This window comes from Lynx canadensis, chromosome C2 (genome assembly GCF_007474595.2).
Source record: "Lynx canadensis isolate LIC74 chromosome C2, mLynCan4.pri.v2, whole genome shotgun sequence".
NCBI classification, from domain to species: Eukaryota; Metazoa; Chordata; class Mammalia; order Carnivora; family Felidae; genus Lynx; species Lynx canadensis.
Window position 1 is genome coordinate 110,236,591 of NC_044311.2, and position 576,716 is coordinate 110,813,306.

Here is a 576,716-nt window from a genome sequence, read left to right on the forward strand (position 1 = left end):
CCAAAAATAGAATTATGGATTTTTCCTCAAAATATTTGGCATTAGTGTTTGACCCTTGTATTGGACCCTCTATTCCAAATATGTGTAGAAACTGAATAGAATAAGGAAAAGCAAGAATTTTTGGTTAGTTTTAAGTAAGCTTGCAATGTTGTATGGAAAATTATTTTCAAAAAAGCCCTGCAATACCTTGGCAGAGCTCAAGGATATTGCTGTTTGATGCAAAAGTTTGAGCCCTGACAGATTTCTCTTAGTATCATTCCTTCACATGTTAATATGATCGAGTTCTAGATTCTTGCTGGAAGGTATTAAGCAAGAGAAATGGTACTACTCGATGTAGAAGGAAAGTAGTTGACACGGGATACTTGGGAGCATTCAGACATACTTCAACTTCAATTAAGATTTAGCCAAGGACATTGCTGCTTACTTTATAAAGTGGTGGACTTTGTTTTATGTGACCTTTTTCTATTTGATAAATTTATTCAAATATAAAATCATGGCAACTCAGGAAGGGTTCTTACAGAAGGGGAAATTGGCCAGAGGTTTGACTAGGAAAGGAGGACTCAAAGTACATTAGACATGGCTCTTGGGACAGCAAAGGAAGCAAGGTAGAAGATAATGATATCTCACAGAGCAGTAAAACCTAGTGTAACTTCTCCCCGAGCTAGGAGGCTGTGAGTTGTGAGCTAGATTTCAAAATAAGGCAGGCAGTTGAGCATGAAGTAGAGACCGGTTTTTATGGGAAAGATCACCCACAAAAATACTCTGTCGTTTCAGTCTTGTAAAGGACTTCCAGAGAGTAACGTTTGAGTAACAGAAGTTTGGACTTCCCTTTGAAATTAGACATGTTATTTACATATAAACGACCATCAAAATCCAGTTTTCCTTAGAGTACTGGGAGAAGAGAATACGCCCACAACACATTCCCTGAAAGAATTGCCTGAGAAATTTGTGGAAGAGCGTCTCTTAGTCCCTTTTTTTTCCATCTCTCCAGCATTTTACCTCCTTTCCTATATGTTGAAAATTCCCTGCTACAAATGACTTGATAGAAACAGAGCCCAAACTTGATGACTTGGGCACTACTGAAGCAGAAAATTCCTTACTACCATAGACACAGAAAATTCTCAGAAACTGTTTCTCTGGCTCCTTTGAAACTAGGTCAGTAGGCAATAGTGGCGGGAACGTTCACCCTGGAATCCCTGAGCAGAGCTGAGGCACACATAGAAAGGGGCTCCCTGAGGGCAGCAGCAGGAGTGTCTGGAGAACGAATCCGGAATCCGGAATCAGTGCTGGGTGCATGTGGTGGGGGAGGGGCTGCACCAGGCGGTCTGTACCACAACTCTGGTGGCTCTGGCTGCAGAGCTTTTCTTTGTCCCCACCTATCCTGAGCCTGATTTTCCAGCCTCCTCAGTAAATGTGAGATATCAATATCCTTTAGTATTATTTTTTCTGCTTAAATCAGGTAGAGTTGGTTTCTGTTCTTTGCAACTGATTATAATACGCAAAGGGAATCAGAAAACATTTTCCCATTTAGTCCCTGAAGAAGAAAACTTGATGGTGTTTGAAGAGCTGGAAATTAAATTGAGCTTTTAAACTACAGAGCTTTCAAGGCCAGGTACCACCCTGGGAGGCAGAGGGGAGAACATTGTTCTGGATGAAAACTCATGAAGCAAAGGAATCTGGTGATAAGATTGCTTGACTCCTTTCCTCATAAAGTCATTTATGTCTTTTTTTTCCCCTAGACTTCGGGTTCTTTCTTCTCTTGTAACCTCTGGGTCTAACGTGGCACCTGGCAAAGAGTAGCTGCTGCAGGATGTGAGTCCGTTTTCCTGGTTCTGCAGTTCCCTGACTCTTAGAAGTAAGTAGCCAAACTAGTTTCAAAGAATGATGTATATTTGGTTTATTTCTTTCTAAATGCTGTGAAATAACTCCCTAATTAGAAAACAGACTAAAATTTTTTTGTGGAGTCTTAAGGAATCCATGTATCTTTTGCTTTGTAGAAAACTCTTCGCTACTACAGACGTGTTCCTTGTGGTTTCGTTTTTGAGTGATTACATGGGGATAAGGGAGCCTTTGAAGAGACTTGTGAGTTCTGAATGTAAATACATCATTCCAAGAACTGCTGCTTTAGGAAGAGTCCTGAAACTAAATAAATCTTAGAAACTTGAGAGAAAAATGGCAGGACTTTGTTTTATCCTATAAAGAGAAATCCTTATGGCATCAAAATTGGAGCCCAAGGTACTTGGAGCCAGACAGCTTGCTCTTGGCCTTGGAGGCCCAGCAGGCTGATCTCCAAACATCACAGCCTCAAACAGCCTTATAATTAATGAGGAAAATAGTGGAGGAAAACTTTGGAGCGCCACTGGTCTCTGTTTATGTTTGTTTCTTTTCTTTGCCTCTCTGGTAATAAGACTTTTTATATTCTCTCCGCAGTACTTGGAGTGCTTCTCTAAACCCTAACATTTGTCCCATGTCCATACACATATTAGATAAGTCTTGTAATATAAAGAGTACTATAGAGGATCAGTGTAATATTTTACAGAGCTCAATATTTAGCTTTTAGGTAGTGACATTAAGCTATCATCATAGGGGAGTGTGACACCTTCACTGTTGCCACACTTTTCCAAAGCAAAAAGGGCATCAGAAACATGTGACTCTTGGGGCGCCTGGATGGCTCAGTTGGTTAAGCATCTGACTTAGACTCAGGTCATGATTTCGCAGTTTGTGAGTTTGAGCCCTGTATCAGGCTCTGTGCTGACAGCTCAGAGCCTGGAGCCTGCTTTGGATTCTGTGTCTCCCTCTGTCTCTGCCCCTGCCCCACTCGTGCTCTGTCTGTCTCTCTCTCAAAAATAAATAAACATTAAAAAATAAAAAAAAAAAGTGACTCTTGTTTAGCTTCACATATAATTATGGTGAAATTTGAAGCATGGAGTTAAATAATAGCTGAAATAAATAATAGATGAACAACTTGCTTCCTGTTTCCTTGAGATTATCTGAAATGGCCAGTTTTACATTCCAGCTACTAGGCTCAGGATAGGTGCTTACTCTGAAATTTTGCACTTGGTAATTAAGCATAAATATTCTCTTGAGTAAGAACCTATATGATTTAGAAGGCCCTGAAGTATTAAATATGATGGAAAATAGGTTTGCAAGTTAATATAAAAGAAATTTAAAACATTTAAATTCATCCCTTGAGCAGAGATTCTCAACCTTGGCTGCACATTAGAATCACATGAGGAGCTTTAAGAATCATGATGTTTTTTTGGTCACACCTCAGGCTGACTTATCTGGTCATGGGTGTGCCCAAGCCATCAAGATTTTTAGAAAGCTGCCTTAGGTAAAACTGTTTGACAGACTGAAATATATTAGAATTTATTGACTTTATCCAGGTGTTTCACAGAGTCAAATTAAATAATATCAGATCAAATCAGATCAGATCAGTCAGTAAGAAGCAGCATAATGTTTAACCCTTGTTCTTTCCTTAAATTCAGTTACAGATTGTGTTCTTTGTTTAATGTCTCTCACACCATCTAGACTGTAAACTCTCTGAGATCAGGGAACATCTCTGTGTTGTTTTCTGTTGTGTATTCTCAAGGCTCTATTCAGTATTAAGCATATGGTTGGCTCTCAAATATTATGGAATGAATAGAGAAATTCTTATAAATTTTTAATGTTTATTTATTTTCGAGAGAGAGAGACAGAATGTGAGCAGGGAAGAGGCAGAGAGAGACGGAGACATAGAATCTGAAGCAGGCTCCAGGCTCCAAGCTGTCAGCACAGAGCCTGACGTGGGTCTTGAACCCATGAGCTATGAGATCATGACCTGAGCCGAAGTCGGAGGCTTAATCAACTGGGCCACCCAGATGCCCCGAGAAATGCTTACAAAAAGATCTGAGTTATAAATACTCTTTAGAAAGCATTATATCTGGCTAATGTCATGTCAAAATTTCTTTTATGGGAATAAATTGCCTTGAATTCTTTAAGTTCAAAGCTCTCATTCTGTAAACTAAACTTCCTGTTAAAATGTGCTAAGCTATTTATTTTTCACATTTCAGTGTCCTGTAGGAATATAAGGTCCATGAGGGCAAAGGCTTTGCTTTGTTCATTGTTCTGTCTTCTATTCCTCCAGTCTCAATAAGATCTCAAATATTTCTAAAAAGAGAAAATTATATATCAATGCTTCTTAAACTGCATTCCAAGGAGATTAGGGCTCTTTAGCTATGCCCCAAGTTTGGGGGTTGGGAGTGATATAGAAGGGAATGAGAGAGACGTTGTGCTAAACTCTGTCCATGGTTACTTAAACTAGAGCAACTTTTATTCCTTGGGGCTCCTCATTTTATTTTTAAAAGCTTGAGTCACTAATGTGATATTTCACAGGAACATTTCCAAGAAATATTATGTTCCTAGAGGTTTATTTTAAAGAGTAAAACTAACATTTAACCTTGTAATTATATAGTATACCACACATATATAGAAGTGTTCAAAACATATGTAATGTATTCATAACACTAAACAAATACTCACATAAACATCAAGATCAACAAGTAGAGGGTTGCCAGCATCCCAGAAGCCTCTTTCATGTCCCCATTCAAATATTTCCTCCTCCCCACCCCCCAAAGAAACCACTATCTTGACTTCTAACCCTCTGGTTTTACCTGCTTGAGGAAAAGTACTGTATATTAGTCTATTTTTTAAAGTTTATTTATCTATTTTGAGAGAGAGAGCATGAGCAGGAGAGGGGCAGAGAGAGAGAGAGAGGGGGAGAGAGAGAATCCCAAGCAGGCTGCATTGTCAGTGCAGTGATGTGGGGCTCAATCTCATGAGCTGTGAGATCATGATCTGAGCCAAGATCAAGAGTCAGGTGCTTAAATGGCTGAGCCACCCGGGCACGCCATGTATTATTCTATTGTATTAATATATCATGATTTATTTATCCATTTTACTTCTGATTGATCATTTAGAATATTTGTAGTTTGGGCTACCATGAATAATGTTTCTGCTTTAAATATCCTTGTACCTATTTTGATGTACACATGTATGCATTTCTGTTGGGTTCATAATGAGGAGTAGAAGTGCTGGTTATAGGATATGAGTGGGTTTAAATATACAGCTTTATTTGATACTGCCAAACAATTTTCCAAAGTAATTATTTGAATTTACAGTCTCATCAGCGATATATGAGTGTTCCTTTCCCATTATTCCTTCTTCACACCAATACTTGGTATTTCTGTCTATTTAATTTTAGCCATCCTTTTGGATGGTTTTAATTTTCATTTCCTCAGCTACTGAAAAGTAGGTCATGTTGATGTCTTCTTTTCGAAGAGCCTTTCAATTTCTTGCTCATTATACTATTGGATTGTCTATTTGTTTTACTACTGGGATGTCTCTTTATTACTTTTTGTGAGTTTGTTGTATATTCTGGATATAAGCCCTTTGTTTATGATATGTATTACAAACGATGGCTCTCATCTGAATGCTTTTTCATTCTCTTAGTGGTGTCTTTTGATGAATGGAACTTCTTATAGGCTGTTGATCATTTTTTCCCTTTATGGTTAAGTTGTGTGTGTTGTGTGTGTGTGTACATGTGTATGTTCCATTCAAATAATCTTTCCAATACTGAGACTATAATGATATTTTTTATTATATTCTAGAAATTTCTACATTGTAGAACTTTCTACAGTGATGAAAATGTTCTGTATCTGCACTGTCAAATAGTAATTTTAAGTGCTGTTGAGCACTTGAAATGTGGCTAGTGTGACTGAGGAGCTGAATTTTAAGTTTTATTTAATTTTAATTAATTTAAAAATCTACTTATACTACTAAAGCTACTATACCAGACAGTCAGAGCAACTCTTCAAACTTTATTGTATTGTCTTTTACATTTAGATCTACAATCCAGCTTGGAATCATTTTGTGTGTTTGTGTGGTGTGAAATAAGGGCTTGATTTAATATTTTTTCCTTATCCAATTGCCTCTAACAATTTGTTGAAAAGATTCCTTTCTTCATTTCTCTGTAGTACCATTTTTATCCTAAATTATCATATCATAATTAGGGAATATACACATTAGGTTTGTCTTTGAACTCTTTATTTTGTTTGTTTGCATATTTCTGTGATGATTCCATATGATTTTAATCATATGGATTTATTAATATTTATAATATGAATAAGTTTTTCTACTTTATTTTTTAAAATTGTTTTTAATGTTTATTTATTTTTGAGAGAGAGAGAGAGAGAGAGAGAGCGAGCATGAATGGGGGAGGGGCAGAGAGAGAGGGAGACACAGAATCAAAAACAGGCTCCAGGCTCTGAGCAGTCAGCACAGGGCTTGAACTCACAAACCGCGAGATCATGACCTGAGCTGAAATTGGACGTTTAACCCACTGAACCACACAGGTGCCCCTCTTCTTTATTTCTAAGAGCGCTTTGTGTTTCCATATAAATTTTAGAATAAGCTTGTCAGGTTATACACACACACAAAATTCTGTTTTGTTTTGTTTTTTTTTAAAGTTCATTTACTTATTTTGAGGGAGAGAGAACATGAGTGGGTGGAAGGGCAGAGAGAGAGGAAGGGAGAGGATCCCAATCAGGCTCTGCACTGTCTGGGCCTGATCATGCAGGGCTTGATGTCATGAGCTGTGAGATTATCCTGAGCTGAAATGAAGAGTTGGATACCCAACTGATTAAGCCACCCTGTTGGGTTTTGATTAGGATTTTATTGACTACTCTATAGGCTCATTTGGGAAGAACTGACTTCTTTACGCTATTGAGTTTTCCAAAAATTGTCATACTCCTTACATGGTCTTTTTTTCCTATCAAACATCATGGAATTTTTTCACATTTTTTGTTGGATTTATTCATAGGGATTTAATATTTTTGATATTATTATAAATGACATATCTAAATATTTAATTTTCTGTTTGCTGTTGGTATAGAAATACAATTGATTTTTGATATATTTATCTTATATTTGACAATCTTGCTAAACTCATTTATTCTAATAATTTATTATAGATTCTCTTGTATATTCCATAAGCAGCTCATAAACAAATAATGACTGCTTTATTTCTTCCTTTGCTGGACTTCAAATCTCTTCTTTTTATTGCCTTATTGCACTAGTTAGAACTTCCAGTACAACATTTGATAGTAAAGAGACAGTAAATATCCTTCTATTGTTCCTGATCTCAGGAAAACCAAAAAACTTTTGGTGCTGTACCATTTTGGGGATGACATCTAGTGCAATTTTCCCCCACTAGATATCTTCTAAGAAATTATATGTCTTGTTTGCTAGGAGCTGTATATAGAATTTTATCAAATGCTCTTTTGCATCTATTGAGATGATCAATTATGTTTTCTCATTTTTTCCACTATTGTGATGATTTGATTTTTTAATATTTAATCAATCTTGTATTTGTGGAATCATCCAATTTAGCCATGATATGTTATTCTTTTTCCATATCAGTTAGTTAAAATTTTGTTTAGAAGTTTTGCATCTATGATTTTGAGCAAAATTGGCCTATATCAAGGCTATACTGACTTCATAGAAAGAGGGGAAGCATTTCTTTTTCTATTCTTTGGGAGAGCTTTTGTAAAATAGATGTTGTTTCTTTAAAATTGTTGGTATAATTCATTAGTAAAGCTGTCTGTGTATGGAAATATTTTTTGGAGGATTAGCGAGGTTTAAAATAATGAATTACATACACAAATTAAAGGAGGTTATTGATTCAGAACTTCTATTCCTGAGTCAATATCAGTAAATTATGTTTTGTTTTATGGGAATCTGTCATTTCATCCAAAATTTTAAATTAATGGCATGAATGCTTATGATATCCTCTTATCACAATGTGAATGTCTGTAGAATCTTTAGTGATGTCCCAATTTTTATTCCTTAAAATGGATTTTTGTTGCTGTTGCTTTTTTTTTTTTTTTTAAGTTTGCTCATTTACTTTGAGAGAGAGAGCAAGAGCGAGAGCTGGGGAGGGTCAGAGAGAGAAAAAGAGACAGAATCCCAAGCAGGCTCTACAGTGCTAGTGCAGAGCCTGATGCAGGGCTTGAATTTACGAACTGTGAGATCATGACCTGAGACAAAATCTAGAGTCGGAGGCTTAACCACCTGAGCCACCCAGGCACCCCCTCAAAAATAGATTTCTAAGATTACTCTTTTTCTTGATCACTTTCATCACCAATTTAAAAATTTTATTAGTCTCTTAAAGAATTAGATTTAAAATTTATTTTTCTGATCAAATGTCTCCTTGTTTCATTAATTCCTGTTTTTCTTTATCCCCTTAATCCTAATTTTGGGTATAATTTTCTGGTCTTTTAAAATTTATTTTATTTTATTTTATTAAAAAAATTTTTTTTAACATTTATTTGTTTTTGAGACAGAGAGAGACAGAGCATGAATGGGGGAGGGGCAGAGAGAGAGGGAGACACAAAATCGGAAGCAGGCTCCAGGCTCTGAGCCATCAGCCCAGAGCCCAACGCGGGGCTCGAATTCACGGACTGCGAGATCATGACCTGAGCTGAAGTCGGACGCTTAACCGACTGAGCCACCCAGGCACCCCCAAAATTTTTTTAAATGTTTATTTATTTTTGAGATAGAGCGTGAGGGGGTGGGGGTGCAGAGAGACATGGAGACCAGGAATCTGAAGCAGGCTCCAGGCTCTGAGCTGTCAGCACAGAGCCCAACACAGCGCTCTAACTCAAGAACTGTAAAGTCAAGACCTGAGCTGAAGTCGGAATCTTAACTGACTGAGCCACCCAGGTGCCTTCTGGTTTTTATTTTTTGCAACTTCTTGAGGTAGATTCTTAGCTCACTTTTTAATTATTCCTTTTTTCTAATAAACATTAAAGCTGTGCTTCCCTCTGACCATGACTGTAATTGCATTGCATTCTACACATTTTAATATACAGTATATTTATTGCAATTGATTTCTAATTTTCATTTTGATTTTTTTAATCTGTGGATTATTTAGAAATGTGTACTTAATTTCCAAATAATTGAGGATTTAAAAACTATCTTGTTTTTATATTTGGCTTACATCAGTTGTAGTCAGAGAACATATTTTGTATGTAGTTGTGCAGTGTTATAGCCCAAAACTCAGAGGGTTGTACCAGCTTTTTCTTGTCTTTGGCAGTCCTGGAGCCCAGTTTTTGTCCATTGACCTTATGAGGCTGTCCAATGCTCTCTTAGCAACTGAATTTCTCGGTAATCCCATACAGAATCAGTCTTCAAGGAAAAGAAGTCCCAAATATCTGGCTTACCCTTCTCTTATATCTTGGTTTGATAGTTTTTATCAACCTTGTTAGATTTCAAATGATTCCATGGTTTGTATTTTGTCATATCTTCAGTGGGAGTGTATGGTCCCAGTGGGAGAAATGATCCCAATTACTGGAAGCAAAAATATATTTAACCTTTACAATTACCATGTATGGGAGACCATATCTCAGTTTTACCAATGAAATAACTGATGTAGAGAGAGAGTAAAATAGAAAGGAATTTAAAGAACTCAATTACTAATAAAGTAATAATCCTTTAAAAACCATTAGCACTTGAGGTGCCTGGGTGGCTCTGTCAGTTAAGTATCCGACTTTGGCTCAGGTCATGATCTCACAGTTTGTGAGTTCGAGCCCCATGTCGGGCTCTGTGCTGACAGCTCAGAGCCTGGAGCCTGCTTCGGATTCTTTGTCTCCCTCATCTCTCTGCCTCTCCCCTACTTGTGCTCTGTCTCTCTCTGTCTCAAAAATAAATAAAATAGAAAAAATATTAAAAACCGTTAGCACTTAAATTAGGACAAATATTGAATGGAAATAGTTCCCATAGATCATAAATCCAGTGGATATCAGTGCAAGGTGGGAAAAAATGGCATCATCTCACCAGTAGAGTAACCATGATTTTGATAAACATCAGTTTTGAAATTTTTGTTGTTGTTGTTAGCAGCAATTTCTTTCACGTTAATGATACCTTTGTGCAAGTGATAGAGCTGTAGTCTGTGATGAAATGCCCTGATGGTAATGGTATACATTCTGAACAATGGTAGCTGGAATGTGGGTGACACAGAAAAGGACTTGCTGTGGTTTCTATAAGTGAAAATCTTATTTCAGCTCTCAGAACTCCTCGAAATAGCTGATTGCTGAGTAGCTGACAAAATCTGCCTCATAGGTAGACAGGTACACACTTGTAGTATGTAGCTTATTCATTCTTTCCAACTCCTAGAAGTTGGGAATAGTCTTTTTTAGGCAATAGCAAAGTGATGAAAACTACTAAAAAACAAATTAAAAGATGTTACTGAAAATTCTCACAGAATAAACAAATAAATACTACGTGACTTAAAGCACATTTTTCTTCCACTTACTTTCACATACTTTTGTTAATAAAAAATTTCTAAGTGTTTATACAGTTTAAAGAAGATCAATTCTTGTTTATTTTAATCATTTTTCTCAATCATTATTATGGAAAATTTCAAAGCCTAAAGAAGAAAATAGTGTAACCTGTAATCCTGCTACCCAGATAAATACCCTGCTATTTATCATTTTAGGATATGTCTTGTTAGTCTTTTCCATGAACATATATTTTAAAAATGTTGTAGTACATTCTGTAACTAATTTCCAAAGCTATTTTTCCAGCTTTTTTGAGATATAATTGACATATAACATTGTGTGTGTTTAAGGTATCCAACATGTTGATTTCATAAATTTGGTACATTTATATTTTGAAATACAGTTACCATCAGAGTGTTAGCTGATGCCTCCATCACATCCAATAGTTACCATTTCCTTTTGTGGTGAGAACATTTAAGATCTACTCTCTCAGCAACTGTCAAGTGTATAATACGGTATCATTAACTATAATAACTATGTTATACAATAGATCCTCAGAACTTATTCATCTTATAACTGAAAGTTTGTACCCTTTGATCAATATCTCCAAACCCCCTATCTTCCTCCCCAACCCCCAACAACCACCATTCTGCTCTCTGGTTCTGAGTTCAACTTTTTAAGAATCCACATATAAATGAGGTCATGTAGTGTTTGTCTTTTTCTGTCTCACTTACTCTTAGCATGATGTCTTTCAGGTTTATGCACGTTGCCACAAATAGCAGATTTCCTCTTTTTATATAACTGAATATTCCTATGTGCGTGTGTGCATGTGTGTGTGTGTGTGTGTGTTCAAACACACTACATATCCATTACCTGTTCATCTGTTGATGGATCCTTAGGCTGTTCCTATATTTTGGCTATTGAGAATAATGCTACAATAAACATGGGAATACAAATATCTCTTTGATATACTGATTTTGTTTTCTTTGGATATATATCCAGTGGTAGTTCTATTTTCAATATTTTGAAGAACCTCTGTATTGTTTTTCATAATGGCTATACCAAATTTACATTCTCACTAGCAGTGGACAAGAGGTCCCTTTTCCCCATATCCCACCCACCCTTGTTGTCTCTTATCTTTTTTATAATAGCTATTTTAATGGATGTGATGTGGTATCTGACTGGTTTTGATTTGCATTTCCCTGATGATTAATGATGTTGAGCATCTTTCCATATACTTGTTGGTTATTTGTATGTTTTCTTTGGGGAAATGTCTCTTCAAGTCCTTAGCTCTTTTTATAATCAGGTATCTGTTTTTATGCTAATGAGTTATAGAAGTTCCTCATATATTTTGGAGATAAGCATCTTATTAGATATATGGTTTGCAAATATTTTCTCCCCCTCTATAGGTTGCCTTTTCATTTTATTGATGGTTTCCTTTGGTCTCCAGAAGCTTTTAATTTTGATGTAGTCTTACTGATATATTTTGTGTGTATGTGTGTGTGTGTGTGTGTGTGTGTGTGTGTGTGTGTGTGTTTTCCTGTGTTTTTGTTGTCATATCCAAAAAATCATTGCCAAGACCCGTGTCAAGGAGGTTTTTTTTCCCCCTCTATGTTTTCTTCCAGAAGTTTTATGGTTTCAGGTATTACAATTAAGGCTTTAATCTAGTTTGACTTAATTCTTGTGAGTGCTGTAAGAGTATTATAGGGAGTATTATAAGAGTATTATAGGGAAAAAACAAAAAAAAAAAGGGGGGGCACAACATACCAAAACTTAGGCGATGCCACAAAAGCAATTCTAAGAGGGAAGCTTATAGCATAAATCCCTATATTAAGAAAAGAAAGAGATCTCAAATAAGCACCTAATTTACACCATGAGGAACTAGAAAAAAAAAAAAAGAAAGAAAAAAACTAAGCCCAAGGTTAGCAGATGGAAGGAAATAAATATTAGAGCAGAAATAGATGAAACAGACACCAGAAAGATCTACCAAACTTAGGGTTGGTTTTTTTAAAGATAACATTCGTAAACTGTTAGGTGGAGTCACGAAGATAAAAAGAGAGAGGACTCAAATAGATAAAATTATAAATGAAGTAGGAGACATTATAACTGATACCACGGAAATACAGAGGATCATGAGACTTCTATGAAAAATTATATACCAACAAATAGGATAACCTAGAAGAAATTGATAAATTCCTAGAAACATACAACTTACCAAAACTGAATCTTAAAGAAATAGAAAATCTGAATAGGCCAACAATGGGTAAAGAGATTGAATCAGTAGTTAACAACTTCCCAAAAAAAGAAGCACAGGACCAGATGGCTTCACAGATAAATTTTACAAACATTTAAAGAATTAATGCTAATTTCCAAACTTTTCCAAAAAGTGAAGAAGAGGGACTACCTCCAAACTTATTTTATGAGGCCAGCAATACCCTCATATCAAAGCCAGGCAAGGACACTACAAGAAAACAAACTTTAAGGCCAATATACATATTCCTATGAACATAGATGCAAAAATTCTCAACAAAAATACTAGCAAACAAATTCAACAGCATATTAAGAAAACCATACACTACGATCAAGTGAGATACATTCCTGGTTCAACATACACAGGTCAATAACTGAAATACCACGTTAACAGAATAAAGAATAAAAATTATATGATCATCTCAATAGATGCAGAAAAAAGCATTTGGCAAAATTCAACATCCTTTTATGATTAAAAAAAACTCTTATAAATTATGTATAGAAGAAATGTACCTCCACATATAAAGTCATATATAACAAACCTACAGCTAACATCATTCTCAATGGTGAAAAGAACTAATTTTTTAGTTGTGTGCCAGATGTATCTGTCACTTCTACTTTTTTAAAAAATAATTTAATTGCTTTATTTGTATCTGTTATCCTTGTTTTTATAAGTTTGTTTTTAATCTAGTTCTAATTTTATAATGGAATGTTTATTCATTTATTCTTATTTTTCAAGGTCAGTATTTCTAACATCTAAAGCAATAACCCCGAAGTTTTGGCTTATAGGGATATGAATTTTACTTTGCTTAACATCTTTTTTGTATTTGGTTTTTATTATTGATATTGTAATTATGTAGGGAATTTTAAAAATTATGACTTTCTTCCTTTTTAAATCTTAACTGAAATCCTGGGATGTTTTCTATGGTCTCCCCATGGGTAGGTCATGAATTCCAACTGATAGACTGATAGACTCCTGGAGTCTAGGCTTTATACTCTGGCATGTCAGCTAGGGTTTTTTTGCTTGGGTTTTCAACTCTCACTCTCCATTGGAAAGGCTTGGGAATTGGAAATTCCTCAAGGGCAAATTGCTGCTGCATTTTGGGTTTTTCTGTTGTTCTCTTCCTGTAATGTTTTGTCCCCTTTGGTCTGTGTCTCCCCAGCCTGATGAAACTGCTCTAAGCCACAGTCTACCACTTGTGTTTAAAAATGATGGTCCAAAATACCTCTGAGGGAAAAGCTAGTCATCAAAGTGGGTTCATCTTAATCTGCCCCTCTTTGTTGTGGGGTCTTTGCCCCCAACTCCTGATTGTCTTAGTTGTTCTCTAATGCCTTCACCGATGGTTTCAAACTTTAAAAAATGTCTTTGATTCAGCTTTTATAATTGTTTTTGGCAAGGGAATTGGTAATGAGAATACAAGATTTTTCTTACATTCTTTTCTTATAGTGGTCAATTCCTTTTTAATTTAAAGCTTAGCTTTTATTCTAGCTTATTTTACCTTAAACTTATTTCTTGACTTACATTTCAAAGTCTGTTTTCTTTTAATTTTATTAAAAATACAAAGTAGATAATTTCTAAAAATGTCTTCAGTTTCTTACAGTAAATCATTTTATGTGTGTGCCCTGTATCCCTAAGGGACTTCTTTTCTTTATGTTATTTAGTATTGCTTTACTCATTCTTGAAAGAGAAGAAATCTGCGCAGCTTTGGAAAAAGCAATTTAAAGTTTCTCAGGCCCCTGTACAATTCATTTGGGTGTGGAGTAAATTTCTCGTATATTAAACTGAAGGGGGTTGTTTTTATTAGATATCTAACCAGCCAGATTTCCAAGGTCAATGAATCATTGGTTTAGAATGGCTAGATCTTCTGTCTTGCTGCTAAATTCACTGACTCAGAGGGAGTTTATTCCCGAATTACTGGAGAACAACTGCAGTTCTTTTACCAGGGTAGTACTTGAGAAGTAACAATCCCAAATGTACTGGTTTCCTTGCTTCTTCCTTTATTTCACCCCCTCCTTTTAGAGATTTCACATTCAAAGATTCAACATAGCTCCATTTATGTGTCTTTAGAAGCCACAGCTACCTTGGATTACAAGAGGGTTATAAAAATGAGTTTTGGAAGGAAAATGCCTTAAAAGTTGTTGTTGTGTTGTAGAGAAGTGACTGCCAACTGTGGCATAAGGGAAAGAGCAGAGCTTTTCTGTTCAGCAGTCCTGGGCTTTAATACTGGTTACCCTGCTCTCAGGATACTCAACAGTGGAAAGATTTAAACCTTTCTCAATAGTAAAACTGATACGATAATGTATCCTCCTAAAGGGATTATTGTAGAGACAAACCAACAAACAACACAATCAGCACACTCTTCATATAAAGAGAATGTTGTAAATACTAGCTATTGTTACTAATTTTATTATTATTTTAATAATCATTACAACTTCATTTTGGATATCAGACTGCTTTGAGAAGTCCATGTATTTTGTACATTAAGCAAGGTTTTTGTAATATTTCTAATTTGGTGAGGGTCAAGTGGAAACTAGGGTGTGGCAAGAATAATAATAATAATAATAATAATAATAATAATAATAATAAAAGCAGTCTTGTGGGAGGTGTAGTCTTAGACCAGTCTTTGCAACAAGAATGATGCAGCCCAGTCATGTAGGAAGCAAGGGCTTCCACATCAGAGCCTGAGCAAAGCTCTATTATTCTAATCTATATTCTCCAAAGTTATGTTGTCTCTGTCAGGTCTAGAAACATTTTGAAGGCCTTCATAAACTGACTTCAATTTATCATTCCAGCCACAATTCAAACCATTTACTTTTAGATACTCTAAGTTACAATTATACTGGGCAACTGTAATATTCTCTGAATATTTTAACTCTTTTCCTTGTCCATGCATATTTTTTTGTACTATTCTCCTAGAATGACCAGCCTTGAATGCGTTTTCTCATTTGTTATTGTCAACACTAATTCTTAAACTCTTCCTGCTTCATGCATGAGTCAGCAAAAGTATCTTTTTCCCTAAGAGTTCTTCCCTTACCCAGAGGATGTTTTATTCTGCATTTTGGAAACTTACATTTGCTATTATTCACACTCCAAGCTATTAATCACTTGTACTGTGCCTTATTTTTCTTTGCATTTCCTGGCAATGAGGTACAAGTTTTGTACCAGGTAGACATTCAGTAAAGGCTATTTAAAACTGAACTCATGTATCTTAATTAATGATAATGTTTTTATTTAGATGCCGCTGGTAAAAGATTGTACTTAGACAAACAGGAAACAGCTACTCTCAAAATTTGTTAGTTATAATTAAGTTTTCGTGTATAGTCAACTGTGAGTAGATGGTTATTTAAACTAATAATGTTTTTATTTCTAGGGTCTCAACTGTAATCACTGAGTCAGAGAAGTAATCTGTTATTAATTATAGGACTAAATATTTCATACTGCCCAGAATATCTCTAAACTTCCTTCATAGAATCAAGTAAGCTTTTTTCTAGATTTTTATGCCCTACTTGAACAGTTCTTAAATGAAATTCTCATTCTCTTACTCTTAGAATTAACATCTTTTTTATTCTTGATCTTGGTTGATGAAATCACTGAGCTTCCCAAGTTAGAAACCTCAGTGTTTCATCCAGTCTTTTCTTTCCTCTATTCTATTTATAAACCCCTTCTGAATCTACCAGTTCATTTAGTTTCAAAATAAAATGCAGCTCTTCTCTTTTGTCATCATCTTTTGCTTCTTGGGATGCGTAGTAACCAATTCCCAATTCATGTCCCTGAGATTAATCTCTTTCCACTCTAGTCTGTCTTAAAAATAGTTGGGCATTTAATCAACGCCAGTTTTCAAAAGGATTATTCAGTAATACTGTCTATGTGATTTGAAAATCTATTAAATTCAAGTGGCTAAAATTACCAAACTGAAACTTCTTAGCTTTGACTTAATCAATCTTGTCAAACTCATTCTGTACTATTCCTTTCTGTATAGTTCAGTTCCAGGAACACACCAGATCCTTTAAGGCTCTGTTGTCCTCCTTTGCTTTTTCTCTGCCTGGTACAGCCTTTCTTTGCTGGCAAGTTCCTACTCACCCTTCAAGATCTAAGAAAATATTAATTCCCAGGTAAGAAGTTACTCTGTCCTTGGGGCTTCTCAGCCCTTTGCTAATGTACCTCAGTAGTTACCGCAGTGGGTAGTTATTTATCTGTTACCTTTGTCCCCCTGGAGTGTAAACCCTGTGAGAGCAGGACTCCTAAGTTATTTATCTTTGTAATTCCAGGTATTGCACAGTGCCTAATAATGGTAGGGACACAATTTGCTTTTCTTAACTCTGGCTTTAAAATTTCAGTAACATGTTTAAGGTATAATGAGAAGGACCCTAGATGCAAGTTAGGAGACCTGAGTTCTAGTCCTGGGTCAATTATTAACAAGCTGTACAATCTTGGGTGTATCATATAATCTCTTTGTACTTTGGTTTCTTCATCTGTACAGTAAGGAGACTGGACTAGGTGTTGTCTGGGGCCTTTCCTGTTCTCAAGGATGACAATTCTAGGTGGGGAGATTTGATTTGAGAAGATCTGATTTGAGAAGATCTGCTGATGGTAATGTTCTAGGGCACATCCTTAATTTATAACAATTCATTTCTAGCCATCCACTCATTCTGATTTAATGAATTTGATTTCAGAGTGAGACATTAAAGGTTCACAGTGTTATAGTTTAGACATGTGATCTTGGAAACACATGAGGTCCTCACTGCCCATGGTACACACAAAAAAGCTTTTAATTAAAGACATGAAATGTATTAGTCACATGCTCTTGAGAAAACTATAAAAAGGTCCCATCCCAGGCCCAGATGTGCCCTTGGGAAGGACTAGGCCAGCAACAGAGGAGGAGGGGTGAGAGTTTCAGCTATGATTACTCCCATCTGTTGTTCTTTGAAACAAACAAAAAAGTTTCCTAAATGAAAACTAGGCATGGGAAAAATTATAAGAAGCTGATATCAAAGCTGGACTAAATATGTCAAATAGCTTCATAGCCCTAAATATTGAGATGGGATTGTAGATTTCAAATTTTGTTAAAGTTGCAACTGCTGGTCAATTCTTTTGTTCTTTGTCATTTGTTCTTTGAATTCATTTGATGCTTGTGTGATGAGCCTAGAACATACCTTATATTATGGTGGATAAATCTGCCCCATGGAGTTTAAGTTGATCAGAATTTTTCCAAACAAACTTTTGGACACATACTACATGGATACAAACACAGAGAACAATGATACCAATTTTCTTAATTCATTTAAGGATCAGAGAATAATTCCAATTGGAGAGAACTCAGCTAAAGGCATATTAATCAATTTAGCTTTAATAAGCCACCATTTAATTTAACAAAGAGAGACATACTACAACACAGGCTAGATTTTAAATTATTAGCTACTCTGTTACATTTTCTGAATGGCAGCAGAATTTATGGCAGTGTGTACCCTCCATGACTGTTGGTATTAATAAACAATTGGGTGAACCAACTAACTTCTCATAGAGATGTTAATAAAGTATACAGTGGGTGTGTGGAGATTGTTAAAGACTGAGATGCTAAGAATATTTTTACTCTGATTTAAATTTCTAAATTCTTGCTCTTCATTGTAATTTGAGATCCTACTGTGAGTTTACATAAGTCCTAAGAAGGTAGTTTTGTCTGTGCTTAATTTCTCTAATGTATTAAAATATATTTAATGTAATATATTTAAAATGTTTTAATTTATTTGTTCTATACAGTTGAAAAAGATCATGAAGCTCAAAAACAAATAATAATTCTCCTGAGATACTTTGAACTCTGATTAAATATGTAATCTTGAATACTTTTTAAATGTATAACTTTTAGGGATGTCAATATTTTAAAAATAGCTACTAAATATTGTATATTTTTAATGCAATCAGATAAAAAAACACCTAAGTACAATAAGTTTCCTTTGTTATTTCTACCTGGTAGTCAAATTTAGAGACTACATCATTATAGCTGTAGAGAATCACACTAAAGAGAAACGCCATTTCTTCAAGTTATGGGAAACGTGAACAATTTCAGATGAATTAGGGTGTTCTTTCCAAAGCCAGTTTACAGGAAGGAGAAAGAATATAATTTAACTACTGAAGCAATTTTGTTCTTATTTGTTTTTTTCTTCCTGTTGTAAATCTGATGGAAATGTGAAACAATTTGTTTTTAAAATGTTCACGTGTTCTTATTGAATATCTTAAACCAAGAGAAAAATCTTTGTATTTCTGAAGATAAAACATATTAACACACCTGGCATTCACAAAATTTGCTGAGCGAGAGGATCAATAAATGACCAATGACTTCAATATTTTCTACTCTGTTGGACCAATGATGCCTTTCCAAATGTCATATTAGAGATGTCTTCTAACCTGGAGTTGATAAGGAATGTGCCTCCCCCAGCACTCAGCTATAGAATATATGGAAAAGTTGAGGCAAAAACAAGAATTCTTTTTCTCTCTCAAATTAATTTATAAAGTTAATGCAGTCTCACACACACAGTCACAGCAGGATTTTTCATGTAACGAGATGGTTAGATTCTAAAATTCAAATAGCATAAATGGTCAACCCAAGGGATACTGTTCAGATTTTATTCTTTGGAGAAGAAATCTGTTTTAGCAGTACAAAGGCCAAAAATAATCAAGAATTTTGAACAAAGACACAATGAGTACATCTGTTCTGCTAGATACCATGACTCATTGTAGAGCCATGGAGTAGAATTGGTGCAGGAATACACAATGCAGTAGAAGACACAGCTGAGAGACGATCCGTGCATCTACCAAACCCTTGTAATAGAGGTGGCATTCAAATCATTGGGGGATATCATTATTGAGTAGATGAATATGACAGTTGTCTCTCCATACATAAAAATATGAAAGTAGATCTCCATCTTGCATTGCATATCAGAACATAAAAAAAGAAACTAAAGCATTCAGAAGTAAACATAAAGAATATCTGTGAACTTGGGGTAGGGAAGAATTTCTTAAAGAACAGATAAAACCCAAAAGTTATAAAATAAAAGATTTATCTAAATTAAGACAAATCCCTTTCAACAAAACACAACACAAACAAATTTAAAAGTCAAGTGATGGGGCATCTGGGTGGTTCAGTCGGTTAGGCGTCTGACTTCAGCTCAGGTCATGATTTCGTGGCTCGTGGGTTTGAGCCCCACATCGGGCTCTGTGCTGACAGCTCAGAACCTGGAGCCTACTTCGGATTCTATGTCTCCCTCTCTTTCTGCCCCTCCCCAGCTCACGCTCTGTCTGTCTCTCTCTCTCTCCTTCAAAAATAAACATTAAAATTCAAGTGATAGATGAGAAGAAGGGTTTTGCAACACAAAGATTAGGATCCAGAATACTATAAATGATGAAACATAAGGTAATGTTTATTTCTTGAAAATGACTGCTCAGAAAAGAGAGCTTATCTGAAATGTATGGCAGCCTAAAACCACCCAGTCAGTGATATTTCTGCCTATGTGTACAAAACTCAGATCGAAGTTGGTTAAAATGACAAAATAAACAAACAAAATGTTATAAAGAAGGTTAATATAGATGATTGATTCCTGGGAAATGACCCGAAACTAAGGATTAGATGTTATAGAAAACGAGCTTTCTAAAGATTATTTTTTGAATATCAAAATCAGTTTCTCAATGGGAAATTGGTGGCACATTCAAGTTTGGACAATTCAAGGATGATTTATTAATCAAAAGACTAATTATAAGGTGTGGTGGGAAATAAGGGAGGTACAAGGAAAATTGCAGGAACCAGAGCTACCAGGCTCAGAACTGTGCCCCCTTCTAGGTCTGCAGAGGTAAATCAAGGGAAAGGACAGTTTTCTAGACATAGAAGAAGAAAGTCATGAGGAGTAGGGTGCCTTCTATCCAGTGATGCAGCCAGACTGAGCTGATGTTTAAGAGAAAGAGCCAGAGAATAAATACCCCAACCTCATTGTCTGCCCTCCCTCTCATCTCCTATTAGACTTCCCATAGGCTGAGCTGGGAGCCTGGTCAGGAATCCTGAGACCAAGGGATTGTGAGGATATGGTTCATACATATCAGGTTTCCAGGAGGTAGGGTGGAGAAGGAAGGGGAGTGGATCGGAAAGTAGAAATAGAAGATAACTGGCACAAAAAGCAATATAATGCATGATCGTATTGTGAAGATCCTGAATAGTATATGATATTTGGTAGCTTAGAACAAAGTCTTGTGAGTATATTAAAATCAGATTCAAAATTCATCTGAATAGAAGTGATGATCTGCTTTAGAAAACTGTAAATGATGCATAAAGTGCCTCAATAATGACAAATGACGTTGGACATGCTCATTACAAATTTGAATAAAGTTGTTTAAGAAATGTGAAGGAGAAAGTAATATTTTAAAAATATTTTATTATGTAATATATGATTTAAAATATGCATTTGAAATAACATTGATATCAAACATGACACATAGACATTTTATCCTTATACAGACATATTTTTTTGGTAAAGTTGTACAGAACTTTTTGTATCTTCTCATTTGGAACACTGGGAGGGATAGCTTTATATTTGGGTTACCTTAGGTATAGACATGTATGGTATGAAAAGAACTCTGGAGAAAGTGACAAGTGAGTGTAAAAATGAACAAAAGATATGAACAGCAGTTCAAAGAAGAGGCAAACCAAATAGACAATAGACATAAAAAGTATGTTTAACCTAACTAGTAATATAGTAATCAGGAGAAAAGATTAAAATGAGATACCATTTCACATCCATTTGACAAACATCAAGTCAGATGTGTGTAAAAAAGATCTTACCCACTGCTGCTAAGTGTTAATGGTTCCCATCACTTTTTGAGACATTTACCAATGTCTAGTGAAATGATAGTCTATGACTCCCTTGACCTAGATTTAGAATGATCTAGGCTGATCTGGAACCTCTTGCTCATGTATATAGGAAGATTTGTAAAATATCTTCATTGTGATATTTTTGTAATAGTGAAAGACTAGAAGATATTTAATACCAATCAAGAGGGGAATGAATAAGATGTAGTTTATTTATATATTGGAAAATTAATAGCAATTAAAACAAACTAGAACTATACATATCATGGAGAAATCTTAGTATCAAAGGTAGATGAAAAAGCAAGTTTCAGAATGATTCATGTTAGAGAATAGTATTTACATAAATTAAGCCTAAAGCAATGCTATATATTGTTTTTGTATTCATAGATATGGTGAAAGTATAAAAGCTTGGACTGGAAAGAATATATGCTACACTCCTCTTCACATCTGCCTCTAGGTAGGAAGGGTGGTAGGGGATGGGACTGGCCAGGTGTTGGTAGCATGAACGTGTACAATACTTTGGCTTGAAATACCTGGATATTTGTTGATATTGTAATTAGATTTAGACTCAGTTGCTTTTCTGTCCTGAAACAATCTGAACACATTTCCAGGAATCCTAACTATAGTCAACACAGTATTTATTTGGAGGCAAATGGAGATTTGTGTTCTTAGTGTTGTGATTTTCAGGGCAAGTTATAAAACTGTTGATTGGAACAATTACATACATTTTCTACATTTATTTCTCCACTAGCCTATAGTCCAGTAGGAACACTTATAAATGGAAGAAATTGACCTCAGGTAATGGAAGACAAATGCAATTGCCCATATGGTTAGCTGAGAGCAGATCGTTTAAAATTGATGTCTTCTTTTTACCAATTTAAGAGGTGGCATGCTGCTAAGATGCAACTGCATATGGGAAGAACATGAAAGACTTGAACAACTTTCCAGTCTGATTGTCAATTATATTGTGAAATTATTTTTGATTAAATATTCAACTCACCTGTATTCAAATATAATTATCACCCATAAGCAGAAACTGAACAAATTAATTTTAAAATGTCCACCACAGGGCCACCTGGGTGGTTCAGTCGGTTGAACATCTGACTTTGGCTCAGGTCATGATTTCATAGTTTGTGAGTTCAAGCCTTGCATTGGGCTTGCTGCTGTCAGTGCAGAGCCAGCTTCAGATCTTCTGTCCCCCTCTCTCTGCCCCTTCCCTGCTTGCCTCTGTCTCCCAAAAATAAATAAATCTTGGGGCCCCTGGGTGGCTCAGTCAGTTAAGCGCTGACTTCGGCTCAGGTCATGATCTCATAGTTTGTGAGTTCGAGTCCCATGTCAGGCTCTGTGCTGACAGCTTGGAGCCTGGACCCTGCTTCAGATTCTGTGTCTCCCTCTCTCTCTGCCCCTCCCCTGTTCACTCTTTGTCTCTCAAAAATAAACAATGAAAAAAATTAAAAATAAAAAAATAAATCTTTAAAAAAGTCTTTAAGAAATAAATAAAATATCCACGACTGTTAATTATGTATCACTCACTCTTGTCCCCATTCCCCATATATCTGTTTCCATTTGTTATACCCAAGCTTTATATACCAGTGTTCTCTTTTAGTTCATTTGGGTTCTTTGAGAGCTCAGTTTGAACTGAATCCTTCTATTTCCCGATTCCTTTGTAATTGTATAAAGCAACCACTGTGTGAATTTCTCACTCCCTATTCCCCATCTCCTTAGATAGTTTTACTTTCTTATGAAGCTTTAATAAATGAACATTGCCAGCATTTTTTCACCATTTGGCTACTTCCTCCCATTTATACTACTGTTGTAATTATTGCATTGCATTGGATGTATTGTATTTGTGCATACTTCCTTTTCTGGATTAATTAACAAACACTGTTGCAACTTGCCAAAACTACCTGACATTATCATGGGGACAGAAGGGGGGCTATTCACTAATGGCCCACCAATTTCTATCTTCAACCCTTACTTCTCCCCTGAACTCCTTCTTGCCTATTCAACAGGCCATTTGGATGTCTCTAAGCACCTCAAACTTAACATGTTGAAGACCCAGCCAACAACATCCCCTCTCTAGAACTATTCCCACCACGTTTTTTGTTTGTTCAATGGCACCTCCATCTGCCAGGAGGAGGAACTGTCTGTCATCCTGTTCCTAGATCTTATTCCTTGTATCCAGTTTTCTTCCAAGATATGTCAGTTTTACTTTCTACATATCCCACAGATCTGTCTGGGTTCAGCCAGACAGGGTATGTGGGTTAAGCCACAAACCCTCATTAGCTATCTGGACCATTGCAGGAGACAGTTTACTGATTTCTCAGCTCTTTCTCTTGCATCCCTCAGTGTGTTCTGTATGCTATAACCAGAGGGAGTTTTTCAAAGTTGCCAAGGCAATCATTTCACACACGCTTAAACCTTCAACCTCTGATTGCTTATAACCCTGTCCTTAGGCTAAACACCCAAATCTCTTATGTGGCCTGTAATGTCCTGGCTTCTAATGCCCCTAACACCCTCTGCTTCTGCCACACTATTACATAATATCATTTCCCTTTTATTCTCATTGTCTGGATTGCCTTCTGTGATACCCCACTCTATCTGGTTGTCCCCTACTCCTCTTTCTTTTTTTTTTTTTTCAACGTTTATTTATTTTTGGGACAGAGAGAGACAGAGCATGAACGGGCGAGGGGCAGAGAGAGAGGGAGACACAGAATCAGAAACAGGCTCCAGGCTCTGAGCCATCAGCCCAGAGCCCGACGCGGAGCTCGAACTCACAGACCGCGAGATCGTGACCTGGCTGAAGTCGGACGCTTAACCGACTGCGCCACCCAGGCGCCCCCCCTTCTCCTCTTTCAAATTTCTTCTCTCCTGCCACTTAGAGAAGATTTTCCTGACCTTCCTGAATTGGTCAAATCCTCCTATTACTAGTTTTCAGAGCACTCAGTACCTCATGTTTCTTAGCACATAGCACAATGGTAATAGTATGTTCATTTGATTCAATATCTTTCCCACTAGACCTGCACTGTCCAGTACGGTAGTCGCTAGCCTAATTAATTAAAATTAAAAATTGTTTTCTAGTCCCACCAGCTACATTTCAAGTAGTCAAGAGCCATTGGCAGCTAGTAAGTACCATGTTGTGCAGGGCAGGATAAAGAACATTTCTATCACTGGTGGAAGTTCTATAGGACGGCAGACACCATACTGTAAATTCTTCAAGGACAGACACTGTTTCTTTCTTCTCTCTTTTTTTTCTTCCTGTTATCTTTCTGTCTTTGTCTTTGCATTTATTCCCAGTGCCTGGCACCGTGTCTTGACCATAGAAGACCCTCCAAAACATTTATTAAGCAAATGGAAAAGTAAGATAATAAATGAACACCTTAGAGCCTTCTCAGGACAAAGTAGAGCAGTCAAGAATGTCCCCCATCGTAACAGCTTCCTCTGAGACCAGTATTTGCAAATCTTTGCTTCCTGAGGCCTTTATGCTCTTCACAGGCTTACTTACTCACAGGTCTACACAAAGCTTTGTTTTGCTGTCTCAAAATTGTATTTGGCAAAACATGGTCTGGAGATCCTTCATGAATATTTGTAAGAGAGGGTTCTTTGTGGATATAAAAAAGTATCTGACTGAGGCAGTATATGTGCTCGCAGATGTTTATCAGTTTTTAGCAGTGGATAATTGTCCCATCTGAGATGAGTTCTTATGCCTAAAGCAATATGCCAAATGATGTGAGGGATCACATTTGTTATTTTACTTTATTTTAGTTTAACTTTTTTTAAATAAAATTTTAAAAATGTTTATTTATTTTTGAGAGAGAGAGAGAGAGAAAGAGAGCAAACAGGGGAGGGGCAGAGAGAGAGACACGGAATCTGAAGCAGGCTCCAGGCTTCAAGCTGTCAGCATACAGCCCTACACAGCGCTCAGACTCATGACCAGTGAGATCATGACCTGAGCCAAAGTCAGATGCTTAATCTACTGAGCCATCCAGTCACTCCTAGTTTAACTTTACTTTTAGTGAAGGGGAGAGTTAATGAAATAAAGTCTAAAAACAATAAGGAGAGGCTCTGGTTTCACAGAAACCTATGTTAAGGCTGCAAAACATCACAAAGGATTCTAGTGCTTTAACTGAGGGAGAAGCAAATCAAGGCCCATGGGCCAAATTGAGCCCCCTTCCTGTTTTTGTAAATAAAGTGCTAGTGGAATAAGCCCCACCCATTCATTGGTTCATCTATTGCTGCTTTCATGATGGCAGCATTGAGTAGTTGGGACAGAGACCATATGGCCCACAAGGTCTAAAATATTTGCTACCCAGCCCTTTACAGATAAAGCTTGCCTACCTCTGCTTTAACTCCTACAAGATCAAAAGTTACTTGTATTGTTTGAGCTTTGTTGGCAATTAGGGGGCACAGCTGACGAAATGGTCACTTTGACAAAATTGCTCATATTACTACCCACCTGTCTACCCCCTGCCCCAAATACTTGTACTTTTCTTTCTTCAAAATCATAAAGAAAAATCATAGAGCCATTCTACGTTTCCAAGGTCGCTAGGGCCATCGGGATGAAATGATGGACAGCAGGTGTGAAGTAAGCCGCCCCTTGCTGTGCTGTGTGGATTGATATCCTTCAGACATTGGTGCCAGAGAAATGGAAGGTTGGCCTGAGAAAAGATAATGGGTCAGGAAACATGCCAATGAGAGATGAATGCCAGAAAATGGAAGGCTCTGGAAGTGAGGCTATGAAACAATGTGGCTCCTAAAAGGTAAATTGGAAATGGAGAAAGCCTTTAGATCAACTGTTGGGAAACTGAACCTGACAGCTGTGCCCAAGAGGGAGAAAGGAAGCCAGGAAAACTCTATGGACAGTTTCAGGGAAGCCCAGTCAGGAGTCAAATGGTAATAAAGAGATTAGGTTTGAATTAGGACTGAGAAATAGCCTCATGTAGGTAGAAGCCGAATCTAGTACAGGCAGAGAGGGCAAGAGAGCCCATTAACTTTTACACATTTTTACATTTACATTTACATTTTACATTTACATTTACATTTTTGCTTTCACCTCCAAAGGAGGTTATATGTAACACCAGTGAGCAACACTGCAGGTTTGGAAGAAGGCAATGAAATTTAAACTTTAAAAAAATGTGACTCTGTGTGTGTGTGGGGGGGGGGATGGGTGTGAATTTAATATCTAGGAAGCCATGGAAAATACAAATGATAAGTCCCATAGCATCAGCTCGGTAGTCAGGCCATTTTTGTTTAAATTTTGGCTCTGCCATTTGCTCTGCCATTTACTAGCTGTGTGACCTTGGATAAGTGACTTGACCATTCTAAATCCTGATTTACTCAGCTACAAAATGATAGCAGTCCCTGGGGTTGTTGAGAGGACTAAATGGGCTTATTTTCGTGAAGTGCTTACAACTGGGTGTGACACAGTGGGTGCCATAGTTCATGAAATACTGGTGGGCTCCCTCTCAACCTCTGACATGCCCTGGCTAGAAGATGAACTAGATGCAAACTTTGGATATAACCTCAAAATGTTGATTCATGTGGCACCTGTCTCTGACAGACTATGTAAATGGTATTAAAGAATTCGTGTCCTTTAAATAAATGGTGTTTTAGTGTATTGAAGGAAGGAGGACTTGTTTTTTGGACAGTCTTATTCTATGCCCAAACCTTAGGATACTGTTCAGTAGCCATGGCTGTTCTATAACCAAATACCACAAGCATCTTTCCCAATAAATCAAAAAGATTATCAAACCTAAAAAAGACCCCCCAAAATTCAACACAATTCCACAACAGTACCACCACCTACAATTAACCTAAGCCCATTATCAATAGGAGAAGACATTGAAGAAAAACTTACAAAGCTAATCACAAAAACATTACTTAAATACAATGTATATTATCAATATTCCTACATGGTATCTAACCATGACTGATGACATGAAAAATCGTCATTGTATTTCAAATATAAGAACTTAATGACCAACATTTGTAAGTCCAACCGACTTATCAAAATTGCTACCAGTTCATTTATTGACCTCCCTGCTCCATCAAAGATCTTTGGCTTTTCTTTTGAACAGATTATAAGGTAGTGTCTGTGTGGGCGTTTCATCACATTGACCTGAATTCCTGTCCTGCAAAAGAGCATAATACTGAGTAGAAAAGAAAATGAAAGGCTTGGTAAAGGTGAAGGAAATTCAACTTAGGCAGATGTTTTTGTTTGTCTTAAAACTGTGGTAAAAAATATATAACATAAAACTTACCATCATAACCATTTTAAGTGTACTACTGAGTAGTGTTCAGTACATTCGCATTGTCATACAGCCAATCTCCAGAACTCTTTCATCTTGGGAAACTGAAACCCAATACTCATTAAAACGCTCTCCATTCTCCCCTCCCCAGTCCAGACCCTGGCAACCACCATTGTGCTTTCTGTTTCTATGAGTTTCAGTACTCTAGACACCTCACGTAAGTGTACTTATACAGCATTTGCCTTTTTGTGACTGATCTATCTCACTTAATGTAATGTCCTCAAGTTTTATCCATGTTGTAGCATGTGTCAGAATTTCCTTTCTTTTTTAGGCTGAATAATATTCAATTGTACATGTATAGCACATTTTGTTTACCCATTCATCTGTCTATGGACACTTGGGTTGTTTCCATATTTCGGCTGTTGTAAATATGCTGCTATTGACAAGGGTGTACAATAGGCAGGTGTCTTTATGAAGCTCTTCTGTGATGTGGCTTCCTTGGCTCCCTGGTTCCCTTACTCTGCAGAATATTAGAATAAGTTGGGTTCTAAACCAAGCACAGTGGGGTTACAAGAAGGTGTCACCCCTTACCAACTCTGCAGTCTTGGGCAAGTTACTTAATTTCTTTGAGCTTGTTTTATTCTCAGTAATAAAGGAGCAGTGATATTAAAACACAGACTTGTTTTAGGAGTTAAACTAGACCACGCACAAAGTTTGATACATTGTAAAAATTCAGTAAGTTCATTTTCCTCTTTCCCTTCAAATGTGCCATCTCTGATATGATCTCTGATCACCTATAAATATCTCTTTCCTTTATTCTTGCTTTATTATATTGCTTCTCGGCCTTTTGGCTAAGATCAAGTGTATTCTTGCTTTATTACAAGAGCCACAAACATTATCCATGAGGTCTAAGGTTGGTTTATGCGTTAAGACTTAAAAAAAAAAGTCCTCCAGGGATCCCAGTAGAGTTGGGCCAACCTTACTTAACTAAACAAACACTCCTCAGAGTTTCAGTGTTCTTTTGAAAAAGCATTGACCTATCCAAGAAGCCTTATGATCCTAAGTTACCTTTCTTACTTAAAAGCAGGAAACAGTATTTTTCTTTTTTCAAAAGCAGTTTTAGATATTTGAACTCAATTCAACACAAACTTTCAAGGAATGCAAAATTTGAACACCCTCGGATGTTCCCCAATGCCTAACTCTTTGGGGCCCACTTACTTGTTTGACCTTGACCTAATAAAGAAAATAAGACCTTTACGTGTTTATGTTGGCAGTGAGTGTTTGATTTCATTTCTTTTGGGGAGTGTCACTGATATAAATGCTTCTGTGTGGTACACCTTAAAGAACATTAGAGTATAGTGACTATGCCAGTAATGGTTTGCTTACTTAAACTCAATTCAGTAGCATAAATATTACTTGAAAATGTCAGCGAAAATGTATTTTTAAATATTTGGAAAAGTATACAAGGAGAATTTTTGATTTCAGATCTTGGCAAAAAACTAAAGAAATAAGGTGTCAGCTATGCTATGCTAGAAAAATTATGCCTAATGATGATTTTGTTTTGAGAGAGAGAGAAAAATTAAGAGAATGACTTGAACTTTGAGGAAGAAAAATTAGGTAGAATAAAAGAAATTTCGTAGAAGTGACATGGAAATTAGACACATGGATACAAGTGATACTTGTTCTTAAAATTCCATACATAAAAGAATGTGAAATCGCATTTCACCATCATGATTCAATCTGACATTAGCTAGTACTAACATGAAAAGACATTACGTGAGCTTATTTATTTTGAAGTTCTTTTAAATTTGAATCAGAAAATTAAGTTAGGTTTCTAAAATATTTTGCTTTTCGGGGCGCCTGGGTGGCGCAGTCGGTTAAGCGTCCGACTTCAGCCAGGTCACGATCTCGCGGTCCGTGAGTTCGAGCCCCGCGTCAGGCTCTGGGCTGATGGCTCAGAGCCTGGAGCCTGTTTCCGATTCTGTGTCTCCCTCTCTCTCTGCCCCTCGCCCGTTCATGCTCTGTCTCTCTCTGTCCCAAAAATAAATAAACGTTGAAAAAAAAAATTAAAATATTTTGCTTTTGTAAAAGAAAGCTCACACAAATACAGATCACAGTCATTGTTAGATCTCTTGTGTGTGAATGTTTAGCATAACATGTTTGCAGAGCAAGTTGAGGAACCTAAGAAGTGTTCGGAAGAGTCCAGGGAGTTTGATTGTCATCTTCTGAAAGGGGGAGGAAAATTTCAGTCTTGCAGGATCAGAATGAAAACGGGGGGAAGGTGAGCAACAGATGGTTCAAATTCAATGAATTCTATGTAGTGTTGGAGTAAGAGAAAGTTCTAGAGTCCATTATTACTTGAGTAGAGTCCATCACCTACCTTGACACGGTGGACTTTGAAACCAGGCAGTAGCTGAGGGTGTTAAATCAAGCCTTTTGGTGCTTATTATCTTTAGGTGAAACTGTGGTGCCAGGTATTGGGGGTGAGACTACTGGCAGGGTGCTGGCAGCATTGTAATCTTTTGCTGTGTTTCAAGTGTTAGATCTATCATTGCTGAGGTCCCTTGTAGTATCATGAAGTCACAGTTCCTCCATTTATCCAAAATAAGTGTTTTGAGTGATGATTGTTTGCTGGGTTTCATCTAAGACCTGGCTTACTAAGATTAGTCCATATATAATTCCTGCCCTCAAGAATCCTGGCTTCCCAAAGTTAGTAAGTGCATAGTTCCTGCCCTCAGTGCACAGTTCTGCCTGTTCACTGATGTGTACAATGTTCAGTGGTGTTCATTTGTGTTCTCATTATTGATAGGGAGGGACTAACATCAAAAGATGTGTGCACATCTCGGAAAGATAGTCCCTATATAAGGTGGCCTCTGACCCACAGTCTCACAAAGTGGAAGTTAAAGGCATGGAGAGGAAGGATTAGAGTTAGTGTGGGCTGCTTCCAGAAATAGTGAGTAAGGGTGAAGCACAAGATAGTTTAGAGTCAGTGGATATCCAGGGAGGAGACTTGGGAAGGAAAGAGAAGGATGTCACTGAAGTCAAAGGAGGTCCCCAATATGTATTTCACAGCTAGTCTCAATGATGCAGAGTGTGACTTTAACTACATGATTTTTGAGGCAATTATTTAATAGCCTGTGAGAGCTGGAGGGGACCTGACCTGTCATCTAATTAACCCATGCCTCTTTCTGCTTGACAAAGTGGAGCCTATGGGCTAAACTGATAAGCTTTAGTTAAAGAGCATAATTAGACTTTTTTTTTCTGGTGGCAAAGATACTCTTAAAGTATCCATATTTTATAGGAATATCCATATTTTATTTCGGGGATAATCCATACACTGGGAATTTCAGAGATCTTTCTAAGATCACCAATGATCACATTGTGTCTAAATCCACCTAACATTTTTCACTGACCTTGTCTAAATGATCTCAAGTCCGTTTGACACTGGTCACTCTTTCCTATTTAAAACTTTTGACTCCTTTGGTGGCATTACATCCTCCTGAATTTTCTTCTTTTTTCTCATCACTCTTTCTTAGGTCTTTTTTCAGTTCCTCTTCTTAGTTAATCTCTACATCCTGCTTCCTGGGGTTCTGTCCATCCTTTCTGTTCTTACAATCCTCATAATCTTTCTGAGCAATCTTATCTACTGCCATGACTTTCCTTTATGTTTGTAACTTGTGTTACAAACATAAATGTGTTATGTGTTATGTAAATGTGTTAATTCCTAAACACACATCTCAAGCTAAGATCTGTCTCCTAGATTCCAGGCTCTTATTCCATAAGCCTCCTGAATGTTTTCATTTGGCTGTTCCATGTAAGCCTTAAACTCAATGAACACAAAATCGAAGTTATCCTCATTTTTTCCCACCATAACACTGTCTCTCCAAATCTCTTTCTCTTCTATTCCCCATTTTGCTTGGTACCATGATGTGTAGACTCCTCAGACCACAAAGCCAAGGTTTATCTTTGATTTACAATCAAATTCTGTTGAACATTTTTTTTAACTTCTTGAATACCTTTCCTTACTATCCCTACTGCTATTAGGTAGAAGGATAGAAGGACCATCCTTTTCTACCTGGATCATGAACCAACCCACAAAAAACTCATTGACCTCCTTGCCATCATTCTTGCCCACCCCTAATCACTAAAACCCAAGGGGATTTTACTGAGGGGAAAAAACTAATCCTATAATTTTCCTGCAAAATAGTCTCTGAAGGCTTCCCATCACCTACAAGGTCAAATTCAAAATCCTTAGCATAGCATAAGGCCCTTTGTGTATCCAGACTTTCTTTTAGGTTTTGTTCTTTTGAGATTTGTTTGTATTTTATTTTTTATTTTATTTTTTTGCCACTCCATCCTTACTTTGTCTCTTGGCATTTCAAGTGCCTTCCATTCCTTGAACTTGCCATGCTCTCTATTTGCCTTTTTACAAAATTGGGGATGCTTGTCTCACCACTCTGGTGCATTTCTGTTCATCCTTCAAATCCTAGCTCAGATATAATCTCACTCCAAAGTCCTCCTCCATCCCTAGTTTGTGTGGTGCTCTTCTGCAGTGCATCTTTAGCATCCTATGCGCATCCCACTTCAGTATTTTATTCTACTAAAATCCTGTGGCCTATTTGTTGGATCCTTTTTCTTCACCTTTAGACAGGGCTCTCACTGACAGCAGGGTTTGTGGCTTCTCTCTGTATACCAATCCTAGTGGACTCAATGGTAGGCACCAAGTGCTCACAATTAAACAAAAAAGAGAAAAGGTTTCTGTTATTTTATTTCTTAAAATTTATTTATTTAGATTCAAGTTAGTTAACATGTAGTGTAGTATTGATTTCAGTAGTAGAACCCAGTGATTCATCACTTATATCACCACCCAGTGCTCATCGCAACAAGTGCCCTCCTTAATGCCCATCACCCACTTAGCCCATTCCCCCACCCACCTCCCCTCCAGCAACCCTCAGTTTGTTCTCTGTCTTGAAGAGTTCTTATGGTTTGCCTCCCTATCTGTTTTTATCTTATTTTTCCTTCCCTTCGCCTATGTTCACCTGTTTTGTTTCTCAAATTCCACACGAGTGAAATCATATGATACTTGTTTTTCTCTGACTGACATTTTGCTCATCATAATACACTATTTCCATCTATGTTGTTGCAAAGTCCATTGACTGATGAGTGGAAAAAGAAAGTATGGTATATATATACAATGAAATATTATTCAGTGATCAAAAAGAACAAAGTCTGGCCATATGTTATTCTAAATCAAAGGGGAGGGAGAGGGGAACATATTGGAGTCAGCTGAAGAACTTGATTAAAAGTTCAAATACCCATGTTCTCATAGAATGTGCCCCACTTCTACTTAGGGCATATAAGAATCTTTGGGGGATGTATGCAAATGATTAAAAATTATATAAACTAATTGGAAAGATACAGAGTTTAAAAAAACCTGGCCACATAGGAAAAACTAAGTAAAGATGAGATGATGTTCAGGTTTGCAATGAAACTGTTTTATGGCCATCAGAGGGGAAAAAATGAAAAATGTGACATATCAAGTGTTGATAATAAAACGAAGACATGTGAATTCAAACATTGCTAGTGGCCTTTTGGAGGGTGACTTAGCAATAACTAGTAAACTCAAAGATGTATGTATCCTTTGACCACTAACTGACACTTATGGGTTCATACTCGAGAGAAACCATGGCACATGTACACAAGAAGAAATGTCTGGAAATAATTATTGCAGCTATGTGCAATAGTAAAAACATGGAAACAAGGTGAATGTCAATTAGGAGAAGAGAAAAAATTCTGAATAGGTGTTCCCTCTGGGAAGAAAAGGAAGGCAATGAGATTATGGAAAGTATCAGTACTGTTTTGTTTAAAACAAACTACCGTTAAGAAGGTTAATGACTTTGCTAATTTACACCAATTAGCCAGATCTCTATTAGTGTAAAGAAGAATAGAAAAAGATAATAAAATTGAGGTTGAAATATTAAAAAGTAAAAATGTTGTTTTGGAAGGGATAAAGATCAAAACAAACTCAATGCCTTATGTAACTGTAGATGGGTACATAAACAACTTTTATTTTGGCCAATTCACAAAGACTTGTCTTGAATCTCTCTATCAGAGAAGTGTTGAAAACATTGCCTACTCTGACTTCCTGAATATGCCCTACTTTAGTGGTCCCATGTAAACAACTTCACTGGCATTTTCAAGGGGAGTTGTAATATGAAGGCATCATGTGATAGGAATCCTGTTGTTTCCTTGCTAGTCCATTCCTTGTCTACCTGACCTTTAAATGTTTTAGTTTGTCATGACTCCATCCCCTTAACACCCTGTGTTCTTTCTCTAAGTGATTGCATCTATTTCTACATTTAAATGTCAAGTTCAGATAGCTCATTTAAGCTCTAGACCTCAAATAGCCAACTACTCACTCAACATCCCACTGGGAGTCTTATGGACAACTCAGATCTAAGTCCAATATTGAATTCATTCTCTTCATGTACCTCCCCCAGACATATTCCTGCTATGTTTCCTTCCCCAAATGCAGTATTACCATCTACCCAACTGCACCTACCAGAAAACTGGGAGTCATTTTTTTTTTTTACATCTGCCTCTCTCTTATCCTTTATATACAACCCATCACAAAGTTCTGTTGATCCTACCTTACAAACATACCTCAAATACATTAACTTTTCTGCAAATTCTTTACTACTTACAGTTTCTCCTGGTCTTTACATCCTCACTTGCCCTCTTATGTGTATCAGCAGCCTCCCTCCCATATCTGATGAACCTCCATCCCACTAAGCCATTGTCTACACTATGTCCAGAGTGATCTCTTCAAAATGTAAATCTGAATGTATCACCCCTACCTGAAGCAGTTTCCCATTGTTTTGGGGGTCCATTACAGAATCCTTCACAGGCTCTACTGGACCTGGTCTCTCCCATGTTTGAAGCTCATCCCTTTGGAGTCTTCTGTTCTCACTCTTCGCAGATCCAGCTTCCAGTCATACTACCTCTCTTCTAATTCCTCAAGTGGTCAAGCTCCTCCTCAGTTCACAGCTTTGTCCCATTCTGCCCCTTTTGCTGTAAAACTGACCCAAGAGACTACTTCCCAATTCCTCCATCTCAGAGATGCCACTTCATTCTTTAGCTCTTAGCTCAAACGTGACTTTCCCAGGGGAGTCTTCTGTGACCACCAAAGAAACGATTATTCGTTCTATAATCACCCAACTCTGGCTTGTTAATAGCATTTAGACGAAAAGTAATCAAACATTCAATTGCATATTTGTCTACCTGCCACACTAGATAGTAAGTTTCACAGGAGCAGTATGGTGCTTGCTGTTCACGGTTGTGTCCCCAGTTTATAGCCCAGTGAACCCCAAGTAGTGCCTGAGTGAAAGACTGGACTTCTCAAATGTCTATGGAGAAAAGGAACTGAAAGGGACTACACAATATTTGGAAATCAGTTCTTTTTATTATTTCAGGTAACTAGTCTGGAACAATAGTTTTAAATGTTTTAAACGTATATGGAATTAAATATGTAGCTATGTCTTCATCTGTATGTGAATGTTTTCTTAAACTGAAGGCCATTTCCTTGAAAAAAGTGATAAATCATTTTTTTGCATGTTAGATAGGCTTGGTTTCAGAGGCTATAGTGTTTGTGCGTGGGAATGACTCATTAGAATACTCTCTAGGGTGAACCCTCAAATAATCCTTAGCCAAAGAGTATTAGTTGTGATCTGGTGAGTGAGGAGAAGAAGAAAGAAAGATTAATGGTGTGAATGTCTTGTCTTTGGTATTGAAAGAGGATGGATTTTGGATTCAGATCTGAGTTAGAATCTCAATTCTTTAATTTGAACTTTGGCTAAAAAAAATTTTTTTTTGAAAGCATTTATTTATTAGTAAGAGCAGAGAGAGACAGAGTATGAGCATGGGAGGGGCAGAGAGAGGAGGAGATACAGAATCCAAAGCAGGCTCCAGGCTCTGAGCTGTCAGCACAGAGCCCAACGCAGGGCTTGAACTCACAAAGCACGAGATCATGACCTGAGTCGAAGTTAGATGCTTAACCGACTGAGCCACCCAGGCGCCCCTAACTTTGGCTAAAAATTTTAACTACTCCCAGTTTCAGTTTCTTCATTTATGTAATTGACTCTCTGTCACCTTCATGTGAACACTTATGTAAATACCATAGCTTTGTTGAGATAACATTTATCAAGCTCATAGCACAGTGCTTCCTCCTGGTAGACACTCAATGAATTCTAGTTCCCTTCACTCTTCTCTCAGTCTACACAAACTCATTCATTTGTCTTTGAATTGGCATCCACTGTCTCAGATAATGGAAATCAGAGTGTGGACACTTGAAAATCTCCCCTTCCTAAAGCTTATTCTAGGAAACTATTTTGATAAACAGAGTGAGTGAAAGATTGTATGATCAGAGTGACGTATCAGTCAAGATAATTTTGTGCATTTGGATGAACAGATAATGAAACAAGGAAAAAAGAGGAACTCTCATGTGTAGAAGATTTTTAGCAATATAGTACTTTATTGTAAGAAGACAATGAATCAAAGTCTGTCCCAGCAGGGTTGGATATCATTTAGATGTGACCTTCCTAGAATATAGGAGTAGGTGTGCTGTGAAGAGTAGCCAGAAGGACTAACATATATCTTTCTGCGCTGGAGAGTGATTCATCCATGTCTCAGCCCATTTATCTCACAAATATCTGAGTCCTCAGGATATGGCAGGCAGTATGCCAGCAGCAGAAGTCCAACAGTAAACAAGACACAGCTCTGCTCTGGTGTAGGGCAGGGACGAGGGAGAGTAAAATATAACAAGCAAATACATATGATGTCAGGTGGTGGTAAATGGAATAACATTAAAAAGGACAAGGGGATACAGAGGGGGTGTGTGTGTGCACGTTTTTATACAAGATGGTCTGTGAAAGCCTCTACAAGTCAGATTTGAACAGATTTGAAGGCAGAGAGGGAGAAGGGCTTGTGGGGCACTGAGGGGATGGATTTCCAAGCAAGGTGACAACAAGAATGAAGGTCCTAAGCGGACTGCCTGGCGTATCTAAAAATGGCACAGGAGCTGGGGCCAGGGCAAGTGAGGAAGAGTGGGAGAAAGGTCAGAGAGGTGGTAGAGTCCAGTAATATCATACTGAGATTTTATCTTTGAATCCTAGAGAGCTGGGAAGCCATGAGGGAGTTTTGAGCATGATCTTTTTTACCTTTTAATAGGATTACTGTTAATCCTGTTGGGAATGGGCTGTTGGGGGGCATGTGCAGAAGCAGGGAGACTGGTTAAGATGCTGTAACCAAAGCTAGATGAGAAGTATGTTCCCCTCAGTACTAGCTGCAAAGTTATATTAATAAAATATACCTCCATATGGCATTCCTTCACAAAAAAATGTTCTTTCTACTCTCCACTGACTGCTACATTAAACCCAGCCTGTTTCTCTTTGTTCTTTTCTTTCCCTCTGTATACTATCCCTCAAATATTTAAATGAGAGTAATAATAAAAAGAGTTGTGAAGAATAGTTGGATTTTGGATATAAGTCAAGGTAGAGATGATAGGATTTGCTGATGGGTTTGATGAAAGGTATAAAAAAGAAAGAGGAACCAAGGACGGCACTTAAAACTTGGGCCTGAGTAACTGGAAGGGTGGAAGAGGTGGGGATGACTAAGAGAGGGGCAGATGCGGGGATGTTTTAAAATCTTTTTTATTGTCTAAGCATCTTCTGTTCCAACACAGTTTCTGGAATCCTATCTTAGTGCCTATCAGCCATCATCTGCCTGTGGCTTAATTGACTGCTGAGCACTGGGTTCCATGGGATACAAGAGACTTGTCTGGCATGAAGGGTATTCTGTAAGGGAAGTTGGAAGGCATGTAAAACAAAGATTGCACCTATTTGCTACTTAGCCAAGGGCTAGCCCTGTTTATTAAAAAACATTCCAACTGTCTCCCTAGAGGGCTAAGACTGGGGTAACAGCTGGAGGTGATTCCCAGCTTGGCAGGGATTGCAATAGCCATTAAGTCTCCAAACAATGAATCTTGAACTTTTCCAAGTTTTAGTCAGTGAAAGCATAGAGCTAGAGGAGGGAAGGACTCAAAGAAGCTTGTAGCTGGAAGGGATGTTAGCTAGAGTCCAAATCAAAACTCAGAGAGACATGAGACTCGGTGAGGTTGTACAACTTCTGTGGAGACGTGAGAGTAGCAGAGACAGGACCAGAATCTGGGTCTCTGACTCCTAGGGCAGTACTTTTCTTGCTGTACTACGCTGGAGGGAACATGGTAGTCCCAGCTATGTGCTGACTTGGAGCAAATCATCCTTTACTCTAGATAGGCTGGAGATCATCAAGCCTTCACTTGATGGAGATCAAGCCTTCACTAGGCTGCTCTAAATCCCATGGCTTTACCCCGACAAGGAAACTGGAGCTGGCTAGGTTTCCTGGTCTAGGCAATGAAGAATGGCCCTAATAGTCCTTGCTTTCCTCTGGGGATAGAATAGTATAGACATCGTGGATTGTAAGTATAATGGTTGGAAAAAATAAACAGTGGTGTCATGAGTGATGTAGTGATGAGTATGTGGATAATTGAAATTCATTTAATATAACTACTCTAAAAATTAGTTTATACTGTTTCAATTTCCTTGCCTTGCCAAACTGGCTGGTGAAGGCAAAATGGCTTGATTGGAATTTCAGCCACCTATTTTAGAATATCAAAGGAGGTGCTAAAGGGTAGGAAAAGGCCCAAAGTAGACTATTGTGGAAAGAAAGAAAGTTGATATGAGTAGTTAGCCCCTGAGAAACAGATTGATTTGTTTGTTTCATTCAAATACTTTGTAAATCTAGGTGGAAGTTTATGAACAGCTCCTCAATGGGGCCAAGATCTCTGGTTACCTCAAAGTAATTACACCTCCAGGTCAGCAATGGCCAGTGCTCACACAAACTGCAGTCACATTCTCGTGGTGTGTGTGTGTGTGTGTGTGTGTGTGTGTGTGTGTGTGTGTGTGTCTGTATAATCAAGTAGAATGGGACAGTCCAACCTTTTGGTGCAAGTTTGTCATTTTTTAAAAATGTTTATTTTTGAGAGAGACAGAGAGAGAGAGAGAGAGAGGGAGAGAGAGAGGGAAGCAGAGAAAGGGAGACAGAATCTGAAGCAGGCTCCAGGTTCTGAGCTGTCAGCACAGAGCTCTACACGGGGCTCAAACTTACGAACTGTGAGATCATGACCTGAACCGAAGTTGTATGCTTAACCAGCTGAGCCACCCAGGCGCCCAGGGACCCACTCAGTTCTATACCTGATGATTAATGCCTGATGTTTCTTATTTTGTTAAAGGGAAAAGTTTTTCATAACTGTGAATTTCTCACCCTGGTGTCTTCTAAAATGGAATATTTCTTTTATTTCATTCTGTGTCATTGCTCTGAGGACTTCTGTCTTTGGTTTCTGAGACATTGATCCCCAAGGATTTGGGAAGAATATATTCTTCTTTAGAAGCTGAATGCTGGGTCTCTGATAGTTAAAGAGGCTGAGCTATTTTTCTACGAAGTAATGTGATGCTCTTGTTTCTCTCCTTAATCTGGCAGCAACTGTAGGAAGACTTCAATTAGTTGCATAAAGCAATCTACAAGTTAAGATTTGAGTGATTTTCTTCCCTGTTAAATCTAGTTACATTTTATTTCTCTTTTCGTATTTGTCTATTGTGCTAATTGAGTAAGCTCCTACCCTCTGCCTGGGAGTACACAAAACCCTCAATGAGCATGCCACATATTCCTAATGCTTCAATTGTATTCTAAGATATGGGGGAGGTGGTGTGATGTTGAATTTTTTCATTCCTGAAAGTTTTGTAAGCTACACATAGAGGCAAAACCAGTGAATCGTGTCTTTCTGCTTTCCTGTGGCTATATTAAAGACCAAATAGGAAAAAAAAAAAAACCACTCAGATTTTTAAGGTAAAATAAAAGACTAGAAAATTCTGAGTGTGTAGTAGGGTGCTTCTGGTTAAGTCCTGGCTTTCAGTTCATTATTCTGCACCTTAGGTTTCTTCAGTGAAGCGTGAGGAAAGCTTTACCAGGTTCTCTCAGTTTCAATGACCTGTCATCCGAATGAGGGATACTATAATCCCAAATTCTAGCTGAAGGATTTATTGTTTTTATTTGCATCCGTTTGCTCATTTGAACTTGTTTCTTCTTTCCTTTTCTCTCCTCCATTATAAACGGTTACATGCATTTCATTGGGAATGAAAAATACGAATATCAATTTTCAGGGCAGTATAAAAGTCATTCCCTCAATTATCCAAGTGGGCAAGCTGCCCTATTTAGCTGCTTCTAAGATAATTTCTTCGAGTATACTTTCAAAACTCTCTGTGTTCTAAAATCAACTGTTGGTAACCATGCTGTTGAACAATTAATAAAAGCAAATATCAGTGTTTTAAATTGCACTGTTTCATTTCCCTTTTACAATGCTTTTTTCAGCAGTGTTGTCTGTTACCGATGACCGACTTTCTAGAATGAAGACTAACTTTCTGAAATGAATAGGTTGGCCATACCAGGACATCATCTTTGAGATCCACAGGTTTGGTGATTCTGTCCATAAAGGACATTGATGCTGTGCCAGTAGAGTGAGGGTACTAAGAAAAGCCACAACACATGGCTACAGCACATAGAACTTGGTAACATTTAGGGATAATTTTATAGCTGAAGCTACTCCCTGTCTCCAGATTCTACCACGACAAATCTGTTTCCATGAGAAAGCAGAGGGAAGTTACTTAGTCCAAGTGTTCATTTGAAAGCAGCCTCCATATCAGCTAGAGAGCATGCTTGTGTAGGTTGTAAGTGCTTAGAACCTTTTCCCCTTGGTCAAATAAGTATTTGATGCCCCAAACTGACTTCCTATTTGCACACAATTTCAGGGAACATTTAGACAGACATTGTCCTGGATTGTCTGCAGTCCTTTAGTTGCTACGTAGAAGGTGTTGTTGCAATGTTTTTGGTATGGTTTCCTCAGCTTGGAGCAGGGGTGTTGATGTCCAAAGATTGGTGACTCATGATGCCCTGACTCACACAGGACTGGCTTTTGCTACCAGCAAGTGTGTGTGTGTGTGTGTGTGTGATTTAAGCACACATACAGGTACATATATATAAAGAAAAAGACTGAGGGGCACCTGAGTGCCTGGTGTCTGAGTTGACTGAGCCTCTAACTTTGACTCAGGTCAAGATTTCACAGTTCCTGAGTTGGAGCCCCATACTGGGCTCACTGCTGTCAGCAGAGCCTGCTTCGGATCCTCTCTCTTTCTCTCTCTGCCCCTCCCTCACTTGCGACATGGTCACTCTCTCTCAAAAATAATAAATAAATATTTTTTTTAAAGAAGGAAAAAAAAGAAAAAACTGAACTAGCTTCACAATTCTATCACTTATCAGTCAGAATGATTCTTGATAAACAGGGGATCTGGGTGAAGTTTTACATCTTTGCACTAATGTGACTTGGTGACACTCTTTCCCCAATCTGGAGATCCCCTCCCTACAAAGGACTGAATCTCCATTTCCCTGTCAGGGCAGGCATGTGGGCCCAAGGTAGTTGTCCACATCTCATTCATTCCTATTTTGACTGTGAGAGACTAAAAAAATATTTGCTTTCTATGACTTGTTTTTTTTTCATTTCTACACAGTTTTGTAATAAGATCTCAACTTGTTTCAGACACATTATCTTAGTGATTTGTGTAAATACGAAGGAAACAACCTAATCTTCCTGGCTCATAGTCTCCAGACCAGGTGTTCCCTGATGAGTACATTGGGCAAAGAGACTTCCTATTATTATTGGTGGAAACCATCTCATCTTTAATTGGTTTACCTTGAATTAACCCATGTGTTTCCTGCTAGATCTGTTTTCAGACTTCTCTTTTTGAACTTTGTCTACATCAGTGTGTTTGCATTAAAATACTTATCATATTACTTTTATACATACAAAACAATAGGTGACATATATAAATTCTAAAGAAAAATAATGAACATTCATGAACTTACAGTGAAACTGAGAACTGAAACATTATAATATTGTTTTCTCTTGCCTCCATTACACGGTAACTAGTATCATGAAGTTTATTTTTATCAATTGCATCCTTCATTTTTTGGGGGGGAATTTTTATATGTATGTAATCCCTAAGAATATTTTGTTAAATTTTGTTCCTTAAGCTTTATTCAAATGCTACCATTCTCAATATAATATTTTTCAACTTGCTTTTGTCATCCAACTTTGCAATTCCTTGGTGTTGTTACACATAATTATAATTTACTTATATTGTATAATAGGCCTTCATGAGGGTATATGGAAATGTATCCCTTTCCTGTTGATGAATTTTTAGATTGTTTCTTTTTAAAAAAATTATGGTTTTGCTACTATGAACATTCTTATACTTGCCTTTGGGGGTAGATATGGAATTGTTAGGTCACACTGTATGCTAATATTCAACATAGAAGGTAGATAATGCCAATTTTCCCAGGTGACTGTGCAATTTCCACATAATAGCGCATATGTAAATTCCTTTTGATCCACATCCTTGCCAGTACTTGTTTCCAGGATTTGAGACTTTTGCTAATCTAATGGGTATAAATTGGCATTTTATTAGTAACCAAGACAATGCAAATTGAGATGCCAAAGAGGTTAGGCATACGTGATATGTATAGTGGCCATTTCTCCTTTCTCTTTGTGAAGTAAATGTTCAAGACTGGTGTCCCTTTATCTAATGGGTTGTTTGTCTTTTACTGATATGTAAGAGCTTTTATATATTTTAGTTACTTGGCCTTTGTCGTTTGAATGTATTGCAGTTAAAAACCTTCTAGTATGTGACTTGTCTTTTCACTTTGCTCATGCTATCTTTTGATGAATAGAAGTTCTAATTTTAACATGGGTGAATTTGTTAACATTTTTTCATGGCTAGTGCTTTTTATGTCTTAAGATGACCTTCTCTACCCTGAGGTTATATTCTCTCAAATTTTCTTCTAAACGTCTTAAAATGTTGCCACTTATTTGATGTTCTTAATTCATCTAGGATTGGTTTTGTGCATGGTATGATGTAAGAGGTTTAGTTAATTTTCTTTTCCTGAAGGAGAATCATTTCACTCAACACTGTTTTTACGTACTTTTCTACTTTCCCCATTGATCTTAAAAATAACATTTCAAATTTCTATGTTCATGTCTGTCTGCTTTGGGACTCTTCATTCCATTTGGAAAAAACATGCTTAACAGCAAATACACAAAATCTTTTGTTAGGAATTTGTATTGAATTTTATCAAGTGTTTTTTTTGTTTTGTTTTGTTTTGTTTTTTTTTTTCCTGCAAAGCTGAGATCACCTTGTTTTTCTCCAATAATGATAATGTGGTAAAGGACATCTATAGATTGTCTTTTAAACCACCCTTGAATTCCTATGAAAATCTCAACTCAGCCATGATGCTTTATTTATTTTTTTCAACTACTGTGCTTGGATTGTTAAGATTTTGTTTATAATCTGTGCATCTGTGTTTTGAAATTTGCCTGTAACTTTCTTTTTACAAGCTATCCTTTACTAGTTTTGGCATTAAAGTTATGTTTGCCTCAGAATACATTGGGAATGTTCCTCTTTTTCTCTTCTCTAGAAGAGCCTGAGATGATTTGTTCTTTGGAAGTTTCATAGAATTCACCTTAAATAATCCTATTTGTCTTTTTTTTTTTTAATTGGGGAAGATTTTCAACTAATAATTGAATTTCTTCCATGGTCCCAGTGTATTTAGGCTTTTATAATTACTTGATGCAGTTTTAAGTTTTTTTCTAATTTTTTTATTAAAAATTTTTTTTTAATGTTTATTTTTGAGAGAGACAGAGACAGAGTGTGAGCAGGGGAGGGGCAGAGAGAGGGAGACACAGAATCCAAAGCAGGCTCCAGGCTCTGAGCTGTCAGCAGAGCTCGAAATCACAAATAGTGAGATGACGACCTGAGCTGAAGTTGGACACTTAACCGACTGAGCCACCCAGGTGCCCCTTAAGTTTTCTTTTTTCCCTAGGAAAAGCTCCCTTTTAGGATCTCAGGCTTGATGTAAGAATCTCAGGTTCAGTTTCCCAATGTTGTTGCTGCTCCAAGACTTCATCTCATGTTTTCAGAACTACATCTGCCACCAGAAAGCACTTTTTAGAATAATTTTCACAAAGGTACTATTTGGTTTTACATTGTCCTTGTATATCATATTGCTGAAGTAGGCATTTGCCCTGAGGACAACCTCTATTTTATTTTGTAAACCTTAACTCTCTAGCTGTTTGCACATGTTATTTTTTTTCAGAGATACCTGGGGAAATTCTGATTTTGGTTTGCCTGATATACGTGTCCCCATTACAGGAGTATCTTCCTCCCCTCCCCCCATCCCATCTGCCCCCAGAGAAAATATGCCCCACTTGAGGAACCATGAAAGCTCATCTCCCTCTCCTCTGGCTCCTGGGAAGCTGCCCTAATTCTAAATACCTCATGAAATAAAAAGTAGTGTGTGGCATGTATGTGCATGTGGGTACATAGTAGTTATAAGGAATCAGTTTCCTTCTCTATAAACACAATAAATTAATGTTATATATATATATATATATATATATATTTATATATATATATATAAAGCGCTTATGCATTAAGTTGGCATTTTGTGTGTCTGAAAGATACCTGTGTTTTCAACTGTTACAAGTGCCAACACTAACCATGTGGGGAAATCCTAGCAAACATTTCAAGGGTCACATGTCTTTTGTGTCTTTGGCTTGCTCCTCGTTTCATTAGCAATCTGCTAAAGTTAAAGGAAGATCCAACCGCTAAGCAAATTCTTGCTTTGATGGAGCCAGAGTGAGGCTGCCAAAGGCTTGTTTGATTAGCTGTTTTCCTCATAATAGCCGTATGTTTCTCTGCCCCTACCCATTTTTCCTTGCAAATTTTAGCAAGTGCCTGAAGCTGAGAAGTGATGGGATCTGTCTGCCTTAAAAGACACATTAGGCTGTGTTCAGATGATACCGAGTGGAAAGATTCCTAGGGAGGAAATAGCAATATCTGATGACTAAGCTTTTCTTACCCCACTTCACCTCTCCCACCCCAACCTACCCCTTCCAAGCCCTAAACTTCTCTTTTTGATGATATCTTGCCAGCAAAGCTCATTCTTAGTTCACAGGAAATGCTTTTCCCAGAGTACTCTTCCCAGAAGAGTAGTTGGACATCCAGTTGTTACCCTATGCCTGTAGTTTCTGTTCTAAAACAGAAGTAGTGTGCCCGTTGGGGGGAAAAAAGTATTTTCTTTCCTACATAGAAATCTAAATTGTATACTACATTTTCTGCCATCTTAGGAGTGGAACTGTAGAGTTGTTTTAGAGCTGGAGTTGACATATTTTTCTGTAAAGAGCCAGATAGAAAATATTTTAGTTTGTAGGCCATATGGTCTCTGTCACAACTACTCATCTCTGCAGCAAAAGTGTTAGAGACAAGATGGCAATACATAAACAAATACGCATGGCTGTGTGCCGATACAATTTACTTACAAAAACAGGCAGCGGGCCAGATTTGAACCATGGGCCATAGTCTGCCAACCTTCTTTTAGAGACACTATTTTAAAGGGACTTCTCTCAAGGTTTGTTGCCTATAATTTACTATCACTCATTTATCTAAAGCAGAGTTTCTCAGTAAAGCACTATTGACATTTTGGGCTGGTTAATTCTTTGATATGAGGAATTGTTCTTTGCATTGTAGGATGTTTAGCAGCATCTCCGGCCTCTACCCACTAGATGCCAGCAGCATCTCGTGAGTTATGATAACCAAAAATGTCTCTAGGCAGTGTTGAATGTCCCCCAAGGATAAAATTATTCCCTGTGGAGAATCGCTGATCTGAAGTGATGAGAGTGATGTGTCACAATTGGAGGCTGTAAATTGTTAACCTGCCTTAACATAGAGGCCAAGAGGTAGTCAAAGGGAAGATCATTCAGGGCCATTTAGATTTCCTTTTGAAGGCAATTAGATGCCATTAAAGGACCTTATGGAAAGGGGTGTTGTTTTATGTTTAGTTTTATATTTGAGAATGGTCATTTTTCCATAAGAGAAGAAAATGGGTCACGCAAAACAAGACTGGAGGCAGGGAGGTCAATAAGTAGACTCAGTTCCCAACATTTTGACTGATACATCTTGAACAGTGTTAGTCTGGTTGTTGGGCATTATTAAATTCTCATAAAACTCTTGTAATCCTAATCAAACCTACAAAAGACCAATTAGTTTTATAAAGTTAACCTATAATTTATCAAAGATGTACTTGATCTTACAATCAAGCTAAGTTGTCTTAGAACCCTTGTTTTCTTCCACTGGAAAAATTGTCTTAGAAAACAAAACCACCTGGGGCGCCTGGGTGGCGCAGTCGGTTAAGCGTCCGACTTCAGCCAGGTCACGATCTCGCGGTCTGTGAGTTCGAGCCCCGCGTCGGGCTCTGGGCTGATGGCTCAGAGCCTGGAGCCTGTTTCCGATTCTGTGTCTCCCTCTCTCTCTGCCCCTCCCCCGTTCATGCTTTGTCTCTCTGTGTCCCAAAAATAAATAAAAATGTTGAAGAAAAAAAAAAATTAAAAAAAAAAAAAAAAAAAAGAAAACAAAACCACCTAAAGCCTTCTCAGCTGTGACTATAGAGCCAGAGCAAGGATACTGACCATCATCATGGGATGTACTTAATAAGTTATTGTGGCCATATGAATAGGCTAACTCTAGTTTAGGGATCAATCTACTTTAGGGATCAAGAATTAACTCTTGATTTGGAACAAAATCAAAAGTCCAATGTTCACTGAATACATTTACATCATCTGTAATTGGCTATGACACCTCTGTTAAACAACTCTGATGGTGATATGGCTCCCAGGAAGCTCATGATATTTTGTAGTCTGTAATGATTAGAAAGCTCTTTGTTTCTTTTTAAACTTCTACAAGATATTGGATATTTAGTGTTTCTTTCCAAAGACCTGGAATGGGTTGCATTGATGAGTGTCCTCTTCCCCGGACAGTCTGGGAACACAAACAAATGCTCACCTCAAGCTCTCCCTTGTTACAGTCTGTCCTTAATTCCAGTTATTCTCACAATTGTGATATCTATTTGTGGTTATCAAAGGTCTCCAGTCTCCAAGCACCATGCTAGGTAGTGGGGATACAAAGATGAGAAGGCAGTTTTTGCTCAACAAAGACCTTACAGGTCCATGGGAGATAGAGGATGGGGTTCAGTCATTAAAATAATAAGTACAGTTGATATAATTCATATAATGTGATATATTCTTCATCATGATTGAGGGAAGAATGTGAAAACCACTCAGTCACTCTGTAAAATGAAACCTTCCCTTTCCCCCTGCCCATACTTGAAGTTTCAACTTTATTTTCAGGAAGATGTGATTCCAACTCCACTTCCTTAATAGCTATTCTGTTTGGGCAAGTTTATCTCTTATTGGCCAGACTCCAAATCTGACAAAATGTACAAGTCACAGAGGTGCTCAAGGTGTTCATACAGAAGAGGTGACCACTCCAACCATCAGCCACCCCAGAGAGACACCATTTTCCTGATCACTTAAAACTTTAAAGGGGCACCTGCATGGCTCAGTCAATTGAGCATCCAACTCTTGATTTCAGTTTTGGTCATGATCCAGGGTCATGGGATCGAGCCACACATTGGGCTCCACTCTAAGTGTGGAGCCTGCTTAAGATTCTCCCTCTCTTTCTCTCTCTCTCCCCCTCTGCCCCTCTCTCCTGTCATATGTGTGCTCTCTCTCTCTCTCTAAAATAAAAGATAAAAATAAATAAGTAAAACTAAGAAGACCCCTAAGTGGAGGAAACCTCAGGACTGAATGATTTCAGAATACAGTACTCTCTAGCTAATTAGGAGATGAGCTTGAAGGTTAGACAATAGCCTCAGTTTCATATATAATAGTTTAATCCCTTTTGTGTGGGCTTGACGTCATGTCCATTAACCTCATCACCCATATTTTGAAAATCCAATGAAGTAATAGAAACAAGTTCCTTGAGGTACGCACTAATGAACATTTGTTTAAGCACCACTGCGTATCTTCCAATAAAAACAGTAAGTGAAGTACTTTAAGCTGGAAGACGGATAAGAATTGGTGGGAGATTTTTTCCCTGCTTTTCGCTCACCATCTGCCACATAATTTGCTGATAGTGTAACACTTTGGATAAAATTCAGTAAATTTGGTAAACTTAAGGGAAAACAAGGTGAGGATTTTTCTTTTAAACTGCTCTATTTTTTAGGAGTGCAGAACCATTATAACTCATGTTTAACATAAGGCACAAAAATGTTGTAGAGTTTAGTTGTGTAAGCTCAAGTGCTCTAGGTTTGTTAAGTCTGAAGATGTACCAATTCATCTCCTAGGAAGCATGTTGTTTGACCTAAACGAAACAGAAAGAAAAGTGTAAATTGGAAAAAAAATCACTTAGCTTTGTACATATAAACATGTTCTTCATCTCTAAATTGAAAAAAATAATATTTGTTGCATTAAGAAAAGAAAAGCTGCTCTTTTTTTCCTAGTAAGAATTCCAGGAAAAGCAAAAAAGTCGTTAAAACACTTAATCCTTCTTTTCTATGTGACTCACGGTTTCCTTTTTGCTCCTGACAACATAAGTATCTTTGTATCTGTGTATCAGCCTGCCTAAGGCTTCATCTCCTTCTGTCGCTCAAAGACAGAGCCATGGGGACATTTCCAAAAGTCAGCTAAGGAGAATGCACACACTTAAAACCCACACCTGTTAATCCCCCATCTTTTCCAAAAGAGTTTCTTATTCAGTGTTAGACTGAGAACCTTTGTGAGGGAGTCCAGAATATTTTAACATTTCCTGCTTCATCTACAACTTAGAGCCAAAAGTATAGCCCCAGTTTCTTCCAAGATGTTTTATGAGCAAAGAGTCATGTGCTCTGTAATCATTCTTAGTTTAAGATGCCTCAGGTTTCATGCTTTGGGGATAGAGAAGGAAAGTACATTTTCTCCTGACATTTCCAGTGCATGGGATATATATTTTGAAATTCTCAATCTCTCTCTCTCTCTCTCTCTCTCTCTCTCTCTCTCTCTCTCTCTCTCTTTTTTCCAGCTAGATTGTGATCACCAAGTTGGGATGCTGGATTAAAATGCATAAGTCTTGATTTGGCAAATGACATGTTACTGTATTTATAAGCATGTTTAAGATCAACTACAAGCAAAAGAGTGTGGTTTTTTGTAAGTGCGCTTTCATTGCCTCTGTCTGCTTCCTTTTCCTGTGCCATTTCTTACCTTGATGCTGACCTCCCTGGGCCTTCCAAGATGTCATCCTTATATTTTGTTGTTTTTCCTTCCTATTCAAATGGGATGTGAAGAAAATATTACTACTCCACTCACACCAAGTAAAAATAGTCTAACAATTTCTCCTCCCAAGTAAATTCACATTTAAACAAAGCCTAAACTAAATGAGTATGTTTTCCAGTAAGTTGAGATGAAGGCCGGGACTTTCTACCAGGCAGTGGTCTAACTCTGATCCTAATTAGATGTTTTATGGTCATCGCTGGGCTGATTCCACATTAAAGATATTTTTCTTTTTTGACCCATTGTTTAATTTCATGCATGAAGCAGAATGGGACAAAAATAAGCTGAAGAAAGTTATTCTTTTAAAAATTTTTTTTAAATGTTTATTTATTTCTGAGAGAGAGAGAGAGAAAGGGAGAGAGAGAGAGAGGGGCAGAGAGAGACAGAGAGAAAATGAGCAGGGGAGGGCAGAGAGATACAGGCTCCAAAGCAGGCTCTAGGCTCTGAGCTATCAGCACAGAACCCAGGGTGGGGCTTGAACCTACAAACTCGTGAGATGGTGACCTGAGGTGAAGCTGACTGAGCCACCCAGGCTCCCCAAAAGTTATTCTTTATTACTCCGAAAGTCATAATTTGTTTCTTAAGTATATCACATATCCATTTATGCAAATGAATATGGAAATACAAATAAATACTTAAACTGGAAAGATAAACTGAAAATAAATATCAGGCACTAAGTGCTAGTGAGTGGGACAGACAGCAAGACCAGATCAGGGGAAGGAAACAGCAGACTAGGGCTATGGGATTTAGGGAATTCTTACTGGATTTGAGGTGACAGAGGCAGAAAACTGGCAACAATTTAGAAAGCAGCAACAGTGGTGCAAGAATGAGGGGAGGCTACACACATACATCATACACGCCCACTGACGCCCACACACACACAGAGGTGACTATAATGGAGGACCCTGCCTCTGCTTTCTCTTTGCTCCTTTTCCACATGACACTTGGAAGTTAGGGACCACTCAATCCCATATCTCAGTAATTATATTGTGGGCGATGCAACATAACAAAGAGGAACGGATGGTAGCCTCTTGTACGACAGATGATTATTGAATGTCTGCAGAGGACTTGGTGCTGGGCTTTCCTAGAATGGCCACCTTCAGCCCCTCTGCTCTGAATGAGGCCTACTTCAGCACCACCCCTCTGTGTAGTGTCTGAAGCCAATCATTCTCACCCAAACCCAGGACATTTTAGCAGTTGTGCCTTAGTCTCTGTGATTGATGTGGACCTGATGATTGGTTGGTGATTTCTTTTATCCTGTTGTATTGGGTGTGTGAGCTACCACTATATGTATTTTTTTAAATTTTTTTTAATGTTTATTTATTTTTGAGACAGAGAGAGACAGAGCATGAACGGGGGAGGGTCAGAGAGAGAGGGAGACACAGAATCTGAAGCAGCTCCAGGCTCTGAGCTGTCAGCACAGAGCCTGACGTGGGGCTCGAACTCACTGACTGTGAGATCATGACCTGAGCCGAAGTCGGACGGTTAACCGACTGAGCCACCCAGGCGCCCCTACCACTATATGTATTAATGTGGCCTATGTGTTGTGCATAACACACTTGGGCAAGAATAGTTGGGGACCTCATTATCTACTGGGTTCACGTGTAACCCCTCCTGCTAACTAACCCCTGCTACCTACTGCTACTGACTATTGGGAGGATTAGAAATAAAAATTATTTCTAGATCATTTTGTCATTATGTTAATACATTCAGCCTGCTGTAAAAAATACCTAAGATTGTGTAGCTTGTAAATAACAGGAATTTGTTTCTCATAGTCCTGGAAGCTGGGAGTTTAAGCTCAAGGTGCCAGCATGGTTGGGTGAGGTTTCTCTTCTGGGTCACAGACTACTTGCTGTGTCCTCACGTGGTGGAAGAAGTTAGGGATGTCTCTGGAACTTCTTTTTTTTAAGGCACTAATCCCATTCATGAGGGCTCTATCCTTGGACCTAGGCACTTCCCAAAGGTCCCAACTCCTAATACCATCATCTTTGGGAGTTAGGATTTCAACATTTGAATTTGGGCAGATATACTCTGAGCACAGCAGTCATTGCACAAGAGATACTTGCTTATCATAAATAAACATTTGTAATTACAAAAAATATAAGAAAAAGTATCTCTATAGTTCCATCACATAGGGACAACTGCTTTGGATTTATATCCTTCTAGCCTTTTAACTTTATACATATGTTAAAAATAGTATGTCTATACCCTGTTTAACATTTTATAAACTGCATTTTTTTTTTACCCTTTGCATTTTAGGATTTCTCATGTAGCCATTATTATGTGCATTTTAGTGACCAAATTACATTGGCTCATTAGATTGTGCCTCAATTTATATAACCAACCCCTTCTTTTATGTTTCATGTTATTCATGCTGTTGTCTATTTTTTTAATTTTCATAAAGATGCTTAAATGATCTTGATATTTTGGATCTTTATCTTGGCATATATTTTTCAATGTAGATTATTAAGTCAAAGGGTGTGAACATGTTTTAGGCTCTGATAGCTATTGCTAGAGAAACATAAAGGCCTATTTCTTAGTACGAAGAAGCTGTTTCACTGGTTTAGGTGAAACCCAGTGACAGGGCCATGGTAGGAGCCATGCATTCAAGATGGTAAGATTAATCCAGCAGACCTGTCTTAATATGCTCCTTGTATACAACAATGTATACATGCTAGGCTTCCTCAGGTATATAGGAAGGTATATAATCAGCAAATAATAGGTTTGAAAATATTTCAACTAAATCTCCATGTTTATCTTTGTGGCTTTGTCTTTTTAACTCTTTTAACCTCCCTAGGTTAAAGTATGTATGTATGTATGTATGTATGTATTTGAGGGAGAGAGAGAGAGAGAGAGAGCATCTGTGTGAGTGGGGGAGAGGGGCAGAGGGAGAGGAAGAGAGAGAAAGAAAACCTTAAGCAGATTCCATGCCTAGTACCAAGCCTGATGCAGGACTTCATCTCGTGCGCATGAGATCATGATCAGAGCTCAAATCAATAGTTGGATGCTTAACTGACTGAGCCACCCAGGCGCACTGAAGTATTTATATTTAATATCCACATATTCCTTATGTCCTTTGAATCATCTTGTTATAGTGATTTTGGAGAAATTTCACATCTTTGGGGAAATTTCAAAGATGTTCACATCCTAATTTTCACAATCTGTGGATATGTTAGGTTACATGGCAAAGAGGTATTAAGTTTGCACATAGAATTGTTTGCTAATCAATTTTTCTTAAAATAGGGAGTGTACCCTTAATTATCCAGGTGGGCCAATGTAACCACAAAGATCCTTAAAAATGGAAGAGGAAGGTCAAAGAAAATTCAGAGAAAGAGAGGGGATGATGGAAGCAAGGTTAGAGAAATAATATGTTGCTAACTTTTAAGATGGAGGAAGGAGGCCTTGAGCCAAACAATGCAGGCTCTGGAAGCTGGAAAAGGTGAGGATACAGATTCTCTCCAAGGACTTCTGGAAAGGGACACCACCCTGTGAACACCTTGATTTTAGTTCAGTGAAACCCGTGTCAGACCTCTGAAATGCAGAAATGTAAGATACTAAATTTGTATTGTTTTAAGCCACTATGTTTGTGGTAATTTTTTATAGTAGCCATAGAAACAAACACTTAGTTTTTGTTTCTAAATAAACTGTGTTCCTTGGTCACTGACTTTTCCATTTTACATCATTTTCATTTTATTGACTTATCAAATGTTTATTTATTGATGAATCAAACTGCCATTATGCAGAAGTAAAAGTTCTTTCTTAGATGGTAAGACATTGTGCTTGCCTTGCTTGCCAAGATGTTTTCAGTAGGTGAATGGATAAATAAACTATGGTACATGTTGGCAGGGAAATAATATTAGTGCTAAAAATAGAAAGATAGCTCTATCAAACCATGAAAAGACATGGATGAACCCTAAATGCATATTGCTGAGTGAAAGAAAACAAGATGAAGAGGCTAGATACTATATGATTTGAATTATATGACATTTTGTGAAAGGCAAAACTATGAAGGTAGTAAAAAATATCTGTGGTTTTCTAACTTCCATTTGCCACTTAAGACTGATCAGAAACCATCACCTCTGGGAAACCTTTCTTGCATACACCAGGCTAGGTAGGGATAAAGGACTTTCTAGGGTTTCCGTATGGTCTTGTGTTTTCCACTACTGTAAGACTAAGAACACTATTTAGTAACCATTGGAGAGCTTTCTTGGAGGGCAAGGAATGGTATCTTCTCTGTGGTCCCAATACTTTACAGTGTTTGGCATACCTTGGGCTCCTCATAAATGCTGGTCAAATAAATAAAATATATCAGTCTATGTAATCTATTGCAAAGGAGAATTCTGATATTTTTCTTTTTTTTCCCCAAAGGATCTATATTCTTTTTGTAATTTTAGCTGAAATACTTTTAAAATTAAGATTCTTATTTTTTTCAGAGCAATTTTAGGTTTACAGCAAGCAAAATTGAGGGGCAAGTACAGATGTTTTCCATACACCTCCTGCCCCTACACATGCATAGTGTCCACCATTATCAACATCCCTCACCAGAGTAGTACATTTGTTATAATAGATCAACCTACATTGACACATCATCAATTTACTCTTGGCATTGTACATTCTGTGGGTTTGGTGATATGTATCCTTCATTAAAGTATCATACAAAGTGGTTCACTGCCCCCCAAATCCTCTGTCTCTGCATATTTATCCCTCTGTTCCCACCCACCAAACCTGTCAAGCATTGATTTTTTTTTACTGTCCCCATAGTTTTGCTTTTTCTAGAATGTCATACAATTACAAATATACAGTGTGTAGCCTTTTCAGATTGGTTTCTTTCACATAGTAATATGAATTTAAGTTTTGTTCATGTCTTTTCATGGCTTATAGCTCATTTCTTTTTTAGCACTGAATAATAAATATTCTCTTGTCTAGATGTACCACAGTTTATCCATTCATCCACTGAAGTACATCTTAGTTAATTCCACATTTTGGCAATTATGAATAAATATGCTATAAACAACCATGTACAGATTTTTTGTGTGGACATAAGTTTTCAGCTCCTTTGGGTAAATACCAAGGATCCTGATTGTTCAGTCACATGGAAAGGATATGTTCAGATCTCTAAGAAACCATTAAACTATCTTCCAAAGTGGTTGTATCATTTTGCATTCTCACCATCAGTGAATGAGGTTTCTTATTCTTCCATATGCTTGCCAGCATTTAGTGTTGTCAGCATTCTGGATTTTTGCCATTCTGGAAAACAGGTAGTGGTATATCAAGGTTGTTTTAATTTGCATTTCCTTGATGACTTATGATATTGAACATCTTTTCATATGCTTATTTTCCATTTGTAGGTCTTCTTTGGTCAAGTGTTTGTTAAAGTCTTGGCCCATTTTAAAAATCAGGTTGTTTGGGCGCCTGGGTGGCTCAGTCGGTTGAGCGTCCGAGTTTGGCTCAGGTCATGATTTCACGGTTCGCGGGTTCAAGCCCTGCGTTGGGCTGTGTGCTGATAGCTCAGAGCCTGGAGCTCTCTTTGGATTCTGTGTCTCCCCTCTCTCTGTGCCCCTCCCCTGCTCATGCTCTGTCTCTCTCTGTCTCTTGAAAAGTGAATAAAGATTAAAATAAATAAATAAATAAAATCAGGTTGTTTGTTGAGTTTTAATGTATATATATTTTAAGATCTTTTATATTTTGGATAACCATCCTTTTTCAGATGTATCTTTTGTAAATATTTTCCCCCAGTCTGTGGGAGACTTATTCTTATATTCTTATTCTTATTCTCTTGAAATAGTCTTTCACAGAGGGAAAGGTTTTCATTTTAATGAAGTCCAGCTTATCAATTCTTCCTTTCATGGATGTGCCTTTGGTGTTCTATCTATGAAGTCATAACCTTACCCAAGGTCATCTAGGTTTTCTCCTATGTTATCTGCTATGGGTTTTAAAGTTTTTCATTTTACATTTAGATCTGCAGTTCATTTTGAGTTAATTTTTGTGAAGGGTATAAATGTCTAGATTTCTTTCTTTTTTTCTTTTATTTCCTTTTTTTCCCTCACATGTTGATGTCCAGTTTTGACATCGCATGTTGAAAAGAAAATTTTTGCTCCATTGTATTGTCTTTGTTTTTTTTGTCCAAGATTAATTGACCATATTTATATGGGTATATTTTTGGGTCCTTGATATGTTTGTCTATTCTTTCACCATTACTGTAGCATTTTGATTACTGTAGCTTTGTAGTAAGACTTAAAGTTTAGTAGTGTCAGTCTTCCAACTTTGTTCTTCTCTTTTAATATTGTGTTGACAATTCTGGGTTTTTTACTTCTTCACATAAATTTAGAATCAGTTTGTTGATATACACAAAATAACTTGGTGGAATTTTGATTAGAATTGCACTGAATCTATAGATCAAGTTGAGAAAAATGGACATCTTGACAGTATTGAATACTCTATCATGAACATGGAATATTTCTCCATTTTTTAATACTTTGATTTGGTTCATTGGACTTTTGTAGCTTTCCTTATATAGATATTACATTTTTTCATTTTTGGGGGCTGCTAATGTAAGTGGTATAGTGTTTTTAAATTCAAATTTCACTTGTTCATTGTTGGTATACAGGAAAGTGATTGACTTTATATTTTAACCTTGTATCCTACAACCTTATTACATGACTAGAAATGACCATCTGGATAACAGAGCAAGACTCTAAATAGTGTGGAATCTGGTAATGGTGCCCTAAGTCTTAGACTGGTGACCGGATTGATTTGAGGGGTTTGGTCAATACAGCACATCCTGTGCTGGCGAATGGGTTGGGTCATTTGGAATAGGAAATTCTGGTCTTCTGGGAATAATTCAGAGTCCTGTCAGCATCATCTCATGTGATTGGCATTCTTTGACACAATTTAGTGTTCTGCCTGAGCACTGGTGCTAGGAATGAGGCATTTTACAAGTCAAAGGGCACCAATTTTATGTTCCAGCAGTGACAGTTGATGATACATCTTGCCACATCTCATCCCATTGACTATCAGACCCTCCCTGTTGCTTTCTCTGTGTCTTTGTATTTCAAGCCCTTGTTCCTGGAATTAATGTCAGATGTTTGCAGTGAATCATATAATTTCAAGAAAGGTTTTTTCTTTTTTTTTTTTGTCACTTCAGCAAAAAGTCAGGGTAGAAGATGTCCTCAGAATTGGCCTGGGATAGTAATTCAGAAGAAATTCTTTGAATGCTCTTATTCTCTTCTTTCACTAGATGTGAGATTCTGCTTGGTGATGAACAATAATAGTCTGTGGCCTAAGGACAACTGATTTCACTATGTCAGGTGGGACCATGAAAAGCTGAATTTCAGAAAGTTTGTCTTCATCCACAGGTGTTCTTGAATTGCAGATAACTTAGGGATGCTTAGGTGGTTCCTTGTTCCTATTCCCTCATTCCTTAAGTTCCCCTGGTTGAGGCTAGAAGAAGAATATGGAACTGAATGAAGATAAGCTAGAAGATATGGATAGTTGGATGAATGGATGGATTAAAAAGAGAAGAGGGTGGGAAAGCAAAGTCCTCATCATATTTTGATGTCCTTTGGATTCATGTAGGCCTGGATTCCACTCAAATCCTTAAGATGTTTCTGGTTTTAGCTTCCTGCATACCTTTCCAACTTCTTCCAGATCCTCTCAAGAGCCTAGTCTTCTCTTTCTCTATCCTCCAGTCTGTCCTAATGTCTTCATAAGTTCTGTGTAATGACTGGTAATATACTATTTCCCTCTAAGGGATTGTCACATTTTTTCCATCAGTCAAAATAAGTCTCTATAACATAATTTCAGATATAGGATAGTGAATTAGGAAAGAAATTTTATGTTTTAAACCTTCTGATTATGATACACACTAAAGTTTGTGAACCCCATTGACTCACTCTGTTTCTTGGGCAAGTCTCTTAAATCGTTTGAGTTATGCTTTCTCCACCTCAAACTTTCACAGAGTTGTTAGTGAGGATGAGACAGTATAAAAAATGTATGGATGGGGAAATAATTTAAAAATTCAGCACTCCCAGGGGACTGCTAGAGGAATAAGTAGATCATTTCGGGCTTTTGATTTTAGGTTTTTTTGTTGGTTAATTTGTGAATGAGTTTTGCCAGTGGTGATAAGGGAAGACTCGCTCTTCTAGAAATAAAGTGGGAGGATAAGTTTCAGGAAAAAAAAGTGTTGAGCATTCAATAAACAATGGCTATTCATCACAATCCCCATCACTATCATTACAATCATCATTGTCATCATTCTAATTGAACAGATGCTAAATTCTGCTTTGATAGTCTGATTCTGGTCAACACTTTCCTGTTAGTTTCCTACTTGAATTACAGCAGAAATCCTAGTTACAGAGTATTCCACTGAACAATATAAGAATATATGTTCTTTTCAAGAGCACAAAGATAGACCATATTCTGGGCCCTAAAACCATTCTCAATAAATACAAGAGGATTCAAATCATTTAAAGTATATTTCTCAACTACAATGGAATTAAGTTAAAATTAAAAGCACAAAGATTCCTGGAAAAATCCCCCAAATATTGGAAACAAAATAACATACTTCTAAATAACCCATGAGCAAAGAAGAAACAAAAGTAAAATAGAAATATTTTTAACTGAATGAAAATAAAAATGCAACGTATTTAAACTTTGTTTGAGTAGAAAAGAGAAGAGGGGGCGCCTGGGTGGCGCAGTCGGTTAAGCGTCCGACTTCAGCCAGGTCGCGATCTCGCGGTCCGTGAGTTCGAGCCCCGCGTCGGGCTCTGGGCTGACGGCTCAGAGCCTGGAGCCTGTTTCCGATTCTGTGTCTCCCTCTCTCTCTGCCCCTCCCCCGTTCGTGCTCTGTCTCTCTCTGTCCCAAAAATAAATAAACGTTGAAAAAAAAAAATTAAAAAAAAAAAAGAAAAGAGAAGACACAAATCAGTATCTGGAATGGAAGAAGCAACATCATGGCAGATTTTATAGATATTAAAAGGATAATATGGGAATATTATAAATAACCTTATGATAATACACTTAACCACCTATGTAAAAGTTCAAATTCCCTGAAAGATTCAAACTAAAAAATCTCACTCAAGAAGAAGTGGATAATATGAATATTTCTGTATCTATTAAAGGAATTGAATTTTTAGTAAAGCAAGGAAACAAAAAATACCCTCCAAACCCAAAACCTTCCTATAGAGAAAACTCCAGGTTCAGATGGCTTCACAGGCAAATTAATGCTATTGATTTTAAGACTTATTATAAGCTGAAGTATTCAATACACTGTTTGGCATTAAAATGGGACAGATAGAGCAATGGAACAGAAGAGAGAAATCAGAATCAATCTGTGTATATATGGACAAATGCTTTTTGATGAAAGTATAAGATCAATTCAGTAAAAAAATTGTCTTTTCAACAAATGACACTAGAACAATTGGATGTCTGTGTTCAAAAAAATGAACCAAATCCATACCTTTCATCATATGCAAAAAATCAACTCAAAATGGATCACAGATTTAAATGTAAAACCTAAAGCTATGAAATCTTTATGACCTCCAGTTTGGCAAAGGATTTTTAGCTATGACACCCGTAATATAATCTTTAATAGAATATTGTACAAAGAAAAACTTCTGCACTTCAAAAAACACCATTAAGAGAATGAAACAACAAGCTATGGATAGGGAGAAAATATTTGCAAAGTATATATCTGATAAGGGATTTTTCTTTATAAGAACTCTCAAAACTCTATAATAAGAAAATAAACAATTCCCACCACTGCAAAAACTCAGCAAAAGATTTCAGACAGACAGACACACACACACACACAGACACATACACACACACAAAGACAAACAGATGGCAAATAAGCACTTGAAAATATATACAGCATCATTTATCATTAGGGAAATATAAACAAAAAGCAAAGTAAGATACTACTATATTCCTATTAGAATGGCTAAAATTAAAAAGTCTGACATGCATGTGTCAGCAAAAATATGGAAAACTGGAACTGTTTGTGTAAAGTTGTACATCCACTTTGGAAGAGTTTGGCAGTTTCTTAAAAAATTTAAATGAAAACCGACCATGTTATCCAGCTGTTCCACTCCTGAATATTTATCCAAGAGAAATGAAATCATGCATCTTTACAAAGACACGTATGCAATTGTTCATAGCAACCTTATTTGAAATAGCTAAAATTGGAAACAGCCCAATGTCCATCAACTGATAAATGGATTAAAATTGTGGTCTATCTATGCAATAGAATACTACTCAGCAATAAAAAGGAATGGGCTCATGATCCATGTGACAACGTGACTTGCATTATAATTATGCTGAATAAAAGAATCCACTGAAAAATAGAGTGCATGCTGTGCGATTCAATTTATGTAAAACTCTCAAAACTGCATCCAGAGTATTATAATAGAAAGCCAAACTGTGGGTGCGAGGGATGGGGTAGGAGGTGTGGAGGAAAGAGGGTGAGATTAAAAAGAGCCGTAAGAATTCTTCTGGAGGTGATTGGTATGTTTGTCATCTTGATTGCAGTGAGGGTTTCCTAGGTGAAAATATGTCAAAATTCATCAAATTGTATAATTTTGTGCAGTTTATTTCATGTCAGTTATACCTTACTAAAGCTGTTGGAAAGATTATAAAAATATAATAAAATTTAGTAGGGAAGAAACTGGTTTGAGGAATAGTATACCCACATTCTTTTTAAGGGTATTTTAGACACTGACATGCTACTTTGAACTATTTAAATATTTTTAAGGTACTAGATTTAGGGGAGTGAAATAAGCTTTTGGGGGGACTAACACATAAGATTCTGTTGAAAATACAACTTTTGAAAATGTGAGTATTTATTTAGAGAAATATTTCATATTTTTTATTGTGACTGCATAGTATTCCATCATGTACCTATACCAGTATAATTTATTAGTGATTGGGTGGATGGTTTCTGCTATCTTACTATTACAAAAAATATTGTAAATATTATACGTGCATTCTTTCATATTTGTGGAAGTTTCCTTTCTTTTTTTGAAAATGTGAGTATTTAGGGGCGCCTGGGTGGCGCAGTGGGTTAAGCGTCCGACTTCAGCCAGGTCACGATCTCGCGGTCCGGGAGTTCGAGCCCCGCGTCAGGCTCTGGGCTGATGGCTCAGAGCCTGGAGCCTGTTTCCGATTCTGTGTCTCCCTCTCTCTCTGCCCCTCCCCCGTTCATGCTCTGTCTCTCTCTGTCCTAAAAATAAATAAACGTTGAAAAAAAAATTAAAAAAAAGAAAATGTGAGTATTTAAATAATAGTTTAATTTAATGCTCCAGTCTTTAGTAGCAAATTAAGTGCTTGGCAAAGGAACTCTGAGAAAAGTTGGTTGAATCTTTTCTACACACTTCACATCTTCTGAATTGATGTCTTTGCTGAAGATCAGGCCTACATTGTGGAGTACTCTTCATTAACTCTTGTGTCCATATACTTTCAGCTGTAGTAATTACAACAACAACAACAACAACAACAACAACCAAGACACCAATAGCCAATAGTAACTGAGTGCCTGTCCTGGGCCAGGCACTATTCTAAGCATTTTACATGTAGTAAGCTATTTATTCTTCATAATAACCCTATCAGGTAGAGAATGCTCTGCCTGTTTATAGAATAAATTTAGGCACAAAGAGGTGCAAATATAAATTATCTGACCAGAAGTGACTTAAACAAGTACATTGTTGTTTATTTACTGTATAAATTCTCTACACCAAGTGCATAGATAGAGCTTTCCAGGATTGGCCCTAAGGTCAATAGCATAAGGGCCTAGGTGAGGTTTTTTAGACTTCTCTAGGTCCTTCTCTTATGGCCACAAGTTGGCTGCCATACGTCTAAGAATTCTTTTCTCATTTAATAATAATTAATAATTAATATTAATAAAGCAGGAAAAAGGGGGTGGGAAGGAGCCATCTTCTTGTATGTTTCTTTCATCAGAAAAATAAATGTTTGCTACAAGCACTTTGGAAAATCCCCTTACATTTATGGGCTAGAACTTATTCACATGGGCCTCCCAAGGTATCTTCTATGATGGGAGGCATGTGCTCTCAGAGAAAGAAGGACAGAGAATAGTAATTGGGTTGGCATCAACAATGACTGGACTACTTTGATATATCCTGCCAGAAATGCAAGATCACATTCTCAGTGATGGGTCCCTGACACTTTAGGAGCTGGAAATTTGTAGACAAAATTCCTTTGTCCTTTGTTACTTTCTCTGTTTGAGAAGAACTTCCTATATTAGTTCAAGTTTAATAACAAAGAATAATAAAAGCATGTTATATTTATTTTGAAAAGAGAGACAAAGAGCCAAAAGAGAGTGATTCATTCATTCAATCTTTCATTCATTAATTAAATGACAATTCAAAATATCAATGTTGCTCATTGTCCATGAGTAGAGTTTAATGCTTGCTGAAACCGTCAAGATCAAAGCTGCATTACAGAACAGCAATGATGGAAATCTTTCACATCTGGGCTGTCCGATACAGTGAGCACTAGCTACATGTGATTGAACACTTGAAATGTGGCTAGAATGATTGAGGAACTGAATTTTTAGCTTTAATTAATTTAAATTTAAATAGCCACCTGTAGCTAATGGCCACCATACTGAACAGTGCAAGTATAGATCAAGGAAATACTTTGTTTTCACTTTCTTGTTTCTGTTTATTTTCCCACTAGAAGCATTATTACATGATGTAATTCTCAACCTCAAATTTTCAATATTCTTAAAGTAGTTAATTATCACGTCAAATTATTATTATTTTTCCTTAACTTCGAACACAATCATTTTTAAGCTGGGATAGAGATAGAGATGAGAAAATTAGAGTGTCACAAAGCCCAAACACAGAACATCACAAATTGAAATTTTGTGCACTTGTGTCACTGTCAGTAATTGGTACTTTAAATACCCAAATTATTCAACTATTATATGTTGTAACTTCCTTTATTTATGTATAATTTTTTTTAATGTTTATTTATTTTTTTTTTAATTTTTTTTTCAACGTTTATTTATTTTTGGGACAGAGAGAGACAGAGCATGAATGGGGGAGGGGCAGAGAGAGAGGGAGACACAGAATCGGAAACAGGCTCCAGGCTCCGAGCCATCAACCCAGAGCCCGACGCGGGGCTCGAACTCCCGGACCGCGAGATCGTGACCTGGCTGAAGTCGGACGCTCAACCGACTGCGCCACCCAGGCGCCCCTTTTTTTTTTTTTTTTTTTTAATTTTTTTTTTTTTCAACGTTTATTTATTTTTGGGACAGAGAGAGACAGAGCATGAATGGGGGAGGGGCAGAGAGAGAGAATGTTTATTTATTTTTTGAGAGAGAGAGAGAGAGAGAGAGAAAGAGGAGAGAGAGTGTGAGCAGGGGGAGGGGCAGAGAGAGAGAAGGAGACACAGAATCTGAAGCAGGCTCCAGGCTCCGAGCTGTCAGCACAGAGCCCAATGCAGGGCTTGAACTCACAAGCTGTGAGTTCATGACCTGAGCCGAAGTCAGACGCTTAACTGACAGCCACCCCGTGCTCCTATGCTGTAACTTTCTAAGAACAATTTATTATTCTCAGTCTAACCTCATTACTACCTCTTTCCTTTTTTATTGGGATTTATTTTTCTAATTAGATTTGAAATGTGACCTTTCCTTCAGATTCTTGTTCTGTACTTTATTTCAGGGGATAGCTATAGCCAAGAGCCCACAGTGCCTATCCTATGAGGGAGAAGTGCCTTCAAATTTGCTTCAAAGAAGTCCTTTGTATTTCCTTATTTCTGTTTATTCTCTCATTAGAGACATTATTATACAACATAACTCTCAACTTCAATCTTACAATATAACGAAGCATTGGCTGTCTCAAAACAATGCAAACAAATCTGGGAGGTGTCTAGGCAAGGGTTACTTCCATTAAATAATAAACTAAAAGGATCTGGAATCTCTTGTTTCAGAGACTATGATCATGACTATTCCATCCAAGCCTTTAAAATACATCCAGTTTTGGGGCGACTGGTTGGCTCAGTCCATTAAGTGTCCAACTCTTGATTTCAGCTCAGGTCATGATCTCATGGTTTGTGAGTTTGAGCCCTGCGTCAGGCTCTGTGCTGACAGCATGGTACCTGCTTGGGATTCTCTCTCTCCTTCTCTCTCTGCTGTCTCTCTCAAAATAAATAAATAAACATTTTCAAACAATAAATAAAATACATCAGGTCTTCCATATACCACCGTCAACAGTGTGTAAAAGTCAGCCTTCTGGCAAAAGTTCTTGCCTAGGATGTGTTCATAGGATCACCATCCTCTGCCTTGCCCCATTTGCTGCTGTCTCCTACTTTCCCCATGCTTCCTCAGACTCCCTGATGCTGTACTCTAACTTTCAGGACCCACTTCTGACACATTCTCCAGATTAAAATTCCTTCTCTGGTTTTGGCCATTATCAAATTTGGCCATCATCAAAAAGACAAGAAATCAACAAATATTGGTAGGATGTGGAGAAAAGAGAACCCTTGTGTCCTATTGGTGGGAATGTAAATCAATGCTACTAATGTGGAAAACAGTCTAGAGGTTTCTCAAAAAAAATTAAAAATATAAATTCCATATGATACAGTAATTCTACTACTGGGTATTTATCCCCCCCACACACACACCAATAAAAAAAAATCACACTAATTAGAAAGAATTATGTGGAATCTAAAAAACAAAATAAAGAAATAAAAGCCAGACTTTTAAATAGAGAGAAGAAAGTAATGGTTGCCAGAGGGGAGGTAGGTAGAGGGATGAGTGAAGGGGATTAAGAGGAACAAACTTCCAGTTATAAAATAAGTCATGGAGATGAAAAGCATAGCAGGGGGAATATAGTCAATAATACTGTGATTGGGGCGCCTGGGTGGCGCAGTCGGTTAAGCGTCCGACTTCAGCCAGGTCACGATCTCGCGGTCCGGGAGTTCGAGCCCCGCGTCGGGCTCTGGGCTGATGGCTCAGAGCCTGGAGCATGTTTCCGATTCTGTGTCTCCCTCTCTCTCTGCCCCTCCCCCGTTCATGCTCTGTCTCTCTCTGTCCCAAAAAATAAATAAACGTTGAAAAAAAAAATTTAATAATACTGTGATTACATTGTATGGTGACATATGGTGACTACACTTATCGTGGTGAGCCTTGAATAATGTATAGAACTGTCAAATCATTATGCTGTGTACATGAAACTAACATACGTCGACTACACTTCAGTAATGAAGAAAAGGTAGAATTTAGACAAAACAAGGAAGGCAAACTGTACAGCTCAGAAATGTGTAACTTAGGTCTTAAACTCATTTCCATCTGAATAGAAAGAAAGGATTCTTTATATTCTTTTATAAATACAAGTTGCTTATTACCTCAAGGTTGTGAAGCCAAAACTCTAGAGGTCCAAATGCCTATAGACAGACTGAAAAATGACCTATAAACTTAGGCATTTAAGGGGCACTACTTCCCTGTGTAAAGAGCATGTGGAAGAGAACTTTATGCTTTGGTCACGTGTACCCCCACTGGAGCAGGATACTTGTACAATTGAATCATGAGTCTCCTTCAGTACAGTAATCGCAGCAACAACATTTGGGCTAAAAATATGGAACACTGGCATACCTCTTTCAAATATGAGTCATAATAAAAAATTATTTTTATTAGCATCCCGTAGAAAACCACAACATCTCTTTACATATCATTCATTGTAGATATATAAGCCTTTTAAAATATCCCGGTGTAGGACCTTATGTACGAGACATTAAAATTGTGAAATGATAGGTAAAATGACTGCACTGAGTTTACATCCAAGATTAGAAAGATTTATGAGTTTTAGTGGAAGTCCCATTTGAAATAATGAAATTAATACTGAATGCTTCAAAGGCCAAATGGGAAATGAATGAAGCATATGATGTATGTTTAGAGTAGTGTTCTGGATATCCTCCTGTCTTTTGTCTACTTCTGCAAATGTTATGTGATCATTGTACCAGGATTCCATCAGGACTTACTGCTGTGTAGAGAAGGAAAGCAGAAAACAGTTTCCCAGATTCTCACTTTACATATTTTGACACAACTCCTGTGTGTCAAGTTTATGTATCCCTGACTTTGTTCCAAAAAAGAAAGAAAGAAAGGAAGAAAACATGAAAGCAACTTATGAAACCACGTAAATTAAGACTCCAAGTAAAATAAGCAATAAATAAGGGTGGGGATTAAAAACAAAGCCAGGAATGATGCCAGAACCTGCACACCACAAAGACCTACACACTTAGTATGGGTGGGTGACGCATTGGCTCCGGTTTTCTATCAGTCACCACAGAATGAGAAACCTGGTTACGGTGTCACAAAACAAATACAGTTGCTCAGAAAAAATTACAGTCTTTTTTTTTTTTTTTTTTTTTTTTTTTTTGGTACATAAAGAAAAGAGGTTTTTCTCCAGGGTTTTTATCAAGAGCATACCATATGATTTAATAAACAATGTCTAACAATACTCTTACTATGCACAACAGAGAATCTCATAGCTGATTCTTCTAGAGGTCTTGAATGTTGGTGATGCCATTATACTGAAGATGATCTAAAAAAATATTATGGAGTGGGTTGATCTTATTATCAAGAATTGTGAAGGTTGAGATTTTACCCTATGTGTAAGCTAACATGCATAGTTCACAAACCCTTGCAGGAGACTCAAGACTCCAGGGTCAAAGACAAAGGACGGTTTATTTACTCACAGAAGTAGCATTAGCCAAATATTCTAGGAGCTCAGATTATCCACAGAGCAGTGCAGAGATACAGGTGATGCATATACATGCCGCAGAAATCGTCAGCTTAGGGAACGTGAATCTTTGATAATAGGATATAAGCATGTGTTTCCTTTGCCCCAGAGGGAGACATTACCTTTTATTACATGGGGCAGTAAACAAACTTCTATCTTCCAAAGCTGTTTGATATACAAACACCTTTGAAGAGATAGTCTAGAGCCCAGGAAATCAGTATTTTGCTTATACTATACACAGAAACATGAGGGTCCCTTGGAGAATTGTCCCCCAACAATTGTGCATTCCAGATCATAGTCAAGCTTTCTCTAGCTTGATCCATTTACACTGTCTGGAGGAATTGATGGATTCTGTTTCATTTGACACTTACTCATCATACTGCATTCTTATTGTATTCTAGGCGCTAGCTACAGTGATAAACAGGCATGGTTCATCCTTTCACAGAACAGAGAGAAAATATAAATATATTTTATGTGCTTTTCAAGAAGTTATTCCTAAATGTCCTCTCAACAAGGTTTTTTTTTTGTAATAGATTTTATTTTTTATTTATTTATTTTTATTTATTTATTTTTTAATATATGAAATTTATTGTCAAATTAGTTTCCATACAACACCCAGTGTAGATTTTATTTTTTAGAGCAGTTTTAGGATCACAGCAAAATTGAGTAGAATGCACACAGATTTCTCATATACCAACCCACTATGCCCTCACAAATAGAGATATACTATATATGCTTTGCCTTCTCCTCTACCAACATCCCTTATCAGAGTTTGTTACACATTTGTCACATTTGTCACAACTGATGAATTTACATTGACACATCATTATCATCTGGAGACCATATCTTACATAAGGGTTTATTCTTGGTGTTGTATATTTTATGGTTTTTTAATGTTTGCGTGTTTGTTTGTTTATTTTGAGAGAAAGAGAGAGAGAGTGTGAACAAGGGAGGAGCAGAGAGAGAGGGAGAGAGAGAATCTCAAGCAGGCTTTGTACTGTCAGTGCAGAGCCTGATGCGGGGCTCGAACTCATGGACTGTGACATCACAACCTGAGCCAAAACCAAGAATCGGGGGCTTAACCAACTGAGCCACCGAGGTGCCCCTATTTTATGAGTTTGAAAAAATGTATACAAAAAGGTTTTCCATGAATATCGATGACAATTTAGTCTTCTACAATCTCACAAGTAATGGAGCTTCACATTTTTAAACCCACAGATAAATACAAACACAAATGCTGGCAGAGCCATTTGAACCAGCACTTTTGAACCAGCATTCTTTTGTGACAAGTGAGAAGCCTAACGGAGATGCGCAAATTAGTCCATAGGCATCACCTTCAGTATACTTATTTTCAGAGGGTAATTCTTCCTTAAAAAGGGCTTTAACACTCCTCTGATTACATGACCACATCCCTGAAGTTTTATCTCATATAGCAAGGTATTTAGAGTTCTTCTGGAGTATTTGTGTACCTCCTCTTTGGGTTAGAACTCTGACATGACTGAAAACTTTTTGTTCTTTGCGAAGGTGAATTACCTCCTTTGACATGGTCTGTTTCTTTAGGATGTTCCTCCTCTCTGGTCTGAGGAGACCTCTAATACTTTAACGACTTCACTGAACGCTCATTGTCTTACTAGCTAAGGTAATGCAGCCATCTTTTTTCTGACAAAATAATTGGAGATTGTCCTTTCTTTAATTAGCCCCCAGTCAGTTCCAGACTGCAAATACCATTTGCTAATGTCGATCAGACTTACCCTGAGGGCCAAGCAGAGGCTGATTCTTGAATTCCATTACCTAACCCTGGGACCAGCCACTCACACTGTTGGAAGAACCAGCCTTCTTTTCAATATTTCTGCTGTGTTTTTCCCCCCTCTCAGAAAACCTGTCGTTTCCTGCTAGCACAGTGGCCTCACTGGCTTAACTTGATGGCACTGGCATATAGAAGCCAAGACAGCAGTGCCAGCTGGATGAATGTCCAAATTTGAGTTCGAGAGAGCTGCCTATTCAAGTAAAAAATTAGAGATGAAAAAGACCTGTTAAATAACCCAATCCCTTCCGTAGCCAGTGCCAGAGCATTCCTATGGTGAGAGCTTAGACCTGGCTGGCTCCAAATGACTTTAACAATGTGCCTTCTCACGCTTTTTTTGGAAGATGGGGCTGTCTCTTCAATTTTTCTTTTGGTAGCTTTTTTTGACTAGAATTCTATTTGACTAGCATTATTCCACTTCCCACTTAGTGTTTTGGTTCAGCTACAGCAAACCCATGAAATGAGCTATTTTTAAGGAGTCAATATAAATGTATGGCTGACATTTCAAGTGCTTTATTAACTCTGTCATTCCAACAATGTGTGTATATTTGGGGCAGGAGATGTAGAGGGGATAGAGGACATACATGGGCTTTAGTGGTAGACAAGTGCAATTAGAACCATAGTCCTTCTTAATTGGAGGATTTATTATGGTCCCTACTGTTGTTTTCCATGGCTTTCCTTTATTAAATGTTTTCTGTGTGCCAGGTGCTATGGTTAGTCCTGTCCAAACATCCTGCTAGCAAATTTATGAAATTGGTACTATCATTTCTAGTTTAGAATTTAAAGTTTAGCAATTAAGAGTGGGTGGGTGGCTCAGTAGATTGAGCATCTGACTCTTGATTTCAGCTTGGGTCACGATCCCAGGGTCATGGAATCAAGTCTGTGTCAGGCTGTGCGCTGAGTGTGGAACCACTTGAGATTCTCTCTCTCCCTCTGCCCCTCTCCCCTGCTCTCTTTCTCTCTCTCAAAAAAAAATTAAATTAAATTAAAATAAAAACAAACAAACAAAAGACTGGAAATTCTAGAGTTAAATTGCCACATTAAAATGCCAGCTCTAGGGGTGCCTGGGTGGCTTGGTCGGTTAAGCGGCCGACTTCGGCTCAGGTCATGATCTCACGGTCCGTTAGTTCGAGCCTCGTGTCGGGCTCTGTGCTGACAGCTCAGAGCCTGGAGCCTGTTTCAGATTCTGTGTCTCCCTCTCTCTCTGCCCCTCCCCTGTTTGTGCTCTGTCTCTCTCTGTCTCAAAAATAAACGTTAAAAAAAAATTAATAAAATGCCAGCTCTAATGTAGACAAGCACTATGACCTCAGGCCTTTCTCTTAGCCTCTCGACGCCCTGTTTCTCCATCTGGAAAATGGGGGATGATAATGTCTGCTTGCTAGGTTATTTTGAGGTATAAAGTCTTAATATATGTGAATTGATTGGGTCAATGACTCGCAAGGAGCAAGCCCTTGAATTTATGCAATGTTGATGAGATATAGATGGAGAAATTTGCTCAAAGGCACATAGATCCAAATTTAGACTGCAGTCAGTTCTGTTCCAGAGCCTACCCAAATGATTAACCATGAGAATACACAGGCTCGGTCAGGAGACTAAGCCTTAGTTTTTCTCACTGGTAAATGGGAATAACAGTGTTTCTCCTGTATAACCACTGTGATGGTTAAAATGCAATGATATAGGTAAGGACACTAATCTAGAGTGTGGCCCAGAGCTGGGGATCGATTAGTAATGTGATTTCTCCATTTCTGCATCCATATCTCTAGAATATATGCATGTGTATGTTTCTGTGTGTATATACATTTATATGTACATATGTGTTATGTATAATGAATTGCTATGTAATCACTGACTTACTCTTAATATTTTCTCATAATATTGGAACTTCAGGATGGTTCAAAGTGTACTTTTATGAGTTTACTCCCATTTAAAAGAAGAATTGGATTGTTTTACCAGATAATTAAAAACAGTTTCCTTCCTAATAAGGTTTTTCTTTTGTTCCAGTGGTTTTGGGCATGCCTTCTCTGGATTTTTAAAAGTAGTTCATCAAATGGTTAAGAATTGCCTAAATACTATTTCTCTCACAAATATAGACTGACCAAAATTTCAAGTTTTTCTCTCACAGAGAGGAGAGACAGTTACAACCTAACAGAGAGAAATGTGATGCTATGTTTTTGCTGTTGTGCCTTCTTTTTTTTTTTTTTTTGGTGTGTGTGGGAAAGGGTGTGATGTCATTTTGTCTCCACCCCCTGTGAGTAAGCCCACAGCACAGCTAAGTGCGGCCGCCCGCCTCTGTCACTGGGAGACAGTCCGCTTAAATGCAGCTTCAGGGCTGCAGGACACCCACCAGCATTACTCCCCGTGCGAGGTGGCAAATGCAACATGCTCTCCAGCTTGGGGTGTCTACTTCTCTGTGGAAGTATTGCACTAGCCCTGGGAAATGCACAGAAATTGCCAAAAGGCAAGTAGCTCTGATGTTTTGTGTTTTAAAAATAATTTTTAAGAGATACTAGTTTTTAAATGTCGATATTAAATGTGATCTACTTTGCCAGGTCGGGGGGAATACAGTTATTCCGTGGAGTCAGAGTTCATATGCGTGAAGGAGTTGCTTAAACTTTTACTTCTTTTCCCCTCTGTTATTTATTTTTCAACTGGATCTCTTGAATGCAAAAAATGAAGACCAACTTCTTATTAGGTTTAACAGACGTTCACAGTAGCTTGAATGCTATGGATTCAAACTACGGTGTTTGTATATTGAATCATATGTGGATGGGTTTTCTAGTCTGTTAAAAAGAGTTGTTTGGTGTTTTCATTCCCCTTCCCAGAGACTAAATGAGTTCTGGCTTTAGGTTTAAAAGAAGCTAATTCTGAAACTTTGAATGGTGTAAACCTCACACGTACTTGCTTGCTAATCTGGGGTTTGAGGGACTCCAGGCAGGTCACACCAAAGTAGGGTCATGTGCTAATTTGTAGACACTTCTCTCCAGGGGAGTTTGGAAGAGGGTTTGATCTGCTGGATGGGACACTCCCCCTTTTCCTGACTAAACTGTTCTCATTTTAGTGTTGGTATTTTGTTTATAAATGCCATCAAAAGAAAATGGAAATTTCTAAATTTAGACCCTAAAAACAATCTTTTGAGCCCATCAGCACCAAAAGAAGAGCTTGCCTCTCTCCTATCTTTGAACGTAGACGTTGCATGTACTTTTTTTGTTCCTTTGCAGAGGCGCTTTCTCAGCCAACTCTAGGTCAGGGAAGGCTTTTTATGGCTGCAGACTGTTGTAGTCAGCAGGACTATGAAAAACAGGCTGGAACTTACTATACGGTTATGACGGAAAATATTGGGGGTAATGTCTTGTCCAAAACCTAGGGTCAGAGAGAGAGGGTGTTAGTGTCAGAATGTCCAAAAGATCCTTCCCAGGTCCCCCCTCTGGGTAGTGTGTTCCCAAATCATCCTGTCCCAAGTGAAAACTGTTCTCTCTTCAGTGTGGTAAGTGAAACTTGAATCCAGAATGTGAAGGCTGAAGGGTTGGGCCGTTGATATTTCACAGGGTGATGTAAAAAGCAATAAAAAAGGCTAAGTAAACCTTCTCAACTCTGAACAGATAGATAATTATGCAAAACTAAAAAAAAAATAAAAATAAAAACACATACTGTTAGGTCTTTTGCTTCTATCAAGAATGTTGTTCCTTGATCATTGTAAAAACGTTTAAGTACATCAATTTTGAGGCAGAAGCATTTAGAATGAATTGTTCTTCCTGCTGAAATATTTAACAAGGACACATCATTTGAGAGAAGTCTGGGGTTTTCTCAGGCTCAATACCTACAGATGGTTTTATTTTATCTCCTATTCACTGTGTAGGGATGATAGCCATAATTTTGTTACTGCAGACTTCGGCAAATTCCAAATGCTTTAATTATCATGTTGCAATCACTGGATACAAATCTCTTGACACAGTTTTCCTTTATTTGTTATAGTTAAAAAAAAAAAAAAAAAAAAGAAATGTTGACCTAAAAGTCCACAAGACTTTTGTCTCTTCCTTGCACTTTAATCTGAAGAATTTTTATCCAGGTTTCCTTTGTAATTTTAAGAAATATCTGTAGTGTTGGTAATTGTTGAGAAATTGTTAAAAATAATTTTCTTACAAAATAACTGGCACGTCTCCTTGTTTCTTTGCTTATCATAAAAGCCACTGAGGAACTTTCGGTTAGGTGAAGTCACTTTTCTCAAACTGTGTTCAGAAATAGGTGTATTGTCCTCAAAAGGGGGGTTGGGCAGGCATCTGCTCTCCACCAATAACTTAAGGAGCCTTCCCGCTTTGTCTTCTTTTGGGGAGTCACAACAGATGTGAGCATTTCACCCATTCTGAAAATTACTCGGTAAAGGAACCTGCCCAACATCTTTAACCCATTGTTTCTCAAACTCATTTGACTAAAAAAGAGTCCATTTTTCTAGTGAAATAGCTATGGTATCTTGATAGGGGCTTGTCTCACAGAGGACACATTTGGGGAAATGCTGAGCTAAACAAGAACAAGGTGGGGATAAAAAGGTTTTCTTTTCTTCCTTCCTACTTTAGAGCTAGTTATATGTCATTTGTGATTTAAGAAGAGGATAGAGTTTTGAAGCTAGAGAGGACATTAGTGTGGTTAATTGAGTGGTTCCCAGACCTTTAAATTTATGGGCCAGTAAAAATACATATATATTTTTAACATCAAGGTTCCATTATAGAAGACATACTTGAGGATTTCCAAGAGGAACCAAAATCCCCAGTGTTCATAAAAGCAACCATTTTAACAGATTTATAAAATAAATGAAATTTATACAAATAAGAGTGTTGTTTTTATTTTTCTCTTTTCACCATAAACTAAGGAAAATTTCATCAAAGGTCAATATTTGGGAGCCACTGCCCTAGCTTAATTATTTACTTTACAAATGAAAACACTCAAAGGTGGGAGGGTTTGTGACTTTCCCCCATCCATAACAGGACCAGGACTGGATCCTGGACTTCTGACTTGAAAGGCATGTTCTACCCTGTTTCTTGCCTGGTAAGCAGGCTTCTCTGCTCCAAACCTTAGGAGTTACATTGTGCAGTGTGTGTGAATGCTACCCTTCACTTGAATAAATTTTTTTCCTGTAAATATCATAACCATTATCTTAATATTCACGTTTTCCCAAGAACGTATCCTCTGTACATACACATACACACACACATTATATATATGTATATATATATATATCTTTCTATATATAAGTGATATATATATGTGTGTGTATGTATGTATATTTATGTATATATATCTATATATACATATCTATATATAGATATATATATAGATATATAGATATAGATAGATATGTATAGTTGGGAATTTATAGGAAAAAAATTATTTTTAAAATAAGATACATTTGTTCCTTGTCTTATACCTATTTGCATACTTAGTATGCATACAAGTATGTAACCACATACTTGGTTACAGAAAATAAGATATTGGAAGAGTCCTTCTTATTTTTCAAAAGCTTAAAGTTAAAGACTATTATTAATGGATCTCTTCTCTCTACAACTTAATGTGTTTTGGCAAATCGTTTGCCTTTGCTAAGCCCGGTTTTGTCATCTGTAAAAGGGGAATAATGGTAACTATCTCATAGTGTTTTAGGATTAAATGAGACGAGATATCATGTTAAATGGTCATAGAAAAGTGGATCAATATTTTAAAAAATAGGTATACCATAATTTGTGATCTTGTGCCCAAACTGTCAGACAAATTCTTGGAGGGCAGTAAATTTAGGTGGCACGTTTTTGGCAGAAAGGTGGGGCAAGAGAGTTAAGTGTTGCTCTACAGACAATGAGAGAAAACCTCTCCTGCGCTCTAGGCTGACCATGGCCAACCCCAATGGATGTTTGATTGTCAAGGTCAAACATTGCTGTTCTTTATGGAAATCTGCACCTTTGCCTTAGGATCAGCTTTCTCTGGGGATTGGTAAGGCCTTACAGAGCTTCCTGAGGGATCCCTTGAGCTTGTTTCTCAGGAAGAGAATTAAACCGTAACATACAGACCCTGAGAAGAATCACCACATTATTTGACACCCTGTGCTCCAGCTACCTCTTGGAATCTTTATTCTTGGCACCACAGACCTTTTCTTCCCCTGCTGCATACCAGGCTAGGATAAAAACCACAGAGAACAATATGTTGTGAAGGGAGCCAATGAAAGCTTATAATGGGAGCTCTCTGCAGAAACTCCTGTGTATGGAAGATTGTAATCTGCCAGGAGGCAAAGCCTACTATTTCTAGAGAACTCTATCAGTCCTGAGGCACGTGTGAGGAAAATCACAGAGGAACATCCAAGATACTAGTGTAATCAGATAGCCTGAAGGCATAAGGCTCTTGGGTGCGACTCTTGGCATGTAGCAGAGGGAAGAGGCAGCTGGCTCTTTGCCTCAGGTTCTTACCTGACATAGTAGATAGAAATCACTGATTCCAAGGGCATAAAACAGGGGCAGATGGTAAAAATAACAATAACTGTCACAGTTATTAATAACTTATAGGTAACATTTTTTGAGCTCATATTGCCTGTGGTAATTTAAGGCTAAATATTTTTAATGTGGAAAATCTCAATCCTCAAAGCTCCCCTATATAGCAGGTATTTTACTATTCCTATTTTACAGAGCATAAAATTGTGCCCAGAGCATTTAAGCGATTTGCCCAAAGTCACACAGACAGAAAGTGGCAAAAGAATATATATATCCTTAATTTCCGTGTAATATCAGTTCCCTGCTTTATGTGAAGATATACTAATCTATTTAAGTAACAAATTATATTCCATGTGTATGCAGAGCACTGAGGCTAGGAACACACAGCATGGCACCTGTCTTTAAGGAGCTGACCAGGTAACGGAGGAGACCGGGATATAAAGGGATAATTACAATAGAGTGAGATTATCCTCCACTTTAGGTAAAGCACATGGAGCTTTGAGAACAGCCTGAGGACCCACCCCAGCCAGAAGGGATCAAGAATTAGGAGAGGATAAAGTACTTAAGTAGAGGCCTGGAAGACAAATACAAGTTGGTGCAAGGAAGAGGATGGCTGGGAGTTGAGGGGCCTTGGCAACAGAGGAAGCTGCATGGCCAGACCCTAGGAAACCCGCAGGTGCCAGTGCATGGCTCCTCTGCTAAAAGGAAACAAAAAAGTTTGAAAACTATGGGAGAATTATTTTAGTATCTTTGTCAGCTCCAAAGTTTCTTGGCAGTTTTATTGATTTGTTTGTGTTTATTGAACATCTATTAGGTAAAAATGAGATCCAATCCTTGTTATAAAATAACCCTATATTAGGAATTGATTAAATATAATTTTTTGGTACTAGGACTATCATGTATAAAACCTAAGGTTTAAAAATTAAGTTCTCCTGTGTTAACTATATATTTGCTACTTTTTTTCAGTTTTATAGACTACTATATCAGACTATGAGATATGGAATGGTAAGGAATTTCAGCCTCTCTCTTTCACAGGGAAACAACTGAGAATAAGAGACTTTATCTACACTGTCTCATAGAAAAGACAGCTAAAATGTTTTTGTCGGTTAAATGTGAGTTGGCAGAAGGTTTCTTTAAGACAAAAGCGAGGTATCTAATAAAGAAAGGATCGTTCAGGGGATGAGACCCACTGTTCTATCTGGGTCACTATCTTCAGAAAGATTTTCCTTTTGCTTGTTTCTTGCTTGCCATTGTAAAAGTAGGTATAAGAGAGAATGTTGTATGTAATATATGAACTTATAAAAGTGATCTAAGAATAAATGTAAAATTAAAAAATAAATAGAATAATCTAAAGTGAAAGATATTATAATAGTAAAATAAAAATGTAAAAATAAATAGTATCAGCTAAAGAAGGAACATGTTATAAATAGAATATGAATGGTTTCACTACATACATTCTGTTAAAATGACATTTAAAAATATGAAAACAATTAACCATATTACTCCATAGCAGGCATGTTTAATGCTGTGTTTAGCATAAATTATCTCATTTTATCCTCACACCTATGAAGATATGTTATTATTTTTCATATTTCACAGATGAGGAACTAAGCCTGAAGAGTTTGCTAGTTAACTATTTAAAATATTTTTTTATGTTTATTTATTTTGAGAGAGAGACACAGTGCTGGAACTCATGAACCATGAGATCATGACCTGAGTGAACTTTGGACGCTCAACTGACTGAGCCACCCAGGCACCCCTAGTTTTTTAGTTAACTATTGATGCACAACAAATGGCCACAAAATCATCAGCTTAAAATAACACATATTTATTATTTCAAAATTGCTGTGGGTTACAAGACTGAGTCTGTCTTATTTGGGGCCTCTCTTCACTGTCTTTCACGGGTTGCAACAGAGAGTTGGGCAGGGATAGGGTCTCATCTGAAGGCTTGACTGGGGAAAGGTCCACCTCCAAGTTTTTGTGGTTGTTGGTAGAATTCAGTTCCTTGAGGAATGCTGGCAATTGACCAGAGGTCACCTCAATTCTTTGCCACATGAGCGTTTCTATTATGTCTCCTTGCTTCATCAAAGTGTCCAAACCCAGATTAATTTGCAGGCAAGATAAAAATTTTAATTTTATGCAGCCTAATCATGGAAGTGAAAGCCTATGACCTTTTTCACATTCTATTGGTTAGAAACAACTCACAGGCCCTGTCACATAAGGTGATTATACAAGGGAGTTAATATCAGGAGATAGGGGTATTGGGAGTTATCTTAGAGCCTACCCACTACAAAATGGTCAATGGCTACTAGAATCATACAGCTAGTAAATGATATATTGGAACTATGAATATAGCAGATCTAACTCCAGAGAATATACTGGTTTGAGTATTAACACCAATCTACTTTCCATAGAATTCAGCCTTTAGTGGAAGGTCCCCATTAGGCAAACTGCCAATTTGTCTCCCTCCATGGTTAGGGTCAATTCTAGGAAATTCCTGAGAATTGAGATAAACATGTTAAGAGTGCAAAGACTTAAGGTACATATTTAGGGCACAATTTTATGTGTGCAAGAATACAGTCAATGCCTAGATTCCTTTGCTGATTTCCTCTGTGGCACATCAAATGTGGTCAATCCCATGTAGAGGGATATGGAAAGTAAACTCTCCCCAAATAGAAACCCTGATTTTCATTTTAAGACTTAGATGTCACCATCTCTCACCCAAAAAGAGAAAACATAAGACAGAGCAAAAATTTTCTTTAACAAAATGTACAAATATTAAGAAAGTAACCCCTATTGAGTTGATGACACAGTTCCCATAAAATGTGCTTCTGAAACATCAGTGAATGGAGGAGTTGTTATAAAGTTGAGTTAAGTTTGTGTTTGGAGGAAGAAAGTGTATTTGTGTTGGTGCATGTGATGGAGACAACTGGATGAACAAAAGGAGCTTTTTCTGATCCTTTTTGCTGTTAATAAAACAATTCTTCCATATGTTCTAGGAATCAAAACACACAATTTAGGTTGTACATAGGATATATTCTTAACATGGTATCCAGAACCTCATAGAATGTTTAATACTAGAATACCCTGTGTGGCTTTTTTCTCTATCCCACAGTCTCTTCTTGTGTTGGGATTGTCCTAAAGGCCTAAGAGGTCCATGGTAAGAAGGGTAAACCTCCTGGTCTGAGTATACTTTGCTGAAGTCCTGTGGACAGGAAGGCTGAATCAGGGCTTACTCTGCTTGCTGCTCATGTTAGTTTGGGTCTCTACCAAGAACCTTTCACAGTGAGAATTTTAGAGTGTGTTGTAAGTTTCTCTGATCTAACAAAATCCTGACTTGTATTCCTAGTGATTTTGATAGAAATTTAGGAGCCTTAAAGCTAGCCTGAGGTTTTTAGGCTCTTTTGGTGTAGCAAGCTATGAAGTCAGCTAATGTTCCTCCCTGAGCAATCTTGAAAAGGAAGTAGAAGATGTGATACCTTCATAGAAGGCTCATTATTGTTCTCTAGTCACAGAGTGTACTACTAAAGTCTATGCATTAGAAAACCAGATCAACTCAACCTACTCCAAGCACCTGCTAGTCAGGTTAGAAGTTAATTTTGCATAAAGTTGAGGTCCAGTTCAAGCTTCACGGATGATATAACAATTCAATGTTTTCTTTTAAAGTAAGTTTAGCTCTGAGTACAAATACTATTATATCTATTCTGATAGCTGTAACCCTCACTGCCCATTAGAGTAACTAGAGAGTTTTCAAAAGTATCAGTACTATTCTGCTTCCCTACTCAGTTATAATTTGATTGGTCTGGGGTGGGAGAGTTTTAAAATTTTCTCAGGTGGTTCCAGTATGATCAGAGTTGAGAACTACTGATTTACAGTTTTGAAAATTTGTATGTGTAAGTGCTTGATAAATCTTTCTAGATGTATGCAGAGTAAAATGTAAAAGTTGGAAACACACTCTTTTGCTATTTAAGTTTTAAAATCAATTCAAAGATGATTTTTTTCTGCTTTGTTCTAGAATTTTAAAGCCTTATTTGGAAAATTTTTGAGGCTCCCTTATCAGACTACATAGAATAAGGAAATGTTTAAAATTGAGATTAACATTTGCTTTTGGTGTTAGAACATAAGTGCTAATCCTACTTTCACAAAATATCAGAAGCTAGATATGAGAAACTATGGCTGATTGTGTTTTTCAGGACTGAACTTAAATTTATTTACTCTGTCATTTAATTATCATTGAAAAAAGCAATAGTAGGATTATAAAGATGAGTAGGACATTTCCTGCCTTCAAGGAATTTGAGAGAGTTGTATTTAAAACTATTTGGCCACAGAAATGTAATTTTCTTTTAGATGAAACTGTTGGTGTCTTAATTCTTTATCCTTAGTTAACATACAAAATTTTTAGGAGTTAAGCTATTCCATTGTGTTGCCATGCACTAGCTTTAAGTGATACACATAAAGAAGAAAAAAATAAATTAATGTAATATATTAAGAAAAACAAAGTACCCTATAATCCCAGCTAATGCAAAATATAGGAGTTAAGCAAATGTTCAGTGAATTTCCCTATTCAGAAGGTCCAAGTTATATAAATCACCTTTGGACATGGTTCCTTTAATTGTGCACATTTACCACATACATTCCAGCTTACCATCCTTCTGTTTTATGTTAAGGATAATTTGTGAGCCCATAGGATGTCTTATAATCTGAAACATCTTTAAAATGTAATCACTGAATTTCCAATAAAAGGAAAGGTCTCTCCTCTTTGAGTGGAGAATAAACCCTTGGTAACAAAGCTTGGGATACTTTGCTCCTGACAAGATGCCCAAATGGAGTTTCAGATTTCCTTTTTCCTTAAATGCCATTCGTTGATTTTTTCCATTCTGTTAACTGATAAGAAAACATTCTGGTTCTCCAAGGGCCCTGCTGAGAGTCCACTGTGCGCACGTGTGTGTGGGCGTGCAAGACCTAACAGGCCTTCCTTTTCTGAGAGCAGCAGAAGGAGGAGTTTGGGGCAGCTGCCAAAGTCATGCTGGCAGAGAACTCTGGAATTCAGCCCTGTTACAGATATGCCAGCAGGGGATACATGACAGAGGCTGCTTCTCCTTTCACTTTCCCAGATGGAGTTAAAGCCTCTCCAGCTAGTACGTGTAGGACAAGGGATCAGATGATTGGAAGAAGAACCCCTCCTTCCCTCTGCTGGCTCAGCCTCTTCAAACACCCCAATGATGCTATTGTCACAGAATAATTACCTAATTACTCATATTTTTCCCAGAATTGGAGGGAAAATGGCACTGGCCATGTTCTTCCTTTGAGGTTTAGTCTGTAGTTTCATCGTGCATTGAAATGGTCAATATTGGAAAATAGCAATGGGGGCCAGTGGGCAAAGTGCAGGAGTGAATGTGAGTCTGAGCAAGTGACCTGACCTCACTGAAATCAGATCTGCTTCCCTGAAAAAAGGGAATCATAAAAGTAACAGTTCTCTTTTTAGCTTCCACTAATAAATAACAGTAGGGTGACTTTAACGGATTTTTTTGTTAGTAACTTTCTTAAACTAAATAAGAGGGTATGTAAAGACCAGATGCATTTTTGAAAATTCTCTACCTGCCATGGCAGCTAGAGGTCTAGAAGATCTCCTAGATGCTCTAGTCTCCTGGACCCTTCCTGAAAATATGCTGAGCTACAAGAGTGCTCCATTGCTGGAAATCAGTTTCCTGAGCCTGGGCTTGTAGTGGGTTGGCCTCACAGTGACACAGAGACTGAGTAGAAGAACCACAGCACTGTGGATTTTTAAGCATAAATCTTGCCATCAGCATCCTGCTCCTGTTCCTTTGTCCAGTTCTCTGCAGGAGGTTGGAAGGTCGTGCTCAGAGCAGATTTAAGTTATTGTGAAAGATTTGGGAGCACAGGTTGTGGTCCTTGGTCAATTGTATCTCTACATACCCTTGGGATTCAGTTCTATGTGACTTGAACTCCCCCTGGATGTCTGCTACTGACTGTCTAGCCAACTCTCAGGTACTGTGTTGGTCTGATCAGCCACCTGCTGAGACTTTTTTTCTTGCCCTCTCTTTTTGTTCCTGATATTCCTTTCCTTTTATCCTCCTTCTCTCCCCTCTTTTCCTCCTACTTCCCTCCTTTCCTCTTTCTCCCTTCTGTCAACACCAGAGGAGTCCTCAGAACATTGTACTGGCTTCCACCCTCAGTCTCTTCTGCAGGCCACTTTGGCCCCTCATTTTCACCTCACAACTGACTCCTTATCTGTTCAGATACATCAGGAATCACCCCTTTGGAAAAAAATGCACACTTCATAATTTTTTCAAGTCAGCAGTGGGTATTTCTATGTCATGCTAAATGTTCCACTTGACTGAAAATATCATGGTTTCCCACTTAGTTATCTTGGCATCAGCAAGTTTGCAAGAAGCACAAATTTACATTCATCTGATAAGCTCTGTGCATATCAGATTGAACAAAATATAACTGTATATTAACACCACAGTTCATTGTTAAATGGTTTTGAACATGGCATAAGTTATTACATCCCTTGAATTATGGCAACAACATAAGCCTGATAAAAGCCAGATAGCACAGTGGTATTTTGTAAGGTCACTTTTCTATTTATTCTGAATTTTTGTTCCATTGTAGTTGCTGGAGTTTGATATTTTGAAGAACTTGCACAAAACTTTGCTGTTTTTCAGGGGCTCATTGAGTTGGATCTTAAGTTCAAATGCCATGTTTCTCTCCATTTCATTGGTAACCAATGTTTCCACGAAACTGAGTTCCTGGGTTAAGTGTCCCCTATGAAATGTGATCCTTGAATTGGCCACTGGATCACAGTAGCAGGCATTTAATACCATTAATACAATTTCAATGTGCCAGTCTCCCTCTTTGATCTCTGTTTCTCTGGCTCCCCTTTGCTTTGCTATACTCAACAGATGACTTTCAAATTTTTCTCTCACTCTTTACAGCCTCCTCTTTTTCGCTTTCATGTCTTTTTCAAGTTTTTACCCTTGTGCTTGGAAGACATCCACCATCTCTGCCATGGAAACTTTATATGTTCTACTGGATTTTAGACTTTTTCAACGATGACCTACAGTAATAATGACTAGTGAAAAAAATATGTATGTAAAATTAGGTTTCCAGATTCAAGGGTGTGTGCTTACACACGTGTGCCATGCTGCATTATTGTGCTGGTTCTCCTTGAGCTACAAATTGAAAACCAATAAATATGAAATAGATGAAAGGCCTAGAAATGGGTTAAACTTGGCATGATGCACCACTGATTTTTGATTGATCAACATACTGGTATTACTCTGGTGTAGCATTTTGCTCTTATGTGGAACAATCTAGTTAAAAAGTCTTTACAGTCTTTCACTGGAACAAGTGATTATTTTTATTACCTTGTTTTAGAAATAGTAACTCAAAGTTTAAATGTTGATATTACAACTCAATCACCAGAAAGACTAATTAAAAATATTCTTGAATCACTTAAAGAGGTAACAATCCTTCATAGTCCTGGTTAGTCAAAATTCCTTCTCCATATACTCTTGGCAAGAAATCTCACTTTCACAATATTTCATCAACATGTCAATGCTTTTTCAAATACTTTCAGGTGTCTTTCTCAGCTCTTTACAAAGAACGCAATTTAGTTTTATAATCCCCTAAACTTGTCAGCTGAATTGCATTATATAACACTTGTTCTTAATCGGCCATTCATTCCAAGCATCTGTTTTCACTTATGTCAGAAAATTAAGACAACAAGTATTGACTGTACTGTTTTCCAAAGTCGTCATAACCCATGCTCACATGTCATCTGAAAGGTTCTTGTGGTGTACCAGAAATGTCCATTTCAAACACACCTTTTCATAGCCAGAGGTCCATAGGCCACAAAGGGAACACAGACATTAACACTAAACAAACTTCCTGAAAATTATATTATTAAATAATTTAAAAGACATTAAAGGATAAGCATTAGCACAGTCAAGATCTTTTTAGGGATATTTCTTTCTAGGCTCTTTCTTATTTTGTGGGAGTGTTTGTTTCTTCCTTTTTTCTTTTTTTTAAGGGGAGGATCATGTACCTCCATTAATCTGTATTAAAACTAGTCTCTCTCCCACCTATCCTTCCTCCTTTGAGGACTTGCATCCTACATCCATCCACAGGCCCTGGTTGTAGAAGATGGAAATAGAAAAAGAAACCTGTGAATTTTGTTTTATTGAGACATAACTGTTCAGCAAACCTGGAGATAATAAATCTCAGATTATATTGAGGAGCAAGGAATCCTTAAGTGCAGTGGTGTTCAAGGTCGAGTGAGCATCAGAATCATCTAGAGGGCCTATTAAAACTCAAAGTGCTGGATGTCATCCCCTGAGCTCCTGACTCAGCGGATCAGAAACTCAGAGACCAAGTGGCCCAGAGAATCTGCATTTCTCACAAGTTTCCAGGTGCTGCTGGTGCTGCTGGCCCTGGGACCACATTTTTGCAAACCACTGACTTAGTGAATCTGTTAGTGTGCATGGACTACCTTCCCCAATGCCACCCTTCATGCCCCCTACCCCTTACTAAACTCATACCAGATTCTGATTTAGTAGGTCTGCTTTTAGCAACTATCACTGCTGATTCTGCTGAGATTAACTGTGTAGAGAGAAATAATACTCATCTTTTTATATAAACAGCACCAAGCTCTGAGACACTAATTTGAAGAAATTGGTTAAGAGGAACTTAGCTAGCTTACTACAGTTCTATAAACTTGAAGAACCTGTGGTTTGCATTGTTCAGTATATGATACATGTCTGCAAAAAATTATAGTTTGGGATAGTAAGGGCTCTAGTTCTTGTGATGAACTTCTGTCTGCTTTTATACCTAGAAACCACCTTTTCCCATACCTGGCTGGAATTCTGAGCAGCATTCACCATTAATGTAACCTTGTTTGGTAGTGAGTAATGTTTAAACCAGGGCTGGACAGTTTTTGGTGACATTATGACATATTAGTGAGAGTCATTCTCTTGTGTATATGTACATTAAAGTTAATGCTTAATATTAGCCTGAAGCATCTGTTAAGTGTAACCCAAACTTAAGAAATCCCACCATAAAGTATGAACAGTTTACCAGGTCAATCAAGAATAATACAGTTGTGAAACTAAAGATGAATTTGATACTTCACATAAAAGTGCTTTGTTATTTTGACTTCCATAGATGGTTAGCCAGCCCTTATTATTGAACATTAGCTGTGGCATTTATATTTGGCAGCTAGCTAAAAACACTGTGTATGTAGCTTTCAGGTTTGAGTTTCTTTTCTTAGCTCTGGGAGTCCATAAAACTCTTGAAGTTGTATGTAAAGTAGTGTACTTATGGGTATATACATTTGGGAGGGTATTGATCCTTGGACATTGAGATCCTCAAAGAAGTCTAAAAGCCAGTGAAAGTTAAGAACTATATGTCTAGGGGCGCCTGGGTGGCGCAGTCGGTTAAGCGTCCAACTTCAGCCAGGTCACGATCTCGCGGTCCGTGAGTTTGAGCCCCGCGTCGGGCTCTGGGCTGATGGCTCGGAGCCTGGAGCCTGTTTCCGATTCTGTGTCTCCCTCTCTCTCTGCCCCTCCCCCGTTCATGCTCTGTCTCTCTCTGTCCCAAATAAATAAACGTTGAAAAAAAAATTAAAAAAAAAAGAACTATATGTCTAGACAGATGCCTTTTACTGAGTTAGAATTAGGATGTATCAAATGAGTGGCTGGAAGGATTACTACTATGTGCATAGAATATAAAGAAAGGGCTCTGAGATGGTCCATGAAAAATCTCAAACTTCACAACTAAGATAGGAATACAGTTTATTTTATGCAATTGGTTTTGTTGTGGTGCAAAAAAATTAAATATGGACGTATAGTATTCAAATAACCCTCAATGATCCTCACCACTTCACCTCACCATGAATCCCCACCTCCTGGTATGCATGTCTTTGTAGAGTCCCCTCACATACTGAATCATGGCTGGCCTGTGTTCCATCAGCACAGAGAAAAAGTGAAGTAAAGATGTGTGACTTCTGAGGCTAGGTAATAAAAGACATTGCAGTTCACACCTTGTTCTTTCTTAGGGATCACTCAGTCTGGAGAAGTCTTGTGGAGAGGTCCATGCGGTAAGGAACTGAGACTTCTCCTCATAGCCAGCACTAATTTGCTAGCCATATGAATGTACCATCTTGGAATGCATCCTCCAGCCCCAGTCAAACCTTCAGATGATTAAAACTCTGGTCAATATCTTGACTGCATCTCATGAGAGATTCTGAATTATAACTACCTAGCCAACCTATTTCCAAGTTCCTTCTTGATCCATAGCAACTGTGTGGATAATAAATGCTTATTGCTTAAGCCTCTAGGCTTTGGATTAATTTATTATACAACAATAGATAATTAACTTAGGGAGTGACTTTTTATTGTAATTTAAAGGATGATTTAAGTGGAATAAAAATAGAATGAAAAATACAGATAATTTTATTTATTGGCACATAACTTTGGAAATGTAGTTTTGCCTACAGGCAAAAGATAACTGGAAATAAATTCTGGAGGATAATTTTGGATCCATTACAAAACAACTGGGCATAAATGCTGACCAAAGAATGATTGGAAACAATATGTGAACGAATATCCTTCTAAAGTAATCATAGAAAATGTTTGTTAGTTTAGAGCAATTTAAAGATCTGGTGTTTTGAGGCCTTAATAGATGGCCTTGGCTTTCATTCCGGAGGCCATTTCAGGACTGGCCTAAGGCCAAGGGTGAGTCTGTATTGGTCCTGCTGTCATTTAGGAGAGTCGACCTGTGCCCAAGACAGCTTAAAGAGAAGCAAATTAAGATCCACCCTGTAGCTGACCTACATCCCTGAATTCCCCTGAGGAACAAATGGGCTTCCTGGGACAAACTTGGATAGGGCCAAGGTCTTATCTCCTTGGCCTTTGGCCTTAGCTTTGACCTCATGCTAAAGTTTATGTCATAGCATTCTTCGTGTAATTATAACTCCAGGGTAAGCATTTGTGAAATTTCTTATCTCTTATAGAAAAAACATTTATCAGCACCCAGTGCTATAATAGGAGGAATAAAGATATAAAGAAGAATAATGGTTACTGTTCCTGTGGAGTTTATACCCTAGCAAAAGAAATAGATGAACTAAACATGATACTACAATGTAACAAATGCTCAAGCTATATCTGACTTATAGTATGCTTCATTAATGACTGTGCCTAGTGCTTAAGCTGAACTCATTTACTTCCTTCAAAAATACCATTGTTTATAAAATGATTACAAAGAAGAATCACAGACACTTATCATCAGTTGCTAAGACCTTATTAACAAAGCATGTAACAAAACATAAAACTGGGTAAGCAATTTCTATCCAGTTGGCCTGTTCCTTGGCTAGTCAATATCTGTGTCTCTTGGATGATATAGGTCACAAGGGATAAGGAGTCTTCCTGCTTAGCCCCTCTTCCCAAACCAAATTCCAGTCTAGATCCCAAGTTTTTTTCACCAATATGTATCATCATTCAAAGAATTACGAGGCTCCCCGTGGCCTCTTGTTTTCATGCAGGTTCAAGGCTCCATGGACTTGACCTTCCCAGAGTGTCTTATCCTAGTTGCCAAGGAAGAGCTGTTTTAGCAGCTCATTTCCTACCACTCCTTCATCCATTGTCAATGAAGGAAACTATTAAGCAAAACATTCAGGCTTTTAAAGTGGACTCTACTCATGAGGGATGCTATGGCAAAGAAAAAAAGTCAGGGAAAGCCAAAACATTGAGACAAATCTGAAACCATCATCCAAACAGGCAACATGCCACTATAAGAGTCACAACTGTGACTAGAGATCAGCTGTTTTAGAATTCTTTTCCCATTCTGTCCTGGGAAGTGAAGGACTCCTTCGTCCTCCCTGGCTCTTCTCCTCCAAGGCAGCAGTGGTACTCACTCCTAAGTGACTTTTCTCCTTGGACTCATTCATTAAAAGTGGGAGTATATTGCTTTTAGGTTCCATTTTGTTATCTTGCTTCAGTGTTTTATTGCAATATAACAAAACAGGGAGGCAACTTTCAGTGATTAAATATTTTTATCTACATTCAAATGTAAAAGTTTTGACTTTCTTAGCATCTTTCTCTTTTTTCTAAAATAACATGATTATAACTATATTCTTTAAGAAATTTCCTGCACTGTTATTAATATACCTAATTATTAAATAATCTTCAGATCAACATATTAAAAGTAACTAAGTTCTTATCAAACAGGAGAAATAGTTTACATAGACTGCAAACAACTCACCTGTTGTATCTTAGAGAGAGAATCTCAAACACCATCATGGGCAGGTCTGATTTTTCAGGGTACCTTTCTCTTGGAATACCTTTTGTTCCATCCTGCACCCTAAATCTAAATGTGACTCATTTTAATGTTACTTTAGCTAATTAGAAAATATTAATCTGTGGTTATAGCTTAATCTAGAGGATAGATGGGGCATCTGGGTGGTTCAGTCAGTTGGGCATCCAACTCTTGATTTTGGCTCAGATCATGATCTCACGGTGGTGGGATTGAGCCCTGTGTTGGACTCTGAACTGAACATGGAGCTTGCTTAGGATTCTTTCTCCCTCTCCCTCTTCCCCTCTCTGCTGCTTGCATGCTCTCTCTCTGTAATAAGAAAAAAATCTAGGGGTGCCTGAGTGGCTCAGTCGGTTGAGTGTCCAACTTCAGTTCAGGTCATGATCTCACAGTTTTCAAGTTTGAGCCCCACGACCAGCTCTGTGCTGGCAGCTTTGAGCCTGGAGCTTGCTTCAGATTCTGTGTCTCCCTCTCTTTCTGCCCCTCCCCCACTCATACTCTGTCTCTCTCTCTCTCAAAAAAAATAAAACGTTAAAATTTTTTTTTAAAAAATCTGGAGTATAGGCAACTTTCATCTTTCCTTCAAAATTTAAACACTATGAAAGATGTCTCTATTTTCTCTTTGTTTACCCTTGTTTCATCCAACCTGATAAACGTTTTTATTGTGTCAATTTCAGTGAAGATATATAGCATTTTCATCACCCCAGAAAATTCCATCATGCTCCTTTGTAGTCAATTTCTTCCCCCTACTCCTAGCCTCTTATAAAACACTGATCTGATTTCTGTTTATAGTTTTGCCCTTTTCAGAATGTCCTATAAGAGAAGCATATATTATGTAGGCTTTTTGTCTGGATTTTTTCACCTAGCATAGTGCTTTTGTGATACATCCATGTTGTTGCAGGTATTAGTAGTTCCTTTTATTGGTTGAGAGGATTCCACTATATGGCTGCATCACTATTTTTTTTTTTAAGTTTATTTATGTATTTTGAGAGAGAGAGAGAGAGCATTCAAGGGGGGGAGGAGCAGAGACAGGGAGTGACAGAATCCTAAGCAGGCTCCATGCTGTCAGCACAGAGCCCAGTGTGGGGCTCGAACTCATGCACTGTGAGATCATGACCTGAGCCAAGATCAAGAGTCAGAGGCTTAGTCAACTGAGCCACCCAGGTGCTCCTGTACCGCTGTTTGTTTACTCACCAACTGATGGACTTCTGGGTCGTTTCTAGTTTGGGGCAATTATGAATAAAACTGCTATAAAAACTTGCTTACAGGTCTTTGTGTGAACATATACTTTTATTTCTCTTGGTTAAATATGTAAGGGTAGAATTTCTTTGTCATATATTCCGTATATGTTTAGCTTTATTAGAAATGCCAAACCGTTTTCAAAGTAGCTATAGCACTTTTTATAGCAAACCATGATGATTTCAGTTGTTTCATATCCTTCCCATAACTTGGTGTTGCCATTTTTTTTTGTTTTTTTCTTCTTAAATTTTAGCTGCTCTAATAGGAACGAGTCAGATAAGTTTTGAATTATACCTCTACCCCTTAGAGATTTGTTCACACTTGTTAGGCATCTTTCTTTAAACAGATAGGAGATCAATTTTCTTAGAAACCACCATCTTTTCTAAAAGATAATAGGTAAATAAATTTGCTGAACCCACAGATTTCTTATTAGATAAGGTAAGATATGGGAATTGGCTACATTTGCCTGGCCAAGAGGGAACATTCAGTGAAGTTTGATCTTATCTCCTTCCCTCCCCATATCTTCTATTCATAAATCATCATAACTCAAACATTAAAATTACACCACCTAGGTTGATCTGTCATGTAGTTTTTCCCACTTTCTGCTTTAAGACTCAATTTCAGCTGTTTTTCAAATTTAAAAGACACACTTCGAAAGAGAGTGCTCTGGAAAGGAGAATGCTGAGTAAACCTGGGCATCCCATGCAATGTGGAAAAGAAAGCCTTCTCTTTATCCACAACCAAGGTGTGATTGGAGAAAGAGGGTATTAGGCAGAAAAATAATCCACTGGACATGGAAACAAAACACCTCAATTATAGTCTTTACCCTGCTCTAACTGGATGGGTGACATTAAAGGAAATAACTTAGTCTCCCTGGATCTTATTTTTCTCACCATAAGCCATGGAACACAATACAGTGGTTCTCATTGCTCAGAGTAGTCATGTTCTATAAAGTTGCTGCAAACACCTTGTTAGCAAATATTGAACTATTACTTATAGGGGAAATACAGGGTTAGGTTTCTGTTGAGTCTCTGATCACATTTTTGTTAACCAATCAATATATAACCTTCTTTTTCATATGTTTCTACTTAAAAACAACTTATTTAATATGTTGTTGATTCATTAACATTGAACTCAAGTCAGCAGCATCACCGATCATGCCTGAACAGAACTTCTCTATTTTACTCTGTGAGGCACAACACAGCCTTCTTACACATACGACCCCGCCACATTGCTTCACTACACTTGGAGGCCATTTTAAACAGTGAAACCACCAGCAAAAAGCACAAAAAAGGCACTAAACAGACTGCGCAAAGGATGTTTCTTTACAGTCTGAGAGCTGAAATAAGGAGGCAGAGTGTTGCCCTGTTCAAACTCAGCTGGAAATATGCACATCAGGTAGCTTAAATTTTTTTGACTCTCTATGCATGTCCACGAAAGACCACAAAAATGCTGCAAGTATTGATTTTGGGGTTACAAATAAATTTTAGTGAGTAGGGAAAAATCACAGAGTCTGCTAATAAAGATTGATTGACTCTATTCTCTGATTCTGTTCCATAGGGCGGATCACGTATATTGTTTAAGTGAAAGGACGTGGCAGTGCTGTTCATTATGATTGAGCATGAGTGTTTTCTCCAGCCAGGGCCTAAGAAATCTAGCGTTTATTAGGAAAGAAAGAAAATCTTAATACTTAAGTATCTCACTGGGCCTCAAGCACCATAAACATGTTATGAAACCATAGAGCCTAGTGGAACTTAAAAATATGCATTAACATATGAAGATAACATCATGTTGAAGAGCCTTGACTGGCAAAAATAATTACTCCATTGTTTGATTTCTTTAAGGTGGGTGAAGACTTGTTGGAACCTGATTGCTTTTGTGCACATTTGCAGCTGCCTTGTAGGATCCTTTTTAAACTAAGTGGTCATCAATCATTTGTCTTCTTGGTCCAGAGGGTAGTTTTCACAACTCAAAGGTGCTTTGTAAATACTTGCAGTGACCAGTTTTTTTTTTTGTTTGTTTGTGGATTCCTTTCGGGACAGATAGATTTTTTTTCACATAAAAATTTGATTTTACTTACTTTAATTTCTATGGTGTAAGTTTCATTTTCTAAAATATAATACAGATGTTTTAATGGCAATGCTAGCTTTGTTATATCAAGGAAACTCTAAAAACATGGATGCATTAAGCTATTGAGGTGAAATTACCAGATTGCAGAAATGTTTTTGTGGAAATCTGGTGCTTGAGGGGATGAATTCCATTCCCAGTTGCCCTCCTTTCTACCCCTTTTTTGGAAGGCACGCCCTTCTCAGCCCACATTTCTATGATTCCTTTGCCGACAAAGTGCTAGTTGATTTGACTGGCAAGAACCCTCACACCTCTTTTCTGTTTTAATTTCCACTTAAAAAATCTATTTTTAAAGACCTTATTCTTGATCCATTCATTAAAAAAAAACTTGTGGTTTTGTTGGGACAAACAAAAACACCTTGATAAGCAGATGAATGAAATTCAATTTCCATCAACATCTGTTAAACTTCTACCATTTATCAAGCTCTGTACTTGTCAGTTATTTCCATTTTTGTTGTGTGATACAATCCAGTGTAAGGCAGTTTTGATACTGGGGGGAAAATTCAGAACGTGTGGTAAGCATCAACATGCCTTTGGGGCCCACCCACATTCTTGGTGTTCTCTCTGGAGGTCAATACCTAAAGACTTCTACTACCCCACTCCAGACTTGCCTTCTCTTTGCAATGCTTTCAGCTCCAGACTTTCCCATCTGTCAAAATTTCTCTAGTCACTGCCCCATTCCTGCTAGCCTACTTTTTGAAAATAATCTTATATTCTCATTAATAATAAGATATTGATGGTCGGCAGCAGCTAAATGTCTTATTTCTGTGAAATATTTGCCTTTTATCTAAAGATGCTTCTGTGAATAAAGCTTCAATGCTTCTCTAATAAAGCTTCTTTAATGAGAAGATTTCCACCAACTTGGATTTCAAGGGAAGAATTTTTTAAAGCTTAAGAGCCCTCCTTATGTCTCTCAAATCATATCAGATAAGTGGCAACCTATTCTGTTTACATGTTCAACGAGTCCTGGAAAAGGCACCAAGTAATAATGTTCACTGTAGAAAGTCCTGACTGTAATACAGTGTTTGTAGGGAACTTTGCAGGCATATTGGGAGAAAGCTATATATTTAACGCACAAAATTGTATCAGCAACCACCAAAATTTCTTGAAGCACTTATAGTTATTAAGAAAGAAGCTTTAAGCTCTCCTTGCTTGATGATCTCCTTGGAGTAATTCACTTTTAATTAGGATTCAAAAGAAAAACTCTTGGCATGGAGCAGTGACATGAACACCCATGATGGGCCATCTCTCAGTTATTTTGTTTGGGTACCAAGATGGAGAATTACTTACTTACTAACAGGAGGGGCTTCACAGGTCTCCAAGTCTCCCTTGCCCACTTGTATTGTCACCTCCCCCACTTGCTGTGGAGGGGGAGAACAATGCTGCAAGTACAGAAGAAAGCTTTCAGCACAAATAGCTGAAAGACACTGCTCCAGGAGGGTGAGATAACAAACCAGGAGCCCAGGAGCCCTCAGCCCTGAGGAGAAGGAAATAATAAGGGCCATGTAACAGTACCTGGATGGCACAGATGAGAGAGGTCTAGTCATGTGAAAGTCTGGGGACTCTCTCTAGAGTAGGGAAGAAAAAGTAAATTTAATATAAGTTGCTGGATGGGGCGCCTGGGTGGCGCAGTCGGTTAAGCGTCCGACTTCAGCCAGGTCACGATCTCGCGGTCCGTGAGTTCGAGCCCCGCGTCGGGCTCTGGGCTGATGGCTCAGAGCCTGGAGCCTGCTTCTGATTCTGTGTCTCCCTCTCTCTGCCCCTCCCCCGTTCATGCTCTGTCTCTCTCTGTCCCAAAAATAAATAAACGTTGAAAAAAAAATTAAAAAAAAAAATAAGTTGCTGGACTCCAACTTCTTAGGTTCTTTTAAACATTTGAGATAGGCATCGTAAGACCTGAAATCACAATTTGGGTCCACGTATCTCTAAATGTAATACTACTCTGCAAGTGGATACCTGAGTTGGGCTTCATGAACTTGGTCATATTTTTCAGTGGATTCACTTTGGAAGGAAGTATGACTACTTCCCTAGATATCCAACTAGACATTCCACTTTGGACACCAGCAAAAACCAACACACGTCAAAGCCAAATTGATGTTTCTGATTTTGCCACTGAGCATTGTTATGGAATAAGAAGCCTAATTTCTGCTTCAAATCAGTAAGAATTCATTCAAGAAATATTTATTAATTGCCTTTGATAGCCTAAGAACTATTGGAGAATAGGTATGGCTAACAGTGCCCTTTGCCTTTTTTATAACCTAAACAGCTACAGAGGCTGTTGGCCATCCAGGCGTGTGGTTGTAAGGGAATTCAGGCTGCAGCAAGACTTTAGAGAAATGGACATGATTTGGCTAGATCTGTACTTGTCAGAATACCCCCATGGGAGGGCTCTATTGAAAGAAATGCAGTAACTCCTTATGTAATATGAAGTTTGTAAACAAAGACCATTTAATAATAATTTGAAGATTATTTGTGTTACAGTTTTTTGTTTGAGACTAACTTTACATAAGCAGGGAGAAAAGTACTTAAAAAAAGATGCATTTTTAAAAAAAATATTTCCTTTGCTGACATTACTGGGGATTTCCTTTGACTTTTGGCAAGTGGTTTACAAAAATGAGTTAACACCCTAATATGTGGACACTTCCTACTCCACCCTGACTCTATCCCAGCAAAATCCATTCTTCTTTTTCAAAAAAGCATGTTTTTTTTTCATTCTTGATGACATAGATTTGCTTTTTTGTCTGTTTTGAGCTATGCCTTGAGATTTGAAGATCCTAGAGTTTCTCTGCCTTTCTTTTCAAATGTACATTCTTGGGACAAGCTGATGTTTTGAGTACAGTCTTTATTCCATATTGTGATTGCTGGAGAATTTTTTAAAGTTTATAATAAAATCCAGAGTCAAGGACCTGCTGCTGGCCATATTTATTTGGTGTACCTGTCTCTTTGGTACTTGGATCTTGCTCTCTCTGCATGGGGCAGCATGCGGAGTACGATATGGGGCTGATGGGTAGTCAGGAGGGTTTCAATTCTGGTAGTGCCACTGGTTAGCTCTAGAGCCCTACATTAGTCACCTAACCTTGGCCTCAGTTATCTCAGCTTTAAAATGAAGAGTATGTTCTTCAACGTTAAAAGTCATTTCTATCTCTAAGATTCAGGGTGGTGCATTCTACAAGTAAGAGAACTTTGGGAATTGCCTTTGTGGCTCATTGTGGCTGCATGTGTGGGCAGCTTGGCTTTCACTCTGGTCTATGACTTTCTTGCTTCATGATTTGCATCACTGAGGCTATGTCTGTCTCTCCCCACCCTTTGTGTCAAGCACTGGATCTGCATAACATGAGGCACGAGTGACTCTGCTGGTGAACTGAGAATAAATAGATTACTCCTCCTCTGTGTTTTAAAAAGCTCAGCAAATTTCAAAGGGAATTATGCATGAAGCCCATGGCTGCAGGAGAAACTCACAAAGGATAATCTATATTTCTTTTAAAGCAGCAAATTTAAGATCCTGAAATAGCCCATTCAGGATTTGTTTTTTAAATAGGAATCTGTGATTCAAAGCTGCACATTATACAAATAGAATAATAGACTGGAAGTATCTTCTATCATATCAAGAATCTAGGTCAAGTATGGCCAGATTGTTAGAACTTGCTGAGCTCACCCATGGCAGTCTTTGCTCATATCCTCCACCACAACTGAACCCTCATTCAATACTAGCCCTGACCATCTGATACCTAGCTTCTTTCAAATCTCATTCATTTTAGTAGATTTCAAAAGGTTATATGACTACTAGCCTCGATAACTACAGGTGTTTTTCATGTGTGTAAATGTATATTTTTTATGAATACTAGGCTAAACTGAAAACTATTGGCTAACTGCAGATTAAAATTTTACCTTATTAAATGTTCACTGAGACATTTTTATTCCTAGGATGATATAAATAAAATTTAAATGTCAAGCTAGTTGTAACCATTCCACCTTATTGAACTGCTTTTGCAATGATTGAAATCGGAAAATTGCATAGAGACATAGGTGCATCACTATATAATTGGAATGGATTATTTTTATTGCATATTCACAGGATAAATTGTCCTTTGTCATATTGGTGCTCCTAGAGGTTAAGAAACCCAACATATCCGAGGCAGAATTAACTTCAAGTAATATTTAATTTAACAAAATTCCAACACAATAACTTAATCTCTCCCTTGAAATTGATGGGAATCAAATGGGATTTGCCTCTATTAGTCATAGAATTCAAAACCCAAAACCCCAGAGGGTATACAGTTCAAGCCCTTCCTTTCACAGATGAGAAAATCGGGGTTTTCTCATGGAACATGGAGCATAGTTCCTAGTTCCTAGTTTAACCATGCATGATAATACTACTAGTTCATAGTTCCTATGAACCTAGTTCATAGTTCCTAGTTTAACCATGCATGATAATACTACTAGTCAAGAACAAAACTAGGTCTTCTAAAGTAACTTTTCCATACCTGAGTAATCTTTAGCATTATGAAAAAAAAAATCCTTACAAATTCTAGAACTTTAAAATTCACTGCACATGCAACAACATTTGAGTTCCTTAGTGCAAAACCTTGTGCTCATGATGGTGGGGAGAGGGGGATACAAAGACTTAGAATATGGTTTTACAGGGAGGCAATCATGAATACAAAGCCATCAAGCCTGACATCTAAAATAATATTTTATGTCTTGAAAGAAGAACAGCATTCTCAGACCAATCTTTTCTATATGTGATGGGTTAAGAGAGGTATATTTGAGTCTTTCCATTCATAAAGTCCTATAGCTTAATCTGTATTGTAGTTTCATACATTTAACTAAGTAAGAAACTGTATTAACAAGTTACCAACTTTTTTTTTTTAATTTTTTTTAATGTTTATTTATTTTTGAGACAGAGAGAGACAGAGCATGAATGGGGGAGGGGCAGAGAGAGAGGGAGACACAGAATCGGAAGCAGGCTCCAGGCTCTGAGCCATCAGCCCAGAGCCTGACGCCGGGCTCGAACTCACTAACCGTGAGATAGTGACCTGAGCTGAAGTTGGATGCTCAACCGACTGAGCCACCCAGGTGCCCCCCAACTTTTTATTTGTAATCCAACCTTGTGATAAAGAAGAATCTGCCTAAAATTCTGTTGTTATTTAATTATTTCACTTTAGAACACGGATCAGCAAACTTTTCAGGGAAAGACCAGATAATAAACACTTTAGACTTTGTGAGCTATATATTATCTCTCATACTAAACTCTGCTGTTTTTATAAAAACAGGTGGCAGACTGGATTTGGTCCATGGGCTACAGTTTGCCCTTTAGAGCATGAAATTAAGAGACAATGTTGCCTTATTTGCTTCACTTCACCAGAAAGAAGTTGGCAAAACTATGCTGTTGGATAGACATCTTGCCCAGTTTTCTAGTTGATGAAGTTAGAGAGACTGGGCTTATTGATAACAGATCTCTTGCTTGTACTCATAGTCTACACATGAAGTCATGGTTCTCCATTTGTGATAACAGCTGTGCATGATGGAAAAAATTAGTGTTGTGAGTCCAATGTGATCACTTAAGTTTGGAGAACAGAAGCATTCTCAGGCTTATAAAGTTGATCCTGCTTTTTTGATGTAACTCTTTTAGGATTAAATTAGAAGGAAAACTAAGCTAGTCACAAAACTAGACTTGGTACATGGACTTTTTTTGGCTGATCACTGGCCTTGGGTGAAGTCCTCCCTTCATGACATAACAGATGCACACATTCATGCATTTCAGACTTCTACAATAATGGTAGCATTTACCATTTGTAAAGATAATTTAGAATGAAAAATTGAGGACATTGAGGAGAGGAGGACAGGGACTTTGTTTTATTCCCACCTCTGGTGTTTTGGCAGAGTCATGTCACTGATCTTAGCCTCCATTGGCTTCACCTGTTAGATCTCTAAGGCTCTTCCATCACTAACACATCACGATTCCATTCTGGACAGCACCCAGAATAAGGCCTGGCACACAGAAATCACTCAATATATATATAAATTAATAACATAGAAACTCAGTTTTAAACTCAGAGAATGACTTTATCATTGTTCTGATGGTAAATTGAGTACTTTCTCTGCTTTTTTTGCTTTATTTCATTCAAAGATTAAAGGCATTCTGTACGTTCGTGCCATTACTATAGCAACTTGCCTAGAATATTCTCTGGTCCAGTAATAATGGGCCATTTTGAAGGATATTTGCTAAAACTGTAGAGTTGTATTTCTTTCATGAACCCTGCTATTTAAAGAAATTAGAGCACTTAATGGTTTGAACTACCCAGAATTTTATTACAATATCCATTAAGGTTTCTGAATACTCTTAGGCCTTGAAGCAGGAGAGTTTGATGGGACTTAAAATGAGTTAGGGTCATGGCTCCTTATGTGGATTTACCTTAGACTCATGATTCTGCTGCTTTAGATATCCGAGGTTTGGTTTTCTAGTTGTATTGAAACAGGTTGGTTATGTATGGAAGAGGAAGTAGATGTGGGAAAGAAGCTGTAAATGACCAGTTAGAAGCCTCCACCCCCAGATTATCTCTAATTATTTCACTTACACTATTAGAACTTAGATAATGCAATTTGAAAGTTCCCCTTACTGACATGAATATTAACCATGAGATAAGAAACACTTCAATTCTTTTTCACCTAAATAGAAATTAGCTCTTCAGATCTCCTTCAGTGTGATGGTTAACCAGCCGGAGCTTTGACAAAGCAGGCTGGCACAAACTGTGAGTGTGGAAAGGCTGGCAGAAACCAGAAGTTAGGATAAATGTGTTGAAACTGGAGATAGAGGGATGCTAAATTTTTGCCTGTAGAAATTTCTTCTCCCCATCCCCTGCCCCAGGACCAACAGTGTGGAGGCTTGCTGCCAACTGTTATTCTTTTAAAATGATTTAAATGTCTCAAGTTCTTTCTCATTAAAAATAAAACAAATCAACAGGAAAGAGAGAAGAGAAGAGAAAAGAAGATAAGAGAGAAAATAAAAGAAAAAAGAGAAGAGATAGAGAAACCTCTGCTCAGAAAGCTTGAGGGGGTGGTATCTGGTTAATTGACATTTCTAAGTTATTAAGTGCTCTTGTGAGCCAGTACCTGGGCACTGAGGCTACGTAAGTGAACAAAAATAGACAGTTATGCTCTCATGTAGCTTATATTCTGGTGGGTAACAATATGTTAATTATATAATAGTATACTAAATGACTACTTCAAATAGATGAATGTTCTTCATGAAGAAGAGCCCAAAAGAGAGAAATCAAGTCTAGGCTGTATTGTCAGGAAAGATTCCACAAGAAGAACTCAAACCAAGTCCACCCAGGTAAGGAGGGGAGTGAAGCTCAGAGCCTCCTCAGGAGAGGGACTAGCTCTGGGAAGGTAGTTGGAGGCAATAAAAATGCTACGGATGGAGCATGTAAGTTGGAAGGAATGAAAGCTGGCCAGTGTGATGGAGTGCAGCATGCAAGTGGAGAGTGCTGAAAGATGAGGCTAGAAAGAGAGAAAGGCAAGACTAAATCACACACTGGGGAGTCAACTACATTACAATTGTTGGTCATCATCTCAAGAGCAATGGAAAGTTTGAAGTGTTCTATGCACAAGTGAAGTAAACAGAATTATGTTTTAGGAAGATGTCTTTGGTCACCAATGTGGAGTCTGTTTTAGTAGCTGAAGTAGGAAATGGTAGCAGTTTGGACATAGGTATTAATTTAGTTGTGATGAAAGAAAAAGGAATGACTTTGTGAGAAGATGAAAATATACAGATTCCATAAAAAGATCTTTGGAGGAAAAGAAGAAAGCATCAAAAATGACGCCTAGGTTTCTAGCCTGTTTTCAAATCCCAACTCTGCCACTTACTAATGGTGAGATTTTTTTTTTAACTTTATTTATTTATTTATTTTTGAGAAAGAGACAGTCTGAGTGGGGGAGAGGCAGAAAAAGAGGAAAAGAGAGAATCCCAAGCAGGATCCGTGCAATCAGCACAGATCCTGATGTGGGGCTCCAACTCACAATACCATGAGATCGTGACCTGAGCCAAAACAAGAGTCAGATGCTTACACTTACCAACTGAGGTGTCCCATTAATGATGAGATCTTAAGATGACTCTAACCTACTCTTTCTCATCTTGGAAATGGAGATAATACAGTAGCCACTTCATGGAGTTGTAATGAGGTTTAAATAAATTAGTATATTTGAACAGGGTCTGATCAATATCACTTAAAGGGTAGTGGTCATTCCTTGAGAGAAAGAGGTCAGATTCTTCAGGGCTAAAGAATCTGAGTTCAGTCTTAGACATGTTGAGTCTGAGGTGCCTTTGAGACTTCTTGGCAAACAGTGTTGAGTAGGGTGTTTCATATAAAACTAGAATTCACTGACAAGGTCTGGCTAGAGTTATAATTCAGGAGTCAACAGTGTGTAAATGACAGCTGAGGTCATAGAAATAAACAAAATCACCTTGAAAAGTCTTCAGAAAGGGCCTCGAGAGCCTCTAATTTTTAATGACCAGGTGAAAGAGTCTGAGATTACAGACTCACAAAGGAGTAGACAGAAAGGTAGGAGAATGTTTGAATAAGAGTGTGGTCAGTAGTGTCTGATGCTGCCAGAAGCTCAAGTAAGGTGCAGAGTAAGTGTCTGTGGAATCTGGTGATCTAGAAAATGCAGGCAATGCTGACCTTGAGGGGAGCATTTTCATCTGTGTAACTGACACAGTAGCTACATCATACTGGGCTGAAGGGTAAATAGAGTGAGTAAAGACAAAGTTGAGAAGTTTGGCTATAAAGGAGAGGGGAGGGAGCAAGAACTGAAAAAGAATGAGAGGTCAGCTGAAGACAGTGTTTTGTTGCCATTTTTTTAAAATACGAGATTTTTTTTTAGAGCAATTCACAGTGAAACTGAGAGGAAAAATACAGAGAATCCCATACATCTCCTGCATCGACTCATGAATAGCCTCCCCTGTTATCAACATCCCCCACCACAGTGGTACATTTGTTACAATTGATGAACCTGCACTGACACATCATAATCACCCTAATTCCATAGTTTGCATTACAGTTCACTCTTTGTATTGTACACAATATGGGTTCAGACAAGTGTATCTTGTCTGTCATGTATCTATCATTATAGTGTCACACACAGCATTTTCACTGCTCCACCAATCCTCTGTGCTCTATCTAGTTATCACTTCGAGCTATCCAAACTCTAGCAAACATTGAACTTTTTGTTGTCTCCATAGCCTTTTTGGACTGTCTTCTTTCACTTAGTAATATACATTTCAAGTTTTTCACTAACTTTCAATGCTTGATAATTCATTTCTTACTAGCACTGAGTATTTTTCCATTGTCTAGATAAATCATAATGTATCCATTCACCTACTTAAACATATCTTAGTCATTTCCAAGTGGGCAATTATGAATAAAGCTGTTATAAACATCCATGTATAGGCTTTTGTATGACATAGGTTTTCAATTCCTTTGGGTAAATGTCAGGGAGCTAGATTGCTGGATCAAATGATAAGAGTATCATTAATTAAGAAACCACCAAACTTTCTTCAAAGGTGGCTCTACCAATTTGCATTCTCATCAGCAATGTATGAGAGAGTTCCTGTTGTTCTACATTCTTGTCAGCATTTGGCATCAGTGTTCTGGATTTTTGCCATTCTGATAGGTGTGTAGTGGTATCTCGTTGTTTTTGTTTGCGTTTTCCTGATAATTTATGATGTGGAGCATCTTTCATATGCTTATTTACCACCTGTGTATCTCCTTATTGAATTGCAAATATTTTCTCTTAGTCTGTGACTTGTCATTTCTTTCCTTTGATATTGTCTTTCACAGGGCAGGGGTTCTTATTTTAGCAAAGTGTAGCTTATCAATTCTTCCTTTGACGGATTGTGTCTTTGGTGTTGTATCTAAAAAGTCATCACCTTACCCAGGTCGTCTGGATTTTCTCCTATGTTATCTTCCAGGAGTTTTATAGTTTTGTGTTTTACATTCAGATCTGTGATTCATTTTGAGTTAATTTTTGTGAAGAGTATAATGTCTACATTTGCTGAAAAGACTGTTTTGTTCCACCATATTGCTTTTGCCTCTTTGCCAAAGATAAGTTGACATTATGTATGTGGGTCTATTTTGGGGTTCTCTATCTATTCTGTTAGATTGATCCATTTGTCTATTCTTTTGCCAATACCACACTATCTTGATTACTGTAGCTTCATTGTAAGTCTTAAAGTCAGATAGCATCAGCCTTCCAATATTGTTCTTCTTGTTCAATCTTTTGCTGACTATTCTGGGTCTGTAGCTTTTCCATGTAACTTTACAACCAATTTGTTCATGTCTACAAAATAACTTTCTGGGACTTTGATTGGGATTGTATTGAATCTATCAATCAAGTTGAGAAGAACTGACATCATGACAGTATTAACTGTTCTTGTGCATGGGTGTGGATTATCTCTCCATTTATTTAGTTCTTTGATTTTGTTCATCAGAATTTTATAGTTTTCCTCAAATCGATCTTGTACATATTTTGTTGAAATTATACCTAAGTATTTCATTTTTGTGGGGTGCTAATATTAATGGTTTTGTGTTTTTAACTTCATATTTCACTTATTTATTGTTGGTATATAAGAAAGTGATTGATTTTTTTAATTTAATTTTTTATTTTTTAAAATTTACATCCAAATTAGTTAGCATATAGTGTAACAATGATTTCAGTAGATTCCTTAATGCTCCTTACCCATTTAACCCATCTCCGCTCCCACAACCCCTCTAGCAACCCTCAGTTTTTTCTCCATATTTATGAGTCTCTTCTGTTTTGTCCCCTTCCCTGTTTTTATATTATTTTTGTTTCGCTTCCCTTATGTTCATCTGTTTTGTCTCTTAAAATTCTCATATGAATGAAGTCATATGATTTTTGTCTTTCTCTGACTGACTAATTTCACTTAGCATAATACCCTCCAGTTCCATCCACATAGTTGCAAATGGCAAGATTTCATTCTTTTTGATTGCCGAGTAATACTCCATTGTATGTATATACCACATCTTCTTTATCCATTCATCCATCAGTGGACATTGGGGCTCTTTCCATACTTTGGCTATTGTTGATAGTGCTGCTATAAATATGGGGGTGCATGTGTCCCTTCGAAAGAGCACACCTGTATCCCTTGGATAGATGCCTAGTAGTTCAGTTGCTGGGTTGTAGGGTAGTTCTATTTTTAGTTTTTTTGAGGAACCTCCATACTGTTTTCCAGAGTGGCTGCACCAGCTTGCATTCCCATCAACAATACAAAAGAGACCCTCTTTCTCCGCATCCTCGCCAACATCTGTTGTTGCCTGAGTTGTTAATGTTAGCCATTCTGACAGGTGTAAGGTGGTGTTTCATTGTGGTTTTGATTTGTATTTCCCTGATAATGAGTGTTGTTGAGCATTTTTGCATGTGTCAGTTGGCCATCTGGATGTCTTCTTTGGAGAAGTGTCTATTCATGTCTTTTGTCCATTTCTTCACTGGATTGTTTGTTTTTTGGGTGTTGAGTTTGATAAGTTCTTTATAGATTTTGGATACTAACCCTTTATCTGATATGTCATTTGCAAATATCTTCTCCCATTCTGTCGGTTGCCTTTTAGTTTTGCTGATTGTTTCCTTTGCTGTGCAGAAGCTTTTTATTTTGATGAGGTCCCAGTTGTTCACTTTTGCTTTTGTTTCCCTTGCCTTCGGAGACGTGTTGAGTAAGAAGTTGCTGCGGGCAAGATCAAAGAGGTTTTTGCCTGCTTTTTCCTCGAGGATTTTTATGGCTTCCTGTCTTACATTTAGGTCTTTCATCCATTTTGAGTTTATTTTTGCGTATGGTGTAAGAAAGTAGTCCAGGTTCTTTCTTCTGCATGTCACTGTCTGGTTTTCCCAGCACCATTTTCTGAAGAGACTGTCTTTATTCCATTTGATATTCTTTCCTGCTTTGTCAAAGATTAGTTGGCCATATGTTTGTGGGTCCATTTCTGGGTTCTCTATTCTGTTCTGTTGATCTGAGTGTCTATCTGTTCTTGTGCCAGAAAGTAACTGATTTTTGTGTATTAAAGTTGTATCCAACAACCTTGCTTGTTCATTCTTTTGGATTTTCTGCATAGACAATCATACAACTGTGTGTACACCTTTTATTTCCTTTTTTCATCTTATTGTATTAGCTAGGAATTCCAGCATGATGTTGAAAAGGAGTGGTGGTGGGGGGCATTCTTGCCTTATACCTGGTCTTATTGGAAAAGATAAGTTTCTCACCATGAAATATGATGTGAGCTATAGGTTTTGATACATATTCTTTATGGAGGGGAGGAAGTTCCCTGTGTTTTAGTTTATTGAGAGATTTTGTTTTTGTTTGTTTGTTTGTTTTAAATCATGAATGGGTGTTGGATTTTTTTCAAATACTTTTTCAGTATATGACTATGTAATTTTTATTTTTCAATCTGTTGATGTGATGAATTATATTAACTGATTTGGGATAAATCACACTTTGTCATGGTATATAATTTTTTATATGTTGTTATACTTGATTTTCTAATACTTTGTTGAGGATTTTTGCATCTTTGTTCATGAAAGATAGTGGTCTGAAACTTACTTTTCTTCTATGCCATTTCTGATTTTGGTATTAGGGTCATACTTGTCTCATAGAGTGAGTCAGGAAATATTTTCTCTGCTTCTATTTACCAAAAAAAGATAGCAGAGAATTGGTATAATTTCTTCCTTAAATGCTTGGTAAAATTCACCAGTGAACCCATTTGGGCCTGGTGCTTTCTGTTTTGAAAGATTATTAATTATTGTTTTAATGTCTTTAATAGATATAGGCCTATTCATATTACTTTCTTTTGTGTGGTTTCTGGCAAATTGAGCCTTTCAGAGAATTAATCTGATTTGTCTAGATTATGAAATTTGTTGGTATAAAATTATTCGTGGTATTTCTTGATTATCATTTTAATGGCCCTAAGATCTGTAGATCTGTAGTGATGTTCCCTCTTTCATTTCTGATATTATTTATGTGTCTTCTCTTTTTTTCTTAATTAACCTATTAGCTTATCAATTTTATTGATCTTTTCAAAAACTAGCTTTTGGTTTTATTAATTTTCACTATTAACTTCTTTTTACTTTGTATTTAACTTTCTCTCTCTAGTTTATGAAAGTGAAAATTTAGACTATTGATTTTAGGTCTTTCTTCTCTTCTAACATAAGTAGTCAATGCTATAATATTTTTATAAGCACCACATTTGCTGCATACCACACATTTTGATAAGTTGTGTTTTCATTTTCATTTAGTTAAAAATATTTTTCAAATTCTCGTGAGATTTCTTTGACTCATATGTTATTTACGAGTGTATGGTTTCATCTCCATGTATTTTGGGATTTTCCATTAATCCTTCTGGTATTGATTTCTAATTTAATTCCACTGTGGTCTGAGAGAAGACATCGCATATTTCTATTACTTTAAATTTTTGAAGGTATTTTTATAATCCAGAATATCGTCTATCTTGTTGAATGTTCAATGTAAGCTTGTGTATTCTGCTTTTATTAGATGGAGTACTATATATCTCAACTATATTCAGTTGATTGATGGTGTTGTTAAGTTCATCTATTGTCCTTACTGATTTTCTCCTGCTGCATCTATTCATTTTTGATAGAAGGATGTTAATGTCTCTAGCTATGATATTAGATTCACCTGTTCCTCCTTGCCATTCTATCAGCTTTGCCTCACATAGTTTGGACCTCTGTCATAGGGTCATATATGGTAGGGATTGTTATGTCTTCTTGGAGAACACGCTTACCATTATAATGCCCTTGTTTATTACTAATAAATTTCCTTTCTTTGATATCTGCTCTAGTCTGAAATTAATATAGCTACTCTGCTTACTTTTGATTAGTGTTAGCATGAGAAAGCTATAGTTTTCTCTATTTACTTTTAATCTATGTGTGTCTTTATCATTCTTGTAGATAACTGATAGTTGGGTCTCGTTTTTTGATCCACTGTGACAATCTGTCTTTTAATTTGCTCATTTAGACCATTCACATTCAAAGTGACTCTTTTTTTTTCCTCTTGATATAGTTGGATATTTTTCTACCGTATATATTACTTTTTTCTACTTGTTGCTCTTGTTCTTTGTTACTACTTTTGTCTTCTACTCTTTCTCTGCCTTTTGTCATTTAATTGAGCATTTTATATAATTCTAATTTCTCTTCTTTCTTAGAGTATTATTTATATCTTTAACTTAGTAAACTTTACTAATATTTAGTAAAAATTTACTGCAAACCATAGAGTTTGCAATATAAATTGACAACTAACCCAAGTCCACTTTCAAATAACACTATATCACTTCATGGATATTATGAGTATCAAATAATCTTAATTCCTCTCTCCCATCCCTGTATTATTTCTGCCATTCACTTCACTTATATAAGCATATATATATATATATGTGATATATACATGAACATATGTGATATATACATAAATACATTGTTGCTATTATTATTTTGAACAAACTTATGTTAGATCAGTTAAGAATAAGAAACATAGAAATTTTTATTTCACCTTCACTTATTTCTTTTTTAATGTTCTTCCTTTATTTATGTAGATCCAAGTTTCTGATCTATGTCATTTTCCTTTTCTCTGAAGGACTTCTTTTAACATTTCTTCCAAGTCAGGTCTATGGGCAACAAATTCCTCAATATTTGTTTCTCTTAGAAAGTCTTTATTTCCCCCTCACTTTTGAAGAATAATTTTAGGCTATAGAATTCCTGGTTGGTGGGTTTTTTTTCTCAACACTTTAAATATTTTACCCACTCTCTTCTTGATGGCATGGTTTTGAGACATCAGATGCAGTTATTCTCTTTGTTCTTGTATAGGTAAGCTGTTTTTTCCTTTTTTTTTTTTTCTTCAAGATTTTTTTTCTTTATCTTTGATTTTCTTCAATTTGAAATTATATGCCTAACTATAGCTTTGTTTTTGTATTGACATTTATCCTGCTTGGGGTTCTCTGAGCCTTCTCCATCCATGTTTTGCTGTCTGACATTAATTTGAGGGAAATTCTAAATCATTATTGTTTCAAATATTTCTTGTTTCTTTTTCTCTTTATTCCCATTATGTGTATGTTACACCTTTTGTAATTGTCCTACAATTATATTTGTTTACTTTTTTCAGTCTTTATTCTCCTTGCTTTTCAGTTTGGGAGGTTTCTATTAGTACATTCTCTAGCTCACAGATTCTTTTTGCAGCTATGGCCACTAATGAGGCCACTAATAAGTCAGAATCATTGATCATTTCTGTTATCTTTTTTAAAAATCTCTTAGTATTTTTTATCACTAGTATTCCTCTTTGGTTCTTAGGACTTCCAAGTCTCTATATTGTCCATCTGTTATTGCATACTGTCTATGCATTAGATCACTTGGCACATAATTATAGTTGTTGTAAATTCCCATTCTGATAATTTCAACATCCCTGCCATGTCTGGTTCTGATGCTTGTATGTGTCTTCAAGTTGTGTTGTTTTTTTTTTCTCTTCAGTATTCCATATTTCTTTTTCTTGATAGAACATGAAACATCAGGTGAAAGAAACCACTGTAAATAGGTCTGTAGTAATGTTGTGCTGAGGTACGGGGGAAGGAGAAGCATTTTTATGGTCCCATGATTAAGACTATAGCTTTTTGGTGAGCCTATGGCTCTATACTCTGAACTTCAAAAGTGGTTCTCAATATTTTTCTCTCTCTGTATGAGGGACAGGATGGCTAGTGTGGGCTGGAGTTTTGTATTTCCCTTCTCCAGGATGGTTAGGCTCTGTTAATACCCCCAGCATGTTAGGCTCTGGCTAACTAGTTTCCCCTATGGGCAGGCCTTATTAAGGAGAACAGAATGCTCTGGTGTATTTCAAAATGGTTTCTTGTCCCATCCTTTTGCCTTAAGGACAGAGGGAATTTTTCTCTGGCATTTCCTATTGTAAAGAACCTGATTGAGCTTCTGGAAGTAAATCTCACAAAATTTTTTAGAGGGACTATGACAGGGTCCCTCTGCAATTTTTAACCCTCAGAATTGTCTACACTGAGCCTTCAGCAATTTGCCAATTCCAGTATTTGTTACTGCAGCAATTCATGATCATGAGACTCTGCGCAGGTAAACCTGTTCCTGTATTCTCTTGTCTATCTGTCCAGTCAGAGGGACATCTCTTTGCCTTGTGTCTTCCCCTCTCTTTATCCAAGAAGAGCTGTTGATTTTTCAGTTTGATCAGATTGTTTCTTGTTAGAATAAGTGCTGAACTACTTACATAGGAAACAGGAAACTATAATTTGCTATTGTTTTTAAGATGAGAAGGTTTGTATATTTTACTTGTCAAAGATAAAGATTAAGTTGAAAGAATTAGATTGAATTGTGCAATTTCCTTGAAAAAAGGGAGAATAGAAAACATGCAGAGTATAAGTGGAAAAACTACCTTTATTTTATTTTATTTTATTTTATTTTATTTTATTTTATTTTATTTTATTTTATTTTATTTTATTTTATTTTTGAGAGAGAGATCATGCAAGTGTGTGTGATCAGGGGAGGAGCAGAGAGAGAAAATCTTAAGCAGGCTCCACACGGTGTGGAGCCCTAGTCAGGCTCGACTTAGGGCTAGATGTCATGACCATGAGATCAGGACCTGAGCCAAAATCAAGAGTCTTGTCACTTAACCAACTGAGTCATCCAGGTGGGGAAAGATAATTCCTATTATTTAGAAAAAGAAAGATGATGGGTATTGATGTAGGCAGGTCTGTTGGTTTAGCAGTGAGACTTTGAGATGGTTCCTGTCTGATGGTTTCAGTTTTCCTATGAAGAGATGATGTGCTCAGTGAGAGACAGATTGGAGGAGAGGGCTGAAAGTTTGACATAGTCATCAGGGAGAAGGGAAAAACAAACTGGCCAGAGGAATAAGAACCCACTAGACACTAGTGACCATGAATTGATAGTGATACCATCTAATCTGTTGTGCAATGTTGTCTAGAAGAGTTTGCTATTTGGAGACAAGTGCCATAAAAGCAGATTGTTGGGTTCATCCAGGATCAAGATATCACCAGAAGGGTATGTTGGTAGGAAAAGTGGCCTAAAGCTTTTTGGAGTGGGACAAGAATATTACTGCAAGGATAGGAATCTAATGCACTAGAGGAGAGGCTACTAGTTTGGAGAAAAGTAAAGGAGCCCATGAAGGCAGTTTTGCAATGATGTCTAAGAAAGGCTCTAGTGGAAGTAGCTAATAAGCAAGGAGAAGTGGTTGTGGTTAGAGTCTGGGATTCTTGAACTACTGATTCTGGCAGTAGAATGAATTTATTGATGGTAATTTTAAGTATGATTTATTTGAGAATATTGTAAATAGAAAGCTCTGAGTTTGTAACACTTAAAAATTTTGCAAAAGGAGAGTTTGACCTTTCGCATTATATTAGGGGCAATAATATCTGGATCTGGGTTCACAACTTGCTATAACACTAATTGTGAGTTAGGCTAAGTTTCTCCCACATGTCACATTTTATGCTCACCCTGGTTTTTCCCTCAAATAGGCCTACTGTGGTGCCAACCATTCCATTCATGCTACCATTTATTTTCTTCTCTCTATCCCTTTGAATAGTGCTTGTTTCTGCCAAACTCATCCCATCCTACAGTAAAACATTTCTTCTTACTACATGTGATTTATAGCTGAGCCCTGGGAAGGACCATGCCTTCCTTATCTTCTATTTGTTAGTAACACAGGTATCTTCTATTTCTAAGATCAAACCTCTGTTTCAGAATTGGAATTTCAAGTGTGATGATGGGGAGCTGGCACGAGGTATGTTTCACTGGGTAGGGCCTTTCAATGTTTGAAGTTGGGCCCCCATGATTACTTCTCTGCTTCCTTCTTGAAGTGAATAGGCACTAGGGCTGCCTTTGTTGATCTTGCTGTTTATGAAAACTGCTTTCGAGTGGACTGATATAAAGGCACTTGTATTTGTTTCTATTGCTGCCAGAAAAAATTACCATAAACTCAGCAATTTAAAATAACACAAATTTATTATCTTATAGCTCTGTAGGTCAGACGTTTGGCTGGGCATGACTGGTTTTTCTACTCCAGGTCTAAGAGGTATAAAGATGTTGTCTAGTGTGGGCTGTTACCTGGAGGTTCTGGGGAAGAATCCACTTCCAGGCTCATTCAGGTTTTGGGGGAATTAAGTTCCATGTGGATGTAGGTCTGAGACTCCTGTTTCCTTGCTGGATATTGGCTAAGGGTCATCCTCAGCATCTAGAGGCCACTCATATTCTTTGTCCTGTGGCCCTCTTCCCTCATCTTCAAAGCCAGCAACTGTTGGTTGAGTCCTTTGCATGCTCTGAATCCATCTGACTTCTGTTTCTGCCTCATAAATCTTGCTTCCAGACAGAGAAATTTTGATGCTTTTAAGGAGTCACTTGATTGGATTGGACCCACCCAGATAATACATGAGAATGTCCCTACGTTAAGGTCCATAACATTAATTATATCTGCAAATTTCCTTTGCCATTTACCACATCTTTGCTTTTCTGTATGTGATGTGTCTTTTTGCCCTGGTTGCTTTCTGGTTTTTGTCTTTTGTTTTCAGCAGTTTGAAAAAGATATGTCTAGTTGTTATTTGTATTTATTCTGTTTGGTGAATTTTGACCTTCTCAGAATTGTGAGTTGGTACCCATCATTGGTTTTCAAAAATTTCACTATTTCCCTTTTTAAATATTTCTCCTATTCAATTCTCTCTTCTTCTGAGTTTCTAATCACATGCATGTTGAACTGGTTCATATGATCCCTCTTGGATGTTACACCTTTTTTTTTTAAGTTTTTTATTTTGAGAGAGAGAGAGAGAGAGAGAGAGAGAGAGAGAGAGAGAGTACAAACAGGTAGGGGAGGGGGAGAGAGAGAGAGAGAGAGAGAGAGAGAGAGAGAATCCCAAGCAGGCTCGACACTGTCAGCGTGGAGCCCAAGGCAGGCCCTGAATTCATGAACAATGAGATCATGACCTGAACCAAAATCAAGAGTTAGACACTTAAACAACTGAGCCACCCAGGCACCCCGGAGGCTACATCTTTTAAAAATGTCAATGATTTTAATTCTCTATTACCATGTTTTTCACTTCTGACATTTCCATATGATTTATTCTTAAACTTTTCTTCTCTCTTCTGAAATTTTCATCTTATCACACATACTGTTTACCTTTTCCACTAGAGCCTTAAACATATTTCTCATAGTTATTATACATTTTCTGTCTGATAATTCCAACATCTGTAGATATCAAACTTTGGTTCTATAGATAACTTTGTATCTTCACAGTGTTGGTTTTCTCTTGTTTCTTTGCGTATCTCATAACTTTTTTTGTTTTAAATTAGCATCTTTGTAGAACAACAGAGGCTGAGGAAAATGTTTTTTTTTTTTTTAAATCTAAGTATAGTTTACCCACAATATAACACTGCTTTCAGGTGTACAACATAGTGATTCAACGAGTTTATATGTTATGCTCAACATAAGTATAGCTACCATCTGTTACCATACAATGCAATGAGGAAAATACTTTTTATGCTTGAAAATTAGCATGCATTTTCTTTTATTAGGCTTTTAGGTTAAACAATCATGTAATGAGTTGAGCTGGGTTTGTATATTTTTGGTTACCATGGTTATGCCAGTGTACAACAGGCTTCAAATTCCTCTAGTTACCCTTGTAAAGTCAGAACAGATTTATGAGACAGTATTTCTTAATGTCTTTCCTTTGAGCATATACCTCATGGAAGGTTTCTCTCCATGTTCTTGATGTTTCCTTAGCATTAAATGGCTGTTACTTGTTGCTCATTTCGTGTTAGCCTGTTGCTAGGAGGCTTGAAAGAGTTCCCTCTGTTCTGATCCAGACTCAGTCTTAGAAAAGCACCCTTCCTTTGGTCTTAACGGGTCTCAGTGGTTCTGCCTCACCCCCCAGGGGAAATCTCTGATGGTCTGAACCAAGGACGTATTTTTGTCTCACCTCCAGGATAAAGCATGTTTTCCCATTCCCTTCTACCAGCTGCAATGGCTCTTCGCCTATGCTCTAGGGCATCAAGGTGGTCGTGCCCCCTGTGGGGTTAGGCTTGTGTTCCATATGAAAGATAGGAGAGAAGGATCTGGGTGGTGATTTATGACTTTCTTACGGTGGCTGCTGTTTCCCTGGGGCTTGCTCCACAAAGGAGGCTTTCTTAGGATTCTCTTACTGCTTCCAATTTTTCTTGTAAGCAACAACGAGTCTCTTGGGGAAGAGCCAGCAAATAGGTGCAAATTTTCCTTATGTCTGTGGCATCCAGAGGTTTTATATTCTCATGATAGTCCACACTAGCCCCTTAGGAATTCATTAAAATTTTCAATAAATTCTTCTCACTAGTTTCAGCAGCATCAAGTGGCATCTCTCTTTGGATGTGCTTGTTTGTTTGTTTGTTTTTCTCTTATATTTCAGGCTTTCCTGCAACCTCAAGGTTTTGATTAGTTTAAGAAAACTTGAAAGAGACTTAAAAACTGAGAACAAACTGAGGGTTGATGGGGGGTGGGACGGAGGGGAGGGTGGGTGATGGGTATTGAGGAGGGCACCTTTTGGGATGAGCACTGGGTGTTGTATGGAAACCAATTTGTCAATAAATTTCATATATATATAAAAAAATAAAAATAAAAATAAAAATAAAAATAAAAATAAAAATAATTTATCCCACTGGACAATGAACTCTTAAAAAAAAAAAAGAAAGAAAACGAGAATTTGAAGATTGTTTGGGGTTCTTTTTGGTTATTATAGGGCAGGAGTGATATTGTTTATACTTTTCTGCCCTAAGTGGAAATCAGAAGTTCAGTATGTTAGAGACATTTCATAACACTTTTTAAATATATTTTTGTTTTAAAACTACAGGTATGCATACTCCTTTCATTAGTTTTCCAATATAGTACATTAGGGGATATGTGTCACATGGCAGAATTATCCTGAATAAAAACACTGTGTTTCTGTCCCTCTGGTGAAGTATATCCTCAATGTACATTCTCTCTAATGGAGTGAGGCCACAAAGAAAATGCTTATTCCAACTGTTGCTTTGTCTCTTTCTCACCCATGTAATCTCTTCTTTGTTCTGTTTCATTTCTTAGGCAGTTTATTGTTTGTAGCACCAATCACATGTTTCTCAGTTTGGACTACTTTTGTAAGATACTCCACAACAAACAAACAGACAAAAACAATATGCATTTATGCAGGTCTAGCACAGTCTCCCTGCACCAGGAGCTCAGCTGTGAACAGTGGGCCCAGGATCACAGTTCAGGTTTGACTCTCCTTTGGCAAGTAACTTAACACCTTTTGGGTTTAGTTTCTCTTGTGTCTGGTTTTCCTCTTTTCTCACTGGCTGCTCCTCTGTCTCCTTGGCTGATTCCTCTTCATCTCACCAATCTTTTAAATTGGAGTGTCCCAGGAGTGAGCCCTTGGATAACTTCTCTCTTCTGTCTCCTCTCACTCCCTTGGTGATCTCATAGGCTAATGTCTTTAAATACCATCTATACACTAACAGGCTGAAAATGTATCTCCCCAGCCCTGACCACACCTCTCAACTGCAGATCCATTTATTTAAGTCCAACTCAGTATATCTGCCTGACTTTCTGATACACACGTAGGTTTTAGCCTGTCCACAACTAAGCTCTGGAGTGCCTTCTGTCTCAAACTTGCTTCTCCTAAAGTCTTTCTCAACTAGTTAAGGACAACTCCATCTTTTCACTCAGGTCAAAAAACTGGAGACATTTGTAACTCTGTTTTTTTCCTCATAAATCTCACATTTGATTCATCAGCAAATATTTTCAGCTCTACTTTCAAAATTTTTGCAGAATTCCTATGTCTCTGTTTTTCTCTCTGACCTTCTCTCTCATTCTGATTTAAACTAGCATCATCTCCCATTTGGATTGTTGCTATAGTGCCCTGACTGATCTCCCTGCTTTCGCTTCTTAGAACATTGTCAATAAAACACTCAGAATCATCCTTTTAAAATAGAAATCAAACCTTGTCATTCCCCTGCTCAAAAACAGCCACCAGCTTACCATCTCAGAGTAAACACCCAAATTCTCCCTGGAAGGGTCTATCCATCTGCTCCACTTATGGCTTCAGCATTTCCTGTTTGCTCATCTTCTTCCAACCATGAGAGCGACACATGTCCCTTTCTCTGGGCCTTTGCCTTTGGAGTTCCTTATACTGGTACGTTCTTCTCCCAGATATCTGGGTGACTTGCCACCTTTTTTTCTTTAGGTCTTTATTCTAAAGCAAAACCTTCTCTGTCCTCTATCCAAGATTGTACCCTTTCCCCACCCAGAAATTTCCTGCGTGCTTCCCTGCTTTACCATCTTCCACTGCATTTATCACCATCTGTGTTAGTCAGGTTAGGCTAGATTATGGCTCAACAACAAACATCCCCCAAACTCGAGGGCTTTAAAATGACAAAAATATACCTCTTGCTCAAGTACGTATCTACTAATTATGGTGTGGACTCTGTCCTTTGTAGCCACTGAGGACCCAGGCTCCATCTGGTTATTTGCTTCTCTGCTGTGGGTGAAGAAGAGACTCGGAGGATCTTGCACCAACAGTTTAATATGTTGGCCTAGAAGTGGCATTTTCCTTGTTGCCCCCAAACTCCTGGTGAGAATTAATGACATGATCATGACTAATTTCAATGAGATGGAAACATACAGTCCTTTCATGTGCCCAGAATAGGAAAGAATCAGATCACCAAGAACAACGGTAGTATTGTTCATCTGACATGCTATATATATCTTATTTTTGATTTGTTTATCTCTTGTCACTGTAATGTAAGCTCAATGAAAACAGGGCTTTTTGTTTTGTTTTTTTATGGCCATATTCTCAGCTCATAGAAAAGATTCTATTTTATTTTATTTTTAAAGAAAGAGAGAGAGGGCATGAGCAGGGAGAGGAGTAGAGGGAGAGGGAGAGAGAGAGAGGGAAAGACAGAATCTCAAGCAGGCTCCACACTCAGCATGGAGCCCAACCTGGGGCTTGATTCCTCAACACTGGAATCATGCCTGAGCCAAAATCAAGAGTTGGACGCTTAACCATCAGAGCCACCCAAGCACCCCGAGCTTGGCATGTTCTAGATGCTTAATAAATTAGCTAAATAAATAAATGAATGAATAATTTTATATAATTATTTTAAGAAAAATAATCTACCACCCCACAGATATGTCAATAGATGCAAAAGATTCCATGTGTATAGTATTGTCAATATTATTATTTATTATTATTGTATAATTCTAATTAGAAGACATCTGTGTAAAGGAAAATGTTGGAAAATCATGAAAATAATGGAGGATTCAAGCAATTTAATTTAAAATTTTATGAAGAAGATAAATATATAGGTCAAACATCTGATCAAATATGGCTCCCAATAAGTTGGTAAATATAATAGAAATCTATTTGCAGGAAGGGTGGAGGTGAGGTCACACAGTGAACATGTTGCAAAGGGAAACTGGATCAGCACAGTCATTGATGATAGTAAAGTCTATCTTCATTTTTTTAGAAAGCCTACTCACCATCTTCAAGGAAGGAGAGTCTCTAGGACCAGTTCTGTGCCCCACCCTGCTCAGATGATGCCATTGTGACACTCGTCTGACAGGCACTGAGTGTACTGCTTGGACTTTTGTCAGGGCTAGAACCTTGTTTCTTTCTTGGGCTGAACCTGTTGTTTTCCTGGGCACACAGCAAGCTCTTTGAGCTCGAAACATGCAGCAAGCATTGTCCATATCAAAACTGCTGCCTCTCTCTGCCTGATGACACATGTGTTTATTGCTCTGTGTGCTTATGGAGAACCTTTACTGAGTTTATAAGGGTGACATGTCCTGGTTTCCCTGCCCAGTCCCTTGCCAGACAAGCTGTACAATTCTGTAAAAAATAAAACCAAAGTTAAAAAAAATGGAAGGAATGACAAACACATTTTACCTTTGCCCTGGGCTTAGTGGAAATGTGCCATTTCTGATAACACGGAGAGCTGCTGATAGGCATTTCCATGTGTGCTTTGGTCTCTTGTGGATTTTTATGACAATGTATCTGGCATTTAAATTGGGACCCAAAATTGTGGGGGAAGAGAGTTTGCCATGCCTTGAGCACTAATGCAGATGAACTAATATTTTTTTGCTCCTCAGCATATTAAAATTTTCATGCTAAGGTTACCTAGTGCAGATTATTTACTAAGACTACATGTAATGTAAAGGCCTGTGGAACTGTGGATCTTGTTTTGACTCATCTCACATGTTTTTGAAGGGAGCAGCTAAAACTTATATTGTAAAGTACCTATAATTCCTTACCATATAGCCAGTTTATTACTACTTCATTCATTTCATTGTATAATTAATACTTAAATTATAACAGTGAAGGACAGAGGAAAGGAAAAAGAAATGAAGAGAGGCTCCCAAGGAATGGCCGTTCTAAAAATAAATGTAATGGAGGGAATTTAGGAAGAGCATGTAAGCGAAAATGATCCTTAAATTGATTAGAAGTGATTCCGTGACTAACAGCGAACCAGGGAAATTCTATCCAAAGGGTAATTCCAACATTTCATGGTTCCCAGACCTCTTCAGCTTTTTTATAATTTTGCCAAAAAATCAAGTTGTTGCCTTTTTGGCCTAAAGTTAATACTTCCTGTTTATATTGCTGATTCCAAAGTTTGGTTAAGTATGTCACAATAGAAAATAACAGTAAGTCTTTCAAATGACCACTGAATTATTTCTAAAAGGCAAATATCTCCTTCATATCTTAATACTGTGTTTGAGAGGAAAATATTCTGATGAAAACTGGAAATGCAGTGCCTAAGATCACCGTATCTGGGCCTTTGTCAGACAAACTAGTGTTTAGAAGGGAGAAAGACTCTTAATTCATCCTAAACTAATACACAGTCTGGCTCTGCTATATCTGTCTAGTGTCATTATTAGAGAGACAGAGAGAGACAGAATGAACTTTTAAGCCCCTTCCAACTCTGAGATTCCAAGTTTCTGTGAACATCATCCTTCTCTTTCAACCAAACTGGCCTATTTGCTTTTTGCAACTCTGCAGAGCTTGGAGTTTAACATGGGTTTCTGTTTCCATCATTTTCTGCCTGAAATTCTCTTCCAAATTCTGCTTTTCATTTGACTTGTATTTTTGAGGCTCAGTTGAAATCCCACCTTCCCCATGTACCTTTCCCTGGAGAGTAATCTCTACTTCCTATAAATTCAATATGTGGCAAACATTGCTTTGTACTGCAATAGTTTCTCCAACTGTCTGGTAATCTCCTCAAGGGCAAAAGTACTTTCTCTAAGATGTATTCCTAAAAGTGTCTTCCTCCATGCCTCAGAAAATTGTTTTCTCCCTTTGCAAGTGTAACATTCTGGGCATAGCTTTTATCATGTTTTAAAGTTAACAGAGATCAGTATCCTTCATTACTGAGAATCTCTTGTTTCTGAAGTGCAAGGTGAGAAATGTCTTATTCATCTTTGCATGCACACTATTTGGCTTGAATCTGGGATGTTATTTTGTGGAAGCCTATCTCCTTTACCATTTATGATGATAGCCTTATTTTGACCTTTATGCTGTGAGCATTCAGGAGTCATCTACTATTTTGGTGCTAGTGGTAGAAGGTAGAAGATGTAGCATAACAAAGCAAGATTGTATGATTATCAACCTGGAAATATTAGGAAGGATAGATTAGAGAGGTGATGAGTTTGGTGATCACAAAAATGGGTAAGATCAGATGGTGTTTTCAGGCTAACCTTATGTATATTATCATGAGGCCATCCTACATGGGAGTTTGGGACAACTATATTTGAAAAGTTAAAATAAAAAAAGTGATGCAGGTGCCTGAGACTATGGCAGTAGGGAAGACAGAGAAGTAAATTAGTTTTTGAGGAAGATTGTGATGGTTAGGTTTTGGTGTCGTTGATGACAGTATCAGTAGTTCAGGAAACCTGGAGTGCTAGAGTTGAGTGAGTATTCAGAAATAGAGGTGCAGATTTCAGAGTAAGCTAAGTTACGTAGTAGTTAGCGACTAAGTTATTACTGAAGACTTGAGTGTAAAGGAGTTTTCTGAAGGGGTAAAAGATTAAATCTTCACAAATTGCCTACTTATGAGGGCTAGAAGAGGAAGAAAAGTAAGGGAGAGAGATGGAAAAGTGTCTTAGAAACATCAGATCAAGGATACCTTTGTGTCACAGAGTAAAACCGAGGTGGGTGTGGGTGGCTGGGTGTTATGTATGCACAGATGCAAATGTGAAGGCACATGCAGTGAGGTGGTCGAAGGTGTTAAATGTTATAGAGGAATTATGGAGAAAGGAAACTTAAATGTTTGAAACATGGAATTCTCCAATATGCCCTAGACTTATCTCAGACATTTCTAGAATCATTGAAACCATTGAAATTGTTCTAATGCTACTGTGGGAAATAATCGATTTTTAGCTGCTCTTCCATGAACAGCTGTTATCATAGGTAAATGTTAAGAGATAGTGGACCATTGCTCATTAGAGAGGAGTGAGGTTCATCTCTTCATCCTCAGTGGATGGAATTTAGTATGCTCAGATGAACATCCTGACCCCTGGCCATGCTGTCCCAGCTCCATGAAACAGGGTATCTATCACGTTACCCTGAATGAGTAGTACAAGATGCCTGGGGTGTGATGGACACCACAGAAATTAAGTGAATGTATTTTTTGATGTTTGGATTGCTTAGAAATAACTCCCCACTCAGAAGAATGATTTCTATGTGGAGATGATACGAAAAGGCATCAGATGTTTATGACCTTATACTACTTTTAAATTGGAGGGTGGATGGAAAGATTGTCTTCAACAAGAGATTTTGGTAGCACTTGCCCTATACTGTCTTGTTGAATAGGTTAGCACAGACATCGACATACAAACACTCATCTTTACTTTCTTCTCAGTCTGAAATTCTCTTCCTCCTGTTTTTTGGACAAATCCTTCTTGACATTCAAGACCTGGCTCAGACATCACTTTTTCTATGATGCCATTCCTGACCCATCCCTTTCTAATTAGTGTTCCTCCAAATTAGCTCAACTTGAGTCTTATTCCCCTATGTAGAATTTATTGAGAGTATTGAGTAATAATTCTTACAAGTTTATATCCTCCAATATAATACTTTTTCTTTTAGGAGACTCATTTGTGTTTTGGCGATGATTCCTATCAAGTTCAACATTACTCGTTTAAGAAAAGTATTGTTATGTACTTGTTCATTCAAAAAATATTTATTAAATATCCTCTCTGTGCCAGTGACAGTGTCCTTGTGTAGTTTACAATCACGTATAAGTTATGTCTGTATTTACAGAATGAATATTTCATTGAAATGCAAAGAACTTTAAAAATTCAAAGTACTGCCAAATTGAAAGGAACGCATGAGTAAGGTCACATCAGTAACAACTATCACTGAGTTGTACCATTTAGAAACTGCTTTTCATAAACTGTTTCACTTAATCTTACCAGCAACTCGGAGAGGGCAACTATGTAGGATTAATCCTGTTTTATAGGGAAGAATGTGACATTCAGCCATTAAGTTAAATATTCAAATATCTAGGGCAATTGTTGGTTTAACCTGGGACTTGAAAACAGGCTTTCTGGCTCCAAACCCTGTGTCTTCCTACGATGTAGTTCTCCCTCCCTAAACCATCACTCCTGATAGGACCAGGCAAAGCGTCCTAAGGACATAGAAATATTGTCACCTCCATAGCCAGAAAATGTTAGCAATAATCTGACAAACAATACAATGAGTTTATCCCATTGTTAACAGATTCAATATGACAGATCTCAAATGTGATTAAAAAAAAAAAAAAACTAGTCTCAAACTAATTATACAAACTTTATAAGATCAAGTCCTCCTCTCTAAAACAAATACCAAATTTTGCCAAAATAAAGTTGTGAAATTATTGAGATAATAAACTCTACTAACTCACTGAGGTGTAAATGTATCAGTTTACCTAGTATTAAAGATTCCTAGAAGTAATTAAAAGATAGTGCAGTCATTAAAAATGAGTACATGGAGGTTTATTTGTGTTAAGGAAAGTTCAGGTTATAAAATAGCACTTAGAATATAATTCTATTTTCATAAACCGTCACATATATCATACCCAGAGGGGAGAGGGGGGAATGTCTGGAAGGATATATTAAAAATCTTTACAGAAGACCTTACCCTGTATTAGATAATGGGTAATTTTTAAAACAATTTTTCTCTGTTTTGCAACTCCTTAATTTTTTTATTAAAATAAATGTGTATTATCTATTTTTAAGTTAAAAAGTCCATGCAGGGATTATTATTGCAGTAGGTGGAAAGGAGATGAAAATATGCTAGGCAGAGGAATAGGAGACATGCTACCAGCCTGGGGTGGACGATGCAATAAAGGAATAATTTGGGAAACACAGAATTACAGTAAGTTGTAAGCAGCATAAACCTCAGGTTGCTGCCACCAATAGAGTCAATTAGAGCCATTTGTTTTTTTCCATTTAGCTTCTGGCTAAAGAATAGAATTAATAGCAGTTGACTTTTTTGTTTGCTTTTTTAAAAGAAGTAAGCTTTTATTTCCTTGTTTCACAAATAAATCTGGCTGCATTGATCACAGTAACAATTGATTTTAATAACACATCTGATGTTTGCTGGAGGGTCTGTATTAATTGCATTCCATTTAAATTGTAATGTTTGTAAGATACCTTTGATTTTTTTCATTAAAAAATAGCATATTTTTTCCTACTCAAACCAAATTTTGCTCCCAGCATTTTACTTGAGTTGCTTGTTGCCAAAGGCATGTGTGACAAGATTTCTACCATATGGGTATATTTTATAACTGTTTAAGATTTAAATTTTGTATTATGCATTTCTCAAAAGGTATGTGTGTGTGTGTGTGTGTCTGTGTGTGTCTGTGTGTGTAGCTTAGTGGAGGAAAATATTTTAGGTTTGCTTTTAAAACAATAGATCTTTTCATGTGGCTTATAGGGCTTATAGGGACCCCTCTCTCCTTACACCCCGGCTGCACTGACCTTCTTTAGGGTCTCTAAATGCACCAATTACTGTTTCTACCCTCTCTCCTCACCCCGTATGTACAGACACTTTGGCTGAGTAATTTCTACCCACCCTTTATATTTGTCACTTCGTTGGGTCATAGGATGTGTAGATTTTTGGAAGGGCTGGTCACCTCCACACTAGACCATTGGGTTTTTAGTCTAGTATCCTTTTGTCTATTTCCTAATACCAATAATCTGCCTTGTTGGGTACTTTTTCTTTTTTGTCAGCTTTAGAGCTGCTATTACCTAACAGTTTACTATCTCATCTTCAGCTTGCTTTGGTCCTTGATTATGTCTTCTGATCTCTTTTCCTCTGCTTCTCTTAGAACCAAATGGATTCATTCCACACCAGGAAATGGTGTGACCAGTGGGAATTGACTTATTCCCATTTTCAGTGTCTAAGGTACAATCTCTATTGCACAGGATTTGGAATACTCAATGGATATCTCATTTCTTCATTTCCCAGTTTAGAATTTGGAATGGAGTGGGAGCAATCCATCACAGCTCTTAAGTTCCAAATTCAAGAAAAAGAAAAAAAGTCACATAAAAAAGAGTTATGAGGAAGCTTTTCTTTTTATTTCTACAATTTTAAATCAAGACGACTCCCCACCCCCAAATAGTTCATTCAGTTAGATTTTGTTAACATTTTATAAATATTATAAGATTCTATTTTAAGTACCTAGACTTAAACTTGAGTCACATACACCATGCAGGCTGGGATATTTTAATAATGTCAGGCTGGAAGGCAATGATCCCAAGCCATTTTGGCTTTCTTTTTCACACCTAAAATTGCTACATTAATCACAAGCCACCAGAAAAGTTAACAAGGAGTATTTTTATTAATACTGAAAAACATTTTAGAAATTTATAATGTTTTAATTGTTTGAATTTTAATTCATTGAGAAAGAAACAGTGACAAATATTATCAAAATAGTAATAAATCCCAACTCACTATAGGTAGTCAGTTTCTTCTGACTATGTAGATAAATAGCTAAGTCATTTGGTTCACAAGACCAGAGTTTATATCAAATTTCACTTTAATTTTTGGTAAAAATAATAATAAAGTTAATCTCTCTAGAACTGGTTAATTCTCTGGTGAACAAATATTTGAATAATTGATATAGGCTAAAATACTCTGTTTTTCACATTTTTAAATTTTTTTTTTAATTTGAGAGAGAGAGAGAGTGCACAAGCTGGGGAGAGAGGCACAGAGAGAGAGAGATTTAGAATCCCAAGCAGGCTCATGCTCGGTGCAGAGTCTGATGTAGGGCTCAATCCCTGGGACCCTGAGACCCTGGGATCATGACCTGAGTCGAAATTAAAGTTGTACAGTCAACCAACTGAGCCACCCAGGTGCCCCTAGGCTAAAATATTCTTTTATTTTAAAGTTTATTTATTTATTTTGAGAGAGAGAGTGTGGGGGAGGGGCCAAGAGAGGGAGAGAGAGAATTTCAAGCAGGCTATGCCCTGTCAGCCTGGAGTTCAGTGCAGGGCTGGAACTCACAAACTGTGAGATCAAGATCTGAGCCGAAATCAAGAGTCAGCTGCTTAATCAACTGAGCCACCCAGGTGCCCCTAGGCTTAAGTATTCTTAAAATGGAAATGACTAGAGACTGAGAAGACAACTTGGTAATTTATCCTGTATCATAATCATTGTTGAGAATGACAGTGACCATCTTACTATTTTGCAAAAAGCTTATTTCTTGCATTGGGATAAATTGGAGTTGCTGTATGTTAAAATAATTATTGTAAGAAGGTACAATGTTTCATTAATGACTAAAGGTAGAAATCTCAGAGTTTAAAATTATTAATTTTACTATATAACATATGTTTAGGGATAGTGATAAAACAATATAGCTCATTTTCTGGATGTTCACAACTTGGTGTTTGTCCTCAAGCAAGAGTAATATTCATAATCTTGAAAACTAATATAGGGGCGCCTGGGTGGCGCAGTCGGTTAAGCGTCCGACTTCAGCCAGGTCACGATCTCGCGGTCCGGGAGTTCGAGCCCCGCGTCGGGCTCTGGGCTGATGGCTCAGAGCCTGGAGCCTGTTTCCGATTCTGTGTCTCCCTCTCTCTCTGCCCTTCCCCCGTTCATGCTCTGTCTCTCTCTGTCCCCAAAATAAATAAACGTTGAAAAAAAAAATTAAAAAAAAAAAGAAAACTAATATAAAAATGGAAAATCTGGCAGTTTATTAAAATTTAAACATAAAGTTACCTTATTACCCAGCTATTTTACACCTAGGTATTTATCCAAGAAAAATAAAAACATATGTGCACACAAATACTTGTAGCGTTATTCATAAGAGAAGCTTATTCATAATAAGGAAAAACTGGAAATAATCCAAATATTCATCAGCTGAGGCAATGGATAATCAAAATGTAATCCACAAAATGAAATGTTATCAAGCAATCAAAAGGAATGAACTAATGATACACCATGGATGGATGAATCTCATAAACATTATAACAAATGAAAAAAGCTGGGCACAAAGACTGCATGTTGTATGAGTCCATTTATATTAAATTATCAGAAAAGCAGAAAGCATACCAATGGTTGCTTGGAGCTAAGGGCATACCCACTGACTACAAATGGATACAAGGGAATGTTCTAGATTGATAGAAATGTTCTCAAACTGGATTGTAGTGCATTTAGTAAATTATAAAAGTTCGCCAAAAATTATTGAATTTTTAAAGATTACTTATAATAGATGAATTATGGTGTGTGATTATATATACCTCACAAAAGCCATTAAAAAATATTTGTGACAGTCACACACATTCTTTCCATAGGTCTATGAAAGTATTAGTTCTCCTTTTCATATTTGAGGTAAATTTTGGGAGTTCTGTAAAAAATAAATATTGTCTGAAAACAAATTCTATAAACAAATTCATTTTCTGATTTATTTTCCCAAATTTTAATAGGAAGATAGTATTTTGTTTGGACGAAGTGTTAGAGATATTGAATATGAGGTTGAAAATGGATTCGGGAGTCTCTAATTTTAGTATATGTGCTGCCAAAGCGAGCACACGGGAGTCTCTAATTAATCATAAAGAGGAGAAAAGTGAGCCCTTAGGGTGGACAGGTGACCCAGGTGAAACACAGTGAAAGGCAAAGTTGACGCCAGCACCCCTCTGTTGCCTCTACAGTGTATTAAAATAGGATGACTTACTATGAGGTCCTTAGCAAGTGGCACTTCCTAGAGATTCCTGTCTCGTGGCCCACTCTACCTTGTTCATGTGGCCTGATGATCTACCTGATCAAACTCTCATGATAGTTTAGCCATTTTCCTTTAGCTCATGGAAGGCTTTTGATGCTGTGAAATCTCAGACTAAACAGCTGTATATCATCAGCACTGGATATTTATTAACCAAACAAATTACGGTTCAATTAAGATTTCCAGTGTTTCAACAGTGATGGCAAATGAAACCATTTGTTCTAGCTACATCTCTTGTTTTTAGTTGTGAGATTGGAAAAATAAATAAGTCAAAGCCAGATTTATTTAAGAAAGTTTTGTTACTGCTTGACAGTTTTTTACAAGATGGCAAAATTTTCATTTTTATTAAGAGTATTTCTAATTTTTCCCTGGGACATTGTATTCACAATGGAAATATACAAGCTTGTATGTGGAGGATTTCTTACAATGCTGACAGAAGTTATGCATTTTCTGCTTTGTCCTAAAAAGTAATACTTTGATTTAACTTGATTAATGGAATTTAATGTATGTTGAAATTGGAGCTACCGACAGCAGGAAAAAAAAAGAGTATTGGTCCTTTTGGAAAATTGACCAGTAGAGTAATAATAATCTGAATGACAGCTTTTCTGTTTTTTGGTATTGTTAGGATTGAGATTTTGAGATTGTTAGGATAAGCAATTTCTATTAATGACACATGTTTAAACGTATCCACTTTTGTCTCAGTGAAAATCATTCTTAGATATAGACTTTGTCGTCAAAAGAGGCTTACTTCTGCCTGTTGTTCCATTAGCTGGGAGTGAAAGGGAAAGATCTCCAAGATCTTGAGTACCAGCAACCAGTATTTAGCATTCTGGTGAAGATGAAATTATTATTGATTTTGTCTGCATTTACTATTAATCATTTATTTAAGTCTTAAAAATAAGTGTGTATTATAAGAAAATGTTTAGTTTTATTTTCCTGGTAAATAGGATAATGTAAATAAATACCTGGAAAGAAAAATTATATATGTGTGTGTGTGTGTGTGTGTGTGTGTGTGTATATACATATATATATACATATATACATATATATATATATATATACACACATGATTTCCCTTTATTCTCAGAGAAAACTGTACTACAATATAATCAACATTTTAAAATATAGTAATTTTCTGTACTGGTTAGTAAGGACATTGGGTTTGAGCTTGGTGTTGAGGAGAATAACCCATGACTTCCAGTGCTTTGATGCAACCTCAGATGCAAGATCTTCTGGCCAAGCATCGGTAATTTCATGTTGTTGGAGCATTCGCTGCATCCCTGGGGTTGCAACTTTCTATGAGTTTGCTGTGGCTGAACCAAGAAAGATGGCATATGCAGATTTCTAAAGAAATTATGATTCCATGAAAGATTTTGAGGGGATGAAGAAGACTGGTATCTTTCTGACTGCAAAGTGATTTGGGGATGTAAAGAATTCCTTTAGGTTGAGTTCCATTGAAGTTTGTCACTTCACTTGTCCAGGACCTGTGTTCCTGAACTATGAAACATGAATATTGGGTTATGGAATAGTTTCTCTTGATAAATAAACAACTAACAAATAAAAAACAATGGTAAAGGGGCATCTGGGTGGCTCAGTCAATTAAGTGTTGGACTCTTTGATTTTGGCTCAGGTCATAATCTCATGGTCAAGATTGAGTCTTGTGTTGTCCAGCTCTATGCTAAGCCTGGAGTCTGCTTGAGATTCTCTCTCCCTCTCTCCCTGACCCTCCCCTGCTTGCCCACATGCTTGCTTGCCTGCTCTCTTTCTCTCTCTCTAAAAAAAAAAAATTGTAAATCAAGAGAGGTTGATACTCTTGAGACACAGAAAGATGTAAAAATGTTGATTTTAATAATTATCTGAATACTACTCAGTGAAAATAACAACAAAAACAACTACTGATACATGCAATAAAACTGGTAAATTTCCAAAACATTATGTTGAGTGCAAGAAGTCTTACATGAAAGCGCATAACACATGACTCAATTTCACTGAAGTCTCCAACAGGTAAAAGTAAACTATGGTTTAATAAAAATAAGAACAAATGTTGTTTCTGGAAGGATGGAGAGGAAACAGACTGAGAAAGGGCACAGGAGATTTTGTAGGTTGACGGTAATATTCTAAATCTTATCTAGGTTTGAGTTACATAAGTGTATGGTATTTGGGAAAAAATCAGCCATGTAGAGATAAGATTTACATATTTCCTTATATGTAAATTTTATCTCCACAGAAAAATATAAATAAATATTGAATTCTGGTTAATGATATGCATACTGAAGTGTTGAGGAGTGAAGAGTACTGAAGTATAATTTATTTTGAAATCCATTAAGAAAAAAGATGGATTGATGGATGGATAGAGAGACAGATAAATAGGATGAAAGAGATATAGCAAGATTTAAATCATTGTCTCTGGATAGTGACTTATATGGATGTGTACTGCACAATTCTTGCACGTTTCTCTGACATTTTTTATAATAAAATGTTAGCTCATTGTATTTCCCAGTCTTTAAATAGATTGGTTAAAGACATATAACCAATGCTAGAAGTCAGAGAAATTTTCCAAACATTATTAAACATTTTACCTTAGGAGTCTCCAGAAATTATAATTCTAGAAAACGCTAATTCACAGAGTTTATTCACAGATCAAAATATATGTAAAATTCTCATGATAGGAAACTTAACAGCATGGTGGGTGAAGTTCTTTTTTCTCCAATAGAGTGTATCTGAAAATCTCTTTCAAAAGAAATTGGGGCCATGAATTTTATTTTTGAGGCACTGAATTTCCAAAGAGTAATAATAGTTCTCAAACTTGAGTGTGCATCAGGATCACCCAAACAGTTTGGTAAACTACAGGTTGCTGCTTCCATCCCAGAGTCTCAGATTCTAGAGGTCTGGAGTAGGGTCTGAGAATTTCTTCTCCTCCTTCTCCTTCTCCTCCTCATCCTTCTTCTTCCTCTTTTTCTTTTTCTTCTCCTCCTCCTCCTCATCCTTCTTCTTCTTCCTCTTTTTCTTCTTCTTCTCCTCTTTCTCCTTCTCCTCCTTCTTCCTCTTCTTCTTCTTCTTCTTCTTCTTCTTCTTCTTCTTCTTCTTCTTCTTCTTCTTCTTCTTCTCCTCCTTCTGCCCCTCCTTCTTCTTCTTCTTCCCCTTCCTCCTCCTCCTCCTCCTCCTCCTCCTTCTTCCTCTCCCTCTCCTCCTCCTCCCCCTCCTCCCCTTCTTCTTCTTCTTCTTCTTCTTCTTCTTCTTCTTCTTCTTCTTCTTCTTCTTCTTCTTCTTCTTCTTCTTCTAATGTTTGTTTGTTTTTGAGAGAGAGAGACAGACCATGAGCAGGGGAAGGGCAGAGACAAAGGGAGACAGAATCCGAAGTAGGCTCCAGGCTCTGAGCTGTCAGCACAGAGCCCAATGTGGGGCTCAAACTCATAAACTGTGAGATCATAACCTGAGCAGAAGTTGGACACCCAACTGAGACACTCAGGCACCCGAGAATTTGTACATCTAACAAGTTCCCAGGTGCAGCTGATGCTCTAACTGGGAGACCATTCTTTAAGAATCTTGGCATGGGGCCTATCCGCCCTTCCATCAGGAACACCTATTGCCATTACTCCTGACTTAAAATAGCAAGAGAATGTGAGCAAATCAACTCCAGGATTTTCATGAAAAGTCAGAAAAATAACAAGAAGAAGAGAAATGAGTTTTGTTAAGTCTCTTCGCCTATTTGATTTCCTATTTTTATTGTATGTACATTAAAAATAATAATTACTAAGAATATACTGGTTGTCTAAAGTGGCACAGGCAAAGTATTACAAAGTAGACTTTGAGATCTACTTCCCTACTTGCATTTGGCATATTTCCATGTAATAAAAACCATTTTTGTGTTAGTTTAACAAAACTAAGTACATCCTTTCTTTACCCCTCTCCCATCAGATCTAGAGCCCCTCTGCTATAGCCACATTGTACCAATTGTACGAATGATGCTGCAGTGAAATCATTGACTTACCCATCTGCCTGATTTACTAGATGCGACAGATCATAATTGAATGTGCATCACTAATGCCTCATATCTAGTAGTGAATGAATATATAAATGAAAACCAGATGAATGAAAAGACATATCTCCCAATGCAAATACAGAACTTATTTAGATTTTGTTGTTTGAAGTTAACCATGTCACTGCCCCCTTCCTTTATAGAAATATATGCTTATTGGTTGCAGGTGGTTGTCCCACACTATCAACACATTCCAAAGTTTAACTTTTTAAAAATATTTACTTATTTTTGAGAGAGAAAGATACAGACAGACAGACAGACAAAGCATGAGGGGGAGATGGTAGACAGAGAGGGAGACACAGACTTGGAAGTGGGCTCCAGGCTCTGAGCTGTCAGCACAGAGCCTGACATGGGGCTTGAACTCACAAACCGTGAGATCATGACCTGAGCCAAAGTCAGATGCTCAACCAACTGAGCTACCCAGGTGCCCCCTTTTTAAAAATTTTTAAAAATATTTATCTATTTAAAAAAAAATAAAAAAAAATAAAAAAATAATAAAAAATTTAAAAAATATTTATCTATTTTTGAGAGAGAGAGAGAGAGAGTGAGAGAGAGAGACAAACACACTCCAAAGTTTAAAGAGGAATTTTAGGAGAATTGGATTGAGGGTGTGTGCACAAGTGACAACTGTGTATGTCTCAGGATGAGATTTTTCCTTGAGAATGAAAGGCTGTTGACTTAAGCAGTCTATGAAAAGTAATTTTCCTGCTTGGCTGTTGGTTGGGTGACAAGGTAGGTAATGAAGTAAAATAATTAGTCCTGCTAAGAGGTGATGACATGTCAACATTGGCAGGTTCAGTCGGTCTCATTCAGTTATCCAGAGTCACCAGACGGCGAAGTATTGGCCTGAGGAATCAGGGCAATGGGAATTCCCACCAAAGGGAAACTGTGTGGTTGTTTTAGTTGAAATGGAGCTCACTTACAAGAACAGCTGGGCAAACAGATATAAAGTGCTCCGTTAGGAAGAAGACATTTTCCCTCTCAGATTTCTGTCAAAATGGCATTTTCTTCTAAATTCAATAGCAAACATTCTCCAGGTATTGGGTGACCATAATATCCTAATAAAAAGTTAACTGGTTGACACCTGGGAGTTATGGCTCAGTGGGAATTGTTCAGGTGTGACTTTATAAAGGGAGCTCTTCACATGAGCTGGGACTCTTTATTTCCTGAGCTCTGAAAGCACGTTTACATGCAGGAACGTGTCTTCCAGTGGCAAACTCCCCGCAAGGCGCTGGAGAGAGAACATGCTGTTCTGTTTGCACTAGAGCAGAGATCGCAGAACGCTGTAGGTTGAGCATCCTGCTCACACTGATCATGTATGTGTAAGGTCAAGTTCTGAGTTTCTTTAAAGGCCCCCATTCCCATACTCTGACATCTGTCCATGTGGCTTATGGTACTTTTACCCTACTTTTTCTCTACACTTTTTTAAAAATGACATTTTTCTGAAAATTTATAAAAGTCTTGCTTTATATATATCTGAACTATTTTCATGAAGATTTTTCCCCTTATGTTTTCAGATCTGAACTCACAAAACACAAGTAGGGATGCCTTCTGTTCGCCTCTAAAGCTGTGTGCTGTTAATTCAGCCTTTCCTGAATGCCCCAAATCTCTTTTCGTCTGTTTTTCTTATTTAGATTCCTGATTCATCACCTGAATTGTATCTATTGAGTGAAGTAATTTCATTGGTACATTAGAAAGCACAATGTCCAAAATGTGGCTGAGCCTCTGTCTTCCTTACAGGTGGCATCCCACCACCCATATCCCTTATGGCCAGTGTCAGCAGAATCAGAAGGCAGGGAAGATGGAAATCAAAGGCATGAAGGAAGAAGGGCAGAGTGGGTGGGAGCAGCTTGAGGCCTATGGGAAGAGTTTAGAGAACTTCAAGTTAGCCTTATAAAGTTGTAAGTAGCAATTATTTCTGCATGGTCTTTGTGAGTGGTTAATGTATAAGACCATAAATAAAAGATGAGTTGAATGATGCCATTTAGAGTTTTGCAGTGCACAACTCAAACAACTGTCAGTGGTGTCCCTGTTTCCAGAAGACATGTTGTACAGCTGCTACATGTTTACTGCACACTAGCTCTTTGCAAGCTGTCATTAATTCTCTACTGGGCCGTGGTAAAACTTCATTCCCAAAGAGTTGGGAACTTCACTCCCAAAGAGAGTGACAGAGCTATGTGGGATTTTGAAAAGGAATTCCATTCTGGAGATCCAGAGCCTATGTTAAAATTATGGTTTGTATAATTTAGCATTACAGTTCAATTAAATGCAGTCTATGCCACCAAATATGGTTTTTGGAAGTTTTTGAATGTGTTGTCAGATAGCAACTGCCCTGCTTAATACATAAACTCAAGATGTGACCATAAAGGCATTGGGATGTTTTCCACCTGCAATTCACTGTGTAAGAAGAATATAGAATGCGTTTGAAACTTAGAATTGTCAGCTCTGGGAAGATAATAATGCCTAAAAAGGACTTGCTGATTTTATATATGTACCATTTATATAATGTGAATAAGAATATTAGGCACTATTAAAAGTACTTTCACCAGTGCTGTAATGGCAAGATGATTGAATGACCTTCCATCAGAGGAAAGTCTTTCATCTCTGAGAAAGGCTTATTACTCAGAGATGAGGAAGGTCATGCCATGCCCATGCTCTAGTGGCATGGTATCATGCCAGGCAAGAGATTCAACCACATTGAATTGCATAAGTAGTTTGCTTTGTTTTGTTGCTGGGTCATATCCCATTGTATGGATAAGCCATAATGTGTTTATCCATTTAACTATTGATTGACAGTTGGTTTGTTACCAGTTTGGTGCTGCTTTGACTATCTGCATACGAGTCTTCATACAGCTTTATTTTTCATTTCCTCCGGAAAAATACCTAGGAACGAAATTGATAGGTTATTTGGCAGCTGCCCAACAGTTTTCGCAAGTGGTTATACCACTAAACGTTCACATTCAAAATGTGTGAGGGCTCCAGTTGTTCCAAATCCTGTCTAACACTTGTTAGTGACAGTCTTTTAATTTTATCCGTTCTTGGGAGTGTGATATCTTACTGTGATTTTAACTTGCATTTCCCTCAAGACTGATGATGTTGACCAGGAGTTGGTAAACTATGACCTGGTAGACAAATCCAGCCAACTGCCTATTTTTATAAGTACAGTTGACCCGTGAGCAGTAGGGGTTTGAACTGCACCAGTTCACTTATACACAGATGTTTTTGACAAATACAGTACTGTAAATGTATTTTCTCTTCCTTATGATTTTCTGTAACTTTTTCTTTGCTCTGGCTGACTTTATTGTAAGAATACAAATATAGAATACATAGACAAAATATGTGTTAATTGACTGTTTATGTTTCCAGTAAGGCTTCCAGTCAACAGCAGGCAATGAGTAGTTAACTTTTTGCAGAGTCAAAAGTTAATGCAGATTTTCATGCGTGTGGTGAGTCAGTGCCCCTAACCCCCATATTGTTCAAGGGTCGACTATGACAACAGACACGTCCATTGGTTTACAAAGTGTTTGTAGCTGCTTTTGTGCCGCAGTGGCAGAGTTGACTAGTTCTAGCAGAGAGCACTTGGTCTACAAAACCTCAAATATTTATCATTTGACCACTTACAAAAAGCATCTGATGACCCTGGTGTTCAGCATGTGCTTGTTGGCTATCACATATTGTCTTTAGTGAAGAATCTATTTAAATCCTTTTCCCTTAAAAAAAAGTTATATTTGGTCTTCTTATTGAGTAGAAAGAATTCTTTTAAACATTCTGAATTCAAGTTTTTAAATAGATACACATATTGCAAATACTTTCTTCCAATTTGTAGTTTGGCTTTTATTTTTCTTGTTAGTTCTTTTAAAGTTCAAAACTTTAAAAAGCTGATCCAATTTAATTTGTCAGTTTTTGAAATCTATGCTTTATCTGTCATATCTGAACTGATGGGAATTAATTTTGTTATTTTGATATCTTAGAAAATTGACTCTGTATAAAAAAAGGCACTAAATAAGTTTAGGGGTTGGCAGTATAAATGGAATGTGTGTAACAAAAGAGAAACATACTATGGGTGATAATCAAGCTTGTTCTTTTAGTCCTGAAACAATTGAGTCATTATTCTTTTAAATATAATTTATTGCTAAATTGGCTAACATACAATGTGTACAGTGTGCTCTTGGTTTTTGGGGTAGATTCCCGTGGTTTATTGCTTACATACAACACCCAGTGCTCGTCCCAACAAGTGCCCTCCTCAATATCCATCACCCATTTCCCCTCTGCCCCACCTCCCCATCAACCCTCAGTTTGTTCTCTGTATTTAAGAGACTCTTATGGTTTGCCTCCAATTGAGTCATTATTGACATCAGTATTATAGCTATTTTTTTATTTCATATCTTATAGAAATTAATGTTGATCTGGTTTTTTCCTAAATTTGCAATTTAGAATATTTCTGATGTCATTAGTGTTTTACAACACTGAGAGAATATTTTTTTGCTGCTACACTAATAGATAATTTTTACTTTAAAAAGAGAACTTTAGTATCAATTTTCTCTTAAGGTGATTTAATCAACTTGGCTAACTACGTATCAAACTTTAGGCCACACTCTGAAATATTTTAGAAAGTATAGGATAACCTTAAGAGAGCCTAGACATAAAAGAATATATCCTGTTGAATGGGTTAGAATGGTAACTCCTTTCTCACTGATCTGTGTCTGGATGTTTATAATAGTTTAGCTAAGTACCATGTGTTTGGGCTATGTTTCTTGACAAAGCTGAAACTGACCACAGCCACTCAGAACTCTGGGGTCAACACTAAATGCCTGCTCAGTATAGCAAAGCAACCTCTGGTTGATCCTATAGCAAAGCAACCTCTGGTTGATCAAGAGAGTTCTCTGAGCTTACAGCGCTCCACCTTTTGTCTGGTGTTCTTATCTCAGTACCTCCTTACTGATTTGGGCATGTATTTACTTTTAAAAATTAAAAGAGGATTAATTCTAATTTTATTTTGAAAGACTTTTTTTTTCTTTTAGTATTTCACAACACCCTTTTGAACTATTTGGAGATACTCTAGGGTGTTGCAAAAAGAGGATTAGAAACAACTGTTCTAGATCCAAGGTTCTACTTTACCAATATGCAATCTTTTTTCTCAACCATACTGGTGTTGTTTTCCTGGAATGTTCACATTCTTTATTTTGTCTCACTCTTCATTGGCAGAGGCTTTATTTCTCGTGTAAGATACAATAAAATGTTCTTCCAGAACTCTTACTTCTCTGTACTCCTGGGCTTTTCTGGGCAATATATATGCCATTTTACTTATAAATGTTTTCCTAGTTAAGCTTATATCATGTTCTATTATTTTTCTGTTAACTCTACCTTATGTCATTCACCAGAGGTTTTCATACAAACATTGAAAGATAACTGTCACCACAGGACTGTGTTCCAAAGCATTTAATTAGAGTTACTCAGAATGAAGCATAATTTATCAAAGATTAAAAATTATTATAGGATGCATGGAGATATACCCTAAAATATTGGGGGATATTGTCCAGTAGTATAAAATGGAATACTAGTCCAAACATTCATTTGAAGCAAAGCTTGACAAAATTAATCAGATTGAAAGGGCAAAAAAGGTTAAACTCTTTGCTGAGCACTGAAAAGACCAATGGTGTAATAACTCAATGAGCGAAGGCATGTAAGGAAGACAAACCAAAGATAGAGGAAATCCATACTGCGTGACAATGTGAGCATAGGTGAAGGTGCATTGCAGAATGTGAGAAGATTATACTGGCCAAACAGAAGTAAGATAGGTTGAAAAGTAATAAAGGAAGCAGTAATGTGTGCCAGGGTAATTATAAGGGACTTGAATTCTTAGCTCCAAAGAAGGAACTGAGATGATCGTCTCAAAATACCATGTTTGTGATGCTGCTTTGAGGTCAGATTTGTCTGTGTGCATCTCTCTTTCTTTTTCAGGACTTTTAAAAATTTAGCTCCAGAGAGTAGGGTGAATTAGAATTTTGGAAAAAGTTGGTCAGCTAAATGCCAATTCGTTCAAAGAGTTACATGATGTTGATATATTTGCTGGCATATTTGCAAAAGGGAGAAAGACTGGGGTCATGAAAATTCCCGTGCAGAGGAAATGAGAATAATTCCACCTTGTCAGTTGGTAATTCTGTTTACAGCCTTCTTTTTCCTCACTTGATGCAGCCATCCCTTCCACTTTTCAACGGATGAGGCCTATCAGGCCAAAATGTATGAGCAAAGGTCTGATGTGATGATGCTGTGAATCTTGGCCCTTAGTCAAACATGAATGCAGCCTAAGTACAGTGAGATTCCTTCTTCTCTGCTTCCCAACAAGGGGTTGGAAATAGGCCAGTGGGTTTTGATTTGCTGTGGGACCTGATAACCTTCTAAGGTAGTGGTATATGTCCTTGACTGATATTTATTCCATTCCATTGAGCAGGATGGATCTAGGCACATAACTAAAAAGGGAAAATTTGGCTTGGACAAAATCTATGTTATAGCTAACGTATAAACCCCCCTCATCAAATCTAATGAAGTTAGGACAAAACACCAGCAGTTATCATCACTTGAGTGTCATGTCTGGGTGTTGGGGTCACCCCTTACTCTATTGGGTAATGATGAAGTTCTCAATGGCAACAGAGAAGGAAGTGCAGCTTAGTGAGAACTGAGATCCAGTTTTGACCCTGCACTTAACTTGCCGAGTGACAGAGGAGTGGCTGCCCTCAATTTAGTTGTTTGTGCTACGAGAGAATTGCACAAGATGAGCTAGACTAGATGAGTCTTCCTTGGACTTGAGATAAGCCACCCAGTATCTCCGGGTTTCAATTTTGCCACAAGTATAGGATAGCAATTTGAGATTCTAGAAGTTAAGAAATTTTATCAAATTCTTAGGAAGTACAAAGTTCTATGTACATATGTAAAAATAGTGGTACTGGCTGTGAGGTCAGAGAGTGGTTCCCACAACCTGGTATCCAAGAAGGGGCTGTCTTTATTTTTCAAAGGCCTATTGGAATCCTTTTATGTAGCTATATTGAGGCATTCCAGGCTGATTTTGACTGGATAGTATCAATTTAGTGTAATGACTTTGGGAAGCCCATGCTGGTTCAGAGGTGCTGACTGGTGTTAATGCAATAATAAATCTTTGATTCGTGAGAAATAGAATGTGGATTACTAAATTAATAAATGCAATCTTTCCTGTGGGCAAAATATTTTGGGAAAAAAAAGAAATCTCTGTGGAATAAAGAAAGAAAATAATTGAAGTCCACACTCTCTTATCTTAAAACTCTTGGGGCCAGATATGTTTTAGAATTCAGAAAGTCTTTGGATTTTAGCAATGTACTAGGTTATCTAGACCAGATATTAAGTAACCTCTTCAGCAGGGCTTGGCCAGCACCCCTTAATTAAACATACTAACTCTCCTACAATTAAACATGTGAATAGTCACGCAGACTAGTCAGTAAGATTCAAGAAAGACTCAGTGGCCTCATTATGGTTCAGATTGGGTTTTGTTACCAAATAAGTTTAACCTAAATCTACAAAAAACCTTACAAAGTGTTTTGGATTTCTGAACTGTGGCTAAAAGGTTATCTATGGCCTTCATTAAGTAACAGATTATTGGGGCGCCTGGGTGGCTAAGTCGGTTAAGCGTCTGACTTCGGCTCAGGTCGTGATCTCACGGTCTGTGAGTTCGAGCCCTGCGTCGGGCTCTGTGCTGACAGCTCAGAGCCTGGAGCCTGTTTCAGATTCTGTGTCTCCCTCTCTGACCCTCCCCCGTTCATGCTCTGTCTCTCTCGGTCTCAAAAATAAATAAACATTAAAAAAAAATTTAAGTAACAGATTATTGAGCAATTACTATGTGCCAGCTTTAAGATAGTGCCATTTGCAGGACGCCTGGATGGCTCAGTTGGTTGAGAATATGATTCTTGATTTTGGCTCAAGTCATGATCTCACAGTTCATGGGATGAGCCCCTCATCAGACTTTGCACTGACAGTGCAGAGCCTGCCTGGGATTCTCTGTCTCTCCTTCTCTCTCTGCCCCTTATTCATGTGTACACCCTCTCACTCAATAAATAAATGAAACATTAAAAAAAAAAAAGATAATGCCGTTTTCACTAATCTTTGTAAACAACCCCTCAAAGTGGACATTGTTATCCATGATCCATAATTTTCAAATCAGGAAATTCAGGGTCAAGTACTTTCAGGGAGTGGCCAGAGGATACATCAATAACTAAGTTGCAGAACTGGGATTTGAATGAGGCTCCTTCTGGCCCCAAAGACAAAACACCACGTCGTTTACTCACGGCTTAGTCAAGACCTCTGGTTAGTGTGATGATCTGCCACTATTGCCTACACAGTTAAAAAGAAAAAAAAAAAAAGCCTTGAAAATTTAATTAAGATTTTTCTCCTCAGTCTGCACAATCTCTCTGGGAAAGTTCATCAAATGATTATTTAGAAACTGACAACATCCAGGTGGATCTGTGTTCTTTTTCCTGAGCATCACACTTGAATATTCAACTTCCTGCAGAGCATCTCCATGCAGTTGTCTCACTGACCCTACCGGTTCCAAATAGAACCAAAGGTTTTCTCCTCCACCTGTCTCTTCTTTCAGAACTCCCTATCCTCCCATCTCAGGTACCCTTAAGCTGTCTCCCGGCCCTCACTCCTGTCCCTTTGTTTCCATCTCTATTAATCACTGAATTTTGCAGGAATACAGCTGGAGGGCAGCATTGATGAGGCTGGGTATTTTCAAAGCGCAGTAGCTAAATTTACTAATTAGACATTTCAGATCCTTTGCCCATTCCGACAGTATGTATAAAATGAAGGTTTTGACTAATTGTGGATAACCAAAATAGCCTTAAATACCATCTACCCGCTCAATAATAAACTACTAAATATTAAGCCCTAAGATTTTCCTTTGTGTTCTAGACTGCTTTATACGTTATTTAGTTTGGGTTTGGGGATCTCAAAATTACCCATGTTTTAGCCGTTTAGGTGGGTGTGTCAGAATATTGGTTAGCTACGTAGACCGCATGCTTTCTAGCGACAATGCCTGTAACAACTAACCTTTGCTCCAAATTTGCTCTGGGTTGCTAAATCAGTGAAATAATAGCGTGGTACTTTTTTGTTGCCATCTTTAGGTAAAAGGCCAAACCTGAAAGTCCACATCAATACCACGAGTGACTCCATCCTCTTGAAGTTCCTACGTCCAAATCCAAATGTAAAACTGGAAGGTTTTCTCCTGGGATATGGCAGCAACTTGTCACCAAACCAGTACTTCCCTCTTCCAGCAGAAGGGAAACACACGGAGGCCGTGGTCGGTAAGATGTGTGGGTTTCAGGCACGGGAAGAAGACAGGTCGCAGGTAATGGGCACAACACGAAATAGAAATCTTGAAGGCAGGCGTCCTTTCTTCCATTCTCAGCCAAACCAAATGCTAAAATTACAAGTTATCTTCATAATTGTTGTAATGGATACAGCACAGTTCTTTACATGAGAAAATATGGAATGCGTACTCTGCGTGTACTGTGGAAATAACCAGCTTCATTGTCACTATACCGACAATCCCTGACCATAGAACTTAAATTGCATAGGAAAAAAATGAGCTAAAATGCCTCGTTTTAGCCTATTTGGATCAATTTTTCTCTCTGTTTTATCTTTACATTCTTCTGGTGGAAAATAGAAACTAGAGCTTTCTGGGCATGTCTTCATGAGAAGCTACCCTTAAAAAGGAAAAGAAAATATATTAACATTTTAAAAAAATTTTAGCATGTTTCAGACAAAAAGATTAAAAGCTTTTACATGGATTATAAAATGTTACATTTCTTTGAAAATGTTTTTAATCCCATTAAAATGTAATTTGAGGATGTAAGCATCTTTAAGCCTTATTCAGAAAAATTACTTGCACGTAAACCTTTTTAAAGATAAAATTTTTAAGAAGGGGATTATCTATTATGAATGCCTTCAAAGGCTTTCTGAACAGTCTCAGATGAGATTTGTATTTCACTCCACTGCTAGGATTATTGCTAAAGAGCTTTTGCATGAAGTTCCCATGTTTAACCATGTATTTGAACTATGGTACATCAGATCTGGCATTCATGCATATACGCGACCAACGTTGCACAAATATTTTTGTTCGTTCTTCACAGAGAAGTCTGTTGTACTTTACAATCAGACAGGAGAGTAACATTATTAATGAAATGTCTAGACTAGATTTTACCTAAGATAATTGTTTTAAAGCAAACACATTACACTTTGTTGCCAAAAAAAAAAAAAATTGAGAATTACGTACTTTTGACCATGTTACAACACTACCTTGATCATACAAACCATAAGGGAATTTGAATTTTGCAAATAGTTCCCTCACCACATTCACTCTTTACTACAAAGGTGGCCGAAGCTGTATACTCACTCTCGGCACAAATGGAAGCAGGTCTCCTGACCCTTTTATTTATTAGTATTGGAAGTAATGCTTTATTTATGATAGTTTTTCCCCTTGTTCTGTAGATTGAGAGTTTGGTCAGTTGAAAACTCTCCTTTCATAGAGGTGAAAGACTTTCAATCTTAAAAAGATAGAAGTCAGGTTGCTAATGAAAAATATGTGCAGAAAAGTAAAGAAAATTTTCTATTATAAATATACCAAGCTTTCAGTAGCTCAGTGATGAGGGATAATCAAAAGGACAAATATACTTTTATTTATTTACTGTTGTTGTCATCCTTTGGAATTTTTATTATGGAAAGTTCAAACATGTAAGTAGGGCAAATATAATGACCCTCATGTTTCATTATGTAACTTGAATACATATCAATGTTTTGCTCTCATGTTCTATGTATTCTTCATATACACCATTTTTTTAAATTAGATTTTAAAGCATACCTGGATACCATATTTTTAAAACTGTGAACACTCCAGTATGCATCTCTAACAGATAGGAAATATTTTTAGTAATGCCATGTCTTTATCACATTACAATAATAATTTTACAAAATCATTTGCTGCCTAGTCCATATTTAAATTTCTCTGGTGGTCTTAAAAATGCTTCTTAGAGTGGTTTCCTTTTTGAATGAGGATCCAAACAAGGTATACTTGTTACATTTGGTTATTATGTCTCCTAAGTCTCTTTCACCCTTTCTATACTCCCTTTTTAAGTGTTATTGATTTGCTGGAGTACTTGCCTCCTTCATCCTGGTCCATATTCTGCATTTAACTGGTTGCTTCCATTCTGTAATTTTTAACTGGTTTCTCTATGCCCTACATTTCCCGTGAGAAAATATGCAGATTTGGAAGCTGAGTTAAATTTAGATTCAGCTTGTGTGGGGAAATAAAACTTTATAGATGGCACTGTGTATTTCCTAAACCTCACGAAAAGAGGTACATAAATGGCTGGCATCACGCTTAGTGATGTTAAGACTGTTTGGTGTGCCTGGGTGGTCTCAGTCTGATCCCTCCATTATAAAATTCACCATCAAATTTTCACTTAATAGTTGTCACATCGATTGATGATTATTGCGCAGCTCCATTATTTCACACGGAGCTTATAAAATGGCAATTTTACTTCTAGATACATTCTAGATATAACCTAATTCAGTATTCTTTCTGCATTTTTAGCTGAAATTCTACAATAAAGAATTTTTTTATTTTTAAAATTTTCCTAATATACTATTTTTAGGAAGGGCAAGATAAATTTTCATTGTAATAAATTGGTGCTCTGATAATCTCCAGTTGTGACCTATAATATTGTTTTATGATAACTAACAGTGTATTGATTTTATATTTTTATATTTTTAAACTTTATTTATTTTTGAGAGGGAGAGAGAGAGAGAGCGCGCGCGCGCGCCAAGCGGGGCAGAGAGGGGCAGGGAGAGAGGGTGACAGAGGATCTGAAGCGGGCTCTGTACTGACAGCAGAGAGCCTGATGGATGTGTGAGATCAGACCTGAGCCGAAGGCAGACGTTTAACTGACTGAGCCACCCAGAAGCCCCAACTGTTATATATTTAATGAGGTTTAATCAGTATATCCCTTATCCCACCCTTATGATCTTTCTCATTAGCTAGTTTGCTTATGGTCAGCTGTTTACCTTGGTTCACTATTGAACTGTGAATTTCGTGAAGTCAGGGTTTATGTTATTCTTTGGTTATTCATAGCAGAATGATTTACATTGAATACATAGGCAGTAATGATTGTGGCCCTGGATTGAATAGACTCAAGTTCTGTGTAGAATATTTAGCCTGGAGGAGGCCAGGAGAGTTAGTCTGATTTAGGCCCTTGTCATCAGGCAAGTATATTTCTAAGCCATCTCGGGTAGATAAAATATATCACTGTGTATCTTAAAGATCTCTAGGGACAAAGATTCCAGAACATCTCCTGGAAGGCTATTCCACGTAGCCCTTTTAAAACTTTTACCTCATCCTTTAGATAAATGTGTTCTTTTTATAATTTCCTTTCCTTCTAGTATTCTAGTGGAAGAGAAAAAAAGTTCCTCTTCTTTCCCTTTCCATCTTTCTTTCTGCAAAGGATCTGTGTGCTTCTGCTTTGATTACTTCAAAATGAACTTGCATTTCCAAGTTACATGTTATTCTGTGGTTGCGTAAGTTTATTACTTACCGTCTTTCCTAATGATTGAATTTATGTTAATTGCTCCTAATTGATGAAGCAGCTATTAGTTTTTTATTGCTGCTATAACAAATTACCATAAGTTTGGTGACTTAAAACATCACAGACATATTATCTTACAGTTCTGTGTGTCAGAAACCCAAAGTGGCACTCTCTCTCTGGGGTGAAATAAAGGTGTGGGCGGGGGTGAAAAGTCTTCCAGAGGCTCTGAGGGAAGAACTGTTTCCTTGCTTTCTGCAGCTCCTAGAGGCTTCCGCATTCCCCTTCCACCTTCCGACAACAAAAGTGAGTCAACTGCTTCTTATTCCACAGCGCTCTGAATTCATCTTCTGCCTCCCTCCTCCACTTTAAAAGATCCCTTGTGATTATATTGAGCCCAGCTGGATAATCCAGGATGCTCTCCCTATTTTAAGATCAGCTCATTAGCAACCTTATTTATATCTGTAACCTTAATTCTCCTTTGTCATGTAACCTATTTACAGGTTCTGGGGATTAGGATTTGGGCAAACTTTGAGGGACCTTGATTCTGCCTGCCGCAAACTGCCATGTTTGATATTTGTGTCTCTCTTATTTGTGCCACCAGTTTATTGTATGATCATTCTCAATTCTGTTCATCTGTAGAATAGCAATAAAATCTATTTCCACAGATGTGATGTGGGTGCATTAGTGAATTCAAGATTATAAAGTGATGAGTTGAAATCCCTTGAGTGCAAGTTGCTGTACAAGAGCAAAGAATTATTGCTTTGTGAAAAGAGCATAACTTACAGCCTCTCCTCTTACTTTCTTCTGTAATGAGATAGTAGCCTTTGTCAGTTGCATTGATCTATATGAAAACAGATTAACTTATTTTCATTTTCCAAATAATGTTAAGTGCCACATTGTGACATGTTTCATTTGTTTGATGTGTTGAAAAGAGTCCGCCATGGAAATGAGAAGCTGTTGATCATTCAGAAATACTCAAGTTAGCATTTAGTGACCTGTGGACTAAAACTCTCTTACTAAATAATCATTTATAAGTATTTCTATATTTATCTTAATAGTGGTCTCTCTTATCGAAAGAGGCATTTTCAGAAGTTATATACTGGTCTTAAGTGTAAAACTAAAAAACAAAACATTCCCCTTTGCTATTTATTCATATAGAACTTCTGCAGAAAATTTATTTCAATCAAAATCTTCTAAGATTTTAGTAGATTAATTGGAGCCGTGAAAAAAAAAAAGGTAGTATTTTGCCAGGGGACTATTCATACATATTAATGGCCGTGAGAGTGTTGCAATGATGTGATAAAATATGATTCACATTTAGAAGATCTAGGTTCCTATATCCTTTTTTTTCTTAAACCCATCTCATAAAAGTTCTCATTTCTGGTTTACACATCCAGGCATTGCTTTGTCACTTTTAGTGCTCAGCTGTTGGTAATTTTACAAACATCCAATAAAGTAAAATATGAGAAGTTTTTGATATCAAATCTTTATGGACTCACACTTTCTGATGTTTTCCTGACATCTACAACTATAATCAATATCACCTGGGAAGGAAAGCGTTGTATCCCATCACTTACGTAGTGCACATTAAGGAGTTATTTCAGTACCCTTACTGCAAGAAAAGCTTGAATTGAAAATAAATCATATAGTTATCACTACCACAAATTCTGACTAAAGAATCTGTTTTCCAACCAGGTGTTGGGACTCAAAGGGATTTAAGAGGGCAAATTCCCTGTCCTGTTCTCACAGCTGCTAACTCTTTTCATTCACTGCTCTTATAGGGTGTGCTTCTCTCCGGCAGCCGGGGGTTTTTCAGTCTCTCTCCCTCATCGCCATCTTGTTCCTTGCTCCTTAGAGTGGTTTCTGGGCTAGTTAGAGGAGCACACAGTGCTAACTGCTCCGAAGATGGTCTGCACTGGAAAGACCTTGGCCCAGAAGGCTGACATATGCTTTCTAGGGAAGATCCATGTCTACCCAGAGAACCAGCGTGACGTGGGGTAAGGTTATGCATGTACTTTTGAGTCAGACAGACCTGGACTCAAATTCAGTACAACCACTTACTGTGGAGTAGTTCTGGTAAGTCATTCTCTCAGTTCATTTCTTTTATATAAAATACAGAAAAACCTTTCAGGAATGTTGTGAAGATTATGAATAGGTCATGTAAGGCAGCTAATATAAACCCTGGTACAGAGTAGTGTGTTTTATAAGTTTTGTCAGTTGCTTTCATAATATGCTGAGTGGTCTTGGATAATTTAACCTTTCTGAGCTTTGTTTGTTTCAACTGCTAATAAGAAATGAGCTCAATCACCACTAAAGTTGTGGTCCATGCTAAGATTTAGTGCTAGGCTGAAAACCTTGGTCAGAGTGATGGTCCGTCCTGTGGCTCTGTTTTCTATTTTGATTGTTTTATTGGGGGGGGGGGAGTTGGGAAAATTGTAGAGGTATGTTGTTCTAACAAAGCTGTCAGTAACTAAATAGAAGTAACCAAACCCATGTCTTTATTATACTTAATTAATGTGTTTTTTTTTTGGAAGGGACAACTCCCCAAATAGATTAAGAAACTAAAGAAACAGCAAAATTTTAAGACGATAACACTGCACCCTCAGTGCACACACTCGTCTGCCATCGTCATGATCATCCTTTAACCGTTAAGGGGCATTTCCTGTTCGGTGCACTTTGCCAACTGGAGTCTTCAGGTGCCTTTTAGATTCTATAAGAGTGGCCTCTGAAGGAGAATGAGGTGAATCCTGATGACACAGCTGGAAGAGTTTATCATCACTAAATTTGACTTTTCCAGTCTGTCTTCATCCAGTGAAGCAATTTTTAGCAAGAACATAGTAAGAATTTTCACCCATTCTAGTAAAATAGAGATCAAGATAAAAAGCACGACGCTATTTCAATCACTAAACTGATGGTAATTTTATCTCAGCAAATTGAGGTCAAAATTTAATCATCAGTTTCTTATTCTGAAATTTCTGTCTTTTAATTGCATGGGGGGGAAATTGATTTTAAAAATTTGAATAAGATTATGATGATCCAGAATAATATAAATTGTATTTTAAGCATACAATATATATATTCCTTTATATTATCAACACCCCTACATGTTTGTGATTTTTTTAAATTTAGGAAAATTGACATACTAGTTTCAGATGTCCACTCTAATGATTTGATATTGTATATATTGGGAAATTATCACAGTAAGTCTAGTTAACATCCATTACCATACATAGTTACAAAAATATTTTTTCTTGTGATGAGAATTAAGATCTGTTCTCTCAACAACCCTCAAATATGTAGTACATTATTAACTATAGTCACTATGCTGAACATTAGACCCCATGACTTGTTTATTTTATAACTGGAAGTTTGTACCTTTTGACCCTTTCATTCACTTGGTCTCATTTTGTCTCCCTAGCAACCACCAATCTGTTCTCTATATTTATTAGCTTGGTTTTGTTATTGTTTTAGATATATCTAAACATATAAATGAGATTGTACTGTATTTGACTTTTCTGTGCTTAGCATAAGGCCTTCGAGGTCCATCCACATTGTTGCAAATGGCAAAATTTCATTCTTTTTTTAGTGACTGAATAATATCTTTGTGTGTGAGAGAGAGACAGACAGACGGACCACTGTGTGGGTGTGAGAGGTGGAGAGAGAGAGACACTGTGGGTGGGTGTGGGGATGGGTGTGGGCAGGGTGTCCATCCATTGATGGACACTTGAATTTGTTTCTATGTTTTAGCTGTTGAATGCTGCAGTGAACATGGGGATACATAAGTCTTTTTGAGTTAGTATTGTCATTTTCTTTAGATAAATACTGAGAAGTGGAATTGCTGGATCATATAGTAATTCTATTTTTAATTTTTTAAGGAATTTCAATCCTATTTTCCACAGGGGCTGTACCAACTTACATTTTTTTTCTTCAAATTTTTATTTAAATTCTAGTTAGTTAACAGTGCTATATGGGTTTCAGGAGTAGGGTTCAGTGATTCATCAATTACCTATGACACCCAGTTCTCATCATAACAAGTGCACTCTTTAATACCCATCACCCATGAAAGTTCCCTTTTCTCCACATCCTCATCAACTTTTATTATTTCTTGCCTTTTTGATGCTGATCAGTGTGAATTGTGTGAGGTGATGGGTCATTATAGTTCTGATTTGCATTTCCCTGATGATTAGTGATGTTTAGAATCTATTCATATGTTGGTCATCTGTATGTCTTTTTCAGAAAAATGTCTATTAATTCCTCTGCCCATTTTTAATTGGTCTGTTTTTGCTATGAGTTAGGAGTTCTTTATATATTTTGGTTATTGACCTTTATCAGATAAATGATTTACAACATATTTCTTCCATTTGGTAGGTTGCCTTTTCATCTTGTTGATGGTTTCCTGTGCAGGGCAGAAGTTTTTTACTTTGAGGTAGTCCATTTGTTTATTTTTGCTTTTGTTGTTTTTGCTTTCGGTGTCAAATCCAAATATCCTTGCCAAGGCAAATGGCAGAGAGCCTACTGCCTATATTTACTTCTAGGAGTTTTATGGTTTCAGGACTTATGTTCAAGTCTTTAATCCATTTGTGTTAATTTTTGTGAGATAGTAGTCGAGTTTATTCTTTTGCATATGGGTGTCCAGTTTTCCCATCACCGCTTACTGAAGAGATTATCACTTCCCCATTGTGTCTTCTTGACTCCTTTGTCATAATTAATTGACCATATATGTGTGGGTTTATTTCTTGGCTGTGATTTGGTTCCCCTGATTTATATGTATGAGTGTTAATGCCAATACCATACTGTTTTGCTTACTATAGCTTTGTAATGTAGTTTGAAATAAAAGTGCATGATACCTCTAGCTTTGTTCTTCTTTCTTAGGTTTGCTTTAACTATTTGGGGCCTATTGTGGTTCTACACAAATTCTTACAATTTTTCTACCCCCCCCATACATTTTACCCTTAATTTCTACATTTATATAGAAAGCAAGAGGAAATGCACAGTATTTTCTTTCAGCATTGCAAACTGTAGAATTTCAGTGGTCTTTTTCTCTCATAGAAAGGTTTAAGCATGCTTTACTCATTTTTATGGAAGTGGGATGAAATATAAGGTAATGCAAACTGCTATTTATTATGCTGAGGATAAATATATCACCTTAATGATGAAAAGACATGAATTTTTACTTTAAGTGTCAGGAGGAAGGTGGGGGTGGAGTCACTGAAGAAAAATAGCTGAGGTAGAGGTTGAAGATAACTGAAGGAACTATATAAGCACTTGATTCCATTGAAAGAATAGTGAAAGAGGAGCAGGATAAACTAATGGCTAGAAAGATGAAGTGCCAGCCTTGGCAACCATCTCAGGCCCTATCTTCCTTGGCAGAATACTTAATGATTAATGATCTTAAACAGGAGGATGTGAGAGGAGACAACAAGATAGCAGCTAGTAATGCATACAAGGCAGTCCCCAAATGCAAATGAGGGATGATAATTATGCAGGGGGAGTTAGTCTTACTAGTTCACTTTTACAGATAAGGAAATGAGGTCTTCAGGAGTTGAAGTCAACTTTGTAAAATTACTTAGGTCATAAGCGGCAGTCCAAGGTTTGAACCCAGAGAGTCTGGCTCTAGAAACTGAGCTCTGAAACTCTACTGCCTCTAAAACTTAGGGAATTTTACTTGTTCTACAATAGAAAGTCCATAAACCACTGATAGGTTGCTTCTATAATGTCCTCAAACAATAAACAGGGAAAAAAAGGCCTTGTATTCTGGAAAGAGCCATTGGCTACCTAACATATTAAGGTTTAAATGAGTTAAAAACATACAGTATGTCCTGGGTCCCCAAAACTTGTTCTCTCCCACTCTTTGAACCACCATCACTGTCTCTAATTGTTATGAGATCCCCATCTGTTAAGACTTACCTCCTCTGCTCTCAGTGAGGCCATTTCTGGCCAAGGCAGTCAATATCTATATCCCTCTCTATGGGTATCCTAGAGGCTGAGTATTTTCTTTTACCATCATTCTTTTTTTATTTTTTTTTATGTTTATTTATTTTTTGAGAGAGACAAAAGACAGAATGTGAGTGGGTTGAGGCAGAGAGAGAGGGAGGCATAGAATCTGAAGCACAGAGCTGTCAGCACAGAGCCCCAGGTGGGGCTCGAACTCACGAGATGTGAGATCATGACCTAAGCCGAAGTCAGATGCTCAACTGACTGAGCCACCCAGGTGCCCCACCATCATTCTTAATAAATGACTATTTGTTTTATTTTTGTGTGTCTTATCTGTTCCCACACTGTACCCAGATAGAAAACCCTCAGGAGCTAAGGACCTTAGAGGACTTCCCTTTCTACCCTCCAGTGTTGGCGTAAGAATGAATGGGAGAGATGCAACAGAGAGACCCAGGAAGTCTGAAACTGCTATGGGTCATGTCGAGGATAGATTTTTCTCTTTTGTTTAGAACTGTTTTTGAGAATGTCATCTAGTTCCTTCTCTGGAAATGGTTTTACCACTTGGGAAGTATTTGGCTTTGATCTTCCAGATATAATCCAAATATTTCATTTAAAAGATAGGAATCTCAAATCACTTGATTTCTTCTGAGGTGCAAACTTTAGCAGAACTTAAGTTTCAACAAAGTTTTTTTTTTTTTTTTAAAGAAATTGGCCTAATAGATATCAAGTTAATAAATATTATGCCATCGTTTAAACAACTCACCATGAGCTTATATCAGAAAGGCCTGGTTTCATAATAGATGACCATCTTGCCATGTTTTGATAAAGATAACATCTTTTCAAAGTTCCTATTTTTCTGTTGGATTCAAATGTATTGTTTTCATGGACTTCCTGCCTCACCAAACGATAGATACTGTCTCCCAAGCTCATATTTCCTTGAAATAAAATAAATTTACAATATTTCAATATAAAGCATGACAGGTTTTTTTCCCCCCTCAACCATAGTGGACAGTGCACAGTGACCAAAATCTAACTTTAAAAAATCATCCTTAATTACATCTAAAAGGGTTCCCCAACATAGCTCGTGGCCCTTTGGTCATGGGCCAAAATGAAATTAAACCCTATCCCAGATTTGTTGCTTTAAGAGCCTTGCTGTTAAGATGCTTAAATGGAAAGACAGCTGCCAGTAGAAGGATAAATTGGAGTATGTGGAACAGATACACAAGAACATACATAACTTCAAAATTTCCTTTACTTTGAGGAAGAGATCTTCCAACCAAGGAATACAATCAAATCCCAGTCTCCTAATGATCCACATGTTATTTCCTTACTTGTTTCATTTTCCCTGGGCACTTAATGCCTAGCACTGAAGGATCATGCTGGAAGTGCTATGTCAGGAAGGCCAACTTTTGGTTATTCTGTTTTGGGATTTCTCCCTGTTTACGTTATTTTGTTTGGTTTGTTTTCATTTGTGTCCTGTCTCACCAGCTGGTGAGTTCCTTGGTGCCAGAGCTGGGTCTTCCTTTCCTTCATGTACTCCGCAGTCAGGGAGGTTGGATCTCTGGTGTAGGAACTGACTACCTGGAGTTAGATTGGAAGTTGGCTGGAGGGTCTCCAAGTCAACAAAATAAAACACCTCTATTTGTCCAGAGTGGTAATCTCTGGGAGAAAAAAAAATATTTAACTGTGTCAATGCATTGACCCTACCCTATTTCTCAGGCATAGTTATAGTTTAAGCCTGTATTCTGGCACAGTTAGTACTGCTCCCCTTTCTCTCCAGCATCCAGGTTAGTGAAACAATTATATGTTTAATACATACTTAAGAGAAAGCCTTGAATTCTTAGCATAGACCCCAAGTCTTTCACCATCAAATTCCAGGCTAGTAGCATAGCCTTTTCTCCTGCTACTGGGACACTCCTCAATGAGAAAAGAGGAACAAAATCAAGAAGAGGTTTCATACAGGTTTGCTTTTGATGAATTCCATTCATGGGCATGTATAGGTTACTCAACAAATGCTGGAGTACAAGTTCTCACCAAGCTGTTTACTGATGGTTTAGTGTGGGTGACTCCCAATGAGCTGGGCCCAGGCTTCACAGAAGTTACATCCTCATAGCCAGTTTGTGAAGCACAAAAGTATTATATCCTTCTCTACCCAATGAAGACAGTAAATCCCAGAGAGGTTAAGAAACCTGCAAGTGTCAGGCTGGCTCCAGAGGCCTGTGCATTTATTCGACCACCATGCCACAGTCCCTTCCCCATGGCATGAGGGGGATTCTCTTACCTTTGAGCCCTGTGTAAAAGCTCCTCTTGGGATTATTCCTGACCCCTGAGCCTTATCGCTACATGGTAATGCCAAGGAACACTATTGAAAATGAACAGAAAAATCCCTGCTGATTTGAAGGCTTTGACTTACTACCTGCTAGCTAATGTGACCTAGCTTTATGATTTAGAAAGAAAAATACCCAAATGAAGTCCTGATTTTTTTGATAGTACTTCCTGTAGAGCTAATAACAAAGTGATGAACTCACTGGAAATGTGTGTGTGTGTGTGTGTGTGTGTGTGTGTGGTGTGCGCGCGCGCGTGCGCTACAGGCTCCTTCCTCTTCAAAAGCAAGCCCTTGCCAACCTGAGGCCAGTTCACAGACAAACACCCTCCGCTAAATTTCTCTGTGGGGTGCCACATATAAAACCAGCAAGGAAAAAACCACAGCAATAAAGTCAACAATTTTACATGTCTAACAGGACTGCTAAACTAGAAAGGGATGTAGACTGGATGTGAGGGCAAGTGGGTTAAAAACTAGCTTATAAATATTTGTTTCCAGTGTCGGGGAGAGAATGTTCAAGGCTGGAAAGAGAGGCAGGGTTATCTTGGGACAGTGGCTGAATGAGATGCTCCAGACGGGATTCCTGGACCTTAGGAAATAGCGAGCTGGTATGTCAGAGTTTGGGGTCAGTATGTGGAGGCTGGGGAATGGAAGGGTCAGGTCAAGGCTGGCCCTCACCGGGCAAGTGACCAGTGCACTCAGAAGGGTCCAGCATTAGAAGTTCAATGCTTTGCTGTTGCTGCTTTCTCAGTGATGGTAGCATACGTGCTGAGGGCTTAGTGCCCGGCTCTGTGTGCCGGGCCTCCCAGCCCCCTCCTCCGATTTGGGCTTTATTGCCTGGTCCCCTGCTGCCCCTGCTGCTAGGCCTCCTTCTCCCCACCTAGCCTTGGTGACCTGCTGCTCCTTTACCCTTCAGGAGGGACTTGGGGTGCATGTTGGGGTGCATGAGTTGCAGTAAGAACACTCCCTTGGTGACACCTGGCCAGAAGGCTGCAGTAGGGACTGCCAGGCATTTGTGGGGTTATTGGGCATGCACATGTCCCTCTCCTACCCCCATTCAGATACAGTCTGTCTCAGTTGAGAGATGGCAATCCCTTGGAGTCTGTGGGTTGGGATGGCAGGCCCACGGGAAGGGGAAATTGGCTTTTCAGCCCTTGGGGGTGGGGCCAGAGGTAAAGGGCTTTGATCCTGATGCTGACACTGATGCCAGAGGGTTCTACTGCAGCCCAGAGGGAGAAGGGAGGGTCTGCACTCAATTGCAGAGTGCAACGTTAAACAGCCAATACTTACTGTGAAAAATTGAGACAGACGCTGTGGAAGGAGAGAAATGTTTTATACTTAGGCTTCAATGTCTCTCCCCTCCGCCCAACCCCCGCTTACAAAAATAGGGGGTTTCATCCTTTTTGTTTGTTTTGCGTTGATCAGGCCCACACAGAATGTAGTTGGTGCTGGATGACATGTGTGTTTTCAATAGCCTTCCCTCCCCAATTCTCACTGAAATTAAAATAAAACTCTCAGAAAAAGTTTCCAGCAATGTCTTCCTCCATGGAATGTGTCTTTGAAATGCCATTCTGGAAAAATGATGCATTTTTCATCAAGACTCATTCAGGAAGCCATGAGGAGTACAGGACTATAGCAGAGCCTCTGGCGGCGGGTGGAGGGTTGGGGGGGCGGGTGTGGAGCACACTGTTGTTAGAAAAGCCCTCTTTCCTCCTCCAACCCTTCTTCCACCTGCTTCTTCCCCACATCCTCTCTTCCAGCCGCAGCTGGGTCTCCTTTCCTACTGAGAAGCTCCACTCACTGCAGAATGGGGGTGAGGAGCTTCTTCTCATTGCTGTCATCCATTTCAAAGAGCTTGAACAACACCTCTTGTAGCAGAAACACCAAAGAAGGCTGTCAGCTCACTTCAGAACAGATCTTCATCTGAACATTCTGGAATCCCACCATTGGAGGCTGTTCCTAGCCAGTTTTGCATTAGCAGTTGTTTCTGTGGTATCCTTCAGCCCTTCCCATGCTCTCAGCCTGCTGGAGGGGCAGGGCCTGTGGGACACTTCCCAGAGGCTAAGGGTATGGCAGGATGTCCCATCAAGGTGGGGATCCGTTCACTAATCTACTGATTTTTGTAATGGTTCTGGAAATAATTGCTCAACAGTGTAGGATTTGCTTTAAAATTTTGCTTTAAACTTTCCAGGTGAAAGAAAGAGAAGGATAATCCTTACATGCAAACCATGTATTTATTATAAGAAAAAAACTTCAAAGGAAAAAAAAAGGTGTACAGGCAGGCTGATCAAAGAATAAGTCAGCAATTAAACTTTCCTGGCTTTTTTTTTTTTTAAAGGTGATTTACTTGTGCTGTACCCAAGCCCCTAATTATTTTTTCCTTTCTCCTTGAAAAGCCTTAGCTCTTGCATCCTTCTGGCAATAAAGGCTTGGAGGAACAGATCCATTCATTCTTTCTGAAAATGTTTGCCTTTCCATCACTATGTTTCCAAGTTGAAAGGCACAGAAATGAACAAAACATGAACTGAGTCTGGATCAGATTCTACGTGATGTTCCATCTACCACATCTTCCTACAGGGGCTTAGAAATACTCTAAACGGTGGAGGACTTTTATTCATTAGTGAGGATTCATAATTCTATAGGCTTCCATTTGTATGGACAACTAAGGGCAAAAGCTAGTAATCTAAGTGATTTATTAAAAATTACTAAACTCTTATATTCATAAACTTAGTAAACATAGTAAATTTCATGCACTACTGACCTTAGGTAAAACTACTCTGTCTTCTGTTTGAACTTTTGGCTACCATGAACCTTCGCAAGACTGTAAGCTAACATATACCTAAGCAGACATTGCTCTTTACCAGTTTTCTAGAAAAATGCCCATCAGTTTTTTCCCATAAGGATACCAGACTTTCTGAAGGGGTATCAGTGATGTTTCCTGAGTGGGTCAAGTCTATCAATTATTATTCTAGCTTTTTAATATGTAATTAACTTGAGGGGTCAATTATCTTATTTTGTGGTGAAGTTTTTTTTTTGGTGGTGGTAGTGGTTTGTTCCTCTCCTCTGGAAGGATCTATCTGTTTTCATCAACCATATTTGAGCTTCTCCTTTTCGAGTAACGGCTTCAGGATGGATGTGAACTGCGTTCAAATATGAAGCACTTCTACTCTGTTGCTGGAAACTGATTGGTGTGGTATCAGTATGTTGTTGCCACTTTATCACTGGAACTTGAGAATGGGTGGGGTGGGAGCAAGGTTGGTTACTCCACTGGACTTTAGAAATTAACGATGAGTGCGCCTTTCAAGAAAATGAGCAGACAAGTAGCATTACTGTCTTTTTATATTCTAACTCCCTGCCAGATTGGACCACCTCTCTATCTCAATGAGGCTACCCCTCTCTTCCTCATGGACCAGCAGGCCAGGGATAATTGTCTGCAAGTTTAGGCAAAGGCAGCTGAGGTAGAACAGCAGAGCCAAGGACCCTGGCTGGAGCTCTGTTTGCTTCTCCCCTCCATGGCACACTCTGGAGGTTTTTTTGTTTTCTCCCCAGAATTGACTAGCGGGTAAGTGGTGGAACTCTCTCTGCCTGGGTTTCAAACACAGGGAAGCTTCTCAAGGGATTTTTGAACAGACATGACTCAGTGTTTGTGTTTGACCAAAAAAGCCACAGAGGCTGTCTGCCAAATGCTAAAAACTAAAGGGAATTGATTGTACCCGTTAGGACAGATTACAGTTAAGTGTGGCATGTGGACACTTGAGATGCAAAGAAAAATTGATAATTATGTATGGAGACTTCCTGCCATAGTTGTTGTTTTAGGTTTTATCAGTGATTTTATTCTTTTTTTTTATGTTCTTATTTTGAGAGAGAGAGGGACACAGTGTGAGTGAGGAGGGGCAGAGAGAGGGGAAGACACAGAATCTGAAGGCAGGCTCCAGGGTCCAAGCTGTCAGCACAGAGCCTGATGCGGGACTAGAACTCACGAACCGTGAGATCCTGACCTGAGCCCAAGTCGGATGCTTAAATAACTGAGCCACCCAGGTGCCCCAGGGATTTTATTCTTCATTTATTAGTAGTATCTGATGTGCCACATTGGCATCTAATAAAAATACTTCCCTTACTTATCAAATTCTAAAGTAGCTTTAACTATAAATCACACCATTCTTTTATAAAGAATTAAAAACAATAAAGCCGTTGGTTATGACACTGCTTTTGCATCCCCTAGGGCTTTTATTTTATGCTCACTGAAACAACTTCCTTTGCCTCATTGATACATAAATTCATATTATCTGTTTTTTGTAAACAGATACTTTATTTTTTTAAATAAACTCTTTGTGTTAGAATAGCTTTACAGAAAGTTGCTCCTATAGTACCAAGAATTCCTATATACTTCAACTTCTCCTATTCTTAACACGTTAATATTGTGCATTTGTTACAACTAATGAACCAATATTGATATGTTATTAACTAAAGTTGGTACTTTCTTTGATTTCCTTAGTTTTTACTTAAGATCATTTTTCTCTTCCTGGAGCCCATGGAGGGGAACCACATTACATTTTGTCATGTCTCTTTCAGATCTAGTGGACCACATCAATTTCTTTTTACTTTTGATGAGAAGTTCTGGTTAAATGTTTTGTAGAATGTCCTTCAATTTAGTTTTAACTAATGGTTTTTCTCATGGTTTGACTGGGGTTTGGAGCTTGAGCAAGGAAGATATTACTTTAAAAAATGTTTTTAAGTAAGATAAACAACCAAAATAGAAAAGATTCAGTAACTGCTAAATATTTTTCACCTTGGGAGTCTGACCCTTCTGTGTCAACTTTTGACTCTGAGTTCTCAGGAGCCTCGTTTTCCCCCCAGCACACCACTCTGTGTTCCAGTAAGAGCCCCGGTGAGGCAGCAGCTTTGAAACCCTTCTCTGCTGCAATTCCTTCCAAATCACTGACCCTCTTCAGCCAGTTTTGAAACTTTCAGGGGTGCCTGGGTGGCTCAGTTGGTTAAGCATCCCACTCTTGATCTCGGCTCGGGTCGTGATCCCACAGTTCTTGAGTTTGAGCCCTGCGTCTGGCTCTGTGGTGACAGTGTGGAGCCTGCTTGGGATTCTTTCCCCCATCCCCCTCTCTGCCCTCTCTGCCCCTCCTCTGCTTTCTCTTTCTCTTTCAAAATAAATAAATAAACACTTTTTAAAAATCTGTCAGTTTCTTGATCTTATTAGGACAGGCCTTAGGTAATGACAGCAAGGTCACAACTTGACCTATTTGCTGTTCCTCTACCCTCTGATCAGGTACCTATGGGCCAAAATTCCAGCAGGGGCCAGCCCAGCCTCTCAGAGGGGCCCTTTGTGTGAACAGGACTCTAGCTCCACATCCTGTGTTCTCCTTGCTGGGTTTCTAGGGCCCAAGTTCTGCATCTCAGGAGACTTTCTAAGGCCCCAGTTAGCTCAGGAGGGCGAAGATTTCAGCCCCTTCCCTGGGGACCCAGAGGCAGGTGTCTCTCCCTCTTGGCAAGGGAACCGAAGAAAAAGCATCACTGTTCTTTTTAAACCTCTAAATCATAGTAGGGATAATTCTACCTATTCAACCTCCTTTTTTTTTCTTTTTTTTTTTTTTAAGACTACAAAAATCTAGTTACTGACAAAAGGTGTTTATGGACTGTGTTTAATAGACTCAAAGTCACCTGTAAATTCATTTTCATCTTGAATCCCTTCTCTGGACCTTGAAAGGTGTCTGAGGTGATGTTCACCTCCCGTAACCCAGATCGTTAAAGCACTGTAACAGTTTGTTGCCTGGCCCCTCTCCTGCCAGAATAGAGCCTGCACACCTTCCCCAGGTCTAGTCTCTAACAAAACCTTTGCCAGCCAGCTGTCTTCAGCTCATTGAGATGGTGGTTCTCTACACCTTATGAATTCAGGAAATAAGGAAAGGAATTAGGAAAGGCACTGGACCAAAATATTCTCCCTACTTGTTGCCTGATGCCCTTTCTGTGTGTATTTAGTAGCGGATGTATGGTTTTCCCATGTAATGAAAATAGAATGTGTCATGAGCACAGGCACTGTATTAACATGAATTCACTCACAGTAACTTGGAAATGGTTGTTTTTGTGATCCTCTCTGAGAACAAGTGAAAATAAGTTTGAAGAGGACAGCCATTCTCAGTAAAACAAGGAGGCACCTCAAAAGGGAAAATGGACATAGAAACTGAAATCTGGGTCTTGGTGAGCAAGTTAGTTCTAATTTATAGTTCTGGTAAGTTGGCCTTGTGTGTAAATACTCCAGTAATGCTTCTAACCCACTGCCTCATTTTAGTCCCCAAAAGAACATATAATATAGTTGATTATATTCTTGTTTCCTAATCTACAGTCTTAGATGCTTATTAGAAAAGCTGAGGGGCTCCTGGGTGGCTCAGTCTGAAGGGTCTGACTCTTGATTTTGGTCAGGTCATGATCTCACAGTTCATGAGTTTAAGCCCCACATCGGGCTCTGAGCTGACAGTGTGGAGCTTCCTTTGGATTCTTTCCCTCTCTCTCTGCCTGTCCCCTGTTTCTACTCCTTCTCTAAATATATAAATAAAATTTAAAAAAAAAAAAGCCTGAAGCAGGCTATGAAATGGAATCCTAGGTGCACCTGGGTGGCTCAGTTGGCTTAATGTGCAACTCTTGATTTCAGCTCAGGTTGTGATCCCAGGGTCTTGGGATCAAGCCCTGCGTTGGGCTCGTGCTGAGCCTGGAACCTGCTTGGGAATCTGTCTCCCTCCTCTGCCCCTCTCCCCTACTCATGCATACTCTTTCTTGAAAAAAATTTTTTTGGGGGTGCCTGGGTGGCTCGGTTGGGTGGCCGACTATAGCTCAGGTCATGATCTCACAGTCTCTGAGTTCGAGCCCCACATCAGGCTCTGTGCTGACAGCTCAGAGCCTGGAGCCTGCTTCTGATTCTGTGTCTCCCTCTCTCTCTGCCCCTTCCCTGCTTGCTTTCTGTTTTCTCTCTCTCTCTCTCTCTCTCTCCCTCTCTCAAAAATAATAAACATTAAAAAAATTTTTAATTAAAAATTAACTTAAATCTTTTATTTAAAAAAAAACCAGAATCCTAGTGTAATATTTTAAAAAATAATGAAAAGAAAAAGAATTAAATGTTAAACTAGGGAGAGTTACTCAATAGGAATTATGTGCAGAGTACATTCAATAAAGTTAGATCAGATGTCTTAAAATCTATTTATCATATTAAGGAAAGATTCCCTTGAATCCTTATTTATCATTAATAATTGGTATTGACATAAAAAAATGTTCAACATCACTCATCATCAGGGAAATACAAATGAAAACCACAAAGAGATACCACCTCCTACACCAGTCAGAATCACTAAGATAAACAACTCAAGCAACAACACATGTTGGCGAGGATGTGGAGAAAGAGGATCTCTTTTGCACTGATGGTGTGAATGCAAACTGGTGCAGCCACTCTGGAAAACAGTATGGAGGTTCCTCAAAAAATCAGAATAACCCTATGACCCAGCAATTGCACTACTTAGGTATTTATCCAAGGGATACAGGTATGCTGTTTTGAAGGGGCACATGCACCCCAATGTTTATAGCAGCACTATCAGCAATAGCCCAAGTATGGAAAGAACCCTAATGTCCATCGATGGATGAATGGATAAAGATGGGGTATATACATACAATGGATAAAGAAAATGTGGTATATGTATACAATGGAATATTACTCAGCAACCAAAAAGAATAAAATCTTGCCATTTGCAACAACGTGGATGGAACTAGAGGGTATTATTCTAAGTGAAATTAGAGAAAGACAAATATCATATAACTTCACTCATATGAGGAATTTAAGATACACAGCAGATGAGCATAAGAGACGGGGAGCAAAAATAATATATAAAAACGGGGAGAAGGACAAAACTTAGACTCTTACATATAGAGAGCAACCTGTGGGTTGTTGGAGGGGTTGTAGGTAGGGGGATGGACTAAATGGATAAGACGCATTAAGGAAGACACTTGATGGGATGAGCACTGGTGTTTTACATACGGGATAAATCACTGGAATGTACTCCAGAAATCACTATTGTGTTATATGCTAACTAACTTGGATATAAATTAAAAATTAATTAAAAATAAAAAGTAAAAAAAAATTGGTGTTGAATTTTGTTAAATGACTCTTAGTTACCTGTTGAAATAAGTATATTTTCATTTTATGATACATTTCTGGAATAATCTACACTTAGCCATAGTATGTGCTGACCGATTCTACTTACCAATATTCTAGGATTTTTTTCCATTGATATGTGTGAGTATCGTGAAGGGAAAAGTTACTCAGTGGTACTTGTTAAAGATGGTTGGCAAAACTTTATTTGAGGGGAAATAGGGACCACTACAATGGGGTCTTGCAGCATGGAAAAGAGATTGAGCTGCGTTCTGAATACAATAAGGAAAAGTGAGTACTTCTAGCCATGGAACAAGGTGTGAGTCAGTGGATGGAAAATAACTGAGAAGAAACATGAAGAAGGCAGGGGGAGATTCTGGCTAAACTGACCTGACCGGACTCTTGCTAAGGGCAGGCTGGGGTGATCACAGGATGGTGGAGGTTAAGGAGACTCATTTGATGTCAAGCGTGGTCAAGTATGGAGGATAGAGGATCCTGCCTAAACTATTTGAACAAAACTCTTGATAAAATCAGACCACACAGAGATGAATACAAAACCCCAAGACACAGGGCCCTGTTGAAAAACGGCTCAGCTTAAAGTTTGGTCAGGATATAAGACCTTTGTCGTATGGTGTGTAAGTTTCTTTTTTGTGATATTTTTGCATTTTGGAGTCTGTGGTGGTTGGTTTAAAAAACAAGGCTTTAAACTTTTTCTTTCCTTTTTATAAGTCCTCAGGGCCTCTTAAGGCAAATTTCTGCTTTCAAGAAATCATCATTATTGTCATCGTAATAGCTGACATTTGTACTTTCTGGGGCATCTGGGTGGCTCAGTTGGTTAAGCATCCAACTTCGTCTCAGGTCATGATCTCAGGGTTCAGGAGTTTGAGCCCCGTGTTGTGCTCTGTACTGACAACTCAGAACCTGGAGACTGGTTCAGATTCTGTGTCTCCCTCTCTCTCTGCCCCTCCCCTGCTTGTGCTCTATCTCAAAAATAAAAATATTTTTTAAAACTTAGCATTTTCTGTGTGTTAGGCACTGTTACAAGCTAATCATCACTAAGACTTCTGTGCAGCTAGGTACTATGATTCTTCCCATTTTGTAGGTGAGGAAACATGTACGTACATTAAACACTCACCTTGTATAACAAACTAAAAAGCAGGATTTGATTCCAGGCTCTGGAGTCCATGCTTTCATGTCTAGAAATTTAGTTTGATATGAGACAAAATGGTTAAAAAGATGGCAAGGGCAAACTATTATTCTTGTTCAAGTCCTTTACATGATTTCCTATAGGATCATGCTGGCTTATTACATGTTTGTTTTGTGGAAACGCGCAAGGCAGAAATAAACCTCGCTATGACCTCATTCTGAAGCGGTGTCCTACAACATACTTGTCCTCTAATAAACATGTGATAATTGACATTTATCAAACAGGGCAATCATGGGAGGATTATTTGCATTATCAAAAAATTTAGTACTTTATAAAGGATTTCAATAGTACACTGTCTTAAAAAGTAAGCTTGTCCCAATCCCTCACCTCCAGGGCATTTGAAATATTAAACAAATTAGATGTAATTAGTCGACAACATGATGCAGGCTTCATTACAAGGAATGGAAAGTTGGTTCAAGTAACCGCATTCTACACAAATTTGCTGAAATTGACATTTTAATTATACACATTTTCTAAATGAAGTATATTTTGGCATGTGTTGCCAGAATTGCTGATCAAGCTACAGTGTATATATTTCCAGGCTGCTACAATCCCACAAAGAATTTCATAGTACATAACAGAAATAGAAATTCTGGTTTTTCTAGTTGTTTTATTTTTCCATCTCTGTGTTCCAAACCAAGTGCAGAGTCTGCTGAAATACATGAATGTTGGAAGCTTCTAATGAGCAGTGAGAGGCAACATAACTGCACCCAGCTCCCCACATCTGTTCCAATTTGTAATTGACTGTAACAGCCTGTGCTTTATGCAAAATGACTGATCATAACAAAAATTACTTTTAAATTGCTCATGCAACCATATGTCTTGGATCATGGCACTATCTTTGGCTTCTATGTATGTTATTGTTCTCCTGTTTCTGGACTTTGTTTTAAAACCACTGAGGCATAATTGAATTAATGTGCATCAAGGAGGGAAATGAAAGGCTAGGTCTGAGACTCTACCACAGTGAGGGTAATTTAAGAAACATAGAGATTTACCTTTGTTTTCTTGGCTCAGGTCACCATCTCATGGTTCCTGGGTTTGAGCCTCGCATTGGGCTCTGCACTGACAGTGTGGAGCCTGCTTGGGATGCTGTCACTCTCACCCTCCCTGTCTGCCCCTCCCCTCCTTGTGCCCCTCCCCCTGACCACCCCTCAAAATAAATAATCTTCAAAAAAAACCCCAAAAAAGTAGGGGTGCCTGGGTGGCTCAGTCAGTTAAGTGTCAAACTGCGACTCAGGTCTTGATCTCATGGCTAGTGAGTTCAAGTCCCTCATCGCGCTCTGGGCCAACCCCCTAGAGCCTGCTTCGGATTCTGTGTCTCCCTCTCCCTCTCTCTCTGCTCCTTCCCCGCTTATGCTCTGGCTCTGTCTCTCTCTCTCTCTCTCTCTCAAAAAATAAACATTAAAAAAAGAACATTAAAAGTAAAAGGGCATTTTGAGGACTAGATTAAGATAGCCGTATAATTTGCAAGGCCAAATGCAACATAAATGGGAGGCCCTTGTTTCAAAAAGCAGGAGAAAAATGTCATTAAAGATAATAAAATATAAATTTTTTCCTTTCTTCGTTTCTCTCACCTTGTGATATCATTTTATTTGCTATTTAATGCTATTAAGTAAATTAAAACTATACATCATTAGCATGAAATTTGCCAGTTATCTTTACATTGTGCAATGCTAATTTTAAATGCAAATTTGGGCCTTTCGCTCCTAAGCAGAGTCACTGAAATGCCACACTTTGTTCTTGGTAGTTCATACATGCACACGTACTTCATTCTTACCAGAGGACTGGAAGTGCACAAAATTAACTGCTCTTTTTACTTGACTCCTTGGCATGTGGACATGCTGCCACAACCCTGCCCTGGACTTACTTACGAGTGAGGAAAATGTGAAAATTGGGGGGAATCGGGCCTTGCTCTGGTTTCCCCTTTGCTTCTAGGTCATCATTTTCAGTGGAACTGGTTGGCAAATAGGGTACAACTAACATGAATGAGAAAGGATACTATAGGATTGTTCTGCCATGGGCATTAAAATGCCATTTCCTTCTTTCTGCAGCGAAGCCAGTGTGGGTTTGATTGAACAGTGTGGCCCCTCATCCCCCTCCTCACTCTCTCCCTCAGTCCTAGATGCAATAGGTTCATCTTGTTTTACTTTTGAGTCTTGCTGAATCCCCTTGCCTCAGGGTGTAGTAGGATTCTCACACAGAGTTGTAACACCTAGGCTTTTCTTTGCAAGAAGCAACTTTATTCCTGCCGGCACCAGCACTGCTCAGTTGGGTTCATACCCAAGGAACTGAGCCCCAAACACCACATGGCATAGTTTTTTTTTTAATATATTTTCTACTTCTTTTTCTCCCATATGTGGTAACACACAAACGTGTAGTCTGATTAAATGGTCTCATGTTACAAGGTTGTGAGGGATATTGTCCCGTATGCGTGTAGCCAGGTTGCCTTGAGGTTTTTCTTTTCCTTAGGGAGGGGACCCTACCACAAGGGGTCCCTCAGAATGCTATACCTAATAGGGCATCTCAACCGCTAAATGTGAAGGAAAGAAAGCACAGGAATTGCATATGGTTCCTGTCTACTCACACATGTGCTTTATCGTCCCTTCAGGCTTCCCTCACAAAACACAGATTCAAAGATATAACTATTAAGAATTTCAAGATGGTGACAGCAGGGCATTAAACCAAGCATGAGACCCCTCTGGACATGGGGCCCTGCTTGATGGTGCATGTTGCAGCCCACAAAGCTGATCCTGCCTCAGTAACTTCATCTACAAATTGGGGTGATGATAGTCTGTATCAAGTAGGGTTGCCACGAGGAGTAGTTAAGTCACAAATGTGAAGTGCTTAACAAATAGTCTACACATAGAAAGTACTGAATATGTTGTACTTTTTTAATATTCCTTTATATCCCAAATAAAATAAGGAAATGCATTATATTCTTATTAGGGACCTTGATTTAGGTTAAGTGTTCCTTGTATAAGCTCCTCTAAGCAAGATAGGCTTTCAAACACAAGATCTGAAACATAATGAATATTCCCTTATCTGTGTTGTGGTCATGAGGTAATTATCACTAAGCAGCCAAAGCTCTGATGTCAGTTCAAGAGGTTACCTGGTTTACTTTATGGAGTGTAATTACTGTAGCAGGTTATAGCAAATAAGGTTGTATGGGGTGTCCAGTAAAAGACAAAGTCTCAAGTCATTAAAAGTGGCTGAATTGCCACATTGTCTGTATCCGAGAAGAAGGTCAGCTCTGTAAAACCTTGGGCAGAGAAACCTCTGTTCCAAACTCATGGAGAGGGGAGCTGTTTGCACTCAGAATAAAAACAAAACGAAGATGTGAGGTCTGCCTGAGCAAGCAGAGGTGAACTCTTGTTGACTGCAGCATCCAAATGAAATTGGGTACAGAATGAATTTCAGGATCCAAAGTTACTGAGGAACTATTGTAGATAAGATTCATCAATCAGTCCAGTAGAAGTGCTTAGGAAATGCTAGTTAGTATGCCCAATGTGCATTTGGCTTATTTGTATATATTAAAATCAACCATCTTGGAAACATCAATTAAAAAAAAAAAAAGCTTTTGGGTGCACCTGGGTGGCTGAGTTGCTTAAGGGCCTGACTCTTGATTTCAGCTCCGGTCATGACCTCACACTTGTGAGATTGAGCCCTGGGTTGAGCTGAGCATGAAGCCTGCTTGGGATATTCTCTCTCTCTCTCTCTCTCTCTCTCTCTCTCTCTCTCTCTCTCTCTTTCTTTCTGCCTCTCCCCTGCTCATGTTCTCTTTGTCTCAAAATAAAATAAACATTAAAAATTTTTTAAAAATTATTTGATAAATTATTAGTTCCTGATGTAGTGCATACTGATTGTTTAAACATCATTTATTTAAAGGCTAAATATTTTTAAAAGATTTTCTTTATTTTCCATTGGCATATTTTACTGAAAGTATACCAACACAAAATGGTGACTCTATTTAAAAATTGCTCATAAAAAGGATGGGTTGAGTATGATAACAGGCTGAGAAATTATGCAAGTAGGATAAAAAAAAGGAACATTAAGAATATTCATATTGTGGGGGCACATGGGTGGCTCAGTGGGTTAAGCGTCCAACTCCTGATTTCAGCTCAGGTCATGGTCTCACGGTTTATGAGATCAAGCCCTGCGTTGGGCTCGGAGCTGACAATACAGAGCCTGCTTGGGATTCTCTCCTCCTCTCTCTGTCCCTCCCCCTCCTTCTCCCTCAAAATAAAGAAACATTAAAAAAAAGAATACTGATATTAACAGAGAAGTGAGCAGTTTCAGATCACACAGCATGTGAGACCCTGTTGTGTCTTATGAAAGGATGATTTTCCTTCTCTGATTCTGAAGCATCAGAAGAGTGTGAAGAATAGGGTAACAAAATGGGTATGGTCAGATTAAAAGAAAACCTCTTTGCACGGGAAAGAATTGATGAAAATGTGACATGAAATCTGTGTCTAGCAAGATTCTTTTAAGACTTCTCCCTGACTCCTGTCCATTTGGTTTTGAAAATCTGGATTTAATATTCATTTAAAAGACTTAGTGGACTGAACCATCTCAGGAAGTATTAACTTTCCGAACTCCTGGGTCCTGTTATCCACTGGTGCTGTGGTTATGATGACTAATTCCGGGGAACGTTGAGTCAGGACATGGATGTACTGTCGTGAATGTTGCTCCTTCTCAGAAAATTTTACTGAAGAAATAATGTTATCATTTCCAGATGCAGAACCGAAGTATCTGATTGTTGTGCGGCCTGCCCCTCCTCCAAGTCAAAAGAAGTCATGCTCAGGTATATTTTGTTCATTTTTAAGCTTTTATTAACTTTAAGCCATGCCTTCTCATTTCTACCCACGGAGACCAAGTGCGTTGGAGAAGCCTTAGGAGCATGGATTAGAATATACAGCACAATAGGCCCTGTGTCAACAGATAACCCTCCTTGCAAGTATTATGGTCTGGTTGTAGAGACTGCTTGGGACCTTCTCCCAGCACCACTATATACAAACGTGAGGAATTTAGGCAAATTACTGGACTTGTGTGTACCTCCTCTCGCCTGCATACAAGGGCCGTTGTGAGGGTTAAAGGAGTTGATGCATGTGTGGCCCGTAGCACAGGGCCTGGCCCACAGCAAGTGCTCACATAGAGTTAGCTCCTGCTAGCCTGTTTCTACTTGGCAGTGTGTGAACCCATGCACTATTGTGATTTCCGGATCTTAAGGGCAAAATCTAATGTCTAACTTTGTTAAAGGAGACTGTTTACATTTCAAAAGTGTAACTCATTTATAGGCATGTTACATGGATTGGAACTTGGGTTTTACTTGACTCCTCATCTCTTCCTTCAAAACCTCTTGTATTTAGTCGAACAAATAGAGCAAGGACTGCTTTCGTGAAACAATAGCAACACAACACAGATACTCCCAGGGATGGGGAGACATGAAACAGGAAAGTAAATGCCATGTGGAATAAGTGAGTAGAAGCCTTTTCTACGTGACTGGAGAAAGATTAAAAACCTTACATTTTCCAATTTCACTACTAAAATTGCTTGTCAGATCAAATAAGCTGCCCTTGCTGTAAGAGGCTGTAGAAGCTGTGAATATGCTTTTACTGTCTGGTATTAAATCTCCCTAACTGTAGATACTTGAGAAAAAGGTTTGGTTTTCTCTTTCATTTTCTAATGTCAATTATTCTTTACATATTTCCTAATCACGTTTCTCTTTCATAGTACACTAAATGTCAAACAACGAAGGGTCTCCTTTGTTAGATCTTTCTAAAGGGTTGGCATGGAGGTGGGGGGAGCATACAGATCTTTAAACACACTGAGCAAACCTCCCCTTTGCAGTTGTGAATCCTGTCCTCTGGACGCATCAGCCAAGCCAGTTACCAGAAATAGGTTGCCACAGTCCCCTCCCCTCCTTCGGTTGTTTTTCATGTCTTTTTTAGAGAAGCAGTTAATAGTCAAGCATTTTGAAAAACACAAACCCCTTTTCCTGGCCCCTTAAATTATCCCAAAGCATCAGGGAAATTTCAGTTACTCCTTATAACTTATAATGATAGTCACCATTTCAAGACTTTATTTCAAAATATTTAATAGAGTCAAGAAGTATTAGTAAGGACCCATGGGATTCTGGCCTCACATTCATCAAACTCTTTCTTAATACAAAAACACAAAGATGTGTAAGGGACGTCAAAAGAATGATTACAACTCAGTAGCACTTTGTGGGGACTTGTATGGCACTGGTCTGGAAATTATTTTTCTCTTTGTGATGACGGGCTCAGGAAATTGTTTCATTTTGTTCAGGATATACTGTACTACCCCACCTTTCCTTTCAGGCAGCGGGTGTAATTTTTTTTTGGTAATGTGAATTTGAGAATGATATAATGACTAATGTATTAACTTTGATTCATTTTATATTTGCATTTACCACATACATTTTAATCACTTTTGTATCAGATCGATACTTAGTGAAATAAATACTTTCTGGTCTTGTAGGCTTTAGGTTCCCTTGGAGAAAGGAAAATTTATCTTTTGTCTCTAAATGGCATTATCTTCATACATGGTGAGCTATGCCAGTGATGTAGAAAAAAAAAAAAACAACAAAACAAAGGTACAGTTCAGAAGACAGAAATTTGAGTCTTGACCCTACTCTTGGTATGAACTTGGATACCCTTGAAACTTAGCTCGGCCTTAGTTTTCATTTGTAGAATGAGATAGTGGTATTACATTAGGGAGAACCAATCAGGGGCTAGAAAAGGAATATCAGAATCCCTTCAGGGCTTTTTCAAACAGCATAAACCTCTCACTCTCATCAGGTTCTAATCTACCCTCATAGGCAGTCAGACTTGGACTCTTGGAATCATAGTAATGCTAGGTAGTATCATAGGTGGAACTGGAAAATTTTATAGAGAAGGATAAATGCATGTTTACAACAAAATAACAGCTATCCTTGACAATTATTTCAAATGTCTTTTGAATAAATTCAGCTATGTTACAAGGAAACAATCTGCCACTACTTGGTTATACATATTCTTGGCTAAGAAGGGTTTTCACCACAGTAACAACTGACAGAACTTAAATCTAATAGAAGCAGCAAGCCTGACAAAATTGTCAAGGGCATTTGGTTCAGGTAACTTTCACTAAGCTCATACAAAGGGTACCTTCCGATTAGTTCCTATTATGTTAGATTAAAATAACACAAATTCTTCCTATAGCAAATACAACAGGCATTTCATGAAATGAAAGACAGGGTCCAATGAAAATATAGAATGTTTTATATTCTGCATAATTTTATTAGATACTGTATTATTTTATTTACAGATTTTTTTTTTTTATTGAGCCAGTTGGTTTCCATGGCAAAGAATCTTCATTCCTCTTTTGCACTGTCCCCTAATCCTGAAGTTTCCAATATTTTTTGAAAAGGCAAATATCTGCCCCTTATATGCTGGAAGAAGATCTTAAGTGGTTTGTCACCATCTCTTGGCATTACCCAAATCCAATTAGTCCTATCAGAAGAACCGTGATTCCTTTATTATCTCCACTCTCCCAGCATTATTAAGAATGTGTAAAAAAAAAAAAAGTGCATACATTTTCTATATAGACACTAACTGTAAAAAAAAATGCTTACTGTAATAGTATGACAAGGGATTTTTATGCTTCTAAATTGGCTTGAAAAAACAATATAACCTACAAGCTAGATGTTAAGCTTTCTATTCTTTGATATTCTTTCACACTAGTTCATAGTCTTGAGTAGGGGATGGGGAACCAAATATGCTTTTATTGTATCTGTAAAAGAAATGGAGTGAATCCATTTGCATTATTCATTTCACTGGTAATAGCTAAGACCTTCATATACATCCCTAACCCACAAGAAATAAAACCTGGGTATGACTGGATATACTTTACATGCCATACATTACCCATATATGCATATATATATACACACACACACGCATACACACATAAATCTCAAAATAATATTTTGTTGGGTTTATGCTTAAATTCATGGGCACAAAATTAATAATATTGGTGTGCTCTATGAAAAGACACTTGATGGCTCACATTCTTCATCATCTTCCTGAGTCATTTTTATGCATTTTACCCCAATATAAAAATAAACTGTTACCCGTATGTTACCTCCACAGGTAAAGCACGCTCTCGCAAACCTCTCCAGCTGGTGGTCGGCACTCTGTCACCAAGCTCTGTATTCCTGTCCTGGGGGTTCCTCATTAACCCACACCATGACTGGACATTGCCGAGTCACTGTCCCAATGACAGGTAATTCATCTAACAAAAGATTTTTTTAACCTGTAAATTAGCTCTTGTTTTTTTTTTTTTTTTTTAAGTAATCTCTACACTCAACGTGGGGCTTGAACTCACAGCCCCAAGATCAAGAGTCACATGCTCTATCCACTAAACCAGCCAGGTGCCCCCTACCTCTTGGTTTTCTGGTATCTGTACATGCTTTAGAAGAATGTATAAATATCAGGGGTATTAGCACATACAGATCACCCATTAGCTATACAGGCTGTCCTAAGCTTGAGGGGAATGAAAATACTAAGTGAGGGCCCTTCCCCATGAGGAAGTTACTACCTACCTGAATAGAAAACACATGCAAGCATTTTTTCTTTCCAAAGAATAAAGTACAAAGGAGAATGAGCCAAATAGCAATGGGGAATTTCCGTGAGAAGAGTAATAAAAGCTCAGAGGATGAGGCCCAAGGCAGTTAGGAAAGATGGTTGAAAGTTGGAAATACTGATCTTTGGTAGGAAGAGGTTGGATCTTTGATTTGACAGTTGAAGTACTAGAAGCAGTAGTTTTCAAAGTGTTGCCCCAAACCAAGTAGCACCAAAATCAGTTGGATTCACTTCTCATGTTCAGAAACTCTGAAGGTGGGGCTCAGTAATCTGTGTTCTAACAAGCCTCTGGAAAATTCTGATGCCCACTTAAGTTTGAGAATCACTGCTGGAGAAAACTGGAGACATAGACACAGGGAGAGATGTAAACACAGGAAAAAGCACAGGTTTGGAAATGAAGCTCCTATCTTCCTGCACTGGACAAAATAAGAAACATCTAATGTATTTTCAAATGATTGCCATTCATCCATCCAGCACATATATTTGGTATGGTCTGTACTGAAGCTTAAGCTGGGATAGACAATGGTTGTTTATCATAAGTATTTATTACATTACCTTTAAAATTCAAAACTTCAGGGGCAGCTGGGTGACTTAGTTAAGTGTCCAGCTTTGGCTCTGGTCATGATCTCACGGTTTGTGAGCTCAAGCCCCGCGTCAGGCTCTGTGCTGACAGCTCAGAGCCTGGAGCCTGCCTCGGATTCTGTGACTCCCTCTCTCTCTGCCCCTCTCCAGATTTCTGTCTCTCTCTCTCAAAAATAAACATTAAAAAAATGTTTTTAATTCAAAACTTTGCATCTGACAAGGATTCCAAATTCTCTTCAACCGAGGCATTCTATGAAAAATTTTTTTAAAAAAGTTAAATGGACTCAAAGTGATTTTTAAATTTTAAAAGTTTCATCCCATTTTTATTTTTTTAAATTTTTTAAAAAGTGTTTATTTTTTTGAGAGAGAGTTAAAATGTGAGTGGGGAAGGGGTGGAGAGTGAGGGAGACACAAAATCTGAAGCAGGCTCCAGGCTTTGAGTTGTCAGCACAGAGCTTGATGCAGGGCTTGAAGTCATGAACCATGAGATCATGACCTGAGCTGAAGGCAGACCCTCAACTGACTGAGCCACCCAGATGCCCTCATTTCCTTTTTAAATAAAAAATGTGTTATTGAGGTATAATTTAAATCCAATATAATGCACTATTTGATCAGATATGAAAAATGCACATAATCATGTATTCTATGCCCCATCAAGAAATAGAACCTTTTCATTCCCCCAGATAGTACCTTTCTCAAGAAGCAACCACTGATTTGATTTCCATCACTGTAGATAAGTTTTGCCTAATCTATAATTTTACATAAATGAAATCATACAGCATGTTATGTGTCCCTTTGTTTTCATTCAGCATGTTTTTGCGATTCATGACATTGTGTGTGTTATAGTTCATTCCTTTTTTTTTTTATTGTTTAGTTTTGAGAGAGAGTACGAGTGGGGAGGGACAGAGAAAGAGGGGGACAGAGCAGAGAGCCCAAAGTGGGGCTCAAACTTAGGAGCCTCGAGATCACGACCTGAGCTGAAGTCTGATGCTTAACTCACTGAGACACCGAGGCACCTCTCATTCTTTTTTCACTTCTGAGTGGTATTCTGTTATGTGAATATTCCAGAATTTATTATCTAGTCTTTTATTGGTGGGTACTTACTTATGTCTTGTTTTGGGTTATTATGAATTGAGATTTTATAAATGTTTTTCTTTAAGACTTTGTAGACCTATGTTTTAATTTCTCTTATATAAATATTTAGAAGTGGAATTGCTAGGTCACAGGGGAAATGTATGTTTAACTTTTTTTTTCGCCTAACTTTTCCATTTATACTCCTGTAAGCAATAGGACAATTCGGATTGTTCTATGTCCTCACCAGCATTTCATGTTGTCAGCATTTTGCATTTTCGCTGTTCTAGCATAGCAGCATCTTACTAGAGTCTTAATATCCACTATTACTTTTCATATACTTTTCATATACTTTTGGACATAATCTCTTGTGTAGTGTTTTATTTTTATTTGTCTAAATTGAACCAAAAAAAGACCTTTAAAAATGTTCCTAAGTTCTCAAGAGTACCTTTCATATGACTTTCATTAGGAAATTTAGACTAAGAAAAAAATTAGATTTTCCTTCACATGTTCATAGTTCTGAAGGAAGAAATTATTGGAAAAACCCATGTAGAAGATAGTGCCAAAACCAAATTTCTTGAAAAATAAGCTTGAGATGTTTCAAAGAAACTAAAATGTTCCTTATCACCCACCACTAAGTCCATTAACTTACTTTGTTTGGAAAATGGACTCTTGACAAAATAGGCTTTCACGTGGTAATTCCAGCTTTTACTGGATTGATCCAGGGTACCATGCTGAGAAGGTTAACATTTACAGATTGCTTTCTTACTCCTTTTTAGTTTCTTGAGTTTCTAATTTAAAGACAGAAGGGGAAACAAAGAAAGGAAGCAAGGAAATGTGGAGCTCTTGTAGCAAAATGAAGCTGATTTTAATAGTTACTTAACTTGCTTGATAAATTCATGGAGTTAACTAACCCACAAATCCATAGAGCATGCTTTGGATATGATTTCTTCCCCTGTCCTCAAATTTTTCGTTCAGTTCCATTTGACCTTACCCTTCATGAAGGAATTTATCTGATACTGATTCTAATTGACAGATGTTGCCATGGTTTGATAGCACAAAGAGATAATACAGGGAGAAGGAGAGGAACAGATGGTCTGATGAAGCTAGGATATTAACCAAGGCAATTGATTAGAAGACCCAAGCTACTCAGACCATGCATGTATCTCTCCCTAACCCCCTTGTTCATCTCCCACACACCCTGGCTTTACTCTTGTCATCAAATAGATGGAGCCATGCCCATTAAATCACAATAGTCAAAATTGATAATTCTACTTAGCATAAAGTGTTTTTCTTAAGATTCAATAATAACATATCAAGATACTTGTAAACTTTGAAACCTGGATGAATGGGACAATCAAGATATCCTGGACAAAAATAGGAAACTCTTAGGACATGACTAACAGGGAAGAATTCAATGGTAATGCTTAAAAGAAAGCATTTGGAGTACTTACGGATTTCATTTACACATGCCTCCTTTCTTCCTAGTTAGTACCGTCAATAAAGAGCTGAAATTTAAAGTCTTTGTGGTAGCTGAGAAAAAATAGTGGTCCTTGTTGAAAGGCCCTAGAACTACTGTGCACATTATAAACACCCAAATAAATTCACCAGGATTCTAAATGAATGTAATTAGAAGCAGACTTGGAGAAATCTACCCTACAAGATGCTGGGGGTTTTTTGTTTGTTTTAGAATTTTGACTAAGCCAGTAGGTTAGAATAATAGTAGCTATAGGGAATGATTGCTTCTTGAAAACCAGAAGATTAATATAGCTGAGTTTTGCCTTCAGGAGTACTTTATTAAATAATCATTGGAATCTGAATGCCTTTAGCTTGCATTAGGAACACCAACTGGCATCAGTGTAATGCACTGAATTCTGATACTGGCACTCTGTGTAATATTGGCATCCTTTCTCATTGATGCATACAGCCCTATTTATCCTATACAAAGAAAATTTTTTTGTCTTTATACTTGGATTTCGACTTAATCTATGAAAGCTCAATGCAGTAAGTTTCCAAGTGAGAAAACCCCTATGTTTCATTTTGTTTTAAGTTTGGAAATATTAATGGCGTATCACGTTATCCTTCATAACACATGGCTCTGTTACTGTTTGCATAGGGTCCATATGGGTATTCATGTTCCTAAATCCTTTCCTGAATTCACATTGGAAAGTAGATGTGTTTTTACTCTTTGAATGGAAGAATGTACACATTTGTCCTCAATATATCTAAGGGCAAAAGAAACCTTTCCAAATTGGCCCCAATGAAGAGTAAAACATGTTTTTAACCAAATTTATTCCCTCATTAATAGCTTATTTTTTCCTTCCCATGTTTCCAACTTGTTAAAGTGTTCAAGATTGCTTTAGTTCTCACTCCTTTGCCAACTTATTAAAGCTTTATGATTTGTTTAGAAATCATTTTCACATTTTCTGACACTTTCATACTGTAGTTATTTACTGTTAATGTAGAATGAGGGCCCTCCGTTTGGGCTGGTCCAGAGCAGGCTCTGGCCTTTCTTTTTTTGTGTCCCCCCGCCCCCCAGGTTTTTAAGAAGCAAATATTTTTGATGTCTGAATTCTCGATTGAGCCCAATGCCTTATTATCCATTTGTCTTTCCATGTAAATTTTAAGCTCTGTGAGGACAGGAACCATGTGTATCATAACCAACTTAATCTTCCCAGTCCCTAGATCAGCATCTGGCGCATAATAGGCCCTCAGTCGATATATACTGAATGAATAAAAAGTAAAACAGCAGCATTTTCACTTTAGTTTCACCAGTACTTCAAACTTCACATGACAAAATTGAACTCCTACTGTTTCTCTTGATATTTCAGGTCCACATCTTAGTACTTTCTGAAGTACCTTCATTCCTCCATTCACTCTAACTTGAATCTTGATTCATTTTTCATTTTTCCTCTCCTACAGCTAATAAGCCCCCACGTTATAATGGTTCTGTCTTTGGGAAGTACATCAATGACTTTATTTTCTACTTCTTCACATTCGTGCCAATAATTCTAATTCAGACACTTGTCACCATACCCTGGATCCTGGAAATAGCATCCTGGCTTCTTTCCCTGGCTCTTTTCCTACTCCAGTCCATCCCGGCTTCTGCAAAACTAAGGAAATTTAGATTATCCACCATCAGCTCACTCGTTCTTCACCCCAGATTCATCCTCCTTCTCTTCTTTCCAAGGAGCACATTTCTGACTCGAGACTGTGCTCATCATCCTGTCCCTTCCACATTCCTTAAGACTTTACTCTCAAATTTACCCCTTCACTGCCATTGGGACCATGCCTCTTGCTTGCAAATAGGTTGAAGATTTCTCTATCACCAAACAACATTTTCTGTTAATTCTGTTAGCTCTTCCAAGCTATTTTTCAATCTCTTCATTCCAGTACTTTTCAGAGTGGTCTGTTCTCTCATACCTGGTTTTTGTTCCACCCCTACAATCTTTATTCCCTTTCACTGGTTTCCTTTCCTTTTTTACCATTCCATTGAAATATCTCTTTGTGGTCACCAATGACCAATGAATTGCTAAATCTGGAAGTGTTTTCTCAGTTCATACTCTTTTTTTTTTTTTAATGTTGATTTATTTTTGAGAGACAGAGTGTGAGTAGGGGAGGGGCAGAGAGAGGGGGAAACAGAATCCAAAGCAGGCTCCAGACTCTGAGCTGTCTGCACAGAACCTCACAAGGGGCTCAAACCCACAAACTGAGCTCATGACCTGAGCTGAAGTCAGAGACTTAAACAACTGAGCCACCCAGATGCCCCTCAGTTCTTACCTTTTTAACCTCTCAGTGGAATTGTCAGCCACCGTCTTTCTTGAACTCTATTTGACATGTTTTGTGAAATGTTTCTCTTGGCCTTTTTCTCCTCTCTATTGCTAATTGTTAGCCTACCTCCCAAAGTGGAATAGAGTTTTATCCTTGGATCTCTCATCTGTTTCCCCCCTTATCTCATCTATGCTGTATCTTTAAGTAAAAAGTGCTTCTCAAACTTTATGCATGTAAATCACGTAAGAGACCTTGTTACAATGCAGATTCTATTCCAGAGCATAAGGAAAAGCCTGCGGTTCTGCATTTCTAAAAGCTCACAGGATGTGCTGATGTTGCTTTTGTACAGAGAGCAATGGGAGTGATAAGGATATAGGTGACTTGCAGGGCTAATATCTGACCTTGACTCATTTCCAAAGTCCTAAGACTATTTTCAGTTGTTGGTGTAATGATCTACATTAGAATGACCAAATAATGGTGGTTAGTAACTCAAACTCCAACTAAATTCTTAATCTGTACTACCAAAAAAATTCCTTTCCATTACTTGAATTTCGTTCAAGGTAGGAAATTCAGTTTTGATTTATATTAATGCTTTTCTTAGCACACTTATCCCATAAAGAAATCTAGTTGCATCAATTCTTGTGTAGAAATACTAACTTTGGGGGCTCCTGGGTGGCTCATGCCTCCCACTTTTGATTTTGGCTCAGGTTACCAATCTCAAGGTATGTGAGATTTAGCCCCATGCTGGGCTCTGTGCTGACAGTGCAGAGCCTGCTTGGATTCTCTTTCCCTCTCTCCCTGCCCTGTCCTTGTTTGTGTGCCTGCACACACTCTCTCTCTTTCTCTTTCTTTCTCTCTCTCAAAATAAACTTAAAAAAACAAATATAACCTTGATCTTTTTTTTCTTCATTTCATTTCTTCCATGAGTCATTCCTTGGTTGACTCGTGTGGACTGAGTGTATTATTTGAGATTCTTCCCTCCAATCTCTCTCTAATTCTCCCACTGCTGGTAAGTCTAACCTCCTCCATCACTGCTTAACTTTATTCCCTGGCTGAAGAATCTCCACCAGCTTCTACTGCCTGGTAAAAGAAATCGTAGAATCTCTCATAGAATCTATCTCCAAGAATATATGAGTCATGCTACTGCCATGAGTTTTAAATCTGGACTACTTTGCTTTCCTGAACCTATGTAGGATATCCAACTTTAAGTCACACCCTTTGGATTTAAAATGCCATTTGTCCATTGCAACAGTTCAAGTGTAGAGGGCTATACCCAGCTCCCCTCAGCACCCTCTGTTTTTCATCCCAACTTCTTTAGTTCTATCCATATATACATCTACCTCCTTCCCTATACTGTGAGCTCATTTTTGAAGTTTTCAGTGTCCCACTCATCTTCCATTGCATGTGTATCCTAGCATCCTGCTTTATAATAGCAGTTCTCAACACATGTACAAGTGAATAAGTGGAATGTTACAGAGCAAGTCTTAAGGTCAGGCCATCTAGCTCATGAACGTCTTATGCAACATCTCTTGTCTAGAGTCCACAGTGAGTATCTCCAGCAATGATAACAGCACAGACATTGAGGGTACAAATTCTGGTCAGACTGACCTATGTTCAAAATTCTGTTGTATTATTAACTGAATGGCCTTGGATAAGGTATTTAAAGGCATTTTTAAAAATCTGTAAAATGGGATAATAATACTACTATCTCATGGGGTTGTCAGAATTTAATGAGATGATACGTGTAAAATGGTTAACACAGTGTATGGCACACAGTAAGCACTCAGTAAATGGTACTGTTTGCTATTCTTGTTGATTTTGATATTATTTGCTTTGTTTTATAACGGCCATTTCAGGTGAGCTATTTCATTTTAGGTAGCACCAAAATCACTAGAAACTGATTCTTTTGGTTGATGTTTAAGCCAGCCACCATTAGGGGATAAAGGAGAGAGTTTTGGAAATTTGTGACCAGTTTGAAAATTATTTTAAGAGTCCAAAGATAATAAAAACCTGAACTGGTCCCATAAGTGCTGCTTAGAAATGAAGAAGAAACAGGTAAAAGAGGAATCATGCAGGGAAACCTAACTGGCCTTGAAAACCGATTGAGGGGAGAAGGGGCCTGAAGCTAACAGGAATAGGAGCAGATTTGAACAGAAGTAGATTTTAAGGTAGTGAGGAAACTCAGGAAGGATTAAATCACTAGGTTGGATCAAGGGGTTTTATTATATTACAGATCAGACACCAGATTACAAAGAGATTTAGGCATCACGAGTGATGAGAAAGTGGGATAAGGTAGATTACTTGTAAGACATCTTGTGTTAAACAACAGCAGGGATAAAAGGGAATATGAAATGAAAATTCTTTTCATTTTTAGAATGAAAAATACCTAAACAATTTTTTGGCTCAGAAGCGAGTGAATGGAATAAGGAAATGGAATAAAATCACCAAGATGTTTATGTATGTTTGGGCAGCAGGAAGAACCCCAGAATCAGAGAGGGGCAGGGAGGGGGTGATGGACAGAGACACTTTAAGAAGAAGGGAGTGAGGGCAGAATTTACATCAGAAGCAAAAATATTGACAAAGGCGGTGTCAGGAAGTGTCGTTTGACATAAAGAGAACAAAAAAAATCTATATAATGGATGTTTTAGGAAATATAATAGTAGTTACAGAAATAAAAATACTGCTGAAAAAAGTATAGAAAGTTCAAACAATGACCAATAACATGCATCAAGCAGACTAGTTTGTGAAAGGACTACATTTATCTTGTCATAGCTCCATTTCTCCTCTTGGTATAATTGACTAGTTATTTCATAAATTACGTTTATGGGGTTTCTACCTTGTGTTCTGCCTCTGTAGTTTATTGGAATAAAGGTCTAATATGTAGACAATAAACTTGTAGAAACAAAAAGGATCCCATACGTTGTCTAGTCCAACCCCTGTTCTTTTTGGAGAGTGAAAATCCTACATTTAGAGGAGCTATGGAATTTTTTTTTTTAAACTACAGTAAGCATTATTATCAATATTCATACTATTAGGGAGATCCAAGCAAAGATGATGTTATTTAAACCAAACATTCCATTCAGTAGTTTCTTACCACAAGGACATGAAATGTTCTCATTCCTTAAAGTCCAAGTTGCTGGAGGCAGGTCTTCCAGAAGTCTAGTCTGATGACATTCACTGGCTGTTACTTATATTTTTAATAGACTTGTTGCACTTGTGTCCAAATTTAATCATCAACAGAAAAGGGTATGATCAACGTTTGATCCTGAGTGTCCTCAGACAATAATGGGAAGTCTGTGACTCTATGTTATGGTAAATACACAATAAAATAAAAAGCCTTAAATGATGTTGAAAGGAATTATGATTGTCCTCTTCCCTCCTGGGTCATTTTACCTGTTTTCATTTCCTTTTGCCAAGCACCACAGTAGTAGAAAGACCATCCAATGCAATACTAAAGGTATTAGTTGAGTCAGAAAACCACCATTTGTCTGGCTCTGTCCCTGACAATCAGATCTTAGACACTTACTGGCCTTTTTTTTCTTCTATAATAATTCTTATTCTCATTTCAGTTTATTGTATGAATCAACTGAAGTAAATTTTAAAATCTTAAGCCCTCTGCAAATGTTCAATGTAGATATTTATTGTATTTTCCTTCAGTTTGCATTGATTTTATAGGAATGCTGAGTTTTGGTAGGTAAAACCTTAGGCAATGACACATTGAAAAAGATAATATAATTGTAAACTTTATTGCTTAAATCCATATTTTCTGGTGATGGAATTATTGACCATTTAGAGCAATTATATTCTAATTTTAGAATGACCCCATGAGAACCCAAATATCCATTCTGTTCATTCCACATTTATGGAGTACCTTCTGTGTGCGGTACGGCACTGTTAATTTTCATAAGGCCTGTATTTAGCTTTAAAATCAAGGAAATTTACTTCACTACCTTACAGGTAAATAGTCTTACTGACTATCTCTTTTAACATTTGGAACTTCCTATGTTACACAACTATCAATTAAGCCAGTGTTGGTAAAGATAACCTCTGAGGCTGAAGAGAGAGGTTGGCTGCCTGTATGTTTATTTTTCCTAACAAACTTGATATAAGACAGGTTATTTTGAATGCTTTGTGATCAAGATAGAAAAAAATGTGCAGGATTTTTTTTTAATGTTTATTTATTTTTGAGTGAGAGAGACACACAGTACAAGTGGGGGAAGGGCAGAGAGAGAGAGGGAGACACAGAATCCAAAGCAGGCTCCAGGTTCTGCGCTGTCAGCACAGAGCATGACTGGGGCTCAAACCCACAAACCACAAGATCATGACCTGAGCCGAAGTTGGATGCTCAACCAACAGAGCCACCCACTCTGTTTTTGTTTTTGTTTTTGTTTGGTTTTGTTTTTAACATGTGGGAAGTTCTTAGAACATTTTTGTACCATTTTATTCCTGGGAAGATAATATAAAATCAAACTTACTGGTAACTCTGGAATCTGGCCTTTGGTTGTTGTATTAGCAGTGACCCCCCCTCCCGCAACACACCTTGGATCATACCAGCAATTAAGGATTTGAGAAATGTATCCAAAGTATAGATGCATAATGTGGTAGCCCATCTGGTCTGATTTTAGCTTCTCTGCACTTCGCTGACTTTTTCTAGTATACAAGGCAGGGAAAAACACAGCCACAAAAATTCCATGCAGCATACTTGTCAATAAGTGTGTTGCATAAATGTCTATTGATGTTTCAACTTACAGGACACAGAGGATTAGTAGTCTATAATGTATGTTCCCAGTAGTAGTTAGTATTTTGGCTGAATGGCTTCCTTCACTCGTTCAGTCTCTTGCTCCTTGGAAGTCAGGAACTGGAGCCCTGGCAGTTTTACTAGAAAGAAGCAAGCTAATGAATGACTTCAAGCATTTCAGTAGTTTGTAACTAGTAGGAACATAGGCTGAATATACAAATACATTCAAAATACAAATGTACAGAAACATACAAAACCATTCCCCCTCTCTCTGTATTTGTTAACTATAAACCCCCTGCTGACTTGATGGCCATGCAACATGTGCATTTGCACAGGGTCCCCCTGTGCACTTAGAAGGGTCCATGCTTGGTTTAATACTTTAATGTCACTGTCTTGAAATGCTTAATCATTTTTGAACATGGGGTCCCATGTTTTCATTTTGGGATGAGCCTCACAAATTATGTAGCCAGTCCTGCCCCTTGTTTCTAGAAGTTCTAGGTAATTGTTTTTATGTATCATCAACAATGTGTTCCTGGCACTTAGAGGGGGGCACAATAAACATTTTTAGCACAAGTAAATGAGTGACTTTGTAAGGCTTCAAGTAAAAGCAACTGACCAGAATCTTAGCCCCTTTAGTTTTGCTAGGGTGGGGAGTGGGGGAGAGGTACTAAATGTTTGAGAGAAAATTTAAAATAGAAGAACCTAAAATAGTATAACAAACACCTAAGTTTCCATCAGCATGCATGACAGCTATTATTTTATTCTATTTATTGAAAATGTTTATTTAAAAATAAAAAGCAGATAAAGTATACCTGTTGGCCCCACTTCTATACTCCTTTATCTCACTGGGTGGGGTGCCGGGGCGGCTCAGTTCCTTAAGTGGGTGAGCATCTGATTTTGGCTCAGGTCATGATCTCATGGTTTGAGTTTGAGCCCCACATCGGGCTCTGTGCTGACAGCATGAAACCTACTTTGGATCTTCTGTCTCCTCCCCCTTTGTCCCTCCCCTGCTCTCTTGAGCTCTCTCGAGCTCTCTCAAAAATAAGCATTAAAAAAAATTCTTAGTGGGAACTAGAGCACTAATATGAATGTTGGACCCTTGCAATATTTGCTGTCTCTTTACACTTTACCATATATGGTAACATATTTTGTGAGCATTTTAATATTTATGTGAATCATGAAACTGTATGTGTCATCTTGTAATTTGCTATTTTTGTTCAGTATTCGTAAAATCTGTTCATATTGATATATATATATAGCTCTAGCTCATTGACTTCTTATGACTGTATACAGTACTAATGCGCTCCCCTGTCCTGATTGGCCCACTTGATGAGGTTGTTTACAGCAGGGTCAGAGGAGTCTTTGTATTCTGGTTCTGTCACTGGTCAAAGTCACTAGGTGGGCAGCAATGGGCAAGTTAAATGATGTTTCTGAATCTCTATTTTCACATCTACAGAATGAGTTAATAACTTCTACCACTTCAGATGATTTTATGACAACAAGATAATATATATAAAACCTAGCATGTGATAAAAGTGCAAAAAAAATAGCGGTGACAATTAGCATTACTTCATATGTATGTCTGAATATTATGAACCCCTAAGCAAATAGGTAACCTTGATCTTAAATTTGCATGGTTTGATTCTTTTCATTGAACTCTCAGCTTGGCTTTGGTTTTGATTCTATTTTTATGGTAAGAATGTTTCACTCTTAAAATGCAGTCCTGGATGTATCTTAGAATTTCAGGATCCCCTTGTACAAAATTGAATGATACCACCTCTAATACATGTTCCATGGCATAAACCCATACAGTTGCAAGTTAAACCCATTTAGCTATAAAACTTCAGTATTAAGCACTTGAAAAATTGTACCTATGCTCTGTTCTATGCATAATTGGAAAGAAACGAACATCCGGCGCTTTCCAACTTTCGTTTTGCAAAGTAGCAAATAATAGAACTGAATTCTGTTAGACCATAACTGTGCTTCACATTCTCCAACTTGGCATTAGAAATGTAAAACCTTAAGTACACACTGAGCTATTTTGTCATGTTCTCTGCAATTTCTAAAAAATAAAAACAGAAGCCAGTATTAAGCATAGTCTTTGAAGTAGATAGGAGTCTGTGATGTATTAAGAAACTTGAAATAGCATTCTGATTCTCCCTGTGGATTAAAAGCATCATGTTTTGGTTATTCAACAGATATTATACAATTCGCTATAGAGAAAAGGATAAGGAGAAGAAATGGGTTTTTCAACTCTGTCCAGCCACTGAAACAATTGTGGAAAATCTAAAACCCAACACAGTTTATGAATTTGGAGTGAAAGACAATGTAGAAGGTGGAATTTGGAGTAAGATTTTCAATCACAAGACTATTGTTGGAAGTAAGTACCAGGAACTGTTTGAGGAAGATTTTTGTAACTTTTATCTTCTTTTCCTAAGTACCAAAATTTTAATTATTTTATTCTTAAATATGAGGGGAGTTAATTGCCATCCTCTAGTGCTTAAAAAAATACAAAAGTGAAGACAATTTGAGTACTGATACTTCAGAATCTTTTATGTTGATAAGTGTTTTTTTAAACAGAAAATGTGATGAACTGATGTTTGATGCCTTTATTGATAACACTTCTTTGGCCATTTTAGTATTTTCAATCAATCTCAGATCTATGAGCACCAACTGAGTGAAAACAGCAGTAATGTGTATTGGTGTTCAGAATGGAAAGCTGGGCCAGTAGAAGTGAACATAGAAATACTCGAAGGGGCCCAAACTTTGTCATCTCTTCATTCAAACTTCATTGGAATCAGCGCTTGAAATGACAGTAAATAACTAATAGGAATAAAGAGTCTGAGTTAGAAAAGGAGTACAGTTGTCTTCATCATGAGTAGGAAGAGTTAATTTAGGAACACAAAGAATGAAAATAATGTTATTTTCTGCTTGTTTTTGTCAGGTAAAAGCAAAGTCAATGGGAAAATCCAAAGTACCTATGACCAAGCCCACACAGTGGTAGGTACCAGGTTATTTTCAGGAATGTTTTTTAGAAATTGTATCTGCATTGTGTTGTTGTTGTTGGTGGTGGTGGTGGTTGCAAGAAAATAGGCCTATTAGGATTAGATGACTGGCCATGGGGCTTTGTGTAAAGTACTTAATGCTTTAGGAATTTCTTTTTCAGCAAATGGAGGTAGAAATATGAGAGCAAATTATCTAATATGTTTATAGCTCTAAAATACTGATACTTGATGTAGTTATTCTATATCCAGATTCCAGGTATTTTGAGGTTATGCTTATTATCTGCAGTGGATTGTCTTTTAGAATAACCTGTTTCCAGAGTAAATCTGTATATGTTCTATTTACATTGGTATTACTCACTTCTCTGTCCTCTTCCCACTATTTTCTCACTTCCTGCTTAAAGAGCTAACCCTTTTCAAAATGATGAAGCAACTGGCTTGGTTTTTATTTGTGCCTAGCCTCTATTGAGTGTAGTAAATATCTACATATCTTACCTGCCAGGCATCCCCCTCATCTAGACCCCCTCTTCTCTCTTACTGCAGAAACTCAGTCTCTTGTCCTTTTTCCCTCCACTTTTCAAAATCTGTTCTCAGGAAGCACCACACCAGTTATGTACTACCTGTTATAAATGTAAGCCATTGTTGTAACTGTCACAGAGATGTTTGCATTTTCTTTTATCGTTTTTATCTGTTTATTTTTTTTAATTTGTTTATTTAAATTCAAATCAGCATACAGTGTAGTATTGGTTTCAGGAGTAGAACTGGGTGACTCAGCACTTACATGTGACACCCAGTGCTCATCCCAACAAGTGCCTTCCTTAATGCCCATCACCCATTTAGCCCATCTCGCCACCCACCTCCCCTCCACCAACCCTCCGTTTGTCCTCTGTCTTTAAGAGTCTCTTATAGTTCGCCGCCTCCTCAGTTTTTATCCTTTTTTTCCTTCCCTTCCCCTATGTTGATCTGTTGTGTTTCTTAAATTCCACATATGAGTGAAATCATATGATATTTATCTTTCTCTGACTTATTTCGCTTAGCACGATACCCTATAGATCCATCAACACTGTTGTAAATGGCAAGATTCATTCTTGGTGATTACTGAGTAATATTCCATTGTATGTGTATATATGTGTGTATGTGTGTATGTATGTACATACATACATATATACATACATATATATATACACATATATCCCATCTTCTTTACCATTCATCAGTCAATGGACATTTGGGCTCTTTCCATAATTAGGCTATTGTTGATAGTGCTGCTATAAACATTGGGGTGCATGTGTCCCTTCAAATCAGAATTTTTGTGTCCTTTGGATATATACCTAGTAGTGCAATTGTATGGTCATAGGGTAGTTCTATTTTCAAGTTTTTGAGGAACCTCCACACCGTTCTCCAGAGTGGCTGTACCAGTTTGCATTCCCACCAACAGTGAAAAAGGGTTTCTTCACCTTTCTCTGCATCCATTAAATCACATGCATGATTATAAGATGATGGCCCGAGCAGGTAGAGGAGGCACTCTGGTGAGAAGGGAGGAATTTGGTGCTGGCTTTGGTCCCTATGTGTTGGGAGTATCCAGCCAGGGAAATACCCTACAGTCAAGTGAACATGCAAAGACTATTCGTGGCTGCAAATTTGCTCTATTTAATGTGTCCATGTTGTGGATGGATATCTTTTATGTCTAATGAAATAGTCAAAAGAATACCCCATTGATCATGTAGGCTAGTAGGAAAAAAAAGGTAGTACATACCTCATTGGGATGAAAAAAAAATGCAGAATTCTTGTCAGTGACAGAAAAATGGTTTGGGTAAAAAAGATTGAGAATTAATCCTGATAAGGCAAATGTTTCTGTGGTTTGCATTGGCAGAAAAGTGTGTCCCTTGCAAATTTATGATCAAGTAATGATTATTAGATTGCCCAGGAAAGTGTTTTGTTATGTTGCAAATCATCATGTAAGAAAGGAGATGGCAGGTAAATTCCCATGTCACATTCGTTCATTCATTCATTCATTTTTTTCTTTCCTTTCTTTAGATTTTGATTTGTTTCCTAATAATCTAATATCTAAAAATTGAGACTATATAGATATGGGGAAAGCCATAAAAACAAAATTATCTACAACACTGCCAAATATAGACCAGTATAAAACCATTTATAATCCACTTAGTCAAAATATGGCATAGCATATTTCATGTCATAAAATGCTCTTCATAGATATAATTTTAATTACTGTGTATTCTATAATATAAATTGGAAACTCAGTTTCCAATTTGTAGGCATTCAAGTTATTTCTAATTGTTGTTAATTATAAGTGATGCTATGGCAAACATTTATGACCATAATCTTAGTTCATTTGTCTACTTATTTCTTTATAATTGATACTTAGACAGGAATTAGTAACTTAGATTCTTAACATTTTGAAAATTTCCTATATATGATCAAATTTCTTTCTAGAAAGGTTGGGCCATTTTACCATCTTGCTATCAATATATCAGAGTTATCTTGCTAATATGCCTTGATTATCAACATGTATTTCCATCACTAAATTTTCACATAATGTAATAGTTTAAAATGTTTTATAAATTTTTTCCCTGATTTCTAATAGCACTGCTTTCTTCACTTGTTTATCAGCCATTTGTATTTTCCATTTAATGACTTTTAGTTTTAGTCTTTAATTCAATGGGGGGTCTCATGGTTTTTATTGAATAGATTTTAAAGATTTTATAGATTAAAGAACACTGACTCTTGGTTATATCATCTAGGAACATTATTCTCACATTTGTTATCAATTTTGTTTATGGAAATTTTTGAAATAGCCTACTTTTAAAATTTGTTTAATCAAATTATTTGTCTTTTCCATTGTCATATTTACGGTTACATTATATTTTATATAGCCCTTCTTTATCCAGAGAGCAAATATTTCCCTCTTTTGTTTTTAGTTTTATAAGTGGTTTGATTTTTGTGGTAATTAAATTCTAAACTATATGGGTTGTATTTCACTATATTGCAGGTGGTAAAGTCATATATTGATTAGGTTATATATATTTTTTCCAAACAATCATTTGGCCCAGTACTAAGTATTGAGTTGTACCATTCCTTATTAAGGTCCCTCTCTGGCTTTGTCTCAAATCCAACCACAGGGAATAGAGTTGCTCTTTGATTCGCTTCTGGAACAATCCCCACTCTTGTTGTGAATGGTTACCTAGGAGGCATATCTTATCTCCCACCCTCTTGGCTGTCATGCTTTGTCTTACATGTGACCCAATGATGTCATTTCTTTCATTCCTTTTCTTCAATCATATCCCAATAGTGTTTTGTGCAAAATATTTCATCTAGTGAGAGTTACTCAGCAAAATTGGGAAAGATGATTAATGTTTACTCCCAAGGAATTTAATTTCTTTTTCATATCATAAATAGCCATGATGAGAAGGTCGAGGAAGAAACTTCCTGCATCTGTGACACAAAGCCAGATATTTTATCACTTCAAGCTGTGAGGCGGAGTACTCCCAACTCCAGCCAGCTGTGATGAGTTGTGGTTTGAAACTCTTGGTTATTTCCAAAGGAAAACCCAAATTAATTAAAAAGATATTTTAAGGCTTCTCTGTGAGGCTTTCTCCATTGTCACTTTCTGCACAGCCATCTGTCCTCTTGGGTAGCTCTGGAACACAGGAAAGTTGAAAAGGACCCACTTGGGATAGCCTTAGACCATCTTACATGACCACTTAGAATTGATTCTGAAAATAGATTTGATATTTTAGAGGCATATTTTAATCCAAATAGTCAATATCAATCCAAATGTTCAGATAGCTCTGAGACTGCTTTTAGAAGGCAATATTTCAAGAACTATGAAATTAATTCCAAATGTTTTACTTTTAGACTTTTAAGCAAAAGATGCATTGAAAAATGCTTTCATTCACCTATATGTGTTTACACCTAAAACTTGTATGCAGCAAACACTTAACCTCTTCTAAACAGAGATTTGGAAAGGAAAAGACAATTTGAACTATAGGATACCCATTTTTAAAAGATAAATAATATTTACGCTAAAAATTTGAATGTTGAAAAGAGCCCCATCTTAAGCATCTGGTGCATTATATTTGTAATTCATGTATCTCCACACATGTTCTGTTGGCAAGCCCCAGCACACTTGTACCAGGTACAGGTGCCAGAGGTTTCTTCTGATGGTTGGTGCCTTTATTCTACTTTCACCCCTGCCTATACCTCCAGAAAAATCAGACAAAAGGTGAATTTTAAAGATTGTGATTTATTCTATACAAGTTGTATTACTTGAGATTCAAGATACTGTGAAAGAAATACACATTTATCATAATTATGCTGTTGGGTCCATGTCGAGAATTTAGAGCACACTTTTTTTTTTAAGTTTATTTTATTTTATTTTTTTGAAAGAGCGTGTGTATGTGCAGGCTTGAGAACTAGTTTGGGGGAGAAGCAGAGAGAGAAGCAGAGAAAGGGAAGAGAGAATCCCAAGCAGGCTCTAAGTTAGTGTGGAGTCCCACAGGGGACTTGAACTCATGAACTGTGAGATCATGACCTGAGCCAAAACCAAGAGTTGTTTGCTTAATGGACCAAGCCTCCCAGGGGCTTGTAGAACCCTCTGTTGACAGATGTGAAACCTAATATTTATTAATAGGTTTTATTTTATTATGCAGGATGCAATCAAGAACATGGCTAAAAGGACCTAATTTTAACACATTAGGTCTATATTTAAAAAAAACTAAGTTATCTTACTAGTTCACTAAACAATTTTTGAAGCATTTAACAGATTTTATTTTAAGTGTTTATTTTTGAGAGAGAGGGTATGCACATGTGGGGAGGGGGGCAGGGAGAGAGAAAGGGAGAAGAAGGATCTGAAGCAGTCTCCAAGCTGACAGCAAGAGAACCTGATGGGGGGCTGGAACTCAGGAACCCCGTGATATCATGGCCTGAGCCTAAGTCAGCCGTTTAACTGAGCCACCCAGGTGCCCCTTAATAGAGATTTTAAAATAGAAGTTTAATTATTTAATCAAAATCGCTTTAGAATAAGTGTTCCCCTAGTATATGACATCCTTTACCCTTCTGTTTTTTTCCATCAGAGATCCACCCATCTTTAAAACTATGTCTATTATTGGCAAAAAGAGAAGTTGTGACAATTTTTAGAGTGTAACCATTATCAGATAAGTAAAGTGAACAGGGAGAAATACCATGTGGTCACCACTCACACCTTAAGATTGTATACAATGAATATATCAGGTATCTGTGGCAATTGGTGTCTTAAGCAGAAATTTGAAAAATTTCTACCTAGACCGATGATACTATCAAAGGTGTATATGTGATTCCTCCCTAAATGACCAGAAATATGAAGACTTTTGCAAGTAGGACATTAGATTAAATCAATGTGTTTCCTAACTTTCATTAGAACATCCTAAAAATGAATTAAAACCACAGTGTAACAGGTCCAAGTTCTTTTCATGTGGTTTGGCTTAAACCACTGAAGCTTGACTTTGAGCAACCATTAGCCACTCCCCAAATGGGCAACTTGTCTTTATCTCAGGAGCTAAAACTAGTTAAATCTACAATGAATATTCTGATACCATGAAAACACCAAATAGCCAAACTTGAAAAGAAGAGGCTGGAAAGAACAACATTATCACTACATGTACTAAAGCTAATTTTCAAAATAATACCAGGAGGAAGTTAGTATAATGCAGAGTGAGTAAGAAGTCCCTTATCCTATATGGTTACTGCTGTGGTTATTTCCAGCTATGCATAGGCTTTCCCTAACCAGGACTTAAAATCAGGCTGAATTGGTCATCAGGTCATTGCTGTTGACCACATCAGCATTCTCTCCCCATAGAGTCTCCCCACCTGATACTTGGCCATCAGGTCCCCAGAAAAATGGTAGAAATGAATTCCCTTAACTAGTCCCCCAGCTCAGAATATATATAGTACAACCTAGGTTCTTTAGGAACAGGGTATCCTGAAAGTCAGGAAAAAGGAAATACCGCATTTCTTATAGGGCAGGAGGGAAATATGCTTACATCCAGGCATACAGTAAACACAGAAAAGAGTTTCTAATGAAGGGAGGACAAGATCTGCGGTGATAGAGGCTTGCGGCAGGAATGGGAGTCCACAAAAGGTCCACAGAAAAGAGAGCCAGCAAGGACATGGCCTGAGAGCAAAACTGGGACGGCAATGAAGGAACTGGTACCTTTTTCAAAAACACTGTACACAGAACAGTTTGATTAAAATTGGGTTGTAATTGGTTAAACACTGTTAACTTGGAAATTATCACAATATTTCATTTTTCAATGAATCCTGGTAACAGACTGTTTCCTACACTTTCATAAAAAGATACAGGGAAAGGACTCACAGTGTCAACCTCTTAGTGGGAATTTTAGAGGCTTCAGCATAGACATTTTAATGTTTATTTTTGAGAGAGAGGGAGGGAGAAAGAGAGAAAGAGAAAATGTGAGCAGGGGAGGGGCAGAGAGAGAGGGGGACAGAGGATCCAAATTGGGCTCTGTGCTGAGAGCAGACAGCCCAGTGCGGGGCTCAAACTCACAAACTGTGAGATCATGACCTGAGCTAAAGTCAGATGCTTAACTGATGGAGCCACCCAGGTGCCCCTTCAGCATAGACATTTTAGACAGAAGTATTTTCATGATGCCCCTACAAACCCCACTTATAGAGAGGCAGCTACTTGCTCATGAGTCCAGTCTTGGTACATCTTCGGATTGCAGATTAGGCAAGAGAGTAATTATAGGTCTAGAAAGAACTGGGTCCTGCAGCTAAATTATTTCCTTGTTTTTTGGCAGCACATATTGTACATATAGTCATGTCATCATAACGGAACATTGGTAGATACTCAAGAGCTCAAAGAGAAACTTTGTTCCATTCACGTGAAGAGTGGAATATTTTCCATTTGTTCTTGTCAAAAGTTGTTTAAAACAAATCATCACAGCAAAGGAACTAAAAACTGAAATAATGAAATTTGAAAGCAGTCAACACAGCAACATGTAGGTGTTTTTGCTGCATTGTGATGTGTCTGAAAAACTTCACATTCTGCAAAATGTGCTGTAAGTGGCAGGATTCATAGGACAAATAAAAAAATAGGGCTTTCAAAAAGCCTTTGGAACTGTAGCAACAGCTCTAACAAAAATGATCCTTAGTACCTGGAAGGATAATGTGGCCCCTCCAGCAAGTGCTTCTCATGTGGCTGGAGGTTGGCACAACTGGTATTTAAAGTTCTCAAGTGAGGGGTGCCCCAGTCGGTTAAGCATTCAACTCTTGGTTTCAGCTTGAATTATGATCTCACAGTTCATGGGTTCAAGCCCCACATCGAGCTCTGTGCTGACAGCATGGAGCCTGCTTGAGATTCTCTCTCTCCTTTCTCTCTCAGCCTCTCCCCACTTGTGCTCTTTACACCTCTCTGAAATAAATAAACTTTAAAAAATTAAAAAAGTAAAGTTCTCAAATGATAAAGGCCATGTGCTCGTGTCCCTTTCACTGGAGCAGGACAGGTGGACAGGCAAGGCAGAGCCTGTATCTCTCAGGGAAAGGATCCTGTGTGCGAGTGCTTCTAATTAATTTTCTTATGATAAAGCTGAAAGAGATCCTGCTGCCAGTGTGATACCAAAGCTCAGAATTTTTTTTCTTCTCCTGCTGAAGGTGATACTTTTTCTAGATTTCTACTATTCCCTTCCCCTTGTCTGGGGAAAAATGTGTATAAATTATCCTTAAATCATTCCTCTATTTACCAATAGCACATGAGTTCTGTAGTACAGACCCGGATGTAGTAATTGAACAGACTGTTGATCAAAATAACTTTTCTTAATTAAAATGTAATTCATGCTTGTAAAGAACTGAGAAAGAGAAGTATAAAAGATGAAATGAATCCATTTATAAGAAATAGCCACTGTTTTAAAAAAAAAACTATGATCTTTCTTTCTGATCTGTCTGTACATACTCGTTATAAAATGAGGTTATAATGTGGTTATAATTGTAATGTTTATATTTATTTATATTATGCATATTTTCTATTTTGTTAAGCAGATGTCAAAAATTTGAATCATAGTTTATTTAATAAGACTTCTGCTTTTGGATGATGTAGTTGTTTCACATAGTGGTAATAATTTATGTGTAAAGGTATTGATCTTTAATTCCTTAGATCAACATTAGATTAGGCTAGATTGTGATGAAGGAAATTACTGTGTGTGTTAGTCCACTAGGGCTGCTATAACAAAATACCATAGACTGAGTGGCTTAAAAAACAAACATTTAATTGTCATAGTTCTGGAGCCTGGGAAGTTCAAGTTCAAGGTGCTGGCAGATTTGGTGTCTCCTGAGAGCTTGCTTCCTGGATCACAGACAGCCAGTTTATCACTATGTCCTCACTGGGTAGAAGGGTGGAGGGACCTCTCTGGAGTCTCTTTTATAAGAGCACTAATCCCACTCATGAGGGCTGGATCCCTCATGACTTAATCATTTCTCAAAGGTCTCTCTAACTACCATCATGCTTGGGAGTTAAGTTTTAACATATCAGTTTTGGGGGAATATAAGCATTCAGTCTATAGCACTGGGTCCATAGGTATAAATACTACTTTTTAGAAATCTGGCAATAGTAAACTTCTACTTTTTGTGGTTTTTAAACATAAGGACCTTAATACAAGAAGAAAAATAGCAAACAGTAAGTTTGGTATTGTGGCCCCCCCTTTTTTTTTAATTAACTAACTTATTTTTAATGTACATCCAAGTTATTTACCATGTAGTGCAACAATGATTTCAGGAGTAGATTCCTTAATGCCCCTTACCCATTTAGCCCATTCCCCTTCCCACAACCCCTCTGGCAACCCTCTGTTCTCTTTATTTAAGAGTCTCTTATGTTTTGTCCCCCTCCCTGTTTTTATATTATTTTTGTTTCTCTTCCCTTATGTTCATCTGCTTTGTATCTTATATTCCTCATATTAGTGAAGTTATATGAGATTTGTCTTTCTCTGACTAATTTCACTTAGCATAATACCCTCCAGTTCCATCTTCACAGTTGCAAATGGCAAGATTTCATTCTTTCTGATTGTGTGGCCCCTCATTATTATGGGCATATCATTCACTGAAATGTTAGCACATCAATGAGTCTCTGTTGTTCACAAGTGTAAACACCTATGTGGTAAGTATCTCATTCAGCACATTCTGGATTCCTAGCAGATCTGGTACATGGAGTCTCTATGTATACAGGTTAAATCAAGCATTAAAAAAATCAACATCATGCTCATTCATGATTACTCCTTTAACTTAGTCTAATTCTTCCCTATATATTTGCTTTCCTTATTTTGTTTCTATGTCTATCCATTAGCTGTCTTATCCTTGGCTCACAATTATGTCCAGTGATTACTCCACTTTAAGGGTAACACTAAACCTGTCTCTAGTTCAAGGTACTCCATGGCATCAGGACTTGCTGTAGGACATCTGAGGCAATTTGGGAGAGGGGAGAATGCATTGGGACCTGCCTTTCTAGTTTGAGGTCCTTGTGCATAAATGTGTGCAGGATGGTGAAGAGTACAAGATTTGGAAGTAGAAATTTCTGGATCTGAATGCCATCTCTGCTTTCTTGGGCAAGGAGATGTGTGGTGGTTGGATTGCCCATAGTAGCAGCAGTTGGGTACACTCAAACAATGGATTCTGAGCAGTTTTAAAAGATAATATGTAGCTTAGCATCTGTTTGAGGGGAAATGTAAGGGCAGAATCTGGCTGGGTCACATCTCAAATGAAGTGATAGATGAACTAGTAGTCAACCCACATGGTTCAGTTCCTTTCCATTGCAGTTTAAGGTAAAGTAACATAATGGGAGCTCTGAAGAAATTGCTTCTCTCAAGTCTTTGGACATTTATGGGGAAAACCAAGTAAGCCTAATAAAATAAAGGTAGATAGGGGTTCCTGGGTGGCCCAGTCAGGCATCCTCCTCTTGATTTCGGCTCAGGTCGTAGTCTCACAGTTGGTGAGTTCAAGCCCCACTTGGGGCCCTGTGCTGACAGTGCAGAGCCTGCTTGGGATTCTGTCTCTGTTCTCTCTCTGCCCCTCCTCTGTTTGTGTGTGAGAGTTCTCTCTCTGTCTCTCTCTCCCTTTCTCTCTCAAAATAAATAAAAAATTAAAAAAAAATAGAGGTAGACATATGTACTAAGATTTCTAGCAACCGTAGACAAGACAGGCTACTTCCAGGTCTTTGCTTTATTTATTTATTTTTTAATTTAACACTAATTAGAAAGCCAAATCTCTTCTCTTTTCAGCCAGCATATGTCCCAAGGAAGCTAATCCCAATAACAGTCATCAAACAAGGTAATTTGTATGAGTCTGCTCTGGATATGTGTTTAGAACTATTTCTGTAAATTTTAATTCCAATATAGTTAACAGTTTAGAACTAGTTTTAATATACTTTTTGCACTGAGATAACTAAACATAGCACATTAAAATCTTTTTTCTGACTATTTTAAAGCAAAAGTGTGAAAAAATCAGTATGGTCTAGCAAATTAGAACTTAATAATTTTGGCTCTCATACCAATAGGTCAAGTCTTGGCAAGTCTCACTGGTTGGACAACTAGGGACAAAGCAACCATAACAAGTATTAACTTAAAAAAAATTAAGTATTAACTTAAAAAAAACAGTTGAATATGTGTGGCTTTGTTCAGGGTTAAATTAGCATACATGAAGAAAATCATTAATAGGATATTTGGATTAGTGAAACAAAAACTATGATTTAGTGCTCCCTTTAGGAAAGTAAAGGCATCCAGTTTTTGAGAATTATAATGTCTTATTCCATTTCACTATCCAATTGTTTTTGTTTTGACTTTCAGTTTTTCAAATTATTAAAATGACTCCAATATTTCCAGAAAGTTTCTTGGTAGAAGAGATCAGACATTTACAATAATTAATCATTTTAAGAAAACACATGTCTTAAGTGTAATCTCAAACAGTGTCAGTATTGCAATAATCTAGATTCTTTGAGAACATACATTTTCACTTTTTAAAATTTACTGTATTAATTGCCTGTTTTGTGCTATTTTTTTTTAACTTGGGTAGGTTGCAGGGGAGTAGGGATAAGGAAATTTCATCTCATTAGAATGGAACACTTGATGATAGAGTAACAGCCTTTCATTACCTAAAGGTGTAGGTGTTAAGGTGAGATGTGCCTTCCAGTCCTTTCGTTGGCTGTGTACCAGTACAAAGAGTTACTTTTTACTAATTTAAAAGTTCTATCCAGGCTTACCCCATGCAGATTGCTTCACATCACAGTACTGCTGTTTACTGCTTACTATTTTTTTCCCATCACACTGTTAACTTTTTTCATTTCAACAGTGATTCAGAATGTTACTCACAGGGCTTCAACTAAATCCCCTGATAAGACTCCCTTTGGAGGAACAATATTAGGTGAGTATATCTTGGTATCTATACCTGCATTAGGTCAGGCTATTTTTGATAATAGGACCATTATGGAATTTTACACTGTTAGACCTGTTAGCACGTCTATTAAATTGAAATTGGTTCATTTTCTTTGAATATTTAGCATCCTTCTTTGTGTCTATTCTAGGCTAGGAGCCAAGAACTGCTACCTCTATTACAGTATGTTAGAGAAGCATTTCTAGCCCATGCCTGGTGGGAATGGTGGCACCCATCCTACCTGCCTCATAGTGTTGTTGCAGTTGGGAGGGAGTCCTTGTTGCATTGAGCTGCTTTTTAAAAAGCATTATTAATAATAGGGAGCCTGGGTGGCTCAGTCAATTAAGCGTCTCACTCTTGATTTCAGCTTGGGTCATATCTCAGTTTGTGAAATGGAGTCCCACATCTGACACTGCTCTGACAGTGCAGCACCTACTTGGGATTCTCTCTCTTCCTCTCTCTCAAAATAAATAAATTAAACTTAAAAAATTATTATTAATAATGGTGTTCTTTTTCACTACACATCTTAAACAACCATTTTATGATTTTTGAGTCTGTGGATTAAAAGCCAGGATTTTGTAGTTTAGTTCTGAATATTTAAAAAAAAAAACTATTTAAAAGGTACTGTCATATTTTTTTCTGACATTTTAGGTTTGGTTTAAAAGTGATTAAGCCATATAATTGCTAAATTTTGTAGTTTTTGTTAAATGATGAGCTTTACTTTATGTCATGATGCATTTTCTTCCTCTTACTTTATTCTATTTCCTTGCAGTCCACCTTATTATTCCAGGTCTCAATGAAACCACCGTAAAGCTTCCTACATCCATAATGCTTGAGATTTCAGATGCAATCAAGACACAGTTAGGTAAGCAGTAGTGTTGTATATGTGAACTTTGCAGTGACTGACTACTAGTACTGATAATCCTAGGATATCCAAGGAATACAGCAAATGAGCTATGTGGGCATCTTAAAGTAAAAAGTAAGGAAAAGGCATGTGCACCATTGATGGGAATGTTAAATGGTGCAGCTGCTGTGGAACATAGTATGACCATTTCTCAAAAAGTTAAGCATAGAATTACCACATGATCCAGCAATTCCACTTCTGGGTATATAACCAAAAGAATTAGAAAAAATGTTATCAAAGAGGTATTTGGACATCTACGTTCATACCAGCATGATTCACAATAGCTAAAACATGGAAGCAACCCATGTGTCCATCAACAAATGAATGGCTATGCACGGTGATGTTTATAGCACCATTATCTACAATAGCCAAGTTATGGAAACAGTCCAAGTGTCCATTGACTGATGAATGGATAAAGAAGGTATAATGATACAGAGTTTCACTGTTTAAGATGGGAAAAGTTCTGGAGATGGATGGTGGTGATGGTTGCACACATTATGAATGTATTTGATATTACTGAAGTATACACTTAAAATGGTTGATATACTGCATCTTATGTATATTTTACCACGAGAAAAAAATTTGGAAAAAATATAGTAAGGGACAGATTAGAGTGTTGCAAGTATTTATGCAAATCACTTTTGTAGGTAAATAGTTATTATAAATTATATGAAATGTATTTATATTTAAAATGAACATTTATCAAATTATCCAAAATACATTTATTTAGGTAAAATTTTCAAATAGAGTGATTGTTAAAAAAATTATTGTACTATACTGTCAAGGGGCCATGAGATGTTTTCAGTGAGAACTGCTGTAGAGGTCAGGTATGTTATAATTATTATTTACTTGAGATTGATACTGCCTCCTACTTCTATAAATAACTTGATATAATTTCAGCGTTTTAAAAACATAAAAAATAACACTTTGGAGGGGGAAAAACAGCAAAACCCTTTAAAAGGAGCCCAGGAAATAATTGTGGTGTTCAGTGGAGTAAATTAGTTGCTGCATTTTAGAATCAAATTAGTCAGGATTGTCTCTATAGCACAGTATCTCAAATGTGACGGAGCATCAGAAGTCCCGAAGGGCTTGTGAACACAGACTGCTGGACGCACCGTCAGAGTTACTGTTTCAGTAGCTAGGGGGTAGGACCTGAGAGTTTGCCTTTCTAACTAGCACCCAGGAGATACTCAAGCCACTTGTCCAGGAACCACACTTTGAGAACCATCCCTCTACGGTCTCCAGAGAATGACTTGGGCTATTGGTAAATATGGAAGGAGAGGGCATGATGTAGTAGAAATTGAAAAAAACTAAAAAAGGTGAATATTTTCTCTGAATTATGCACTAGCAAAGAACTTTAGCACTTACTATATAGGTAAGTTACACAGGTCCTGCCCACGACAGGACCTCAGACTTAATTTCTCCTGACCTTTGCTTGTTTGATGCTAGGCAATCAGATTGGAACAGTTTTAAAAAGTGAACTCTTAAATTCTCCTGTTAATTTGAGAATTGACCGAAAGAAGGAAAAACAAAGCCTTAAGTAAGTAGTAGAGCACTTAACTGTTAGACTGAACAGTCCCCCAAATTTTAGAAAAGCTTTCAGAATTTACATATCACCATTTTATTAAGATGTGAAAATATTTTCCAATCTTTGAGATTTTGTGCATCCTTATATTTTTATTATGACATATTCATACCTTTTGGTCCTAGAGTGAGTTACCTCCAAGAATGTAGACAAGTGACTTTAGACAAAATTTCCTTAATTTATTCCTCAGATTCGATCACTTCTCTTTTAGCTGTCAAACTCTGTGACTAAACTCTGCATCATCTAAATGCCATGTTAAGAGCCAGGAACCTTCCAAATTGAATTTCCGCAGTGAACCTATATTTGGAATCCAGTGTTCAGTACTCTTAAACTTACCTGTTCTCGGCCCAGAGCCTATATGCCTTGTCCTGGTCCTGTTTGGGAGTCTTGTTGGGGAGGAGTTAAAAAAGGAACTGGCCAATCTCTTACTGATGTGGTTCCTAATCCATCCAGCAAAACCATAAAAAACGGAATTTGTGAAGGAGGCTGAAAATGAGAAGTTTTTTCCCCAGAACACTGCTGTCCATTTTGAAGTGGATGATGTTTTTTGTTCCTTAGTCTTGAGTGATCTTTCCTAAATTTTTTGGTTTTTGTGAAGTTCTACATGCTGCCTTAATACCAATTCAGTCTTTTTGTTTTCTTTAGAGAATTACACAGTGGATATGTTTTGTTTTGTTTCTGCTTTTATTTTTCTGATATGATCCACTAAATCTTCAGGATTAAGTGTGATTTAAATAAAGAAAAATTGTATGCAAACAGTAAATATAATTTTTGACTTTTCTGGCAAAACACCAGCTTAAATTTAATACATGACAAATTTCTTGTGCATTGAAAAGTTTGGCAGCTAGTATATTTAAAAATTTCCAGTAAATCCATCAAATGTACCATCTTAAAAGACTACATTTAAAAATTACATTTTAAGGTTACCGTATTTAATGAGAAGAGATATTGCTTAAATAGTGCTTTATACTACCAAGGGAGAAATCAAGTTTCCTGAAGTTATTTAACACTGCAGTTCAGAAATGTGCTATTTTCTTGAGGGGGTAAATCCTAAAAATAATATCCTCATTCCAACAGGGCCCATCATGGGACATCAAGAAATTAATAGCTTTTGTTCTAAGAACACATGGTGTGAGTAATGAACGAAATAAACAAGAAAGCTAGTATTACACACACCCCTCCCAGGGGCATATAAAGGGTTTGCCAAAGCCAAGACTTAGCCTGCCAAAAATGAAAGGAAACAACTGTGTTGAAAAAAGGTAGAGAAGAATCAGAGAGGAAAGGGAATTTCCTGGGTTTCAGGCCATGTTCTGGTGGCATTTTACTGTGTTCTTGCCAAGACTATGGTTGTACATAATGTAGGTGAATGCCCATGGCTTGATAAGAGACATAAAGGCTCTTTCATTCAAAAATCTCTATCTACCAATTTCTCTGATGTCTGAAATGGCATTTTTAGAAACATTCTATGCCTTTATAAGGTATTAGTGATGTGCGAAGAATACAAATGTCTCTTGGGAGGGTAGTTTACCTTTTTTTTTCCCCCACTAACAGCCTAATTTTAGGTTAAACAGCTGAGGGCATGTTTTTAATACAGGGAGCTAAAGTAAGGTAATCCAGAGCATTGTTTGAAATAAGATCTATAGGTTAAAATAAATAGATAAATAGTCCTAGCCAGCCAAGGAAACCACCATAGGCTATTACCCAGGAAGGAGAGGATTCGCAAAGGTGTCTTGAAGGAGAAGAGGACACTGAAAAGAAAAAAAAAGAAGCATTAAAAAAACCCTTTATCTCACATAAAAAAACAAAAAACAAAAAAACAAAACAAAACAAAAAAACCTTACATGGTAAACCTTGAAAGTAACAGGTTTCATAAAAAACAGAGTTCATAAAAATCTGGAATCTGAATGTTTTTTCCTGTGCTAACAATCACAGTGGTTCTAAACAAAAGCTGTCACAGCAACAGAAGAAAATGTTAAGTTCAGAAATTTTAAAAAAGGAGTTTATTATAAATTTCTGCTGGATCTGCTTTTTAAATTATTTCATAGAGTCCCTCTCTTTATGCCCTGCTAAATTAACTTGAGCAATGGTATTTAACATTTCTTTTGTACAGAAATGCTGTGCAACTTTATGTGTACATGAATCCAAAACACACACTTGTTAGATGTGGCAAATATGGAAGCACTTGTGACCTGTATTTCTAGCACTTTAAATCATTCCTGAAAACAATCAGCTGTCTGTAAAAATTTGTTGTAGACCTCCATAATACAGATTGAAACTGATTTGTTTCTATTATTGTGAAAGGGATGGCTTTACAATTGTCTTGAAGTCCTTCAGAATAAATAATTTGTAGCCCATGTTAACTGTTAAGAAAATGGTCTTTACAACAGTGATGTGAACTACAGAAGGAAGTTTTTAAAACTTTGATACTCAAAGAACTTTGAGAGAATCACTTAGATCAGTAGTTCTCAGCAGAGGGCATCTTTGTCCCCAAGGAGATAAATGGCAATATCTGGAGACATTTTTGTTTTTCACAATTGTGGAAATGCTAATGAAATCCGGTGGGTAAAGACCAGAGATGCTGCCAAACATTCTATACCACACAGTAACCGCCCCCTGCCCCACTCCCACCACCGTGAACCAACAAAAAATTATCCAGCCCAAAATGTCACTAAAGCCAAATTTGAGAATCCCAAGAAGTTCTGTATAGTCTTAGGACTCTAAAAAAATTGAAAAATTAAAAAAAAAAATTCCATCTGCTTATAATCATTCCAAGGTTACATGATTAGGGTATCTCAAGGATGAATTAATTAATTCATGCCACTAGACTTTCAAAATACTACAAATAAGTCATTGATTCAGGGTGCTACATAGCTGAATCAAGTTAATCCTAAATGTGTTTTTAAAATAAGAAATATCTTAATCATTGGGAATCCCTGGTATAAGAATGTATTTTCTTTAAAAAAGAATACTTAAATTTTAGAAGAAAGTTTCCATAGTTTTCTGAAGAGGTTAAAAACATGGGGGAAAAATTATTTTATTCTTGATGCTAGCTCCCACAGAGACCAAAAGATCAGTGTTAATATGTGGCTCAAATAAATGCTGTTATTTTTTGCCACAAATATTATTAAATATCTTAGTTTCCTATGTGTTTTATTTATTTTTCTCAAATTTTGGTGTCATAACCTATTGTTTTATTACTATGTATAATGAAGAAAATTTCTATGTATTCTTTTTTTTTTTAATTAGGAGTATTTGCATATAAAATTCTAGGGAGTATTTGCAATACAACCTATGCTTTCCAGAAACTCCTATTTATGAATCAGTATGACTTGAGAATTATCTCAAGTATTGGATTGTTATTTTTTTCTTCATTCCAATGCCAATTTAAATCTTAAAGAATTACCTAGAGTTAAGGAGATGGAATTCTGAAGAATCCCTGATTGAAATGCCCAATAACTTTGTTGACTGCCTGGGGGGAAGAATTAAGAGCAAAATAGATTTCTTGAAATAATAGGTTACTTGATTATGTTTTCATGAATTATATTTGGACACTGTGTTATGAGGAAGTGAGGTGAATTGTTTGTTCTCTGACTTTTTAGCTAAGAATGAAACGTTGGCATTACCTGCTGAATCTAAAACACCAGAAGTAGAAAAAATCCCAGCACGGCCCGTAACAGGTAATGCGGTCCCTATGTTGTTAATTTTGAAAGAATAAATATTTTTTGAAATGGTAAATGATTGACAAGTTTGCACCTTTTTTCAGTGAGGGGCCATTAGGAAATTAATCTTCATCATAAGCACAAACAAAGAGATTGTAGGTCCTTAATTTAACATTTGGAAAACCAACTGATGCAGAAGGAACTATTGAATCTTATGACCCATATGCAATATGGAAGATATATTTTTCACTCGCAATTAAAATTGTCACCTCAACATTCTAAAATATTTTTATACTAAAATGTAATACTGTGGTTTTGGTGCTTTCCTTTTATATGAAGACATGAGTTCATTTTTCATTTCTTCACTTTTGCAAGTGGTCAGTTTAGCAAAATGCCATTATCCCTCCAAAATCTGTAGCTTGACATCTATGAAGGCAGCCTGGAATCACTTAATCTATAGAAGATTATGAAAGATTAACAATCCAAATATAAAGAAAATATATAATAGTTCAGTAAAAATCCTTTCAAGAATAAATGTGGATACATTTTCCCCATAGTTGATCAGCCGTTACTAACAAACATTCAAGCATTTCTTCTCTAATGAACTGCCCAAGTCCAGGCCACTGGGGACATGTTACTCTCTGAACCACAGAGTTTTTGCCAGAGCAATACCACTTTATCCAAGTCCCAGTGAAACAAACATTTGCCCAGAATTTCCCCAAATCCACACTTAGCAAAATATCTCCAATCTAAAGTGAATTTTTTCATCTGTAAAATTACCATAAATTGAAATATCCGTGACATTTACCTTGTACTAAAGTCTTGGATTCATAACTGGTCCAGAAAAGAGAAATATTGGTAGGGAAATAAAATAACATGATTTCAAGAAACCTATTCAAGTAGGAATATTTCTGCCAGAGTAAGAAGTATATGCTTTGACCTACATGGGAGATGGACCTTCCATTCCCCACCTTCAGGGTGTGGGTCAAAGGTAGAAGCTATTTAAGATGCTGGAATAATCTATTCAAATAAAATTCCTGGGTAACTTTTCTAATTTCAATATAATTTGTCAATACCAAGAAAAGCATAGGCATGACTCAGTGGATGACTCCAAGTCCTTTTCTGCCCCAAAGATTGTATTAATTTTTCCCAGTTATACTTTATTGTCTTAGCACAGTATCTGATGGGAGAGTCTACGAATTTTAGTTCTCTGCCAAACCGTATTCACAGTTTTCCACTTCAGAAACACTTAGGCAAACACCATACCTCATTATTAAGTATTGTGTTTATTTTGTGTCTTTATCCTGCAGAATTCTGGAGTCATGTAGCTCACAGTTCATTCCGAATCCTGGTGATCCTGGTTCTTATTTACCTGAGCTCATCTTTGCCTTTGATTTAGCATTTGGAACAACCTTGTGGTTGAGCTTTTGAATCCTTAACATAATTTCAACCCTGTTCCAAGTTTTGCATGTTGACTGCACTTTGGAAGAGAGAAATATTTAATGTAATAGTTTAAAATAAACCTTTTTGCCTTGGGTCATTCTTTTATTTGCCCATTTATTAATTCATTTAATAGATATTTGTCCCATGCTTGCTTACTCCAGACGTTGTGCTAAGCCCTGGAAATAATGAGAAGGAAAAAAGCAGGCAAATAAAAGAATATGATTAGTAAGTACTTTCATGGTGGTCAGTTCACTGTGCTTTTTGGAACACATCGAAAGTGCACCAAACTTAGCAAGGAAGGGTTGGGAGAAGTGTCAGCTCAGGTGCCTGGGGCAAGCCAGGGAGTCCTTCATGGACTTGAAAAGGATTGGTATATATGAGTCCGTTACTAATTCTAACTGGACACCAAAAGTGCCTTATGATCTTTGGTTGCTTCATCATTTTATCTTAATTTACAAGTTGTTTTTTTTACCTTCCAGTGACTCCTGAGTCAGTGCCAAGAACCACGAAACCTACTGTGTCTAGTGCATTAGACTTTTCAGAAAAAACACTGGGTAATTCTAAGAACTTTTTTTTCTTTAATAATTCCCAACACTCATAGAAACAAAAAGAAACTCCAATGCCTTCATTCCCACCTCCTTGATTTCCCCTGCTCTCTTACTAGCAGTAGTGAACCTTCCTATTTCTTGGACTAATTCCATTAGAGAGTTAACAACGTGTTTGATTTTGGTGACTCATATTTTAGGCAGCCCTAGATTCTAGATGCTGACTACACACACTTTTTACCAGTCTTTTGGGATGTATAGGAAAAAAAAAAAAAAACAGAATGCCAGTCTTTTAACCCACAAATCTTGCAGGGGTAGGGGAAACCTGGAAGTCTTCACTGTGTCTGTGTTTTCTGTTTCAATAGGCTTCCCGAGTCTTACGTGCATGACACTTCAGGAGAATCCCCAGAAGTGTCATGACTTTTAATAAGAACTTCATGTCATGCAAGTTAGCAGGTGCTCGGTCCAAGAGAAACTAACTTGCTTTGTCCTTTTCTGCTGAAGAAAAGGAGCAGCATGTGATTTCTTGTGTACGTGTGATGTTGATCTTCCATGTCACACCACACCCTTTGAACCTATACCTTCACATTTTAACAGCTACGCGAAGCTTTTCCTGGAGGCTCCAGCTTTTCCCATGAAAGGCATCAGCTGCCCGGTGCACCCCGTGTAATGAGCATGCTTCACATGATGATGTGTTAACCACAGTGTCAAATCCTGACTCAGGGAGTTGCTGACTCAATTCTTCTTTATTTTAGTTCTCAGCGAAAGGACCCCGGAAACACTGCAAACTATTCTAATACCTAGGTTTGAATTGTCACTGAGCACTCTAGGTAAAAATTATTAAACATTACAGCTTGTTATTACCTTGGAAATTTAATGCATGCTTTAAAGAAATCCTTAGGCTAATTCATTCAAATTGATCTCCTCTTAGGAAAGAAGGGACAAATGCTTTATAGAACCGTAAGCTCCCCAACGTCAAGCCCTTAAATGTTAGAAAACATTTTATAACTTAGGATCCTGAAGAGTCTTTATGACAAATCCTTTCATGGTTTTTCTTTTTGGCGGTCATATTTTGATATTACATGTGATTCTTCTTACTCAAAATCACTGTGTCACTGAATAAATTATTTTCTATACTTTTTCTAAATATCTTTTTACTCCATTGTTTATCCTGGCCGAGAAGATAAATTTATGATCGTTTTTGTAGACTGTTTCTTACAATTTATTTATGAGTGCAATATCAAAAATTGTTGGAGGAGGAGGTTAAATATAAAGCCATGTAGTTACTGAGATTCTATCCTTAAAAGCCATTAGATGGACATTTTTTAGTTCAGATGTGTTTAGTGCTTGATTTGAGTTAAAATGAAATATATCTAAGGGCACACAAACACATAATTAAAGAAATTAGGAAAGTCACTTAGTAAAGGTGAAATGGAGAACCCAAATTCTTCAAATCTAGCAGCTCGATTATAAAGAATAGAACGAGAAGCTTGATTATAGTAGCCAGCACTGAAATCACAAGAATAAGAAATACGACTAACAACAATTTACTTGACATGAATAATTTTCCTTTTTGTGTCTTTTTTGTTGTTTTTGCAAGCTTGAGATTTTGAAAAATCTTTTCTCTGTTCCTTGTACCTCACTCAGGTTGTAACATGTCTTATATGTTTCGTTGCAGCTCCGAAAAGGCTTCCAGAATTTCCTCAGGCAAAAACACCCTTCCCTTTTGAGAAACCTGGGGGCACCTTGGGTAATAACAGCACCTTAAACCTGGTGTTCAGATGTGGGTGCAGATTGCTTAATTGTGTAGGCCATGTTTACTGGATCCTATGTCAGCAAACTTCAACGTACTGATGAATTTGGGTAACTCAACCAAACAAGGGATTGATTTAAAAACAAAAAACCCTTATTTGATGACATTTTCTACAACTTCAGTAACAGTCATCATTATGTTAATTCTATATAGATTTAGGTTTTGTCCTCAAAAATGTTGAAAGTATGACACCAAATTCTGGCCTCTTTCTGATCACTAAATGCTCTCTGGATGGATGCATAATGATTTCCCAACTTTTGATTGAAATAGTGTGTGCTTTTAATTGCAAGCTTCTGGTAGTCACGTAACCATACCGGCAACCTATTTGTATCCTTTTCTCCTCTCAAAAAATAATCTTCAGCGACTTGCATTTCTTTTTGCTGTAGCTTCCATTGAAAAGCCATGGATTGTGCCTACAAGTAAAATATATGAAGATTCCAAACCTCTCCCACCTCAAACTGGTAATTTTTTTCTTTTTTCTTTTTAAAATCAATTGGAACAACAGTATTGAATAACTTCTCTTATTTTTATTTTTATAGGTTCCTTAGTTGATTATCAAAATACTTGTAGTAAATGGTAAAGCTATAATGCGTTCTTGATACTTGGAGGAATGTCGTGTTTTTCTCAATGCTAAAGTAAAACAGCTTTGTGTTTGTTTTAAAACTCTGTTTTAATGTCTGGATATATAATTAGAAGGGTGGCTAGAAGGTGAACTGTGAATTGGCACATGGATTTTCTGGAGACCTCTGTAGTGACATTGAGAACAGTAACAAAAATAAGGTATCTTGGGTCTGATGTGTATCAGCTTAATGTTTCCCTTGCAGGTGGATATTTGTTTTTTGTTTTTTTTTTCCAACAAACATATTCAGTAAACAGTAGAGAGCTCACTATGTGCAGGGCATTGCTAAGTACTAAAATCTGTTAAGAATATTGTGATAAAGAGGAAAGACCACAGGTCTTGGCATTAAAAATGAACCTTGATTCCTGTTCTGGCTTTCCCATTAACAGTATACTTTAGCTCTTTTTCTACTTTCCTGGGTCTTAGTTTGTTCTTTTATAAATTGTGGCAATTGGCTTTTTCTCCTGAGAATTCTTTGTCCCACCATTAAGACTGATGATGGAGACAGCTTCCCTTTAAAAAAAAAACACAGCAATAACATATTTTCTTAATTAAAAAGTTATTTCCTATACATCTTGTCTTTGCTAGGGGTCTAGCAACTAAAGAGAATAGTCAGCATGTGAGAATTATACTAAAACCTCAGAAACCACTTGGTATGATTACATCCATGATTTTTGTTTTACTTGTTTGTATTTAATTGTTGTGCACTTCCAGTTGTGATGCTTTGAGTACGTATAATATAGTATGTAATGTAGTTGAAGTTCATGTAATGAAGTTAAGTACACTGACATTTTGTGGTATTTTCCAGAAAGGATTCCAGCAGAGGACTGGTTTGAGAAAGGATGAGAATGAGCCTTCAGAGGCATAGATGTTAGCTAAATTATTCCTTCTCTGTTACATGTAATGGGCTCAGATCTCAGCAAAAGATAAAAGGATGGCATCACATGAAGTAAGCATGTCTATTATAGTCTCCCCTAGTTTTCTCCAGTGGGAAAACACTTGAAAGTTGGTGATGGTTGTCAACCATCCAGAGAAGTCTCAAATTGGGTCTTACACGGGCTTCGTTCCCCTAGAGTCACTGACCCTGAAACTGTAATGCAATTACTTAATGTGGGTGCAAAAATATCCTTAGCATTCCAGGTCACCTGAGTCTAAAATCTGGGTCCGGGGTAGAGTTTCATATGGAGCCATTCCACAGGCCCAGCTGCACTGTGGCTATGGAGCAACAACCAGTCCGTGGACCTGTGTGATGGTTTATCTCCTGTACTGTGGCATGCCTGGCCTGGCTCCCATGTCCTTCATGAGGATTATGGCTCTCAAACCAAACTAGGGCCCACGGGACTAAATAAAGGCTTAGGCCCCTTTCGTCTCTTAGCTTGGGTTATTTACCTTGGGGGCATAGGGCAACCTGCATTTCCGTTGAGCAGCCTGTAGTTTTTTTGTGTCTATGATTATTCAAGAATGAACTGACCAGAGCCTCAAGGAAACTGCTTATGGAATTTTAATGGCTAGGACATGAAATATATATAAATCCTGAACTGAACTAAGCTTTGGGGAGGGAGGAGAATATGTTGGGAAGGGAGGATTGTAGGGTTACAAAGAGAGATGAAATAAAAGATCCTAGTGAAGGAAAAGTTCCTTTTGCCTTTAATTCCAGAAAGGAATATTCTGGCCTTGCTCTGATGGAGTATGAATAGTGGCTAATGCAGCAGGAAGTGCTTGCATTATTCCGTTACCTCACTGCTGCCAGAGCAACCTTAAGCTGCCGGAGAACTTCCAACTTTGACTGCCAACCCCCTCTGGATGAAGTGTTGGGCTTGTCATGGCTGTAACAGTTCAGTAGGTAATGATCTCAGGCCTGGGCATTGGCCCTAGAAATTTGCAAGCCTTCCCTCACAACACTTAAATTTTATATTTCTGCTACTTAGTATGCTCCTTGGAACAGCAGCATTGGCATCACCAGGGAAGTTGTTAAAAAGCCATAATCTTGGGCTTTACTCCAAATCTACTGAATCAGGATCTGCTTTTTAAACAAGGTCTCCAGGGAATTGGTATGAATGTAAAGTTTGAGAAGCACTACCTTATCACTAACCTCTAATATTTTACACATGTAGGTAAGAATCATCAAATGTAGTCAGTTGTAGGATGGGAGGCCTCAAGTCAATATAAGATTGGTTTCTCAAAGTGGGTGATTATGTCTTGTTTCTACTAATGCTTCTATCTCTTATGTAAGTGTTCTGTGTGGCATCTTCCTAACATGTTAAAATTAAAATTTATCCTATATATTGTGACTTAAAGAGTTGATATATTCATGCTATCCTTTCATTCATTTAAGACTTTCCTGTTTCTTGTGATTAATTTTGTGTGAATTTATACGTGTACTAAGTTTCTATTTCCTATTTAGTTTCAATGTATAGGATTATTTTACTTTCCAGTCATTCACCGTGGTTTCCTAATGGAATTGTTTTAGAAAGTCAGAAGAGAGAGGGGTAGAGATAGTAGTGGAATGCTGGTCCATAATACCATTCGTCCCATTTTTAGTTATTATATCTTTTGAAGAAATGATACATTTTAGCTGGGGTTAATGATATTATTAACACTTTTTGTTAATAATGAACACATTTTGTTTTCTTTGGGGTGTAGTGTGTCTGTATTTGCTATATGAACTCCCTTCAGCCAAAGACCACTAGGACCACACCTGTATTTGAACAAAGTTAAAGCTGTTGCTCATTCTAACAATGGAGAATGCAGAGCATGAGGAACTGTGGGGTCCTTGGTAAGAGGGTACTAGAAAGGACTCCCTGTAGGACTTGGTCTTGTTTTAGGTGATTCTGGGGAGGGTCCAAGGAAGCAATGCCTGGATTGGCTGCTGCCAGAAAACGGGAGTAATTCCATAACCAAGTATCTTAATTCTTAACTAGCAGGCAGGAAGAACAGTGAAGTTGTGATTGGTAAATCCATATTAGCCAGAAAGTGGGGATAGTAATTTTTGTTTTGCACACAACCAAACAGTGGTCTTGTTTTTGTCTTGATCTGTGTCGGTCACCCAGCGGTCTTGTCTGATATCAGTGTTACTTCAAATTGTTGATGTTGAGCAGGAGAGTGCCACAGCCCAACTGTGGGTGCCAGGCCAACTCCTGGTGCCAGAGGCTGCTTTTCTCTTTAACAACCATTAAGTGTGACTTACCAGTACCTTTTGTAGAATTCATTTTGCTTCAGCATTTACTAGATTTGTTTTCCATATTTACTTCATGTTTTGTATCAAATGATCACAGCGCATGCTCTCAAAAAGCTGTCTGTATTACTTTGGGATATAAAAAAGCTGTATGGAAATTTTAATTTGCATGTTGATTATTTAAATCCCTAGGTCAATTCAATAGATTATGAAAGAGTGAAATAGGGTATTTGGAATTTGGAATATTGTGGAAAATCTGAGAAGTGTAATCATCAAACATGTTTTTCCCCACTTTTAGCCTATTTGCTCCAACCTTAGTATGGCATTTTTTTGATCTCATCATTTAGAATTGTATTTTGTATTCAACCTTCTCTAAAGTATGCTGAAGTAGGATTGATTGATATCTTTATTCCCTTGGCAAACCTAAGTTTTCTTAAAGTTTAGAAAAGAGAGGATTAAAATCTGCTCTATAATTATACATCAGAATGTATACTCTTTAAAATAAATTCTATATTAAAAGAAAGTTGGCCACCTTTTAAAAATATGTAAGTGCTTGTAACAGAAACTCAGGAAAGAAAATTTTTCTGATGACATGATAGAATTGGTCTTAGGTTCTATTGAAAAGTGCTCAGTTGACTATGATTTCTGTGTACTATAGAGTGAGTTCTAGAAGAGTAGTCTACCTTCCGGTCCCCCAAAGAAGTGTGCATTTGTGTGTATGTGCATGCACTTGTTGAATTGCTTCTTCATTGGTATAATTTTGTATTTGCACAGCAATTTCCTATTAAGAGATTGAAAGGTTGTATATATACCATCCTATTGATCCTCCAGAAGTCCCTGGAAATAAAGAGAGTTACCATTTTCTTTTAAAGCAACAAGTGAGAGGCTTGCCCCTGAATGAGTAGAGGAGCAAAAACTAGATCCTCATTGGTTTCTTTCCTAAGCTTCTAACAACCACACCAAATTAAGAGTGAAATAATGTTATACAGTTTACTTCGAAATTTTTTCTTGAATAGCTTCCCAACAGAGCAAATGATGCTAGGACCAGGTGCCTTCTAGATTTTTAAGCAACATTAAGTGGTCTGTGAGTAAGAATGGCCACTTTCTGACATTCATTCTTCTTGTGAATGTGATCACTGATCTGTGACCTATGCAGTGACACAGCTGGGTTAATAACCAACTCAACTACGTTGCAGTTACGTGGCTGTAGACAAGTGATTTAACCTCTGAGAGTCTCAATTTTCTCACCTATAAAATGGAAATATAATTTTTTTTCATTGAGTGTTATGTCTTGGAAATAATGTGTTTAAAAAAATAGTGTAAGTCACTAAATCTAATTCACAGTACTTGAGAGGTACTCTGTCATCCTTTCCTTAATACAATGGACTCTTGAATTGAATGCATCCCCTTCCTACCACACTGCCCATCCCAAACCTCCTGAATTGTTGCAGATACTCAATAATAATAGTAATAATAATAAAATAACATGACTGAAAAAAAGGAAGAAGGAAGAGAGACAATAAAAAGACTCTAACTTACATATAAGCTTAACAAAAGATTCTTGGGTCTTCATTTCACTTGTTGAAACATTTTTTAAAAAGAATGTATAGGATATATGCATTGTTATTTAAAGAGGCATTGCCCCCATGGAATGGTCTGACATCTTATTAACTCTGGGCAAGGATGTATAACACAGCCACACTGTTGAGTTAGAGTAGCAACCTGAATCTTTCTATAAACTGGGCCCTGAGACCCTTCCTAGGTTCAAGGAGTAAAATGATGTGTGACCAACTTGCTCTGTTTTCCATGGGCACCAGAAGTGGGAGAGGCAGCATAAATGATGTGTGTACCATCCCACAACTCAGGCACGTGCATCATTTCTCAAGCCCTTATGTCATTGAAGGGGTAAGATGGAAATCATCTTTTGGTTTCTGGCTTCATAGTGTCATCAGTGTTAAGCCTCCTTAACTTGATCATCCACTTAAAAAGACCATCAGTACCAGGAAAGAATTTTTTTTTTAATTTTTTAAGTTTATTTATTTTGAGAGAGAGAGCATGAACAGGGGAAGGGCAGAGAGAGAGGGAGAGAGATGATCCTAAGCAGGCTCCATGCTGTCAGCCCAGAACCTGACTCAGGGCTCAAACTCACAAACTGTGAGTTCATGACCTGAGCCAAAACCAAGAGCAAATGCTTAACCCATTGAGCCACCCAGGTGCTCCAGAAAATATTTTTTTTTGTTTACTTACTTCTAAAACAAAGTTTTTTTTTAAGGTTTATTCATTTTTCAGAGACAGAGCATGAGTGGGGGAGGGGGAGGGGCAGAGAGAGAGGGTGAGAGTAAGACAGGCACCCCAAGCCCCTAATGTGGGGCTTAAACTCATGAACCATGAGATCATGATCTGAGCCAAAGTTGGTCGCTTAACCAACTAAGCTACCCAGGTGCCTGTAATACCAGGAAAGATTTAAAGTTTGTTTGTTTTATTTTCAGAGAAAGAGAACGAGAACATGCACACCCAAGCAAGCAGGGGAGGGACAGAGAGAGAGGGAGAGAATCCCAAGCAGGCTCTGTGCTGTCAGCACAAAGCCTAATGTGGGGCTCAAACCCAGGAATGGTGAGATCATGACCTGAGCAGAAACCAAGAGTCGGTTGCTTAACCGACTGGGCCACCCAGGTGCCCTATTACCAGGAAAGATTTAAAGCTCAATTCAGACAAAGATAATGGTTTCTTTATACAACCCAAGATGATCTGACATGTTCATTTTCATTTTTAGAAAACTCTCCTGACTGTTCTTTCCTCAGTGTACCCAGACTAACTGATTTTTCCCTCCAAATGTACTGTGACTTACTATTAAGACAACTCCATCTTCTGGCATAATTCCTTCCCCTTGAACAACAAACAGTTATCCTTAGAAGCTCTCCCTTGACCACAGAGTCAGAACTGAGAATGATCAGCCTCAGTCTTTTCATTAGAATCTACTTTGAGAGCTGCCTTTAGGAGTTCATCACTTACTATTTTCAGTACTTTGTAGAACTTCAGGAAATTACTATATGCACTTAAGATCTATAAATCATTTAAAGACCTGAATGCTGAATGATCACACATGGGGAGTGGTATACTGGTTGGAAAATTGTGGTTTGCTCAGAGTGGTTGAAGAGAGATTGAACTCTATCTACATTTGGACCTTACTGCCTCCCTGTGAGTTGTTGATGATTACAGATCTGGCCCACCCAACTGGATAAGCCCTAGAGAGGAGAAAAAAGTGGAGATGAGTGGTAGTGTTGATGCTTACAGAGCAGGAAAATAGGATTCACGTGTAGCAGATGGTTTACAGATTCACTGTGGCCTCTTAGAGATTTACAGCCTCAGCCTTTGGTTTTGCTTCATGAGCATTTTCTTGTATGCACTATTTTCACAAATTTCAAGTCCAAACAGAAAGATACTTTATTTTTCCATCAACTAAGGAAAGCACGATGTATTTATTTAAATGGTACTGAGAACTGTGTGTGTGGTGTTCATAAATGCTTTTCTCATCCCGCTATTTATTGATAGTCCTATTGTATCTTCCCGTTGCTTCTTCGTATGTTTTTAGGATTCTATTTCCATGGCAGGGTATGGCCACATAAGCATATGGCAGGTAATTAATTGTGTAGTAGAGGAAGAGATCTGTGTGCACAAGTATGTGTATCATAAAATAATTAAAGGGGCCTATTCATTTATTTTCATTTGTCCTTACTAAGAGCATGAACTACTCAGCTGTCAAACTGTTATTTGTTCATTGTAATGGCCATCTTGCAGGCTAACTCTATTAATTCTACTAATTAATAGAAAGTTATTCCTATTAATTTTATTGAGTCTCCACCATGTACCAGGCTCTGGGGTAAAATAAACTTTGGAGTGCGTCATGAACATGACTGACTCAATTTCTGTCCTAATGACGCCTTTCACCTAAGAATTTGATGAAAAAGGAAAGTCTTTCACATAGGTACTAACATTCATGGAATTTGAATGGAATAAATTGATAAGTTCTTAATAAGTGGAAATGCTTTATCTGTGTGCTATCACATTTCCAGAGCAATATCAGAGCATTTTTATGATGGGATTTACATCTGATTAGTTTTTTAAAATCATTTTTAAAAAATGTACAACTGGGGCACCTAGGTGGCTCAATTGGTTAAGCATCCGACTTTGGCTCAGGTTACAGTCTCATTGCTTGTGAGTTTAAGCCCAATATTGGGCTCTCCACTGTCAGCACAGAGTCCACTTGGGATCCTCTGTCTCCCTCTCTCTGCCCTCCTGCCACTAGCACTCTCTTTCTTTCTCTCTCAAAAATAAACATCTAAAAAAATAAAACATGTAACCAACAAAACATAATTTAACAATGTGGTTTTAGGAAGTTGTGAGCAAATGAGCAAATGTTAGTATGGCTTATTTCATAATAATTTTTCTGAGAAATATAAAAGTGAAATTGAGTTATGATAAGTCATTACTGCTACTTGAAAGAAAATAATTGCTCTTTCTAACCTTCGAATTGAACTACCTATTTTACTTGGATTGGTTCTGCAGCTTTTGGTCCCATTTATGTTCTGTGGATGCGAGACTAGAGATAATGCTTAATGTCAAACAGGAGCATTTCCTCCACATCGGTGATAGAAAATATTTGCCTCTAAACAGTAATGCATGATAGCATGTGGAGAGTCTAAGAAACAGGAATTTGCTCTTCACTCTTAGCTATCTATCACTCTTATAGCTGGAGTAGCCTTTTAAAAGCCAAGAGGCCTAATCATTTGACACATTTTACTCTGGTATAGAAACACATATACAAGAATTTCATAAAGAAATCAAGAGCTGTTTTTTTAAATTTATTATTTTTTTAATGTTTATTTATTTTTGAGAGAGAGAGAGTGAGTGGGGAGGGGCAGAGAAAGAGAGGGAGACAGAGAATCTGAAGCAGGTTCCAAGCTCTGAGATGTCAGCACAGAGCCCAATGCAGGGCTTGAACCCATGAACAGTGAGATCATGACCTGAGCTGAAGTCAGATGCTTAAACGACTGAGCCACCCACGTGCCCCATTTTTGTTTTTTGTTTGTTTGTTTTTGTCTTTGTTTTGAGAGAGAGAAAGCGTGCATGAGCAAGTAGAGGGGCAGAGAGAGAGAGAGAATCCCAAGCAGGCTCCACTGCTGTCACTGCAGAGCCTGATGCTGGGTTTGGTCTCACAAACTGTGAGATCATGACCAGAACTGAAATCAAGAAGAGTCAAATGCTTAATGAGCTGAGCCACCCAGGTGCCCCAAGAGCTGTTGATTTTTAGAGAACTCCATTTTTGACACTGTTCTCTCCTCCGGTATCTATTATTTGAGATTCACAAAACGTGTTTAATTTTTTTTAATACTTATTTATTTTTGAGAGAGAGACAGAGCACGAGCAGGGGAGGGGCAGAGAGAGAGGGAAACACAGAATTGGAGGCAGGCTCTAGGCTGACAGCACAGAGACCGATGCAGGGCTCGAACTCGTGAACCGTGAAATCATTACCTGAGTCGAAGTTGGATATTTAACTGACTGAGCCACCCAGGTGCCCCAAAAAAGCATGTTTAAGCCATGAGTGAAGGGGGGGGGGTGATAACGTGCCTCTCAAAGCTGCTCAAACAACATAAAACTTCCAGCAAGTGGTATTTGTGAGTTATTAGCACTCTTGTTCTTAACTATTCAACTCTCAGAAACTCCAGAAATAGAAATAGCAGGGACCAAGTCTTCTGGAAGATGTGTTTTAATATTAAGTATATTTGAGAAAATGTTTTAGGTGTGAGAGGTCTGTGATACTTGGGAACTTCCCAACATGAGGCACCATGGCCAGAGGATGACAGAAGGAGGGCTTCCTTCCCCAGTATAGTGCTTTCTGAGAATAACTTGAGGGAAGATGCCAGCCTGGCTTGCAACCAGGCAAATAGAAAGGAATTATCAATATAGAAAAGAAATAGAAAGGGGGTACTCTTGGGACAAAAAGTACAGAATATAAGAAAGCTGGTTCAGTGTTACTAGATAGAAGGGATGTGTATGACTTAGGGTAACAAAAAGACAGTTGTAGCGTTTTTCAAAAGTTAGCAGCAATATAATTAAAAGTCAAGATACTTATTCATAACTTCTAGTATAAGAAGTTTAAATAGAAGTTGGGAAAGTTTTCCTAACTTGTTTGGTAATACATAGAGCTGACTTGGGTATATCCATGACTTGAAATTGGCTTGAAGCAAGCAAGATCAGCAACCACCAGCATTTTTGTCCTTCAAAAGGTTTGTCGTTCTTATCTGACTCTTTAAAATTGTAGGTAGGCTAGAGAAAACCTTGCATTGCAATTTAAAGCATTGGCTCTTAGAACATGTGCATGACTCTCAGAATGTTCTTTCTGTTTTTGAAGATTTTGCAAAGTAGTAGATTGGCCTTCACGAAGAGAATTCTATTTCCTGCTGCTTCAGTATGTGGTGCAATATAAACTGCCCTCTGTGCATATCTGGGTGTATCACACAGTCTGATATTATCTTTCTTACACCTTCAACTAGCACTGGTTCAAAGTCATGACATGGTCGCTGACTGACAAGTAACCTTGCTGAGTAAATTTTCCTATGAATTCCTTTTTATTTTATTTCTGTAGAGCCATTTTGAATGGGTCAGGAAAGTAACATGTATCTCATGACAATTAATGCTTTCTCTTCACCTCCCATTACCATACTGACAGCTCTTTGTGCAGAAAAAGAGAACATCTTTTTTTTTTTTTTTTTTTTTTTTTTGGGACAGAGAGAGACAGAGCATGAACGGGGGAGGGGCAGAGAGAGAGGGAGACACAGAATCGGAAACAGGCTCCAGGCTCTGAGCCATCAGCCTGACGCGGGGCTCGAACTCACGGACCGCGAGATCGTGACCTGGCTGAAGTCGGACGCTTAACCGACTGCGCCACCCAGGCGCCCCAAAAGAGAACATCTTTAATTTTTATTTTGATGCTCTTTTTGCTTGCAGATTCAACTCTTACGTGAACATGAAATTTATCCCTGTATTAAGATCAACCTTGTTTTTCAAGGTCACCCTGCTTTCCTTGGTTTATGTAGAATATTAAATTTATCTTGAAATCCACCTAGATTGTAGAAGGGCTCATGGCTCCACTAGGAATATAGAAAGAAAGTTGCCTCTAGGTAAAGTGGCAGGAGGCGTGGTGCAAGAAGAGAGTACTGGTCTTAATTCAGCTCTTCTTGGCCCTGTTAATGGGATGACAAATACACTGAACTTGACAAAGCCTGTGTGGGACCACTGGCAGATGTCTTCACGGCTGCGAATCTCAACTTCATCATATAGAAAATGGAATTAACACGCCATTATCTAGAAAATGGGTATAATGCCTACCTCACATGTTTCTCAGGGATATTGAGAGGGTTAAATAAGCTGATATGTGAGAAAGTGCCATGCAAACTGGAAAGTGCCGTCCAAACATAAGATACCATGATGGTAACTTTTACTAAGTAGGAAGACTAAGCTATTTGGTGCAAATAGCTTCAATGTGACTGTTGTTTCCTTCTTTGGAAATCTCTCCTCAAATTGCTTCTGACTCATTTATGTTTATACTCTTTGAAGCTCTTTGATTTAGAGCTGGCACCGCTTCATTGTAAATATATAGCACTATGTGCACATCACCCACAAGGCCAGTGCCAGGGCTCACTGTACAAAAGCCTTTAGTTTGGGGAAAGCCTAGAGGCAAGTCTTAGTGATTGCTTACACATTTAGTGACAAGACCAATAGCCCAGAGCCTAAATGCACTAGCACTTACATAAAACTCTGTTTTACCCAGCATTAAACTGTGTCATGAAATTTTTTAAAATTAATCAAAATTAACATCTTCTCTTTTGTTTTACCTTTTCTTTTAAAAGCAACTTATGATGTTTTCTCAAGCCCTACAACATCAGATGAGCCTGACATATCAGAACCCCATACAGGTATACCCCGCCTCTCAATTCTTTCTTTGGAAGCCAAATGTTCTGACAACACTACGCCTCATTCTTGCTTTAACTTGCACAGAGTGAAAAAGCATACTCTTCAGGGTTCTGCAGGAGAGAAGTGGCAGTCTGTGTCAGTGAGATGGATTCTACCCATTTCTCTGTTGAGCGATTACTTCTTTATCAATAATAAGCTCTGCCACACGTGGGGGATGCAGATAAATTTGGTTGCCACTGACCCAGAGTAATGTATTAACAGAATCACTCTAAAAAGGTTTTAGATTCTTAGGGACTTTTCTGTAGAGCAGTGGTTCTCAGATGGGGATGATGTTTCTCTCTTCTCCCCCCAGAGGCATTTGGCAACGACTAGAGATATTTTTGATTGTCACAACTGGGGAAGGTGGCACTGACTTCTAGTGGGTAGAGGCCAGGGATACTGCCAAACCCTGCAATGTACAGGACAGCCCCCCTCCCCCCAACAACAAAGAATTATGCAGCCTTAAAAGGCAATAGTGATGAGCTGAGAAATCGTGCACTAGAGCAATCATGTCATTCCTTGGTCTATAGAAGTTCAGTTGGATCTGATCTTTGGCATTCTCCTACTGATCCACATACAGTGAATGTAACTCAATCTAATAATTCATTTTAGCAACTGTTTATTAAGCACCTACTAAACTAGGTACTATGAAAGATTCCAAGTCAATATGAGTGGTCTCTGCTAGACATAGATATATGTCTGATATTTTTGTATATTTCACCTGATATCCACATTATTTGTGCCATGATAAAAGCAAATAATTTTAAATAGCAGAAAATAAGAGAAAAAATGGAATAGAGTGTTGAGTGTGTTCACTTAGTAGTTAAACAAAGGTGAGAAACCAGAAAAGCCAACTGAAGACAAGTTGAATACATGAAACGTTTTTATAATGGTTTCTAATGTTTAAAGTATATATGTTTTTAAAAGTGAGTTCATCTTCAGCTCCTAATGAATCACTAGTTTTAAAATGTTGGTCAGCAGTTGTTCAAGTGTTCGTGATACTTTTCCCCATATGAGGAATAATTTATTACTCATGAATTTGTATTTTATTCTTGGGGCCTTCTGCTTTTATAAATGTTGACATTTATTCCAACAGAAACAAGTGATCCATTTCTGGATTCTGTCCCACCTAAAACTTCTAGAACTCTTGAACAGCCAAGGGCAACACTGGGTAATGTTTTTAACAGAAAAATCCTACTTTGTTTTCCATCAAGAGAAAATCCATGTGAATGCCATTCTTCCAAATGACCATTTCATTCCATCACATTTAATCATTTATTTCATTCCTATTTCTGAATATATATATTTTTTCCTGTAATGCAGTCATCTTATGTTCCATTTTGGGTGTGTGTACCCTCTCTTCCTCTCTCTTTTTGAACTCTAATAGATGATTATTTTTTCCATCCTTAAAGGAATGAAAAGCTTTGAAAACTGCATGGACTCTTCATCATCCATATCATCCCATCTCATGTGTTTATGGCCTGTATCACCTCTCTTCCATGTGTTGAGTCTGCCTGGAGTGAACTGCTGAACGATCATCATTCTGACCTTTTCTTTAAATCATTATTTCATCCACCAGCTTTCAACACTATATGCATTTTTCATTCTTAATCATGGACTTGTAGCATGTGCTTGGTAACACCATCTAAAAAGCATGATAAAATCCTTAAAATACCTCTTTTTAACTGGAATGACTTGGTGGTGGGGTGTTTGTATTTTCAGCTCCAAGTGAAACACCATTTGTTCCTCAAAAACTGGAAATCTTTACTAGTCCTGAAATGCCACCTACAACACCTGGTAACTAATGATGTTTTTATTTGTATACTTTGAAAGAACAGATAAAATGACCAAAAAGAATCTGTTACGTTGGATTTCGAGAATATTTTCAGTAGTAAATATTTCCCTTTATTCTATACCATGAAATTCTTCCGAGAACTAGGTTATCTATCATAATTTGCCTTGTGAGAATCCTCAAAGAATCTCCATAATCTTGGTGTCCATATATTTGAAGAATTATTTCCCTTCTATAATCCTTTCAATTCTGCCAACCAGAAAACAGAAGTGGAATTACAGACCATAGTTATTCTAAAATACATTCCCTTCTCTTCAGCATGATTAAATAGCACTTGGTCAGAATATTTTTCTCAAAGTAGTCTAAATATAAAGAGCACCAAGTAGATTCTATAACCCTGGAAATAAGAAAAGATGGGTAAGAAAGATAACACAGCCTACATTCTATAATGGTCTAAAAGTTGTTAGAATAATGTAATTCATTAACTCCTGGTGAGGTTAGTAATGAGCTACAGAATTAAAGAAGTTCTGAACTTCCATTCTCTAAATCCCAAATATTTGTGTTTGTCCTCTGTTGTTTGGTAAATTATCTTTTGGGTTCTTAACTGTACCTTGTGTTCTTGAATCCCTCAAGAGTGCTTACCTCCCAGTACATTTAACTCAACAATATACCTTCAGTGTTCATATAGACACTTAATTCATTTTGGCCCAATCAGCACATTTATTGAGAACCTTCTGGGTATAAAGCACAGTGCCTGGCATTCTGGGCATACAAAGAAATAAAAAGCAGTTCTTGTACTCAAGGAGTTTACAATTGTGACCTGATTGGCCTCTGTGCAATATTATTTATCAAAGCTATATTAAATCTTCTTTCAGCTACCCAGCAAACTACATCTATCCCTTCTACACCTAAACGACGCGTCAGGCCCAAAAAACCAAGAACCAAACCTGGTAAATAATGGTCTCTTTAACTTCTCAGGATACTTAATTCCAAATACATAATGTCTCTATTTTCTTTTTCATAAAAAGAAGCTATATGATTCTACAGGTCAAAGTTTCTGCACAAAATTTGAAATTAGCTGAAGATGAATTAATGCAAAATGACAAAAATCAAACAATTTTTCAATAAGACTTCATTGAAAATTAAGTCCATGATCTTCTTGCTTGTGAATTTCGGTATAAACCCAGAAACAAGTCCTAATGTCTTGTTAGTGTTAGGAAGTAAGATAGTTTGATTTATTTCCTTGGTATGCATGTATATTTAGGTGTTTATTAGGCTAGCAGTTGGTGTTTGGGGAGCCTACTATGTTTTCAACTGAGCTAGGGCAATGGCTGAGAGGAGAGACCATGACTCTGACTCTCCAAATGCTTATAATCTCAAAAAGATTCTACAGCAGAGAATGAGAGAGCTGCTTGTGAGACTATAATACTCGTGCAGAAGCTCAGAAAAAGAGTTGAGGATGTAAGCTTCAAAATATGTGTAGGGTTTAGACAGAGGAGGAGGAGGAGGGAACACATCCCAACACCGAATTTGCATGGTAGAGGTAGCTTATCAGGAGGTACTATTTTTCACTGTCAAGTAATACACTCAGAATCATGCCCAACTAATCAGGTTTTGCTTATTCCATGATAGTATACAGTTTTTTTATTGCCTTTGCTATTAGGACTGAACTTAGAAATTATTTCCCAAAACCTGTACTCACTGTCTTTGTAAACACTGACAATTAAATATGGCAGGATTTGAAAGGGTCATTCAGTTATTCTTCAAGCGATTATCTTTTTATTGTCTGTAGGATATCTTAATATTTTTATTTCCTTTCCATCACCAGAAAGAACCACAAGTCCTGGAACAATTACATCTAAAATTCCTAAAAGCCCTGAACCTACATGGACAACACTGGGTAATGACATGTCCTTAGTAGTTAGATGTGTTATTTAATTTTACCATGAAAATCCAGTACCTTAGCTTTTGTGTAATGTTTCAGTCACTGTGCTAGTTGGATAATTTTGACAATTGTGATGATTTCATAGAGTACAGCAGCCCTGTGACTTTCATGGTTTTGGGTAATTGGTCCCATAGTTAATGTACCTGAAATCAGCATTCAGACATCATCCTGTACCTTGGAAAGCTGGAAAACACGGCTGCTTCATCACCTGCCATAAGTCATTGCATTTGAAGTAGAGTCCTAAACACAGTTCTCCATTTTTCTGAGTAAGATCCTCAAGTTCAACTTCAGACTTCATTTGGAAGAACCATGTTCTATTATGATGTTAGTAGAATTTCTTTGTATAGTAGATCGTGCATTATATCTATCAGTGATTATCAATCTTAAACATGCCTTCTTTCTGGTGCTTAAAGACTTGTATGTGGCTGAGAAATGTGAAGTAAGGGGGCAAAATGATTCCATAGATTTTTTTTCAAAGATAATGGATTAAAATAATGTTCTTTGTGTAGTTATTGTTGCTATTTGTAGCAATGCCATTTCTGTTAGTTCAAATATGTCCTGAAATGTTTTTTTCGAACCAGGTGAAAATTTATCACTTTATTCATTCAGTGTTGTTCTTAAAATATTCTTTCAGTGGAACACTTGCAAAACCTTCCAAGATGAAGAGTTCATTCCACTTAAAACATAGCTTTTTCTTTTGTGGCTTTAGACACTGAAATGCCTAAATATTGATTTGTTGATTATTTTCTTTACTTTTCCAGCTCCCAGTAAAACACAATTTATCTCTTTGAAACCTAAAATTCCTCTCATCCCAGAAGCGATAGACACCAAACCTGGTAATTACCCTGAATTTTTTTTTTCCAAAAGTAGGGTTGAAAATTTATTTTATGCCACTCTTTGGAGTAAGAACTTCTGATTTGTATTTTGCTATTTGATGCAATTTTTCCATGAAAAGTACAAAAATGCAATGAAATGATCTCCTTATAACCAGCCCTTCTGATACTATGGCAGCCTCACTCTGAGCTGTTGGGTGGATGACCAACCCAGAGAAAATACAGAAATACAGTGATGTGAGTGATTGAGGACTCCCTTGTCTAAGACAACGAAATAGTTTCCAGTACCACAGTTGACTGGAATTCTGATCACACTAAACAGCCTTTCAGCCTGAAAAGGGAGAAGTGTTTCCCTCCCCTAAAAACTCTGCCCTTGTTTTAGAGCTTCTCAGTTCTCCAGCTGCAAGATCAGAAAGGGTAGTATTTTCCTAATGCTCCATTACTTCTTTCTGAGTTGAAGCTTATATCTGAACGCTGACATTTGTTTAGTCCTCAGGCTATAACAATGATGGTTTGCTGAAGAAAAGAAGGCTCTTTTAAAGGGAGGGGTTATTCTGTATATGTAATTAAAAACAGAGACAATTCTCTGCATATCGATTGCAGGACATATTGAATGACCAAATCTGCATTTTATTCTATCTATCCAGAATCTATATAGAAGTTTAAATGTTGACTTATGAGTATCCCTTTATATATAGGAATTTTGTTGCTATTCATCATTTTCATCCAAATTTTAAACTCTTAGCTTCTGGAAGAATATATTTCTCACTGTCCTTTTCAATGGATTTTTCATTAGTGCATGTTTACAAAGTAAACAATGATTGAACCAGAGATTTTCTACTTAAGCAGGCATGATTTTTTTTTTTTTTTTTGCAGTGAAATGTGTAAGGAAGAAAAATGTAACTGCTCAGAAAAGGGATTGTTATGACTCCCTTCAAAGAGGCAGTGAGATTTCCAGGTGTAGGTGTCAGACCAAAGGAAATGAGGGATTAGTCAAAGGGATGTGTTGTTGGCACTGTGACCATGGGTGAGGTCTCCATGTTGGAGAAATGGAATTAAGTACTCTTACTCCGAGAGGTTACTTGGAGAAAGAAGCACATAGCTAATGAAACTGAAGGCCCCTAACAGTTTATTTTTTAATGTTTTATTTATTTTTGAGGGAGAGAGAGTGCAAGCAGGGGAGGGGCAGAGAGGGGGTGGCATAGAGGATTCCATGTGGGCTCTATGCTGATAGAAGCAAGTCCCATGCAGGGCTTGAACTCACAAACTGTGAGATCATGACGTGAGCCAAGGTCAGACACTCAGCTGACTAGCCACCCAGGCGCCGCAAGAGCCCTAACAGTTTAAATCAATGAACTCCAATAGCTATATGACAGAAGGATTTAATGTACATTTATTTAAAAATCATGCCTAGAGAGCTTTGGGATAAGATAAAAACTGTTTTGTTGTATTTTGAAAGGGAGCTATTACTAAGTGGATTGAGAAATACTATTGTATGTTTAGACCACTACATTTAAATACATGTCTCTCTGATCTAATTATTCCTGTTAGTATAAGATAAAAGTTGAAAAAAGCAAAAAAGTCTGCATTTGATCTTAACGGTTTATACATGATTAGTTACATTATTAATTTCAGTCCTTTCTAAAGAAAGGTTTAGTAGAAATTCATTAATACAAATAAGGGGCGAGGATGTGTTCCTATCCATTTAAGCTACTTGAGCAAAGAGACTTGTTAATTTGACATTTCCTTTTAAAATGTGGCCAATTATTTGGAAGCTAATGAGTCTCTATTCCTCTGGTGTGTACCTTCTAATCACCCAAGAATATCCACGCTTTTCCCCCTGGCATCAAATATAACCACTTCAGAATCTGCACCTACAGTTACACAAACTCAAATTGACCTCCGGTGGTCTGAGGCAACACAGAGTAACAACAGGATCTCTGCAAACCATTGCTTGGGTTTTAGCTTTTTAAAATATATTTATTTTTATTTTAGGGCAGGCCACCATTATAGCTTTGCGGAAGATTTCTGTTTCTAGCCAAGGTTCAGGAGAGCAAATCAACCACCAAAAGCTTTTCTTATTTGAGTGATTCATTGCCTTTCCCACCGCTCTCCTCACACTCTGCTATTTTTCCTTTTCACTTTCCATGCAAGTTGCTTTTCCTCTGGTTTTCCTTTGTGGTTAAACTAACGAGTAAAAACCCACATTGGGTTTGGCTTATTTTGTAAGCATAATCCAGTGCTTTCTTGAAAATCCCACCATCTACCGTGTCCCAATGTGTCTGCCTCAACCAATAAGAATTTCATCCTTCATAATTAATCTTTAAGATTGTAATGGCCTTCGGCTATTCAGGCTTTTAATGGACTGGAAAAAAAAAAGGAGAGACCTTCAATTACAGGTATTTTTTAACACGATTCTCTGACATGGTAGATAGAATTGTAAATTTTTCTTATTGCTCATTACAAATCATGAGCCATTGTATCTTTCTTTTGTGCTGAGGTGACTGGTGTAGTTATTTGCATGCTGCTTAACATTTTTAAACCTTTATCATTATACCTTAAAATTATAAAGTAGAGGAAATTTTGTCAGAAGATATATTTACTTTTTTAAAAAAATGTTTTCAATGTTTATTTTTGAGAGAGAAAGAGACCCAGTGTGAGGGCGGGGGGGGGGGGGGGGGGGGGGCGCGCAGAGAGAGGGAGACATAGAAGTGAAGCAGGCCCCAGGCTCTGAGCTGTCGTCACAGACCTTGAGGCAGGGCTCAAAGTCACGAACCAGGAGATCATGACCTGAGCTGAAGTCAGACACTTAACCAACTGATCCACCCAGACTCCCCAAGAAAATACATTTGCTTCTGATAAACCCCGACTTTAATATTTCTGTGTGTAGGTGAATTGGAAGCTTAATTGATGGAGCTCCATAACTATTTGGTCTCAGTTTCAGTCAGGAACTAAAAAAATACAGATTTTTCTTTATAAAATTTGTAAGACCACATTCTTTAATCTTTGTAAATTCTAAAAATGCTACAAGTAGCAAATCTTACTTTTTCTAAGTTTTAGAAGGCAACCATGTAGAAATTAAAACACGAATCACAGCCTCAAAATTTCAGAAGAGTTTTTGTTTGCTATTTTCAGACATGGATTTGTTTGGATAGTTATTATATTTAATGTATTGACATTTACTATTTACCCTTTCTCCTGTAGAATCTGAGACATCCAGTCTCCCTCTATCCTCTCTTTTTCTCTCTTACATACACATACACAACACACACACACACACACACACACACACACACACACACACACAATTTTTGCCTTACTATGTGTACTTCTTTTTTTTTTTTTTTCAGATAGCGTGACTTTATTTTTTTTTTATGAAATTTATTGACAAATTGGTTTCCATACAACACCCAGTGCTCATCCCAAAAGGTGCCCTCCTCAATACCCATCACCCACCCTCCCCTCCCTCCCACCCCCCATCAACCCTCAGTTTGTTCTCAGTTTTTAACAGTCTCTTATGCTTTGGCTCTCTCCCACTCTAACCTCTTTTTTTTTTTTTTCCTTCCCCTCCCCCATGGGTTCCTGTTAAGTTTCTCAGGATCCACATAAGAGTGAAACCATATGGTATCTGTCTTTCTCTGTATGGCTTATTTCACTTAGCATTACACTCTCCAGTTCCATCCACGTTGCTACAAAGGGCCATATTTCATTTTTTCTCATTGCCACATAGTATTCCATCGTGTATATAAACCACAATTTCTTTATCCATTCATCAGTTGATGGACATTTAGGCTCTTTCCATAATTTGGCTATTGTTGAGAGTGCTGCTATGAACATTGGGGTACAAGTGCCCCTATGCATCAGTACTCCTGTATCCCTTGGGTAAATTCCTAGCAGTGCTATTGCTGGGTCATAGGGTAGGTCTATTTTTAATTTTCTGAGGAACCTCCACACTGCTTTCCAGAGCGGCTGCACCAATTTGCATTCCCACCAACAGTGCAAGAGGGTTCCCGTTTCTCCACATCCTCTCCAGCATCTATAGTCTCCTGATTTGTTCATTTTGGCCACTCTGACTGGCGTGAGGTGATATCTGAGTGTGGTTTTGATTTGTATTTCCCTGATGAGGAGCGACGTTGAGCATCTTTTCATGTGCCTGTTGCCATCCAGATGTCGTCTTTAGAGAAATGTCTATTCATGTTTTCTGCCCATTTCTTCACTGGGTTATTTGTTTTTCGGGTGTGGAGTTTGGTGAGCTCTTTATAGATTTTGGGTACTAGCCCTTTGTCCGACATGTCATTTGCAAATATCTTTTCCCATTCCGTTGGTTGCCTTTTAGTTTTGTTGGTTGTTTCCTTTGCTGTGCAGAAGCTTTTTATCTTCATAAGGTCCCAGTAATTCACTTTTGCTTTTAATTCCCTTGCCTTTGGGGATGTGTCGAGTAAGAGATTGCTACGGCTGAGGTCAGAGAGGTCTTTTCCTGCTTTCTCCTCTAAGGTTTTGATGGTTTCCTGTCTCACATTCAGGTCCTTTATCCATTTTGAGTTTATTTTTGTAAATGGTGTGAGAAAGTGGTCTAGTTTCAACCTTCTGCATGTTGCTGTCCAGTTCTCCCAGCACCATTTGTTAAAGAGGCTGTCTTTTTTCCATTGGATGTTCTTTCCTGCTTTGTCAAAGATGAGTTGGCCATACGTTTGTGGGTCTAGTTCTGGGGTTTCTATTCTATTCCATTGGTCTGTGTGTCTGTTTTTGTGCCAATACCATGCTGTCTTGATGATGACAGCTTTGTAGTAGAGGCTAAAGTCTGGGATTGTGATGCCTCCTGCTTTGGTCTTCTTCTTCAAAGTTCCTTTGGCTATTCGGGGCCTTTTGTGGTTCCATATGAATTTTAGGATTGCTTATTCTAATTTCGAGAAGAATGCTGGTGCAATTTTGATTGGGATTGCATTGAATGTGTAGATAGCTTTGGGTAGTATTGACATTTTAACAATATTTATTCTCCCAATCCATGAGCAGGGAATGTCTTTCCATTTCTTTAAGTCTTCTTCAATTACCTTCATAAGCTTTCTATAGTTTTCAGCATACAGATCCTTTACATCTTTGGTTAGATTTATTCCTAGGTATTTTATGCTTCTTGGTGCAATTGTGAATGGGATCATTTTCTTTATTTGTCTTTCTGTTGCTTCATTGTTAGTGTATAAGAATGCAACTGATTTCTGGACATTGATTTTGTATCCTGCAACTTTGCTGAATTCATTTATCAGTTCTAGCAGACTTTTGGTGGAGTCTATCGGATTTTCCATGTATAATATCATGTCATCTGCAAAAAGCGAAAGCTTGACTTCATCTTTGCCAATTTTGATGCCTTTGATTTCCTTTTGTTGTCTGATTGCTGATGCTAGAACTTCCAGCACTATGTTAAACAACAGCGGTGAGAGTGGGCATCCCTGTCGTGTTCCTGATCTCAGGGAAAAAGCTCTCAGTTTTTCCCCGTTGAGGATGATGTTAGCTGTGGGCTTTTCATAAATGGCTTTTATGATCTTTAAGTATGTTCCTTCTATCCCGACTTTCTCAAGGGTTTTTATTAAGAAAGGGTGCTGGATTTTGTCAAAGGCCTTTTCTGCATCGATTGACAGGATCATATGGTTCTTCTCTTTTTTTTTGTTAATGTGATGTATCACGTTGATTGATTTGCGAATGTTGAACCAGCCCTGCATCCCAGGAATGAATCCCACTTGATCATGGTGAATAATTCTTTTTATATGCTGTTGAATTCGATTTGCTAGTATCTTGTTGAGAATTTTTGCATCCATATTCATCAGGGATATTGGCCTGTAGTTCTCTTTTTTTACTGGGTCTCTGTCTGGTTTAGGAATCAAAGTAATACTGGCTTCATAGAATGAGTCTGGAAGTTTTCCTTCCCTTTCTATTTCTTGGAATAGCTTGAGAAGGATAGGTATTATCTCTGCTTTAAATGTCTGGTAGAACTCCCCTGGGAAGCCATCTGGTCCTGGACTCTTATTTGTTGGGAGATTTTTGATAACCGATTCAATTTCTTCGCTGGTTATGGGTCTGTTCAAGCTTTCTATTTCCTCCTGATTGAGTTTTGGAAGAGTGTGGGTGTTCAGGAATGTGTCCATTTCTTCCAGGTTGTCCAATTTGTTGGCATATAATTTTTCATAGTATTCCCTGATAATTGTTTGTATCTCTGAGGGATTGGTTGTAATCATTCCATTTTCATTCATGATTTTATCTATTTGGGTCATCTCCCTTTTCTTTTTGAGAAGCCTGGCTAGAGGTTTGTCAATTTTGTTTAGTTTTTCAAAAAACCAACTCTTGGTTTCGTTGATCTGCTCTACAGTTTTTTTAGATTCTATATTGTTTATTTCTGCTCTGATCTTTATTATTTCTCTTCTTCTGCTGGGTTTAGGCTGCCTTTGCTGTTCTGCTTCTATTTCCTTTAGGTGTGCTGTTAGATTTTGTATTTGGGATTTTTCTTGTTTCTTGAGATAGGCCTGGATTGCGATGTATTTTCCTCTCAGGACTGCCTTCGCTGCGTCCCAAAGCGTTTGGATTGTTGTATTTTCATTTTCGTTTGTTTCCATATATTTTTTCATTTCTTCTCTAATTGCCTGGTTGACCCACTCATTCGTTAGTAGGGTGTTCTTTAACCTCCACGCTTTTGGAGGTTTTCCAGACTTTTTCCTGTGGTTGATTTCAAGCTTCATAGCATTGTGGTCTGAAAGTATGCATGGTATAATTTCAATTCTTGTAAACTTATGAAGGGCTGTTTTGTGACCCAGTATATGATCTATCTTGGAGAATGTTCCATGTGCACTCGAGAAGAAAGTATATTCTGTTGCTTTGGGATGCAGAGTTCTAAATATATCTGTCAAGTCCATCTGATCCAATGTCTCATTCAGGGCCCTTGTTTCTTTATTGACTGTGTGTCTAGATGATCTATCCATTTCTGTAAGTGGGGTGTTAAAGTCCCCTGCAATTACCACATTCTTATCAATAAGGTTGCTTCTGTTTATGAGTAATTGTTTTATATACTTGGGGGCTCCGGTATTCGGCGCATAGACATTTATAATTGTTAGCTCTTCCTGATGGATAGACCCTGTAACTATTATATAATGTCCTTCTTCATCTCTTGTTACAGCCTTTAATTTAAAGTCTAGTTTGTCTGATATAAGTATGGCTACTCCAGCTTTCTTTTGGCTTCCAGTAGCATGATAAATAGTTTTCCATCCCCTCACTCTGAATCTAAAGGTGTCCTCAGGTCTAAAATGAGTCTCTTGTAGACAGCAAATAGATGGGTCTTGTTTTTTTATCCATTCTGATACCCTATGTCTTTTGGTTGGCGCATTTAATCCATTTACATTCAGTGTTATTATAGAAACATACGGGTTTAGAGTCATTGTGATGTCTGTATGTTTTATGCTTGTAGTGATGTCTCTGGTACTTTGTCTCACAGGGTCCCCCTTAGGATCTCTTGTAGGGCTGGTTTAGTGGTGACAAATTCCTTCAGTTTTTGTTTGTTTGGGAAGACCTTTATCTCTCCTTCTATTCTAAATGACAGACTTGCTGGATAAAGGATTCTCGGCTGCATATTTTTGCTGTCTAGCACCCTGAAAATCTCGTGCCAATTCTTTCTGGCCTGCCAAGTTTCAAAAGAGAGATCAGTCACGAGTCTTATAGGTCTCCCTTTATATGTGAGGGCACGTTTACCCCTTGCTGCTTTCAGAATTTTCTCTTTATCCTTGTATTTTGCCAGTTTCACTATGATATGTCGTGCAGAAGATCGATTCAAGTTACGTCTGAAGGGAGTTCTCTGTGCCTCTTGGATTTCAATGCCTTTTTCCTTCCCCAGTTCAGGGAAGTTCTCAGCTATGATTTCTTCAAGTACCCCTTCACCACCTTTCCCTCTCTCTTCCTCCTCTGGGATACCAATTATGCGTATATTATTTCTTTTTAGTGTATCACTTAGTTCTCTAATTTTCCCCTCATACTCCTGGATTTTTTTATCTCTCTTTTTCTCAGCTTCCTCTTTTTCCATAACTTTATCTTCTAGTTCACCTATTCTCTCCTCTGCCTCTTCCATCCGAGCCGTGGTGGTTTGCATTTTGTTTTGCATTTCATTTAAAGCGTTTTTCAGCTCCTCGTGACTGTTCCTTAGTCCCTTGATCTCTGTAGCAAGAGATTCTCTGCTGTCCTGTATGCTGTTTTCCAGTCCAGCGATTAATTTTATGACTATTATTCTAAATTCACTTTCTGTTATATTATTTAAATCCTTTTTGATCAGCTCATTAGCTGTTATTATTTCCTGGAGATTCTTCTGAGGGGAATTCTTCCTCTTGGTCATTTTGGATAGTCCCTGGTGTGGTGAGGACCTGCAGGGCACTTCCCTTGTGCTGTGGTGTATAACTGGAGTTGGTGGGCGGGGCCGCAGTCAGTCCTGATCTGCCCCCAGCCCACCGCTGGGGCCACAGTCAGACTGGTGTGTGCCTTCTCTTCCCCTCTCCTAGGGGCGGGATTCCCTGTGGGGTGGTGTGGCCCATCTGGGCTACTTGCACACTGCCAGGCTTGTGGTGCTGGGGATCTGGCGTATTAGCTGGGGTGGGTAGGCAAGGTGCACGGCGGGAGGGGGGGCAGGCTTAGCTCGCTTCTCCTTAGGTGATCCACTTCAGGAGGGGCCCTGTGGCAGCCGGAGGGAGTCAGATCCGCTGCCGGAGGTTTGGCTCCGCAGAAGCACAGAGTTGGGTGTTTGCGCGGAGCGAGCAATTTCCCTGGCCGGAACCGGTTCCCTTTGGGATTTTGGCTGGGGGGTGGGCGGGGGAGATGGCGCTGGCGAGCGCCTTTGTTCCCCGCCAAACTGAGCTCTGTCGTCCGGGGGCTCCGCAGCTCACCCTCCCTTTGTCCTCCGGCCTTCCCGCTTTCCGAGCAGAGCTGTTAACTTACGACCTCCCAGACGCTAAGTCGCGCTTGCTGTCGGAACACAGTCCGTCAGGCCCCTCCGCTTTTGCAAGCCGGGCTCGGGGGCTCTGCTTGGCTGGCGAGCCGCCCCTCCGCCCCGGCTCCCTCCCGCCAGTCCGTGGAGCGCGCACCGCCTCGCCGCCCTTCCTACCCTCTTCCGTGGGCCTCTCGTCTGCACTTGGGTCCGGTGACTCCGTTCTGCTAATCCTCTGGCGGTTTTCTGGGTTATTTAGGCAGGTGTAGGTGGAATCTAAGTGATCAGCAGGACGCGCGGTGAGCCCAGCGTCCTCCTACGCCGCCATCTTCCTGCGCCTCCCCTGTACTTCAATCTCATACATCACTTTGGCTTTGCCATTTATCTGTTGTAATCTATTTCTGGACAAGTTCTTGAGAGATCAAAAAAAATAATTTGGCCACAGTCATGCTAATGAATGATGCCGCCTTTCAGTAATACCTTGTGCTATTCATTGCTTTCAGAATAAATGAAAATTCTCTCCCTGTGATATTTGTTGTTACATTTTCTTTTTTTGTATACTAACGAGTCTCTACTTATTTCCCCAAAACTTTTCACAGCCTTTAGTCCAGAAACATCACAGAGAACTCCTGGTAAATGTAGCATAAGAAATACAAGTAACAAAGTTATTTATGTCCTCTTAAGCTAGTTGGTGGGTGTCATATTAATTAATTGATTTCTGTAAAAAAGGAAAGAGGGGCCTCTGAATGGCTCAGTCGATTAAGCATCCAACTTTGGCTCAGGTCATGATCTTGTGGTTCACAGGTTCAAGCCCCGTGTTGGGTTCTGTGCTGACAACTCAAAGCCTGGAGCCTTCTTCAGATTCTGTGTCTCCCTCTCTTTCTGTTCCACCTCCCCACCCCCGACTCTCAAAAATAAACAAAGATTAAAACAAAAAAAAAATTATAAGAAAAAAAGGCAAAGAATCTTCACTTTTTCTTCTGCTTCAAAAATTGGGTTCCTTTTTTAATTTTCTTCCTGAAAGAAAAGAATTCTTTTTGTTCTGTAGAATAAGAAATCTATCGTATCGTCTTTTTATAAGTCCAGATATTGTAACCAAACTGTATTCAGCATGAAGTATCATTTACATACTGCCAATTTGAAACACATTGGAAGGTTTGTTATCTTTCAGAATACTTAAATAATATTTTTATTTAATTGGTTCAGTATCTGATAAAATCCAAGATTACTTTTTGACTTCTTTGATTTGCTAAACAAAATAGACTAAATTTCATATGTAAACCAATTTGCTCACCAGCAATAGGTGCTACCAAATAAAAGGAACATCATATGAATACTTGTGGCCCTTTTTAGACCATACATTCAATTCCTATTTTTTTTTTTAAAAGAGTATCAGATCCAGCAAACCTGAGAAATCCAAAACTAAGAGCTCAGACCTGGTTATAGGTCCATGGGTCTTTTGCCTCTTCCCACTTCCTTGGATGAAACTGACTATCCTGTATGAAAACAAAATGGCAGATGACAAGACACTCTGACAAACCTCAGAGAGGCTACCCTGACCTCCCCTTAAAGCAGTATGTCCCCAGGTACTAGGAGCAATCTTCAGAATATTGGGTGGTGGGGAAAATAGTTAAAAAATCAACAACGAACATCAGAATTCTCATTTCTTTTTTTGTGGTTCATGGAAAGGATGTGGGGTGATTGAGCTTTACTGTAATAAACCATAGAACCAGACTGTTCACCAGCGAGAGAACAACTTTTACAGTAAAAGACATTTATTTACTGTTTTAAATGGTTATATTCAGCATGGCCTTTGATATTACCTATTTTATTGCAGCCCCAGAACCTCAGACTCTACCACCATCACAGTCAACAATAGGTAATGAAGTTTCCTTTACTGAGCGGAAAACAAAACAAAAAAAAACCCACCTCTCTTTCTTTAGCACCTTTTATGTTGAACGTTGTCATTAGCTTGGGTTTTTAAAAAAATTCTTAATTTTCCTTCAGATTTTTATTTCAGCCATTTTTGTCAGAAGATACACTCTTTGTGCTTAACTAAGCCAAGCCTCTGTAACAGCCATGAAAGCCAGACTGGTTTTGATTTGACACATTCTGTGTTGTCTCTCCTTATATTTGAGTAATATTTCCTGAGCTTGTTTTAACCTGGCTATTTCCAGTGGAAGACATTGGTTTCCCTCTACTTGTAGATATTTTTGTGTTTTTACTTGTAGAGGTGTTTTTCTTACTTTCAAAATTCGAACATTTGCAGATTTTCTTGAAAAGCATTATGATCTTTCCCGGTCTAACTATCCGATGTGTCCTCGGCAATTCATTAAGAGAAATAGAAAAACTCACCCCAATGTTTATAGCTTCTTTTTCTTCAAAGAGAGCAAAAATTGTGTTCTGCTGGTGCTATCTTAGCCAATGACCCATATTTTCCTTTATAACACAAACTGTTGGTTACTTTATTGCATTCTTACCTTCCAAATGAGAATCATGCCCTCTTTTGTTTTTTCCATTTTTCTCTCCAAACTTAACGGACTACATTTTTGTTCATTTTGTCTAAAAACACAGGAATCTATTAAATAAAACAGGAATGTCTTATATGGATGAAAGTTTCACCATTTACATATAATTGCTCAACTTTAGAAATTAGAATTTTTCATATCTAATTAGACTTTATAGTTTTTCCTTTGATATTGATTCCTTCCTGATGATTTTCATGTACTCTTAGGACCTGAAACTCCGGAAACCAAACCTTCAACAACATTAGGTAATACAGTTATTTGAGTGAGTGACCTTTATTTCCTCTTTTCCTGACTGCTGGTATTTTTATTAACAGGCTCACATTAATGGATTAATCCATGGATACCTGTTTGTGTTCTTTGTTCTTACTTGCAGAGAAAAAATTTAAATTCTATAGTGTTATAAACTATATTTCATTTTTAAGAAGTTGCCTTTCCTGAAATAATCTCTGAATTCAAAGACTTTTTATACATACTGTTAACTTGTGAATTTTTTTTTTTTTAATTTTTTTTTTCAACGTTTATTTATTTTTGGGACAGAGAGAGACAGAGCATGAACGGGGGAGGGGCAGAGAGAGAGGGAGACACAGAATTGGAAACAGGCTCCAGGCTCTGAGCCATCAGCCCAGAGCCTGACGCGGGGCTCGAACTCCCGGACCGCGAGATCGTGACCTGGCTGAAGTCGGACGCTTAACCGACTGCGCCACCCAGGCGCCCCTTAACTTGTGAACTTTTAATGCTAAATGAAAAACTTCTTTTGAATCTTAGGCCAAATAAATTTTAATTTGTATCCCTAGTGGCTCCTTAAAGGTACATTTCTCATGTTCCTGTTAAACATACACCTTCAAAATTTTTAGGAGACGGTCTTCTCTAAGCTGTACAGACTTTTGAGTTTTCCATCTCAAAATGGAATAGGGAAAATTTAATCAAAAAAATATTATTCAAGACCTCAGTTAACTGGGTAAATGATGATAGAAAGTTACAAAACAGAAGAATATCTACTCATAATAAACCAAAGGACTTAAATGTGCTTCTAAGATACATGTAGTATTGATTGTCAGTTTTTTGAGCTACTGCTCCTATATTAACTAGCTAATTGTCTTTCTTCAGCTTCACCAAAGACCAAACGACCAGGTCGTCGCCCCCGCCCTAAAACCACACCTAGTCCAGATGTGCCCAAGTCCAAACCTGGTAAATGTGATGCTGAGGGTTCCAGTTAACATAGAAAATGGAATATATAGTAGCTTCTGATAAAGTAGCTACCTATTACCTAAATAGCTGGACTTTAAGAACCAGTATAGTTGACTTTCATATTTAAGCATCCGTACATTCTATACTTACCGTATATTTTTATTTTTTATTTGTAACTATTAGTTACACACACAGTCAGCTGGCCCACTAAATGGATTATTAAAGTAGGGCACCCTAAAAGTTTGTCGTAGGATGCATATTTATGGCAGATGAGGTGTGGGAAAGGAAGGGGAAGAGGGGTAAATGGGAAGAGTGAAAGGGAAAATCACATTCCCTTTCTTAGGGATGAGGAGTTTAAGAGTGGGGATTAATGTTTCCTTCCTCGAGATGCTGCTTCTTGATATAATTAGTATTCTTGCCTTTTGCTTCCATAGCTCTGGAACCTGCTACGGTACAACCGGAGCTCTTGGTGCCCACAGTCGGTAATTCTCCTCTCCTCCAGTTGCTTTCACGGAATGTCACTTTGGCTCTTCTTATTCTCCACCAGGCATGACTGCAGGGCCACTGCACCATCACAGTTTCATTCCATGCTTTTCCTCATGTTTTCTCTCTGGGTCTGAAGAGCCTGAAGATAGGAGACTTCTTCTAGAAGAATCCTACCTGTGTGCTTCTTTAAGGAAGGTCTGTGGCCTTGGACACAACTTCCTGCTTCTCCACAAACTCTTTGTCTCTCTATGTCCTTCTGTTGAGAAAACCTTCCACTTCTTCTCAGACAGGGACTTCCCTGCTCATCCTGGGCTTGGCAAATGGCAAGATTTTATTCTGGTGCCATAATTGTCATTTCATTGCTTTACTCATTCCACTTGTAAGACTTTTGCCCTCTTAAAAAGCTGCATGAAATAATGGCTTCTTCAGCTTTCTGTTTCTTGCAGAATTTTTGTGAGTATATTTTGATAACTAGAAGCATAAACACTATTTTTGGTCTAGGGTCCAATATAAAATTAGTGTGGTCTTTGTAACTTAAGAACATTATAAGTCCCAAACTTGTTTTATTGTTTTTGGTACTAATGCTGTTTGACTGTCATTAGTTCAATACAATTTCTCAGCATTCACAAAAACTGTGCTTTACTTTGGAAAATTCCAGAACTCTGTAGCCATGTAAACTTCTGTATAATTTAAAGTGTGTATGGATTATTTCCCAGGTCTCCTACTAAACAAGATTCAAATTTCTACACTACTACTTTTATGCTTTAAAAAACCTTACAATTAAGAAATACAACTATTATACTTGTGATCTCTGAAATTAAAAAGAAAAAAGTCTTACTGTAGTTCTCATTACTTTGCTCAAAGGCACATTTTGAACATTTCCTAAAGATTTTTCCTTTTGGAAAAATTGGTACAAATGGACATATTTCCCATCCTTCATACACCCCAGGAATTAATTTTATTGTATATTCAGTGAATTTATATAGTGTTTTTGCTCAAGTGTATGTGTCTTTAATTATGATAGTTACAGCCATGATCATTATGCTAATTTTTAATACCTTTTTCTTTAGCATCAAAACCATCCAAAAGACCTAAAACCACACATAGACCAGATGCACCTCAAATCCAGCCTGGTAATCACTACTTTCACTGCCTTGATCTAAAACTAGGAAAATGGTGTGTAAGTAACATTAATCTTGATATTCACAGCCCTGCTATGACACTAATTATAGCACCTTTTTCTCTTCAGATTCAAAACCACCAAAGCAATTACTTCCTAAACCCCAAACCACAGCACAACCAGATATGCCACCAACTAAACCCGGTAAACATAATTTCTAGTGCTTTAGTTTAAGAAGTTTATTCTGGGGAATGTTGTTGAAAATATTTATAATTTGTTATACCATATAAAGCATAAAAACCCAATATTATGATTTGGCTCATTATCTTTTCAAAGTAACCATACCAGTTAAATGAACAATCAATGTGTAAGAAGTTAGTTTTACATCTGATAGTCTGACAGATTACATTTTCTTAACATTTTTAGGCTCTGTTTTATGAATTTGGGTATGTGATGAATAGAAGCCTGGTTTTTCTGTATCTGGAACATAGTTGGAAGTGATTTTAGCATTCACCACTAGATAGGACCAGGAAGGCTGACAATGTGTTCTTGTTTTAAAGGCATGTAATCAAGGATTGGCTTCGTCTAAAATACCTTGATGGCATTTTAAACAGTAACTATTAACTAAGTGATTTCCTACCAAATAAGATTTTTATATAACAGTACTAAAAATTCAACTGTTTTGCAATTGAGATTTTCTCCTAAGTTTCCAATTAGTATAAAATTCTAATTTAGTAAGAGAGTATCTCATAATAAATAAAGTTATCAAGAAAGCAATTTATATCAACTTAGAATAAACCAGGTTCTGTATCCTATGAATTAAGCATCAGGGAGCACCTAAAACTTTAGATTTCTTTACTTTTATTATATCTGTTTATTTTTCACGATAGTCTTTGATCCTGCTACATTTGAGACTGAAGCTCCCTCCACAACCATAGGTAATGATGTCTTCCTTCTTGGTCAGTGTTTCTCTGGGCCTCTCCCTCTCATGTCAGTGGCTGTATTCTCTTACGTAAACAATTGTAATTCATTTTTTCATTCATTTCCACAAACTGTTGATTGTTTTTAACGGGCAACTTTCAGCATCATAAGGCATTCTTACTTCTGCTCAGTTTATAATCCCTGTATGTCATTCTTCCTTTGATCCCCTTCAAAGACATTCAGATTGCTGGCAGCACTTGATGCTGTCAAGGGTCACTGGGGCTGAGAGACCATCCATCCTGCAAACCAGGAAATCTTTGAGAGTTCTGCTTTCATGTGTGTATAATTTATGGTTATGGGAGAGGAGCAGTTAACAATGTGGTTGGGGCTTGAGGCGATACATAATTATCTCTTTCTTGCAAAAGTCCTTTCCTCTTTGATTCCATGCTATCCAAATACACCTGAACATTTGTTGACAAATTCATCTTGTCATCATGACGAATTCATACACCTGTTGACAAATTCATCTTGTGCTGATTTCCAAGCAAAATACCGATTCCCTTTTTTGTTGGAAGGTAACCCGTTTTGAATATTGCTTCATCCTGTTGTCCTCGCCTTCTACATCTTTTCTGTAGGCACAGGTTTCCATTAATTCAGAAGAGTTCGTCAGATGTGGCTTCAAGCAACTCTGCAGTGATGTCTTAGCAAAAGGGAATCTCTATATAAGTGCTTACAGCGTGTTCATGATAAGATGTTTATGTTACATTTAGTCTTCTGGACTTAATGACAAATAGAGATGGTAATTTAAATCCAAGGAGTTATAAATCACAATTTCACATGTATGCATAATTTGATCATTTTAGAATGTTACAGAATTATAGGAATCCTGTTTATACAGCCAAAAAGTCAAATTATTACTCTTGAGATTTTTTTCTTAATCATTTCTATTGCTTGTTTGAACACTCATCTCCTAATTATTCATTTAAAATAAGTGAATAAAAAAGGAGAAATAGAGAAAGAGTACCCCATTTCACATGGAGAAAAGGCACAAGTTTATGTTTTGCATAACTGTCACACATCTCCAATAAACAGACTAATTAAGAATATTTTTAAAAATTCTCCTCACTACCACAATTCTTCAAAACAAATAACAGTTGTAGTGAAAGCCTTCGAAATACTAACAGAAGCTTTTGCAGTTTTTCAGAGTTATTTAAAATACATAGTAGCCAACTGACATGTTTTTGGAGCCAAGTTTCCAATATAGTTGGAGTCAAATAATTAAATACAGGAAAAAGCTTTCCATTGGCCTCATAGGGATGCAGAATACAAGAGGTATGTCTTTTTTGTGAGTTGTATGAATGCCAGAGTACAGCCAAATACCATTTTAACAGCGTTCAGAAATGCTTTCAAAACATTACAGGGTAAAGAAAATACATTTTGAAGATAATTTTCTTTCCTTTTCTACATTTCTTAAATCTCCATTGTTTATTGTATTGCTTTTGGCCAGTTCCCGCTACAGACCTTGAACCCATAACTCTGAGAACTGAAGCTCCCAGGACAACATTGGGTAATGACTTTTTATGTCCTTAACCACTTAACCACAATTTCCACTTGTCCAGTCTATTTCATTACTATCTTGGTCAAGTGGTGTTCTTTTTCTAAGATTTTCTCATTGCCCACTCTTATCACTCAACTATATTCTTCATTTTGAATATTGAAGATGTTTAATATAAGTTATGTGGTTAGTCACTTGGTTAAACCTGTATGCAGCTGGTACAAGGCATCTGTCTTCCATATTATCCAGCTTTATTAGTGCTTTACAGAACCTGTGATTCTGCCCTGTGTTCTGTGGTAAAGCTAAATTTCAAATACAATTAGGAGTGGCTGCTCCATAAACATCAATATTAATTCTATGGACATCAACCGAAAGTTGTTTTAAGATAGGGCATTTTTATGGTTTACCAATGATTTTAAGAAGTTAAATTTGTTTATTCTAATGTTTAATGGGATGTATGTCTAAGCCAAATAATTTCTAAATATGATCTCACAAAAGCAGGTGAGCCTGGGTCCATCTCCGATATGGACATGCTGTGTTTCTGGTTTCCCTGGAGTCAGGATCCTTATTGAAAATCTGACGCCAATAATAATAAGCTTTTCAGATTATTAGAATAATGTTATATAATCCTTCTCAGAGAACTGTCGGCGGACAACTCCCCCCCCCAATTTTTTTTGCATACAGATGACAAAAGAGACAAATTTATTAAGACTTAGGAAATTTAGCCAAATTTTACAAAATCCAGAGCTGTGTATCATCCTTTCTTGAGTTTCTGGAGTCATAAGACAACATTAACCAGTTTCCTTCCTCCAGCTCCAAAAACAACACAACGGACAAGAACGCGTCGTCCACGTCCCAAACATAAAACCACACAGAGCCCAGCGGTATCTCAGACTAAACTAGGTAAATATGTGGTTCCTGGTACCTGTGGAACCCCTTGGATGTGATACGTGCATGACAGTTTAACTTGCCACCTAATAGCTCTGGTGACCCTTCATTGTGAAGGCCGAAGTCACAAGAGCTCTAGTTAATAATTATGACTGCCTTGTGCTGCTTGGTATCTTCTTGGTAACTTTGTATTTTATTTGCTTTCTCTGAAAAATTATATTTTTCTCTTTGATTCTGGTTTATCAAAAACTTACCTAGTTAAGTAACTAGCATATTTAGTTCATTTAGTCACACATTTTATTAAGTGTTCCATTAGCCTCTGTGAAAAATAGTTCAGAAGTAACAAATCACTTGGCTGAGGAAGGAAGTTTCTTATGTAGAAACTGTTCACTAATAGATGTAAAGGAATATGGGCAGAAGCAATATATCTACTGGGCTTTACCAACTGTTAGGCACATAGTTAATTCTTAGAGAAGTAAAAGATACGTGAGCTGGTAAGTGTAATGTGGACCTCAAAATTTATACAGTTTGTAGACCTGTTGCTGGGATAGGCAGGAATAGCATAAACAGAGGCTGGAAGGTACTATATATGTGGGTGACAGCAGAAGATCGGAATTAGGAGGGCAACCTGAATGGGAGAAAGGAGGAAGACAATGTTCACTTAGCTGATTCTCAGAAATTTTGGTCAGTGATGCTACTTTTAGATGGGTCCATAAAAAGGACCTTAAATGCCTGACTTCAGTGATTGGATTTAAGCCAATTGGCTACCACATACTCTCCTATCCTCCTGGGGTCAGGCCTTTTCTGTCCTGGTAGCAGAGAAATGCACTGACAAGTTTTGCAGACTGAATGACCCTCTGTATCTTGTTATTTTATTTATCTTTGTTTGGACAGTCGTCTTGGTCTTCTTCCAAAGCAGACACTCAACAAAAAGCATCCTCTATTTTGGCTATTCATTATAGTATTTGCTTAAATATATCAACTATTGCATTTATAATGACCTAGGGATTTTTTTCTAATAAATTATACTTTCACATTGTTTTCTCATAATTTTTTACCATAAAATTCCTTGACAAATGCCTAAAGATTTTTCTAAGTAGGGTTTTTATTGTTGATGCGTTATCAGATAATATTAAAAACAAGCAAAACTTAGAGCTCTGTGGAGATACTGAAGATATAACCATTTCATAAGAACAAATATCTTTGTACCTTCACCTCAGAACTTTAAAAATGTTGCTTTTTTTGCTGTAGAACCAATACCGGACTGGTGAAGTTCATTTTGAAGAAAGTTCAATGACTTTTCTTTTAACGTTTCTTTTTAAATTACTTTTGATCATTGCTTGCTAGAGACTCTGAACCCATTACTCCTGGGACATCTATAGGTAGTGATATTTTATGTCCTTTAGCAAGTGCTTTCTCTTATTCATTGTTAAACTCATCTGTGGTGCTATATAGACAATGATGTCATACTTTGTCATCATCCTATTACAGTATTCATTTTACAATATAAAAGGCTTTTTAAAGATTGTTTATTAAAGATTTTATTTTTTTATTTATTTTGAGAGGAAGAAAGAGAGCACACACAAGTGGGGGAGAGATAGACAGAGTATCCCAAGCAGGCTCTGTACTGTCAGATGCCAGATGCAGGGCTCAAACTCAAGAACCATGAGATCATGACCTGAGCTGAAACAAAGATTTGGCTGCTTAAACCAATGAGCCATGCAAGTGGCCCTAAAAGGCTTTCTTTCTAACAGAAATGTGTATGGACTGAATTCAGCACCACTGTCTGCCCCATATCCCAGCTTCAAATTGTATCATGTCAATCTGAGTCTCCGCTTAAACAATACTGTTTGTTAGAGCTAAGGCCTAAATATGATAGTCTGTATATCCCTTATTTAGACCCCCAATAAGTTATCGACTATGCCATGATTTTTTTCAGGCATCTTTTTTCTGTATTGCAAGTTCTGTCTAACTTTTTTTCACTTTGTAGATGTTTCAGCAAGTTTTGTATGCTTATTCTAGTAAATGACCAAGTGGAATATTTTCCCGAGCCTAGTTATTTTAAATTATAATTAGAAGTGAATACTGTAGTGTGGTTTGAACTCTCACCCCATCATATTTTAGGAGCAATTTGTAACCAGTTTTGGATTAGGGACACTTTCAAAGAAGTGATAGTTCTTAATCTTCTTTTCTTAAACAGAATTATATTGTAATTTTTAATCTTGGGAGAACTCAATTAAAAAAGGAAACCTCTTAACATACTAAAGGAGAAAACATCAAACCAAAGTAACAGTTTTCCCCACTCAAAGAAACTCTGACAAATTTTAGAAAGATTAGTATATCATCTTAATCAGAGTTTATGAGCTATCAACACTATATTAATCCTAAATTTTCTTCCTTCAGCTACAACAACAAAGAGACCTCGTCGTCCACGCCCCAAAACTAAAACCACACCCCATCCAGAAGTACCTCAGACCAAACTGGGTAAATACGTGATTTCTGGTTTAAGGAATCCTAGCAGTCTACCCCAGTTGGGATCCTAAATTCTATGCACACAGTTGGCACATGTTCTATATATCTCTTAAGAGTGAAAGCTGCTGGTTAGTGAGCAGAACTTGAGATACCTGAGTATCTTGTGCTTCCTGTGTAGGAATCTTCTCCAGCAATGACTGTTTTATTTACTTTTCATGCTATTTGATTCCATTCATGTCTTAGGATAAAGCTTGCTCAGTATTGAACCAACACAATCAATTCAAGTGGACTTCTTTTATTAATCCCCTCATAACACCCATAACCATATTAGTAGCTTTGAGATACATAAGAAGTGGGAAGTATGTTTTATCCCCTAGTATGTATTATAGTTGTAAACAAAAGCCATTCCTGCATAAACATAGAGAAAATAACATGAGGCAGCCATGTTTACGCAAGTATGTGGCCGGGGGTGGGGTGGGGGGTGGTGGTGGTGGTGGCTGTGTGTCTATATGTATAACTTCTCAGGTGGTAGAAATGCTATGTAATGGGTTAATATCTGGAGCAGGACAAGGATCAGGATATTAGAAAGAAACTAGTACAGAGTTTGGGTGAGTGAGTGGGTAAGGGAACAAAGTCTGACAAGCAGTGAATATCTGAAGCTGGCCTCCCAGATACAGAATGATTTCTAGGTGCTCTCCTGTTGAGTGGGCCCATAGGATAACTTTAAGGGAGGCTGAGAGGTGTACTTAAGACTTTAAATTTGACCTACGGGGCTTCAGTGATCCTTCTGCACAGGATCATGCTTTTTCTGCTCTTAAAACTGAGGATACCTAGTTTAATATAATATCAAAAACAGGGGTTCTTTCTCACCTTACTGTATCAAATGCCACTCTTTTCACTAAAGACTTAGTCTCTTGGCTGGTGTAGTATCAGCTTCATTTTGGCTATGTCTGGTATGTGTGGTGAACAGACCCTAAAATGACCCTTTACTCTTCAGCCCCTCATACTTCCTGCCTCTTGGTATTAAAGATGTGCATAATCCATCTTTTCCCTGCCCTTTCTCCCTTAGAAGGCTTAGAAGCATTTTACTGTTAAGATGAATTTTCTGACATTTCATGCATTCACAAAAATCTCTTTGGTTTCTTTTATTGATTTTTATCAGTTCCTACCACAGTCTTTGAACCAGTTTTTCTTAGAACCGAGGCTCCAGGGACAACACTAGGTAAGGACACATTACATCCATCAGCACCTGCTTTTCCTGCTCATTTGAAACCCACTTCATCACCATCATAACCACAGCTTCTTCTGCTTCATGAGACTTCCATGTCATCCTCTATTGTCTGTTCAGTTATCATTCAGTTACTTCTTTGTCATTCTGTTACTTCTTAATATACTGAGGAGAGTTAAAGCAACTCATCTGTTTTTAAAGGAGCCAAGTATGAACTTAGTCTAGTATATGCATCTGCAATTTAATGCATGTGAAAGTACGGCATCTTAACCCATGTAACCTGTTAATCACATTATTTGTTTGTGAGTTTCAAACATAGGAGGGTTGGGGTGAGAGTGTCTATCCTTGGTCTAAGCTGAGTATTGTCACAGCTGTTACAGTGTGGCATGATTCTTGTGAAGATCTAAATTCCTACAATTTTATTATGTGCATCATTTTGTGTTTTTGTTTTGTCATTTTAGGTAATGGTGTGGTCTTCTTTCAGTAAGGGGTGAAATAGAAATGAGCTCAATGATAATCAATTTAAATTATTAGTACCATCATTAGTTGAAATTCACCCTCCATCTTTCCCACCACCACTGTAACTCAGTAAAGTTTTGGAACTTTTATCATTTAGAGATACTTGTGAGAATATCCTTGATATATAAACTCATGTTTCTGTGTGACTTATGTTTTTCAGAGTAATGTAAATGATATAAAGAGGCAATTATCGAAATGGGGGCAAATATATTAAGCTGAAAGGAAAAGTTTTCTGAAACTCAAGAAATTAGAAGACATATAATCCTATCCACAGCTTCTGGAACTAAGAACACTCTGTTAACCTGAGGTTTTCTTCCTTTAGCTCCCAAAGTACCTCACCAAACTCACCCTCCACATCCCAAACTTAAAACCACAAGGAGTCCTGAAGCACTTGACACTGAGCTAGGTAAATGTATATATCCTGGTTAAGCCTATCCCAGTGGGGCCCAGAGAAAGTGAAGGGGCAAGTCAAGGTAGATAATGAGAACATGGTTGGAGGGGTTTAGGTGATAGTGAATTTCTCAGGCTTGTGAATGAGAATCTTCTCTCTAAATGTTTATTTGATTTCTCATTCAATTCTTATTTAAATTTTTTTTTCAACGTTTTTTATTTATTTTTTTTGGGACAGAGAGAGACAGAGCATGAACGGGGGAGGGGCAGAGAGAGAGGGAGACACAGAATCGGAAACAGGCTCCAGGCTCTGAGCCATCAGCCCAGAGCCCGACGCGGGGCTCGAACTCACGGACCGCGAGATCGTGACCTGGCTGAAGTCGGACGCTTAACCGACTGCGCCATCCAGGCGCCCCTCATTCAATTCTTATTATTCTTGAAATGTTAAATGTGTGTAGTGGAATGAAATAGGTACAGAATGAATATATGTTTGGGTAAATGGGAAATTGTTTCTTGGTAACTACAAAGTCAAGTCCAAGTCATAAGGATCTAGGGTAGGAATTGGCATTTTCTATAAAGGGCTTGAGAGCAAATATTTGGGACTTTGTGAGTCATGTAGTTTCTGTTGAACATTTTTATTTTTTTCCTTTTTAATTTTACAACACTTAAAAAATGGAAAAATCATTCTTAGCTTTACATGGAATATATGAAAATAAGCTATGGGCAAGATTTGGTCTATGGGCCATCGTTGGTCAACCGTTGATTTAAAGAATCAATAATCAGAGTAGGCCAGAATAGTTGGGAAGGACTGAGCATTGAAATCACTATAGATTTAGAAGGCTGGGGACAAAGGGGATGGAGAAGTACATAAAGGAAGGACACGTGTGGAGGGCCAGTGAGGGAAGGCAGAGGCTTTTCTCACCAGTTGAAACTCTAGGGCTTCTAAGTTTGATCAGAAAGGGCATTTTTCTGAGGCTACTGTAGCTAAATGGGCCCAAAGGACCAGTTGAAAGGTATTTTTAATGTTGGCCTAAGGATTTTGAATTCATTTAGTAATGATCAATGTTTGTATATAGTCAGGCTTTGCCTGAGCATTGGACAGAGAGCTACCCTGCTATACTTCAGACTGAATGCCCGTCCCTTCTCCTGTTCTCTTAAGTATTCTGGTAGGCAAAGCTCACTGTCTCTTTCCAAAGACGAGTTCTTAGCAAGATTGATGTGGTCTATTTTGGTACATTACTTAGACTAGGATTATCAAAGAGTGAGACACTACAGGGGCACCTTACAGGGATAATTATCTACTACAAAGACCACTCCTACTATGTGATGAATTGGTACCCGCGTGCAGAGATGCCGTATCTCTCAGCTCAGAAAGTGAATAGTTTTTGCTTTGTACTCTAGACACATTAGTACTTAGGTACAATTAATTTTGCAGTTCTGAGATTGTATAAATATTTAACATTTCATTTTTGTTTTTTATTATTTTTGGTCAGTTCCTGCTATAATCTTTGAACCAGTCACTCCTATGAAAGAGACTCCAGGGACCACATTTGGTAATGCCATTTTCTGACCTTCAGCAAGAGCTTTTTCTGCTCATTGTCAAACTGATTCCACTTGTCATTCAACTACATTCTTTATCTTATGAGTTGAACATAAGGCCCAAAATGATGCTTCACTCTCTTGTTCTTAAGAGAGTCATGCCTGAATCTAGTTGGGGATATCTTTTTGCCCTGTAACTTACTTTAAAATTTTTTCATGCCACCTTCTGTTTTTGTCTTAATCTGAGTTCTCTGCTAAGGCAAATATCATATGTTCATGTGAGCACCTAATCCTGATCTGTGCTAACCAGGCTGTGACAGGGAAGTTGCTTTATATATCCTTTGTAGTACTTTTTATCTGCCTGTTTGTTTTTGTTGTTGTTGTTAACTTTTGAGTAATATGTTTTTAGTGAATTGTCAATCAGATACTGTGATCAAGGACAGTAAGTTTAAATAGTAAGCCCCATCCTTAGGGTGAATCTGACTACCCCTTTCACCACCATAGTTTAGAAATAGATGATTCTTAATCTTTTAAATGCAGTCAGGGTACTCTAGGAGAATGTGATAAAGAGGTTCATGACTGGCTCAGTTGGGGGACTGTGCAACTCTTGATCTTGGGGCTACAGGTTTGAGCCCCACATTGGGTGTAGAGAGTAAAAACAAATTTAAATATTTTTAAAATATATGATAAAAATACTAATATTGACTCTCTGCATTAATAACTTCATGTTTATGTCATTTTGACCCCCAAATATCTTCAATAACAAAGGAAGATACAGGAACATAGTAGGGGCAAATTTTTTTCAAGACAAATCTGTCAAGCTTTAGAAAACATTTTTTTTTAACTTCATGATTTGTAGAACCATCAACTTTAAAGGTTATCTTTTTCCACCTCCAAAGACATCCCAGTGGGAATGTCATTCATAAACCAAGCTTAAAACCACTCCAAGTCCTTTAAGATCCTGGGACTACACCAGATAAAAACTGAGTCCTTTGTTTCAGAAGCCTGAGCTTTCTATGAAAGCTTTGTTTCATAGCCTTACCTATTAAAAGTGTAAACCCACATAACCCTCTGATGAGGGAATCATGAAGAGTCCTTTCCCGTTCAGTGTTGGTGAGAAGTACTTGTTTGGAAGATACATAATTTTCCTCTTGCTCAGGGTAGAAGGAAACATGTTTTACTTAGTCTTCAGGCTAGTGGAACACAAAAACTTTTCTTGCATAAAAAGCCTAGAGAAGGGAAATAAGGCAGGGTGCTTTCATAAATTCAAGGTTTTTGTTGGGTACATCAAGTGCTAGACTGATTATGTAAGTTATTGAAGAAGTAAAGCATCATTTTGGGCCTCAGTAGATCAGGGAAGGAGTTTGGGTCGTGACATCACATCAGAATTTGCACAAGTGGACAGGTGAGAGAGAACAAAGAAAAAAAAAAATAGGACACGTTTAGAGGCCACCAGAGGGGCAGAGGTTCTGGGGCTTTGAAGCATCTGTCAAAACATTTTGTTGGTGATTCTGCATTTGGATAATACCACAGGAAGTTGAAGGAGGGCTTGAATGTTGCACTCAGGAGTCCAAAGTTGTTCTCATGAGCATCAGAAATCTCTTCTTTCCACACTGGATAAAGTTTTCCCCGCACTGAGTGTGGATGGGTGCTTTACGAGTGCCACAGACTGAGTGGGTGCCCCTTACACAGTCCTCTTGAGTACCTTTCTATAGACACAAGTCACAAAATCTTTCCAAAGATGAGTTCTAAGCAAGGTCTTCATAGCTATTTTTGGTTATTTGTATAACGGCTACTTGGATATTTAGGAATTTTTTCTGCAGCCGTAATTTGATAAACATGGTACATGTCTTCTTTATTCAACACCCACTAAAGTGCAAGTTAGTTTTTTACATGCCTTTTCAAGATGGTTAGTAAATGCCTAAAAATGTGCTAGAGTCTACCATATTAGATTCATATAATCCGCTATCTAGTAGAACTGTTTCCCTCTTTTGCTAAACAGAGACCACAGGTAATGACTATCTCAGGAGATGTAGAAGTCCCTAACTACAGTTAAGCCAAATCTGGACAAAATAATGGGTTTTCCTTCATATTAGTTTGCTAAGTCTGCCATAACAAAAGAGACTGGGTGGCTTGAGCAATAGAAATCTATTTCTCACAGCTCTGGAGGCTGGAAATTTAAGATGAATGTATCAATAGTTTTAATATTTCCCAAGGCCTTTCTCCTTGGTTTGTAGATGGTCTCATCTTTCTGTATCCTCACATGGCCTTTCCTCTGTCTGTGAGCATCCCTTGTGTGTCTCCCTATTCTCATATGGTCATGAGTCATATTGTATTAGGGACCTGCCCTTGCAACCCCATTTAACCTTCATTGTCTCTTCAAAGTTCCTATCTCCAAATACAGTGACATTTGGGAGTTAAGGCTTCAACATAAGTATTTGGGAGAAACACAGTACACTCCACATACCCTCCATCTATAAATAAAAATAATAATTCTAGAGGCAATGTTGCACTGGAAAAATACATTTTGAAGTGGATGTTGTAGCTCTTTATACATCTTTAAAAAACTTCTTTTGCTTATTTTATTACTTCAGTTCCTGTTACAGATCTTGAACCTGTTACTGTTAGAACTGAGACATCTGGGACAACATTAGGTAATGATTCTGTGCCATTTGCCAAATGCTTTTGCTGTTCATTGTACATTCCATTCAGTCTCCATCTCCTAGATTTTCCTCCTTCGTAAGACAGCCACCATCATCCTCTCTTGCCATTCAATCAATCTGAAGAATACTGAAGCCTCTTAAAAACAAGTTTCCTGTTGTTTTTATGAGAGCAGACATTAGCTTAACTCAAAACATTGCTGCCATTTGGTACGTTTGACATTGTCGTGTTAGCTCATGCTCCACTGAACAGTGTTCTGTGTTAATACTAAGTTTAAAACAAGTTGGGATCTGTTTCTTATCTAGGCGGATCAGCAATAACAGCTACTCTTAGACTCCTTTGCACATCTATGTTTTAAAAAAACTATTTGTATGATATGTTTGTTTCTTTGTTCCTGCTTTAAATAATGACATGTTTTATTACTAACTTGATAGATAGGAAATGATCTAAATCTGCAATTTTAAATTATAAGCCTTTCCCTTAGTGTGACTCTAGCCTCCCCTCCCCTTGCACCAGGGTTGAGCCCTCCTCATTTTTTCCCAGTGAAGAAGTTCTGTGAATGTTTAATTACAAGTGCTAATCTTCATGCCTTGAATGAATTACTCAACTACATACATGAGTTTGCCCCAAAGTGCCATCAATGATAAACGAAGATACATTGGCCTAAAAGGATTGAAAATTTTAAATTACAAAAAATTGCCTAGAACTTTTGAAAATTTAACAGCTTTTGTAAAAACCTCTCCTTGATATCCAGAGCCTAAAGACCTAGAGTAACACAAAGTTTTTCTTTCTTCAGCTACCAAAATGTCACAAAGACCCCGTCGTCCACGTCCCAGACTTAAAACCACACCGAGCTCTCAAGTACCTCAGACCAAATCGGGTAAATGTGATCGCTTGATTTAAGGGTGAACCCTAGTAGCCTATCCCAGTGGGAACACAAAGCAGTGCCAAGCTGTTCGTCGCTCTAAGCCTGAAGTCATGAGGCATGGTCAGGTGTCTGAGAATATGGCTGCTTTGCCCAGGTGTCAGAGAATACAGCTGGTTGAGATATATTTGATGCCAGAATATCTTACTCTATGTGAAAGTCTTCTTTTATATGCATTTAGTATATTTTTACTGTCAATTTCTGTCAAATTTTAATGATAAAGCTTCTTTAGCAGAGTCAGTATATGTAGTTCAAGGAAACAAATATAAGGAATATAAATTACATCCCTTGCATATTTCTGGACCAATATTGAAAATTGCCAATATTGATGTGATAATGGTGAGTGATATGCCAGCTATGAGAGACTTTCTAAAAATAATGGAGTTGGGTATATGTTTGCATGATACATTAAACACTGACCTTGAAGAGGAAAAGACAAAGGTGATCTAGACTTGGACCTTGGGCCCACTACAGGATTTGAATGAATGGAGGGAAAAGTGAATCAAGGCAGAAGGGCTGGACATGTGGGGTGGTAGGGGATCAGCCACAAAGGCAATCCAGTGGGCCTAACACAGAATGTCCTATTTCCAGATGGCCAAAACAAGGTTATTGATGATGCTGCATTTGTAAGGGTCCAGGCAGACAGTTGAAAGGGAATTTTGAGGACCCAATTCAGAAGCTTGGATTTGATACAGGGACATCAACTGTCTTCGATTTCTACTTTATTTGGGCTTTGGCTGGACAGATAATCCACTAAGTATTTTAGACTGAGTAACCATCTTTATTTTGCTCTTTTATGTGTCATGATGAATTCTTGGAAAGATCAGCATAGTCTACTTCAATGATTAATTTTTATATCTATTTAAAACTTATAAACTGTTTATTGCATCCATGTTTACTTAAACATAGCAAGTGCACATTTTCAGCTTCCATAGAAATACAGACTGATAAGATTTTTTTAAAGACCATTTCTTTTCCAAGTTTGTTAGGTAAATGAATAAGAATATTTGCCAGTGCAGAGTTTTCCATATCAGAATCCATTATCTAAAACCTAGGATAATTTAATGTTGCCTTCTTTAAGGCAATCAAGATAATTCAAAGGCTAAGCTGCAGACCATGATTGTAGTTTCGCCAAGTGTTCAAAGAATGATTATCTACTCTTTCCTTAAGAGGTTATTTTTTGTTTTTGTTTTTGAGGAAGGGTTGACACACAAATAGATTTGTTTGGATGTGAATGTTCTGACTTTTTGTGTATTTTAAAATCTCTTTGGTTTACTGTATTTTTTGGTCAGTTCCTGCTACAGTTCTTGAACCTGTCATGCTTATATCTGTAATAACAGATATACTGGCTTTTCAACAAGACGTATTCTGCTTGTTTTATAATCCAGAGTTTCCTCTTATTTTATATTACTGTATGTCATTCTTTTGGGCCATTCATTTACATTCTTAAAATTATGAAAACTCTTAAAACAAATCATCTGTCTTTTCATAGAGAATCAATCATTCATGAATGTACTTTAGGGCATTTATTTGCCATGTAATCTATTTTAAATTGTTTCACGTTATTTTGTATTTTTTTTTAAGCAGTGCTTGCAGTTAAAAAACTTTTTCAAACATACTATAGGTTTCTACCTCTAACTTAGTTAGAAGCCATTAACAGCTATCGTGAGGCCAAGAGAATCCATTCATTTCACATCTACATCTCTACCTTTTTTTTTTTTCTATTTGTGCAGTATTTTTTTTTGTCTTGTTTCTATTTAGGTACTAATGTGTTCTTGTTTTAGTAGTTATGTAGAATGTATGAAAGATTGAAAAATTGAGTTATAAATCTCAGATTTAATATGACTGTCCTTGATAATACATTAAAATTTAGCAATGGTTCTTAACCTTTCTGTTGTCCAATCAAACTGTTCTGTGACACTTTGATTATAATTACTAAACTTTATTTAATTATAAATGGATTTTTTCTTCAAAGACTATTCTGTGCTAATAGAAATTCATTAAGGAGTATACATGACAAAAATCTCAAACTAGAAAGGCAAATATCTAACAGGTTGTAGATAATATCGAATCATGTTTTCACCTCTCATTGCTTCCAGAAAAGAGGTAATGTAGTTGTGTAGTAACCCTAGAATTTCTTCCTTCAGTTTCCAAAACATCACAACAGACACGCCGTCCACGTCCCAGACCAAAAACGACACCAAGTCTTGAAGTATCTCAGTCCAAACCAGGTAAATAAGTATCCCTGGTTTAGAGTCTCAGCAGCCTAACCCAGCAGGATCTCAAGAGTAATTCCAGTGGTTGGGAGTAACCAATAGGCCCTATTAAAAATATAACTCATGTTAAACAGAATTTCCCACTGTAGAGATGGCAAGAGGAACACAGTAGGGGGACAGCTGTGGGGCAACCAAAAGCCTCATAGCTCCTGAGTGAAATCTTCTCTATAACTGTGCCTTTTATTAACTTCCATTTGTCTTCAAAATAAAATTCCTTTAGAAAAATTATGCATATTCAGTTCAAATTAACAGGGTCTTTAGTATCACCAGGTCATATTAGTGTCTTCGGTGGGTGTACATTAGATGTAGGAGACATGTTTTAGTCCTCAAACCTACAAGAAAATTGAGAACAAAAGCCTTCCTCAATAAGATAGAAGATGGCGTTAGAGAGCATGTATGCACAGATGAGATTGATTTCTGGGTGCTCTCAACAAAATGTGCTAGGTACATAAATAGGATCAGGAAAAGATTAGGAAATAGTGGGGCCTTGAAACCACCATAGTACATGGATGACTGGAAAGATAGGTAGGAATAAAATCAGAAAGACTGTATATATAGAGAGACAAACCAAAAGAGATAGTCTAACTTTAATACTAGTATAGAGAATGCCTGACTAGACCGTGGTCATCAAAGCTTACTGAATCTTGATTGGTCCATGGACTCTTATGGTGGAGATTCTTAGGCATCTGATGGAACAGTTGAGACTTAATCCAATAGACATCAGCAAATTCGTCTTTGCCCATGAGGGCATGTTCTTTCTTTGCTTAGAATAGAGGGATACCCTGTTAAATAGATCATGCTTCGGCCTCACTTTCTTTCCAAAGTTGTTAGTAATACCCACACATCCCACTTTATTACTTAAAATCAAATCATCAAAGGAAGAATAAGGAAATAGTTACCTGACTTCGGTATGGCCAAATTTGAGGAAATCAACAGTCTACTTTTCTAGTTTAACAGTTTTTAAAAGTTGTTACATAGTTCTAGAAAGCATATTAATAAGACTCATTTTGAAGAAAATGTCTTGAGGGTTTTTTTATTAAACAATCATTTTGTTTATCTTTAATGCTTTTGATCAGTTCCTACTTCAGACCTTGAACCTGTTACGCTCAGAACTGAGACTTGGGTAACAACACAAGGTAAAAACACATGCTCCTCAGTAGGTGCCTTTCTTTCTGATTGTCAGACTCATTCCGTCAACATCATACCTGCAGGTTCTTTTACTTCATAAGGTTATATCATCCTCTGTTGTCACTCCATTAAATTCTTCATCCTAAAAGTATTGAGGACTTTGTTCAAACAAGTTATTTCTTTTAAGAGAGCCATGCATAAACCTAACTCAAGTCATCTGTTGTACATGTAACCATCTGAAACTGTTTTGTCATCTTGTGTGCTTTTTAATCATGTTTTGTTAAAGCTGGGTTTTGACTCTACTGACTATTATGGCATTGGGAAGTTTCTTTGTGGATCTGAAGTTCTTCTCTCTTTTTTTTTTTTTTAACTCTCCATGTATTATCTCTTCTTTGATTAACTTTTTAGTTAATTACATGGCCTTATCTTAGTAAACTGTCAAAGAGTTTGTATCTATCACCACACCATAATATGTTAGCAGTGGAACTTACCCTTTTGTTCAATAGAAGAGTGCTATGAACAGTTCTTTGTTTCTTGAATAATTTTACATGACTCATTCTCAATGAACTTGGATTTATAAAAGAATATATACTATTATATTAAGGGTGAAAGTTTCAAATTAAAGGTTAATAAGGAAAATTTACTAAATGTAGTAAGTTTTAGAAAATCTGGAGTCATGTGTCATGCTGTCCTTAGCTTCTGAACTAGACTCTGTAGTAATTGAAGATCTTCCTTCTTCAGCTCCTAAGACATCGAAACGAACCCGTCGTCCACGTCCCAAACATAAAACTACACCAACTACTGAAGTACCTCAAACAAAACTGGGTAAATGTGGGTTTCTGGTTAAAGGAGTAAGTCCTAGCAGCTTTTGGGAGTCTGGGATTGATGCCAGTGGTAGAAGTGATAGCCCAAGTGAGCCCAGTGAGGGTGGGGGCACTAAATGATCTGCACTGATCCCCCTGTTGAGTAAGCAAAGGAGAATATGATTTGGGGAGACGTGTGGCAGCTGAATCCCTTGTGCTTTCTGCATAAAGATCTTCTATTTTAATGTGTATTTTATTACTTTTGCTTATTTTGTTCCATACTTCTCTAGCAGACAAAATGTCTTAAATAGAACCAATCATTTTTTATTTCAAGAAACAGTGTCTTCCATTTCCCCACAGCTACATCAACAGCTGTGAGGATATCACAGATGTAGCCTGCTTGTTTTTACTTCTCAGGCTGTAGTGTAGTGAAAGTCAAAACCTCCAATAGGAAGCATTTAAAGATTGAACCAAGGCAATGTGTCTGTGCAAATCAAGATTATTTTTTGCAGGGGTTATAAACATCTTTGAGCATAGAGAGAAGTTTGTGAAGGACAGGAATAAGGAGTTAGAAATAAAGTGAGTCTTAAAATCATGGAGTTTAACAGAGACAAAAAGAAAGGAGGTATTGAGGCCAGCCAGAAGGCACAGGGCTCCTGGAACAAGGGAGATACTGCTTCTAAGTGGTAAAGATAGGGCTGAGTTTGGAAGGGTCCATAAGAGCAGTTGAAGAAAGTTCTTGAAGGTATGACTCAGAAGTTTGGATCTGACCCTAGTAGTATTAGTGGTCTTTTCTGCGATCTCTTCCACATACACAGGGTACCACATTTTTGTGATTAGAGCAGAGAGCTGTTCGACTGGATACCACACACTGAGTAGTTGTTCCTTAACCTGATTGGTTATTAGAATGATTTTGCATCACATGAGGCCTATTTCCACTTACGAGTTCTCAACATGATGAGCAAGGTTCACTTTGGTTTGTTCTTTTCTATGACTCCTTTCAAATATAAGTGCCATTCATTGTATCCATCTTATTTAGACTTGCTATTTTCTTAAAGCTTCCACAGAAAAGCCAATAATTGCCGGGACATTTTCATAAGTCTCTATTTGGTAAAATGTCTACACAAGTTTCCTAGAGCAGTACTTGGAATTAAGTACTTAAACACCTAAGAGCATATTGTGTTGACGTTGAGATGCTTACCAGATTGATAGGTCATCTATCACTGACTATCTCGTAAAAGAATATTTACCTGGTTATAGGGTGACCAAATATTTTATACATTTATTTGAAGCAATGTTATACTGGTTAGATTTTAACTTGCTGACTTTTCACAAGTGTTGACTTCATTGCTTTTCATTAGTTCCCACTACAGATCTTGAAGCTGGCACTCTCAGAACTAAAACTCCAGAAATCATGGGTAATGAGAATGTGTGTCCTTCAAATAGTGCTTTTCTTGCTCATTGTCATGCCTTTGTGGCCACAGGTTCTCCTGCATCTTACAACCATTTCAACACCCTCTGCTGTCATTCCATTGTAGTCTTTATCTTGAAATTATACTAAACTCTATTTCAAGTTACCTGTTAAACTTAAGAAAACTGTGAATATGCTAATATGAGGACATCAAACTGCCATAACTGTTTCATGTGATCATCTGCATGTGCTGAAAAGCACTGACTGCTTTAAGCTTCTTTTCAAACATGAATTTCCATCTGTCCCTTATTTACACTGCTTCTCCCTCCTCAATTGTACAAATGTCATGATCTTTAATTGTATAACTTTTTATTGTATTAGGATCTGTGTGATTATATTGATGGATCTATTGTTTCAAAACAAGATGCTTTTACTTAATTGTCAAAATTTTAAATGTGCCTAAGTCTTGAGACTTTAAATGAAAGGCTTTTCATGATAGAGTACAGTAACTCTCTCATGAGAAGGTTAACAGTATTTCACTTTTATTGAGTCAAGGATTACTTTGAAACTTTGAACACACTCTATAATGTATTGATCCTGATGCTTTCAAATAAATAAACTCATTGTACCCATGATTATTTCAATAATAGGCATTTATCTCAACTTGTACAGAAGTACAAGTAGAATGATAAATGCTTTTTTCAGTAGAGTTAGAAAAGTATATATTATCTAACTGTAAGAAGTTTGTCTAGCAGAATTGTGCATATTAGCAACAGTCAGATAATCAAACATCTGGGAGAACTTGTTGACCACCACTGTACACTTTAGCAGAGTACAATGCTGTATCTATCTTATGAGTTTAATGGGTACTTTTCCACAGTGTAGTCAAATCTGCAGAGGAAGTGTCTCTTTTCTGTTAGTCTTGAGGCTTAAAAATTGACTCTTGCAGTTAGCCTTGAAGTGAATTTTTTTTAAAAAATCTCTTTGGTTTCTTTTATTATTTTTGGCCAGTTCTTCCTACAGCCCTTGAACCTGTCACTCTTAGAACCAAGGATCCAGAAACAACATTAGGTAATCCAGCATTTGTGAACAGTTTTTTCCGGCTCATCATCAACCCATTCTATCCTAATCATAATCACTTTGTCACCATCTTTATAAGACGGTCTTGTCATCTTCTGCTGTCCTTCAACTTTAATTTTCTTCTTGAGAGTATTGAAAACTCTTAACGGAAGTTACCTGTTGTTTTTAAAAGCTATGCATGGAATAAGTCAGAATATCTGTCAACCATGTAATCTTGAACTTTTATCTAAACGGGGCTCAAATTGAAAGCTGAGTTTCAAAGTTGGCAATGTCTATATCTCCTCTAGACCAACCAAACCATAGCAATTCACAGGGTATCATAGATTCTTTGGAAATTTTCTATTTCTTGGTGTGAACCTAAGACCCCACTACCTACAGCTTGGCCATGGTCCTTTTCTGCTTTTGAGGTTAGAGATTTATGAGATTCCTCACTCCTTGACTTAATTTTATGTGTGAGTTTTATCTCTTAAGAATCTTCAGTGATTAAAGAAATAGTTAACAAAATAGAAAATATTTCAATCTTGAAACACATATGCCTTGAATTTCAAGAAAATATAACCTATTTTAGAAAATCTAGAGCCTTGTTTCCAAAACCATCTTCACAGGAGTAATCCAAAGTTTCATCCTTCAGCTCCTAAAACAGCACAACGAACCCGTCGTCCACGTCCCAGACCTAAAACCACATCAAGTCCTGAAGCACCTCAGACCAAACGGGGTAAATATGCTATTCCATGATTTGAGGGGTGAACCCTAGCAGTCTGCCCCAGTGGGGTCCCAAAGAAATGCGTCTGATGGGAAGTGACAGCCTTCAAGGCATGAGAGGTATGGTTAGCAACTGCTTCTTGAGTGAAATTTTTGGTCTCTCTAAAGATGTGTCTAGAGCAAGACTGGCATAGTCACTGATAATTACTTATTGCTATATCTGCATTTAAACACATAATCTAGTTATTATGGTCATGATTACATAAGCATAGGTATTATTTCAGCTTCCAAAAGTTGTCACAAGTTACTTTCATATATATCTTCATATACATTGCCTAAGCAGATTTTCCAAAGCAAGCTTTCATATTGATTAGAGTCAGAATATCAAACATCTTAGAAGAACCTCATAGTGACCATACTAATATGCATAGCAGAATTTAAAAGTTTTGACTACTTTCTGCAATGACTTGTTCCTGACTCGTTTGACCAAATTCTCAAAAATAAACTGGTTCCTGTCAATTCAAAAGTTAAAAAAAAAAGTCATTTGAAACGAATGTTTTGAAAGAAAAATTAAGATTTTTTAATGTGTATTTATACTTTTTCATGTTCCTGTTGTTGCTTTTGGTTAGTTCCTGCTACAAGCTTTGAACCTGTTATTCATAGTTCTGAGGCTCCAGAATCAACATTAGGTAATGATTTTTGTGACCTCATTACATACTTTTTTATTCATTGAAAACCTATTCTATCACTGTCATGGCCAGAATTGCTCCTGCTTTCTTAGACTGCTCTTGTTCTATTTCATACTTGATCTTATATGTAGTCAGGATTCTTTTTTTATTTTTATTTTTGAGAGAGAGAGAGAGAGAGACAGAGACAGAGTGTGAGTGGGGGAGGGGCAGAGAGAGAGGGAATCACAGAATCTGAAGCAGGCTCCAGGCTCTGAGCTGTCAGCACAGAGCCTGTCGTGGGGCTTGAACTCATGAACTGTGAGATCATGACCTGAGCAGAAGTTGGACACTTAACTGACTGAGCCACCCAGGCGCCCCATTAGTAGTCAGGATCCTTAATTCAAGTGCTACCTATTGTTTTTAACAAATGTCCCTGGACCCAGGAAATCTATCTGCCATTAAACTTCCTTTAAAATTTCATTCTCTGAAGTGTCTGAATTCTAAATTACAACCCATCTATTTGGTAGTTAGATCTATAAAATGATGATAATTAAATACCATGAAATCTTTCTGAGCAACTTACTTTCTATAAGATTTTTGTGACATACGCATTATTCTCTTCCTATTTTCAGGGATTGTTTTTCCCTGTTATATTAAATTATCTAAAAAAAAAGTGCTTTCTGGAAGTGCAAACAATAGTAAATACAAGCTACAGTCTTTTCCCACCACAGAATATTTTGGTTATTCTTTATCTTCCACCACAGCTTAGCATTGATTCTTAATCTTCACTAACTAGGAATCTCTGAGTAATTACATTAATATCTATTCCTCTAATTAACAAATCTTGTTATTTTGTTTCCAAAAACACTGTCAGTAGTGATAAGAAACAGATTAGTAAAATAAAATGTTTCAAAGTTAGGCAATAAACTCAAGAAAATGTAATATTTTAGAAAACACAGTCTGTGAACAGTGCTTTTGATGGTTTCTAGACCTATAAACACAATAGCAACTCGATTTTCTTCATTTAGTTTCAAAAACGTTGGGGGGAAAATAAATCCTCCTCCCAAACTTTAAACTTCTGAAAGTTTCACAGCAGGAATCAAGAAAGTCAGTGATTTCTAGTTTGAGTCCGTCCAGCCCATTGCAGTTGGATCCCAGGGATGACGGTGATGTAGCTTGTTAACTTTCAATTCCCACCTCTATACCTTCTAAGAGAGAGAAGGCACAAATTGTAGTTAGTATCTCTACAATTACATGTTGACCAAAAGGATCATGGTTGGGGAGATTTATATGGTAGCCGAATTCATCATGTGCCCTGCAGAAGGGTTGTCTCCAACAAAAGATGCATCTTATTAAATTCTCTAACCACTCTATTTCATTTATCTTTTTTGAAATTGGCAATACTTATTTGGCTTACTAAACAAAAATTTCCTTGCCCTCTGTGTTTCTAGAACTATATTAGCAGTTGGGTGGGGTGAGGTGAGGAACAGAGGTAGAGACCAAAGTAAGAACATGTTTCACTTGCTGAGAAGAGTACAATATAACTGTGAAGAAACACTGTTCTCAAGTTTGTTTGTTTGTTTGTTTGTTTTAAATAAGGCAATTTGCTTATACAAAAGCAGCTTGTTTAATTGGTAAGAATATAGAGAGAAAATACTTAAAGGAAACAAAGATCTATGTGGATTGATAGAGAATAGTTGGGCTTTGAAATAACTTCAGAATTTTGCATTAGTGGACAGGAGGGTGGAAGCTGCAAAAATCAAACAAAAAATCTCAATACCTATTGAGATTACCCAAGGGGGAGGTCAAACTAGAACACAGAACAAAACACGCTAAATGGTACTAAACATGTTGGTAATGATACTGTCAGAAAATCAGCTGTAGGAAGCTCTTAGAAAGCCCTTGTGGGAATTCATATTCAGATACCATAGTGAGAACCTAGTTTTTTCTCAAATAGGCTCTTGCATTTTGTAGGATGCTTAAGATCAGGGGTCAGCAAATTTTTTATGTAAGGATGTTAGATGGTAATAATTTAGACTTGTAGGCCATTCTCTGTTGAAACTACTTGATTCTGCTGTAGTATCTCAATTGAAGGCAACCAAAAGCAATATGTAGATGATATGGAAATATGCCATGGATCATCTTAACTTGAGGGTGTTGTTGTATTCCTATAAAATTTTATTTGGATTTTATACCATTTTCACATGTCATAAAATATTACTCTGAAATTTTTTCTGTCATTGAAAAAGTACAAAAACTGTTCTTAGCTCACAGGTCAGGCCAAGGGCTGGATTGGCAGGGCCATAGTTTGACAATTGCTGCTTTAATAATGTATACTCTGCATGACTCTCCATAACTGTGTGATTTTTGAAGATCTATGTATTTCTATCCATTGCTACCTTTATCTAAAACCTGTAAAAATAAATTTTCCATAATTACTTTGACATTTTAGATGCTCTTCTTTCAGCTCCCACTGAACTGCAAACTCTTACTTTGAAACCAGTGACATCACCAAGCCTAGAAATGACACAGAGTCAACCTGGTAAATAGACTGTTTTATCTGTCTGGGTACACTGTGAGCCTCAGGGGACATTTTCCAAGTGTTAAATTTTCAAATATAAAAAAAAACAAGTAATACACATTTAATAACTCGATACATTGTACATGCTTTTCCCATGATTGCATACTGGTGTTAAGTTAGTTACATATTCATGGCAATTGTTATTCACCTGATAGACATATTTATCTTCATTTCATTGTGTATACTCTGTATCACATAGAGAATAGTCAAGTATGTGGATTAAGTAGTCAACAAAACCACTTAGAAGAATTGATTTTATCCCTTATTTTTCACTAACAGTTACAAACTTGTAGTTCTCTTTAGTAATAAGCTAAATGTGTGTTCTGTTCTGTGAAAAGAATGTTAGTTCAGTTATAACCATGAAGGAGGGAGAAAGTTCTCACTTAAGCACAGGTCACAAAACCACCCTACACAATATTGCCCTTCAAAAATGAAAACATTTTAAGTTAGGAATTCAGTAGCTACTCCCTGGCATATATTTTGAAACATCAGATCTTTTTTCCAGCATAGGATTATAATTCTTTTCATCTCCTTTGTGTATCTTCTAATTAATTAAATGACATTTTTGTGCCCATGATGGTACAAGGTACGGTTGTTAATAGTTACCTACAACACTTTCAAAATTAGGAATTCAATTCAGTTATTTGAGCTTCCCATAATGTTATTAATAATACTGTTATTATCATAACAGCAAACATTGAGCATGACATGCAAACAAAGTGCAAGACACTTTTCTAAATAGTATTTAGCTTGTGTGCATTCCCAATGCTGGCAACAACCCATTCTTGATCAATTGTATCATTTTGTGTTCTCTGCTAGTTTCTGAAGTCCTGGAATTCGTTACATTAAGCATTGAGTCATCAAAGGAAGCTATAGGTAAAAAAACATTTTCCCATCAAGAAATTCAGGTATATGTGCTTTTCCATCTCATTGCAGAAGTCATCTTTGGATGCCCTCATGCTTTGTGACATTTCATAGCTCTTCACATCTTGTCTGTGCTCATCCAGTGAATCTTAAAAGTCAGATATTACATACAGCACGTTGTGCTAGTGTCTGCTGTATTGCTATGCACGTTTCACAATTTTCTTAGTTCCCTTTCACTCTGAATGCAAAATTTAACATTCTCATCATTCTTTAAATATGAATATGAACATCCTGTTTTTCATTTTTATATTGTTTTTAGGTTTCATCCCAATGCTTTTTAAGGACTCTTTGTCTTTTTATTAGTAGAATACTTAATCAAAATATGTAAGGAAGTGAAATTACCTGCTTTACTCCAAGTAGAAATTGCTGAAGACCCTGACAGTTACCGTGTGTGTGTGTGTGTGTGTGTGTGTGTGTGTGTGTGTGTGTGTGTACCCTTGCCCCCACTGAACACTGCCTTCATTATCTGCCTTCACCTCTGCCCTCTTAAATTGTAGTCATCTTCCTAATCTACCAAAACGTTATTTATTCTCATGAATATATTTACTTAACTAACCTCTGTTTACAAAGTCAACAGTGTTCTATTACAGTGTTTTATGAGCTGCCCACCACTAACCAGCCATTCCCTGTTTATTCCCTAGCACCAACTGTAACAGATTATCTATATCCCTCTGCCCAAGCACCACTCAGTCCAGAGGAGCCAAAGACTGCAGGTGGTAAAGGTTTTCATGCTCTCATTCATTTATTCACCAAATTTTTAATTAGCATCTGTTATGTCCATGGAACATGGAAGTTCAGGCTGTGGTATTTGTTCTGCAGTTGAATTCATTTGAAGAGCAATAGCTTCCCAAATTCTTGGATTCTTAACACCAAAATGACAACTGACTCTCTGAATACAGAAATTCTGGTTTTCTGTGTTATCAAAATATGGAACATTATGGCATTTGATAGCCAGCTACTGACAGTTAAAACATAAATATTAGTTGGAAAATTAGTATTACAGAATAGGATTTCCCCCTTGTTTCTCTCTTTTCTTCTCTAAATCCATCGTCCTATCTATAAAAAAAATACATACAAAATCTTAAGAGAATGAGATGTGTTGACATTCAAGAAAGATATACTTAACTATAGCTTAACACCTTAAAGTTTTCTAAAATTGTTCTCCTTTGTTTTGATACAGTTGTGGAATCTATTACAAATGTGTCTGAACCACCTGAGACCACGCTAGGTAATGACACATCTCAGCAGCTTTTCTTCTCATTACCACCATCACCTGAGAACCTCAGGTTCTCTCTCATCGTGAATTCATGTTGCAACATCATTCTTTGCCACCACAGTTAATTTTCTTTCTAGGTGCTTCTGTTCGTAACCATTGTCCAAAAAGTCTCTTCTTCTGTTCAGTTTTGTATCTAGATGTTGGTCTCTTTCTTTACTTAAGTCAGTGAAACTTTGAAATCTAAAGCATCTTTTTCCTAACACTGAACATTCTGCCAGCTTGTATTGTGTCGAATATTTCAGTTTTCTTTTTGTATGATGATCCATTTCATACTTTCTGCCCTAGCAATGTACTTTCCATTAACACTCATTTCATCACATTCGTTTACATGTCTGATTTTTTTTTTTTGCCACAATTCTAAGTGAAATTCAATGCTTCTTCATGGGGTCATGCTTTAACATTTCATATTACTTTGGTTTGCTCTTTAAGGTTACTATCTTTCTAATATTGTTCTAGTAGTGTTGAGGAGGTACTAGTTTGAAATGAGGACTTAAAAGTAAGGATATTGCTTACTTTGAAATTATTTGGTAATCTGGCATCTCAGCATTTTTTAAACTAAACACATTATGAAGAAGTAGGAATGCTATTTTGCTACAGAGTTGCAATTTCTTTTTTTTTTTTTTAATTGTTACCATCCTTTCTGTCATAAGTACTTAAAGTTTGTGAAGCACTTTCATAACTCCAGGTACTTTCCTTCAATTATCATAGAGACATCTCCTCTGCCTTTCCAAACTATAATCCTACCCAGCCCTGATGAGCCTCCGACTGAACCGGGTAAATATTATTTTGTATTTCATGTAGAAGGTGAGTGTTTGCAGAATTTATAAGAATGGAAAGACAGTATGGGCACTGTAGACATCAGAACACCTAACTTAATCACTCTGCTCACAGTCTTTGATGGGGGATCTGACTTCCCTGATGCCCCATTTCTCATCCTAATAGACATTCACTTGGCAGCGTTATGAATATTCTTTAGGCTATGGCTGAAAAGCCCTTCTGAGCTACTCTGCAAATGTTTCAAACAAGAAATAGTATTGTTGCTGGGAAATAACATTTATATTCCATTTTTATATATAAATATGTATCTTAATTTTAAATACTTGATCATCTTAACTAGTTTTACAAGTCTTGCGGTAATGTACAGAATATTTTAAGGTATCTAATTTGTGTTGGGGATTAACAGATTTCACTGTGTGGTCCCCATAAAAGGGTACAACTGGCCAGTCACCTTATCATTATTCAGGTCCTTTACTTCTTTCTCCTCCCCTTTCTGCAGCAGTTGGACCTTTCACTCCATGTAAATAAGAAAAACTGACATGAAACCAGCTACTTAGCAAGTCGTCAAGGTTTACTTGATGGTGGAATTTGAAATACAGGAAAACAGATCACCAATATGGATAACTAAATGTTTGGCCTCTTACAAGGAAAAATCCTCTCAATATCTATAGGCTTTCTTAGCGTGATAGTTTATCATAAATAAGCCCAAACTTGTGTTTTGATTGTTAATAAGCTATTTCATATGGCTCTATTTCCAAAAGAGATATGAATGTTAATTTTATGCATTGTCCTCTAAAATATCTCATTAAATTTTGCCTACCAAATTTACAGTTTAATTTTTACTGAAATATCACCTTAACCACATTAACTGACTCTGTGCCAGTCATCTCTAACTTCTCCAAAGTTTAAGTAGCTGTAATGATACGATTGGAATGTTTCATTGTGAATACTATTAGTAATATCTACCTCATACCATGGGAGAAGCAAATAGCCCATCAGGAACCTCAGCAAGCCAAGGAAGTTGGTAGTCAGAAAATCACAAGACTGAAAGAAATTCTAGAATCACAGAATTTCAGTATTGGAAGCGCTCTTAAAAGTCCTGTTACTTTTGAGAGAGAAGCTGAGGCTGTAGACTGAGTGATTAGCAAAGGGAGCTCTTAAGTCTTCAGGCTCCTAAACCAGCACAATCTCTTGCATATGTTTGTGTTCATTTCTCTCCAGGCAATCCCACTGAAGATTCCACTGAAACCACTGCATGCAGACTCGATAGAAACTTCTAGTATCTAATAACTCTTATTTTCAGCCAGCTTTCCTTAGGTGCCTGAAACCCAGTGACCTTGGGAACCATTTTGTTTCTCCTAAGCTGTTTATACCAAACACACTAGAGTCCATACAAATGTGTTTCCATAAACTGCAGCCTTGCATGTGATAATTACTTTCCTCCAGCAGGATATACTTCTCATTTTCTTGGTAAAGAAACAATTGATTTTTACAGTGAATGTCCTAGAAGTACTGCAGGAATCGCCCAACAAAGGAATAACTTTCTCAGGAATGTATCCTTTGAATTTCTATTCAGTTTTTCTTCCCCAGCATGACCAGTGAAAATTGTATTATGTTGACTAAGATTTTTTTCCATTAACACTTGGTATTAAAATACATTCATTTTCTAGGTATATTTGGAATGTAACATACCAACTTTGGTTTTAGAAGAAATTGTATTTATCTGCACTTAAAATTTTATAGCAGAATATTCTTGTAAAATAGTATGAACTTGTAATAAGGATGAATTCTTACTATGAAATTTATTTTTAACCTTTTAAAAGGTATTTCAAGTAGATATTTCATCTGCCGGCTGAATATCTTGGATATCATTTAATGTGCTTTCTTGTTTTGTTTTCCATTATAATAATATAAGAAATTTATCTCCCTTTGTTCTGTGGTTCTTTGAAAGCTTGATTTGCATTAGCTGCTGTGTATTTAAGACTTCATCTTTGAGATCCTAGAGGCTTAGATACTGTGATTCTTGAAGCGCTTAAGAGCTTCAAACCTATATTCTTTTTTTTAGCTCCCAAGCAGATACCACGTGCTTCTCCCAAACCAAAAACATCTCCACGTCCGAGAATCCCACAAACACAGCCAGGTAAAGACATGTTTTGTATTCTGGCCTGAAGAATTTGATATTATTGGATTTGTTCTATTGAGTTATAGTCAGTTGGGTTTTTCACCCTTGTAAAACAAGTCTTCCTTTGAAACATAAGAAACATTTACATCTATTTTTGAACTTGATCAAAAAGTATGTGTTTGGAATAGCTTATTCCAGAAAGCTTCCCTGTTAATACATTATTTTAAGAGGGAGCTGGAGAAGAATGAAATTTCTTCAGAGTAGCCTGCCTATTCCCATTGCCTCTCCGAGCGTGGGAACACTTGCATGGTCCTGGAATGTGCCTCCCCCTGCCAATCACCTATTTATTTATTTATTTATTTATTTATTTATTTATTTTTATTTCCAGTAGATTTTATTTAATAGTATGTCATGAAGATTTGTTTTTTTTATATATATACTCTCCTATAACATAATGATTATATAATATTGCTTTGGCTGTTTTGCTGTAAAATTGTGATAAGGACCTGAACAAGAGTCATTATAAACTGTTTTTCATTCTGTTCAAGACACTCTTCTTTGAATATGATTAAATCTAACCCTAACTTCTCAACCAAGATTTTGTCCAATTTTTCCAACTGCCTTGGAGGATGTCTAGTTGGGGCTACCCTAAACTTGACATGCCTCAGAGCTCATTATCTTTTCCTCCTTTCAATTTCTCATTTTTGTCTGTGGTAGGTTCTCAGTATTTTAAATCTAATTTTTACTCCTCTTCCTCCCCTGCCCTCTGCAATCCATCTATTAATAAATATGATACCTTCAGTTCTTCGGAACATGTCTAGCATTGGTTCCTACTACAAGCATGTACTGGTGTGTTGTCTTTGATCTTCTTTTTTCTCTAATTTCAAATTATACCACCCCTCAGTGCTTAAGTGATTAACTCATTTCATCAGTTAGTCACTCAACAAATATTTCCTGCATTCTGTGGCCTGTGTGCCAGACATGGGATACGAGACAGAATTGTATCCATCCATGGTCAAGGACTTTACAGTCTAGGCTCATCATATAAATTTAAACATATCATTTATACATGGTCTACTTCCAAAAGTTATGAGGGGGCACCTACTCAATTTGCTAGAAAAGGAGCCTTCACTACCACTTATGGTCTGGGGAAAGGAAAATGTGAGCACCATCAAAATTATGCTTGATCGAGGTAGTAGTTCTTAATTCCTACCAGTGATCCTTTAATCATATGTCAGTATCCCTACCAAAAGAAAAAACTGTAGATTTGGGCATGGTCTTTAATACCCAATTCTAAGAGAAATTTTGCCTATCATTTTTTTTCTCTTAAGGGAAATTCCTTAAAACACAGTTCTATGTTTGACATCTAGCTAATGATTTTAAATCTGCTTTAATGTATTTTTAAGTGTGTTTTCTTTCATTACTAAAGCTTTGCTATGACAATAGTATGATACATAGTGTGTAAAGGTACCATGGCCAAAATTCCCTAGAATACAAAATTTAAAATAATAACAATTAATACACTGGAAGCATTAATACATAATAAATACTATGAAAAACAATGATTAGTAAATAAATAATTATTAATGAATAGAATAAGAACAAAAAAAGCAAAGCAAGTATATTAAATTGGTAGAAAATTAAAATCTGGCCTTAAAATCTTAACAGATAAAATGACATGAGAAGAAGCAGCTCTCAGCTTTTTATTTAAATGTAAAATATAGAACAAAAGTAGTAGAGAAAGGAGAAACAGAAGAAAGCATGAAAACTTGATGAATGTTGGAAAATAAAAGATGAAAAATAAGTACTTGAGTGTTAAGACATTGGGAATATAAATTCCTGGTTAGTAAAATTTTTAAAAGTAAAGGAGATATGAGGTAACAAAGAAGACATTTGTCATTTTATCTTTTTGAGCTACATACTCTGTACTTACAGAAATACGTGTAGTAAATCTGGAGCTTACTCTAACTTCCCATCATTCTAAATTTCAAGATTGTTTAATTTTTATTTAGACCTTTAGCCAACCTTGTTCAACAAGATATGCAACTTCATAATGGATAGATTCATATGCTCGATGCATTCCACTCTCTAACCCTGAAATTTTGGAGTGGTTGTCAGCCCATAACAAGACAGCCTTTTGATTCTGTTCCCACTGAGGCAACACTCAGCACACCAGCATCTCCTGTGGAAAGTAACTGCAACCCAAGTACTTCTGGCTTGTCATTGCACTTAATGCAAGAGAACAATTTGGAAAATTGATTGTGAAGAAGTAAGTGTATTCTAATTATTCCCCTTCAAAGCGGGTAAAATTAGGAATTCCCCTACCCAAGAGAATGATCTTACTGAATAGATCCTAGCAATGTTTGTGTAGTATGTATACGTATGTATCACTAAATCTTTCAAAGATGAATAATCAAATGCTGGTACTTTCTCCCTTACCCTTGGCTAGATCTTGTAAATTTCAAAAGGCCGTTTGGGAGAGAGACTGTTCTGTGCATATGTACAATACCAAATGCAAATTATTATTGCTAGACTGTAAAGAGATCCCTGACAGTAGAGTATACAACACCAAATACAACACAGTGTGATCACCCGCTACTTTTTTCAGATTGAAATGCTATAATTGGGCATGCCACCTCTCTTCCTATTTATACTTAGATGGCAAGATTTTTTTTTTTAATTTTTTTTTCAACGTTTATTTATTTTTGGGACAGAGAGAGACAGAGCATGAACGGGGGAGGGGCAGAGAGAGAGAGGGAGACACAGAATCAGAAACAGGCTCCAGGCTCTGAGCCATCAGCCCAGAGCCTGACGCGGGGCTCGAACTCCCGGACCGCGAGATCGTGACCTGGCTGAAGTCGGACGCTTAACCGACTGCGCCACCCAGGCGCCCCCTTAGATGGCAAGATTTAAGGCAAAGTGGAATAAAAAGTTTGGAACAAATTATCAAAGGTATTTTGTCATTGAATAAAGGTTTTTTTTAAGATTCCTGTGTTCATAGGTGATAGTCAACAACCCATTATTAATTTTATCCCAATAAATCTTACAACCGTCAAAACTATGGGTGCTTTGGGTTTATGTAGAGATGAACAACATGAGAATCGGAATATACTCAAACCTTTCACTGTCAAATTTGTAAAAATCTTCTAGAAGTAGAAAGAATTTTTATATAGTTCTCACATCATTTTGACATTTCATGTGTAATTCTCATAATCACCCTTAAGATAGGTTTATTATTTCCACCTAAAAAATGAGGAACAAGTTAAAATGTGACCTCAGCACCGGGATCTAGAGAGCCCAAGTGTTTGGATCTAGTGCTTCTGTCTGGACCTCAGAATTCAGTTCAAGTCTCATCTCTGGTACTTACTACCGTGTAACCTCGGGCAGAGAGTCACCAACCCAAGCTACTAAAGTGAAGCTCATAATTCCTTCAATGATTATGGTGAGAATCAAAGGGCACAATCCTTATAAAGCCACTTTTGAAATTATAAAATGAGCTGTAAATAAATTAGATCTTTTTTTTTTTTTTTCTGGTCTCAGCACCTCATTACTCCAAAGGAACAGTTGTGGGAAGACCATTTTAGTTTGTGAACATGCTCATTTAAAGATTGATTTGGGGCCTGAGCATGGCAGAGGGTGTGGAATGCAAGCCTACTCACTGTATTATCTTCTTCTCTTTCTGCTGTTGTCTGAGTTGACTTCAAGCTTGTCTTATCCATGCTTCATTGGCTTCTACTCTGATTTCACTGAATTAATCTTCACAGAAAGACATGAGGGTGGATTCGATGAGTCAAACTTCGAGGAGTGCTCTTGCATTAATTTAATTGCTGTCTCTTCTGAAATCAAGATTTTAAAAACAGAACTTTCTCCACCCTACCCTTATGCTGAGTCATATTTTGTGGTTTCTCAGATAACATTTTTCTACAAGTATCTGGAATTCTAACTGATAAATATTTAGAGCCTAAGGTTTATTTTTCCATATAACTCCCATTTCAATACTTCTTTTTTTAATCAGTGGTCAGGAATACACTCTGTCATATCTTACATGTTAAGCATGACTGGGAGATGCCGAACCAAAATGACTCATGATCTGAGTTCTCTCTTTCAGCTCGTAAGGTGCCTCAGCGTGTTACTTCAAAGCCAAAAACATCACCAAGTCCAGAAGTGTCCTATACTCCACCTGGTAAATGATTTATTTCATGTTTAACTCAAAGGCATTCTGTCATGCTCTGCTGCAATGACACCTGAGATCTGATAGATGCGAGGTCAATACCTCACTTATGTTCAAATGCCATGTTGAATCATCCATGGTATGAGCATCTCAGAGGCTTCGTAAGTTATCTGGTTGCTCAAATAGTAAGCTATTGATACAGTCAAATGGCAGAGAATTATGCCAAGGGTAAATCTTCCTTCTAGAACTAAAGTTCTCATACAATAAAAATAAACCTACCAATGCTAACTGTACTATGTTGACATGGTCCACCAAAATAAGATCAAGAATTCGAGACTTTTACCACGTAAAATGATAAAGTGTTTTGCAAACAGAGGAAATGATGTTTACCCACTGTCCTCGGTTCAGTAATTTTACACTAACCAGCATTGGGGTTTTTTGTTTTGTTTTGTGTCTTCCATTAAATTCTACTTTACCCGTTCATGGAATAATAGCTTAGGTTGAGAAATAAGAAATTTCACATACACAAAAGATTTCTGTAGGTACAAATCCATTACTTGCCCATCATCTGAGAAGGCCTTTTGTCCATTTACAGAGGGAATAATTTCATATTTGTGGGAGTAGTTGGTGTGGGACCTGCAAGGACCCAAACATTCCCTGAGTCTTGCTGCCAATGCTCTAGGTCCTCAAGTGACCTTAGGAAGCCACAGTAAGCCGAACAGTTCTCTGATAAACCAAACCAAGCTAATTTTAAACTAAATGTTCTGAGGAATGCTATAATTCTTTCTTTCTTTTTAATGGTCCAATTATTATAAATTTCTAGATGCTCCTAGAAGCCTATGGAACATTCCCAGAACCATGCTGTAGCATGAAATGATGGCATTTTGGAAGGAAGCCTGAATTCACTTGCTATAAATGTCTTCCAGATTTGTAAGCGGGGTTATTGCTGCTGTGGGAGTCTGGTCGTTGCAGGTGGCGATAGGCCAGAAAAAGGCTCCTTTGCCCTGAAGTCTAGAATTTAAATTTGTACCACTAAATGCAATAACCAATACTACAAACACCAACAAGAAAAAAGCTGATCTTTCCACTTGGAAAAATTCAATTTCTTATTTTAAGTTATGGCAAAAAAATGTAACAGTAATTGACTCATTAATGATAACAGTAGGTTTAAGTGATTTTGTTTGCTTTTCCTTTATGTTAGAGAAAGTAATATTGTTGGTCCTGATGTGACTTAATCTCATTAAACCAATATATCTAGTCCTTATTTTTTTTTCTTCTTAAATACCAAATATTTGCCTCAATTCTACCAATGCCTTATTTTTCACAGAAACTCTGTGAGTTTGAGCACTGGAACAACAGAACAAACTGCCCTCCGGAGTCTCCACTGGGCTTATTCTGTTGACTCTCCAGTTCCACATGCTCAGTTAGAATTCTGTATCTAAATCTAATGTTGGTCCCACCACTGTATTCAGCAGGGGCTCCACTGTTGTTCCAGGGGTGCAAGACCTACAGGAATACTCTTCAGTTTTCTCACAAGTGTTCAAACAGACGAGGTTCTGCTGTGCTCAGTTTCTGGGTCATATCTGGGCTCAAGTTTACATCCTAATGAACCCAGAACCTTGTTTACCAGCCCCTATGTATTATATCTCAGAAAGCAGAGGGGAATTTACACTATACTTAATATGTACTGGTATTGTAGAGAAATAGATTGTCTGCAAAAGTCTAAAAGTGTAAAATGTACTGCTGAAATCAAGACAGAGTTAATGGGTTTTTAAAATACTTATTTTTGAGAGAGAGAGACAGAGAGAGAGAGAGAGAGAGAAGCAGAGAGAGGGAGACACAGAATCTGAAGCAGGCTCCAGGCTATGAGCTGTCAGCACAGAGCCCGACACAGGGCTCGAACTCACAAACCGTGAGATCATGACCTGAGCTAAAGTCGGACGCTTAACCGACTGAGCCACCCAGGTGCCCCCAAGACAGAGTTATGCTTTATCATAAGGTTTATCTCAAAATTTATTCTGAGAGACATCAGAAGCAACAAACTGGAGTTTTTAGACCTGTATCAAATAGGTCAGTATAGGATATGCCATGTAGCTCTTCCATTCATAGATTCCTAGCTATAACACAGGTTTCATCTACTTAGACTTTTAAAAAACTATTTTCTAGCCACTCAGTTGAATTATCTCTATAATACTTAAGGAAAATCTAGACAAATTGAGCCCACACACCATGTCCAGAACCAAAATAGAACTGGATTTTCTTCAGATGTGCCTTAGAGGAATGATTTCAAATTCACAGCTAAGGACTTGCCCTGATAACCTGGCTCAACAGAGCTGGGCTTTCTTTGTAGATCTGTTTCTAAACAAAGAGCTGTCTTGGCTTTGTGGTGCCTCTTCTGGCCCACAGATACTTGGAGAGACTTCAGTCATTGGAAGTCAACCAGGAAGACAATCTAAATTTTGGCAAATTATGCAATCTTCACAAATGTTCTATATAACTACTCTCTTCAGTAAATTCTAATTTGCAGCCGCACTGTAGCATTTTTGCAGTTAGTAAATGAGGGAATAATGATGAAATGCCTTTGGAGGTAGAATCACTAGTACATAGGCAATGACTAGAAGTTGCTATGGAGAGGAGTATGACACTGTTGATCCTAGCTTGGACAAGTGATAGATGATAACACCACTAACTAAGGCAGGGAACACAAAGGGATAAACGCCTGTGTTGGTGCATGCTGGGTTTGGAGGGCCACTACAACTTGCAAGTGGGAATGTCTAACTGGGGGTTGAAATGCATTTCTGTATTTCTAAACCAAAGTTAAGGTTTGGGATATAGGTTTGGGAATTACCTGTCTACCTATAGAAGGTTATTTAAATCTTGTGTGTGAATGACACCATCCAACAGAAAGTATAGACTGAGAAGAGGACAGAGGTAAAAGACTTGGGGGGCACAGTTACATTTAGGAAATGGATAGGGGAAGAGGGGCCAGCAGAAGTTGCTGCCAAAATATAGTAGAGTACCAGGAAGGAGGGTCTCGGGAGGCAAGGCAGGGAAGGGTACTCAACAATGGCAGTGAGGTAGAAAAGGATCAGAGGAGCTGCTGGACCTGACCATGCAGATCCAGAAACCCATACCTGAAACCTATGGGCCCATGCTTCAAATCCAGCAGTTACCAGATTTTAGACAGGAAAAAAACAGAACGTATACCAAATACATGAATATGTCTCCAGTAAGAAGTATGAATAAAAGTGAATAAAAACTATAATGACCCTTAGGTCAGGTCTAGTCAGGGTTTGCTGTCTAATTAGTTGAGAAAAAAACTTAAAGTTTTCAGAGCATGTGGGCTTCGGAGCTACGGATAGAGCATCGTGGATCCATGGTTGCAGGAGATCAGTGAAGTGGAAGCCAGACCACAGCAGATGAAGATACACTCGAGAGACCAGGAAGCAAAGGAAGATAAAATTTTTTGAATACAGGAATGAGAGCAAAGGAAGGATGGATTGAAGGGGAAGCCATATCAAGGAAATGATTAGTGTTTTTAGGGTGTTGGAGCATTTGGACTACTTAGCAGGTGAATAGGGAGGAAATCATGGATCAACGGAAATATGGACTAATGGAGAAGCATGTAAGATAATAGAAATAATGGAAGGTAAAGGCCCTACAAGAGAGGATGGCCTAGTGGCACAGGTGAGCTCACAAAGTGGCCTTCAAACTGGTGGGAGATCTGCTTCCTCCAAGATGGGACCTAAGGGTATAAGGTTAGGATAAAGGAACAGAGAATCTGGAGGTGAAAATGGTGGATAGTCTGCATATGTTACTTTTCTAAGTCAGTCTCTTTGTAGCTTATGGCAGGAGTAAACCTCATTGAAGATTTCATATTCCACCACCTTTATTGGAGAATAAGAGATTAATTCTCTCAACTACTCTAGTGAAACATTCATGTACATTCATTTACATTTGTCCATATTAGACACTTCGATTCATAATTGCCTTAGTTGAATTTTTCTTTGGATTGGTGCACTTTATTCAAAAAGACAGTTAATATAGTTGGTTAGTTAATAAAAATGGTATGTTGGTTGATATGATGGAGTCTAAACTATAATAGTATTATATATTAATTACATATATTTATTATACAAATATTCTTATAAGGAAATCAAAACTGTCTTCTCATATAAATTGTCATTATTTACACTAAGTTTCTGCCTGCATGGAAGATTCAGATTTTAGGAATCAGGCTTTTGTTCAATTTAATATATGGGGGAATGCCACATAGGGAAAAAGAAAAAAAAAGAAGCTTCATTTCTTGGAGCTGCAGTTGACCAAGAGAATGATTCATATCCCTTTCCTGAGAATATTTCTATTTCTTTCCTTTCCACTGATTTCACCTGCTTTAGAAAGTCTGCAGTGACAGTTTATTAAATCATCACTTCATGTTAAAAAGTGCCAATTGCAGCAGCAGGAATCCACATTACCCCCACCTACATTCCTCAGTAAATGAAAACAGGCAGCGAGTAATGTATTTACAGTACAGTGGATTTATTGGTAGCACATTTCTTCTCAGCCTCTACTTTCCTTAATCCTGGGTCCTCTCTATACTTTAGAACTGTAGCCAATTAGGGTATTTATAAACTACAGGCTGTTTCATATGGCCATGATCTTCACAGAGCCAAATCAGTCTTTCACTCACCAGATAAACATTTAGATTTACAACTGGAAATTTCTCATATTTTACCATTCAAATCCCCAAAAGTACTACACAGCAAAGGTCAAATGTTCACTATTGTAAATTTTCTCTATTTTTGTTGACCAGTAATCTTTATGAGTTTTTTCTTTAAAAAAATTCAGGCATGCTTGGGTGGCTCAGTCAGTTAAATGTCTGATTTAGGCTCAGGTCATGATCTCACAGTTCATGGATTTGAGCCCCGCATCGGGCTCTGTGCTGACAGCTTGGAGCCTGGAGACTGCTTCGATTTGTATCTTTCTCTCTGCCCTTCCCTTGTGCATGTTCTCTCTCTCAAAAAATAAATGAGTAAACATTAAAAAGTTTTTAATTCAGATTTTCAAGTTCCTGTGGATGTTACCTTTTAGCTCATAAAGTTTCTAATTGAGTCAAGATTCTACTCAATCTACCAACTTCCACAACTGTAACTTCATTGGAACTTAGTGGCCTAGAGTAAGAACAAATGTGATATTTAAGTTAAATATGATCCCACATAGCATTTAAGAGAGAGTGTCTGTAACCTAGTATAACCTTTACCCACACTAATGGTAAAGTGGTGCTTGGCCACCTCATGGTGCAAAAGTTTTCCTCGGCTTTCCTGCGGTAGAATTTTAGCCTGAATTCTAATTTTTTCCCCAGCATCATTTAAGATGCAAGGAAATTACAATGTCTACCAAAGGGACCCTAATCCTTACCAGATGTTCAATTTAGTATGAAAACCTTTCAGCAAGATAGTAGGGCTGAGAAGGACGTCTTTGTGGGGAAACTGAGCCAAAGAAGAACTTTACCTTGATCTTGGAAAGAGTGTATATATAAATCTGGTGCTAATAATAAACAAATTACCTTCGTATTTTCCTCAGTGAGAATTAAGGTATCAAATTCCCAGCCTACTGTTTTATTTTGCCAAAATAGAACTGGGCACAGATGTTAAAAATGTACTGCATAAAAGGGACCGACTCTAAGTGGGTCTCTTTTAACTGACATTTTTGTCTTTAGTTGTCATTCTCTTGTCTGTCAGGAGACCTTGAAACCTAATATACTGGAAGCCACATCACTAAGAATGACAGAAATGGCAATGTTTATCTAGCATTTACTACGTAACAAGTATTCTCCTAAACTTTACATGTAGTATCTTTTAACAAGGGGCGTTTTCCTCTTGCTCCATTTTCTCCTGGTAATAACTGTCACTGCCTTTCAGAATAAAACTTTGTTCTCCTCTTAGAATTTGTCTTTCCTGCTGTCTCCCCTAATTTGTAGGCCATTTATGCCTACGTTATTAATGTATTTGTTGTTGCTCTCAGGGGACTTTTAGCGTGAATATCAAATGGCAGCTAAACACTTCAAGCAAAAACTGGCTTTCTGGTTTTCTTTTTAAGATTTTATTTTTAAGTAATAAAATCTACACCCACCAAACCTACAACCGTGAGATCAAGAGTCACATGCTCTACCAACTGAACCACCTTCTTTTGTTTAATGACATTGTTTCCTCTTTTCTTTTTTCCAAGAGAGGCTTCACGATCAACTGTGACCAATTTTAACTACCACCAGAACCTTCTCCATACAAGTGACTTTTTCCACCTTGAAGAAAGCATTCATGTTCTTGGAATTACTCTTTAGCCATTGTGAAAATGCCTTTGCTTTATTCATGTTTTCCAGGACGTTGTATCTGCGGGTTTAGCTTCACTCCAGATGTGAAACTTAAAGTACAGTGTTTTATAATCTTTTTTCTTTCAGTTCCGAGAGATGTGGTCCTTCCCCCTAAACCAGACCCTGAAGTCTCTCAGCGTGAACCTGGTAAATAAATAACTTTATTTCCCCAGCTTGGAAGCATGGTTTTCAAAAAGAAAACTGTCCTTGAGGCAAATACATATTTAATGATTGTGATGTGGAACAAGGTTGGAGAAAATTACAGATAAAAAATGTGTAATTTTTATGTGAAGATTTAATCTTACAAATTGCTTGAATTTTTTTCTCTGATTAACATGAGGAAATATAATTAGTTTATTTTCCCTGGAAATGTTTCCATTGAAAAGGAGATCATGCTAAAATTATAAGACTTATTTATTAACTGAGCCAACCATTTTTTTTTACTTTCTTTCAAAATGGAAATATAACTCCATTCCAACTGTGGGTGTAATGTAAGTCAAAAATGTGCATGCCTACTCAAAAATTTTCCTCAGAGTCATAGTGAATGAGATCTTTAAAGTTTTAGCTAAACTAAGCTTCCTAAGTAGCGTCTAATATGTAGAATTTTCTCATATTTATTGTATTTCTTTGAGAATGTTTAAATGTTCAAATGGAAGCATATAGAAACACAGAAACGATGTTTACTTCACCAGGTAGTAAATTCTCATAAATATATTTCCTCGGTTTGCTTTTGGCCTAGTTCTGCAACCTGTTACCTTTAGAATTGATCCACCAGAGACAACAATAGGTAATGGTTTCCCCCTATCAACCAACTCTAATTGTTTGCTTTGCTACAGTCTAATTGCAGGTCTTGCTCAACTTATCATATTGAACATCCTCTCTTCTTAATCCATTTCATCATCTCATTGTCATCTCATCATCATACTCCTACTCTTTCCAAAATAGAAAAGCAACGATTTCACTGTTGTGAAGGCTTTGCTCTGAAGACCAACCTAAGACAGCTTATTACTGAGTTCTTCTTCACCTACCTCATTTATTTCCATGTTCAGAATGATTCCACGTGCTCATGCCCATCCAGTTAACATTTTCAGCACTTTCGGTGGTTCTCAGCTGTAGTGTTACAACACACTAGCATGACCAGTTGTGAAAAGTTCTGGCAAGTAATTACTGTTAATATCTGTAAAAACACTGAAATTGGCCAATGGTCTGTTTTTAAAAATAAACTTGAGGAGACTCAATATGAGACACCACTACAATAATGAATATTTCCACTCATTTTGTAATCCTGTATGTTCTCTAGGATGGGGGGTGGGGGAGAGAGAGAGAGCGTGTGAGCGCAAGCATGCACCACAGCTGACCAAGATTGTTTCTTACTCATATCCCATCTTAACCAGGGGTGGTCATGGAATGTGCCAGACACTGAGTGTTATTTCTTATCTATCCTGGTGGTGGAAAAAAACAGTTGAGAACCATTATTCTTATATTCCACAGTCATTTTTGTGAAGGTTCTGTGTACACCTAACTTTATTCTTCATGATCCACCCAACGTCTTCCTTTTTCCGCTTCAAACGAAGGAATCTTGTGTAATATCATTCTGGCTTGGTGCTGGACTTTGCATCTCAAGATTGATACCGCTCATACTTTTCTTTTCCAGCTCCTTTAGAGACACGAGGCAGCCCTTTTATACCTATGATCTCACCAAGTACTAGTCAGGAGGAACTGCAAAGCACTCTGGGTAAGTTTTGATTTCATATTTCAGTCCAATGAGGATCTACTTTTTAGGGATTGCCCTTGAAGTAGCCATATGTACCTTGTGTTGATGGGTTGTTTCCAAACAATAGAGGGTCTTTTTCTACCATTATAAAAAATAGCCATTTCACTTGATTCTTTTACATTAATTGTATTCTGTCCTTTTAATAGTTACATTGGTTTTCAATAGAAAATGAGAATATTTTAAAATATCCTGATAAAATTTTAATTGTTCTAAAAAGAATGTTCCCAAAATGTATCAATTCTATACTTTTTGGTTGCGTTTCCATATTTGAAGCTGCCTTTGGAAAGAAGAGTTTCATCTAGTATTTACAGAATATTTTATGGGTGATAAGTGAAATGCTAAGCAACCAGAATTCCAAAAAAACTGTTTTGAGAGTGAATCCTTATCCTAGCGAGTTCAGCATCTAAGAATATGAAGGATTTAGTGATGGTAGTACTTCCTCCATACCACCCAGTGGGTTACGTGTATGTTTTAATTTCAGTCACATAACACTTGTGAGGTAGGTTCTATTACTTGCCCCATTTTACACATTAGAAAATTGAGGCATAGAGAGATTTAAAAAATTGGCAAAGTCACACAGCTAATGTCAAAGCTGGATTGGAACCCACATACTCAGTCACCAGAGCTCCTGAGATTCACCCCAGTATTGTTCAAAAAATGAGTGTGACAGAGAAATGAGCAACATGCTAAACAAACAAACCACCAGACATATTAGGGGAGGCTTCACAGAGGAGGTGATACTTACCCTGGATTTTCAAGTTGGGGTGAGAGTTGAAGTTAAAAATGTGAAAAGTCCTTTCAGGTTAAAGACCGATGGGACAGAGGCAGTGGCAAAAATGATAGGCTAATCTTATGGGCATGTGAGTCACCTCGAGAAAACAAGGAAGGATAGAAGCAACAGGAAGGTTGGTGGGGATGAGTGGGCCATGTTTTTAAGGAGTTCAGCACCAATGTATTCACTGAATGGGAAACCCCAGTTTGCTTGACCCCCAACTGAAAATAAATCAGAAACCAAGTGTTCACACTTTGTTTTTGCTGGTTCTTCTGCCCTGCCCACACTGCATACCATGTGGCTGTGTTTAAATCACTGGTCTTATTTTCTTCCCTTTGTCCCTTTTCAAATAAACCTATCTCTTGTGTGTGTCTACTGAGATGAAATTACTGATCACATTTCAAAATGAAATCATTTTTGAAGGAAAAAAAGTGAAACCTGAGCAAATACACCCTAATTTCCAAATACCCATTTATTCTAGCCATGGCCTTCAAAGTGAACATCACCCATGATGGCAAAGCCAAAAGTACTCTTCAAGAACCCCTGCTAGATATACTAATTATCTAACTTCTACTCCCTATTTGTTTAAGTGCGTCTTGGTTTATTGAAGCAGGAACCATCACCTGCCAACTCACAAGTATCTCTGCTATGAGCAAAATCCAGATCACAAAGCAGGGCAGAAAAAAAGATGACTGTATATTGTATGTACCAAGTATTTCCTTGGATACAGTTCATGGCAAAGTGGACGATGTAAATTGCTATGTCTACATGATGCTGTGATGACTTCAAAATAATATGGGAGTAGAAGTATTGCAATTTTTTTTTATTTTGTCAGAAGAAATGTGTCTATGTCAATAAACAAACCTTGATTCTCACATGACATTAGCAGATGAATGTTTATTCTTACATGGCATGAATGCACCTCTTTTCATAAGATGTATTTCTTTTCCAGCTCACATAAATAGTTGATGGGATAGAGAGGAGGCATGAAGGCAACAATAGATAAAAGCAGTTAATAGACACAATTCAAGAACAGCCATGTCCAGGATCATGAAACAATAATCATGAACTAAAAGCTTTTGGAAATCCTTATAATAATTATTAAAACAATAGTGCACGAAGATAGTAAATAGAATAAATGAGTTACTAAAATGTACCTTTAACCTTGAAATATTATGATGACTGGGCATACTTATAAATGCAATTTCCTCTTTACCATTGAATGGGGTGGAAATAAGTGTGGGTTTTTTGACAAGTCCATAATGATAATTATTTAAAGTCAGCCACCTTGCTCTGTTTGTCCCCAGCAGAAACAGAACAGTCCACCCAAGAATTCTTTACAACTAAGATTCCACCAACAACTGAATTGACAAGGACAACTCAGGGTAATGCTATTTCCCCATTTCTGTGTAGTAAATTTTTATTTTTCATTTTTAATCAGGAAAGAAATTTTCTTTTCAAAATGTCAATTTTCGTCACAGTGAATTAGTTTTCTTCATTTCATAGGTGCAGGACATCACCCGAATATGAATATTGATACGTACTTTACTTGAATGTAGGGAAGACAGTTTCTTTAGTTAGAACTTTGCTTTTGAATGTATGGTTGACAACTTGATGCTGATAACTAAGAATGAAAGTACCCTTTTTTCTTTGCTTATCTTCATTTGCTTTTTTTCCACATCTGATAAAATTTTTTATTACCTTTTTTTTCTTCCCCATTCTTTTCTTTCGCCTCCTCTTCCTCCCCATCTTGCTTCCCCATCCTCCTTTCTCACTCTCTCCTCATCTTCCTCTGTCCCCTCTCTTTCACTTAATAAGCACATTGATATTGCAGCCTGAGGAAGGAAACTAGTAGTGAGAAAAATCATTTTTTTAAGATGAATTCATATTTGGGTTACCTGGGTGGCTCAATTAACTGAGAGTCTGATTCTTGATTTTGGCTCAGGTCATGATTCCAGGGTCATGGGTTTGAGCCCCACATTGGGCTCTGTGCTGAGCACGGAACCTGCTTAAGATTCTCTCTCTCCCTCTACCCCTCTTCTTTACGTGCTCTCTCTCTCTCCCTCTCCCTCTCAAAGAAAATGACTTAATATCTAAATATCTAGGGAGGGTTTGGGGGAGATTTCCTTCTTTTATTTCTTCCTTCCAAGTTTTTGGGAAGTGTTACCTACACAAAGCCCTATCTCATCTTCATGCTCTCAGAAATTTTGCCTTTTTTTACTTTTCTATGTTACTTAGGTTATAAACAGTTGTGGATTTCTTATGTTTTTGTGGTTTCTTTTATTTTTGTTCTGAAGGATCCCTTTTGCTCATCTCTACCTCTTTTATATGGTAGGAATCCCCAAAAAACAAAAAAAGTAAACTTATTTTACTTATTGTCAGTTATAATTTGTGAACAAAATGTGGAGGAAGAAGTTTGAAATTATAGATAATGATGAAAAGAAATCTAATTTAAAGATATTTCATAAGTAGTACTTATTCTAAATAAACATGACTAGAGCACCTATGGCTGAGGATAGTTTTTTTTTCAATATATGAAATTTATTGTCAAATTGGTTTCCATACAACACCCAGTGCTCATCCCAAAAGGTGCCCTCCTCAATACCCATCACCCACCCTCCCCTCCCTCCCACCCCCCATCAACCCTCAGTTTGTTCTCAGTTTTTAACAGTCTCTTACGCTTTGGCTCTCTCCCACTCTAACTTCTTTTTTTTTTCCTTCCCCTCCCCCATGGGTTTCTGTTAAGTTTCTCAGGATCCACATAAGAGTGAAAACATATACTATCTGTCTTTCTCTGTATGGCTTATTTCACTTAGCATCACACTCTCTAGTTCCATCCATGTTGCTACAAAGGGTCATATTTCATTCTTTCTCATTGCCATGTAGTACTCCATTGTGTATATAAACCACAATTTCTTTATCCATTCACCAGTTGATGGACATTTAGGCTCTTTCCATAATTTGGCTATTGTTGAGAGTGCTGCTATAAACATTGGGGTACAAGTGCCCCTATGCATCAGCACTCCTGTATCCCTTGGGTAAATTCCTAGCAGTGCTATTGCTGGGTCATAGGGTAGGTCTATTTTTAATTTTCTGAGGAACCTCCACACTGTTTTCCAGAGTGGCTGCACCAATTTGCATTCCCACCAACAGTGCAAGAGGGTTCCTGTTTCTCCACATCCTCTCCAGCATCTATAGTCTCCTGATTTGTTCATTTTGGCCACTCTGACTGGCGTGAGGTGATATCTGAGTGTGGTTTTGATTTGTATTTCCCTGATGAGGAGCGACGTTGAGCATCTTTTCATGTGCCTGTTGCCATCCAGATGTCGTCTTTAGAGAAATGTCTATTCATGTTTTCTGCCCATTTCTTCACTGGGTTATTTGTTTTTCGGGTGTGGAGTTTGGTGAGCTCTTTATAGATTTTGGGTACTAGCCCTTTGTCCGACATGTCATTTGCAAATATCTTTTCCCATTCCGTTGGTTGCCTTTTAGTTTTGTTGGTTGTTTCCTTTGCTGTGCAGAAGCTTTTTATCTTCATGAGGTCTCAGTAATTCATTTTTGCTTTTAATTCCCTTGCCTTTGGGGATGTGTCGAGTAAGAGATTGCTACGGCTGAGGTCAGAGAGGTCTTTTCCTGCTTTCTCCTCTAGGGTTTTGATGGTTTCCTGTCTCACATTCAGGTCCTTTATCCATTTTGAGTTTATTTTTGTGAATGGTGTGAGAAAGTGGTCTAGTTTCAACCTTCTGCATGTTGCTGTCCAGTTCTCCCGGCACCATTTGTAAAAGAGACTGTCTTTTTTCCATTGGATATTCTTTCCTGCTTTGTCAAAGATGAGTTGGCCATACGTTTGTGGGTCTAGTTCTGGGGTTTCTATTCTGTTCCATTGGTCTATGTGTCTGTTTTTGTGCCAATACCATGCTGTCTTGATGATGACAGCTTTGTAGTAGAGGCTAAAGTCTGGGATTGTGATGCCTCCTGCTTTGGTCCTCTTCAAAATTACTTTGGCTATTCGGGGCCTTTTGTGGTTCCATATGAATTTTAGGATTGCTTGTTCTAGTTTCAAGAAGAATGCTGGTGCAATTTTGATTGGGATTGCATTGAATGTGTAGATATCTTTGGGTAGTATTGACATTTTGACAATATTTATTCTCCCAATCCATGAACAGGGAATGTCTTTCCATTTCTTTATATCTTCTTCAATTTCCTTCATAAGCTTTCTATAGTTTTCAGCATACAGATCTTTTACATCTTTGGTTAGATTTAGTCCTAGGTATTTTATGCTTCTTGGTGCAATTGTGAATGGGATCAGTTTCTTTATTTGTCTTTCTGTTGCTTCATTGTTAGTGTATAAGAATGCAACTGATTTCTGGACATTGATTTTGTATCCTGCAACTTTGCTGAATTCATGTATCAGTTCTAGCAGACGTTTGGTGGAGTCTATCGGATTTTCCATGTATAGTATCATGTCATCTGCAAAAAGTGAAAGCTTGACTTCATCTTTGCCAATTTTGATGCCTTTGATTTCCTTTTGTTGTCTGATTGCTGATGCTAGCACTTCCAACACTATGTTAAACAACAGCGGTGAGAGTGGACATCCCTGTCGTGTTCCTGATCTTAGGGAAAAAGCTCTCAGTTTTTCCCCATTGAGGATGATGTTAGTTGTGGGCTTTTCATAAACTGCTTTTATGATGTTTAAGTATGTTCCTTCTATCCCGACTTTCTCAAGGGTTTTTATTAAGAAAGGGTGCTGAATTTTGTCAAAGGCCTTTTCTGCATCGATTGACAGGATCATATGGTTCTTATCTTTTCTTTTATTAATGTGATATATCACGTTGATTGATTTGCGAATGTTGAACCAGCCCTGCATCCCAGGAATGAATCCCACTTGATCATGGTGAATAATTCTTTTTATATGCTGTTGAATTCGTTTTGCTAGTATTTCATTGAGAATTTTTGCATCCATGTTCATCAGGGATATTGGCCTGTAGTTCTCTTTTTTTACTGGGTCTCTGGTTTGGGAACCAAAGTAATACTGGCTTCATAGAATGAGTCTGGAAGTTTTCCTTCTCTTTCTATTTCTTGGAATAGCTTGAGAAGGATAGGTATTATCTCTGCTTTAAACGTCTGGTAGAACTCCCCTGGGAAGCCATCTGGTCCCGGACTCTTATTTGTTGGGAGATTTTTGATAACCGATTCAATTTCTTCACGGTTATGGGTCTGTTCAATTATCTCTGAGGGATCAACCAATCTCTGAGGGATTGGTTGTAATAATTCCATTTTCATTCATGATTTTATCTATTTGGGTTATCTCCCTTTTCTTTTTGAGAAGGCTGGCTAGAGGTTTGTCAATTTTGTTTATTTTTTCAAAAAACCAACTCTTGTTTCGTTGATCTGCTCTACAGTTTTTCAGATTCTATATTGTTTATTTCTGCTCTGATCTTTATTATTTCTCTTCTTCTGCTGGGTTTAGGCTGCCTTTGCTGTTCTGCTTCTATTTCCTTTAGGTGTGCTGTTAGATTTTGTATTTGGGATATTTCTTGTTTCTTGAGATTGGCCTGGATTGCAATGTATTTTCCTCTCAGGACTGCCTTCGCTGCATCCCAAAGTGTTTGGATTGTTGTATTTTCATTTTCGTTTGTTTCCATATATTTTTAAATTTCTTCTCTAATTGCCTGGTTGACCCATTCATTCTTTACTAGGGTGTTCTTTAACCTCCATGCTTTTGGAGGTTTTCCAGACTTTTTCTGTGGTTGATTTCAAGCTTCATAGTATTGTAGTCTGAAAGTATGCATGGTATAATTTCAATTCTTGTATACTTATGAAGGGCTGTTTTGTGACCCAGTATGTGATCTATCTTGGAGAATGTTCCATGTGTACTCGAGAAGAAAGTATATTTGTTGCTTTGGGATGCAGAGTTCTAAATATATCTGTCAAGTCCATCTGATCCAATGTATCATTCAGGGCCCTTGTTTCTTTATTGACCGTGTGTCTAGATGATCTATCCATTTCTGTGAGTGGAGTGTTAAAGTCCCCTGCAATTACCACATTCTTATCTATAAGATTGCTTATGTTTGTGAGTAATTGTTTTATATATTTGGGGGCTCCCGTATTTGGCGCATAGACATTTATCACTGTTAACTCTTCCTGATGGATAGACCCTGTAATTATTATATAATGCCCTTCTTCATCTCTTGTTACAACCTTTAATTTAAAGTCTAGCTTGTCTGATATAAGTATGGCTACTCCAGCTTTCTTTTGGCTTCCAGTAGCATGATAAATAGTTCTCCATCCCCTCACTCTCAATCTAAAGGTGTCCTCAGGTCTAAAATGAGTCTCTTGTAGACAGCAAATAGATGGGTCTTGTTTTTTTTATCCATTCTGATACCCTATGTCTTTTGGTTGGCACATTTAATCCATTTAAATTCAGTGTTATTATAGAAAGATACGGGTTTAGAGTCATTGTGATGTCTGCAGGTTTCATGCTTGTAGTGATGTCTCTGGTACTTTGTCTCACAGGATCCCCCTTAGGATCTCTTGTAGGGCTGGTTTAGTGGTGACAAATTCCTTCAGTTTTTGTTTGTTTGGGAAGACCTTTATCTCTCCTTCTATTCTAAATGACAGACTTGCTGGATAAAGGATTCTCGGCTGCATATTTTTTCTGTTCAACACGTTGAAGATCTCGTGCCAATTCTTTCTGGCCTGCCAAGTTTCAAAAGAGAGATCAGTCACGAGTCTTATAGGTCTCCCTTTATATGTGAGGGCACGTTTATCCCTTGCTGCTTTCAGAATTTTCTCTTTATCCTTGTATTTTGCCAGTTTCACTATGATATGTCGTGCAGAAGATCGATTCAAGTTACGTCTGAAGGGAGTTCTCTGTGCCTCTTGGATTTCAATGCCTTTTTCCTTCCCCAGTTCAGGGAAGTTCTCAGCTATTATTTCTTCAAGTACCCCTTCAGCACCTTTCCCTCTCTTCCTCCTCTGGGATACCAATTATGCGTATATCATTTCTTTTTAGTGTATCACTTAGTTCTCTAATTTTCCCCTCATACTCCTGGATTTTTTTATCTCTCTTTTTCTCAGCTTTCTCTTTTTCCATAATTTTATCTTCTAGTTCACCTATTCTCTCCTCTGCCTCTTCAATCCGAGCCGTGGTCATTTCCATTTTATTTTGCATCTCGTTTAAAACGTTTTTCAGCTCCTCCTGGTTGTCCCTTAGCCCCTTGATCTCTGTAGCAATAGATTCTCTGCTGTCCTCTATACTGTTTTCAAGCCCAGCGATTAATTTTATGACTATTATTCTAAATTCACTTTCTGTTATATTATTTAAATCCTTTTTGATCAGTTCATTAGCTGTTGTTATTTCCTGGAGATTCTTCTGAGGGGAATTCTTCCATTTGGTCATTTTGGATAGTCCCTGGAGTGGTGCGGACCTGCAGGGCACTTCCCCTGTGCTGTGGTGTATAACTGGAGTTGGTGGGCGGGGCTGCAGTCAGACCTGATGTCTGCTCCCAGCCCACCGCTGGGGCCACAGTCAGACTGGTGTGTGTCTTCTCTTCCCCTCTCCTAGGGGCGGGATTCACTGTGGGGTGGCGTGGCCCATCTGGGCTACTTGCACACTGCCAGGCTTGTGGTGCTGGGGATCTGGCCTGTTAGCTGGGGTGGGTAGGCAAGGTGCACGGGGGCAGGAGGGGCAGGCTTAGCTCGTTTTTCCTTAGGTGATCCACTTCAGGAGGGGCCCTGTGGCAGCAGGAGGGAGTCAGACCCATGGCCGGAGGGGTGGCTCCGCAGGAGCACAGGGTTGGGTGTTTGCGTGCAGCAAGCAAGTTCCCTGGCAAGAACTGGTTCCCTTTGGGATTTTGGCTGGGGGATGGGCGAGGGAGATGGTGCTGGCGAGCGCCTTTGTTCCCCACCAAACTGAGCTCTGTCGTCCAGGGCTTAGCAACTCTCCCTCCCTTTGTCCTCCAGCCTTCCCGCTTTCCAAGCAGAGCTGTTAACTTATGACCTCCCAGATGCTAAGTCCCACTTGCTGTCGGAACACACTCCTTCGGGCCCCTCCGCTTTTGCAAGCCAGACTCGGGGGCTCTGCTTGGCCTGCGGACTGTCCCTCCGCCCCGGCTCCCTCCCGCCAGTCCTTGCAGCACGCACCGCCTCTCCGCCCTTCCTACCCTCTTCCGTGGGCCTCTCATCTGCGCTTGGCTCCCGAGACTCTGTTCTGCTAGTCTTCTGGCAGTTTTTTTCTCGAGGATAGTTTTTGTAAAATTTCTCAATCTTTTTCTACTTGTTTGGTTTCATTTTTTGTTATGTTTTTAATATTTATTATTTACCTTATTATCTTTATATTAACTGTTTAAAAATGTTTATTTTAAAAAAATTTTAATGTTTGTTTATTTTTGAAAGAGAGAGAGACAGAGACAGAGTCAGAGCACCAGTGGGGGAGGGGCAGAGAGAGAGGGAAACAAAATCCAAAGCAGTCTCTGGGCTCTGAGCTGTCAGCACAGAGCCTGGATTCAGGGCTCAAACCCACAAACCCGGAGATCATGACCTGAACTGACGTCAGAGGCTTTAACTGACTGAGCCACCCAGATGCCCCAAAATGTTTGTTTATTTTTGAGACAGAGAAGTTAAAGAGGGAGGAAAGCAAGCTATAAGAGACTCTTAAAAACTGAGAATAAACTGAGGGTTGATGGGGGGTGGGAAGGAGGGGAAAGTGGGTGATGGGCATTGAGGGATGAGCACTGGGTATTGTATGGAAACCAATTTGACAATAAATTTCATATTAAAAAAATGAAATAGAGCATGGGCAGGGGCAGAGAGAGAGGGGAGGATAGAGGATCTGAAGTGGAGAGCCCGATGCAGGGCTCGAACCCACAAATCTGAGATCATGACCTAAACTGAAGGCAGACGCTTAACAGACTGAACCACCCAGGTGCCCACTGTATTTAACTTTTTATTTATTTTTAATCCACACAGATTATAACATAACACTAGCCCTCCCACATCCTCTTTACCAGCTTCAACCACTAATAGTAGATGGTCAATCACATTACATCCATAATGTGCCCTCATTTTTTTGTGTTTTTGCTTAATAGAAGCAATTAGTGTCTTACTTAATAGAAGATAGGTGGATTCTCATGATGAAACACATTGTTTTTGTAGCAAAATATGTAAATATTTATAATAAGCATAAAAAAGACTAATTCAGTTCAGGTCGTGCTGCAAAATGAAAAAAGGCTTCAGCTTTTTAGAACTTTAAAAATTTCAGAATTGAGGATACAAGATTATAGGCCTGTTTTTTTTCCCTTGCTTTGCTTTTTCTTACTTTAATGGGAATATCAATATTATGTCACCATTACTAGTGTGTGTGGAATTTTAATCAAATTCTTTCTAGAACATGGTTTTATTAGATAGGAGTTTCATAGTTGATGGGGGTATATGCAGAGTCTGATATCATTATATGAAATGTCTTAACATACTTACACAATGAAAACAATCTATTTAATTGTTTTCTTACGTTCTAAGGATCATTAGCTTGAACCTAAACTGTGCTGCCCTGGGATTCATATTTTTCTAAGCTTGCGCCAAGGATCTTATGGTGAGCTCACCAGGGATTTGCTGATATGAGGCAACAAAGAACCTCCTGGGAAAGAACTCATCTTAAGGATGAGAGTAGCATGCACAAGCCCAATAGCCCCGCGTTACCGAAAGGGTCCACTTTCACAAAGGCATGATGTGTGTCACTAGGAGCCCCCTCATAAAACCCTCATAAGTCTGTGCCTGGGCTTTGTAGAAGAGGAAGTCAGCTGTTTTCTTACTGTTACATTGGGTTGTGTTTCTAACGTTAGGCATTAGGAGCATAAGACAGCACACGACAATTTGAGAGAGGTGTTATAGGGGTGAAATTAGTCCTCTTGATCTTCACATTCTCCCCATGCATGTACCATGACCCACGTGGCTCTTTGATTTCCAAGCCCTCCACGATGGGGTCCAAGTCCTCCACAGAAACTTTGTGCCTAAAACCCACAACACGAGCCTGGTCGTAGAATTTCCAACACCTTTTCTCTCTGACACCTTTGCTCCTTTGCCTACTGAGACAATTCCCTGCAGCACCCTATAATCAAAACCCTAAAATTCTCAAGTGTTTTGTTTTTGTTTTTATTTTTTTGCCTTTCTCAAACTGTAATAGGAATCCCCTTGGCCAGAGGGACACTGTGTTTATTTTACTTATTTCAACTCCCTTATCCCTTCCCACCCAGGGAAAGTTATATCTTACTTACCCTCTCCCTGTGCTGGGCAGAACATGAGTCCTTACAGGCCATCTTTTAAAATTATTTCTATTATTAGTCATTAAAAACTATGTGGAGATATGTTCACAAAGCTCCTTTTTTTTTTTCAGTTCAAAATTAAAACCCTAGAGTAGTTTTCTCAAGGTCTTGTGTTATTTGGTGATGAGCTACATGAGTAACTTACAGTCTAAACTCATGTTATATTCCAACTCTTGCATTAAAAATTCTGTCTAGATTTAAGTAAAGATTGTGAGGAAAAAAATAAAGCAAAAATTCTGATCCTATGGCTCTGAAATACTAAGTGTCGTGCTGATTATTTCTGTGTTCTGTTTTATGTCCCTTTCCTGTGTAACGTTTTAAAATTCATCTTTGTTCTAGAATGAGACTAATAAGAACCGTGATCCTTGTATTTCTTTAAGCTAAAAACAATCTAACATTGAAGAAATTAACATGAAAAAAACTGAAATATATTAAATTCACAGGAATCCTACCACTAGCAATGAAAATTTTGAAGCATAACATTTACAAATCATCATTACACACTTCAGAGTGTAACGAGAATTTTTTATAACATCAGTTCCTCTCTTCACTCTAGTTGCTACACTTTGAAAGGCCCACACTAACCTACAGAGAATTTCAATATGCGTCTGCTATTTTTGGCCTGAAGTACGGCAAAATTCTGCTCATCAGTCTTCACATTGGAAGCTCGTAAACGAGCTATAGTATAATCTGTTTCGCAGGTGTATTTTTTTAACTTGGCAGGCAAGGCTTTACTGATTTATGATTATATAAATACCCACTCAAGATGTGAACAAAATCATCAAAACGATGTAATCTACTTACATAGTTTGAAAGAAAAATTTTTTCCAGTCTTAGCTAAAGCATTACCAAGAGAGTTGGTGGTAAGGAGGCAGTGTGGTATGTCAAGGGGGGCAGAGGACGGAAGGGAAAGATGGAGGAATTCCAGGATGAAAGCATACTTTAAAATCTTAGGAAGCAAAAGTATTCCAGCTGAGTTTCTCATGAATTTGCCTGCTTACAATGGCCAATCATTTTTTAACTTTATTCAGCAAGTAGGAGTCTTCACTGTGCCAGATCCTGAATAACAGGAGCAGAAAATGACAAGGCAGTGTATTGATCCCAGAGCTTGTTCGAGTTCTTGCTCCTTGCTCACCCTGTCTTGACAGGCAGGGCACCAGAGGTCATTTTTCCCATTCCTAAAACTTTAGTGGTTGGCGCTAAGTGAGTATTCATTCCAGGGTTCATGAGCTAAGACAGTAGGATAGAGACCACATGTTCCTATTCTTCTAACGTACCTAAAAGTATATACTGTTTTTACCTTGGACATTGCCTGTCTTCTTCGGCCAAATAATGTTCCGTTATGACTTTCGAATTGAGAGATGTAGATGGATGGATGGACGGACAAAAGGGTGGATGGGTGGATGGATGGATGGAAGGTTTATGTTAACCATGTTAAGCAACCATTGGGTAAAATAAGTGCCCTTGAGAAACATGGACGAAATGAAGACTAATCCTTAACACACATTGCAAATGACCTACCTTACTTGCTGTGTGCCTTTATTTCCAGTCATGATTATCTTGTTTTAGTTTTCTTTAACAGCTATGCTGTAAATGCATAATTGCAGGTTTCAAAACATCCTTTCTACTCCATGCAAAGCGCATGAATTGTTGGTCCCTAAGATGCTAAATCTCCATTTAATGGAATGTTGGTTATTAAATATGAAGTCTTTCCTCTGTTTCAGCCCCACACAGATTGTACACTACTCCTGTGAGGCCCAGAACATCTGACAAAGCACACATCAGACACGGTAAGTTGTTTCTCTTTTTGGAGACCTAAATAATCAGCACACCTGAGAAGGTATCAAATGTATAGAAACAGCAAAATACACCAAAGGAGGGATATATATATACTTAAATGCAATAACAGATGTACAGAAATTCAGATCTTTGTGGATAAGTAGAGAGGTAATGATCACTTCCATGGAAGTGATACAATGTGACTAAGGTTTTTAAGGATGACCAGATATAAAGACTCCTGTGGAACTTTATCAGTATAGGAATGTTTTTAGAACAGTATTTGTATGTAAATCTCACACATAGTCCTTCAGTTTTCCATGGCAATTACAGAAATAACATTACAGTTAGCTATTCAGATACACTAGCTCTCAAATGTTATTTAAGAAGAGATGGTCTCTTCCAGTATAAAAGACCCTTGTTCTGGGAGAATATCTTTACTTGATTCCTTCAAGCGATAAAACACACACACATTTTATAGGCTGTATACAGTAAAAATGATAAACATTAGAAAATACATTTACTGAATTCTCCAAAAGCTCTAGGCTCTCCCTCACTGGAGCTTGTTAATGAAAAGGTAACTTAGGAAGGTTGATCTGGTTCATGTAAATTGCTCCTGTGCTAAAGCACAAGTTGGACCAAAGACACTATTATGTACCCGTTGGTTGCTGCAATTCTAAGTCTTCTTAAAGTTCTAAATGGTGAAGCTGGCTTATAAATTAATGTTCTTGGTGAACATCTCTCCAGGTATGTGGGAGAAGGAACAATAATTCTTCTTATCCTTTGGTTTATGGAGATTTCATGCTTTTTTTGCAGTAATATTCCAATACCTAAAGGTAATTAGGCACAGACATCTTTTATAAACAAGTGTATCTCCATGTGCCCTCTATATCATGATAGCTGTTGAGAGCTGAATGTGTGGCTGGTTATATTAAAGGTTTCTACAAAATAATGAAACAGTAACAATAGCTAACATTGACTGAGGGCTTGTCATATGTCTGATGTGGGGTACAGTTGAGGAAGCCAAGGCATGAGAAGAGCTAGGAAGTAGATTTTAAGGTAAACAACCTGGTTCCAGAGCTTGCTCTCTCAATCACAATACACTTATACACAATACACTAATACACAATACACTACACACAATGCACAATACACTAATAGTCAAAGCTTTTCCTTGAAGTGTCTTCCAAACAGACAGGTGATCTCTAAAAGTGTTGGTAATACTCTGGCTCTCTATGGAGCAGGAGAGAAATGAAAATGGTTTCATCATGCTCTGTGTTCAACAATGGACTTATGCCAGGTTAAGAGGGGACATTTGTACCTAGAGACCCCTGTAGAAGAACCACCAACTTCTGTATTTTAAATTAAGGCCTTGCCGCATAAAGACACTTCAGGTTTGGTTTTTCATTGGGTGTAGTAGTCTCAATCTTTTTTCAGTTCTGTTTTGGAATGTATCTAGTGCTTATAAATGAAGTGAGGGATTTCCCATTTAGACATATAAATTCCCTTGCCAGTTATTTCTTCAATCCCAGTGATCACCTCAGAGTACAAACTCAAGTCTCTAGTCCCAAATTCAAATCTATTATTTTTAAACCGGAATTGTGGTTTCCATATTCTGAACAATATGTGTGGTAAGCCACAATTTTTCCATTGCTTAGTTAAATGACTTCCAATTCTCCAGGAACTTTTGCTTTCCTTAACTACAAAGTTTTAAAAAGAAAATACCTGACCTTTTTATTCCCATTTTATTGTAGTTCTGAATAAGACAACTACAAGACCTAGTAGACTCAAACCCAGTGGGACGCCCAAAGGAAATGGAATGGGAGCTGGTAATGATCACAAATTTATTTCCTTTTGATCCTCTCTAAACTACAAATGTTTCATTCAAAATTTATACTTTTGTTGAATTCACACTTCAAATTTCTTCTTTTACCAATCTTGGAAGTTCTTAATGTAACTGGAATTGGAAATTGTACATCTTTCCAAAATCAAATTTTCCAATGTCTCTGAAAACATGGAAAAAGAATTTTTCTTTCCTAAACTCAGCTCACTAAATCAGCTACCATATATAGTCTTGATCCTTGAAAAGATCCTGATGAAATAGTATCATATGTATCACTGAATGAAAATATCAAAATAGCTGTTTTCCCTAATTTCAAAAACACTATCCATGCACAGGCTTGGCCTTTCAGACTATAATCACTTGGCTTTTAAGTTTGTAATTTCACAAGTACCATTACAATTTTTTTTTTTTTGCATTTGTTGGTAATCTGGAACATGACCTTCTAACAAGAGGAGCTAAGACTCAGAGTAAAGTTTCCAAATCATTCAGTTTAATTCAGGAATTAAGTGACATTGCCTTAATCCAGCCAGATTTGTGGGGAGTTGAAATTATACAGATAACTAAGAAAATGATGTGATAAAAGTTCAAACACCCAACTCACTAAATAGATAAATAGTAGTTATTAGATGCCCTCATATGGGATTGCATCATTTCCTTGCAATATTGCAATATTTTTAATAGTACAAATCATATACTTATGCAAAAGAGCATGGAAATTAGAATTGATTTAGTGCATATATATTTAATCCATGATGATTCCCTAATGAGAGAGAGATATAAATAATACCTAATGATATTTGGTCTAAAAATCATTTAGATTTGTTGTACAGTGTTTTTTGTTTTTTGTTTTGGGGTGGATTTTGTTTTGTTTTGTTTTGTTTTTGTCCTAGGTTATTACAGTGTGTGAAGTTCTAGGAATCCACACTTTCCTTCAAATTAATTAATGAGGCAATTACTATAAACCCCTGACTAATGAAAAGCAAGAAAGCATTCCATTATCTATTTGTGCTCAGCTGTTCCTTTTATTATTCCCAACTGTGGGTTTAGGCAATGCATAGTTTCTCAGACTGATATAAACAGTCTGGCTCTTAACAGAGCCACCTTGTTAATAGTCAAAGCAATTCCCTGGAGTTTGTCTAAGCAAAAATAGAAACATTTCTGTCAACAAAGCAAGTGAAAAAACAGTACCTATGATCAAACATGAAAGTCATTAACCTTCAGTGTAATCAAGCATTGATTCTCACTAGGAGAATGCTAATTGTCTTTCAGAAAGAAAACAGCATTATTACAAGTTTATCTGCAATACAAACATTTTTTTCTAGACCCCCTTGTAACACAAATTGACATCCCTTCCCCTTTTGTGTAAATGAAATCAACTCTGTAGTATTACTCATCTAGCTAAACTGTGGAAGGATGATCTCTAAGCAGAGCTTCTGCATTTTAATTAGTTAGTTGCTAGTAGAAATGGGCTGGTGAGCACAGGTAGACAAAGGTGAGTTCAGTTTCTGCTTCCCTTGTTCTACGTCCACCCCCAACTAAAATGCATCGCACATGTTCTATGCTCTATTACCTATTGAGATTCCCCTTCAGGGGAGGACCTACTGCCCATCTGCAAGGAATGAGGTCAGCAGACAGCATCCCCTTTCCATTCCTTCAGGATCAGCCTCTGCTAAGAGAGCCTTGATTAGAGGTCTGGGAGTGATACATCCCCAAATCTACTACATTATCACATAACCAAATGATGCTTGCCTCAGGAATGCAAGGTTGGCTCAACATTCAAAGAAATTTAATTCACCACATTAACAGAGAAAAGGAGAAAAATCATACAATCACCTCAGTAAATACAAAAAAAAGCTACCATTAGATAAAATTCAAAATCCATTCATGATGAAAATTTTCAGAAAATAAGGAATAGAAATTTTTCTCACTCTGATAAGGAGCATCTGTGAAAAACCTACAACTGACATATTTAACAGTGGTCTGAATGTTTTTCTCCTAACATCAAGAACACAAGGATTCCTACTTTTACACTTATGCTGAAAACAGTAGTGGAGTATTCAGCCAGTGCAATGAGGCAAAAAGGAAAGTAAAATGGTAAAAAGATGAAAATCACAGGGGCTCCTGGGTGGCACAGTCGGTTAAGCGTCCGAATTCAGCCAGGTCACGATCTCGCGGTCCGTGAGTTCGAGGTCTGCATCAGGCTCTGGGCTGATGGCTCAGAGCCTGGAGCCTGTTTCCGATTCTGTGTCTCCCTCTCTCTCTGCCCCTCCCCCGTTCATGCTCTGTTTCTCTCTGTCCCAAAAATAAATAAACGTTGGGAAAAAAAATTAAAAAAAAAAGATGAAAATCACAGATAACGTGTAGGATATTATAAAAGGAAAATTTAATAGCTTTCAGACTATTTGCTTAGGGAATAAGGTTTTTAAAAACTGGTGAGAAAAAGAATTTTTTGAAATCTATTCATTCCAGGTTATTGACTTAAATGTGTCCCCCTCACTTTGACTCTGCATAGGTTCATTCTGGCTTGTTTACCAGAAATGCAGGTATTTACATTAAGTTTATTTTCTTCTCTGACCCCAATCCCATGATCTCATCTACATTCACTTCTAGCTTCTGTTGAGTCTTAATGAGACTTAATTTCTACACCAACTGATTCTTAATCAACTTTGACATCTTGTCCAGAATATTTCTTTATTATTCATCCACGTTACATACATTTTCCTGTAGTTTTTCTGTCTAAAGTTTTCAGCCCAGATATTTTACATTAAAAAGAAACATCATCTGGTAAAGGAAGTGTGTAGGATTTATAGGATACACTCTTCATGGTCTTAGACCACTTAAGACTGTGCCCTTGGAAGACTAAGAAAGAAACATTCTGAGGCCTCAAAACTATGGACCTTTGATTATTTAGGCCTCTACAAAACATCTTACAATGATTCCATAAACTCCAGGAAAGCCCAAGTTTCTTATTTCATAACATCATTGCAGATATTTACCCAGCTTTATATGAATTTCTGAGCTATATTTGTAAATATTTCTCCACCTCAAGTCTCAAAGTAGGCTACAAAGGTTGAGGTTGTTGGTAGGTTATTTATCCCAGGACTCTGCTTTTACAAGCTTTCCAGAGATGTGTTTCAGCTTCACTGATACATTCTAAAAAGTATAGCCAATTTCAGCTCTAGACTGCAGAGATGTAATAAGCATGCACTAGGCTAGATCATAAAGACTATAGTCCCACAAGCCAAATCTGGCTCACTGCCATGTTGAAACAGCATGCTTGGGGCGCCTGGGTGGCGCAGTCGGTTAAGCGTCCGACTTCAGCCAGGTCACGATCTCGCGGTCCGTGAGTTCGAGCCCCGCGTCAGGCTCTGGGCAGATGGCTCGGAGCCTGGAGCCTGCTTCCGATTCTGTGTCTCCCTCTCTCTCTGCCCCTCGCCCGTTCATGCTCTGTCTCTCTCTGTCCCAAAAATAAATAAACGTTAAAAAAAAAAAATTAAAAAAAAAAAAAAAAAAAAAAAAAAAGAAACAGCATGCTTTCCTAACAGAATGGTAGAGTTGAACAATTGTGTCAGAGACCGTATGGCCCACAAATCTGAAAATGGTTATTGCATGTCCAGCACAGAGTAGGCTAACTTCTTTTATCAAGGGTCAATCTTCAACTTTCTCCTTGTAGCAAGAAGTCACTGAGCTGTACAGATACACTTTTATCCAACCAACATTTATTGAAGGCCCATTATGTTTCAGGCAAAATGTAATCTGGAAACTACCTTGACACATGTGGTTTAGCAGATATGTTAAATACTTGAACCTGAGACTCCTTTCTCTGCCTCCTAATGAGGAATCCACACTTGACTGCCCCCACACTGAGTGTGCTTGACAACCAGAAACCAGACTCCTCTGAGATGAGGAATGTGTTTTTCTGGGCTGTGGCTAAATCTTCCAGTCTGCTGGCTCATCACTCCTGGCTTTTTAGCAAGGTGCTAAGATTTGGAGACAAGGGCACAGAGACCAATCATGCATAAATACCACCCCTTTTTGGTAACCAGGAATAGTGCCTAAAACATTTGGAAATGGATTTTCAGTTTACTGTGTTTGTTTGCAACGTTTTTGTTACCATGGTTAAAAATACGCAAACCATTACTTCATTTTTGACAATAAATTGCTAAGGGGTGAACTATGTAAATCCAGAGATTTTTGGAGAACTCCCATATGGCGATTCGGGGCTCATGCTGGAGCTCCACTTGGTGCTTCCAGAGCCAATGCTGCCCTTTAGAAACTATGTTGATTAATCCTGCCTGAGGGAAAAAGAATTCAGGTCACAGCCTGGGCCAGACTGGCTGATTAAGTGCCAATTCCTGAGAATTCTTTCTCCATAGTGTCTCTCTTCCTGGCTTCCTCCTTTGTCTTCCCATTGCCTCTCTGCTACCTCTGGCCTCCACTTGCTCTCTGATTCAGAGTAAAAGAAGTTCACTGGTGTCTGGGCTCTGGTGCTCACATTGCTGCTTGGCTGACATGCAAACCACAACAAGGTGCGGGCACGGCCAGAACCGGAGTTCATCCTTCTCTCCCCCATTCAGTGCCCTTTCCCTGAGCTTCATGGCTGCCTTTGGCAGGGCTCTTACTGGTGTTTTTATACCCTGCCAACTTTTATCTATTTGTGAAGGCTGAAGAAAGTCCAAATTAGCTGCTTAATGGTTTGGGCACTTACATTTAAGGATCATAACAGTAAGATGCTGTTTCTACCTACACAGAAAGGAACACAAAATGACTGGTTTCTGCTGATTTCTCCCTTAATTACAAAAGAAGCCAGGAAAATTATAACTTTAGTCTTACTCATAAAGTTTTCTTGCAGAATTTTGGATTCTCTCCTAGATCTCCAATTCACTAGCCACTGTGGCTTAGAGGATTTGTCCACTGTCAGGTTGAGCTATGTCTGAGCCCCACACACTAGTGGCATAATTGGATGACACATGCTTGCCAGCCAGGGCCATTTAGACCTCACACAATGGCAATGCCTCAAACCATCCAGTAGGCAGTGTATAAGACTCTGAAGCTAGAGTCACTTAGAGTCTTTATGAGGAATAACAGAAGCAAGGCAATGATGAGAGGAAGACAGTACACTGTGCTATGCCACTTAGTGTTGAAGAGCTAGGCCTTGGAGCTTGGGCACATGTTGGTCTGAGTCCCAACACTTCCTCACTATGAATTGCTTAATCTTCCTTGCCTTGGGTTTCCTCATCTGTGGAACCTGGGTGGTATCTCCCACACAGAAGTGTTGTAAGGATCAAATTGGGTAATGAATATGAAGGTACTTTGGATCAAAATATATCATTTTTGTCTTTTGGTTAGAAAGATTTGGAGAAATGCTGTGAAGAATCACTAAAGGCACACACAACCTACTAGACTTCTAGAGCCTTCTTGAGTACACAACACATTTTTTACTCTCAAAAAGTAGTGGTAAATCAATCTCACCAAGCCAGGCTATCCCAGTAACACAAATGGAAGTATTTTCCATTCCTCTATGCCATGCACAAATGAGTCCTTTCTCTGACCCCACTACCTCTGAGAGTAAGCACAGGAAGGCTAATGAGCTATTTGTTTTTGCCATGCTTGTGGGGTCAGCCAAAAAATAGTCATTGTCCCTCAAAACATTTTCTTCCTAGTACAAATAAGCAACATTTAATTCATGGCTCTATACCAACATTCTCCATGATTTTACGTATTACCTCTTAACCAAGCAGAAGACAGTATGGATTGCAATACTAGGGTTTATAAGTTAATGTTAATTATAATAATTACAACAATAATAATTATTATATGTCACTAATTACAGTGTTATTACAGTCAAATAAAAATGTTGGTTTATAATTATAATTAATAATTTATTTTTATACATTAATGTAATAATATCATCTGATTTCAGGCAAGCAAAACTTCTCTTGTATTTTAATCAATATATCAACCTGCACAGTAAATGAGGTTGAGTGTGCAATGTCACTACATAGTCCTTAAAACATGGCGAATGCTCAAAGTTTTGGTTGTCCTTGTTAATGTACAGACTAGTATATTAAATATTTTATTCTTATTTTTTAATATGTGAATTCTAGTCAGATCCTCACAGTATGAATTCTTGCCTCTCTGTATGGATAATGTCTATTTCTGTTCTTAATGATAACTGTCAGCCACATAAAGGAAGATTATTTTATAATGTAAAAGGATAATAATTTTAAAAATAAAACTTAAATTGGCTCCCCCTCTCCTTGGGGCAGATATCCAACTCCGCATGAGTATTTAGGTGAATGACTGAGTAATAATCACTACACTGTATTTGAGAGACTCAGGAGATAAAATATCACACAAAACCATTTGCAGATCAGTTTCTTCCAAATAGCAATTTGGAGATCTAGGCCTGACCAGGACTAAATTACAAGTCTCAAAGGTACATATTCAGTTTGTGGCCTAACCAGCCAGGACTTCTCCAGGAATATTTTTAAAATCAACTTTCCAAGTTTAAATCCAAACACATTGGAATTTTAAGAGGTTTGGGGTAGAGACGGGTATTGAGGCGTTGGAGGAAATCTTTTTTTTTTTTTTAAACCACAGAATGTACCCAGAAATATTGACAAAAAATAGCCAATCACCGAAGATGAAGTCTGCCTGGTAAGACCATACCACCCAGGAAGGAAGTGCAGTGTGGACATCATGGAAAATTAAGATAAATCCACGATCCACAATCAAACACTAACTCTTCAGAGAAACTATTACAGCTAATTAATATAGGGCTTTGAATATTTTCTATATGCAGACAGGAGAACCCAATTAAAATGTTTGGGCACAAAAACACCAATGCTACTGTTCTGCACAGAATGCACATTATCACTGATAACTCTACCAAGTTTCTTTGAAACACATTTAGCACATTTTTGCTGTGTACTTATTCCCTTTCATTATCTCTGCTCATAGGGGTCAAGCAAGCACCAAAGCCATCAGGTGCTGGCAAAGATGTGTCAGTGGACTCTACCCATATCACAAAAAAACCAGGTAAGGAACAAGGTCCTGACTCCCTTAGTTCGCTCTGCTCTGCTGCTTGGGCAGTAACCATAGTGGCAAATGTAGCAAAAACAGCATCCTCACAGCTCCCAAAGCACCATGTCGACACTACATGGGTACCGCTAGAGATGCATTCTAAAGCGTTATCTTTGGGACACATTAAATATGAATAAGAACCTCTAATGGGTGTACTAATTTAAGAATCACTACTTTGTATAATGTTCGGAGGGGTCACAATGGACAAACAGTAAAGATTCCTTGTGGGTTTGGGTTTTCATCATGTTCACGTTTTGTTCTTATGTAATTTACTGTATCTTTTTACCTGACAGGGTTTATGCTGGTCTCCCAGGAAGTGCTTAGTCACAGGGCATTTTCCTAGGTTGTCAATTTTACTTGAAGGTTTTTAACCAACATATATTATGCAGTGAAAGAGATGAATTTTTAGGCTATAAAATCTTGTTATAACACAAGATTTAAAGTGTGGGTTAAGGTGGACTGCTCTAGGCACCTCTAGCCTTGCCAGCCTTTGTGAAAAGTATAAAAAGATACTTCTGTGCATATTATAAAAAGGTGTCTCTTCCCTCTGCCCTTTAGGCAGACCTTCCTCTGGGCTGGCAGGCTTGCACCAGGGCTCCTAGTGGGGTGAGCAGAGTGGGTGTTAAACTTCAGCTTCCAGGGCACCTGGATGGCTGAGTCGGTTAAGCACTGGACTCTTGGTTTCAGCTCAAGTCATAATTTCACAGTTGGTGAGTTCATGCCCCACATCAGACTCTTTGCTGGCAGTGCAGAGCCTTCTTGGGATTCTGTCTCTCTCTTCCTGCCCCTCCCCCACTTGCTATCTATCTCTCTCTCAAAATAAATAAACATTAAAAAAAAGAAAACTTTGGTTCACACTCACATATCCCTAGCCCGGTGCCCTGTGCAGTGTGCAATTGTTTGTAGCGACATTGTTCTCCACAGGCATAGGCTTATTGCTTCTGTCATCAAGACTGCTTTGTTGTAATCTTTTGAAATTTCTCCACTAAAGGATACATTTTATCCTTTAACAATTTAAAGCCAAATTGATATAAGAAATTGTAGTCTGTAAATCGAAGGCACTAGGGGAACAATGAAACTGAGAAATACTGTCGAGCGTATATGAGAAACTAAAGATATTAAACTCTCTATATCTATGCAGTTTCAAAAGGCAGATAGACCTATATGTTTTTACCCATAATTAGAGGATATTTTTTCCATATGTTGATGGGTTTCATTATCCCTGGTTACATTACCGGTATTAATTTAGGAGACTGTCAGAATATATTACTCATAGGTACTTTTCTATAGCATCTGTTCTCTATCATCCAATAGCTACTTACCAAATGTACTATTTTTTAATGTTTATTTTTTTTATTTTTGAGAGAGACAGAGTGAGTCGGGGAGTGGCAGAGAGGGAGACAGAGAACCACAAGCAGACTCTGCACTGTCAGTACAGAGCCCAATGCAGGGCTCAACCTCACTAACTGTGAGATCAGCACCTGAGCCAAAACCAAGAGTTGGACACTTAACCAACTGAGCCACCCAGGTGCCCCCCAAATGTACTATTTTTTAAAACCTGACATGTTTATGGAGTGAATCCTCATGACAGCCTTATCTGTAATGTAAATTCTTAGCCCCAATCCCAGGCACTCGCCGCCCACCCTTGCCACCTAGACCTGTGCCCCCACGAAGAAAACCTTTACCACCAAATAATGTCACCGGGAAGCCAGGAAGTGCAGGTATGTCAGTCATATGCCTTCTCCCTCCGTGGTTTTAGTGTTAATAGACAACCACAAACCCTTCTTGGTGTGCTAGCTCAGGCGATGGACAAGTCCATGATGCATGTGACACATACCTGTGTCGGCCCCCAAAACTGGACACTGTAAATTACAGTTTTGAGGACTCCTATCCTGATTCTGGATGGGTGAGATCACGGAAACCATCCCTGTGCATCTCGGCCAGTTTGCTTTTCAAATGTTGTGAGACAGACGCTCACTCAGGCCTTTGAGTGAGTGAATTATTTGGGATGATGTATGTTTCCTACCAGGGATAATGGAAAATGTGATGTCCTGTCATCTGCTTATCATTGTCTCTTGGAATGAAATCCTGTACATCTCACTGAAAACTCCCCTGTTTACCAGCCTTCATGCTGACCTCCATATCATGGAACCAGGAGAGAGATTAAGCTCTAGACACCAGCAGCTCTAGCCTGTGCAACAGGGCAGGAATATAGTATAGAGCCACACATGATATGTGTGATATCAATCAATCAATCAATCAATGTGTGATATAGCCACACTATATCAAGCCACACATTGATATGTGTTGTCTCCTTCCGTGGAATGACACCTTCGAGTCACCTGGGATGCTCATACTTCATCCTTTCCTTGAAGAAGTTTTCCCCAGCTGCTCAAAGTCGCTTTAGCATTAGCATTGCTTCTGTGTTCTGGTTGTTCTTGACACTTACCTCTGTTACAGCAGAGAACAAATTGGCTTAGACTTGGGTGTTTACATACTGGTCTTCCCCTGCTAGACTAGGAGCTCTGTGATGACAGAGTCCTTGGTACCTTTTGTCTGAATTCACAGAACCAAATCCAGTGCTTGGCACACGGAGGATATTTGATAAGTAGCTGAGTAAATAAATCAGTTACATTAAGAATCAGTGAAAATTGACTCCGTTTGGGGAAAGCTTTACCTCATTTCTCTTGAGGGCTCTTCCACTGGACCTGCCAGCAAACCATCTTTCTTTCCTCTCCCACCATCTCTACTTCTTAAATATTTTGTACATGGAATCAAGATAAACGTGTTAAGGTTGGCTGTGAAAGATGAAACTGATGATGCTTTATGTGAAAGAGAATGGATGTCACTCTTTTCATAGGATGGAAGGAGGGTATGGGGGTGGAGAAGCTTCTGTGATGTACCATGTACACAGTAAATTCTTAATCATTTTTCCAAGTAGCTGAAGGAAGAAATCAGACTCTCATCCACACTTCTGGTGCCTTCCTGAGGCAAGGCCCAGGAACATGAACCCAATGAGGAGACCAGGTTTTCCTCATGATTTGTAACCTGGGGCAGCAATGACTTGAACTCCAGCAGGCTTCCAGTCAGACTGGATGAGTCACATCAGGAAAGTACTGCCTCAGTGTCCTCTATGGAAAATTCACCCCCCTTCCACCACCATTCAGTAGAGCTCCCCTATAAGGCTATGTGTCTTCAGCTATAGCTTCATGACCTTGGTTCCTGTCCTATAAAACCCTTGTGCTGTCCCATCAGTAAGTGTAACTTTGGTACAGCCAGCCCATCCTGAAGAGAACCATAAACATATTCTAAGAGTAACTCCAATTCCCCTACCGTCATTCTTGCTGTCTACCTCTAACTCAAAGGGAATGCCTCCACTGAGGAACCAAACACAAAAGGCACTTGTACAGATTTGACCTGATTAACATCAAAGAAAGTATGTCCTTAATTCAGGACATCAACTATGTGTTCTGAAGTCCTGTGAACATAAGTCCTCTCTCACATGTGCCTGTGGGCACAGTCTTAGACTACCAGGTAGCACTTGACACTCGTCCCCTGTCTGCAGATCTCCTGAAGTCTCTGAGTTTGCTTTCCTTGCCACGGTGAAAGTGCTATGTCAGTATTTCCTGCTGGCTCTGCCAACTCTGAAAAGCTCCAACTTCTCTTGGTTTTCTCTCACCTTCGCATTGTGGCCCATTCCCACTAGCACCAAAAGCATGAATCTGCAAGAGCTGGACCAGCTGCACATCTGAGTCCCTCATTCATTGTTCCATGATGAGCCATGGTCCTTGGGTCAGTCTTATAGACCTTGGCTGTCCCTTGGTTGAGAATGAGTCCTTTTCCTAGGAGGATTATAGAATCCTCTCCAGCCTCCACTCTACTCTAAACACCCAGACTTGCCTGGACTTTGGGATGGATTCTGTTTGGGATACCAATTAGTCTTTTCAGAGTAGAGGAGACGCTATTGAATATAGTATCTCAAGTGGCACTTTTCTGGCAACTAAGCCAGAATCACAGATATTACAGTAAGCATGTTTTTCCTTCTTGTCCAGCCATGACCCATGCCTGCCAGTTATTCTCCAGGTCAAGTCATTCTGTCTCCTTGACATCTTTCATGTAAAACTATGTAAGGCTATGTGTCTTCAGCTATAGCTTCATGACCTTGGTTCCTGTCATATAAAACCCTTGTTCTATCCCATCAGTAAGTATAACTTTGGTACAGCCAGCCTATCCTGAAGAGAACCATAAACATATTCTAAGAGTAACTCTAATTCCCCTAAAACACCTTCCATCTAATCTCATGGCTCCTTATGTAGTTCACCTGCTCTGTTCTTCCTTACTACAGCTGCTTTAGTCTCTTGACTTCCCTCGCAGCCATCAGCTTTGCAACCTGATCATTCATCCTTTTCTCATCTGATTTTGCTATTTTCCTAGTGAAAATATTTCAGGAGGTCCTTGTCACCTAAAAAAAAAAAAAAAAAAAAAAAAAAAAAAAAGCAATGTCCAAATCCATGTTATGGAAGGCTCTTCATGATTTGGCCTTCCCTGCCCCTCCATAGCCAGCTCTCACTGTACCCCAAAGTACTCTTGACTTTCACGTCATCAAACAGACGCACCAAGTAGTTTCATGCTTCCTTGACTTGGTTCTTCCTGCAGCCTCAGCCTAGAATATAACTGTCAAACCTACCTCCTGATTACTTCTCTTCTTTATTGGCACAACCTCTGTAAAGACATTCCTTACCCACCCTCATCTTTTCCCATAGACATTGCTACTCCCTCCACTTACTTTCCCTATAATCTTATCCAGTTTTTTCACAATATTTATGATGCTTCAATATATTTGGATCACACATCTATTTTGATCAAGGACACAGGTTTTGTTTTTTCTCCAAGCCCAGCATATAGTGTGCCAAGCCACATGGTAAGTGCTGAATAAATATTTATGGAATAAATAAATGGGGGAAGTTGGCAGTGCTCCTATAAAGCCTGACTACTTTGCCTCTACATTACAGGAATCATTTCATCAGGCCGAGTAACTTCTCCACCTCTGACTGCCACATTCAGGCCTACTGAAGCCCCCTCAGAGAAAACAGAGACAGATGAAAAGCAACCAACTGTTCCTGCCTCAGGAGAAGATCTTGGTTAGTATGTCAGTCACTTCCCACTAGATACTTAACTATGAAGTACTAAAAGATTTCAAATTAGGGGGAAAAGAGTCTCAGTTCTGGATTATCGAATTATTTCAATTTTTTTTATTAATATGTCTTTTTAATTTTTGCAGTTATACTTAAGTTTAATTCTATGAGATAGAATATGGTCCTTCACTCCACAGACATAGAATAAAGTACCCAATATTTTTGGAAAAGTCTTCCTGAAAAGATATAAATTACCCAATGCTTCTTACTAAATCAAATGTCATTATTAATCATATGTATCTTAATTAATGAGTATTGGCTACTTTAATCTTTAAATCATTATTGAGTACACTCCAGAACACCTGCAGCAGGACACAATTAAAAGCCTTTTATTGTGGATAATATGTATAATAATAATAAAGGAAATCAAAATTGCAGGCATCTGACTAGGAGGCATTATTAAATATTTATAATCTTTAATACTTTTTCATTTTATTGAGAAGCTTTTTTATATCTTTCTAAAATTATTTATTATCTTCTATTCTCAGGTAATGTAACTGACTTTAGCTCAAGTCCAACAAGAGAAACTGATCCTCTTGGGAAGCCCAGATTCAAAGGTGTGTATGATTGGCTCCAAATCTCAGTTTTGACAAGGCTGTCTTTGATGGGAGTATCACTTGGCTTTTGCTGTGTAATAACTGCAAAATCTTAGTAGCATGTTCTAATAAGGATTTATTTCTCATGTGTCTGCAAGTCACCTGAGGGTCAGCTGATCTAGCTATTCTTGACTGGATGGTTCTGCCTCCAGCATCAGATACAGCTGGGCTTCCTATGTCTTGGGCTCAGATCTGCTCCACATTTTTCATTTTGGTGCTCAGGATGAAAGACCAACAGTGACTCAGGAGAAGCCATTCTAATGACAATACGAAGTCAAGAGTGGAGAGTTCAAATACAGCATTTTAAGCTCCTCTGTGTTTTACACCTGCCAATATTCATTGGCTAAAGAAAGTCACATAGCCAAGCTCAAATCAAAGATTGGGAAAGTATACTCCTTCCATGGGTATAGAGAATATTTTTGAACAGTATCAAATCTACCACAGTAAGAAAGCTATAATATGATATAGAGCCTGGTATTTCCTTTTATAATGTTTTTCTCAAGTGTAAGATGTGATAAATTTTAACATATGTATACACTCATGAAACCATCATTGTAATCAAGATAATAAATACATGTACCACCTCCAAAAGTTTCATCATGTACTTTTATAATTCCTCCATCTCACTCCTCCCACCAAATTTCTAGTTTCTAGATAATCACAGATTTGCCGTACTAAAAATATGTATCCATTTTGTGGATTTTTATATAAAGAAAGGATACGATACGAACTTTTTTTGGTCTGGCTTCTTTGACTCAGCATAATTATTTTAAGGTTCATCCATGTTGAAACGTGTAGCAACAGTTTATTTCTTTTAATCCTGACTGGTATTCTATTGAATGGATATATATAATTATTTATTAAACCTATTCATGACATTAAGGTTTTTTCTAATTTTCTTATATTACCAATAAAGCTGCCATAACCCTTAAAGTACAAGTGTTTATATGGATACGTGCTTTCATTCCTTTTGGATGAATGCTGACAAGAGCAATGGCTAGGTGATATAAGTGTACATTTAACATTTTAAGAAACTACCAAACTGTTTTCCACAGTAGTTGTACTATTAGCCTTTCTGTCAACAGTATATGAGAGTTTGAATTCCTCCACATCTTTGCCAACATTTAGGACAGTCTTTTTAATTTTAGTCATTTTAATAGGTGTGTAGTAGTTTCAGATTGTGGTTTTACTTTGTGTATCTCTAATTACTAAGCATCTTCTCATGTGCTTATTTGCCATCATTTTGGTCGTGTCCCATTTTTTTGTCCATTTTGTTTATAACCTTGCTTATTTTCTTGTTGAGTTTTGACGGTCTTTGTTTTCTGGGTAGAATACCTTTTCAGATACATGCTTTACAAATATTTTTTCCCAGTGTATACCTGCTCTTTTTTAATTTTAATAAATCTTAGTTTATTAATTTGGCTTTTTATATGTTGTATTTTTGGTGTTGTACTTAAGAAATAACTGGCCAGTTGGTGGTCATAAAGACCTCTATTTCCTTCTAGAAGTTTCTCTGCTATTTCCTTCTAGAAGTTTTCTTTTAAATTTAGGTCTATGATCCACATTGTGTCACATTTTGTATATGATACAAGGTGTGAATACCAATTCGTTTCCTTGCTAATGGATATAGAATTGTTCCAGCATCATGTGTTGAAAAAACTATTCTTTCCACTGAATTTCATTTGTACTTTTATCAAAAATGAATTGTGCATATATATGTGGAACTCTTTTTAGCTCTCTAGTCTGTTGCATTGATCTGTTTATCTGCCTTTACATCAATACCACCATGTTTGTGTTACTGTGGTAGTGGTATTGTATTGGTGACTCTGGGTCCTCTGTATCTCCGTATAAATTTTAGAATCAGCTTATCAATGTCCAAGAATAGCCTGGTTAGATTCTTATTAGAATTGAGTTGAGCCTATAGATGAATTGGGAAAAATTGAGAGCTGTACAACATTTAGCTTTCCTATTTATGAACATGGCATATTTTATTTAGGTCTTTGACTTCTATAACCAATGTTATTTAAATTTCAGTACACAGAAAACCATTAAAATAGTATTTTTTATTTCAGTTTCCAATTGTTCATTACTATATAGAAAAATTTATTTTTATACAGTGATCTTATATCCTGCAACCTTGTGAAACTCAGTAGCTTTTATGTAGGTCAATTAGATTTTCTACATACAAAATCATGTCATTTGAGAGTGACATTTTACTTCTTCCTAACGTGGGTGCCTTTTTCCTTGCCTTATCATACTGGCAAGAATTTCAAATAAAACACTGAATAGATACAGTGGGGAATGGACATCCTTTTCTTATTCCTGGTCTTATGGAAAAAACATACAGCCTTTCACCTGAATATAGTATGATGTTACCTTGTAGGCTTTTCATACATGCTCTTTATTGTGTTGAGAAAATTCCCTTCTATGCCTACTTGGGTGGTAACTATTATCAGAAACGAGTGCTAGATCATGTCCAATGATTTTTCTGCCTTTATGAAGATGATTATGTTTTTCTTTATTAGTTTGTTAATACAATGAAATAATTGCTTTTGAATTTTTAACTTTGCATTCCAGGCACAAACTCCATGGTCATAATGTATGCTCATTTTAATATATTGCTGGATCTCATTTGCTAAAATTTTGTTGAGAATTGTATTCAGTGAAAGATAGTGGTCTGTAGTTTTCTTTTTTTGTAATAGGTCATGTTTTACTCTCAGTATAATGCTGAACTCTCCTTTTCACTTTTCTGAAAAAATTTAGAATTGGTATTGCTTCTTCCCTGAATGTTTAGTAGTATTTACCAATGAAACCATCTGAGCCTCATATTCTCTTTGTTGGAAGGATTTTATGTATAATTCACTTTCTTTAATGGGTGTAGAGCTATCCAGAGTATTTTTTCTTCCCTAGTGAGTTTCGGTAATTTTTGTCTTTCAAGTTATTAGTTCATTTCATCTAAGTTGCCAAATTTATTGGTATAAGGTTATTAATATTCTCATATTGTTTGTTATTTTAATAGCTGTAGAATTCTTAGTGATATAATCTCATTCCTGTTACTGATGATGTGTCTTTTTTTTCTCTTTTGCCTAATCAATCTTGCTGTAGGTTTAATTTATTGATCTTCTGAAAAAGTCAAATTTGTGTTTCATTAATTTTGTCTATTTACTCTGATCTTTATTTTTTTTCTTCTGCTTAATGTAGTTTAATTTGTTCCTCTATTTCCTTAAGGTGGAATATGGGCTCATTGATCTAAAACCTCTCTTCTTTATTATGGCATTTAGTGCTACAAATTTTCCCCTAGATATTATTTAAGCAGTATCCAAAAGTTTTTGATATGTTGTATATTCATTTTTACTCTGTTCAAAATACTTTTTAACTTCCTTTTTGATTTGTTCTTTGACTCATTGATTATTTAGAAATATGTAATTTAATTTCTAAATATTTTGAGATTTTCTAGAGATTATTCTGTTACTGACTTCTAATGTATCTCCATTGTTGTCACATGCTCTGCCAGATACCTAAATCCTTTTAAATTTATTGAGACTTTTTTATGGCCAGGGTATGATCTATTTTGGTATATGTTCTGTGTGTACTTGAAAAGAATGTGTATTCTGCTCTTCATAAAAGCAATGTTGTATTCATTTGCGAGGGTTGCCATAAGAGAATGCTACAGACATGGTAGCTTAAACAACAGAAACTTATTTTCTTATTTTCCAGAAACTTAAGTTCTGGAAGCCAGAAATCTGAAATCAAGGTATCATCAGATTTGGGTTGTTTTGAAGACTTGGATTGCAGATGGCCACCTTCTCACTATGTCCTCATATGGCCTATCCTCTGAATGCACACATCCTTCATGTCTTTTCCTCTTTTTTTTTTTTGAATTACCTAATTAATTTATTTTTTAATTTACATCCAAATTAGTTAGCATATAGTGCAACAATGATTTCAGGAGTAGATTCCTTAATGCCCCTTACCCATTTAACCCATCCCCCCTCCCACAAGCCCACGAACAACCCTCTTTGTTCTCTATATTTAAGAGTCTCTTACGTTTTGTCCCTGTCCATGTTTTTATATTATTTTTGCTTCCCTTCCCTTATGTTCATCTATGTTGTATCTTAAATTCCTCATATGAATGAATTCATATGATATTTGTCATTCTCTGAATAATCTCGCTTAGCATAATACCGTCCAGTTCCATCCACATAGTTGCAAATGGCAAGATTTCATTCTTTTTTGATTGCTGAGTAACACTCCATTGTGAATATATACTACATCTTGTTTATCCATCCATCCATTGATGGACATTTGGGATCTTTCCATACTTTGTCTTTTGTCAATCGCACTGCTATAAACATTGGGGTGCATGTGACCCTTTGAAACAGCACACCTGTATCCCTTGGATAAATACCTAGTAGTGCAATTGTTGGATCGAAAGGTAGTTCTATTTTTAATTTTTTGAGGAACCTCCATACTGTTTTCCAGAGTGGCTGTACCTCTCTGCATCCTCACCAACATCTGTCATATCCTGAGTTGTTAATTTTAGCCATTCTGACAAGTGTGAGGTGGTATCTCATTTGGTTTTGATTTGTGTTTCCCTGATGATGAGTGATCTTGAACATTTTTTCATGAGTCTATTAGCCATCTGGATTTCTTCTTTAGAGAAGTGTCTATTCATGTCTCTTGCCCATTTCTTCACTGGATTATTTGTTTTTTGGGTGTTGAGTTTGATAAGTTCTTTCTAGATTTTGGATACTCTTTTTCTGGTATGTCATTTGCAAATATCTTCTCCCATTCTGTCAGTTGCCTTTTAGTTTTGCTGATTGTTCCCTTTACTGTGCAGAAGTTTTTATTTTGATGAAGTCCCAATAGTTCATTTTTGCTTTTGTTTCCCTTGCCTTCAGAGAAGTGTTGACTAAGAAGTTGCTGCTTTCGAGGTCAAAGAGGTTTTGCCGCCTGCTTTCTCCTCAAGGATTTTTATGACTTCCTGTCTTACATTCAGGTCTCTCATCCATTTTGAGTTTCTTTTTGTGTATGGTGTAAGAAAGTGGTCCAGGTTCATTTTTCTGCATGTCGCTGTCCAGTTTTCCCAGCACCATTTGCTGAAGAGACTGTCTTATTCCATTGGATATTCTTGTGTACTTTGTCAAACATTAGTTGGCCATACATTTGTGGGTCCTTTTCTGGGTTCTCTCTTCTGTTCCATTGATCTGAGTGTCTGTTTTTGTGCCAGTACCGTACTGTCTTGATGATTACAGCTTTGTAATACATCTTGAAGTTCAGGATTGTGATGCCTCCAGCTTCAGTTTTCTTTTTGAAGATTGCTTTGGCTATTTGGGGTCTTTTCTAGTTCCAAATTTTAGGATTTTGTTCTAGCTCTGTGAAGAATGGTAGTGTTATTTTGATAGGGATTTCCTTGAATATGTAGATTCTTTTGGGTAATATCAACATTTTAACAATGTTTGTTCTTCCAATCCAGGAGCATGGAATATTTTTCCATTTGTGTGTGTGTGTCTTCTTCAATTTCTTTCATAAGTTTTCCTTAGTTTTCAGTGTATAGATTTTTCACCTATTTGGTTAGGTTTATTCCTAGGTATTTTATGTTTTTTGGTGCAATTGTAAATGGGATTGATTCCTTAATTTCTCTTTCGGTTGCTTCATTATTGGTGTATAGGAATGCAAATGATTTCTGTGCACTGATTTATATCCTGCAACTTTCCTGAATTCATGGATCAGTTCTAGTAGGTTTTTGGTGAGATCTTGTGGGTTTTCCATATAGAGTATCATGCCATCTGTGAAGAGTTGGAGTTTTGACTTCCTCCTGGCCGATGTGGATGCTTTTTAATACCTTGTGTTGTCTGATTGCTGAAGCTAAGACTTCCAGTACCATGTTGAATAACATTGGCGAGACTGGACATCTCTGTCATGCTCCTGACCTTAGGGGGAAAGCTCTCAGTTTTTCCCCATTGAGGATGATATTAGCAGTGGGTCTTTTATATATGGATTTTATGATCTTGTGGTATGATCCTTCTATCCCTACTTTCTTGAGGGCTTTTATCAAGAAAGGATGCTGTATTTTGTCAAATGCTTTCTCTGCATCTATTGAGAGGATCATGTGGTTCTTGTTCTTTTATTGATGCGATGTATCACATTGTTTTGTGGATATTGAACCAGCCCGGCATCTCAGATAAAAATCCTACTTGGTCATGGTGAATAATTCTTTTAATGATTGTTGGATTCACTTGACTAGTATCTTGTTGAGGACTTATGCATCCATGTTCATCAGGGAAATTGGTCTGTAGTTCTCCTTTTTAGTGGGGTCTTTGTCTGGTTTTGGAATCAAGGTAATGCTGGCTTCATAGAAAGAGTTTGGAAGTTTTCCTTCCATTTCTTTTTTTTTTTCTTTTTTTTTTCTTTTTTTCTTTTTCTTTTTCTTTTATTTTTTTTGAACAGTTTCAGAAGAATAGGTGTTAAGTCTTCTTCACGTGTTTGGTAGAATTCCCCTCTAAAGCCATCCAGCGCTGGACTCTAGTTTTTTTGGGAGATTTTTGATTACTAATTGAATTTCTTTGCTGGTTATGGGTCTGTTCAAATTTCTATTTCTTCCTGTTTCAGTTTTGGTTGTTTATATGTTTCTAGGAATTTTTCCATTTCTTCCACATTGCCCATTTTATTGGTATATAATTGCTCATAATATTCTTTTATTATTGTTTGTATTTCTGCAGTGTTGGTTGTGCTCTCTCCTATTTCATCCTTCATTTTATTTATTTGGGCCCTTTCCTTTTTCCTTTTTCTTTTTGATCAAACTGGCTAAGGATTTATTAATTTTGTTAATCCTTTCAAAGAACCAGCTCCTGGTTTCATTGATGTGTTCTGTTGTTGTTGTTGTTGTTGTTGTTGTTGTTGTTGTTTGGTTTCAATAGCATTGGTTTCTACTCTAATCACTATTATTTCCTTTATTCTGCCGGTTTGGGGTTTTATTTGCTATTTTTCCAGCTCTTTAAGGTGTAAGGTTAGGTTGTATCTGAGACCTTTATTCCTTCTTTAGGAAGGTCTGGATTGCTATATACTTTACTCTTATGACCACTTTGCTGTGTCCCAGAGGTTTTGTGCTGTGGTGTTATCATTTTCATTGGCTTCCATGTACTTTTTAATCTCCTTTTTAACTTCTTGGTTAGCAAATTCATTCTTTGGTAGGATGTTCTTTAGTTATTTGTTATCTTTCCAAATTTTTTCTTGTGGTTGATTTTGAGTTTCATAGCATTGTGGTCCGAAAATATGCTCAGTATGAACTTGATCTTTCTGTACTTGTTGAGGGCTGATTTGTGTCCCAGGATGTGATCTATTCTGGAGAATGCTCCACATGCACTCAAGAAAAATGTGTATTCTGCTTTAGGATTAAGTGTTCTGAATATATTTGTTAAGTCCATCTGGTCCAGAGTGTCATTCAAAGACATTGTTTCTTTGTTGATTTTCTGTTTAAATGATCTGTCCATTGTTGTAAGTGGGGTGTTGAAGTCCCCTACTATTATGGTATTATTATCTCTGAGTTTCTTTATGTTTGTGATTGATTTATGTATTTGGGTGTTTCCACATTAGGAGCATAAATGTTTACAATTGTTAGATCTTCTTGGTGGATAGACCCCTTAACCGCCATATAATGCCCTTCTTCATCTCTTGTTACAGTCTTTATTTTAAAGTCTAGATTGTCTAACACAAGTATGACTATTCTGGCTTTCTTTTGGAGGCCATTAGCATGATAGATGGTTCTTCATCCCCTTACTTTAAATCTGAAGGTGTCTTTAGATCTAAAATGGGTCTCTTATAAACAGCATATAAATGGATCTTGTTTTCTTATCCATTCTGTTACCCTATGTTTTTTGATTACAGCATTGAGTCCATTGATGTTTAGAGTGAGTACTGAAAGATATGAATTTATTGCCATTATGATGCTTGTAGAGTTGGGGTTTCTGGTGGCATCCTCTGGTCCTTTCTAGTCTTTGTTGCTTTTGGTATTTATTTATTTACATATACATATACATATGTATATGTGTGTGTATATATATATATGTATATATATATATATGTATATATATATATATTCATCTTTTCTCCCCTCAGAAAGTCCCCCTTAAAATTTCTTGCAGTGCTGGTTTAGTGGTCACAATCTCCTTTAATTTTTGTCTGTCTGGAAACTTTTTCTCTCTCCTTCTATTTTGAATGACAGCCTTGCTGGATAAAGAATTCTTGGCTGCATATTTTTCCAATTCAACACATTGAATATATTCTGCCACTGCTTTCTGGCTTGCCAAGTTTCTGTGAGTAGGTCTGCTGAGAACCTAATCTGTTTTCCCTTTTAGGTTAAGGTCTTTTTTTCCTTTGCTAACCTCATGATTCTTTCCTTGCCTGAAGATTTTGTGAATTTGACTATGATATGCCTTGTTGATGGTCGGTTTTTGTTGAATCTAATGGGAATTCTCTGTGTTTCTCAGATTTTTATGTCTTTGTCTTTCCCTAGGTTAGGGAGGTTTTCCACTATGATTTGCTCACATAAATTTTGTACTCCTTTTCCCCTCTCTTCATCTTCTGGGACTCCTATGATTCTGATATTATTCCTTTTTAATGAGTCACTGATTTCTCTAATAATTAAATCATGGTCTTTTGTCTTAGTCTCCCTCTTTTTTTCTGCTTCATTATTCTCCATAAGTTTGTCCTCTATATCCCTGATTTGCTGCTCTGGTTCATCCTTACTTGCCTCTGTGGCATCCATTTGAGATTGCTGCTCAGTTATAGAATTTTTTATTTCATCCTGACTAGCTTTTACTACTTTCATCTCCACAGAAAAGGATTCTAATCTATTTTCGACTCCAGCTAGTATTATTATTATCATGATTCTAAATTCTGGTTCAGACATCTTGCTTGTATCTGTGTTGACTAAGTCCCTGGCTGTTGTTTATTCCTGTTCTTTCTTTTGGGGTGTCATTTTGAAGGAAGAAAATGAATTAATAATTTAAAAAAATAATAGAATCAAACAATTAAAAACAACACAAATAAATCAAATAAAGGGTGCTAGATCCTAGGTGTGTTTTGGTCTTGTTGTTGAAAGAAACTTGACAGATTAGAGAAAAAAGGGAAAGATAAGAAAAGAAAAAGGAAAAGGAAAAAGGAAAACGTTTGAAAAACTGAAAAAATGAATACAGTAGAATAAAATTAAATGAGGGTAAAATAGAATTTTTAAAAGTTACAAAAAAGTAAAAAATGTAGTAGAAAAAAATAAAGAATAATCTTTTTAATAAAAATTGAATATAAAAAATAATTTTTTCTCTTTTTGTATTCAAGAACAAGAAAAGAAAAAAAGTTGAACAGAAGGACCAGTGAACAGAATGAAATACAATTGAAATTACATCTGGTTTCCCCTAGAAGCAAAACTATGAAGCACTTTATAGTCCATAAACTAAGCAGGCAGAGAGACTTGTGGTGTTCCTTAAGAATGTGGTTGGCCCAGTTGGGCGGGGCTTAGTGTATTGGCTTCGTTCTCCACTAGATGGCACTGCTTAGCTTACTGGGGTGGATTGTTCTAGTGCATGTAGGCATGTATGCACATGTGTAGGAGGGGTCAAAATGGCATCACCCAGCTACCCAGTTTATAGTATCAGAACTCTGTGCTCTCACCTATGGGCAATCAAGCACCCCGCCTTTGTCTCTAGCTTCTGTCTACTTCCTGCTTGTAGACTGTCTGTGACCAAGCCATCAGGCTGCCAGGCAGGACCTCCCTCCTGAGTTTTATCTCAGATGGTGCTGTGTTTCCCGACCCCTCACTTCTGAGGGACTGTGGCTTTGACCTGTTCTGACCCTCTGGGGGATGGTCTTGCTAAGCAATGGCCGGGCGCCGTCCCACCGCCAGAACCTTCATGAGACCGTGCTGCTGCTGATGTCCAGAGACCGACTAGGTGCCAACCCACCCCAGATAAAGTTTGTGTGATCATGTAGCAGCAGCATTTCAGGGATTATGGTAAATCAGAACACATATCAGGCACCAGGCTTCACCCTTAATATCCTTGTTCCAATACCAGCAAATGTGGTTATTTTCTGGGGTCTGCTGGGATGTTTTCCTGTGGTGAGGCCACACAGCCTCTACCAAATGTCCTCCCATCAGGAGAACCATGTCTCCCCATGTGGCCCGAAGACCCCTCAGACCTTGCTCTCTGCTCCTGGGGATTCACCCTTCTCACCACAGCACTGCTAGGTATCAAGCTGTGGAGTTTCAGACTCTGTGCTCCCCCTGTTTATAGAGTCTTAATGGAATTTAAACCTTCTCCTTTCTCCCTTTTTTGTTCAGCCCCTTGCAGCTGTTTCCACTCTTCCTTTTTTCTCCATGTGCTTTCAGGGTGAGGGGTGCTTTTCCCTTATTCTCCCCCCATCTCTGTCCTCTTCCAACAAGCAAAAACAGCTCCCTGCCCTCCATGCACACTCCCCCAGTTCACCTTTCCACACCATGTACCTGCTGAGTTCTGTGGTTCAGGTTGTTCAGATTGTTATGTTAATCCTCAAATAAGTTTTCTAGGTATGCAAGATGGTTTAGTGTTGATCTGGCTGCATTTCAGAGTTGAGAGACACAAAAAATGCTTCCATGATGTTCTACCATATTTGCCCCTGCTGTCTCTTCCTCTTAATTTTTAATTTTTTTTTATGTTTATTCATTTTTGAAAGAGAGAGACAGAGCACAAGCAGGGGTGGGGTAGAGAGAGAGGGGGACACAGAATCCGAAGGAGGCTCCAGGCTCTGAGCTGTCAGCACAAAGCCCAACGTGGGGCTCAAACTCACAAATCATGAGACTATGACCTGAGCCAAAGTCGATGCTCAACTGACTGAGCCACCTAAGCGCCCCTCTTCCTCTTAAAAGGACATCAGTCACAGTGGATTAGGATCCCACCCTGTGACCTCATTTAATCTTGATTTCTTTATTTGGGTGTTTAGAACCTTATATTTAACATGACCAATGATAAGGTTAGGTTTAAATCTATCTCCTTTTGCTATTTGTTTTCTTTTTGTCCCATCTATCCTTTGTTCCCTCTTTTCCTCTTTTCCAACCATCTCTTATTGAGTATTTTGTTGTTGTTGTTGTTGTTGTTGTTGAAATATATGAGGCATACAAGATTACATTAGTTTCATGTGTACAGCATAGTGATTCAACTTTTCTATACATTATACTCTGTTTACCACAAGTGTAGCTACCATCTGTCACCATAGAACACTATTATAATACCATTGATTCTATTCCCTATGCTGGACCTTTTATCCTCATAACTTATTCATTCCTTAACTAGAGGCCTCTATCCCTCACTCCCTTCACTCATTTTGCCTATTTGCCCTCCCATCTAACAACCATAAGTTTGTTTCCTATATTTATGGATCTGTTTCTGCTTTTTGTTTGTTCATTTGTGTGTGTGTGTGTGTTTTACATTCCACATATAAGTGAAATCACACAGTATTTGTCTTTCTCAGTCTGACTTATTTCACTTACATAGACCTAGAGGGTATAATGCTATGTTGTCGCAAATGGCAAGATCTCATTCTTTTTTATGGCTGACGAATTTTCGTGTGTGTGTGTGTGTGTGTGTGTGTGTGTGTGTATAAACCATTATTTATACATTCATCTATCGCTGGACACTTGGGTTGTTTCTATATCTTAGCTATTGTAAATAGTGCTGCAATAAACATAGGGGTGCATATATCTTTTCAAATTAGTGCTTTCATTTTCTTTGGGTAAATACCTATTAGTGGAAACACTGGATTATACAGTATTTCTGTTTTTAATTTTTTGAGGAAACTCTACTATTTTGCACGGTGGCTGCACAAATTTACATTCCCACCAGTAGGACACCAGAGTTTTCTCCACATTCTTGTCGACACTTATTATTTCTTGTTTTTTTGTCTCTAGCCATTCTGACAGGTAATATAAGGTAAGATAATATCTCACTGTTGTGTAGATTTGCATTTCCCTCATAATTACTGTTGTTGAGCATCTTCTCATGTGTCTATTGGCCAGTTACATGTCTTCCTTTGGAAAAATGTCTATTCAGGTCCTTTGTCCATTTTTAATTGGATTATTTATGTGTTTAGGTGTTCTATAAATTCTTTATATGTTTTGGATATTAAACCCTATTGGATATGTCATTTGCAAATATCTTCTCCCATTCATTATGCTGCCTTTTTGTTTTGTTGATAATTTCCTTCACTGTGCAATAATTTTTTACTTCAGTGTAGTCCTGATCATTTTTGTTTCTGTTTAACTTGCCTGAGGAGACATATCTAGAAAAATGTTGCTAAAACTGATGTCAAAGAAATTACTGCCTATGTTTTCTTCTAGGAGTTTTATGGCTTCAGGTCTCAAATTTAGGTCTTTAGTCCATTTTGAGTTTATTTTTGTGTGTAGTGTGAGTGGTCCAATTTCATTCTTTGGCATGTAGCTGTCTACTATTTATCAAAGGGACTGTCTTTCCCATTGTATATTCTTTTTTTTTTTTTTTTTTTTTCAACGTTTTTTATTTATTTTTGGGACAGAGAGAGACAGAGCATGAACGGGGGAGGGGCAGAGAGAGAAGGAGACACAGAATCAGAAACAGGCTCCAGGCTCCGAGCCATCAGCCCAGAGCCCGACGCGGGGCTCGAACTCACGGACCGCGAGATCGTGACCTGGCTGAAGTCAGACGCTTAACCGACTGCGCCACCCAGGCGCCCCCCATTGTATATTCTTAACCCCTTTTGTGATAGATTAATTGAAATATAAGCATAGGTTTATTTCTTTTTTTTTAAATTTTTTTTTCCTAATTTTTTTTTTTCAACGTTTATTTATTTTTGGGACAGAGAGAGACAGAGCATGAACGGGGGAGGGGCAGAGAGAGAGGGAGACACAGAATCGGAAACAGGCTCCAGGCTCCGAGCCATCAGCCCAGAGCCTGACGCGGGGCTCGAACTCACGGACCGCAAGATCGTGACCTGGCTGAAGTCGGACGCTTAACCGACTGCGCCACCCAGGCGCCCCTTAAATTTTTTTTTAACATTTATTTATTTTTGAGACAGAGCATGAATGGGGGAGGGGCAGAGAGAGAGGGAGACACAGAATCGGAAACAGGCTCCAGGCTCTGAGCCATCAGCCCAGAGCCTGACGCGGGGCTCCAACTCACGGACCGCAAGATCGTGACCTGAGCTGAAGTTGGACGCTCAACCGACTGGGCCACCCAGGCGCCCCAGCATAGGTTTATTTCTAGAGATTGAGTTTTATGATTTTTATGATTCTATTTTCTCTCTTTAGTTGTCTTACTAGTTGTAACTCTTTATTTTGTTATTGCTTTAGGGTTTATAGTATGTATCTTTAATTTACCACAGTCTATCTTCTAGTGATATTCTACAACTTCACAAATAGTGCAAGAACCTTACATTAGTATAGCAACTTATCTTTCCTCTTGGCCTATCATTGTTAGGCATTTTACTTTTACATATTAATACATCATGCTAAATTGATATTATTTATGTTTAAATAGTAAATTGCCTTTTAGAAAGAATTAAATGACAAAAATATTGTGCATATTTACCTATATAGTTACTATTTCCAGTGCTCTTTATCTCTTTGTGTGGATACATCGTTTTTCTTCTGCCTGAATGTCCTTTAATCTTCCTTGTAGGGTGGGTCTGGTGGTTATGAATTCTCTTAGCTTTTATATGCGTAAAAGGTGTTTTACTTTAAAAAAAAAAAAGATATTCACTAAATAATTCTAGATGATAAGTTTTTTTTCCAGTATTTAAAGATGTTGCTCCACTGCCTTCTCCCTTGCATTCTTTCCAATGAGACATCTGCCATAATCCTTATCTTGGTTGTACTATATATCATGTGTCTTTTCTGCCTCCTTTAAAGGTTTTCTTTCTATCACTGGCTTTGAGAAACTTGATTTTGGTTGGTGTAGTTTCTTCATATTTGTTGTGCTTAGGTTTATTCAAGCCTTTTGGATCTGTGGGTTTAGAGGTTTTATCAAACTTGGAAAATCTTTTGCCATTATTTCTTCAAATACCTTTGCTGTCCCTGTTCTCTGGGCAGATATTAAAATTATATGTGTGTTTGGGGCGCCTGGGTGGCGCAGTCGGTTAAGCGTCCGACTTCAGCCAGGTCACGATCTCGCGGTCCGTGAGTTCGAGCCCCGCGTCAGGCTCTGGGCTGATGGCTCGGAGCCTGGAGCCTGTTTCCAATTCTGTGTCTCCCTCTCTCTCTGCCCCTCCCCCGTTCATGCTCTGTCTCTCTCTGTCCCAAAAATAAATAAACGTTGAAAAAAAAATTTTATAAAAAAAAATAAAATTATATCTGTGTTATACTGCCTGAAGCTTCCCCATAGCTCACTGATGCTCTGTTCATTATTTTTATTATTTTTTTTCCACTTTTATTTTGGGTAGTTTTTACTGCTATGTCTTCAAGTTCACTAATCTTTTTCTGCAATATCATATCAGTGCTAGTATCATCCAGTGTTTTTTGCATCTTACACATTTTAGTTTTCATCTCTAGAAATTCACTTTGGGTATTTTTAAAAATATCTTTCATGTATTAACTTCTTGACATGTGGATTATAGTTATAATAACAGTTTTATTTTCCCTGTGTGATGACTCTAACATCTAGGCAAGTTCTAGATTGATTTCAAATTATTTATTTTTCTCATTATGGGCAACATTTTCCTGTTATTTCCTATTGTTTTTTATTCCTAAAATATTCTTTAATTTTGTCCTGGGTTAAATTACTTGAAACCATTTGACCTTTTTGAGTCTAGCTTTTAAGATTTATTAGGTGGGACCAGAACTGTTTAGTGTGGGGCTAATTATTCCCCATTCTCAAGGCAATACCCTCTTGAATACTTCTTCCAATACCCCACAAATTATGCTGTTTAAAACATGCTCAGGAGAACCAAATTACTTCTCGATATTAGCATAAGTTAAACCCATTTTAAAAAGTAAATCAGGGGCGCCTGGGTGGCGCAGTCAGTTAAGCGTCCGACTTCAGCCAGGTCACGATCTCGCGGTCCGTGAGTTCGAGCCCCGCGTCAGGCTCTGGGCTGATGGCTTGGAGCCTGGAGCCTGTTTCCGATTCTGTGTCTCCCTCTCTCTCTGCCCCTCCCCCGTTCATGCTCTGTCTCTCTCTGTCCCAAAAAAAAAATAAATAAACGTTGAAAAAAAAATTAAAAAAAAAATAAATAAAAAAAAATAAAATAAAAAGAAAATCAGCTACAACATCCATGTCATGTATCCCAGAGACAGGAATTCTAGATTTTCACAAGTTTGAACAGTCCACATCACTGCTTTCATCTATCTGCTTATAATATGAGACCAGATATCCTCAAACAGAAAAATAAATTTGAGTTTACCTCCACCTTCTGTATGTACAAACTCAAATAAGGCTAACTGTCCAAGTCTTCTCTCTCTTAGGTCCTCATGTGCGTTACATCCAAAAACCGGACAACAGGCCCTGTTCCATCACTGATTCTGTCAAACGGTTCCCCAAAGAGGATGCCACCGAGGGGAATGCCACAAGCCCACCGCAGAACCCACCCACCAACCTCACTGTGGTCACTGTGGAAGGGTGTCCCTCATTTGTCATCCTTGACTGGGAAAAGCCACTAAATGATACTGTCACTGGTAAGATCATGATGTGAGCACTTGTACTATGGTGGGAAGCTTCAATAATGTGAGTGTGGTACCTCGTCAAACTATGAGGCATATCTCAGGGGTAGCAAGTCCTAGTAGAACTATTGTCAAAAAGTGTCATATGATGGGAAAAGATCATCTGTGTCCCAGTGGTGGGTTTCCTGTTAATTTAACATATCTCTTTAGGTTACGTTCCTTCCATCTTGTCTCAGAACTCTTCCTCACAGTGTAAAAATAGATGTGGTCTTTTCATTATCAAGAAAATTACAGATAACATAGGAGAAGTTGGCAGGGCTGATGATAATTAAAACAGTTTTCATTTCACCAACCCAATTTCTAGGTTGACCTAGAACTGTCAAGCAATTCAATTATTTTAGTAGAGTTTTTGTTTGTTTGTTTTGTTTTTTGTTTTTTGGGTTTTTTTTAGGTTTCTAATCATGGTTGATTTTCTCCTCATCTCAGAAAAATTTAATTCTACTCTCACTAGACCAATCCTCCTAAAAATGACTGTGAAAACTAAGAAATCCTAAGTCAGTCTTTGAATTTATTATATGCGAATTAATTCTTCATATGAACAGTTTAGTCAAACTAGAGAGGAAAGAGAAAAGGTAAGGGGCAGAGTCAGCTAGAGGAATATAGCAAATTGCAGGAGTACACAAGCCCCCCATTGCCCATGCCCTGCTGTGCATGGGACAGGTAGACAGAATTTAGAGGAGCCCACTAAGAAGCTATCAGGATGGGTAGAGGGAAGTATACAGGGGAAAGGAGGAAGTGGGAGATTCAGCCAAAAGTGTTTTCTGTGAATAAAGGAGTAAACAGCAGCTATTTCTCCTCAGACAAAACTGTTTGGTCTGGGCAACTTTCACTATAAGCAGCCTATCTTTGCTTAACTGGCTTTTTTTTTTTTAAACCATATTTTGTGAATTTCATTTCTCATGCAGACCTTGCCTTTGTTTTGGGAAAGAACCAGCCACTGCTCATGTTTCCTGGGAACTTGTCTAGTCCTGCTTCTTTACTTGGGACTATGCCAGTAGGTGCTACCATCCCAGTATCTAAAAAACAATAAATCTCTAAGCATTGATTATCTACATAGATGAAAAAGTCCAGAACTCCCAATTCATATACTGTGCTAATAAGGAGTTCTCCTGACAGTCTGAGGCTTAGTTATCATAACACCAAATGATCTATAAAATTTCCTTTGCCTTGAAGATGTGGGACATCAAGTTGGAATTGGTTAATATATCTAAAATCTAATCTAATACATCTAACATATATTCACTTTGGTGTGTCAATTTCTGATTTAACTTTTTAAAAGCAAAATGATTTTCCTTTCCAGTTCATCATGAAACCTTTTTTAATTGTATAAACTTGTAATCTACAAAAAATAATGAATAGGGTATACTTTACCCATTTAACCAATTCCTTTTGTAACATTGTTACTAAATGTTAATGGACTACTTGAGATCTTTCATAAGATATTAGACTTAGAATAACAGCTTTTATAGATAAGGTCCATATCTCTTTAGCTATAATATTTTCTAAATAGAAATAAGTCCATATTTAATCATTACTCAGTCTGTATTTAAATGTTGGACCATATAGCCTAATAGTCTCTTCTATTTTTTTCACTTTTGTTTATTTTTAGTGTTTTCTCAAATATCACTTTGTTTCAAATGTGATCTTTTATAAACCAGCAGCTCAGATAATACGATTAATTCTCAAATCACTGGAAATGGCTTTACAAGAAAGGATTGAGAAAGATAACAAAAAAGGAGTGAAACATATTCTTTATTCCCTTAGCTGGCTTCTGTCTATCATCTTTTAATCAACAGGCACATATTACCTATAATAAATACACCCAAATTCAGTTGCTTCTACATGTCTTTTCTACACTAAAGTAGAAATAGATACACCTGAGAAATGGGCCATAGCCTGAGTCCTTGGACAACTTAAATTAGTTGTGGGGTGGTGCTTTGTGATATGCCAAGATCATGCCAACGTAGATTTAAATCCCAGACTAGCTGTATTCTCTATATGCAATTTGGGTATGCACTTTACCTCCTTGCTTTAGTTTTCTTATTTGTAACAACAACAACAACAACAACAACAACAACAACTTCCATTGTAATCAGCTTATGAGGACAAAAATTAAGCAGAATTTGAATGTACAATGTAAGTTAGAAGCTGTTAAATTAATGTTTGTCAGTAGTAGCAATAGTAGGACTGGTAGAAATAGTGTCACCATTATTATTTTCATGACCAGAATGTGATTTCCCAACCTTTATAATAAATAGTGTTTTCCTATTAAGTAAATCATCTCATAATAGGGCAATAATAATCTCTGAGTGGGAAAAAGACCATTTATTCAGTGTTACTTCTTTATAGGTTCCTTATATCTTTACTGTTAAGGAATTTATAAATAAAACCCCATATTTTAAAGTGAGAAATATGGACACATACTAAGTGGCTGTCTTTACTTTCTGAAATATAATCAGAATGTGTCTATAAATGTTCATTCCAAGCATTAATGTTCCATTTTTATGGTATAGTGAATTTATGAAAAAGCTACTATTTCTTTAAAGCATTACAAATGAAAGATATATTTACAAGGCCCAAGAATACACATTCAGAAGTTAGAATTGTGAAATTCTAAATATGTTTTTAATTACAAAGGTAACTTCTGTGTCCATTTTGAAAACTTGAATCTTTCAGGATGAAAATAGTATTAAATGAACATTTAAAACTCAGTCAAAAGAAAATTAGAGAAGATATTCAGTAAGAGTTTCTAGTACTGAGTCTGGGGTAATATTAAAAAGAATATTACACAGTCACTGATTAATGTCCCACACCAAAGATGTTTCTTGAAAGTGGTTGCTTTCATGCAAATTCAACGGGAGTGTCATACAAATTTTTCTTTGGGTGACTAAGCGACACTTGAATCTTTCCAACTGAAATCTTTCAAATTTAAACACAACTCAGGGATAATAAGTAATAATAATAGGTAGCACCTGTTGAACAAAACATATGCAAAATACTGTTGAGCACTTTCCATATATTCCTAGTTTAATCCCCACAAGCAACACTATGAAGAGCTATTACTGACATTTTACAAACTGAGATCAGGGCAAATGGCTTGGTCTGTCACTTCTCAATGAGTCATGTAGTGTCCCTTTGGGTTTTTTTTTCAATTTTTTATCTTTTATTTTTATTTTTTTTAATTTTATAGATTTTTAAAATTTAAATCCAAGTTAGTTAACATACAGTATAATAATGTTTTCAGAAGTAGAATTTATATAACACCCAGTGCTCATCCCAGCAAGTGTCCTCCTTAATGCCCCTTGCCCATTTAGCCCATCCCATCCCCCCACCCAACACCCGTCCAGCAATCATTGGTTTGTTCTCTGTATTTAAGAGTCTCTTATGGGTTGTCCCCTCTCTGTTTTTATATTATTTTTGCTTCCCTTCCCTTATGTTCGTCTGTTTTGTATCTTAAATTCTACATATGAGTGAAGTCATATGTTATTTGTCTTTCTCTGACTTATTTCGTTTAGCGTAATACACTCTAGTTTCATCCACATTGTTTAAAATGGCAAAATTTCATTCTTTCTCATCACCGAGTAATATTCCATTGTGTATGTATACGTGTGTGTGTGTGTGTGTGTCTGTATATGCATCTTTATCCATTCATCAGATGATGGACATTTGGGCTCTTTCCATAATTTGGCTATTGTTGATAGTGCTGCTATAAACATTGGGGCGCATGTGCCCTTCCAAAACAGCACTCCTCTATCCTTTGGACTAGCCTTCCCCATACCTTAACTTTAATAGAAAAGTCATGAGTGTTTTGGGTTCCTCATCAGTAGCATATCTAACCATGTATCCAACAAGCAGTTTCCAGTTTTAAAAATCCATTTTAATTACTCCCATCTTTGTCTATCTAGTAAATACTGATTCACAGCTGAGAAACAGATATAAAATGGATATATTTGAATTCAAGGTCCTTCCCTTCCCTCCCTTGCTATCCTCTTTGAGAATAGAATGCCAACAGAAATAGGTTGAGGAACAGAAAGTTCTGAGAAAAGAACACTAAATACTAGCCATTAGTCCTTTGGTAGCTGTGCTAACATATCCAGATACAATGGCCATTGCCTTCTGATTTAATTTTGAATTTTTAGAAGGATGGTCATACAGAATTAATTGGAAAGAGCCATCCTCCTTTTTTGATTTTTAAAATATCCATTAAAAATCCTTCCCAAATTAAAATTGATGATTATGTTTTCTGGTCTTTCCATAGTTTGAGTTTTACTTCCAGTCTCCATCTCCCACCTTTGGTCTTAGTGCTAATAGCAGAAATCCCCACTAAATTGCCACCCTTTGTGGCTTTTTCCCACTTTCCCTGATGGCTACCACTTGTATATTTCTTCATACTTATGGAGCTGATTTTGAGTAGGGTTTGTTTCTGTTTTCTATTTTTCAAGTTTTGAATCTTCTGTGTGACCTTGTCACATACATTAAACTCCAATTAAGAGGTGGAAAAGCCAATTAACAAATTTATAAATTATGTTCTTAATCTGAAAGCCCTTCTCTTGATTAGCCCTGCAAGTTCATAGAAACGTGTCTTTAGGTGAAATTTATGCAGATCTCCATTCATAATTTAATGATTTTTTTAAAAAACAAGGGTTAGGGGCGCCTGGGTGGCGCAGTCGGTTAAGCATCCGACTTCAGCCAGGTCACGATCTCACGGTCCGTGAGTTCGAGCCCCGCGTCAGGCTCTGGGCTGATGGCTCAGAGCCTGGAGCCTGTTTCCGATTCTGTGTCTCCCTCTCTCTCTGCCCCTCCCCCGTTCATGCTCTGTCTCTCTCTGTCCCAGAAATAAATAAAAACGTTGAAAAAAAAATTAAAAAAAAAAAAAACAAGGGTTATTTTCAAGGAGGCATATGTAAGCAGTAGGTACAAATCTTTTGTAACTAATGTAAGCAGTAGGTAGAAAAATTTCAAAGTTCTGTAGTTCCCAATAATGAACTGTCACTCATTATTTGGTTAACTGCTATTTGCTGGATGGTTTTAAACCCAAAGATATATAGATATAGATGATATAAATATAGGTATAGGTATAGATAGATATATAGATATATTTTTGCAGCAGAACCATGTATGCAGTGGTCTTTTCCCTAGCAATATAATAAAGCCCCACAGAGAAGAAACGTGCCTTCTACTTAAGTACCATTTCTCATACAGCACTTTCCCCACACTGGGTTTTTCAACAATGACAGACTATTTGATTTGCCTAGCAAAATCATTAGTTACCAGTATCCAAAGATACCACAGGTTCATCATCAGTCTTCACAGTTACCAAGCCTTTCATGTTCTAGTAAAGGGAAAGTAGATGTGATCAATGAGCAACTCCCAAAATGCTTTGGGACCTTTGTCATCCATTGGCCATCCCCATCTGCAAATTGCTAATGTATAAGATCAGTACATCTCAGTAACTACAATCTAAATTGCTCACTTTTATGAGAGTGACTTTATGATGCTGTTAGCCTTAAGAGCAATTAAATCAGCCAGGACATAAAGACAAGTATTTGTTGGCTTTTTCACTTTTCAGAATATGAAGTTATATCCAGAGAAAATGGGTCATTCAGCGGGAAGAACAAGTCCATTCAAATTACAAATCAAACCTTCTCCACTGTAGAAAATCTAAAACCAGATACAAGGTAAGCCACCTGTGCTCTTACAGGTGAATTCTGACAGTGCATAAATCATCACCAAAGGAATGAAATGACATCATCCATCTCTGTCTTAAGGGACAGTGTAGTTTGCATTTCATTCTTTGGCTTTCTGTGCATAGGAGTAGATACCTCTAGAGTCATGTTTTGCAAATACACAAATTATTGGTGGGGATACAAGAGCTGACAAGATGGTCTTGTAAGTTAACACTATAGGTGAGAACATTGAAAAATAGAGGATCATTAATATCAAATGTTGATATTAAATACCAAAATCGAGAGAAGGAAAATTCTGTGGATGAGACACAACTGGAGTGTGTAGGATGTAAACTAAATGTGAAACAGAAGAATTTGGCTGGCATGCTGGAAAGAAGAGGGCAAGGATATAAAAGTTATGTAACAAAAGTAGATGAAAGTTTGTGATAGTTAATGCTTAAAATAACTACAGACCATCCCCAGGCATAGTGGTCTTTTCATTTTGGGTCTTTTTATAATAAACAAATGAGAATCCATTTTTGAAAGTAGACACATATATTATTACCGATGCTCTATAATAAACAATTTTTCTTGGCATCCCTTATTACCTATTGGTACCTGGTTGTTTACATTACTGTATGGTTTTGTCATTTCTTTTTAAATCCAAAATATCCAACATTTTATCGGCTCACTGTATTGGAAGAAAAATAAGGGCTTTATGCACTTCTAGAAATGTAATAGGGAAGGTTTTGTTTTGTTTTACATGGCTAAATCATCAAATTTATTGTTCAAGGAAATTCTCAAAAGGATACAGCCAAGCATTTCTTTAAAAAAATATGTACTAAATTCATTTGGGGACTAAATATCACTCTTTGTGGAAAATCAATTTCTTTCCTCAAATTCCAAGACACTATTTGAAAACTATGCTTTCAGTTAAAACAAAAACATCTTCACACTTTACGTTCTAGTGCACCAAGCAACATAGATCAATTTTCAGAGAGACGCAATCAGGAATTTTTCCACACTGAATACTTCATAGCTTGATAAAGTTTCCTGAATACTTCATAGCTTGATAAAGACCAGCAGAGGCAAAGACTGGAACTCCAGCATTAGAAAATTTTTTCATAAGTTTTATTTCTATCTTCCATTGTCATCAGTTGATTGAATTGAATCAGGTATTGATTATGACATTCAAAAGAGCCTAGTAAAGTTCTGACAACAAGGAAACTGATAATCTTTTCAGGAAAAAAAGGAAGCATCTAGTTAATTCTAGATGGTTTGCTGTGTATAAACTGTAGTCCTATACTATAAATATAATACTTTCCACAGGTATTTTTTTTCTTTAAAGTTCTCTATTTTGAGTTGTAATATGGAAAATTTTACAACTGCTAATTTTTTTTAAGGATTTAAGTTAGCCAAAATAAGCATGTATTTCAGTAAAAACTCATTTGATGATCTTGGTTCTGTTTCCTTAGAGATTAACAGGGAGAGAGACTATTTTTAACATATTTTAAGGAAAGAGTAAAGAAGAAAAAGTTATTTAATTTGGACTTTTTAATAGGTGAATTTGGGCTTACAGAACATGGAAGTTTTTTTCTTTATAGTTTCTTGCTTTTTATGCCACTTAATATACTGAAAACATATTGAAAAGCATCTAATTTCTAAATATTCATTGTGTTCTTTTTCTGAATTAGGCTACCTTCAAATCTTCACCTTCAAAGTTCACCTATGACTCATGATCAGATGTAGATAATAATTATTTAAGTGACATTTTAAACCTGATTTGTTTGTAACAGGTTTGTGTTTCTACTCAGCTAACATTTATTAAGTGCCAACAGTGTTCTTGGTGTGGTGACCACAAAACTGAATAAACATGGTGCCTGTCCTTGAGGACTTGAGGTAGTGGGGTAGTCTTTTAGTAACTGATTATTCTACACAAAATGGTGAGAGCTCTGGCAAAAATATATACAAGTTGCAAGGGGAGCACAGAGTGGGTGACACTTTACAAAGTCTGGGGAAATTGGGAAAACTTTGTGGAGGAGGTGACACCTGGGCTGAGGCTTAAATGAAGAGCAAGAAGGAGTTAGCTAGGTAACTGTGGTAGGGGAAAGAAACGTCAGAGAAACTAGCATATGTTAGAGCAGAGGCCCAAATGGTATGGTTGTATGCAGTGAACAATCAGCTACTTCCATGAGTGTGAGAGGTGAAAAGTGAACAGAGGCAGTGGAAGCAACGAGAGGTAGAAGCCATGTAGTGGAGGGCCTTCTCTGCCAGATCAGAGAACTTAGTCAAGAGATGGGGAGAGCCAGAAAGTTGCTAACTGGGAGTGACTTGCTCCAACTTCAAATTTAGTTTTTTCCTGACATTGATTTAGTTGGAATAATCACTTTTGACACTAGAGCTACTTATAACGAGTAACAGTCGGTAGAATAAAGCTAAGAAAAAGAACTTTTTGATAATGTCTTGCAAGAGTGCCATTTTGGCATCTTGCCTATTTGGCCAAACAGGTGCATAAGACAAACGTACCTTTGGGCTAAGCTGCATTTCATTCTGGAATCACAGGACTAGTCATGGAGTTCACATCTAGCTTCTGCTATGAATTGTTGTAGGACTTATGCTAATTGTTTCTGGAGTTTATGTCAGTTGTAGGAATTACACTAATTGTTTCTGGAATTTACAGCCATGTCCCCTTAATCTCACCCTAAGATATGCATCTCATTTGTCACTCCTGTCCTTCATCAGTGGGTCTTCAAAGGAGGGACCCCTAAAACTATCCTCATCTCAAGACAAGCAAAGCTCAAAGGAGGCCCTTTCTGGAATCATCTTTGGAAAAAGTAATCTTAACTGTAGGATTCCCTGAAATCAGAATCCCATGCTAAGTTTTTCCAGTTGGCATAAATTTGGAGCCACTCAATGTGTCTGTATTTGGCTTATTTTATGTTATTTTTAGAGTTTCATATAATTGAATGAAATCCAGTTCAGACATAAAGACTGTTGATAGTCATATATATGATTTGACCAGGATTATACTGATAATCCCTAATGGGTCATGATTTAAAAGTTGTATATCAGCAGTTTGAAAAGCATTTCTCCACTGGGAGCAGATATAATACACATGGATATAAAGGTGCTCTAATGAAAATTGTTTAGTCTACAATGTGTGGAGCCTTGTGGTGTTCAAGTAGTTTAGTAGATCCCAGACCCCAGTGAGTAGGAATGCATTCTATGTTCTCTTAACAGGTATGCTAGAGATGAATTTGTCCACTTAATGAGCAAAAAAAATGTTTTCAGCTGAAATATTAAAATTATGATTTGAAACCTCTATTAATCAAAATAACTTCATGAGTTAAGTAAGAATAATTTGAAGTCAAATTATTTCATTTAATCTGATATTTCTGAAGCCTAGAAGCACCTGGGGAAACAAAACTAACAGCCATGAAACAGCTGGACAGCATCACAAGACAGCATAAAAGATCACATAGGACTTACACTGAAGTTCTGCAATTTAGAAGAGAAGAGAAGGCCTCCTGCAATACTTGAGACTAGAACTTGACGGTAAAGGATAGAATTGAATAGAACAGGATGGCAAGAAAACAAAGAGTAACAACAGTATCATTCTTTCAAATCAAGTCCATGTGCATGACTTCGGTGAAATACAAGTAGTCCTTAAAGTTACTACTGACAGCAAGGTTACAGCCAGAATAATAAAATTATGAGTTCCAAATTTAGGTTTGTAGGTTTTTTCGATGTAAGCTTTTTCCATACTATCTTAAGTTGTTAAGGCAAGATTTCTTTCCATTATATCTTTTCTGCCCGGCCATGATCCAAGATTAATGCTAATAAAAGACACGCTATAAAATAAAGAGGAAGTATGTACAGCATGCAGCCACCAGGTGGTTTTTATTACCTGTAAAGAATGACTTTAGTCACATTTCAGTGCCTGTTGAATTCCCAACAGGCAAACTTTGAGTTATAGTTGGTAAAATTCGTCACCACCACCACCCCAACATGAGGTTCTGGGATACCCTATTTGAAAAGCTAGAAGATAATAAATTCTGAAAGAATTACTGTAACTGTGTTCCAATTTCAGGAGACACATGTATATAATTTATTTTAGTATCATTTTCCATGATTTGTCCTGACTAAAAATCATGAGATGTAAAAACAGGTGATAATTACAGGGTAATCATTTATTGCACATTGAAATGGGTGGAGTAGAGCTTGGCATTAGAACATTTAACCCAAGAGAGTCAATGCAGAGAAAATAGATCCCCAGAGCTTTTTAGGTAAAACTTTTAAATGTTCACACACTAGAACCAAAAGTACAGTGGACTGTTACCGTTTCCTTCTCACAGCGTATAATTACCTTCTCCCTGCCTGTTTTTACATTTTAGCCAGGATTTTTACCTCTTCTGCAAAAGCTCAAAAAATAGCCACAGGAAGGGACAGTAGCTATCTTGCTGAAGAACAGTTTGGCTGCATATGTGTTGTGAGATGTTTCTGTCTATAGGGAGTGAAGCCCCAAGGCTGCTCTGGGCCAGCAGGCTGTAGTTCCAAAGGTGGCACAGTGGGGACTACCCCAGCCTTGCCAACAGATGCTTGCAGCTACAATGGGCTTTGGTCATATATGTGCACAGGGAACAGGGGTGTTGGAATGGAGCCATAACTATTTAGTCAGATGAAGCAGAAGAGATGTGCTAACAGAGGCACAGTGCTGTGACACAACTCCATCTCTTTCTTTGCAAGACCCCTCTCCTACCCCCTACCCCTAGAATGCAAAGAAAATAGAGATATGTTGGTGTCCACCTGAATCGGTACCCACCTAGCTCACTCCCCAGTATATATTTTCCATTTATTTCCCCCATGAAACCTCATTGTGTGGCTTGTGTTGAGCTAAAAGAAAAATAGTAAGAAGAGCCTCTCCAATCTATAGCCAACCACTTTGTGTGTAAAGACACCTATGATTATTTTTAGTTCTGTGAACAGAAGAACTGATAAAGTATATGACTTAAACAGTAAGTCTTGTACCACTGCTTACGGGGACAGGAAAGGTGAGGTAAATTGATCTTGAAGTCTCTCCCACCTCTAAAATGATACATTCTTATGATATCCAAAGACAGGCATAGAATCAGTGGGAAACTGGAACTGACATTAAAATGAAAAGCTAGGTTAAGCCTTACAGCAAGTCGAATTGTCCTTCTATTATAGAAGTAGAGAAAGCATTTTTCTTTAAGTCTGTGTCTGTGGCCTCCAATTTGTTTTCAGACAAATTGTTTCTATCTCATATTTGAATAATCCATTGGTAGGCTGGACAATATAGATGGACACACATAATTGCTATAGAGTAAAGACAAACAAAAAGCCCTATAATCTCTTCAATTGAGCCCTTGTCTCCTCACTTGACTAAAAAACTAAAGAATCCATTGCGTGTACCAGATTTACATGTGGCCCAGCAATTTCCACGCAAAATGTATTCTGTCTGGTAATTAAATCAAATTCACTTAACCTATTCCTGTACTTCTGTCCTCTGTAGCTTGGGAGGATTCTAGAGAACAGTTCTCCCTCTAAAATTAAAACATACTGGGGCGCCTGGGTGGCGCAGTCGGTTAAGCGTCCGACTTCAGCCAGGTCACGATCTCGCTGTCCGTGAGTTCGAGCCCCGCGTCGGGCTCTGGGCTGATGGCTCAGAGCCTGGAGCCTGTTTCCGATTCTGTGTCTCCCTCTCTCTCTGCCCCTCGCCCGTTCATGCTCTGTCTCTCTCTGTCCCAAAAATAAATAAACGTTGAAAAAAAAAATTTTAAATTAAAACATACTAAAGTTTCCTATAGCTGACAACAAAGACAGTTTAGGAATATTGTTTACGTTGTTTGATTTAATAAAATCTTGGCTCAAAAAGTAAACTGGAATAGAGGCAGCAAGTTCTCATAAACTATAAACCTGGCTGAACAAAGCAGGCATGTGGAATAGCCATTATACCCTTATTCGTAGTGTTTTTGTGTAGTTCTGTTTCCTGCAGATTGTATATTAACTTTCTTTTAAATTTTTTTAATGTTGATTTATTTGTGAGACAGAAACAGAGCATGAGTAGGGGAAGGGCAGAGAGAGAGGGAGACACAGAATCTGAAGCAGACTCCAGGCTTTGAGCTGTCAACACAGAGCCTGACTCGGGGTCCAAACCCACCAATCATGAGATCATCATCTGAGCTGAAGCTGGACGCTTAACCAACTGAGCCACCCAAGCACCCCATTTGTGTATTAACTTTTAAATGTCTTTTCTCAAGGAGTAAAATAAGCTACTAGAGCATTAGGCATTTTACTGAGTTTTATTGTAGGTGTGGGCAGCAGAACAATCAATAATTTCACCATTGAAGAAAGAAATTGAAGGGATTGCTCAGTTTTACAACTTTTCTTCTGGCAAAAAGGCTAGCTAAGAACATGGAACTCCGCTAGTCTATAAAGAGAGCAATTATTTTCACATAAACATATTCTTTTAATTAATTTTCATTTAGAATTCCTTAGTATCTGGGGTGTGGCGGGGGAGGGGGGCATGCCAGAAACTCTTAGCAATACCATAGACTTGGAGTGCAGCCCAGATCTGGAATTTCTTGTCCCCGTATAAATGAGAGATACAAGAATGTCCGTGAGGACATGCTTGGTAACTGGTTGATGATACCTCATGCCTGCTGATAACCCTGCTCCTCTGACCTTTGTCCCTGATTAGAACTTCTTTATCCTCTAATAGTATCCCTCCAGCTCTGCCACTTTTTGCTCCTTGTCTATATTCCCAGGTGAATACAATGTCTGCATATGGCAGGTATCCAGAAATGCTCATATAACTAATTGATTGGATTTCTCTTTCCCTATTTGAGGGCCTATTACTCATATTTTCATATTCTACTTTTCCATTTCTTTCCCTCTGACTGAAGCCCCACCTGAATAGGGCTCAAATATTTCAAGACTACATAGGGGTAAAATTAGCTAACCAAACCACTCAAACCAACAAGCAGTTACAGGGTGGCTTCCTTTGCCATGCAGAAGCTTTTTAGTTTGATATAGTCCTACTCATTTATTTTAGCTTTTGTTGCCTTTACTTTTGGTATTAAGTCCAAAAAATCATCACCAAGACCAATGTCAAGAAGATTACCCACAAGGTTTTCTTCCAGGAGTTTCATGGTTGCAGATCATATATTTAAGTATTTAATCTATTTTGAGTTAATTTTGTGTATGGTGTAACATAGTGGTCCAGTTCAATTCTCTTGCAGGTAGCTGTCCAGTTTTCCCAACACCATTTATTGAAGAGACTGTCCTTTTCCCGATTGTATATTCTTGTCTCCCTTGTCATAAATTAATTGACCGTATATGTGTGAGTCTATGTCTGTGCTCTCTATTATGTTGCATTGATCTATGTGTCTGTTTTTATCCCAATACTATACTGTTTTTGATTACTGAAGCTTTGTAATACAGTTGGAAATCCAGCATAGAGCCTTCAGCTCTGTTCTTTCTTAGTTGCTTGGGCCATTTGGGTCTTTTATGGTTCCTTACAAATCATAGGATTGATTGTTCAATTTTTGTGAAAAATGCCATTGGAATTTTGATAGCAATTGCATTGAATCTATAGATTGCTTTGGATAATAGGGAAATTTTAACAATATTAATTCTTCTAATCCATTAACATGGATTATCTTTCCATTTATTTGTGTTTTCCTCAATTATGTCTTATTGTTTTCAGTGTACAGATCTTTTACCTCCTTAGATCAAGTGATTCCTAAATATTTTATTCTTTTTGATGCTATTATAAATGGGGTTGTTTTCTTAATTTCTCTTTCTGAAAGTTTATTGTTGGTATATAAAAACACAACTGATTTTTGTATGCTGATTTTTGATCCTACAACTTAACTGAATTTATTTATTCTAACAGAGTTCTGGTGAAGTGTTTAGGGCTTTCTATATATAATATGTCATCTGCAAATAGAGATGGTTGTACTTCTTCCTTTCTGACTTGGATGGCTCATATTTGTTTTTCTTGCCTAATTGCTCTGGTTAGGATTTCCAGCATTAGGTCAAATAAAAGTGGCAAGAGTGGGCATTTCTGTCTTGGTCTTGATCTAGGTAGAAAGTTTTCAGCATTTCACTGTTGAGTATGATGTTAGCTGTGGGCTTGTCATATATGCCCTTTATTATGTTGAGAAGCATTCCCACTTTACCCACTTTGTTAAGAGTTTTTGTCATAAAAGTATGTTGAATTTTGTTTAATGCTTTTCTGCATCTATTGAGATCATATAAATTATCACTTATGTTGTTAATGTGGTGCATCACATTGATTGATTTACGGGCATTGAACTGTCTTTGTATCCCTGGACTGAATCCCATTTGATCATGGTCTGTTCAGATTATCTATTTCTTCATCATTCAGTCTTGGTAGGCTGTATGTTTCTAGGAATATATCATTTTTTCTACATTATGTAATTTGTTGGAGTATAATTGGTCATAGTAGTCTCACAATCCTTTGGATTTTTGTGGAATCAGTTGTAATGTCTCTTCTTTCATATAGGATTTTATTTCAGTCTTCTTTTTTCTTAGCTACTCTAACGAAAGGCTTGTCAATTTTATTTATCTTTGGAAAAACAGCTCTTAGTTTCATTATTCTTTTCTATTGTTTTTCCAGTTCCCTATTTCATTTATTTCTGTTCTGATATTTGTCATTTCCTTTCTTCTACCGAATTTGGGCTTAGTTTGTTCTTTTTCTTGTTCTCTTAACTGTAAAGTTGGGTTGTTTAATTGATACCTTTCTTTTGTTAATGTGGGCATTCACCATTATATATTTCCCTCCTCACATTGCATTTGCTGCATCTCATAAGTTTTGGTATATTGCATTTCCATTTTCATTTGTCTCAAGATATTTTTTAATTACCCTTGATTTCTTCTTGGACCCATTGGTTGTTCAGGAGCATATTGTTTAATCTCCATGTATTTGTGAATTTTCCAATTTTCTTCATATAATTGATTTCTAGTTTCTTACCATTATGGTTAGAAAAAAAATGCCTGATTTGATTTGTTTAATTTCTCAAGACTTGTTGTGACCTAAAATATGATCTATCCTGAAGAATATTACATGTGTGCTTGAGAATATGTATTCAGATGAAATGTTCTGTAAATGTCTGTCAAATCCGTCCAGTCTAATGTGTAGTTTAAGTCCAATATTTCATTATTAATTATCTGTCCAGACGGTACCCCTGCTTCTTTTGCTTTTCATCTGAATGATATATCTTTTTTTCACCCCTTCGCCTTTAGCCTGTGTGTGTCCTTAAAGCTGAAGTGAGGCTCTTGTAAGCAGCATTTACTTGGTTCTTATTTTTTGTCTATTAAGTCACTCTACATGCTTGGATTGGAGAATTTAGCCCATTGACATTTAAAGTTAATTATTGACAGGCAGGGACTTACTATTCCTATTTTTGTTCATTGTTTTCTGATTGTTTTATAATTCTTTTGTTTCTTTATTTCCTCTTTTGTTCTCTTCCTTTTTGATTTGATGATTTTCTGTAGTGGTATACTTTGATTGCTTTCTCTTCATCTTTTGCGTATCTACTATAGGTTATTGCTTTTGTTACCATAAGGCTTACATAAAACATTTATGACAGTCTGTTTTAAACTAATAACAACTTAACTTCAAACATAAAAAGAGCTCTACATTTTTCTCTCCCCTCCACATTGTTTTTTGATGTCAATTTACCTTTCCTTACATTGTTGTAATCGTTAACAACTTGTTGTAGTATAGTTAATATTTTTCTCTTTTAACCCTCAAATTAGAGTTATAGGTCATTTACTGCACCACGATTAGAGTATTCTGAATTTAACTATGTATTTACCTTTACCAGTGAGTTTTATACTTTTAGATGTTTTCTTATCACTAATTTGCATCCTTTAGTTTCAGCTAGAACTCTCACATTTCTTACAAGGCCAGTGTAGTAGTGATAAATTCTCAGCTTTTGTTTGGCAAACTCTTTACCTCTCCTTCAACTCTGAAAGACAATTTTGCTGGTTAATTTGTTTTTGTTTTTGTTTTTGTTTTTTGCTTGTTTGTTTTAGTTATAGCATGTTGTATATATCAGGCCACTCCCTCTGGCCTGAAAATTCTTCCTGAAAAATCTGCTGATGGTATTATGGAAGTTCCTTTGTATGAAACAAGTTGCTTTTCTCTTCTTTTATATTTTCTCCTTGTATTTAACTTTTGACAGCTTAGTTATAATGTATCTCAGTATGGATGTCTGTAGATTCTTCTATATGGAACTTCTTGGACTTCCAGGATCTAGATGTCCGTTTCTTTCCCCAGGTTTTAACAAAAGCTTTTAGCCATTATTTCTTTGAATGAGCTTTCTGCCCCTTTCTTTCTCTCTCCTTCTTCTGAGAGCACTATAATGTATATCTTGGTCTCCTTGATGGTGTCCATATGTCTCTTAACTGTTTTCACTCATTTTCATTCTTGGCTCTTCTGATTAGATGAATTCCACTGCCCTGTCTTCAATTTTGTTGATCCTTTTTCTGCTTGATCTGGTCTGATACTGACTCCTGTAATGAATTTTTCAGTTCAGTTATTGCATTCTTCCACTAAGTGTTTTCTCCGTGGTACTTTTTAAATAGTCTCTCTTTGTTGAAATTCTCACTTTGTTCTTGCATTTGTCTCTTGATCTTGGTAAGCATCTTTATGACTGTTATTTTGAACTGTCACATATATCACTATCTCTATTGAGATCTGTTTCTGTTGACTTTTCTTGTTTTGTTTGGAACATATTCCTCAGTTTCTTCAATTTCCTTGATTCTTTGTTCATTTCTGCATATTAGAAAAAAACACCCACCTCTCCCAGTGTTGGTACAGTGGTCTTGTATAGGAAATGAATCTCTTCAATCAGCCCAGCCCAGGCTTCTAGTTGTCCCTCAAACTTCTGAGGTTGTCCAAATCAACTTCTTTGTTGTTAGTGGCTCACATTAGCTGAGGGTGCTCTAAAACCCATCAATGTCCCAAAGGTGAGAATTGAAGTCATGACCTGGATGCAGACTGATTATCAACTGGACCCTCAGATAGCAGCTGGGATACTCTTTACTTAATGCCCCTCCAGAGAGACACTGGAAGATGGGCATTTTTGCCTGCTCTCTCTGTGTTTGGCCTGGGATATAGTCATTGGGTAGAAGTGCTCTTGTACCTGTTAACTGCTTTGTGTGCTACAATATTATGGGACTGAAGAATGCAAGCCTTGTTGGTTCTCAGAGCCAGGCAACCGGAGGTGGGGGTACAGGGAGGCATTCCTTGAACAGCAGCCACAAAAGCTGGGGTGCCAGAAATTTGTGCAAACTCCTTCCAAGGAGATGTTGTAGACTTGGTTTTACTGTTCCAGCCAGAGGGAAGGGGCAGGGAAAATGTCCACCAGTTTCCCAGTCTTTGGTGAGGATTACAGCCAGCCAGTGCATATGTGTTATAGTTAGAAGCCTGGCCCTCAGATAACAGCTTTTAACACATGCAAATAAACCTCTTTCAGGAAAAGGCTGATGGTACATGAGTGGTTTTGCCTGTTCCCTCTTTGTTGAGTCCTGGGGGTTTAGCTGGTTAAGAACTGCTTCTTGGTTACTGTCCTACGGGACTTGTGAATGCAAGCCCTTTTGGCCTTCAGAGCTGGGTGTTTATGGGCCACATCCCTCAGATGGGAGTTTTAAAAGTTGGGGTACTAGGGGCGCCTGGGTGTCTCAGTCGGTTAAGCGGCCGACTTCGGCTCAGGTCATGATCTCATGGTCCGTGAGTTCGAGCCCTGCATCGGGCTCTGTGCTGACAGCTCAGAGCCTGGAGCCTGTTTCAGATTCTGTGTCTCCCTCTCTCTGACCCTCCCCTGTTCATGCTCTGTCTCTCCCTGTCTCAAAAATAAATAAAATGTTAAAAAAATTTTTTTTAAATAATAAAAGTTGGGGTATTAAATGTGAGGTCCAAACCCTTTACTCCTCAGGGAGAAGGTGGGAATGAGGGTTTTCTTCCAATTGTAGGACACTGTGCCAAGAAGAGGGTTTATGGCAAGAGTGTGTCTCAGCCTTTCCTATCCACTTCAGTGTGGGTGTTCTTTCATTTGCCCAATGTGTATGTGTTGCTCGGCTAGTTTCTAGATTTTTCAGAGAGAACTCCATATACAGCTGTACATTTGATGTGCCTGTGGGAGGAGAGGAGCTCAAAAGTCTCCTCTTTCACTTTCTTAGTCAATTATCTTCAATTTCTAATTAATTTAGCTATCTCTCCTGTTAATTAAATCCATATTTCTAGACTGACCACTTCTCAAAAAGGCAAAATATGTCATCTCCTTGTTCCATGTGTTTGTTTAAGGCAGCATCTTCTGGAATCCCTCGCCAATTATCTTTTGCTTTTATCCTATGTTGACTCCCCTAACTCCTACATCCTTTTACTTCTTTTACTCCCTCACTTTGTGGTGTTCCTTGAGAAATCGATCTTTAGAATAGCTTACTATGGAAGATAATATTTTTGAGTTTTTACATGTCTGAAAATATCCTCATTTTACTGATACTATTGTTTAGGCAGACAGATTTTTAAACTAAAATGAGGACTTTTGAAGGCACTGTTCCACTATTTTCTAACTTCAAGGGCTAAGAAGTCAAATGTCATTCTGAGTCTGGATCCTTTGGGACCTAATTTCTTCGCAGAAACTTTTATTTTTTAATTTTATTTATTTATTTTGTGAGAGAATGCACACAAGCAGGGGAGGGGCAGCGAGAGAGAATTCCAGGCAGCTCCTGCACTGTCAGAGTGGAGCCTGACACAGTGCTCAAACTCAAAAACCATGAGAACCTGTGCCAAAATCAAGAGTCGAACACTTAACTGACTGAGCCACCCAGCACCTCTCTTCTCAGAAACATTTTAAGATCTTGTCTTTATCCCAATACTCTGAAAATTTTCAACTTGTGTGCTTTGGTTAGTCTTTTTTTTTTTTTTTTCTTTTTCTTTTGCTGAGCATACATTAGACCTTTTAAATTTGGTAACCTGTCATTCAGCTCTGAGAAATTACTTTTCTAGGATAATTTTGCACCTTTTACCCTCCTCTCTCTTCTGGAGGTGTTGTATTCCCTGGAATAATCAGATTTCCTTATTTTTGCTCATTTTCATTTCTTTGACTTCTTTGTTCTAGTATTTGTAACATTTTAATTTGATTGTTCAAACCTATTTAAAGTGTTATTCTTTCAAAAATAATTTTCTTCTATGAAAATTTTAAATAGCATTCTATGCCTATTCCCTATGTGCAATTGGCATTTTCTCTGAGACACTACTCTTAGACCATTATAAATCTCATGATAAAATATGCTTCTTGAGAAAGATTTTGCCTCTTCAAATATTTTCTTTATATAGGGTTTATTCACCTCAAAATATGTGCCTTTTATAAAGTTTCCCTACTGTTAATTAAACTTAGTTTTAAGTGATTTCTCCAAAACGTGTCAAGTATCATAAGATGTTGGCAAGAAGAAAATGTAGCTTATGAACATCTGTGGCCATGCTACAAATGAAGCTGAAGTATAAATAACTGTGAAATAGAAAGACGTGGAGATGATTCCAGCAATCAGACTTGGCCAAAGCACAGGGCTTTTGGCAATGGCTTGGTATGTGGAATGCATTACCCACTTAAATCAAAGTCCACATACCTGTTATTTCTTTTTTCCATTTTCCATTCACCATAGTGGTGTGTTTTCTTTTTTTTTCTTTTTCCTTTTTTTTTTTTTTAAAGGTCCTCAGGCCTCTGAGCAAGAATTTAATCTCTAGAGTGTTACATGCCCAAACACCCTTTGTCCGTGCAATTTATTTAAATGAGTGGTTTGGATGATTTTTTATTGGCATCCTTTTACTGCAAATGATAACAGTACCTTCTGTCAGTTGATAAGTTTACAAAATGCTTTGATGTGCAGTCTCTCACTAAAATCCCTGTAAGTTTTAATCCTCATTGCAGTTTGTAAAAGCAGATGGTAATAGTACAATGATGAAGAGCCTCATTATTTTTTTTAGTTTATTTAAATTCAAGTCAGTTAACATACAGTATAGTATTGGTTTTAGGCATAGAACCCAGTGATTCATCACTTACATATAACACTCAGTGCTCATCCACACAAGTGCCCTCCTTAATGCTCATCACCCATTTAGCCCATACCCTCACTCACCTCCCCTCCAGCAACCCTGTTTGTTCTCTGTATTTAAGAGTCTCATGGTTTGCCTCCATTTTTCATATTTTTCCTTCTCTTCCTTTTATGTTTATCTGGTGTGTTTCTTAAATTTCACATATAAGTGACATCAATATGTATCTTTCTGACTTATTTCACTTACATAATACACTCTAGTTCCATGCACGTTGTTACAAATGGCAAGATTTCATTCTTTTTGATTGCCGAGTAATATCCTAGGTAATATACAATATCTTCTTTATCCATTCTTCAGTCAATGGACATTTGTGCTTCTCCCATATTTGGCTGTTGTTGATAGTGCTGCTATAAACATTAGGGTGCATGTGCTCCTTGAAATCAGCATTTTTGTATCCTTTGGATAAATGCCTAGTAGTGAAATAGCTGGGTCATAGGGTAGTTTTATTTTTTTGAGGAAACTCCACATTGTTCTCCAGAGTGGCTGCGTCAGTCTGCATTCCCCCCAACAGTGCAAAAGTGCTCCCCCTTTTCTGCATCTTTGCCAAGATGGGTTGTTTTCGGAGCTGTTAATTTTATCCATTCTGAGAGGTTTGAGGTGTTATCTTATTGTGGTTTTGATTTTATTTCCCTGATGATGAGAGCCTCATTGTTCTTAACCAAAGAATAGATTACCATCTTGTACCGTATGTAGAATGATCGATGTGTCTGATATATATAGCACTCAAAAAGTGATTTGCCTTTGTTGTAACGCTAGACTCTGTCATCTTATAGATTCTGGCAGTGTTTTAATGCATTGCCTCAATAGTCAAGAATCTGGGGGCACGCGGGTGGCTCAGTCACGTAAGAGTCCAACTTTGGCTCAGGTCATGATCTCGCATCAGGCTCTGTGCTGAGAGCTCGGAGTCTGGAGCCTGCTTCAGATTCTGTGTCTTCATCTCTCCCTGCCCCTTCCCCCCTCACACATGCTCTCTCAGAAATAACATTAAAAAAAAAAAAAAAAGTCAAGAAACTGATTTCCCTGAACTCCATAAACTTCTCCTGTTACTGCTTATTATCATCTGTACCAAATGAACTGTTGTCGTGTTTTTTACTCATTTGTAAAATGCATTTCCATCTTTTATGTGTCCTGCATTCTTATTCAATTACAAACTTCTCAAAAATGGTAATTATAATCCCAAAAGCCTTGTACAAATTTGAGACTCAAAATAGCTGATTCAAGTTGGTTTTACATTCAAAATTACTTTTCCTGCTAAGTGTGCTGTTAAAAGGAACTTAGTTTCAGGCAAATGGCAAACAGCTTTACTGCCTGAATTTCTTAAGAGGATTTGCTCTCTGTATTCTTTGAATGAAATTTGCCAAATATTGCGTAGTAAGTTAATGCATAATTCTTAAGCATAGAATCAAACATACCTACAACTCCAAGGGATTTAGTTTTATTTTGTTTTGTTTTTTTAATGTAAAGACATAAGGCCTAGCCTAGACTGTTTGACAAGTACTTTTTCTTTCCTCATGCTGCTTCGAGAATATGTGTATTCACCGTCCTCATGATTTCAAAATAGAATTAGGAAGGAATATTGTTTCCCACCTCTAAAGGATATATCACATTTTTTAAAATTTCTCTCCCACACAGCTATGAATTCCAGGTGAAACCCAAAAACCCACTTGGAGAAGGCCCAGCCAGCAACACGGTGGCATTCAGTACTGAATCAGGTAATCACATCAATTCCCAAATCAAGGATGTAAAGAGCCTCAATGTTTTGCATATGGAGATTCATATGCAATTTGAAATTCAGCTAAATAAACACGGTGTATAGTTTCTTGAATTTCAAAACAAATTGATCAAAGTAGCTTTAAGAAAATACTACTTACATTTTTTTCTCACTTATTTTGATGTCAAAAAAAGGCACATCAGTTTAAAAGATAAAAAGTGGGCTCCTGGGTAGCTCAGTCTGTTAAGCCTCTGACTTGATTTCCACTCAGGTCATGATCTCTCACCATCATGAGATGGAGCCCCATGTTAGGCATGGAACCTGCTTAAGATTCCTCCCCCCTCCCTTCCCTCTAGTCCTCCCCCACTCCTGCACACAAACGTGCTCATGTGCTCTTTCTCTAACAAAAAAAAAGGAGGGGAGGGGATCTATACTTACAAACTGAACAAATGCTCCTCTGTATGCCTAAAATCCAAGCCTAGAATAAAAATATTAGACACACTGAGCCGCGCTACCTCCAGAAAGGGAATTTGATACTTTTTTGATAAACAGCTGTGAAATTTTCTGACCTACATTCCAATTCCTTTGAAAGATAAATCTATACTCACAGCATTATTTGTGTAATTTTTACACCAACTGTACATCATGGCATTTTGGTAATTTTACCATCAATAGTTTTCTGTCTGAATTTAAAAGAGGAAGCTTTAAAATGGAATGAGCGCTTGAAGAGCAACAAAAAATTCCAAAAGATGCAGCTGAGTACCTGGCAGAAGACTGTCCAATGGAGAACAATTCCAAAACACCCCTTCAAATTGTCTTTAGCAAGAGTGTACCACTTTGCAAGTCAGACTTGACTGTAAGCGTCCACCTTCTTCACTCTGCCACCGAAACACCAGGGCTTACCTAGTAACATCTGACTCTGTGTTTGCTATTTCTCTTCAGCGGACCCAAGAGTCAGCGAGCCAGTTTCTGGTAAGTACCTGTGTCAGTGTGAACACAATACATGCTTTTCTAAACTGATTCAACTAAACAGGCATGGCAGAGTTTTGGTCATGATTTCATTTTCATCCATTTAGTCTTAGAATATCAGCCAGGTGCAAATACTTACCTAAAACATTCACTAACATTGAGAACCTAGGATGTTTGGGGAATAAGTTGGATATTTTGAGACTCCGTGTCATTCGTGTGCAAGGCCAGCTCAAAATTTGTTAAATAAGTCACGACAGAACAACTTCATTTCCACCTTTAATAGCAAGTCACATTAAAGCAGCTGTTTAAATTATATACTGCTACCAAAACAAAGCAACAAAATCTTAAATTTGCTCCTAAAGGGATGGTCTACACTCAACACCTAAACACACCGCTTCTCTCACTAGTGACAGGAACTTAATTAGGGGTTTATATGTTTAAACTCATAGAATGCTTTGAGTCTAATATTTAGCATTGTAGAAAACCAGGTTATCAGCAAGTTGACAATGAACTTTGCAAACTGCTTTCTAAAAAGCATTTAGGACTGGGGCACCTGGGTGGCTCAGTCAGTTGAGTGTCCAACTTTGGCTCAGGTCATGATCTTGTGCTTCACTGCTGTCAGTCTGGCAGCGCAGAGCCTGCTTTGGATCCTCTGTCCCCTCTTGCTGCCCTTGCTTGCACTCTCTCAAAAATAAACATTTAGAAACAAAACAAAAAAAAGCATTTAGGACGGCTCTTCAATACGCAAAGTTGGATGCTAACCTCAAACCATGTGTTCTCCTTCTGTAGCAGGAAGAGATGCCATCTGGACCGAAAGACCCTTTAATTCAGACTCTTACTCAGAATGTAAGGGCAAACAGTATGTCAAACGGACATGGTATAAAAAGTTTGTAGGGGTGCAGCTGTGCAACTCTCTCAGATACAAGATTTATCTGAGTGACTCCCTCACAGGTAAGTGGGGCTCCCAGCTCTGTTTTGAGCCTTGTCCTTCAGGGAATGCTTTACAGCATTCTGTAACTTAGCCTTTTCTATGGACAGTTCCAGCCATTACTTTTCTTTTGAGCAATTTTTTTCTTTTTGAGCAAGATAGTCCTGGAATACTTAGCCTGGGATTCGAGATATGCTATTAGAAGGTAAATAATGAAAATGCAACTTGAAACAAAACCATCATGGCAAATTTGAATGTAAAGGCACTTGGCCATATCAAAGTTCCATTTTGTTACAGCCACCAAAGACAGACAAGCCTACTGATAATAAAATGAGTGAAACAATAATCATGGAAGGAATAGGACAGATTTAATGTTTTAAGTCTGTCAGAGACCAGATCAAAACACCTGACCAAAAGGGTTATAAATCCTTGATCCAGACCTGATCAGTGCATGGTTACCATGTTCTCTCATATACTCATACAGTAAAAATTTTAAACAAGTAAGGCTGGCCTCACCATGGAAAGGCAGACATTTGTTCAGGCACTCAATAAGCAGCTACTGTGTTCAGATGTTTTCTAGGTGCTGGGGACAAACCAGTAAACAAACCCGATTCCTGCTTTCTAGCAGCTTACAATTTAGTAGAGACAGACAACTATGTACAGAAAAATTAAAAGAGGTGAGAGAAAATGGCCCAACGGAAGCTCCTTTAGCTGGAATGGTCTCTCTGAAAAGCTAAGATTTGTGCTAAAAAGAAAACTAGAAAGAATCACCCCAGCAAAAATGTAGGGATGAAGCACTAGAGGGAGAAGGAAGAGAAATGCAAAGGCCTCTGCCAGAACACGCCTAGCCAGTTCCACTAGTGTGGCTCAGGTGTAGTAAGGGGAAGGTCAGGCAGGCAGGCATAAAATCATGGGTTCTCTTTTGAATAGGAGACTGCAGGAGAGATTTATGAAGAGGGGTAACATTATCTGAGCTGCATTTTAAAGAGATGACTGATCTCTGGGAGGAGAGAGGAGTAAGAGAGACAAGAGTAAAAGCAGTGGTGCCAGCTGAAGACTTACTCCATACTTCAGTGAAAAGACACTGATGGCTTGAACTGGAGGGGGGGGGGGAGTACAGAAGCAGGGAAGACTTTATCTGAAAAAATTTGATTATTTCAGAATTATCCTTTATCAAAGATAGTATCACTTTATGATGCTTTTAATTTCCGGTTCCTCAGGAAAATTTTATAACATAGGCGATCAGAGAGGCCATGGAGAAGATCACTGCCAGTTTGTGGATTCGTTTTTGGATGGCCGCACAGGACAGCAACTAACTTCTGACCAGTTACCCACCAAAGAAGGTATGTTTTCTGAGCCGCCTCCTAAGCCAGAGGATTTTACAAAGAGAATTCAAGCTGAGGAAAGCAATCATTTTAAAAATTATTCTACAGTATTGCTGCTCTAATTATCTGACTAGAAAAAAAGATCTTCACATAAGACCTTAATAGAAATTTCTCAAATTACCTCCCAGTCCTTAAGACTCTACTCCTTAGAGCTAAAGGAAATTACACACAGACATCTATTAAAGGCATTCTACTCCAAGAACACCTGAATTTTCAAAAACAGCTATAAAAGAGTAGTATTTCCCAATCTTAAATCACTCTTGTATTACCTTTATTGTTTTGTCATACCGAGCACCCTGGCGTTTTTTTATTCCCTTATTATTTGCCTTAGAAGTCATTATATAAACATAATTAAAATTGAACAATTCTGGTGAGTAATGAATAACCACTGTAACTTGCTAAAGACATATTAGCATTAAGTTCCTCGAGAATTCAAAAGACTGAAAATTTAATCCTTATCCAGGCAGGGCAGGAGAGAGCAAATTAAATGTCCACATTACTCAGGAATCACTAAGAGGTTTTTAAATTATTTGACTAGTCTTTTCAGCAACATGTTTTGTTCACTGGCTTTTAAGTCATCTTTTACTAGAAGTTGAAACTGCTGCCTCTTACGAATTGGATATGAAACATACTGCAAATTTTGTGTATTGCCCTAACATTTACATTCACAGCAAAATTTGTAATCATTTGATGTAGCATCCTTAAAGGAAGATTTCACCTACATTTAATTTTTAGAAATTTAGCATTCTTAGAATGACCCTTTGTTTCCTAACACTGGTAAACACCACCTTTACTGGTCACTTCTTCACAGACCACTAGTCTGTAATGTGCAGAAAGAACACTTTCACAAAAGATGCAGAGAGTATACTGAACGTGGCCAAGACACTCAGAACAAAAAACCCCTCTGACTCCTACCCGCTTTCAGCTTGGTCTCTCAGGCACTACCAACCAGCTCATCCCAACACGCAGGCAGGTATCAGAAGAGTTTCAGGTGCCCCTCCTGTTTAGCCAGCCATTACTATCTTAGTAAAGACACCAGGGTCTCTATTACCACCTATTTTCTAAAATACTTTGCTTCACCTAGAGTAGCATTCAGCCATTCAGTGACATGCTTCACCTAGAGTAGCATTCAGCCATTCAGTGACACCCTTCAGTCTGTGTGAGTGGTAACGGCCAAAACAGAGCAGCTATTAAAATAAAATCATTTTCCTTCTTAGGTTATTTCAGAGCAGTTCGCCAGGAACCTGTCCAATTTGGAGAAATAGGTGGTCACACCCAAATCAATTATGTCCAGTGGTATGAATGTGGGACCACAATTCCTGGAAAATGGTAGATGCTGCAATCATGTTCAAAAGTGCCTTCTGTTCTATCACGGCAAAAAAACAATTGGAAACGCTATAGTATTTGTCACATTCATTTAAAGCTGTTATGTTTACTATGTATTAAAGTTTAATAGCAATAGTAGATGTTTATTAGATTGCTGAGAATATTTATCAGGTTTTACAAAATCATTTTAAGAAAACAAGATATTGACATTAACAATAACATTTTTAGGGAAGCTGGCTCCCTATTCATGGTATTTTAAGAGATCATTTGTATATTATTTATCACACTGTTGTAATGATGTTTTGAGATACTTTTATAACAAATTTAACATCAAAAACTAATATACTTTTGAAAAAATATTTACTTTTATTAAAGTGTATTCTTCTTACTGGTGAGTTAATTCCATAAATCTCAACTTGGTTTAACTTATTAGATCAAATTATCTTCAGCATTTGTATCAGGGGAGGGGGAGGGTCCTAATATTCATGTTTATTTAAAGTTCAAACTTTTAGCAATAGCTAAACAGCTTTTCTGAAGCATTTCAGTAGTTAACCATTCATGCTGATAAACATTTCCTTAAATCTTTGCAAATTACTGAAAATATTGTTTGAAGCAGGAAATTTGACTTCAGCTGCAAACTGAATATCTGACATTCAATTTCAAAACACACATTTTCTTTCTTCCCATAAATGTGTTACAATGTCTGAATGTACTTTGTCAAACTGTCCCGTTAAGCAACTGCCTTTATATTATTTTTAATATAATTCTAATGAAGCTGTATGTAGAGTCTGAATGTGAAGTCTTCCCTACCATTTTACAGGATATGTACTCTACTTTTATACATTAGACCTCTATGCACGAATGTATCAGATGATGTTTTCATAATTTTGTCTAACTCAACCTGTAATGAAAATCTGTTTTAAAAAAGTCCTTCATTTGGAGGATAGGAGAATGCTGCCTCATTGCCCTTATTCTGAAAGGACCTTTCCTCTGCTCTCCATCATGCTTCAATTTTATCAGTGCTATGTTTTGTATTTTTTAAGCAAGTATAAACTGCAATAAAGAGATGTAGTTTTTTTAAGACTGAGTTCCTCATTTCCGAATGATTCATCTAAGGAAAATCACAAAGTTAGTTATTCAGGATCTACCCAACTCCCCCTGTATCTAAGTGTCATGGTTTTAAGCCAATGATTATTAAATGCATTTCTTTTAAAGTCAGGACAAAAAACAAATGGCACCGTGTTTCCTGATATAGAAAACTGTGAGCTAAAATGTCTACACTTAACAGACCAAACATCAAAAAGGATTTCGCTCATGTAGTTTAGTCATTGACATATACAAGACCACCAATGGATTCAATTGTCTTTATTAACCTATCAATGTTACATTTTATACATAATACCTAGTTGTCTTCTCAAAGGGATCTACTTTAGTACATCATGTTAATAATAAAAAGCCAAGTAAGATGGCTAAACTTCAACCTAGCGTTTTAATATCCTCCGGACAAGGCAAGCTAGAAAGTCAATCACTTTACACACGTCAGAGTAGTGTTCCAAAATAACTAGGCAGCTGCTACACTTTTAAGCAAGGGAAGAAAAAAACTTTCATTTTGGTCTTTTTGTGTTCTAGCAAATTATACTTTCAATTAACAGCAACAATGATATCAAAAAATGCTCTGCTTTTTAAATTTCTGGACTTCAATACAAATTAAAATAGTAGTACTGGAGTCTTTTGGGAGGCAAATAAGCTAGCAGCTACATTAATCAGTGTAGCTGAGCCTCTTTATCGATAACCAGGTCCAGGTTGGGTATAGCCCTGACCAAAGGGAGGGCGGGTACGTGCATAAGGGTTAGGCCCACTAGGAGGTGGAGCCATAGTACTTCCAGGAGGTGGAGTAAAACCTGGTCTCGGCTGATAGGCCCCGGGTTGGCTTGGAGCCATTCCAGGCTGTGAGGCAGGGGCCACAGTGTAACTGGTAGGCTGAGAAGTTTGGGTAGTGTAAGTTTGTGAAGGGTAACTGCTCGCCTGGTACTGCTGCGGTGGTTGAGCAGGCAGCTGTTGAGGCTGACCCGCAAAGGCAGGAGCCGGTGCCTGGGAAGTTGGTTGCTGGCCATATCCCTGGAACTGCTGAGGCTGCTGGGGTCCAGTCTGCTGACTATAACCTGCTGAAAAGGCAAAATAAAGTACACATATACCTTATTTTTCTTTTGGTGAAAATTTTCCAGAGAATTAGTCTTACTGTAATGGACCAAAAAAGAGGAGAAATTTAAACTTATTCCTAAGTATTTATGTAACAAGTAGCGTAGATTCCATCATATAGCATTACTTCAAAACCAAGTAGTAGCAAAAAGGTATTGCCTAAACAATTTCTTACAACGCTCTAATCTTAAATGGAAACCAATATATGCATATGTCTTCATTATGTTTCTGCACGACTTAATCCCTGAGAGCAAATACCTGTTCTAGCATAATCCTAATAAGAACAGATGCTCAAATGATAAATGCAGGAATATAAAGTTAGTCATTAACCTGGCATGGAGGGGAGGCCTATTTAACAACTGTAGCAAGTAAAAACACATTGCAGACAATATTTTTAAATGAAGCAGTGGTGCTACAAATACATCTTACTGTGGTAATGAGATGCTTTAAGGTTTATTCACTCTATAAAAACTAAGCCATTTAAGAATAAACATTAAGTAACCATTTTCACAATCCTACAAATCCTTCATTTCTTTTAGATTTGGTATCTGATGTTTTGCCTTTACACTTTGACTGAACAGTAACAGCATAACACACAAAAAGCATACCATATCGCCCCACAATATCAACATCTATATTCATTATTTACTAGGATGTAAATTTTTTTTAAAAGAACAAGTCTGCTTCACTAAAAACTTTTATCTCTACCATGAAACACACCTGCAGCTACTTGCAATGAAACCTCTCCAATGACTGGAATCCTGTCAGCATTAAATACCAGATACATAAGAAAATTATTAAAATATGTACAACCCTGCATTAAAAAAAAAAAAAAGGATTGAATGAATTTGAGTATATTCTGAACTCACCTTGAACCTGGGTTCAAAATTTACTCATGAAAGAAACCTTTTTGACATAGTCCATGAATAAAACTGGAAAGGTCAAAGGGAAACTGCCAAACCAAAAGTATCAAAAATGGTCCAATGTTACCACCACCACTTACAGTCTCCAAGCAGAGTACTTAGTTGACTATTTCCACATCTCCCAAATTCAAGTTAATAGGACTAGTGGGATCAGAAATACAAAGATGATAATTGGAAAACTAAATTTTACTCATGTGAAGAAGGCCCTACTAAAATCATTAAGAACAAGCTTAACTTTTAATAAGTAAATCAAGTCATTTTACTTATGGTACCAAATACTGCAGTCAACTCATGATAAAATCTTCAATGTTATACAACTTCTCCTAACTTCTACATTAAAACTTGCTTAATTTTTTACTGTAAATTCTTGGAGAGACAGAAGGATCAGCTATTTTACTGAAAATGTCTATATAAGTTAAAACTATGAGCAAAAAAATGCTGCCTTTTCATCCTGGCAATTGAAATCTAGACTGGCTTTTTAACTGAGTCTGGAAACAACCAGATCCTTAATTATTTCTCAATAGCAGGAATAACGATGGGCCTAAGATGCCATTTCATTAGCAACCTTCTAGTCTTTGATCATAATGTGGCAATGCTTCTTTTTGTGTACAGTTTCCCTCCCACCCCCACCCTCACCCTTGAAAAACAAGTTTGGTGAAGAACAAAAATCTCAAGGAATGGAAATTATGGGACTTTTTAAAGTTAATTAGTACAGGGCAAGGGATCATATGATCCACAAAGTCTAAAATATTTACTATCTAGACTTTTATGGCAGGTAAGTCTGCCACCACTGGACTAGGTTGGAGAATGCAGCATGATATAAGTAATGAACAGCAAAGTCCGGTACACTGGTTCTGATATAGCTTCCCCACTGAATGCTTGCATGTCACAACCTCTCTGAACCAGTTGTCTTGTTTATACAATGAGTGGGTGAGACAAGGACAAAAAATAAAAAACCTGGCTGCACTTTAGAATGACGTGCTTTGCTTTTTTAAAATATCAAAGCCTAAGTCTCACTCCTAACCTGAAGCAAAATATCTGGGAGTAGAGTCCAGGCACCAGCACAGAGGGGGCTGAAATCCCCTGGACTAGAATGAGGACTAGGTCTTTTCAGCTCTATTATTTCTACAAGTTACGTAATTTGTAACACTACAACTTTAAAGGAAACCTGAAATAACTTCCCCTAATATAATAATCCAAGCTTAAATTCATCTCACCTACTTTACATAATTAAAAACTAACAGCTACAGGTTAAATCACTCTACAGCAAACATAATCCAAATAAAAATAGCTATCTGCATTAAAATATACCAAACTCCAACTAAGATAGGCCATAAAATTCTAGTTCAAGAGGCATGACACAGTTTTTTGTTTGTTTGTTTTCCTGTGAACAGCCTGAGAGTAAACATTCTAGGTTCTGTGGGCCACACAATCTCTGTTACAACTACTCAGCTCTGCCATTACAGTGCCAAGGAGCAACAGCATGAAATGAATGGGTGTTGATGTTTTCCAATAAAACTTAATACACAAAAACAAGTGACAGGCCATATTTGGCCTGTGGGCTACAATTTGCTAACTCCTACTCTAAATGATACTATAAAACTCTATAAGATAAAATTTAGGTAATATTCACCTTATATAAGTTATTTTTAATTACAGTTGAAATTTTGATACTTAAATCTTTGGCTGTGAAACATGAGTGGAACAGAAACTCTGTTTTAACAAAAGTAAAATTACCTGATCTATAACTATCACAGTCAAAGCTACACTAAAGAAATTTGATATTTAAATATGGATAATCTTTAGTGGACAGAAGGTAAAAGAAAATACCTAGGATGCCTGTCTACAACATCTATATTCAACATTCTTTGCTGCCTGGATTACATGTGACACAAGTCTATTTTTTTGGCCTGTTTTTTGGTATGCCTACATACTTTTTTGGAGATTTAAAAACCTGAGTAGCTTAATTTAGTTCTTATTTAATAAGACTGCCTTTTCATTTTTGAGGAAACTACTATTATTTTTACAGTACCCTGGAATTATGTGTTACATATGAGGAAAAAAAATCTTGCATTCTTGCAGTTCTAAGTCACTAAGAGTTAATCATAAGACTGTATCATACAAGATAGCTTTTGCTAAAAAATGCTTTCACGCTACAAGTTATTACAAAATCATCTACTATGACTGTTAAATGTTGATTTACAGTATTTATGCAAAATATTTACAAATAAATGCTATTTCCTCCAACAAATACTTAAAACCTACTCCGACAATGTAAGTATTACAAATCAAGGAATTAAGAGGAAAGGACTAAAGTTCGATGGGTATAGAAACAGCTCAACACCAACGAGTCGCTCCCTGGGGACACGTGCTCACCTGAATACTGAATACCGTACTGCTGTGGCGGCTGAGGCGGCGCCTGTGGCTGCTGAGCACCGTAGCCGGCCTGTTGCGGGTACTGCTGGTACAGCTGACCTAAAAATGACAAGACAAGGAAAAGAGGAAGGTTTAATTTGATAAAGAGAAATATTTTTAAGGCTCATTTAATTCTCTCCCCATCCAAACACATAAATACACTTAGTAACAAGACACAAGAACGTGTTTCCCCTTTAAATGCTACGCACAGAGAAGAATGAACCGAACAAACAGAGCTGATCCGCTGTGGATTAACTGCAGAGAACTCTAATGGGCAGCAAATAACACTAGTGTGGTTACTTCATAAATTCCAGAAAAACAAATGCTTTCAAACCCAAGTACCAACAGATACGTACTACTGATGTTTAGTAAAAATCAACCAAGTCAAAAAACAAAAAATAAAAATCTGAGAAAAGGAACAAATACAACTGACAGCTCCTAAATCTCTCCCAAAACAGTGTATTTGTCATCTAAAGGTTTGAACCTTTGTTACCACATGAATGGACTCTCTGGTAACAAGGAACTATGCGACATCTTTCATTACAGACCCCAGAGATTCCTATGGCATTTGGCAACAATTTGCTTTTCCATCATCCGAATATCCTAGTCCATCATGTTTCAGAATCTGGTAAAGCCTACATGGTTCCTCACTGCACATTTTTGAAAATGGCTTGACAATGGGGATGTAAACTGGGAAATGAGAGTGCTATTTGCAATCAGGAGAGCACAGTTCCTATGGAAAAATCTTTTGGGTACTGTTACTACCTGTAATTTCCAAACAAGCAAGGATTTATTGGTGCACATCTTTCTCATCTCTACTACTTTACTGTTGTTCTAACAGTGGATTTAGCTAGATCTAATGCCTAGAGTAGCAATAAAACTTGCATTTACTATCTAATATTTAAGTCTTTAATTATATGTTTGCTCATTCAAAAAAAAAAAAAGTCACATTATCTTAGTGCCACCAAACTGAGGTGCACTAGGCAGCTAACACCCACAGGCTGAACTCAAGGAATAGAGCCCACTCCATTGGGCTCCCTGCTCAGCCCTATGTACCACAGTACTAACTGAGATATGCCTGTACTTATTAGAGCCAGTTTATTTTCTAGCAAGCAGTTGTTTGCTTTTTATGATAGAAATAAAATCTGCTTAGCTATTTTTAAACTATTAATCCTCTTCCCAAATACAGTAACAAAAAGTTGACAAAAAGTTTCCTAAATGCTTTCTTTATGGTTTAAGACTTACAGACAGCACAAAATGTAGCACAAGAGTGAACTACCTTGGAAGGCACCACATTAATCCTAGATTGTATTTCATAACTAAATTTCAGAACAGCAAGAGAACAGGATGAAGCGCAGAGTAATTGTGAAACTTCTCGTACTGCACTGTGTTGCACAAAGTGGCAGCCAGCCTCCGTGATAACCCCCTGCACGGCTTTAGCATATGCACAAGACTCCTGCTGTCCTTTACATCTTTATAAACAAGAAAGATTAACCTCACGATACAAAAGAGCAATAAGCAATAAACACAGGAGTATTCACTCTCTTGTGTAGTCCCCTCCCACACTCAATAAGGCTGACCTATATACCAATAGAATATTGCAGAAATCACAATGACACTTCTGAGGACAGGTCATAAAAGACAGCCACCTTCTACCTTTCTCTTTCGGTCCTTCACTAACTCTCTGGTGGAAGCTGCCAAGGCGTGAGGTCACCCAGCAGGCTGTGAGAGGTTTATGTGAGGAACTAAAGCCTCCAGACAACAACTGTGTGAAAGAGTCATCTTAGAAGTAGATACTCTAGCTCAGATTAAGCTTCTGATGACTGCAACCTCATGAGAGACTGTGACACAAAACCACCTAGCTAAGCCGCTTGCTCCCAGATCCCTGACTCTTTGGAACACTATGAGATAATAAATGTTTGTAGCTTTAAGTATCTATGCTTTGGGATAAATTGTTACACAGCAATAGATAATGAAAATACATAGTTTTTAACTTTGGAAACATGCAGGGGTGACAGCTATTGAAAAGAAAAAGAAGGCATGTAATCAAATAAAAAATGTGAATCTAGCCACCACTGTAATAAGATAATTATGAGACAAAAGAAATTCAAATATAGACTAGTATGTAACATTAAGAATCAGTTTTGTTAGGTGTAATAGCATAGAAGTTATGGTAAAAGAAAAACTACCAGTATAGACATGCATACTGAAATAGCTGAGTGAAATAACATGAAGTGTTTGATTTAAAATACTTCAGGGAGGGGTGCCTACGCGGTGCAGTCGGTTAAGCCTACAACTCTTGGTTTCAGCTCAGGTTGTTATCTCATGGTACGGTTCGTGGGTTCGAGCCCTGCATTAGGCTTGGCGCTGACAATACAGAGCCAGTTTGGAATTCTCTCCCTCCCCCGCTCTCCCTGCTTCCCTCTGCTCTCTCTCTCAAAATAAATAAACTTTAAAAAATAAAGTACTCCAGCAAATTAAAAAAAAAAAAAAAAAGAGGGGGACCAAGGAGGATACACGAAAATAGAATGCCAAAACATTGGTAAGTGTTGAAGCTGCATAATGGACTCATGTAGAGTTGATTATTCTAGTTCTACTTTTGTGTATGTTTCTATTCAAGTTATCATTCTATTATCAGAAGATTTTGCATATTTTAATTCTAGCCTTTTCACCTTTTTGGTTAGTTTGTCAAACAGCAAAACCTCCTGGTCTCCCTGATGATTTTTTAATGCTCTTCTCTGTGTCCTCACCACTTCAAAGTTTTTGGCCAACTACTCAACTGCACATAGTTTTCCAATAACAGAGGTGCCTACTTTGTCTGAAAAAGGATAATACTCTCCATTTTGTTTCTTTTCATGATGCTCAACAATATGTTTTTAATCAAACATATTAAGACCAAAATCCAGGGTGGCTGGGTGGCTCAGTCAGTTAAGCGTCCGACTTCAGCTCAGGTCATGATCTCACAGTTCGCGGGTTCGAACCACACGTCGGGCTCTGTGCTGACAGCTCAGAGCCTGGAGCCTGCTTCAGATTCTGTCTCTCCCTCTCTCTCTGCCCCTCCCCTGTTCACGCCCTGTCTTTGTCTCAAGAGTAAATAAACATTAAAAAAAAAAAAAAAAAAAAAGACCAAAATCCTTGGGGGGAAAGTTATAATTCCAAGGTCCCTTTTATGGACTTTAAATAACAACTCAGATTTAGTTTAGATTATTTCATATTGTCTTATAAGAAATTCCTATGTTAACCTATTATTAGTAATGGATTTTTATTGATTTTCTCTTCAAATTATAACCAGCGGCTGATATAACTGGTGATGTCAGGGACTCAATATACATCACAGGTCAAAAAGTACTCATTAAAATGGACCATACTTCATCCTATAAATAACTGATATATTAAGCCAGGGCTGTGCTATCCAATACAATTGCCACATGGCTACTAAGCACCTGAAATGCCGCTAGTCTTAACTACGATATACTGTATGTTTTGGAAGTGTTTTGAACTGGTGCCACACCCCAGATTTCCAATACACAGTACAAAAAAATAAAACATTAGTAACTTCTTAATAATTACATGTTGATACATCAGATACTAGGTTATGTAAAATGTATAACTAACATTAATTTTACCTTTTTAAAAACCTTTTTAAGTGTGACAAATAAAAAAATTACATGTGGTCTCCACTGTTCTTTTTCTTGGACAGCACTGATCTAGAAACTCACCTCCAGAACGCTATTGATTGATGTCACGTGTTAATAACTGTACAATTTTTATAGTGTATGTTTTAACGTAAACTAATAAAATAGAAAATAAAGAAGTTTTAGCAAGGTACACAGTTAATGCCATGCTAAATGAATTCATTGCATATTGAACACTGTTAACCTGATGCCTCTGGAAAAAGGAACTTGGTTGCTATGGGTCAGAGGTGGGAGAGAAAATTTGTGAATTGTATTTTTAAATTTTTACCTGCTTGAAAATAATTTTTCAATTAAAATAAACCCAACAAAATAATTTGAGACATTAACAGAGCCTTAAATCTCATTCCTTTATAAGTGAACAGCAAACATTATTTGGTACAATTATCCCTCCAACTGCCATTCTACAACAGTATACACTGCTTAAGATGCAATTTTTTAAAAACAGAGATGAAAGCTGACCTGAAGAACATATTAGAGGAGTAAAATCCTTAGGAAAAATATTTTCAATCCCAAGGCCCTTTTTATGGAATTTAAGTAACATAAGGAGCCATTAAACTCCCTTCATACCCAAACTCTGCTTTCTCTGTTGCAGTCCACATCTGCTTCTAGTTTGTTCCAGTTTGGGGCAGCTGCACCTTTGTACAAAGACTATAACTAGGGATGGTTGAGAAAAAGCTGAAGCAGTAAGAAATTCTTCCCAAACTATTCACTCATCAGCAAAATGCAACCTGCTAGACCCTATGACTAGCATTCATCCAACAGGACAACTCTAAAAATGTAGCCACAGGATGGTTAGGACTCTATTACCTAAGTGGTCAGTTCATTTTAGGCGATAGACTTTTTTTTTTTTTATATGATTAATAAACTCAGTCACTTGCTTCTGTTGCTGAAAATACATACCACCACTTGACCCTTTTATACACAAATAGAGCACCACCTGGTGTTTGTTTTCAAGTGGAATGTGCAGTTTTTAAACTTCAGTGCCTGCTGTCCTGAGCTTGTGGCCCCTCAGTCCCCTTCAACCATGGTAATGACCCCTTTATCTGTTTAAATACTGAGCTTTCAAGTTCTATTTCATTTGGGACTAGAGACGGTCTTTTAATACCACTAATTTTGTCCAGTTTTCATAATTTACCACGAGAGAATATTAAACCCAGAGAGATTAAACTGCTCATCCAAGGACACATCATTTAGAGAAGACAAGTTTGATTTAAAATACACTGTTTTTCCACAAAAGACATATTACATATTGCTAACTGCACAGAATTTAAGGGCTATTTATCTTTCAAAAAATTGCACTTAACTACAGTTATGCTTTACTTCTATTTTAAAAATAGCTCCAATTACAAAAATAATACACTGATGCAAAAAGGGAAAGGAAGCACCTAAGTATTATTACGCAGTATGAAATGTCACCTCAATGGGTCATCTCTGACATTACCACTGACTGGTGACTGGTATGAATCCTTCCTGATTGGTTGCCATGTATCTATATTCATACAAGCACTTTTTAAGGTATTCTTTTCAATAATCAGAAGCATATCTGACAAATTGTTCTATTTGGGTTTTAACCCTAAAACATACTGTTATCAGTAAATCAAAAGTTTTTACAACTGTATTTATAGCATGAATGGTTATGTAATCTTTATCATCACCAACAATGCTGCAATAAACATCTCTACACATTTACCTCCCCAAATATGTGCTCTTATTTCTATTTTACCTTCACTCTGACCTGCTTGTGTCTGAGCTCCTGTATATGGTGGCTGCTGTGGCTGAACTCCTGGTGGGTGAGCTGCAGAGGAGGAGGAAGCAATGCTGTCAGGTGTTCCTGAACGGTCTTCTGCAGGAGCACTGGGTGGCCCTAAATGGTCATGAAAAGTCAGTTTAGTTTCTAATACGAGAATTCTCCCCAGCAAGCTGAACAATAAGTTTGGTTAAAAGAGAACAAAAATGAAAGTACTACAGAGTAAGCACAACCACAAATACAGCCTTTTACACTGAATGTATATACTTCATTTTTTCCTCTGCTTCACTCTCTTAAGAATACACAGCAACAGCGGCACCTGGGTGGCTCAGTCAGTTATGCATCCAACTTCGGCTCAGGTCATGATTTCGCAGTCCGTCAGTTCGAGCCCCACATCGGGCTCCAAGCTGACAGCTAGGAGCTTGGAGCCTGCTTCAGATGCTGTGTCTCCCTCTCTCCCTGCCCTTCCCCTGCTCACACTCTGTCTCTCTCAAAAATAAATAAACATTAAAAAATTTAAAAAAAAAAAGACATAGCAATGACTGGAAATCTTTCCCTATGATGTGCAGTGTTATATTCCTAAGTCCTAACTTCCCCCCTGCAAAAATCAGAAGCCCTCTCTGCCATACCAATATCCTCCACCTCATGCTACCTAATTTATTTTGTGGATCAACCAAAAGTATCACCTAATTCTTCAACGGGTCCCCATTGCCCATAAATCAAGTTCAACCCTCTAGTTTGGTATTCCAGGGTCCAAACATTGTTTCTCACAATTCCTCCTCTCACGTGCCCACTTCAGTTAAAACTAACCTTTTCCTGAGCCCATAATATATTTAATATTTTTTTCTGCCTCCATTTCATTTATCACTGTCGCCTCCAGTCCCAATTTCATGTATCTGCATATAATGGTCTTTAAACCCCGGTTACTACTCTATACTTCCAGTAAGACCTCTTCACTCATAAATACTTTTATCCACTTTTAAACTTCTACAGAGTATACTTTTATGATGACCCTTACCAACTTCTACTTTGCATTTCTGAACAGGTCCCATCTTCCTCTTAGACTACAAGCTCTTTTGGCCACAGTCCTTTCTGATTCTTTTCGTCTGCCTCACAAAGACTACCTCTCAAATTCTTGGAGCCACTCAAATTCTTCTAAAATAATGAACAAAGAAGTAAATGGACAGAATTCACTAGAGTTCCAGTACTGTGACAGTCAAAAAAGACACTGTGAAGACAACCGTAGATATGTTTATTCCTTTAAGTTTTTTCTGTTCAGCAGTATACAAGAGTCGTTAAAAGCACAGGTTTTGGAGCCAGACTGCCTAGGTTCAAATGCCAGTGCTGCCACTTAGTAAGCTTTATAACTTTGGGCATGTCACCTCATCTCTTTCTGTGCCTCAGTTTCCTCATCTGTATGAAAGAAATACTAATTTCTACTTCACTTAGGTTACTACAAGGATTAGGAGTTAACAGGAGCTTATAGCAAATATTTGTAAAAATGATTATATGGCGGGGCACCTGGGTGGCTCAGTCAGTTGAGCATCTGACTTTGGCTCCGGTCATGATCTCACAGTTCGTGAGTTCGAGCCCCACATCAGGCTCTGTGCTGACAGCTCAGAGCCTGGAGGCTGCTTCAGATTCTGTGTCTCCCTCTCTCTCTGTCCCTCCCACGCTCATGCTCTGTCTCTGTCTCTCAAAAATGAATAAACGTTAAAAAAAAAAAAATTAAAAAAAAAATGATTATATGGCAAGAGCTTATGAAAGTGATAACCATTTAGAAAGTTCCACACAGGGACTTGCTATTACAATCTGTCTAATTTCCCTGAGGGCAAACCTCTATCCTCTGCACTGATATATCCCAGAACTTAGCTCTGTATTAGGCAACTATATAGTTGGCAACTGGTAGTCCAGGTATTGATGAGAACCTAAACTAGGTTTAGGATAACAAAGTGGCAATGCAGGAGAAACTAATGATTACCAGAGTAAAATGGACAATTTGCTCATTTTATTGGTATTTACATACATGTAAATACATACACATACACTCTCTCCTACAAAAAACACTGTATTATCTAAAAAAAAAGTGTATTATTTTGACTCCTCTTTTCTCTCTTGTATGTAACCTATTAGTTAATGCTACCCATCTTATCTCTATAATATTTTATCCCTCTTTCCATGTTCACATTCACTATTGCAGTCAAGCTTTTCACAATAGCACACCCAAATAACTACAACGTACCCCCCTGGTATTTTCTATGTGCACAGTTTTTCTTACTTTAACACACAAAGGTATCAGAAAAATGGCCTTCAAATAGTGTGAATCATATTAATCATGTTATTCTAGGGTGGGGCATATACTCTAATCAAAATGTTAAGCCTGACTTCCTATTTACTCCTCCATTTGCCATTTCTTCAAGTCGTAAATAGTAAGAAACCATAACAGTAACTCAAATTTCAGTTGCTTTAAAAAGTGATTTTCAGATATATCTCTTGTGCAATGTCTTCTTTTGCCAAGAACATGCATCATATACAAATATTTGTCTCTCCAGAATTTCACACAATTCTCTTTAGTGAATAATCCCATAAAAGTCTCAAAGAAAAAAAAATAGACTGAATGCTACATTTCCAGTTACTGATAATGGCAATGAAAATGGTCAGGTGAACACTCTCAGAGTTAAAAACTAAAAACCTGTAAAATAGCAGAAAACAACTATCTGAAATCACTAGAGGTCAATCAAATGTCAGCAGAAACCAGAAAAGTTTACCCCCCAGTGAATTACAGTGGATGAGAATGACAGGCCCTGACCTCTGCAGCCCCAACAGCAGAAAGCCATAGTATGAACTTGATGGCTGGCCAACTACCTGGAAATTTGAGGGAAAATATCCCTGCAGTAAAAAAGCCACTGAAGAAGTGAGACCTAAAAAGTCAGGATAAGCTCTGCCCCCAAATCTCAGCTAGCCATGGAGTTACGAGGAGGAGACATAAGAGGGCTCAGAAAAAAAAAAAGCAGCACCAAGAGTTGAAAGGACTGAATAGAGATATTAGCTGCTATATTTCATGGGAAAAAAGAATGTGTAGTTTGAATACATACAAGTTTACTCCTTGCCAGAGTAGCAGTAACAAAAAAAAAAAAATCTCAAAAAAAAAAATCTCAAGTCACTATAATGTATTAATCATAATGTACAGTTTTCAATAAAAAAATCATCAGATATGCAAAGAAACAGGAAAATGTGACCCATACTCAGGGAAAAAAGACAGGCTAAAGAAACTGGACTCCAAATAGGACCAGATGTTGAATGAAGCAGACAAACATTAAGCAGCTATTATAAATATTTTTAAAGAATTAAAAATGCATCAATAAGTTAAAGGGAAATATAGTCTTAATGAAATGCAAAGGTAAGGAATCCCAAAAGAAAAAAATAAACTATAAAAAGAATCAAATGAAAATTCTAAGGCTGTATGTGTAATTGGAATCTGAAGAGGGAAGACAGCAGAAAAAATATTGAAGAAATGACAGTCAAAAAAATAAAGAAATCGCAGTATAGGTGCTTTTTTAAAAAAGGTTAAAACCATCCATTATAAGAGCTCTTTCTACACAAGGCAAGTAAACCAAAAATCTATATTTAAATTTCAATTTCTCTAATTAAACATCCAAAGAGAGAAGATGGCATCAAATATAATTTAAATCCTACAACAAAACTGAAATAAGATTATAAAATGGTTCAGATTTTAAAAAAAAATATAAACTTTCTGAATTCCACTTTTGATAAAATTCATCTAAACCAAACAATGATTATTCTTTCAAGGGTAGGATTCTACTGACTGGGAAAGTGCATAAGAAAGCTTTCCTGAGTGCTGGAAATCATCTATGTCTTGAACTTAATTGATGTTTTCTGTAGATGTAGACAAAAGTAAAAATTTATTCAACTGAACCTTTAAGTCAACCTTTATGCACATCACTGTATCTGTTATCCTTCTATTACAGAAGGAAAGAAAGAGAGAGAAGAAGAGAGGGAATGAAGGATGTGAGGGAGGAACTAACTTACCTGAAACCTGATCATCTGTTAAGCCAAACGCTGACATGACATTTTTATTGATTTCATCTTGGTTTTTTAAAGGATCAAAAGCTGACATACTCGCTGCCATAACCTGAGTAGACTGTTTTCCAGAAGAATCAGAAGCAGCAGGCTTTTCATCCCTACCATCCACAGTATCTGTGAGAGGAATAAACAAAAACTTGTTTCAATTTTATCTATATTCAGTAAGGCTTAAAAAATACAGAAGAATACATACAGTCTGAAATGTTAAGAGTAAATATCTCTGAATATAGGATCATAGATAATTTTACTTTCCTTTTTATACCTTTATTTTTAAAATCAGAAGAAAGGATCAAAATTTAAAAAAAACAGCTTTTTCTAAAAAATCTTATCTACCTCTTTCCCTAAGAATTACTAGATGAGAAAAAAAATTATGAGCTCCTTAACAGAGAAAAATATTTTGCCCCTTTTGGAGCCCCATGACCCATATATACATATGTATATATACACACACGTATATATATATATATATATACACACGTATACGTATATATATGTGTGTGTGTGTGTGTGTGTATATATGTGTGTGTGTGTATATATATATATATGTGTGTATATATATGTGTGTATATATATACATACATATATATATGTATCTCCTGCTATCGGATACATACTGGGTACTAATGCATCATTTTGTGAAAGGATAAAGCAGCTTCATTGAAGTTATGATATCAACTTTTATGTTTTATTTCTACTTGTCTATTTGTTCATTATTAATTGCATGGAAATCTCAAGCCAACCAATATATTAAACACATCCTTTTAATTTGCTATGTCTCCCTTAAAATACTTTATAGCAAAATGATGTCTGACATTTGCTCAAAATAACAGGTGGAAATGTATGAGAGGAGAGATGGCATGGTACTGATGAGTTGGTGACTGTTGAGGTTGGAGGTGGTTCATGAGATTCATTAAAGTATTTCTACTTTTGTCTGTTTTTCCATACTTTAATAGAAAAATAAAGTTTTAAACATGAGCATAGTAAGTTTAAGTATCTTCTAAGTATACTAAGGTATTCCATAGGCATTGGTACCACTACCGCATGAAAGAAAAGGGGTTCAAGAACAACCCACATCTTATAAATAGGTACCTGAGCTGCTCACAGCTCAGAGCCTGGAGCCTGCTTCAGATTCTGTGTCTCCCTCTCTGCCCTCCCCAACTTGCTCGCGCTCGCTCTCTCTCTCAAAAATAAACATTATTTTTAAATTGCTAACCATTTATTCAATTATCAGTTTTTTTTGTCACCAAACAAGTAACTGAGTATCAGTTATTAGATCATCTCTGTGATTAAGACTCCTTTAAAATAAGTCTACAGTTATCCACCTTCCTCACCCATTTTCCTCCTCTAATTCCAAGGCTACACCCCAAGAGGACATCAGACCAAGCTTATAAATTATCCCCTCTCACACTACTACAGAGTCCACTACCTGTTCAACTTTCCACTTCCTGCAAACTAAGTCCATTAGGAAACACAATACTGTATGTCCGCTAGCCTACTAGTTGCTTTGCCAGGTGCTACAGCTAAGGCAACAGGTCAATCCAGTATCCAGGGTAGCCTACACATCACGTTCCTCATAGGGGAAAGAAAGTGTCCAAGAACCACTGTGGAGGTAGACCACTGAAGAACATAGATAGCCACGTGTTTCTGGGTGAGGGTAAGCCACACTGTTCTAAAGACTACTGACAGCTGACTGGCAGCACTGTTTGTGAACTAGACTTTCAGTTTCTGATGTAGGGGTTTTTTTGGCTTATTTATGCTATTTCCTTGAAAAGACTATTAAGTCAGGATATGTTCTGAGAGCTTAGAAGGCAAGTAAGTGGTCAAGAGGTAAGTGATCTTATTATTGAGGAAACAATAAATTACAAAAATAAATTTTTACAATAAAATAATTATAATAAACAATTACAATAAGATAAAATTTTAAACATGAGCATGGCAAGTTTAAGTATCTTCTAAGTATACCAAGGTATTCAACAGGCACTGGTACCACTACAACCATCCGTAAAAAATAAAGCACAGGATGTATTATTAAACTCATTAGACAACTCAGATAGGACACCATGACAAGATGGGAGGCCACACAAAGGAACAATATGTGATATAATTTCTAAGATTCAGAGAACCAGTTTCAACATCTTTTCCATGAACATAGGTATGAAGTTAATAAACATATGAATATATGAAAATAAAGAATAAAGAGAAGTAGTAAATTTAGTGGCAAGAAACACGTGAGAACTGAAAGGTTGTTTCACCAAATCTAAAAGCTTATAATTCTATCCCCTAGAGGAGAACATAGGCTACTATAGGTAATTTCTTCACAGTACTGGCTATACTTGTTGAATTTTGATCTAAGTTTCATAATATTCTACAGATGCTTAAATCCCCTGAAATTATATGCAAATGTTTTTGTGTCAGCATCTATGAATTCTTCTGAGAAAATCGTCAAAAGTTTTCTTCAGATTCTTGACCTAAAAATGGGGCTTATGTTTGGAGAGATAGGATTCAGAAAAGACCATTTGCATTGACTTGAAATATAGTAAGATTCATCACATAAAGGCCAGGAAGATCTTACTATATTTCAGCACATCTCCCATATGTTCTGAAATACAGAGAGAGAACTAGAAATTACTAATCACCAGGTATTTATTGACAATCTACCACTAATACAATTCCATACAGCGAAAGAGAGGAAGAGAAATTATACAAAAAGACAGCTTTATTTACACTATAACTACTAAATTAAAAGAAAGCAAAACTCCAAAATCTAAATGGAACAGAAAAATACAATCTCTTAGAATCTAAAGGCTGCAAAGGATTATACAATGCCACTTTCGCACAAAAACATCTTTTATTAAGGCCCTTATACACAGTCATCCAGACTCTATAACAAATTATTCTATCATAATATAGATGGTTTTAAGCGTGTAATTTGTATGCAAACACAAAAATCGTAAAAAACAAAACAAAACAAAACGTAAGTTTGCTTTTTAAGTTCAACATCTAAGAATATTAAAAGCTGAGGAAAGCAGTTTTTTAAAATCTACTTTCAAGCCATAATACATAAATTTCAGTCTACATTTTTAAATATATTTGGCCCCAAAATGTATGTCAGTTCCAAATTTGTCAATAAATATTACTTCATCTTAATATAAACAGTACATGTCATCTGAAAAATGGAAAAAATAAGTTTTTCTTTGCATGATTACTAAAAATTGTGTTTAAGATAAACTTTACAATACACCTCTTGAATGTAGTAATCTTATTTTTTATTTGAAACTACTTCATATACCACGTAAAACTCATGAAATGACTGCAATTCCTCGGGTGCATTATTACAATGAAAAGGGTTCAAAAGAGTCAAAGGGATCTGAAAACTGACCTATTCATACACCCAGGGGTTTAAGACTAGTTGCAAAGAATCAACCAGAGAGTACTTTAAAAATGGGATTCCCAGGTCCTACTCTCTAGTAGGTCTACAACGAGATCCAGGAATTGGTAAAATACCTCTCCTGGTAATCCTAAAGAACAGCAGGTTTGAATACTAGAGAGAGGCAGGAATAAGAAAGGGTAACAATGAAGGTGCCAACTTAAAAAAAAAAAAAAAACAAAAAACTGCAAAAAGGTATGAGCACATAGTATAACACTAAGTGAAAAAAGTTCAAAAACAAATACCATATGATTTCACTCATGTGGAATTTAAGAAACAAACGAGCAAAGGGAAAAAAGAGAGAGAGAGACAAAAACAAGAAACAGACTCTTAACTATAGAGGACAAACCGATGGTTACCAGAGGAGAGTTGGGTGGGGGGAGGATGGATAAAATAGGTGATGGGAATTAAGGATGTCATGATGAGCACCTGGTGACGTATGGAATCGCTGAATCACTATATTCTACACCTGAAACTAATATAATGCTGTATACTGAAATTAAAATAATAAATTTTATAAATATATAAGAATAATAAAGCAAAATAAAATGGATTCACAGTCTACCATTTTCAGGAATATTGGTGGAAGGTCCTGGTTCTCCAGGTGGTTCCAAGCTATCCAACAAACGATTCACTTTATTTCGCAGTTCTATCAGCTCTCGACGGAGATACTTCACTTGACTTGATTCTAGGGGTCTTGGTTGGCCATTAACTGGAATAAAAGCATTAATTTGCTCAAAATTAGGCAACATTCTTTAAAAATCAACACAACGATAGCAATAAGGAAAGATAAATGGATTTTTTGAAAAAGTGAAAATCGAACAAGACACCTAATGATGACATTTAAATGAAAACTCTTTTTAAGGAAAGGATTCTTTACTACTAAAAATTCGCTTTTTGGAAAAAAAAATATTCATCAGTCTTTGTGGATGCCACATCTATGGCCTATGATATTAGCTTAAAAAAAGTTTTATTAGGAAAAAAATACAGTAAACTAAAGCTTTAATATATTTTTAAGAGAAATGATGTACCTTCAAAAGCTCATTTTTACCACACACTGTTCTTTTTTAAGTTATTTATTTTTGAGACAGAGAAAGAGTGTATGAGCAAGTGCCAGCGTGGAAGGAGCAGAGAGGAAGGGAGAGAGAGAATCCCAAGTAGGCTCTGCACTGTCAGCACAGGGCCTGACTCGGGGCTTGAACTCAAAAACCATGAGATCATGACTTGAGCTGAAATCAAAAATCAGATGCTTAACTGACTAAGCCATGCAGGCCCCCACCCCACACTATTTTATATTCTTAAAGTAATACAATCAATACATTATTCTAAATATATATGTTAAAAGGTGCAACATGACTGACAGTTCTATTATCCCTCTTGCCTACTTTTTGATCTAAAAAAAGAAAAAATAGCCACCTAAAATAACTGACCTAAAAAGTAACCTATTAAAAAAAATGCAGAATTCATGAATCCAAATCACCACTGTCCTTCAAAGTGGTTACTTCCAAAAGCAGTATAAAAGCCACAAAAAGACAAAGATTATTTAATAATCATTGGGTCTTTTTTTAAATGAAGGCAACGTTACCTCATTTAACCATTCTGTCCAAATGACTTCCAACTGACTTAAAAGTAAAGAAAAATTATGAGAAATCCTTCATCCAGCAACAAAGATTGCCACCACTAAAGGTTACTTTAAAAACAAAAACAAAAAAAAAACAAAAAAAAACAAAAGAAAAGTAACAACAAGGTTCTGAACGCACACTTCAAGACAGGAGTTCAAAAATTAAATTAAAATGCTTTATGCACTGCCAGTACACATATATACAAATTACTAAGGTAACAAATTAAAAAAGGAAATCCATTTAAATAAAGGTGCAGGGATTCTTTGTTAACTGAATTGTAAATATCAAACCAGCAATAGAAGTTTTTTGAAGACAACTCACCAATATTTTACATACCGTCCATATATCTACAAGCAAGTTCAATACAATCTCCTACCTACATGAATTAATTACTGACTTTTTAGGGTATTACTAGGTTTTCTTTAATACCTAAAAAGGAGAAAAGCAGCTCGTGACAACCAGGAACTGGCCTAGTCCTGTAAGACAGACCTTAGTGCTGCCAGAAGCTGGCCTGGCACTCACAAGTAAGCCGTGGTGTTCTCTTGCTGAACATGAACAATCTCAAAGAACATCAACCATTAGAAAAGATCACTCTGTGACTGTGATAGATGGAAGATGAAAACAGCACCACTGCATAATCATGTGAGAACTCAGACAAAACAAGAACAATAACCAAACCACAAAAATGACTAACATCCCTAGCTAAAATGAGTGATGGCTGCTGTTCCACTAATTGAAGCTTTAGCCACAACTCCTCCCACCTTCTGCATAAAATTTAGTTACATACCCAATCACAGGACCATCTCCACCTACTAACAGCATCCAATCTATAGCAAGTCCCAGTTCCTTGAACCTTATCCAAAATCCTCTACCATACACCTAAGCCCTATGAAAAATCCTTTCCAATACTTTTACTGAGACACCCCATTGTTCTTCCACGGTATTCACTCTTCCTCACTGCAATGTATTTGTAGTATGCCCCTTTTCATTCCTACCATTGTTTGTGCCTTTTTTCTTAATTAATCTTACAGAAGTGTGCAAATTTGTTATCTCGTCAGAATTGTTGATCCTATCAATTCCCTGACTTCTAGTCCACTTCTGCTCTTTATTAATTTTTCCTTATAAGTTATTTCGGCTTACTTTGTCCTTCTTGTATAGAAGGCTACCAAATATCCCCTCAAGTTTTACTTTAGCATACTCTAAAAACTTTGTTATATAGAAGTCATAGCTAATAATTTCTAATTCCCATTATAATTTCTTTTTTATGTTAAAGCATATTTTTATCCTCAAAAACCAAAAGATAACACAGACTGACTCCCATAGTGTATGTTATCTTTTTTGTCCAGTGGTTTCTAAATGAAGCCAGAGAATGTGACCTCCAGGGTATCTCTTCTCTAGAACTTATTGAAATTTGTTGGAAAAACCACTATGTGGTTAATTTTTATATAAATATCCGTATGTGCTCAAAACAATCATACCCCTTCTTAATTGCTAGATGCATAAGACCAAGCCTGTATTTGATCTGTTCAAATTTTCTCTATCCCTACTAACAATTCTGAGCCTGCTTGATTTACCAGTTTCCCAGAAAAGAGTAATAAAAGCTCTCCCATGATTGTGAATTTATTTTTCCCTAGGGAACATCTATGGCTATGACATATAAGTGTTCAGAATTATTATATACTCCCAGTGAATTATGCTTTTTATCACTATGAAGTGACTATTACTAGGGAATTTTTTAGTCCATTCTGTTAGTATTCCTAACTAGGTTTGAGTTTGTCTAGTATAATATTAGCCCTTTACTTTCAAACTTTGCATCATAATATTTCAGTATGTCTCTTATAATTAGCAGGTAATTAGATCTGGTTTAACTCCAATAAGAGTGTTTTAACATGTACATTTAGTCCATTTGTGTGCATTGTAGTTAGTATTTTATACTATATATTTATCAAGCTTTCTCTCTGCTTCTTTTCCTCATCGTCTAGTGAACCAAGTAGGTACTCTGTTTCCTTCTTTACCCTTAGTCGGTTAAGCGTCCAACTTTAGCTCAGGTCATGATCTCAGTTTGTGAGGTTGAGCCCTGGGTTGGGCTCTATGATGACAGCTCAGAGCCTGGAGCCTGCTTCAGATTCTGTGTCTCCCCCTCTCTCTGTCTCTTCCCTGCTCGCACTCTCTCTCTCTCAAAAAAATGAACGAATGTTAAAAAAAAATTTAATATTTTAATTCCTGGACACCTGGGTGGCTCAGCTGGTTAAGCATCCAACTTTGGCTCAGGTTATGATCCCATGGTTCTTGGGTTCAAGGCCTGTGTCCAGCTCTGCACTGACCACATGGAGCCTGCTTCAGATTGTCTCTCTCCCTCTCTCTCTCGGCCTGTCCCTGACTCACACTTTCTCTCTCAAAATAAAGAAATAAACTTTAAAAAAATGTAATTCCTATCATCCTTTCCTGCCTTACATACAATTAATGATCAGGACTTTTGTCCCATCTTTTTATATTTCTAAAACTATTGTTGTTGTTGTTTTTTATTATCAGTGCTCATTTAAATTTACATGTTGACCAGTTTATTTGCTCACAATTTCTTGCAGGTTTCACCATTCTTCTGGACTCAATTTCCTTTTTGCTAAAGAACTCTTTTATTCTTTTAACAGGGTCCATGAGTGGTAAATCCTCAGTCTTTTTATTTTTGATGTTTTTTTCTCCCTTTATTCCTTAAGTGTAGCACACTATAGAAAGCTACTTTTCCAGATTTTTTTTCTGAACAGTTGGAAGATGCTATTCTACTGTCTCTGGCTTCCATTATTACTATGAAGAAGTCTACCAAAAGTCTAATTGCTTGCTAGATGATCAGTCTTATTCTTTCAGGCTACTTGTAAGATTATCTTTTTGCCTTACATATTTTCCAGTTTTGTGACAATATGTCCAGGAGAGTTTTGTTTTTACTTACCCTGCTCAGGACTACTTTTCCTCCTGAATCCGAGTTTATATCTTTTATATAATTCTGAAAATTTCTTTAGCCATTACCTCCTCAAATATTTCCACTCCCCCATTATATCTCCTTCTTTAAAGTCTTAATGGAAATAGGCTGGACTTTCTTATTCTTAAATTCTATCTTATATTCTTCATCTCTGTTTTGGTGCTTTATTCCGTAATTTCTTTAGACTACCTTCTAGTTCAATAATTCTCTCTTCCACTGTGACTAATCTATTTTACCTCTCCTCTTTGTATTTAATTTGAATGATTATACTTTTCATTTCCTAAAGTTATCTTGATTTGTTTTTAAAATCTGTTTATCCTTTTTTCATAGTGCCTTGTTCTTACATTCTTATTTCTTTTACATCTAATAATTTTTAATATTATTTTATAGATGACCACTTCTATTAACTGCAAGTTCTTGGAAGTCTAACTGCACTATTAGTTGTGGCCATTGTATCTGGCCTACATAGATTGTTTCACATGTCTTACAGTTCTAAACTCTAAGTTCATCAACAGGATTTTGTCTAGAAGCAGCCCATGACCTGGATTGAGAACTTACTCTAAGAGATTTCTGCCTTTACTTCTTACCATTTTTTATGGTAGTATCTGTGCCTGTGAGTTCCCCATCTTTGAAGACAGTTTAAATTTAAATCCAACCCACCTAGCAACCATGGTTAGAAATCCTCAAGGGAGCCTTTACAAACCCAACAGCTTCAGGGTATGAGAGTTTCCTGTATCAATTCCTTGATTTTTCCTGTACCAACAGAGAGGTATTTTTCTTTTACAATATTCTTTTTTAGGGGTGCCTGGATGGCTCAGTCAGTTAAGCATTCAACTCTTGATTTCAGTTCACGTCATGAACACAGGGTTCATGAGTTCAAACCCCATGTCAGGCTCTGTGCTGATAGTGCAGAGCCTGCTTGGGATTCTCTCTCTCCCTCCCCCTCCCCCCACCACGTGTGCATGCATGCTCTCTCAAAATAAGTAAAACTTAAAAAAAAAATTCTTTTTTAGAACACCCCACTGAGGGTCTAGGACCCAAGGCCTCTACTATGTAGACACCAAATAACTAGTCTTTAGACTATGCAGAATAAAACCTTGACCATTAACACCAAAAGCACACCAAGTCTCACCCTTTGGTACTACTGGTCCCAGTTTTTAATTTCATCTGTCTTGTGGTCTCCGGACATTTCTCTTACTCTCCTGAGCAACTTCAAGTATATATTTCAAAAAACACACTTATAATAGTTAATCTAAAATGTCCTCAGTGTTTCTGGAAGGAAGATTTTCAGTTTATTGAACCTTCCTGATAGCTGGCTGCTAGTGGTTAAGTATTTTAGATTCAATACTGTGCAATCATACCTTTTATTTAAAAATTTCTTAAACAGCTTTTATTTGTTATTAGCATTTTAAAATCTAACTAACATTCACCCTTCCTACATGGAGATGAAATAGATACAAATTAAACCAACTGGCCCACATCAGGTTTCATGAACCAAAAGGTTCAGTGTCACATAACTTATTAAAAAATGCTAAACAAAACATCTAGAAAAAAAGGCCCAGATTTTATTTTTCACATAAGCATGCTACCACTTAAACTCTGTAATCTTTTCTATCTTATCTTTTAAGAGTTCTACATCACAAATCTGTTACTGTCTACAAGAATACAAAATCTAGAAGATTAAAATTAGTCTTGTATTTGCTTATTTTTTTTTTTAATCAAAACTACTTCTAATTTAATCTTTAAGTACTCCTTAAAAAATAATGTCTACAGTCTTAGGCCTATATGTTAAGCTCTGAGAATAAGTAAAAACATGTTACATTTATGGAAAATAATTCTACATTCTCAGAGTACTAAGAACTTAATATAATGAATAAATTTAATAAATTTAAAACTTAATAAAGGTAGTTTCAATACTGCAATTACTTTCAATCCTGGAAATACTTCTATAAGTGGCACCCATTACTATGTAGGATACTGAGCAGATGGAGATTTTAAATGTAACTACTTTCTATTAATCTTCGGGAAAGAAAAAAAAGAATATAGGCAGGCCTAATAATTCGAAAATTCAGATACAGCTGAAAAAGTTATCGCTTAATTCTGAGTCTTTAAAAAGAAAAGTTAAAAAGTCTTCAACAAAAACACAATGGATAAAATAGTAAATTTATTAGAAGATTTACCACTTACCAAATAATGTCAGTTTCAGTATTCTACTACACTGAATTGCAAAAGAAAGGTCAGAACTATCAAAAATTGTTATAAGGTCTCCATCTGGAATTTAAACAAACAGAAGTGAGTTTCAGATTTGTATCAGTAATAAACTAGGATATACATTAAATTAAAATTGAAAATGTAGGTAACAGAGCATAATTAGAATGTCCCATAAAAACCTTAAACATTAAAGCATCTAGGAAAGATGTATCTGTTCAAAAGAATATCAATTTTGGTTATTACTTTTTTTTTTTTTTTTTTTTTAATTTTTTTTTCAATGTTTATTTGTTTTTGGGACAGAGAGAGACAGAGCATGAACGGGGGAGGGGCAGAGAGAGAGGGAGACACAGAATCGGAAACAGGCTCCAGGCTCCGAGCCATCAGCCCAGAGCCTGACGCGGGGCTCGAACTCACGGACTGCGAGATCGTGACCTGGCTGAAGTCGGACGCTTAACCGACTGCGCCACCCAGGCGCCCCAATTTTGGTTATTACTTTTATAACAAGGCTATTTATCATATCCTCATTAAGAAGAGCCAAAACATAGCTAAGATTAACATATGACGATCCTTTATAAGTCACCAGGGCATTCATGGTAGCAATATAACAAATTACTGGTTTAGACTGAAATCTTTCCATTCCAAAAAATTTAAATATATTTATCAAATGTTAAAGAAATAAAGATTCTCAGTGTTCAAAATGTAATTCTAAGTACAGTAAAACACCACTGACACAAATGTAGAGGAAGCTATTATAGCAGTAACTAAAAGGGTCACTGACCATTTTGATACTAAGATGAAAACTATCAACTCTCCTTAGAAAAAATACTCATATACACAAGATTCTATAATCTCCGAGATCTCAAAGTTAAAGAATATTATAATCGGCCTATCAGCTGCTTGTTTCAAAAGCTTTCAAAGGGCTCAGGGAAAATGTTCTCTGGAGAGAAAAAGAACAGAAAAGCACCCAGAGGCAAGGAGTTGGGTCAGGAGCCTCTGCTGACTATCTTCACAGACACAGCTGGGTTGGGGAAGGGGAGTAAGGATGGTAGTTCTGTCCTGGGGAGGCTGCTCCAAGGATGTTCTGCTACACCAAAAGCACTGACTAGACAGATTTAGTTTGAACAAAGCTGGCAACAAAAGCCATAACTGAAGATTTTATCACTATTCTTAGATCTTTATAAGATCTAAGATCTTATAACCAGACCCACTTCTTATAACATATCTAATGTTCAGACTTCAGAGATTTTACTCATAAATATATTTTTAATAAAGTATATATATATAAACAGAAAACCTTCTGTAACTGCCTTTTTTATTTTCTGAATTTCACAACAGAAATATATGATGGCAAGAACTTTACCTAAGCCAGTCCTCCACCCTAATTAATACCTAACAGTCTATACAATTACCACAAGTAACACAAATCTGTACACTTCAAAACACTTAGAAACTGTGAAAAACAAACCCAATGTGGTAACTAGATGTGGAGGACAAAATTTCAACACTGAAGATACCCTTAAGTTAGGGGTCCATAAAGTGAGACCAATGGTCAAAAATCCCTGTTTATAGGACTATGAACCAAGAATGGCTTTTACATTTTTTTTTAAAGGTTTTCAAAAAAAAGGTAGATGAAATAGAGACTTAATATGACCCACAGTGCTAAAATATTATCTGATCTTTTAGAGAAAAGTTTACCAATCCTTGCCCTAAACAAAAATAAGGGATTTAAGAGCAAGCCAGATAAATAGTGAGGTCAGCTTAAAATATACAAGTTTGAGGCAAGAGCATAGCATCTCAGATAAAATGAAAGCTGTTAAAAATTTGAGTTCTAAAGTGAAGAAAAAGAACAAATTGATCAAATTAAGGCACACACTTGGAAGTCAAAAAGGTTAAAGTCAACATATTAGAAGTAGATGAGATTATATTAGGAAAGAGAATGAGAAGCAATTGCTCTCTTGTACCATCCAGGTGACTCTCAAAATTAGTTTTGGGTACCATTAGACCACACTTTGTAAAAAAAAAAAAAAAAAAAAAATTACACCTGTAGCTAAATGGCCAGCTAGCTGATTGATCATCAGTGATTTATATTTTTATATTTCCCTTCCATAGTATAGGTTGTTGGAAAGTGGGCCAACCAGGGACATACTCCAAGCCACTGACAGTTCAGTAGAGCCATGTGATGGGGTCTGGCCAGCTTGATGTGAACAGAAATGATAAACACTACCTCAAGGCCCAGGGAGTACAATCCCTCACGTAATCCTCTACACTCTGTCTTCATCTATCTGCCTGCTGGATGTTAATGCTCAAGGTGAGCTTATAAGCCATGTGTTGAACATAACACAGCTTCTGTCAACCTGGGCCTTTGAATGATCTCTTGAGTGTTAAACCACTGAAATTTTAAGATTTCTATTATTAACAGCAGGCATTACTTTAAGCCAGCACACCGAGAGACAGGGAAACGGCTGTTAGTGATAAGAAAACTGGGACAGTAGTGTCAGAGATGTTAAGGGATAAAAGTTATTTTTAAAAGGATGGTATGGGAGTAGCAATGCCAAGTATAAAGATCAAGGTGAAACAGACTGGAAATAAATTCAGCAGAAAGAAACTGGTAACCACCTAAAGTACAATTTCAGTAGAGATGTTTACAAAGAAGAAGGTTTAAAGAAGATGAAATAAAGACAGTCTATGATTTTAATTCCACTGTGTGTCTGATGCAACATCTGTCATATAAAACCCATTGCCATAAAAACAGTTTTGTGGTCAAATGAGTCTAGGGACACTGAATACTATAAACAGACAATGTGTATCAGCATTATTACATGTTCTAAAAATTCCTGCAGTAAAGAAACACATTTCTGTTTCAACCAGCTTTCTCATACTTAGTTGACCATGAAAACATTTTTCATCCAATACCTACTGATACCTCTTTCACTTTGGGAAATATGAGTGAAAGTTGGTTTTAAAAGCAAAAAGGAAGCCAAAATTGCATGAGCAGAAAAGAAAAAAAATGCTTGTAAAAATATTTGTGAAAGTGGGGCACCTGGGTGGCTAGGTGGGTTAAGCTGTCCTCTCTTGATTTCAGCTCAGGTCACAATCTCATGATTTGTGAGACTGAGCCCTGTGTTGGGCTCTGTGCTGATAGCATGGAGCCTGCTTGGGATATTCTCTCTCTCACCTCTCTCTTTCTCTCTTTGTCCTTCCCCCACTCGCAGAGGTGCACACGCACACTCTCTCTCTCTCTAAATAAATAAACTTTAAAAATATATATTCTGTGAAAGTGATTACTAAAAACCCCATTTTTAATAATAAATCACTTAGCTATTTTTAACTTATAAAAGAATTATAATCAGCTACATATATATATCCCATTAAATAAAGTGGGTACTCAATTATGACAGAAGGGAAATTTATAATGAGCTATTCAATAAAAGATAGGCAAAAGAACACATACAATACTTAGACTTTTAGTGACTAACTTTAGAAACAATCTCACCTTCATCTTTATACTTTATTGTAACTTCGTCATTACTCAGAAGTTTTCCTCTGAAAACTCGCTGCATCATTAGCACTAATTCGTCATAAGTAATATCTTCATTATGAATGGGAATTCGTCGAATATCCTCCCCAAGTTGAGCTTTGATGATCAGCTTCCCACTTAGGTCCAACTGTCCATTCATGGTGGACTCCAGGATGTTGCGTATATACAACTCTAGGGAAAGACTGATAAAATGGTTTTGGTGATTAAACAGCTATAAAAACATTTCTTAAAAGTTGAAAAGCAGGGCACCTGGGTGGCTCAGTCAGTTAAGCATCCGACTCTTGATTTCAGTTCAGGTCATGATCTCACAGTTCATGAGATCCAGGCCAGTGTGTAGGGCTCTGTGCTGACAGTGTGGAGCCTGCTTGGGATTCTCTCTCCCTCTCTCTCTGCCCCTCCCCTGCTCATGCTCTCTCTCTCTGTGTCTCTCTCAATATAAATAAACTTTAAAGAAAAAAAAGTTGAAAAAACTACTATTGGAATCTAAGAAATTCTGGTCTTCAAAAGAGATTTACTGTTCCAATGTTACCCCATTCATCATGTTAAAATGGAGATAACTTAAGTATGTGCATAAGAAAACAAGTTTCATTATTTTTGGCAATTATTATTTTACCCATATATCTAACCACCTATCTGCCATTACCATTTAGATTTCTAATTTAACATGTCCGAAAACAAACTCCTGATCCTCTCCCCAAAATCTGCTTTTCCTGTAGTCTTCTCCAACTCAGTTAGTGACAATTTCTTTCTTCTAGGTGTTCAAGATTTAAAAGAAAAAAAAAAAAAAAAAAGTCCAAATAGCCAACAATCTAGTTGCTACTACCTTTAAAATATCTCTATAGTCCAATCACTTCAGTAACTTTACCTCTACCAGCTTGATCTAAAGCTCTTGCCTGCATTACTGCACAAGACTCCTCTTGCCTGCATTACTGGATAAAACTCGTAAGCAGTCTGCCTTTTTACCTTTGTCCACTTTTAATCTATTCTCAAATTTAGAATTATCCTGTTGAATAAAATCTAATGTCACTCTGCTTAAAATCTTCCAATGGATTCACATCTCAGTTTTAATAAAAGCCAGAACTACAAGGTCATGATCTGGCCTCTGGCCCCTAGCCAAGTATTTAACCTCATTTCCTACTTCTCTCCCTGGTTACACTGCTGCACCCACACTTTAAGTTCTCCTTCTCAATTCAAGGCTTTGCACTTGCTGTTCCCTTTGTCATGAGCCCTTTTCAAAACTCACATGATTCAGATCTCTGATCAAATCTTCATTTCTCAGAGGTTTGCCCTGACCATCTAAGCTAAAATGGATCTTCTTTCACCTTCTTACCCTGCTTCAATTTTCTTCAAAGCACTTATCACTCCCAGACATTAAGAATTAATTTTGTATTGTCTTTTCCACTAGAAAGTAAAGAAGTAAATGGTTTTGTTCATTGTATTCCTGAGCCCAGAACAATACTGGTCTAGCACATGGAAGTCATTCAATTTTGTTAAATGAAGAATACTGGCTTTCACTCTATATTAGCCTATAACTAAATGCTAACTCTAAAGAGAAAATCATGTGTGAACACTAGAGTCTGAAATGTTTCTCTCTAAAATAAGACCTCACTAGTATTTTCTCTAATTTTCTTATCTATTTTGGGAACTTAAGGAGAAAAGACAAATGAATGACATCCTCTGGAGCTTTCTAGTAAGAATGTCCACTATTGTCTCTTAATATTCTATACCTCACCCCTCCCCAAACCTGAGTGGCTGTGTATGTTTAAATTGCATTTTTTAAATTTTTAAAAAGTTTTTTTTAATGTTTTTATTTATTTTTGAGAGAGAGTGCGCACGTGTGCGAGCGAGGGAGGGGGAGAGAGAGGGAGACACAGAATCCGAAGCAGGCTCCAGGCTCCGGCCCACAAACCGCGAGAGCCCAACGTGGGGCTCGAACCCACAAACTGCGAGATCATGACCTGGGCCGAAGTCGGCTGCTTAACCAATTGAGCCACCCCGGCACCCCGTTTAAATTGCATATTTTAAGAAAGAAATAAGATAATGTTAGAGAACTAGCCACTAAATACTAATTTGCTACAAAATTTTCCCTTCCTGGGTTTTACTTTCATCTTAATTTTAGGTATTATTTCAGAGTGATTATTCCGTAACGACACTAATTCTAAACTCAAAATATACTATGAGGTCTCTAGTAATTTACATGGTTACTATAGAGTTCTAGAAAATACAGTTACAATTAAATAATGTGTTAATAGCTCTTCTTCTCAAGGTCTATCTCTTGTTTTCAAGACCAAAATGTTCTTAAATACATCTACAACTACTGAGCATTTCCCTAGCTTCCACTCCCCACCTCCTCCTGCCCCCCCCGAAATGATCTTATTTAAAGTGCCCTACAAAAAAATAAAATAAAATAAAATAAAGTGCCCTACAATCTCCTACTGGCCACACTGTAGTTTCAACCTCATGTTTTACTACTGGCAGCTGTTTTTTCCTCTTAATTTGTTAACATCATACCGGCTTTTCATGCTTCTCTACAATCATTCTACAGTTTTCGTACCTCTCTACAATTATTTTTCTTGGTGTGAAAGCACCCCATCTACCCTCCAACACATCACCCCCTCAAATACCTGGAGAAAGTTTTCAGGAATCCTAAGTCATTTCATGAATATTACATATAAATGCCCTAATATTCTTTCATATAAATGTCCTATGTCCTTCCAACTATTCCTTAAATGAGTGTCTCTAGAACTCCTTGACATATCCTGAACATTTTAATAATTTCTTTCTTTTTAAATTTAGAAATACTCTTTTTCCATGATGCAGTGACCCACAAATCACAGATGGCTTGAAAATAAAGTTCCCAGTTACTGCAACAGATTTTTTAATTATGCCACTTAGTGAGGACCCGAAGTCAGCCCTTGAAGGCCTGTATCCTCAGATTATCCCTTTTTCAGCAGGATGTAAATTCAAACTCCCTTTAACCTAACACTAAATACCCTCCACAATTTGCCCTTCCCCTTGTTTCTTTCCACTCTTCCTTTTTTTATTTTTTGTACTTGTACTGTATTTTACAGCTATATTAATATTTTTAAATGGGGCATTAAATACTGAATCTAACACTTTAAGTCAGTTCAGAACAGAGTGGATTGTGTTCCTAAATCTGGATGCTAAGCTTGTCTTAATTTAAAATAAGAATAGTTTTCTTTATCTGACAATTCTCACAATGAACTTCTCATGAACACTGTGATTAACTGAAACCTCCATACAACCTCTTCACCTGTTAGCCAAAGCACTTTCTATAGTCAGGAAACATTTACTTAATACCTACTATGTGCCAAGCTCTGAAGTATAATTACTTCAACAAAATGGTAAAGATTCCACCTTGCTCACCTTACAGTCTGAAAGTAATAAAGAACTTCAGTAAATCAAGGTATGTTACTTCCTCCTACCCAGAGGATGTGTAAACCAGCAAGAACATAGTTAAGGACCAGGGTTTAGCTTCAGCAACACGTTATTATCTACTCTTACCAGCACCTAGAATAGTGCCGGACATATAGTAGGTATTTAAAGACTTGTTTTTGTTCTCTGAACAAAAGATGAATAAGAAATAATAAATTTCTGATAAGGGATTGGGAGAAGAAAGCTGAACTGTTAGGGTCGGTTCCTAAGTCGGACCTTCACACTGTACCTCCTTTGAAGTGATTTCCCAAACAGACATACTCCTAATTAAGAGAAATTTCCAACATCGAATTAACTAATAGTATGTTTTTTTTATTGGGGGGGAGGATTATGCAGCATTCATTTCCAATGGATCTCAAAACTTTAGTCTCTTTTCCTTTTATCTGCCATGTTTGCCTGCAAATTCACTTATTCCTTGGTGTTTCCCATGCACTGTAAACTCCCTGTGGCCAGGAACCAAAGCTTCTGTCCTAAGGCCGTTCCCAGTTTGTGCAGCCATCTCCTCAAGCCACGTACACAATTATCACAAAACTAAGGACACTACAAAATTCTCCCTTTCAGGGGAAATCCCATCCCCAACATTTTCTTATGTAACAGAATTCAGGTCCTCTTTTTCTCTAACTCCAGTCACTAGGCAGAGCCTAGTAATGAATGAACTACCAACTGCCAGGAGTGCTAGTGAGATCCTTACAGTATTTTCTTCTCCCATCTTGTCCATACCCCACTCCCTCTGAGGTCCAGAAAGGACACAGACACTAATTTACCAAGTCCTCCAACAGGAACACTGTTTTCAGCACTGAAGAATAAAGTGACATGCCCAAAGACACATAAAAAGCCTGCCTCGAACCAGAATCCAGGTTCAGTGGCCAAACCTCCAGCTCCTCTAATCCTATGAGTTAAGCCCGCTGAAATTCAGAGGGGCCTGCTTAGGCACCTCCACAGGGTAGCAATTTTCCTTAAGAAATTCTAAGCAAAAGCAACCCTTGATTACTACAAAGAATCCAAGGAGCCACAAATCCTGCCTGGCCAGTAAGATGGTAAAGATTCCCACTACCAGCCCCGTGACCTTAGGCAAGTACCTCTCCAAACCTCACAAAATAGGCATAATAATATCTAAATTTAAAGGATCTCTAAATTTAAAGGATCCTTGTGATGATTAAATGATATCATGCATCTAAAATACTTACTACAGGGCATAGTAAAGTAAACTTAAAAGTTCGCTATCATCATCACTAGAAAACCGGGTTGGGCCTCCAGACGGCGCTCGATTAAACCCTGACACAGCTAAGGAACAAGGTTCCTCTTAAGTGACCCCAATAAACTTACTCCCTTAGGCTCTATTCTTCACCCATCCAAGCCCCTCTGGGGGTTAGGTGCTCGACCACCCCAGGCCTCACAAGCCCCCTCCTCTCCTCTCCCTCGGGCAGTCCGACCCCTTGGAGCCAGGAGGAATCGAAGCAAGAGCACTTGCCGGCCCAAACAACCCCCAGAGACCCCCGAGGCCTGCCCCCCTGCCACGGTGGCCTGCGGGACCCCCCCCCCCCCCCCCGGGCCCTCCCCTCCCCAGCGCGAGGGCCCTCCCGGGCCCCAGCCCCTTCCCACAGCCCCACTCTGGCCCCACCCGCCGGGTACCCGCTGGTTCGAGCGAGGCCCTCCCAGCGCTTCCTCGTCTCCCCGCCCGCCTTGTCGATTGAGCGGCCGCGCCCCCGTCCCCAGCGGCCATACCGGCTTGCCGAGGCCGCCGCGGCTGCCTCTCCGCGGGCCTCCGATTACCGGACCCGTGCGAGGCCGCCGGCGCGTTCTGGGGCGTCGTGAGGAGGCTGCGGTCACGGCCCACTCCGGTGCCCTCCGCCGGCGCCGCCGCACCTCGCTCGCAGGCTCGCGCCGGCCGCGGCCAATCGCACAGACCCACCAAGCCTAGCGAGATCTCAGGCCCAGTACGTGGCAGGTGGGGGAAGAAGAGGGGCGGGAACAAGGGAAAAAAAAAAAAAATCTGTCCTTTCGCTCCGCCTCACAGCAAGCAGGCAACCCAGAACGCATGCGCAGAGGCCGAGGCGCGGGGCGGGTAGTGCCCGAACCTGTGTGGGCCGAAGTCTCTGCTTTCTCACTGGATGACCGAGTGTGGCAGCGTATGCTGACGGGTGCACGCATGCGCAAGGCGTGACCAGGCACTTCCGGTTTTCCTGGAAGCTTGAAACCCGTCCGTCGCCTGTTTGTGAGGCGTGGTTTGCTGTTTTGGACTCTGATAGACTGTTGAAAGTGGGCATTTGTTCAAGTTTGGGTGGCTTTTGTTTTGTTTTGTTTTGTTCTTAGTGACCATTGTACTTCTTCTAGTCAGGTCTCGAAAAAACGAATCCTTTTCCCGCCTTCCACAAACTCATTCATTCTTATTGGGCACCTACGCACTGTGTTGGGAATGGGGATGAATCAGTTGGTGAGCAAGGGGTTTCTAATAGCGTTTACGAGACAGGACAAACCTGTGAGTGTGTGAAAGGTAAAGTCTGGAAAATTAAGGTTACTAAGGATTCCGGATGCCTTTTGGGAAGATAAGGCAGCATGCACTATTTACTCTTTTCCTTCTCTCTTTATCTAAAACACTTGTTTTAAATACGCCTATTTTTGTAAGAAGTGCCCTGGCTCAGATTGAAGTCTACATTTTTCGGGGGGAGGTAGTAAAATCTAAGGGTAAGAGGTGCTATTTTAAAAGTTGCAAGTAGTTTTTGCCTCCTATGACAGAAACCAAGCAGAAAGCAAATCGAACTCACGTGGTCCCCAGTTGTTCGTCAGATGTTCTCCGTGGACCTGGGGTAAAGTGAATTCAGGGTGAGAAATAAGTTCTTTTGGTACTATAGTGTGATCTTTTTGCAGTTAGAAGTCTGAAAAATTCCATTTGAAAATGAAATATATGACGTCACAGTGCTTTTTGCCTCTGAATTGTATTTTCCAACGCTGTGTGTATTGCTCTTTGAGCAATTGCTTGCAGAGATAGAGGAGGAGAAGAATGTAGAAGGAATGAAAAAAGTTCCTGACTTTCTCCAAAGACTGTTCTTCGTTACTTGTTATTTAGGACAATAGTACTCCATATTTGGGGAAATGCACAGCTGTCCAATAGTATTCTAATGTCTTTGAGATGGTTTGAGATTGGATAAAACTACACAAATATGAGCAGAGGTAAAATATTCCCTGAAGGAAGTGAATTATACCACAATTTTCCTAAAAGGAGGTAGATCCTGGGGCAGGATATAAGGAACTGAGCCTCGGCCTGGAATAAAGGGAAACAATTTCCTCTCTTTAGGCTCCCATGAAAGGGACACTCACTGGAGTCCTGCCATTGAAAAGTACATTGGTCCTTGTTACCCTGGGACCAGCTGGAAGCTAGAAGAGAGACACCCATAGGGTGGTCTGTTGGAGGGGCTGGAACATTTGCACTCTGAAAGCAGCTTGAGCTTCTCTATGTTGTAGTTCCTTCATGTTTCATCCCCAATTAGTGGAAGTCTTGTTTAATGTTAAAACCTGTTCCCAGCTACCACTATGGAAGTTAAGAGACGAGGTAGTGATGATTCCTCAGGTCAAAGCGGAAGTAGGACCTGCCCAAGGCAAGAAGTGAGAAATAAGAGAGTAAAGCATCATTTGGAAGCCAGATCAGAGATTCAAGTGACATGAGGCAAGAAGGATGTCTATGCAACATTAAAACATTTACCCAAGATTCTCCAGAAATACACATTTTAAAATTTCTAATGAAGAACTTTATGAAAGATTTTGCCTCCTGCTATCTCAGATGCAGGCTTACAATGTGATTAAGCATGAAATCAAGGAGATTTGGGTTTATTTGTATTTTATAGAGCCGATATAGAGAAGCATACGAAATTATCATCTGTGTGTGTCAAATTGCTTAATAACCCAAACCATATCCTGTTCATTTTCTTGTTTCAGCTTAATAATAAATAATCCACAAAAACTTCAGTGACCTTTCTTCCTGATCCTATATAACGATTACATTTTAAAAATTAAGAGCATAATGAACAGCTGGAACTTGTTACCTTACCCAAGGATTAGAAGATTACCAATAATGCCTCCCTATGTGCTTCTACCAGAGGGGGTCCCATGCCTCTTTCCTGAATTGTGCATTTAACATTCCCTTGTGTGGTTTTTTGTTTTTGTTTTTAAATGTTCTATGTAATTTAATCACATATATATCTACATACATACATACATATATGTGTGGATATAGATATATATGCTTATGTGATATATTGCTCAATTTTACTTCTTCATTGGCATTATATAGAGTATCATCTCTTAGTTTTCTGGAACAATTTTTGCACTCAATATTATGCTACCAAGATATATCCATATTGTTTCATGTAGCTGAAATTCATTTATTTTCATTGCCGAATATTCCTTTGGGGGAGTATACCACAAATTTTTAAAATTTGTCCTATCAAAGTGTATTTAGATTGTTTCCAGTTTCTGCTGTGTGCCTTTATAAACATACTTTTGTATGTCTCTTGTTCAAGAGTATCTCTTGTTACATGCTAATACATGGGTTACTGAATAGTAGATTATGCAAATATTTAGTTGTATAAGAAAATGCCAACTCTCGGCATCACCACTAAGACTTTGGGGCGGGGGAGGCGGGGTAGGGAGTGTAAGTGGTATCATTTTGCAGTCTTATTGAAGACTATAAAGATTACATTATAACCCTGACTTTTTGTGCAAACATTTGACATGTAATTGTTCTGTATCCTTACTTATAATTCTGTCTTTGAGTATCTGGTTCACCCCCACCCAACTTGCATTCAAGGCTGTGATTATATTCTTTCTATCCTTCCCAGCATCTGGCACTGGTTGTGTGAGTGAATAATAGGCACTCAATGAGTAACTGTTGAGTCAATGAAAAGTTATTACTGTTTCTGTAATGTGTCCACAGTTGCTGATGATACAAGTCTGTGTACTTAGGCTCCCAAAACATGTGGATGATAACTGGCCAGGGAGTGATAACCTGAATTGAACTAGTTACCACTTTTACCAAGAACATGGTTTCTCCCACTGTATGTGTAGATGCTGATTTTAGATACTGCTGCCTTTCATTAATGAAGCCAAAAAGGCTGTTAGCATATATAATTATCACTTTTTAAACGCTTATGATCACATTTATTGGGATAAACATCAATCAAACTATTAAGAAGATTGTCCTAGGAATTCTGTAAGTAATTACACTTTTAAAATGCTGTTAGAAAACATCTTACCCTCTTTTTTGTGTGTGGAGTTTAGAAATGTGCTCAGAGAAGATTGAACTTCATGCTCACCTGGTCACTTATATGCAGGTGAATCTGATTTTAAAAGAACACGAAGAATAGTCTTGAATTAGAAATGTTAAAGTTGGAAACATGTGAATAAAGGTGAAGCAGTGTAGGGAAATACTTTTGACTTACCTGTAGCAAAGGGAGAATTGAGGAACTAGTTCAAAGGTTACTTTCCTTTTTCACCGACATCTGAAGAAGGGTTAGATTTGAGATGTGGTTTTGAGAGAGGCAGTCAACTCACTTACCTCTCACCTCCTCTTTCTCCCTGAAAGTCTGTGTGGCTAGAATACTTCAAATAGAAGAGGAAGATCCTAAGAATCAAAAAGGTATATTCTCAGACAGTATGGGAAATGGGACAAAGACTATGAGACTTTTAGCCAGTTGAATAAAACCTATTTCATCATGTCCTCCTTTAGTAGTCAGTATAAATTATTTTGAAAATTTCAATCATCTCTTCTACCCTCAGGGGAATAAAAGAAGGGATCTAAGTTCCTCCTTGGGTGAGAATTTCAAGGAGAAGTTATGTCCCTCCCTGAGAATCAGCCCTGTTGTGGCAGCAGTTGCTAAATACAGAGAATTCCAAACAGAAAGGGAAACTCATGAGGACCAAACAGGATTCAGGTGGTCAGGTCAGCCTCCCTTCCATTGGCCAAACATAAAGGTCTATTTGTGTAAACAAATGAAGCTGCCACTCCATGCAGAGATAATGAAGAAAAGAATATTTTTACTCTGTAACTTTGAGGGAGTCATTCCTAGCACTAGCTAAGCGACATCCTTCAGTCTGCCCTACTAGCTGCACATCCACTGAGACCCTAAAATGTTTTGTCCTTACCATGGGGCTCTATATCCAGCCCCTGTTTAGAGAAATTGCTCCTTGTAGGCCATTCTTCCTAGATTTTGTATACGTAGAGGCTGGCACCTCTGAGGTATTCAGTATATATTTATTGAATGAAACAACACTAAGTTCCTCACCATTTTAGTGGGCAAGTCTCCAGAAACAGGGAGCAACCATCACTGGTGAGTTCCTAGGTCCCTAGAAGTATAGGAGTGTATCTCTGAGTAACTTGAAATTGTTCCACTTTTCTTCCTTTATGTCTCGTGGAGACAGTGCTGAGTTACATCTATGCAGTCCGTCAGCTTTGGTTGAAAGACTGATGTCATAAGATGTACAAGAAGATCTCACAACTTTTTACTTGATGAAGAGTATCTTATTTTCATCTCTTTTAAGAAACCCAGATGTCAGATTCTAGAAATCATGCAGGTCAAATCACAGTCTGGGTACTGAAAGGCTCTCACATCTCTAATCTAACATTTATGCCAACAATCTTGCTTTTAGTCCCTCCATATAAATGCAAAAGTAGGGCATTTTAAAAAAAGCCTTTTCAATGAAGAAAAACTCATAATAAAAACTGAAAAGTAAAACAATGCCAGTGTTCACCTATTAGTTTGATTTTCTTAAAGTTTCATAACACTTCATAGAAAAGTGTATGGCAATATATTCATACTTTATTATATATTTGTATCATTATAAAATGATGTAAACTATTTAAAGGGTGGTATGGTAGTATTTATCAACATCTAAAATAGCCAATCCTATCTGACCCGGCAATTCTATTTCTTGGGTACCAGAGAAACCCCTGCACATGAGAACACAGATACCACTGATGTGTTATTTTCAAGTAAAAGACTATACAGCAATTAAAAGAAATACACACATAGAGTTAGATCTCAAGAACATTTTATTAAATGAGAAAAAGCAAGTTTCAGGAAGTTATGTTACTTTGCAGGAAAGAGTTAACATACAAACCAAAACGGCTATCCTTAGAAAGAACTGCTTGCATGATTTGGCCTATGGCTAGTGTCTGGGAACTTGGATTTCAGGAGCATTCCTGCTATTCATTGATAAGAATTGTGCATTGAACCTGAACTGTACAACCAATGTGGTTTATGCTGAACACCTGCTTGCTTTCTGGGAGTCTGGAATTTCAGGATATGCCAGGCAGAGAGCACCTTGTGACCAGCCCTGAATAAAAACCCTGGGCACTGACTCTCTAATGAGCCCTGGTAGACAACATTTCACACGTGTTGTTCCAATTCATTGTGGAGGCACTAAGTGCACCCCATGTGATTGCACGGAAGAGATCTTTTTGGAAGCTTGTGCCTGGTGTCCTCCAGAATTCAGCCCATGTGACTTTATTCTTTGCCAATTTTGCTATATAGTGTTCTGTTATAATAAATCATAGCCATGAATACAATTCTATGCTGAATCATATGAGTGTTCCTAGTGAATCATTGAACCTGGGCGTGGCCTTGGGGACTACTGAATTATTTCCCTATACCATTTATATAAAATAAGGAAAAAGAAGCAAAAGACTTTGAATTTCTGTGGGTATATAATTTTATGTATACACATTTCTCAAAATCTGGAAGGTACACAGCAAACTTATTACAGTGAATAACATAAGGTAATAACTCCTTCTTACAGGAGACAGGGAAGGAAGAAAAGAGGGGCCTGGATTTGGTAGAAATTAGACAAAAAGCACTTTGGCTCTATCTGGCATGCTCTATTTTAGTTTTTCTTATAGAAAATATACTCATGTGCTGCCTAGGTAGGAAAATATTTTAAGTCAATTTAAAAAGAGTTTCAGGCCACATTTAGAGTCACAAAATTTTGGAGCTGGTGGGAAATTTAGAGTTCACCTGGTCCTGCCCATACCTTTAAAACGGTAGAGCCTCAGGCCTTTGCCCAGAGAGGCAAGTGTTGTGTTTTGCCATGTCAATTGTAGTTGGCACCACAACTCCCAGTCTGGAATGCTTCCTAATCTGCAACTGCATGGTAAGTACTGTGGACAGAAGAAACTGTCTTCTTTTTGTGTTATTGCAAAGGTCCGCAAGGTCTCAATTGTTACAACATAGTTTCGAAGCAGCTTATAACAAAGTTCAGCAAATTATCAATGTCATAGTTCCACGTGTAACAAAGCTATACTGGAAGAAGATAAGAATTGGACTATAGTTCTCTGGGAAATGGAGTTTGTACATGATAACAGCATTAAATCGTAGCACTCCACTTTGCTTTTAATTTTTTTCTTGTTAAAATAAGGGGCTAACATATTAAGCAGTGGGATTTTTCAGAAATATGATCAATAGCTTGCAAAAAAGATAACCTATTTCTACTTTTGAAATAAATCACAAGTAACGACTTTAAAAATGAATCCCCAAGTTCATATATTGCTTTTGGGAGTATAAAATGGTACAACCACCTTGGAAAACTGTTTGCCAGTTTCTTGTAAAGTTAAATATACACTTACTCTATGACTCAGCAATTCCACTACTAGGTATTTCAAGAGAAAACACAGAGACTTTATATGAGTTTTATATCAGTTTTATTCCTAGTTTTAAAAACTTGCAAATGACCAAATGCCTATCAACTGGTGAGAGCATAAACAAAATGTGATTTATCAAAAAAAAAAAAAATTGAGTATTACTGCAATAAAAAGAGGCAAAGCACTGATACACATAACATGAATGAATCTCAAAAATACTATGGTGACTGAAAGAAGCCAGTCTCAAAAGAGAACATGATTCCATTTATGCATACTAGAACATGCAAAACTAATGCATGATAATGGAAAGCAGGTCAGTAGTTTCCTGGGGCTGAGGATGGCAGAGGATTTAACTGGGGAAGAGCAGGAGAAAATATTATAGGGTGATGAAAAAGTTGTTAATTTTGCTTAGGGTAGTGGTTTTACTACCCTAAGGGCATACATTTGCTAAAGGGCATACATTTGCTAAAATACCTGATTTACACTTTAAATGGGTGCATTTTATTGCATGTAAATTATCAATGAAGTTAATTTTTTTTAAATGTTTATTTTGAGAGAGTGAGCAAGTGGGGGAGGAGCAGAGACAGAGGGAAAGAGAGAATGAATCCCAAGCACGTTCCACACTGTCAGCATAGAGCCCAAAGTGGTGCTGGAACCTTGTGAACCATGAGATCATGGCCTGAGCTGAAATCAAGAGACGGATGCTTAATCCACTGAGCCACCCAGGCGCTACTCGATGATGTTAATCTAAAAGGTTAAAAAAGAACAAAACAAACAAACAAAGCAAGCCCCCTACCAAAGCAAACAAATAAAATAGGAAACTAATTCCAATTGCCAAAATTAAGGAAAACTGCTTTAATATTAAAACAAAACAAAAAAACCCCACAAAACAACAACAACAACAAAAGTCTTCAGTGACCTACTTGTGATACTGAAGTTTCCTGTGGGCACAGTGTGTCTTTGTATATACATAGTAAGGTATGTTCATGTTTCCCTATTTATGTTGTGTGCCAGGAAACTTATGGTCTAATTCGAGGCCCACACCTAGCAAAAATACAAGACCATATGAAATGTTTCTTGGGTATTACTCTCTTTCTGCCCCTATGATTATTTTCCCTTCCTCCTGATTTCCTTAATCAGTTTTTCAGCAGCTTATATATATATATATATATTCAAATACACAGTTAATAGGTTACATATATGTAAATGAAGTCATAGATGATGCACCTGTAACACTACTTTGAGTTTTGTATGTGTGCTTTACTACATAATTGCTAATAAAACTTCTCCTTTTCTAAGATTTGGGGTTTTATTTTTAAGAAAAGGTGAATGGACACAGACACAGAAAACGTATTTGAGAGGAAAAAATAATGCCATAGACCCCCACCTACTTGCTATACAATATAATGAAAAACTAAAGACATCATGGGGGTGCTTGGGTGGCTCAGTCAGTTAAACGTCTGACTCATGATCTCAGCTCAGGTCATGATCTCACAGTTCATGAGTTCAAGCCCTGCATCGAGCTCTGTGCTGACAGCACGGATCCTGCTTGGGATTGTCTCTCCTCTCTCTCTTTCCCTCCCTGCTTGCTCTCTCTCTCCCTCAAAAGTAATATTAAAAAAAAAAAAAAAGATGCCATGGGCTTGGTTGGCACACTTATGTCTCTGTTCTTTGTTTTAAAAGTTTCTACATTGTCCCTAACATACTCCTTAAAACAAAATGACAAATATTCTGCCACTATGAGGACATATAAACTCAAAAACATGCTAAATTCTCCATAAATCTTTTGCATCTTTTGAATCAAATGCAGACTGAGCATTTCATTGTATTAAAAAGAGCGGAAAACAAAAAACTAAGGGAAAATATTTTCACCAAATTTAATCATTAAAAGGCTAACAACTATAATAAAAGGAATTCATACAAATTTATGAGGAAAAAAACAATAGCTCAATTGACAAATGGACAACACAAACAACTAAAAAATGAAGTACCAAAGTAAACAAGTATATAAAAAATGTTTATGGCACTTCAAATGTTGGTGACATTATAAATTAGTGCAAGGTTTTCAAGGCAATATAATAATACATGCAAGGAATCTAAACAAATTTCCATAACTTTTGACACATTTATCCTAATGCTTAAAGTTTATATTAAGGAAATAATTAAAAAGAAAGGAAATATATATATATATATATATATCTTCACATATATCAGTTTATTAATTATGTGTTACAACAATATTAAAAATTGAAATAAGATGGAAATCCAATAGAACTTAATAACTTGTGCTATATTATTCAATCAATTATTGTAAGGACTACATTGCTGGGTAATTTAAATGAAAATCAGGATAAAATTTCATTTACTGTAATTACAGTTATTTAAATTCTGATGTATTCAAAGCGCATAAGAGAAGACGGAAAAACAGACATCTTTGATAGGTTAGAGAATTATGAATTTTGCTTTTTTGAAAGATATACTTTGTAAATATCTTCTAAAACTTTCAAAACATATATAGGAAATAGGAAGTCATTTCCTCTCTTAGTAACTGCCTGCCCCCCATGCTTGAATGGAACATAATTTTGGTGTCTCTGGCTTGGACCTCATCTGAGGAGCCAGGTACTAGAGGTCCCAGGGTGACATTAAGGGGGTTCCACTGAGTCAGAAAGCTCCAGTGGATGACAGGTTGGTATGATACAATCAGCATTTTGGCCCAGGTTCCCAAACATTTGCACAGAATGCCAAGTTCTTTTGAATGAGGCAATGAGCTTGAAAATAATCTCCTTTTGTTGGTAACAGGAAAAAAAAAGACCTAAGATACATTTCAAAACGGGAAGGGTAAGAGAAAGAGCAATCCAAAACCCCAACAATTAAACAATGAGCTCCATCCAAACTATCAGTTTAGACCCAGCAAACGAAATCCAAAGGTCTAGATAGTTTGCTCCCTAAAGAAACTACATGTGCTACCATAAGCAAAAAGGCTACAGGACACTGTTACCATGCAAAATAAATCAGAAACATGGAAAACTGGCTCCATGTAATATCATGAAAAACAGTACTCTGAGTCTCCCTTTCCTGAAAGTTCCTTTTTCTTTTTAATTTTATTTGTTTATTTTGAGAGAGAGAGAGAGCAGGTGTGCATGAGCAGGGGAGGGGCAGAGAGAGAGGGAGAGAGAGAAAACCAAGCAGGTTCCACACACTGTCAGCACAGAGCCCAACATGGGGCTCAGTCTCACCAACCATGAGATCATGACCTGAGCCAAAATCGAGAGTGGGGCACTTACCTGACTGAGCCACCCAGGTGCCCTGTGAAATTTTCTATTCAAGGTAGGTCACCATTTGGCTCCTACAGTCCCTGTACTTGCTCTTCAACTTCCAAAGCACCAACTAATTAATTCTTGCTTTCCTTATCCACTGCATTCAAACTCTGTTCGGACAAGGCTCTAACAGGTTCATTCAGAGTAAGGGAAATGATTGATGAGCCCATCCTCAGTGTAACTGTTCACTCTCCACTCCAGGATATCCTGTCAACCAGGTCATCCCTCATCCCTCTACCTCACAGTGGGTATGGGACTCAGTCTGGCCCAGTACTCCCCGAGTACAAGTGTCTGTGGGCACGTGGCCAAGGAAGGTAAGCCGGTTCTTGGCTCCTTTTCTCTTCCTGCCCCTGCTTTACTCTGGATCATAGGAACCGAGCCCCACAGGTCTCTGGCTCAGCTAGTCTTCACTGACAGGAAGTTGCAGGGCAGGAAAAAGGGGATGCTAAAGGCCAGTTTTCAGCCATGTAATCCAACTGGAGGATGGAGTCAAGCACAGAAGGACAAAGATGCAGGAAACAGGGAGAGAAAACGAATCCTAACACATTCTTTGAACTCCTTGCTTTTGAACTCTAGACCTAAAGTTAGTATCATCATATATTTTGTTCTCTAAACCAGGACACTTGAGAGGAAAAGGGGTTGCTAGTAATACATAAGTCAGGACAACAGGTACAAATTAGGACTGACTCAGGCAAAGTAGAGCTTATAGTCACCCCACCTAAAACCAACTCAGTCCTTGGACTTTATAATTAATTGAGTCATAAAATTCTCTTTGACCCTTAACCTACTTCTAGTTGATCTCTACCACTAAACTTCCTGACCACTGCATGAGGTAAAGGTTTAAATCAGTAGAATTATTTACAAGTGGTAGGATTTCAGGGTAGATGGATGAACGTCGATGTCTGCCTAACTTATTCTCCACAATATGTATGTAAAGTTATCCTCTACAATACTTAAGTAAAGTTTGCACATTTTTTGGTACAGCCATTCCAGGAAGATTACATGGAATTTTGTTTGCTATACTCCCAAGAAGACTGAAAAAGTGAAAAGAAAACCAAAGTTGCCAACAGAACACACATACTCCACTCTGAGGCTAAATGAGGCTCTTTGGTGATTTTTTTTTTCACTTTAAAGTGGCCCTCACTTAAGGTTTACTTTCATTTGAATATAAATTTGGGGACATAGAATCAGTCACCCACATCTTTCAATTTTCCCAGTGTTCAGCCCCTATCTAGAGATATAACTATAGCAGCACTAAAAATACTCACTTCTGAGAACTGCTTTTCTTCTTTATCCTCTTCCCTTTACTTTTTCCCATTACCCTGTAAGGTCTCAGTTATTCTGCAGATGAGATAGGCTCTCAGCTAGTCTAGGAGTTCAACAGTCATTTAAAACCATTTTTATAAAAAATCACATGTTCTCTAGGGTGTGATGAGAAGGGTATGTCACAGCTCACATGACATTTGTTAGTCCCTTAGTTCAGTGCACTCATCGCAGTTGCCTAGTTTATGACACAACAGAACACCACAATTCAAAGACTGCATCTCCTAAGTTCAGTGGGAGTGCTCCCCATCCTAGTGGAGGTCATTTTTTTATTCAGGAAGCCTTTCATAATTCAAGTGTTTGAAATTCCAGGAGCAGCTAAATCTTTGAAAAGTTGTAAGTGATGATTGTGACTAACTTCTCATCTTTGGAGTCTCAGTGTCTCTTCATCAATAAAAACATAGATGTATCAAGAACCAGAAGGAAATATACAGAGACTTTAGTAACGAGCTCTTATTTTTGTGTCTCAATGCCCATTCCTTTTCTCTTTTTTATTTTTTTAATGTTTATTTATTTTTGAGACAGAGACAGAGACAGAGCACGAGTAGGGGCAGGGCAGAGAGAGAGAGAGAGAGAGAGAGAGAGAGACAGGGAGACACAGAATCTGAAAGAGGTTCCAGGCTCTGAGCTGTCAGCACAGAGCCCGACACGGGGCTTGAACTCGGGAGTGCCAAGATCATGACTTAGGATGAAGCTGGATGCTTAACCAACTGAGCCACCCAGGCACCCCTCACTGCCCATTTCTTATACAGCCACTTCCTCTGGTCACATAACATGCTCTCTTTTGAAAAAAACATCCCTTTTCAAAACAGAAAAAAATATCCTTTTCCAGAGATTAAATTGGTACAAAATTATTAAGTAGAAATAAAAGTATAAGAATAAAAGTATAAATTAAAATATTCACAAATCAAAAGTATTATATATATACAAGCAATTCCATACAGTGTTTATTAGGAGTCATTTTGTTTTTTGTTTTATTTATTTATTTTGAGAGAGAGAGAGAGAGAGAGAGACAGAGCAAGTGGGGGAGGGGCAGAGAGAGAGGGAAAGAGAGAATCCTATGCAGGCTCATGCTGCTAGTGCAGAGTCTTATGTGGGGCTCAAACTCACAAAGCTATGAGATCATGACAGAAACCAGGAGTCAGAAGCTTAACCAACTGAGCTACCTAGGCACCCTTCTTCTCATGTCCTTTTCATTAAATTGTAAAATAATTTGTTTTACCAAAGTTTGTCACATAGACTTTATGATATAAGTAGCAATTATAATCTTAAATTCTCTTGAATGCTGGGTAGAATTCTTCACCTCATACAGGTAAGAATCTATTGAATAATAGAAAAACTTCCAAATCTATTATCCCTGATGATAATAAACGACAGGTTTTATCTGATTCTCACCCTTGAGCAAAGTATGCTGAGGGAGACTTTCTGGGAGGACTGAGTAATAAACAAAAGAAACAGAATAAGCAAAACTTAAAATGAGTTGAATAAAAAGAGGATTACAAAAAGTAATAGTTTTACTGTCTAGATGCTTGGGTTTGCTTGGTCACTTTCAGAGAGTGTAGTTTCTTCTGTAATTACAGATGGTTCCAGCAGCCTAAAGTGTTCATTTAGGGCTGGAAATGACCTGAGCATGTTATACATCCTCACACGCAGCCTCAGTGAGGTCACTGATGGCAGTGACTTCTTTTTCCCAGTGGATAGTGACAGCAACTTCAACACTTTGGAAGCTTCATCCTGGAAGATTTTTGTTCTGACAGTGTAGAGGACAAAAATTTGCAATCCCTGGAGATAGAATAAAAGTTTAATGTTAGATCAGTGTTGAGATAACAGAATCAGGGAAACAATTTATTTTACTCTGCCAGACACCCTTCTCATCATGCTCAACAACTCCCCAACTTGAGTGATTATATCTGCAAGCTGTTGTGCACTTTGTTGAAAAGATGTTCTTCTCATATATGAAATGCTACATGTAGGCAGGAGAACTGGAAGACTTGAATTCAGGTTCCAGTTTACCACATGTTGGCTGTGTAACCGAGAAGCTCTTTCTCTTCCTGACACCAACTGGGAGTCCTACAATTCAACTGAATTCTGACACTAACAACCCAGAGTTAGTGTCAGATTCCACAGGTTAAGGCTCAGTCCCATGACTGCTTTCACTTCAGATGCTAATAGCAAATATTGGGTCCCCATATTACCCACACTTCTGTCTGACTTGACTACCATGACAGGGGTTCCCATAACCCACCTCCCCACTTCAGGTTTGATAATTTTCTAGAAATACTCACAGAACTCAGGAGAGCTCTTTACTTACTATTACCTGTTTATTATAAAGGATACAACCCAGGAGCAGCCAAATAGAAGAGATCATAGAACAAGGTGTGGAGGGAGGGGCATGGAACTTCCACTTCCATTCTCTGTCCAGGTGCACCACCCTCCCAGTACTTCAATATGTTCACCAACCCAGAAGCTCTCTAAACCCCTTAATTTAGGGCTTATTATGGAGGTTCCATTACACAGGTCTGGTAATTCAATCATTAGCCATTGGTGACCAACTCAATCTCCTGCCCTTCTACCTTTCCTGGAGGTTGAGGGGTGGGGCTGAAAGTTCCAAGCTTCAAATCAAGGTTTGGTCTTTCTGGCAATAAGCCTCCAGCCTAAAGCTTTCTAGGGACTCTGACCACCAGTCATTCATTAGCACACAAAAGAAACTCATATCACTCCAAAGATTCCAAGGATTTTAGGAACTGTGTGTCAGGAACTGAGGACAAAGACCAAATATTTTACGTTTGCGTGTACCAGAGTAATTTCGTTCTTTTCCTAACCTGTTTGGTTTTTTATTTCTGAAGGAGGTAGATTGACTACGGGTTACCTAATTCTTCCAGTTCTAAAAAAAAAAAAAAAAATTTAAGCACTTCTATTCATTGCTTTTCTGTCCTTTACATATAAAGATCAGATGTGCATGAGAAATTTGTCCATAAAAGACTGAGTACTATTTTCTGTACATTTTTAAAATAAAAACTACCACTTCATGAAGTCCTATTGGTATCAGATACTGCTTTTCCTTTAATCCTCATTATTTAATCCTAACACCAACCCTATGAAATGAGTCTTACTCTCCTTACTATCCTCATGTTAAGTGAGAAAACTATAGCTCAGATAAACTAAGTAACTTGCCTAACATTACCCAACCACTAGTCAGTAGAGTCTGGAGTTGAACTCAACTCCATTTGGTTCCAAAATTCTTCTATCCAATATACTACTCAACCTCTTGCTAGTAACTACAATAGAAAGATATTATAAAGTATATGATAGCATCTAAGCGTCCTGTGTTAATTTCTCATTAATATCCTTTGTGGAAATAACAGTTTAAATAATATCTATAGTTGAGTAATAGTATTGTGCCAATGTTCACTTTTTGATTTTGACAACGTAGCAGGGTTATATAAGATATCACTAGTGAAAGCTGGGAAAAGAGTGCGTGGGAACGCTATACTATTTTGCAACTTCTTGTTTTACACTATTTCAAAATTAAAAGTTATTTTTAAAAATCCATCATGTCTCCAGATTGGCATCTCTGGAGCCCAAGCCTTATTAGGATTTATTTCTAGAATCATATCCTATGAATACTGTGGTAGGAGACTTCTGGTACTGTGGTAAGATAACCCAAAGACTCTGAGAGGTTAACTAATAAAATCAATACATATCGGCAAGAGACAGACCAGTTCTCTGGCCAAAAGCAGGAAGGTTAACTTGATTGTTATCCAACAGGTGGTACCTACTTATCTGGGCCAGGCCTTGATGACACAAGGAAGTATGCATAGGGACACAGGTTTCAGAAGGACAAAGTGTTCACTGACCATCCTGATTGTTCAAGGAAGAGAGATTTATTTTGAAGACATGAGAAAACTGGTCCTCTTTGTGGAGTACACTATTTCATCTTTAAATTCTAAGGTAAAGACAAGACTGGATAGAATCTCTTGTTATGCGACAATGAGGAAAAGATCTAGACCATGGAAAATTCATAAAGACACCATCCTGTGAAACTCTGTCTGAGTAGCATTCCAATATTTCTATACTCCCAAAATCCCAAAGGTGTTATTGAAAAAGACAAAATGCATGGACCAAACTAATTCTCACTAGCACAAAGATCAAATTGTGTTTTTAAGTAATATTTATAGCACATAGTAAATGTCCATTAGAATTATAGCATTCTAAATCTAGAGGGAGGCTTACATATAAACAACTCACTTTAGTGTACATAAAAGTCAAACCCTTGTTTAAAGTGAAGATTTCTAGTTCTTACCTTGTAGATTCTGACTGACTAGGTAAGGGATGAGGCCCAGGAATAAGCATTTTAACATACTACGTAAATTCTGACCTAAGCAATATTCAGACACACTTTGAAAAACATAGTATCAATTTTAACACCCTCCTCCATTTTATATCTTACATATGTCACTCAGAAAGGTTGTATGACTTTCCTAAAATCATATGAATCATTAATGGTAAAGCTGGAAGACAGCCTGACTCTCCTTTAAGCTCAGTGCTCTTGCCATATGGCCACCCTCAGTTTTACTAGACATTATTAACATTTTGTAATGAGCCTCTAGTTGTAATGTGCCATTCATATCACAGAGAAGAGAATATCCTTGACTATACCTTCTTTCTGGTACTTCTCTAAATTCCTCATCACTCTAGACAACAAGCTCATGAGGCAATTGGTAATCCAGACCAACTAAGTTTATCCTATTTATTTCCCTTGAGGAATTTCCACTGGGTGTTGACAACAGTGAAAAACTACCTTATATCCATTTAGATTTAGTGGCAGGCACACATCCAGTGTTTGAGGCACTAATAAAAAGGCACTCTAGAGGGCTACCAGATAGAGGGTGAGGTGCTTACAAACATTAAACATGGTGGTAGCAATTTAAACATCCAAGCAGCTCTCACACTGCATTATACAGACTTTATCATTTGTGGTCCAGGCAAGTTTATCTAATACTTTTCCAATAGTTTCCATTTTGTATCAAAGACTTGCCTCCTCAGCGATATTTGACCAGGGCCAGAAACAACCAACATGATGGCAACTTCACACAGTGGTTACTACTTTCAGTGATGAGACAATCATCAAACACTGCAGTGTCTTCACAAAATATTAGACAAGTATAGCCCATACTGATATTAAGCAAGATGTTACCTACTATGAAAGATACACAAGCATGTTTCTTGCATGAGAGAACTGAAAACCTAGTTAAGGAGATAAAACTTGTATACATAAAAAGTTCATTGCTGAGTACAAGAAGAAAGAGGACAAATGAACTTACAAAACTACAATAATTCTATTTAATTTGATAAATTATATATTTTTATTTATTTAATAAATTAGTAAAGCTAGAATTAAAGTCATCACTTTAAGAGTTTAAAGCCTATAAGCAAATAATTTATGTGGATTATACCAATGTCAATTTCTTGGGTTTGATGTATTATAGTTGTATAAGATGTTGTCATTGGCATAGCTGGATGAAGGGTACATAGGAACTCTCTGTATGATTTTTGTAACTTCCTAGGGGTCCAAAATTTTTTTTTTAATTTTAAGGAATTGCATAAGAATGGGAAGAACCAAAAAGAAGAAGAAGGAAAAGAAAGAATTTTAACCTTTTTGTACAACATAAAATTTTAGTAAGTCTACAGAATTTCAAATAAAAAAAAGATTACTGCCAAGAATTAAATGCCAAGCTAATTTGTGGTTCATGTGTCATGGTACCCAAAGAAAAAGTATCAGTTAGCAAAGTCCTCATTAATATTTACTAACTACCTGGGGCACCTGGGTGGCTCAGTTGGTTGAGCATCCAACTTCGGCTCAGGTCATGATCTGGTGGTTCGTGAGTTCAAGCCCCACGTCAGGCTTTGTGCTCGAGCCTTTGTGTCAGGCTTTGAGTTCGAGCCCCACGTCAGCTCAGAGCCTGAAGCCTGCTTCAGATTCTGTGTCTCCCTCTCTCTCTGCCCCTCTCCTGCTCATGCTCTGTCTCTCTCTCTCAATAATAAAATAAACATTAAAAAAATATATTTACAACTATCCATTAAACAGTTATTCAAAAATATAATACTATTAATGAGATATTCATAAAGATTTAAAAGTTAAATATTAGGACATTCCAATATAAAATGACTAGCAAAAGGCATTGAAACTATGTAAGTATAAGAAAATGTAGTTGAGTATGTCAACTATACCTCAATAAAAAATATTTTTAAAGAAAAGAAAATACAGTTGATATCATTATCAAATATAATCCAAGCATTGTAAATAGCTCATGAAAGAAAATAATGTAGATGCTATAATTTAACAACAATAATTGCGGAGTAAATTTTAAATTGTACCAATAAAACCATGAGACAGGAAGCAGCTACACTGTATTAATGTTATTACCTTAAAAAGGAAGAAATCAATACATATTGTTTTATTCTGCAAATTGAAAATTATATCTTACAAAATTGTAATGTTTAATAAACAAAGATAACAATTAACAGAGGGAAAATATTCTAATAATTAGAGATTAAGTAAAAGAATACATAATTTATATAGCACAGTAAATATAAAACATAGGAAGAAATGGATAGATGTGAAAAAAGAAAATAAGACAGAATAAAATCAAACATATTAGTTTTGATGGCTAACATTTAGCTAAATAGGTAAAAGACTAACTTTTTTATTTTTTTTTATTTTTTTTTTCAACGTTTATTTATTTTTGGGACAGAGAGAGACAGAGCATGAACGGGGGAGGGGCAGAGAGAGAAGGAGACACAGAATCGGAAACAGGCTCCAGGCTCTGAGCCATCAGCCCAGAGCCTGACGCGGGGCTCGAACTCACAGACCGCGAGATCGTGACCTGGCTGAAGTCGGACGCTTAACCGACTGCGCCACCCAGGCGCCCCAAGACTAACTTTTTTAATAAAATGGAAAAACAATGAGAAAATTATTTTTAAAAACACAAATCTAAATATATGGGATCTATAAAATTTTTAAATCTTTATTTTTGAGTGAGAGAGAGAGCACATGCAAGCGGGAAAAGACAGAGAGAGAGGGAGACACAGAATCTGAAGCAGGTTGCAGGCTCTAAGCTGTCTTCACAGGGCCCGATGAAATCCACAAACTGTGAGATCATGACCTGAACTGAAGTCGGATGGACGCTTACCCGACTGAGACACCCAGGTGTCCCTAAATATATGGAATTTAAAATGAGGTAAGTCAAAACCAAAGTGACATAGAAAGCTTAAAGATTAAAACTAAGTAGATAAGATCAAATAAAAACAAATTAGAAGTTGCTACATTAATACATAGAAAATCATACTTCAAGGCAAAATGGGACCGAGAGTGCCTTGTTATATCAATGAAAGATATAATGCATCAGAAATATACAACATCCATAAATTTCTAGGAACATGAAATACAGCATTAAATTGTATGAATACAAATAGCAAGATTTCATATACAGAGGGAAAAGTCCTGGTAGTATTTTTTATCAGAGTAAAAGTCATTGTTCACTATGAAAGAAGGCATACAGTTAAGATGCACAGAGAGAAATTCTGATTTCAAGATAAGTCTTTCAGGGGTGCCTGGGTGGCTCAGTTGGTTAAGCATCCAACTCTTGATTTCAGCTCAGGTCATGATCTCATGGGTCATGAGTTCGAGCCCTGCACCAGGCTCTGCACTGACAGTGCACAGCCTGCTTGGGATTCCTTGTCTCCCGCTCTCTGTCCCTCCCCTGCTTGCTCTCTATCTCTCTCTCTCTCTCAAAACAAATAAACATTAAAAAAATTTTTAAGATAGGTCTTTCAGTAATGCATACTTGTTTTATCTTAGAGTTTGACATTGTGCATGCATACACACAAACAAAAATCCTCTAAGGTCAAGCAGAATTATCTTCATTTTTAATCTAACATTTTTGTTCATTTATGTCACTATTTTTATCATGATAAAAATCAAAAGATCACCATAATCCTTCTTACAGTAGATTCTCCCAAAATACTAATAGAATGACTTTCAAAAAAGAAAAAGAATATAAATCTTCATCTCCGATTTTAATACAAAATATAAATGCAATGTTTTTTAAAAGATTTATAATTAAATATATACTTGAGATAAGACTCAAGGAATAAAAGCACCTTTAGTCTTATGTATAATTATGTCACAAAAACAACTTCATAAGGTTCTTCTTTTATTAAATCAACCCTCATGAAGATAAAAACTACAAACTCTGAACAAAATATTTTTTAAAACCTACCTGAAGACACTGAAGGACAAATAAAAGCAGTTTGAAACTGGAAGGAGAATCTACATTTAAGAAAAAAGGAACTATAACTGGGTAGGATTCCTGTTATGTGTGGTTTTTTAATATCTTTCTGCCAGAAAGCACACTCTGATCAGCCCCACACAGGATGACTAAATGAGGGGTTAAAATAGGCAGTCTTATTAGGTTGAAGAATTGGAGGACAGGATTTAGGGCAACTACAACATCTGAAAAATAAGGAAGAATATTCAGAATATCCTGGAGGAAACAGAGAAGGGGAGCTCCAGATTCTGTTTATAAATTCTACCCAAATCTCTAATTACCTATAAACTGTAAATGCATAGAGTAAACACTAAGAAGTCTGTCTATGGCTAAAAAAGACTACATAGAGATTTCAGCTGTTGTCCACCCTAGGAGAGATAGTTTTCAGTTTTAGTCCAGCTAAGCTAATTATATGCTAAGTCCATTCTTGGTAGGAATAAAACAGAATGCAGAGTTGCTGCAGTGTATTATTTATAATGTCCAGGAAACAACCAAAATTACTAGACATATAAAGAAACAGGAAAACAAGGCTCATAGTAAACAAAAAGATAATCAGTAGAGATTGACTAAAATGACCCAGATGTTAGAGTTAGCAGACAAAGATTTTAAAGTGTTATGACAATACACGTAAAGTTGTAAAAGAAAATGTACTGAATTATGAGCCAAAAATTAAGAAAATCATCAAAATAAAACCTATTAAAAATTATAAGATAAAAATTCTGAAATGAAAAAAGTACAGTATCTGAAATAAAAATCACTAAATAGAGTTAACAGAAGACTGGAAATGATTAAAGATAAAATCAATGTCCTTGAAGATGGATCACTAAGATAATCCTATCTGATGAACAGCAAGAATAAAGAATGACAAAGAATAAACAGCTCAGGAACCTGTGGAACAATATCAGATGGTCTAACATATATGATTAAACTCCCAAAAAAGAGAAAAGTAAAATAACAGGGTAGAAAAAGTATTTGAAAAAATAAAGTTCAAAAATTCCTCAAGTTTGGTGAAAGATCTAAATAAACAGATTCTAGGAACTCAGCAATCCCAAGCAGAATGAATGCAAAGAAAATAATACCTGGGCATATCCTAGTGAAAATGCTGAAAATCAAAGATAAAGAGAATCCTGAAAGCAACCAGAGGAAAATAAAGTGTTACATAGATGGGGGGGAGGGGGGGCGGGAATATGAAACACTGAGTGTGTCCCATTAGAAACTAGAGCAGGTTTGTGAAATGACTTCTTCATAATACTTCATAAAAGTGAAAAATTTTTCAACCCATAATTCCATATTCAATGATAGTATCCTTCAAAAATGAAGGCAAACAGAAGAATAAAACACTTAAAATGGCAACAGAAAACAAATGGCAAAATGGTACATATAAATTCACCCATATTAATAATTACATCAGCTCTAAATAGACTAAATGTTACTTAAAAGACAGAGATTGTCAGGATGAACAAAAGGGTAATACCTGCCTATTTACTATCTACAAGATACATACTTTTAATGTAAAAGCACAGATAGGTTGAAAGTGAATATATTAAAAAAATATATACCCCATTAATCCAATATATACAAGAAGGCTGAATATCAGATAAAGTAGATGTCACAACAAAGAGTACTTTCAGAGTTATAGATGGACATTTCCAAAGGACAGTCGATTCCCTCAGAAGACATCACAATAATAAATGTATATGCATCTAATAGCAGAACTTTAAAATATGTGAAGCATATTGACAGAATTAAAGGCAAAATAGACAAATCCACAATCACAGTTAGAGATTTTAATGCACCTCTTTCAGCAATTGAGAAAAACAGGAAAAAATATTGGTAAGGATAGAAAATCTGTACAATACTAAAAATCATCTTAACCCTACTGACATTTTTAGAACACTACACCCAACTACACAATGCACATTCCTTTCAAGGGTAAATGTTTTATCAAGATATAGCAATTCATGTCCATAAAACCATCATCAATAAATTTAAAAGAAATGAAATAAAAAATTCACACAGAACTTACCAAGACTGAATAATGAAATAACAGAAAAACTAAATAGACCAATAGCAAGCAAGAATATTGAATAAATAATCAAAAGCTTCCTAATAAAGAAAAGTCCAGGACCTGATTACCTCACAGATGAATTCCACCACACATTTAAAAAATAATTAATATTAATTCCTCTTAAACTCTTCCAAAAAGCTGAAGAGGATAGAATACCTCCAAACTCATTTAACAAGGTCAACATTACCCTGATACTAAGCCAGACAAGGACACTGCTGGAAAGAAAATTGCAGGCCAATATCCTTGATGAACATAGATGCCAAAATCCTCAACAACTATGGGAGGTGATAGATGTTTTAATTATTTTGATCTTGGCAATCATTCAATAATGTATATGTATATCAAATCATGTTATACACTTTAAATATATACAATTATAAAAATGAACTATTGGGACCTATTAAAGATAAAAAGCTTCTGCACTGCAAAGGAAACAATCAGCAAAACTAAAAGGTAACCCACATAATGGGAAAAGATATTTGCAAATGACATACCAGATAAAGAGTTAGTATCCAAAATCTATAAAGAACTTACCAAACTCAACACCCAAAAAACGAATAATCCAGTGAAGAAATGGGCAGAAGACATGAATAGACACTTTTCCAAAGAACACATCCAGATGGCCAACAGACACATGAAAAGATGCTCAATATCACTCATCATCAGGGAAATACAATCAAAACCACACTGAGATACCACCTCACACCGGTCAGAGTTGCTAAAATTAACAACTCAGGAAACAACAGCAAAGATATGGAGAAAAGGGAACCCTCTTGCAATGTTGGTGGGAATGCATACAGGTGTAGCCACTCTGGAAAACAGTGTGGAGGTTCCTCAAAAAATTAAAAATAGAACTACCCTACAACCCAGCAATAGCACTACTAGAAATTTATCCAAAAGATATTGGAGTGCTGATTCATATGGGCACATGTACCTAATGTTTATAGCAGCACTTTCAACAATAGCCAAATTAAGGAAAGAGCCTAAATGTCCATCAACTGATGAATGGATAAAGAAGATGTGATTTATATATACAATGGAATACTACTTGGCAATGAAATCATGCTATTTGCAGCATCGTGGATGGGACTGGAAGGTATCATGCTGAGTGAAATAAGCCAGTCAGAGAAAGAGAGATATCATATGTTTTCACTCATATGTGAATCTCGAGAAACTTAACAGAAGACCATGGGGAAAGGGAAGGTGAAAAAAAAATAGTTACAGAGAGGGAAGGGGGCAAACCATAAGACACTCTTAAATACAGAGAACAATCTGAGAGTTGATGAGGGAGTGGGGGAAAGGGGAAAATGGGTGATGGGCACTGAGGAGGGCACTTGTTGGGATGAGCACTAGGTGTTGTATGTAAGCAATGAACCACAGGAAAATACCCCCCAAAACCAAGAGCACACTGTATACACTGTATGTTAGCTAACTTGACAATAAATTATATTTAAAATAAATAAATAAATAAATAAATAAATAAATAAATAAATGCAATTATATCTGTCAATTATTCCCAATTATTCCACAATAAAGGTTTTTTTTTTAAGATAAGACACATAATCTTATAAAATTGTTAGAAAACAGAGAGAAAGAAAAAATTCAGCCAATCCCACAGGGATCTAAGCTCCAGCAATAACTGTAACATTGTCCTTGTCAACCATGGTGAGGAGCTGTCGTGAACCTATTGCCTGGGAGACAGGAATCAGAAGTGTTTGCCAAGCCAATTGCTGTACAAAATTTCTTCTGCTTAGAGAAGAGAAAATAACGTGGTCCAACCCTACTATAATTATATTCTATAAACTCCATCCAGGAAAGGACACAATAGGTAGGTCATAAAGAGATTTCTTTCCTCTTCCTTCAAAATGTACTAAAAACAGAGTCTCCTAAAATGTAATAAACAATGACCTTCAGGGGTTTCAAAAGAAGAAAACTTCAGTTTAGTCCAGGGTGATGTCATCTCCACCACTGCATGGTGTGCTACTTTCAGACTAACCCACACCATACCTGAGTAGTGTTGAAAAGGCAGAACATGTAGCTGAAGACAGTCCTGATGACATCATTATCAATTAGCATAAGGTATGCCAGAATCCAGGTAATTCCAAAAACAACTGCAATTGATAACATACTAAGAATCTTCTTTAGGGATGAAACCTTTTTTGTGCTAGGTAAGAGAAAGCAAGAAAGAAAATATGAGATTTTTACTTACTAATATAATTTTATTTATTAATATCATGTTTACCCTCTAATTGAGAATACATATTCAGCTGTCCATACACACTATTTAACAATATTATGCATTAGGTGGAAAAAGCATATTAGACCTATGTCCAGATAAAATATGATTTAGCAAGCTTTATTTGTAAAGAACGTGATACCTGCTTAAAAGCTCAGGCGTAAACAGTCCCTTAAATACTACTGCAGTCACACACAGTACTACTGTGTGTGAAATTTCACACACAAAAATACCAATGTTTTCTTTGTAAAGGAATTTTATTTTGGCAATTACTTTGTGGATCAGCCAGTGAGCAATCCTTTTCTGAACATCTGGGACTTTCCCATGATGCAGGTTGATACGGGAATGACAGGTTATTACAATGTAGAAATGTAGGAATCTGGGCTCAGCCATATGACTTACTAGTGGGATGTTAGCAATTGTTCCACAAGCAGAAGCTTGAATGCATTTTGCTCAGTAGAGCCGGCCTTTTTTTGTTGCTCTTTGGAATCCTAACTTCACTATGTCAAGAAGCATAGACTGGCCTAATTGATGATGAGAGACCACATGGAGCAAAGCTTAGTTTTCCCAGCTGAGCAGCTCTCACTCAAAACCAACCAACCAAACACCATCAGGCATAAAAATAAGTCATCTTAGATCATCCATCCATATTCAAGCCATCCAAGACCAGAAAAACCACCTGATCAACATTCAAATTTATGACAAATAGTAAATATTTGTCACTCTAAGCCACTAAGTTTGGGGTGGTTTGTTATGTAGCAAAAGCTAACGGATACAATGAAAGATAGTTTGTTAAGCAATTAAACTGTGACCTGATTTTCACTGTAACTAAGCCAACTTAAGAACAATGATCTACCAGTCAAAATTAGAGATACACATTTGTTGCTGTCCATGGCCAAAATGATACCGTTTTGTACAAAGCAAATATAACTAATATGCAATTAGACTAAGAAGATTTTACCAAGATTTTTCTTCATTACCAGTAAAATAAAGATTTGAAAGATTATCAGTGATAGTCTTTTCCCCCCACATTTCCTCTCAATGTGGACTATCATTCATATAGGAAAGATGATACTTACTCTTGATCAATAAAGCACATATTTAAGATGATATTCCCACTAATGACAGTTTTCACCCATATGTGCATACCAAATGGATCCATTCAGTGACCAACAAAACTCACAGATGTGCTTACAGTAAATGTACTGGTGATAAACACAGTCTTGTAAAATTAAACCTGCTGGGTTCATGGCTTCATTAGCACTGTGTTCTAACCAATCTGCATTGTTGGGAGGTGGGGATGGACAGTATATTTGTTTAACAGTTTCTGTTATTTGTCTCTCCAACTGAAAGCTGTTTTGTTTACCAGGGATGACAATGAAAAAGCTTATTGGAGTCAGAAAGGTTATAGAAAGGAGAGAAGCAGTATACATGGGAATTGATAATCCAGAGAATCCAGGGAGCATATGTCCCCCCTGCAGGAAATGTGGACCCAATGTTTCCAGATGCTCCAATATTTTCAAGAGAAAATACAATTTTTAAGTGAAATCTCCCAATTTTATATGTTTTAAATGAATTTTAAAAACAAAGCCATACTCAGATTCAAGAAACACATGTAAAATATAGCCTGTAGCTCTAGTTACCAGCATCTCCTCACAATCTTCCAACTTCTTTAATTATCCAAATCTTATTTCTTGAATATTTGAGACTGGGAGAGAAAATTTTTTTTTCTTGAAGTCTTTGGGTTTAGTTTTTAGTTGGGCTCATATAGCACAAAAGTGTGTTATGTAATACATTGTTGGAAGATGAGGGGAAGATTTACTTTCTGAGACAAAGTTTAAAAGAAAATCTGCCTTGCAAACCCCGTATCCTTGCCATTGTACCAGAGTCTGAAAACTCTTTGGGGAACTGTGGGCATATTAAAGTGCTGTATTATGTATCAGATGAGTCATGCCTGAAGTTTCCCATAATTGGTAATCTTACCTTGTCAGATTGCGATTATTCTTCCATATCACTTTGACTATGATGATAATAAATATAACAATATTGTTGATGAGGATAATAGTCACAGGTAAGACGAATGACCATAAAAATGGACTAGTTATAAGATCTTTTTTATCTGGAACTGCCAGCCAGCAGCTATGGAGAGAAAAAAAATAATTTTAGTAGACTACAAAAGCTATACATACTGGTTCTCTATGTTATTAATGTTACTGACATTCATTTTACTGAAAGAACTGCTAAAAGCCAATATTGCTTCGCATTCCATATATTTGAAATGACTTTCAAGAATTCAACCACTAGAAAAAAAAATGAAACGGATTAGTTCTGCTGTATTTCTTGATGTATGGGCTAGTGGAAAGAAAATGGCTTTTCAGTCAGGCAGACCAAATTTACATGTCGCTCTATCACTTACTAGATGTCTGACTTTAGGGAAGTTATTGTTTTATTTCATTCTTGAACATGTAGGAGATCGAATGGTTCAAAATTTTAAAGGTACAAATAATCAGAGAAAGACAACTACCCCTACAACCATCCCTCCTACAACTATCCCTTCTCACCTAGTTTCTATCTCCAGTGTTAATCAATGTTTCTTGTGTATTCTTCCAGATTTAGGCTATGCATAAACCATCAATTGTTTTTTCTGATTTTTAAACAAATCATAATATATGATACTTCTATACCTTACTTAACAACATCTCTTGGAGATAACTCCAGATGAGATTATAAAGATTGTTCTCATTACTTTTTATAGCTACATACTGCTCCATTATTTTGTTATACCATAAATTATTTACATAGTTTCTTACTTTATAAAAATATTTTAATAGTTATTTAACCTTACTGCATCTGTTTTGTTTTGTTTTGTTTTTTTTTTGTTACTGTTACAATTAGTGATGGTGGTTTTGGTGATGTTTTTTCTCATCTATGAAGTATAGTAATCACTTCCTGGCATTGTTGTAAGAATGAATTCATTTATTTAATAAGTATTTATAGAACACATGCTATGTGGCAGACATTGTTCTAGATATCAGATATTAGAAGTGAACCACAAAATAATCCAAATATTCTTTCTGTATGACATGATACTATATATAGAAAACTCTAAAAACTCCACCAAAAGAACTGATAAATGAATTCAGTCAAGTTGCAGGAAACGAAATCAATGTACAGAAATCTGTTGCATTCCTATACCCTAATAATTAAGCAGCAGAAAGTGAAACTAAGAAAACAATGTCATTTACAATTGCACCAAAAACAAGAAAATGTCTAGGAATAAACTTAACCAAAGAGGTGAAAGACCTGTACTCCAAAAACTATAAAACACTGATGAAAGAAATTCAAGATGACACAAAGAGATGGAAAGACATTCTATGCTCATGGATTGGAAAAAAAAATATTATTAAAATGTCTATACTACTCAAAGCAATCTTCAGATTTAATGCAATCCCTATCAAAATATTGTGGGAAATAAACTTAGAAACTCCCTGGGCTTGCACCAATGGGTTAACAAGGCATAAAGAATTACAAAGCCATAGGATGCTCACACCCAAGTTTGGGTAAATAAGATTAGGTGAATAAGGATAGAGAAGGGGGGCTAAGGCCCCCAAAATAGAGTAGGGGGGGCAAAGCCACCAGAATTGGGGGCGCAAAGGCCCCCATACAAAGGTATATCTGGTAAGCAAGGTTAGGTATTCAGGGCAAAAATGCCCCCCAATTTAGTACTATAACTGGGAAGAGAAAGCTGCTTTTACAGAAAGAAAGGACCAAATCAGGTAAACAGGTACCTAGGGCTATAGACCTGATGTGGGTGAAGCTGCTCAGAGTGGAGCTGATTAGCAAAAGAAAAGGTGCCTTGTTAACCCTGAGGTTACTTGCTCTATCTGTTTTATCCCCTACACTGGTTAAGATAAACAGACACGGTGCCTCATGTCTGCTGTTAACAACCTCCTGCCCATCTGCCCGGCACCAGGATTTTGTTTTATATTGACCCAAACTCCTAACACTGTATATCTTCAAAACCCCCTTTCCCTCATGCCCATGCGTTAATGTTCACAAATTCATTGTCTCTTTGTACATGTCCATCACATTTGTAAGTCTTCTGATCTTAATAAATACGGGGCAAGCACTCTTATTCGGAGCTCTTGTCTTTTCCCAGACATTGGCCATCTCTCACTTTTAATCCTGCATCCACTCTCTTGCTGAACAAGAGAGAACTTTAGGCTTAGAGTCTACAACAAATACTAATAGCATTTTTCATAGAACTAAAACAATCCTAAAATTTGTATGGAACCACAAAAGACCTCAAATAGCCAAAGCAAATTTGAAAAAGAAAAACAAAACTGGAGGTATCACAATTCCAGACATCAAGTTATATTATAAAGTGGTACTTTAAAACAATATAGTACTGGCATAAAAACAGACACGCAGATCAATTAAATAGACTAGAAAGCCCAGAAATAAACCCACAATTATATGGTAAATTAATCTTCAACAAAGAAGGAATGAATATACAATGGGAGAAAGTATCTTTAATAAATGATGTTAGGAAAACTGGACAGTTACATGCAAAAGAATGAAACTGGACCATTGTATCTTACCATGCACAAAAACAAACTCAAATGGATGAAAGACCTATATGTGACGCCTAAAATATAACAGCCCTTGAAGAGAGCACAGGCAGTAATGTCTCTAACATTGGCGATAGACACATTTCCCTACATATATCTCCTTAGGCTATGAAAATAAAAGCAAAAATAAACTGTTAGGACTATACCAAAGCAAAAAGTTTCTGCACAGTAATGGAAACAATCAACACAGCTATAAGGCAACCTACTGAATGGGAGAAGATATTTGCAAATGACGTATCCGATAAAGGGTTATTATCCAAAATATGTAAAGAACCGATACAACTCAATATCTGTAAAACAAATAATCCAATTAAAAACGGTCAGAAGATGGGGCGCCTGGGTGGCGCAGTCGGTTAAGCGTCCGACTTCAGCCAGGTCACGATCTCGCGGTCCGTGAGTTCGAGCCCCGTGTCAGGCTCTGGGCTGACGGCTCAGAGCCTGGAGCCTGTTTCCGATTCTGTGTCTCCCTCTCTCTCTGCCCCTCCCCCGTTCATGCTCTGTCTCTCTCTGTCCCAAAAATAAATAAACGTTAAAAAAAAATTAAAAATGGTCAGAAGACATGAAAAGACATTTCTCCAAAGAAGACATCCAGATGGCCAACAGACACACAAAAGGTGTTCAATATCACTCATCATGAGGGAATTGCAAATCAAAACTACAATGAGATACCACCTCATGCCTGTCAGAATGGCTAAAAACAAAACACAAGAAACAGCAAATGTTGGCAAGTGTACAGGCAAGGGTACGGAGAAAAAGGAACCCTCTTCGTTAAATTTAAAGAACCAGGAATGCAAGCTGGAACAGCCACTATGGAAAACAATCCGGGGTTCCTCAAAAAAATAAAAATAGAACTTCCCTACAATCCCAGCAATTGCACCACTGGGTATTTACCCAAAAAATACAAAATGACTAATTCAAAAAGATACATGTATATCCATGTCTATTGAAGCATTATTTACAATAGCAAACTATGGAAGCAGCCCAAGGGTCCATCGACAGATGAATGGATAAAGATGTCACACACACACACACACACACACACACACACACACACACACACACTGGAATATTATTCAGCCATAAAAAAGAATGAAATCTTGCCATTTGCAACAATGGATGGAGATAGAGAGTATAATGCTAAGGAAAATAAGTCAGACAAAAACAAATACCATATGATCTCACTCATATGTGGAATTTAAGAAATGAAACAAATGAGCAAAGGAAAAAGAGAGAGAGAGACAAACCAAGAAACAGACTCTTAACTACAAAGAACAAACTGATGATTACAAGAGGGGAGGTGGGGGGGGGGGATGGGTGAAATAGGTGATGGGGATTAAAGAGCACACTTACCATGATGAAAAAAATTAAAAAATAAAAATTCCTTTTTTTAGTGATTTTGAAGGAGAGGAATACATAAAACTACAAATAAAATATACACTGTGTCAGATGGTTACCAGTGATATGGAGAAAAATAAAGCAGGTAATGAGAGTAGGTATTACTATGTGTATGTGTATGTATATGTGTTGGGGGGGAGGGTTTCAATTTAAATAGAGTTGTCAGAAAAAGCATTATGGAAAAAAGTGATATTTCTTTCAGCAAAGATCTGAAGTAGATAAGGGGGAGGGTGTTCTAGGCAGAGGGAACAGCAAGTGCAAAGGCCCTGATTTGAGAACTGAAGGAATAGCAAAGAATCTAGTGCAGCTAGACATAGTATGTAGATGGCATTAGTGAAAAGATGCAAATTATGTTATGGCTTTATCAGTTGTTGCATGTACTCTTGATGAGAAGGAGAAACCTGACATGATCTATCTTGAGATCTGGAAGTATTACTCTAGCTAGATGCAGGGATAATAGAAGAGGATACACAAGAGTAGGAAATCACCTAGGAGTCTATTACAATAATCTGGTGACTTGGACCAGGAGAGGAGATGTTAGGAAAGAGTCTGATTCCCAATATATTTAAAGTAAAGCAAAGGATTTATTTACAGGTTGGATGTGAGATGTAGGAGAATTAAGAGTGATTCCAAGTTCTTTGGCCTGAGTACCTAGAAGGATGGAGTTTACCATTAGTGAGATGGGGAAAATGATAAGAAGAGCAGGTTAGGGAGTGAAGAAGACCAGAAGACATCCCATTAGACACCCAAGGGGAGGTGTCAGGTGGGCGCTATTATTTTTTTAATGTTTATTTTTGAGAGAGAGAGAGAGAGAGAGAGAGAGAAAAGACAGAGTGCAAGTGGGGGAGGGGCAGAGAGAGGGGAGACAGAATCTGAAGCAGGCTCCAGGCTCTGAGTTGTCAGCACAGAGCCTGATGCGGGGCTCCAACTCAAAACCGTGAGATCATGACCTGAGCCAAAGTCAGATGTTTAACCGACTGAGCCACCCAGGCGCCCCAGGTGGGCATTATTATTAACAAAATAATTTAAGACTCCCTGGCATTTAGTTAATGTATGTTTTCTTTCCCCTGCGGGCAAAACACCATTATTATACATGTCAGAGGATTTCTAAACTGTTTTGCATTGTAATTTGTTATATTTTAAATTATTAGAAACTTATTTCTAATCCAAATGACCTGAAGGAAACTGGGAAGATGTTCAAATCTCTGTAATGAATTAAAAAATAAAAAGGAGTGCCTTCATCCATTAACAGATAGAATAGGTCTATCCTTAAATAAAATGGTGAGAGTGAGCAAGTTTATCTTCAGGATTTTAGGCTTTCCTTTCATGTGTAACTGGAGGCCAACCCTCCTGCCATTCACAGAAGAAACAGGAGAGCACTTGGCTGAGAATTTAATGAAATCCTTCTGAGAGGAAGGATTTCAAATCTCTAGAAGCAACTTGGTGACAAAGCAAGCGGCTATCAAAAGTTTTATTTTTAAAAAATATTTTTTAACATTTATTTATTTTTGAGAGAGAGAGAGAGTGAGCTGTCAGCACAGAGCCCAATGCAGGGCTCAAACTCACGAGCTGTGAGATCATGACCTGAGACAAAGTTGGGCACTTAACTGGCTGAGCCACCCAGGCACACTGCAAGTGGCTATCAAAAGTTTTAAGTGAAAAAGATGAACACACTTCTTATCTAGGCAGTCTAGAGAAACACAGCTTAAGAGGGGAAGAAAGGATAGAGAAAGAAAATGAACAATACACATCTATTGGATAAAGGCAGACTTGTTAATTATGAAACAATTTGACAAATACATATACATATACAAATATATATACATATATATATTTTTCCTTACCTGAGTCTTGAGTTGTTTCTACTTTTGACAATACAATTTCTGAGGATTACTATTTGTACTATAGATCTGTGTGTGTGTGTGTGTGTGTGTGTGTGTGTGTGTGAATGTGTGTGCGTGCGTGTGTGCCTATAAATGTACGCAGGACTTCTCAGCCACCTCATACCACTGGGGAGACCTGGAAGGGAAATAGGCTTAGATACCCATGGTCGTCAGGAAGTGTGCACTAAGACAGGACTCCTCACCCCCTCTTTCCTTTGTCCTTCCTGGAGAGAGAGTCGTGCTTAATCTCTTCTCATAATAGCCTTTCCTATTGTTATTCTGGGTTTAATAACTCAGATTTGAGAAATAGGCTGTCTAAGAGAGGATGGTTCCTACAGTCAGACTAACCCTTTTAGGTATGGAGTGGAATTTCTAGAATTAAGATTGGAGAGCACACAATGGAGGCTGATCTGACAAATAGCTATGGACCTGAGGTCTGGAGAGCATCACAAGTGGACCTCAGATGAACTGTTTAATTCCATGGTGATTTTGCCAGAAAACATACCATGAAGACAGCTCTATCATATGCAGTATTCACCTGAAAAGAATTTCCCTCTCGGGCATTATAATTTTCCATGTTACCTCAATCCTTCAGGAAAGTACGAAACAGCCTATATGATGGCAGCACTGACAATCAGGGGATGGAGCATTAAGGAGGAGTGTGTCCTGCCCTGCAGTCACCCCTTAATTGGGTCCTTGCAGAGATAGCCGTACATGAGGGGAACTGGGTTAGGGGTTTCACGTGTGACTGGCAGAGCTGGGAGCAGTGGGGGAGAGTGTGGGATATGGTGGTATAATTGCTGGGAGGGTAACTCAAGAAACCAAAAAATACTCCCTTCTCTTTCCACATACATCCTGAAAAAATGTGACCATTGATGCATGTGTATAGGGTGAAAGGTGGGGGATGAGTCCAAGGTGAGGCAGATATTCATGTTAAGCATCCTTCCTCTCTTTCCAACTTCTATTATCAGTTGCTTAGTGTCTTCCTTAACACCTACAGTGTGCTCAGGAAAGAATCTGCTCTTAATTATTTATAGCTCAATGTGAATATATCTAAGATGGTAGGCTTCTTTCTCCTGAAGGCCTTGACAGTAGTATGTCTAGCCCTGTCCCAGGGTTAGGGAAGGAAATCAGTGATGCTATATGAAGTGAATTACCTGCCCCGTGACATATTTGCATCTTACCCCTGTTCTGTAATTGTGGAATTAAAACATTTTTTAACTAATTAAAAGATATTTAACCCTAATTAAACAGAGAAAATAGTACCTGGAGTATTTGGCCCCTAAAATCAAGCCAGGAAGACAGCTTCCTAGTCTACAGTTGGGCATGGTCAGCCCTGGAACTAGATATGCACCCTGACTACACAGACTTTCCTTGGGTGTACTGGCACATTTCCTAGAATTCTGTTGTTGTTTTTTTAAGTTGCTTTGGGACCTACGGTGGATCTGGGGATGAGAATGGCTGGATTATAAAAGGAGAAGGGAGGATAAATTAAAGAGCAGTTGCTGTTTGGCAGCAGACACACATGTAAAGAGTTCAGCTCAGTTTTCTTCTCTCCCACCTCACATAAAAAGCAAACACCATACAGTCAGGTATTTCCATTAGTAAGAGTTAATTATTCACACTATAATCACAGAAAGAATTTGTAATGTGTGATAAATCATCATCAAGTATTCATAATAATCTTATCAATATAGAACTGGTAAAAAGCATGGATAGTGCTTTTCAAGTTATGAAATATTTTCACACTCGCTTGACCCCTCACCATGACCTCAGAGTGGGTATTACTATCATTGTAATTCCCATTTTCTAGATTAAAAAAACTAAGATAAAGGGTTACTAAGGATCACACATATTGTGTCCTATGATTTTCAGGCTTAATTAAAGAAGACAAATCTACTATAAGAAGTTCAGATTATAAATTTAGAAGGTAATTACTTGTTTTACAAAAGGATTTATCATAGGGAACTTTTATGTCACTATATTTAAAATATAATGTGTTCTTTGAGAATTTGAAATACCCACTTATGACAGTTATAAAGTGAGATTCATATGTACATTGATACTTACATTCAATATCACTGAACAGTTACACTCTTATATCAAATAAATGAACATTTCTTAAAAATATAAACTCACATTTCCTCTTGCCGGTACTGTAACTCCCATTGTGGATCATTTCTATTCTGAGAAAAAATAATTCCCACTGTCAGAGCCACCACGATAGCTGGGACTCCTATGTGGCAAAAGAGAGGCACCAAATTAATAATTTACCCAAAACTGAAATTAATTATAAAAGAACACAAATGAATTATACGTCTGACCCTTTTCAAGACTATGTTATTCTTTCTACTCTAGACAATGTACTAAATGACCTACAGATGTAGGTTAATGGTGGACATAATTTTTCTGTAACTCTTTGCCTCTGTCTTTTATTGTTGGCTGTACATAATAACCCGATACTATTTCTGATTCCTTTGTAACACTTACCACAATTTCCATTCTTAAATGGCCTAATTCCTCTTTCACTTGAAGAAATTTAAATTTAGATACCATGAACACAATTCTTTTCTGGAACTTGAAAATTTTTGAAATTATTTTTCTTAGAGTCACTCTGGTTTTCTTGAAATATTTCTTTTAAAGTAGCTAGGAAACACATTATATGTGGTCTAAATTTCAAATCAAACTACTAGAGATGTTAAAGGAAATTAACATTTGAGTTTAGCTTATGATGTGACTAGTACAGCTGCCTGATCACACGTGTCTCCTTCCCAGGAGTGTGAACAACCAGGCAGAAGGCACTCCTGGTGGTGCTGGCTTTCCATCACCCCTACCTAAAGGACTTGGGCTGTTAGGCCTTAAGTAGGTATTAGTTTAAGTTATTTCAAGAAAATTAATGTATGACTAAGTGGAAAAGCAAACACTTGCCCCATCCTATTAAAGAGATGAACACAATGAAATGTTGAGGAAGAGGCTTCATGGTCCTAATTAGCAGGAAATAGAGTTGGGCAGCACTGATTCCAGTCCAGGTAAATGTCACTAACAGGAAATAGTGGAGCAAGACAGCCATCACAGTGCAGGTGGGATTCGAGATGACAACAGTATCTTGCGTGGGTATTTCATTTTTATCAGAATCCATCTTATTGGTGTCATTATCACGTTTCACTAAGTTTTTATTGGAGTTTTCGATTCCAAACACAAAGAGGAGGTTAAAAATCAACATTGATGTGCACAGGCTGACGAACACCCAGGTTACTGAGGTTTTTCTGACGTTCCTAAAAACAAGTAAATATAATTGAACAAATAGAACATCTGCAAAAAATAAACTCTAGTGAAATCGTGAGTGAAAAATATTATTACTCGATGTAAATCCAGCTCATAGCCCATGGGCCAGCTGGTAAACCTACCTTTCCAACTGCACCAGAAGAGCTCACTGTCCTCTCATTTCCACAGAGAAGTGAGTTAGAGAAAATAGGTCAATACATCTTTTCTTTTTTTTTTAAGTTTATTTATTTATTGAGAGAGAAAAAGAGAGCAGGGGAGGGAGGAGAGAGAGAGAGAGAGAGAGAGAGAGAGAGAGAGAGAGAGAGAGAATCCCAAGCAGGCTCCATGCTGTCAGCTTGGAGCCCAATGTGGGGCTCAAACCATGAGATCATGACCTGAGCCAAAACCAAGAGTCAGATGCTTAACTGACTAAGCCACACAGGTGCCCCCGATACATCCTTTCTTGAAACTGTTATAATAAAAGGTAACTGCTATTCAGCAGAGAGGACTCCCGCTGGATTCTACTTTCTGGTATCTATTTGCTGTGTAATCCTCTCCCAGGGCCAACCTGTGACTTGATCTCCCTAATGAAATGCGCCAGAAGGCCTGGAAGCCAGGGCCAACTTATTCACCAAAGTAGTGCTTAGGACCAATGATAGTTTTATGGCCCACAGCAAAGTTTTAAGTCCTTTTAAAACCAAAAGGGAAAATAATTAACTATTATAGGTCAAAGAATAAATATGAACATATAATATTAATATATTCACCTTTATACCTATACAGTGGTGAAACATTTTCTGATTTTTTTTTTTTTTTATGGAGGAAAGACTCCATAAAGGCACTCTGCCCATGAAACTCAAAACAAGCTTTCTTTCCCCTTCGTACTTCTGGAAGTTTTGAGCCACCAGGTAAAAAGTCTAGCTAACCTATTAAAGAAACTGCATAGGAATGCTCTGGGACTATGTGGAGAGGGAGAAAGACCCATCTCTCCCAGCATACCAGATGAGCCCCAGATTAGCCTAACTCCACCCACCATCTGACTCCTCACAGGAGACCATAAGAGAGACCAATGGAAGAATCACAGCTGAGCCCCATCAAGCCACTTGAGCCCAAATTAAGTCCTTAGACATAACAAATTAATGTTTTAAGCCACTAACTTTTAGGGCAGTTTCTTCTACTATAATAGACAATAGGTTCCACTCCAGATTTGCAAACATATACAAAGGCCAGCTATAGAAAGACTCCAAATGGATTTTTTTTTAATTTCAAAATAGGAAAAAATTCCACATTAGTAAGTGAACATATGTTCAAATGTGGAGAAAAAGTCTCTTGTACTTTAAAAAGTATTTTATATAGGGGCGCCTGGGTGACTCAGTCAGTTAAGCATCTGACTCTTGATTTTGGCTCACGTCGTGATCTCATGGTTTGTGGGTTCGAGCCCCATGTGGGGCTCTATGCTGAGAGTAGGAGCCTGCTTGGGATTCTCCCTCTCTCCTAGTCTCTCTGTCCCTCCCCCACCCTGGCATACACACACACATTCTTTCTCTCAAAACAAATAAACATTTAAGAAATAAATAAACAAATAAATAAACAAACAAATAAAGTCTTTTACATAAAAAAAAACAAGTATGGATTTTAAAAGAAGGCCAGTTTTTAAGAGTCTCTTATAGTTTGCCTCCCTCCCTCTCTAACTTTTTTTTTCCCCCTTCACCTCCCCCATGGTCTTCTGTTAAGTTTCTCAGGATCCACATAAGAGTGGGCACCCATTGGGATGAGCACTGGGTGTTATATGGAAACCAATTTGACGATAAATTTTGTATTAAAAAAAATAAAGCCAAATATAATTTTGAACTACTTTTATAAGTTTAAAACAAAATGGTATAAGTTTAGCTTATATTACATTTAAAGAGTAAGGTTTCCATAAACATTTTAAGTTAAGTAAAAATACTTAAAATGTGTTTCATGGTCTATTGCTACTAATGACATTCTTCATAATTTGAGTAGACTGATGATTACTATCCCTCTGAAAGGCTTATACTCAACAAAATTTCACCTGTGTCCAAGAAACATATTTTAGGAAATACTTGCTGACAGTCAAATGGCCAAGATGCTCTGGATGATCCTTATAATATAAACCATGCTTGAAGACTGTTCCTTTGTTTGAAGACATAATTTCTGGGGGGTAGAACCAAGGATTCTTTAAAACTTTTGGGTTTGTTACCTTCTCACCTTTACCTAAGATCTTTGCTAGAAAAGAAGAGCCTTTTCTCATTTTGTCTGCAAGCTGGCATTGTTTACCAGGAGTCCTTAAAAGGCAGTGGGAGGGAGAGAGAGAGAAAATGAGAATGGGTGTGCGTGCTCATGCCACATGTGTGTTCTGTGGTGGCCTACCTGTGTATTTTCAGATTGGCAGAGAATTCAAGGTTTCCCTAAATAAGGGTTGATCTCAAATGTGAGGTTTCATATTGTCTTTACTGTGCATGTATTGTTTGCCTTAATGGTTAAAGGCAGATATATCCATAAGGCCCCTTTAATGACATATTATAGTTCTCTGTATACTATGGTATGCAGTCTTATATTAATGAAAGTTACAGAATTTCCATTCACTACCATCTAAGCCCTTCTGGGTTCTTCAGAATACAAGGCCTCTTCAAATAACTATTTCCCTAAGTTTATTACTGTGCTTAAAGTTCTAACATCTCCAAGTACCCATTTTTAATATCTCAGAATCTGATGAATAAGTCTGCTTACTAATTACATATCCTTTATGATTTTATAACATTTCATCATGAACCTTCTCAGTCTTTGGATTTCTACAATGCATAAAAAGTGTATATTTAAACAGAACTCTGCTCGTCCTCTTGATGTTTTAGTTGAGATTTTCTGAATAATTCAAAATTTAATTCAGTCTTTTGAAAGTTTTAATGACCAGAACTGCAAAAAGTACTCAAAAGATTCCTTTTATATAAAAGCAAAGTTAGCTTCTAATTTTTTCCAGTTTCAAACAGAAATTGTAATCCACAGGAAGAACAGGCTATTTTCAAATAGCCTGGCTCTTCTGTACATTTCTATATTCTGTACATTAATATTATGTTATTTTTCTATATAATATATATAATTATATAATGTATTATAACATATATTATGTAGCTTATATATCTTATGTATCTAAATTATTTATAATTTACTATAAATTATACATATTATATGTAATTTATATATAATTATGGGGGACCCTGTCCATGAACAAAGAAAACTATTTGATTCACGTTTAGAAGCCAATACCATTTTTTAATTTTTGTTTTTGTTTCCTGATGAATTTTTAGTGACATACATGGGAGCATAACTGTGCTAAGAAACATGTCGATAGAGAATGAAAAAAAATCTGAAAACCACTAGAAGTACTGAAATTTTAGGCAAAGACACTAGTTATGTACCTACCACAACTTATTCAAATGGGTTCAAAAACTGTTCAAGTATGATTACGATAGAAAGACAAATAAAAGGGGGCCCTGGTAGTTCAGGTGGTTATGCGTCCAACTTCAGCTTAGGTCGTGATCTTGCAATTTGCAGTTCTTGAGTTTGGGCCCCTCATTATGCTCTCTATGTTAGCATAGAGCCCATTTCAGTTCCTCTGTCCCCCTCTCTCTGCCCCTCTCCCACTTGCTCTCTCTCAAAGGTAGACATTTTAAAAAAAGAAATACAAATAAAAGGACAAATATAAGAGCCATTTCATTTTACATAACAGACCTGTAACTACATGGCATGCAATGTTCGTTCAAGGCGCTTACCACTATTCGTAATCATATATTTAATTCTGTATATATCTGTATAACATCTGTCTTTGCCAAAGAATATAAATATGAGAAATGAGAGCTTACTTGCTGTTCATAGTTTGGTATTCAGTTTGTATGTGGTGCTTGGCCCATAATTAGCACTCATTATAAAAACTTTGAGTGAATGGCAAGAGATTCATTAAGTGTGATAGATAAAGAAGAGGAATCAAAAGGAGTTCTGGCTCTTTGAACAAATGGCTTTTTCTGAATATGAGCAGAGAAAGTGAAAAATGTGCCTGGGTCATCTTGCTGTACCTGAAATTAAAAAGTGCTTAAAGACTGCTAGGGACATGCCAAAACAACATGAAGAGACTCCCTCTGGTTACATTCAAGAGTACACTTCTTTACAAAGGAATAGAGTAAATAAAGAGAAAGAATCATTTTCAACCATCAAGGTAATAACATATTCCAATAAGAACCATTGAGTAAAAGTTGGGGGACAGAATAGTCACACAATTTTAAAGTATCATCCCACAGATTACTTGTTGCTTACAAAGGGGAAAATATTAACCTTTAGGGTGTAGAATTCCAGTAGACACCACTGTAAACAAGGAATCCAACTTAATACAACCAATAATGGGACAGACTGACATCACATGCTTCTTGCTATACCACACTGAAAAAGACTTAATGATGTAGTATTCTCATCAAAAATGTTTAACCCCTATCTAATCATGAGGAACATTTCAGACAAATCCTAAACTGTTGAATATTCTACTTTCTACAATATAACTGACATGAACATTTCAAAAGATTGTCCCCAAATGCCAAACAAACAAAAAACCAGAGGAATTATTTTACGCTAAATGAGACTAAGAACCATGACAACTGGGGTTCCTGGGTGGCTCAGTTGGTTAAGTGTCCAACTTCAGCTCAGGTCATGATCTCACAGTTTGTGAGTTCAAGCACCACATCAAGTTCTATGCTGACAGCTCAGAGCCTGGAGCCTGCTTCAGATTCTGTGTCTCCCTCTCTCTCTACCCCTCCCCAACTCGTGCTCTGTCTCTTTCTCAAAAATAAATAAACATTAAAAAAAATTTAAGAAAAGAAACATAGCAACTAAATGAATTGGGGGGGGGGGACCACTCAGCTATAACAGATATTAATGGAACAACTGAAGAAATTTGAATGTGGATTGTATATTAACACAGTAACATTATATCAATGGTAAATTGGTTGAGTTGAATTTCCTGAGTGAGAATAATGGTATTATACTGTAGAAGAGAATACCCGTGTTCTTAGGAAATGCTTGAAAATTTAGCAACTTTTCTATAGGTTTTCAACTTTTTAAATAAAATTTCAGGAAATATTTTAAACAGCAATGCTTTCAAAATAAAAAGTTCTGAGCCTACACATCTGAGAAAACACTTATGAGAGAATTTAGTAGGGAGAAATAATTCTGGGGGCGCCTGGTTGGCTCAGTCGGTTGAGCATCCAATTTCGGCTCAGGTCATGATCTCGAGGTCCGTGAGTTCGAGCCCCGCGTCGGGCTCTGTGCTGACAGCTCAGAGCCTGGAGCCTGTTTCGGATTCTGTGTCTCCTTCTCTCTCTGACCCTCCCCCATTCATGCTCTGTCTCTCTCTGCCTCAAAAATAAATAAACGTTAAAAAAATTAAAAAAAAAGAAATAATTCTGAAAGAAAGATGAATACATCTTGGGATATCTTGAGTTTGTGAGGAGGACCACGTAGGAATACTCAATAGTCCCACTTATTCTACAGATATTCCTCTACTAAGGGCCAGGTACTGTGCTCAGTCTTGGGGATACACTAATCAAAACAAAACAAACAACAATAGAAACAACAAAATCAGAAAAAGTCACTGTTCTCATTGATTTTCATGCTGATGGGGAAAACAGAGAGTACCCAGGTAAACTAATAAATAACAAACTTATATTTACAGATTGATAAAAATGTAGCATTTGAAAAAATAACAAGTGCTATATAAAATTGGACCTTTAGTGAGGAGGTCAAGGTGGAAAGAAATATGTGTTTATAGGTAATCTTTAAAGTTAGATTTCTTAAAAATTATTTATTTTTGAGAGAGAGAGAGAGCACAAGCTGGGAGTAACAGAGAGAGAGGGAGACAGAGGAGACAAAGCGGGCGTTATGCTAACAGCAGAGAGCTCCATGTGGGGCATGAACCCAAAATCTGTGAGATCATGACCGGAGCCAAAGTCGGACACTTAACTGACTTAGCCACCCAGGTGCCCCTTAAGTTCGATTTTTTTCGAACTATGGAATTCAAAGACTTTTTAAAAGTTTGACCATTTGAAAACTTAATATGTATTTTAAATTAGTTTAATTTTCAAAAGTATTGTTTAGCAATGTTTTGTTCTTTTATAAATGCAAATTGGTAGGTATGGTTCTATTCAACACAAAGGAACTATATAGCATTAATGAGCTATGGGACCACACTATTTTTACATGACAAACTTATAATCACATGGTATGTAATTTTTCTTCAAAGCACTTACCACAGTTTTAATTATAAATTTATTTGTATGTATTTCTTAGCCTCTTCAGAACTGAGTGTGCTCTTCTGTAAGATGAACTTGTTGAACTAATTCTGATTTCCCTTTTATCTCCAAGAGACCATATTATGATGAGAATATGTGCAGAGGAAATAATATCAAGATAGCAATTTTTCTTATAAAAGGAGCCTGTTTCACTTCTTACCTGGTGACAATCTGAAATACAATTGTAAGGGCCAGACCAGTAATGGACAGTGCACATCCAACATTGGATAATATGTCTAGTGATGCAGGATATTTATATTTCTTTTCGAAACTCTAAAAAACAAGTTAAGACTCATATTTTTTACTAACCATTCCTGAAATGTCTATGAAAGTCAACATCATAAAAAGTTACATTGGTCAAAATAACCAGATAGTTGCCAGATATGTCTTTTTATAAAACTGTTAACATATTTTAAAAAGAAATAAATTAACCCCTTTTCTCTAAGCAGTTTATATGAATTAGAGTGTTGAGAACAGTTATCTAACCAATTCAGTTAAAGAAAACATATATACTTTACCTCAATGTCTAAAATCTAAAACTTATCCCTCACGTTATTTTTGTAACTATCATCCAAGAGGAAATATGCATATCTGAGCTAATGTACTAAAAATAAAGTTGCAGAAATGTTTTTTGGACATGGAAAGATGTTCATGTGATCCTGCTAATTTTTTTTTAAAACGGTAGTCTTATTGTTGCCCGATATATCTATATCTAGCCCAGTATTTTAATACATATTCATAGATAAGTATTTTCTATGGAGAGGTAATAATGGTGGTCACTGGGTGGGTAGGATATATTTAATATTTTTGCCTGCCTTTATTTTAATAGTTAAAAAAATAGAAAGTAATATTTATATAACATGAAATTAATGTAGAAACATTAAAAAATACAGATTTCTCCCAACTGCCGGCTACCCCACATCATACCACCCTTCCTCTTGAAATCATATCTCTTCTCCAGAGCTTACTTTTTTAATGTACTTACAAATATTACCCACATCTCTTGAATAAATATATTTCTGCTTAATAGATAAACTTTCAAACCTTATGCAATAAATATGTATTGCTTTTATAGGAAGAAAACAAAAATAAAATAATTTTCATTTTTAAAAATTATAAAACAAAGACTTCATGTTACTTCCTGTGTACAGTATACTGACTAGATACCAAAGAATCATAGAATATACATAAACCTTCAAGCTTAGAAATCATCTATTCACTTAGAGCCTATCTGTTCCTATTTTAGATACATATTTATTTTATTTAGATATTTTATTTATTTATTTAGATATTTTATTTTATTTTTTTATTTTTTTTTCGAAGTTTATTTATTTTTTGGGACAGAGAGAGACAGAGCATGAACGGGCGAGGGGCAGAGAGAGAGGGAGACACAGAATCGGAAACAGGCTCCAGGCTCCGAGCCATCAGCCCAGAGCCCGACGCGGGGCTCGAACTCACGGACCGCGAGATCGTGACCTGGCTGAAGTCGGAGGCTTAACCGACTGCGCCACCCAGGCGCCCCTATTTAGATATTTTAAAGTTCTAATCAAACTTTAAAAAAATTTGGCAACCCAAACTAATTACAAATGTGAGTGGTAGGCATTGAGGCAGATTCAGACATTAGTGAGAAGAAATAGCTGAAAGCCTGACCTCAGAAAAGAAGAAAAATAACTGTGACAATGTATTACGTATCATTTAATGTATATAGCAACCCAAGCTTTACACATCTAGCAAATGATAGTAATGATCTTAAAGGTATCAAAAAAGTTAATTTTTATCTTTACTATTTTCTAATTAAGAAAGCAGATCTCTCTGCAGTACGTTAGAAAATAATCAAAGTCAATTAAAATAATAAAGGTTTGATAGTTAAAATAAGAAAACTATAATTTCACACCTGTGAGAATGGCTAAAATTAACAACTCCGGAAATAACACGTTTGTGAGGATGTGGAGAAAGGGGAAATCTCTTACAGTGCTGGTGGGAATGCAAACTGGTGCAGCCATTCTGGAAAACAGTATAGAGGTCTTCAAAAAGTTAAAAATAGAACTACCCTTTGACCCAGCAATTAAACTACTAGGTATTTACCCAAAGGATACAAAAATGCTGACTTGAAGGGGCACATAAACCCCAATGTTTATAGCAGCATTATCCACAATAGCCAAATTATGGAAAAAGCACAAATGTCCATCAACTGAGGAATGGATAAAGAAGATGTGATATGAAGAAGATGTGCTGTGTGTCACACATACACACAATGGAATATTACTCAGACATCAAAAAGAATGAAATCTTGCCATTTACAATGACATGGATGGAGCTAGAGTGTATTATGCTAAGCAAAATAAGTCAGTTAGAGAAAGACAAATACCATATTATTTCACTCATATACGAAATTTAAGAAACAAAACAGATGAACATAGGGGAAAGGGGAAAAAAGAGAGGGAGGAAAACCATAAGAGACTCTAAACTATAGTGAACAAACTGAGAGTTAAAGGAGGGAAAGTGGGGGGAGGGATGGTCTAAATTGGTGATGGGTATTAAGGAGGGCACTTGTGATGAGCACTGGGTGTTATATGTAAGTGATGAATCACTGGATTCTACTCCTAAAACTAATATTAAACCATATGTTAAGTAACTAGAATGTAAATTAAAACTTGATATAAAAAAATTGTACTGAAAGTTAAATCCATTACAGTAAAGTAAGAAAAAGAAATAAATGGGGGTGCCTGGGTGGCTGAGTTAGTTAAGTGTCAGACTCTTGATTTGGCTCAGGTCGAGATCTCATGAACCATGAGATCAAGCCCCAAGTTGGGCTCTGTACTGAAAACGTAGAGCCCGCTTGGGATTCTCTCTCCCTTTGCCCCTGGCACACATGCACGTGTGTACTCTCTCTTTCCCTCTCACTTCCTCTCAAAAATAAATAAATAAACTTTAAAAAGTGACATAAAGACTGTAAAATATAAATAAATAAATAAGAAAGAAATCTATAGTTATTTCAAAAACTTTTGTAAATCAAGTACAGAGGAGTTAAGACGGCAGAGTAGTATAGGGAGCCTGAGCTTGTCTCATCCCTGAAATGCAGCTAGATCAGCATCAAACCGTTTTGAACACCTAGGAAACTGATCTGAGGATTAATGCAACAATCTGCATAATTGGAAACAGAGAACTTGGCAGGTATGGGGTGTGGAGAGGTGAACTGGGGGAGAGAAAAGCCACGGAGCCATAGAGGGAACGGAGCTGTTTTCACAAAGAGAGGAAAGAAAGACAAAGGGGGAGAATGCAGCACATTGAAATCACACAAGAAAAGCACTCCCCCTAAAAGTAGCTGGAGAGAAAGAGAGAAAGAGTGAAAATACCCGCAGGGACTGAAAACAATCAACACCTGTTCTCTGATGGGGAGAAAAGGAGAGGGTTTCAATACTGCCAGGATTCTATAAACAGTGAAGTCCAAAGTCTGAAGTTTCAGAGCTCAGTGTTCTGGTGAGGAAGTAGGGAAAAATCCCCAGAATTTTCCAGGAGGAAGTAGTGTGGTCTGAGGGATCCGTGTACCACATAGGGAGAAGTGGTTCCCCAGATTGGAGTGCATTTGGTAGAGGCCATATGGGCTCCCCACAGGCAAAAGTCTCAGTGGACCTTGGAGAGTGGTCACGTTTATTGATATTAGTACAAAGACCCCAGAGTGCTGGGAAACCTAGTGCAGGCTGTGTGATGTGATTTGCCCACAGTGGCCTCTGCCACTGTGTGATCACAGGAACATTTTCTGGGGCAAGCCAGCTCCTGGCCATTGTATGGTGAGACCCTCTTGCAGAGAGTTGGCACAGATCCAAGTCAAAGGGGTGTCTGAAGTGTGGGGTTTTGAAACACAGCCCTATCTGAGATAAAACTCTGGAGGGAGGTGCCACCTGGCAAGTGGACAGCTTGGACAGGTACAAGGTACAGGTGGGGAGTGGATGGAAGCCTATGACAAAGGAGGGTGCTTGATAGCAAGTCATGAGGCTACAGGTTCCTGTGTCAAAGGTGGGTAAAGTCATTTTCACTTCTAAAGCACATGTGTGCATGTGTGTGCATGCACACACACAAATCGACCCTAGTAAGCTAAGCAGTGCCACCAGGTGGAGAACGGAGCCATTACACCAAACCCTGCTCAACTGAACCCTCCAGGCACATCCCCCAGAAGACCAGCACAAATCCCTTCCACCTGCTTATTAGTCTACGACTATAATATGCTGCAAAGATTCTGTTCTAGGGGATACTGGATGTAACTTCATTCAGGTTTTATTCTGTTTGCTGGTTCTTTTATTTGCTCATTTTCTATACTGTTTTTGCTTAGGTTCTTTTCTTTTTTCTTTCTTTTTGTTTCCTAGACACAGAAAGAGCAAATTCTTTTTTATTTTTTTATTTTTTTATTCTGTTTTATTTTCTTTATTTTATTTTATTCCATTTTATTATTAAATTTGTTTTTAAAAAATTTAACTTTTTTCCTTTCTCTTTTTTCTCTATTTTATCAAGTTTCTCTCAACAAGCAAACCAAAACATGCCTAAGATCTAGCTTCCTTTATTTGATTTTGTTTTTAATTTTTATTTTTTATTTTATTAATCTTTTTCTTCCTCCAAAATGACAAGATGGAGGAATTCAACTCAAAAGAAAAAACAGGAAGAAATGACAGCCAGGGATTTGATCAACACAGATATAATTAAGATGTCTGAACTAGAATTTAAAACCACAATTATAAGAATGCTACCTAGGGTTGAAAAGGATAGAAGATACCAGAGAATCCCTTTCTACAGAGACAAAAGAACTAAAATCTAGTCAGGCCAAAATTAAAAATACAATCTCAAATTCATGCCATAATGTAAGGATGGACAAAGCAGAGCAGCAAATCAGTGATATAGAAGATAAAATTATTGAAAATAATGAAGCAGAAAAAAAGAGGGAAACAAAGGCAAAAAGTCATGATACAAGACTTGGAGAATTCAGTGACTTATTAAAGAGGAATAATTTTCGAATCATTGCAGTCCCAGAAAAAGAAGAGAGAGAAAAAGGAGCAGAAGGTTTATGTGAGGAAATTATAGCTGAAAACCTTCCTAATCTGGGGAAACATACAGACATCAAAATCCAAGAAGCACAGAGAACTCCCATTAGATTCAACAAAAACTGACCACCACCAAGGCATATCATAGTCAAATTCACAAAATACACAGACAAGGAAAGAATTATGAAAGTGAAAAAAAAAGCCCTTAACCTACTAGGGAAGACAGATCAGGTTCACAGCAGACCTGTCCACAGAAACTTGGCAGACCAGAAAGAAGTGGCAGGATATATTCAATGTGCATAATCAGAAAAATATGCAGCTAAAAATTCTTTATCCAGCAAGGCTGTCAGTCAAAAGAGGAGGAGATAAAGAGTTTCCCAGACAAACAAAAACTAAAGGAGTTCATGACCACTAAATGAACCCTGCAAGAAACTTTAAGGGGGACTCCTTGAGTGGAGAAAAACAAAGAGAAAAAAAAAAACAAAAAACCAAAAGCAACAAAGACTAGGAAGGACCAAAGAACGTCCCCAGAAACACCAACTCTACAGGCAGCACAATGACACTAAATTCATATCTTTCAATAATCACACTAAATGTAAGTGGACTACATGCTCCAATCAAAATACATAGGATATCAAAATGGATAAGAAAACAAAACCCATCCATATGCTTCCTACAAGAGACTCATTTTAGACTGAAGATACCTGCAGATTGAAAGTAAGAGGATGGAAGCCATCTGTCATGCTAATGGACGTTAAAAGAAAGCTGGAGTACCCATACTTATATCAGACAAACTAGATTTTTTTTAATTTTTTTAATGTTTATTTTTGAGAGAGAGACAGAGTGTGAACAGGGGAGGGGTAGAGAGAGAGGGAGACACAGAATCTGAAGCAGGCTTCAGGCTCTGAGCTGTCAGCACAGAGCCTGGCTCAGGGCTCAAACTCATGAGCTGTGACATCATGACCTGAGCCAAAGTCAGACACTCAACCAACTGAGCTGTTGATATATATCCAACCAACTGTTGATATATATATCAACAATAGCCTATCTATATATACATATATATATATACATATATGTGTATATATATATGTGTGTGTGTGTGTGTGTGTGTGTGTGTGTGTGTGTGTATCAAGAGTAGAACAGATCAACAAAACCAGGATTTGGTTCTTTGAAAGAATTAACAAATTGATAACCCCCTAACCAGACTTATCAAGAAGAAAAAAGAAAGGACCCAAATAAATAAAATCATGAATGAAAGGGGAGAGATCACAATTAAAACCACAGAAATACAAACAATTATAAGAGAATATTATAAGCAATTATATGCTAACAAATTGGGCAATCTGAAGGAAATGCACAAATTCTTAAAAGCATATAAACTACCAAACTAAAACATGGAGAAATAGAAAATTTATACAGACCCATAACCATAAAGAAATTGAATCAGTAATAAAAAATTTCCCAAAAAAAACAAGAGCCCAGGGCCAAATGGCTTCCCAGGGGAATTCTACTAAACATTTGAAGAAGCATTAATATCTGTTCTTTTGAGGCTGTTACAAAAAATAGAAATGGAAGGAAAAATTCCAAACTCATTCTACAAAGCCAGCATTACCTTGATTTCAAAACCAGACAAAGACCCCACTAAAAAGGAGAATTACAGACAATCTCCCTGATGAACATGGATGCAAAAATTCTCAGCCAGATAATAGCAAACCAAATCCAACAATACATTAAAGGAATTATTCATCACAATCAAGTGAGATTTATTCCTGGGCTGCAGGAGTGGTTCAATATCTGCAAGTCAATCAGTGAGATACATCAATCACATCAATAAAAGAAAGGATAAGAACCACATGATCCTCTCAATAGATGTAGAAAAAGCATTTGATAAAATACAGCACCCTTTCTTAATAACAACCCTCAAGAAAGTAGGGATAGAAGGAACATACCTCAAGATCATAAAGGCTATATACAAAAGACCCACAGCTAATATCATCCTCGATGGGGAAAAACTGAGAGCTTTCCCCCTAATGTTGGGAACATGACAGGGATGTCCACTTTCACCATTGTTGTTCAACACAGTGTTGGAAGTCCTAGCTTAAGCAATCAGACAACAAAAAGAAATAAAATGCATCAAAATCAGTAAGGAAGAAGTCAAACTTTTACTCTTCACAGATGACATGCTACTTTACATGGAAAACCTGAAAGACACTACCAAAAAACTTCTAGAACTGATCCATGAATTCAGCAAAGTTGCAGGATAGAAAATCAATGTACAGGGGCGCCTGGGTGGCACAGTCGGTTAAGCGTCCGACTTCAGCCAGGTCACGATCTCGCGCTCCGTGAGTTCGAGCCCCGCGTCAGGCTCCGGGCTGATGGCTCGGAGCCTGGAGCCTGTTTCCGATTCTGTGTCTCCCTCTCACTCTGCCCCTCCCCCGTTCATGCTCTGTCTCCCTCTGTCCCAAAAATAAATAAACATTGAAAAAAAAAATTAAAAAAAAAAAAAAAAGAAAATCAATGTACAGAAATTGGTTGCACTTCTATACACCAATATTGAAGAAGCAAAAAGAGAAATCAAGGAATATATTCCATTTACAGTTACACCAAAAGCTGTAAAATACCTAGGAATAAACCTAACCAAAGAAATATCTGTACACTGAAAATTCTACAAAAGTTATGAAAGAAATTGAAGAAGACATAAAGAAATGGAAAAACATTCCATGCTCATGTATTAGAAGAACAAATATTGTTAAAATACACAATTACAATTGTTGTACAAATACAATTCAACAATTGTTGAATCTACACATTCAACACAATCCCTATCAAAATAAACAGCATTCTTCAGAGCTAGAGCACAAAATTCAAAAATTCGTATGGAATCAGAAAAGACCCCAAAGTAATCTTGAAAAATAAAACCAAAGCTAGAGACATCACAATTCTGGGCCTCAAGCTTTGTTACAAAGCTATAATCATCAAGACAGTATGGTACTGGCACAAAACAGACACATAGATCAATGGACAGAATAGAGACCCCAGAAATGGACCCACAAACATATGGTCAACTAATCTCTGACAAAGCAAGAAAGAATGTCCAATAGAAAAGACAGTCTTTTCAGCAAATCATGTTGGGAAAATTGGACAGAAACATGCAGAAAAATAAACCTGGATTACTTTCTTACACTATACACACACACAAAACTCAAAATGGATGAAAGACCCAATTGTGAGACAGGAAACCATTAAAATCCTTGAGGAGAAAACAGGCAACAACCTCTAACCTCATCCATAGCAACTTCTTACTTGCCTAGAGGCAAGGGAAACAAAAGCAAAAATGAACTATTGGAACTTCTTCAAGATACAAAGCTTCTGCACAGTGAAGGAAACAATCAAAACTAAAAGGCAACTGATGGAATGGGAGAAGATATTTGCAAATGACATATCAGATAAAGGGTTAGTATCCAAAATCTATAAAGAAGTTACCAAACTCAACATCCAAAAATCAAATAATCCAGTGAAGAAACGGGCAAAAAACATGGACACTTTTCTAAAGAGTACATCTAGATGGCTAACAGACACATGAAAAAATGCTCAACTTCACCCATCATCAGGGAAATACAAATGAAAATCACAATGAGATACCACCTCACACCTGTCAGAGATACCACCTCACACCTAACAACTCAGGATATCACAGATGTTGGCAAGGATGTAGAGAAAGGGGAACCCTTTTGCACTGCTGCTGGGAATGCAAACTGGTGCAGCCACCTCTAAAGAACAGCGTGGAGGTTCCTCAAATAATTAAAAATAGAACTATCCGATGACCCAGCAATTGCACTATTAGGTATTTATCCAAATGATACCAAAATGCTGATTTGAAGGGTCACATGCACCCCAATATTTATAGCAGCACTATCAACAATAGCCAAATTATGGCAAGAACCCAAATATCCATTGACTGACGAATGGATAAAGAAGAAATGGCATATATATATATATATATATATATATATATATACATATATATATATGCACACACACACATATACATATATGAATATTACTCTGTGATCAAAGAGAATGAAATCTTGCCTTTTGCAACAACATGGATGGAACTAGAATGTATTATGCTAGGTAAAATAAGTCAGTCAGTCAGAAAAAGACAAATATCATAAAATTTTATTCATAATTGGAATTTAAGAAACAAAACAGATGAACAAAGGGGAAGGGAAGGAAAAATAAGATAAAAACAGAGAGGGGGGCAAACCATGAGAGACTTTTAAATACAGAGAATAAGCTGAGAGCTGCTGGAGGGGAGGTGGGTGAGGGAATGGGCTAAATGCGTGATGGATATTAAGAAAGACACTTGTTGGGATGTTATATGTAAGGGATGAATCACTAAATTCTACTTCTGAAACCATTATTACACTATATGTTAACTAACTTGGATTTAAATAAAATTTAAAAAAATAAATAAAAATGTATGCAATAATTTTTTTATAAGAAAGTTTCCAACATTTGGTATCCTATGTTGTACCAGTATGTTCTGATCTCTATTGGCTTCCCAAATATAGCTACATCACATTTAGTGGAGAATGGAAACATCTGCTTGTCTCAGGAAGATTCATAGTATCAATAAGTGTAAGACACTACATCCTTCCCCATTACATTACATATAAAAGCATTCCATCAAGTGTAAAAACTAACATTTTTGGTTTTACCAGAATAATACATTTCTGAAAATAGAACAAACAAAAGTTTCTCTCTTAAAAGAGTCAACCCAAGAACTTTCAAAGGTGCATTTTTAGCTGAACATCAGAGCTAAGTGTTACCAGTTATCACACAGGGTAGCTTTGGAGCTAAAAGATATAAGGAATACATTAATAGATGAATGGATAAGGAAGATGTAGTATGTTTGTATGATGAAATATTATGAAGTCATAAAAAAGGATGAGATTGTGCCATTTGCAACAACATGGGTGGACTGCGAGGGTATTATGCTAAGGGACGTAAGTCAGACTGAGAAAGAAAAATACCATATCATTTCACTCATGTGAAATCTAAAAACAAAAACACTTGAATAAACAAACAAAAAGCATAATCAGACCTGTAAATACAGAGAATAAACTGATGTTGCCAGAGGGCAGAGAATGGAGGATGAACAAAACGAGTGAAGGGAGTGAGAAATACAGGCTTTCAGTTATGGAATAAATAATTACAGGAATAAAAGCCAAAGCCTATAGTCAGTGGTACTGTGGTAGCATTGAAAGGTGACAGATGATAGCTCCACTTGTGGTGAGCACAGCCTAATGTAGAAACGTGTCGAATCACTATGCTGTACACCTGAAACTAATGTAACATTGGGTGTCAACTATATTCATATTTTTAAAAAATTGCTTTTAAGCTTTAAGGAATACATAAAGGAACTATGGAACAAATTGGATAAATTCAAGAGTTTTTCCTCTTTTATCTTCTAGCATAAACTTAGCAACGTAGATTATTCCAGTGGAAAAAGCTTTGAGTAACTTATTTAAACTGCCCACCCATAGTCAAGTATGCATTAAACCCACCCTCGACACAGACTATACAGCCTTACCTCTGGCTATAACAACTTCAAGTTTCACATGTGAGTTAGTTGAATGGAGTCTGTCAGCTCCTCTTTTGCATATGGGCTCCCTTCTCACTAATAAATGCACAGTGCTGAACTCACCCACCCTGAGACCATACTGTAAAAAGCTCTATTTACTTGTTTTTACCAGAACTTCCTTTTTAAGTCATCACTCCATTCCCTGTTTTTCCATGTAATCTAGGTTGAATTTCTATGCAAAATAAGCCCCAAAGGTATCTCCAACTTAGTATATACCAGAGCTGTGTATAAGGAAAATTCTTGGCCCGAAAGAGATTACTGTGTACATCCTTACCATTAATACAGCAAAATTCGTAGTATGGTTGCAGTGGCAGTACAAGAATTCATCAGCGCCCCTCCGTTTGTGACAGCCATTTGTGTCCCAATCCTTTTTTATAAAATTCCAATAGACACAGGCATAGGAATGAATTTGGAACGTTTTTGGATCATACTGTAAATTGAAACAATTACAACTAATTTCTTTTTAAATACTTAACCAGGTAGAAAAAAATCAAATAGAAGAAGATAAGCATATTAGAAATCAATTAGGTATGTACTAAGTGTAACATCTTCATTATAGATTAGGGAGGAGGGAAAAGGATATGAAATTCAAATTAGTTCATTTTGCATTTAGCTAGCCTGACAAAAACATAGGTGGGAGAAGGTATAAATGAATATTTTCAAGGAATCTTCCACAGAATTTTCCTGTGAAATAACTATATTATACACATGAAACTAATGTTACACTGTATGTTAACTAACAGGAATTTAAACAAAAACTTAAAAAAATAAAGGGTTTTTCTGTAGATTTCTTTTGCCCAACCAACCCTGCTTTTGTAATCAAAAGTGGACAGAATTTTTTTTGTTGTTAGTGGGAAAACTCACCCTTGGGTTAAAGACAATTTCAACAGAAGTTCTCTGATCTTTTTTTGTGTCATCAGTTTTGCCTGAGATAATTTTTTGACTAAAATTTGATTTAGGTTTAAAAATTTTTGATCGGAAAAACTTGCTGTTTTGATACACTATAAAGCCACATTTTGTGTTACCTGTGAAGAAAAAAAATAAATAAAAACTAAAATCAACAAATGAACCTAAGGGCAAACAAAAAACAAAGTCCCATGTCATTGTTCAACTGCATGGCTGCTTATCTTTGAGTAAAGTACAGTAAAAATGGTTTGCTGGCTGAATCTTTCTTCAATTGCAATATGTAATTAACATATATAACCTGTGGCTTGCCATTCCACTCACGTTAATTTTTTTTCCTGAGTTTCAGATTCCTTACCTTCTAAATAGGGACAAAAGTTTCTACCTAATCCACCTCAAGGAGGTATTGTGACGATCTCATGTATAAAAATAACATCTTGCTTTCTATGCAGCAAGAGTGAACATGACATTCAGGTAGCCTAAAGCCATGTCTCTTTACCCACTGTTAAGACATCAGACCAGGGGCGCCTGGGTGGCGCAGTCGGTTAAGCGTCCGACTTCAGCCAGGTCATGATCTCGCGGTCCGTGAGTTCGAGCCCCGCGTCAGGCTCTGGGCTGATGGCTCAGAGCCTGGAGCCTGTTTCCGATTCTGTGTCTCCCTCTCTCTCTGCCCCTCCCCCATTCATGCTCTGTCTCTCTCTGTCCCCAAAATAAATAAACGTTGGAAAAAAAAAATTAAAAAAAAAAAAAAGACATCAGACCAGAAACAGTGAGCGAATATGGAGGCAGCTGTGCCTAGAAAAGTGGTCTGTGAGTTCTGTGTCCTGTTAAAAGGGACTGAGCAGAAACCAGTCTATTCAGCCACAGAGCCAGGAGCCCACGTTGCACATATTAGGGATTGTTTCAGTGGAGCCAGATACTTTCCATCATCTCTTGAACTATTGACTACTTCATGATGATCACAGGTCTTTCCCGAGGCTAAAAGGCTATTGTGACACATTTCTTCAGGGGGCTGGAAAAAGCGGTCAGCTATTCCTCAGAGGCCCTAGAAAAGCATGGCCACAGCAGAGGGTTTTTGTATGGAGGCTGACCATGGCAGTGGTCAAACAGAACAACCTGAGAAATGCCTCTTAACACTTTGTACAACTGTTGTCATATTTAAAACAGAAGCAACAAAAATAATTACACATTTTAGACTGAAATAATTTTCTAAACTCTGCTTTTACTAGTGATATCGGGAAAACTAAAACCCTGGCAGTGAGCCAGCATATTCAGTGTGATTGCATAAATAGGCAGACAATGTCCTGACGACTCCTAAAATGTCCTCCACAGCCAGCCATGTTGTTCTATCCTCTACCCAGAAATAAAGACATTGGTTTACAGAGTTTTTACATGGCACATTGACCTTACCAAATTGTTCCTTCTCAACACTAGACAACAAAGTTAACCCTAAAAATTCAGTAAGGCTTCTTTTCATTATTATTGTTTTTTATAAAAGAATGACATGGTTGATTTAAAGGTCAAATCTATAGAAATATATAAACTAAAAAATGAAAATTCTTGCTTACCCCTCTCCTCATTCCTACAGTATTTTGCTCATTTATTACAAAACAATCACTTTCAACTAGATCTTCAGATTCACTAGAAGAAATTCTATTTACCTATAATTTTTTTAAATATCTGTATTTCTGGATATACCTTCTTGACAGTTTTTTCTTTCAAGTTTTTATTTAAAATCTAGTTAGTTAACATATAATGTAATATTGGTTTCAGGAGTAGAATTTAGTAATTCATCAGTTACGTATAACAGCCAGTGCTTATCATAACAAATGCCCTCCTTAATACCCATTTAGCCCATCCCTCCACCCACCTCACCTCCATCGACTCTCAGATTGTTCTCTGTAGTTAAGAGTCTCTTATGGTTTGCCTCCCTCTCTCTCTTTTTTTATTCCCTTCCTCTATGTTTTGTTTCTTAAGTTCCACATATGAGTGACATCATATGGCATTTGTCTTTCTCTGACTGACTTATTTTGCTTAGCATAATACACTCTAGTTCCATCCATGTCATTGCTACAGACTGGAGGAAAGATATTTGTGACTTATATATAACAAATATATAACTTTGTGTTCAGAATACACAAAGAACTTCTAATGACCCATAAGAAAAAGACAAACAAAAAGCCAGTAGAGAAATGATCATAGTGTTTGAATAGGCAAGTCACAGAGTAGAAAATCAGAATGTCTAATAACACATGAAAAGATGTTCAAGTAAAGGAAGGAAAAAAATCTAACGTATCATTGAACTTCAAAGCTGCAAAAAGAATATAAAAATACTCGTAACATATTTATCAGATAGGCAAAAGTTAAGATAACATATGAATAAATCTCCAAAAAGAGATGTTTAGTGGGGCGCCTGGGTGGTGCAGTCGGTTAAGTGTCCGACTTCAGCCAGGTCACGATCTCGCAGTCCGTGAGTTCGAGCCCCGCGTCAGGCTCTGGGCTGATGGCTCAGAGCCTGGAGCCTGTTTCTGATTCTGTGTCTCCCTCTCTCTCTGCCCCTCCCCTGTTCATGCTCTGTCTCTCTCTGTCCCAAAAATAAATAAACGTTGAAAAAAAAATTAAAAAAAAAAGAGATGTTTAGTTTTCAAAAAAAGCAAGTTCCAAAAAAAATTAATTAAATTAAAATTTAAAAAAGCAAGTTCCATACAACATGATACCACTTATGTAAATATTTTAAACACCTGCAAAATAGACTATTTTATGTATGGATATATAAATATGTAGCACAAGTTTAAAGACAAACATAAAAATGAAGCGTACCAACTTCAGATAGATGTTATTTCTGGGGAGGAGAGATGGGAAAAGATAGGGCACAGAACTTCAGGTGCAGCTGTAATATCTTCTTTTTTTTTAGGGGGTCTGAAGCAAACATAGCAAAATTTGACATCAGTTTGCCTTGTTCGTGGGTACATAGGTGTGCTTACATTATTTTCTGTACTTTTCTATATGCATGAAATATTCTTTAATTAAAAGAAAAACACAGAAAGAACAAAAAAGACTTAGATTTAGTCTCTCCTTCACAAAGCATGTATCCAAAGCAAATGGAAGCAAACTTCCACAGCATGCCAGACACATGAATAATACCCGCTTCTTCTTTAGTAATGCCATTATTAATTCTAAAATGTATACTTTCTAGTATCAGATTTTTTTTATTTGGGGAGAGAATAAAGCAATGCGTGTGCCTATTTTGCTTATTGTTATTGTCAAAATAATCACTTTTTTTAGACTTTGAAAAGTACCAACATTTCACGTTAGACATAAAAATTCCTGAAGGGCCGTATGCAAGATGATAGGGTAAGTACCATAGTAGTGGAGATAGCTAAAATCTGTTGCCACAAGAAGGTGACTGTGTCAGTTACATAAAATATCCTGAGGCAGGCCCATAGGATGAATCCGTGCCTGTAAATGCCATGCCACTAGTAAATATGGGCAGAATTTGTGACCGAATATTTTTAAATGTATTTTTAAGTGTAAAACAGACCTGCATTAGCTAGATTTTTGTTAGAAAAAAAGATCTGTGTCCATGATCAGAGTATTTCAACTCTGCTCCAAGGCTTTTGAAGAAAAAAAAAAAAGAGAGAAAGAAATCATCTCTATCATCCAGAATAGTAGAGATTACCATAATTTGTCAGAGCTCAAATGAACTCAAATGCAAATTACTCAGTATGAAACTAATTAAACATTATTTTTCACTCAGTGGATTTTAAGTTACTAATTCCATAAATTTGAGGGTATTTTTTACTGAAACAAAGTTTGAGACCTACTTTTTGAGGTATTGAGCAAAATTTGAAGTTCAGTCTCTGCATCTGGATTAGGGTTGCTCACATTTGTGTCCACAGTTATGGAACCAGAAATAAAAGAATCACTATCTCCTGTGAGAGGGAGAAAAGTAGAATTTTAAGTCAACATTTTCACAAATAGGGCATTGTTCATGGTTGATAGCAGAATGCTCTCTGCTATCATAAGTACATGAGATAAACACCTCACCTTTCTTCACAGAGAAGAGCACAGTGCTTTTTGTAGAGAATGAAACAGTCTGTACTGCTACATTAGGTTTCACCACTGAATTGTTTTTCAAAGACAAGGAATAACTCTCCATTTGTTGAATAAGCCTGTATAGAATAAAACATAACAACATAATATTCTATAGATTTGTCATAAAAATCAGTGGTATGTGTTCTCTCCCACATTCCAGTAGAAAGGCATGACCACAGAACTCATGTGATCACACAATGGCACAATCAACTTAAAATAATTTATTTTCTTCACCAGAGTCTTTCTTTGTTACATATAATTTTTCTAAAGTTCTGGTGGACTCTCTCCCCTGAAAGATACCCTGTATATAGATTCCAGACAGCTGGAACTCAAGAAAGACAAATTTCCCCATAGAAATAATCTTTATTGTGCTGCTCTTCACAAAAGGGTGGTGTTGCTACCCATCATTGACCGGACATGTGCTTCTTGCTTCTACAGTGGTGAGAATCAATTTCCACTTATTCAACTCCCTTCTCTTCTCTCACGTGAACCCCTTCAGGTCTCAAGCATCTCTTGTGAGTTGGTGGTTCCAGAGGCAACAATTCATTTGGAACCATGTAAGAGTACATCTTTGAGCTCACAGCCTCAGTTATTAACTAAACATTGCAGGTTTCCACTATATTCTTTTCTACTTTGGATAACTTCAAAGACAGATTAGATAGAAAGTTGGAGGGAGTGGGGAGAACCTGTCAATTTGGTGTTCTCCAAGAAAAGTCATAAGACCTTTTCTTTTCCTTGTTTGCTTTAAGAAATATTTGTACTATTTCTGTACTTGACAAAACAAAATCTCTATATCTAAGATAAATGGTTCAATCTAGTTTTCCTAGAAAGAAGGGATTTCATTAAAATGTAGTTGTTCCATATTCTAAATTTTTATTTTGTCCACTAAAGTATTTTTCCCTTCCCCAAGTGACATAATAAAGAAATAAACTTCAAAATAATTAAAGATTGTTTTTATAAAGAGAATGTGACAATCATTCATATGGAACTATTTGAGTTGCTTTCTCTGTTTTAAATGTTTTCTATTCATAACTCCATTTTATGAATTTTTAGCAATTCACACTAAAGAATAAAGAATAACAACCATACTCCATGTAAAGAATAACAGTTATACTCCAGAGCTGCTTTCAACAGAAGGAATGCCTAACAAAATTCTAATCTTCTAAGAGCATATTTTGTACATTTGTCAACCAAACAATATCTGTTGAGCACCTACTAAGAGGTCAGTACCCTATGAAACACTGGAGATAGCAAGAGGTGCTCCCTCAGGCATTTGAAGGCTAAAGGGAACAATGTACTAGATATATGGCAGTGACTGCAGGGTCCGTAACCACTTTTCAAGCGTTGCTCTAGTCACAGCCACTTTCAAGGCTGTATTTTTCTTCCATGTGATTCTTCCCTCCTCTTGCCATCGCTGATTATATTAGAGATGCATGCTCTGCCTCAGGGTACCCAACACAGAGGCTGACCAAAACCAGCACAAATGACTAGAAGAAGCAATCAGATTCTTTCACCCAGGAATTTTCAAGTTAGTGTCATAGTCATATCAGGACAACCATGGTTTAGAGGGGACCAGAGAGGTCATTCTGTCATTGTAAAGACAAATACAAATTAAAAATAAGAGACTTGGGGCGCCTGGGTGGCTCAGTTGGTTGAGCATCCAACTTCGGCTCAGGTCATGATCTCGCGGTCCGTGAGTTCGAGCCCCACGTCGGGCTCTGTGCTGACAGCTCAGAGTCCAGAGCCTGTTTCAGATTGTATGTCTCCCTCTCTCTCTGACCCTCCCCCATTCATGCTCTGTCTTTCTCTGTCTCAAAAATAAATAAACATTTTAAAAAAAAATAAGAGACTTAACTTTCCTGTTGAAAATAAGAGAAGAAATTTCTCTCTCTTCCTTTTCCTGTGAGCATTTACTTTGTAAAGTACTTTGTAAGTACTTTCTCCTCTCTTTGAAATATAAATAAATTCTTTTGTAAGCTAGATGGCAGGGCGTCTGGGTGGCTCAGTCGGTTAAGCATCTGACTTCAGCTCAGGTCATAATCTCACAGTTTGTGGGTTCAAGCCCTGCATCTTGCTCTGTGCTGATGGTTCAGAGCCTGAAGCCTGCTTCAGATTCTGTGTCTCCCTCTCTTTCTGTCCCTCCCCTGCTCATACTCTGTCTCTCTCACTCTCTTTCTCTCAAAAATAAATAAACATTAAAAAATAAAAAAAAAAAGAAAAGAAGAAAGCTAGATGGGCATTTTGTCAATTTATGACCTAGGAATGTCTTTTGCAAGGACATGGAAGCCATCTTTTTGAAATGTAAACATCAAGGAAGTTAGCGCCCCTATTTTCCAGTTTCTGTGGAGGGTAGGAGCCTAATTTTAGTGGGTGGGTACCTTGCTCCAAGTTGCAAAGCTACCTCCTGTCATAAAGATATGTGAAGTTTGTTCTTCCTCTGAATAAAGTCAGTTAGCTAATACAAATGGTCACCTCAATTACCAGGTTAACCTAGGATGAACTATGTGTGACAAATAGTGCTGTTAAGTTCTCTTAATTGAGGATTGGTTATTGATTACCTGAAAACTTGTATGTAATGGGATATATCTGGTTGGCTATATAAAGCAGTGAGACTCCTTTCTATCTGCAATCTCTTAGTGTTTGCCTATGATACACATCACATTCTGCTTTAATGCTTATGCAATAAAGAGTGTTTTCTTTCTCTACTGTCTTTGTGGAGAGCATTTCTGGGTTGGGAAAAGATTCTGTTTTAAACTATTTCCCCAATGTTATGAACAACAGGGTCAATTTATGACAGAGCAGAAACTAGAAGTAAAAATGAAACATACATGTTTACTGAGTCATATTAATTATAAAGACAACTGCCAATGTTTTTTGTTTTTTTTTTTCAAGACTTAATGTGTATAAGTCAGGTATCGTGCTAGTTATTTACATATATTATCTCAGTTAAGCCTCACAAGAATCTTACTGAAGTGAGTCCCACAGTTACTCCCATATTATACTGAAGAATCTGAGGCTTTTCCAAAAGATATGAATTTGGCCAAAATCATGGACCTACTAAATAACAATGCTAAGATTGAACCCAGGACTATTTGACTCCAAAGTCTGTCGCCATAACCATTATATTCTCCCAGAAGGAAGGCCCACAAACTCCTTTAATGGGACCTTCAAAACTGCCTTGGATGCCCTGCCACCCCCTTACTCCAGGATCCATAAAGTCCCGCCATATTATGGTACTGTTCTTAGGTTCCCATGAGATTCCATAAGCTTCTTTACAATAAATCTCTGGTCAAAATAATCTAAGTGAGGATCTTTTAACCAAAGAAGGCTGGTTGGAACAAGATTGCAAATAAAAATGTGAAATGTAAATGTACAAAGTGGTCAGTATTAGGGAAGCAGTTTTCCATTCCCAAAAATAGGTAAACAAGGACAATTATGGGCTTGAATTTGAGGGCAGAGTTCCAGGGTTATGGGTCAGTCTTTGCAGCACATGGTCAAAATGGAAAAATGAAGTCTTAGATTCACTGATTGTAGCAGGGTGCCCTTAACAGCAGAGACTTTGTCCAGGCTCCTCCCAACTCAGACCAAGAGAATGGATGAATGGATGTTAGAGAACTTCACCAGTCTCCCCTTCTCCACTTAAGGAGTTTTAGTCTCACACTGTCCGCTTCTCTCCATAAGTTGAGAAGGGGAGTCCAGTAGCTTAGGGATGCAAACCAGAAACTGTAAGTGAAAGAAGGTAGAAGTCAAAGGGAGATGAGTAACTGAAGCCTGGTATCTGTCAGGAGACCCTGTGTGTAGGCCCAGGTTGAGGGGACAGAGTTTGGAAGGAATTAGTTTCCTTCCCCAGAGAGAGTATTAGAGGTCACCTCTGTTGGCAGCTCTTGAGGAGTAATAAGTGTGGGAGGCTGGGGCCTGGAGGCTGAGGCAACAGCCTTATCTGAGTGAATAAGGACCTGAGTCCACAAGGGCTTATATACAAGATCACATGGGAGAGGGTCAGCTTTCACAATGGGATTAGAAAAAGTAAGTAGACTAGAAATGCTGAATGGGAAGAATTACTATGAGTATGGTTACATTTCATGTTTCAGTGTGTCCCATATTTAAAATTTTTATCCTCTAACCACCTCCTCTGAAGCCATTTGGATATTACACATAAATACACACAATTGATTCTCCATGTCTTAAGCCAGTAAAATTCATAATTACTTATTGTCAGGACAGTACTTTCATCTGTATCATGATGTATGACTTTCTCAGCCAAATCTCATAGTTGCTGTCTCCTCAACTTTCTCACCAGAAACATCCACTCTTCTCCTCTCTGCCTAGCAAGACTGCAAACACAGAGCCTCCAGGTCTGGAGGGAGCCCGCTCCAGCTCTTGGATCCATGATCACTCAACATAGACTCTGAGTGCTATGGCCACTTTCTTCTCCAACTTCAGGAAAAATGGGAATCTCCACACTCCCAGTTGGAAGGGCCTAGACTCCTACTGAAATTTGAAGTCATAAAATACACCAGTTGAACTGCTGAAATGACAACCAGGTCTCAGAATTATAACTTGTGAATGTACTATGCATTTCATGCTTTTGTACTTTTTCTACTTTGAGGGCTCAACACTGTAAAAATTAGAAAACTGGTAAGTTCTTCCAGGACTTTCTCCTAAAAAAAATAATGGGCCTTGCAAACAGAGATTGTGTATAAGAATGTTGATTGCTCAAAGTTTTAAAAGACTTGAAGTAATCAAAATGTCCCTCAGCAGGAATTGCTTAAAGTTCACTCATATTTTGCAGTATCTAAAATTTATGATGCAGGGGCACCTGGGAGACTCAGTCAGTTGAACATCTGACTCTTGATTTTTGCTCAGGTCATGATCTCATGGTTCATGAGAATGAGCAACATGGAGTCTGCTTAAGTTTCTCTCTCTCTCTCTCTCTCAGTCTCTGTGCCCTTCTTCCCCATTTGTGCATGCTGTCTCAAAAATAAAAATAATAAAATAAAAATTTATGATATAAATGTATAGATATTTATATTAAAAAGATATTCATGGAGTATTAAATGACAAAAACAGGCTATAAATCTGTAAAGTATGTAATATGATACAAACATACACACATACAGAGGAAAACATCTGGAAGAATACATACCCTCAAGTTAATAAAGGTGGGACAATTTTTAGAATTTTGCTCATCTAGGGGTGTCTGGGTGGCTCAGACCCAGTTGGTTAAGCATCCGATTTCAGCTCAGGTCATGATCTCACAGTTCATGGGTTTGAGCCCCATGTTGGGCTCTGTGCTGACAGTCAGCTTGAAGCCTGGAGCCTGCTTCAGATTCTGTGTCTCCCTCTCTCTCTGCTCCTCCCCTGCTCTCTCTCTTTCTCTCTCTCTCTCTCTCAAAAATAAGTGGATATTAAAAAAATTTTAAGTAAAAATAAAATAAAATAAAATTTTGCTCATCTATATATTTTCTTATTTTTCTACAATGAGCATGCATATTTACTTAAATTTTTTAAAACTCAAAAAAACTGTGTATAAGATAAAACCATAATGAATCATAGTGAGGGAACTTTATAATAAAGTACATGAGTTTTATTATAAATAAACAACCAAAACTATGCCAACCCACTGGAATCAAAAATAGAGAAAGTAGGTAGAGTTGGATTCTTTTTTTTTTTTTTCAATGTAGTCTTGGGAAAGCTTAAGAAAGCTTAACCAAAATACACCAGTATCTCAAGGATAGCTGAGTTGTGGGTAGGGAGCTTTGTCCCGCAAAGTTATGTTGTTCCTTTCAGCTCTATGCTGAGAAAAGAGTTGGAAGAGCTCCTATTGCGCATGCAGGTTGACCCTCGGCCATGCCCAGCTAAGGCCGGGAAAAGAAGTCTAATCTAAATCATCCTAGTTGCTCTCTATATCCTAGGCCAGAGACACCCCTGGAACCAAGAGTTAACATATACCACCCTGTCTAGTACATGAAGATCAGGTGGAAAGCCAAGGCTTCAGTCTTCATTCTCTAGGAATCAGCTAGTTAGTGCATCCATGAGAGAAACAAAAACACCTGTCTTAATGGTACACAGCACTTTGTAATGTTTTCTTTCCCAATTGGAATTGTGCTTACGTTGTGAAAGCGTCATCATTATTAGGAGCATCTGGAGTTTTTTGAAAAACATCTTCACTGACACTTAGAAGTTGACTCACTGTAGATACAGCAGTGTCTTTTGCCTGCCAGGAACAAGGGACCAAACCATCATCATAGAAGACATACATCATACATCATCATTATCATGAATTATTGCAGAATCATGTGGCACCACTGGTATGGTAATCCAGAGGCAAGTGTTTTTCAAAATTGAAGGTTTAGTTTTAGATGGCAGAGAGAATAAAGATAAAGCATGATGGAAATTTAAATTGAGTCAATTGGGAAGCTTAGGCTTCTGAATTTCCCCTCAAAGCAAGGTCTTTCACAGAAACTCTACCCCACCCCGAGAACACAAAAGCAGATGCTTGGATCCAGAAGCAGAAACAAAATAAGAGTGCAGGGTTCTGACTATGAAAACATCACAGCCCACGATATTTAGTATAATTATACTTACTATTGAACTAAGTAAAGGGATTTCTAGTTTTGTCTGTCTTTCCATGTCTTTTTTTTTCTTCCCCTCCCCCCTTTTAAAACCTTGTGAGTTTTACCTCACAGGAAGCATTTCTGGATGTGTTGAAGATCTGTCCGACCACTCTAGCAGCAGAAGTGATGTTCTCAGGAGTCATTTTACTGACATTAGATGTTAAAATCTGAGTTTCACTAGAAATGTTCTCTAACTGTGCTGCCATATTGACTATCTGTTAAAAACAAAACAAAACAAAACAGCCAGATTTATACAACTATGTCCAAATACTTTGCAAGCAATTGCAGGTGAATAAACTGGAATTCAGCTGACCCTCAATCTCCTGAATATCACATCCACTTGGTTCTTCATGTTTGTTTCTCTACTTGTGAAAAGGACAAAGTACACGCAGGCTGGTGGTTTTTCCAGCCTTTACTATCTGCCAGGATTAATGAACTAAGACAGGCTGCCTTAGGGAAAGCAATGCTACTCAAGGTGGAAACCATGAACCAAATGGTTCACTGTTATAGGGTCCATAGGGAAGGTAAGCACAGAAACTGAGAGTTACTGGTCAGAAACTTCTACAACAATTGCATGTTATTGAATCTAATGATTTTTTTCAATGATTTGTATTCAGATGGGAGCCACACTTGCATGAGCATAGCATAACATAGAGACTTGTTCTAATCACTATGTTGTACACCTGAAACGAATGTAACACTGTATGTCAATTACACTTCAATAAAATATAAGTAAAGAAATAATTTAAAACTCTTTTAGAAGAGAAAAAATAATCTGTATTTTTCATATCTTTTTTATCCAATTTTCCTAGTAATTCATTTTTATTACATTTTACAAAATTATTGGTCAGCAAGGAGTTGGAAATTTTTTTTTGTTTGTTTTAATTTTCTTTTTTTTTTTGAACGTTTATTTATTTTTGGGACAGAGAGAGATAGAGCATGAACGGGGGAGGGGCAGAGAGAGAGGGAGACACAGAATCGGAAACAGGCTCCAGGCTCTGAGCCATCAGCCCAGGGCCCGACGCGGGGCTCGAACTCATGGACCGCGAGATCGTGACCTGGCTGAAGTCGGACGCTTAACCGACTGCGCCACCCAGGCGCCCCAGGAGTTGGAAATTTTTAAAACTACCTTTCCAAGGGGTGCCTGGTGGCTCAGTCAGTTGTGCATCCAACTTCGGCTCAGGTCATGATCTCACAGTTTGTGAGTTCAAGCCCTGCATCCGGCTCTGTGCTGACAGCTTGGAGCCTGGAGCCTGCTTCAGATTCTGTGTCTCCTTCTCTCTCTGCCCCTCCCAACTTGTGCTCTGCCTCTCTATGTCTCTCAAAAAATAAATAAATGTAAAAAAAAAAAAATTTTAACTAGCTTTTCAGCAAAGACAGTTTGGGAGACACTGACCTCGACCATATCTCCAGGTACCGATCAGTCTCCTGGCTCTGGTGTTGTGAGACTATAAAACATGTTAATCCATATTGTCTTTGGTAGAGCCAGGTGTTAATGTGAGCATGTGTGTTAGTTTTCACTAGATGGCAGCATCATTTCAAAAATCAAACCAAGGTCACAGGCCATTCATACTTTGGGAACAGTTGAAAATAATATCCAATCAGTAGACAAAACAAAGAAAGCTCTCATTCAATAGCTAGGTCCCTGCTCTGTGCAGGCATTTTGCTGGATGTTTTTATAGATGTTATCACATTTAATACACAAAACAACACTGTGAGTAGGGCATCCTTCTCCCTGTTTAAAAGTCTGAAGAGGGAAGGGAGTTCACCCAAAGTCCATGCAGCTTAAAATGTCAGAGCTGAGAGCCAAAAACTGGCTAGTCAAACTCTGGAACATGAAGTCTTTCCCCAGCCTGTGTAGTTCACACAAACTACGTGGCTGGCAGCCATCTCCACATTCCACTTCCATCCCCATCTTTACCTTCAACCCTGCCCATCTACAGTTAGGGAGCCAGTGTGGGACAGTGTGGACTTTAAAATTTTTTTTATAATGTTTTTATTTATTTTTGCAACAGAGAGAGACAGAGCATGAGCAGGGGAGGGGCAGAGAGAGAGGGAGACACAGAATCTGAAGCGGGCTCCAGGCTCTGAGCTGTCAGCACAGAGCCCAACGCGGGGCTCGAACTCACAGACTGTGAGATCATGACCTGAGCCGAAGTCGGCCGCGTAACCGACTGAGCCACCCAGGCGCCCCAAAATAAGAAGCAGCTCCATCATTTTTTGGCTGTGGTTCACTGCACCTCTCAAAGACACTGTTTCCTCATCTATAAAATAGGTACATTCATAACTATTTATATAGTTGTTATAAGAATTAAATGTGATTTAAAAACATATGTAAAATGTTAGTGCAATATTTGCTACACAGTAAGTGATCAAGAATTAGTATAATCACTATAATTATCTATGAGAATAACATCTAACTCACAGAGGTTCCAAAAGGACTAAATGAGATAATGTATGTTACATGCCCTGCACTTGGACCACTTAAAGTTTCCTCCTTCTCTCCTTTCTTGGCCGCAGGTATTAGCAATCCCATGCAATTGCATTTAGGTATGTATTAGGTCAAAATAATTTAATCTTCATGAATAAAACATCTAGTCTATGTAATTCCCACTTCACCTGCTCATGGGTACAGCCCTGAGACCAGCATTAGGGTCTGGGGTTTCCTGTCTCAAAAGGTGTTTGATCATAGTTTTTTTTTTTCTTCTTTTTTCTCTTTATTCTAATAAAGTTGACCATCAAAATACCTTCCTTTTGGTTTCAGATACCAGTGATCTATTTTCAGTCAATACTTTACCACTGATCTAAAAAGATGAGGCCATTTAAAATATGTTACAGATTATCATTCACTAAAATTTGCTGAACCCATGTACAACTGTCCTTTTTCACAAACAGGTGTCATCTTCAAAAAAAAAAAAGAGTGGCTTTAATTACCAGTTTTTGTTACTTCTTTTTTCTATGTTTCTTAATTTTGAGAGAGACAGAGTGCAAGCAGGAGAGGGGCAGAGAGAGAGAGGGAGACACAGAATCAGAAGCAGGCTCCAGTTCTGAGTTGTCACAGTACAGAGCCCAATGCAGGGCTCTAACTCACGAGCCTTGAGATCATGACCTGAGCTGAAGCCTTAACTGACTGAGCCACCCAGGAACCCCAGTTTTTGCTTTTTCTAATTTGACAGTTTTAAAAGCATTGATTCAGGGGCTCCTGAATGGCTCAGTCAGTTAAGTGTCCAACTTCGGCTCAGGTCATGATCTCACGGTTCATGAGTTCAAGCCCTGCATCGGGCTCTGTCCTGACAGCTCAGAGCCTGGAGCCTGCTTCAGATTCTGTGTCTCCCTTTCTCTCTCAATCTATCTCTCTGCCCCTCCCCCGCTTGCAATCTCTCTCTCAAAAGTAAAAACAAAATTAAAAAATAATAACAATAAAATTTTTTAAAATGTTTAAAAAGCATAGATCTGACCATCAGGTATCTAAAGAACAGAGAGTATACAGAATCCAAACTTTTTCCAGTTACCCAGAACATGGACCATAGGGCATACCTTGTTTTCCAGGGTTTCCAGATTTTCATCGCAATTTCCTTTTGTCACATTTTCTAATACTATTTCTCCATATATAGAAATACTGCACATCCGAGTAGCTATTGGATAGCCCACTTTAATAAAAAGAAGCAAACAAAACAAAACAAAACAAGTGTTTGCAAATATGGCCACTAGCAACAATCTGCCCCTATACACACCTCCATCTCAGTGTGATTTAGCTGCTTTTCCCACCAAAAGGTGGAGTCTATTCCTCCTTTTCCTGAATTGAGCCTGGACTTACAACTGGCGTTGACCAAGAGAATGTTCTGTGAGAGCTCCAGAACCTGGCCTCAAGAAGATGAAGTTTCAGCCTTCACCCCCTTGGAACACTGTCCTGAGACTGTTGAATAAGGAAGCAGCTCCAATCTACTAGAGAACAAGAGGCTATGTGGAAGAGAACTGAGGCCCTTCAGTCTTGCCATTTAGGACTCCAGCTGCCACAATGAACCCACAGAACTATGAAAAATCTAAATCATTAATTCTTTTAAGCCACAAAATTTGGGGTAGTTTGATATACAGGAATGGAAAAGTGAATCAGCCAGTTACTACAGGAATCTTAAAGGCAGATATCACTTGTCTTAATTTCTAAATATGGAATTCAAAACTATTTCCTTCCTTTGAAGTCTGCAAGGAAGATTTGCCTTCCAGCAACTAGGGACATAGGGCTTTGAATTGGATGTGATGAGGGTTGAAGAGATGGGAAACAATATGAAAAATTCCTACTATATAATGAATTACATATTGATCTTTCCTTCTTTATCCAAATCTGAGTAAACTGAAAGGCAAAGAGTTCTACTATATTGTAGCACCTATTTGATACCTGGTTGGCTTTCAATACTCATGAATCATTAGGTTTATTTCTTATAATTATCACTGAGCCTCCCTAATTCAGTGTTCTCCTGTGAACAAAGCTTAAGAAGCTGTTAACAAATAAAATCACCTCCTACAAGTATGAATCTACCTACGCAAAATCATTGAAAATATCTTGGTCATTTGTTGTATAAAAGTGAATAATTCAGAAGTAATTCTTAATATAAAACTAAACACACATTTGCCAGTAGTTGGAATCTATATGCTTAAAATTATTTTATGGGCTCAATCTGAAATTTAAAGGTAAGTAAAATAAACCTTTTCACAATAGTTGCTCAGAAAATAAAAATAACCAAATAAAAGAACCAAATGAAAGATGGTGATTCCCTTGTCCCAAAAACATTTTAAAAAAATCAAACAAGAGTGATGTCCCTTGATGCATATGTTACTGACATTTTTACTGTTCCAGATTGGGTAGCACATAGTTATTTTTTGTAGTTGTATCTCTTTTACAAGTTATAATGAAATATTTAACACAAACAAAACATATAAAAATTAAGACGGTAAGTATCCATGGACATACATTATAAAAAGTAAGTACCAATACACGAAGCCCCATGTCTTTCACCTTCTGAGCTTTTAATCAAGAGGCTCTAGCCTTATAAGGACATATGTAAAGAATAGGATCATGAAGATTTGAGTAGGCACGATATATGTGGGCAAAGGCAATTTGGACTCTGCAAATGGAATACTGGTTTACATAATCTCTTAGAATAAATAAGATAAAGAAACACAGGGGAAAGACCAGTACCTATAAGTACTGTAGCATTTCAAAGAGCATGACATAAACAAAAATAAATATCTATATAAAATGTGAAATTCTCCCCAGGGTTATTACTGACTGAAGTTCTCTCACACATTTTCATAAATGATCTAGAATTGGCTGTTATTCAGATATCCAGTGCTGCAGGAAATGATGATATCCTGCAGGAAGATGTGAGAGATAGGAGGAGTGGTCAAAGGAAAATCAATGCAAACAAAGTTCAGGTAAACACTGAGAGGAAATTATACAGCATAATGGGTTCTAAGCTGTTAGGAAAGGAACCTATGAATTTTTAAGGGCTACTCTCAGAAAATATTACCCAATGCAGCATTGAAATAAGTCATCAAAATCCTGGATATCATCAGGGAGCATAGACATTTAAAAAATGTTATTTGTGCCTTTATTCTTGGAATGTCTCTATGCACACAAGGTTGTCATGCTTCAAGAAAGGTATGATGAATCTAGAGAATGTTCCAAGATGGCTAACTAAAATTACCAAGGAGATGAAGTACTACCAACTGTGGACAAACTTAACAGCATCTCTACCTAGAAAGATGAAGTCTGAAAGTAGATATGGTACAAATCTATAGCTAATGTTTAATATTCAGACAAGTTATAAAACTCCATAAGCAGATATTAACATGATTAAATTCAAGGACATAGAGTAAACTGGGGAAATAAACCAATGGGAGAAGGAGTAAAAGGAATTTTTAACTGATCCATATTATAGTTTTTAGGAGAATTAGAATTATGTGAAATTGCATCCTAAATTTGGAACACTGGTATCATGAAAGGGAAGAAAACTGTTCCACAAAGCCATCTTTGATGCCTCTTCCAGGAACTTAATACTGGTTGGAGGAATGATAGGTATGATCCAGTATAGCGATTAATATGCTTACACAGAGGAGACGTTTGGAAAAACACATACCATTTAAAGTGTTCTCACCACATGTTTGCTGGGAAGATCCATATTTTCCCACCGGAATTCTGGCAAAAGTTAAATCATCAGAGGTACTGCTTTCACAGAAATAAGCTATGATGAAAAGAAAATATATTTTTTTCATCATAAATTATAATTTTCTTTTTAAAATTTCAAACCAGATAAAAGTCAAAGTTCAAAACCTATTCAGTATAATTTGAAGGATAATAGAAAACTTTAGGACTCATTGACCTGCCAAGAATTTCATACTTTTTTATCTGGTTGAGTTAATATTAATACCATTAGAAAAATTAGTATGTTAGATAATGTCTTCTAGTTAAAATGTGCACAATATATAATCTGGTAGAGGTAGGATGTAATCACTAACACATCAAAAAGGATAGTATAATCAAATTAGTTGCAATCTTGAAAATTAAAGATATAGAGCCTATATCTTTATTATCTTTACTACCAAAGGGCATCATGAGGATGTGGGTCAAAGCAAAAAGACCAAAGTCATGGATCATGTGAGATATACTGGCTTGTAGGAGTGCAGGAAATGGTAGGAATGCATTTCTAGGGCTCTGGATCCTAAGCAGGGAGCACAAAGTGTACAGAGTATTGGAAAGCATACTGTAGATGAAGATGTAGCTTTGAAACACTATGTACAATATCCAAGACAAGAAAGTAATGTTAACTATCTGTCAGTAGATGAGTGGATAAAGAAATATATATACGTATATATATGTATATATATATTTGCTGGGAATATTCATATATATATATATATATACATATATATATATGAACCTTAATCATAAAAAAGAATGAGACCTTGCCATTTGCAATAACATGGACGGACCTAGAGGGTAAGTAAAATAAGTAAGACAGAAAAGGAAAAATATCGTATTACTTCACTTATATGTAGAATCTAATAAATGAAATGAATAAACAAATAACAGAAACAGATGCATAAATACAGAGTGGTTGCCAGAGGGGTTGCCGGGGGAATTGGTGAAATGAGTGAAGGAAAGTGGGAGATACAGGTTTCTAGTTATGGAGTAAATAAGTCACTGGGACAAAAGGTACAGCACAGGGAATAAAGTCAATGGTACTGAACTAGCATTGTTTGGTGACAGATGGTAGCTACCCTTGTGGTGAACATAGCATAATGGGTAGAGTTGTTGAATCACTATGTTGTACACATGAAAGTAATGTAACATTGTGTGTCAACTATACTTCAATTAAAAAAAGAAGTAGCTTTGAACTTTGATTCTGAGAGAGCACAGTCTGAAGTAAAACCAGTAATTTTACAACATCTCATCAAGAGAAAGGATGAAAAGACAAAAACTTCATCTACATATATAGTTAGATAGGAAGATGTACCTTGGTTTCAGAAAAGTTAAATATATTAGAATTGTGATCTTTGAAATGGGGTAATATAGCATATCACCAACCAGAAGGACCTGAGAAAACCATATCACCCATTGCCCTGAAGTAGAAAGTGCAACCAGAAGGAAAAGCATCTGTCAGTTTACAGAGAAACTTGATAGTTGGGAAACATACTAGGTATATTGAACATACAAGTAAATAGCCCAAAAAGAATACTCAGCTTTTACTATTAAGCTACAAACACATGTTAAAGCCATCATTATTAAACCCATTGTTACTAAATCATTAACAGAAGCATTTGAAAAACTTTGCTGTTGTCCTTATTTACACAAGCCACCTAAATCTCATACCCTAGTGCCATCCCAAGTAACTTACGGATTGTACATCTCCATCCTCTCCACTCTTCTGGACAAACACATCTGCCATTTTCCCAGGTTCCACCATTCCTGCAGAACTTTATTGTGGTGTTTGCTGTGGGGGTTAATGTTTCTAAAAAAAAACAATAAATAATAGAATACTTCACAAACTGGCTAATCAGTTTCTCCTTTTGGATGTGTAGCCTTCAATTTCTACATGTAAAACAATCACCTTGAGTAGCACTGGAGAAGTATTTTTGTAACATCATCATCAACAAAAATATATATTGAGAATTTACACAGGGTATACAATACTTATGACAGGTTATGAATACCAAAAAGCTACATTTAAAAGACATAATACTTTGAACAAGGACATTAGAATCTACGGAGGGAAACAGGCGATTATATAGATTAGATAGATGATAGATAGATAGTAGATAGATAGATAGGCAGGCATATAAGGCACCTAAGTCAACATGCAGATTTTTACATGTTTTAAGAACACAGAAGAGAGATGTTGAGGACAGAGGCAATTTATCCAGCGATGACTTTCCAGAAGAGGTGGTATTTGAGTCAGATTTTAAGACTAAAACTAGAAAAGCCAGATAAAAAAGGATGGCCCCAAATAGGCAGGATACAGAGTGCAAAATCACAAAATGGGAAAGTTCTGATGTGTCCAAGGAACATAGCAAAGTTTAACAAATAAGGAATATTAGTCCTATGTGAAGTAATAGCAGGACATCGACTGGATTATGAGTGGGTTTATAGACCAAGCCAAGGAGATTTATCCTGCAAGAGTCTAGAGAGATCTTTTAAAAAATTTTTTTAATGTTTATTTTTGAGAGAGAGAGACAGAGTACAAGTGGGGGAGGGGCAGAGAGAGAGAGGGAGACACATAATCTGAAGCAGGCTCCAGGCTCTGTGCTGTCAGCACAGAGCCCGAGGTGAGGCTTGAACTCACAAACCATGAGGTCATGACCTAAGTCAAAGTCAGACACTTAACCGACTGAGCCACCCAGGCGCCCCTAGTTTTTTTATTCTTAATTGATCTAACAGATAAGTTTATTCAAAATAATAATAGCAATGACATATGAGGTGATTATAGTTTATGGAAAAACGAAATAAAGGACAGAAAAAAATGTAAGGGAAGAGAAGGAGGAATTGGGAATACTGTATTATGAGGTCCTGGCACTACTTATGAGACCACAGAGATATTAGAAAGTGGACTTAGAACCTGGGTGGCTCAGTCAGTTGAGTGTCCAACCCTAGATTTGGGTTCAAGTCATGATCTCATGGTTTGTGAGACTGAGCACCTCGTCAGGCTCCCAAGGAGCCTGCTTGGGATTCTCTGCCTCTCTCTGCCCCTCCCCCATTCACTCTCTCTTTCTCTCTCTCTCAAAATAGATAAACTTAAAAGATACATTTTGGGGGGCTCCTGGGTGGCTCAGTCAGTTGAGTGTCTGACCAGATTTTGGCTTAGGTCATGATCCCAGGGTCACAGGATTGAACCCTGTGTCTGGCTCTGCACTGAGCATGGAACCTGCTTGGGGTTCTTTCTCTCTCTTCCTCTGCCCCTGCCCCTCTCCCCTACTTGTTCTCTCAAAATAAATAAATAAATAAATAAATTGGTGGTTACTGTAGAGGTTGCAGTATACATTTACAACTAATCTAAGTTCACGTTCTTTTTAAAGAAATAATTAAAAATCAGAGCAAAAATCAATGAAGTTGAAAACAGGAAATTAATAGACAAAATCAATGAAACCAAAAGCTTGTTATTTGTAAAGATCATTCAAATTGATAAACCTATAGACAGTCTAACCATAAAAAAAAGAGAAGGCACAAATAACAGACATGAAAAAGAGTCATCACTACTGATCCCATGAACATTAAAAGAACAATAAAGAAATATTATGAATAGCCTATGCCCACAAATTTGATAAGCTAGATGAAATGGACCAAGTCCTTGAAGGACACAATCTACTGAACTCACACAAGGAGAAATAGATCATCTGAATAGGCCTATATTGATAAAGAAACTGAATCAATAATCAATAACCTTCCAGAACAATAGGCATCAGGCCCCAGATGGATTTACTGCTGAATCCTACCAAACACTTGAGGAAAAACTGGTATCAATGTTTTACACTCTCTTCTAGAAAACAGAAGCAAAAGGAACACTTCCTAACTCATTCTATGAGGCCAACATTATTCTAATACCAAAATTAGATAAAGACATTACAAAAAAGGAAAATTACATATCAATATCTCTCATGAATGTAAAGTCAAAACTCCTCAACAAATTATTAGCAAATCAAACCCAACAATGTATAGAAAAATTTATAACATAATACAGTATTCTCAATCCTTCTTCTCTTCCTTTATAACATGTTCTCATCTTAGGGGAAAGCATCTCATTTCTTACCATTGAGTATGAGATTGAGTTTATGGTTTTTGTAGATGTTCTGTATCAAGTTGATGCAGTTCCCCTATATTTTCACTTTGCTAAGAGTTTTTAACATGAATGGTAGTTGGATTTTGTAGAATGCTTTTTCTGTATTTATTGATATGATCGTGTGATTTTTCTTTTTTAGCCTGTTGATATGAATTACATTAATTGATTTTCAAATGTTGAGCTAGCCTTGCATATCTGGAATAAATCCCAATTTGTTATGATGTATGATTTGTATTTCCCTGATGATGAATGATGCAGAAGAATGAGCCTGGACTACTTTCTTACACCATACACAAAAATAAACTCAAAATGGATGAAAGACCTAAATATAAGACAGGATGCCATCAAAATCCTAGAGGAGAATACAGGCAACAATCTCTTTGACCTCAGCTACAACAACTGCTTACTTGACATGTTTCCAGAGGCAAGGGAAAGTAAAGCAAAAATGAACTATTGGGACCTTATCAAGATAAAAAGCTTCTGCACAGCAAAGGAAACAATCAGCAAAACTAAAAGGCAACTGACAGAATGGGAGATGATATTTGCAAATGACATATTCGATAAAGGATTAGTATCCAAAATCTATCAAGAAATTACCAAACTCAACACCCCAAAAAACACAAATAATCCAGTGAAGAAATGGGCAAAAGACATGAACAGACATTTTTCCAAAGAATACATCTAGATGGTTAACAGACACATGAAAAAATGCTCGTCACTCATCACCGAGTAAATGGATTTTTTTAAAAAGCAGTGGTATATCCATACAATGGAATATTATTCATCCATAAAGAGAAATGAGCTATGAAGCCCCCAAAAGATATGGAGGAATCTTAAATACTTTTAGCTAAGTTAAAGAAGCCGGGCTGAAAGGGCTACACACTATATGATTCTACGTATGATATTCTGGAGGGGCTCCTGGGTGGCTCAGTCAGTTAAGCATCTAACTTCAACTCATGTCATGATCTCACAGTTCATGAGTTCAAGTCCCTCATTGGACTCTGTGCTGACAGCTCAGAGCCTGGAGCCAGCTTCGGATTCTGTGTCTCCCTCTCTCTCTGCCCCTCCCCCACTCATGCTCTCTGTCTCTCTCACTCTCAAAAATAAATAAACGTTAAAAAAATTTAAATATGACATTCTAGAAAGGCAAAACTATAGAAACAGTAAAATGACTGGCGGGTTGGGAGAGGGAGAGAAGGATGAATAGGTGAAGCAAAGGGGAATTTTAGGCAAGTGAACTATTCTGTATGATACTGTAACAGTGGATACATGTCATTATATTTGTCCAAATCCACCAAATTTGTATACGCAAAGAATGAACCCTAATGTAAGATGCATTTTAATTAATAATGTATCAATATTGGTTCATTCGTTATATAACAAAAGCAACCCACTAGGGTAAGATATTAATAATAAAGGAAGATATGGAGGGGAAGCAGTGATGCGAGAGGGAATAAATAGGAACTCTATATTTTCTGCTGAATTTTACTGTAGCCTGAAACTTCTCTAAAAATCAAGTCATTGGTATAAAAATATAAGATATGGATCCAGATCTCAAAGAGCTTAAGATCTACCAAGAGAGATTTAATTGTAATTGTTATATGACAAACTTCTCCGTGTAACCAAGGAAATGTGTGAATATTTATTTATTGTTTATTTATTTTGAGAGAGGGTGAATGCGTGAGAGTGGGGGAGGAGCAGAGAGAGAGGGGGAGAGAGATTCCCAAGCACGCTCCAGCCATCAGCGCAGAACCCAGTGCAGGGCTTGAACCCATGAACTGTGATATAACGACCTGAACTAATATCAAGAGCCCAATGCTTAACAGACTGAGCCACCCAGGTGCCCTTATGTGAATCTTTTTAAATTGTAGAATATTTCAAGTACACAAAGTACAGAGTATAAAACATCCCCCACTACCCCAAAGCCAGTTTTAAAAGCTAGGAACTTTCTCTCAGATTTGCTTCAGACTTTTTAAAAAATATGTAATAAAACTTTACAGGAAGAGTTGAAACCCCTTCTACTCCTTTCTATCAACATTCCTTTCTCTCCATACCCAGAGGTTAACACTATATTGAAATTGTCGTTTATCTTTTACATCATATTTTATACTATTATTATATCTAAGATAATCAATACATAGCATTTGCTGCAGTTTTTGTTTTGGTTTGGTTTTTACTATTGATTCAACTACTTTTTTTAAGTTTATTTATTTTATTTGGGGGAGGAGGGACAAAGAGAGAAGGAAAGAGAAAATCCCAAGCAGGCTCTGCACTGTCAGCTCAGAGCCTGACACAGGGCTCAAACTCATGAACCGTGAAATCATGACCTGAGCCAAAATCAAGATGCCTGAACCACCCAGGCTCCCTGATTCGACTATTTTAATGGTTACAGTTCGATTTAGGTTTTTTTTTCCTTCCTTTGGGGGTATATTTGGTCATTTATATTTTTTTAGAAAATTGCTACTTGGGCAAAGTTTTTATATTAGCTAGGATAATATTTGCATGGTATTTGCTTATGACTTTATTGATTTTTTAATCACTTCTTTATTATATATTTTAATAGGTAATACATTTACAGAGTTGGAAAATAAAAATAACATTCAAAGTACATAACCTTTCTCCCATCCATAAATATACACAAGTAATAATTTCTATTCATTTTTTCCAATCTTTCTTTTTTCAGTACAAGCAAATATGAATCTATACTTATTTTCATCCTCTTTTCTGTAGCTTGCTGTTGCACCTTACAATGAATGTCCAAAATCTTTCCACAGCAGTTCATAGAAAACTTCCACCTCTTCTTTTACAGCTGCATTACAGTCCATCATAATAAACCCTGATTTAGCTAACTGACCCCTTATTGATGGACACATGTTGTTTTCAATTGTCTCAAAATTGCACTGTACATTGCACAAATTCATATGGAGAATGAATTCCCAGAGGTGCAATTCTGAGCCAAAGAGTGCACCTTTGTCATTTTGACATTTATTTCCAGCTTGCCCTTATAGGGGTTGTATTGACTTGTATTTTCACCAGCAGTGCAACTCTATGCAGGGCCTGAAACAAAGTACAATGAAGACCCATATACCATTTATATAAAAGTAGATGTAAAACTTGTAAATTAAGCTCACAAACTGCTAAATAAAGTCTACGTGCTTGATTCTAATGCCAGGATAATCATACCTTCCTAAGGACCTGGAAGTCCAGGTCTGAATTTAGGAACTGTGCATTCCTTGGAGTTCTACTTCAGACTGTGACATGTACCCGCCCCACTCTGTCCTCATGCCTGGTAGGGTTCCAGGCCCAAGGAGGCCTTGTGCTGCCACCTACCGACACCCGAGCCAACAGCCACCCCTCAGGGCCAGGTAAGCACTGCCACCACCGGGGCGAAGTGAGGTGAGCAAAATCTCCCTATAAGCCCAGCAGGGGAGCTGGGGACCCGGATGCAAGACGCAAACCCCAGAAGGAGAGATGCGGGCTCTGGGTCAGCGTGCTGTCTTGGCTTTTCCTTAAACCTTGTCTATCATCCTGCTTCTCTGTGTTGTGATCCGCTTTACTTTTGCACATGTTGCTTATATACCTTTTCGTCTTGACAAATCTCGCTGGATATTTATCGTCTTAAATTCATCTTTTCAAAAAACTAGCTTTTGGTTTTGTTGATCTCCATTCTTGTTTTGTTTCCATTCCATTAATTTGTTCTTATTTTCATTACTGCCAAACAGCCTTCCTTAGAATTTACTTTTTTTTCTATTTATTTATTTTTATTTGTTTTGTCTCCAGGCCCAGCTTAATGACAGATGCATAGACAGTACAACAAATGTTTGCTGACTGGCTTCTTTGGCGTTTGCAGTTTGGTTGAGGATATCGAGCCCAAGCTGAGCTACCACTCCTCTGTTACAATCCCATTTTTAACACCTTTTGCCCCCCCAGTTCAAGACCCTGTCCCCTGAAATGCCTAAATTACCCACAAAATATAGCAAAGGGAGTATTGGTATTTTTAAGCCTCTGTATTTTAAGTAAAGAAAGACAGACCCTGAAGGATTAAGTGCTTTGTTTGTTTCATTTAGTTTTTAAACCTATGGACTTATAAAAATGACACTAGCCAACATTCATTAGCCCAACATCCCCATTCTATATAAAGAGTACATTCTGCATAAAGAGTATATTCTACATAAAGGGTAACTTGTTCCAGATCAATAACTAGTTGACAGCTGAGTGGAGTTAACTCAGATCTTTTGGTTACTAATCAAGTGCTCCAGCTCCACCCTACAAGTGCTGTCTTTACCACAGGGAAAACAGGGATGGAGAGCATCAGCTTCAACTTGAGGATTCGTACGCTGGCATGTGTTTAATAGTAGTATTTATTTTTCTTTTATAACACCAGTATAATATTAACATTTTTCTACATTTTCTTACATTATACTAAGCAGTATTTCCAGAAATATGAGTCCTATTTTCAATATCTTTACCACACATCATGGAAAATTAAATGTAGAACGTACGTAACACACTTCATGCTGCTTGAGAAAGTAGCATAAAATATTAAAAATGCCAAATGGAAAACATGAATTTCATTTCTTTTCCTAAACTAAATTAGAATCTGTTCTGAAAAGTCTAGTTTAATTAAGTGTGGGAATAAAAATGCTCTTCCTTAGTCAAAGAAATTCCAGCAGGAGACTCTAGTATCTGGCTCCAATTCTTTAGGGTTTTAAAATCCTGGCATCTGTCATTTGTCCCAGACCATGAATTTGAAATATTTGGATGAGAATAAAGATTCCTCTTAAATGAGAGGACAATATTTAGGAAAGTTTATTCTATTGTGAAAAGAAACCTAAAAAATGTAAACAAAATATACATAGTTTTTACCTAAGGTAGAAGTTGTTCTGTATGAAATACCTGGTTACATATTTCAATAAACTGATTAAATATTTTAATAAAATTTTCCCTGATGGTGTAGCATAATATAATTTTTTTTAATGCAGGAAGATATAACAATTCTTAGAAATGTTTCTGTTTCTGTTTTAATCAGTTGAACTTAATGATTAAGCCTGTAGTAGACCTTCAGTTTGATAAGGTGAGTTTCAATCCAAAGGTCCCATCTAGGTCAATGGCATGCATTCAAGGTATAATTCAAGAAGCAGAGAAAACTATGCACTAAATTATCTAAAAATTCATAAGTTAAAAATAACAGCTAATATTTATTGAGTGCTTATAGTGTCCTAAATGTCATCTTAAACCCATAAATGTAGTAACTCATTTAATCATTTAATGACAGCCCTGAAACATAGGTTTATTATGATTCCCATAAATAGCAAAACTGAAGCACAGAAATGTTGAGTAATTTGCTCAAGTTTACTCAGTAAGTGGTAGCATTGGCATTTCAACAAGGCAGTCTGGCTCCAGAGGTGTTTTTTTGTTTTTTTGTTTTTTTGTTTTTTTGCCCCTGTTTATGTACATTTTTCCCCCTGACTCTCATGTGCACACTCCTAATCACCACATTCTATACTAGATGTTCTTCAATAAAATATGCTATCAAAAGATCTATGGATGGTGGTTGTATTCAGTATTTTAAGTAAAAATATCTAATACCTGGAAATCAAGGAAAAATCTACTAAGTCAACCCACTTGTGTTAAATTTCTTAATTTGAGAAAGTGACTTTGAGAATGGGATCAGCAATTTAAACATCACTAATACTGATGTTAAAATAATTCATGCTCTTCAGCCAATTACATAACAAAATTTATTCCTCCAAAAAAAAATCCCTTTCTTTTCACAGCAATTGTTTTCTTAATTTAGAGAATGGTTATATGAGGAAGCAAGAAGGGAGACTGGCAAAACAGCAGAAGAGAGGTTTACAACAGCAGGATTAAGACTAAATAACACTACAGCTCTCCACTTACTAGACCTTTTGTCGAACCCCAAAATACAATCTGTCCTCCAGGAACAGTCCCATGAGTTTGATTTATTAACAAGTTTGCCTCTTGAGTAAGTACTGTAATTGAGTAAAATGAAAGTCAAGCATCTGTGTACAAATTATTTTCTGAGAATCAATAAACTCTCCTTGACCTTTCCCCACAACCCATATTTCCTACTGTGCAAGAATTTCAATGCTATGAAGTTTGACCTTGGGGTTTGGAAATATTGCAACCTACTAAAGTCTTTTCTTGGCCTGAGGCCTAAGTGAGCCCATGATAGGAAATGAAGGTCAGGGTATCTGGAAAGAGTGGGAAAGGCACTCATGCTTGCAGAAAGGAGGAAGTTTTATAATCTAGAAGAGACATAGGATATGGTTCAATAGGGCATAATCATCAATGGTAATATGTCATAAGGTTAAGATATTCTCCCTAAGAGTTAAGAAAAAAATCTCCTACTATTATGATTATGGACATCTGTCTATGTTTACATCAGGCCTTGCTCAAGTTGAAAAATGTCAAGGGAAAGATGTATAATAAGACTTAATTATGTTTCATTTTACTTTCATCAAGTGTGATTGGACCAAAAAGCTGCACTGCTTCTTGTATCACAAGGTTCTTGCTATTGGAAGCAAAAGTCCAAAAGAGATAGAATGCCTTGCGTTGTCCATTCTGAAAACACATCAGATGAGGCACATATTACTTGATATTCTACAAAGAAGACCTAATGTGAAAAGGCTAGAGGTCAGGCAAAACTTCAATTTGCTCCAACATAAAAGCATCCTTTTGTTGATCATACAGCTAAACAGAAGAGATCATACACAACAGGAGAGATCCTAATGAAGCGGAAGTTCTAGAAATGGTCAGAGTGTTGCATGGCCTGGGGCAGAGGAAGAAAACTAAAATGGTGTCTGTCCTAATTGATGTAAACAAAACCATAATAACATTCATTTTAATATTTATTTATTTACTTCTTGAATACAGCTATTTGACAACTTTCAGTCCAGTTTCTGGTTTTCACGTGATTCTTTCATTTACTCATAAGCTATGTACTAGCAACTGTATTCCAGGTACCCATATAGGTGCAGAGAATGTAGATTGATAAGTCAGGTCCCTGGTTTCTTAGAGCTTTCATTCAAGGAATGGGGAGACAGACAGCAAACAAATAAGAAATTACCAGGTGATAAAAGCCATGAACAAAATACATGTGAAAGAGAGCAAATAGAATGATAACCTTGGACTGAGTGGATAGAAAAGGTCTCTTTGAGGTGGTGACATTGAAACTAAGACCTAAATCATAAGGGAGGTGGCTGTGTGAAACTCTGGGTGACATGTTCCAGCAAACAGATATCATCATAGAAGAACTTCAAGTCTTGAGCTCCTTCCAAGAGTCATCAAAAGTTTTGAAAAATTTCTTTACCAAACAGAACTTCAAAAGCCTAGGATATCTTATTTCTGAAAGCCTAGATGGAAAAAGTGTTATACTTGACAATATATCTTATTGTGATGCTTTGATGAAAAAAAAGGTCATTATTATTTAATGTTTTCAGCAGCAGCACATAAAAATGCCAAAGACTATTCTAGCAATTCTGAAAGAATTGCTACTCCCATGCTTGTCTACTCCCATGAAATGCTGTCAACTTCATCTGGACTGGAGCTTTACCATGACCTTTTACAAGAGGACTTATTAAGTAATAGGAGCAGAATTAACAGTTTTCCTATACTACACAGATCATTGGCATTCTAGAGGTATTTGTTTGATATTTAAACCAATAATTTGGTTTTTTATAATGACTCATTACACTTAGCAATTAGACAGAGATAAGCTTGTTTGATGGCCATTAGATGTTGGGGCTTATGTGAATGTGAGAAATCTTTACATTAAAGGCAGTCACCAGGATGAATGTTGTTAGAAAATGGGCAATGTTCCAGGCAATGCAGTCTGAATCTGTACTTTCTTCTGCTGTTCTAGACTAGAAGATCAACAGCAGACAATCCTAGAACTTTGCAAAGCTGAAGGAGGTGCCTTGGCAAAACCTGGAAGAATGTGGCAAAGCTATGGCAGTTACTCCACAGCCAAAAATCTATAAACACCATTTGAAGACTCAGAAAAGCTTAAAGGTGAAGCATACTAATCTATGCTCTATAAGCACCATTAATAATGGAGACCTCATTGACTTGAAGACAAACAGCATACTTACCAAAGTGCGTAACTTTGCCTAGAAATCATTCTACTAGTTACTGCATATTTTTTGTGAAATTGGGTTTTTAGGCATAGGTGCCTAAAAAATTTTTTTTAAACCTGAAGGTGAATTAATTGATTGGGTTACCATTGTCTTCCCTCTAGGAAGGCAGAATAGTGCAGGAGTGAAGAGCATCGATACTGAAGTCAAAATAATCTAGATTCAAATCCAGACCCAACACTTTCTAGCTACATAAGTTTGAAGAGATTCTTGGAGCCTGGGTTTCCCCATATGTAATATGGATATAATAATAACTGCTTCAAAGGTAGCTGTTAGGGTTAAATGAGACAAGTATGTTGTACACCTGAAACTAAGGTCATATTGTGTGTCAACTACAATCAAATAAAACATTTTTTAAGAAAAATTCAGAGCAAGGACACATTTGTGTTCTTTGAGGAGCTGGTATGCTTTTACTGTTAAACAAGGTTTTTTTGTTGCTTATTATGCTTTGTTTGGGGTCTTGGCCCTCAGGAAGTTCAGGGATATGTCTCAGGGATATGTTTTGTATTTGTTTTTAGCAACTTCTGCTGTTTTCTTCCTTACAGTGTTTAATACTTTGGTCCTTGTTTTAATGGTTCTATTATACCTGTCTCCATTATAAGTCACCACAAATTTCCCTTTAAAAGTAGATGTCCTATAAAGGAAAGAAGGAAAGGAGGGAAGGAGGGAGGAAAAAAGATTTCTTAAAAGTATACTCTTTAAATAAGGTCTTATAAATTTAGCAGCCTTAATGAGGTAAAAATCTATAGTTCATAATTTTTTAACTTTAAACAAAAATAAATAAAACAAATGGAAACACATTTTTCTCAAGTTTAAATGTTATTGGTTTTGTTCTGGAAAATTTTCTCATGCTAATTCTACAAATCTTGTTAGTGCATTTTCTAAATAATGTTCTGTGGGGCAGGGAAGGAAGGACCATGAGATCTCAGCTGTCACTCCATCAACAGTGAATATATTTGACTCCTTTTCTCTCCAGCATGGGATCTTTGCAGCCATGCATTGTGCTTCTCCTGGCTCCCCCAACCTTCCATCCTCCTCAGGTACCTTCTCAGACGGCAGATCACCCCTCCTTCTGCTCTCTAGACTAGTATTATTTACCGTTATTTACTCAGTTTTATTAGAATCTTTCTCTGTTTATTACAAAAGGAGCGTTTGGCACATCCAGCTTTGAATCCCTTCATGGAGAACCTCTGCAGCCCAAGCGAACAGGTACTGGGATTATAGAAAGTCTTCAGTGTGAGTTACTGGGGGTTTTCCTCTAACACCATTGTTTTACACCCATGGCTCCCCCTCCCACCTTCCAGTGTCATTTCTAGCACACAGAAAGTTACTAACAGATACTTGTTGAGTAACCAGAAAAATCATTTTCTTTTTTTTTTAATGTTTATGCACTTATTTTTGAGAGAGAGAGAGAACATGAGCATGGAAGAGACAGGGAGAAAGGGAGAGAGAGAATCCTAAGCAGGCTCCATATTGTCAGCACAGAGCTCTACATGGGGCTCAAACTCACAGACCACAGTGTGAGATCGTGACCTGAGCCAAAATTAAGAATCTTACCTGGCTGAGTCACCTAGGCACCCCTGAAAAAATCATTTTCTAAGTAATCTTAATTTTTTTAAGTAGTTTTTTACACTTAGAGAGTGAGAACTTTATGCACAAACCTTAAGAGTTTATTTACCATCCTAGTGAGAACATTCCGAAAATGAAATTCCATTCTGAGCATATTTGATTATGTGTGTATGTCTGTATATTTGTGTGTGTGTGTGTGTCCATAATTATTTCTCTTTCTCGAATTTAGCTAAACAAACCCAAACATGTGTTATTAATGATTTGATTATTCTGTTTTCCAGTCAGGTGTTAAAAGAGCAAGAAGAGGGTAATTCAACTTTGTAATTCCTCATCCTGCCCACACACACATATTCATATTCATGCATGTACAACCATATGCTAGCCATCAATTGACCCTTGCCTGTTGTATGTCATACATGACACCTTGGCAGGCAACCCTAGCCCAGACATGGCTATTCGCAGTACTGATGTGTCAGGTAGCAGAGAGAGAGGCTCAACAACTTCTCTTGATTTGAGTTCAACATAGCAGTTAAAGATAAACATAACATAGTTAAACATAAACGATATTACCTGTCTCAACGCTAATCACAATCCTCCAGATGCCCAGTCCCAAAACGATGGCCGTCAGCAGTCCACACACAGTGGCCACCAGCACCCTGAGGTCACAAACATGACAGGAAGCCATGGAAAAGTCAGACCACTCCTAGGTGAAAAACAGCTAGCTTCTTTCTTCCTGAGCCAAGAAGCTGAATCAGAAACTATTCTAAAAATTTTTTTTAATTCCTCCTTTATGTGATCTATCAGGCAGAAGTCCTCATGTTTTGGGACTCTTGAGGTTAATCAGGCGGGAGGCAGTTTGAATCACCTAATAAAAGGTACATGCTCTGATTGCAACTTCCTCATCCTTCACTGAATGAGAACAAGAAAAAAGTGATTGGAATTATGGGAACAGAAGATAACTCAGGATAATAAAGAAGAAAGGGAGGGAATAGTTAACAGGGTCAAAGTGTAAATGTCCATACAAGCAAGAAGGTGGGGAAGGGAGCCAAAAAAAAGAAAACCAAGTCATCTTCCTGCACTTTCATTTTAGAAGGATCTAGCAAAGGAAGACTAACAGGAGCTTCAGACCACACAGATTCTCTTGTCAACAAGTGGTTTAAGCAATAACACACACATGATTCCAATATTTGCATTTTTTAAAGGAGCCCACATTTTGATAGCTGCAGTTGGTCAGTGGGCTTTACTAGCACAGGATGAATTTCGAAGAGCACTAAATTCCGGTATTACAACCTACTTGTTATCAGCCGAATTATGTTGCCCTAAAAATTCACGTGTTGGAGCACCTCGGTGGCTCAGTCGGTTAAGCATGTGACTCTTGATTTTGGCTCAGGTCATGATCTCACGGTTCGTGAGTTCAAACCCCACGTTGGGCTCTGAGCATGGAGCCTGTTTGGGTTCTCTCTCTCCCTTGCTCACTCTGCCTCTCTCTCAAAATAAATAAATAAACTTAAACAAAGTCATATGTGGAAGTCCTAACCCCTAGTACCTCAGAATGTGACCTTATTTGGAGATAGAGTCATTACAGAGGTAAGCAAGTTAAAATGAGGTCATTAGAGCAGGCTCTAATTCAACATAACTGGTGTCCTTATAAGAAGAGGAAATTTGCACAGAGATATGCATAAAGGCAAGAGTTTAGGAGAAGATGGCTGTCCATAAGCCAAGGAAAGAGGCCTGGGACATATCCTTCCCTCCCAGCCTTCAGAAAGACCCAACACTGCTGACACCTTGATGTTGGACTTCTGGCTTCCAGCAGCCCTAAGCAAACTAATTCACCATCTGGGTCAATGTTAGCAGGTATCTTTGCTGCAACAGCTCTGACCATCTCATGCCCATGTTCTTTTCCCTATCCCTTCTCCATCATTAACTGAATGAATGAATGAATGAATGAATACTCACCTCAACCAGAGTCCTGTTCTTGGTGGATTACAAAAGATTTTACAAAAGAGGACACACTTAAGCTGACTTTTTGACTCCCAAAACAATTATATATTTCCCCTATTTTCTATAACATTTTATCAAAATACAGCTTCACGGGATATGAACATAGGCTCTAACCTTTACCCCACCCAAGGACTTCAGAAAAACACATCAATGTACCCAAAATGCAAGAACTACAGGTAATGCTGCAGTGGCACAAAACAAATGTGAATCCCTTGTTATTGCTGTGAGTAGATTTTTAAAAATATGTTTCTGAGATGTCTTCATATTTATGCACACCAAATGTCTAGAAGGGTACATAAAAAATTCTTCTTGGGAATCTGAAAGATCTAAGAAACTCATTTTTCATTTTGTACCCCTTTTATGATTTGAGGTTTTTACCTTATGCATTTAATATTTTCTCAATTATAATAATAATGAACATATCTATTATTCTTTCTCTTTTTTATTTTTATTTTTTTAATGTTTATTTTTGAGAGAGAGAGAGAGTGAGAAAGAGTGCAAGCAGGGGAGGGGCATAGAGAGAGGGAGACACAGAATCCAAAGCAGGCTCCAGGCTCTGAGCTGCCAGTGCAGAGCCCAATGCAGGGCTCAAACCCACAAACCATGAGATCATGACCCAAGCCAAAGTCGGACACTCAGCTAACTGAGCCACCCAGGCGCCCCTCTATTATTCTTTCAATAATAAAAGAAATCATTTTAAATAAATAAGTCTAAGAAAAGGAATTAGCACTTACCAAATGCCTAGAATATACCAAGCACTATGCTGTGTACTTTGTGTATCTTTAACTCATTTATTCTGTACAATAACCCCATGTAACAGATATTTTTGCCTACTGCATGAATGAGGAAATGAGACTTGGGCAGGTATTATCCTAAAGAGGAGATCTCTGGTTAAGGAAATTTGAGTGACAGGAGGTTACATAAAGGTAATAGGTTTCTTGAACTCTAGAATTTCCTAAAGTCTTTAATATGCTCACATACATTGTGAATTGTCAAGTTCCCAGTGTTGACCACAGAAACCTCTTCTCAAGAAGAATTTCTCAAGAGATACCGATCTTCAGAATGTGCTTTGGAAACACTTCCCTGCATGATCATCTACAGGAAGGTCTTAGATGACTAAAGGGACTGATCATGGGGACCCGTATTTGTCATATGCTGATGGTATTTTTTTCTTGTAGTGTTCCAAATATTTTGAAGGAGCTGTAGTCTGGTGACTGAAAAACTGACTTTGGTGATGCTCATATATTTCTTTCCCACACTCAATGGAAGTGCTGGAATCCTGGGAAGTTAAAATGGCCGTAGCTTCTTAGTACTTTTATATTTTCACTTATATGCCAACTCTCCAGTTAGAAAGTCTAGAAATTTATGGAATGCAAGTAATTCCTAGGCACAGAAATTTACATGTTGACATTTATATAAGGGCATGAATCTCTATTGGTTATAGGCAAATATATAGACATCAATTTTATATACACACACCTATATGTATCAAGGGAAAAGAACTAAACAGGGAATAATTCATTTATTCATTTGTTCCACTCAATGCAGATGTCATGCTAGATGCTGAAGATGATACAGTGAACAAGAGAGGCAAGGTCCCTGACCTCACACAGCTTACACTCAGGAATACCTGAATTTGTACTGACATTAGCTCTAATTTGCTCTGTGGCCCTGGACAAGCCACATAAGCATCTGAACCTCTATTTTTCCGTATTACAAACAACCTAATTGAGGCTTTTCCTTCCTGAAAATTTCAATCCTAACGTCATTAGTGGAGGAAGAACAAGGTAGGTGTCTATAGAGGGGGTAGAGAGGAGCAGTAGACCAGAGCAGATGTCAGAGCCCTATTGGGCAAGGGGTGAAAAAGAGGATAGCATGAGATGTCAGATTCCAAACAGAGTGCATAAGGCATCCCTACGATAAGGAGGAACAGCCTGGCATGCAATGTCACAACCAACGGGTGAGGAAGGCCTCTAGGCAAGAAACAGTCCAATGTGAGAAATCAAAGCCAGAGCAGAGAGAGGAGGGCATTCCTTCAGAGACCCAGAAGGATCACAGGGGCAGCATGTGTGGGCTGGTTGGTGTGGGAATTCAGGGCCAGAGTTGAGTGAGAAGGGTGTCCACATGGAGTGGCAGCCTAGAATAGGAAGTCAGAGCCCAAGCAAAAAGAGAAGAGTGTCCACACATGGGTAGGGTAGGGCTGAAGATCAGAGATTAGTTATATACAGGATGAGCAACTGAACAGGTAAACATATAAGAATAACGAGAGCCAACTTCCTTACTCTAGGAGAAGGGAGTTACAAATTTGGAAAAGGAGAAACCGAAGTCCATAAGAATTTCAAAACAGGTCATCAGAAACATGGAGAAAGAAAAGCTACAGGGTACAGGGTACTAATTCTGAAGGGAGCAATATCATTTAGGGGAAACAGCTATTAGATAAATGCATGAATACAGTCAGGAACTTCTTATCCAAAAGAGGAAAACTGATGACTGCAACAAAGTCAAGTATTTCAAAGGAAGGGGTGTGATATTACTTGTTGCTAATATTTGAACTACATAACTTCCATGTGTCTTTAAAAAAATAGAAACATGGTATTGAATTAGAAATGGATTTATGTATCAATACAAACTCATGATTATATATATATTTCAATATATACTTAATAAACATATGTTAATAGTAGATAAATAGATGCAAAATTCTGTATATATACACAAATTTATATGTGGGTATGTTTATGATATATATCATACATTTACATACATATATTCTCTAGTTCTGGCCATAGGCCATGAAAACAGTGACATCCCCCCTAATCTTAAGCACACATATTGTACACCTGTAACTAATGTAACACTGCATGTTAACTCTACTGGAATTAAAGTTTTTAAAAATAGGGGGAAAAGCCAGCATTTTTCATTTAGAAAAAGAGTGAAATCTTCTGGTTTGAGCTGTTTTTCCTTCCTTTCCCATCGATAGATAGATGCAGGAGTGACTCAGGTGTAGCCGTAAGTGCTCAGGACTGATGCTCCAGCGTTTGAAAAAAAAAAAAAATTTTTTTTTTTAACGTTTATTTATTTTTGAGACAGAGAGAGACAGAGCATGAGCGGGGGAGGGGCAAAGACGGAGAAAGAGACACAGAATCGGAAGCAGGCTCCAAGCCATCAGCCCAGAGCCCAACGCGGGGCTAGAACTCACAGACCACGACATCGTGACCTGAGCTTAAGTCGGACGCTTAACCGACTGAGCCACCCAGGCACTCAGTGTTTGGGACAGGACTGCAGTAGTCCTTGAATATTGGTGCTTTCTGTTGTGACCAGCTCCTGGAGCATACTGCGCATGTGTGAGCAGCCTGCTCTTTGGAATGAAGACCTCTCAGTCAGCCAGGGGAGGGAGGCGAGCTAGCCAGCCATTACTGCGCTTGCCCCAGCCAGCCAAACACCAAGCGTTCAGTGGCAGGGCTGCAATCTTTTCTTTGGTATACCAGATTCTGTTGGCTCTAGTTTAACACAAGACTATAGTGAGAGCTCCCTACCTATCCCTGGGTACTCTCTGTGTGAATGACAGCCCCATCTCCCTTTCTGGGACTCCGGAAATAATTGAAAATATGGCAAGGGAGGGGCACCTGGGTGGCTCAGTCAGTTAAGCATCAGACTCATCGTTCTTGAGATCGAGCCCTGTGTTGGGCTCTGTGCTGACAATGCAGAGCCTGCTTGGGATTCTCTCTCTCTCTCTCTCTCTCTCTCTCTGCCCCTCCCCTGCTTGTGTGCATTCTCTCTCTAAATAAATAAATAAACTTAAAAAAAAAAAAACACACCAAGGGGATAGGAATGCCTACACTGAAGGCCAAAGTTCTTCACTCCACATGAGACACTTCTAGAATGAAGTGTCTATCTCCATTTTCTCTTGCTCTGGAAGTGAGAATAGCTTTGTCCTAACACCTCTGTCACGCATGCATGCACACACACATACACACCAATCATAAGCATATATAGAGCCCAGATCTTGATTTCTTAAAACAATTTTCCACTAAAAGGAACATAGCTCCTTGGAAAATAGGCTAATTTCAAGACTGGGGCAGGGAAAGTCAAAGATGAGCCTAGAATACTTTATGCCAGAAAGGAAAGAAGTGTTCAAGAAATGATGGGTACATATCAAATGGACACAGAATCCAGCATGAAGTGGCTGCCTGATACCAAATGAGGGATAATTTGAGCATCAAAATAAATAATATTAAAACATTATAACCCATTAAATAAAATAGGAAATTACTGTATTTTAAACTCTGAGGGTGGGCCCAGCAATCTGTTTTAACTAGTCCTCCAACCTGATTGCCCACTGAAGTTTAGTAACCACTGTTCAAGAGTAATTTTCCCAAAGAAAGTGAATCAAGTTCACAGTAAACCAGCAAATGGCAAGAGATTAAATGGGCTTTTGTGTTATAGGACATTCCTTTGGTAATGTTTATGGGAAATCTCATGGCTTTAAAGACTGCCAGATTTTCATATAAGCCTGTTCAAATTCACAATATTTCTGTCATCTTTGAAATCACTATTCTTCATTTTATCTTACTCATTTATTTAACCACGCTTTTAATGAGTTAATACCCTGAAGCATGAAGAAGGTTTGAAATCTTTCATTTCCCAACCATCTGGACTGTGACCCCAGTGGAGAGTTAAGTACACAGAAAACTGCTTACCTTACCTCCCATGATACTGATGACAAAGGGCAATCTCAACTTCCCCACCTGTTATTCCTAAGAGATAAGCCTCTGAATTTCTCCCCTGGAAAACTTCCCAATGGTATTTGCCACCCCTTCATTAGTGAAAACTCTGAGCCACTACTAACAAAGAAACCCTTGAATTCACGTGTTTACATATCCATATAACCGTGCCCACCTCTGTTTCTCTCTGGCGGTCAATGGAGAGCAGGGAGAAAGGTACTAAGAAAGCTTTCTTGGGCCAAGAGGAAGTTACTAGGACACTGACCTTTCTTTGCGCCTTCCCACTTTTCTTCTGCTCTATATGTCTTTGTTCTTCAGGTGTCTCCTATGCTCTCCAGAGCCAGGTGTTCTAGATCTTGAGGGTCTTGAGGGCTCATTACTCCATAGAGGGAAAACCAGCATCATTTTGTGAAAGTAATTCACCTAACACTAGCAGAAGTACTCCTGTACTCCAGAAGATGAAAGAAAATGAACCCTCAAATTCTTTTTTAAAGTTTACCTCTGCATCCTCCTCTAGACAGTCTCAATTCTTCTCTCCATCTCTTCTAACTTGTTCCTTTATCTTTCCTTTCCCACTTTCTCCTCTTTTATTTATCCTTTTATATCTCCCAAATATGAGCTGTCAGCCACAGGTTAAATGGAAAGAGGAGAGAAATGGTCACTTATGGTTAGGTTGAGAGGCATAATGTAGGAAATAGTGTAATATTCTTTTTTTCCTTCTGAAAAGCCTCATTCAAGTGAAATGCAGACCCAAAATTTACAGTAAATAAAAAAGAGCTTCAACCAAGAAACACTAGTCCCATGTGAACACTAGTCCTTCTGAAAATAGTAGTATGAAATCATAAGCTTAACTGAGCTGAGTTGGTGTTTTCAATATCCTGCATAAAATCCTACTATTTTTTAAAATTTATTTTAGAGAGATCTCATGATACAGGGAGAGGGACAGAGAGAGAGAGAGAGAAAGAATATTTAGCAGGCTCCACACTCAGCACAGAGCCTGATGCAGGGCTCGATCCCATAACCCTGGATCATGACCTAAACCAAAATCAAGAGTCAAACACTCAACTGACTGAGCCACCCAGATGCCCCAAAATCCCACTATTTTTATCTGTCAAGATAATATTTTGGATCCTAAATATCTCAGTTTAGTATAATTGTTTTAATTATTAATTAATAATTATTAATTTGCCTATATATTTTTTAACATTTATTTATTTTTGAGAGACAGAGAAAGAACATGAACAGGGGAAGAGCAAAGAGAGAGGGAGACACAGAATCTAAGCAGGCCTCAGGCTCTGCGCTATGAGCACAGAGCCCAATGTAGGCTTGAACCTATGAACCGTGAGATCATGACCTGAGCCAAAGTCAGACGCTTAACCCATTGAGCCACCCAGGTGCCCCTTGGACTTTATATTTTTTATTTTGTTTTTGGAAAACCCTGCATAATATAGAGTCCACTTGTATCAGGCACCATGAATTTTCCAGATAAGACCCATAATCCCCAGAAAACTTAATAGTGTATGATACTCAAGGAGGTTGTGACCTAGTTAGAGAAGAGGCATATAAGAAATTAAAGCACACCAAAGATAAGGCAGAAGTCACTAGTTGGTAAATGACTTACTCCATAAGTGTTTAATCTACATTCCTGCGTGAAGAATCTTGGAATGAATGACAGACCAGTTAAGGAAATTTGCCACTTGTATGAGGCCATAAAGCAACATAAATGTATTAACCAAGCCACATTGTCAGCAGGTTTCTCAATAAGGTAAACACATTTTATGGCTGGTAATACAACTTGAGAAAGATAGTATTTTCATCCCTGGCATTTTCCATATTATGTTCAGCATACATTTTCCAATTCAAATAAATGCCATATTTTGAAGTCTAAAACATAAACCTTAAAACCAATGTTAAGGTCTGGATGTATTAGTTTTCTATGGCTGCTGCAACAAAGTACCACAAACTGAGTGACTTAATCTAGAGAAATTTATTGTCACACAGTTCTGGAGATATGAAGTCCAAGATCAAGTTACCAGTAGGGTCAAGCTTCCTTGGAAAGTGGTAGGGAAGAATCAGTTCCAGCCATCTCTCTTAGCTTCTGGTGATTTGCTGGCATCTTGACATACCTTAACTTGCAGACACATTGCCCCAATCCATGCTTTCATGTTCACAAGGCATTCTCCCTGTGTGTATATCTTTGTGTTCAAATTTACACTTTCCCTAAGGACACAAGTCACACTGGATTGGGCCCACCATACTCCAATATAACCTCATCCTAACTAAACTATATCTAAAACAACCCTATTTCCAAACAAGCTCACATTCTGAGGTGTTGGATGTTAGGACTTCAACATATGAATTTGGGGAGAACATAATTCAATCCAGAACAGTGAGTTATAGCACTAATAAATTAAAATCTAAGATTTAAAAAAATAACCCAAACTTTACCACTAACAATGTTTGTGGTCTGACTCGTTTTTTTAGGATGTGAACCTGGTACTTTGACTTATGAGTTGTGTTGCTATGCTCTGCCACTAGAGGGTGGCATCATTGCTATTGTCTTTTCTGCTATTTCTTTTACAGCATATTCAGTACTTCACCATTCATCCCATCTAATCCCCAGTGTGATTGTGTTTGGAAGTGAGGCCTTCTAGAAGATAATTAGATAATCAGGGAGAGGCCATCATGATGGGATTAATGCCCTTATAAAGAAGACACTGGAGGGAGATAATCTGTCTCTGAACCACATGAAGATACAAGACATTCTGCCCACCAGGAAGGCCTTCACCAAACACCAGATCCGCTGGTGCCTTGATCTTGGACTTCCCACCCTCCAGAATTGTAAGAAAAAGATGTTTGTTGTTCAAACCACCCAGTCTATGGTGCTCTGTAACATCAGTCCAAACTGACTTAGAAAATGTCTGACCAGATATGTGAACAGAAATAGGGGACAGGTGGTCTTTAGAATAAGGTAGGCCCATCTAAGAAGGAATTGAGCCATTCACTATGCAGTAGTGTCACCTCTAAAATGGAAAGAGCTCCTGACACTCTTTTGGTGTCAGGAGACATATCCCATTATGGGCTCAGCCACTAATTGATTGCATGATCTTGGACAAATCACTCTCTGGTCTCAGAGTCCTCACCTATATAGACAATGTTTTGAGACCTATTTTCTCTAAATAATATATTCCTTTGATTTTTCTCTCTTTATTCTGTTCCTTTAGCTCACTTTCTAATGCTACAGGCTGAGAAGGATTCCTTAGGAGTTACAATAGAGACAAAAGATGGGAATGCAAGCTGGTGCAGCCACTCTGGAAAACAGTATGGAGCTTCCTCAGAAAATTAAAAATAGAACTACCCTACGACCCAGCAACTGCACTACTAGGCATCTATCCAAGGGATACAGGTATGCTGTTTCAAAGGGACACATGCACCCCCATGTTTATAGCAGCACCATCAACAATAGCCAAAGTATGGAAAGAGCCCAAATGTCCATGGATGGATGAATGGATAAAGAAGATGTGGTATACACACACACACACACACACACACACACACACACAATGGAGTATTACTCGACAATCAAAAAGAATGAAATCTTGCCATTTGCAACTACGTGGATGGAACTGGAGGATATTATGCTAAGTGAAATCAGTCAGTGAGAGAAAGACAAAAATCATATGACTTCACTCATATGAAGACTTTAAGAGACAAAACAGATGAACATAAGGGAAGGGAAACAAAAAGAATATAAAAACAGAGAGGGGGACAAAACAGAAGAGACTTATAAATATGGAGAACAAACTGAGAGTTATGGGAAGGCTTGTGGGAGGGGGGGATGGGCTAAATGGGTAAGGGGCACTAAGGAATCTACTCCTGAAATCACCGTTGTACTATATGCTAACTAATTTGGATGTAAATTTTAAAAAATAAAAAATAAAGTTTAAAAAAATAAACATTTTTACAAAAAGAAAAATTTTAAGTGAAAATTGTGAAGACTACTTGGTAACATGGAGAAAAGAATTATTATATGTTAATTATATGTTAATATGTATCTTAATTTAAGATACAAAATTCACTGTAAAGTAGGATTACAATTATGTGAAAATATGCAGGAGATAAAAGGAAGTACCCAAAATGCTAATAATTGTTTTAGGGAGATGGGACTAAGAAGTAATTTTTACTTATCTTTTCCATATTACCATTAATGTAGTTATATTTTATGCTTTTATTTTTAAAAATTTTTTGGTGTTTGTTTAATTTTGAGAGAGACAGAGACAGAGAGAGAGAGAAAATGCACGCGTGCCAGTGGGGGAGGGGCAGAGACAGAGACACAGAATCTGAAGCAGGCTGCTTCAGCACAGAGCCTGAGCTGTCAGCACAGAGCCTGACGCAGGGCTCAGGCTCGTGAGCCGTGGGATCATGACCCGAGCCAAAGTCGGACACCTATCTGACTGAACCACCTAGCCGCCCCATAATGTAGTTATATTTTAAAATGGATAGGGGCGCCTGGGTGGCGCAGTCGGTTAAGCGTCCGACTTCAGCCAGGTCACGATCTTGCACTCCGTGAGTTCGAGCCCCGCGTCGGGCTCTGGGCTGACAACTTGGAGCCTGGAGCCTGCTTCCGATTCTGTGTCTCCCTCTCTCTCTGCCCCTCCCCCGTTCATGCTCTGTCTCTCTCTGTCTCAAAAATAAATAAAAACGTTAAAAAAAAATAAAAATAAAAAAAATAAAATGGATAAAAGTTTGTAACTTAAAAAAGCAGTAACACCATCTGTAATCTCACTACCCCAAGATAACACTGTGAACACTCAATAAATTTCTTTCTAGTCTTTTCATAGATCAACAGGATCACTTATAAATACCAACTTGAAGGAATCAAAGAGAATTCTTACTCAACCTGAAGGTAACACTAAGTTGGACAGGACAGTTAAATGTTGGATTCAAAACATGATCTGGAGGAAGGAAAGGCCTGGAATTAACACTATGGAGTGTCTGTGTTGGACACAACGAAAGAGCTGAACTTCTGGATTAAAGGCCTGGCTTTCCATGGACTGGACAGGATAACACTGGACAAGATGCTTGGCCTTACTAAGCCCTTTTTTAAAAAAAATACCCGCTCCCTATAAACCTCCCCACAGCATTTCTTTGAAACTAAAATGAGAAAATGTGTGTGTATGTAAAAGCTTTGTAAATTTTACCTTCCTTTGCAAAGGTAAGAATAATTACTGTCCAAGTCCACAGTAAAAACAGTGGTATGCACTTCAACAATATTTTTCCAAACACAAAGCAAATAATATGACCAAAAAACAATTTCTGTGTGACCATGTCAATCACTAACCTTGGTTTACCTGCCTATGTTTACCTGCTTAATAAAACTGCTAGAAAGGACAGGAAACCATTAGGTATGACCTGCAGAGAAAAACTTGTTTTTGCCTTGAATAATGCCAGGAAAGTTCTCTACAGGCAGAGAATTAAGAGCCAGCCATCTGCATCTAAGGTGCAAACTTGATTTCTTACCTGTAGCTCTGCCTCCAGGCCCAGTCGTCTGATAAAGGGGGTCAGTGACATGGTAGCGACACTCAAAGCTCAGAGCACCCCTCTTCTGGGGGCAGAAACAAACTCAGTTTCACTGATTCAATTCAACATGATTTACTATGTGCCTATTACACATCCAGCACTGTCCTGGGCACTGTAGGAGCTACAAAAGATAATAAGAAATTGGCCTGCAGCAGCCTGCACTATACTCAGGCAGGGATTAGAGAATAATAAAAGAGTATAAAATTAAGCACGGGGTGCCTGGGTCTGATCTTGATTTTGGCTCGTGTCATGATCTCACAGTTCATGGGGTCAAGCCCTGCATCAGGCTCTGCGCTGACAATGTGGAGCCTGCCTGGGATATTCTCTCTCTCTCTCTCTCTGCCCCTACACCATGCATGCTCTCTCTCTGTCTCTCTCTCTCTCTCTCTCTCTCAAAATAAATAAATAAACATTAAAAACATTAAAAAAAAGAGAGAGAGAGAGAGAGACAAAAGAATCATGGTTGCCGCTGGTGGACAGAGCCAGGTCAGGAGTACAAAAGCCAGCACAGGTTTACAAGTGTTGCAGCCGGTGGTGACCCAGTAAATGGTCTTATAGGCCAGTGTGGACGCCAGATTTTCTGCTGCTTCTGGGATCTGCACTAAGGGAGCATGCCATAGCCACAGAAAGGAATTATGATGAGGAAATAAGCAGCTTGTTTAGAAATGTGGGTACCAGAGTAACTTGGTGATGGTGGTACTATTTCCAAGGGGAAACTTTGTTCTTTGAAAGCATGAGCTCTCTTGATTGACATGGAGGAAGGGGTAGCAAATGAAATTCTGCAGGAACCATTGAGAGTTGTGTTTGAGAGCAAGCAGCTCATCACTGATATTTCCGACTGAGGGAATAACTGGGCTGTGGGTCGTTAAGTTTTTGGCAGTCTTTATCGAGAACTCAGAAACTCAGATTTTAGAGAAACTCAGAAAGTTGGCTGGGCCCTGTGATCATTTGCAGTGTTTTTTACAATATATTCCATGGGAGGTGGAACATGATCTGGACTTGGAACATTTCTTCTAAAGGCGCTTGAGGGTGAATTCCCAGAAGTATACAGATCCATGACTTCAGTTTATCCTTCTGGTGAGGATGATGTAATAACCTCGCCTTACTGAGCATGCAGACTGTGTTGCCCATTGACGTCCAATATTTATTTGACCTCATTAGCAAACTGGTGAATTCTCATGGTGAATTCTGCAAAGTTGGGTACCACTGTAAAGCCAAAGAGTCTGGTTACTTCAAGTGCTGAGGCTTTTGAGAAACGGGACCAGAAGTCTTTTGATGCAATGAACAACACTGTGGCAAATTTGCTGCTGAACCTAACAAGCTCTGCAAGGTTTGAAGCATTCCTTAATATGGACCTCAAAGAAATCATCATGAATTCAGTTTCTTTTCCTTAAGTGCATGATCTTGTGTCAAGCCTAACACCTCTATGTATACTGGCAGATGTTAACAGTCCTACCTGAAAGTTGGATCAGATGTTTTCAGATTCCTTTAGTAAAGATCACCAGCTGATTCAGGCTGGCCGCAAACATAGTCTCTACCTTATGGTTAGAGGAAAGTACAGGTTTCCGATTTTTGCAGAACTACTGAAAGATTAAAACCTTCTCTACAGTTTGTCTCCTGGAATCAAGAAGGCTGGAAAAGCAGCCTGTGTTCAGTACCTCATGTGGACCATTCCCATGATTAGCCCTAGCACACATGTGTGAGGCCTACCTTCATGGAACCGCAAGATTCATGAGGCTCTACAAGAAAAAGGCTCATCTTTATCACTACCTACAAGTTGAAGGGGCGGAGGAAAGCTGTTTCACAGAAGCTGTGTCAGCTTTATCAGGGCCCTCAGAGGAACATAACCAACTGGAGGCCACACAAAGCATGCCTGTGGAAGATTGTCCTAGACTAAGCATGGCTGTGTAAAAAAGAAACCCCCAAAAGACTACTTTTACCTTCCTTAATTTCATACTGGTTTTGTCACCTTACCATTCTGTTTCAGAACTTTCGTGATTTAGAAAGCCGTGTTTGTGCTTTTCCTATCAGAGAGCATTTTTGCCAAAAAAAAAAAAAAGAGTGGTTTTCATTTCATCAAAATTTGTTGACACCAGTGTGTGATGTTAGTGAAGTCCTAGGACCTTGACTGCAGACATTTGTTTTCAAAAACTTCCCTTTTTCTAAAATTGAGACAACAGAGTTCTTCCACATTTTACTTTATGTATAGTGTGATATTTAGGCATTTATACAATGATAATCATGTCTTCAATAAAAATCTTGCATGGGTATATTTTTATATTTATTCGTGACTTATTTTTTCATATTGTTTAAATTCTCCTGATTCTTTAAAAACAAGTATGAGGAGTAGTAGAGGAACTTATTACTTCTGTGTAATACCCTCTAACTTTTCAGGTGTAGGTTTTATTACAACTATTAAGGAGGTTTTATTTCTTCTTTGGGTAACCACTTTTTTTGCACTCAAAAGAATCATAATTTGCATTTATTTTGACATGTATTCGTATTAAATTATCTTTAAATATGCTTTTTTATTAAACTAGTTTTTATAATAATAAATGTTCATATTTTTAACAAACAAAAAGAAAAGAAGTATGGCTGTCATTAAGGGATTATAAAATAGTAAGAAGGAAGAATTTACGTGTAAAGATAATTACAGGACTGGATGGAGAATGATCCGATGCTAGCCTGGACTTGGTGCTGTAGGGATTCATAGGCAGAGAGTGGTAGGAAGCAGTAGAAAAGTTGTGGGGTTTTCTTGGGAAAATTAAAAATTTATTCTGCAGAAGACCTTATTAAGAAGATAAGATATAGACAGAAAAAAAATTTGCAAACCACATATCTTTTTTTTCTGTATTTACCCATGTAGTTACCTTTGTTTCTTTGTACAGATTCAAGTGACCATATAATGTCCTTTAATTTCAACAAAAAAAAAGAAAGAAAGAAAGAAAAAAGAAAAACACTGAAATATTCTCATATACACACATACTGAGGACTTTTACTGCTCATAGCTCTTCCCTATGAAAAGAAATGTTTTTAACTTGGCCTTAAAGAATTTCCAGAAGTTAAGCTGCAAGGAGGCGGAGCAGGTAGGGTGGTTAATACGCCACAGGTATAGAAATTAAAATAAGCATGTTTTGGGTAACAGAAAACAAGTCAGCCTGACCAGTACAAGGGTTTTGTTAGACAGTATGACAGCATAACTGCAGAGTGAATTATACTCAAATGAAGTGATTTTATTTTATTTGAATGTGATGCTTAATTAACTTAGGCTGGATCTGAGAGGCAAAGGAACCTAAGCCAGGTTCTGATCAGAGGAGAGCGTTGTTCCATTCTAAATTGCTAGGCCCCTTGTTTACTTGAGCTTGCTTATGTCTATATGTTTTAGAACCTGTGTGTATTTTGGCTTCAGACACAAATCATTAGGTAGGGATTATTTGGGGTTCCACCCCCCAGATTCTTAAACTCTTTAATCCTCCCTCAGGCCACTTGAAAATGGCAAAACAGTCCAAGTTCATGGGAGGAACCAGGTAAAAAGTGCATGTCTCCATTTTAACATTTGGTGTCAGTCATGGTAAGTCCTCCCACGGTGCACACACGCACTGAACAATGTTGTCTCTGCTTTAAAGCAGCAAAAGCTAAGATATACTGGCATCTAATCTCAGAGCTGTGAGTTGAATTACCTTCAAAAGACAGTGACCTAGGGGTGCCTGGGTGCTTCAGTTGGTTAAGCATCTGACTGTTGATTTCAGCTCAGGTCATGATCTCACAGTGGGGGAATTAAGTCCCTCATTGGGCGTGGAGTCTGCTTAAGATTCTCTCTCTCTCTCTCTCTCTCTCTCTCCCTCTGACCTTCACCCCCTCTCTCTCAAAAAAGAAAAAAAATTAAAAATAAATAAAAATAAGAGAGTGGCCTAGAATTCATTAGGCTATCACCTTAATATCTTTAAAAATTGAGTAGTCTTATCCAATAGGAAATATATGAAAAACAAAGTGCAAGATAACATCAAGTTCAGAAATCTTTATACTTAGAAGGAAATATATTTAAATATCTTAAGAGCTAAAGAATAATGAAATTCCATCAAGTGACACGACAGCCTGGGCGGGGGTGGCAGATTTTCATAAGTAGGCGGAAAAGACAGATAATTTTAAGTATGACTCCAGCTCAGGATGGTGCCTTCCCTGTGCTTTAAAAGAATGTGAGACAGCCTGTGTGGAGGGTCTGATAGAGTGACCATAAATAACAGAATTCAGCATGTGCCTATAGGATCACTGTCAAGAATCCTGTTCCATTCAGTATCTGGGTCCAAAAGCTCAATTAGCAGACTAGGTATTTCCTAGCATTGCCTGTTGTAAACAAATCACTTCCGTAACAGTAAGCCTATTTTATCATGGAAAGACTCAGAATTAAGTTATGTGGTTTTTTTTCTTTCTAATTTATTTATTTAAATTTAAGTCAGTTAACATACAGTGTAGTATTGGTTTTAGATGTAGAACCCAGTGATTCATCACTTACATATAATACCCAGTGCTCATCCCAACAAGTGTCCTCCTTAATGCCCATCACCGATCTAGCCTATACCCCCACCCACCTCCCCTCCAGCAACCCTCAGTTTGTTCTCTGTATTCAAGAGACTCTCATGGTTTGCCTCCTTCTCTGTTTTTATCTTATTTTTCCTTCCCTTCCCTTATGTTCATCTGTTTTGTTTCTTAAATTCCACATATTGAGTGAAATCATATGATATTTGTCTTTCTCTGACTCATTTCACTTAGCATGATACACGCTAGTTCCATCCATATTGTTACAAATGGCAAGATTCCTAATCATCAACAAAGCAGGAAAGAGTAGCCAATGGAAAAAAGAAAGTCTCTTTAGCAAATGGTGCTGGGAAAACTGGATAGCAACATGCAGAAAAATGAAACTCGACCACTTTCTTACACCACACACAAAAATAAATTCAAAATGGATGAAAGACCTAAATGTGACAGGAAACCATCAAAATCCTAGAGGAGAAAACAGATAGCAACTTCTCTGACCTCGGCCATAGCAACTTCTTACTAGACATGTCTCTGCAGGCAAAGTAAACGGAAACAAAAATGAACTACTGGGACCTTGTCAAGGTAAAAAGTAATGTTGAAAAGAATCAAACTCATGATATTTTTGTGTTAAGAAATTATACATGTTTAGCATTTAGATATTTCTAATTTTAAAAATAATTTTGTCTATGCTGAATAGTCTTGCAAATCCAATTTATAAATGTTTAATTGAGTAACAGATTTAGGCTTATGATTATAAGTTGAAATCTCACTAAGTTTATACACTGTAGCAGAGCATTTAAGAACACTTAAGTTTCACCACATCTGTAAGTTTAATACATTAGATTTGCAAGAATAACTGAACAACTTGGGAAGATTTGTCAGTTAATTGAAGCACCCTTCTTAAGAAGAAAATCAAAGATATTTAATTCATAAACAGAGTTTAAGATGTCTAAAGAGAAATCTAATTATCTAAGTGTAAAATGGTGTCCTAACATCAAAGTCTGCCTAAAATTGAGGGTTTAAATTTGCAGGATTCAAAAATAGAAATAATAATATTCATAAATTGAACTTAAAATATTTAAAAGGATTAAGTTTTCCCATCTTTACTGGTTTAGTCCAGCAGCCTAATCATTCTAGTCACTGCACATCTCTTAAAGTACCTTTTCAAGCTTAAAGCAAAATCTCCCCTCATTGCCATTATATAGGGGAAATTCTTTTATTTTTCTTTTATTTCTTCTTTATTCTTTAAATTCTTTCATTTCTTCTCTATTTTCTCAATCTTCTCTATCTGGAATTCACATTAGACAGAATATAGAATTTCTGGATTGATTCTTCACGTGTACGAACTTTTCTTTCATGGTTTTTAATCTATCAAGTCCTTGTATTTTGGGAGAATTCCTTACTTCTCAGCTTTTATTTTCATTGTTCCTGTAGTCCCTAGTGACTCCTCTACCACCTTATGAATCCACATCCCAAATACAACCAATATAGCCTCAACTGATGATCACTGTAGTGATAAAATGATGGGGAGTATACCAAAAGTCATGACACAATCTCCCATTTCAACAATGAGCCAGAAGTTAATGCAATCAGAGGCTGCACTGAATATTTCCCAAGCAAAGGAGATTGGAGGTCACAGAAATCACTGAAGAGCTGGTGTCACATCAACAGTGTTGATATTGGGCTGAGTTATTTAAGGAGTTTCTTTACTCATGGCAAATGAAGCTTGGGATACCCACAAAAGACGTTTGACAAAAGCTCAGGAATTGAGACCCCAGGGTTTTGGAAGAGTTGAGATACAATACAAATAAAAATAAAGGAAGGCACTTTCTCCCACCCCTTCCTTGATGAAGGCTTCCATGAAGTTACAATAATGGCATTCAAATTTATAGGGGCACCTGAGTGGCTCAGTCGGTTCAGCGCCCGACTCATGAGATCTCATGGTTCATGAATTTGAACGCTACATTGGACTCTGTGCTGACAGCTTGGAGCCTGGAGCCTGCTTTGGATTCTGTGTCTCCCTCGCTCTCTGCCCCTCCCCCACTTGCACTCTGTCTCTCTCTCAAAAATAAATAAACATTAAAAAATAATTATCGTTCATTTCAGGCCCTAGAAGCAGAGAGCCCCAGACCGTGGGTTTAGAGCTGAACCAAATGTTCCCTACCCCTACCGCCTACCCCTCCCCCCACCCTTCTTGAGAACTCATGGAGTTGCATCTCACTTGCACTCTGTCCAGAGACTGAAGGAACAGACATTTGTGCTCTCTCATAAAGGCTGCTAGAATATTCCCATTTACCAGTTTTCAATATTCCAGCTTTAATCTGGTTTAGGCTAAGTATTCCGAGTGTCCCTGCTCAGGCCTAAATACCAGCAATATCATTTTCATGAATGGCAGCTGACAGCTCTTTTGAAACAAACTTGCCAAAGTTACAGAAACTTGCTGGACTGGAAAAGATAGAGGATATGCGTGATGCAGAATGCCATGATCACGTGAGGACATCACATGCCTGTGGACATTTCATATGCCAGAAATGCACTCAGGTTTATTGTATCATTCAAAATAAGCCCTCAAGCACCCACATCAGTTGTTTTCAACCTTTACATAAAAAAATGGAAGTGTCCAGTTCTTTGGCGTAAAGAATCCACTCACCTCCCTCTCCAGTGTCACTGTGAAAATAGCAAATGGGGCAGGCGTCTGGATTTGTCAGTGCTTTCTGGAATGCCATGGAGCTTCAGGATTTCATTGCCCATGTTTCACCTCCAGCTGCCCACGAGGCTGCCTCTTTCTTTCATATTTAAGTCAGTCCTCAAGGATCCCTGAAGGCCTCCTTACCTTTTCTATCTTTTCTGTCACGGAAGAGACGCCTTTCCAACTAACATTGTACTTACTAAATCATCTGTCTCTGGTTTCACTTTGTCTCAGAGATTGTAGATTCATAAAATGTGATAGCTAGAAAGTGCCCCATGACTCATCCAGTTCAATTCCCTTACTTCAAAGAGGACATGGTGATTTCTAAAGCCCTAGAGGCAGGTTAGTCGTAAGGTCAGAATTAGAAATGAGATTTCTTGACTCCCCACTAAGGGCTGCTTAGTCCAAGACTAGGTAAGAGCTCTGACTGTTTACCTGGGTATTCCATAAAATGCTTTTCCTTATTTTAACCCCTCCACTATTTCAGTAGAAGGGACGGTATGGTGGCTATGCTATGCTGTTTAATGACATTTTACTCTATAGATGACATCATAACTCCCTTTTCCCAGTCTCCATGGCTTTGCATCCATGTGTCCTAGGGATCGTTTTTCTTGTCTTCCCTAAAAGACTGCACAGTTCAGGATGACTTCTGGCTTACTTTTCCCAGGGCAGAACACAGGTGTTCCAGAATTTGTCACACAGCTCCTTCTTCGTGATGCAAGGGTGAGGTGTAGTTGCATTAAAAAAACAAAGACTTGAGGTGTCTGAACCAAGGTTCCTGCATTCCTTTATTTCTCATTGCAACAACAAGATAAACAAGTGTAATTCCATGTTTAATGAATTACAAATGATAGCAAGCCCAGGAACCTTGAGCATATCTATAAGGTAAATAACACATTTTTCTTAGCATGGGCATCAGACTTAAAATCATCTGGAAACAGTCACTCCAGGCCCCAAATACCATGACTTATGTGCAAAATGCATTTATCATCCAAAGTACTTACAAATCTAAAAACAAAATATTTGAATTCAAATACTTCAAGCAAATTGGAAATACAAACAATACACCAAGAATCATCCTCAGCCACCTGTTCTCCAAGCAAAAGATCAAAAAACAAAACCATGAACAAAAATATTCCAAAAAAGAAAAGTTCATCCAGAAAGACTAGATGGCCCTCAAAATCACATCTCTTCTTCTGATTCTTGTTCTCGTTCAGTATTTTTCAGGAGTCCAACTTCTGAGGAGCAGAACCTCTTAAGTCGAGATTTAACCAACCTAAGGAGAATGAAAGGCATCTCATGTTATGCTGTCTAATAAAAACCCAGAGTAATGTGTATCTATAATACAGCAAACTGCAAATTATCTGTACAAATGGGAGAGGCAACTCAAAAAAAATCACTTTTATTTGACTTTGGAGCTACATGAAACCTTTTTGTGGACTAAAGCAGTGTATAAGTAAACAGATACAATATAGCTTGTATCATGTATGACATGATTGTTGAGTTCGTTGTCAGAAAATGCCTAATTATTCATAGCTTTGATCATTTCTGAAAGAAACAAGAGAATCTCTGGACTGCAGCAAGCCCAGAAGAAACCAAGCTCAGCTGAGAGCTTTTCCATCAAGTCCACACCTTGCTATGCATTACAAAAAGGAGCCCTCTCCTATAAAGGAAGTGCATGAAGACATCTCCTTCCCCGTGTCAAAACTCATTTCAGGTCTGTCCCAAATTGTGCCTTCAGAGGGGTGTTCTTGTGCAGGCCAGCATGCTCAACTGCATGTGATGGTCCATGTAGTGATCCATGATTAACTAAGAAGATGCAAGAAGTGACCTCCACCACTGTGATTGTTTTCATAGATTAAGAGATCTGTGGGTCTGGGGGAATCAGCAAAATAATTTTTGATACTGGGAGATATGAAGGTTCTTTGTGGCAGACTCTCCACTTCTCTGATGTAATAAGGACTAAGCAAAGCTTTCCCTGTGCATGATTATTTGTAAAGACATTGTACTATGACCATATCAATAAAACATAGTTCAGTTCCAAAAATACATGGGAACACACACATTTGATACACCAAATCATCAAAATCATTATAATTTTGTGTTAAACTTCACCAACCTATCTGCATCTTTACCCTTATTTTCTTCTGCCTGTCTTCTTCTTCCAGTGAAGGTCTGGCCTGCCCCTATAAACATGTAATGACTTTACTTGTTCTCTGGATCTCACAAAAATATAAGCATCATAAAAGCAAAGACTTCACCTTATTTAGTGCCCTAATGCTAGCCAGAGTCTGGTACATAACAGTGGCTCAACACACATTTGATGAATCAATGACCTTTGGAACAATCTGCTAGGAGTTCATATCACTCACTTATTTGTAGAGGTTAATTCTCTTTCAACTCAGCATTAACTCCTCCAATAATACAACAAGCAAGTAGTAGTAATAAAAACTATTCACTCATCAAGAGCCAAAGAAACCAATCAAAATAATTTGCTTTGATTATTAACTGACTATTGATGTTGCTCCCAATGTCCTAGGCTCTTCAAGGCACTGTTTTCATGAAAGACTAATAGTCTTAAATAAGTTAAAGTCTGGGAAATGTTTGTGTCATTTTTTAAATTCACAAAGTTATCTTTACATTGTACAACCTCAATACATGTAAATGAAATGGATTGTTAATTCATTAATTAGATTCATTCTTGATGGCTCTTACGGAAAATAAAACAAAGACATGGCTACTTATTACAAATTAATTGTTAACACAGACCCTAGTGACTCCTCCTGTTTCCCACTCCTTCTTTCTGGGTTGTATTTGCTGTTGTGACAGCCACCAAGCTGGCGCATGTTCAGGTTCTATCTGTATCCTATAGCCCTAGGTATTGGCACATGCATAAATGGCCAGTGCAGACAGGTTAAAAGCTGGAAGGGTGAAGAAGAAGTGCAAATAATTGCCAGTTTCCAGAATGATACAAGTCCAGGATACTAAGGTCAGAATGTGTCTGAGTTTTCGCTCCCATATGTACTCTGCAATTAACAAGAGAAAGAGCAGAGGGTCCCCTGAAAATCCATCACCTGTGACTGAATTACAAACAACTTCACATTCAAACTCTGAAAAATAGATTGTCAAAACTGCTTATGATTATAGGACTGAATTAGCCTACATGTGACCTCACTGAAAGTCAGTACTGAATCTTCATGACATTTTGTAAGTTATTCCTTAAGTTTATATCAACATACCTCATAACATGAGCTCTTGGTCTTATATTTCCAAAGCAATATGAGAGCAAAACTGAAAAGCATCTGAAACATGATTTCCAAACAAATAAAGCCCATACTCATGTAACTGAGTAGATCTATTAAAACTGCAAATAAGTGTTTAATGAATACCTACTGCATGTTTCATGGCATGCCAACAGCCATGTAAAATATGAAAAGGGTCTTTTCCTTAAAGTGATACAACCTAGCTAGCAGATAAGACTGGCTAATAGTAAAGATAGATCACAATTGTTAAAATGAGTAGTAGCGACTCAAGTACTATCCAAACTCATGAAGGGAAATGAGGGCTAGAATTATCACAGAAGTTTTCATAGAAGATATGGCGTTTGATTTGGATATGCCAGGTAGAGGGGACTAAGTGGTCACAAAAGATAAAGGTGTCTGGAGGTGGGGAGTGTTGAGAAAATAAACATGGAGTTTTTGGTTTCTAGAAAGTTGTAAGTGGATAAGAGGAATCTGAAGCCTTTTGAAACAGGAAGAGACAGTAGTCTTCTTTTGGCCATGGAAGAGAGCTGACATGAGCTAGAGAGGCTCCTTGAATGTCGCCTTTATTCTTGGAGGCTGCCCAGCCCCTAAGGGGATGAGGCCCAGATGTCAGCCTAGAACAACAGGAAGAAGCAAAGTTTTACTTAGTGGCAGAGCCAGTCTTAACAGCATGCTTTGGGGGAATGATGTAGGACCAATAGAGATCAGTCAATGAGAAGCTAGAATCTCCCAGTACCCAAAAGCACTTAGACCTCTAGAAGGAGGTAACTACAGATCAAAGTAAGCTGACCAGGAGCCTAGCAGAGACATCTGGGAGTTACACAAGGAAATGGTTCCCTTACTAAGAGACTCAGCACCAAAGCTGCTTCAGCAGTGAAGCTCAAAAAAGCACAAAGAAGGAGGGGTGACCTGGGAAAGAAGAGTAGAAAGCTAGTTTTTGAAGATGCTGAGACCACACTGGGCCTAGAAGCAGCTACTGCATTTTATTTATCTAGAGAACCTACTAGATGTATACTGTCCAATATGGTAGTCACTATGCATATACAGATATTTAAATTAATTTAAATTAATGTGGCACTAGGCACATGTCAAGTGTTCAATAACCACATAATCAAGTAGTTCATGGCTACCAAATGAAAACTGCAGATATAGAACATTTAGATCAGTGCTGACGTCTGCAGAATTAAGTGTAGAGTCTGCATGCTTAATAGTTGGGATCAGCTAGACCCATTGTGATTTGGTATTAGCTACCTTAAAGATAGGAATCATGTTCAACTTTTTCTATTTCTTATTCTTCAAGATGAAGCTTAATTCTCAAATATGAGGAAGCCTCCTCTGGGCTCCAATAGTGCTTTGTTCTACTATTTCCACCAATTGCACTGTATGTAAATTGTCTGTTTCTCCCCATAGGGTCTATACTTTATGCATTTTTTGATACAGAAGGAGGAGGAGGAGGAGAACAAGAAAAATAACACAAAAAGAATAAGAACAACAAGAATAACCTCCACTGCACCCTCATTATGTCCTATGCATACATTTACACACATTTATTATTTAGGTACTATTATTTTTCCCATTTTGCAAACAACAAAACTGAGACTTAATGTGGTTACATAATTTGCCCAAAGTCATACAGTTGATAGGTAGGAGAGCTAGGAATATGTGTTTTATCAATCTGTCTGTTATATTGCTCTTCGTTCATTGTGAAACATTGAATCAGAGTCTTTCTAAAAACAACTGAATCTTACTTTTAGAAATATTAGAGTAAATGTCAAATTAATCACATACTCATATTTAATGGGAAACATAAATGTTGATCAAAATGTGACACCAAGCTTGTGAATTGCTAACATTAATGTACACATGGGCAAATGGAGGGCTCACTGCAGGTATGGAGAGGCCCATTTGGAAAAAGAAACAGCATATGCAAAGACACAAAGGCACAGAAAAGTGTTGAAGGGAGACACATAGGTCATAGGTCAGAGAGAGAGCTGAGACACTGTTGAGCGAGTCTAACTTTAAACCAGCATTTATTCTTTCAAGGGGGGATTTCTGGGTTTGCAGATAATTTTCTGCTACATTACCCTGTCTTGTGGAATACTAAAGAATGAAGTCCCCCTTTGAACTTAAGTTCAATACTTTTGAGTCTTGTTGGTCATATACCAAGGAATAGAGCTTCCATGAACAAAAAAGTCACTAACTTACCAAGTAACAAAGGCATAAATCACTCCAACAATGACAATGTGTAATGTGTAATGCCAACAAAAGCATGTGCTGAGAAACATAATGTTGTCATGATCCATTGAATCCCATGCAGGACCTCCACTAGGGGGATAAAGGACAAAACCAATCTGTAATTTAAAACAAAAAGCACATATTGAAAATAATCAATCACATTCCCAATGATAGCACATTTCAAAATGTTTGGTTCCAAGATTAATCTTAACTAAGACAACTCTAATTACCTGAGATGCTACAGATAGGTCATCAGGTTTCACTGCCTATTTAAGTAATACAGATAGTATCTACCAGGTCATAATTTCAAAAAAAACATTAAGGACATTTGAAGATGAATTTTTAAAATGTGGATAGTAATCATCTCTGTGGATTATGGACTTTCAGAGAATGTGCCAGGTTTCTAAGTTGTGCAATTTCACTCAGTTATTTCAAAATTAGAATACAAAAAGTTTTTAAAATAAATGCTCACAGATAACATTATATTCAATGATAAAAGACTGAAAGCTTTTCCCCTAAGATTAGCAACAAGATGAGAGTGTCTGATTCACCACTTCTATTCAACATTGTACTAAAAATTTTTAGCCAAAAATTAGTCACGAAAAATAAAGAGCACCCAGATTCTAAAGGAAGAAGTAAAACTTTCTACATTCACAGATGATATAATCTTATATAGAGAAAGTCCTAAAGAATCTGTACACAAAAGAACTATTAGAGCTAATAAATGAATTCATCATACTTGCAGGACACAAAATCAACACACAAATTCAGTTGTACTTCTATACACATGCAATGAACAACCCAAAAATTATGCTAAGAAAACAATGTCAGGTGCCTGGGTGGCTCAGTTGGTTGGGCGTCCAACTTCGGCTCAGATCATGATCTCGCGGTCCGTGAGTTCGAGCCCCATGTCGGGCTCTGTGCTGACAGCTCAGAGCCTGGAGCCTGTTTCAGATTCTGTGTTTCCCTCTCTCTCTGACCTCCCATTCATGCTCTGTTTCTCTCTGTCTCAAAAATGAATAAAAATTAAAAAAAAAAAGAAAAAAAAGAAAACAATGCCACTTATAATAGCATTGAAAAAAATAAAATACTTAGGAATAAATTTAATCAAGGAGGTTCAGGACTTGTACATTGAAAACTATATAAAACATTGTTGAGAGAAATCAAAGCCTAAACAAATGGAAATACATCCCATGTTCATGGACTGTATGATTTAAAATTATTAAGATGTCAATAACACCCAAAGCAATCTATAAACTCAATGCAATCCTTATCAAAATCCCAATGCTTTTTGTTGTTGTTGTTGTTTTTACAGATATGGAAAGCTGATCCTAAAAATCATATGGAATTTCCAGGAACCATAAACAACCTCAAAAAAGAAAAAGTTGTAAGAATTACGAAGTTGTAAGAATTATGCTTTTTGATCTCAAGACTTACTACAAAAACTGCAATAATCAAAATAGGGTGGTACTGACATAATGATAGAAATATAGATCAATGAAATAGAATTGAGAGTTCAGAAATAAATCTATATGTCTGTAGAAAATTCATTTTGATAGGAGTGCCAAGGCCATTCAATGGGTAAATAATCGTCTCTTCAACAAATGGTGCTGGGACAACTGGATATCCACATACAAAAGGATGAATTTGGACCCTTACCTCACACCACATACAAAAATTAATTCAAAATTGGTCAAAGACTAAATATAAGAAGTAAAACCATAAAACTATTAGAAGAAAACATAGGAGGAATCTTCATGACCTGGGATTGCTGATGACTTCTTAGATATTACACTAAAAGTACAATCAACCTGGGGTGCCTGGGTGGCTCAGTCGGTTGGGCATCTGACTTCGGCTCAGGTCATGATCTCACGGTTTGTGAGCCCCACGTCAGGCTCTGTGCTGACAGCTCAGAGCCTGGAGCCTGCTTCAGATTCTGTGTCTTCCTGTCTCTCTGCCCCTCCCCCACTCACACTCTGTCTCTCTCTCCTTCAAAAATAAATAAACGTTAAAAATTTTTTTTAAATAAAAGTACAATCAACCAAAGAAAAAATACATAAATTGAGCTTCACCAAAATTAAACTTTTGTATTTCAATTGACACTTTCAAGAAAATGAAAAGACAGGGGCCCCTGGGTGGTTCAGTCAGTTAAGTGTCCAACTCTTGATTTTGGCTCAGGTCATGATCTCAAGGTTCATGGGTTTCAGTCCCACATCAGGCTTGATGCTGATAGTGTGGAGCCTGCTTGGGATTATTTCTCTTCCTCTGTCTCTGTTCCTCCTCTGCTCATTCTCTCTGTCTCTCTCTCAAAATGGATAAATTAACTTAAAAAAAAAAAGAAAATGAGAAGACAGCCCATAGCATAGGATAAAATACTGCTGAATCATATACCTAAAAGAAGTCAATATCTAGAATGTATAAAGACCTAAAACTCAACAACTAAAAGACAAAAAAATATATTTTTTAAATGGGCAAAGGAGTTTAAGAGACATTTCTCCAAAAATAGGTATACAAATGGTCAATAAACTCATGAAAAAAATGATGAACATTGTTATTAGAGAAATGCAAATCAAAACCACAATGAGATACCCCTTCACACCCACTAGGATGGTAATAACACTAATAATGACAAGTGTTAGTCAAAATATGGAGAAATTGGATTCCTTATAAATTTCTGATAGGAATATAAAATGGTGTAGTCATCGTGGAAAACAATTTGACAGTTTCTCGAAAAGCTAAGTGTAGAATTAATTATCACATGCCATTCCTAAGTATATACCCAAAAGAACTGAAAAGAAGTATTCAAACAAAAACTTGTAAACAAATGTTCATAATAGTCAACAGTTGAAAACAACCCAAATGCCCATCAACTGATGATGAATTAAACAAAATATGGTATATCTATACAATGGAATATTATTAAGCTATGAAAAGTTATGATTCACTAATACATGATACAACATAGATTAATCTTGAAAACATTATTTTAAGGGAAAGAAGCCAGATACAAAAAGTCACATATTGTATGATTCTGTTTACATGAAATATCCAGAATAGGCAAATCCATAGAAAGAAAAAGCAAATTAGTGATTATCAGGGGCTAGGAGGAGAATGAAAGAGAATGGCTGCTGAATGATTCCAAGGTTTCCTTCTGGAGTGATGAAAATGTTTTAGAACTACATAAAGGTGAGAGTTGCACAATATTGTGAATGTACTTACACGGCACTGAATTATACACTTTAAAATGGTTAATTCTATGTTATGTAAAGTTTATCCCAATAAAAAATAATATGATAGAGAAGATAGGTAGATGATGATGATGATGATAGATAGATAGATAGATAGATGATAGATAGATAGATAAACTTGGACAGATGATGGACAGATGGGGGGATAGAGGGATGGACATCTGTCAGATGCTAAAAAATTACAATAACAAGATACTTACATGGATAACTGGACAAATATCCACCGTATATTGGCTAACTAAATGTCAGTTATGCTGCTTGGGAGTTTTCCTTACAATGGCCCTGCAATGATGTATTATTATCCCATTTTGATGTACTATTATCTTCATCACCCAGATGAGAAAATTGGGTGGTTTTGTAATTTGCCCAGATTTACACATCTAATAAATGAAATCTTACAGGAACAAAAAAAGCATTTAATCCATAACATTGAGTGAAATTTTAATTCCATTTCTGTATGAAATTTCAAATAGCCTTAGTAAATCAGAAAAAAACAAGATTTGGGCCTTAATCACTTGTTCCCATTTCCCATTTTAAAGAATTCCCTTTAGTTGGAAAGAGAGTTACCATTTGTACCACTTGGTAGATGTACCATTATGTGTGGGGCACCTTAACTTCACTCATGCATGTAAACTTCATGATTATCTTCAGTCCTCATAATAACCCCAAGAAGAAGATATCATTATTCCCCTGCTTTTCATGCCCTCCTTTTGCAGCCACTAATGGAAGGTGATAGAGAAATTCTGTGTCAAGGAAGGGTCTTTTAGAGGACAGTTGAGTGTAATGAACTATGGACAAGTTCCACAATTCCTATTTGTCCCACCAATGTCCTTCCAGTGCCATGATCCATCTATCTCTGCTTGGGGAGTGATTTGCTATAGCTCCCAGAGGTAAGGGTTAGCAGCTGTTGTGGGTTAAACTGTGTCCTCCAAAAGGACATGTTGATGTCCCAATACTGGGTGTCTGTGAATGTGACCTTATTTGGAAATAGGGTTTTTTCAGATGTCATCAAGGTAAGATGAGGTCATACTGGATTAGAATTGGCCCTAAATCCAATGACTGGTGTCCTTATAATGGAAGGCCATGTGAAGACACAGGTACACAGAGACACACAGGTGTGACTATGGAGGCAGAGGTTGCAGTTATGCTGCCATAAGCTGAGGAATGTCAAGGATTGCTGACAACTCTCTAGGATAGTGGCATAAGACAGATTCTCCCTTTGGGTCCCCAAAAAGAAACCAATATGCTGACACCTTGATTATTGGACTTCTGGCCTCCAGAACAGTGAAAGAATAACTTTCCATTGCTTTAAGTCATCCAGTCTTTGGGATTTTGTTTTTGCAGCCCTAAGAAACTAATACAGGAGCTGGAGTGCCTGGGTGGCTCAGTTGGTTGAGCGTCCGACTCGATCTCAGCTCAGGTCATGATCTCACAGTTTGTGAATTCAAGCCCCATGTCGAGTCTGCACTGACAGCACAGAGCCTGCTTGAGATTCTGTCTCCTTCTCTCTCTGCTCCTCCCCTGCTTGCTCTCTATCTCTCTCAAAATAAAAATAAACTTAAAAAAAAAAAAGAGAAAGAAACTAATACAGGAGCTAAGACCAAAATAAGCAAAGAAGAATCACTTATCCTAAACCTGAAGCCTGGACACATTAGTGGTTTTTCATCCATCTTTCAAATCCCAACTCAACTTTACCTTCTGGTAAGGCATAGAATATACAGTATACACTCATGAGATAAACATGGTGGAACCAGACTTCAAGTCCAGGTCTGCCTGACCTAGAGTCTCATGGACTTCTCCTTCCATGCCATACTCACAATTGCTTTTTGGAGCACTCAAAATAAAACATCTCTTTAAGTCACCTTCATTGGTCATCACCAATCCTACCAGTCAAATGCTTAAAGAGAGACTTTGAGCGCCTCTCACTGCCAATCTCATTGAGACCCTTATAGCCTGAAACTGAAAGCTACCATGAAGCCTATGAGTACAGTTAACTGATGTGATTATTGTGAAAGCCATAGAAACATTCCCAAGTCATTTCAGGCTAAAAGCAAGTGAATTAGGAAAGCTGAAATACAAAGGCCAAAAGATGCCACAACTCATTAAATTTTCCTTTAAATATAGAATCAGCCATTACTCTTTCATTTAATATTCTAATTTGCTTCCTAATGTAAAATTTCAACAATAACAAAAAAATAGGTCTTAAAAAGAATTTTTTCTTGCTGTATCTTCTATGCCACTCCTGACCATCTGTTTTTGAGTAGTTTAAGCTTCATTAATATCACATTTAAAATGTAAATAATTATCTTCTCTAATATACAAGCCAGAGGCCCATTTCCGATAGGTTGGAGTTCGAATTTCCTATTGTTTTATATCTTATTCTCTAATCACTTCTTTCAACACTATTAGCCTTAAGCAAGTGTTTGATCCACTATATCAGACTTCAGACCACTACTGCTTTAGTTGGGTCTTTTTGATATCTTTGAATGAACTTTTGTCTTTCTTAAAGGCAAAACAAAGCTGAGTTTTACTTTGGGCTCAGTAATCTGGGAAGTCTTGGGAGGAGTCCTTGGGGCAATTAGTGGAGCTGGTTGATGAAATAGAAGTAACTGTTCAAAGTAATAGGAAGCAAACACAGCAGAAATGTCTTCCTCATTCCTGATGGTCTCTGTGCCTCAGCTCTGACAATGATGTGAGGGACCTTGGAAATGATATAGTGCAAAAGTGAGCCTTAGAAATACTCTCCCACAAAGAGTCTCAGAGAAATCATGATTCATGGAATGAATGGACTTTGAAGGGTATCTGTTTCTTTTTTAAATTGCATGACATGGATAGGTTTTTCAGAAAGCATATCTGACTAGAATGACATTCATGAAAGAAATCATTTTTAGAGGTTGGGAAGGGCGTTCCATCCAGGTTTGCCTATCACCCAATCATTCGTGTATGAGTTATAAAAAAAAAAAAAAAAGCAGCCAATCTGAACATTTGCCTCATTTATTTCACATCTTCTTACAGGTCAAAGAGTCTACATGTGACAATGTGTCTATTTATTATTTATGTGCTAGTATTACCCATCTGTGGAGAAGTAGAGAGAGAAAAAGTATGGTGAAAAGCAAATCACAATGTCATATGATTAGCTTAAGACAATTTGGGCCATAAACCTTCATAACACCACAGAAAGCATCAAAATAAAAGCATAAAAATTCACCTAAGTCTCTAGACATTTTTGTTTTGGAGTCATCTGAGGATAGAGAGAGATACTATGGCTAAACCTTCATTTCCTGTCGGTGTGTGTGTTTGCACTGGTATTAAATGTTCATTTTTCTTTAAGCCTCTAAGCGTTATTTAGTCTGGCCACCAGGTAAAAAAAGAAACTAGTCTAGACATACTGATAGATGGAAAAGGTTTTTAAATAGTCACAGATTTACACCCCAAAATGTTAACCTCATAGCTCTTTCTTAGAAAAGCTTTTGGAAAAATATGAAAACATTATTTCTCTGCCAAAAGGGACAACATTAGGTCAGTCTATTCTCAGTTGTGACAGCCGATGCTTCCTCCCTCAAATCCTTAATGAGTCATTAATGATTAATGGAACACTAATCAGTTTCATTAATTCTGCTCTTATCTTTATTATTCCTTTTATTTACTTTTTACTTTCCTTGCGTTTCTTCTTTTGTTCTTACTTTCAACTTTCTTTACTTAGTTAGCTCTTTATCAAACTTGATTTAATAAATATATAGAGAATCCTGAACTCAATGAAGATAGAACATACTTTCTTTCAAATACATAGAACATTTACTACCACTGACATTGTTCCAAAGGAAGTTTCAATACAACGCATTTCAGAGTCAACACATTCTATGACTACAAAGCAATTAAATTGAAAATGAACGATAAAAATAAAAATAACATTTTTGGAAACTTAAAGGTGCACTCCTAGTTAACTCATAAATTAAAGAGGAAAGCACATGGAAAATGCAATATTCAAAGTTTCCCAAGAGTGAAAACTACCACACATCAAATCCTATGGGAGATGGCTACGGTAGTATGTAGAAGGAAATCTATAGCTGGAGATATATTTATTTTAAAACAAGAAAGACAGAAACAAAGTGAGCATTCAATAAAAAAAAAAACTAGAAAAGTATAAGCAGAATACAGCCTTATAACATTAAAGCAAAAACTGAAAATAAGGAGAAATTGACAAATCTAGAACTATCATTTGAAACTTTAGCAGACCGCTATGAAATAGATCAATAAGACGAAAAGCAAACAGGAAGACAGAAAGTATACACAGTACAATTAGAGTTCCAAGAGCCTGGCCTCACCTCTCATCTTGAGAGGAACCCTTTTATTTGCTCTTGATTCCACTGGTGCCCACAGTCCTGCCACTCAGCTCTACTCCCACTATACAGTGCTGTTCTGGTCTGGCCCACAAGGTAGGTGGCTTGCCCTGTTTCTGTCTGTGTTGTTCAATTGCAGCTAGGTTATTTTCTTATTTTTTATTTATTTTTTCTTCTTTTAGTTTCTTTTTTTATAGTATTTTTAAAATTTCATCTTTCATTATTATGTGTCTGGAGTAGAGGAGATACACTGACATATAAACTCACTGTGTCATCCTGACCACAAATTAGCTTTTTTGAAAATTTTAAAATTTATGTTTATTTTTGCCTAGGCAATGCATGCACATGGTAAAACATTCCAATCAGAAGATATAGAATTCATAGTAGTTTTACATACCATTTTATTCAGCTTTTCAGCAAATGACAATTTAACAAAATGACTTGTATTTATAAACTGGTTAAATTCATCAGTTTCATCACATTACAGGATATTTGTTCCTCTATGTCATTTTTCCTTCAAAATACCCTTTGCATATAGCCCTTCTTTACCAGCCTCTGTTCCCCACAACCGTTCCACGCTCACCTATGCTTAAATATCACAGCTTTCCTATACCGTTTTGACCATGATGTCTCCTTGTCACCACTTTCTTATCACTCCTCATATGAAATGCAAACCCCTGCAACAACCTCATCCCAAGTTCCTGCTCTCTGGCAACTAAACATCTCCTCTAAGAAGTCATCCCCAATTAAACCACATTCACCTTTCATCCCAGACTTTCTTTACATCTACATATGCATATTAGAGTACGATGTATCAGTCTCTATAAAATATACACTCACTGATTGGAATACATGTTTTTGACAACACACCAAGGTTAGGTAGTCAACAGAGTAAAATGGAAAGAGTCTAGCACCCACATGTAGATCTTTGTTCCATTATTGTGTGAGCCTGGGATAGTAACTTGGTCTCACTGAGTCATATCAGTAAATTGAGGATGATAATACCTAACTTCCAGGTCATTTTGAGGACAAAATGAAATAATATGTATGTAAAAAGTCCTCTAGAGTGGCTGGTTCATGGTTGTTTCTCAGTAAGTAATAGTTTCCTCTCTTTCCTGCCTTTCATATATTTCTCAAGCTTATGACCCATTACACTGTAAGCAGCTTCAGGATTAGAAACTGCTGCCAACAAAAAGCAATGGCTCAGAATTCCTACCTTAGAGATATTCAGGTATGTGATGAAGATGAACACATCCTACTTCCTTCCCCTCTGCTCCATCAGCACTCCCACCAGAACGCTGGGCTACTCAAAGAAATATCACCTCTCAAAGACTCACATTCTCTCTACAGTCAGCACATCAGAAGGAAGTCTCTAGGTTATAGAGCAAAATATCCCACCAAAGATTACAGATGGAAACACCAGGCACATTAACTGGAGGCCCCAACTCACCTGCCAGAACCAGCTTCCCTGAAGCAGGATAAAGGTCATCTGAAGAAGCTCCACAATGACATTGTTCCTTACAAAGAACTCCAAGAAGCCTATCAGGGCTGCCACAAAGACAGCCAAGACCAGCAGCTGGTGCACAAAGATGTCCAGCATTTCCCGGCCATGAGTGTGGTTGTACAAGATAAAAGCTGATAGAGAGGGAAAAAACAGTTTGCCTTTTTCAATGAAACCAAGGGACACCACCATTTCTCTTTCTCTCTCTCTCTCTGTCTCTCTCTCTCTCAGTGACCCCACACACAGAATTTTACACACTCACATGTACATGCGCGCGCGCACACACACACACACACAAATCTGTCCAAAATAACAAGTGCTCTCCGTTTCCCACAATAATGGAACCCTCTAGCATTTTTGGAGTTATAATTAACTCTTAAGAATGGAAATCTAACACTCCTTTTCCCTTTACTAACCTTTATTTCCTCGTCTAATATGTCATGACATTTTCAACTAACTATATTTCAAAGCATCTTGTATGCAGGAGGATGAAAAATAAGTGTGATGGGGGCAGGGGAGCAAGAGTCAGGGTGAATTCACAGATGAATGAGACAAATCCTTGCCTTAAGGAATTCAGTCCATTGGAGTAAACAAATAAATACACAAATCATAACAGTGGATTTTGATGGGTATGACAAGATGCTCTGGAAACTCCCAAGAAGCAGTAACTACCTATATGTTTTAATCCCATGAACAGATTTCAGCTTTATCTTCATGAGGAGGAAGAGATGTTCACTCAAAATATGGTAACACCCTGAGATAATGAGAATCATGCTGTTGGTTGTTGATGCCCATCTTTTAATTAGCCTTTGTTCTCAAAGAGGAGTTAGCAAAAGTCCTCATCTTCAGATGTAGGAAGGAAGGTGGACAGTTAGGAAATGATTGCCTCCCGATAATGTGGGGATTTTTTTTAGTCCTATAATCAATCTATTTCTTATAAATATAACAAATGAAAACAAATCACTGAACACTTGTTTTCGCTGTTGCCCTACACAGTAACAGGGACATCAACTGAACAAAAAATGTTTTTCATTAACTTCTCAAAAATAGGACCCCTTATTTTCATGTGACTGATTTTTTGACCCTACTTATTATGTAATGGTGGAGTTTTACTATATCAATATGAAAAACACTAATTAGTAGGTTAGCAAGTTGCTGTGAGTGGTCCCCTCACTTCAGGATATTCATGCTTTACTTAAGTTCAGTTTCATTTGTTAAAAATGGAAATAATGATAGTCTCCAGGATAATCTAGAGATAAATAACCATGGTAGGTGTTCTTTAAGAATGATGTAAAATGTGAATAAAGTACACTGAATGGTCATGCTTGTCCTATTGTGCTACATGAGTCAGTAAGGAAGGAAAAATCCTTAGCTTCCTGCATAGGACATCTGACTATTTCACCATGGCCCAGATGGCCTGGTTGATCAAGCTGGCACCAGGACACTAAAGGAATATTACTGTACAGGGCTAGACAAGTGTCCAATGATAATGAAAGGTACAGGAAAGTACTCACTTATACTTACCCTCAACAAATAAGGCATTCGACAACAGCAATTTGATTAAGGAAATGGGAAACGAATTGATGATAAACCTTAAGATGTTTGCCACGCCCACCAGCCCGAAGAAGAAATACATGGTGGAATGATGCCAGCTCAGGAGTTGGACCCACTGGCCCTTTTTATAGTTATATAAAGCCAAGTGGGGCCCTTCAGTAACAAACTGCTCTCCAAGCATGCCTGCAAAGGAACATATCACAGTTTTAGCAACCTTCTCCATAACTTCACAGAGAAAGCAGGAAGATAGGAGAGGTTAAGCCCATAGCTTAGTTGAGTGTCCTTTTATGATGCTGATTCTTCTTTCTTGGCTTTTTCCCAACAGCTAAGCACTGGTGCCTACGGCTGGTTTTAGAGGTTCAAATACTGGTTTGGATGATCAATTTGTAGTCAAAGATAACCAGTTTAGACAAACAGCTGTTTATTTCACATCTTCAAAGCCCATCATTTCAGTTCCCACTTAGTTCTGTGATCAGTTCCACTGATGGTCTTAGTTCCTATTGTCACCTAATGACTAGATAAATCCTGAACGATGTGGGGTTTGGATTTGTGAGCTCAGTCCTACAAAGGCCTATTACATCCTTCTGATACATCTTACATCTTGGGGACTTGCCATGAAGGGGGGAGTTGTGCTTGATTCAGAATAAAAATGCTAGAGTTCAGCTTTTCCCCAATTAAGGATAACTGAGAAAACACAGATTATAGCACATGGTCTAGTCTGTAACACAAATAGTTAAACTTTCTTAAAGATGTTATGTTGTGTATTAACCTATGGAATTTGGCATGGCAATTCTTCCCGTTGGAAATGGTTGCTCTATAATTTGATGGCCATAGCAAAGACCTAGTGCCATGAATAAAGCATGAAGAAATACAAAGGAAAATGAGAACATTATGCCTTTCACAAAGGAGAAGCTGCAGTGGAATTCTAAAAACACAGAAAGTTTTCACAAAATCTTATAGTCAACGGAAAGGCTTTAGAATTTATCTGGCCTAACTTCCCTTTTCAATTTAGAAACCACACAAAAAAGGATGAAAGTGCATGAAGCAAGGTTTTCTTCAGCCTGATCTCTGTACAGTCCAACAGCAACAACTTATGATTGAAGCTTTCCCATAGTCACTTGATTATTTTGGTGCCATTTTGAAAAATGGTTTCTGATTTTCTGATAAATTTTACTCTTTAAGGCATCAGAATAAATTATATAAAATCATTTCATGGGCACCTGGTTTGATTCCAGCTCAGGTCATGACCTCAGAGTTGTGGAATCGAGCCCTGTATCAGGCTCTGTGCTGAGTGTGCAGCCTGCTTAAGATTCTCTCCCTCCCTCTCTCTCTCTCTCTCTCTCCCCCTCTGCCCCTTTCCCCTGCTTGTTCTCTCTTTCTCTCTCATAAAATAAAATAAAATAAAATAAAATAAAATAAAATAATTTCAGAGGTTCCAACTAATTCTATAAGGGAAACTCACCTTGAGTGGGCAGGCAAGTTAATTACTATGACCAACTCATTAAGGAATAGGCCTTTGTATAAACATGAAGTGTCCCCTTCTAACAAATTTTATCAGATACAAATTATAATAAGAATATGCATTCAGGGATATTTTTGAATAAAAAATTCATTTTAGCAATTTCTTGATTTGATAATTATCTCTTTGTGTGTAGAAATACCCAAAAGGAAAAAAACAGAACACAGAAATGGTCCACTCACCAGTTAAAGCCATACAAATTATTATAATTCCCTCCACAATATCCATTCGATGGAATAATGCTTTGGAACCAAGGTAGGAAGTCCGTTTGTGCTTTTTGCAGGCATACTTCAGAGTGCACTTTATGGTCCACCAAATACCCATGGTAATGAAGAAGGTTCCAGGGAGGGCATGACCTCTGAAACTCCCCATGTCTACCAAGATGAGAACATATAGAAGATGAAGACATTTTGTTTCCAAAATTTGACTAAAACATCACTTGTTCTCACAAAATACATGATTTTCAGATTATTATAGATACACCACTGAGTCAGAGAATTCAACATTACTGTCAACAGTAGTAGGTTCACTGCAATATCAACAATGCGAGTAAAAAGAAAAATTCATACTCCCTGAGCACTTACCTTTTGTGCTAGGCACTGTGTCAAGTGTTTAGCATGCAATCTCTACCCTAATTTTTACAACATACCACGAATGATGATTATTATCCCATTTTCAACTGGGATACAGATTTTTTTTTTCCAATAAAACTTTATTTACACAAATAAGCCACTGGACAGTTTTGTTTTGTTTTGTTTTGTTTTTTCCCATGGGTTTTACTCTGCTGAATTCTTTTTTTTTTTTTATATGAAGTTTATTGACAAATTGGTTTCCATACAACACCCAGTGCTCATCCCAAAAGGTGCCCTCCTCAATACCCATCACCCACCCTCCCCTCCCTCCCACCCCCCATCAACCCTCAGTTTGTTCTCAGTTTTTAACAGTCTCTTATGCTTTGGCTCTCTCCCACTCTAACCTCTTTTTTTTTTTTTTTCCTTCCCCTCCCCCATGGGTTCCTGTTAAGTTTCTCAGGATCCACATAAGAGTGAAACCATATGGTATCTGTCTTTCTCTGTATGGCTTATTTCACTTAGCATTACACTCTCCAGTTCCATCCACGTTGCTACAAAAGGCCATATTTCATTTTTTTTCATTGCCACGTAGTATTCCATTGTGTATATATACCACAATTTCTTTATCCATTCATCAGTTGATGGACATTTAGGCTCTTTCCATAATTTGGCTATTGTTGAGAGTGCTGCTATGAACATTGGGGTACAAGTGCTCCTATGCATCAGTACTCCTGTATGGGATACAGATTTACAGAGTTAAGTGACTTGCCCAAATCCCACAACTATTAAGGAAGGGCTTTGCTGTTTTTAATAGGAAACTCAAAAGGATTTCTTAAAATGATAGCATGTGAGGCGCCCGGACGGCTCAGTCAGTTAAAGCATTCAACTCTTGATTTCGGCTCGGGTCATGATATCACAGTTACTGAGTTTGAGCCCCACATTGGGCTCTGTGCTTACAGCACGGAGCCTGCTTGGGACTCTTTCTCTCCCTCCCCCCAAAATAAATAAATAAACTTAAATCAAACAAACAAACATGTGCTACACTACAGAGTTACACTTTAAGCATATTTAGAGGAAAGTAACATGAATGTTTTACCTATATGTTTAAAACTTCAAATTTTATAAAATTGCCTATAATTTTTTTAAAGTGTATAATTTCAAAGTACCAAGCACCAAGTATTTGAAAGAGACCATTAGTGCTCATCAAATATCCATGTGCTCCTCCACATACTTTTCCCAGCCTCTCCTCCAGTTGAATCAAAACCATGCTTCTATCCCTTGGGATGGGCATTGAGGAGGGCACTTGTTGGGATGAACACTGGGTGATGTATGTAAGCCGATTTGACAATAAATTATATTCAAAAAATAAATAAATAAAAATTTAAAAAATAAATAAAAATCAGCATCTGCCAAAAAAAATAAAATTAATTAATTAAAAACAAAAAGAACCATGCTTATAGTTCTGGTCAATGGACTATGGCATTTGTCATTTCCAGGTTGAGTGAGTTAAGAGCCTTTAAGTCTCCTTTCCCCTGCCTTGGCAACCCTGGTATGGCCTATCTGCAACATAGTGGATGGCCAACAAGCCTGCTTCAGATTTTGCCAGATACAACCCCCAATTGTGCTAAGTTATTGAACTTTTGAGATTTAATAGCTTAACCCAGCCTATCCAGATGGATATTAAGCCAAATCAAATTGTAAATTCTTTTTATATGATTGTTACATAATGAAGCAAATAATAAAAAGAAATATCCTCTGTTTTTGGTCAATGCTATAGAAAATCAGTCTTGAATTATGTAAGTAGCCCTTTTTTCAAACGCATTGTACCAACAACAGAATAACAGAGAGAGAATTCAGAATCATCTTTATGAATCTGACAGCAGGCCAGATGCAGGAGAACTGAAAAAAGGAGATTTCAGGTTTCCCTTGGCCCAACAGAGTGCTTTATCTCCTTGGGTGGGTACTGGGCATCTCAGTTCAGGGAAGACACTTTGGGTTACTTCCACATCCTTCTGACACAACTGTGAAGTTTCAAGGGGGAATTGTGAAGTTGGCTCAAACAATAAGAGTCTCTTAAATTTCCAGTCAAGACCCCAGATGGGTACTTTGCACACCCCTGAATCAGCCAAACCATCTAAGAGACTCTAAGTCAATATAGTTGACTCTTGAACCACACAGGGTTGAACAGTTGGGTCCATTTATATGCAGATTTTTTACAGTACAGTACTCTAAGTGCATTTTCTCTCCCTCATGATTTTCCTAATAACACTTTCTTTCCTCTAGACTTTTGTAATAATATAATATATAGTATTTATATATATACATATATATGCATATATATACACATATATATAGTATGTATATATATATATATGGCATAAAATATATGTTAGTTGACTGTTTATGTTATCAGTAAGGCTTCTGGTCAACAGTAGGCTATTAGTAGTTCAGTTTTGGGGGAGTCAAGGGATTTTCAACCGTACAGCGGTTGGCACCCCAAACCCCCACATTGTTCAAGGTCAACTGTATATCACATAGTGCTAATGGCCCATTCTTGTCCTAACTCTGACTCCCATTAGTGGTGTGGTTTGGTGAGTGTCTCTTAACCTCTCTGAGCCTTGGTTCTTAATAAAAGAAGGAGATGGCCTAGATGACACCTGGAGTTCCTTTTCTGCTTGAACATTCTGTGATTCATTATCCTAAACACCATCTTTAGCAGCATTACTGAATTCTCCTGTTTGTCTTGGCTTATACAGTCATGTAGGGTTGAAAAAAATACTTTTATGTGGGCTTGAAAAATACATTCAGACTGTAAATTACTTGTACTTCTCTGGAGAAGAATTTGTTATGTTTTAAGATGCCTTAGAGGTTTTATATTCCTTGGTACAGGAAACCCATTTCAAGAAGTTATCCTAAAGATACAGGCACCATTTAAAACATACATATGTCTAAAATCAGGAGAATGATTAAACAATTTTTGCAGCCACTAAAAGTTTTTAAATAACTTAAGTGATATGGGATATATTTAGTGAAAAGAATAGCATTTTTAAAACTAGAGAAGGGGCTTTGGATTCAGACTGACTATATCTGAATCCCAACTTTACTGTTTACTAGCTACGTAACTTGGGCAAGTTATTTAAGTTCTCAGTACCTCTGTTTCCTCTTCTGTGAAATGGGACAAATATAACAGTACCTACCTCCTAAAATTAAATGAGTTACTCCAAAACAAATAATCCACAGTGGTATTAAACAAGATCATGTAATCCTCAACCTAGCTCAAACTACCAAAGTAGAACAAAAGTAAAATCAAATGAGAAATTCTACTTGGAAACTAACTGCTGCAAAGCAAAAAGCATCTATATAATTCTCTTGGAAATCATTTGTGTACTGCTTATAACATTTCTCCTGCTGCTGTCTTAGAGGGTTCCTGGAATCTTTTGTGGTTATTTAATTCCTTCAGTGCATTTAAAGAATAAGCTTCTTGAAAGCAGGTACCAAAACATATTCTTTCTACTCACCCACTAAATTTGGATAGTATCTTATACCCTATGGAGTTCTAACTAAGCCCTTTTTATAATATATGATCATATATTTATAAAACACCTCTACTCTGATTTCTCAAAGTTCCCTCATACTCAACATACCCACAAATTGAACGAATCACCTTATATATCCACCCACTACCAGAAAATAATCTTCCCTCAGTCACTTATTTTGTTAATACCACCACCATTCACTCACTTATCCAAACTCAAAGTATGAAAACCTTCCTAGAGTCCACCTATGTCTCTGAAAACTAATAGGTTATTAAGGCCTATTGCTTCTACTGTCCTGCATCAACTGACCCCTGCCCCAAATTTGGCTGACTCCTCTTGCTGTTTCGATTTTATCTGCTTGGGGAAATACCTCCTGATGGCCCAAACAGGAGAGGGTCCCCTTATACCTTTTCAAGGTATCCAGTTCTTATTTTAAATGAATTCTTTGTGTGATTAGTTATGGAAAGTCTGTCCTCTTCATAAGCTTCTATGTCCATCACTATTGAGAGCCTGTCTAGCAGGCAACTGGGGCCTCTCAGAGGTTAGGAGCTTGGGCTACCTTCCATTTTTTGATGCCCTGAACCTGATAAATTTAAAAAGAAAGAAAATGACGGGGCGCCTGGGTGGCTCAGTTGGTTAAGCATCCATCTTCGGCTCAGGTCATGATCTCACAGTTCGTGAGTTCAAGCCCCATGTCAGGCTCTGTGCTGACAGCTCACAGCCTGGAGCCTGCTTCGGATTCGGTGTCTCCCTCTCTCTCTGCCCCTCCGCCACTCATGCTCTATCTCTCTCTGTCTCGAAAATAAACACTAAGAAAAAAAAAATTAAAAAAAGAAAGAAAGAAAGAAAGAAAGAAAGAAAGAAAGAAAGAAAGAAAGAAAGAAAATGCCAAAACAGGGTTACAGAAACCATGGTTGCTTTTCAATGTTTAGAGCTACCTAATAAATATCTTCAACACACATGCAAAATATATTGCCACATGAAATTTTAAATTTGGGGACCTTCTTCAATGTGTGGCTCTGGGCAAATAATCTTCCTGATTTACCTTCATAACCATCATTATAATAGGTTCCTGTTGCCCCCAAAGCTGAGTAAACCAATATATCTCACTCAGCACAGTCACTGGGATGTGATAGGGCAGCAATGGTGAGTAGAAGGTTTTTGAAGAGGGATATGAGGTAGTCAGGGTTAGGAAAGAAATGAGGCATTGCTCCTTCCTCAGTGATAGAACTTCTGTATCTTTAGCCTTTTAATTCGAAACAATGTGATGGTTCAATGGTTCTCTGTTTAAAAAAATTCAAACAAGGGGTGCCTGGGTAGCTCATTCAGTTAAGTGTCTGATTCTAGATTTCGGTTCAGGTCATGATCTCACAGTTCATGAGATCAAGACCCACATCAAGCTCCATGTCACGATCTGCACTGACAATGCAGAGCCTGCTTAGGATTCTCTCTCTCTCTCTCTCTCCCTTCCCCTCTCTCTCTTTCTCTCTCTCTATCTCTCCCCCTCCCCCACTCACACTCTTTCTCTCAAAATAAATAAACATTAAAAAAAAAAAAAACCTCAAACAAAAAGAAGTCAAAGTAGGCTTGCTATATTTGCCTGGCTAAGGGACCCAACAGACCAAGTTGCTCCTGTCAATGACAATGGTACTCATTTTACTTCACTTCCATTGTGGAGAGAAAAAAAAAAAACTGCTCAAATCCTCAAATATAACTTCACTGTGATCTCCTAGAACACCATTATCCATAAATCTATCTTTTATTTCCTGCTCTACTATTACCTAAAGTTGCAATTTACTGCTTGTGAAAGCCAAGTAGTCCAGAGTTTGATTCAATTTAAACCCAAAGATCAGACACGTCCCCCTTCAAAAGAAAACACAGGGCTTTTCTCACTGGCATAGCAAATCATACTTACCAGACAACCAGCAGAAACCTCAGGGAAATCACCAGAATAGGAAACAAAAAGGTCTTTCCTCAATATCCCCCCTGCCTGATCTTGCCACTTATAATCCCATGGGGAAAGTGGTTCACCCAGGCCTAAAATGGTGGGCTGCAATATTCAATCACTGGTTCCCAGCTGCAATTCATCCTAAAAATCCATACTTCTCCTCCATCCAAAAAAAAAAAAACAAAAAAACAAAAAAAAAAAAAAAACAAAGAACAAAAAGCAACCCTCTGCCCCTAATGACAAGCAAACATCATTCTCTGGGCTAATAACAAGCAATGACACCTGACATGCTTTTTGGCCTCTTTTTTTCTCACTGTGCCCCAAACTTACACACTCACTTACCACCCTAAAGGGAAATATTTTTAATTTCTAGCACTTAGAGATAATATTGGACAAATCCCAAGATCTAACTCTGTTGTCAATGTTAATTCCTGTGTTACAGCCCCATAAACCAAAACTCTCTATCATTCCATATGAAATTTCAACTATTTCAAAAGAGTTTTCTTAGTTAAATTATCCTTACCTTTACACTTTCTTCAATGTAAAGTCCAGCTCAATTCTCTTCCCCCAAGAATTTATAGTGGTTCCAGCCTCAAGAAGGAAAAGCAGATACTGACTGGCCTAAACCTAATTACTCTTCCTTCTTAGACACTAAACCAATGTGTTTATGTTTTCCAGCATGAAGGCAGCAGATAAACCTTCAAAATATGTCACAATGCCTTCATAAATGTAAATCTTGGGGCCACACCCCTTTGAAATCCTACTTCCTGTCCAAACATTGTGTCATAGAGTAGTTCCCAATAAGACTCACCTTGCCACACACCCACATGACCACTAGCCTCAGATGTGTGTCCCCTGCTGTGAGAACCAAAGCCAATGGAGCTTGTGTGATCTTTGCTATCTCTTCCAGGTCATCGGGATGGACAGAAGACAAGGAGAATGGTATGGTAGCAGTAATATAACAGAGCATGTCCAATACGTCCTATGAAGACAAACCATTTCTTAACATGCAGTGCCTCAAGCAAAAGATTGTCACATGAGCTAGGGTTGGAGTCATAATCAAAGAGTAAGAAAAGATGATGGAACAAAATTGCTATAGGTCATCAGTGCACTTGTCCTCAAGGAATACACAAACTGGTAGAGAGACAAGTGTATAAATTATTCTAAGCCAATGTGAGGCTTATATAAAGTGAAATGGAAACAAAGAAGAAGCAAGCAGCAGTTTGACTTTAAAGAGCCAGCAGCTCCTATACTGCCTGTATACAAGTCTCATTTACTCTCTCAATGATAAACCCATGGTGAGCAAGGACCATATCCTCTATAATGCTTTGTACCTAATTAGCACTCAATAAATAGCCAATGAATGATGAACTGCTGCTTGAAACCCCACCATCTTGAAAAACTGACCTGGGTGGCAACCAGTATCAAAAACAGCTAGTGTAGTTAATTAAATGCAGATTCTTTGGACCCACTTCAGATTTACTGAATCTACCATCAGGGGGCGGACCATGAGTGGACCATTTTTAATAAGCACTCATCAGTTAACTTTTTGTATTCTTGAGTTTTGAGAACCAAAGGCTTAGAGTACATGAAGACAAGCAGAATAACACCAAGACACTATTTAAATGTGACTTCCCAAGGGTGCCTAGGTGGCTCTGGTGGTTAAGCATCCGACTTCAGCTCAGGTCATGATCTTGCAGTTCATGAGTTTGAGTCCCACATCAGGCTCTGTGCTAACAGCTCAGAGCCTGGAGCCTGCTTCAGATTCTCTGTCTCCTCTCTCTCTGCCTCTCCCTCACTCATGCTCTGTCTTTCTCTCTCTCTATCTCAAAAATAAATATTAAAAAAATTTTAAATGTGACTTCCCTATAACCACACCCCAGGGGCCATTTGTTTCCCATCAGTGTCATAAGCCCTAATGTGTTTGCTCACATCAGGCTTCATATTGAACAGAGGTGGGTGGCTCAACAGCTGCTCCCAAGGCCAGAATGATAATCTGGCTCCAGGAGAAAACAATAACCATTCTAGGGTGCTGTCATTCTATTTTATGTCATCATATATTATTAAGATATTTTATTTTATTTTGATCTCTTTTATACCCCAGACTTTTACACCCATACCCTTGGCAATCTTGAAATATCAAACCCACCCGTGTCAAATGGGCTATTCTTAACCAAAAATCCAGAATGTCAAACAGAACTCTACATTTTATTTTTTTTTATTTTATTTTTTTTTCCTTTTTTTTTTTTTTTATGAAATTTATTGACAAATTGGTTTCCATACAACACCCAGTGCTCATCCCAAAAGGTGCCCTCCTCAATACCCATCACCCACCCTCCCCTCCCTCCCACCCCCCATCAACCCTCAGTTTGTTCTCAGTTTTTAACAGTCTCTTATGCTTTGGCTCTCTCCCACTCTAACCTCTTTTTTTTTTTTCCTTCCCCTCCCCCATGGGTTCCTGTTAATTGCACCAAGAAGCATAAAATACCTAGGAATAAATCTAACCAAAGATGTAAAGGATCTGTATGCTGAAAACTATAGAAAGCTTATGAAGGTAATTGAAGAAGACTTAAAGAAATGGAAAGACATTCCCTGCTCATGGATTGGAAAAATAAATATTGTCAAAATGTCAATACTACCCAAAGCTATCTACACATTCAATGCAATCCCAATCAAAATTGCACCAGCATTCTTCTCGAAATTAGAACAAGCAATCCTAAAATTCATATGGAACCACAAAAGGCCCCGAATAGCCAAAGGAATTTTGAAGAAGAAGACCAAAGCAGGAGGCATCACAATCCCAGACTTTAGCCTCTACTACAAAGCTGTCATCATCAAGACAGCATGGTATTGGCACAAAAACAGACACACAGACCAATGGAATAGAATAGAAACCCCAGAACTAGACCCACAAACGTATGGCCAACTCATCTTTGACAAAGCAGGAAAGAACATCCAATGGAAAAAAGACAGCCTCTTTAACAAATGGTGCTGGGAGAACTGGACAGCAACATGCAGAAGGTTGAAACTAGACCACTTTCTCACACCATTTACAAAAATAAACTCAAAATGGATAAAGGACCTAAATGTGAGACAGGAAACCATCAAAACCTTAGAGGAGAAAGCAGGAAAAGATCTCTCTGACCTCAGCCGTAGCAATCTCTTACTCGACAGAACTCTACATTTTAAAAAATGACCTAGGGTGAGCTAATCCAAATACATATGCATTAAAAAATAAAACCAACAAACAGAAAGTAAGAACAAATGTCATGTTGCATTACCTGCCTGTAATGAACTCTTCCAAGTAAATAGAAGCCTGGACTATTTTTGTTAGTAGTGGTGCACCTGAGATGGGAAGGAAGCTAGCATTCATAGAACATCCACTATGTGCTAATATCTTCTCACACATCTGTTTATTCTATCCTTGAGACAACTCAAGAAAGTATTATTATTTCCACCATAGGTGTGAGAAAACTGAGATTCCAAGAGATTTACTGACCTACTATAAGTCATAAAGGAGTAAAAGCCAGAGCCAGGATTCCAAGGTCCTTATATATCTCATTCCAAATCTCATACTGTTCCCCTACATAAAGGCAAAGACTAGAAATGATTTCAAAATGACCCCATCAGTACTCATTGAGTACCTGTGACTAGGTTAAACACCATAAGGAAAGGGCTTCTCCTTCTGGGACTTTCTACCATTGAGTTGTCAGCACATGTAAAGGAAGTGAAACTTTGCACATAGCCTGAATATTCAGCACTATTGGAGTCAGAGTCAGAGTGCACAGGGATGCCAACCAAAAGGAAAGCTGGTCTGAGTAGTCTGCAATGACTTCATTTGACAAAGGTCTAGATGCTAGAGATAAGTATCAGTGATGTGGTAAGAACCTAAAGAAATCATTCTATTCACAATTCAAGTCAATGAACAATGATTGAGTACTTCACATACATCTAACAATCTTTTTCAGGTTATAGGAGACTCTATGGTGAGCAAGTATATGTATTTTTCATGGCTGCTACAACTCAGCTGGCAAATGTTCTCCAATTTTAAAAACCCAGGTGATTAGACTGGGCCTGCCAGAATAATCTCCTCATCTCTAGGTCACTAACTTTATCCCCTCTGCAAAATCCTTTTTGCCATGTAATATATTCACATGTTCCATGAATCAGAATGTGGTGGGGACATTATTCTGTCTACATCAGCAACATATACGTGTTTACAGTTTGGCAGAACAAAGAAGAAAAAACACACATGACTGTGATACCAAGGAGGTGAGCCAAGACTTAGGGTAAAGGAATAAAACACTAGGGGTATGATGAGCCCTTTCATTTGATTTACAGGAGTGAGACAGGCCTATGCCAAGATCCTGAACCATTTGAGCTGAACTTTGAAGAATGAGTAGGATTTTGAAAGTGGGGCTGAAAGGAAAGAGCACTCTAGACATAAGAAATGGCAGAAACTTACAGGGGATAGTGAAGTCACTCTCACCGTGGGAGTAGAAGACAATAGAAAATACAACTGGAACCCCTACACATATGGGAAGCTAGTAAGTGGCAAAAATGACAACACAAATTACCAACAATAAAAAATTAATAGTGTTTTGACAATTGAGTCTTCTAGTTATCAATAAAAATCAAACTAGATCCCTACCTTGCACCAGATTCAAAAATAAATTCCAGGTGGTTTAAAGACCTAATTGTGAAAATAAAATGTTAAAATTTTTAGTAGAAAACATTTGAAAATATCCTTATGGCCTTGGGATAAGAAAGGATTTTTTTAACAAAATACATACAGTAAAGTAATGAAGGAGAGGGCTGATACATCTGACCTCTTCAAAAAGCATATATGAATGCCAAAGAAGCACAGGAAACGATGCCCAACATCATTAATCATTTGGGAAATGCTAATTAAAATAACAAATACCAATCCTCATTCACCAGGATGGCTACATTTAAGAAGACTGACAATAACAATGACACTGGCAAGGAAGGATGTGGACCAGCTGGATCTCTCATACACTGCCAGTGGGAACGCAAAATTGTATAGCCTCATTCAAAAGCAGTTTGTCACTTTTTATAAAGTTAAACGTGCACTTATCATTTGACCCAGCAATTCCACTCCTAGGTATTTATCCCAGAGAAATTAAAATTATGTCCACACAAAGATTTGTACATGAATGCTCACAGTAGCTTTATTCATAATAACCAAAACCCAGAAACAGCCTAAATGCCCAACTAGTGAATGCACAAACAAACTGATACATCTCTGAATAAATTTCTCCATCTATAAAATCAAAGTGACAAAAGTATTTCAGAGGTTTCTTGTGAAGATTAAATAAGTTAAAATGCAAAGTACTTACTTGAAGGGTAATTGGTAAACAGAAAGCAATCAATAAATGTTAGCTATTATTTTGACATCTACAAGTTTTAAGATTTTTTTTTTGTTACATAAAATAGATTTAAATATTTTTTGCTGGCAACTTTGTAGATCCACCATCCCATCCCTGAATACTCTATTTTCATAACTGTTTTATGTGATATGGAAATGAAATCCTATCATGTATAAAAGTCTCTTTCAGTTTCCCTACTCCTTCTCTTCAATATGGGCCTTATCCTCATAATCTAAGATAGTTACCAAATCTCCAGCCATCACAATCATGTTCTAGGCTGCAGGAGAGAAGAAAGGGCAGAAGGAGTCTCTGTTTCTCCTTTCAATTAGTTTCAATGAAGTATAACTTACATGCAGCAAAATTCACCCCTAAATTTTACAGATGAAGAAATTGAGGCAAAGTTAGAAATGAACTAAAATGTCCAAAGTCATGGAAGGGATACATATGGAGCTGGCATTGATACTTAGCCCTGGATCTATAATGCCTCTATCACAATGGTACCATAAATAAAGTTAAAAGACACATAAAAGAGATAGAAGATATTTGTAATAAATATAACTGATGAAAGTTGAGTAGCCACAACTCATTTGAGTAAATACCTGGGAGCACAATCCCGGATCATACGGTAAGACTATTTTTAGCTTTGTAAGAAACTGGCAAGTTGTCTTCTAAAGTGGCTACACCATTTTGTACTTCTACCAGCAACAAACGAGAGAGTTCTTATTTTTCCATATTGTCTCTAGCATTTGTTATTGTCAGTGTTCTAGGTTTTGGCCATTCTAATTGGTACGTAGTGCTATCTCATTGTTGTTTTAATTTGCAGTTCCCTAATGATATATGATGTTGAGGAGATTTTCATATGATAATTTTCCATCTGGATATTTCCTTTTCTGAGGTGTCTGTTCAGATCTTCCATTCACTTTTTAATTGTTTTCTCATTATTGACCTTTAGGGGTTCTTTGTATATTTCATATATTAGTTCTTCATCAGATGTATGGTTTGCAAATATTTTCTCTCAGTCTATGACTTGTCTTTTCCTTTTCTTAAAAGTGCCTTTCACATGGGGCGCCTGGGTGGCGCAGTCGGTTAAGCGTCCGACTTCAGCCAGGTCACGATCTCGCGGTCCGTGAGTTCGAGCCCCGCGTCAGGCTCTGGGCTGATGGCTCGGAGCCTGGAGCCTGTTTCCGATTCTGTGTCTCCCTCTCTCTCTGCCCCTCCCCCGTTCATGCTCTGTTTCTCTCTGTCCCAAAAAAAATAAATAAAAAACGTTGAAAAAAAAATTAAAAAAAAAAAAGTGCCTTTCACAGAAACAGAATTTTTAATTTTCATGTGATCTAACATACATATTTTCTTCCATAAATTGTGTACTTGATGTTGCATTTAAAAACCCATCATGCTCAGTTGGTTAAGTGTCCAACTTTTGATCTTGACTCAGGTCATGATCTCACAGTTTATGAGATCAAGGCCAGTGTTGGGCCTTGAGCTGACAGTGCAGAGCCTGCTTGGTATTCTCTCTCCCTCTCTTTATGCCCCTCCCCACCCCCTGCTCACACACTCTCTCAAAAAAACCCAAAATACAAGAAACCAAAACTCATCATCCTACTCAAAGTCTCACCACCATTTCTGGTGAAATAGAAATAGCACTCCCTACTAAACCTGCATCATAGCAAACTTGAATCTCTTGGAATCCCAAGGAGAATGACGAACATGCATCCATCTTGATGAACTGCTTCAACAAAGACATGCCTTCCAACCCCAGTATTCTGCTATCCACTCCCTACCCACAAAAGAAAGCTCTGTCACTGTGGTTCAGAGCAGAGGCACAGGCACCTGGTGGCCTAGACTCACTATTAAGCATATGTAACCAAACTGCAATGACCACACCTGAATCAACAATGTTGACATGTTCCTTTGCATCAAACCTTCTACCAGAAGAATTGCTATTGTTAAGAGCTCTATTGACAAGGTCATCTGGATGAATCCTTGGCCTATCTGCAGAGAACACCCTGTGGCCACATTCTCATGGTTTTGGCTGCCTCACCTCTTCTTTACCCACCTTCCTACATCCTGCTCTTCCCTTCCTGTTCTCCCGTCTGCCTACCACAACCAATTTTCAGGAGGCCAGCAGTCATGTGTCCGGATTCCAAGCAAATAGCCGTCAACAGCATGGAAACCATCTTGGGAAGGAGAGGCACTTCTGGATCAGATTCCAAATTTTGGCTTTGTTTGTGTTTGTGTGTGTGGAGGAGTGGCAGACAGAAGGTAATCAATAGGAGCCCAGAAAGCCACGAATATGTAAAAAGGAAATGATTTGCCAACTAGCGTTAACAGATCTCTAAGTTCCTGAAGTTCACAGGCTTACACAGTACACACTCATGCCATTCTCCATGTCTCTGCCACAAGTTGCCCACTGGTAGATGTCCTTTCCCCACCAGGCTATTCTATGAAATTCATTCTAACCAGATTTTCCTCTAAAAACTTATTCTGGTTATTCATTTCTTCCTTTCTCCCTGCTGCCTACACACACATGAATATGATTCCATCTGGATCTTTTTCCCCTGGGGCAGGTTCAGGTGCAGGGCAAGGGCTTGGGCCTCTGGCTTTTTCCCACTGTATCCAATACACATCCAGCCTTAGTAACCACCCCAAATAACTAACGATTGAACAATACACTGTGCCAGAAGGGACAGTGTGAAACATCAGAGAAAAGAAGCTGTTTTTTTTTTTTTTTTTTTTCCAACGTTTATTTATTTTTGGGACAGAGAGAGACAGAGCATGAACGGGGGAGGGGCAGAGAGAGAGGGAGACACAGAATCGGAAACAGGCTCCAGGCTCTGAGCCATCAGCCCAGAGCCTGACGCGGGGCTCGAACTCATGGACCGCGAGATCGTGACCTGGCTGAAGTCGGACGCTTAGCCGACTGCGCCACCCAGGCGCCCCAAAAAGAAGCTGTTTTTAATCTGAGGAAGTCTGTGGCGCCCTGGGAAAGGCTTTTGGCAAATTGCTGGCCTTGTAGAAAAGAAATTCATTTTTCTTTGGAATGAGTGCCTCTAAGGTTGCTCAGAGATATGTATGGAAATAATAACTAGTGCTCTCGGCTGCCGGCTTGTCCATTCATTCCCTCATTTCTCCATCTATCGATCCATGCTTTCAACTAATATTTATGAAACAACCACAGTGTTCCAGGTCCATCTCTATCCATTGAGGGCCTCATGTTAGTCAGATTCCCAGGTGATTCACATGCATATTAAAGTTTGATAAACACTGGTCTAAGGCAGTATTTCTCAACAGTGGCACTATTAACATTCTAGGCCAGATAATTCTTTGTTATGTGGGGCCATCTTGTGCTGTGTAGGATATTTATTTAGCAACATGTCTGGCCTCTGCCTACTAGATTCTGGCAGAATTTTTCCCCTCATTGTGACATCAAAAATATCTACAGACATCGATAAAAGTCCCCTGAGGGGCAAAATCATATTCCCTTCCCCAATTAAGCAGTACTGGTTTAGAAGACCCTAGGTCAAATCCCCTTAACATGAAAATGATTTTTTTTTATTTTCTATTGCAAAAAAAAAGAGAAATGTAACAAGTTTAACTGTTACATATTGTCTCAAAATAAGTCCAACCAAGATTATGGGTGCCTTTTTCAGAAAGATAAAGTATACATTATTGCAACTAATAAAACAAAACAACCATCATTTGGAAAAATACAGTTTGCAAGGTTCTCATGACCTTTTAGGCAAAAATCTTCCAAGTTTTCTATATTACTATTAAGGAAAAAGAAGGACCTGACATTAAATATGACATACACGAGGTCAAGGACTTAGCATTGGATATCATCACTGCCAACTATATTTTTGGACCAGGTGCAATCAAATTATGATCCATATAGAACACCTTCCATGTTGAAAAAGATGGATAATGTGGGCATAATGCCACCCTCAAATAATGGAAGTGGTGGTGAGGGAGGACAAGTCATGTTCAAAACCAGCTATTGGAAAAATAAGTGAATAAAACAAGCAGAGGCTGAAACCAGTATGGTGACACCTAAACATTGTACAATTTTGTTGATGTAGGGGAGGAAATGTCGGCAGAATAACTCTTCTGTTTCTTTGCCTCTTGGTGTCAGGAAATGTATGTCTCGTTGTTTATTTTAATTACTATTTTTTTAAAAATAGCCCCCCCCCAAAAAAAAAGATAAGCGCAACATAGGAAATAATGACTCCTGATTTTGGCAAGTGCCTCTGACAAGTAAAGAAAGAAACAGGGTAATTTCAGCTCTTGAGAAAATAACGCAAAGCAATAAGAGCGCTCAGGCTCAGTTTGGGGTGGTGGGGACAGTGGTTCCACTTCTGAAGTTCTGAGCTAGGCTGGGCTGAGCTAAGCTCAAAGATCAAGGCTACAGTAGGGAACACATGTAAAGTTTATGACACCATTGGCCCAGTCCTTCCCTCAAATATATCCATTTTTGCTGGTTCCATTTTGCAGAAGAGGCATTTAGACATTTAGCAGCTTGCCTGAATGTTTGTAGCCAATAAGTGGTACAAGGCAGAAAAGCAACCCAAATCTCTGGGGTACAGATTGGCGGTTTTCTTTCTGCAACACCATAATAACCTTGTTTTAGTTTCCTGTTGTTGCTTTAACAAATTACTGCAACATCTTACGATTCTGGAGGTCAAAAGTCTGAAATGAGTCTCACTCAGACCTCATTCTCTCTCACTGACGCTGACCCCATTCTCCTGTTTCCACTTGTCCTGATTCTGATTCTCCTGCCTTACTGTTATAAGGACCCTTGTGATTACATTGGGCTTAACCTGAATAATCCATAGTCATCTCCTCATCCTCAAATCCTTAATTTAATCAGATCTTCCAAACACCTTCTACCATGTGAAGGAAACCAGAATGTGTCACCCCAAAATATGTCTCTTTGACATAAAAATTATTTCGAGCTGAAGGCAATTAAGAATGCAGGGAAAACTCTCTATATCCTCCCTTTTACTGACTAAACACAGGTTATAAATTCCCCTTTCACTGGAGACAGATGCTTATCAGCCCAGAGATGGCACCAGAGAAATCCGCAAACAAAACTTATTCCATTAGTTCCCTCCTGTATATTTATCTTCCCATGGTTTTCTGTCCTTGGAAGCTTAAAACTGATTTACTTTGTCCTGTCCTTTCTCTACAAATTTCTTGTTCTTTGTTAAAGATGTACATAAGCCAGAATTCTAAGATGCTGCTTTGAGTTACTTTTCGTTAAGGTTTCTCCTGAGTGATGTGCACTGCACAGGTTAAAAAACTGTTTTCTTCTTGTTATCTGTCTTTTTGTTAAAGAGTCCCAGCTAAAAAACCAACACGGGTAGAAGTCAACTTTTGCCACCCCTATACATGTAAGGTAACATCTTCTGGGTTTCTAGAGATTAGGGCATGAACATCTTTGAGGCCAAAACTGACCACACCCCCTTAGGAATGCCAGTCACAAGAAGGGCTTCTGACAATCACAAAAACAACATTTTTAAAAATCACGGACAGAGGGGAAGAAGAGAACAGTAATAGAAGGAGGCTTCGACAGACTCGCAGGATCCATGTCACTGAGGGAGGCTCAAAAGCATAGTGATGTCTACTTCTGATCCTGGCTGTACATAGAATCCCTTGAAGACCTAACAAAAAAAGCAACCAATGCCTGGATCTCAACTCCTAGAATTGCTTCAATTAGTGTGGGTAAACCCGGGCATCAGCATTTTAAAATCCGCTCCCAGGGGATTAATAACTCAGATTCTGGAATCAGACTACTTGAATCCAAAGGCCAGATTCACCTCTGTATGCTTGATCTGAAGCATATTATTTAACTTTGCCTCAGTTTCTTCTATAAAATGGGAATTATTCCATTAATAGAACTACTTTATAAAGCTGAGGATAAACTGACCTAATGCTAGTAAAGTTCCTGCCACATAGTAGGTACTGCATAAATGTCTCAAAGCTCTCCAGACGGCTATCCTTCCTCCTCAGGCTGGTGCCCACTGTGATTTCTGTGCATGTCCAGGATGTGAAGAGCGGGGTCAGGAGGCACCACAAGCCTAATCTCCCCTGCCCTGCCTGCTTGTGATGGGCTCTGGAAGTGCTTCCCCCAATGTGCCAAGGGAGGGGCAGCAGTAGGAGTGGAGTTGCAGGAATGCATAAAAATTAGACAAGTGAATAAGAAGAAACAACCAGAAAGGCTGGAGTGGAGGTGGAAGAGGTGTGATTGGTCCATGCAAGTTAGGAGGAATGCTCAGGGTCTGGTGATGGTGATCAGGGTTTCAATGTCTGCTAGAGCAGTGGTTCTCCACACAGCTACCACAGCAAAACCATCTGGGAACGAGAAAAACACTTAGAGCCTCTGGTTCCTATGCGGAACAATTAAATCAGAATGTCTGAGGGTGAGGCCTGGGAATCCTCTTTCTTTCTTTCTCTTTCTTTCTTTCTTTCTTCCTTTCTTTCTTTCTTTCTTCTTTCCTTTTTCATTTTGTAAGCTTTCCAGATGATTCTAGTTAGCCAGAATTGAAAGCATTGGGCCCTTCTCATAAACCTGCCATCTAAGGTTAGTCAGCCTCACCAACCACAATGTGAAGTGAAGTGGAGAGAAAGGCTCATGGTGACAGGGTTCCTATTCTATGCCAACACACCTGACATGCACCAATGAATTTAATCCCATAATTATTATCACTGTGTTAGAGATAATAGCAAAGAGGTGCATTTCATAAGAACTGTAATGTGATTATAGTGTCATGACTGAACCCAAGACTCAACCCCAAGTCTATGTCCAAAAGGGACAATGGAAGAAAAATGACCCTTTAGAGAACCCACCACTCTAGGAGCCAAAATAAAGTCCTCTCGATTCCATGAGAGGAATCATTTAACCAGACAGAGACTTGAAAAGTTAACTCACTTCCCAAGTCCATAAGCTTGTAAGTGGAAAAACCGGAATCTTGACTCAAGTCTGTCCACCTCTAATCCTCACCCTCTCTTCCATCATTTCTGCCCTCCACACCTCAAAAGCTAATTGTTACAACCATAACAAGAATCGTTCACTGAATGCTGGCTGTCTCAAACACTGTACTGAGAACCTGACATGTATTCTCCAAGGAAAATCAAGTAAAATGACTGGGACATATCAACAAAATAGTTAATACACGGGGTAAGGGGCAGCACCACTTGGGAGGGTTAGAAATGCAGCTTCTCTGGTCCCACCCCCAACCTAAGTCAGAATCTGCATTTTTAAAAAAAATCCCCCAGGGAATTCATCATCGCATTAAAGTTGGAGAAGACTGGGATGACTGGGTGGCTCAGTCCCTTAAACATCTGACCTCAGCTCATGACTTCACAGTTCCTGGGTTTGGGCCGGGTCGGGCTCTGTGCTGACAGCTCAGAGCCTGGAGTCTGCTCGGAACTGTGTGTCTCCCTCTCTCTCTGCCTTTCCCCCACTCACGCTCTGTCTCTCAAAAATAAATAAACACTTAAAAAAAATTTTTTTTAAGTTGCAGAAGACTGCTTTAGGTGGTTTTTATTCAGCTTTTTACCTTTCCAAAGAGTTGTTTTGGTGATGTGTAGGCACGGCCTAAGATTGTCCATTTACCAGACCTTACAAGGCTCCAGTGAACAATACACAAGGAAGCAGCTGCCTGCATTTGGTGGTTTATAACGCTGTCAGGAAGGGCAGAGGGCCCCAAAACACCCTTTCCCCAGTACAAGTCTTTCCTTGGAGTCTCCCAGGGTGTCGGTCTCTAGATGCACACTGTTGGATTCCAAATACCCTCAGCAAGAGGGTCACTCCTTAACAAGACAAATTACACTGAAAGTGAGATTCACTAATAGCTTATGAAAGCCACAATGGGACAAAGCAGTGTTTCTCAAACTTGAGTAATATGCAGACATTTTAAAAGTAAAAAAAAAAAAAAATTTCTTTCCAGAGCCACTATGTTGCCTTAAATTGTTTTTATTATAAACTTTCTTACATAGTAAAAATATATATTTGGACAATTATAAAAATAAACCAATTTACAAATTAAATATAAGAAAAACTACAAAACCAACACAACCAAATAAACAAATAAAATATAATAATTACTTCTGCTAAAATAAATGGACTTTCACGGCATGACTATCACACTGACAGCTCCAGGGTATATTCTTTTTGGTTCAGAACATGTATATTATTTTGTCCCCCAGTTGACTCAATTTTCTATTCAAATTAAATTCCACTGAAAGGCTGTTTGGCATGTTAAGTCCATATTCTTTATGCATCAACCCTTGATAATTAAAGCAGTGCTTCTTGCCTGTCACAATCCTAAATAGAAATGTAAGCTGCAGCACAGATATCATTGGTTGAACTCCGATATAAGATGTGTATGCAGGTGATCTAGGAGATGCTAATAATATTTCTCAGTTCTTGTTGAAATGAAAGTGCAGAGTTAGATTATTATAATAGAAAGTTTACAGACCTCTTTCTCTGCCCACAAGAACATGTCGGCAGATGCCTAGGAATTATCAACTCCAATTTGGGAAATGCTGGAATGAAGAATTAGGAAGAACTGGGTGCCTGGGTGGCTCGGTTGGTTAAGAGTCTGACTTCAGCTCAGGTCATGATCTCCCCGTTCATGGGTTCAAGCCTAGTGTTGGACTCTGTGCTGACAGCTTGAAACCTGGAACCTGCTTCTGATTTTGTGTCTCCCTCTCTCTCTGCCCCTCTCCCCCTTGTGCTCTCTCTCTCTCAAAAATAAACATCAAAAAAATTTTTTTAAATTTTTTTTTCAACGTTTATTTATTTTTTGGGGACACAGAGAGACAGAGCATGAACGGGGGAGGGGCAGAGAGAGAGGGAGACACAGAATCGGAAACAGGCTCCAGGCTCTGAGCCATCAGCCCAGAGCCTGACGCGGGGCTCGAACTCACGGACCGCGAGATCGTGACCTGGCTGAAGTCGGACGCCCAACCGACTGCGCCACCCAGGCGCCCCTCAAAAAAATTTTTTTAAAGAATTAGGAAGAACTATACCTCAATAGTTAATGGGGGGAAATTCCTCTTTATATAAATATTTCAGCTAGTAAATGCAGAAGAAGTGATAGAATTTAGAATTCACAAGCCCTAATGAATTAATAAACTCAGCCACTAATAAACAAAGATGGCTAAATACAAATCAAAACCACAATGAGATATCACCTCACGCCTGTCAGAATGACTACAATTAACAACTCAGGCAACAACAGATATTGGCAAGGACGCAGAGAAAGAACCCTTTTGCACTGCTGGTGGGAATGCAAACCGGTGCAGCCACTCTGGAAAACAGTATGGAGGTTCCTCAAAAAACTAAAAATAGAACTACCCTATAAATCAGAAATTGCAGTACTAGGTATTTATCCAAAGGATACAAAAATGCTGATTCGGAAGGGCACATGCACCCCAATGTTTACAGCAACACTATGAACAATAACCAAAGTATGGAAAGAGATCAAATGTCCATCGACTGATGAATGGATAAAGAAGATGTGGTATATACACACAATGGAATATTACTCGGTGATCAAAAAGAATGAAATTTTGCCATTTGCAACAACGTGGATGGAACTAGAGTGTATTGTGTTAAGCAAAATAAGTCAGTCAGAGAAAGACAAATATATGATTTCACTCATGTGGAATTTAAGAAAGAAAACAGATGAACATAGGGAAAAGGAAGGAAAAATAAGATAAAAACAGAGAAGGAGACAAACCATTACAGACTCTTAAATACAGAGAACAAACTGACGTTGTGGTGGGGTGTTGGGTGAGGGCATGGGTTAAATGGGTGATGGGCATTAAGGAGGGCACTTGATGTGATGAGCACTGGGTGTTGTATATAAGTGATGAATCACTAACTTCTATTCCTGAAATCATTATTACACTATGTTAACTAACTTGGATTTAAATTTTTAAAAAAATGGTTGACATCCCAGAGAGATAACCTGACAAGGTGTGCCTGAAGTATTCTTGCAAAAAAAAAAAAAATTAGCTTCGGTGTGATTCAGCCTCTCTATATAATTACCAATTGATAGGACATTCAGGGGCAGAGGAGCATGTCAAATGATATCTTAGGGATACAACAGTAAAATCCAGATGATGCAAAATTATACAGGACAAACTAGTTTCTTCAACAGATAAATTTAAGAAAAACAGAGGTAAAAGGAGAACACATATACCAATAGAGAGTTCTGAGTGGTATCTACAATTGTGATGTATGGACAATATTTAGATCTTAATTCAAATAAAAATAATTCAGGATTTTAAATTTCACAGGGCTAATAATAGCACTGTGTTTAAGTTTTTTAAAGAATCTTTATTTTTTAGAGATACACACTGAAATATTATGGACAAACAATATGACTTGAATTAGTTTCAAAATTGTAATGGTTGATTTTGTGTTAAACTTGCTAAGCTCATGATACCCAATTTTTAGTCAAACACCATCTAGATGTTGCTGTGAGGGTATTTTTTAGACAGAATCAACATTCAACATTTAGACATTGAATAAAGCAGATTACCCTCCACACGGGGGTGGGGGGCAGGGGGGGGGCAGTGGAGAGCTCATCTAATCATTTGAAAGCTTTAAGAGAAAGGAAGTAATCTGGCCTCCAGATTGTTTTCCCAATAGAAACTGCAACATCAACTCTTCCTTGGGTCTCCAGCCTGCTGGTTTAGGACTTCAGATTTCAGACTTGCCAGCCCCCATAATTGCAAGAGTCAATTCCTCTAATATCTCTCTCTCTCTCTCTCTCTCTCTCTCTCTCTCTCTTTCTCCAACCCCATGTATTTGTATATACATATACATACATCCTTCTGGTTCTGTTCTCTGGAGAATTCTAACACAAAAATAATGATTTGGGGGAGGAAAAATATGGATTAGGAAATAGATAAAAGAAAATTGGCTATGAGTTAGTGATTGTTGAAACTAGGTAACAAGTATGTTATACTATTTCTTCTACTTTGGGATCTTCTTGAAATTTTCCATTTGAAAACTTGGGAAAGATGAAAATAAATGGAAAAGTCAACCAGAGACCCAGTTTTTCTGTCACTGAGCCTGACAACATAGCAGCATGTTAGAAATCAAGGCTGTCCTGATTTAAATCCAAGGCTGTGACTGCAAGACTCACAAAGGAGAAATGAAAGCTAGAAGGGCTTGGCCTTGGAGGTGACTCTTCTCTTGATCATGAACTTCCAGTCTAATTTACACTGCACCTCCTCTGGCCCTCAGTACCTGCACATCCCTTTACCACAGCACTTTCTTGCACTTTTACTCTCAATCTCTTCTCACTAACCAGGAGTTCCTTACTCATTCAAGCACCAAGCTTGCATTAAAAAATGTTAGATCAATAAATCTAAGCAATGCCTATGCTTTTTTAAAAAAAAATTTTTAAGTTTATTTTTGAGAGAGAGAGACACACAGAGAGACAGAGCATGAGAGGCGGAGAAGCAGAGAAAGAGGGAGATGCAGAATCCGAAGCAGGCTCCAGGCTCTGAGCTGTCAGCACAGAGCCTGATGTGGGAACCGAATTCACAAACCATGAGATCAGGATGCTTAACCAACTGAGCCACCCAGGCGCCCCTAAGCAATTCCTACTCTTAAGCCAACTCATGCTACTGCTTTCTAGCTCTTATTTTCTTCTAATTGTTAGAGTCTACCACTAAGTGCTCTATTTCTAATTTCTGCACATGTTCTGATTCTAAATAGTCCACCCTCACCACCAAAGGGAGTGAATTTTGGCATTCGTCATCATAGAATTTTGTAAAATTAACCTTCAAAATCCCATTTCCTGGGCAAGAAACAAAATCCCATGCAACAAGTAGCCTAATTTGCAGTGCTTTTTTTCCAACTTCTTAAAAAGCAAAAGCTCTCTGACTCGTAGGATCTGTTATGAAAGCCATTCTTTTACCCAGCTTTGCCCCTGAGGTGGCATAATTTCAATGTGAATATTCATTCAAATGGGCTCTTCCTTTGGCTTTGTCATTGTATTCTGCATGGTTTGGGAATAAAATCATTGATTTCACAATTGGAGTTAAGAAAATCCTAGAATATCCCATTTTACAAATTAAGTAAGTGAAAAAAAATTGGCCCAATGCCAGATTTTATTTTGAATCAAATGTGTACAGGAGAGAGAAACTAAGAAAAGAAAAAAGAAAAAAAAAAAAAAAAAGAAGAGACAGAAATAGGCATCTCTGATAGGCATCTAAACCCTAGCCTCCTCTAGAGGCGCTTGGGTGCCTCAGTCATTTAAGCGCCAACTTTGACTAAGGTCATGATCTCGAGGTTCAAAGCCCCACTTTGGGCTCTGTGCTGATAGCTCAGAGCCTGAAGCCCAGAACCTGCTTAGGATTCTGTGTCTCCCTCTCTCTCTGACCCTCCCCTGCTCATTCTCTGTCTCTCTCTATTTCTCTCTCTCTCTCTCAAAAATAAATAAAATGTTAAAAAAAATTAAAAACAAAAAAACTCTGGCCTCCTCTAAATTCACATTCAGACAACAAAAAGTGGAGAGTTTTGTAGTTCGCTATACTCCATGGAAAATGCTCTGACTCCTATACAAGAAAATGAGGGGTCAGAGTGAGTTGAAGACTCCTTCCCTCTTGCCCTATCCCCTGTCCCTTGATTCACCCTTAAAGTCATTACTTCAGCCCAAAGAAATATCCACCTTTGTTTCTGCCTCCACCTTACAGAAGGGCAGGGCACAAGGTCATGACAAACCTCAAGGTAAATGAGAATGAACATAGGGAATAAAGAAGAAAGAGTAAATTTTTCTAGGCTGGGCTGCCAGTGTCTGAGTTGAGTTACATGTCCATGAAAAACAGCAAGGCTTCGTGAGAAAACTATACACAAGCCTCATAGCCTTTGACAGAGATCTTAAAGGTCCCCAGAAAATATGTCAATAACCAGTGTTGACAACTATGCAAGAATGTCACCCACATTTCCAGTTCCTGCCCTTCAACACTTGGTACCACTTTGGACAATGTGGTATAGACCAAATTCAGCAGCAGCAACAACAACAACAACAAAAGTATAGGATACTCAGTGACATCTGAATTCTAGATAAGCAACAAATTTTTTTAGCATAAATATGTCCTATATGTTTCATGTGTTATTTGAAATTCAGATTTCACTGGGTGCCCTGTGTTTTATCTGGCATCCCATGAAAGGATTTCCATTGGGTAAAGAACATTGCAACAGCTCAGGGTAGAGATTTCTCAAGCCATACCCATGAAGCTGGGGAAGAATTTGACACTGAAGTGCCACATGAACATAAGAGGAAAAAATTCAAGAATATGTCTGTTTCAGGGTGCCTGAGTGGCTCAGTCAGTTAAGCATCTGATTCTCCATCTCAGTTCAGGTCACGATCTCATCGTTCACGGGTTCCAGCCCTGCATCAGGCTCTGTGCTGATGGTGATGGTGTGGAGCCTCCTTGGGATTCTCTTTCTTTCTGCCCCTCCCCTGCTTGTTCACCCTCTCTCTCTCCCTTTCTCTTTCTCTCTCTCTCTCTCTCAAAATAAATAAACTTGAAAAATAAATATTTCTCTCCTCTCTCTGCCCCTCCCCTGTTTGTGTGCTCACTTGCTCTCTCTCTCAAAATAAATAAATAAACTTGGGGGAAAAAGATAATGTTTCTGTTTCTCCAAGCATGAAATTCATTAGAAGAGACTGACATGTTTCTCTGAGTAAGAGATCTCAAGTTGATTTAGCTGTGACTTCTAGAGTCAGACACACTACCGTTGCACCACAAAGTCACAGGCCATGACTTTTGAATATTTCCAGATCTATATTTAAACATCCTGTACTTTTCTGGGGGCGCCTCGGTGGCTCAGTCGGTTAAGTGTCCGACTTCGGCTAGGGTCATGATCTCACTGTTTGTGGGTTCGAGCCCCACGTCGGTCTCTGTGCTGACAGCTCAGAGCCTGGGGCCTGCTTCAGATTCTGTGTCTTCCTCTCTCTCTCTCCGCCCCTCCCATGCTCACACTATGTCAATCTCTCTCTCAAAAAATAAACATTAAAAAAAATTAAAAATAAATAAATAAATAAATAAATAAATAAATAAACAAACATCCTGTACTTTTCTGAATTATACCCTGGCTATTTCTTTTTCTTTTCTTTTTAGAGAGAGACAGAGTGAGTAAGGGAGAGGGGTAGAAGGAGAGAAAGAAAGAGAATCCATACTAAGCATGGAGCCTGACACAGGGCTCAATCCCAGGACCCTTGGATCATGCCCTGAGCCAAAATCAAGACTCAGACACTCAACCAACTGTGCCACCCAGGCATCCCTATCCTGGCTATTTCTTAATCAAAGCTGTCCCATTGCCTCATTTGTGAAATGAGGAATTTGATCTAAAACAGTGGTATCATCAGGTAAGCTACAGACCCCTGCATCAAGATGCCATTGTAAGAGGCCACCCGAACTGGTATGTCTTTTTTTTTTTCTCAGTCAATAGATACTAAAAGTATAGCCACAATCCAATTGTTGGATGGGGTAGGGAGGGATCCCAAAAGTCCTCTGATATTAAAAATGGGTCAATCTTGGGGCGCCTGGGTGGCTCAGTCAGTTAAGCGGCCGACTTTGGCCCAGGTCATGATCTCGCGGTCTGTGAGTTCGAGCCCTGCATCGGGCTCTGTGCTGACAGCTGAGAGCCTGGAGCCTGTTTCGGATTCTGTGTCTCCCTCTCTCTGACCCTCCCCTGTTCATGCTCTGTCTCTCCCTGTCTCAAAAATAAATAAACGTTAGGGGCGCCTGGGTGGCGCAGTCGGTTAAGCGTCCGACTTCAGCCAGGTCACGATCTCGCGGTCCGTGAGTTCGAGCCCCGCGTCAGGCTCTGGGCTGATGGCTCGGAGCCTGGAGCCTGTTTCCGATTCTGTGTCTCCCTCTCTCTCTGCCCCTCCCCCGTTCATGCTCTGTCTCTCTCTGTCTCAAAAATAAATAAAACGTTGAAAAAGAAAAAAAAATTTTAAAAAAAAAAAAAAAAAAAAAAATAAACGTTAAAAAAAATTTAATAAAAAAAAATGGGTCAATCTCTTATTTGCTAAGGTTGGAAGTATTGATCAATGATGATTTTCAATGTTTCTTCCAATCTCTTCATGATTCCTAGCATCAGAGCCACCAAATAATTGGTTCTTTGCTGGTTCTTCTGAAAATCAGTTCTGAACAAGTAGAATAAGAGTCGTGGGGCTCAAAGTTAGAAGGACTGATCATAAACAACAGACGTTGGTAATGATGCAAAAAAAAGGGGAACCCTGTTACAGTGTTGGTAGGAATTCAAACCATGCAGCCACTTTGGAGAACAGTGTGAAGGTTCCTCCAAAAGTTAAAAATAGAACTACCCTATGACCCAGCAATTGCATTACTATTCATTTATACAAAAATACAGATTGGAAGAGGTACATGCACCCCAATGTTTATAGCAGCATTATCAACAATAGCCAAACTATGGAGAGAGGCCAAATGTCCACTGACAGAGGAATGAATAAAGAAAATGTGGCATACACACACTCACACACACACACACACACACACACAATGGAATATCACTCAACTATCAAAAAGAATTAAATTTTGCCATTTGTGACAGTGTGGATGGAACTAGAATGTATTATGCTAAGTGAAATAAGTCAGTGAGAGAAAGACTAATATCATATGATTTCACTCATATGTGGAATTTAGGAAACAAAACAGATGAACATATGGGAAGGGAAAAAGAGAGAGAGAGAGAGGGAAACAAACCATAAGAGACTCTTAACAACAGAGAACAAACTGAGGGCTGATGGAGGAGAGGTGGGAGGAGGGATGGGCTAAATGGGTGATGTGTATTAAGGAGGGTACTTATTATGATGAGCACTGGATGTTATATCTAAGTAATGAACCAGTAAATTCTACTCCTGAAACCTATATTACGCTATATGTCAACTAAATAGAATTTAAATAAAAATTTGGAAGGAAAAAAAAGAAGGACTGGACATAAAGGTGGTCAAGTATGATGGACACTATATTAATCTTGCTGTTCCCTTAGTGGATTTAACAAATACAATATATCTTCTGAATTCCTGTTGGTACTTTATTTCTTTTCCTATAGTCACATACCAAAGTAATTTAGATGGGGTAATTTATAGACATTTTGGTCTCCATAAATGAGTTGTTAAAATTTTGCTTTATTTTTAAATTTTTGTAATGTTTATTTATTTTTGAGAGAGAGAGACAGAGCATGAATGGGGGGAGGGTCAGAGAGAGAGGGAGACACAGAATCTGAAACAGGCTCCAGACTCTGAGCTGTCAGCACAGAGCCCCATGCGAGGCTCGAACTCACAAACCACGAGATCATGACTTGAGCCAAAGTCAGACGCTTAACCGACTGAGCCACCCAGGCACCCCCAAAATTTACTTTTTTGTTAATTTTCACTTATCCTTACTTCAAAAGTATTTATGATGCACTAACCCTAAACCAGGTATTATATTCTGCTCTTGATGACAAACTACTACATACTACATTTTACAAAGAGATAAATGCAAAGAAAGATGAAGTCCCTTGTTCAGTGTTTCCTGATGAAGATGATGCTCTCAAAATCATATATATCATAAATTATATTTATGTATTTTAAATACCTATTTTAAAATACTAATAGATGATGTGAGATTTTTATGTCTTGGTCTAAAAAAAAAATTGAGAAACATGACTGTAGCCACATTTACTCACTTTCTGTCTTTGACTGCAAATATAAAAGTCAATCTTGACCCAAAGATTTCCTTCCACTTAGAGCTTCCTACCTTAAAAAAGACTCCTAATTACTCAGAGGACTCTGAAGCAGAATGTGTTCTTTGTAATTTAATTTGTTTGAATTGTAACCTATCCTGTTGTAATCCAAAACTGATGGGAGAAAAAAAAAATTAGAACTGTTTTGGTGATTATATTTTTCATTATTTATTTAAAATGCAGGTTGCCTAGTTCGCTCAGTGGGTTAAGCATCTGACTCTTGATATTGGCTCAAGTCATGATCTCACGGTTGGTGAGATCGAGTGCCGCATCAGGCTCTGCACTGAGCATAGAGCCTGCTTGGAATTCTCTCTCCCTCTCTCTATGCTCCTCCCCCCACTTTCCCTCACATGTGCTCTCTCTCTCTCTCAAAATAAATAAACCTTAAAACAAAACAAAAGTAAAATAAAGTAAAATAACAAGAATTCCTTATGACTAGTTTTCCTTAAGCCTACCTATAGCACTGTCTATATGTTTCCTGTGAGAAGACCTCACATTGCCTCCTCCTTTTATTTTTTTTTTTTTGTTTAATTTTTTTTTTCAACGTTTATTTATTTTTGGGACAGAGAGAGACAGAGCATGAACAGGGGAGGGGCAGAGAGAGAGGGAGACACAGAATCGGAAACAGGCTCCAGGCTCTGAGCCATCAGCCCAGAGCCCGACGCGGGGCTCGAACTCCCGGACCGTGAGATCGTGACCTGGCTGAAGTCGGACGCTTAACCGACTGCGCCACCCAGGCGCCCCTGCCTCCTCCTTTTAACAATGAGTCTTATACCAAGTCCAACAAAAACAAAACAGGTGAGGAAAGACAGCACCTTAAATCTGTGTGAGGCTTTTAACACTTCCAAGCCCATGATCTGGTTAATTCCATGAAGGACGTTATGAAGTATGATCAGGAATGCGGGGAGAAGACGACTCACCTGAAGATTCATAACTGAGGTGTAACTAAACCGCCAGTCTCCTCTATTCCCAGCTTCAAACCTTTTTTTCACTGTTGCTCATTGACAGAAGTCAAAAAAGACATCTAATTAAAAGCGGACAAAAACATGTGATAAACCAGCAATAACAGGACTTTGGGGAGGGAAAGCCAACCAGAGACTGCCGTGCAAGAAAAATAATAAGCCCCACAAGGGCTAAAAAGATTTTTCAAGTAACTCCTTAGAATCTACTCGAACACAGTGAGGGGCCTCAGGGTCCTACACTGGATGGTGTCTTGAGGCCCCATCTAGCTCCCTGACACCACTATTCAGTGTCTGGTTGGCATCGCAGCTACACAGAAGTCAGATCACAATCCATCACCAGATATAAGGAGGTTGCAAAAAAAAATAAAAAAGAAAGCAAGGCCAGAGATTTCTGGAGGCAGCATTGTTAGTCAGCACATATATGGTTTACCATTTACTTAAACAGTGTGCATAGATTAGGGCTTAATATGGAGGAAGCACCTGCAAAATACTCTACTTACAGTGTCTTATCTTATCCTCCCACCTATTCTCAAAGGATACAAATTACTGCTAGCCTCCTGGTATTAACAAAGGAGGAAACCAAGGCTTAGAAAAGATAAGTAACTTACTGAAAGGGTTCTAGTTAAATGGCAGAGCTGGGATTTGAAGCTGGTGTGGGTGACTCTGGAACCCATGCTCTTACTAATCTGCCCTTGCCCCTCCCTGTGTGCTTCAAGGACAATGAGGACTCCAGCATGCCTGGCCCAGAAGGCAATGTAGGGCCGAAGTGGAAATACGGGAAGATGGCTAGAGATGAGGCTTCAAAGGCTGCTCAATGTCAGCCAAAGAAGCTGCCATTCCGGCTGTACACTGGGCTTCGCTGGGAACTGTCATTATCCACGATAGGAAAAGGAAAGGGTGAAAATTGAGACAAGTGCAGAGCACCTGACATACGGCTCCCCTGCCAGTATCAGGAAGCTAGTAAAAGCTTTGAAGAAAAGAAGTTACGTGGTGTAAATGGTATTTTAGGAAGATTAATCTGACAGCCACGCACAGAAGGTATTAAAGGGAACAAGAGGCTGGAGGCAAGGAAACTGGTTAAGAGGCTATTGCAGACGCTTGTTTCTGAGATGACGAGTCTGAGTTGGAACAGAGCAGTGAGAACAGAGGAAAAGGGACAAATGTAAGTGTTACCCATGATGAAAGAACTGACTGGCCCAGAGGAGCTTCACAGCCAAGGCTATGGTCTGTGATGGTCTGAGGCAGTGTGAAGAGAGAAGGAGAAACACTACCAGCTGGTAGTTGCCTCAGCCCTGCACGCTCAGGAACCTGCCTTTTCTGTCTCCTCACCAGACCACAAGCTCTGAAGACACAGGGACCTTTCTTGTTCCTGGTAGCTCCATACCACAGGCCAGGTGTTTGGTAGACTTAACAAATATCAACTGGCAGTCTGTTTCCTCTGTTTGGATCTCTGTTTCCACTTTTTCCTGGAAACTTCATGTAGGAAGGCCTTCCCGAAGGCCCAGCGAAAACGTTTCTTCTTCAGAGAGGCTCCCATGACCAGTCAGCCTAAATTAGGTCCTCCAGTTTTCCTGCCCATAGAAAACCTTTCTTCACGGTACTTATTACAATGTGGAATTTTATATTTGTTGTTTTTTCATTTATTTATTTTTGTTGTTTTTGTCATCGGTGGTAGTTTCCCAACTTCCCCCACTACACTAAAAGCTCTGCAAGATCAGCATTTCTTTTCACCACTGAGTCCCCAACAACCAGTACAGCGCTGTCCCATAGAGATAAAATGCAAGCCATATATGTAATTTTAAATTTCCAGCAGCCACATCTTTTACAGTAAGAAGAAACAGGTGAAATTAATCTTAAGACTATGTTTTACTTAACCAAATATATCCAAAGTGTTATCATTTAAGTATGTGTGATTTATTGAAAAAATTGATGGGATAGTTCACATTCCTTTTTTTTTTTTCTTTGTACGAAGTCTTTACTTTCTGTATATTACACTCATAGCACATCTCAATGGGGACTAGACACACATCAAGTGTTCCATAGTCGTGTATGGCTAGTGGCAACCATAATGGATAACACAGACCCTTGCAAGGTGTTTGACCTGTATTACTTACTTAATAAGTAAGATTCATGAGCAAGGGAAGGTGGAAAGGGAAAAAAGAAGGAAAAAAATGGGGAGAGGAAAAAAGACAGAGAAACTAACATTTATCAGGTGTTTTACGTTAGGTTCTTTCATACATCAATAAATTATATGACTTATTTCTAACATCAACCCTGGTGAGGTAGACATTATGAAAACCATATTTATTAATGGGATACCAGTTTATAAATGTCATGTAACTTTCCCAGGATTACGCTGTCTTTTGAGTGAAAGAACCAAGATTCAGAATGCAATCTTCCTTTCCCAATTGTGATGCCTGCACTCACAGAAGTCGTACATAACAAGTTTAGTCAAGCCCAGACTGTTATCTAAATCTCTATTTCATCCAGATAAAACATCCCAGCGCTCCTATATATTGTTTTGAATCTTACAGACACTCTCATTTCAAAAGTGTGCTCTGATCATGGCAGGCTAACATGGCAGTCTCCCTTTTTCTCCTCCAGAAATGTTTTAGAGAAATCTTTATCCTATTTTCTGCTCTATGACCAAACAAAATTGTGGCATTTGCAGTACCCCAAATATGCCTAGCTCTCTAACATGCTTCCTAGCTCTCTAACATGCTTCCTAGCTCTACATAGTTTTCCTGCTACCTAGAACCTTTCTTCTTCACGCAGTTAACATGCATCCTACATGACTCAGTTCAAGAAAAAAAAAGAAAGAAGAAAAGGAAAAGACTCAATTTTTTCAGTCATCTCATCTCAGGCAAGGAATCTCCATGGCCCACTCCCCAAGTGTGAGGTCCCCCGTTTCTGTGTTCACAAAGCACTCACGTGGAATTTTTCATGCAAACCACCATTATACTTCTAAGGTCTCCCTCACTAGACTGAACTTCTAGAAAGCAAGAACTATGTCTTTGATCTTTATATCCCCATTGGCCAGCATTTGTTGAATAGGTTGTTAAACAAGTAGATAAAGAAATGGATGGATCGATGAGCATGCTCATAGCCCTGTTTAAGTACAAGAAGCAATACCTGGTACCACACAGCCCAAAGAGTTAAAGAGGACTAGAGTGCTCTTGCAATACCTGCATTGCACTCGGCCAGTCGTCAAGGTCTGGGTCACAGTAACAAGAGCAGATGGCATCAGATGAGCACCCAGTGATGCCTTCAACCATATCGTAAGAAACAATGTTTTAAGCTATGCAGAAGATGTAGCAAAATTGGGACTTACCCCACTGTTGGCTCCTAGGAGGTTAGAGATATGTGGAAGTCGGGAAATAGGGATGTAGTGGGTAGGAAGAAGCATCCTAAGCATCAAAATGTGGCCAGAGAGCCAAAGAGCCTAGGCATGCTAACCTGGAGGGACAGGGGACACGCAGTGTTGGTATCCATCTATCCCTCAGAAGGGAAAATGGTGGCAGACTGCACTGAGAAAAGTGCCAAACTGTAGGAACTTAGTTCTTCCTAACTCACAACACCTTGGGCAAGTATTTTTACCCCTGGGGATACCTTGAAAGATGTTTGTAGATGGAACTTTTGGCTGCACCTGAGATTGTGGTCTGTAGTAGGTGTTGGGCCAGAGCTTCTAAACTTTGATGCAGCACACTTGTGTATGGGGTACAGTTGTGCCAGAGGAAAATACAAATTCCCACAGTCCCCGGAACAGCCAGATGAATGTAAGGTAGGAACAAGGCTTATGGAAGCCAGAACCTACTCCCCAGGGCTGGACCATTGCCTAGGAATGAGCCCTCTCATCTGCATGGTATCATGTTCTATGTAAACTCTGTCATGAAAAAATGTTGGAAAGTATAGAGTTAGACTATAGGAGGTAAATGAGCAAGCTTCAGAGACTTAGGAATTTTAAAAATATTTCATTTTGACAGGGCCAAGTGAGTAGAGTGTACTAGATATGCAGTAGCCAGGATCTGGCCCAATAGTCTTGCAGGATTGTGAGCTCTCAAATGCAAGTACAGACCAAAACCAGTGGGTGCTCCTGAGAATTCAGGTGGAAGCTGGAACACTAGCTCGTGGCACCACTGAAAGTAAACTAATAACAATAACCCACAAGAATAAGGCCCAGGTCCTCAATAAAGGCACACTCTAAAAAACCAACATATCAAGGTGAGTGACACTTCATCTCCCCCCCCCCCAGTAGCCCATATTTCCTAATTGAGAGGGGAAGGACAGTGGCCAGAGTCAGCCCTACAACCACTGCCTGGCATCTCCCCACCTCTTCTCCTGGCAGAGTATAGCCAGGGAGAAATTAGTCCTTAGAAATTAGAAATGCTCATGTAATTTATCATGCATGCCATCATTACAGCCTCATAAACAAACTGAAAAGTGAGGGGGAAGAGGATGTGATTGTCATTGGAGCTGGGCTTATTACCCCCATGCCCCACATTTAGCCTCCTGCCAGTGTTTGCTTGTCTTTTCAAGCACAGATCTGAACCCAGAGTTGGATACAGCTGGGCAGTCACATAACTAGAGGACCACAATAATAGCTAAAAGACAATTAAAGGTATTGGGAAACCATGGCTTCTTCTGAACTCTCACCATACTACTAAGCTGATCAGAAATATACTTCAAGTCACAGCAAATGGGCCTAGAGCTGTAGTAAGACCAGGATACAGGAGGAAGGCAAGAGCTGAATGTGGCAAGGAGGCCCTTCTCACTCTGAACAGGTGGCACACCAGACCCACCTCTCAGCATGGCTCTGACTGACATCACCCACCTGTGGATCTGAGTGGATTAGAGAAGACCAGACCCATCTGGCACAAAGTAATATGGAGTAAACAGCCCAAGGGTATGTGTGTACGTGCTGAAGCTAGTGAGGCACCTCACAGCCCTAGCCAAGGAAAAGCTAACATCTGAGATTTAAATAAGCCTTGCCAAGGTGGGGCAGACACCAAGAGAGAAAACTAAAATTAATCCCCACCACACCCAACCTCCACCAGAAATGCAAATGTCACCTGTACTCCATCTGTTCAACAATGCCAGTGGGGAGCTGAGCACATGCCAGAAGAATTTAATCTCCACTAAATCCCAAATTAAAAGGCATCCAAGACCTTTACAGAGCTCCACTCTCTGAATTTTGCTCCAGCTTCTAAAGGGGTTATTCAACATTTGGAAATGACAAGAAAGCAAGCATCTTCCTTCTCGAAGGCTAATAAAATGTTCACTCACTTATCCACCATGGGCCAAAGAAGTATTAGGAAGTCTCCTTGATGTGAATCTCATTCTGTCACTTCAAAGTAGCATCCAGGTCCCAGCCTGGCAATGACACCATAATAATCTCAATTTTTTACGTCCTCTTACTCTACCACTTCCTAGACCAAGACAGGAAAAATGAGATGTCTTTCTTAGTGATCAGATACTCTTGCTCCCTTAGAGACAGGAAATGATGAAGGCAGAGGCTGTTGTTATCCAAAGGGTTGAAGCCAAGTTGGTAGACTCTGTCTGCTTGCTTCTCCATGAGATGCAAGAAAAGAATACTGGAACCAGAAGCCCAGCCCCACCATGGTTCACATCAAGCTGCACAGAGTTGGAGGTTCATGTAAGTGAGTGTGTCTTGGGGGCAGGGTCGGGGCGAGGGAAAAGAGTTACCTAAAAAGGCATTGCAGGTAAAACCACATACACACACAAAAACAAAAAAGAGCAGAAGACAAAAATAGGAACAGAGAACAAGGACAGTGAATAGAAAACAGTAACCAATATGGTGGATATTAAACTAATTAATAATTACTTTAAACATCAATGGTGTACCTGCACCAATTAAAAGATAAGATTATCAGAGTAGATCAAAAAGAAAAAACGGTGGGGGGACGCCTAGGTGGCTCAGTCAGTTAAGCGTCCAACTTTGGTTCAAGTCATGATCTCCCGGTTCATGAGTTCAAGCCCTGTGCTCTGTCTCAAAGCCCGGAGCCTGTTTCAGATTCTGTGTCTCCTTCTCTCTCTGCCCCTCCCCCATTCATACTCATGCTCTGTCTCTGTCTCTCTCTCTCAAAAATAAACATTAAAATAATTTTTTAAAAAGACCCAACAGTATGTTGTCTATAAGAAACTCACTTTAAATATCAAGGCACATATAGATTAAAAGTAAAGAAATGGAGAATTTACATTATACTAACACTAATCAAAAGAGAGCAAGAGTAGATATATTAATTTCAGACAGAGCAGACTTCAGAGCAAGGAAAGTTATTAGGAATAAAAAGATGGGCATTGCATAATGATAAAGGGGTCAATTCCCCAAGAAGACATAAAAATTGTTCATGTGTATGGGCCTAACAGCAGAGCATCAAAACATATGGGGCAAAAACTGATAGAATGGCAAGGAGAAATACATAAATCCATTATTCTAGTTGGAGGCTTTAACACTCTCTATCAGAAATGGATAGATACAGCAGGTAGAAAATCAGTAAGGACATAGTTGAACTCAAAAGCACCATTAATCAAATGGATACAATTGACATCAATAAACTACTTGATCCAACAACAGCAGAATACACATTCTTCTCAAGCTCAAAAAAAAATAGTAACTAAGGTAGATCACTTTCTGGGCCATAAAACACACCTTAACATATTTAAAATAATAGAAACAATACAATATATCCTCTTAGACAACACTGAAATTTAAGTAGAAATCAATAACAGAAAGATAGCTAGGAAATCCCAAAATACATGGAGATTAAACAACACACAAGAAAAGAAAAAATCTCAAGAGGAATTTTTAAATATTTTGAGTTAAATAAAAATGAAAAAAAAAACAACTTGTCAAAATTTATGGGATGCAGCAAAAGTAGTATTTAGTGGGAAATTTATAATTTATTGAATGCATATGTTAAATTCAATAAGTTTATAATATATTGATTGCATATATTAAAAAAGAACAAAAGAGGGGCTCCCGGGTGGCTCAGTCAGTTGAGTGTCTGACTCTTGATTTTGGGTCAGGCCATGATCCCAGAGTTGTGGGATCAAGCCCTACATTGGGCTCCATGCTGATCATGGGCCCTGCTTCAGATTCTCAATCTTTTTCTGTCTCCCCTGCCCCTCTCTCCCATTCACATGCATGTTGTCTCCCTCTCTAAAATAAATTTGAAAAAAAGAAACAGAAAAGATCTAAAATGAATAATCCAAGCTTCTACCTTAGGAAACTAGAAGAAGAGCAAATTAATACCAAAATAAGAGAAGGAAAAAATAATAACAATTAGGACAGAAATTAATAAAATTGAAAACATGAGATCAATGGAGAATATCAACAAAACCAAAAGCTGGTTCTTTGAAAAGATCAATAAAATTTATAAACCTCTAGCCAGGCTAAGATTGAAAAAAAAGAGAGAGAGACACAAATTACAAACATCAGAAATGAAAAAGGGGTATCACTACAGATCCCATGAACATAATAAGGATAATAAAAGAATACTATAAACAACTTCATATACTATAAACAGTTATACAGATTGGATAACCTAGATGAAATGGACCAATTCCTTGAAAGATACAATTTACCAAACACACACAAGAAAAGATATAAACAATCTGAATAGGCCTAAATCTATTAAAGAAATTGAATAAGTAATTAATGACTTTCCAAATCATAAAGAAACAGATTCAGTTGGGTTCACTGGTGAATTCTACCAAACATTTAAGGAAGAAGTTATTTCAATTCTGTATAATCTCTTCCAGAAGACAGACGCAAAGGGAGTACTTCTTAACTTATTCTAAGAGGCCAGTATTACCCTAACACTGAAACCAGACAAAAACATTACAGGAAAACAAAACTATAGGCCAATATATCTCATCAACATACAAGCAAAACTCCTCAGCAAAACATTAGCAAATAAAATCCAATGATGCATAAAAATAATTACACATTTTAAGCAAGGAGACTTATCCCAGTGTGCAAAGTTGGTTAAACATTCAAAAATCAAGTAAATTAATCTATTGTAACAATAGACTAAAGAATAAAAATCACATTATCATACCAATAGGTGCAGAAAAGGCAAAATGCAGCACCCATTCATGATTACTTAATTAATTTCTTTAAAAACCTTTCAGCAAACTAGGAGTAAAGGGGAACTTCTTCAACTTAATAAAGAATATCTATAAAAGAAATAATAAAGAATATCTATAAAAATCTACAGCTAATATCATACTCAATGTGAGAAACCAGAAGCTTTCTTCTAAAATCAGGAATAGACACCACTGTACTAGAAGTTTTAGCAAATGCAATAAGACAAGAAAGTGAAATAAAAGGTATACATTAAGAAAGAAGAAATAAAACCGTCTTTGTTCACAGATGACCTGTTCACCTATATATACAGAAAACCCAAAAGAACTGACAAGAAACTAGAACTAATAAGCAATTGCAGCAAAACTTTGAGATATAATATTAATGTACAAAAGTAAGTGGGACTGTTTCCATAAGACAAAGGAAACCATCAGCAGAATGAAAAGGCAACCTATAGAATCGGAGAAAATATTGGCAAATCATGTATCTAATAAGGAGTTAACATCCAAAAAATATGTACAAATAACTCATACAACTCAATAACAAAAAAATTAAGAATCCAATTTTAAAAAGGGCAGAGAAATTGAATAGACATTTTTTCCAGAAAGACATACAAATAGTCAATGGGTACATAAAAAATTTTCAACATCAGTAATCATCAGGGAAATGCAAGTCAAAACCACAATGATATATCACCTCATACCTGTTAAAATGGCTATTAACAAAAAGACAAGAAATAACAAGTACTGCCAAGGATATAGAGAAAAGTGAACCCTCATACATTGTTGGTGGGAATGGAAATTGGTGCCGCCACTATGGAAAACTATGAAAAAAGTATGAAGTTTCCTCAAGAAATTGAAAATAGAAACACCATACCATATGATCCAACAATTGCATTATTGGGTATTTTTCTAAAGGAAACAAAATCACTATCTCAAAAAGATATCTGCACCCTCATGTTTATTGCAGCATTATTTACAAGCCAAGACATGGAAATAACCTAAATGTCTATCAACAGATGAATGGATAAGGAAAATGTAGTGTGTGTGTGTGTGTGTGTGTGTATGAAAGAAATTCTGTCATTTGGAACAATATGGATGGATCCTGAGGGTATTATGTTAAGCAAAATAAGTCAGACAGAGAAAGACAAGTACTGTATGATCTCACTTATACATGGAATCTAAAAAACAAACAAACAAAAACCAACAACCAAACAGAGAACAGACTAGTGGTTGTCAGAGGGGGGGGAAGGAGGAGGGATAAAATGGGAGCAAGTGTTCAAAAGGTACAAACTTCCAGTTATAAGATAAGTAAGACCTGAGGATGTAATGTTCAACATGTTAACTATAACTAGTAATACTGTATTGTATATTCAAAAATTGCTAAGAAAGTAGTTCTTCAACATTCTCATCACACACACAAAAGATTGTAACGGTATGTAGTGATGGATGTTAACTAGACTTAATGTGGTAATAATTATGTGATATATACACATAACAAATCATTATATTGTATACCTAAAATTAATACAATGTCAAATGACATATATGTCAATTATATCTCAGTAGAAAAGAAAACAACCAACCAACTGGCCCAATTAAAAAGTGGACCAAAGGCCTGAAGAGACACCTCACCAAAGAAGATAAACATATTGCGAATAAGCATATGAAAAGATGCCAAGTATCAGCTATCATTAGGGAGTTGTAAATTAAAACAACAATGAGATACTATTACACACATATAGAATGGCAAAAATCCAGAACACTGACAGAACTAAATGCTTGTGACAATGTGGAGCAACAGGAACTCTCATTCATTGCTGATTGAAATATGGTGTAGCAACTTTGGAAGACAGTTTGGCAGCTTCTCACAAAACTACTCATATTCTTACCATATGATTGAGCAATCAAATTCTTTGATATTTACCCAAAGCTAAAAACATATATGCACACAAAAACCTGCATACAGATGTTCATAGCAACTTTATTTACAATTGCCAAAACTTGGTAGCAATCAAGATGTCCTTCAGTAGATGAATGGATAAATAAAATGTAATACACCCATAAAATGAAATATTAATCAGTAGACATGGAAGAAACTTAAATGCTTACTACTAAGTGAAAGAAGCCACTCTGAAAAGGATACAATACTATATGACTCCAATTACATAACATTCTAGAAAAGTCAAAACCAAGGAAGACAGGGCAAATATCAGTGGTTTCTAGAGGTTAGGAAAAAGGGAGAGATGAATGGGCAAAGCACCAAGGATTTTTAAGGCAATGAAACTATTCTATGTGCTATTATAATGGTAGATACATGTCATTATACATTTGTTAACCCATAGAATGTGCAACACTAAAAGTAAACCACAGGGGCACTGGGTGGGTCAGTTGGTTAGGCTTCCACCTCTTGATTTCAGCTCAGGTCATGCTCTCACAGTTCGTAAGATCGAGCCCCAGATCAGGCTCTGCACTGACAGCGTGAAGCCTGTTTGAGATTCTCTCTCTCTCTCTTTCTCTGCCCTTTGCCTCCTTTCTCTCTCTCTCTCTCAATCTCAAAATAAATAGACATTAGAATGAATGACTGGATGAATGAATGAATGAATGAATGAATAAATAAATAAATAAATAAATAAATAAATAAATAAATAAAAGTAAGCCATGATGTAGACTATGAACTTTGAGTGATAATAATGTGTCAACGAAGGTTCATCAGAATGTACCTCCCTGCTGAGAGATGCAGATGGCGAAGACTGTGCACATGTGGAGGTCAGGGTTATATGGCAACTCTCTAAGTTCTGCTCAGTTTTACTGTGAATGAAAAACTCTTCTAAAAAATAAACCTGTTTTTCAAAACAGGCACTGCAGGCAGATGCCCAATGTATGAGGTCACATGAACAATGGAGCAAACAGCATCACTTTCCAGAAACCAGCAAGGGCAGCAAAAAGGGAGAACCCACAAATGTATTCTGTATCTGTCATCTACCAGCATCTACCATCCACCAGCATGTTAACCCAGTCCCAAAGGAAAAGCCAAAAGTCACATTCTGTCCTCCCAAACAATTTTTGTTTTCATGACTTGAAGCTGGTGAGGCCTCTGTGGATCAACAAGAGGGAGCGGAGGAGTCTGCACGCATTCCTACTGACTGGAAATTGTGTCCAGTACACTGCAGGGGAGCTCTCTCCGTACCTCAACAGAAGCCAGCTATGTCCCAACCTGCTGAGTCATCCTCTGGCCTTGGCCCAGGAAAAAGCCTCCCTGAAATACCTGCCAAACTCCACAGTCACTTTCAAAATGTAGGTCAGCCTCTGCAGGCCTCTAAGTATCATTAGAGCCTGAAGGGGCCATGGCCACAGCTGGGGAAGCTTCTTCACCTGTCCTCAGTTTTTTCCTCTTTTGCCATCGTGTTGCTCAATCTATTGCCCTCCTCTGAAATCCCTCTAGGTTATCCCAATTTCAAAAGTTCTATTTGACCTGCTCTACACCTGTAATAAAACAAGTGTGGAAACATAGTAACTGCGAGGGCCTTACCAAGAGGAGACAAAAACAAGGTTTACCAGCTCCCCACAATCATACCCCAAATTCATCCTCCTATAAAGGCCTGTGTTTCCATGCAAAGGCAACGTGCACAACTATGCTGGGAAACCCCCACTCAGGAGCAAGCATGCAGCCCCATCTTTGCCACCAGATGTGAAGGGAAATAGTAACAGGCCCTTTTCCCCAACAGAGGCTGAAGAGAACCGATCTGGGGGAGTATCCCATGGTGCTTGTTTGCTAGCCCACTCTAAAATAATTTAAGGTTGCTTACAAATATTGGCAACATAAAATAAAGATGAAAGAGAAACATGGGAAGTTGAGGGGCTTCGATTCAGTGGATTGGGAGTGAAAAAGGATTGGCTACAAATGAATGAGCTCTAACGTCACTGTTCCCACCTCATTCTGTCCCTTCTTTACCAGTCTTGTATGATTCTAGCTTTCGTGTCAAGGTCACCAAAGACCGCACATTGCTAAACTCAACTGCCAATTCTGTCTTCATCTTACTTGAGCCACGAGCAGAATTTCACAGAGCTGATCACAGCATGCTCCCTGGAAAATATTCTTCCCTTATTTTTCTTCACTGGCCCTTCCTTCTGTTCTAGTTTCTCCTAATTAGAATACTTAGAATGTCCTAGGGCTCAGTTTTTAGAACTCTTTTCTACCTTCTCAGTAATCTCTTTTCACAGCCTTCAGTAGTAAGCCACATGCCAATGACTCCCAGATTTTTATCCATAGCCCATACTTCTCCTCAGAACCCTAAGCTCCTTACATCCAACTGCCCATCCAGCTGTCCAATATACATCTCAAATTCAAAACTGTCCAGAACAGGTCTCCTGATACCTGGACCAGATCCACCTACCTACAGTTTTCCCTACTCAATGACAACTTCATCCTCCCAATTTCACCAAAAAGTTTACAATCATCCTTGATGCCTCTCTTTCTCTCACTTGCCACATCTAATCTGTTGGAGAATCCTGTTGACTCTATCTCCAAAGTATGCCCAGGATCTGACGGTTTCTTCACTGGATTCTGCTTCTGCCTTTGCCCTTTTCAGACTATTCTCAACCCAGAAGTCAGAATTATCCTGTTGAAATGTAAGTTAGGCTGAGGTCCTCACAATGACCTATATGGCTCCATATGGTTTAGTTCCCATCACTTCTCCAGTCTACTCCTTACCGGCCACACTGGCCTCCCTTCTTCTCGTTAAACACACCAGACTCTACTCCACCTTCAGGTCTTTGTACTTGCTGCTCCTCCTGCTTGAAATACTCTTCCCCCTTACCTCCTCTAAGCCTTTGCTCAAATACCTTCTAATAAGGCTTTCCCTTATTACCCTTCTAATAAGGCTTTCCCTGATCACTCTATTTAAAACTTCAAACTGCATCAAGACCCCATCCTCTTGTCCTGTTTTATATTCCCCATAAAACATCCCCTTCTAACACACTACATAATTTACTGACTTACTTTGTTTATTGCAATTAGAGTGAAAACTATGTTCATGTAGGACTTGTGTCTATTTTTCTTTACTGCTTAATTTCTGACTCTCAGAACTGTTCCCGGCATATAGTATGTGGCTCAGTACATAAGGGTTGTGTGGATGAATGGATGTGTAAATGGATGAATAAATGGATGGGTGGATTGGTGGATGAAAAGAGTAGATGGCAGGACTTGTGTTTCAGCTGCCAGATTCCTAAAGATCCCAGAGGGAGAAAATGTCACAAATCAAGGAGAATTCAGCATTTAAGACACAGATCTCCCCACAGCCACTCTGCCCATGTAACTGCAATGTTAGATCATAACATAAAAATGAAATGAAGTATCCATTAGGATTAGGCTAGTCTTAGTTTTGTCTCCATCAGCCATAGCCCACAATAAGCTGGCTGGGGAAACACTGATGATTACAAGAGTCAAGAATGGCAGGCCATGACTCCAATGCTTGGGAAGGGGCTAGAGAAAGAGTTAATAAACTAAAGGTACCAGTTTTCTATGGAGTTTCTACCATATGACAGATAAGACACCAGGCTCTTGGCCAACATTATCTCATTAAATCCTTGCCACACTGAGAAGCTGGTATTATTACCCCATTTTACAAATCAGGAAACTGAAGTTCAGAGAGGTTAAGTTATTTTCACAATGTCCCAAATACACAGTAAGAGTCAGGATTCAAACTAGATCTATATGAATCAAAAGTTCTTGCTCTTTATGGGGCACTTGGGTGGCTCAGTCAGCTGAGTGTCCGACTTCAGCTCGAGTCATGATCTTAAGATTCATGAGGTCAAGCCCCTCTGGGGCTCACTGCTGTCAGTGCAGAACTTGCTTAGGATCCTCTGTCCCTTTCTCTGGCTCTGCCTCTCCACCACTGTGCTCTCTCTCGCTCTCTCTCTCTCTCTCTCTCAAAAATAAATAAGCATTTTTTGATCAAAAAAAAGTTCTTCCTTTTTACATACCAAGGTTACTCTAGAAATGGTGAACTAACTTTCAACAGTTTCAGATCAATTCTCCCTTCCTAGTCAGTCCTTCATCATACTTAGTATATCAAACATCTTCGAATTGGGCAAAAAGAGTAAGAAAGAAGTGGAAACTGAGCCTTTGTGTCCTAATTAATGCTGAAGATTTCCAGCAGAATGAAAAAAAAAATCAATAGGCTGAAACCAGACACCTTTTTGTCAGTTTTACACACATACACACACCCATGTACACACCAAAGACAAGGAGTAGGAAAACACAGTATTAAAACTTACCTCACTACTACCGTCACCCAAATCTCTCATGGGTCTTAAGTACAGAAGACGTGCTGCTCAGCAGCTAACAATCCTTGCAGATGCTGCTTACCACTCAAGAAAGACAAACATATTTCACCAGCATCAGCCTTGCAACAGCCCCAGAGAAACCTCTTTTCTTCCTCCCACTCATGTTTCTTCCCAAGCAATGTATATCATGCCAGTGGCCTCCACCTCCACCCAACTTACAGAAACCTGGCCCATAACACCCTGCAATTAATATCATCAGACATGCAGGTCTGATTGTCAAACTACTGGGCATGTTCACACATACCAGAAAATACTGTCCTTTGCACTCAGGGAAACACTAACTGATTCACTGTCAGCAAGTGTTTCTCCAAGTCCTGCAAGGTATTTATACTCATTTATTCCCACTCTCACCATGTTTGCCTCCTTATTAATCATTTCTATGAAACTGTTCAACCAGCCAGCTCAGGTGCTCAGTGTGTAAGCACAGTTAAAGCAGAAGTCTCCCACACGGATCAGGCCCGCCCCTGACTTTGTTTCCCTTACCTGAACCAACCTACCAAGCCAACTATCTCATACCCACTTCTACCCAGGGGCCCCTAGGAAGACTAAGAAAACTCGGGAATGAATATTCACAGTCATTGCTGTGGGCTTCAGCATTTGGACCCACCAGCCAATAAGAATCTTTCTTGGTTCTTGCTTTAAAAATAAGACCTCTTGGAGCACCTGGGTGGTTCATTCAGTTGAGCATCTGACTCTTGATTTTGGTTCACATCATGGTCTCACAGTTTCCTAAGTTTGGGCCCCACATCAGGCTCTGCATTGACTGCACTGCTGTGGAACCTGCTTGAGATTTTCCCTCTCTCTCCACCCTACACCCCTCCTTGCACTCTCTCTGTCTCTGTCAAAATAAATGAGTAAACTTTTAAAAAAATAAATAAAAATAAAAATGAGACCTACTAGAGTGTGTGTAGAGTGCACGTATGAAATTGGGGTTGTGCCATCAAGGCCATAACACAAAGTAAACAAAGGAGATTTAGAAGACACTTCTTTTCAAAAGACAGAAGTACCATATGTTGCCAAGACCTGATTCACCTTTTTAACTACAGGCTCTAAATTAGTAGAGAAATTGTTCTAAAAAGGGACAAGATCCTCTGAAAACCCGTTAATAGGGTAAACTAACCATGAGATCAATAAAGACAAGCGAATGAGTAGCAGTTCCATTAGGTGCTCATCCGGACACATAAAGTTGGAGGAGAGTGATGAAAACAGGCCCTTGATTTTACTTTCTCACTCTTGTTACACTTGAATAGCCCTGAAAGCATAGAGGCAGGGCCCAGAGCAAACTGAAAATGTGGAGTCCCTTGTTTATCAATTGTGAGAATTTCAAAACAGTGACAGCAGAGCATTAAAATAAGCACAGGACCCCTCTAAGACTGGAGCCCTGTGCAACTCTACAGGTTGCACACCCACAGAACAGGCCCTGCAGACAGAGAATTTGTCCTCTAAGTGACTGAAGGGACCTGGAGGGAAATTGTGACTGAATTACATGCTCTCTGGCATCATTCATCCTGGGAAGAGTGCCCTTGAAAGCTCAAGGATCTCATTAAGGGTCATTTCATGCTGGTATTGCTTAGAGAGAAAAAGAGTAATTTCTCCCTTAAGACGTAATCCTGAACTAGACGTCATAAATATGTCTGTTCCCTGGAAGATTCAAAAGCTTTCTAACTGTGTAACTGGTATTTTTATTTATTTATTTTTTATCTATTTAAGATTTACTGGACCCAATTAACCTAACCAACTGGATTATCTGGAAAGATAAATCTTACAGGAATGGACCCAGTAGGAAATCTGAATGCTTGCTGGCGGAAAATTTCCTATAATTTTGGCTGGAGAAGACATTTCTCTATTCTATCAAGTTGGAAGAGTGCTCTTTGGTCATCAGCTTAGTAATGGCTGAATTTTATAAGAACTGATTACAAAATATATAAGACTCAACTCTATGGCTAAGAGAGCAAATTAGACTTCAAGCCAATTTCCAACAAAATTTTTGAGAAGATTTGCTCAGTTGTTTCTTCTTTTCTCTTTCTGCTTCTTAACTGACCTTCCTCCTTCATGCTATTTGGGGCTTCAGGGAAATAACCAGCAGGCCCTACACTTTCTACCCACCACTACCTCCCAATCAAAATCCACTCATCCTGTGAACCAAATGGTTCCTCTAATAAATTAAATTTAGAAACGTGGTTAATGATGATGGATGGTCTGGTGGTGGAGGTGAGCCCACAAGGAGGCCAGTGGAGAAGCTTATTTAAAACAGAGTCTTTCCTCAAAGGATGCCATGTAAACCACTGCCTTCTCCAATAACTAGAATAATGGTCCTTTCGATAAGAATAAGAGACTCAGCTAATGTAAGCTAACTTACTCATCATTTCTTCCACTGGACTTCGAACACCAGAGTAAATATCTGTTCACCTTTAGTCCTGTGTTTTTAGTCAACATGAACTCAGAACTGCCCTTGATGAATTGCTTCTCAAATCACAACCAAATGAAAAAGATAAAAGGATAAGGAGAGAGCAGAAGAGAGGACATTTTTAAACATCACTTGTTAACTGAAACTTGGAAAAGTCAAGTGATGATGTGCCAAACAATGAAGGAAAGAAGATACCCTTTGAGCCCACAGCTTTTCCTTAAAGTTTACTTTTTCAGGCCTCATTTTCATTACTTTTTCAAGTGCCTCATTAACAATACTCCATTTCCAAATCTGGCAATATGCTTTACGATTCAGCACAATTGGTGATTGATAATGTATCAGAAGGAAAATTCAGAAGCTTAAGGGGGCTCAGTGTGAGAGTCAAAGATGTCTTCCCTAAAATGTAGGACTGTGCTATCTGAAGGTAGAAGTGGGTGCTTTTTCAGTGATAGCCCCAACTGAGGTTTGATGGGGGTGGGGGTTGGGAGGAATTGGGAAAATAGGCGATAGGCATTGAGGAGGGCACTTGTTGGGATGAGCACTGTGTGTTGTATGTAAGTGATGAATCACGGGAATATACTCCTAAAGCCAAGACTACACAGTACGCTAGCTAACTTGAGAATAAATAAATAAATAAATATTTTTACTTGAGTTTAGTTGACATACAAAGTTACATTAGCTTCAGATGTATAACATAGTTATTTGACAAGTTTATACATTATGCTAGGCTCACCATATAAGTGTAGCTACAATCTGTTACCATGCAACATAATTACGATATCATTGACCATATTCCCTATGCTATGCCTTTTATTCCTGTGACTTACTCATTCCATAACTGGAACCCTGTATTGCCCACTCCCTTTCATCCCTTTTGCCCATCCTCCCACCCTCTCTTCTTTGGCAACCAATGGTTTGTTCTCTGTATTTACAGCTCTGAATCTGCTTTCTGTTTGTGCCTGTATTCATTTTCTTGATAGCCTCAGTCTCTTTTTTCACAAGAACTAATTTCATGCCAATGTCAGGATAGATCAAAATCAAAACATTCTCTCTGTTGACTTCTTCCTATTTCTAAATCTTCAAAAATTCTTCTTTCAAGACATCGGGGGCGGGGGGAGAATGGGTTTTCTTCATTTCAGGAAAATTGAAAAAAGATCACTGGAGTGGCATATAAATTCTACTTCCGATCCAAAAAAATAAGAGCCACAGACAAGAGGAGGGAAACATCCCATCATAGCCTCTTCTGAATCCTGGGCAATTTCCCTGTAAAAAAGGTCCTTGAAAAGGTTGCTAAGAGCAGGGCAATCATGGGTTTAGGGGTAACTGGAATGAGAGGAAAAGACAGCAATGAAAGTGGGGAAATGGAATGAGACTGAGACTGAGGCAAAATAAGAGGCTCCTGTCCCTTTTAATGGTTTCACATAGTCAATCTGATTCTCTTATGGAAAAACCAATTCTGATCCTAGAACCAATCAGAATGTAACCACTATCAGGGTGCAGAACCAGTTTCATCCATTCACCCCACTGTCTCTTATTCATTACCAACACGAAACACAAATAACTAAAACTAATTCCAAAGCAAAACCAACAACTCTTACCACAATTACTAAGGCAACAAGTAGGTATTATTAAATTTTTTGTGCACATTTCTCTCCAGAAACCATAATCTTTGTCCTTAATTGCACCTTTCTGATAGGCTGATGGCCCCTGAAACATGCAGGAGTACAGAAGGGAGTCCTGAGCTCATCAGAAAGAGGCAAAAGGCTCTCACTCATGCTCTCTTAATCTTTCCTGCATCTATCTCTCTCTCAGTGGAAAACACCAGAGAGGAACAAAACCTCCTTCAAACAATGCTGATTTGGAGGAAATTAAAGTGATAAATTTACTCTATCATCTAGTGTGGCTGTTCTTACTTCTGTTATTATTACTAAATTCTGCAAATGAATCATTTCTGTTATGAGAACTGTCATAGTGGCATGAGAATACTGAGCAGCATCCATTCCTACATCCCAACCCATAGTAGGGAGATCACTGGCATAAAAGCAAAGTTTTCCAAGACTTCTGATAGAAGCTTTCTTTCTAGGTGAAAGAGTGACCGTAGTACCTCTCCTTTAAAAGAGAAAACGATGGGGCGCCTGGGTGGCGCAGTCGGTTAAGCGTCCGACTTCAGCCAGGTCACGATCTCGTGGTCCGTGAGTTCGAGCCCCGCGTCGGGCTCTGGGCTGATGGCTCGGAGCCTGGAGCCTGTTTCTGATTCTGTGTCTCCCTCTCTCTCTGCCCCTCCCCCGTTCATGCTCTGTCTCTCTCTGTCCCAAAAATAAATAAACGTTGAAAAAAAAATAAAAAAAAAAAAGAAAAAACGACTTCCAATTTTCCTAAAGACTCAGTATTTAGTTCTTATCCACCAAAAAAAGTAAAACCTCTATCAAATGATAGTAATAATATCTTGTTGTCATCTTAAGTAGGAGCTTTCCCAAGAATTAATCTGGGCTACAATATTTTAAGAAGTAGTTTTCCAGCATCCAAGAAAGGTGTTAGTTGTGTGAAGAAAAGCAGTATTTCTGCACAGGCAGAGTGGAAAGGAATGCCAAGGTGCTCAGAACAGCCAAACTGAAGAAAACATATTTGTTCTATAAACTTGTCAAATCACTAACTTGTCCACCTGAAACTAATGTGACCCTGCATGTCAACTGTACTCAAATTGAAAAAGGAAAAAAAAAGGAAAACTTGATTGTTCTGGCAACAAAGCATCTATGTAGAGATGTCTAGATGATAGCAGGTCAGACTGGACTTCAGGGAAGTAGCAGAGCAGAGAAACAGAAACTGTCCAATTCTCAGAGGGAAAATAGACAGTCCCGGCTCAAAGTCTGGGACCCTGGTATGAGGCTCCCGAGCTTTAAGCCCTTGCCTGACTCTAGGGCATCCCCCTCTGACCCAGCCTCCTACATCTGGTAATGAAATCAAGCCCTGCTTCTTCAGCTTCAGTCATAGTCCCAACTGGACTTGGCTGAATTCACTCCCCACGTGCCTCTGTTGGGTTTAAAAGGCTTCTGGTTCTGGACTCTGGCTTAGCCAGACCTCTCAGGCCTGTCAGCAGATCTTGGCAGCGCTGCTTTGGCCCTTGCTGCTCTCTATAAGGCCTTCGATGCTCAGTCGCTCATTAGCCTCGCCCCATCTCCCACCCATCATGCCCTAGTCTTAGCTCCAATCCATCGGAGGCATGATGCATTTGGCCAGTATAACCCTTAGCCGAGTTTACCTCACCATAGTCCAATGGGAGGTTGGGGTTATCAAACACAGAAAAAGAATCTTAAAAAACAGTAATACATTGAAGAAGAACTTCTATCTCAGAAGCCAAAGTAAAATCAACACAGACCATGGTTTGGCAGACTCTGTCTTGTTATGTACAAAATGTTATTATAGTGAAGACCTCAACTATTTGACTAATAGTACAAAAATGTGCATGTAAGTACACCTCCAGGACAGTCAGGGTTAGTGTATTTATTTCCACTTTCAACACAATTGCTTCACTATTTTTGAGTGCCAGACATTGTGAATTTTACCTTTTGGGGCACTGGGTATTTTTTTATTCCTATAAGAATTATTTTGGGAGCACCTGGGTGGCTCAGTCAGTTAAGAATCTCACTCTTGATCTTAGCTCAGGTCATGATCTCACAGTTCATAAAATAAAGCCCCAAGTTGGGCTTTGCACTGACAGAGTACAGCCTGCTTGGAATTCCCTCTCTTTCCTTCTCTCTCCGGCCCTTCCTTATTCGTGCTGTGTCTCTCTCAAAATAAATGAATAAACTTAAAAAAAGAATTACTTTTTGATCCTACAATTCCTCTTCTAGGTATTTACCCCAAAGAATTGAAAGCAGGAACTCCAACATATAAATGTACACCAATGTTCATAGCAGCATTATTCACAGTAATTAAGGGATGGCATATTAGTTAAGATTCTCCAAAGAAATAGAACCAATAGTATATCTACCTATATGTATATCTATATCTATCTATATCTATACATCTACGTGTCTATATCTACTACCTATACATAGCCAAATCTATAGCTATATATTATATAGAGAGAAAGACTTATTTTAGGAATTGGCTAACATGATTGTGGAGGCTAGCATGTCCAAAATCTTCAGTGTAAGCCAACAGGCGAAACTCAGGGAAGAGATGATACTGCAGTTTAAGTCCAAAAGCAGTTTGCTGGCAGAATTCTCTCTTGTTCAAGAGAGGTCGGTATTTTGCTTTTTTTTTATTTTTATTTTTATATTTTTTAATTTAATTTAATTTTTTTTTAATTTACATCCAAATTAGTTAGCATATAATGCAACAATGATTTCAGGACTAGATTCCTTAGTGCCCCTTACTCATTTAGTCTAGCCCATCCCCCCTCCCACAACCCCTCCAGTAACCCTCAGTTTGTTCTCTATATTTATGAGTCTCTTCTGTTTTGTCCTCCTCTCTGTTTTTATACTATTTTTGTTTCCCTTCCCTTATGTTCATCTGTTTTGTCTCTTAAAGTCCTCATATGAGTGAAGTCATAGGATTTTTGTCTTTCTCTGACTAATTTCACTTAGTATAATACCCTCCAGTTCCATCCACGTAGTTGCAGATGGCAAAATTTCATTCTTTTTGATTGCCAAGTAATACTCCATTGTATATATATATACCATATCTTCTTTATCCATTCATCCATTGATGGACATTTGGGCTCTTTCCATACTTTGGCTATTGTTGATAGTACTGCTATAAACATGGGGGTGCATGTGTCCCTTTGAAACAGTACACCTGTATCCTGTGGATAAATGCCTAGTACTGCAATTGCTGGGTCATAGGGTAGTTCTATTTTTAGTTTTTTTGAGGAAGCTCCATACTGTTTTCCAGAGTGGCTGCACCAGCTTGCATTCCCATGGGGGAGGGGAAGGAAAAAAAAAAGAGGTTAGAGTGGGAGAGAGCCAAAGCATAAGAAACTCTTAAAAACTGAGAACAAACTGAGGGTTGATGGAGGATGGGTGATGGGTATTGAGGAGGGCATCTTTTGGGATGAGCACTGGGTGTTGTATGGAAACCAATTTGACAATAAATTTCATATATTGAAAAAAAAAAAAAAGATTCCATGCTCCTGGATAGGAAGAACAAATATTGTTAAAATGTTGATACTACCCAAAGCAATCTACATATTCAATGCAATCTCTATCAAAATAACACCATCATTCTTCACAGAGCTACAACAAATAATCCTAAAATTTGTATGGAACCAGAAAAGACCCCAAATAGCCAAAGCAATCTTGAAAAAGAAAACCAAAGCAGGAAGCATCAAAATCCCAGACTTCAAGCTATACTACAAAGCTGTAACCATCAAGACAGTATGGTACTGGCACAAGAACAGACATTCAGATCAATGGAACAGAATAGAGAACCCAGAAATGGACCCACAAACGTATGGCCAACTAATCTTTGACAAAGCAGGAAAGAATATCCAATGGAATAAAGACAGTCTCTTCAGCAAGTGGTGCTGGGAAAACCGGACAGTGACATGCAGAAGAATGAACCTGGACTACTTTCTTACACCATACACAAAAATAAACTCAAAATGGATGAAAGACCTAAATGTAAGACAGGAAGCCATCAAAATCCTCAAGGAGAAAGCACACAAAAACCTCTTTGATCTTGGCCGCAGCAATTTCTTACTCAAAACGTCTCTGGAGACAAGGGAAACAAAATCAAAAATGAACTATTGGGACCTCATCAAAATAAAAAGCTTCTGCACAACGAAGGAAACAGTCAGCAAAACTAAAGGGCAACCAGTAGAATGGGAGAAGGTATTTGTAAATGACATATCAGATAAAGAGTTATTATCCAAAATCTATAAAGAACTTCTCAAACTCAACACCCAAAAAACAAATAATCCAGTGAAGAAATGGGCAAAAGACATGAATAGACACTTCTCCAAAGAAGACATCCAGAAGGCCAACTGACACATGAAAAAATGCTCAACATCACTCATCATCAGGGAAATACAAATCAAAACCACAATGAGATACCACCTCACACCTGTCAAAATGGCTAACATTAACAACTCAGGCAACAACAGATGTTGGGGAGGATGCAGAGAAAGAGGATCTTTTTTGCATTGTTGGTTGGTATTTTTCTATAAAGGTCTTCAACTGATTAGATGAGGCCTATCCAAATAACGGAGAGCTATCTGCTTTACTCAAGTCTACTGAGTTAAATGTTAATCTCATCTAAAAAATACCTTCAGGGGCGTCTGGGTGGCTCAGTTGGTTAAGCGTCTAGCTCTTGGTTTTGGCTCAGGTCATGATCTCAGGTTTATGAGTTTGAGCCCCACATCTGTCAGTGCAAAGCCTGCTTAGAATTCTCTCTCTCTTCTCTCCCTTCCTCGCTCCCTCTCTCTCTCTGCACCTCCTCACCCCTCAAAATAAATGAATAAAAACTTTAAATAAATTAAGTTAAGTTAAAAATACCTTCACAGAAACATCTAGAATAAGCTTTGACTGAATATCTTGTCAGTGTGGTCTAGCAAAATTAACACAAAAAATTAGCCATCACAGATGGAAACAACCTAAATGCTCCTCAACAGATGAATGGATAAACAAAATGCAGTATAAACATACAATGGAATATTATTCAACCTTAAAAAGTATGAAATTCTGACACATGATATCGTATCGATGGACCTTGAAGATATTATGCTAAGTGAAATAAGCCAGTCATAAGAGGAAAAAGATTGTATAATTCCATTTATATGAGGTACATAGAGTAATCCAATTGATAGAGACAGCAGAATGTGGTTACTAGCAGCGAGCCAGGGAGTTATTGTTGAATGAGTATGGAGTTTCAGTTTGATGAAATGGCTCTGGAGATGGACAGCTGTGATCTCTGCACAACAATGTCAATGCACCTAATGTCACTGAACTACACACTTAGAAATGGTTAAAATGGCAAATTTTCTATTATGTTTAATTTGCCATAATAAAAAATGAATTGCTTATAGGTATAGGCTTTACTATGAACCAGATACTATGCTAAATTCTTCACATGGATTTTCTCATTTGATGCCTACTGATATCCCCACTTTATAATAATAAATACAATATAATAAAGCCTCCTAGAGGAAATAACTTACTCAGGGTACACTAGTAAGAATCAGACCTGGGATTGAAACCCTCACAGTCTGACTCCAAAGTCTGTTTGCTTAGTCAGAGTGCTATATTTAAGAGTGACTACATTAACCCAATGAAGTAAAAAGCAAATTAAAATATTTTTCAAATATTATTTTTAAGTTTATTCAATATATAAAAGACTTAAAGAATGAAGTCTCAAAAAGATTTAAAATCCAGACTGGGTATAATTAATAATGGGACACCTGAAATAATCCTACAACAAGCTTCATCATGAGAAGTTCTTATCCCAAAACCATAGCATCTCCAGAAATAAAAGAATATAATTTGATGCCCAAGAAATAGAAGTAGAATATTTACCTGGCACCTGCCTCATTTTTCCACGAGACTTGGAATATTTCAGTTTCTCCATTTTTTAAAAAAATAAATATATTGTTGTTCCAAACCACAATATTTTCAATGATGAAAAACAGAGCTTTCCACCACTTTCAGGAACAAGATAGGGTTGTCCACCCTTGCTACTTTTATTCAAAATAGTACTGGAAGTTCTAGCCATACCAGTCAGACAAGAAAAAGAAATAAAAGGCATCCAAATTGGTAGGGAAGAAGTAAAACTTTCACTATTTGCAGATGACATGATACTCTATATAGAAAACCCTAAAAACTCCACCAAAAAACTACTAGAACTCATAAATGAATTCAGTAAATTTGCAGGATACAAAATAAAATACAGAAGTCTGTTGAATTTCTATATACTAATAATGAAGCAGCAGAAAGAGAAATTAAGAAAACAACCCTATTTACCATTGCACCAAAAATAATAAAATACCTAGGCATAAACTTAACCAAAGAGGTGAAAGATCTATACTCCAAAATATAAAACACTGGTGAAAGAAATTGGAGAAGACACAAACAAATGGAAAGATATTCCATGTTCATGGATTGGAAGAATGAATATTGTTAAAATGTCCATTCTACCCAAAGTAATCTACATATTTAATGCAATCTCTATCAAAATACCAACAGCATTTTTCACAGAACTAGAACAAATAATCTTAAAATTTGTATGGGATTTTGAACAGCCAAAGAAATCTTGAAAAAAACAAAGCTGGAGGTATCACAATTCCAGTTTTAAAACTATACTACTAAGCTATAGTAATCAAACAGTATGGTACTGACACAAAAATAGATATACAGATCAAAATAACAGAATAGAGACCCCAGAAATAAATCCACACTTGTATGAACAATTAATCTATGATAAAGAAGGCAATATTATTAAATGGGAAAAAGACAGACTTCAATAAATGATGCTGGGAAAACTGGACAGCTACATGCAAAAGAATGAAACTGGACCACTTTTTTTTTTTTAATTTTTTTTTCAACGTTTATTTATTTTTTTGGGACAGAGAGAGACAGAGCATGAACGGGGGAGGGGCAGAGAGAGAGGGAGACACAGAATCGGAAACAGGCTCCAGGCTCTGAGCCATCAGCCCAGAGCCCGACGCGGGGCTCGAACTCACGGACCGCGAGATCGTGACCTGGCTGAAGTCGGACGCTTAACTGACTGCGCCACCCAGGCGCCCCTGGACCACTTTCTTATACCATACACAAAATTAAACTAAAAACAGAATAAAGACCTAAATGTGAGACCTGAAACCATAAAACTCTTAGAAGAAAACATAGGGAGTAAATTCTTTGACATTGGCTATAGAAACATTTTTCTGGATCTGTCTCCTAAGGCAAGGGAAACAAAAGCAAAATTAAACTATTGTGACTACACCAAAATAGATTTTGCACAGCAAAGGAAACTATGAATAAAATGAAAAGGCAACCTACTGAATGGGAGAAGATGTTTACAAATGACATGTTTGATAGGGGTTTAATATCCAAAATGTATAAAGAATTTTAAAGAACTGAACCCCCAAAACCCCAAATAATCCAATTAAAAAATGGGCAGAGGACCTGAATAGACATTTTTCCAAAGAAGACGTACAGATGGCCAACAGACACATAAGAAGATGTTCAACATCACTAATCATCAGGGAAATGTAAATTGAAACCACAATGAGATATCACCTCCATTTGTCAGAATGGCTAAAATCAAAAAAAATGGTGAGTGTTGGTGAGGATGTGGAGAAAAAGGAGCCCTCTGCACTATTGATGGGAATGCAAATTAGTGCAGCCACTGGGGAACACAGTATGGAGACTCCTCAAAAAATTAAAAATAGAATCACCATATGATCCAGTAATTTTACTACTGGGTATTTACCCAAAGCAAAATGAAAATACTAATTAGAAAAGATATATGCACCCCTATGTTATTGCAGCATAATTTACAATAGCCAAATTATGGAAGCAACCCAAGTATTCTTTTACAGATAAATAAAGATGTGGTATATATACACAATGGAATATTACTCAGCTGTAAAAAAAAAAAAAGAAAAAGAAAAAGAAAAAGAAAGATATTTCCACTTGCACCAACATGGATGGACCTAAATAAAGGACATAATGCTAAGTGAAATAAGTCAAACTGAGAAAGACAAATACCATATAATTTCACTCATACATGGAATCTAAGCAACAAAACAAACAAAATAAAAAGAGACAAACAAAAGAATAGACTGTTACATATAGAGAAGAAATTGGCGGTTGCCTGAGGGGAAGTGGATAGGGGGAGGCATGAAATAGAGAAAGAAGATTAAGAGTATACTTACGTGATTAGCACTGAGCAATGTATAGATTGTTTACTTAATGTACACCTAAAACTACAATAACACTGTATGTGAATTATATTTCAATTTCAAAAAATATTGTGGTCCCATTCATATCTTCAAATTGTTTAGATCTATACCTGTGAGTGAATCCTTACAGAAGGGCTGAAAGGTTTTAGACTAAACCAGTAACAAAGCTTCTCTCTGGGGAGAGTAACAGATTGAGAAGAAAGCAGGGAAACAAAGGGGAAACCATTGCGTCTGACTTATACAGTTTCATTTTTTCAAAAAGGATAATCATCTAGCTGACATTTATCGAATGTCTACTATATATCCGGGTACTACCGTGGGTTTTGTTCAAGCAGGATGAAAAGACAGAGTGCTTGCCTGCAATGAGTCCCATCTTATAAACATGTAAAATGTCTTCTGTTTCCAGGCACAACACATCCCATAGACATGACCCGTGTTGGTATTCTAGCCCCTCCAAGGAAATTTTACCGGCTCAGTTCTTCAAATGTCCTCTCCCCCTCCAATCAGCCTTCTCCCATGGACTTCTTGATTACCAACACAACTGCAAACAAGAAGAATAGCCCAGCTTTACATGCCTAAGGCAGTGTAGCCTGTGGTTAAGGCTTGGGGTCTAGAGTTAGACCAGATGGGCATCTGCCATTTGTTCACTGTGTGACCTTGGGCAAGTCTCTTAATATGCCTATGCCTCTGTCTCCTCAGTCAATAGGTACCAACCCTCATAGGTTTGGTGAGAGGACTGACTACATGAGCTAAGACATGTTTAAGCACCCTGAATAATGTTTACCATGTATTAAGTAGTCACGAAATGTCAGCCATAGACATATCAAAGAGCCATCTGCAAGCAACAGACTGTCCCAGCGAAGAAGAGAAAAGAAAAAAAAATCATCTCAGAATCTCAGAGGTAATTTAATAATTTTACAGATGATGGCACAAAGAAACGCATAATGGCTCAACGTCTTTCCTGAGGTCACACAGTTGGTCAGCAGCAGTGCCAGGACCAGAGCTCAGCTTCTCTCTGCCACAGCACAATGCTCTCAAGGAAGAAAAAGGAGGAGAGCTCCAAACTAGCTCTCCACTTAGGTATATATTGCAGGTCTCATCTAACTCCATAATTGGAAATTACAATGTTATAAGTATTAACACCTGAATAGGTGTTAGCAGGGGGAGAAAGAGCTACTCTGCAGACACTGTGTATGTACAAGGGTAGGGGAGAGGTGGAACGATTGCATCCATGTCAGACTTCAAGGCAAGGCCTGTTTCTACAAAGTATCTTGGATAATAGCCCAGAATGTCAGACCACTTCATCAGAGCTCCCAGAGAGACACCAGTCAAAAAGATATGGCCAAGCCTCACTGCTCAGTCCTGACCACACAGCCTGCAAGCCCTGAAGGGACATCACGGAAGCAGTGGAGTAGATGGGGAGTGTGTGCTGGGCAGGAGGTGGAGACTGGACCCCAGAGATAGATAGTTCTAGAAACACCTTCACTATATAACTGCTGCCATTTCAGCTTGCTGTCCCCCGCCCATCTACATCCCAAGCCTCCCCTTCCCCGTCAGGCTCTCCGTGCAGTCCTCTCCTACCTCTCCCACCTTTCCAACCTTTCCACCCACGAACTTCCCAAAGATTTTCCTGCATCACAACCCACTGTCCCTAAGCATAGGTACACATTTTCCAGCCTCAGTGCTTTGCCCCTGCTTTTCTTTTCTCCTACAATACCTGCCACCTGCTGTTCCATGATCCTTTTCCTCTCCATCAAAACTGTTGCACAAAATCCCTTCCCAGAAAGCCAACCCTTCTATGAAGCTATCCCACAGTAAGAAGTCCTCTTTCCATCTTCTGCACTCCCAGAACCTCCTAGCTCTTTCTCTGGCACTTGATAAATTCTCCTCTCCTCTCAAGACTCTCTTTCCTTCACAGCCTAATATTAGTGTATCACTAACAGGAGGTCAGGACTCAGTAAATGCTAGCCGCTAATATGGAGGTAAGAACGGTAGCTGGGAAAATGACATGCAGCAGAGGAAGCTAAGAAGGATGGAAATGAAGAGTGAGCACAACAGCAAAGATTTACTATGTTCAGAACCATTGTTTCACCTGTGTTAACTCACTTAGTCCTAGAGACAACACCGTGAGGTAGGACCTATCACTATCTCCGTATTACAGAGGGGGAAACTGAGGCACAGACAGTCTGAGTAACTTGTCCAAGGTTCGAACAGTGGGGTTGCAAATTGAACTAGGCCAATGGGCTCTTTATACTGTTTCTTTGTAACACTGTCCCTTCTAACTCTGCATCCCTGAAAACCACGTCAACTGTTCCACCCACTGAATGCACTGCCTCTCTGATTCAAAAACACACTCTGCAACTTGCAATTATGGCACCAAATTCCCACCAAAGGCTTTCTGAGCGAGAAATTAAACATCAATTCTGGTCAGATCTGCCATGACAGTAACTAACATATGACAAAGTCTCAAAACCAAAACATTGCTTAAGAAAAATTATAAATGTTTTGAATAGAATGGGCCTCAGGTCATTCACCTAGGTCAAGATTTGCCATAATTTCCATTGCTAAATCCTGAAATATGTACCACAACTGTCTGCAAGCATACACATGTAACAATCGCTCTAAATATTATTTTGATAGAATTATGGGATTAACATACAATTATAAAGTTACTGATGCACAGAGTTGTCTGTCACATATTGAATGAATTTGGACCTCCCACTATGGATGGATGAACACAGAAAAGATATTTTTGGGTTACAACTACATTCACATGTAAGTGAAACAGCAATTACCTACATAATTCAGAATTTAAGTTACTTAATATTAAACATCCAATGAACAGAAGCAAAGGTTTTGTGAATTCAGAGTAAGTCTGATAACTTTCTCAATCTTCTGTCAAAACAGTCAGGGGAATGAGGGGTGGATAAAGATTTCGGCTTTACAAACGTATACTTTGTTCTCACAGAAAGAAAATAGAAAAATACATCTATCAGATTCAACTTTGAGGTCTGGAGAGGCTTACAACAGGACACCAGTTAAATTTCTGTCCCTGGGAAAATTTAAAATAACACACAAGTAACCAAAAATTAAATTATTAGCAAAGCAGAAGAAAAGGAAGCCGACGGTCTGTGCAGTTTGTGGCAGCGAGGGACATTTTCATCTCTCTGACGAAGAGAAGTTAATGAGAACAGCAAAAAGACGCAGGAGAGAGATCACAGCGGGAGAAACAGATACCCAGCACGTCTCCAAAACTTACCCAACTCGGTCTGTTTACTCAACACTATTTTTCTCACTTTGCCAGTTTTAAATCAGACAGCGGCTGGGCTTTTGTTGTTGCTGTTTCTGTTCTTTTGATCCCAGAGCCCCATGAAAATTAAACTGTGCGCGGGATGAGATCTGGCCCCGTCTCAATTAGCGGAAAAAAAAGTTTTAAGACTGGATCCTCGGTTGCTTCTTTGGGAATATGAATAATAAAAGTGACTAGCAGGAGAGGACGTGGGGGACGTGCTCAGCTGACGTCGGGCCCGCGAAGGGGCCGCACAGTTCCTCGGCGCAGCTGTCCAGATGTGCCTCATCTGGCTCCCCCCCCCCCCCCCCGCCCCCCCCCCCCGCCCGGGGCACGAACCTCGGCTGCCCAACTACCCCGAAGCTCCAGCTCATTGGTGGCCGCGACTCCCTGCTTGCTGCCTATTGGCCAGGCATCCCGCCACTCTCGCAGGCCTGGACCCGCCCCCGCCCGCCGGGCTAGCTCGCTCCATCCTCGAGAGGAACCTGGAAGTGCAGCGCGGGCGCTGATGTGGCACTCAGCAGCGGCAGCGGGGCCCGGGAGGGGCTGGGGTCCTCAGGGGGTCCTGCGCACCCAGGACTTACCCCGGCCCCGGCCTCCGTTACGCTCAAGCTTTGAGGCCTTTAGGCTGGTTTGTTTAAACACAATGATTGCAGTCTGTTCTTGGGATGAAATTAAGGCGCGCCGAAGTTGGCTTAAATCCCCTGCATTTCCGAGTGGAAGGGACTGGGGCCCCGGGATGCCCACGCCCCTAAAGGGCGTTCAGGCCAGGCCTGAGGACTTCGTTCTCCCCGCTTTCTCCAGGGAGCGAATGATAAAATTGAAGAGCTTGTTCCTTGGCGATAGTATTCTTCTGTTGGGGGGGGGGGGGGGCGGGGTTAATGAATCCTTCATTGAAGTCCTTATTAACCAGAAAGGTGAGTGTTTCTGCGTAGAAGCCCACTTACAGCAGTGATTTGGTTACGGGAGTGCTTTGGAAGACTTAGCTGCCGTGGGGTTTTTTGTTGGGTGGTGGCAGTCGTAGAAAAACGGGAAATACTGCTTTATTCTGTGAAAATTTAGCCGGAACTGTACCAAATGATACTTTGATCCTGGGGAAATCGTGCAGGGTCGTTGACTGGTTCGTTGATTAGTTGGGGCGGGGAGGGGTGGTCTGCAAATCAATCGCTGTTATAATGTAAGGATATGACAGAAATGTGACCTCACTGAACTATTAAGATGCCGAGAGCAACACTCATTTGGGCCACCCACCGTGAAAGGTTCCAGGCCTTGTACTAAACAGCTTTACTCACATTATCATATATAATTCATACAACCATCTTGTGAAGTAGATACTATAATTATCTCCATTTTCAGATGAAGCTACCAAGATTCAGAGAAGTCTGTTCTAGTATGCCACCAAGGTCTCCAGGTTATGTTCGTGGTACTACATCATGGACACTTACCATCATGGACTTACCTACCATTTACTGGGAGTGGGTAGGTCAGAATTTGTTGAGTGCATGCCTCTACCTTCTGATGTCCAAAGCTTTTACATCACAGATGATGTCCTCATGGTTGTTGTATTTGCTATCTATTGCTATGTAATGGATTACCACAGATTTAGTAGCCTGGAACACCACGCATTTATTATTGCACAGTTTCTAAGGGTCAGAAGCCGAGGCATGGCTTAATTGGATCTCCTGCGTAAGTCTCTCAAGGCTGCAATCAAGGTGTCTGCCAGGCTGCATTCTCATCTGTAGGCTCAACCGGAAAACAATCTGCTTCTGAACTCCCTCAGGTTCTTGGTAGCATTCATTTCTTTGCAACTATAGGGCTGAGTTCCCAGTTTCTTTCTGGATGTCAGCTAGCAGCTGCCCTTACTTCTTAGTGCCTAGTCTCTGCAGTTCCTAAAAGCCAGGAGGTGAAGATCATGGGGGGCCTTTAAAATCTGTCTGACACAGTGGACTAATCAGACACCTTAGTCTAGGTAGCCCTGATTATAATGTGATCACACCTCCACAAATGCTCCAAAAATTTAGGACCTTGTTCACCAAGTAAAAAATATGTGAGTGGATTAACAATATCCAATCCCTCTGTCAGTCAAGGAAACCCACAAAGAAAAGATGGCTATTGAAAGTAATCATGAGTTTGGCTTTCTGAAACATTCATAATCTGACAATGGGACACCTTTTATCAAAAAAGCTCCACAACAGTGTAGTCAAGATACACGATCAATCTTCCACACTCATCACCACTGACAGGCAGCTGATATTATTAACCATTGGAAGAGTTCCCTCAAAAACTACTTAAAAAAAAAGATTCCTGGGGCATCTGGGTGGCTCAGTCGGTTAAGCGTCCGACTTCAGCTCAGGTCATGATCTCACAGTTCTTGGGTTTGAGCCCCACGTCACGCTGTCTGCTGACAGCTCAGAGCTTGGAGCCTGCTTCAGATTCTGTGTCTCCCTCTCTCTCTGCTCCTCTCCAACTTGCACACGCTCTCTCTCTCTCTCTCTCTCTCTCTCTATCTCTCTCTGTCTCTCTCTCTCAAAAATAAATAAACATAAAAATTTGTTTTAAATAAAATAAATAAATAAACAAACAAACATTCCTGGGGAATTTTGCTTGCAAAAAGATGGAGTAGACATAATTTTCCCTATTTCCCCTGCTAGTACAACTAGAAATCAGACTTAATACACAGGCATACCCTGTTTTATTGTGCTTCTCAGATAATTGAATTTTTTTCAAATTGAAGTCTTGGCAACCCTCTGTTGAGCAAGTCTAGTGGCACCATTTTCCAACAGCACTTACTCACTTTGTTTCTCTGTGTCACATTTTGATAATTCTTACAATATTTCAAACTTTTTCATTATTATTATATTTGTTACGGTGATCAGTGGTTATGACTTGCTGAAAGCTCAGATGATAGCAGTTTTTAGCAACAAAGAACTTTTTAATTAAGGTATGTACATCATCTTTTAGACATAATGCCATTGCACACTTAATAGACTATCGTGTAGTGTAAATATAACTTTTATATGCACTGGAAAACCAAAAAAATTCATTTGACTCACTTTATTGCAATATTCACTTTACTGCAGTGGTCTGGAACCAAACCAGAAATATTTCCAAGGTATGTCTGTATAAATAAACAAAGAAAGAGTTTGAAAACTTGCAAGAAGAAGGTAGACAGGCTAATAATCTAGGGACACAAGGAATGCCATGATGGTGAGTTCCCCAGGTTTTCTTTTTGTCTCACTGGCCCAGACTTGGAGCCTAACAAAAGCCTGTTCTCTCTAGCCAAAGGACCAGGAAGGGGAAGCCTAGAAAGACAAAACAGAAAAAAAATGTTTGGACAATAACAGCTATAATCTAGCCAAATACCACAGAAAACAAAATACCACCAGCAAAGGCCAAATAGAATCCTAGACCTCTACCCTTACCAAGTTATACTAAGGTGAAAACAAAGGGCTAGTTCTTTGAAAGGGTCCATGTAATGGGCAAACTGCTAGCATGATGGACAAAGTAAAAAAAATGAGAGAAGATACAATTACCAATGTCAGAAACAAAGCAGAGGATCTCACTACAGACCTTACAGGCATCAAAAAGACGATAAAGGAATCCTACAAACAACTCTACACATACAAATTTGATTTAAACATAATGGACCGTTTCCTTAAAAAACACAGATGAGCACAACTCACCCAATATGAACTCATTTGAATAGCCCTGAAACTATTAGGGAAATTGAATTCATAGTTCAAATATTTTCAAAAAAAGAAATCTCCAAGCCCAGATGGTTTCACTGAAGAAGTCTACCAAGTGTTTCAGGAAGAATTAACACCAATTCTATACAACCTCTTCCATAAAATAAAAGAGGAGATAACCTTTCTCCAGTCACTTTGTGAAGACTGTATTGCTGTGACACAAAACCAAACAAACACAACACAAAAAAGAAAACTACAAACCATTTTCCCTCATGAATATAAATTCAAAAATCCTTGACAAAATATTACCAAATAGAATTCAGTAATATATAAAAATAATTATACTCCATGATGAAGTGGTTTTTCCCCCAAGGATGGGAGTCTTGCTTAAAATTCAAAAATCAGAGGCGCCTGGGTAGCTCAGGTGGTTAAGCACCCGACTTCTGCCCAGGTCATGATCTCGCAGTTTGTGAGTTCGAACCTTGCATCAGGCTCTGTGCTGACAGCTCAGAGTCTGGAGCCTGCTTCAGATTCTCTGTCTCCCTCTCTCTCTCTGCCCCTCCCCCGCTCATACTCTGTCTCCCAAAAAATGAATAAAAACATTACATTTTTTTAATATTCAAAAATCAATCAGTGTAATCTGTGATATTAATAGTCAAAAGAAAAAAAGTCACACAAACATATCAATCGATGCATAACAAACATTTGACAAGTATTAGTATCGTAAAAATGCTCAGAAGAGGAATAGAGGGGAATGTCACAATTTGTCCTACAAAAATACTGCAGTTAATATTCACTTAATGTAAAAGGCTGGGTTTCTTTCATATATACATTGTGACTATATTTATATAACATCCTTACAATACAAAGTTATAGAAACAGAGAATGGATTCATGATTGCCAACAGTTAAGCAGGTGGGAGCGGGAGGGAAATGAGTGTGGCTATGAAAGGGCAACCTGAAGGATCCTGTGGTGAGGGGCATGTTCTGTAGCTTGACTGTATCCATGGCATGTTGTTGGGATATTGTACTATAACTTTGCAAAATGTTACCACTGAGGAAAACTGCTTAAATGGTGCATGAGCTGTCTCTGTGTTATTTCTTACAACTGTATGTGCATCTGCGATTATCACAAAATAAGAAGTGTAATTTTAAAAAATATTTTTTACTTTATCTCCCTCACCTCCTCCTGGTCAACTTAGTAAAACAGTTTGGTCACTGAGCAAAAATGCGGCTGTCTCCAGAAAGGGATACTGTCCTCTTGGCAGCTTCCTGGGTACTGTTTGGGTGGAAGGGGTGGAGGGTTATACAGAGGTATTTTGAGAATTCAGAATTCTGCCTTGGCGATTCTTGGGCATGATGTTTCATTCTTTCCCCTACTGGCAACACTAGGTCATCTAGGTTGGTATAAGGTGCAGGCTGGCCAGAAGGGGGCCTAGAGGATTCAAATTTCATTCTGGTTCAGCCACCTCCATCCTCTTGTTGGATTGACATGGTCCTAGATCATAAGGAGAACGAACACTTGATTGCGTACACTGCTAAGTCCTCCTACAAAAGCCCCTGCAGGCACAACTGGAGGACGTAAAGGATCTCTCTGTAAGTTTCCTTAAACTGTGTTTGTCTTTCTTGCACCTGACCCTCTGAACAAAAGATGTGGGTGTGAAGTGGGTGTGATTAGGAAAGAGGTGAGGTTATAGTTACTGGAACGGACACACTGATTTTGTAGAGACACAGGGAGAGCAACAGCCCTAAGGGGGGACACCATAACCCCTGGAACACAGGAAGGAGTGGATGGGAATATTAATCATAAATTGTGTTTCAGAACTGCCCCTAAGGGCTTTCTCCCCAAGGAAAATACCAGTTTCTCCCAAACTGTTGCAAGCATCTCAGATGACACTGTGGGTATGTCATACCCTATCAGACAGCCCTCAGACAGCCCAGACCACAATTTAACCTTCCCAAAGAGTCTGGAAACAAGGGATGACTCCAGTTTCTGTAATGCCCTGACACAATACCTGTCAACACCTCTGAATGGTTTCTTCACTCCCATTCACAGTCATCCTATGAGTTAGTAGCATAGACAAACAGGACAGGTTGGACTGGCTACCCTGGGGTAGTCTTTCTAAAAACAGAGACTAATGGGGCACCTGGGTGGCTCAGTCAGTTGAGTGTCTGACTTCAGCTCATATCATGATTTCATGATCTATGAGTTCAAGCTCCATGTCAGGCTCTGTGCTGACAGCTCAGAGCCTGGAGTCTGCTTCAGATTCTGTGTGTGTCTTTATCTCTGCCCCTCCCCCACTCACACTCTGTCTGTCTCTCTTTATCTCTCTCTCAAAAAAAATAAACTTTAAAAATAAAATAAAATAAATTTAAAAAAAACACAGACTAGCTTCAATTATTCTAACTTAACTAGGAACCCTAAGGCTTACCAACTCACCAGGGGGCTACATCGGAGACACTGTCAATCTATACCCCCTCCCCCACACCGCTGACCCCCCTGAGCAGAGACTTCCCAACAATAGTCAACAACCTTAGTCTTTCAAGGGACACCATGTGCATTCCTAAGAATGTACTTCTTGAAGTGAAAGCCAGGCACTAACTTGCCTTCCTCCCCAAAACACAGTGAATTGCACCTTCAGAATTGTCACAAGAGACCTACAAGTGTTTAAACAAATACCACCAGCAGATCACATACCTCTCAGACCAAGGAGAAGATCTCTCAAAACTAAGACTATGCTTAGTTACTTGGAGATGCTTGCCAGAAGGATAAATGACTCATTACTCATGTGGAACTCTCATGTCCCCCTACAATGGGAGTCATCTAATTAGAAAAAAATGGTGCAAAATTTACCTCTTACTATAGTTGATCTTGTTCCTCAAAGGCATTCAGGTCAGGATTATTAAGGATGATAGACTGTCTCCTTATGGGCCAAGGCAGAGTTTGTGCAATCATAAATATATCCTGCTGAATTTAGAGTTATGCCTTGGGCCAAATGAAAAGATCAACAGAAATTTAAAGAGAAAGACATTTGGTTTTCTAAGGTTGACCCTGATGGTTTATGGGATCTGTTTAGCTGGTGAATCCAGAACCTTGGGCAGAGAAGGAGGGAGGTTTGAGGTCAATCCCGCTGCTCGGAGTCCTATTGATGGTAATTAAATTACCATCAATAATGGTAATTATTGTTATCCAATACTGGTAAATGATTTAGCAATAATGGTAAATACTGCTGTCCAATTATTGTCCTTAGTTAAATGGTATCCAAGATAAATCAAAAGATTAATCAGATTGGCTGAAGGAGTGGCATACTTGTGGGAAAATATGCTCCAAGTAATGACGATAAAGAAACAAGAGATGGATATTGTTTGAAGACAATTTTCCATAATACAACACTTCTGGTTGTCTTATGAGCAGAAGTACTGACAGCCTTTCTTCCAGATTATCTCTTCAAGAATGTTTGCATTTTGTTTAAGCAATGTTTAAGCAAAGTTTAAGCAATATATCAGCCCTGGAAAATAGAGAACGTCTCCTTCCAGAGCAGAGGGCATAATAAAGAAAATGTCTCCTTCCAGGGCAGAGTTGAAATGGTTCGCTTGCAACCCATTATAAAATATTAGGGTTTTCTAAGCTCAGGAACCCATTATATGTTCAGGCATCAACTGTCTCTCATTCTATAGGATTTGAGGTTCTGAGAACCAGCCCAAATGCTGACACTCTGGCTGCTGTTATTACTATGAATAGTAAATTGTCCTTCCACTCTGACCCAGAAATCTCATGTCCTTTTTCATCATTCATGACACTGTGACAGACTAACATGTTAGCTTACATGTAGGGGACAACTTCATAACCTTTACATTCCTTGATAGAAGCACCATGGTCTATTAGCCATCACCCCAGATCTCTCTCAGTCAAGGCACTATAGTTGTTACTCTGACCTTGTTTGCCTTCAATCATTAAATCCACCCTTGTATCTGAGGTTAGGTGTCTCACCTGCAATCTCATATTCTGAAATTTCATCATTGCCTTCAGCAATGAAGCCCAGCACCATGACAGCATCTTCTATCATTACCCCTGCCCATGGTAGTTTCTCAAAGACACCAAGTGTCCCACCTTGTCATTAGAGCATTCCTTATTACCTTATGAATGGAATGTCCCCTGGACCCTCTTAGAAAATATGGTCAAGGGTGGGTCCTCTTGTCTCATATAACAAATCCACTCTAATATTCCCAACTTCCTGATCCCTTTTTCAGTACTCTGCCAAGGCAGTTCTGGAATTTCCAACTGTTTTATTATAAATCTTTATCATGCCCAAGCTTCATTGAGTCATTCCAGCAGGCTACTAGGACAGACTGCAAGTGTCCTTGCCAGGTCATCAAATGCCAACCACAGGAGAGTGCTACCATGTTTATAAACTTCTTCCTATCTGGTCTTACATTTCACCCTATGTACTCCAATGTTCACATGTATTTTTTTACTGGTTCTTGCTAGTTCATTATAGCTGGGTCCCACAATTCTTTTGGGAAGCAGTGTATTTCATCTTGGTGACAGAAGTGTATTTCTTCACTTAGGCTATTGGTTTAGAGGCAGTGAGGTGTAGGGGGCAAATCTAAGAAGAAGGAACACTGCCCTGTGAAGCAGCCACCTCAGGGGATCTTTCATGGCTACCAGGCAAAGTGACACCACTGTCCTCTAACAAAAGAAAGGCAACTGCTTTTGCCAACCTCAAGGATTTAGGGAAATCAGGAGGTCAAGATTCTAGAATACCTATTCAAATATCTTTATTGCAGGTGTCAGAGTCTCACTGCTTGGTCAGGGCTCTGGTTGTAGCATAGAAGACATATCAAGGCTACTTATTCAGTTTTATTTGCAGGTCTGCTAAGTTTTCTACTAAATCTTGGGCTTGATTTTCATCACCTTATGCTGATCCCTATCAGCGATGGAGTTCTCTTTAAACACTGCCTTTGAGGCTTCTCTGCTTTCATAGCCTAGGTCAAGTTTATAGTTGCCTGAATTGAGCCTGTCATTCTCTTCTTTGAGGCTTCTGAGGCAATTCACAAAAATCTGACAACTCCTTAATTCATAAAATCTGTTCTAATATAGTTCAAGTGCTGACCCTGCGGTATTGTCTAGTGTTTCCTCTTCCACTTATATATACTTCATCCCAAGGCATGAAAAGTAACAATCTGAGGGTTAGGGTTAGGGTTAGATGTCTGAAGCCAAAAGTGAAAAGATCCACATTCAGTGTTTGAAGTGAGATGCTGTTCACCTGAGGTAAGACTTCTCACAGGGAATTATCTGCTACAGCTGCATTAGAAATCTGAAGTGGGCTCGAGGGATGTGACATAAGGCAGCAGAGGCATCAGCTATATCTACCAAGCAAACAGAAGGGGGAAGTGGAATAGTAGAAAATACTAAATTTTTTAAAAGTCAATAAGGGAGAAAAAAGAGGACCATAGAACAGGCGGGACAAATAGAAACCACTTAGCAATATGGTAGATTTAAGCAGCAATATATCAGTAATTATATCACACATAAATAAACCAAACAAAAGATGTATTGTCAGGGTAGACAAACACACACACACACACACACACACACACACACACACACACACACACAGAGCTGTATGCTATTTATCAAAAAAAAAGCATCTATAAATATGAACACTAACCAAAAGAAAGCTAAAAAAATCATATTAATAACCAAACAGAATAGCCTTTACTGCAAAAAAATTAATAATAATAGATATTTCATAATGATAAAAGATTCAATGCACCAGGAAGATATAACCATTCTATTATATACACCCAGTAACACAGCCGCAAACTATACAAAGTGAAAACTGGCAGAACTACAAGAATAGAGGGACAAATCCACAATCATACAGGATATTTTTTTTAATTTTGTTAATGTTTATATATTCTTGAGAGAGAGAAGAGAGAGAGAGAGCATGAGCAGAGGAGAAACAGAGAGAAAGGGAGACACAGATTCACAATCAGGCTCCAGGCTCCAAGCTGTCAGCACAGAGCCCAATGTGGGGCTCAGACTCACAAACCATGAGATCATGACCTGAACCAAAGTCTGATGTTTAATCAACTGAGCCACCCGGGAGCCCCAATATGGCATATTTTAATAACCCCTCTCTGCGATTTATAAAACAAATAGACAAGACAAAATTCTAAAAGTGTAGAAAATTTTTAAAAATTTTAATGTTTTTATTTATTTTTGAGACAGAGAGAGACAGAGCATGAGCAGGGGAGGGGCAGAAAGAGGCGAAGACACAGAATATGAAGCAGGCTCCAGGCTCTGAGCTGTCAGCAAAGAACCCGACGCAGGGCTCGAACTCACGGACTGTGAGATCATGACCTGAGTTGAAGTCGGACGCCCAACCGACTGAGCCACCCAGGCGCCCCAAATGTGTAGAAAATTTTAAACTCACAATTAACAAACAACTTGACATTTATAGAGTACGTAGAACCATATCAAACATCTGCATAATACATACTCTTTTCAAACACACACGAACATTTACACAAGTTGATTATAAACTAGTCCATGAAATAAAAACCAACAATTACAAAGATTTTGAAGTCATACAAGATATGTGTTCTGACTACAATGAAATAAATCTAGAAATCAGTAACTGAAACTAAATATAATATATCCATGATTTGGAAATTTGGAAAAATATACTTCAACATAACCCATGGGTCAAAAATGCAATCACAATGCAATCACAATGGGAACAAGAAAATGGGCATGATCTGGCCGCTTGTGAATTTAAGCCCCACGTCAGGCTCTGTGTTTACAGTTTGGAGCCTAGAGCCTGCTTCTGATTCTGTGTCTCCCTCTCTCTCTGCCCCTCCCCTGTTCACACTCTGTCTCTCACTCTCTCTAAAAATAAATAAACATTAAAAAAATTTAAAAAAAGAAAATACAAGAATGGCTAGAAAACCAATGATTGAAGCATCAAGAATATGGTAAAAGAACAAATTAAATCCAAAGAAAATAGAAAAAGGGAAATAATAAAGTCAGAAATACATACATTTTGAAATGAAGGGGTGACTGTATGGCTCAGTCAGTTGAGCGTCCAGCTCTTAATTTCATTCAGCTCAGGTCATGATCTCACGGTTCACGAGTTCAAGCCCATATCAGACTCTGCACTGGCAGTATGGAGCCTGTTTTGAATTCTCTCTCTCTCCCTCTGTGTCTCTGCCCTCCCCCTCCTCAAAATAAATAAATAAACTTTTTAAAAAATGAAATAAATGACAAAAGTTGAGATATAGCCAAAGTAAAAGCGATGAATCACTGAAGTAGTAATTAGTAAAAGTTTATTGGGCACACACCAAAAAAAAAAAAAAAAAAAAAAAAACAGTTTGCAAAAAAAGGAGACTCAAACCAAAACACAGAATGAGGTTCAGGGACATATTGCTATAAAGCAGCTTCTATCAGGGGAAAGCAGTGACTGTTTATTCTTCACAGTGATTGGTTACAGCATTGCAATTTTCTTAACTGATAGGGAATTGTTCAAGGGTTACTTCATATCAACCCTGAGAAACATTTTAAGTTTTGCTTATGGTTTTCAGAGGCATAAGCAAGAAATGGATCAGGTCAAGTTAGTCTTACAAAGTAAGCTAAATAAAGCTCTGTTTGTACGACTAAACTGGTTTTGTCTGCTCAGGGAATTTTCAAGGCTCGTCTCTGCTTTTTATTTTAACAATGTATATATATATATACACATATATATATATATATGTGTATATATATATATAATGATATGAAAAGATATTCACAATATATTGCCAAATATTTTTTTTAAGTAGAATATCAGGTATTTTAAGTCTGTTTATAAATGTATAAAAATGTTATCTCAGGAGATTGGTACTAGGTATGACTTTTACTCTCCACTGCATATACTAGAATGTAGATTTATTTCAATGACTATACTTACATTATATATTTTCAACTTTTAATTTTTAAGTAATTTCAAAATTACAGAAAGATCAAGATCAGTACAAAGAACTCCTGTACATCCTTTATGCAGATTCTCCAATTATTAATACTTTCCTACCAAATTTGAGTTCACTCTGTCTCTGTCTCATATAAATATTTGTATTGAACACAAATACAATGTTAGCATTTAATCCAAAAAGTCAAGTTTCAACAACTGTTCCAATAATGTACTTTATACGTCAGGATCCGTTACAAGACCATGTGTGCATTTGCCACGTTTCTTTGCTCTCCTTCAATCTTTTTTAAAAAATGTAATTGTTTATTTATTTTTGAGAGAGAGACAGAGCGTGAGTGGGGGAGGGACAGAGGTAGAGAAAGACACAGAATCCAAAGCAGGCTCCAGGCTCTGAGCTGCCAGCACAGAGCCCTATGCAAGGCTCAAACCTATGAACCGCACCACAAGATCATGACCTGAGCCAGGTCAGATGCTTAACTGAGCCACCCAGGTGCCCCTACTCTCCTTCAATCTTAAACAGTTTTTTAGTGTTTCCTTGTCTTTCATGACCTAGATTCCTTTTGAAGAGTACAGGTCAGTTACTTTGTAGGATCTCCTTCATTTGGAATTTGCCAGATGTCTCCTTATGAGTTATGCATTTCTGGAAGCAATACCATCAGACCAGGAGGCACATGATATTGATTTGTCTTATTACTGGTGATATTAATTTTATCCTTTGGTAAGATGATGTCTGCCAGGTTTTCTACTATGAAGTTAATTATATACATATTGTACTTCTTACATAAGTAAGAAGTACTTTGTGGGAAAATACTTTGAAGCTGTGTCTACATTTGTTAGTTGGCATTCTACTGTAAAATAAGCCTTTCCTTCTTCCCCATTTATTTGCTTTTTTTTTTAATTTAATCTGTATGGATTAATGGATTCCTACTTTATAACGGGTAACGTTGTAAAATTTTTTATTTTGAGTCTTAAATTGGCCCAGACTTGGCAAGTAGAAGTCCCTTCAATTTAGCTCATGAATCCTTTTGACACGTAGCCAGCATTCTTTGTTTATTTCTTTACTTTCTGGTATATGATGTTCCCAGATCAACTGGTCTTTTTATCTGCCTCAACCCTGGAGCCAACTATTTCTCCAAGTATCCCTGATTCCCTAGGGTGGACAATGGTATTTAGAAACCAAGAAAGGGCCTAGATGTGCTCACTGCTATTGTGTTATTGCTTCTAGGCCCTCTTAGTGGAGTGTGTGTGTGTGTGTGTGTGTATGTAAAATATAATCATTATATATGGTAATATTTTGTATTATCATACTTAGGGCAATATTTAATCAATGTCAATTTCATGATCTTAATGATTATGCTATGTCATGTAGGAGAATGTCATCATTTTTTAAAAGTACACATTAAATTATCCAGAGGTAATAGGGTATATTAACAAACTAAAATATTAAAAAATTCAACATTTATTTTTAAAAAATAAAGTTTCATGTCTGCCACTTGCTCTCAAATGGTTCAGAAAATAATCGCAATAAAAGAGAGAAATTTATGTATATATATGCACATATATGCATTTATCCATATGTATTCACATATATATACACACACAGAGACATACATACCTATTTGTATATATTTAAAACCCCAGTTTCAGCCCAACACCATAGGGCTTATTCAACACACTCTCGCACTTTCCATATTTGAACCTCCTTTCTCTGACAGTGAGATAGTTGGCTTTCATGAACCTCAATATATTTACTTATAGACTCAATCTCCCTGAATGTAACTAACCTTCCAGCTTCACCCGCAGATTCCTTAGTCCTAAGACACGCCAACCAGTACACATAAACATACCTATGCATACCTATACATGCACATAAACCAACTACTATAGGTCTAACCCTTAATCCTGAGGAAGGGAGAAAGAAGAAGAAAGGAAGAAGAACAAAGAAAAGGAGGAGGAAGTGGAGAGGAGGAGGAAGAAAGACTACTAAATGGCCTTTTGACTAAATTACCCCTTATGGAAGGAGAAGAAAAAGTAAGGAAGAAAAGAAGGAAGACAGGGAGGGAGGAAAGAAAGAAAGGAAGAGAAGGAGAGAGAGGAAGGATGTGGGACGGAAGGAAGGAAGGAAGGAAGGAAGGAAGGAAGGAAGGAAGGAAGGAAGGAAAGAAATATGACCACTTATTATATAACTTCATAAAAGACTTAAAACTTCTTCCAAAAATAAATATGAAAAATATGTCTAGAAAAGACTGGGAAATGTTGCTAAAATATTAATCACACTTATGTCTAGGTAGTTAGGTTTTGAATCATTTTTATCTACTACTTGTTTGTTTTACACTTTTTTCAATAATCAACATATAGTACATTATACTTTTAAAATAAAATGGAACAGAACAAAAGTCCACAAATCGATTCACATGTATATTGATGTTTGTCAAAGATGTGAAAAAAATTCAATGGAGAAAGGATAGAGCTTTCAACAAATTGTTGAAACAATTGGGTATTCATGTACAAAAAATAAATAAAATATCTTTCCAAAACCCATGTCTGCCCATACTCTGCAACATATACAAAATTTAGCTCAAAATTGATCATAGATTAAACGTAAAATTAAAACTATATAGCTTGTAGAATACATAGGAGAAAATCTTTCATAACCTTGGGTTAGGTAAAGATTTCTAAAATACACCAAAAGCACAATCCATTAAAAAAAAAAAAAAAAAAGAAATGAGAATTTGAACTTCATTAAAATTAAGAACTTCTGCTCTTTGAAAAGCACCATTAAAAGAATGAAAATACAAGCTATCTATTGGAAGAAGATATTTGCAAATCACATACCTGATATGAACTTGTATCCAGAACATATAAGAAACCCTCAAAAATCAAAGCAATTAAAAAAAAACTACCCAGTATTTTTAAATGGACAAAATATGTAACCATATTTTATAAAAAAAAAATACTGATAGCAAATAAGCACCTGCAAAGATGTTCAATATCATTCATTAGTCATTTGAGAAATGGAAAATTAGAACCACAGTGAGATACCATTACATACCTGTTAGCGTAACAGCACTCCGACTGATCTTGAGGGTTTACCTGCTTAGGCTTAGGCACTCTGCTTGCTGGCCAAAACTCCAGAGTTGTAGCAGGTTCTGCTTGACATACTGCAAACTGTTGGACTTGAGGAACAAAGGACCAGATTTTCTGGAAGGTAAGGCCTGACCACACTCGAAAACAGACACCACTGACCATGGTGTCCTCAGTAAGAGATTCTGGGTCCAGGGGCAGGAGTCCGTACTGCCTTGCGAGGACATGGCTTGATGGACTACAGGTGTAGCTTCTACTGAAACACCTGGGAGTCTGGCAGAGGCGAGGAATCTGAAAGCCCTACAAGGACAAATGATCAACGGTTGAGCCCCAGCTTCTCCTACACGTGCCCCCTGACCATTTCCCCTGCTTCCCCCTTGAAAAGCTTCCTGCTACACCCAGACTGGGAAGCCGGTCTTTGGGACATCAGTCCACCATCTTATTTTAGCTTCCTGAATAAAGCAACCTTCCCTTTTCCACCAATATTTGTCTCTCCCATGTTGACTTTCAAGCAGCAAGCAGCAGAACCTGAGTTCAGAACCAGTCCTCTGTCCGGTAACATTAGAATGGCTAGAATTAAAAGACTGGCCCCACCAAGTGGTGAGGCTGTGGAGCAAGTAGAATTCCCATGTACAGCTAGTGGGGACAAAATAGTATAATTGCTGTGGAGAACAGTTTGACGGTTTCTTCCAAAGTTAAACTACACTTACCCTATGGCCCAGCAATCCCATCCCTAAAAAAATGAAACTCTAGGTCCACAGAAAGACTGGCACATAGATGCATAACTACTTTATTTGTAATAGTCAAAACTTACAAACAACCCAAATGTCCATCAATAAGTAATTGGATGTGGTACCTCCATATAATGCAATACTACTCAGCAATAATCACTGTAGATGAATCTCAAAATAATTGGGCAGGGTAAAATAAGTCAGACAAAAATTTCTGTATGATTCCATTTATATAAATTTCTTTAAAAAAACACAAATTAATCTTTAGTGGCAGAAAGTAAATAGATCCAGGACAGGGTAGGAGGGTTATGGGAAAGAGAAAAGGAGAACTTACAAAAGGGTACAAGTGTATACATGAGTCAATATTTATCAAATTGGTACCTTTTATGTGTATTTAATAATAAAAAAGAACAATTATTGGGGCGCCTGGGTGGCTCAGTCGGTTAAGCGTCCGACTTCAGCCAGGTCACGATCTCGCGGTCCGTGGGTTCGAGCCCCGCGTCGGGCTCTGGGCTGATGGCTCAGAGCCTGGAGCCTGCTTCAGATTCTGTGTCTCCCTCTCTCTCTGCCCCTCCCCCATTCGTGCTCTGTCTCTCTCTGTCTCAAGAATAAATAAAACGTTAAAAAAAAAATTAAAAAAAAAAAAGAACAATTATTAAATTGTAAAATATAAATATGTATTTATTTTATGCCCATTATAACTTTATAAAGCTGTTTTAAAATGATGTTTTTAAGTAAAATAATGCTATCCAAAATATCATTATGGCAGAAGTATTTTATCCCACAATTTTTTCCCCAAAGAATCCATTCACAGATTCTTTTTTTTTTTTTAACACTTATTCATTTTTTGATAGAGAGAGACAGAGCGTGATTGGGGGAGGGGCAGAGAGAGACGGAGGCACAGAATCCGAAGCAGGCTTCCGGCTCTGAACTAACAGCACAGAGCCCAACACGCGGGCCTCGAACTCACCGCCCACAATTATTTTTTAAGAATAGATTCTTATAGGGACACCTGGGTGGCTCAGTTGGTTAAGTCCAACTTAGGCTCAGGTCATGATCTCACAGCTTGTGAGATCAAGCCCTGCGTTGGGTTCTGCATTGACAGCTCAGAGCCTGGAGCCTGCTTCGGATTATGTGTCTCCCTCTCTCTCTGTCCCTCCCTGCTCGCACTCTCTCTCTCTCTCTCTCTCTCAAATATAAATAAACATTTAAAAAATTTCAAAAAAGATTTTTTTTTAATTTTTTTTTTAACGTTTATTTATTTTTGAGACAGAGAGAGACAGAGCATGAACGGGGGGAGGGGCAGAGAGAGAGGGAGACACAGAATCAGAAACAGGCTCCAGGCTCTGAGCCATCAGCCCAGAGCCTGACGCGGGGCTCGAACTCACGGACCGCGAGATCGTGACCTGGCTGAAGTCGGACGCTTAACCGACTGCGCCACCCAGGCGCCCCAAGAATAGATTTTTATAAGTAAATTTACTAGATCAAATAGTAATGATATTTTTAATGTTCTTGAGACACAAATTACTTTCAAGAAAGGTTGAACAAATTGTTACTGTTAAATATCACATTTCACCCTCCCCAAGCTGAGAACTATTTTTTTTAAATGTTTATTTTTGAGAGAGAGAGAGACTGAATGAAAGGAGGGATGGGACAGAGAGAAGGAGACACAGAATCCGAAGCAGGCTTCAGGCTCTGAGCTGTCTGCACAAAGCCCGTCCCGGGGCTCAAACCTGTCAACTGTGAGATCAGAACCTGAGCCCAAGTCTGGTGCTTAACTGACTGAACCACCCAAGCACCCCTCTGAGAACTAATTTTTTAAAACATTTGCAAATTTGATGATTTTAAATGGCTTCTTATTTTTATTTACATTTTTATTACTATGGAAGCCATATTTTAAACAGAAAATTGACAAACTCGAGAGGCTCGAGGGAAGGCATTTAGGGTGAGGGAGCTGTGGAACTCAGGTTCTGTGAGGGATGATGAATAGTACAGGAATATTTGCCTGAGGAAGCCCCAAAGGACGCAGAGAAAGTCCTAAACTGTCCCTTCTAGGAACTGTAGGGCTATCTTGCAGGGAAGGAACTAGACCTATGGTATAGGGCACTAGAGGGAAAGAAAAAGATCAGATTCTGTGTGGCCAGAGCTCTTACCAAAGGGAGAGGTCAGGATGAGAAAGGATCTGGTTTTGTTTTGTTTTATTTTCTTTTGCTTTGTTTTGTTTTGGTGGTAAGAAGATGAGTGACCCATAACAGCAGTGTCAACACTGTGAGCCTTAACACAATGAAATAGGCTGCTTCCCAGCCCTGGCAGTCGTTAAGAAAAGCCTGGAACATATGTGGCAGACCCATTGCAAAGGAAGTTCCTGACTCAAGGAGGAACTTGGATGAGACAGTCTTGAATCAGATGATCTTTATCCGCCCCCCCCTTTTATTGATATGTAAGTAGCATACATCACTGGATAAGTTTCAGCGTAAAGATCTGGCTTAACACATGTTGTGAAATGATTACCACAATAAGTTCAGCTAACATCCATCATCTCAGTAAATAGAATACAGATACAATAAAAAGAAATGGGAAAAATTTTTTTCCTAATACAAGATTAGGATTTACTCCCTTAACTGCTTTCATATATATCACATAGCAGTGGTAACTATAATCATCATGTTGTGCATTACATGCCTAGAACTTATTTATCACATGATGTTTAAAAGTCATCTGATTTTGTTTTTCTCATTCCTCCTCCTCTTTTTTTTTCTATTTGCTTCTACACTTCCCTGGGAATAGTGACTTGTCATTATCTTACTATGTTTGCAAATTGAAGGGTGAGAAATAAAGCCACTTGTTTATAAGAACATAGTGAGAAGCCTTTAAACACATATTAACTAATCACAGATTATGGATGTATTTCAGAGATGAGAAGAGAAATTCCTGAGAAAGTACTTGGCTGGCTCCATAATCATGTTAAAATGGCTCATGACCAGCACACCGTTATTATTACCCCTTAATGAATGACTAACCAGTGCCCATCCCAGACAGAATATCCAAACAAAAAGACACAATAGTCATTACAAAGGTTTCATCAGTTGCACTTATCTCTCCACCAAAACATTTGAAGGCAATTTATATACTGGCAATGAAACCATGTACTGTGAAGAAGGATGTATAACTCAGAGAACACTGAAGAGGGAGGAAGTGAGAGGGAAGGAGGTAAGAAGAGTTTGAGACAATGTCTTCTTCATTAAACCCTGAAAGCAGCTAGATGGGGTGTTTGATGCCATGCTAGAAGGTTTTGGTTTAATAATGAGGGGCAGGTCTTCAAGCTAGAGATTGACACAATCATGTGTTATTAAGAGTTATCTCTGAGGAAGTGATGTGTTGATTTTTGTATACTATCTGTCTTCTTCATTGGGATATGAGCGCCTGAAAGACAGGTGTTTTATCTGTTTTGTTCATTGGTGTAGCCCCAGCACAGCTCAGGCAGTCAAAATATTTTTGTTTAATGAACAAATGAATCCTAGCAATTAGTAGGCAAATGAGAGACTGAGCGATCAGGAGCCAAGGCAAGGTGTGAGTATGTTCTGGAGTCTAAGCCACTCAACAGCTGCTGGGCACACAAGGCTGCATAGGCTGGGGGAAAGAGAACAGGTAAGACGGAGGGGTTTCACAGTTACTGTTGTTTTTTGTTTGGTTGGTTGTTTACTGAGATAAGATTGACATATAACACTATGTTAGATTCAAGTGTGTGACATAATTATTCAATATGTGTATATGTTGGTAAATGATCGCCATAGTAAGTCCTCTTAATTAACATCTATCACCACACATACTTACGATTTTTTTTCTTGTGATGAGAACTTTTAAGATCTACTCTTTAGCCGCTTTCAAATATGCAATACAATGTTGCTGACTATAGTCACTATGCTGTGCATATGTCTCCATGATTTACATATTCTGTAACTGGAAGTTTGTACCTTTTGACCACCTTCACCCATTTTGCCCACCCCCCCCCATCCCACACCTCTGGCAACCACCAGCCTGGTCTCTGTATATACTAGTTTGGGAGCTTTACATTTTTTGTTTTCGTTTTTTTAAGATTCCATATACAAATGAGATCATATGGTTTTTGTCTTTCTCTCTCTGATTTATTTCATGTAGCATAACCCCCTCAAGATCCACTCATGTTGTCACAAAGGCAAGATATCCTTCTTGTTATGGCTAAATAGTACTCCATTATATAATACACACACACACACACACACACACACACATCCCACATCTTTTTTATCCATTCATCAATTAATGGACACAAGTTGCTTCTATATCTTGGCTATTATAAAGAATGTTTCAATAAACATAGGAGTGCAGGTACCTTTTCCAGTTGGTGTTTTTATTTCCTCTAGATAAATACCCAGAAGTGGAGCTGCTGGATCATATGGTAGTTTTATTTTTAATTTTTTGAGTAATCTCCATACTGTTTTCCATAGTGACCACACCAATTTACATTCCCACCAATAATGCACAAGGGTTCCCATTCACTATTGTTTTTTTCCTCATATGTGCAGATGGGGCAGAACTGTGCTCATCCAATTAATGTGATAACTGGGTGCAAAACTATAGCAGAAATTTGGCTAAAACATAAATATATAATCCAAGGTTAGAATAGGACATTTAAAATTCCAAAGATGGAGAAAAATTGAATTTATAGTCCACCTCTTCCCTAGTTTAAAATTTACCATTGTACCAAATGCAAATCATCTGTACAGTATTTTAAGCCCTCTTTTTCCTTTTGTGCTCCATGGATATAACCAGTTTGTCACCTTCCTTCAGGTACATTTACCTTTAAATGTATTATAAATCATGAAAATTACCCACTATTTATTTTGTTTAAACCAGCCTCTGAGAGTTTTGATAAGAAATGCTACATTTCTTTCTATTTGAAAGTAAGGGTAGTGGTTTTGTCATCCATCAAACACAGGTTTCTCAATGTCCAGCATTACTTGTCCAAATGTCAGCTCAAGTCTGCCCCCTAGAGCAGAGTAAACCAGTGTCCTGACAGTGTTGCTGAACTGTATTAAGTTCATAGTTCTGACCCTGGGCTTTTCCAGAGGACTGCCATTTTACCATTTTATATGCTCCTGCATTATTTGAAAGTTCATCAGACACAACTTTTATAAGTATAAAAGTTTCCAGTTTAGGAGATACATATTAGCTATAAGAGAGTAGTACATGACAGTGTCTTGACTAAAATAGGCGTCCGACTTCAGTTCAGGTCATGATCTCGCGGTCTGTGGGTTCAAGCCCCATGTCAGGCTCCGTGCTGACAGCTCAGAGCCTGGAGCCTGCTTTGGATTCTGTGTCTCCTCTCTCTCTGCCCCTCCCCGGCTCTCTCTCTCTCTCTCTCTCTCTCTCTCTCTCTGCCTTTCTCTCTCAAAAACAAACATTAAAAAAATTGAATGGAGATGAAGAGGAGCTCAGGATGGCTTCAAACCAACCAGGCTCCCACTTGATGACTGGTAAATGATGCTACCATTCACTGAGGTAGGGACCACAGGGGCAGGGGCAGACTGCGGGCAGACAGGACACAAGACAGTAGTTTACTTTTAAAAGATGAGTTTGAGGGACACCTGAGTAGCTCAGTCAGTTAAGTGGCCAACTTCAGCTCAGGTCATGATCTCACGGTTTGTGGGTTTGAGCCCAGCGTCGGGCTCTGTGCTGACAGCTCAGAGCCTGGAGCCTGCTTTGGATTCTCTCTCTCTCTCTCTCTCTCTCTCTCTCTGCCCCTCCCCTGCTTGTACTCTGTGTGTGTCTCTCTCTCAAAAATAAATAAACATTAAAAAAAATTTAAAGATGAGTTTGAAATGCTTGTGAAATCTGCAGCTAGTCGTACATCCAAGGGCCAGTTGTGTGTGTGCATGCATTGCTCTGGACAGAGGTCTGCACCCCAGGATATATTTGGGGATCTTCCACATGTATGTAGCTGATG

General features: G+C 37.7%; 4 protein-coding genes and 1 pseudogene across 7 annotated transcripts; 2 read left to right on the plus strand and 3 right to left on the minus strand.

Moving 5' to 3' along the window:
* The first annotated feature begins 69,881 nt into the window (after positions 1-69,881).
* LOC115523333 (ABI family member 3 binding protein) lies at positions 69,882-340,783 on the plus strand. The gene is made up of 65 exons (XM_030329269.1): positions 69,882-70,028; positions 135,217-135,396; positions 161,015-161,083; positions 164,430-164,562; positions 177,282-177,463; positions 178,028-178,083; positions 188,369-188,417; positions 189,435-189,506; positions 190,288-190,380; positions 195,604-195,681; positions 197,586-197,660; positions 199,330-199,401; positions 199,851-199,925; positions 211,169-211,234; positions 212,368-212,442; positions 212,994-213,068; positions 213,939-214,013; positions 214,892-214,963; positions 215,770-215,844; positions 226,626-226,667; positions 227,523-227,561; positions 228,424-228,504; positions 228,939-228,986; positions 230,061-230,123; positions 230,240-230,314; positions 231,001-231,048; positions 232,539-232,598; positions 233,400-233,489; positions 235,878-235,958; positions 237,109-237,168; positions 238,016-238,099; positions 239,577-239,636; positions 242,217-242,276; positions 243,080-243,163; positions 245,356-245,439; positions 246,561-246,620; positions 247,354-247,437; positions 248,777-248,833; positions 249,838-249,897; positions 250,538-250,621; positions 251,238-251,297; positions 253,744-253,818; positions 254,677-254,733; positions 255,423-255,494; positions 255,962-256,009; positions 256,766-256,831; positions 258,900-258,974; positions 263,065-263,139; positions 269,585-269,644; positions 270,237-270,284; positions 271,152-271,232; positions 273,351-273,428; positions 284,090-284,155; positions 285,896-285,970; positions 292,948-293,025; positions 294,687-294,791; positions 298,083-298,211; positions 298,754-298,822; positions 314,325-314,534; positions 320,149-320,257; positions 336,048-336,127; positions 337,069-337,098; positions 337,885-338,046; positions 339,244-339,366; positions 340,626-340,783. The coding sequence occupies exons 1-65, from the start codon at positions 69,950-69,952 to the stop codon at positions 340,739-340,741; spliced, it is 5,202 nt and encodes a 1,733-aa protein (XP_030185129.1). The 5' UTR covers positions 69,882-69,949; the 3' UTR covers positions 340,742-340,783.
* Positions 340,784-342,082: 1,299 nt separating this feature from the next.
* On the minus strand, positions 342,083-374,986 carry TFG (trafficking from ER to golgi regulator). Of its 3 annotated transcripts, none has more exons than XM_030329273.1 (8): positions 374,771-374,986; positions 369,545-369,771; positions 366,028-366,111; positions 359,810-359,956; positions 355,764-355,931; positions 351,702-351,830; positions 346,233-346,331; positions 342,083-342,899 (listed from the first exon to the last, which is right to left on the minus strand). In XM_030329273.1, the coding sequence occupies exons 2-8, from the start codon at positions 369,726-369,728 to the stop codon at positions 342,517-342,519; spliced, it is 1,194 nt and encodes a 397-aa protein (XP_030185133.1). In that variant the 5' UTR covers positions 369,729-369,771; positions 374,771-374,986; the 3' UTR covers positions 342,083-342,516. The 3 variants fall into 3 exon arrangements, with proteins under 3 accessions (XP_030185133.1, XP_030185132.1, XP_030185131.1); XM_030329272.1 differs by having other exon boundaries at positions 342,083-342,896; positions 351,690-351,830; XM_030329271.1 differs by having other exon boundaries at positions 351,690-351,830.
* A 12,849-nt stretch (positions 374,987-387,835) lies between these two features.
* Positions 387,836-459,513, minus strand: ADGRG7 (adhesion G protein-coupled receptor G7). Its single transcript, XM_030329616.1, has 16 exons — positions 459,399-459,513; positions 446,668-446,781; positions 444,910-445,014; positions 442,310-442,422; positions 438,838-438,987; positions 438,269-438,372; positions 432,108-432,232; positions 431,885-431,992; positions 428,022-428,182; positions 427,432-427,587; positions 416,635-416,747; positions 409,786-410,132; positions 408,997-409,093; positions 400,932-401,087; positions 398,720-398,876; positions 387,836-388,096 (listed from the first exon to the last, which is right to left on the minus strand). Exons 1-16 carry the CDS (start codon positions 459,511-459,513, stop codon positions 387,836-387,838), a joined length of 2,382 nt encoding a protein of 793 aa, XP_030185476.1.
* An 11,366-nt stretch (positions 459,514-470,879) lies between these two features.
* On the plus strand, positions 470,880-473,044 carry LOC115522906 (annotated as a pseudogene).
* A 6,069-nt stretch (positions 473,045-479,113) lies between these two features.
* TMEM45A (transmembrane protein 45A) lies at positions 479,114-555,571 on the minus strand. Of its 2 annotated transcripts, none has more exons than XM_030330386.2 (6): positions 555,231-555,571; positions 496,201-496,392; positions 494,470-494,682; positions 492,895-493,079; positions 483,827-483,972; positions 479,114-479,634 (listed from the first exon to the last, which is right to left on the minus strand). In XM_030330386.2, the coding sequence occupies exons 2-6, from the start codon at positions 496,388-496,390 to the stop codon at positions 479,541-479,543; spliced, it is 828 nt and encodes a 275-aa protein (XP_030186246.1). In that variant the 5' UTR covers positions 496,391-496,392; positions 555,231-555,571; the 3' UTR covers positions 479,114-479,540. The 2 variants fall into 2 exon arrangements, with proteins under 2 accessions (XP_030186246.1, XP_030186245.1); XM_030330385.1 differs by lacking the exon at positions 479,114-479,634 and adding an exon at positions 482,054-482,235 and having other exon boundaries at positions 555,231-555,539.
* Between the last annotated feature and the right edge of the window lie 21,145 nt (positions 555,572-576,716).

Coding starts and splice junctions, on each gene's coding strand:
- LOC115523333 (XM_030329269.1), top strand. CDS start 69,950: ATGCTCTCCAGCTTGGGGTGTCTACTTCTCTGTGGAAGTATTGCACTA. Junction 248,834..249,837: donor TAAAACTCCAGAAATCATGG/GTAATGAGAATG, acceptor ATTTTTGGCCAG/TTCTTCCTACAGCCCTTGAA. Junction 256,010..256,765: donor ACCACCTGAGACCACGCTAG/GTAATGACACAT, acceptor CAATTATCATAG/AGACATCTCCTCTGCCTTTC.
- TFG (XM_030329271.1), bottom strand. CDS start 369,728: ATGAATGGACAGTTGGACCTAAGTGGGAAGCTGATCATCAAAGCTCAA. Junction 359,957..366,027: donor ACTGAAACTGACATTATTTG/GTAAGTGGTAAA, acceptor CTTTTATTCCAG/TTAATGGCCAACCAAGACCC. Junction 351,831..355,763: donor AACAGATGATCAGGTTTCAG/GTAAGTTAGTTC, acceptor ATGACCATTTAG/GGCCACCCAGTGCTCCTGCA.
- ADGRG7 (XM_030329616.1), bottom strand. CDS start 459,513: ATGGCTTCCTGTCATGTTTGTGACCTCAGGGTGCTGGTGGCCACTGTG. Junction 431,993..432,107: donor GCTCTTCTCTGTGAAGAAAG/GTGAGGTGTTTA, acceptor TCCCTCTCACAG/GAGATAGTGATTCTTTTATT. Junction 428,183..431,884: donor TTTGCTCAATACCTCAAAAA/GTAGGTCTCAAA, acceptor TTTTCTTCACAG/GTAACACAAAATGTGGCTTT.
- TMEM45A (XM_030330385.1), bottom strand. CDS start 496,390: ATGGGGAGTTTCAGAGGTCATGCCCTCCCTGGAACCTTCTTCATTACC. Junction 494,683..496,200: donor AATTTGTATGGCTTTAACTG/GTGAGTGGACCA, acceptor GTTCCTTTGCAG/GCATGCTTGGAGAGCAGTTT. Junction 482,236..483,826: donor ATTTATGCCTTTGTTACTTG/GTAAGTTAGTGA, acceptor CTGTTGTTCTAG/GCTGACATCTGGGCCTCATC.